Below are 483,440 nucleotides of genomic sequence, written 5' to 3'. Positions count from 1 at the left end.
ACCCCTGTTAATCCCAGCTACTCAGTAGGCTGAGGCAGGAGAATAGCTTGAACCCGGGAGGCGGAGGTTGCGGCGAACCAAGGTAGCATCCTTGCACTGCAGCCTAGGCAACAAGAGCGAAACTCTGTCTCAAAAAAAAAAAAAAAAAAAAAAAAAAGAAAATTGCCACTATCTGGTTGACCACCCAGGAATTCTGAGTGTGTGGTTGAGGGTGGGCCCAGGCATCCATTATGTTTTTTTTAAACTCTCCAGGTGATCTAGCTAATAGGTAGCTAGAGTTGAACACCACTGCTCTGGATAAAGACTGAGAGACTAACAATCACACCAAAAAATCAAAGGTAATTAAACAGGTAAAATGTTTGCTGTCCTTTTCTAATTGTGACTTCTGGTCACCCAGGCCTTCATCTAGGCCTCTTCCCCACCACAGACCTATTTCTCTGTCTACTCCAGCCCATCAAACCTTACCTGCCCTCTCTCCCATTCCCTCTGGGCCCTACTTTCTGGGAAACAATTAACTAATATGATACTGAAGTATGCTAATGGATGTTAATAATTAACTGTAGTTCTCTTCCCATTGATCCTCTCATCTCAGTACACTGAATGACAACTCATCTGGAAAAAGAATGAATGACTATAATTTTGGCAATTGCAGACCTATTCAGTGTGATTTGATTGAATGATTGATCAGGTGGTAGAAGAGGGCTTGAGCAGGCCGACTTGCCCTTCAGGAATACTGCCTGGCCTTCAGATTCAACCTTATTGCTTGACACTACTTGGCCTGCTCAGGTAAGGATCTAAGGCTGCCTTGAGTAGAACAATGGGGAAAAAGAAAGAGTGTGTGAGTATTAAGCCCTTCTACTCAACGCACTGGGGGAGCCTGCTTTGTTTGGCTTTAAAATATAATTAGCTCTGTTTATTTGACAGAAGCACAGTAAAGACCCTATTTTACCTTTGTTAGTCTGCTTCTGGTCTTTGCAGAGAGAGCTTCTCTTGAGCTGCTGTCACTGCCCTCAGACATGAGAGCAAAGGTTAATCTCATTTTGAGAGAAATGACGTGAAATGTGTTCACTCAACCAACAACAAGACACCATGTACCATTCAGGAGTTGGTCTCACCTCTTTCTTGTTACTACGTCTCTAAGCTTCCCTGGTATTTCCTATAATGTGCTCCCATTTTTTCCTTGCCAGTGAAATATTTGTGGAGGTATGTAGAAAAGAAGGCCGTTTTTTCAATGCTACACGTATAAAAGAATGTTACGGATTCTTTAAAACTCACCCTTTTCCTTGCATCTTTTTTTTTAATATTTGTGTTCTCATAGTCCGTGATTACTGGAAATATTCTAGAAAACAGCACCAAAGTGTAAATTTATTGCCACGTTTTCTTGTTTTGTTTTTGTTTTTGTTTTACTCCCAAGTATCACTGTCTCTGACAGCTTAAGGCAACCTTGTCTGCCATGCTGTTATAAGGCTTCCCTAATGTCCAGCAGAGGGCATCCTATTCTCACTAAAATCTCAGAGCTCCTTTCCCTCCAGCAATTTAGTTCATGTCAGTTTTTGATGTAATTCCAGTGTAAGTTGAATATCTTCACTGCATTTCTTTAGAATCTGTATTTCTGCATTGCACTCTTGTATTGCTATAATTGCAAAAATTTCCTGGAGAAAATTATGTCCGTACCTAACCAAGGGGTGAATTGTCCATCACAACAGTGACTCCCTATTGGTCGAGGATTCTTAAGTCAATTCTCAGTTGATTTCAGTTCTCTTTGGCATGACTATGATGGTGTTCATAGGTAACATAAAATGTGTTTAGTTGAGAGGAGGAAGCAGCTACTCTTAGGGGCAATTACCAGCCATCTGCCCATTTTCAGAGTTCCAGATATGAGCAAACCACATCACATACACAGTCCTAACTCCTCTGGTAATTTATTGATAGTGCCAAAAGCAACTCAAAAGATTTTTCAAAGTGCAGGGTTCTCTCCTTCAGATGCTAATTCGTTATCCATGGCACAGTAACTCAAGGGAAGGTAGAAGCATTTAGCAGGGCCTGAGCCCTGTAAAGTAAAAGGCCTTATAGAATACCTTTACTCCCCATGCCTAGGCCATGGGTTGAAAAGCACACATTTACAGAAGGAAGTAGAATTTGCATTTTAAAAGTGTAGGGTAACCACCTAGACCAGATTTGGGCCTTGAGGAATGAACAAGGTCAGCTCTGCCAGATATAGAAGGGGATTCTATTCTTCATGAGTGTTAACTCTTGATACCCTCCTTTGAGCTCAGTCTTAGAAATATGTGGGACTGTACTGGTTTTAGGTTTAGTAGGGTATTTTGTTTGTTGGTTTGGTTTTTGTTTTGTTTTGTTTTTGTTTTTTGAGATAGAGTCTCACTCTGTTGCCCAGGCTGGAGTGTGGTGGCATGATCTCATCTCACTGCAACCTCCACCTCCTGGGTTCAAGCAATTCTCCTGCCTCAGCCTCCTGAGCAGCTGGGATTACAGGTGCGCCACCATGCCTGGCTAACTTTTGTATTTTTAGTGGAGACGGTGTTTCACCATGTTGGCCAGGCTGGTCTCAAACTCCTGACCTCTGGTGATCTGCCCGCCTCAGCCTCCCAAAGTGCTGGGATTACAGGCGTGAGCCACTGTGTCCAGCCTTGGTTTTTGTTTTTTTAATACACCCTCTAGATTGTCAGATTTGCTCTGTGGAGGAACCATGAATAATAGCTAACACATATTAAACATTTACTATATGTCATAAGATTTTTATTTTTATTACTTTTTGTTATTTATTTATTTATTTTGCAGTGAGCTATGAGTGTGCCACTGCATTCCACCCAGGCTGGAGTGCAGTGGCACACTCATAGCTCACTGCAGCCTCAAACTTCTGGGCCAAGTGATCCTCCCACCTAGGCTCCTGGGTGGCTGGGAAATGCAGGCATGTGCCACCACGCCCCACTTACATCAGGAATGCTTTAAGTTGCTTTTTTCTCACATAGTCGTCACAACAACCGTATGAAGTCAATAACTATTATTAACCTCCTTTTATAGATGGGGAAGCTGATGCTTGGAGATATTATTAAGTGTCTTGCCCAAGATCACCTAGGTAGAAAGTGGTAGACCTGCAATTCAAACCCAAGCAGTCTGACGCCTGAGCCGCTCTTTTAACCATGACCTTATAGTCCCTATTTCATAACCTCTTTGAAGTCTACAGTCTTTTTTGGATGATATGTTGGGGGAACCTAGATGGAGTCAATAGGCGGGGATGAGAACAGGATGTAGTCAAAGTTGTTTCACTTTATAAAAAATAAGTTATTTATTTATTTAGAGATGGGGTCTCACTATGTTGCCCAGGCTGGCCTCAAACTCCTGGGCTTAAGTGATCCTCCCGCCTCAGCCTCCTGAGTAGCTGGGACTACAGGCACTTGTTTCAGTTTTTTTTATCACCTTCTTAGTCCACTTCCAGTAACCACAGCCTGGAGAGTGTCCTAGTAGAACAGTGTGCAGCTGGTACATGTAGTGTTTGTAGGGGCTTTTCTAGAACACTGGGGGCCTCCAGCTAATTTTAACCACATAGCTAAATCAGAGAGGGAGTTGATTTCCTGAAGTCCTAGAAGTTAGTGGAAATTCCGGTTTCTGATTACAGTCCCAGCTGGATTTCTGCCGAAATGTGACTTTCGTGTCCAGGGGATCTTGGCACTGGTCCCTTCTTACTCCTGTGACTTTTCTCCTTCCAGTTCTGCTGAGCAGATCAGAAAAGGAGGTGGGGAAGAATACCATCTTCAGGGGAGACCAAGGGCAAAAGCTTTCAGGGGAACAGGAATATTTTAAGTTGGCCCTGCTGTTGCTAAATCAAACCTCTGTCTAGTTGGATCCTGGGGGCAGTGTGCCCAGCTGCTGAAAGCTACTACTTATGTTGGCCGGGTCTAGTACAAGACATGATGATAAGTGGCCGGGCATGGTGGCTCATGCCTGTAATCCCAGCACTTTGAGAGGCTGAGTGGAGAGGACTGCCTGAGCCCAGGAGTTCAAGACCAACCTGGGCAACATGGTGAGACCCTATCTCTTTATTTTATTTTTTCTTTTAAAAAAAGACATGGTGATAAGAGGCCTACAAAAATGAGAGAGAATAAAGAAATCTGGACTCTATGCTGTGGATATAGCAGAGATAGACAGGGAATAGCTGGGCAGGAGTTACTTATCATACACATTTATGGATGCCACAGGAAAGACAGCCAGGGCCAGGCAGAGAGTACAGTCTGTAGCATGGTAAACCAAGAACTAAAAGATTTGCTTGTTTCAACAGGTAATAATCTTCATGGTTCGAAATTCAAAAAGCCTAAATGCAATGCGGTATTCTGGAGTGCGTCCTGCAATAGAAAAAGGACATTAGTGGAAAAATGGGTGAAATTTAAGTAAAATCTGGAGTTTAGACAAAGTACAAACGAATATGCTGCACACTGAAAAATTTCCCTTCCATCTCTGTTCCCCAGGCACCCTGTTACCTTGCCATAAACAACGAATGTTATTCATCACGTGTGTCCTTCTAGAGTTTTTTTGTACATATACAAGCACATGTGTGTGCATTCTATTTTACACAAATGGTAAGATACTATGTACACTATTCTGGCCCTTGCCTTTTTTTTTTTTTTTGGAGACGGAGTTTTACTCTTGTTGCCCAGGCTGGAGTGCAATGGTGCGATCTCGGCTCACCGCAATCTCTGCCTCCCGGGTTCGAGCAATTCTCCTGCCTCAGCCTCCCAAGTAGCTGGGATTACAGGCATGCGCCACCAACGCCTGGCTAATTTTGTATTTTTAGTAGAGATGCGGTTTCTCCATGTTGGTCAGGCTGGTCTCAAACTCCCGACCTCAGGTGATCTGCCTGCCTCGGCCTCCTAGAGTGCTGTAATGAACCACGGCACCCGGCCTCCTTGCTGCTTTTTTTTTTTTTTTAATAAGATATGGCTTGGTAATGGTGGCTCATGCCTGTAATCCCAGCACTTTGGGAGGCCAAGATGGGCTGATTGCTTGACAAACCCAGGAGTTCAAGACCAGCCTAGGCAATGTGGCCAAACCCTGTCTCTACAAAAAAATACAAAAATTAGCCGAGCATGGTGACATACACCTGTCATCCCAGCTACTTGGGAGGCTAAGGTGGGAGGATCACCTGAGCCCAGGAGATTGAGGCTGCAGTGAGCGTGATCGTGCTACTGCACTCCAGACTGGGTAACAGAATAAGACCCTGTCTCAAAAAAAAAAAAACAAAAACAAAAGATGATTTTCATATTAGCCATTTAGGAGCTATGCTTTTTCACTTAACGCCGTAACAAAACATTTCTTTCCGAGTGGTATATAGGCCCCTGGCAAGATAATGGGGGTTCTGGCCTGAGAACATTAAAGCCCTTTAATAGGACTCAAAGGCCTAAGGCTTTTGAGAAAGGTCACTGTGCCTGTTTATCTTCATGTTTTCCATAGCTTAAATCTACCCTTGTGACGCCCATAATCCCAGCACTTTGGGAGGCCGAGGCAGGCGGATCACCTGAGTTCAGGAGTTTGAGAGCAGCCTGGCTAATGTGGTGGAACCCTGTCTCTACTAAAAATACAAAAATTAGCCGGGCATGGTGGCACATGCCTGTAGTCCCAGCTACTTGGGAGGCTGAGGCAGGAGAATCACTTGAACCCGGGAGGTGGAAGTTGCAGTGAGCCGAGATTGCCCCATTGCCCTACAGCCTGGGCAATAAAGCAAGACTCAGTCTGAGAAAAAAAAAAAAAAAAAAAAAAATCTACCATTGTGGCTAAAGGAGATACTCTGACTGCTGTTCTTAGAGAACTGGGGCCTGTACACCTTGAACATAGGTCTCCAGATGTACTCTCTTGTGTTTGGCATGGACATCAGATTCAGTGAGCCCTTGGTAATAAATAACACAACTTCTGTATTTTATTTTTTTTTTAGTAGAGACAGGGTTTCACTGTGTTAGCTAGGATGGTCTCGATCTCCTGACCTCGTGATCCGCCTGCCTCGGCCTCCCAGAGTGCTGGGATTACAGGCGTGAGCCACCATGCCTGGCCTAAATAACACAACTTCTAACATCTGCATAGTGCTTTCTACTAACAAAGCACCTTTCATCATGACTCTCACTCCTCACAAGTCTGAGAGGTAAAAGCTCTATTTTACCAATGGTAAAAATCTTCTAGAACAGGTATTCTGACTCTGTAAGTCATGTACTTTCATTCTTTCATGTGGGTCCTGTCTGTTGCCAAAGTTCAATTGATTGGAATATTTTCCTATTTGCTCCCACTTCCTCAGTAGATAAAAACTGTTAATGGATTGTATTTGAGTGCTTTCTCTTGCCAGGCACTACCTATGCACTTTATATGAATTATTTAATCTTTTTAACAACCACATGAGGTAAGCTCAACAGCCCCACTATATAAATGTAGAAACCAAGATTCAGAGAGGTTAGGTTATTTGCCCAAAGTCACATAGCTAGTAATTGGTAGAGGTGGGATTTCAATCTACATCTTTCTGACTCCAGAGTATACTCTCCTAACCATTGTATGTACTATTGTGAGAGGTAACTGAGTGTCCTCTTTCTTTTTCTTTTTTCTTGCTCTATTGCCCAGGCTGGAGTGCAGTGGTGCAATCATGGCTAACTGCAGCCTCTGCCTTCCAGGCTCAAGCGATTCTCCCACCTCACCCTCCCAAATAGCTGGTACTACAGTCAGGCACCACTGTGCCCGGCTCATTTTTGTATTTTTTGTAGAGATGAGGTTTTACCATGTTGCCTAGGCTGGTCTCAAACTCCTGAGCTCCAGAGATCTGCCTACCTGGACCTCCCAAAGTGCTGGGATTACAGGCATGAGCCACCTCACCACCTCGCCCGGCTGGCCTATTTCTTTGATTCGCTCTTGCCAAGAATTCAAGCAAAGTTTGCCTTGGAAATCCAATACCTTTGTTATATGTGGTGATGAGCTGTGGAACGGAGGTAGGAGATTGGAGGAGGGAGTAGCAATAATCCCTGATTATGAGTTCTGCACCTGCTTCTGATTTATCGGGACATCAGGTAAAGTACCTTTCTCTTTGTTGGGGTATTCCCACCCATAAAAATGGGATTAAAAATTTGCCATGAAGAAAACACAGAAGAAAAAGAAGGCTAAAATATTGAGCTGAAATTGAGGGGAAAATATTTGAGTTCCACAGAATGGTGACATACTTTGCATAAATACAAATTTAAAATATCATTAATGCTATGGTGATAATCACTACTTTGCAATGAATTAAGTACAGCCCTTGGAATCAGTTTACCAGGGTCATCTTGCCAAATGAAGACAGTTGGAAAATGCCTCCGTGTGCCTCAGGTTTCCCACCCCTGTCATCCACCACTCCCTTGATGTCCCTTTCAGGGGGACAACAGTCTGAATCTGCCCTGAGACACTTACAGGTCTCCTGCACTTGGCCTTCTCGCACAGTGGGGTGACTGTGGAGTAGATCGGCATTTGAATGAGAACCTATTTGTAAAGCTCTTTGGCTGTGAGGGAGAGGCAAGCTTAGTAAACTTGAGGCAAGTGGCCAGAGAAGATGACAGTGATGTCACTTCGATCCTCATGACTGATGCTTTTCTTTTTCCCAGTGGTGCTATCTCGGCCCACCACAACCTCTGCCTCCTGGGTTCAAGCAATTCTCCTGCCTCAGCCTCCTGAGTAGCTGGGATTACAGGCATGCGCCACTACGCCCGGCCAATGACTGATGCTTTTCTGATGTGACTTTGAGAGCTGTTAATGTGAACAAGAGTTGATGGCCATCGATCCCATCTGCCTGTACTTCCTATATTCTTGATGCTTTGTCTTACAGGAACCGGGCAAATCTAACTCAGTCTTCCTTTGATTCACACTGGATGAGTGAACTGCATGTGGGTGTCAGAACTCAGTGCTTTTGTACTGAGGATGTCACCTTGTTACTTGAGGGCTGCCTTAAATCCTCAACCTAATCTCAGCTGTTGCCTCTGGCATTCCCTGGTTATTAGTTTCTTGTGGGGTGTGTGTGGGAAGTGGAGAGGAGACCTGAGGGAGGAATAGAGACAGGATATGGAAATACCTCAGTGTCACAGTACTGTATTGGTAGTGCTTGCCTAACTTCCAGAAGTCCAGCAAAAGAGAGACAATCCTTCTTATTTATTTATTTTTTAGAGACAGGGTCTGGCTCTATTACCAGGCTGGAATGTAGTGATGCGATCATAGCTCACTGTAGCCTCGAACTCCTGGGCTCAAGTGATCATCCCACCTCAGCCTCCTAAGCAGCTGGGCCTACAGGTGTGCCAGCAGACTCTGCTATTTTCTTTCTTTTTCTCTTTTTTTCTGGTAGAGACAGGGTCTTGCTATGTTGCTCAGGTTGTGGGACCATCTTTTGAATCTGGCAAAACCCACAGCCTATAGATTCAGAATTGCTTATTGATAAGTCATTTGATTTCTTCTGGACACAGGTGGCCTCCAAAGACTTTCAGACTCTACCTGAGCAGATGCTTGTTTATTGACATGGAAATTGTTTTTCCAGATGAACTCCTAAAATCAATGGTTTTCAAGTATCAATGCACACTAGAATCACCCAGTGGACACTGTAAACCATCTGGCCCCATTCTTAAGGACTCTAATTCAGTAGGTCTGGGGTGGAGGCCAGAAATCTGCATTTGTAACAGGCATCTTAAGTGATTCAGACAGTCAGCCTTAGAATTTGGCCCAGGTTTTGAACTAGCCTTTTTTTCTGCTACAGTCTGTTTTAATCACCTTCATTGAAGGATTTATTAGCATCTCCATGTTTATTACCTGTTTCATTCTCATAGCATCACAGCAACTCAAGCGGGAACAAGAGGTGGTTAGCTCCATTTTATGGGGTGTAAGGGGGTGGAAGGTGGGATTGAGGCACTGGGAGAGGTAGGTCATGATGAGTCAGAGACAGAGACAGGAACTGAAGTCCAAAATTGATGACTCTCAAACCAGGCAATTTTCTGGGGCCTATTTTCTCAGCTTGTGATTTTATATTTAATCATAGTTATTCCTTGAATCTCCAGTTCACTGTACTTGGGTAAGCAAAGCATATTTGTATTTTAAACAAAGTGGTTTAGCATCAAGGTGCCAGTTTTAGCATATTAAGGCTCTCTTAAGCTTGAGTTAATATCGAAAATAGTATTGTGGAACTGACTTAATCTGCTTCTCTCTGTGCATGCTTCCTTTATTATTTCTGAAGACTTTTTTTTTTTTTTTTTGAGACAGGGTCTTACTCTGTCACCCAGGCTGGAGTGCAGTGGCAGTCACAGCTCACTGCAGCCTCAACCTCCCAGACTCAAGTGATCCTCCCACCTCAGCCTCCCAAGTAGCTGAAACTAGGCATGCACTACAGTCCCAGCTAATTTTTGTGTTTTATTTGTAGGAATGGGGATCTCACTATGTTGCTAGGACTGGTCTTAAACTCCTGAACTTAAGCAATCCTCCTATCTCGGCCTCCCAAAGTGCTGGGATTACAGGTGTGAGCCACTGCACCTGGCCAAGACTTTTTTTTTTTTTTTTTTTGAGACAGGGTCTTGCTTTCTCACCCAGGGTGGAGCACAGTGGCGTGACCTCAGCTCACTGCAGCTTCAACCTCACGTGCTCAAGTGATCCTCCCACCTCAGCCTCCTGAGTAGCTGGGACTATAGGTGCACACCACCACGTCCTGCTAAGTAGTTTTTTTTTTTTTTTTTTTTTTAGAGATGGGGTTTTGCTATGCTGCGCATGGCTGGTCTTGAACCTCTGAGCTCAAGTGATCCATCATGTGCACCACTGCCCCAGGTGAACTTTTTACATAAAGTATAAGAAAACAGATTCCTCCTCTCAATGCCTACAGGAATCCCCTCTGATCTTCTAACTGGTAAAGTACTAAGTTAAAAAACCTCTTAGCCCTCTGTCTCTCCAAGTTGGGTAGTATTAAATATATGAATCCATTTTTAGCCTGGGCAGTATGGTGAGACTCTGTCTCCATAGACACACGCACACACACACACACACACATGAAGCTGGATGTGGTGACACATGCCTATAGTCCTAGCTACTCAGGAGGCTGAGGCTGGAGGATTGCTTGAGTCCAGGAGTTTAAGGTTACAGTGAGCTATGATTGTGCCACTGCACTCCAGCCTGGGAAATGCAGCAAGACCCTGTTTCTTAAACACACACACACACACACACACACACACACCACAATAATTTTTTAAAATCCTGAAAACTCTCTGTTAAATCATTATTGTTATTATTATTTTAGAGATGGGGGTCTTGGTGTGTTGTCCAGGATGGTCATGAACCCCTAGGCTCAAGTGATCCTCCCACCTCAGCCTCCCAAGTAACTGGGAGGACAGGCACACGTTACCATGTTTAGCTAAATTGTTTTTATTATGCTGTGGTTATTTAAATTTACAAATATAAAGTAGGAAATAATGTGCTTTTATTTCCAGTTCTTATACAGCTAAAAAGAACCAAAACAAATGTACAAATTAAATACAAATGAAACCACAAAATGAATACTATTCAATTAAAAATATTATAGTAATTTAACATGATAAATGATGTATTTTACTAAAACTGTCATCCCTCGTATTGTTACCATGGTGTTGCCTGCTATAGCTCAGCTTCTTTTGTGTTCAACATGCCTATGTCACCAAGTGACTCCTGATATCTTAATTTTCTCACCATTTTTCTCTGTTACAACTACCAAATAGTGCAATTTCATGATGCATTTGGCTTTCATTTTGTGCAGGAAAGTATCATTGTCATTTTAAAACCACCTCTGTTTTTTTCTCATGATCCCAGAACAATAAAAGCAGCACTAAAACACACATGTAAATGTAGGTGCTGAAATTGTGTGGCAATACTAGGTTGTAAGGTGGTCACCCAAATAATTCAGAATATGCTTATACAATTCTAAAAAATATGAAAATGAAAATAAAATTAAAACCCTAGAGAATACATTCACAGACATAATTTGAGAAAACCTGTTCGGGTCTGCTGGTTCCCAAACTTTCATTACTATCAAAGGCTCTATCTATTGTGCTTACTTCCAAGAACCCCATTTATTTATGTATTCATGTATTTATGTATTCATTTATTCATTCAAAGGCTCTATTGTGTTTACTTCCAAGAACCCTATTTATTTATTTATTTTTGAGACAGGGTCTCACTCTGCCGCCCAGATTGGAGTACAGTGGTGCGATCCTGGCTCACTGCAACCTCTGTCTCCTGGGCTCAAGCGATTCTCATGTCAGCCTCCCGAGTAGCTGGGACTACAGGCTCCCGTCACCAGCCCAGCTAATTTTTGTATTTTTTAGTAGAGACGGGGTTTCACCAAGTTGGTCAGCCTGGTCTCGAACTCCTGGCCTCAAGTGATCCGCCCGCCTCGGCCTCAGAGCCCCATGTTTTGAAAAAGTTTGTCTCCTACACTGCATTTATAGTTTTATTAATCAGGCAAATAGAATTACCATTTCGGAGCGTGTGATCACCATATGTAGTTATCACTCCAAGCTGCTTAAATTCCAGTCTAAAACAAACAAAACATTCTAATTATTCTGTGCTACCCTGACAAGGGTAAGTGAACACTTTCCATTCAGGTTTGTAAGAACGAGCTCCCAGACCTCCACCTCTTCCCCTTGCTGCCTCTGAGGACTCTTGGAGGTCTAGGGAGGCCAGTTTGGGTTTTCTTGCTCAAGCAAAGTAGCCACCCCACCCAATTTGGAAGGATTAAAGCTTGTCCTAGTTTTGCTTCATTGTTGTACTTCTAGCATGCTAAAGAGCTAAAAAATGGGAGGAAGAAAATACAACAGAAGGCACCATTCCAGTACCAAACTGAAAAGAAACACAAAAACAAGAGAGCAGCATGTTTTTAACAGCTTGCGTGGAAAAAATATTGACTGGGGAGTTTGGACAGCACTGTTCATTTTCTCTCACCGCCCGCGTTATTTGTCTTACGGAGCAGGAGCCAGATACCATTCTGGAGAACGGGCCGCGGGAAGAGGTGGAGGGGTTCTGTGGAAGTTTGAGGCTGAGCGGAGAAATTGGGGCTGGAGATCCAGTGGCTCAGGGCCAGGAAGAAGTCAGGGGAGGTGCTAAAGCCTTTTTCCTCCTGGCCTCGGGCACTCTCTTTGGTCCGCCTGAGTCTTAAGAGGGCACAGCACAGATCACTCAGGTTCCTGGCCCCTTCAGACTACAACGAGCTGGATGAATCCCTGTCCCTGTTTCTTTCGGCTGGGGAAAGGACGCAGGGGTTCCATTCGCTTTCTCAGCCCACCCGTCTTCTTGAGTTCAGACCTACAACTCCTGCAGTGGGGGTCGGAAGGGAGCCTTAATCATCGGGACAGAAACTCAGCTCCCCGACCTCGGCTAAACCCGCGTGGCGGCCTTCGTCCCTACTGCCTGGGCGCGGGGCGGGGCCTGGGCGCGGGGCGGGGCCTGGGCGCGGGGCGGGAGGCGGTGACCAGCAGCAGGAGGAGAAAGAACATGGCGGACGCATCGGGGCTCGGGACCGGCCCAGGAGCAGCGGGTGGAGATGGAGATGATTCGCTATACCCAATCGCGGTTTTAATCGACGAGCTCCGCAATGAAGACGTGCAGGTACTGGACTGAGGCCGGGGAGCCGAGGCGAGACCGGCTGGTCGCGTGGTAGAGAATGGGGAAGGCCTGCGCCGCGGTGGGGGTGGCCGGGGTACTGAATGAGCCGGACTCGTAGTAGAAACTTGAAGGGGAGGCGGGGAATGGTCCGCGAGGGGCTGTGGTGACACGCCCCGACCCTCCCGGGTACCTCTCTAGTACCCCTGCTTCGGACCCCCTGAGGCGTTCGCCCGGAGCCTTGCCCTTCCAGGGCGGTTGTCGGGGAACCCGCTTCCCGCCTGGGCGCCCCATCCGGGCCGTGAGGTGGCCGCGTCTCGTAGGCGAGGGAGCAGGAGAAGCGCGGTGCCCGGCCGAGACGGGGCTGGAGCGGCTGAGGGGCGCGGGATGCCCAGAAGCCCTTTGAAGTGCCTCGGAATCTCTTCATCTCGGCTTGGAACTGGCTCGGCTTGTTGGGTAGAAAGCGGGGGTGGGATGGCCGATTAACTTGGACGAGTCGTTGTATCCGCTCTGCGGGAAGTTTTCTTTGAAACCACAGGTGTTGTATTCAACCGTTTCACCTGCTTCACCACTGCCAAAGTGCTTTTTAAAATTATCTTACTTCCTAGGTGTTGTATTGTCTTTCATTCATTTCTCTTCCGGTCCCTTCTGAGTGTTTCTCCTAGGAAATCTTCCGCCGGCTAGTGAGGCCGAGTTACACTTCTTTTTGGAAGTCCCTATGAGCTTCCTTAACAGTAAAATCTAAATGAAAGGCTATCTTCATTCTTAACCCTGTGTCATTATTTCACCTGTTAGCACCTTTTGTCTTTTGATCTAAATTCAACCGTTTCTTTACATTGTTCTTTTTACTTTTTTTTCTGAAGCTCCGACTCAACAGTATTAAGAAGTTATCAACAATTGCCCTAGCACTTGGAGTAGAAAGGACGCGAAGTGAATTGTTGCCATTTCTTACAGGTATGTGAATCTTTGTTTAAAGAAAGGCAGGGACATTCCATTTTCCAGTAGCTTTCAACACTGACTTTTTTAGAGTTTGTTACCCACATTAAAATGAGCCAGGTGTTTTTTGTGCAAAAGAAACAGAACAGAGTATATTGTTAGTTGTGGCTAGATATATTCAAACATCAACCATTTAGCTATTGGGAAAGTAATTGATACGGGAGTATGAATTTCTAATTCGTTGTGCAAAACAGATCCAGGAAGACGGTTGATTGAGGAGAAGGAAGAAAATGCTGTTAGGATTTTGACTGGGTCACCTTCCTGGTCGCATAGTGAATCTGTTCCTAGTTTTGTGTCAGTGTCCAGCTGTGGGAGAGCTATCCATGTTGATGAGTCCCTGTTGTTGTCACTTCCAGATACAATTTATGATGAAGATGAGGTACTATTAGCTCTTGCTGAGCAGCTGGGAAATTTCACTGGCCTAGTGGGAGGTCCTGACTTTGCCCACTGTCTGCTGGTGAGTATTTATAAGCTGCCTACCCTCCTTCTACAACTTTTGCAGTATAAATGATACATTGTTTGGTGATAGACACACTGCAGCATTTTTTATGCAGATTTTTTTATGGGCAGATAGTCATAATGTTAGTCATTGAGAGAATAAGTACTGTAGGCACTTTGCACTCAATTCCTTTTTTTTTTTTCTGTAAATAAGAGAACTTCGTCCTTCTTTTCTGCGTCTGTAGACTTATTAGTTTAGATGTAGGGAGAAAAAGGGTTTGATTGTTCTTATGGTTCCCCCGCACGATGTTGGAAGTCTTAATTCTCACCTAGCAGCATTTTGTCTTTGTCAGTTTAACTTTTGCTTCTGACTTTGTGAGTTTGATGAATTTAGTTCAATTTAATTGACATTTATTGAGAGTCTACTTTATCAGACACATCATAGTTTACAATGTTAATGTTGAAGAAGACCAATGTGAGGGGGCTTGGTGGCACAAGCCTGTAGTACCAGCTACTCAGGAGGCTGAGACTGGAGGATCACTTGAGCCCAGGAGTTTGAATCCAGCCTGAGCAGCATAGACCCCCATCTCTTAAAAAAAAAAAATGACCAACAAAATGAATCGAATGAGGTCCTTGCCTTTATGTGTCAGCAAATAATTACTGCGCAGTCTTAAATGGAAAGATATAAGTACCCACAAAATACCCACATAATAGAGGGGAGAAAGGGATTCACTCCGGGTGATCAGGGAAGACCTTGGGAGATGATGTCTGAACTAGGTTTTAAAGGATGACCAGGAATTCAACGGTTGGACAAGGTAGGGGTGTATGTGTCAGAGCTTTCAATACTGGATATGTAATACTGATTCTTGTGATTTCTATCTCTAGTTGTGACTTTTCCATGGAACTCCTGAGGTAGATTGATTAATAGATAAGTATGAATATATATATATAGAGAGAGAGAGAGAGAGAGAGATTTTTTTTCTGTCTATGTATATAGGCCTATGCTTTTTTCTACTTGTATGTCAAACAGGTATTTCAAACTTAACATACTCAAAACAAAACTTAAGTTTTATCCCCCAAATACACCTCTCATTTAGTTGTTCCACTTCAGTAAATGGTGTCACTATCTTCCCACTTGCACAAGCCAAAACCTAGAATATATTCTTGAATCCTCTTTGCCTTGTTCCCCACATCTAATCTATTAGTAATTCCTATAGAGTCTACGTATATTTCAAATAAGTCCACTTTCTTCCATCCCTCCTATTACCAGCCCAGTCCAGACTGTCTTCTTTCCTCTAGATTGTTGTAGTAGCTTCCTAACAATGCTTTCCACTTGCCTCTCACCCGACTCTTACAGTTCACATCACCCAGCAGATGGCTCACTCTCTGCCATAGCTCTTAGAAAATCCAAATTCTGTACCTTAGCTTACAAGGCTTTTTATGACCCGCCTCTGTAGGATTATCATATGCCCAGTGGTACTGCATGAGAAGAGGTCACAGTAGGCAGGGAACAGACTGCAAAAGGCCTTGATAACCTCTTCCATTCACATTGGTCATCTTTCTGTTTTTTGAACTAACCAAGCTCATTATTCCCTTAGGACCTTTGCCCTAGGTCTTCCCTCTAATGAAAAGCTCTTTCAAGCTTTCTGTGGCTGGCTCCTTGTCATTCAGGGATCAACTTCAATGCGTCTCCTCAGGGAGGTTTTCCCCAACCACTCAACTTAAAATAGCCTCCCAGTCATCCCTTACCACATCATCCTACTCCTTTTTTCTATAGAGTACTCATCACCATCTACTTGTTTTCTTGATTGATTGTTGTCTTACTCCATTAGAATGTAAATGCTACTAGAGTGAGGAACCTTGTCTGCTTTGTTTCTTCTGTGTCCTCAATGCTAGAATACACCAATAATAATGTATTGAAAAAATGAGTTTCAGAGGCTTGGGAGCATGAAACAGGCTGGGTTCAAAACTGCTGGAGTGTGGCTGGGTGTGGTGGCTCACACCTGTAATCCTTGCCTTGGGAGGCCAAAGCAGCAGGTGGATTGCTTGAGGCCAGGAGTTCAAGATCAGCCTGGGCAACATAGTGAAACCCCAACACTTAAAAAAAAATAGCTGGGCATGATGTCATGTGTCTGAGTCCTAGCTACTGGGGCGGCTGAGGCAGAAGGACGAGGAGTCCGAGGCCGCACTGAGCCATGATTGTGCCACTGCACTTCAGCCTGGGCAACATAGCAAGACCCTGTCTCTTAAAAAAAAAAAAAAAGAACTGCTGGAGTGTGAAGTGTTGAGGCTGGGTAGGCAGAGTGGTCATCAAGGGCCAGGCAGAGTTCAAATCAAGAGACCACTCATAAGCAGTTCTCAGGAGCATGGCCTCATCCTGTAGTAATGATAGCTATTATCCAGTGGTACTGCATGAGAGGGGGTTACAGTAGGCAGGGGACAGATCATGAAATGCCTTGGCAAGTGAGAAACAGTATATTTTCAATGAGTTTCTGAAATACCTTCTAGGAAAGCTGAATACTGTCTACCTGTGTGTATCAAACAATTTTTAAAATATATTATTAGACACACTTCTTTTCTTTAACTCATTATGCTTCTGTTTCACTCTTGGTTAGTTCTATATGTGGGTTTTATGCTTTAAAATCTGTAGCTCATGGCATGTGTAGAATCTACCACGGACTACATGCAAACTCAGTAAGGCAGAGGTTCAGAGAGTCAGCCTGTTTACACTTTTTACTAGGTCATGCCATATTCAGTTACTGCTCTTAATCCAGACCATCCACCCCGTTTGGCTTCTTTTATTTCTAAAGCTATGAGCAAGGTGTCCTACCATCTCTGTACTTTACTTTTTTTTTCTTGAGACAAGAGTCTCACTCTGTCACCCAGGCTCAAGTGCAGTGGCACAATCTCGGCTCACTGCAACTTCTGCCTCCCGGGTTCAAGTGATTCTCATGCCTCAGCCTCCTGAGTAAGCTGGGTTTACAGGCGTGTGCCACCATGTCTGGCTGATTTTTGTATTTTTTGGTAGAGACAGGGTTCCACCATGTTGGCCAGGCTGGTCTCGAGCTCCTGACCTCAAGTGATCTGCCCACCTCGGCCTCCCGAGGGCTGGGATTACAGGTGTGAGCCACCGTGCCCGGCCAATCTCTAGTTTTCACTTGATTGTTCTGTCAGAAACTCCTTTCTGCCCTATGGCTAATGGAAAGTTGCTGAATGTGTTCTGAAAAAAGCAATTTTGCACTCAGCATTTTATAGGTTGGATAAAAGGATGGGATGGAGATGGTGGATAAGGGTTGCTTGCACCTCTGAGAATGGTGGAATGATGCTGAGAAGGCTGTGGACTCAGTGACCTGACAAGCTGTTATCCTGTATTTGTGGTGCCTAACATTGGTCATAGTTTTGTACTTACTCTTGAGGAAATAGACACGATCCTGTCTGAATTTGGCTATGTATCTTTTAAACCTAGTGATTCAGCTCACAGTAATATTAATATTGTGTCAAGTCTCTTACACTGTGTCATTTGTAGACACCATCTGGGAACTGCCATCTGGGACACGAGATCTTGGCTTTTCTACAGAAGTCGTGTCTTCTGTAGAAGTCGGTTGGCCGCACCATATGTTATCACTGTGTGAGCTGAAAGTAACCATTTGGTATGATGCAGCTAACATTCTGGTTACGTGTACCACCTCCCTTCAGTCATTTTAAAAGGTGATTATCTGTTTCTAACCTGATTCAATAAGTTTTCTTCTCTGGTTTTCCTTTTTAATCCATTCAGCCTCCTTTGGAAAATCTGGCAACTGTGGAAGAGACTGTTGTTCGTGACAAGGCTGTGGAGTCCCTGAGACAAATATCCCAGGAGCATACTCCTGTTGCTCTGGAAGCTTATTTTGTACCTCTGGTGAAACGCCTAGCAAGTGGGGATTGGTTCACCTCTCGCACATCTGCATGTGGTTTGTTCAGCGTTTGCTATCCCAGGGCGTCAAATGCTGTTAAAGCAGAAATCAGACAGTAAGCTATGGTATTTTTTTGCCTTGTTAAAGCAGAAATCAGGCAGTAAGCTATGAGTTATTTGGGATTACTGGGGACTTGTAGCTGACAATTTACATAGTACCTTGTTACCAATTAGTGGCTGATACTAGGATAGTAGGATTTATGACATCTTTTTTTTTTTTTTTGAGAGATAAGGTCTTGCTCTGTTGTCTAGGCTGGAGTGTGGTGGCACAATCATAGCTCACTGCAACCTTGAACTCTTGTGCGTAAGTGATCCTCCAGCCTCAGCCTCCAAGTAGCTAGGACTACTGACATACACTACTGTGCCTGGCTAATTTTTAAAAAAAATTTCTGGCTGGATGCAGTGGCTCATGCTTGTAATCCCAGCACTTTGAGAGGCTGAGGTGGCAGGATTGCTTGAACTCAGGAGTTCAAGACCAGCTTGAGCAACATAGTGAGACCTTGTCTCTACTAAAAAGAAAAAAAAAATTAGCTGGGCATAGTGGGACCCGCCTGTATTCCTAGCTACTCAGAAGGCTGAGGTGGGAGGTTCACTTGAGCCCCCCCCACAACAACAAGAAAAATATTTTTGGGGTATAGATAGGGTCTTGCTATGTTGCCCAGTCTGCTTTCAATTCCTGGCCTCAAGCAGTCCTCCTACCTGGGCCTCCCAAAGTGCTTTGATTACAGGTGTGAGGCACCATGCCTGGCCTATGATGTCATTTTTTATTATCCAGTTGAATATGTTTTATTTTTGTTACTTCTATGAGTAGAAGCTTAGTCACTGATTATTGTAAGATAAAACCTCTAAAAGTCTGTTTGTGTGTATGGGGCAGGTTTTGTCAGTGTTATTTGATGGGAAATACCTTCATTGTTTTATGTTGCAGGCAATTCCGTTCCTTGTGCTCAGATGACACACCAATGGTACGACGTGCTGCTGCTTCCAAATTGGGTGAATTTGCAAAAGTTTTGGAATTAGACAATGTGAAAAGTGAAATTGTTCCACTGTTCACTAATCTAGCTTCAGATGAACAGGTAAACTAACTCTTAGTATTTAAGGGACACAGATATGCTCCTTTCCTCTAAATTTTCAGAATTTCTTTGGGGAGTTTTAGTTTTCTTGTTAGGATTCTTTTTGCAGAATTAGTGCTGATTCTGGCCTGGTTAAAGTGTAACATGCTCATCTCAATGTTCTTATGTTTCTTTCTTAACCAGACCATGATTTCTCTCTTACATTAGTAGCTGTTAAAAGAGCGGGGAGTCAGAGAGGAAATGGGAGCCATAATTAGAAAGGAAGACCAAAGCTGCATGGAGGGTAACATACCTTTGGGAATTGCCGGCTGTATTGTAATATGAGGGAGTAATGTTTCCTGGAATTTTTGACTTTTCAGATAAATAAGCTTAGACTGTGTTAGGAAAGCTGTTTGACTCTCTGCTTCTTCTATAGTAGTGTATGGGATTACTTCACATAATCGTATTCAGTTCTGAAGATCTAGATCTCTTTGGTGTAGAAATAACAATAAAACTAGCAAACATCCAAATGAAGTACTTAATTTTTCTCTGCCTTTAAATAATTATGTGTATTAAGTAATTTAGTCTTTACAACAGCCCCATGAGATAGCCCATTTTACACATTGGAAAACAAAGGCACAGAAAGTTTAAGTAACTTGCTCAAGTTTGCATAGTTAGCAGTAGTGGAGTCAGAATTTGAATCTAGGTGGTTTGGCTCCAGAATTTGTGCCCTTCACAGCTAGGCTGTACCGCTTCTCTGTAATGGTGCTTAATAGGATCAGCTCCCAGAGTTCCTGGACTCTAGAATAGTCCTTTTGGGCTTTTAATTTGCATGTTGCCTGCCCTAAGATTGCTTCATGTGTACAGGACCACAAGCCCCAGGACACATATTAATGTCTCATTTTCAGATCCTAAATCTAAAGATCTAAATCCTACTTTCAAAATAATTTTAAAAATTATTAGAATTTTTATTCTAATAATAAATGTACAAAACAAATGTATAACTTAATGAACTATTAGAAGGTAATACCAACTTGTTAACGATCACCTATGATAGGAGACATCACTTTGACAGCCACTATCCCGGAATCCCTCCGTGGATTCCCTTTCAAACAATCTCTCCTTCCTCCTCCACTTGCCACTCTGTTTCCTTAAGAGTAACATTATTCTGACTTTTATGGTAAGCACAGCCTTAGTTTTCTTTGCACTTTTTTTTTTTCTTTTTTTTTTTTTTTTAAGGAGTCTCACTCTGTCACCAGGCTGGAGTGCGGTGGTGCAGTCTCGGCTTTCTGCAACCTCTGCCTCCTGGGTTCAAGCGATTCTCCTGCCTCAGCCTCCCAAGTAGCTAGGACTACAGGGACATGCCACCACGCCAAGCTAACTTTTGTATTTTTAGTAGAGACGGGGTTTCACACCATGTTGACCAGGATGGTCTCCATCTCTTGATCTTGTGATCCACCCACCTTGGCCTCCCAAAGTGCTGGGATTACAGGCGTGAGCCACCATGCCTGGCCTTCTTTGCACTTTTATTACCTAAACGTTATAGTTTAAAACAGTGCTTTTCAACAGAAATCTAATGTAAGCTTAAGTTTTCTACTGGCCATGTTTTTAAAAGTAAAAAGAAATAGGTGAAATTAACAATATTTGTATTCGACCAAAATTTTCCAAAATCTTATTATTTGAGTGTAAATAATGTGTACCAGCCACATTTCAAGTCTCAGCATGAGATGATGATGGTAATAGGGTGGTAGTGAAGATGGAAAGGATCTGGATGTCAGTTTGGAAGTGGGATCAATAGGTTAGTATTATTGGATTGGATGAGTGGGAGAGGAATCAAGATCTCCTAGATTTTTTGCTTGAGCAACTGGGTGGATGATGGTGTCATCATTAAGATGGAGAAAATTCTGGGAGGAGGAACAGGTATAGGAGAGAAAACGAAGTTCTGGAAGAGAAGTAAATTTTTTTTTTTTTTTTTTTTGAGATGGAGTTTCACTCCTGTCGCCCAGGCTGGAGTACAATAGCATGATCTCAGCTCACTGCAACCCCTGCCTCCCGGGTTCAGGTGATTCTCCTGCCTCAGCTTCCCGAGTAGCTGGAATTACAGGCGCCTGCCACCATGCCTGGCTAATTTTTTGTATTTTCAGTAGAGATGGGGTTTCACTGTGTTGGGTAGGCTGGTCTCGAACTGCTGACCTTGTGATCTGTCCACCTTGGCCTCCCAAAGTGCTGGGATTACAGGTGTGAGCCATTGCACCTGACCAGAGAAGTAATTTTTTAACAAATATATATTAGCTTATATTTCAGTAGTTGATTAGCAGTCCCATGATTTAGCATCATTTTCAAAATCCAAAAATATCTGTGTAGTCACTACCAAGAACTTAGTCCTGTCTTTTTTAGCCTGTGCACTTGCATGCAGAGGAATGTGTGTGTCTTTGGCATATAGTCAATTATTGTTGATATACAGTTTCTAAGGTTTGTAATATTTTGGAAATTGGAGTCACTGTTATGTCTCTCAAGTATATGTATACGTATATACATAACTGTTATTGTACACACTTAAAATTTTTTACCTATTTCTCCTGGGTGCTGATGTTTACATGTATTAAGATTCTACCTATATATGTATAATATACAAATCTACAGTCTCAATTTCTAATTTCTCATTGATTTTTCTTTTTTTTCGGTGTTTTTTTTGAGTTGGAGTCTTGCTCTGTCACCCAGGCTGGAGTGCAGTGGCGCGATCTGAGCTCACTGCAGCCTCTGCCTCCTGGGTTCAAGCAATTCTGCTGCCTCAGCCACCTGAGTAGCTGGGATTACAGGCACGTGCCACCACGCCTCGCTAATTTTTGTATTTTTAGTAGAGATGGGGTTTCACCATGTTGGCCAGGCTGGTGTTGAACTCCTGACCTCAGGTAATCCGCCTGCCTCGGCCTCCCAAAGTGCTGGGATTGCAGGCATGAGCCACCGCGCCTGGCCCCTCATTGATTTGTCTTAATTATGTATTTTCCACTTGCTCAAAGGACATAGGTGTCACGTTGACATTGGCTGTTTACATTTGGAAAGTTGAGTTCATTAATCCCATACTTTTCTAATTTCTATGTTTTTCTAGCCACAGCTTCCTCAAAGTTATTCTGTCCTTGATCTTCAACATTTAAATCCAACTGATTTTTGTTTTTGATTTCTAACTTTTAATTGTTCTGTGCATTTCTTTCCAAGTCATCATCTTATGCTGCCTACACTCCTGTTACTGCCACCCTGATCTGAGTTTTTTGAAAACTAAGCTTTCTAAGTGATTTCCTTTACTCCTGTTCTCTACCTTTGTCCTAATCTGTTATAAATAACTTGTACAAGTATTCTTTTCATTTTTATCCCTCAACTTTCTGTTATAGTAAGGCTTTGACGGCATCATTAACATTTTTTTTTAACTTAATTTTAAAATTTTCATTTCCTTTATAGAAACTCTGCATTCTAGCCACGGTGATTACTTTGCTGTTTACTCATAGTACAAAGTCATTTCTATCTTTATGACTTTGACATGCCATTCCAGGCAAAGGGAGCAGCTCTTTCTTTTTTTTTTTTTTTCCCTTTTTTTTTTTTTTTTTTTGAGACAGAGTGTCACTCTGTCGCCCAGGCTGGAGTGCAGTGGCGCAGTCTTGGCTCACTGCAAGCTCCGCCTCCTGGGTTCACACCATTCTCCTGCCTCAGCCTCCTGAGTAGCTGGGACTACAGGCACCCGCCACCATGCCTGGCTAATTTTTTTTGTATTTTCAGTAGAGATGGGGTTTCACCGTGTTAGCCAGGATGGTCTCACTCTCCTGACCTCGTGATCCGCCTGCCTCAGTCTCCCAAAGTGCGGGATTACAGGCGTGAGCCACTGGGCCCGGCCGGGAGCGGCTCTTTCAAGATGTAAATACATGGCCAGGCACAGTGGCTTGCGCTTGTAATCCCAGCACTTTGGGAGGCTGAGGCGGGTGGATCATTTGAGGTCAGGAGTTTGAGACCAGGCTGGCCAACCTGGTGAAACCCTGTCTCTACTAAAAATACAAAAATTAGCCAGCTTGGTGGCTCCTGCCTGTAATCCCAGCTACTCGGGAGGCTGAGGCAGGAGAATCGCTTGAGCCTGGGAGGTGGATGTTGCAATGAGCCGAGATTGTGCCACTGCACTCCAATCTGGGTGACAGAGTGAGACCCTGTCTCAAAAAAAAAAAAAGATGCCAAGACGTGAAACTATATAAGGTGTGGCAGTCTTGGTGGTGTTTATTTTTTTAAACACTCGCACCACCCCACAGCAGTTCCCCATGGGTCTCAGTAAATGTCTGAATTACAGAAATTTTGTTCCTTTAGGATTCAGTGCGTCTTCTTGCTGTGGAAGCTTGTGTCAGTATTGCCCAGTTATTGTCTCAGGATGACCTTGAGACTTTGGTGATGCCTACACTTCGACAAGCAGCAGAAGATAAATCTTGGCGAGTTCGCTATATGGTGGCTGACAAATTTTCAGAGGTAAAATGATCATTTTTAAGTACTAAGGAAATAAACCTGAAAACCCATAGATTTGCTATTGTACCCAAAGTTTCTGGATTAATTCTTTTCAGTGGGAAGTGCTGTGGCAAAAATATGTACTTACAGATTGCACAATTTTGTTTTGTTCTTGTTAATTCTTTTGTTAGTATACATTAAAACCCATTCAAATTGTTTTATAGCTCCAGAAAGCCATGGGTCCTAAAATCACCCTAAATGACCTCATCCCCGCCTTTCAGAACCTACTTAAAGACTGTGAAGCTGAAGTCCGGGCGGCTGCTGCCCACAAAGTAAAAGGTTAAGGAGTTCAATTTATGTTGGAACATGTGTCATTCATTTTGGTGTATTTTTTTTGTTAGTCAATTTTGCATGTTTTTTGTTCTAGAATATGTTTTTAAAATACATAGGGATGTTTTCAGTGTGTGGAAATGTTACATTGTCACATAAAGATAGTCCCTTTATATTTAAAACCAAGAAATCATTTTGTCTTGTTTTTGTAAAAAAAAATGCCTTTCAGGTTGGATTGGTGTGATACGCAATGGCATAGAGATTTCACGAAAAGGTTTATTTAGAACAAGAGCTGTTTTCCTTATTTGCTTAAACATATAATTTAATTGAAATTATTGATAAACCTGGTTAAATGTCCTCATTTGGCTCTTTGTAAATGGCCCTGTGAAAGCATTCTTTTTTTCTATTTATCTTTTAGAACTTGGTGAAAACTTGCCCATTGAAGATAGAGAGACCATAATTATGAATCAAATTCTGCCTTATATAAAGGTAAACCTGACTTTAGTTTATTTTGTTTCACTCTGATTTATATGAGGTAAACCTTAATCTCATTTTTTTTGTTTGTTTACCTTAAAGCTCTTTGAGTTTAAAGGTTGACAGGAATGTATGGGGAAGATGTGTTAATGTGCAACATTGTTATTCATCACTTATTAGCCCATTGTAATTGTAAACTGCTCTTTGGTGCGTAAGTTTATGTTACCTAACAAGTAGTCTGAGGAAACATTATCAACTAATCAATATTGAAATAGTGCTGTCTTTAAATTCCTTGGGGTCGGGCATGGTGGTACATGCCTGTAATCCAAGCACTTTGGGAGGCTGAAGTGGGAGGATTTCTTGAGCCCAGGAGTTTGAGACCAGCCTGGGCAACATAGTGAGACCCCATTGCTACAAAAAATACGAAAATTAGTTGAGCCTGGTGGCATGCACCTGTAGTACCAGCTACTTGCGAGTCTGAGGTGGGAGGATTGCTTGAGCCCAGGAGGTTGAGATGGCAGTGAGCTATGATCATGCCACTGCACTCTAGCCTAGGTGACAGGGTAAGACCTGTCTCAAAAAAAAAAAAAAAAAAAAATTCAGGCCAGGCATGGTGGCTCACACCTGTAATCCCAGCATTTTGAGAGGCCAAGGTAAGAGGATTGCATGAACCCAGGAGTTCAAGACCAGCCCTGGCAATGTAGTGAGAACCTGTCTCTGCAAAAAATAAAAAAAATTAGCCAGGCCTGGTGGTGCATGTCTGTAGACCCAGCTACTCTGGAGGCTGAAGTGCTTGAGCCTGGGAGGGTGAGGCTGCAGTGAGCCAAAGTCACGCCACTGCACTCCAACCTGGGCAACGGAGCAAGACTCTGTCTCCCAGAATAATGGTATGGAAGTTTCTGTTGTCTTGTAATAAAGGCTTTTAATTTTGATTTTATTTTAGGAATTAGTATCCGATACCAATCAACATGTCAAATCGGCTCTAGCTTCTGTAATTATGGGATTGTCTACTATTTTGGGCAAAGAAAATACCATTGAACATCTTCTACCTCTTTTTTTAGCTCAGTTAAAGGATGAGGTGGGTCTTGCTTTATGTTCTGTTGCCTTTGATAGTAATTTGATTTTATTTGATTTTGGTTTACGGTTTCACTAAAATAGAACCCCCAAAAAGAAAATGGATAAAAAAATCATAACTTATTTTAAACCAATGACACCTGTGATTTTGGGTATGGGGTTTTAGGTTCCTCAGAAAGTGGGTACAAGGACCCATTAGAGTAAACCTAGAAATGTCTGTTTATCATCTTTACCTGATTTTTGCTTTATACTCCCTGGCTTCTTTAAAGCTAATGTGTCTTTGTTTAAAAAGTTTCATTTATTTAATTTTAAATATAGTATCAAAAATTATAATGATACCTAATATTTACTGAGTAATTACTACATGGCAAGCATGAGCCTTAGTGCTTTGCATGTATTTTTACATGTAATTCTCACAACAATCCTATGAGGTAGGTCTTATTATCCCATTTTACGGATGAGAAAGCTGAGGCACAGAGGGTTAAAGTAACTTGAGCAAGGTCTTTCAACAATGACAGATCTGAAATTTGAGTGCATGTGATTTAATTCCAGCGATTATGCTCTTTATCATCTTACAGACTTTTTTTGTAGTCTTTAGTCTTACATACTTTTAATTGAAATTTCTGATTAAGATCATTTATGTTCCTTGAGTTATTTATATACTCACTATTATTTCTTCAAGATTATCCATTTTTTTTTAACCTGAGTCAATACTTTATAATTTTAAAACTTACTTAGCAGTTCTTATCTTACCCTGACAGGAGACTGTTGGGCAGAGTACTTGATTTTTATATGTGGTCTTTTGGGGCTTGTGTACTTGTAGTGTCCTGAAGTTCGTTTGAATATCATCTCCAATTTGGATTGTGTAAATGAAGTGATTGGAATCCGTCAGCTCTCTCAGTCTCTCCTTCCTGCCATAGTGGAGCTGGCAGAAGATGCCAAATGGAGGGTCCGACTGGCCATCATTGAGTATATGCCGCTGCTGGCAGGCCAGCTGGTGAGTATGTGTTGCTCCATGAACTGCAGGGCAGTGTCAGATAGTGACAATTTACCATGGCAAGTAGGAGGCCTAGTAGCCTGTATGCTTATGTTTGTTTAGATGCATGAAAGTATGGCCTTCTTCTTGTTACCTATGGGATGGTTTTTATGTTTGTTAGTGCATACATTTCTTTTTTTTTAAGATGGAGTTTCGCTGTTGTTGCCCAGGCTGGAGTGCAATGATGCAATCTCAGCTCACTGCAACCTCCGCCTCCTGGGTTTAAGCGATTCTCCTGCCTCAGCCTCCCAAATCCCTCAGCTGGGATTACAGGAATGTGCCACCACACCCAGCTAATCTTCTGTTTTTAGTAGAGATCGGGTTTTACCATATTGGTCAGGCTGGTCTTGAATTCCTGACCTCAGGTGATTCACCCGCCTCAGCCTCCCAAAGTGCTGGGATTACAGGCGTGAGCCACTGCATCTGGCCTATTAGTGCATAAATTTCTAACAAAAAGGTATAGGTTGAGTATCCCTCATCTAAGTATGCCTGGGACCAGCATGTTTGGGACCAGAAGTGGATTTTGGAATATTTGCATTATAAATATTTACTAGTTGAGCAGCCCAAATTCAGAAATGCAAAGTCCAGAATGCTCCAATGAACATTTCCTTTGAGCATCATATCAGTGCTCAAAAAGTTTTGGATTTTGGAGCATTTCACATTTTGGATTTTTGGATTTGGGATGCTTAATCTATATTACAGAAACATTTCACCTCATCACCATCGAAAAAACCATAGAATAGTAAGATCAGTTTCTTGATATGTATAATGTAAATTTTATAATATTTAATGCCTTTGTGACTTAAGAAATACTTAACTGAGAAGAAAAGGGATTATGGTTTTAGAGTAAGTCTGCTGTGATTTTTGCTCAAGGAAACTTCCCTGTTTGCCTTGTATTCTAAGCAAAATGTCCCTAGGTACCACTTGCCCTACATTCTGATTAAAGGGAGTTGAGGAATCACTATATAGAAAAGAAGTATTGAAAGGCCGGGCGCAGTGGCTGACACTTGTAAACCCAGCACTTTCGGAGGCAGAGGCAGGCGAATCACTTGAGGCCAGGAGTTCCAGACCAGCCTGGCCAACATGGTGAAACCCTATCTCTACTAAAAATACAAAAACTAGCTGGGCACGGAGGTGCACACCTGTAATACCAGCTACTCGGGAGGCCGAGGCAGGAGAATCGCTTGAACCCAGGAGGCGAAGGCTGCAGTGAGCCAAGATCGCACTACTGCACTGCAGCCTGGGCAACAGAGTAAAACTTTGTGTCAAAAAAAAAAAAGAAAAAAAAAAAGTACTGAAGCTTGTAATGTTAGTATTTTGGTCAAAGTCCACATTATCACATTATCTGTTACTGTTTGAGTTTCGTGATCAGTGTTACCCTAACTAATACCATGTTAGTTAAAATTTCAAAGCTGGGTTTTATAGCCACATCCTTTCCTTTTTTTGCGTAGGTGGCCTAGACAGTTCTAAGTTTGATGTACCTTTATCCCTGTTGGTAGCACTTATTACAGAGTATTGTAATTGTCTGTTACAGTCTAGTTGGAGAGATGGGTGATCTCTTTTAGGGCAGGGACTGTATTTTATTTCCAGTCCCTACCATAGTGCCCGTCATTAATTAGGCACTTAACATTTTTTATTTTGGGGGGCAGGGTCTTGCTGTTGCCCAGGCTGGTCTTGAACTCATGGCCTCAAATGATCCTCCTGCCTCGGCCTCCTGAGTAGCTGATAATAGGCATGAACCACTATGCATAGCCAACATTTGTTGATTGTTGAGTATTTTTTGAGAAAGATGTGTCAGTTTACTATTGACATCACTACAGTTTGTTTCCCCTTCCTCACTCCACTTCCATTCCTTTCAGGTCACAGCATATGGAATTTATTTTTTCTTGTCTTGAACCCCTGAATTTGTGGTGTTAATTTTAGTACGTTTAGTTTATGAACATGCATTTTGTGGATGTCTGTGGCATTATATGTTTTATAAAATTGAAAGTGTCCGATTCTTTGAAAAGTATACCAGAGATATTAGTGCATAGCAGATGGGATCAGGTGAAGTTATTTTGTCATCCTTTTCCTCTGTCACTCCCAAGTGCTATGGGTCATCTTCTCTTCACTGGTGATTGTCATGGATCTACTCTTCAGAGTGGAGAGGAGCAGTGATTAACTGATTTGCTGAAGACCAAAACTATCTGGAAGGGAGGGTGCATTTTAGTACCATTTCTTTTAACCTCTGCTCCTTCTGGACCTGGAAAGTTTCCCAGAGTTGCTAGCTCTATAGAGAGCAGTGTGAAAGCAAGGCAGATGGTGTCTTTGGCTGACTTACACCTGTCTGGCAGGGGTGACATGCCTCAGTCATGAACATTTTGCTTTACAGTTTTAACTTCTTGTTAGTATATATATTCTCCTTAATTTTTCTTTATCTCTAAATATTTTTATATCAGATAGTCATTTTATAAAATTCTCTCAAGACTTTATGTATGACCTGGCTTGTGGACCATGGTAAGTTAGTGTAAAGTTAAACTACAAAAACCGGAAAATAGGCCAGGCGTAGTGGCTCACACTTGTAATCCCAGCACTTTGGGAGGCCGAGGTGGGTGGATCACCTGAGGTCAGGAGTTCAAGACCAGCCTGACCAACATGGTGAAACCCCATCTCTACTATACAAAAAATTAGCCGGGTGTGGTGGTGGGTGCCTGTTACTTGGGAGGCTTCTTGGGAGGCTGAGTCAGGAGAATCGCTTGAACCCAGGAGGTGGAGGTTGCAGTGAGCTGACATTGCACCACTGTACTCCATCCTGGGCGACAGAGAGAGATTCCGTCTCAACAACAACAAACTGGAAAATAAAAGTTAATTAAAACTGAAGGAAAATTCTCAACCTGAAATAAAAAAGAAATCTTGGCTGACGTAATCTAAGTGTATGCCAAAGTTTGTTCATTATGATCTTTTAATACAAAGCAATTTTGGGCCGGGTGCGGTGGCTCATGCCTGTAATCCCAGCACTTTGGGAGGCTGAGGCGGACGGATCACCTGAGTCAGGAGTTAAGAGACCAGCCTGGCCAACGTGGTGAAACCCTTTCTCTACTAAAAATACAAAATTAGCTGGGCGTGTGCTGCATGTCTGTAATCCCAGCTACTTGAGAGGCTGAGGCAGGAGAATCACTTGAACCCGGGAGGTGGAGGTTGCAGTGAGCTGAGATTGTGCCACTGTACTCCAGCCTGGGCAGTAGAGTAAGACCCCGTCTCAAAAAAAAAAAAAAAAAAAAAAAAAAGGCTATTTTGTCTTATTCAATCACTATTTTCAAAACACTGACACATTATATTACCTCTCTTTATTTAAAATATAAAATCACCAGTCAGGAACTTCTTAGAGTTCAAAGAAGCAAGACTATAAACGTGTAGACCTCAGAAGGGTGGCACTAGGAAAGTGTGTCACAGCATTCTCCATGTGGTGTGGAAGCCCCGGGATGAGAGGACTGTGTAAATCTGCTCCCGGAGCCCATCCCCAGCCTGCACTGAAGTGGCCACCTGTTGACAGTCGGGAGGAACAGGGCTGGGAGAGCAAGCCATGCCTGGGCCATATGCCCTGTAGTCCTGGGCCTGCTTTATTCTCCCTCCAGGGCTTTCTCCTGTTGTCTCGAAAATACTCTCTTTAATTGGGGATATCTCTATGTCTTGAGGTCAGTTGCTTTATCCTTAAGGATTTGTCATAATAGTAACCAAAAAGGGAAGATGATTGAAAATTAGTAATATTACTAACAGGTGTTTTCCTGGGTAATTCATTTTTACAGGTAATCCAGATTTGCTTGGCAGACCATACACAGTGCATTCTTCCTGCTCTTTTGCAGTGTTGTGGCTGGCTTCTGGCCACCCTGTTCTCTTTTACCTAGCAGGGCCTATGCCAGCTCACGTATGCTTTTTTTTTGTTTATGATTTCCATCCAATAAATAGATTTATGGTTTGTTTGTAATTCCCATGGTGTTTCTGTCTCTTACTTGTTTATTTGGAAACAAGTTTTTTTAGCCTTCAGGTAACCTCGGTATAATGTAAATAGACCATCTTTATTTCTGAATTTTGGCAATGTATATTAATGGAATCTTCTTTATCTGTAGGGTGTGGAATTCTTTGATGAAAAGCTGAATTCTTTATGTATGGCTTGGCTTGTGGACCATGGTGAGTAAATAAAAACAGATTATTGAAAGCCTGTATATCCATGATGTTCATACATTTCCTTTTAGAAAGGAATCTCAGTCTGACCAGATATTTTGCCTTAATATTGTAGGAATGAAGAAAGGCTCTAATTAAAGTTTAATCTTCTGAATATAAATTTGACGTTTCTACCAATTTTTTGTATCTTAGATTTTATTTTCTCCATTAAACAATTTATTTGCATTATTTTCTTACTCAATCTATTACATTATCTTCAGACCATCTCTTTTATATATCTACTTACTCCTCCCTTATCTGAAGATCCTCTTTTTGACCATCCTGTAATTGGTGTCTTCAGCAGCTATACACTAGGTTGGATGGAGATTGGAATCAGATGAAAGGCCTGGGTGGGAGAAATGGCTACTTGGCTTTTTTGAGGTGACATAGAAGAGGAGATCTACAGTGAGACAGTAGAGGATTCTTAGGTGTGGGAAACACTAGCTTTGCCATAGGGATAGAGAGGGCCTGGATTTCTGGTTTGGGTGAAAAGAAGGCTTACTGCTTGTACTTTCACTGCTGCTGCTACAATGCTAGGAGAGGGTGAGCTCAGGGCAGGTCAGATGGGATAGCAGGAATGAGCAAGTGACTTCCTGGTGAGGCTTCAGGTAGACGTATATGTGTGTATCCCCTTGTGTGCCAGGCAGCAGTGGGTGACAGATGTACCCTCTCTGCCAGATCCCAGGTCCAGACTTGACAGCTTCAGTGTTGTCTTAGACCTGTTCCGATGAGTGTGAGTGCCCCTATGGGGTCATGTGACATTGTCCTTGAGCTTCGTTTCCATGTTTTGGTGGATATAATAGATAACCTGAGTCAGTTCCACAGTATCTTTTATATACTCGATATATGTATTTAGTGTATCTCTTTGTTCATCTGTGGGTGCTTATGCCTGGAAATTTGGGAGGAATGAGGATATTTGTGTCTGCTTATACGTGTAGGTGGTTTTGTTAAAGGCATATTTACATCATATGGAGGATCATATGGTTAAGAGTGTGAAGAGGAAGGATGTGAAAAAATATGTGAAAATGTATAAGGGCTTATATATGTGGGCATTTCCAGTGTTTTCAAACTGGATTGTAGACTTCTTTATTTCTTTTTTTCTTCTCTAAAGTTATCTTGTTGTGGCCTATTTATTTCTTTTTAAATAAAACTAAAATTTGGCAAATCATAGGAAAGAAATACCGCTTTTTAAAAAAATGTTTATGTTATATCTGATAAATATTTAATGTTACTGGGAATGGTGCATCCTAGCAAATCATTCTGTGCTTTTTTAAATTTTATTTTACTTTAAGTTCTAGGATACATGCGTAGAACGTGCAGGTTTGTTATGTTACATAGGTATACATGTGCCATGGTGGTTTGCTGCATCTATCAACCTGTCATCTAGGTTTTAAGCCCCACATGCATTAGGTATTTGTTCTAATGCTCTCCCTCCCCTCGCCCCTCACCCCCTGATAGGCCTCAGTGTGTGATGTTCCCTTCCCTGTATTCATGTGTTCTAATTGTTCAACTCCCACTTATTAGTGAGAACACGTACTGTTTGGTTTTCTGTTCCCGTGTTAATTTGCTGAGAATGATGGCTTCCAGCTTCATCCATGTCCCTGCAAAGGACATGAACTCATTCCTTTTCTTATGGCCGCATAGTATTCCATGGTGTATATGTGCCACATTTTCTTTATCCAGTCTGTCATTGATGGGCATTTGGGTTGGCTCGAAGTCATTCTGTGCTTTCTTTAAAAGTTGGCATTTTAGATTAAGATGGTGTTTTATTTTGAGGAATTTTTAAAGTTCTAATATTCCACAAAGAATTAAATTCCTGGCACCCTTTCTCTGTAAGATTGCTTTCTCTATGCAACTTGATTACTCCTTCCTCTTTTCGGATTTTCTCTTTCAGTTTGGGAGCAGGAGAAACCCTTGTTTATTTCACTGCAGCAGCATGTGGAAGTGGGGACTGCAAGAATTCCATGAACCAATGAAATAACAGCTCTGAAATTGTTCTGTACTTAATTAATCACAGGAGCTTTTTTGCTTTTGCATTTCAGATAAGTGTTATATAATGATCACTGGATCAGTTAGAGTTTTTGAAACTTTTTCCCTAGTTAGGAAACTACTAAAAAAACATTGTGAAAATTCCAGAGACGTATAAGGAAGAAAGTATCACTCACCTATATTCCTGTGGTTGAGTAGACAGCTTTGATCAGAGGGAGGAATGTAGAAGGGAAATTTATTTATCTATTATAGGAGAAAGGAGAAAGTATCAGTTCTTGAGCATAGATAGACATTCAAAGAAACCTTGCAGGTCAGCCAGGCCTTGAGAGGAGATGGGGAGGGAGAAAGAGAAAGAAATAGACAAAAGAAAACAGGCAGAACTCTGGAATGGTTTGCATTCTTCTGAAAACACTCAGAGGAACCAAGAACATAGTAGGCATCTGGCCAAGTAGAGTTCAGTGCAGTTAAGGTCTTGGTCAAGGCTGTGCGTGTGTGTTGCCCAGTCTCTGGTTTTTCTGGCAGTGAGATCCCTTCCTATGATAATGGCATTATGATAAAAATCTAAAGCGTGTTAAAAAAAAATAGTAATTTGCTGAGCATGGTGGCTCATGCCTGTAATCCCAGCACTTTGGGAGGCTGAGGTGGGTGGATGACTTGAAGTTAGGAGTTCGAGACCAACCTGGCCAACATGGTGAAACCCTGTCTCTACTAAAAACACAAAAATTAGCCGGGTGTGTTGGTGGGCACCTGTAATCCCAGCTACTCCGGAGGCTGAGGCAGGAGAATTGCTTGAACCCAGGAGGCAGAGGTTGCAGTGAGCCGAGATGTTACCACTGTACTCCAGCCTGAGAGACAGAGTGAGACTCTGTCTCAAAAAAAAAAAAAAAAAAAAAAAATTAGAGGAGAAGACACAAATACTCTAGCTAGCTCCTCTTTAGTGGGGAGGACAGGGAAGGGTTTGGGCCAAAGACAAAGACTATGGATATGAAGGGAAGGAATCTGTATTAAAGTAAAACAGTTGACTTGAGTTTGCTCCTTAGTGCGTCTGAGTCTTACCGACAGGTTGCTTCTCCCGTAGACTGTCGGTTTAGGTGTTGATAATCAGTTGTATGGTCACTTGTCTATGCTGTCTTGCCTGTTCTCAACATCATTGCCCAGAAGGATCTATGAATAGAAAAAGTTGCCTATTTCTTGGTTGGAGGCTTGTATAAATTGCCTAGGACTGGGACTGTGGCTTGGATAGCTATTCCTGCCCTTCCTATCATCCCAGGAAGGTTGGGCCCACCTGGGGAGAGAAGTAGACTAAGGAATTAGTACCTACCACCCTCGATTTGTTAATCTGAGCCCAAATTTTGAGTCTTACTGGATCTGTAAAGTGAAGTGACACCAGGCTTGTTTTTGTTCAGTGCTGTATATAGCAACTAATTGTGAGAGGATTGTAGCTCAGACCTTTATTATGTAGCTTTATGTCCTTGATAAATGATCAAAGGATATAGGGAATTATTAGATGTTAAGGCAGGCACATTGATTCAAAGACATTTGACATCTTGTTTCAACCTAAGCATTTTCATGGAGAGGAAGCAAGTCAGTCTGATGTTTGTATTTGCTGTTGTATAGGTGACCACAGTGGCCTCTACACCATTTCCTTGATGTCTTTCTCAGTTAACGTCGGTTATCCATGATGTTGCTGGAATAATCTTGCTAAAATTCCACATTGGTCATCAGGTTACAAGTTTGCTTTAAAAACCCATCACTGTTTTTCCTAATCAAATCTAAGTCTTTCATAATGCTGTGTGGTCTGGGTCCACCCTAATTGTCTAACTTCGAAGTCTCACAGGTTTCAGCTTTTTCCGTTTGTGTACTGGATACATGTCTTTACCCTTTCTAGGAATTCCTCTCCGCTTCTCTCCACTTACACAGATCCTCCCAAATCTTCACTGCCCAGTCAAGGCTTCTTCTGTGCTGAAGCCTTCCTAGACCTTCCCTGTTCACTCTTCTCTGCACTGCTACAACCCTCACAGCCTTTACTACACAATGCCACACTTCATTCTAATTGCTCTTACACCATGTGACTTCATGGAGTGTGTTAGCTTTCATTTCTCTGATAAGAGCATATTTCCTGTGAGGGAAAGTATCTTCTGTATTCTTTTTGTAGCACATAGTAGGCACTTATATTTGTTAAATAATTGATGGTGCACATAGTGAGCTCCTTGCATCCCTTTTCTGTGGATATGCACACTTGGAAACTGAGTTGGAGCTGAGCATGCTTGTCATTGCAGCATGATTACATGTGGAGTCTGATTGCAGAGAGGTTTTGCTTTTGGTCCACATTTGATTTTCATGTAAGTAAACTAGGTTATGCTTAAAAAACAATAAGCAATATGAGAACATGTTTTTGACCTCTTCTGCAGTATATGCCATCCGAGAAGCTGCCACCAACAACCTCATGAAACTAGTTCAGAAGTTTGGTACAGAGTGGGCCCAAAATACCATTGTTCCCAAAGTGTTAGTAATGGCAAATGATCCTAATTACTTGCATAGAATGACCACTTTATTCTGCATTAATGTAAGTATAACATAACTGTTATTGCTAAGCTTAGTCATTAAAGCGAAATTATTCATGACTGTTTCTGAATTCTCAATGTACTGTCTTCTATTTGGAATATATGTCTTGTATTGATTAATTGGAATAGACAGGAGATGAGAGAAAGTGTCAATTTTAAAATTCATGTTAAAATCTACAGTATTGCCTGGGCACGGTGGCTCATGCCTGTAATCCCAGCACTTTGGGAGGCTGAGGTGGGCAGATCACCTGAGGTCAGGAGTTTGAGACTAGCCTGGTCAACATGGCAAGACCTTGTCTCTACTAAAAATACAAAAATTAGCCAGGCATGGTGGTGCATGCCTGTAGTCCCAGCTACTTGGGAGGCTGAGGCAGGAGGATCCCTTGAACCTCGGGCAGGGGGCGGAGCGCACAGAGGTTGCAGTGAGATGAGAGCGCGCCACTACACTCCAGCTTGGGCGACAGAGCAAAACTCCGCCTGAAAAAAAAAAACAAAAAACTACAGTATTTTAAAAGTTCAACTTATTTGTGAATTCTGGTCTAATTCTCTGATCATTTGAATGATTCCTGTGTCCCCCACTCAGCTGCTCAAACTAGAAATATTTTCCTATTGGTTAATTATTTTCTTATTAAATATTAATTTGTTTCATTAGATTTTGGAATTTTTTAAAGTATTTTAAATGTGCCATCTTATTTATTTTTCTAGGCACTGTCTGAGGCCTGTGGTCAGGAAATAACCACTAAGCAAATGCTGCCCATCGTATTAAAAATGGCAGGAGACCAAGTAGCAAATGTTCGCTTCAATGTGGCCAAATCTCTACAAAAAATTGGACCAATTCTAGATACCAAGTAAGATTTTAGTGTTTAGTCTTGTTTTAAAAGTGTATTTTAAATTTTACCTTATAGTGGGGAGTAATTAGCTAAAATTAAGTTCAGGGATTTTCACTTTACCTAAGATCTGGGTTTGCTTAAAGAAAATAATTTAGCAACTATTTTTGAGGATGTCCACTATGACTTTTATATTTAAGCTCTGTATATGTGTAGATCACTGTCTGAAGCTGATTTTGCTGAGAATTTCTTTAGAATTTCTTTATTTTGTGTATTTGTCAAGTTTATAAATGTCTTTAAATATTTTTTTACTTTAAATTTTAACAATTACCATAAACCATATACACCAAAAAGGATTTCTATGGCCCGTTAGACTGTCTTTCACAGATAATACTTTTGAATGTCAGTGCTTTACAGGGAGAAGTTAAGCCAGTACTACAGAAGTTAGGTCAAGATGAAGACATGGATGTCAAATACTTTGCACAGGAAGCTATAAGTGGTATGTATTTCCTTCTTTTGCCTTGCAGCTTATGCCTTGGTTAATTGGGATTTATCTCTATTATGTGAGAGGTGTTAAGTGGGTAGGATGATAAGTATTATGGGAAACAGGGAGGGTAGTAAGTTCCTGGAATGCTGGTGTCTCTCTGATTAGAACCCTCTTGGCCCACCATTTTCTCATAAGTGAGCAGGCTATATTTCTCTTAGTTACATGTAGGACTGGGTAGGAAATACGATTCTCACTGGTAAGAATAGTTTTTCGTTTGGAATTTAACCAGTTTTTAAAGTTTCACTTCTGATTAGCCTGGCTGAGTAAAGACAGTAACCACAGTGAGAAGTTGTTAGTTTGATACGTTTGGATCATTGTTATTGTGCTTAATATTCACATAGATCGTTCATGAACTTTCTGTACCACTAACCTGATTTTGTTTGGAATTTTCCAGTTCTTGCATTGGCATAATGAGGAGCAGGAGGGAAAAGGCCTTTACTAAATTCTTGTCGCAGATTTCTAGTCAATGTGCTCTTAACTGGGTGGAGAAGGAATGGAAAACCTTCAAGATCTCATCCAAGCAAATGGCAACAACTTAGAAGAAATCAAATTTTAGTGACTTAATTCTTTCTAAAGATGAAATGGGATTGTTTTTTACTCATCTTCCTTGTTAAATCATTATTTAAGCCATTCTTATTGACCAATTCTTGACACTTGATACTTGATTGTCTCCTCCTAATGCTTTATCCATCACCACCTGGGCTCCTGCATCCTCACTGTGGAATCAGGCACCAGCCACATAATGTTCCAGACAAAGCCTGGAAGGGTGTGGACCCAGACATGGAGTGGAGTGATTCTCTTGACGTTTACATATATCTCTGTGTCTCTCCCTCATTCCAAAGCTAAATGTACATGTTTAGAATGACTTATTTTATAAACTCTTTGGGAGACATGTTGAGATTTGACCATAATGAAAGCCACATTTTCCTGAATTATGATGGTTTGCATTAGTCTCACGTGAAAAGGGAATGTGGAAGCTCAGGGTTAATGTAGTGGTTGTTTTGGTTTTTATTTGCTCAATTTTGTCTGTAGTCATGTCATTCAGAAACCTGAAGTGTGGCTGCATCTTGCTGCTAACGTGTGATATTGACGCCTAACTGAATTTGAACAGCTCACCACTGTGCCTACATTTAAAAATACTTCTCTCTCTTTTCTAAAAAGCTTTAACTGTAGTGCCTCCTAATAAGCAGTATGTCTGTTTCATTGTGAGATTGCAGTTCTGTATTTTGAATGAGTCTAAGAACCACAGGGATAATACTGTGCAGATTTCCTGTTCTTTACCTGGCTCTGCTTCCAGCAGTATTAATACCTAGTCCTTGCTGCATTGTACAGTAGCTTTTCAAACTGCAGTTTTATTGCTAATTTTTTAGTATGGGTGATACTGGAGTCTTATCATTTGAAGTGTTTGCTTTTCTACTTTTACAGTAAAACCTCATTAATTGTGAAATTTAAGATAATGAGTTAAGCTGAAGCGTTTACTGAAGCAAATTAATAGTAAGGAAGCCTATTTGAACTACTTAAACAGTATTAAAGCCCTTTTTAAAAAGCACCTATTTGGGATCATTTGAGGTCAAGAGTTCGAGATCAGCCTGACCAACATGGTGAAACCCCGTCTCTACTAAAAATACAAAAAAGTTAGCCGGGCGTGGTGGCACACACTGTAGTCCCAGCTACTCAGGAGGCTAAGGCAGGAGAATTGCTTGAACCTGGGAGGCAGAGGTTGCAGTGAGCCAAGAATGTGCCACTGCACTCTAGCCTGGGCCGTAGAGCGAGACTCCATCTCAAAAAAAAAAAAAAAAAAAACAAAACTATTTTTCACATAATCAAACTCACCTTGTCTCATGACTTTTGGTTAAGGGGGTTTTCCCATAGTTTATTTTTCTCTCAGTGCATCTTGCTATGAGGTTTGCTTGTTACCCTTTTGGTTTTTGAATTGTTGATTTGTTCACAACCTCTTTTAAATCTAACAAGTCCTGTTCTGTTTAGTGAAGGCCCGAAGACTCCTCTAAGACTTTGTATATTTGTTACATAAAACCAAGTTTTACTAAATACTTTCAAATTTGTCCTACATTCGAAAAATAGAAATTGTAAATCAGAGGTTATCTGTCTGCATTTTAAACTGCCAAATTACCTTATAGTAAGTTTCTATTTTATGACTTTGGGCCAAGAATTAAGTATTTTCCTAAGCACAAATCTTCTTCTATATTCTCATTTTAATATCTTATACTATTATTCTGTAAACATTTTAATTTTAGTTTCATGGGTCTTTATTTTTTATTACCTGCAAGTTATGTTCTTCTTCATTGAATTTCATATTTGAGAGACATTTATCTTCATGAAACAGATTTGCATTGGAACCATTGCTTTACTCTGGTTGGAAATGCCATTGTTTTTGGGACAGACTTTTAAAATGCTCTTGTGTCTCCCCGCAAGGAGCCCTAAGCATTGACTTCTCTACCCTAAAACTGTTTGAGAGAGGGAGAGTGGGCCCTGGCTTTCTCAAGCATGGGTCAGGGGGTTCAGCGGGGCCTCTGTCTTTTGTGGTGACCCCTCAGGGGTTTCATTGTTTCCTTCTGACTTAAGCAATAGAGAGAGAATTTGTTTTGGTACTCTTCAGAGGAATTGTGCTTTGGCTCATAACTTGGCCATGTTCTCCATGAATTAGTTCTCCTATTTTTTTTTTAAACTACCTTAAACTTAAGGGAAAAGTTCTCCTATCTTGATTTCACTGGAATATAGGCTTTAGGAGCTCTGTAAGGCTGGTATTTTTGTCTGTTTTATCTTCTACTGTATCGCCAGTGCCTGGAACAGTGTCTGGTGCACATAATAGGTGCTCAATAAAAATGTGTTCAATGGATGAATTTCTAAAATATCCTCTGATGTGTGCATGGAACAAATCATCAAAAGAACCAGACTGTGTCTTATTCTCCCATTGACAAAAGATTTTCCTGCTTTCAGGAAACAAGATTTATGCTGCCCTTTTCTGGTCCCCTGGCTTAGACTACAGTTCTGTGTGGATTTGTCTGATTGCTTCAAACATGTAATGTTGTTTTTCATCCTTGGTAGCTTACATCAGTTGTTTGTTTGATTAGAAAAATGAAGCAGACACACACACACACACACACACACACACACACACACACACACACACACACACACACACACACACACACACACACACACACACACACACACACACACACCCCACCCCCCCCCCCCCACGTATGCCAATAAAAATGTCTCAGCAACAATGGAATTCACCTTGTCTCTCTATAATTTGTGTGGGGTTTACCCCTCACAGGTTTAAGAGACCAGGTCTTGTTTCTCTCTCTGTGCTACCAAGAAGATGTGAACCTGAGAATGCATCTTGTTTCATGAGAAGGAAAACAGGTGGATATGTGGTTTCTAACGAGGTCTTGCTGAAATAACGGGCTGCCCTCAGCTCACAGAAATACCACAGCTCAGCCACTGTGATGCAGAGCCCCAGGGGTCTTTGCCAGACAACTTGTCGTGACTCAACAGAGACTGGCAGCCTGACCTTTGAGCTGGCTTGTCCAGGATTCAGGTTGCTTGCATAGACTTCCAGGGAAGCAAGCCTGTCCTTCCTGACCCGGCGTTTAACCTGGTGCACTTTTGTTCCTTTGTTAACCGTTGTGTTGTCACTAAACTGAAAGGCTGGGGCTTGCCCTTAGACGTCACATTGGCTCTGTCCCTGTGGCTATGGCAGGGCAGGGTGGCCAGATAGGTCAGGTGCTTGTTCTGTCCTCTTGCCTTTTACTTAAATTCCTCTGACTTTTAAAAATGGTGACACTCTTATCATAAAGCTTCTTCTTTTTCTCCACTGCTTGGATATGAAACTAGAGAGAGAGGCCCTGTTGCGCAGTGTTCTCCTGGTTTACCAGCTGAGTTGACTGCAGTCTGATGTGATGTAACTGTTTCCCTTTGATTCTCCAGTATTCCTGTTTCCATCCAGTTCCTTACTCTCCTCTTTCCTCTTCCCTCGCACATCTCCCTCCAGTCCTCTGTACCTAGAATAGTCTCACTGTCCCCCGTTTGCCTCCACGAGCCTGCTGTTTCCAGGAAATTACATAACGTTCAGTTGGGATGGAAATCTTCTGGAGGACGAATAGAGTTTAATTACTCATTGCGTCGAAAAGCCAAGCCATTTCTGTCTCCAGAGTTGTTCTCTTAAACTGATATGAGTTCTGAAAGGAGCCAGGTCTTTCCTGTGGTTGGGGCTCTGGAGACCATCAGTGACCAGGATGTGGGGAACAGCCAGGTGGACACCAAAAGGCCCGATGGGGTGGCGCTTTCCAGGGCCCCGAGGGAAAGGCACCTCAGCATGACCCTGGGCTGCCCCAGCTTTCTCTGCCCAGTGCCCCATATACTTGTAGGCTGCTGCTGGACTTCCCAGCTCTGCTGGCACAACTGAGGGCATCCTGGCTGGGAAGCGCAGGTGGGCTAGGGAGGGATGTGCCCTGGTCAGGGACAGTTACAGCGCCATTGTCTGTGTCTCTAGTGGTGGCACAAAGGCTGAGGAAGCTAGATTTTCCTGTGAAGGACAGTGGAGAACCCAGTGTCCCTCGGGCTGACAAGAACCACTTCCCAAGACCCAGAATGCCTGGAGAGGACACGGGGAAGGTAAGTGCCCGGAAGCCTGGGGCCAAGTCCTGCCCTCAGGGCTGTGGGCAGCCAGGGTGGCCTGGTGTGCAGGGAGCTGCCACAGGGTAGGCGGACAAGCAGCACCTCTCACTTTGTCCCCAGGGGAAGAGTCCAATTTTAAGGGCCGGGAGTAGATTTTGAAAGCCTGTTGCTGGCTTACTTCATTCTGGGAATGCTTTCTGAGGGGTGGGTCGCTGGCCAGAGCTGTCACTCTTGTAGCTTGAGGCCCATCTCCCATCACCTCCCAGTCCGACAGCGAGGCCCATGCAGAGGACACTGGTGGGGTTTGGTGAAGAACTGCTTGTAAAAAGGGGCTGTTCCCACTTTCCTCACATAATATAGAAGTGACTTGCCATAATTCCTGTCAGTTATTTCCATTCAAGATAAAAATAGTTGCAAGTTTCTCTGTAACAGCTCAGATGTTCTACAAGCCCCATTGGATGCCACTGTGTGGAAATGGTGTGAAAAGCCCCAGTTCAGCAGTCAGTGGGTGCCAGCCACTGCCCCAGGGCCATTCATTAGGAGGGCGATTTGTGACTTACAGATACATTCAGAAAAGGAGAGCAGCAGGGCTTGGCTGCCTCGTGCAGATGCCAGACTGCGTTTAGTTCATGGGGAAAAATCTGACGTTCTCACACCCATTCTAGTGGGTTCGCTTAGTGAAAATTCAATGAAGTAACATCAAAAAGGCTGCCTTGTAAGTCACATGGCTTTTCATTTTATGTGAACCGAAACCATGAAAACGTTTTTTTCCTGTTGTTGAGGTCCAGAATCGCAGTCACTCATCTTAGAACGTTCTTGCCTTTCTGAGGGGCTGCACCCTTGTCCGTGGGCAGCTCCAGCTGTTCCTGCAGTGGCCGCACAGTGGGAGGAAGGGCTGGGTGACCACTGTCCGGATGGATTCCCGGGATGGCCAGCCCTTGGAGTCCATGTCCTCTTCACAGAACTGGGCCTCAGGGAGGAGAGCTTGGCTGAAGGAGTGGGAGCGACAGTTACATATTTTTTAGGCCTAAACCACAGACTTCTTTGGGAAGAAAGGGGTTACGTCTTCCTACAAATTCAGAGCCAACTGCTCATGCCATGAATGCGTGGTGTGACCCGATCTAAGTGTGGATCATTGAGGCGGCCCTCCCATGGCTGACCTGCTCAGCTCTGACAGGGCCCGGGCTGCGCCTCCGCTAGCTGAGGAGTCACTGAGAGTTAGTTGCCGTTACTCGAGCCTTGGTCACTGCAGCACCTTGTCAGGCACTTCAAATCTCATGTCCTCACCCACCCTAGGTGCTAGGTGCTAGGTGCTGTCATTATTTTTCGGTCCCTCGTGAATCTCCCCCAACCCCTGTCATGTCTATTTGGGAATCTTTTTTCCAGGAAAGGAGGCCCAGTGGTGCTAGGCCTCTGAGGCTTCAGTTCATTTAATTCAGAAAAATCCCCCGCCCCATGACTCAGGGAGTCTTCCATGCATTTGTTTCACTTAAGGAAAATGACCCGAGGGTGAGATGGAAAGGGAATTGGCTGTTGCCAGGCAGAGCCCTATGTGTCAGGGGCCAGCAGCCAAGTGAGTGATCCAGGAAGTCATCCAATTGCAACCAGAAATTGTTCTTAACCCCTCACTGTCTAGGGTGCGTAGCGGACTTGCCAATCTGTCCGAATGGGGTGAGCGTGAGCGCGTTGCTGTTGAGAGCCCGGGGAACTGTCAGTTCTCAGCCAGCCTCAGGGCCCTCAGGGAGCCTTTGGACATCCCAGGGGCTGGGCCCGCCACTTGAAGAGAAAATGGAAAGGGCGAGAGCCAGTCTCCCTTGGTGAAGGGCACCTCCTTGGCACCCTTGAAGTCTGTGGAGGTGCCTCTGTGTTGGATGTCACATGTGTCCCCCCAGGCAGGATCTGCCAGGGAGCAGCGAGAGTCACCTCCCACACCCTGCTGCCCCAGGTCCGCGTAGCAGCTCGCTCCTGGACGGGACACAGGGTGCCCCCGCTGAAGCTGCTGACGGGCCTTGTCAGGCAGGGGTTAACAGGGGATTTGTTTATTGAATCACCAAGTAGCTGTCACATGATTTTAATCAAAACACCATTACCCTGACAACAGTGATGTCAGTCTTGTTATTGCAGGAAGGAGCAGCTGTGAGGGACATTCAGTCTCCATGCAGAGCCCAGGTTTGGAGACTAAAATCAAGTGAAGCATCCATAAATAATGGCTACAGACACTGCCTGACTGCGTCCACCCTCCTCCTCTTCCTTTTCTCTGCAGACAGTCTGTCTTGTACACACACTGACCCGAGACCAGCCCCTGCGCTGCGTCCCAGCTAAGACCATCTTCTGCCTTCCATGCCCCTTCTACTCTTGTTTCTGGTTTTTTCCTGCCTTTCTTATTTTCCCCAAACTCAGACAGTCCCTTGGGCCCTGAGGGTCTCTGACTTGTGCCTTTTGATGCGTGTCTCTTCTCTGGATTTAATCAGCACCTGCTGGTGAACCAGGCTGTTCTGGGCCTGAGGCTGGAGCCATTCTGCAGCTCAGGAACCTCGCTTGTCCTAGAGCCAGCCTCCAGCATCTAGCTGCATGTCCTGTTCCTCCCAGAGAGTTAGGCTGGCAGGGCCTTCGCGCTGCCCTGGGGGTCTCAAGGGCAGCTCTGAGGAGCTCCGCTGGGAGTGTGTGAAGGGGAGGAGCTCCTTAAGGGCCAACCTCTTGGCCAGCGGATTTTGTTCTCTTGAACCCAGAAAGACTACATGAGGTATGATTCCAGTCAAACTGAGGACTGATGACAAAGACCAAAGCCGAGGGATGTCTGATCCCATCCCCAGCGGCCTCCAGCTAAGGGAGTTGGACCTTGAAGTCCACGGGGAAGTGAGACGTAGGCTGGTGACAGGGCCACAGGAGCAGGTCCTTAGGCTGACCTCCTGTCAGTGCCCTCTCCACTGTGGGGCCTGGGGGCCGAGCTGTCCGCATGAAAAGACTCCCCCAGACCTTCCAAGTCTTCTCCACACTGGAGCTTGACCTAACAGTTGGAGATAAAAAAGTCCTCCTACCTGTGACATAGATTCTCAGGGATGTTCTTATGTTTGTGGTACCCATGTCTGATGCTGCCTAGAACTCATTTCCGAAAATTCAGAAATCGTGGGGCAGAGTTCCCAGTTCTTAGCCTGGAGCAGATGCTCAGAACAGCACAACCACCCTTAAGACGGTGAAGACAGAGCTCACAGGCAAGAAGCAGCCATTTTCTGTACGTAGTGTTGGGGCAGGGAAGAGTTAAAGTAAGATAGGCAGAGTGGGACTCTGTGACAGCCCTCCAGGGGAGTGGGGGTCTTCCAGGAGTGCCAGGCCAGGCTGCATTTGCCCCTTGCGGTAAACCCAGGGGTGAAGCCAGCCAGCCTGTGCTCCAAGTTACCACTGGAGACACCAGCCTTTACAATGATTTGCGTAGGTTAGTGGCAGGGCTGAGAGGGCGCCAGGGGCTGAGGCCTCTGTCAGAGGTTCTTTGCTGCCTCCCGGACTGTCCCTGCGTGGAGGGTGGCCAGGTGGCGGCTCCTGGGCTGGGTGGGAGCCGGGCCTTGCTCTCCCAGGCTTGCTCTGTGCCCAGCCCTCCTTGCCTGGCCCTCTCATCCCTGGTTCCCTTCCACTGCCTGCCTGCCCTTCAGCCCTCACTTTGCTGGCACAGGGGCGCTGCTAAGCATTTGGGCTCTGTAGCGACTGGAAGGCAGTTCTGGTGGATCCCAGACGGAAGAGACGGGCGAGGCTGTGCGCTCCGGGAGCTATGTGTGGCATGCTTGGAGGAAAGGGCTTGGTGGGCTTTTCCTCCATTCCATTGTGTCCCACCCCCAACTATATGGGTGGCCCTGGGGTGACAATGAACAGTCTCCTCAGGGTCCGATTTGTCAGTCAGCCCCACTCTGGGCATCTCACTTTTGGGGAGTGAGGAGCTGGAGCCAGAACTGTCCCAGCCGACCTGAGGAGAGTGACTCAGTTCTCCCTTTGAGAAGCTCAATCCCTAATGCCTCATTTTCCTCTGGGCCCACATTTTCTGAACGTTCTGCTCATCCAGCTTTTGGGGGCTCGGGTCCAGGGGAAGTCCGCTTCCCATGCTGCGGCTCCCTCCTGTCTCCTCCCTCCCAGACACTGCGCTGGCTCGGGGGCTCAGCCCATCTCATGCTTTCCCTGGGCTTGGAATCTCTCTTTGCCAATTTCAGAGCAGCTCTGAGTCAGTCTGCCCTAGGAGATCCCCCCAGAAACACGGACAAAGGGAGGCAGCAGCAGGAAGGCTTGCTGGAAAGAACAGTGGCCGAGGTGCCTGGCAAGCTCTCTGCCTTGCCTGACCTCGGGTTTGGCCTGAGTGATTTGTGGGCACAGCTTCATACCTGGGGGGAGGCAGGTGTGCCAGTCACGCCTGTGTCTGAGGGAGGGCCCAGCCCCTTCGCCTCAGTCAGGACCCGCATCTGCCTCCTAAGGGACGTTGTCCAGGATGATTCCTGTGCGATAATCCATCGCTTAAGGGCTGCTCAGCTTTTGAAGTCACTGGTGGGGCTGAAATGAGAAGGCAGAGCCATGCTCTCAGCCCCCAGGGCAGAGCAGCCATGTGCGTGCTGTGCAGGTGACATTTCCTTGGTAGCCACGTAGCACCCAAGATTTAGTGCACAAAGCCCAGAATTTCCTCCCATGGTGCCCACGGGCTGCTGGAGAGCAGGAGGCTCCCTGTCACCTGGATCCACCCAGGGAGAGATGAGAACCCCTCAGCAGGGACGGTCCCTGTGAGCTTTGTTTGTTTGTTTATTTGTTTGTTTTTTGAGATGAAGTCTTGCTGTGTCGCTCAGGCTGGAGTGCAGTGGTGCGATCTCGGCTCACTGCAACCTCTGCCTACCAGGTTCAAGTGATTCTCCTGCCTTAGTCTCCAGAGTAGCTAGGATTACAGGCGCCCGCCACCACGCCTAGCTAATTTTTGTATTTTTAGTGGAGACGGGGTTTCACCATGTTGGCCAGGCTGGTCTTGAACTCCTGACCTCAGGTGATCCACCCGCCTCTGCCTCCCAAAGTGTTGGGATTACAGGCGTGAGCCACAGCACCTGGCCAAGAACTTTTGAGAGAGCAGAGGCTGAGTCAGGGGTTCCTAACTTTGGTCCCTGGTGGGGAGGGGGGCCTCGGGGGCCCAGGAACCAACTCCTGTCCTGAAATTCTGTGTCCGAAGTTCTGGGTCTGTGTACATGCTCTTTGGGAAGAGTCCATAGCTTGCATGTCAAGGGGATCTCTGAGCCCTCGATTTAAGATCTAGTGGGGCAGAAAGCAGCTGCTGGCCAGGAACAGAACCTCGGGCCCTGTTCCCACCTGTCCTGCATCTTGATGAAGGACTTGGGAAGTGCAGGCACTGCTGGCCGCTTCCATCCACTGGGCAGAGGCCCTGGGTTTGGGGTGCAGGCCTCCCTGCTGCTCCTCTCTTTCCCCACCCTGCTGGAGCCTTCGACTCACAAAGGCTGCAGAACTGAAGGGTGTCCTGGGGAGTGCGAGGCTGGGGCCTGGCTGGCCACTGGTCTGTTATTTTGCCTGCGTCCTGGGGCATTGAAGTTGTTTTTGGCAACACAGAATAAGAATGATGGAGAAATCTGGTGGGAAAGGGAAAACATTGTTACTGAAATTTAGTGCTTTCCTTAAAAAAGAAATGAAACTCAGCAATACCGAAATTTTGGGTAGCCAAGGGGTAACCGCCAGTTTAAGGCAGAACTGAGCTATTGTCAGCAGAGTCGGGCACCAGTGGACGTCGGTGGAGAGGGCTCTGCTCCTTCCAGCCTCTGCCAGTGTGGGCCCTGCCAACTGCACCTTCCCACCGCTACCCAGAGACCAGCGGCTCACCCCGCAGGGAGGGAGCTGTTGCTGTTCTATAGCATGGGCTCAATTGGAATGGTTTGAGTGAAACCAAATTTCAGTCGAGATCCTGCTGCCAGCAAGCTGGATATAACAGTGGCCTTTCACTCAGGGCCTGGCACTGAAACAGGTCCAGGACACAGGAGAGCAGCTTGGCACATGGTGTCTCCAGCACCCTGAGGGCGTGGAGCTGGGCCTCAAAAGGGTGCCCCGCCCGTGTGAGGGAGCGCACTGTGTGAGCGCGCGTGCAGTGTCGAGGCCTTTGGCAGACCCCAGAGAAGATGTGACATCGTGACTAAGTAGCAGTGTCTTTTGCCTGGCAGCTCGCAGCACCTCCCCTCCCATTTCCAGCCCCTGCCCTGCAGCTGCCTGTCCTCGGGGCCCCCTGCATCTGCCTCCCCTCCTCCTACCGTGGCATGAGGCCCTTGCCCAGGCTACCTGGGCCGACGCGCTTTGCCCTGGGACTCTGAGAATCAAGGAGCAGTAATTAAGCAGTGCCCAGCGGGGCCCTGTCCTTGTGCAGGCTGCGGTTAGCAGTGCTTCCGTCAGCGATCTGCAGCAGCTAACGTGTACTCAGGCGATTCGGAGCAAGGTATTATTTACCCTGCTGACGTCAATGAGAACATATTATCCACTGTCCTTTCTGCAGCCTGAAATGAGCACCAGAACTCAGAGAACACAGCCACCTTCCATACTCTAAAAATTCCACCCAAGGCCCGATGAGGCAAAAGCCCTATCGCATTAACCTGACATTCACATCACCCGGGCTCTTAGAAAACAAGTTGTTTTTATTTTAATTCAAGAGGGTTGGAAACATAAAAACAGTACATTTTCCTTGCAGAAAATTACCCCATTTACCATTTGGTACAAAGATTATTTATTACACTGCATTTTAGGCAATTTCCTAACATTGAGTGACAAGTTATACTTTTGATTTTTTTTTCACATTGGCGCTATTATGATTTGCACTCATAATACCAAAGCTACTGAACTCACCAATTTTTTTCTTACTAATTAAAAAAAAGCACACAGAAAATATAACTACAATTAGGTTAACTTTATCAAAAGTAACTCTTTCAGACCAAACATCCAGCAAAACCACCCACCTCCCTTCAGATATAAGCAAATAATCTTGCCCTTTCTACAAAGTGCAAATACCTCTGTATCCCTTTTATTTCTCAAACTGCAGTCCCCGAAGTGAAGCAAACCTTTCTCTCCACTTCTTTCCCCTTCAGAGATTTTGGTGAAGGCAGGTTTCTCTTACCACCCGTGGTGGAAAGGTCTCACCACTTGAATTTCCTTGACTGAGCAAATCTTCAGCAGACAGACACCGCAGAGCCAGCAGCAGCCCATTATCTGCACTGGGGAATGTGACATTATTCCATCTGGGGTCATATGTTTCCAGGATGTTGTTTTGTACTTCTATTTTTAAAGCTCCCCTCTACCCACCCACTTTGCCTCTGAAAAGACAGAGTATTAAGTCAAAGTCTGTTATTTTTTAATCCTAAAAGTAATAAGCACTTCTATTTGATGGGGCTTGACTGTAAGGAAATGTTATGCCCCTCGTTGAGACAAAGGCTGAGTTCATGACCGTTCCTGCTGGCCTGCAGTGGTGGCCTGATGCCGTGCAATGCAGCCCTTTGGCAATTGAGGAGAGGGGTGTTCTATAGGAAACTGCTGTATTGTAACTTGGAAAAACTAGACATCCTTGAGGTGAGCCTAAACTTCTGCAGTTAACTGGACGCTGAAAGGCAGGTGGGTCTGTGGGATCTTTGTCTCCCTCAGCCTGGCTCAGTGCACGGCCACCTGGACAGCTGCACTGTCACCTGAAGGCGGCCTCTTCCCCAAAGCCAGGCGGCTGTTGAGTGGAGAATAAGGTTGTGGGAACAATGTCACATTCACCCTGTGCTTGACCAAAATGGGGGCTTTGTTTATACAGCTGTTTGCTTATGAAAAGAGTCAGATGCTACTGAGGAAAGAGAAGGGAAAGAGAGGGCTTCTTCCAGAGCTAGAAGCCAGAGAACCAAAACCAGAAGCCAGTCAACCCAAGCGCGTGTCCCAGCTCCTCCTATCACCAGCTGTGATCTCAGAGAAGTCACAAACTTCCCAGAGCTTTGGTTTCTTCAGCTGTGAAAAATAAGGACAGTATCTCCCCAACTAATTTCATAGAATTGTTGTGAGGATTAGAAGAGAGTACTTGTGAAAGTGCTTGGTAAAACTAATGTACAAATATAAGCTATTGCTCCCTTGTGGGTGGGCGAGCGGAGTATCTGGGCAGAACCCAGCAAAGCTCTCCCTGGGTGGGTCTGCGGGCACTGCTGCCGCCTGGTTCTCTATCTGTGCCCCAGTGTGTGCCTGAGTCTGCTGATAGATTGAAACCTGCCTGGAGAAGATGTGGACACAAGGTGGGGGTGCACGTAGGATGGCTGTTAGTCTTCTAGAATCAGCTAGGCTACCTTAATTAGGACAAAAATGGTAAAATAAGAATGTGAGAGGCTACTGGGAGGTGAGAGGCTCCACTGCCCTCGTTCACCTGCCACCAAGGGCCAGACAAGGGCTCTGACATTACAGGTGCTTCAGACCACACTGTAGAACCTGTCAGAAGGGAGACAGAAACTTTAAGAAATCTCTTTGTCCAGTTTAGAAACAGAGGCAGATGATACTGCTCGTCTTTTTTTTTTTTTTGAGGTGGAGTCTCGCTCTGTCGCCCAGGCTGGAGTGCAGTGGCACAATCTTGGCTCACTGCAAGCTCCACCTCCCGGGTTCACGCCATGGTCCTGCCTCAGCCTCCTGAGTAGCTGGGACTACAGGTGCCCGCCACCACGCCCGGCTAATTTTTTGTATTTTTAGTAGAGACGGAGTTTCACTGTGTTAGGATGGTCTCAATCTCCTGACCTCGTGATCTGCCTGCCTTGGCCTCCCAAGGTGTTGGGATTACAGGCGTGAGCCACTGCGCCCGGCCGATACTGCTCGTCTCTCATACATTGCTCTGAAGATAAGTTCTATAAAAAAATTCCTGGTCGGGTGCGGTGGCTCACGCCTGTAATCCCAGCACTTTGGGAGGCCAAGGTGGGTGGATCACCTGAGGTCAGGAGTTCGAGATCAGCCTGGACAACATGGTGAAACCCCATCTCTACTAAAAATACACAAACTAGCTGGATGCGGTGGCACACACCTGTAGTCCCAGCTACTTGGGAGGCTGAGGCAGGAGAATGGCTTGAACCCAGGAGGTGGCGGTTGCAGTGAGCTGAAATTGCGCCACTGCACTCCAGCCTGGGTGACAGAGCGAGACTCTGTCTCAAAAAAAAAAAAAAAAAAAAAAAAAGTTAAATAAATTCCAGAAGCAACAACATGATCAAAGATCCCTGCCTGTACAATGACTCCAACTTACAAGCCTCCCTGTTCTCCAATTTTCACCTTTGATGTTTAGGCACAAAGAGACTGAGTGGCTCGGGTGGCTTCCCAGGAGGCAGTAGAGGCAGCCCAGTTTAGGAGTTCGAGTGTAGCAGGTCAGCCCCAGCACTGGTGTCAGCCACTGTTCACAGGGACTGATACTGTGAAATGACACACTGCATATTGTCTCTACAGGAGGTCAAATGGGAAAAAGTTATCTGGAGTAAGAATTTTCTTTAAACCAATAGGGAGCTTAAATGTGACTGTTGATACAGGTTTTAAAATGTAATACAAACATATTTACGAACCTGGGGCTTGACTAGAGGCTGGAGGACCCCAAAAAGGAGCGCCGCTCACTCACTCTGTCCTTGCATCCTCAACTGCCCGCATGTCTTCAGAGGCTGCTTTAGTGCCCACACGCCTGGGACCAACTGTGACTCCAGGCTGCTGCTTGTCACCTTGCCTTAGTTTCCGGCTGATCACCTAATCACTCTGGAGCTGGGAATATCCTTCTCCTCACGTCTAACCCATGGGCAGAATTCTGTGAGCGTTTCCCTGCCTTTAGGACTGATGACACTCGGTGTGTGGGTGGAGGTGGGGGAATCGGTCAGTCTCATGATGAGTCCCTTCTGCTGGAGACTTCGGTCCACGAGAGAGGGTGGGGGCAGGGGAGAGGCCGATACTCCTACAGGGGGTCCCCCCTTGCTTCCCATCAAAATACAGAGCACCCCATTACTCCAGCACCAGAGTTGGGAAGGGGCACAAGAGGCAAGGGCTGGCTTCAGTCTTGGGCTCCTGTCTGTCCCACCCACTGACTCCAGCATATGGTTTAAACACTTGGGAGTTCTTGATATCTGAGGAAGAAAGGGCCACTGACTTTTTCTTTCCTAGGAGGCAAAAGTGGATGGAAGAGAGAAGGGGTTTGCTCAGATGGGCATGAAGAGTCCCTAAGCCCCATCCCCTCTCCCCTGGTGGGCCCTGATGCTCTCCCACCCAGGGATTCTCAAGGTGGTTGGTGTAGAGAACCATCGGCCTCCTTCTTTTCCCATGGTGACAGAGGGCAGTGCAGGCAGAGGTGGCGAGGGGGCAGCTGGGGACGGTCAGTGTCACCAGGAATGTGAAAGTGGGCCCCCTCTTCCTGTTGGGCTAACATGCTATTTGCCTTACAGGGACCAGTGTATCAGTTGCATGGAGATACTAGAGACACACTTGCCCAGCTGGAAATTGCAGAGCTAGTGCATTTCTCCCAAAGCACAGACTAATACCCCGGATTAAAAAAAAGAACATAAAAAATAAAGTACCACACATATTGCACTTTTTGCCGAATGAAATTTTTACCTCACGTTCATCTCACCAAAGTCTCTTCAGAGGAGCCTGGTTTACAGGGTCATGAAGCTGATGATGATACAGTAGTGTACACACTGCTAATGTGAATCAGACTGGAAAGCAAGTCAGTACTTCAGAGTAGCCCCGCAGAAAAAGAGCGATACTAAGCCTTCTTAGTGTTTTGTTAGTAGTGATGAAGAGAAAACTGCTTGGAAGCTTCCATGGGTCACTAGTTAGGGACAGAGCAGCACAGGTGATCAGACAGGGCTGAGCAAACACCTGACTGACCAACAGAACCAGTCTCCTCAGCAGCTTACGTTGCAGTCAATACAGAGGGTTATGGAATTTATTGATTTCTGCTTGAAATAAGATATAAGCAAATAGGAGCTTACAACACAGGTCTCAGCAGGAGGGGTCATGTTCTGCATCAGGCCGGTGTCCACGCCGCTGCTGTGTCTGACGGCTCCTGATAGGCCTGGCTGCTGTAGGGCACCTCTCGATTTCTCTCTGGGTCCTTAACCTTCCAGTAGCCTCTCTGCAGTCCCTCATCGGTTGGCCTAACCGTCCTGCCATAGCTCCCAGGTCTCCTGGGCTAAGCAGCTCATGGCATTGTTGGGGGGGGTGCGGGGCAGGAGTTCATGTCGCTCTGTAACTACACCATTCCTGCAGTTCTGAAATGAGTGGCCCCCATTTTCAACCTGGAGGCATTTTAATATCGCAAATATTGTAGCACTTCTGTAGTATATTTTGGGAAAACGTCTTCCTTCAGTCTAAACAAATCAAGCCCCATTTTATAACTGGCTATTTTGCAAAGACTCAAAACAGATTAGAGATCTTAATGAAATGATCTCTTAAATGAAATGACGTTCTTTATTTCACGAAATCATCAATCTTAAGCACGAGCAGGAATAAACAACTCCCAGAAGGAGCTTAATTCATTCTTCCTGGATTTTCACTGTGTGTTATTAAATCACAAAAATGACAGTCCCCACACTGCCCTTTCCCAGTGACACCGAGTCCAACCGCGAGCACAGTGCCTCTGCGAAGCATCCTGGAACCCATGGTGAGCGCTGGCGACCAGGCAGTCTCTGGCCAGCAATAGGGACTGCTCAAGTTACCGACGTTGGTAGGAGCTGGGCTCGCATGGCCAGAATGGAACCCCCTAGACTTTCCACACGTCACCTGCCTGGACACTAACTACAAAGAGGAAAGGCAACTTAAAGGTGTTTTCTAGATGCAGCATCAGTTAGTCCCTCTCTTTGTGCTTTAAGGAAGATGCTTTGTGCTTAACACACATTTCATCTGCTGATGGGACAAGCCATTCTAAAGGGCAGAAACGATCATCTTTAGAATTAACACTGACTTTGTAACACCTGGATGTTAACTGTCCAAATGGCAAATTATTCATCATTTCTAGGGATACAGTAAGCTAGCTGTAGCATCTAATTTTTACTTACTTTGATGACTGAATTGTAAGTGTTGGTTAAGTTTTATTAGTAATATAATGTTTGGCAGATGATCTGCTTAAATGGTTAACACATCTGTGGTTCTTTGAATATTGCTGTAATACTTGAACATTTCATTACAAGTCAAAACTTTAAGGAAATTAAGAATGCTGATTCCCACATGGTGGAAAACAAACTCTGAAGTGACTTTGGATTTAGCATTGACATAAATGGAAACTGTTGGTTTCTACAGAAAAGAAAGAATTAAAGCATGATCTGGGGGAAAGGCACCGCACTACCACTTCACATGGGATGGAAAAGTTCATTTATCGTGTCCTTAAAATCTCTAAGCCCTATATGAAACTGTCCAAATATACAAAGCTCAATAAACTACTAGCAACATATAGTGTAAGGTCAAAGTAGTTATTACATCGGAAAAGAGACAACAGGTACCCTGGAGACCGACTGCCCCCAAGCCAGCAGTGTCCACGAGAAACTGCAGGAAGAGCCTGTCTTCCCTGGCCCAGGGCTGGTGCTCTTGATGCGTTCTTGAGTTTCTTGCCCCCTGCCTCCACGGTGGCGGGTCTCCTGTCAGTCAGTTCCACGTGTGACACCTCTGGAGTCCTGAGTATATTCTGACACTCGGCAACCCAGGGCACCTTCTGAAGGGGTGTGTCACCTGCTTCCAAATGGAGATGAAGGCAGTCTCTGGGGTCAATACCAGATGTTATTTAGTGGCCCCTGAAACAGAGCTCATGCCCCACTGCTTTGTGATGGCCTTGGGGGACAACTTGCATCAGCAGCTAAGAACTTAGGATTCAATGACAAAGCACAGCTTTCCTTTATTTCCTGTGCATCTGATTTCCTGATGTCTTCTTGATTTGCCTTGTAGCAATATGTGGTTGCTCAGCTTCAGTGAAAAATATATTGCCTTTTTTCCCCCATATATATGTAATAGCACACACCTTTTCTGCTTTCACCAAGGTTGCCCTTGATAATAAACGGATGTAATCCTGCATAAGACCTGGGTCTGAATGTCTTCTTAGGAACACATTTGTCAGTGCCGCCCTCGAGAGCTTGCTCCACTCGACCGAAGGGCAGGAGCCTCAGCCTACAACTATGTTCCAGCACTTGCCACAGAAAACTTTGTGGTGGGGCAGAACTAGGAGGAAGCAACATCCACCCCAGCCAGGCCCTCTGATTCCAGTTGGGTGACTAGATTTCTCCCCATTAGGGAGAGGGCAAGAAAATAAGCTTTAAATTTAAAAGGCTGGAATAAAAATAGGAACATACACTCTTCCTTCACCTGACCCACCTCAATTCCTGTGCTGAGACTTAATTCACCAGGACATACCCGTTGTGTTGTGGATCCACAGCGTCTAGCATTTCACAATCAAAGAGTCCAGGTAGCTCAGAGAGGGCTAGTGGGTCATAGCTGGAGGGGGCCTCTTGCAGTCCTGGGCTTCTGGGACAGTCTGGCCCCGTTAGGTCGCTCTGCTGGGCTCCATCCACAGGATACTGACAGGGAGTGGGATAGTCTGGCGCAGGGGAAGCAGCGCTTGGCAGCTCACAAGTCTGATAGGAGAACTGTAAGGGGGCTGGGGCAGCTCCTGGCTGTCGTGGTGGTGGAGGTGGTGGTGGCGGTGGCGGCTGCTGCTGCTGTAGCTGTGTGGGCAGAGGAGCAGCCCGGGGACTGGAAGTGGAGGGCAGGGGCTGAAGCTGCATCTCTTGGTACTGGCTGAGGAAAGGGCTGTATTGCATCTGCTCGGAGGAAGGCTCCAGGACAGGGCTCAGGGGCTGGGTCAGGCTGAACGGTGGGGCCTGCTGAGAAGGCGGTGGAGTCTCCTGGCGGGGAAGGGGCAGCTGCTGACTTGGCTGTGGATAGGAGCTCTCTGCTATCTGCATCTGATTAAAATAGGCCTGCAGTTGAGACTGCTTCTGAAGAAAGAGTCGCTTCTGCTGGAGCCTAAATTGGTAATATCAAAGGAAAGAATTTTAAATCTTCTCAAGTGATGGCAATTTTAATGTAAATGCAATACCAGTCACTAGCTTCAGTCTTCTACTTAAGTCTCTCTCATGTCAGCAAAAACAAGTGGGAATGGGAACCAATTGTGTTGGGTCTCTTAAACCTAAACTCATGTTTTGCCCCCCAGTTCTGATGATCCTTCAGTGCTAACGTGAGCAGGAATGCATTTTCTCTGACTCCGAGTTTTTTCCTTTATACAGTGAGAGGATGATTTCCCTTCTGGAGAGGCTAGAAGGGGAGAGAATCACACCTTGGCCTCTGCAGGTGTCTGCAGTTGATGGATTGATTAGGGTAGGTCTACCTTGGCCAAGCTGCTTCTACTAGCGAGGCTGTGGGCACACATGATAGTAAGGGAGGACGGAAGGCTCCTGTGCCGCCTACCCCACCTCCATACTTTGGGCCACTGACTGTGAAAGCTTGGAGCTAGTCATACCCCAAAGAGGAAAAGCTAGAAGAAAAGGAAAACAAAGTACACCGTAGGGCTGCCAGTGCCCAGCAGGACCATCCTCCATGGATACTGAGATATCCTCTTAGTAATCATGCTCAGAGGGCCCGTGACACATGCAGAAAACCTATTTTCCTAGTAGTGGCTAACGTGAGAGGGAAAGGACAACACATTCAGTGTTCTCAAGGCTTCCAGAAAAGGAAGCAACTTCTTTGGCCAAAGTCCCCTTCTCACCTATGTTCCTGCAGCTGCTGCTCAAGGCTCCGCGGTGGTTCTTTGCAATAAAGCTGACAGGTGTTCTGGGCCTTTGACAGAAGGCTGGGCTTCTGGAAGAGCAGAAAAACAACATGAGCGTGACAATGTGCTGTCACCTAGGATGCAGTCATCAGATGTGCTTCTGCCTGCAGGATGAATCCAACTGCATTCTACAGAATCCACACGGGGTGAAGGGACTAACATTTACTCCCTGAGACCCTGAAGGAGCATCGGGCCCGCAGGCCTGGGCCATCTCTGACCTCACCTACTTCCTTTTTCCACTCCATTTCCAAAAGTCCACTAGGACTGTGAGGCTCATGGACATTAAAAAGCAACGAGAAAGGTGGAGTTAGATCTTGAGAGCAAAGGCCCCAGCACCCGCTGAATGAATGATTCATCCTTTACGGGATCTATGCTTTATCACTTTTTAAGATTTTTATGTACCAACATAGAAAGCCCATGTAGAAATTCTGCAGACTTAAGGTTTTCATTTTATTTTTTACTCATTAAGAGGAATACAATTAGAAAGAAAGAAGCCAGGTCTCCCATTCCCAGCCCTCAGTGGCATATCCTTTCGTGGGGCTTGAGGACAAAGCCTTTCCCACCACCAACACACAGCATAAAGCTAAATCTGAACACGTTTCTAGAAACTGCAAGTACAGAGTCAAAGCTACTTGCCTATAAGGAATCAAGCAGCTACCCTAAATAAATGCCAGGCAAAACAGGTTTCTGCTTTGCAGAAGAATAGATTCTGGATGAGCAGAGTGAGGTGGACTCGCAAGGATAAGGACCCACCTGGAGTCTGTGCTGCAGGTACTGGGTCTCCAGGCTCTGCCGTGGGGACAGCTGGGGATGCACACTGGCAGGGAGAGTGGAGACGCTTTCCTGCTGCTGAGAAACTTCCTCCTGAGGAGCAAGGGGGTGGAAACAATTTTCAATTCCCCATGGGGAAAAACGTCTCAGTTCTTAGCTGGAGCACCTTTGCAAATGTCCAAGAGGAATTCCAACTCCATTGAGACTTATTGATACTCAAAGCTTTTACAGAGCCAGTAGGCTGAGGGCTCATTACTCTGCAGAACATTTATGCGTGTATTATCTCTAGTTAACAATTACCTAGTCAGTACTAGAGCAAAGGCTCTTGGTGTCACCAGGAGGCCATGGCCTTCATGTGGGCCTTGAACTATAATCCTCTTGGATGCACTGAAAATAGGCTCAAAATAAAATCAGGTAAGTAGCAGTATTTATTGTATTTTTAGTATGAATAATCCACTTGTAATATTTACTAAAGTGATACCACATCAAAAGTAGTGGTGAGAAGCTTCTCATTTGGGTGTAGTTCATTATTTTTCATTTGTGTGTGTGTGGCGGGAGAAGGGGAGTTCAAGGGCGACTGTAAGAGGTCGCTCATCTGTACTCTGCCCCGTGAGCCAAAAACAGCTTGAGAGTGTCCAGGCTTCCATCTGGTATTGATCACTTGGAAGCAGCGTGGATGGGTTGAACCCGTCAGTGGCAGGTGGCAAAAACAAGGCAAAGAAGCTGTGGGTTTTCCCAAAGAACCTGTTTGCTCCAGGACTGGAGGAAATCCTCTAAGTGAAAATGACCATCTTCAGGACAAACTCACACCTCATCCTCACAGAGCCATTGAGGGAAGGGCCTAAGGTACCCACCTGAGGGCAGCTGCTAGCAAGGTCCTGGAGCTGAGGAGCCGCCGGTGCCAGGTTAGGGTCCGCCTCCGGTCCTATTTGTTCATACAGCAACTGCACTTTGTTCAACTCTAGAATTCCTTTGGTTCTAGCCAGATTCTGAAGATGTTGTCTAAATGCTACAATTCCTGAAAGAAAGCACGAAGACCAAACAGTTTAACTAAAATACAAGGCCTTTCAGTGACCACAGGTGACCACACCAAGATGGCAAGAAACTGCTCTCCTACAACGCGAGTTTCAAAAAGCAGAGGAGGAAGTGCTCACCCTGGGTGAGGGAGGTATCTGATGCTCTGCGGCCCTCTCTGAAGCTCACTGGAGACCTGTTGTGGACCTCTCGTTTCTGGGAGCTCAGAGCCTGCATGGCTGGGTTGGTAGGTCTCAGGCTTATGAAGGGAGATGTCATCCGGGGTGAAGGCTGATTGGCTAACATGATGTCCTTAAGGGAAGGGTTGTCTTCCAGAAAGTTCAGGTCCCTCTGAACAGACCCCATATCATACTCAGAGTCCACGCTGTCAAGGGAGGGGCTGTCATTCATGGAGAAAATTTTCCCTTTAAGAGAAAACAGAACAGATAAAACCAACAGCAATAGCATCTTCTTGGAACATAGGGTACAAAGCATAACCAGCTTGAGTCTTGACAGCTACCATGTCCTTAATTTCCAATGAAAACATCTTTTCAGAGCCCTTTTACTGGCCAATTTAGTCATCTTCAAGTTTAGTGGGGAAAACACTCCAGAAGTGGCATCTGTAAGATCTCAGCCAGTCCAAAAAAGCCAGAGTCCCTGATCAATCACGTGGCACCCAGATGAATCCTGGGGACTACGGGAGCCAACTCAGAGACATTTCAATTCACCTTTGATAGCTGCTGCCAGGCTGTGTCTGCTATACCTGCTGAATCTGTTCCATAAAGGAATAAGCTATCGACTCAATTTTAGGAGTTGGCTGGCATCATGATCACTTGTTGGCGATTGGAGTATGAGATGATGCCATGAAGACTCAAGCTAGTGTCGCTCCTCTACCGTACCTGCCCCAGGCATCACGACCAGTTGATTGGTCACTTCTGACAGAGTGTGCCGTCTCTGCCCGCTGCGTGTGGACTGAAATGCCTCAAAGGCATGAGCGGGGTCTTCCTCGGCCTCTCCTTCTGTCTCCAGCCCTTCGTCAATGGAGGTCTCCATCATGTTGCTGGGCAGTGACTGGCATCCCTTCCGCACCAGGACAGGAGGCACAGGGTCAAGCAGACAGCCATTGACCTAAACGCCAGGGGAGAGAGGAAACTCAGTTTCTGCACTGCTGAGACAGAAAAATCCACAAAGGAAAACATGTCAAGACTTGTGGCAAACTAGAAATTAAGTGAAATATTTAAACATGCACATATTTATTATGCATGAGAACACATAGATTAGAAGTGAAGGCAAGTCAACTGCAGGACTCAGAGAGAGACAGAAGCCCATGATGACCCGAACTGGCACTGCTGCCCAGGTTTCTCTGAGTCATCATTATTACAATAAACAACTTTTTTAGTGGTTTCCAGAAGAACAGGGGTATATTAGTTTGAGGCCTACCAGTTATTATTATTTTTTTTAATAAGGGAAATGAAGAGGGGGATGATGAGTTTTTTTTTTTTTTTTTAAACTACATGGCTCATTGCTTAAAAAAAAGGGGTAGTCACCAAGATTCTTCTATTTTTCAACCACAAACATACTGGAAGGTTTTAGAAAGACTTGTATGTTCATAATTTAAGTACCTGCCCATTTGATTTAGTCTTTAATTGGTTCTATGGGCCTGGGGAATGGACAGTAAGAATTCTATATAGACAGACTGATAACACAAAAAGGATTGAAAAAAATTCAAATGGCAGATAGCCAAAGCCTTCCATTGTAGAATAACAAAGGGCTCACTGGCCCAAAATTCCAGCAGAGGCTAATAAGCCCCAGTGCACTGAATTCTGTCTCCTCCAGCAACATGTACGTTATCGATGGTTCCTATCCCACAGGGGTGAGTGCAGCATAACTCCCCGCAAGCACTGGCCCTTCCCATGCAGTTGCCACGCAAACCGCCTAATGGCAGGCAGAACAGCATACTAGCAGGGGGGTTGTGGTTGCAAGTTCTGGCTGGTAAAGGCCCCTGTGAGGAGGTAATTATTTACCTCATTACCTTAACTATTCCCCCGTGGAAATCAATCCATTTTCTCCTATGAATAGCTGCTCAGGAACAGCCAGTCATAAGACGCTGAGTTCTAAGCAGTACTTTCACCTGGAAAACACTGGGTAGAGCTACTGTTCCCTTTGGAAGCAGGAGAAGCTCATGTATGTGAGAGGTGGTGTGGGGTTTCCCTTTGCCAGACACACAGGAAACTTTCCTCTTATGGCAGCCAATCTGAAGGCGCTGCGAGGCCCTTTATTTGGAGAAGGAGACTAGGGTGACTCAGATCTTTGTTTGCTGCAGGGAGGGGAAGGTTATTCCATAAAATCCGTTCTGGGCTATAGCCCTCACTCGGGTAAGGTGGCTAATGCATTACAGGGTTTTAAAGCGATGAGCGGTCATTTAAGAGGAAGCGTGGTAAATGCTTCCTTTCCACACTGGCCAACCTTCCCCATGGCAACAGAAAGCAAAACTCTGAAACCTGGCCAGCAAGTCTTGCTCTCTCCTTGGTCCTTCCCCAGATAAACTTTCCTTTTTGACTAAACTTAATAGTTTCCTTGCAAGAAAGAATGGCTGTTTGAGAACTTACATTCATACCTCTAAGCTCCTTAACTCTCTACTAATACAATTTTCTAAAACTAGCCAAGAATGGTTTAGAAATGAATAAGCCAACAGAGAAAAAAAGATAATTAATTAATTATCTATTGAGCATCCTTACACTTACGGCCTCCGTCAAAATTTTACCAGACATTTCTTATAGGATAAGCCATATAAGCAGGTTCTTTTTTTTTCTTCAATTTTTAAGTTCCAGGGTACATGTGCAGGATGTGCCCGTTTGTTACATAGGTAAATGTGTGTCATGGTGGTTTGCTGCACCTATCAACCCATCACCTAGGTATTAGGCCCTGCATGCATCAGCTATTCTTCCTGATGCTCTCCCTCCCACTGCCCCCACAACAGGCCCCAGTGTGTGTTGTTCCCCTCCATGTGTCCATTCAACTCCTACTTATAAGTGAGAACATGTGGTGTTTGGTTTTCTGTTCAGCTGAGGATAATGGCTTCTAGCTCCATTCATGTCCCTGCAAGGGACATGATCTCATTCCTTTCTATGGCTGCATAGCATTCCACAGTGTATATGTACCACATTTTCTTTATCCAGTCTATCACTGATGGGCATTTGGGTTGATTCCATGTCTTTGCTGTTGTGAATAGAGCTGCAATGAGCAGACTCGTGCATGTATCTTTATAATAGAATGATTTACGTTCCTTTGGGTATATACCCAGTATTGGGATTGCTGGGTCAAATGGTATTTCTGCTTCTAGATCCTTGAGGAATTGCCACACTGTCTTCCACAATGGTTGAACTAATTTACACTCCCACTAACAGTGTAGAAGTGTTCCTTTCTCTCCGCAACCAGGCCAGTATCTGTTGTTCTTGACTTTTTAATAATTGCCATTCTGACTGGCATGAGATAGTATCTCATTGTGGTGTTGATTTTCATTTCTCTAATGATCAGTGGTGTTGAGCTTTTTTTTTTGAGATGGAGTCTCGCTCTGTCACCCAGGCTCTGGAGTGCAGTGGTGCGATCTCGGCTCACTGCAAGCTCCGCCTCCCAGGTTCACGCCATTCTCCTGCCTCAGCCTCCTGAGTAGCTGGGACTACAGGCGCCCGCCACCACGCCCGGTTAATTTTTTTTTACATTTTTAGTAGAGACGGTTTCACCGTGTTAGCCAGGATGGTCTCGATCTCCTGACCTTGTGATCCGCCCGTCTCGGCCTCCCAAAGTGCTGGGATTACAGGCGTGAGCCACTGCAGCCGGCCGCTGTTGAGCTTTTTTTCATATGTTTGTTGGCTGCATGAGGTTTTCTTTTCAGAAGTGTCTGTTCTTGTCCTTTGCCCACTTTTTAATGGGGTTCTTTCTTGTAAATTTGTTTAAGTTCCTTATGGACTGGATATTAGACCTTTGTCAGATGGATAGATTGCAAAAATGTTCTCTCATTCTGTGGGTTGTCTGTTCAGTGTTTCTTTTCATGCAGGTTCTTTTTTTATCCTTAATATTTTTACTGAGTCACACAAAATACCCGGCAGTACCCCTGAATTTACGGTTTTACTTAAATTGTCAGTTTATACATTTATTTTCTCATCTAGACTACAAGAGGAATTATGTCTTTTATTACAAAATATTTGCTGAGTTCGATTTTATCCTGGGACAGCTAGAAAACAATGACTTGATTTTTCATTGATATGATTTTTCTTCTTTTTTCTTTTTTTGGTGAGACAGAGTCTCACTCTGTCGCCCAGGCTGGAGCGCAGTGGTGCAATCTGGGCTCACTGCAACCTCCAACTCCCGGGTTCAAGTGATTCTCCTGCCTCAGCCTCCTCAGTAGCTGGGATTACAGGCGCTCACCACCATGCCTGGCTAATTTTTGTATTTTTAGTAGAGCTGGGGTTTTGCCATGTTGGCCAGGCTGTTCTTGAACTCCTGACCTCAGGTGATCCACCCAGCCTCCCAAAGTGCTGGATCACAGGCGTGAGCCACCGCACCTGGCCAGATGTATATCCTTTTCAGACCTTGTGTGTACTACCTTTGTCATAAAAAAAGTTATTAAAAATGTAAGTAGACACAAAACACCTCCACTGTATCTGCATTTTCAGGGTTTACCCTCATAGTTCCCTTCTGCTATCCAGCTATGAAGGGGGTAATTCGGAAAATCCTTTTATTACATTTCAAATAAAAATGCTAAAAATGGGCTGGACATGGTGGCTCATGCCTGTAATCCCAGTACTTTGGGAGGCCAAGGCGGGCAGATCACCTGAGGGCAGGAGTTCGAGACCAGCCTGGCCAACATGGCAAAACCCCATCTCTACTAAAAGTACAAAACTTAGTTGGGTGTGGTGGCGGGTGCCTGTAGTCCCAGCTACTCAGGAGTCTGAGGCAGGAGAATTGCTTGAACCCGGGGGGTGGAGGTTGCAATGAGCTAAAAAAAAAAAAAAAAAAAAAAAAGCTAAAAATGACTCAAGTATGTGTGTGTATGTATGTATACAAAATTCCTTATTAAAAAGAGATACTCGAAGGAGATTTATTCTACAGGGTTTATGCATCTGCCCTCCCATATGGCCCCCATGTCACCTGTGGATCTCAGTTCCTGTTTGGAGCACCTGATCCAACCATTCTTATCTAGAGTTGGGCGACTATCTCAGAAAGGGAATATTTTTTTGAAACTGCAAACCAAAGTTTCCATTCAGACTCCCTAAGGGATTTTACTGACAGTTTTAAGCACTGAAGATTTCTGGGAGGGAAGGAGAGCTGAAGTCTCTTTGAGATGCACAATACCTGTCCCCAGGTGAGAGGAGAAATGCAAGTATCAATACACGCAGCTATGAAGCATCAATCAGAAAACAACAAATGGGTGTTACAGTAAATGCACATGAGGCAGTCTCAATAAAAAGGGAACTGTGTCTCTGATAGATTTTCTGTGTGTGTGTGTGCACTTGTTTATGGGCCCCAAGAAAGAGGTCTTAGGGAGGGAAGAGGGACAAGCATTTTTGCTGACATAAATAAAATGGTCCACAAAGAAGCCCGGAGGATGTCTATGGCCTGGCTGAGTACCAGCATGGCATTGCCAGTGTGGGTGACCAGCTCCAGCATGGCACTGCTCTTCCTACAAATGCAAATATACCATCTAGCTCCTGTCTATATCTTTTGCAAAATCATTCATTTCCTGCCTGTTTTCTGGTTACAGTAACAATCGCAAGCTTTAAAAATAGCTTGCCCTATATAATACAGCAGTCAGTGCCCAATCTGTGTTTTAGGCCTGATGCCCTCAGACAAGCCTTGAGTCAACTGCATTTTAATTCTTTTGAGGGAATTACATCTTTAAAATAAATGAATGACCTGCCTTAATTTATGTCTAAGTTTCTGAGTGGGACTGTAGTAGCCACCACAGGCAGAGAAGAAAGACTGTCCCCAGGCAGTGGACTCATCCTTAGGGGCCCAGACACTAAATCCTTTCGGTCAACAACTCAGCTCAACACCGGCTTGTGGCAGCCTCGCACTGAGCTGCCTGCTGTGGGCTACGCTTGGCTGAACTCCTGGTCGGCCTTCTTGAATCTGCCCTGCCTTTAGTTCTCCATTTCTGAAAATGGCTCTCACCCTCCATCTAGGCTCAAAATCTTGTTACTGGTTTGGACTTCTCCCTAGACCTTAATATTCTATCAATTTTATCTGCACCATCTCTATCTGCCACTATTCTAGTTCAGGCCCCATCACCTCCCTCCTGGACACGTGCTCTAAGCTGTCTTCCTGGTCACCAGTTTCTCCCCTGCACCGGGGCGCACACACTGATATGCAGGCTAACTTTCTGATGTGCAACATGGATCCCAGAGCTTCCTTGCTCAAATATCTTCAGCAGTTTCCTACTCCCCTAACAACTGTTCCTTCAGTTGTTTAAACTGATACCAAAACCTATCCCCATATTGAAAGCACTCGCTTAGGGAAAACATCTAAATTTCTTGGCTTGCCATTTAACGCTAACCTCCTCCATCTTTATTTCACACAGCTTCCCTGCACGTGCCCTTTTCCTCAGACCATCTGAACCCTTCTCTACGGAGATGGACTTAGGCTTCCCTAGTACTTGCTTTTTTAGTCTTGTCTCCACTGTAGACATCACTCCCCACCCCCGGTTTCCAGCCACCTGTCCTGGGTCTACCCGCCTTTCAATCCTCAGTTCTGACGGTTAAACCGGACTTTCCTGATCAAATAGCTAAAAGCAACTCCCCCTGCCTCGTTCTGATTTATACTTCCTTAAAGGACTGATCATATTTTATCTTTTTTTTTTTTTTTTTTTTTTTTTTGAGATGCAGTCTTGCATTGTCGCCTGGGCTGGCATGCAATGGCACGATCTCGGCTCACTGCAACCTCCACCTCCTGGGTTCAAGCAATTCTCTTGCCTCAGCCTCCCGAGTAGCTGGGATTACAGGCGCCCGCAACCTCCCCCAGCTAATTTTTGTATTTTTAGTAGAGACGGAGTTTCGCCATGTTGGCCACGCTGGTCTTGAACTCCTGACATCATGATCTGTCAGCCTTGGCCTCCCAAAGTGCTGGGATTACAGGCGTAAGCCACCGTGCCCGGCCCATATTTTATCTTTTATCAATTTATTTAGCAACTGGCGCTGTCTTTCAGTATGTATAATGTTTCTTCTCCTAGGCTATAGTGGACTCTGAGAGGCAGCGTTCATGTCTCACTCATCTTTTTATTACCTAAAGAGGCTAAAAAGACAGGAAACCATTATTTATTATCTATAATCTGTCCCAAACCTCACACACATTATCTCAATTAATCCTCATAATAGTCTCATAAAGTTGGTGTTCTCATTTTATATAAGAGAAAACTGAGGTTCAAAGAGTTTTGTTACGTGGCCCAAGTTCACACTAAGAGGAGGTCTATTTTGAACACGCTCCAAGACCTGTGTTTTCTATGACACTCTACTACTCATTATTATGATCTTCTATACATCGCTTATGCTAAGCATATATAATACACATTGGAAGTTAAAGAGACATCTATGAATGAGAGAAGCTGTCATCTTCTGTATCCTAAATGCCAACTTCCTTCCACACACTAACTTTTATTTTTATTAATTTATTAATTTTTTGAGATGGAGTCTCACTCTGTCACCCAGGCTGGAGTGTGGTGCTGCGATCTTGGCTCAACTGCAACCTCGGCCCCCCGGGCTCAAGCCATTCTCATGCCTCAGCCTCCTGAGTAGCTCGGATTACAGGTGTGTACCACCACGCCTGGCTAATTTTTTGTATTTTAGTAGAGATGGAGTTTCACCATGTTGCCCAAGGTGGTCTGGAACTCCTGAGCTCAGGCAATCTGCCCTCCTCCGCCTCCCAAAGTGCTGGGATTACAGGCTTGAGCCACTGTGCCTGGCCCAGCACGCTAACTTTTAAACATTTCCAAATTGGACAAAAAAACATGTATAACTGATCACAAAAGATGGCCCATCATTTTGTACCTGAGGTACCTATGCAGAAGAGCGGCAATAGTAATAAACAAAGCCCAATTTGGCATGAAAGTTAATTTTTTTGTTTTTAGCATTAATTTGTTAGGGAAAAAACAAGCAAACAAACCAAACACTTGTGAGAGATCTGGAAACTTGAAGAGAGAAGGAATTAGTGAGGGAGAAAGACGGGGAGGACTTTTCAGAAGTCCACGAGGTCTGACAAATTACGTAATGGTCACACTGGTCGTAATGATAAACACTGACAAGAGTTGAGCCTGGACACTGCTCTTAGGTTTTTCTCCACAAAAGCGTCACTCCTGAGTGACTTCAGGAAATGATAAAGTTCAATAAAGCCAAAATACAACACTTGTGGACCAAACTGGAATCTCTCGCCAAACTGCCAGTTCCGAGACTCTCAAACGTAGCCGTACCTTTGGAGTGTCCACACACTCTTCTTCCATGAATGCAGTTTCCGCCTGACAGCCAGATGCTGGAAATGAAAAGGCCTCCACGTTGGATGCCTGGGGGAGGAGGGCAGATCGCAGCAGCCTCATGTTCGGTGAATGCATGGTCACTGGGAGCCCCACAGTCTGTGCCTGTAAATATGGCAAGAACAGACAGTTTGGGAACATGAATACCTTCTCTATAAATACACAAAGTTCTAAGAATAAAATAATTCTTCCTGTGGCAATTAAAGAATGAATATTTATTGGAAACTCCAGAAAGATTTAGTGAAATATATATATGGTGCAGGCAGTGATCTGAAGCAGACTCAGCCATCGGTTACTCTGAAAGAGGGTCGTACAGAGTTTCATTTCTGCCTCTTGAGGGGATGCTTGACTTTCGTGCAGGTGACGAGAAAGCTAGCTTTTGTGAGGAATCAAGAATGTTCCTCATTCAATTCAACAAACATATTTGTCTCTTTCTTTAAATATAATACCCAGACAGATAAAGAATAGAAAAATCATAGGAGCTCAAAATTAAACCAGGGACAGATATATACACACCCACAAGTAACTACAACACAAGGGACGCTGGAGTCAGTGCTGTGTCTCTGCCTGCCCTACCTGCCTTTTTGGTGTAGGTGAGATGGTATATATTTATTGGTAGGGTGTATGCGAAGAGGAAGAAAGAGAAGCAGCAGTCACATGGGGTGACAGGAACATCTTCCTTCCTTCAAGGAGATGCACAGCCTGGACTCAGCCTGCTGGCCCAGTGGAAGGAGACACGCTTACTGCAAGCTATGTTTTTAAAGTCAACCCACTATAGAAAGCTCCTGATGGTTTGAAGTCTGTTCTCATGTCTCCTTTGTTAACTACTCTAGGGAAACAAGCATTACAAATGCTTCTTTTAAAAAATTATTTCATACCAGGCGCGGTGGCTCATGCCTGTAATCCCAGCACTTTGGGAGGCCAAGGCGGGTGGATCACGAGATCAGGAGATCGAGACCATCCTGGCTAACATGGTGAAACCCCATCTCTACTAAAAATACAAAAAAAAAAATTAGCTGGGTGTGGTGGCGGGCACCTGTAGTCCCAGCTACTTGGGAGGCTGAGGCAGGAGCATGGTGTGAACCCGGGAGGCGGAGCTTGCAGTGAGCCAAGATTGTGCCACTGCACTCCAGCCTGGCCGACAGAGCAAGACTCCATCTCAAAAAAAAAAAAAAAAAATTCATTTAAAAGAGAATTTGTCCTTATGACAATTGGCAAAGATTGATTTTAAAGATGAAGCTGCTGAATGATCCTTTCATCACCATCCCTTCAAAACTATCAGAATAATTTATTAGATGTGTTTTGAATACAACAGGCACTGTACCACATCTGAGAAAACAATCATCATACTAGACTACGAAAGGCAGAAGGACGGCCTATATCTTTCCGGCTATAGTTATTTCAAGGGATACAGGATGGTGAATTTTAAATTCAAACAAATCAAAGGGACAAAATGGTATGAGATTCTAGCTTCTCCTCTCCCGAGACCTGAGTTTGATTCCTGGCTCTATCACTTACAAATTGTGTGATCTTAATCAGGTTTTCTAACTTCTCTGAAACTTATCTTCTTCAACTGTGAGAGCACAATGCCAACTTCACAGTGAAGTCAGGACTGTAAAAGGTAACATGCAATGTCCTTAACTCAGTAACATTAATTCCTCCTTTCCCCTTCTTCCTAAAGCCTCCAAATGATCACAAGAATGTAAGAATTAGACTGCAAAATGAATGCAGTCTCGTTCTCAAATACTAATGGTTCCTAGTTAGAATCTCGGATTGATGATTTTCAAGGATGGATGGATATGTTAGAAATATATTTTATATTTGAATATACTCTGAATATATTTTCAACATACTTTATATTTGGTATATTCCAATATTAATATCATTGGCTATACTGTATAAGATAAAGTAGCATTAGCAAAGTGTCAGAATGGTATGGATGCGCCAAAACAAATAAACAAGTAAACAACTGCATACCATTCAGAGTGTGATAAAGAAATAGCTTTCCTTGTGTTGTCATTCCTCAAGCTTACATTCTGTGCCACTTCTGAGGTTAAACAACTTTTTCCTTTCAAATGTCAGGCATTTAAATTATCTAGCTACTATGTGAAATTTTTATCTAGTCAATATGTAAAATTTACACTTCCCACTAAAGTATATTTGCTACATTCTTCTTACCCCCATCAATAGCTTTTCAATCAAAGGATAAAACTGAAGAATTGATTTCTACTTCCCAACTTTATTAGACTGCTCCTTCTCTACGAAGGTAGTCTGAATTATTAGGGCAATGCATGACCGAGGGTGCTATGTGGAAATGAGATGCCCACGCCCTAACTACGACACGCTGCTCCGTCCCTGACTCTCACTAGCTTGGACGCTTTAAATGGCCAGACGGTGCTGTGCCAGACCAAGCGTAGCACACTGTCATTGACAGTGTTCACATCCGACCTGGACTACTACAGCTGACTGTGAACTCGGTTAGAGGAATAATAGACAGGATCAAGGAATAACGCTTTTTGTTGTGACAATCACTTCCTAGGAAATATGGTGGGTTTTAGGAGTCTTGTGATCACTGAGGGGACTAAAGGAGTCTTTTTGGAACAAGACAGGGTATAAATATACAGACAGCATGCTCAGCATTACACAGTTGATTAGCAAATATTAAATAAATAGATGGTCAATATCCCAAGGAAGCAGATATTATCAAGATATTCTTTAAGAGTGTCAATACACCATAATTATGTCCAACCAATTGTGATCACTCTTTAGACCACATGTTTAGTGCTTTGAATCTCTTCTTTGGACTTTGTGCTTTCCAGAACCATTAAAATGAAAATAATGTTCTTTCCTATGGGAAAATCGTTACTATTCCAATAGGCAAGTACTTGTTATGACCTGAATTGTATCCTGCCAAAATCCACAAGTTGAGCCCCTCACCACTAATGTGGCTATATCTGGAGACAGGGCCTTGAAGACGGTAATTAAGGTTAAATGAGGTCCTGAGGTTGGGGCCCTGATCCCACACAGCAGGTGTCCTTGTAAGAGGAGGGAGAGACACCAGCCATCTTTCTCTCCACACTTGCGCAGAGAAAAAAGCCAGTGAAAAGACAGCCAGCTACAAGCCAAGAAGACAGGCCTCACCAGGTAGCAACCCTCAGGGCACCCTCATCCTGATTTCCAGCCTCCCAAACTGTGAGAAAATAATTTCCGTTGTTTAAGCCACTAGGTCTGCGGTATTTTGTTATGGCAGCCCTAGCAAACAGGCACAACCTGTTGTGAAGGGCAACCTCTAAACAGTAATTAAAGAATTGGAGGTGATTGTTTCATTCTTGTTTGTTTCCAGCTGATGGAAACTTGCAGTGGAAGGACTGTTAAAAACCAGTGGTTAGGCACTAATTGTGTGACCTTCATCAGGCCCTGCAATCCCAACACTTCGGGAGGCCACAGTAGGACGATTACTTGAGCCCAGGAGTTCGAGACCAGCCTAGGCAACATAGCAAGACCCTATCTCCACAAAAAAATAAAACAATAATTAGCTGGGCGTGGTGGCATGCACTTGTGGTCCCAGCTACTTGGGAAGCTGAGGTGGGAGAATCGCCTGAGCCCAGGAGGTTGAGGCTAAAGTGAGCTGTGATTGCCACTGTGCTCTGGCCTTGGTGACACAGCGAGACCCCATCTCAAAAACAAAACCTCCCCCAAAACCCCACCAAAACTAGTGGTTAGAATGTATGAGAAAAAGATATGACATATTTTTTCTAAATAGTCTGAACTCAATTAGATCTAATACTTTCTGCATGTTATACAGCAAACATAAGCACTCCAAATCTAAGATGGGAATCCTACTGTTGTCTAAATAATAATAATGGGTACTTTATTTTTTTTTTTTTATGTTTTACTTTTTGGGACAGAACCTCACTGTGTCGCCCAGACTGGAATGCAGTGGTGTGATCTCGGCTCACTGCAACCTCTGTCTCCTGGGTTCAAGCAATTTTCCTGCCTCAGCCTCCCACATAGCTGGGATTAGAGGCACGTACTACCATAACTGGCTAATTTTTGTATTTTTAGTAGGATGGCGTTTCACCATGTTGCCCAGGCTGGTCTCAAACTCTTGGGTTCAAGCAAACCACCTGCCTTGGCCTCCCAAAGTGCCAGGATTACAGTCATGAGCAACCGCGCCCGGCCATAATGGGTATTTTGTAACTAGGCTATGAACTTCTTAAGGGGAGTGACTGTTTCCAGGGTACTTCTGAAGCCACAGTGGCTAGGACTGTGCCTCGCACATCAGTGCTCTATTTGTTTAACTAAATTCCTGGTACAGGTTAACTAATTGTATCTTGGTAGCAATCTAATGAAGTATGTATTGCTGTTCCCACTCTGTATTTAAGGGCACAGGAGCTCAGAGACGCTGACTTGCCCGAAGTCACTCAGCTTGGTGTGGAACCCAAGGTCTGCATGATTCCACAGCTCACATTATCTTTGTATTGACTGGATCATGTTGTTTCCTCAATATTTTTGCTACTATATCAAGAAACAAGTGATTTGCCACTTCTTTTAAAAAAATTAGAATATCAAGGAATTAAAGTGAGAAGGCTTTACTAAAACTTTAGGCACATTTATATCCATAAAAACAGAAGTCTATTTTTTAACAAGTTCAACACTAAAACTCAAAATGTGAAATCTCTGAGAGGAGGGGACCTGTTGCTCAGCATCCGGAAGGCTCTCAGGCAAGCATGTGAATGAGCATTGAAGATTCCATTTGAAGTAGAAGCATTTTCAGTTACACTAAGCAGGTTCCATTGAGACTTGGGTCAATGCATAAAGTAAAAGGGACACAGAGTGCTTGGTAATTTAAAAAAATTATCGAACATAAGAAGTCACGTTATGTATCTGAACCCTAAGCCAAATTAAATATAATTTGAGATATGCCAGAGAATTTGCTCATAGTCTAGACATGAAAGGATATCGTGTACAATAACACATGCACGTGCTCAGGAACAACTGTTTATATAACCCCTCACCACCCCCTCGCTTGCGTAATGTTTAAGAAGAATAAAGAAACTTGGCAGGGAAAGCCTGCTGGCCCTGGGGGCTTTCCAGCTTCCTATCCTTTTGTCTAGTGGCATTTGCAAGAAGGAAGGAGTTCCACTACATCTTACATGTTTTTCATTTTATCTCCTTCTTTCTCGGTCTTGAAAGCAATACCATTCAACTTTGAAGATTTCCAAGTGCTCAAAGATACTCTAACTCAAGTATCTGGAACTATATCGACACATTATTTTACTTACATCTGTATCAATACTCACTTTTTTTTTTTTGAGACGGAGTCTTGCTCTGTCACCCAGGCTGGAGTGCAGTGGCGGGATCTTGGCTCACTGCAACCTCTGCCTCCCAGGTTCAAGCGATTCTCCTGCCTCAGCCTCCCGAGTAGCTGGGACTACAAGTGCGCGCTGCCACACTCGGCTAATTTTTGTATTTTTAGTAGAGACGGGGTTTCACCATGTTGGCCAGGATGATCTTGATCTAGTGACCTTGTGATCCACCCGCCTCGGCCTCCCAAAGTGCTGGGATTACAGGTGTGAGCCACCGTGCCCAGCCAATACTCTTATTTTATATATAAAGTATGTATAACAAAATATACCATTTATCTACTAAAATCAAGAAGATTTAATTCTCCTTTTTAAAACATACTCTGTAGATGCCAATGCAAAATTTTATTATAATCCTGTAAATTTTGTAAAACTGCCAAAGAAATACAAAGTCAAAACTCTTCTGCCCTTATTTTTGTTTTGAACAAAGTCAGTTACTCACAGAAAAAGACAGGAAAGTCAGTGGAGCATACTAACCAACCATTCATCTCAACCTCTGGATGATTCCCAAATTTCTAGCCCCAGCCTCTCTCCTCGGATCAAGATCCACATCTTCCTCCTGAGCAACTGAGTTAATGCCACCCCTATTTTCTCAGGCTCTGGCTCAAGAACAGAGGCATCTCTAAGTCATATTGTCCCTTCCTCCCCAACATTTATTTATTACTTTATATAACAAGTGCTTACATAGCACTTACTATGTGCCAGGCATATAGTATTTCACAAATATTAACTATTTCACAGATATTAACTAATTTAATTGTCATAGCATTCTATTATTATCCCCATTACACATTTGGGAAACCAAGGAACAAAAAGACCTTAAGAAACTTAAAATGTCACATAGCAGGAAGTGGCAGAATTTGGGATCTGCTCCAGAGTCCCTGCTTCTAACCACCACACTGAGCTGCCTCTCCGAACCATTGCTAACTTCATACAGAGTCTACCTCTGAAATCGTTCTTATACTTGCTCCTTCTTTTCTACTTCCAACAGTGCCCTATTAGTTTAAGCCTTTGGTACTTCTTGTCTCTACTGTAACACTCTCCTAACTGCTCTCTCCAAATTTCTTCTTTTCTCTACCTGACCCATCCTTCATAATGCTACCAGATTAATTAGCTTAAAGCATGGATAGAATTGTATCACTTTTCAGCTTAGCAGCCTTCAGTAGGTCCTTGTTGCTTCCTGAATTGTAAGTAAACTCTTTACCTTGGCATTCAAAACTCTTCACAATAATGCTTCAACTCACCACTGACCAAGTCCTCCCCATCTGTGAAGATGTGTCTTACATGCCATTTCCCCGTTCAGATGTGCCCCTCTCTCCCCGTCCCTGCTCTGCTACAGCTCTCATCTTTCCCTATTTTGAATGATGGTTGTTTATGATCTTGTCTTATTTCATTTTTATAGCACGATGTCTCTGAGGGCAATGACTGTAGTTTATATATCCTACCCCCAACAGTGCCTAAGAATAGAAGCTCGCACGTGGTAAATCTGCAATAAAAATTTGTTAAATGGAATTGAATGTAAAGGCTAGTGACAGTAATTCTCAACATTGTGAATGATGAAAAAATTTTTTAAAAACTGTTTGAAATAAAGTTAAGCCTTAAAAATGAGAAAGTGCTAAAACATTTGAGAATCTAGTGAATGGCAGGCAGAAACTTTACAGAAAAACGGAGTGTAGAGGATGAAATCCTAACCCTGCGTATAAGATGAAAAATCTATCAAACGTGAACAGGCACATGCACAGATAAGACTCTCAGCTAAGGGGGCATTACCTTGGCAACTGTTTGCTCAGCAATGGTGCTAGGCCGACGCTGGCGGCCATCAAGTCTCTGCTCCACTGGGAAACTGCTCCTATGTGATTTCAGGCGCTCCACCAACAAGAAATAAATGGCAGCAAAGTGATTATAGCTCTTGTTCTGCAAAGACTGAAATAAAAAACAAGTGGTAAAGGCAAAGAACTGTAAAGACCAATGCAATGATCTACACATGCCTAAAAAAAAAGAGGAAAGAAATTGTGTGCTCTTAAAAATAGGGTGAAAAACAAAGTGTCTCAAGATGAAAGCTGCTCCAAAATTGTGACTGGAAGGCAGAAAACTTCAAGTCTCTAGTATTAATTATATAAAGGATGATCCCTTTAAATGGGTTTACTAACCCTTTTACATTAACAAGATCCATTTATTTTTCTCCAGTCAGAGAAAATGCCATCATTGTTTCATGTAGACATTCCCCAATGCTGCCATATGGCCCCATCGCATAGCTGTAACGGTGGTGTAAGGTCAGTTAGCAACCTGAGCCCGAGGCTCTGATTCCATGGCTTCAACACAAATCTGAACCACTGAAAACTCTGAAGTGAATGGTTAAAGTATGTGGAGAACTTTCTGATGATTATTTTGGGCTGGAGAATGGCATCTGGATGCTAAATTGAGAGACACTATGTCTCCGTTCTTAGGTAATTTTTTCCTCTTGTTTTTGCAGTCCCACCCTCTTAAAACCTTGAAAATAAAGCTGCTTCCCAAATGTTCACATCTCTAGCCTGCCAGCTTTCCCAGATATTGAAGGAACAGAGAAACAACTGCTCCTTTGGCTTCTAATTCCACCTGACAGTCGGCATGGGTGCTGTGTAGGGCACCAGGATGCAGAGCACTCTCAGCAAAAATCACAGGTCAGTGGAATCGCACGCCCAGCTACTGCTCAGGATGCACTTCATGGACAAGTACAGAAAAACATCACTGGGCGCAAAGTGAGCAAAGCAGGAGAATCAGTTTGGTTTCACTTATGGCTACGTGGCGGGGGAAAGGCAGCACAGCCTGGAACCTTGGCCTTTCACGGCAAACAAGGCGGCATTTGATATTCTTTCTTGTTATGTTTCTTCCTCAAGAGCACTGTTTGCTTTTTTACTATCGCAAAGGTATTAGAAATACGTATATCCTATAAGTATGCTAACTATTTGAGGACAGAAATAAAAGCCAAGAGGAATTTTCCAGGTTCATGACCCTTTGCAGTTCTATGACCCCTAATACTTCCAAATCAGGAGCCCACCTGTTTTTGCCTTCTTAGTTTCTCCAGTACACAATCTAAATCCCCCGGCTTTCTTAAACCTGATACCTATCCTTCTTGTTTCCTGCTTGGCCCTTTGCCTATCTGCACATTTACGTTCCATACAAACTAGTTAAATACCTATGTAAAACTTCATGCTTCATCTTGGAAGAAACTTTCTACCTTGTATTTGTTAAGCTTCCATCTTTGCCTTTTCTGAGTCTTTTATAGATGCCTCCTCTTGAATGTTTTGGCAGATGGGGGCAAAGAAAGGAATTTAAGATGCTGAATAAAAGCAAATATAAATAGAGTCTGATGTCACCAATAGGGAACACTGAACAGTACGCCTAGGCGCTGGGGATACATGTGCTAAAAGACCAGGATGACAGGTGTGAGCATGAAATTTCAAGTAGCTAAGTGCAGTAGAACCCTGATACCTTTAGTCAAATCTCTGATCACTTTACCTCAATGGTTTTCTGCTGATCTATTCCAAGGCTGTGCATCAGTCGCAGAACCTGCTCATTAAACTCCCCGATGGATGGCTCATTTTCTTGCTCTTGTGGATAGAGAACAGGTCTCTGGACAGGAACTTCTATGAGCATCCATTTATGCTCCTTGATTTGTGCTATGGTTAGCCGTTTGGATGGGTCTAGGACCAACATCCTTCGGATAAGGTGCTCACAATCTATAGAAAACACAATGTTACAAAAGTCACAAGAATCACCTTGCACTGCAGGGTTATTTGCTTGACTCATGTGACTTTGTACAAGGGTGTTAATCTTTGTATCCTCTACTGGAAAGCGGAAGGTCAAATGAATAAATGAATACATGCAGGCTACTTATATTTCTCAAGTTCACATGGTGAATAAATACCTAAGAAAAACAGGAGGGTGTAGGTCTATCAGATTCTGGGCTAAATGAAACTTTCTACTGAATTTCACAATTGAAAATATCTAGAAACAGACTTTGATTTCCACTAAAGAAAAGAAATAAGCCTCATTCCTAGAACAAGCAAATAATAAATCAATCCTCAGTCATATCTAATGCTGATATACTAAGGCTATGTAAGTGAGGCAAAGAGCTCTCCAACGGGCTACTGCTCTCCTCCACGTCACTGTAGCTGAGAAAAGTGTACATAAAATATTACTTACTTCTGACTACACCAAGAAAACTGCACTGCTGCAACTTTGAGCACTAGCATATTCTCTGAGCTGACATGATGCTCTTCACTCACACATAAGCTAACCTCCTGTCACTATATGCCAGGCACTGTGCTAAGTGCTTTACACAGATTATGCTTATTTTTTATTATTATTATTATTATTATTATTATTATTATTGGAGACAGGGTCTCAGTCTATTGCCCAGGATGGAGTGCCGTAATGCAATCACAGCTCACTGTAAGCAATCCTTCTGCCTCAGCCTCCTGAGTAGCTAGGACTACAGGTGCATGCCACCACACCCAGCTAATTGAAAAAAAATTTTTTTGTAGAGACAGGATCTTGTGATATTGTCCAGTCTGGTCTCCAACTCCTGGCCTTAAGAGATCCTCCCGCCTCAGCCTCCCAGACCACTGGACTTACAGGTATAAACCACTGCACCTGACTGACAGATTAATTTAATTAAACCTTACAACACCCGAGCAGTAGGAGCTATTGTTATTTCCATTTTATAGATGGGGAAATTGAAGCAGAGAGAGAGGAGATAAAACTTGTGAAAGTCATATGGCCAGTAACCAGTGGACCCAGGATTAAAACCAGGCAGTCTGGTAGTCTGCCTTCACAGTCCATGCTCTTAACTATGAAGAGTTATTATTTCTACTCTTAGTAGAAAGAAAAGAGTTAAGAATGATAACCAAAATGAAACTAAGGGGTAAACTTAACTGCTGTCTAGGTAACAGCTCAATACACAACAGGCAGGGATTATGGCATATCATCTGAATTTAGCAGAGTTTTGCCAGTTTGGCTTTTTATTTAATTTTAAAAAATTTAATTTTATAAAATTCATTTCATATTGGAGTAAAATGGTTGTGAATCTGTATCTACAAAGGGCTTCGTCAAATCTAAAATAAACCTGGGACATTTATAGACCCAGAATGAATGAGAAGACATGCTGCTCTTAATCTGGGAAATGCTGTGTGTTCAGTTACAAGTAGAAGGCTGGAACCTGTCTCGCCTACATAAAGGAGTGCTTCTTTCTATAGCTTTTAACCTACAGCTCAGTCACTTTATTTGGCACCCAAACTCTTAGAAAAAACAGAAGCTTTTACCTAGGCATTTCACTTGGAGCACTAACACTGTAAAACACCATTAGTAAGATGAAAAGCTTATTACCTTCTGACATGAAATACGGAATCCGGAATCTTCCTTCCAGAACCCTCTGCCTCAAAATTGGAAGAGTCGGTCCATCAAAGGGCAGAGCTCCACAGACAAGGACGTAAAGAACAACTCCCATACTCTAGGGAAGAAAACAATGCAGAGACTTTTCTACCAAGAATGTCAAACACTCTTTGTTTTCCTGAACATCCCCAGGGCTCTTGAAATCATATGGACTGAAAAATTCGTGTCTGGATTTATTATTTTCTCAGAATTTGAAAAAAATCCAAAACCCTGACTACTACAATAAGTATCTTATAATAAATACCAAAGAATATGAATCTGATCATTTTGATTACTACTTAACTTTAAATTACTGCTGATATTAGGATGACAACACCTATCCTTAGAAATTCTTTCCTAGGGATCCATTTCAAGATGCTCTGAGTAATTATAGTCCAGTGGATGGGGAAAATATGAAATACTGCTTATGTGTTAAGTACCAGGAGCTTCTAAGATGGGCCAGAGCACCAAGTATTATCATTATAGATGCATTTAACAACACAGCAAAGCAAAGCAGTACCCAGATGTCCAGCTGTGGTCCTTCATACTGCTGCCCTTCAAAGACTTCTGGGGCTGCATAAGGGGGGCTGCCACACCATGTTGCCAGCAGTTCACCACTTTTAAAGAAATTTCCAAAACCGAAATCTATTGGGATGGAAATAAATGTTACTTTCATCTATGTTCTCAAACTATACTGCATTTCTCTGTAATAAATTTTATAATATGCTATATTAACCATATCACTACTATTTACTGTGAGGACTGGGATGGCATCTTGTGATGTTTCCCTGGCAGCACAATGACTAGCAAATAGTACTCAATGAATGTTGCTGAATGAATGTGTAAATGAATCAAGTTTTCTTCCCAAAGAGAGTAAGCGAGAGACTGGAAAAATACTTTATATTGTGTGAAAGAAAATCAGCCTTAAAGTGGACAACCCAACTAGTATTTGATAATCTTAGAATTTCAATTACCTGATGACTGCTAAAGAGCTCTTTATCTTAAATGGTCTATAAGGAAACAAACAAATGAGTAAAGCTCTAAGACATTCACCTAACACAACTGAGTGACTGGCTGCCATTACCCCAGATATATAACCCTTGAAGGCAACTGAGTGCAGTGTTTCCTAAGTAACAACCCTCTAAGTGTTGGTCCACATATCCTGTTTTAGGCAGATAACCATCTGAATAACTCATTAACATATGATGGCCACATAGCCCAGCCACAAGCCTCCTATCACCATCACTTATTTACTAATTTATAGATAGCAGTGGCATTATAGTTCAAAACAGTTAATGGCCTTCTCCTTATGATCTTAGCCATACTGACTCTATAGTTTTGATACAGAGAATGCACTCTGGAACCACTACTTAGATGCTTTCAATATGCATTAAAAAATTTAGTAAGTATTGTTATAAATGCAAGTTCATATCCTTTCGCTAAAGCCTTTATAGTCTCATGTTCTTACTGAAGAAACAAATACCTATTATCTTGTTAAGTTATACTCATGCTGTCTTATGTTGCTACATACTCCTGACTGAAGAGCCTGTCTCAGTGACAGGAACTGGCTCTCCACCCAGCTGGAGCGCAGCATTGCATGCACAGTAAGCTTTAAGAGATGGCTCAAGAAAGACTGGATCAAGTCTCCACTGCCAGACAGATTGACTGGCTTTGTGACTTTGGATCAGTCTTTGTGAGCCTTAGTTTCCCCATCTGTAAAGTGAAAATGATAAATATACTTAGTCAGCAGGTTGCTGTAAAGGCCCCATGTGTTAAAATAAGCTCACTCCATTCATACCTTGAGACCATACATACATATGCACCTTAGGCAAAGCATTCTCTTAGCTTGCTAACATAAAAACTAGTGGCAAGCAGTAGTAACAGTAATAACAGTAACAATCCCCATTATTACAGCTTCATGGAAGAGTACAACTTATGAAGTTATGAGAACTACAGCTGATTACCAGTTTTATCACTTTCAAGCTTCAAGTCCTCTAGGAAAGTTATTTTTTCCATATCTATAAATGTAGGGATAATCCACCTACCCAGATAGGATGCTGTGAGGATTAAATGAGAATAAGAATGTAAAATGCCAGAGCATACTAGACGTGAAAGGTCAGCTCTCCTCCTCCTGTGAAACCATTACCAACAACTGTTGCCTTTCAGAGAAAAAGGTCCCAAAAAAGTAGATAGGAGGGGTAGAAAAATTTAGAGGGAGCTTAAAGGTTTAGGAGAGAAAAGAGGGTACATCTGGGGAAAGAGCTTCAGATACAGTCTAAACCTGGTGAACAACACTGTGGTCTGCCTTTGGTATCCAGGAGTGTGAGGCAAAGGGGGTGCCAGGGAGAAGTTCTCTCTTTACAATGTAACCTCAGCTCAGCTCCACAGTCCACCTTCCAAAATGACTGTCAGAAAGGCCTTATCTTCACAGCACCACCTCTATGACTAACCACTCCTAGAACATCATATCCCACATGGACACATACAGATATATATATTTCTAATTTTCTAGAAAAACTATACTCTCAAATGAGTCAAGGACTAGATGTTCCCATGAGTCAAAAACTAGATGTTCTCATGAGTCAAGGACTAGATGTTAAATGAGTCAAGGACTATGTTCAAATGTTAATTTCACTCACAGGATAAAGCAGCACAAGAAGCTCTCGGATGTGTGTTCAGAGATCCTGAAATACATACAATAATTGCTGCACTTTAAACCATAATCACAGGATGAGTTTTAGTGCCTGTAAATTGAGGATACTCTCCAAATAGCATTGGTAAGGTTGTTTTTCTTTCTTTTTTTTTTTTTCTGAGACAGGGTCTTGCTCTGTTGCCTAGGCTAGAGTGCAATGGCACGATCTCAGCTCACTGCAGTCCTCGCACCTCAACCTCCTGAGTAGCACAGGTGTGCTCCACCACACCCAGCTAATTTTTGTATTTTTTGTAGAGACAGGGATTCGCCATGTTTCCCAGGCTGATCTCCAACTCCTGGGCTGAAGCAATCTACCCGCCGTGGCCTCCCAAAGTGCTGGGATTACAGGTGTGAGCCACCACCTGGCCCATTGGTAAGTTTTAATGTCTCCAGGAGCCCTTATAGAGCCACTTGATTCTGAACTTCCCCACAGCTGGTGAAATAAACTCAAAGGAGTGAATGGGACAGAGGCCTGTCAAGAAGGTGGCCTGGCCTCTTTATTGCCTTAGGCTCTCATGGTACACTTCACAGGCAAGAGAACAAGAGCTAGGAACGCTTCTCTGGACCCGTGGTAGCCCAGTTTCAAACTCTGCTTTACAAATCTAGCACAAAGAAAGCTTCCTGTTCGCTTACAAGAGGAGTGGTACTAAGTAGTTATTTCTATTTTCTGTAGGTAATATGAATATAGAAACTTGGGTCTATAGGAATATTAAAAGAAACACTGAAAGACAGGCTCACTAAGCTGTTACAATATTACATGTGCTGAGGTCTTCTATAACCTTGTCAAAGCACTTCAAATGTTATATTTATATATTTTTCTGAGACTGGTCTTGCTCTGTTGCCCAGGCTGGAGGGCAGTGGTGTGAATCACAGCTCACTGTAGCCTTCATCTCCCAGGCTCAAGTGATCTTTTTGCCTTAGCCTTCCAAGTAGCTGGGGCCATAGACTCACGCCACCATGCCTGGCTAATTTTTTTTTCTTTTTTCTTTTTTTTTTTTTTTTTTTTGGTAGAGACAAGGTCTCACTATGTTGTGTAGGCTGGTCTTAAACTCCTCGGCTCTAGTGACCCTCCTGCCTCAGCCCCCAAAGTGCTGGGACTACAGGTGTGAGCCACTGCCCTCTGCCAAACACTGTATTTGTAATCATCTGAAGAATGGGTTAAGGAAGACTTTGGTGTTAGGCAGATTGGGGATCAAATCCTGGGTTTTCTATTAGCTATGTAATCTTGGACAAATTACTTAACTTCTTGGAGCCTTGGTTTCCTCATTTGAAAAATAGGGACAATACTTACATTTCATGAAGTAGTTGTATTAATAGAAATAGATATTATATTGCGATTGAAACATAGTAGGTAGTCAATAAACAGAAGCTATCGTTGCTATTATTATTTATTATTTTACTTATCTGTCTATCCCATCAGACTAAGTTCCTCGGGAACAGGGAATGGGGGACAACAGTCTGTACTCCCAGCTCTCAGCATATCATCTGCAGACAACAGCTGCTCGATAAAGATTTGCTAGATGAATATGTTGTTCCTACCTCTTAAAAGTACTTTACTATGTGACAGGAGCTGATTTAAGCTCTCTGAAGATAATTTCTTCTTAGCTCTATGAAATATCCTTATTTTAGGAGAAAGTGAGGGTATAAAGTTAAGTATTTTGCCAGAGGTTATACAGCTAGCTACTAAGTTGCAGCAGTGGAATAGAAACCAAGTTTAACTACTTCGAGCCTTCATTGTTAACCACCACCTTTATGTCTTTCACTGGCATATCAAAAATAGTTATGTTTGAAGAAGTTAATAATTGTCAGGGTTAAAAAGTGGCAGCAAAAGGCACTTAAAAATAAGAGCCTTTTAATTTCTTCACAGGAATCTGGATAACTTGCTTCACCCAGTCTGCAGCTTTCTGCCTAAATGCATATAGTGAAGTGGGAGATGAGTAGGGGGGGAATGAAATGTGAAAATGCAGGATTTATTTCTTACTGCCATTTATTCAAATGAAATGGACTATATTCATGCTTCAACATACTAACCACATTCATTCATTCCTTCATTAAACATCAGCATTCCATACACATGTCAACCACTGTACAAACACAGAAGTCTTGCAACAACACAAAATAATAAGACTCCACATCATCATCTGACTTTTGGAAAACATTATGAAAACAATCACTTGGGCATTCGTCTCTCTCTCTACCAGACTCAGATCCAGCCTAGCCCTGCTAGAAAGCAAACATCTTTCTAGTTTAATATCTTCTTTAATTCTGATATGCAAGTTAATACCTAAAACTACGGCTATGTTCCTCAGACATTCTGCTTGCTATTATAAACAAAACATTTATGCCATGCCATGTGGCTTCATTTTGACTTTTTTAAACTTTTAATTTTGAAATACTTTTAGATTTACAGAAGAGCTGCAACAGTAAATTCAGAATTCCCCATACCCTTCACCCAGCTTCCTCTAATGATAACATTTTACGTACCTACAGTATAATTATCAAAACTAAGCTTCAATTATCAAAACACTGATTCACTACTATTAATTAAACTACAGACTTAACATTTCATGAGTTTTGTCACGTGTTCCTTTTCAGTTCAGGGATTCCACATTGCATTTAGCCTCATGACTCCTTAGTCTTCTCCAATTTGTATTCATATTCTCTCACCTGGGTTCTATATGGCCTGAAATATTTATAGAAGAGGATTAGGGGTAGAGTCTTTAATTATAGATCAGTTATTGACTCTCATGAAAATCAACTAGGCCTCAAAAGCTGAGTCCTCTATCTCTTACTTAATTAACCAGCCACAGCAGACCAAGGATATATCTGAACACAGCCCTAGAGCTGCTATTGTTGTTTCCTGCTCTGTATTTTGAAAGGTGACTGACTGGCCTATATGGTCCTAACAAAAACCATTATCACTGTCATCACTAAATTATATAAATTATCAGTACCCAAACACCATTAGCAAAGGCACAATGTTTTAGGAATAAGAGGGTCTTGCATAGAGTAAATAAGCTAACTCTGATGATTGTTGTCTAATGGGAACCAAATACAAAATGGAGAATTCTGTTTCTTGGAATGAAATAATGAAATAAATCAAATACTAACATGCATATAAATCACCTGGGGAAATTGCTAAAGTGCGGATTCTGATCAGTACATTTGGGGATGGGCCTCAGATTCTGCATTTGTAGCAAGCTCTGAAGTGATGCTCATGCTGCTGGTCTCCAGACCACTCTCTGACTAGCCGGAAAACAGAATGAAACAGAGGCGGTGAAAAATATACAGAAGATTTAGACAGTTTGTCAATGTTTACTGTTGCAAAAGATTACACTTGCTAAATACTTTTAGGTTTTTTATTTAAATAGGAGACTAAATTAGAAAATTGTTAGGTTAAACTAAGTCCTTTTTTTTAAAAAAGGAAAAAAGCACACAAAACATTGAAAACTAATCTTCAAGCTAAGGAAAAGTAAATGATTTCTAGGAATCAACACCACTGAGGCAATTTTTAATCTCCAGCAGTGTGTTATAATGTCTAATTTATAATTTAAAAAATCCTCCTACAGAGCAGCAGATGGCTTTAGGGTTAAATTTATCCTTGTTTCTAAAATTACCAGTAGAATTCAGCTACCCAGGCTCGATGAAGAGTTACACATCCTTTGTAATTATAATAGGAGTGAAGAAGACAATTATGAGGAAATGAAAGCTGACAAATGAGAGGTGGAGAGTGACAGAGATGAAGCTGACCCATTGCACAAACTGAATGTGGATCAGCCAACACTGACGTCAATGCATACTTTGTTGCCCACCAGCACCAAAAGGTCAGTTGCACAGTTCATTTCCAAACATCAGTCACTCTCCCATCTGACAGGAGGGAAGGGAACAATCATCACAGTTGAGATGAAATGTGATCCTGCTGACCAATGTAAGACATCTATTTGTCCAGTCAGAGAGTTCAATGAGCTAAGAAGCAAATAAATAATCTTCCTTAGCTTAAATGAAGGGGAAGGGAAATGAAGAGGGGAAAAAAAAATCAAATCAAATCAAACCCTTTAAGCCATCTTCCATATTCCCAGCTTACTGTGGAATGCTAAGTAGGACTTAAGGATACAAAGTTTCATTGTGCTTTTTGATGTAAAGCTCTTTTTACTTTTTACATAACGCTAGTGGCAGGAGGATAACAAATGGAAGACTTACAATAAATATTTTCCCAATAAAAATAAAATACTTAAAAATTTTTCAAAAATATTTTTCCTATCTTTGCCTCTCCTACCCTTTTTCAGTTCTAGGGGACAAATCTGAAATCATATATACAGAAACCTTGACTCAACATCATCTAGTAAGTAGGAAGGTTGCTAGAAGCAATGATGGGCCACTGCCTCAAATCAGAAAGGAAGCATTCCTCTTGGGCTAAAGACAAGTGACTCGTGATGTACAGGTCAGATTAATCAGGCTAATTACACAATACTAATTACATTTAAGGTCTCTCTCAGCAAAAAATTAAGTTGCATCAACCAGAGACAAATGAGAATATGTGAAAAACTTTCCTTGGTCCTAAAAGGTTTGTATTAACAAGGCTTTAAAGCCTTAGTTAATTAAAAAAACATGCTGAGAGGGTTATATGGCTATTAAAATTTTAAGGCTTTGTTTTCACAGGGAATCAATTATACATTGAATACAAATAATAGCTACCTTGTATTGAGTGTTTACATGGTGCCAGGAGCTTTATCTAACAATTTATTTAACAAACAGTTAACTAGCACTATGTGCCGGGCACTGTTCTAAGTACCCTACAAATATTAACGTAAGTAATAATTACTATGAGATATGAACTTTTATCACTCTCCCTTTACAGATAAGGAAACTGAGAAGAGAGAAGTCAGGAAACGTGGTCAAGGTCACAAAGCTAGTAAGTGGCAGAGACAGGATTCAAACTCAGGTATCCTAACTATACAGCCCATACTCTGACCTATTACCCTACATCGCCTCCGTGTCTCCAATATTATCAACAATCCCTATAATCTGTTCCTGAAAAACAGATTTGTATTTAATAGATATGGAAACCCAGGCCTAGAGAGTGTAAATAATCGGCCCAAGGTCATAGCTACTAAGTGGCACAGCCAGAATTTGCACCAGCACTGCTACTCAACTCAGTACTCTACACGAAGCCCTGTTTGACATGTGATTAATTCATAGATTTTTACCCTTATTTAAGTATTTATTATAAACATTTTAGATTGGGAAAGTTGAAGAATAAAACTAAATATTCCTCATCTATTTATTCTCAACTTAATGCCTGAACAGCCAGGGCCAAAACAGGTGGAAATAGTACTGCAATTACTAAAACTACTGAAAGCCAGTATCACTTTGCATTCAGCCTCCTACTGTGAATGTCCTCACACTCACTTTTTACAAAGGTCGCAGGTCTCATAGTTGAGGCAATGAGTACACACTGGTGTGGGTGAATCCATGGCTCATTAGTGTCTCAAGTTGTTTTTTTTTTTTTTTTTTTTGAGACGGAGTCTCACTCTGTCACCAGGCTGGAGTGCAGTGGCGTGATCTCAGCTCACTGCAACCTCTGACTCCCTGGTTCAAGCGATTCTCCTGCCTCAGCCTCCTGAGTAGCTGGGATTACAGGCATGCACCACCATGCCCAGCTAATTTTTGTATTTTTAGTAGAGACGGGGTTTCACCATGTTGGCCAGGATGGTCTCGAAATCCTGTCCTCGTGATCCGCCTGCCTTGGCCCCCAAAGTGCTGGGATTATAGGTGTGAGCCACTGCGCCCGGCCTGTCTCAAGTTTTTACCCACGGGGAAAACATAACCTGGAAACTGATCTCAAAGCCTTGATTCTGTTATTTATTAAAATGAACCATGTTTGATACTTATATTCCATTTTGTTTTATAAACACAAAAATATTTTAATTTAAACCTAGTTTTGGTTTGTGCTTCTCTTTGATTTCAATATACAAGATGGCTAAAACAGTTCATTTATTCAGCTTATTTTGCAATTAAAGAGATTTTCATAAGCCAAAAAAAAAAAACCCCAGAAAAAAATATAATTTGAGGGAATAACTTTGTAAGGGTTCTTGTAATTTCTTCCCATGGAGCCCTATTTTTCCCATGTGTTAGATTCCATTAAGATTTAAGAGTTCTCAGAGATAAGAAGATGATCCTTAAAGAAAATCAGGGCCATCAAGAAGTTATAAAATCTACAGATAAAAATAAATATCCTGGAGAAATTCTTTAAAGACACTGGAATCCATCTAAACACTTTATGGCATGTGAATGATCTGGCCCATGCCTACCTCTCCTGGCTTTTTTCCTATCGTTCTCACTGGCTAATACCTGCAGTTGCCTTACCACTCCAATTCGCTCTGGCCTCTCAGCCTTTGCATGTGTGGATCCACCTGCTTGAGGCAGATACCCCAGCCTCGATCTCTATCTCTCTCTCTCCCTCTCTCCTTTTTGTTTTTGTTTTTTTTTGAGACTGAGTCTCGCTCTGTTGCCTAGGCTGGAGTGCAGTGGCGGGATCTCAGCTCACTGCAACCTCTGCCTCCTGGGTTCAAGCAATTCTGCCTCAGCCTCCCGAGTAGCTGGGACTACAGGCGCACGCTGCCATTCCTGGCTAATTTTTTGTATATTAGTAGAGACGAGGTTTCACCATGTTGCCCAGGCTGGTCTCGAACTCCTGAGCTCAGGCAATCTGCCCGCCTTGGCCTCCCAAAGTGCTAGGATTACAGGCATAAGCCACCGCGCCTGGCCTCTCCCTCTTTCTTTCTCTGTCTCCCCCATCCCCAATCCTGCCACAAATACCTTCTTGTTAATCAAGTGTTAGCTAATAATTTCCCTGATTCTTCCAGACAGAGTTAGTCTTTCTCCTAGCCTCATGTCCCTGAAAACAATGATCTTTTTGTGTTGTATTAACTTAAAGGTCTGATTCTTATTTGATTAACTCCTTGAGGTAAGAGCAGAGTTAAGCTTTTTGTCACTGCTGCTGTTTTTGTCTTGAAATGTATGAATATCCAGGACTTAGTCCAAGAGCAGAGTAGAAGCTTAACAAACATTTACTAAAATTTTTGAGGATAGTGGAGATGATAGAGAAGTGTGGGCAAGAAAATCTGAGTGCTTAGATATACTCTGTGCGCATGTGTGTGTGTGTTTCTGCTTGTAATGAATGGAAGCAGGGACACTAAATGTACAACCATAGAATGACGGACCCCAAAATTCAATTAGTGAGTACCCCTTTAGGAAGAAGTGACACAGAATGCTTGGAAATGACAAAATGGTGTAGTGGGAGAAGGACAGATACTGTGGTCAGAGAGACCTAGGTTTGAATTCCAGGTCTGCTACTTATTATCTGTGTCAGCTCGGCCAATTGTTTAATCTCTTTGCATCTCAGCTTTCTCATCTAGTAACTGGCAATAGCTAAGCGGCTCCCAAGATTCCTGTGAAGATGAAGTAAGTATCTAGCAGAATACCTGAAAATAGTGAGGGCTCAATTAAATGTGAGTCATCACACTGTCTTCACCAGAGAGAACAACTTCACCAATCTGAATTTTTACCTGACTTCTATATAATTAGAAGAGCTTGATTAGATACTAAAAAACAAAAATAAAAACCAAAAAGACAAAACAAAGACCTGATATCACACAATGACATCAGAAACACTGATTTGACCCACCTATATTTTATGCCAGAATTATAATAGACATACTATAGCCAGGCAAAACTTGGTTACAACGTCAAAGCAATATTCTGTGTTTTTTGTTTGCAAGTTTCTTTGGTGTCTTACTTTGACATTTTCTTTTGAGATGTTAGTGACAGCACTTTGTAATTCCTACAGCATATGATTTACACACCTATAACCTTTCTCTGCCTAAAAAAACTCCTAGAACACATGCGCATGTATGTTTCTTGCAGCACTATTTGCAATAGCAAAGACTTGGAACCAACCCAAATGCCTGTCAATTATAGGATGGATATAGCAAATGTGGCACATATACACAATGGAATACTATGCAGCCATAAAAAAGAATGAGTTCATGTCCTTTGCAGGGACATGGATGCAGCTGGAAACCATCATCCTCAGCAAACTAAAGGAATAGAAAACCAAACAGCACATGTTCTCACTCATAAGTGGGAGTTGAACAATGAGAACACATGGACACAGGGAGGGGAACATCACACACGGGGGCCTCTTTGGGGGTGAGGGGAGGCGGGGAGGGAGAGCCTTAGGACAAATACCTAATCCATGCAGGGCTTAAAACATAGATGACGAGTTGATAGATGCAGCAAACCACCATGGCACATGTATACCTATGTAACAAACCTGCACATTCAGCACATGTATCCCAGAACTTAAAGTAAAAAAAAAATTTTAAAAATTAAAAAAAAAATGGTTCTCTTGGAAAAAAAGAACAACTCCTAGAACTCTTTTGTGCTATTGTTTTGGTAAATATTTTGTTTTGGTAATACGGGAATGTAAAGGTGAAGCAGGAGTTTTCCCCATTCTTTCTACAGAGCTAAGGACTTAAAAAAAAAAAAAAAAAAGAAAGACCTTCTCTGAAAAAGACAATTTTAGGGCAGCCGATGCTTTCAAGGAGCATTAAACAAAATATCCCAGTGAAGTTCATTACAGAAGGTTAGCAAAAAAGAGTGAAATAAATGACACCAAATGGAAGGGCCAAAAGCAGAGGAAGGGAAAAAAACAAATGGAAGTGAACACACATAAACTATGAAAGCATTCTAATTTTGTGCATCACATTTTCACAACAAAAATGACAAATTGATACAAATCTTTATGTATATGTATATACATGTGATATATATATACACATACACACACACAAATGAATATAACAAATTAACTGAAAAACATTTTGTCTTATTCAGGCAATCCCATTAGAAAAAAAAAATCACAGACTACAGAATGGAAAATCCATTACATATCCTGTAACATATGTAATATTGACATTTAAAATGAGTAAAAATTATTTGCCTCCCCTAATTGCCTAAGACAAAAACTAATGGGAAATGGCACAGAAACAAATCAGTTCAATGTACAAACATGAGGGTTTTACCTTATATTTTACACCATAATACAGCAAACCGAGGAAGCTACTTTGTCCCTAAACTTACTAAGTTCAATGAGTATTCAACCTAACAGGTCAATTAATAATTTCTTGGTCAGCCCCTGTCATCTGGATGTCTCCCTGCTCTTCTTTAACAATCTTAGAACAAAACACCACCATGTGTAACTTTGCTAAGCTTTTAACCCATGCTCTTTCTCTTCAAAACCCAAGTCAAACAAAATCTCCCTTACATACCTTCAACCTCTACTGCTGCTGCTCTAGTTCAGACTCATGTTTTCTTAAATGGACTGTTGCACTAGATTCCTTATTAGTCTTCCTGTCTTCCACCTCACCCACATCTCCCACCTTTCTTAATTCTGCTGCCAGAGACATATTTCTGACATGCAAATCTAATCATGTTATCCCAATTCCACTTTACCCCCACCCATGCCCTATAATTTTCAGTAGGCTAGACTCCCCATTACCTACAGAATAAACCATGAAATCTTTGACATGGCATTCAAGATGTTCCATATTCTGGTCTTTACTTATCTGCTCCCCCTGTATCAATCCCGCATGCCTACAGATTTTACATGTAACCAGTTTTGAATTCACAGTTCCCCACCATTCCAATCTCTGTCTACCTGCCTGCAACATTCTGCTTCTCTTTATCTTCCTGACAAGCTTCTCTAACTTCTCTCTCAAGTCTAAGTTGAAATAATTCCTTCTTTGTGAAGCTTCCCTAACTCTTCAGGTAGACTGCTTGTTCCCTCACCTATACTCCCGCGCAGTTTGTATATACTTTTAAAATTGCAACTATCATACTGTATTTTTCAGTTTTATTAAAGTGTAACTGACAAAAATTGTATATATTCAAGGTATACATGTTATTTTTACATATGGATATGTTGTGAAATGATTTCCACATATCATATTGTACTTAACATAGTACAGTACCTGATACATATTTATTGAGTGAATGAGAGTTCTGACTATGTAAATAAAGAGACTGAGAATATAAAACATTTTACAATTGTGAAAAGGCAAGGAGAAAAACAGGCAAACTAATCTCTACCCAACTTAGTTTTCATGTTATAAATCAAAACCCTATCGTATCAGAGCAAGGAAAGGTGCTTTTCTGTCTCAACTATTTCTCATTCTACCTCTATCACTTCTTTTGCCTTTTCTCTGCTTCTGGCTGTAGCCATCAGTCATAATGAGGAGAGCAGGCCAGAGTACCAGCAACCAGCATTGCTCCTCTAGCCCTGTCCTTTCTCCAATCACTCTGACACTAAGATAAATGTACCTCTTCCAGCAGAGCACCCCCCAACCCTGCCAATGGAATCTGGACACATCAGACCCCAGATGTAGCTCTGACCTGTGTATATTAATAATGAACTAATTCCCTTACTTTTAATTACACACAGAACTAAGGAAATGAATAAAATGGACTTTGAGAAAGCCTGATGTCATCAGGTAGAAATGCTGCTGAATCTGCGCCTGCAGGTCTGTTTCCACACACTGAGTGCAGTGGCTCACATCGGATCGTATTAGAGCCAGCTGTGTCCCAGTTACCTGCTATTTTGATATTCATGTTGTTATCCAGCAGGAGATTTTCAGCTTTGAGGTCACGGTGCACAATCTTCCGACCATGACAATAATCAACAGCAGACAGGATTTGCCAGAATTTTCGCCTGGCTTCAGACTCATTTAACCGGCCATGATTAGCAAGATAGTCTGTAAATGAAGACAGGATTAAGAATTAGTCACCAAAATAAAATAACTCCACTATTAGTAGTCACGAAATTTTTTTCCTCAAAAAGTTTTTTTTTTTTGGCCAGGAGCAGTGGCTCATGCCTGTAGTCCCAGCACTTTGGGAGGCTGAGGTGGGCAGATCACGAGGTCAGGAGATCGAGACCATCCTGGATAACACGGTGAAACCCCGTCTCTACTAAAACTACAAAAATTAGCCAGGCGTGGTGGCGGGCGCCTGTAGTCCTAGCTACTGGGGAGGCTGAGACAGGAGAATGGTGTGAACCCAGGAGGCGGAGCTTGCAGTGAGCCGAGATCGCGCCACTGCACTCCAGCCTGGGCGACAGAGTGAGACTCTGTCTCAAAAAAAAAAACCAAACCAATAATTAGTGATAAAGTAATATGGTGTTTTCCAAGTTTCTTGACTTTGAAGAAGTATTTCTTTTTCTTTTTCTTTTTTTTTGAGATGGAGTCTTGCTCTGTTGCCCAGGCCGGAGTGTAGTGGCACGATCTCAGCTCACTGCAACCTCCAACTGCCAGGTTCAAATGATTCTTCTGCCTCAGCCTCCCGAGTAGCTGGAATTGCAGGTACCTGCCAACATGCCTAGCTAATTTTTGTATTTTTAGTATAGATGGGGTTTCACCACGTTGGCCAGGATGGTCTCGAACTCCTGACCTCGTGATCCTCCTGCCTCAGCCTCCCAAAGTACTGGGATTACAGGTGTGAGCCATCATGCCCGGCCTGGAGAAGTATTTCTAATCATATTTCACTGGAGTCCAAATAAATGGTGACAGCCCAAGACCAGTCAGCAGCAAGCAGCATAATATTCACGGTACAACTCAACATGATTTTTTTAATGTCTAGGTACTCTCTCTATTTGTTGAAAAGCTTATTATTTCACACTTTAAAAAAATAAAATTCATGTAAAACAGAGGAAATAAATGAATTCTCTGACATCTTGTCACACAGAAGACATCTTTTCTGAAACACTGTTTTCATGCAATTATTATACAAACCACCTGTAACATGAGATATGGTGATACCTGGAAGTAGCTTAAATAATTCACGCCCTGTGCTGTTGGAAGGAATTCTCATCTACCCAAGAACATGCAGACTTGTGCTCTAAACCAAACATTGTCATGACAACCATATTCTCTAAACTATAAGACAAATATATTTTGCAAGATATACTATCTTTATGCAATGTTATAATCTTTATTAAAGCAGCTTACCTGGAAATTAATTCTATGTAACTATGTACATCAATTCAATAAAACTAAACATTACCACTCATTAACATTTCACCCAAAGACCTGAAAGTCCTCTGAAATTACCTTTTGATCAACACAAATCTTGAAAGACTTTTAAATTTAACGTAATTGTCCTAACTAGGGAACTGTATGAGTGACTCAATATTCCCAGTCACCTGCACACATTTTCTGCTCTAGTGTTTACTAGCTTACTGGTTTTTAAATTCCCTGCCTTTGGCTCATGTCCTTCTCAATATTTACTATATATTTTTTTCTTTAGTTTTTCGATAGTCTTGTCTGTCGCCTAGGCTGGAGTGCAGTGGTGTAATCTTGGTTCACTGCAACCTCTGCTCCTCAGGTTCAAGCAATTCTCATGCCTCAGCCTCCCAAATAATTGGGACTACAGGTGCACACCACCACGCCTGGCTAATTTTTATATTTGTAGTAGAGACGGGGTTTCACCATGTTGCCCAGGCTGGTCTCAAACTCCTGACCTCAGGTGATCTGCCCGCCTTGGCATCCCAAAGTGCTGGGATTATAGGTGTAAGCCACCATGCCTGGCCTACTTACTATAAAATTTACTAATATTTACACAATACTTTATACTTTACAAAGCAGGTTTATATCACAGTGTCTCATTTCATCTTCCTAAAACCTTCTATGATAACTATTACTCAGTTCCCATTTTATAGATGAGAAAGCTGACAATCAGAGGGATTAAGTAATCTTGCTGAATTTGTACAACTGGTGACTGAACAGTCAATCTGGGGCTGTAATATTTGACATAATTTTTTATTATATTAAGCATCTTTACTAGACTCCTGTTGAAATCCTAACCATCCTTTTATTTTATTTGTTTACTTATTTTTTAGTCAGGGCCTCACTCTGTTGTTGCTCAGGGTACAGTATGGTGTGCAATTATAGCTCACTTCAACCTCAACCTCCTGGGCTCAATCAATCCTTCCACCTCAGCCTCCTGAGTAGCTGGGACTACAGATGCATGCCACCACATCTGGCTAATTATTAATATTTTATTTTTTGTAGAGATGGGGTCTCACTATGTTGTTCAGGCTGGTCTCAAACTCCTGGACTCAAGCAATCCTCCTGCCTTGGCCTCCCAAAGTGCTGGGATTACAGGTGTGAGCCATCACACCAGACCCTAACCATCCTTTTGAAACTCTAATTAAATGCCACCTTGACCTTAAATAGTCCCTCTTCACTTCAAACAGAAATAACCTGTTCTCTCAACACCTTGTCACTTATCATACACTGCCTCACACTGTATGTAATAATCTGCATGTGTATCACAAATATCCCAAGGTACACACACATGTGTATACACACAGCCCTTACTTTAAAAGAGGGGTCCTCAACCCCTGGGTCACAGACCAGCATTGGTCCATGGCCTGTTAGGAACCCGGCCCCCTGCCATAGGAATGCGAACCCTATTGTGAACTGCACATGAGAGGGATCTAGGTTGCATGCTCCTTTTGAGAATCTAACTAATGCCTGATGATCTGAGGTAGAACAGTTTCATCCCCAAATCATCCTCCCCAACCTGGGTCTGTGGAAAAATTGTCCTCCACTTATTTGGTCCCTGGTGCCATTTAAAAGGTTGGTGACTGCTGCTCTAACACATAGTGTTTTGAAGTATTAAAGACAACTTCATTTAAGCTTCCTGAAGACAGGAACTGTATTATTCTCTTTTGTACTCTGCAATGCTTAGCACTAAGCACAAAGCATTCTATGTATAATTCTTAGTACTTAGCTATTAGCCATATTCTAAATATTACGGGCTTTAAATGTAAGTGGGCATTTTATTCTTTTTTATGGGTTGGCATCAGAAACTGAGATGGTCAGCTCATTACATCTTCCTCTTGCCGTTGCAGAACCTGCATAGTAGCTATCCATAATTCTAAAGGAGAAAAGATCACTTAAGAACAAGTATGCATAATTTTTAGTCAAAATGTCCAAACTGCCAACAGAGACAGATTATGTTTAAGAACTGGCAAGTAGACAATGTGCCTTCTCTGCATAACAGCAAACCAGAGGCTCACTTCTACACTGGATGAGCTGGGAAGTCCACTATAAATATGGACCTTTGGGCAAATATAACCTACTGAGGGGAATGCAATATGCTTTCTGTAAGCGAATATCTTTTGAGTAGTTAATAATATCTTTCCTAAGATTCCACACAAAATGCTATTTAAGCTGTACCGCTAAATGAGACCATTTTTTCATGGACAAATGACTGACTTGTCCAAATAGACAACTTTTTTTTTTTTCCTGAAGAAAATGCTGAGTCAATGGAGGTTAGTGGGAAAGATTTTTGAGATTTTGGCAACACAGAGAAATCTAACAGATTTAATGTGAACAAGTGGAAGTTTACATATATAGAAAGAGACCCCAAACTACAAAATGAGTCCCGCGAAGCACAATGGAATCTATAGTTATTGTTTTTTGAAGCTATCAGTCCAAATTGGGAGTACCACAGGCAAGGGGAAAGAAAACTTTGAAACGTGGCATCAGGAAGGGCACTGTCTGAAAAACAAAGGCATGGTATATCTGAATCTAAAGTTACCATGTAAAGACAGAATCATCACCTATCAGTAAATGTATAACACACAGTGTGAGAAAAATGGTCTAAATTCCAGAGACAAACTATTTAGAGAAGTGGCACTTTCACTCTTCAGGTGAAAATCTCGGCAGGCATTCCAGTGTATCTATTATCTTCCCCATGCTTTATGATTTCTGCAGTGTAGGCATCCCTGAAAACTGTAACATCTGCTGAGAAATCAGTAATAGAAGTAAGTGAGCCAGAAACCTGTGGCTGCAAATAAAATTTGTTTAGGCATACATCAACCCCTTCGAGGAACACAATCCAAGCTGAAGTTAATGCACATGGTCTTGAAGCTAACATATGAAAAGCACATTCATGTTTCACATTAAAAACCTTATTTATGGCCTGGTGTGGCAGCTCACACTGGTAATCCCAGCACTTTGGGAGGCTGAGGTGGGCAGATCACCTGAGGTCAGGAGTTCGAAACCAGCCTGGCCAACGTGGCGAAACCCTGTCTCTACTAAGTATACAAAAATTAGTCAGGCATGGTGGCAGGCACTTGTAATCCCAGCTACTAGAGAGGCTGAGGCAGGAGAATCGCTTGAACCTGGGAGGTGGAGGTTGCAGTAAGCCAAGATCGTGCCACTGCATTCCAGCCTGGGCGACAGAGCAAGACTCTGTCTCAAAAATAAATAAATAAATAAATAAATAAATAAATAATAATAAATAATAAAAACCTTATGATTACAGAACAAGCTTATGAGTGTAATAGCAACTGTCTATACTAACTGCTTATGTGTGTATTCTTGAGAGCTTGTTTGGAGGTTCTGGCAGAGGAGTGCAGCTACTCATATAACCTCGACCAAAGACCGGTCCTCCTCTATTGGGGATGGTTGTCCTCTTCGACCGAGCATGCAGCTTTTGGAGGGACACACATGGCGGGGTGAGGGAGGAAGGGGACAGCCGTCTAGCCAGCCAGATCAGCCAAATCAACTCTGGAGATCAGTGGGGTGACAGATGTCACAGCCAGATAGCTCTCATATCTGCTTATGTATTTTTGATGCATGAATACAGTTTTTAGAAAATTCCTGTTTCCTATGTTTATGTTGGTTCTAATTGTTAAGTGAAATGTAATTTTATGTTTGTTAACTTTAATAATGAAAACTTTTAAGGTTATATTTTGTATGTCAACACCCCCTCCAGTTTTGCTTTTCTGGTCATTATTTTTTATTGCCATTTTACAAAAATCATAGTCTGCAACAGACTGGCTAATTTAAACTCAATATTGACAGTTTGATAGTTTGAGAAATACTAGCACAGGCAAGGTAAACAGGCAATTACAATACACTGTGATGAAGGTTAGCATAGGTAGAAATGTCCTAATAAATACATTATTTCACAGATATCTTTTAAAATTTTCTATTATGAAAGTTTTGTATATACATAAAATCATATTAAATAGTATAATGAATCACCCAAATTCGAGTTATCAACATTGTCATACTTGTTTCATTTATCCTTTTTTTCCTCACGTAACGTAACATAAAGCAAATTTTGACATCAATTTGTTTCATTCTAAATACTTTTCTATGTATCTCTTAAAAAATGACATTTTCTTACATAAGTGCAATATCATTATCAAACCTAACATAATTAAAATTCCTTATTATCATCTAATACCCAGTCTGAATTCAAATCTCCATAGTTGGCTTGTTTGAATCAGGATACAAACCAAGATGAACATTTTATATTTGTTTATTTTGTTTCTGGAGCCCTTTTACGCTGGAACAGTACCCTTACTCTCACCCTCCCCCTTTTTCCTATGCCACTGACATGAAGAAACTGGGTCGGTCATCCTACATTCTGGATTTGTCCTTTGCTTCCTCACATTACTGTTTAACTTATTCTTCCATTTCCTATAGTCTCTATAAAGGACTGAATAGATTCAGGCTTAATATCTTTTGGGAGTGGCAATAATACATCACAGGTGCCTCTACTAGGAGGAATATAACATGTGGTTCTTCTTTTAGGAGTGTTAAGATTGGTCAGTAAGTACTGGGAGTGAGAGCCTGATCCTTCAATTAAAGATTCTTATCGATCTTTCTCCTAATAGCATGGTTCTCAAACTCCAGTGATTGTCAGAACCCTCAGAGGGCTTGTTAACACGCAGCTTACTGGGACTTACCCTTAGAGTTTCTGACATAGTTGGTTTTGGAAAGAGCCTGAGATTTCGTATTTTTTAAAGAAGTATCCAAGTGATATTTAAGATGCTGGAACAGGGGCCTGACTTTGAGAACCACAGCACTAACAGTTTTAGTATTCATTAGTGGCTGTTACATGAATCAATGATTTCATTAGGGGTTGCAAAATTATGATTTTTTTAATTGATTCCTGCCACATTTATTAGGTGAAATTCTTCTGTAGAGAAGTATTTTTTCTTGTCAACTAGAGTTATTATTCTGAAAAAAACTTCAATAGGTTGGAAGAATGAATGCTTAATTCTTCCTCTTTAAGTACCAATTTTCAAAGTAAGGAGTTGGCACGCTAGCCACTTCCAATGATGACCATTAAGATTTGTGTGTTTATTTCCCAGCTTTCTTTTTTCTTTTTTTTTCTTTCACAATTCAAGCACCATAATAAATGACTACAAATGAGTCTGGGACCAGCATAAGCAACATAGTGAAATATCATTTCTAAAAAAAAATAAACTATCACCTTCATGCGGCTAACCTTTGATCTGCTTTATTCTTAGCTGAATGATGTTGGTTCTTTTTCATAATCTTCTCATTTAGTGCCTGTCTCAGGGTGCCTTTCATTACTCCAGTCAAGAGATATCTTAACACTCTGGCCCTGGGGCTTCTGCTCACAGACCCTACTGAAAGTCTAATAAAAATGATACATACATACACATGCACATATACAATTTAGTATATAATTTCAAGGAGGTCTATAAAATCTTAGGTTTAATACCAGGTTAAGAAACTCAGCCCTGGGAGATTTCATTCATTCCTTAGAATTTTTATAAGAATAATCTCCAAATTTGCCAATGACATTTGACATTTCAACAGCTACCTAATTATATATTTATACAGATTTTCTTTCTGCCACTGCAATGTTATCAAGACAGAGCTCATCTTTCTTTTTATAAACTTCATTACCACCTTCTAAGTCACTATAACTATCATCTTACAGTCAACCTCAAAAATTCAAGAGTCATCTTCTATCAACCCTGAAGGCTGATGCCCCAACAAGCAGATTTCAAGTTATACAGATTAAAGTTATATATAGTATAATTAATCAGTGCTTTCAGTCTGCACTTATAGATAAGTACATTTCATAAGCATAGTGCCTGATACATAATAAATGCTCAATAAATGTTAGTTGCTATCATCATCGTCGTCACTGCTTAGTGGTATCCCTTCTCTTCCCCCAGGGATAAGAGGCAGCCTTCCCAGCATCTTACCAAAGAAGTGGAGGAAACCCAGACAGCTGAGTTCCCTCAAGTCTCAGGGGTGTGAGAATCTTTGCATGACTATCTTTAAGCCTCATGTTCTTCAGTCAGAAATTACTAGCATTCCTCAAAGATGGAGCTGAATAATAGCACAAAAGATTAATAATTTATGGAATTAAATATTTAATATTATGTTAAAAGGATTTAATTTGTAATTTCATCAATTTGTAATTTTGGAGTAAAGTAAAAAGGTTGATGCCAATTAAATATTTTATGCTTAAAGAATCTTTTTTTTTTAAAAAAAACTCAATTAAATCCTGGCAAGAGGTTCCTAACCCACAAATCTGCAGACTTCACAATTGTAGTTACTGAATTTGAAGAGAAACAGTGTTTTCAGGAATATGACCACTATGAACGATGAAGCTCCAATAAGGTAATCAAAACTGGCTAATTTGCTCTCTTTAAAATATTTTGAAGAGCTATTATTTTCAATCCTCACATCTAAATCTATACTCATCTTTTCCTCTAACAGTTTTTTCTTCTAATCAGTACAAAAATGTTACTATGAAACCCCCCCCACTGCTTTTTTTTTTGAGATGGAGTCTCGCCCTGTCACCCAGGCTGGAGTGCAATGGTGCGATCTCGGCTCACTGCAACCTCTGCCTCCCGGGTTCAAATGATTCTCCTACCTCAGCCTCCCAAGTAGCTGGGATTACAGGTTCCTGCCACCATGCCCAGCTAATTTTTGTATTTTTAGTAGAGATGGGGTTTCACCATGTTGGCCAGGCTGGTCTTGAACTCCTGACCTCGTGATCCGCCCACCTCGGCCTCCCAAAGTGCTGGGATTACAGGCGTGAGCCACCGTGCCCGGCCAAAAAAACCCTTTTTATTGTAGATCAAGACTTCAATCTTGACAGCTCAGCTTGTGCTGGTTCTTGCCAATCACTCTTGGAATATTACAGAGAAAGGAAGTCCCACTGGATGAAATAATTTGAACTGTTTTTAGCACATTGATACATGTACCACCTGACATGTGAACACTAGCAGAAAATGGATTAGGTGTCTGATTCTGTATTAATTAGGATAACGTGGGTTACCCTAATTTTAAATATTAGGTTATAATACTATTTATAATATTAAACTTTTAACCTTGAGATATATTTATGAATATAAAACTACAGATTGTAAAACACTTTGCTTTTCTGTTTGTTTTTGTAAGCATATAATCATTTCAAATTGTGTGTTCGACAAAAATTAAGGAAATTGTTGCTTGTGGTATACTCTGGCAATTTAATTGTGCTTTCAGCAATTTCCCTACATTAGGCTGTTCGCATCTGTTAGATTCTGAATCAGTTCTTCAAGCTATGTGCAACTACTGAAGCAAACCATGGTCTTCTGAGAATTTTTAGTTACATAGTTGAAAGTTTTCAAGGTTATTTACAATTGACTTTCATGACTATATGTTCAACTTTCTGGTTTAATTAAAAGCAAATATAGTCAAACTTTTCTAAAATTATTTATAATCCCCGCATAGAAGCTACTAGATTGTAATATATGATGACAGTAACAGATATCAAATGAACAGATGACTTCAAACATTTTCCACATCTTTAATAAAACACATAAATAAAATACATTTCTAGATTTCTTTCTACTTAGGAAGATTTCAAAATGTAGTAGGAATAAATTCTAGAGTCAGACAAGCCTGATTTTGAACCGAGGCTCTATTCTTCACTGCTGTGTCATGTTGGGCAAGTTATTCAGGCCTTGGGTTACTCTGATTTCTCAGTAAAAAACCCCAAATTGTGTTTTTGCTGGGAGAGTCATACCTTAAATTGCTCTGCACATGAACTGGCACTTGATGGCAAAGAACCCTTAAAGGGGGTTTTATTCCACATCTAGCCTACTGGCTTCTGCCCATACATAACAATTTCTTTATCCTGTCACGTAAGAATATCATGCTGTCTGCAGCATCAAATAAGAGCCTAGTACTTACAACATAAAATGTGCATTAGTAAGAAATTTATAATTCTAACTCTGAAATATTTAATAGGGCAAATCAAGGCTGATAAACATGTACAGAAAACCATAATTTTTTTTGCCAGTTTCCATATATATGTAAAGATCTTAAAAAGCACCCTAAATATCTTAGTCAATGAGAATAAAATCAATTACATAAGAGTGATGAGCATAGTAGCACAGGACTCATGGCCCTTAACTGTCCTGACTTTTTTTCAGGTCAATCTCAAAGCACAGTGCTTTCTTCCTCATGGAATCAAATTAAGAAAGAAAGTTACACTACTTGAGTTTGAAGAATAAACTCTATTTGACAAATATTTGAGTGACTTATTTGTGTCTCTCATGATGCTTGGCACTTTGGCCTCATGAAACTTCTATTTGAGTGGAGAAAAAGACAATGAATAAGCAGACAAACATTACAATTTCAGGGGGCAATAAATGCTAGAGGTACAGGGATGATCAACTGAAAAGTATCTGGGTGAGGCCACTGTAGACAGGGTGATCATGAAAGGCTTCTTTTTGAAGGTACTATTTCAACTGGGAGAAAAGCATTCTAAAAAAAGGTGCAGCACGTTCACAAAACTGAAAGGAGACCAATGAGGCTAACGCATAAAGAACAGGGAAAGAGGAAGGCGTACGATGAAACTGAAGAAGTGAAAGTCAAACTAAGCAAGGATTTCTAGGCCTAACAAGGGGGTCTGTATCTTAAAATATTGATAGCCACTTAAGGGCTTTAAGTAGATGAGAGACTTGATCTAATTTACATTTGTAAAAAGCACTGAAAAATAATCTGAAACTGTGAACTCAGGTTAATAATCTGTACAGTCCCATTAAGCAAAAATTAAAACAAAAAATTTAAGCACCTCTATGACAATGGTCCTAAATGCTAATGTGGGAACCACAAGGAAATAAAATTCAGTCCCCAATGCAAACAAGTACATATAACAAAAGAAGATTAAATAATAAAAACTTTAGGCCGGGTGTGGTGGCTCAAGCCTGTAATCCCAGCACTTTGGGAGGCTGAGGTGGGCAGAACACCTGAGGTCAGGAGTTCGAGACTAGCCTGGCGAAACCCTGTCTCTACCAAAAATACCAAAAAAAAAAAAAAAAAAAAAAAAAATTAGCTGGGCATGGTGGCACACGCCTGTAATCTCAGCTACTCAGGAGGCAGAAGTAGGAGAATCGCATGAACCCGGGAGGCGAAGGTTGCAGTGAGCTGAGACCACGCCACTGCACTCCAGCCTGGGTGGCAGAGTAAGACTCCATCTCAAAAAAAAACAAAAAACAAAAAACAACTTTAATCAGTACTTCAAGACAATAATAGAAGAGATGTCATGAGGCAATACTGGCTTACAGACAAGATGAGATACTGTCTGAAACATCAGAACTCTCTTAATGTAATTCCAGAACAATAGCTGGGTTTTCTTACTGATTTCAATATATGTAGTAACATTTCATTAACTGTCCCAGAGCTGTTTTTTTAGGCAATAATTAAAAAAAAAATGAATAGCCTGGGAAAGTGCCAGAGTCACATTTAATACTACCAGGTTATGATGATGTCATCTGGATGGTATTAAACATTCCAGACAATTCCCCAAATAGGTACTTTCATCCCACCTATTTTTATCATCTCTCCAGGACCTCAAAGTCTGTTGTGAATTATTTCTAAGTGATGACTATGACTGGACTGACAAATGAGTCACTCTAAGCTGAACTACTGATATTGTGTGCTATTTACTCTATTTATGGTAGTGTTATAATAATATTTATAAATGCAATCTGGTCACACTTCTAACACATTCTTTACACAGATAAATACATCCAGATAGCTATATTGATATGCAATTATTTCTTAAGAAGGAAAGAAATGTAGTCTAAAGAACAGACTATGATTTACCAAAACACTCAATTTTTAGGAATTAGGATTCAAATGTCAAACTTGGAGAATAAGATACTGATGAAGGAAGCAGATTTGTTAATTTTAATATTTTGGTTTCTGTATAGAAGTACTCTAAAGATATCTACATTTTTAGCAAATATTTGAGATCTAAGACATCATCATTCATTCATAAATCAAAGGGCAAATATATCTATTGTACTTCTTTCTTTGAGTTCTTCAGGTGAAAGAATAAAAAACAATGAAGCCAAGCTGGATGGTTCATTCAGAAATGTGCTCAACATCACTACTTAGAGAAATGCAAATCAAAACCACAATGGAGAGACCATCTCACAACAGTCAGAGTGGTTGTTATTAGAAAGTCCATAAAGAAGAGATGCTGGCAAGGTTGTGGAGAAATGGGAATGCTTATATACTGCTGGTGGGAATAAAAACTAGTTCAGCTGCGGTGGGAAGCAGTTTGGAGATTTCTCAAAGAAGGTAAAACAGAATTACTGTTCAGCCCAGCAATCCCATGACTGGGTATATTCCCAAAGGAATGTAAATCATTCTACCAGAAAGACATATGCATGTGTATGTTCATTACACACTAATCACAATAGCAGAAGTGTGGAATCAACCTAGACGCCCATAAATGGTGGTTTGGATAAAGACAACATAATACATATACATGATGGAATACTACACAGCCATAAAAAGGAGGAAATACTATCCTTTGCAGCAACATGGATGCAGCTGGAAACCATTATCCTAAGTGAATTAGAGAAGAAACAGAAAACCAAAAACTGCCATGTTCTCACTTCTAAGTAGGAGCTAAACATTGAGTAACACTGAGTACACAGGGACACAAAGAAGGGAAGAAAGACAATGGGGCCTACTTGAGGGTGGGGGGTGGGACAACGGTGAGGGTTGAAAGATGGCCTAACGGGTACATGCTTACTAGCTGACTGACAAAATAATTTGTACATCCAAACCCCAGGAACATACAATTTACCCGTGTAACAAACCTGCACAGGTACTCGCTTGAACCTAACATAAAAATTGGAAGAAAGAAAAAAATTGGCACTGGGAACCCAAGAATATAGATTAAGCTGTGCTGAGCAGGAACAATTTTTCAATGAAGCTTTTTCAATACAGTTAGCTAACTAGTAAATCAAAGTTCTTGGGAAAACAAGTTCATGAAAAGTCAAGCCCTAGTTTATTAGCTAGTGGCTTGAGTGTGATGTGTTTACTGAGGTCCTACACAGTAAGTAATAATGACATCGTGAAGTCACTTGTCAGAGAAAAGAAAGAAAACAAGGAAAGGGAAGGGCCAGCTGCAAAAACCAAAACTATCTGCTCACCTAGAAATCAAAGAGGATGGAGAATTCAGTGATGAATTGACAGGGTTGAAATACTGCTGTAGTACATTGCTTTTCCCATTTCTTCACTCCCTGCCTGTAAGAGATTTATCCATACCCTTTGTCACATGACTTTGCAATGCCTCCCAGTACAACAGGTGGTGCATATCCCTGCCTTGTTGCTTCTGGTTTTGGTCATGGAGAATGTGTGTGGTTTGATTTCATCTCCTATGTTTCTATCATCTACCACGAGAAAAGCATATGTAGAATGAGAGACATGAGGAGTAGATCTGAACCCAATTATATAGCCTGAAATGGAGTCACCCTAAATGACTCATAGACAAAGAATATCTGTTGATGTAAGCCACTAAATTTTAGAGGCTGTCTGTTACAGGTGGCTCACACTTGTAGTCCCAGCACTTTGGGAGGCTGAGGTGGTTGGATCACCTGAGGTCAGGAGTTCAAGATCAGCCTGGCTAACATGGTGAAAACCCATCTCTACTAAAAATACAAAAACTAGCTGGGTGAAGTGGCACGCGCCTGTGATCCCAGCTACTTGGGAGGCTGAGGCAGGAGAATCGCTTGAACCTGGGAGGTGGAGGTTGCAGTGAGCCGAGACTGCACCACTGCATTCCAGCCTGGGTGACAGAACGAGACTCCATCTCAAAAAAAAAAAAAATTATCACAGTAGAAATATGACTGGTATACAATTTCCAATATTGGAAACAAGTTTACTCAGCTATAAAACTCACAATTGTACAAAGACATCTTTTGAACATTTTCACTACACAATTTACGATTGTGGTATTTTGTGTTCCTTAACTATAATACATGCATTATTTTTACACATCTGGATGACATCTTTAGATATTAAGACCAACCTGATTGGCTTTGAAAAACATTTGGTTGGGAACTATTCATGCGGACTATATTAATTATTAGCCCCATTAAGTAAGATGATGTAGAAAAGACTAGTCTCAAGTTTTCTCTCAGAAAGAAGTCACTTGAGCACTTTTTCCAAGCCAGTTCACCCACCAGACTTACCCACTGCCTCCTATCTCCAAGTTCAATACTGGGAAAGGGGGACAACTGTGTAGGCATGGTTCTGAAGAATCATATGATCCAATACCAGAAATATAGGGAGATAAAAGAGACAGAGGGGTTAGTTATGGCTAACTCCTAAATCAAGGGAACAATAAAAGAAAGACGATAGCTCCACAACAACATGGACTAACGTTAAAAACACTGGGCTCTGTTCTCAGCTCCTGGGCCATCACTCAGTCTTTGTAGGCCTGTTTCTAAATATAACTACATAACCTGTAAGCTTTTTTTTTTTTCTTTTTTTTTCTTTTTTTTTTTTTTTAATGGAGTCTCGCTCTGTCGCCCAGTTTAGAGTGCAGTGGTGCGATCTCAGCTCACTGCAACCTCCGTCTCGCGGGTTCAAGTGATTCTCCTGCCTCAGCCTCCCGAGTAGCTGGGATTACAGGCGCGTGCCACCACGCCTGGCTAATTTTTGTATTTTTAGTAGAGATGGGGTTCCACAATGTTGGCCAGGCTTGTCTCGAACTCCTGACCTCAGGTGATCCACCTGCCTTGGCCTCCCAAATGCTAGGATTACAGGCGTGAACCACCGCGCCCAGCCTCTCTAAGGATGCTTTTTAATTCAACATTAATACTTCAAAGTTTATCAGTTTTATATAAAAATGTGACTTCAAATATTCTTTTGGCTTATTTTTATCTAATCTCTTACCCTATAATTTCTAGTACAAAAATTCTGAGGGCACTTGTTTTAGGACTGGAGAGAAGTTAGATACATGGAATGGCAGCCCTGAAATTGCTTCTCATTCAGCAGTGAGGCTGAAAGGACAACATCCTAAGTAGAAAATATCTGATTGCTAGAAGCCAGAACAGAACAAATCCAAGAGGCCCACAGGAAAGTCAAAGGTAAACGGCTCCAGTTTGGGCAGTATTCAGGGATCTAACACAGGCAGGAGAGCCTGGATCTCCACCTATGGTAGTTTCAGAAAACAAGACCTGACATTTCACAAAGCTAGCAGTAATGTGCCAAAACAGGAGTACTCAGAGTTGCAGAAATACAATCAAATGACAGAATGGATATCAAACCTTGTGACCATGTAGCTATTTAATAAATGTTTCTTTCAACAACAGCAAAAGAAACTGACAATGCTTCTAAAACTTGCTAGTTCTAAGAACTTAGTGATAATGACTCTGACTAACAGAGGAACAGGTAGTCTTGAGCAAGGTTTTCTTCTGTGGCCTTTAAAAGATTCATATTCAGCAAAAAGACATGACTTCATAGAGTTGGGTTTGCAGATTCAATATTTACATTTAATGATGTCTCCAGGTGGTTTAAGTGGTTACTCTTGAACCACAAGTGTAGTTAACCAGTTAAGAGATTAGCATGGGTTTCCAATCATTACTCGTAGGGAAACCAAACACGCCATGTAATGCTGATGCACAAAGTTTAAAATAAAGGCAAGTTTAAAATATAGTACTCAAAAATACAGTTTGGTACCTTTCTCACTAACCTTAAGTTTTGTTAAAGCCAGATTTTAAATGAATAGTGGTCGAATCAAGAGAGTTTAGAAAGTGTCTTACTCTGCATCCTTCGCTCAAAGGTCTGGACCTACCAAAGTTAAAACATCGTTCTAGGACTTGAAAGACATTAAAAGTCCTTGTATCCTCTTGAAGGTGTTGTTTCTACAGATTTCAGAGCAAGAGTTTTCTGACTACCTTGTAGGTGTTTAGTCAGCAGCTTCTTGATAGTCTCTGACCTACCTTTCTAATCAATCTTTTCCACCATCTTCCTTCCTCTTCCAGCAGAAGGAAAAAAAAATTAATTTAATAGTAAATTCATTTTGCTTTCTAGGAATTAAGACATGCTTAATCTAATCACTATTTAACGATCCAACTATTATGAGGTTGTTAATCAAAAGTAAATTATAATCTAGAAGTAGCTTCTCTGCTCCTTCTCAAATCTCTGTCTGGTTTGGCCACTCCTGCCTCCACTGTGTCCATCAGGGTGACCCAGAAGTCCTACAAGGTGTCCACCTCTGGCCCCTGGGCCTTCAGCAGCTGCTCCTCCATGAGCAGGCCTGATGCCTGCATCAGCTCCTTGAGCTTCTCCTGGTGGGCAGCAGCAGCAGCTTCTGGGGTGGCCTAAGTGCCAGCATAGGTCTGAGTGGAGGCTATGCTGGGGCCAGTGGTATGGGGGGGCATCACAGCCATTATGGTAAACCAGAGCCTGCTAAGCTCTTTTAAGCTGGAAGTGGACCCCAACATCCAGGCCGTGTGTAACCAGGAGAAGGAGCAGATCAAGACCCTTGACAAGAAGTTTGCCTCCTTCATCAACAAGTTGTGGTTCCTGGAGCAGCAGAACAAGGCACTTGAGACCAAGTGGAGCCTCCTGCAGCAGCAGAAGATGGCTGGGAGCAACATGGATGAGATGTTCGAGAGCCACATCAACACCCTTCGGTGTCAGCTGGACACTCTGGGTCAGAGAAGCTGAAGCTGGAGGTGGAGCTTGGTGATACACAGGGGCAGCTTGAGGACTTCAAGAAAAAGTAGGAGGATGAGATCAACAAGCATACAGAGAAGGAAAACGAATTTGTCTTCATCAAGAAGGATGTGGATGAAGCTTACATGAACAAAGCAGAGCTGGAGTCTCGCCTGGAAGGGTTGACTGATGAGATCAACTTCCTCAAGCAGCTGTATGAAGGAGATCCAGGAGCTGCTGTCCCAGATCTTGGACACATCTGTTGTTCTGTCCGTGGACAACAGCTGCTCCCTGGACATGGACAGCATCATCACCAAGGTCTGTGCTCAGTATGAGGACATCTCCAATCACAGCCAGGCCAAGGCTGAGAGCATGTACCAGATCAAGTATGAGGAGCTGCAGAAGCTATCTGGAAAGCACTGGGATGACTTGCATTGCACAAAGACAGAGATCTCAGAGATGACCCAGAACATCAGCTAAGGGCCTCAGAGACCAGAGGGCTTCCCTGGAGGCTGCCATCAGATGCTGAGCAGTATGTGGGGAGCTGGCCATTAAGCACGCCAATGCCAAACTGGTGGAGCTGGAGGCCGCCCTGCAATGGGCCAATCAGGACATGGTGTGGGAGCTGCATGAGTACCAGGAGCTCATGAACATCAATTTAGCCCTGGACATCGAGATCACTACCTACTGCAAGCTGCTGCAGGGCAAGGAGAGCTGGCTGGAGTCTGGGATGCAGAATATGAGTATCCATAGGAAGACCACCACTGGCTACTCAGGTGGGCTGAGCTGGGCCTATAGGGGCCTCACAAACTCTGGTCTCAACTACAGCCTGGGCTCTAGCTTTGGTTCTGGTGGGGGTTCTGGCTCCTTCAGCTGCCCCAGCTCCTCCAGGGGCCTGATTGTGAAGAAGATCAAGATCCATGATGGGAAGCTGGTGTCCGAGTCCTCTGATGTCCTGTCCAAGTGAACAGCCATGGCAGCCCCTCCCTGCCTACCCCCTTCTGTGGCTGTCCCAGAGCCTGTCGGGGAGGCAGCTGTGCAGGGGAGCATAAGGAAAAGGAGACCCACCTGAGGCTCAGCCCTAGCCTTCAGCCCCCTTGGAGGAGTTTATTGCCTGGGGTACCCACTCTTGCCCATGCCCCCAACTAAAAACCAGTTCAATTATTTTTTTCCAAAATAAAGCCCTAGCTAGCTCTGCCAACCATCAAAAAAGAAAAAATTATGATTCTTTTATAATTTTGATTGTATCCTGTTAGAACTGCATAAATCCAAGAGGAGCTCAAGCCTTGCAGAAATTCTGAACTTTCTCTACTTTAAAGTTCATCATGCACTAATATTCCCAACAGTTCAAATAGATTACCTCATGTGCTATTCAAATATTTTGTGGACCATTAAACTTTTATATAAATAAGGGTGTCTATTAACCAGACAAGCTGGAAAAACCCAGTGATCTGTCAATCCCTTTGGATTTGATTCTTTGAAATATGCAGGATTAAGCTATCAGTGCCACCATGGATTTATAACTCACATGCAGTGAGTTTCTGGCTTTATGTTTCACGAAGAAAATTTAATCATGCAGATGTATGACAAATATTTCATTCACAGTATTTTAAACTACTATAATTAGGTTGCAGCTTGTGCCATGAATGGGACAGAGTTTTATCAAATATGGGCATCCCCATAACACATAGATTAAAGGCGCAAAAGTGGCAGCAGGGAGGAGGGATGAAGAGAGGCTGATTAATGAGCACAAACCCACCATTTGAGAGATGAAATGAGACCTAGTGTTGGATAGATCAGTGGGGTGACTATGATTTACAATAATCCAATGTATAGTTCAAAATAGTCGGAAGAGAATAATTATAATAGGATGTTTTCAGCATAAAGAAAAGACAAATATTTAAGGTGACAGATATCCCAATTACACAAATGTGATCTTTACAAATTATATGAATATATTATTACATGTACCCTGAAAGTATGTACATCTATTATGTATCAATAAAAAAAGTTTTAAAAAAGGTAGAAAAGATACTTTAGGAGCTGAAAATGTGGAGCAGGGTTTGGAAAGATAGACTATGGCCAGCGAGAAAGGGAGCCAAGATCAGAGAGGATGGGAGGGGGTTAAGGAAATGATGCATTCAAAAGGCAAACCAAGTCAGGGTCTAAAGGCCAAAAAGTCTAAATACTGGGTAAATTGCCATAGCCAGAAGACAGCTAAGGATTAACAACCTAATTGCTTGTTTACCAAGTTTTCCAACCCAGTCTATTAGTATTTTTTTGGTGTGGGAAAACTTTCTTTCTTTTTTTTTTCTTTTTTAAAAGAGATGGGGGGGTCTCATTATGTTGCCCAGGCTGGATTAGAACTCCTGGGCTCAAGCGATTCTCCTGCCTTAGCCTCCAGAGTAGCTGGGACTACAGGCATGCACCTGATTTTGGGAAAACATTTCTAATTTTATATGGAAGTTAAAATGAAGAAGTTTTTAAAATAATAATTTTAATTAAACACAATTCCATAAAGTTGTAATATCTCTACATAGACTAGTAGCAACAATTTTTCTGACGTCAAGTCTTAGATTCTGAGAGATAGACACTTAGATTCTGACAGAAATAAATATACACATACAAATGTATTTCCTCTAGCACTCTCACACACACTCTCTCTCTCTCACCCTGTCCAAACTCTTAACCAGTTTAGTTGTATTCTAGTCAAAATGTGATCTGCTTGGAAGCATAGAGAAAAGGACCATGTGAGTCATAGTAAAGGAGTTAATTGTAATTCTTGTTCTCTTTAAAACTTTCATTTTATACATTTCCTTCTTGAATTATCTATCAGCTATTCATTCATTAATAAAGTATTGGGCACCCTGATGTGTAGCCTCAACTATCAGCTGTCTACTCACCAACTCCACATGGATATCTATGATGCCACTCTAATCTTAGAGCTAATCTCCACACCCTGCCCTCTCTCCACATCCAATCTATCAACAAATCCTTTCAACTCTTAACTATGACATGTCCAGAATCCCATCATTTTTCTTGAACTGCATCAATCCTCCTCTAGTACAAGTCACCACTATCCCTTGCCTGAACTATTAGAATAGTTTCTTAACTGGTTTTCCTTTTATCTTTGCATCTCTGTCTTCCATTCTTGACAGAGTAGCCAGAGCAATCTTTAGAAACAGTTATAGCAGTCCTCTGCCAATAATCCTCCAATGGCTTCCACGTCACTTGGACTAAAAGCCAGTTGTTACCATGGCACAATAAGCTCCCATATGACCGGAAACTGAAGACTAATTTAATCAAAATAGATGAGGACTCAAAAATTATAAAATATAATGAAATGTGACTGGTCATAGCTCAGACCTAAGGTGTGTACTCCAAGTTATCAATGGTGACCACCAAAACCAAACCTTAACCTTTGACACAGAATTACATTCACAAGTTTGCAAGAACACATGTGCAAGTTTGTTCAGTGCAACATTATTTGAAATAGCCCAAACTAGAAAACAAATGTCTATCAATAGAGGAATGGTTAAATAAATTATGGCATATAATCATACTATATGGAATACTATGAAGCTGCAAAAATGTGATGAATCCTTAAGCATTTACACGGAAGTATCTCTCTTTCCCTTGTGCATGTGGATGGACATGCACGCGTGTGCACACACACACACACACCCCTTACTTTAGTTATTCCATACTGAGAGGAGCTTCCTACATACAGCCCTTACTGTTCCCTCTGAATATCTCCACCCTCCTCACTGTACGAATTCCTGCTCATCCTTCAAGACTCATTTCAGAGTATCATCTCACTAAGAAAGCCTTTCCTGACTCCTGTCTGGGTAGGACATGCACTTAATGTTTGCTGAATAGAATAAAGAAAAAAATCTACATTTTCTATATTCTAAAAATTAGCTTGAAACGTCATTCTCAAATTAATTGTTATCTATTCTCTTTCTCTCAAATTCAATGTAATTTATTTATATGCCACAAGATCTACCACTGACATACAACTATGGCCTTACCCCAGTGATCTTAAACATTACATAGAAATGTGTTGCAGTGGCCTGGTGTGGTGGCTCACACCTGTAATCCCAGCACTTTGGGAGGCCAAGATGGGCAGATCACTTGAGGTCAGGAATTCAACACCAGCCTGGCCAACGTGGTGAAACCTCACTCTACTAAAAATATAAAAATAAGCCGGATCTGGTAGGCACACACCTGTAATCCCAACTACATGGGAGGGTGAGGCAGGAGAATTGCTTGAGCCCAGAAGGTGGAGGTTGCAGTGAGCTGAGATCGTGCCACTGCACTCCAGCCTGGGCAACAGAGTGAGACCCTGACTCAAAAAAAAAAAAAAAAAAAAAGATAAACCAACAATAACTATTGATCAATATCATTTAAAAATCTTACATATCTCTCACTAATCCCTATTGTTGTTACCCATAGCTAAATCATCTCCAAAATCTAATTGAAATGCTAATGTAATGCTGGAGACTCCCTTTTCATCACACACCTTTTAGGATCGGTATTCATTTCTTGCACTGCAAATCAGTTGGCTACTTAGGAATTTTACTGTAATGCTCCTGTTCTCTCAAATAGTATAAAAAGATAATGACTATGGCCGGGCATGGTCTTCCAGCACTTTGGGAGGCCAGGGTGGGTAGATCACCTGAGGTCAGCAGTTTGAGACCAGCCTGGCCAACATGTCAAAACCCCATCTCTACCAAAAATACAAAAATTAGCCAGTAATCCCAGCTACTCAGGAGGCTGAGGCATGAGGATTGCTTGAACCTGGGAGGCGGAGGTTGCGATGAGCCAAGATCGTGTCACTGCACTCCAGCCTGGGCGACGGAAAAAGACTCTGTCTCAATAAATAAATAAATAAATAAATAAATAAATAAATAAAGATAATGACTACATCTTGGAACTGTAACACAAAGTGTAAATATGTCACGACTATTTCTCTGCAAAAAATTCTATTTTCATATAATTTTCTGCTCTCTGCTACTATTATGCCCAGGATTTGCTAGTTAGGTGTTTCCTAATATTTACACTCAAGTTCCTATTTTTAGCCTGATATGACATCATAAATGCAGATGGTTAAACATTTTTAAAAACAGTATGATGAAATTTTAATCAAAGCATCAGAAATTTAGTAATCTGATGTGAAAACCATGATTTTTCCTAAAACTGAAGAAAAAGAGATTATAACAATGAAAATTTAAGTGTCCAGATTTATTTTAGTGCCACAAAACAAAATAAGATTACTGAAATTAGAGGTGGTAAAAAGCAGAGATAGCCTTAACTTAATTATACTGCAAAAGTCTGTTATGGCCAGCAACAGCCTAAACTTACCTTCAGTTTTTACAAACTATCTGTATAACATACAGTATCTTTTTTTATCTTTCTGTTACAAATATAAGCACTTACCAGAAAACAACAAGGGTAGATTTAGGCAAACTCACTCTTCCAATCCTACCAAAGATTCCAATTAATTTTATAACAGGTCAGGAAATAACAAAGAGAAGCAATACCATACCCTTAGAAAAGACCTTAGGAGAAAGCACAGAACCTGAAAGGAACTCCAACACCCCTCTACAACATCACAATTTAACAGAAACCCTACGGTAACCATGCTGACTTTATGCCTTTTTCACAAGATGGACTGAAATATTTCGCGCACCAACATCTCCTTGAGGTTGCAGGGAGGTAGAGGTGGCAGCCTTTTAAACTTGGAGATATCAACAGAAAGCACACGAGAGGTAAGCTTCAGCATCATTTATACTAGCTTCATCCTGTCCATTTCATGCTAGTGCAGTAGTCACACACATTGTAAAGCGTCTACTGCCTGGAACTCTCCAAGGTTCTGACCCTTAACGGTGGTCTAGTAACTTAGAGAGCAATGCATGGAGAACCAAAGTCCATGGAAAACAGAACCATAGATTTAGTGCTTTTCCAATATTTCTTTTCTTTTTTTTTCTTTTTCTTTCTTTCTTTCTTTTTTTTTTCTGAGATGGAGTTTTGCTTTTGTTGCCCAGGCTGGAGTGCAACGGCACAATCTCAGCTTACCACAACCTCTGCCTCCTGGGTTCAAGTGATTCTCCTGCCTCAGCCTCCCGAGTAGCTGGGATTACAGGCATGCGCCACCACATCCCGCTAACTTTTTTGTATTTTTCGTATAGATGGGGTTTCTCCATGTTGGTTAGGCTGGTCTCAAACTCCCCACCTCAGGCAATCTGCCCGCCTTGGCATCCCAAAGTGATGGGATTACAGGCGTGAGCCACCACGCCCGGCCCCGATATTTCTTTTCCTTTTTTTTTTTTCTTTTTTTGAGACAGGGTCTTGCTCTGTCACCCTGGCTAGAGTGCAGTGGTGCAATCACGGTCACTGCAGCCTTGATCTCCTGGGCTCAAGGTTTAGTTGAGACAGGGTTTCACTGTCTCTACTTTCCTCCAACCTCAGAAGCACCCCCCCCACACACCTCCTACCCCAGTAGCTGGGACTGCAGCAGGCACACACCACCACACCTGGCTAGTGTGTGTGTGTTTTTTTTTTTTTTTTTGGTAAACATGGGGTTTCGCCATGTTGCCCAGGCTGGTCTTGAACTTCTGACATTTCTAAATGTTGATTCTAATATCTCCTACCCACTCTGGCCTTACTATGATCATTCCATCCCATCCCTGGTCTACACTTGCCCCATGGTATCCCTGGTACATCACCAAATCCTACCAAATTCCTACAGCATCTGGATCCATTCCTTTCTTATTTCAACCATTCTCCAAGTCCACTATTTTAGAAGCAGAGTTCAGTAGACTGTAGGATTGTGGGAGATATTTAATTTAACCTTGATTTACTTGGTTAGATTAGAGCCACTGTAACTGGAAAAAAATATTTCAAATGTGTAAATTCTTAGAATTGTCTTCTCCCTTCCTGAGAGTGCTCTAAAGTCCCCAAGCTCCCAAGCTAATAGGTGAAAAGGAAAAGAAAGGGTGATACGATCAGCAGTACTAAGAGTTCTGCTGTTCCAACTAAACCCATCAGAATCAAAGTAGTTAGGCCATCTTAGGCAGAGAAACAAAAGGCAGTGTACAATGCCCTGATTGCTATCCCATTTCTCTAATGGGAGGGGTGTAGAGGTGTGTGTGTGTGGTGGGGGGCAGTGATGGGGAGGAATAGAATGTTTCAAAAAACTGTCAGAATTAACCCTGAAAGAATACCTGGTTAATCTTTTTCTTTGAGATGGAGTGTCGCTCTGTCGCCCACGCTGCAGTCAGTGGCGCCATCTCGGCTCACTGCAACCTCCCCCTCCCAGGTGCAAGCTATTCTCCTGCCTCAGCCTCCCTAGTAGCTGGGACTACAGGCATGTGCCACCATGCCCAGCTAATTTTTGTATTTTGAGTAGAGACAGGGTTTCACTATGTAGGCCAGGCTGGTCACCAACTCCTGACCTCAAGTGGTCCGCCCGCCTCGGCCTCCCAAAGATTACAGGCGTGAGCCACCATGCAGGTTCTTATTTCATGTTCTCCCACACTCCAGTCTGCCCACTACCAGTTTACCCTGCCCCAACCTTTCCCTTTGGTGAAAAATAGAAGACATGATTTGCCCCCCAAAACTCTGAAAGTCTTCCAAAAATTGTTTCGTAGAAAAATATAAAAAAGGACAAGGTTATGCAGAACTAGGTCAACACTTTAAAAAGCTGATTAAAGAGGAGAAATTTTGATTTCATTTCTTAGGAATTTTGCACTTACTGGCTGGAAGGTGGAAGGCAGAGGCATTATGTGCTATTTGGCCCTGGCCCAGGGTTTCCTTCTACTTCCTCCCTGGAGGGTGGGGAGTGGGGAAGGGTGCAGCATAATGATTAGAGCACAGGATCTGGAGCTTCAAATCCAGTGCCACCACTTACTGGCTGCAAGATCTCAGGCAAGCTACTTTTCTGTGCTTTAGTCTCCTCAACTGTAAAACAGAGATAATAACTCTATCCACTCCCAAAGGTTTTTATAAGGATCAAATAATTAGGCTTAAACACTTAAAATCTGGAGCATGGTATCATCCATTTCTGTCAACTCCTACCTTGAAAACGTACCCCAAAGCTCTTGCTTCCTACCACCTGCACCATGACCCCCTGAGGCCAGGACACCATCGTCTCATGCCTGGACTGTGGCAATGCTCCTAACCAGTCTCCTCTCTCTACTCCAGCTCCACTCCAGTCTGTTCTCCACACAGAAGTCAGAGTAACCACTGAAAAACTGAGTCTTTCCATGTCACGGCTCTGCTCAAAATGCTCCAGTGGCTTCCAGTCTCACTCAGTATAAAATTCCAAGTCTCTACCGTGGTCTATTAGACCCCATGTGATCTCAACCATATCCTGTCCCTTCCCATGCCTCATCACGCCTCCCTGCATCTCCCACCACCCTCTACCACCCTCTAGCCTTGGGTTCCGACCTCAAGGCCTTCATCTGGCTGTTCTCTGTGTTTAGATATCCACATTGCTTTCTTCCTAACTTAATTCCTAACTTTCTTCGTAACTTTTCTGCTTAAATGACTACTCATCAGAAAGGTCTCCCTCTAACCACCACCCCAGAGACTCTACCTTTACCCTGCTATTTTTATTTTTTTTTGAAACAGGGTCTCACTCTGTTGCCCAGGCTGGAGTACAGTGGTGTGATCATGACTCACAGCAGCCTAGACTACCGGGCTCAGGTGATCCTCCCACCTCAGCCTCCTGGGTAGCTGAGACTATAGATGCATACCACCACACCTGGATAATTTTTTGTATTTTTTTGTAGAGATGGGGTTTTGCCATGTTGCCCAGGCTGGTCTTGAACTCCTGGGCTCAAGAAATCCACGTGCCTCAGCCTCCCAAAGTGTTGAGATTACAAGTATGAGCCACTGTGCCTGGCCCCTTTACCTTATTTCTCTTTTTAGTACTCTTTACCACTTGCTATTTAAAAAACATTTTGTTTTATTGTACTTTTGAGACAAGGTCTTGCTCCATCTCCCAGGCTGGAGTGCAAAGGCATGATCACGGCTCACTGCAGCCTTGACCTCCTGGGCTCAAGCAATCTGCCTGCCTCAGCCCCCCAAGTAACTGGGACTACATGCACACACCACCATGCCCAGCTACTATTTTGTATCTTTTGTAGAGACAGGGTATTGCCATGTTGCCCAGGCTGGTCTCAAACTCCCGAGCTCAAGAGATCTGCCTGCTTCGGCCTCCCAAAGTGCTGGTATTACAGGCGTGAGCCACTGTGCTGGGCCTAATTTTTTGTAGAGATGATGTTTTGCCACATTGCCCAGGCTGGTCTCAAACTCTTCAGCTCAAGCGATCCACCCACCTCAGCCTTCCAACGTGCTGGGATTATAGGTTTGAGCCACCACACCTGGCCCCTTTACCCTGCTCTGTTTCTCTTTTTGGTACTCTTCACCACTTGCCATTTTATATATGTGTCTGTTTTACTGTATTTCTCCCTCTCTTAGGATGTGAATGAGGACAAGGATTTTGAACTGTTTTCTCTCTGTATCCCCTGGATCTGGAACAATGCTTGTCATATAGTTAGTGCTTAATAAATATTTGCTAAATTGATGAATGAATATTTGCCATTATTATCCATCTGTGACATCTTCTTTAGCCCAAAATATTCCAATAGCTTCCAAACAGGATCTTACGTTTCCAATCTCATCTGTCTCCAATCATCCTATACACTACATTACTTTGACTAAAACACTGCTTTCATAATGTCATTCCTCTGCTCAAGAACACTCCTCTCTGACCTTAGCAGTTCCCAGTGTGCCCTGCAAGATGTTAAAAGATGTATGTGAAAAGAGACATTTGGTGACTAAGAAAGTTTGGAAAATATAGGATTAAAGAAATTTGAGTTATTTATTACAGACTGATATGGTTTGGCTGTGTCCCCACCCAAATCTCATCTTGAATTGTGGCTCCCATAATCCCAACATGTCATGGGAGGGACTTGGTGGGAGGTAACTGAATCATGTGGGCAGGGTTTTCCCATGCTGTTCTCATGATAGTAAGTTTCACCAGATCTGATGGTTTTATAAAGGGCAGCTCCTCTGCACATGCACTCTTGCCTGCTGCCATGTAAGATGTGCCTTTGCTCCTCCTTTGCCTTCTGCCATGATTGTAAGGCCTCCCTGGCCATGTGGAACTGTGAGTCCATTAAACCTCTTTTTCTTTATAAATTACCCAGTCTCAGGTATTTCCTAATAGCAGTATGAGAATCAACTAATACACAGTCTCAGTCTTTTAATTTACTAACATGCAGTGTAAACACCCAGAAGAAGAATTTAATATTTTCCACTATGGTATTTGTGACTACAGAATCCTTTTTAAAGGAGCTGGTCAGGGACTGGCTTCTGTAGAACACGTAGGAAATATTGGCCTATAGAAGTATCTAAAACCATTTTCAAAAGTAGGCATCAGGGCTCTTGGTAAAACTGAAAAGAAGACAGCTGTCTTTAGAGCCCTTCCTGCTTCCTTTTCTTTTCCCTCTTCCCCATTCTGTGGCTTCTCTCTGTTAGCAATAAGGCTTATAAAAAATCAGTCAATCAATCTCAAACTGCAGGTATGGGTATTGACACGTATCTTTAAAAAGAAGAACTTTCTGGGCTTCTAACCTAGTTCAGTATATTCCTTGTGATGCATAAATAGTCTTATTCTTCAATGATGTATTTTGAATCTTCTGCTTGCATGCTGTACCAAGCAAAGAGAAAGAGTAGATACTCAGTATTTTTAGACTCATCTCAACTGGTATGCACAAACTCAGCAAGATACCATGCAAAGTGTGACACTCCTTACCAGGAATCCTGACAGTCATATTAGATAACACAGCTCAGCTGGGTACGGTGGTGTGTGCCTTAATCCCAGCTACTTCAAGAGGTTGAGGCAGGAGGATAACTTGAGGCCAGGAGTTCAAATCCAGCCTGGGAAACTACAGTGTGACCTCATCTCTTAAACAAAAAAAGAACTAAAAAAAAAAAAAAAAAAAGCCACCCTCACAGCTTGGATATTAAATCCATTAGGTTCAAGTTTTGGAAAGTATGTCTTCACTGGTACTATAATCTCACATGGTATATTCATTGTGGCCAAGCAACTTTTCCCTAAAAGATATTCCAAACTTTGTAAAAATTTCATGTGACTGACTGACTGCTAAATATTTTTTATGACAAAATTGAAGCAGTGTGTAACTGAAATCAATAAATTCATTATGGAAAATCTGAGGAAGGACTGTATCTATAAGATTTCAGAAGACTGATCTCAAAGAGGTATATACCAGATATATTTCAGGGTACCTGTCTGTCATGCCCTTTTGGGGAGTCCTCACTCATAGCACAAAGTGGCCTGGTTTTACACCACGCATATAGTGTATACACTAAGTATGTAACATATACTACACAGGTACACACCTGACCCAAAGATAGTTGCAGTAAACTCAATTTTCTTCAGGTAAAATTCTCACAGTAATTTTCATTTTAGAAGAAGAGCTTGTACACGGTGTATATGGACCTATGGACTTTTCTGGGACCCCATCAGTAGACTGCCATTCCTTTCCACCCTCCAGATACAAGGCTTCATTAACCACCGAGGAAAATGACCTCAATCCCAACTTCACAAATGGGCCTGATTTAGTCTCAGGGCAATCCTTTTCCCCTTGCCAGTGATGGGTATAGAAATGGTATATTTTGGTGGTTTCTCTTTCTCACCAACAGAGCTTATTAATCCAAACAGGTCTCTAACTGAAAATCCAGCCAACGAAACATGAGGCTCATTTTCAGGGCAGATTTTTGGAAAATGTTTTCTCACGCCTAAGAAAAAGCCACAGGAAGAAATGGCCATTCGGTTTTCTGAATATCTGGATGTGACACCTGAAATTGCTGTAGCCATTTTACTAAAGATAAAGCTGAGGCTGGCAAAGTGAGGAGATGCAAAGAACCTGTGTCTCCTTGACATGGTTGAGTCTCCAATCAACTCTAAAGGTTGCCCCTCCTTTGGATTTCCTGTTACAGGAGATAATACATTTCCTCATTTCTTAGCCAATTTGAATCAGGTTTTTATTACTTTTAGCTGAAAGGCTAATGGCTCAGGAAGGATACTGTGACTTGGATTGAAAAGTGAGGTGGGTGAATCAGATTCCCTTTCTTGGGAAAACGAGAGACAAAGAGGGAAGCTGCCAGTGAGCTGTGTGGAACTGAGCTGAAAGAGCATATAAAAATGGAGAATGCGTTTGAGCCATTGTAAAAGGAACAAGCAACGGAGGAAGCCAGTTGGGACAGTGAGGAGGCATAGAGAGATGTGTCTCAAGAAGCAGAGAGGCCATTAAAAAGAACAACACTACTCCTTTAAGAAAAAAGGTATCTTTTAGCTTTCTGGTTCCCACGATGCCTGGCTAAGCTGCACTTCTTATCCTTGAATTACCATTAGACATCTTTGTAACCTTACACTGTATTTCCCTTCACAAGAGTTGGGTTGCGTGTGTGTTCTCCTACTTAACAAGCCATGTCTAGAACATGGGAGGTAGATGAAAAGGCAAAAGTCAAATCAGACTAATATTGCAAATTAAAAGGGGCCAACAATAACAGATGAGAGACTAAAAAATGTCTCCAATGACAGTAAAATTGCAAAATTAAAAGGCACCGACAATAACTAGACAAGAGACTAAAGAATGGCTCCAATGATAGTAAAACTTAATAAAGAAGATTATGAAAGTAAATAAAAATGAAAAAAATGATCATGTAATCAGTATCACACAAACTGGCCATTAAAAGACAGCAAATAATGTAACTGGCAAAGATGTTCTATAGATAGTATTAATAAAAAGGTATCTGGATCAAGCATTTGATTTTCAAATCCTTTCCTGACACATGTTAACCTTTCATTTATTCTTATGTTTTTGGAAAAGAATGCCGGGCTCTGCATTTTCTTTCTGGAATCTCTCTCCCATCTGGCTCATTCCCCTACCACCTCCTCCCCAAATGAGTTCTGCTGCTATTACCTCATATTAGTACCGACCCATTTCATTTGGTTACTGTAGTACTTCTTAATATAATCACTATGGCTCTAGTATCTCCTAATTCTTCTTCTTCTTTTTTTTTTTTTTTGTGACAAGGTCTCACTCTGTTGCCCAAGCTGGAGTGCAGTGGTGTGGTCATGGCTCATTGCATCCTTGATCACCGGGCTCAGGTGATTCTCCTACCTCAGCCTCTGAGTAGCTAGGACTACAGGCATATGCCACTGTGCCTGGCTAATTTTTGTAGAGATGGGGTTTTGCCATGTTGCCCAGGCTGGTCTCGAACTCCTAGGCTCAAGTGAGCTGCCTGCCTCGGCCTCCCAAAGTGCTGGGATTATAGGTGTGAACCACTGCATTCGGCCATATCTCTCGATTCTAATACAAATTAATCTTTCCAGGCCCAGCGCAGTGGCTCATGCCTGTAATCCCAGCACTTTGGTGGGAGGCCAAGACGGGTGGATCACGAGGTCAGGAGTTTGAGACCAGCCTGGCCAATATGGTGAAACCCCGTCTCTACTAAAAATACAAAAATTAACCGGGCATGGTGGTGCGTACCTGTAGTCCCAGCTACTAGGGAGGCTGAGGCAGAAGAATCACTTGAACCCGGGAGGTGGAGGTTGCAGTGAGCCGAGCTCACGCCACTGCACTTCCAGCCTGGGTGACAGAGCAAGACTCTGTCTCAAAAATAAATAAATAAATAAATAAATAAAATAAAAATGAAAAAATAAGTAAATAAAAATCATCTTTCTAAAGCAGAACTCCAAGAAGGTCGTTTATTTATTTAAATATTCTTAATAGCTCTTCCATGCCTATGGAATTAATTAAGCCCATGTTACTCCTCAGCCTAGTTAGAATACTGAACCTGCATGACGTATAGTTTCAGTCCATTTTATTCCCTTACTCTCTCTTTCTATTACGTCTCCTCCTCTTATCTACCTTTCCTCTTCCATTTGCTCTAGCCAACCTGAACTGCTTTGTTCTCACATAAACCTCATAACTTTCTGTACTCTGGAGCTCATGCTATTACTTTCATGACACTTACTCCCCACCTCCCCCCACCAATTCTCTTCCATCCTTGTAGAAATAAAAATCTATTACTTCTACTCTGGCCGGGCATGGTGGCTCATGCCTGTAATCCCAGCACTTTCGGAGGCCAGGGCAGGCGGATCGCTTGAGGCCAGGAGCTCAAGGCCAGCCTGCGCAACGTAACGAGACCCAGCTCTACAAAAAATAAAAAAATTAGCTAGGCATGGTGGCATGTGTCTGTAGCCCCAGCTACTCTGGAGGCTGGGGTGGGAGGATCGCTTGAGGCTGGGAGATTGAGGCTGCAGTGAGCCATGGCTGCACCACTGCACTTCAGCCTTGGCAACAGAGTGAGACCCTGTCTGAAAAACAAAACAAAACCCAAAAAGACCCCCAGTAGATTCTAATTAATAAAATCTGCATATAAATGAATCAGAGTAAACATATGCAAAATCACCTCAAAGACTACAAAGTCAGCAATATTTACCAAAACAGAAAAAACATGCACCCGAAATGAGTTTATCAGCAAAGGCAGTGATAATCCAAGACCTATCCAAAAATACCAGTCAGGCAGACTACATACTTTCAATAGTTCTTCAAGTTCCAATTCAAATGCCATCTCATTTTTAAAAATCCTGCCTTGCTCTTTAAGCTTTGTTATATAAATATGTCTCATTTATTCAAAATAATTGAAAGTAAAAAAACACATCTTATACAAGTTGTAGTCTATGGCACTAAGAATAAGGACTTATAAGTAACAGATGCTCAATAAATATTTGCATAAATTTATTCTCAGTCTATTGGAAAACAAAGAGCACACTGAGGTTTCTTTCCATTTCTATCTTCAGATTAAAATAATAGAAAAGTCCTTTTAAAAAGTTTCTATTTATCTCTCAAGGGAAATTTAAGTTAGCTAAACATCTAGAGTATAAGAACATAAAATGGGTCTGAGAAAAGATTAAGTCAGAAAATTAAATGAGAATTGGGCAACTAGCTTACCAGTAACTCAGGTAAGAATTCCATACCATAATTTTTAAATTTTATTTGAAATGCCAAAATCACCAGTACTAAATAAGGCACAACGTGAAACAAAATTTCAGAACAGACATTTCAGAAACATTAAGAAATGCAGTTCAGAATCAAACTGAATTTTGCATTTTGAATGACTTGTCCCTGTTTCTTTCCGTTAATCTCAATGAGTTTCTCTAAAAACATTTAAAAAATGGTGACAACTACTATGTTAGTTATCCTCATGGAATGTTAAAACTGGTGAGTTGTACAGAGGGAGAATAGGTAAAAAAAGTAGCTTGAATTCACATAATAACCAAAACATAAATATTCCTGAACAAAATTATGTGCATATAAATACATTTAGAATGTTGAACCTTCTCAGTAAATTGAAAAACAACACATTCCTTAGTAAATGAATAACTAGAGCCATTATTAACAGAGAAATAGTTAAAAGTAATATAAATATGTTCTTGGCCAACTCTGTCTTGGTCCACTGTTTTGATAATTCAAAACAGTAATTGTCAATGTCAGAGTGTTCATTCTCTCAACCTCTCTCTCTTTTTGTTGGATACAGTATTGCTCAGTCATCCAGGCTGGAGTGCAGTGGCGCAATCTTGGCTCATTGCAACCTCTGCCCCCAAGGCTCAGGCGATTGTCTCACCTCAGCCTCCTGAGTAGCTGGGACCACAGGTACACAGCACCACACCAAGCTATCTTTTTTTTTTTGGATTTTTACTATAGACAGGGTCTTGCTGTGTTGCCCAGGCTAGTCTCGAACTCCTGAGCTAAAGCAATCCACCCGCCTTGGCCTCCCAAAGTGCTGGAATTACAGGTGTGAGCCACTGCACCTGGTCTTCTCAATCTCTTAATAAACATTGATAGAGCATTTACAATATGCTGTGGGGTACGCATTCTGCCATGTACTAGAGATACAAATATAAATAAGAAACATTCTTTGCCCCACAGAGTTCAGTCTAGTACATGACACAGACCTACAGTTTATAGAATTGTAAAATAGCAAGAAAACATTGGGAGATATGCACAGGCCATTTTAGGAAGGACCACAGAGAAGAGACCTCCACCTAGGTAGCTATAAAGCCAAGAGAGTCTTCTCAGGCCACTGTCTTTCAACAAAATCTATCACTGCCATCGCTACCATTGTCAAAGCCTCTGTATAAACACCCCAAAATGCAGCAGATTATCCACACGGATTTTAAGCAACAGTTAATATAAAACACTAAAATAAAAATTACTGATATTGCCTGACCTATAGAAGTAGTTTGGGATTTCAGATTTTATTGGTAGATAAGGTAAACAAAGGAAGAGAAACATATTTTTTTCCTTTCTTTTTTTCTTTCTTTCTTTTTTTTTTTTTGAGACAGAGTCTCGCTCTGTTGCTCAGGCTGGAGTGCAGTGGTGCAATCTCGGCTCACTGCAACCTCCGCCTCCTGGTTTCAAGCAATTCTCTCACCTCAGCCTCTTGAGTAGCTGGGATTACAGGTGTACAGCACCATGCCCGGCTAATTTTTGTATTTTTAGTAGAGAAGAGGTTTCACCATGTTGGCCAGGCTGGTCTTGAACTCCTGACCTCAAGTGATCTGCGCACCTTGGCCTCCCAAAGTGCTGGGATCACAGGCATGAGCGACTGTGCCCAGCCAGAGAAAACATTTTTTTGAAAAATTTTAAAATTTATATATTTATTTGAAGAATCTACTGATAAATCTGACAAATTGCTGCATTGTAGAACAATGCTTTAAATATTCTGATTAAATTTTCTGTCAAGAGAATGATTGTAATGTATTCTGAAATCAGATTTCATACTCATAATAATCTTCTGAAGTGTCTCCATTTCAAGTGAGAAACAAAACTAGTCCCTACCTGGGGAGGAAAATTTCACCTCATTTAAAACATAGTCACATTCTCCATAAAGCTTTTGTACAATACTCCAAAAGTGTGAAGCTGATGGTGTACAGATTCTTAATAAGACACAACAGATGGGCATGGTTAGTGAAACATGGTTAAGACTGAGGAGAAGAGGCAGTTGATGACAGGCAGAAAAATGTACAATTCTCACTTGTATTTAGGTGTGGGGAACTAATTTAAAAGCTACTTAAGATGCTTATCTCAGAACTGTAGAACAACACTTTGAAAAGTTGTTTTATACTGATTAAACAAAGCATAATGTTAAAGAACTTACCTTTAAGTAACTCATAATTTGGTTTTTACACAGATAGAACTATAAACAGGGTACAAGCGACAATATCACACAACTGAGTCAAGAAATAAGAAAAAGAATTACACAAACAGGACCTCTTTTGGCCAAATATCTGACAATGGCCAAATACTGTTGTCATTACTGAGTAATAATAACTCAGATCTTGAAGTAGTCTACATTCCAAAGATTAAAAATCTACAGCATAGGAGATAATATAACAATCAGAGATTTCAACAGGCAAATAAAATATCTGGCAGAGAAAAGGAAATCAGATACTCTAACTCTGACAGCCGGGTTTTTTCTTTTTATGATTTTTCCATAAAGATTCACCCAATCATTGGAGCTTTTAAGAGTTCTTCCTCCCCTTCAGATGCACTTATTTTGTATTAAAAATTGAAAAAAAAATAAAGAAATTCCCTTAGGAAGGAAGAATAAGACCACTGTTATAGAGCAGAAAAATATTTACTAACATACACTTCATTACAATCATGTTTTCCCTAAGAAATTTCTATATTTGCTTTCCTCACAGTCTTTTGCTTCAAATTCTTAACAATGGAAACCATCTTGAAATTGACTTTAGAATTCAAAACACACATGGCAAGTGTCAAAGAATGGTCAATAAAATAGAACAAAGCAAAGTAAAACAAAAGAGGTGTTTAAACTCTATAGATAACTTATAAAATGCAGATAACATGGAAGGGAAAGGAAGACAGATCTGAGAAGGGAAAAAGCTAATTTACACCACAGAAACCTCCCAGCTTGCCCCAGGGCAATCCTAAAATTATGGGTGGAACATTTTGGTACTGGCATTGAAAATGGATGGAATCTACTTCCGATAAGATTCTTTGGCCTAAATCTCCGTCCTGGTGCCACAACTGACCATTTCTCACTGTTTAATGTTCTTAGAAAGCTTCTTTGCAAGGCAATATGCACGTTCATAACTGTATCCAATCTGATCTCCACCCTGTGAGGAAGACAAGCCTTCATTAAACCTCAATTTTAGGAACCTCTCTCTGAAGTAGTCCTCTTTCCTATGAAAATGCCAATTCTCTTTCTCACTGTCCATCTTCTTGGATCTTCTCTTTTCTTGCCTTCTGCTGGAAGAATTCTTCTGGTGCAAGGAAAGGAAAGTTGGTGCCAAAGCTGAAGGTCAAGTTACTGAGCATTTCTGAGCTTAGGAAGGATAAAACGTTGTTTTTCTCAATCTATGGTTCTGAGAACAGTTCCATAAATGACAGCAATCAAATTCGAGTCTGAAGTTATTTCTATGATGTATACTATGACTAAAGAGTCTACAACTAAACTGTCTTTTCATAATCAAAGTAATAACGTCTTTTCCCATTACCTTTACTGTTGGATGCCTTCTTCTCAGACCTACTCGCGGGGTGGCCCTTCTGGTTGAGGGAAAGGGTAGTTGGCCTAACTTGACCCTCAGCCCTGGTAGTGCAGTGGTTCTCACACTTTAGCGTCCGTAAGAATCACCCTGAAAAGCTTGCTAAAAATTCAGAGCCCTGGATCCTATACCCAAGGAATCTGATTCAGAAGGTCTGGTATGGGACCTAGGAACCTTTTAATATAGTTACCTAATATAATTTCAATGTTTGTGATCTACAAAAATACTTTGAGAAACACCATTATAATGGTTAAGAACATGGGTTTTTAAAACCAAGACTCACCTGCCTCTGATTTAATCAAGACTACTTCTTCTAATTATTAACTGTGTCACTATGAGCAAATTTATTTTATCAATTTGAGTCTCCCTTTCCTCATCTATATGAAGATAATGATAACACATCTACCTATGTGAGGGTTAAATGAGAAAAGACATACAAGATGATTGGTAGAGTACTTGCCACATGGTAATTATTAATAAAAGTCTTAGTCAAGTTACTGTATTTAGCATTATTAACAATAGTTTCAAAAGCACCTTTTCTAATCAAGGCCTTCTGAATCTAGTTGGTTTTGTTTCTTCGTTTCTTCAATAACTTATGTTATTAGATGCCCAGTTACATTATTCAAGTTACTCTCATTCACATCTAAGTGATCCATGTTTTTCATGATAACTTGCTCAACATTGGAGTGGCATATCAAAAGGAAGCCCCAAGAGGAAATTAATGACATACGATCTCTCACCAGAATTATTGGCAAAACTGCAAACTGGGAGACTAGATTTCGCTGCTCTACCAATTTCTGTCATTCCTTACATTCCATAATCCTTACATATGAATGTCCCAACTGACTGAAAAAAATGGCTAAAAACTCAGAAGTAATTCATTTTGGTCATAACTCTCTCATTGCCAATTTCCCACAGATTTAGTGTATCTAATGACAAGACTTGAAGTTCTATGTGTTTTTGTTATCTTAGGATTGATTACATTGTATCACATATGTATGTGTATATATATGTATGTATATATGTAATATTTATCTTTTTTTTTCTGTATTTTTACACAGTGGATACTCAATAATTTTGACAGATTTTTAAAGAAATTGTGTTTAGGTGGGATCTTAGAAACACCGATGTATTATCTTCAATCATATAAAGTTATGTGAGATAAATATTTGTACAAAGAATTGACTCCTTGTTACAGCTTCTAATTATTCCTATGCAGCATTCATGCAAAGCTTTTGGAGTGGCAAATGACTTCCATTAAAATTATCAGCTCACCAAGAAAAAAGCTATAGAGCTTGCAAAGTCCTCCTGGCCAGGATAATGTATTTGCCACTGACAAAGCCAAATAGCAACTTACGCTGTAGCAAAATAATTAAAATGGAGTTCTTGCCATAGTGTAGGTGTTCAATGCATATCTGTTAAATGAATGAATGAATGTACAAACAATGGCTACCTATATACACATCAAGTGTAAGCATATTATTAAGTTCTGAGATACATGTGCAGGATGTGCAGGTTTGTTACACAGGTAAATGTGTGCCATGGTGGTTTGCCACACCTACCAACTCATCACCTAGGTATTAAGCCCTGCATGCATTAGCTATTTATCCCGATGTTCTCCCTCCCATCACCTCCCCTGACAGGAACCAGTGTGTGTGGTTCCCCGCCCTGTGTCTATGTGTTCTCATTGTTCAGCTCCCACTTATAAGTGAGAACATGTGGTGTTTGGCTTTCTGTTCCGGCATTAGTTTGCTGAGGATAATGGCTTCCAGCTTCACCCATGTCTCTGCAAAGGACATGATCTCATTCTTGTTATGGCTGCAAAGTATTCCATGTACCATATTTTCTTTATCCAGTCTATCATAGATGGGTATTTGGGTTGATTCCATGTCTTTGTAAGCACATTATTTTACCTTAAAAAAACACAACCAAATACAAGCAAGTTTCCAATTCAAACTCAGAGCCTACCTAATTCCTACAGATTGCTATACTAATAACTGAAATTTAAATTACTTTTGGTTAATTTTACCTTAGTAAATTAAAGAACAATCTTCCTTTTATATGATATGCGAAATATTCAGCATCTCAGTAAAGAATATGTAGCTTGAGAAAACTTAATATATAACTCTAACTTGAAGTCAGATGTGCTCCTAAAAGACAAAGAGGTCCATTAAAAGTGGTAAAAATCATTTTTATTTTCATGTATAAAATCAAAAGATATAAAACATTACTTTTCCTCAATGCCGAAATTCAACAAAATAGTACTCTTTCTAGAAAACTCATGCCTACTAAGACCAACCGTATTTTTAGGACTTTGATTAAACATTAAAGTAGAGCTCACTTTTGTCTTAGCTCTATTGAATACAGCTTTGCTTCACAAGCCTATTACTTTCATCTACCTTATATAACTTTATGAAAATCATTTTTCCTATTTTAAACATAGAGTAACTTGGAAAAAACAAGCAACATAATCAATTCAAAGGATTTATATTTTGCTGTTTGAATTATGAGAGGTATGAATAGAAAAAAATGGAAGAGGTTGAGAATGACTGTTTAAGAAGATCAAAAAATGTTTATAATATTTTTAGATATTGATACCTAGCCTTTACTTTCTCCAAACTAATAATTACCTCAAAGATTTTATAACTCTACTAGAGCATCATATCATTACAATTTCTGCATTGAGTGCACAATAAATATTTTTTAAATGACAAGCAAAGAAGTATTTGTGCTTTTTAGGGGGAAGTTATTGTCATAAGAGCTTTTTCTTACTGACTTTTAATGTAGAGGTTGAAATTCTCCCTAAAGCTTTCAAAAAAAGCAAGTAGAATATATACCTACAAGTAATTAAATTTATGTTTTCCTATGAAAAATCAGAGATTTTCTTCTATTTTTTCAGAAAGTTCAAAATGGAGATGGCTTAACCAAGTCATGAGTTGAAATCTAGTTGCTCAGAGAAGCCAAAGGAAAAGATAATTCCTAAAGCTAAGATTTAAAATGTATCTAAATTAAGGATATTAAGCTGTATTTTAGTTGTTTAGCATATATGTACACCTACTAATCCAATGTTTTATGGGAGAAAGATCGACACAATCACAATCAAACAATAAAGCTTTCAGGACAAATGAACTGTCTATAGTTAATGCTGAGAAGACACTACTGAGTTTGGATATAACTCAAATTTGTGTTAATTAGTAAGCCACTAAACTATTTTTCTGCCTCTTTTTATTCCCTAGGTCAACTTCTGGATATGCAAATACTTATGAGAGCTCCTAGCACAATTAATTTTTTTTTTAAAATAAACCTATTCCGGAGAAAAGATCTTGTTAGTTATGAGAAAGTGATGTTGAAAAAAGTATTTGCAGTATCTTCCTGCTGGACTCCCACCACCATCATGACATCACTGCCACCTATACCATCACAAAGACTCTGTATTAGCACAATAACAAAAGTACAGACTTACATCTGCATTGTATGTTACCATTTCTAGAATACTCTCACATACATTATCTTGCTTAATCCTCATGAATGAACGAACAAATGAACGTTCGTTCCTTGTTAGGTTACCACAGCAAGCATTATTAGCCCCAAGTAGATAATGTAACTACCCAAGTACATAATAGAGCTGGATAATTACACAAGTCTCCTGGTACCTAATAAGTGACTTTTCCCCTACAGTAGTAAATACTTTATACTATATTCAAGTACTGTAAGTAATATATTAAAATACCTTCATGTGGTTACCTTCATTTATTGTGAGATGTCACCTGATTCGGAGAAAATAATTTATCATGTACTTACAGTAACAATATATTATTTTAGGACACAGTGGTCACCAACTAAAGTGTATAGTGTTTGATTAGCAGATTCAAAGTCAGAGTATAGAGAGATACATGGAATATGTGCAAGGATCAACACGACGCTGTACTCACAGATGGAGAGACAAATGCACAGAAAAAAGAATGAAACTATGCGACACTATCTTAACCAGCTACAGTATGCTGAAATACAAGGGGCACTAGAACACTGGAATGACAAGCTACATATCAATTATAAATATGTGTAGCCTGACAGAATTTAGGAAACAGTAAAAAGTATTCATTTTGCTGACTAACAATTCAAGAACACACTGAGCAGGAGACCATAATTGGTAGGGAGACATATACTGCAGCAATAAGACACACTTGCCTTAGTTTCCTCTCTCGTTGGAGCTTCTCCAAAAGATCTACATGCTAACATGTCTCTAAGTTGAACTGTAGAGCTGCCTCATTTTTGTTCCAGATGAAAATATAGTACCTATTTTTTCCAGTAGGAAAAGCAGTGTGTATACTCATTGTGAAAAAATTTAAAACACAAGAACAAACATACAATGTACAAATGAAAGTTCCCCATAATCCCACTCCATAGATACAACCATTGTACAGCTTGATTCATATTTTCTAAACTTTTTCATCTGTGAAAATATATATATAATGAAATATATATATTTCATGTATAAATATATTTACAGTATATAAATATATCAATAGGAGCCCATATTATATGATATGGTCTTGTTTGTGTTTCCCCAAAATTAATACGTTGAAATCTAATCCCCGATGTGATATATTAGGAGGTGTGGCCTTTGGGAGATGATTAGGTCATGAGGGCACTGTTCAGGATTAGTGCCCATTAAAAGAGACCCAAGAGAGCTAACTTGTCCCTTCACCGTGTGAGGATGCAGTGAGAAGGTGCCATCTGAGAAAGTGGGTCCTTACCAGACACCACTGGCACCTTGATCTAGGATTTCCAAGCCTCCAGAACTGTAAGAAATAAATTTCTGTTGTTTGTGTTACCCAGTTTAAGGTATTTTGTTATAGCAGCTCAAGAGAACTAAGGCATTAAAATAAACTGCTTTAAAGAGTAAATAGTAATAATATATTTAAAAACCCAAATGAAATCATACCATGCATAGTATTCTACAACTATGTTTTAAAATCTCTTAATTATTTTTATTTTTTCTTTTTTTGACTGCAAGCTCATCCTTAAACAACTTATTTTTTAACATTACAGATTCCCTAATTCCAAGGGTAATTCTTTTTCCAGCTGCATTTGATTTAGAAAGAGAAATTTCATTTACTATATGATACAAATAGAATACTCCATTTTTGAGACTCCAGACTTATTTTCATCTATAAATACAAAAAAAGTAAAAAAACCATCTTCATGACAAAAAAGGAGGTTTTTTTTTTTTTTTTTTTTGAGACGGAGTCTCGCACTGTCACCAGGCTGGAGTGCAGTGGCGCGATCTCAGCTCACTGCAAGCTCCGCCTCCCAGGTTCATGCCATTCTCCTGCCTCAGCCTCCCAAGTAGCTGGGACTACAGGTGCCTGCCACCTCGCCCGGCTAATAATGTTTTGTATTTTTAGTAGAGATGGGGTTTCACCATGTTAGCCAGGATGGTCTCGATCTCCTGACCTCGTGATCCACCCACCTCGGCCTCCCAAAGTGCTGGGATTACAGGCTGTGAGCCACCGTGTTCAGCCTTTTTTTTTTTTTAAGATGGGGTCTCCCTCTGCCACCCAGGCTAGAGTGCAGTGATGTGACCATGGCCCCTGCAGTCTCAATGCCAACATGCCTGGCTTATTTTTTGTATTTTTTGTAGATGTGGGATTTCGCCATGCTGCCCAGTCTGGAAAAAAGGAGTATTTTGACTAACTGTATCTAAATCTAGTACTCAAATTAAAAAATCTGATTGATGATTTAATTTGTCATATGTCTGGAGGGAAATCTGTAACAAAACTTTGGCCAGGCAATCTCATTTCTAGTCATTTATCTTAAAGAAATAATTAAGAACATGTTCAAAGATTTAGTTTCAAGGATATTCATGGTAATGCTGTTTATAATAGTGAAAAAACTGGAAGTAATCTAAATGCCCACCAACAAAGAATTGGTTAAATACATTATGGCATGTTTAATTGATGGACTACTACAACAGTTAAAAAATAATTTTATAGGAATATATTTATTGACTTGAAAATATTTTCATATTAAGTGAAGATACAGGGTTACAAAACCATACTTATATATTTAAAGTACTTAAACATGTATCTATCATATGATCCAGCCATTTTATTCCCAAGTATTCAACCAAGAGAAAAGAAATCATATGTTTATAAATGGATTTGTATGTGAATATTTACAGCAACTTTATTTTTAATAGCCAGAAACTGGAAACGACCAAAATATTCATCAACAGGTGAATGGATAAACAAATTGTGGCAAATGCATACACGAGACAACAACTCAGCAATAAAAAGGAATGAACCACAGATACAAGCATCACCATGGATGAATCTCAAAAAGTTATGCTGAGTGAAAGAAACCAGACAAAATTAAGAATATACATTATGGGATTCTATTTCTATTAAATTCTAGAATATACAAGCTAATCTATGTACAGCTGTAGTGACAGAAAGCAGATCAGTGGTTGCCTGGGGGTGAGGGGATAAGAAGGAGCAGGCAGGAGGGAAAGATTAAAAAGGGACACGAGGAAACTTAGGGGTGGTGGACACATTCACTGTCTTGATTGTGGTGATGGCTTCATGGGTTAATACATATGCCATAACTGTTCAAGTTGAATACTTTATTTTATTTATTTATTTATTTAGAAAGGAGTTTCACTCTTGTTGCCCAGGCTGGAGTGCAATGGTGCAATCTCAGCTCACTGCAACCTCTCCCTCCGGGGTTAAAGCGATTCTCCTGCTTCAGCCTCCCAAGTAGCTGGGATTACAGGCATGTGCCACCACACCTAGCTAATTTCGTATTTTTAGTAGAGATGGGGTTTCACCATATTGGTCAGGCTGGTCTCAAACTCCTGACCTGAGGAGATCCACTCACCTTGGCCTCTCAAAATGCTAGGATTACAGGCATGAGCCACCATGCCTGGCCAAGTTGGGTACTTTAAATGCATAGTTTATTGTATGTCAATCATACCTCAATAAAGCTGTAAAATATACACATATACTCATGTGCGCACACATGCACTAAAACTATACTTAATGCTATCATCCCACTGCTTTTGTTTGAAATATAAAACACAAATGAAAGTGTCTAAAACATAAATGTGCGGTTTAGTGAATTATTATAAATACCTACATAACCACCATGAAGGTCAAGAAATAAAAAATTACCAGAACTCCAGAAGCACCTCCCTCATACTTCCCTTTCTAATCACAACTTCCTTCCTCTCGTCCCCCACAGGGAGTCCTATTCTGATTTTACGGTAGTTGCTTCTTTGTCTTTTTTTTTTCCCTTGAGACAGAGTCTTGCTCTTGTTGCCCAGGCTAGGGCGCAATGGCATCATCTCGGCTCATTGCAACCTCCGCCTCCTGGGTTCAAGTGATTCTCCTGCCTTAGCCTCTCAAGTAGCTGGGATTACAGGCATGCGCCACCATGCCTGGCTAATTTTTTAAGTAGAGATTGGGTTTCTCCATGTTGGTCAGGCTGGTCTCAAACTCCCAACCTCAGGTGATCTGCCCACCTTGGCCTCCCAAAGTGCTGGGATTACAGGCATAAGCCACTGTGCCTGGCCTGTTTTTTGTTTTTTAAAAGTAATTTTACTACGCACATAGTCCTAAACTACATACCTTAGTTTTGGATTTTACATGCATAGAAGGTATTCTTCTGTGTCTGCTTTCCTTCCCTCAACAATATGTTTTTACGAGTCATTCACATTGAGTCTAGTACACTGGCTTTTGTTGCTGTATTGTATGACTATACTACAAAGTATTGATCCATTCTACTGTTGACGGACATTTTGTTGTTTCCAGTTTTGAACTATTAAAAATAATACTGCTATGAATGGTCTTTTAGGTGCATCTGGCTTATATGTACATGAAACAGGGTAAAACTTCAGGGTCATAGGATATATTTGCTTTTCATTTTACTTAATAATTTATATGTCACCAGTAGTATGTAAGAGTACCTGTTGCTCCATATCCATGTGTTATCTTCACAGCACTTGTTGCTACCTGAAATTTTCTTGCTTATGTTTACTTAACATCTTCCCTCAGTCTCGATTATACCTCCATGAGAGCTGGGAGTTGGCCTGACTTGTCCCCTGCTCTACTCTTTGCACATGAACAGTGACTGAAACAATGCTTAACACTTGACAGGCTCTGAACAAGTATTTGTTGAATTACTAAAAGAATAAATGAAAATCCCAGCCCATTAGTAACTTCAGCCAGGAGTGTAGCAGAAGGACAACTGGCCTTACTCAGTGACTCAAAAAATGCTTATATGTTATGTATAAAAAATGGATACATAATAACTTATATATGAGATTCCAACTATGGAAACCTATGTATATATATGTGAAGAATAAAGAGCTTTTAAGTGTGTTAGTTTAAAAACTTGTAAATCAAATTCCTCATACAACATGGTAGCAAAACTTCATAACAGTTTCTGAGCTTTTAAGTTTTCCTCTTCTTCAGATTCCTTTGTTTTGCAGTATGAGACATACTGTATGTTTAGAATATAAGATGAGAAATAAACTAACAGGCAACTGTAGCAGTTATGTTACAAGCAAATTTAAGTTTTCTAAAACTAGTAATGATAATAAAGCTTAAGCAGTTGAAAGGCTAGATGCAGTCACTCAGAAAACGATATACGTGCCTTGTGGCCGATACATTTGAAAAAAAAGTTTCCTTTGGCTTTACTCCTTTCAGGAAAATAAGGATTTCAGATTTCTATTTCTTTTCTTTCTTTCTTTCTTTTTTTTTTTTTGAGATGGAGTCTCGCTCTGTCACCAGGCTGGAGTGCAGCGGCATGATCTCGGCTCATCACAACCTCCGCCTCCTGGGTTCAAGTGATTCTCCTGCCTCAGCCTCCCAAGTACCTGGGACTACAGGCACACGCCACCACGCCTGGCTAATTTTTTTTGTATTTTTAGTAGAGACAGGGTTTCACTATGTTGGCCAGGCTGTTCTCGAACTCCTGACCTCGTGATCCGCTCGCCTCGGCCTTCCAAAGTGCTGGGATTACAGGCGTGAGACACCACGCCGGGCCTCTTTTCTTTCTTTTTTTTTGAGATAGGGGCTCACTCTGTTACCCCAACTGGAGTGCAGTGGCACAATCACAGCTCACTGTAGCCTCGACCTCCTGGGCTCAAGTGATCCTCCCACCTAAGCCTCATGAGTAGCAGGGGCTACAGCTGCACAGCACCACACCTAGCTAATTCTAAAACTCCCAATGAGCAGTTCTTTTTTTTTTTTTTTTTTTTTTTTTTTTTTATGAGATGGAGTCTCACTCTGTCACCCAGGCTTGAGTGCAATGGTGTGATCTTGGCTCATTGCAACCTCTGCCTACTAGGTCCAAGGGATTCTCCTGCCTCTCAGCCTCCTGAGTAGCTGGGACTACAGGCGCACACCACCTGGCCCAGCTAATTATTGTATTTTTAGTAGAGACGGGGTTTCGCCATGTTGGCCAGGCTGGTCTTGAACTCCTAACCTCAGGTGATCTGCCAGTCTCGGCCTCCCAAAGTGTTGGGATTACAGGCGTGAGCCACAGTGCCCGGCCTATACATTTGCAATGATTGCCTGTCTACTCTACATTTTCAAATATAATTAACTTTTTTTTTTTTTTACTTTAAGTTCTGGGATACAATGGCAGAACGTGCAGGTTTGTTACGTAGGTATACGTGTGCCATGGTGGTTTGCTGCATTTATCAACCCATCATCTAGGTTTTAAGCCCCGCATGCATTAGCTATTTGTCCTGATACTCTCCCTCCCCTCGCGCCCAACCCTCCAACAGGCCCTGGTGTGTGCTGTTCCCCTCCCTAAAATTTAATAAATTTTTAAAGCAAAACAAATCCTACTCATCATTTAGTTACTTAATGCCTAGGATGTGCAAAAGCACTTTACTGGGGGTTGAGGATATAGTAAATGAATAAGAAATAGATTCTGCCCTCAAGAAAATCACAGTGGGTTGAAGAAAGATACATAAACCAATAATAATAGTACTTTACAATAGACAAAACCATGATAATGAAAGAAAGGCCTATTTTAACTAGAGGACAGATGAGAAGGTTTCACAAATAAAGTGAGATCTGAACTGAGCTATAAAAAAATGAAGAAATTTTGCCTGGTAAAAATAAGGGTGAGGGAATTGTCGAGTTGCAACAATAAGAAATATATATTTGGTCTTTGTCTCCACTTCCAAACAGAGAGCTTCTAAAACCTACGGTATTCCTAAGTGACAGGAATATCTTGTTACTTCTAACAAGCCTATTCCCAAGTGACAGGAATATCTTTTGTTACTTGTAACAAGCCCCTTTCATTATGCTAATGAGGTGACTAGTGGTGAGTCCCTAGATACTTCAGGATGGACACTGGTTGCTAGAGGAACCAACCATGTGACTAGCAGGTTGGTACCTTCAGTTCCACTTCTGGGAATCTAGAGAGGGGATGTGGGTTGGAGATTGAGCTAATCATCAAAGGCCAATGATGTACTCAATCATGCCTATGTAATGAGACCTCCATAAATACCCTACAGACAGGTTTTGGAGACGTTCCAAGTTGTTGAACACACTGAGGTGTTGGGAGGGTGGTATCCCAGAGGCATGGAAGCTCTGCCCTCCCCCTATACCTTGCTCTGTGTATTTCTTCCGTTTGGCTGTTTCTGAGTTGTATTCTTTATAATAAACCAGTGCATGTAAGTAAACTGTTTTCCTAGGTTCTGTGAGCTGTGCTAGCAAATTATAGAACCTGAGTAGAGAGTCATGGGAATTCCCAACTTTGTAGCCAAGTGGGACGGAAGGTGTGGGTAACCTGGAAACCTGCTACTTACAACTGGCCTCTGATGTGAGGGCAGTCTTGTGGGAATGAGCCCTTAAACCTGTCACATCTGAGGCTAGCTCTGCGTAGTTAGTATCAGAACTGAAATGAATTCTAGGACACTCAGTTGGAACTGGAAAATTGGTTGGTGTGGAGGGAACCCCTCCACCCTCTGCATTTGGTGTCAGAAGTGCTGGGAGTGAAAAACCGTTCAGAAGGGTGATGGCAAAAGTGTAGGAAAACACGGAGCATTCCAAAAACAGGGGTCCAACCAAACTGACCTGAGGAAAGTGAAAGAAGAGATTAACATTTACTAAGTCTGGTACTGTAGTACCAGAAATTTTAGTTTACCTTATTCATACATCAACTATTTTACAAATGAGAATCTGAGACTCAGAAAAGTTAAGCGACTCTTCCAAAGTTACTTATGCACACAGTTAAACAATGGCTGAGTTGGGACAAGAATCCCAGTCTGTGATTCCAAAGCCCATTGTCTCTCATACAGTACACATAGGGAATAACAGGAAATGAAATTGGAAAAAAGAGCTAAGTCTACACTATAAAAGGTCTTAAGTGCCAAAGAAGTTGGTAGGCAAGGAGGAACTGCAGAAGATTTTTAAGAAATAAGGTGAAAATCTGTGCACAGGAAAGACTGATAAGGGAAATAAAGAGGCAAGAAACCACTTGGGATCCTAATCATGAGCTGAAAATGAATTAATGAGGGACTAAATTAGGGTTAAGGCAATGAAAATATAAAGTAAACAAAAGCAGAAAATAAGATATTTCAAAGAAAAATTTGTAAGACTAAGCAACTAATTAAATATAAAGAAGAATGAGTCCAAGGTAATTCAGGGGCAGAAGAAGAATGAATGGTCAAACTGCTAACAGAATTTTGAATATGGGAAGAGCTTATTTAGGAGGAGAAGAAGGTAATGTGCCCAGTTTGTAATTTTCTTTTCAACAAGTCAGAAAGTAGGGACCTGGAATTTAGGGAAACGTAAAGGCTCAGGTTATAGATTTGAGGTTCATCTGCCTAGAGGTCTGAAGCCTTGGGAATACAGAGCTCAGGGAGGGAATGCATAGAACTCCTTCTCTTACAGGACAGGAAAATGAGATAGACAATGGTCTTAAAGGTAGGAAAAGAAAACAGTCACAAAAGGCAATTTCCAAGAAAAAAGAGAGTGCATGCTAAGAATCAAGTTGCTGCAGTGAAGTTAAAGAGGGTGAGGACTAAAAAGGAGGTAAATTTCGCCATTAGTTCACTGAGGCCTTTACCAGATGCTATACTGCCACCGAGTTTGTAACTTTATGCCTACAAATACTATATTTGCAGACCATCCTGGCTAACATGGTGAAACCCCGACTCTACTAAAAATAGAAAAAATTAGCCGGGGGTGGTGGCGGGGACCTGTAGTCCCAGCTACTCGGGAGGCTGAGGCAGAAGAATGGCGTGAACCCGGGAGGCGGAGCTTGCAGTGAGCTGAGATCGCGCCACTGCACTCAAGCCTGGGCTACAAAGTGAGACTCTGTCTCAAAAAAAAAAAAAAAAATTGCCTGTTTCTTCTGACTTTCTAAAGAACTTTTCTCATAGTTTCCTGTAGCACTTATAACATAGCATAGTATAGCACAGTTCTAAGTGTTTTTAATTCTCCCTTAGATAGTACCCTCCTCCTCAAATACCAACACAGGAAACCCAGTAATTATTTCTTGAATGAAGGGCCAAATAAATGGTTCATAATGGGATAAAGAAACAAAGAGAAAATGTTATACTATTTAATGTTTAACATTTAAACATTAAATGTTATTTTACGTTTACATTTTAAGAACAAAGCTGGATATTTACATTTTAAGAACCCCCAATATTTAATGAAAAGCAAATCTATCTTAAAATGATTGTGCATAGGCAGGGCAAAAGAGATTATTCTGCCTGTTTCAAGATAGCAGACTGGGAACTAGATAGTTTTCTCTCCTACATCAATTCCTGGAAATGAAAGAAAATTAATTTAACAGTCACACAAGAACAAAAGGAACTGATGGACTAGCAACTGGGACTATTTTGTGATTTACAACAGACTAAATCAAACTAAAGAGGAAAATCACAAGCTAAGATATACAGACACAAAAAACAGCAATAGAGTTCTATGCCCAAAGTGTTCCATGCCCAGTGGTGGAGTACTGGAACAGGAAAGGGCTGAGGGACAGTCAACAGTCTTATTAGTTGGAATACCACAAGGGATGCAGTCAAGTCAGATCAATCTATGTTCACATCCTGTGCCACCACACACCCTGGGCAGTAACAGAGAGTATACAACTCCTGAAGAGAGTATTAAATATTAGAGATTTAATCTTAAATCTTAGAGACAGGGCAGTGTCCAAGGTGGCTGGGGAAAAAAAGGAAGCATTCATTCCCAGTAGAGCAGTCTCCAGGATATCCAGCCCAGAAATACTTTCTACACACTCCTCTACTTTCACTGAAAATCCTGAGTCAAAACTCCCATGGCAAGTCTTAGTCCCCTTCCCAAGCAGGCTGCCTAAACAGAAGCAGGAGAGAGTATAACAATGAATTTCAATGAGAAAGATGCATATACAATCAAAGGATGGGCAGACTCTTGAGGAATGTGAATCTCATTTAAGGCAGAAAACAACTTCAGCAAATGAGGTACACATCCAAAGAAATAGGGTTAACATATAATTGGAATAGGATTTTAAAATAAGCATGTTTGACTTATGCTTCTGGCCATGATGTTGTAACATGAATCGGATTTAACCTTCTTTTAAAACAACCAGAAAACTGGCAAAAATAAAATCAGGTGAGGCTTATTATCTCCTGACTTTCTGCCTGAAGGCAAATTCTGGATTTCTGAGCAGGCACAGGCATCCCAAGCATGCCATGGCTGTTTTCCTGAGTAAAGGAGACAGAAATTAGAATTCCAGAAGTCTAAGGTTTCCAGAAGATGTGGAGCAAATTTCTGGAGAAGAGGGACTATGCAGAAAAAAAAAATAATAAAGGCTCAGAAATCTGCATAGAGGTGCCATTAAGTCTTTGCTAGATACTAAGAAATATGTGCCTAGGATGAAGTTCTATAAGGTTTGGCAAAGAATGACAAGGTGTTGTGAGCTGAATGGTTCCCAGAGCTCATATAGGTCTGAGGACCATTTAAACTTCTTTCAGCCAAACTGGAGACTGTTTACTGATCATTCAAGGCATTCAGTAGAAACCTTAGAAGGACCACAACTAGCATAGGGCTACTGCAACCCCACACTAACAAAACTTGAAAAGATCAAACCAAACTATAAGTAACTTAACTGCCCACTAAAGCTCAACACTGTTTCAGGAAGATAACAAAATCCAGAAACTTGGCAATGTAAAGCTCACAATGACTAGCATCCCAAACAAAACAAAACAAAACAAAAAAACAAACAACAGCAAAAAATTAAACATACCAAGAAGCAGGAAAATATTACCTATAAGCAGGAGAAAGACAACAGAAATAGACCTAGAATTTATAGAGATTATGGAATTATAAGATGATGTTAAAATAGTTATTACAACTATGTTCAAATATTTAAAGAAAAATATAAGAAAAAAGGAACATCTAGAGATAAATATATATGTTTAATATCTTCCCAGAGATAAGAGACTATATCACATATATTTTACAGAATAGAATAGGAAACAGGAAAAAGAACCAACTAAAGAACTTGGAAACAAAAAAAATCTCACTGTTGAAATACCAGCTCAACCGACTTGAGAAACTTGAAGCCTCAGCAATGGAAAATGCCTTGAATCAATATAATTTACATAGTAGAATGCCCCAAAGACTCAGGAACTGATGGCACAAGAAACTGGAATTTGGTGTAAAATGAAGCTAAAATAAGGATGACCAGGTCAAGATGGTTTAAAAAATAATTCAATCCCCAGATCTCCTCTCTTCATTTTATGCACTGAGTGAGTGCCCTGACTTCTACCCCAGTAGAAATCTAGAGGCTTATCCTCTCGAGGAGAGACTAAAATGAAGGGTCTCCAGACCTAAGAACCCTAGGTGCAGTTGAAAACAGAAAGCTTAAGTAAACATGCATACCGGATACTGACATGCCTTAGCATTCCTCATCCATAAGGCCAAAACTATGGCAACCAGGCTTTACCTTATGGGTAGAAGACAAAGAATCTTCTTTTGGTAATCCATCAACTCAAGTATAAAGATACAAACATTGGAAATCCCCAATATAAGAACACAGTCAGAACACCCTAGCAGTGAAAAAATCCCTTCCACTAGCTCAGTTTCCAGTTAGCTTCTTGGTTCCCTGCTCTTGAATAGGAATTGACAAACAAATATAGATAGTAATCACCTAAATAAACTCTAACGCATAATATATACACCAAAACAAACACACCGACAGGAAAAGACAAATCACAGAGAAGAAAGAAAGACTACATGAAGAAATGAGATACAAATGAAAGAAAAAGAGTATACAAAGAAACGAAAATTTAACAAAATTACTGTTGTTCTGAGAGAGATTTAATAAAGATATTATAGGCTGGGTGCAGTGGCTCATGCCTGTAATCCCAGCACTTCGGGAGGCCAAGGTGAGTGGATTGCTTGAGACCAGGAGTTTCAGACCAGCCTGGTCAACATGGTGAAGCCCTGTCTTTACTGAAAGTACAAAAAAATTAGCCAGACGTGGTGGTGGGCACCTGTAAACCCAGCTACTGGGGAGGCTGAGGCAGGAGAATCACTTGAACCAGGGAGGCGGAGGTTGCAATGAGCTAAGATTGCGCCACCGCACTCCAGCCTGGGTGACCGAGGGAGACTCCTTCTCAAAAAAAAAAAAAAAAAAAAGATATTACAAAATGATCAAATAAGATAAGGGTGTTATTCCACGGCACACATTTACCTATGTAACAAATTTGCACATCCTGCACATGTACCCAAGAACTTAAAGCCTTTAGGCAATAAATTTTAGACTAAAAAATAAAAATAAAAAAAGTAAAATGCTTAAGAAGGTGGAAAAGGAGTGTTATTTTAAAAGAAATAACTAGGGAACAAAATAAACTCATAGATATTAAAATGTGATGGCAAAACAAAGGTTAAAAGATAAAGTTTATGAAATCCCTCAGGAAGCAGAACAAGACAAAGACATGGTAAATAGGAGAACAAAAAAATAAAAAAGAAAATTAGAAAGCCAGTTCAGAAAGCCCAATATCTGAATAAAAGGCATTCTGAAAGAGAATACAAAGAAAAGTAGGGAAATAAACCATCTACTAAGTAATTCAAGGCAATTTCCCAGATAGCCCAGCACCACAAATTGAAATAGACCCACACCAAGGCACATCATTGGAAAATTACGGAACACTGAGGACAAAAAGAAGATCTTATAAGCTTACAGACAGAAAACAATAACTCACAACAAAGGATCAGGAATTGAATCACTTTAAGTTTTTCAAAAGCAACCCTGGAAATTCCAAGACAACGGAACAATATCCTTATTATTCTGAAAGAAAATTATTTCCAGGTTAAAATTGTATTCCCAGACAAACTACTCTGTATTATGGTAGAGATACAGCATCTTAAGACATATAAGATCTCAAAATATTTACTTTATATATCCTTTCTTCAGGTTTTTGCTGAAGCATGTGTAAGAGAGGCTTTCTCTGATCATCTTTGATAAAACAACACATCTTTACCCTCCCCTGGCTTTCCTATCATCTCACCTTCCTTATTTGTCTTTGAAACACTGACATCACACATTTTCTTTTAATCCCACAACTTAAAACACTCTCACTAAAGTATAAACTCAAAGAAGGCAGAGACTTTGTTAACTGATGATTTCTTAGCATCTAGAACCATGTCTGACACATAACAGGCCCTCAGTGAATAATGTATAGCTCTGATAGAAATAAAATAATAATTTTACAAAAGTGGGTAATGGAACAGTAAATATAATTAGACTATTCACATATGAGAATAAAACAAAGGCATTTTCAGAAATACAAGAAAATAAATACAACAGAAATATAAGGTCTTCAGCTATCTCACTTGGAGACCTCTTTCTGAAAGCAGAAAGACATTCACCAAAGTGGGAAGAAAAGATCCTCCCTATGTGGACTATGGTTTTTCCCATTTTATTTTAAGTAGGAAATCTACCCCTTTTATCACCGTAATTAGCAGATAAAATCTACCTCTGGTTATCCCCTTTCACAAACAAAGAATTAGCTTTTTCTGAATTAATTTAATCTTACTGAAATTCCTTAATACAATGATTCACTTAATAGAAATTCATCCTGAAAGAAATAGAAAACTAGGGAACAAATGAAACACAGACTGCCAAAATTCTCACATTAATAGAATTCAGTTGGGTATGGTTATGGCCAAGATCAGAATAGCTGATGCTTCTCTCTCTCCCTTCACTGTAGCCTAGCTACAACTGCAGCTGCCAGACATGGGAGCAGCTCACTGCTCACAGTACAGAATGTCAGCTTTGAACCATAACTAACGGCAGGCTGCCAATAATCAGCAGGAGATAGCTGAAATCTAAAATGGAGGTTACTAGGAAAAATGGACTGCATTTCAGAAACTTGTCTATTTTATTAAGGTTTCTTATGCTTGTATTTCCAAACATATGAAGTTTAAAAACAATTTATTTAATCATCTCTGACAGATCCATTCCATTCTTCAAATCCATGTTGAAAAACTTAACTTTATTCCTTCGATTTACAGACAACTATTTAGGCGTAGAAAGTTGACTGTGAACTCCTCTAGAGCAGTGGTCAAGTTACTCATTTCCCTCCCTCCCTCCGCCCTCTCTCCCTCCGCCCTCTCTCCCTCCTTACTCATTTCCTTCCCTCCCTCCCTCCCTTCCTCCTCCCTCCCTCCCTCCTTCCTTTCTCCCTTTCTTCCCTCCCTTCCCTCCCTTCTCTTCTCTTTTCTCTTTCTCTTTCTTTCTTTTTTCCCCCAGCACAGAAATCACTTACTAAACTCATATACCCCTTTCATTTTTAGAACACACTGAGGTTCAGAAACATTATGTGGCTTACTCAAGGATGTTTATAGTAGAAGTCAATGGCGGAACTAGGACTACCACACACAGCTTACTCCTGACTTTTCTTTTAATGTCTGACCCAATTTAAACGAAGGTGGGAGGGAGAACAATAACAATTTTCTGAATCATGAATCATGCTGGCTCTTTCATGTGGTTACTAGTCTCTCTATAAGTTAACTAGAAAGATTTATAAATAATCAATTAGATCTGACCTCTTCAAAGGTAACTATTATACACATCTAATACAAATTCAAAAGGAAAGATCCTAAATTTTACAGCTAAGGATAGTCTAATTTCATCTGCATGCATTCAACATTTGCATAACCCTTCTGAAGTACACACCAATTTAATATCTTTCTATGTTGACATCTACCATCCTCACACATGTGAAGCAAAGTTTGTCTGTAAATCTGCATAGCAGATCATGTTCAGTCAATAAAACCCATACAACATGTGCCCGGAATGTGATTGGAAAGGAAGAGGGAGCAGATCATTATGCCAATTCCACACTAACTTGATTTTATAATGAGGGCAATGGGAAGACACAGAAATATTTTAAGCAGAAAAATGACAAGAATCAGATCTGTATTACAGAAAGATCAATTGATAGTAATACGGAGGATGGATTAGAAGAGGGACAAGTCTGGAGGCAAAAAGGACTTAGGTGTTGAAGTGATTCAAGTGAGAAATGATGGTAATCTGAATTAAAGCAATGATAGAAGATGTTGGAGAAGTGAGAACAGATTTAAGCAATACTGACCTGAGACCCTGGTTAATAATAAGTGGAAAAAAAAGAATTAAAACTTAGGTTCATACTGGCAAAATAAAGTGCGAAAAACCTTCAAAATTTATTTAAACTTGTAGTAGAAAACAAACAAACTAATTTCCTAGTACTACCTTCAGGCTGTGAAGATATTAACCAAATACCACAAAAACTATCCCTCAGGTTCTCTAAGTAACCAGTGTCCAAAGGTATTTTGGCTAAAACAAAGCCCTTTTTCAATTACCACAGCTGGCATCCTAGTATGTTACCACTGAAAGGGAAAGACAGGAAATGAATCAATAAACCCCAGGCATATGCTCAGCCTAGAAAGACACAGCATATCAAGGAGCAGAAATCTGTAAACAAAGGCCCTGGGTAATTTAATTACCAGGCCGGAATCTGCTGACTGCCGGTTTAATTGTTTGAACAGTGCCCAAATTGTCTGACGAGGTGATCACCCTAAGATCTTTGTGCCATTTATTGCACATGACCACATGGATGAATATAAGAAATAGTTCTAAAGAATGTAGGAATAGTGAATAACTTTCATTAATCACACCTGTGATTCCAGAGGAAAAAATGTAGTTAAGGCCTTATTGTATTCATAAATAACCCAAGGACTCTTAAGGAAATTCATTTGCCATTCCATATTCCATGCTGCCAGACCAAGAAAATATTATCCTTCAGAGATGAGCACCAAATGCCATATAAGTCCTGGAGAACAAGTTACCCAGGTTAAATGCATATGTTCTTATTTACCATTATATTCTGAAAAGGTTATGTGAAGGGAGGTGTGGGAGTTAGAAGAAAAAGTAATTGTATGGTGGAAACTACCAGTAAGCACTCAAAAACTGCTCAGTATACCGGAGGAAGCCAATTTTCTCCCTTGATTCAGTTAGTATTTCCTCGTTCATGTTTCTCTCGTGAAGAGTAAACCAACAGAAAACTCCTTTCAAAAACTGAACAAAGAAGTACCTCAGACTACTTAACCTGGCAGTGTTCTCCTGTTGGCTTCACTCGGTAAATAAGGTCTACAAGGCCAAAACAGACTATTACACCATTCATTCAACAGGTATTTGTAAAACACTTTGTATTGTGCTAAAGTCCTCAACAGAAGCTTACAATCTATTAAGAGATAAAAGATACACATGCAGACTTTAAATAACAGTGAAAGGCAGTGTGTAGATAAATTCTAAAATGAGTTGTGCAGGAAAGAGAACTACAGTGTTCTCCTAATAAGAAATCAATGTGGATAGAATTAATTGAGAAAAACTTGACTGAAGAGCTGGAACTTCAGTTAGAACTTTTAAATAGGCAGTATTTCAATAGGCAGTATTTCAATAGGCAGAGAGCAAAGGGCTTTAGGGCTCCAGATCATGTTTGAGCACAGATTTTGAATCAGAGATTTACATGTTCTATTTTGAGAATATGGAGATTAGCTTAGCTATGGGTTTTGTGGGAGTTAATTAGATTTGGTCATTAGATCTGGTAAGCAGTTTATTGGCCAGTTTCCAAAAGTTCAGAAGACAGGAGCCCAAATGCTTCCTACTTCCATTATAGATAAGGAGGGAATACAGGACCAAAGCCACATATTAAATCAAGAGGAACAGTTATATTCACTGTAGTTGACAAAACCGTTAAATGCTTTCCCTGTTTCTATTCTTTACTGTCAATATATTAAATTAATGATATCCATCAAGATTCAATTCAATTAAATGACATGCTTAAGGAGATGAGGGGCGGGGCAGAAGAAACAGAAATGTGCAAAATCAGCAGACGGAAGCTTGTGAAGTTCAAAGAACTCTAAGGCGGCATATAATCAGTTAGTACATGAAGTCAGAATATGGCTTCAAGTCTTGGTTATGCCACCTACTTGCTTACTTGCTCTGTGACCCTGGGCAAATTGTGTAAAGTCTCTGTCCCTCAGTTTCTTCAATTGTAAAACCCATCTTATAGGGTTTCTGAGAGGATGAAATGACATAGTTTATGTACAGGACTTAACACAATGCCTGATACATGGTAAGAGTTCAAGAAATGATAATCTTTCTTGCTATTATTTTTAAGGGGAGGGTATATAGAGTGCAATGATCCTTGATGACCTTGTTAAGGATCCTGGACTTTACCCCAAAAGCAAGGGAAGTCCCTGAAAATTTTTAACAGGATCAAATTTTTATTTTAACAAGATGACTTACTTAGTACCTCTTATTAGAAATGCCAAAGGAAAATTTTATTCTAGAATTTACTACTAAGAAAAGTTTTGCTTTCTTCGAGGAAGAGGTACCGTTCTTTCTCTTAGATAAAATTCTGTAAGTGCCTGCATCTTCTATTCACTTTGACAGCCACAAAGCTTGAAGCCAAATGTGAAATTCTTAGGCCCTTATGTCCTGCATATTTGTGTTCCTTTTTCCTCCTGACAATTGTTTTCTACTTTTATATCTATTTTCTGATTCAACTCTTTCTTCTTATTTATATTCTAGAATTTTGGGGTATTATTCTCCTTTGAAACTACTTCAACTCTTTGGGGAATGAGGTACAATATAATTAACTGAACAAAAATAAAGGATAACCATCAGAGCCTCATAATGCATGAATCACACACTGTAGATGCATTCCCAGCATGCCACCATAATTGCTCTTTTGGCGTAAGCCTAGTCAGATGGAGCAAGAAAACCAGATGGCACAGGAAGCCTCTCTATTCAAGAAGTAGAAGAGGAAAGTGCAAAGACCTAAGGCCTTCCTGGAATTAGCAGGGCACGGTTAAGGCAATTGTGCTAAGAGTAGAAGAGAAATTGAAAGTGGCAAGCTGCTGGGAGTTATGCACAGACTCAAGGCTAGAGTTTTAAATATTTTTAATATATAAATGTTGTTCCCTTAAAGTACTTGAACCTCTTCAGTCTCTCCACTGTTCTATTATTCCAGCTCATAAGGCCCTTTTGTTGCTTCACTTCTCTCTCTCCTGAACTTGGATCTCACAATCAGCCTTTTCAACAATGACCTCTCTGGCCACAGCAACTCTTACATGCATTTCATCTTCCACCATTCTAATCCTCAACCTGGGCCATTCATTCATATTGTCTACTTTTTCTCCTCTTGGATTGAAAAGCACTGCTCACTATGAGTCTACCATAAACTCCCTCACTGCTAATTATTGATCCTTTTATTCATCCCCTGACAATCATATGAGCACTGCTAGCTGTTCTAAACCTTTCTCTCACTAGTGTCTAATGTACTGCCTTTCTCTGATGTCTCATCAGCTACACTACAGAATGAAACACCTCTATCTTGAGTCAACAAACTCATCTTCCTTCTATTCTACCACAAAGAGCCTTTGTAGGCCAGATCCTTGGCACGATCTCTAATTATCATTGTAACTGCACCAATGCACACCTTTTCAGAGAAGGAGGAATTCCTCTCTTCTAAACTAATCATTCCCTCTGTGCCCTTAATCCCATTGTCTCTTGTCTACTCTGGGACCTTATTTCACCATCTCTTTTTTCCTGCCTACATTCTTTTCTTTTCTAGCTGTTTCAAACACCAAGACCACAACCGAAACCATTACATAATGCTGAATCCTATGTAGACCCTATTACCCCTCAATTCTTTCCTTCTCTTCTTTCCACCTTGAAAACTTCAAAAGGTAGTTTTATAATATCTTTCTCCCTTTATCACCCATGCATCCTTGACCTCTTGAAATCTGGTTGTAGCTTCCAGTTTACTGAAAAGTACTTTCTTTGAAGTGACTGGTGATCTCTTAATGACCAAATACCCCCACTTCACTCCAAGCTCCTTTGGCTAATCAGGAAAGAAAGTGTCCATATTTCCCAAGCCACTCTTCTACTCCATCAATTCCTTTCTTCCACCTGCTTCTAATAAAAGGCATAACCAACTCACTTCTTAGCCTTCTTAATTCTGAATCTCATTATTACAGCTTCATTGATCACTTCTATTCAGGTAATCCTCAAATCTATACTTCTATTACTAAACTCTCCTTTTTTTTGAGAGAGACAAGGATTTACTGAAGTATGATTTATATACAATAAGATGCAGATTCTTAGATGATTAACTGTATGAGGTAATTGTATATTCTGTATAACCACCATTCAAAACAAAAATAAAACATTTCCATCACCCAAGATAGTTCTCTCTTGTCCCTCTCCAGTCAATTCTCCCCTCTCCCTGGAGGCAACTTTCCAGCTTTTATTACTATCCATTAGTGTTGACTGTTATAGAATTTCATGTAAATAGAACCATATATAGTCTGTACTCTTTCATGTCCAGCTTCTTTTACTTAGCACAATGTCTGTAAGATGTATGCATGTTGTTGCATGCATAAATAGTTCATTTCCTTTTTGAATCATCTTCCACTGTATTACTATACTGTGATTTGTTCTGGATACATTTTCCCACTGATGGACATTTGGGTTGATCCGACTTTGCGTGACTATGAAAAAAGGCTGCTATAAAAATTTGCATTCTTATCAAAATCGTTTTATGGACACTTGTTTTCATTTTTCTTGGGTAAATACCTAGGAATTGAATTGTTGTGTGATGGGGTATATGCATGTTTAACTTCATAAGAAACTGCCAAACAGTTCTCCCAAGTGGTTGTACCATTTTACTTTCCTACCAGCAATGTATGAGAGTTCTAGTTGCTTCACAGCCTAAAATTTATTGTTGTCAGTTTTTTCAATTTTAATCAGTCTAACCGATGTGAAATGATATCTCCCTGTGGTTTTGAATTTGCATTTCTCTGATGACTAAACATGTTGAGTAATTTTTAATGTGCTTTTTGGCCGTTTGTATATCTTTTGTCTGGTTCCAGTCTTTTGTCCATTGTTAAATTGGGTTGTCTTTTTATTGTTGAATTTAATTATCTGTTGAATTTCATTTGCTTCCATATTTTCAACTGTCAATTGTCTGTAGCAAACTAACTGTCCTGATATTATCTCCAAACCATATTTAAAATCTAATTTGTCATTTTTTACTCTGAAAACAGACTTAGGCACTACTGTCAACCACACCACAGTATTCTTCAATCATGTTTGCTTTAAATCCTAACTCTTGGTGTTTGCTTCTTGACACTCAACAGGAAGTCTTGACAGGTGCTAAAGTATAATTACTAACAGTACAGGCTCTGGGATTGCCTGGTTCAAATCCAGACTCTGTTGCTTATTTGCTGTGTGACTTTGGACAAATTACTGAATCTTTCAGTACCTACCTTGTAAGTTTTTTGTAAGGTTTTAAAAAATAAATCAAGTACTTTAGACAGCACCCAACAAAAAGAAAGTGCTCAATAAATAACAGTAGTTGTTATTTTTAGAATTAGAAATGCCTCTTGCTTAAAACCTTTTCTCATGATTTTGACAACTAACATCTTAACCCAAACATTCAGCCTCTCACATCTAAACAAAGTAGTCTCCTAAATGGCTTCTTTTCTCCTCCTCTAATTCAGCTGACACACCACTGCTTGATTTATCTTCCTAAAAAACTCCCTTATAGGCATCATCACTTCCTGGCTTACAGATGGCCATTCTAATAAAGATCCTAACCCCTTCTCCTACTCCTAATACTTAAGGTTTCCCACAACTGGTCCTTATACGACTCTCTAAAATATGCCTCTTACATATAGGGATACGGGAAGAATCCAAGAGATTCAAAAGATTGTGTCTAAAATAGAAAAAAAAATCCAGAAATACCAGTACAAGCACATTATTTAGGGAAATGAAGGTAGGTTTAAATTAGTCAACTAAAATACATGAAAGTAGGCCAGGTGCAGTGGTTCACACCTGTAATCCCAGTGCTTTGGGAGGCTGAGGCACGTGGATCACTTGAACCCAGGAGCTGGAGACCAGCCTGGGCATCATGGCAAGATCCCATCTCCACAAAAAAATTTAAAAATTAGCCTGGCATGGTGGCACACACTTGTAGTCCCAGCTACTTAGGAGGCTGAGGCAGGAGGATTGCTTGAGCCCAGGAGGTCAAGGCTGCAGTGAACTGTGATTGCGCCATTGCACTCCAGAATAGGTGACAGAGTGAGATCCTGTCTCAAAAAAGAAAGAAAGAAAATAAGAAAGATATGAAAGTGGTTGCCTCTAAAGAGGAGAAAATGGGGGAGGAGTGGCAGGAGCATGGGGACTGTATCATCTGTAACAAACTTTGCACAATTATTTGACTCCTTAAACTAATACTAGTAAATGTTTAACTTTTGCAAAAATAAAAACTTGGAAGATAGATAAGCCCAAGAGACACAAACAGAAAGAAAGGAAGGTTGGTTTATAATGAAGCAGACACTATACTCGGCAATTTGGTTGTCCATACCTACGGATAATATTAAATAAATAGACCTATGCAAGGAATAGTTGGACACATCCATTCACTTAGGGCAGCTACCCTATTTGCAAACTGAGGAGTTTGGATTTTATCCAATGAGCAATAGGAAGGTGAGTGAAAGTTACTGAACACAGTTGTAATATAATAAAAATAATACTTTAGGAAGATTAAACAGGAATTATATAAAATGTACTTGACTAGAGAAGAAAGAGGGAATGGTAAAAATGAAGGATTCGCTAATTAAGACATGAAGTGATGAAAGCTTAGGGCAGGGTGATGACTGGGGAAACAGAAGGATTTAATTTCAAGTTATTTTGCAAGAACAGAGTATGATCTGCTGGCCAACTAAATACAAAACTAAGAATGAAAAAAACATTGGGGACATAACACCCTCCCAGCACAGAGTAAGCAATAAAGGAATATTTGTAAAGTTAAATAAAGACTGACTCTGAAGTTATAAACCTGAAATCTTAATATATAGTTCAAAGTACAAAGTTAACTACTGTTTATCTATGGTTTTTTTTTTTTCCATCTAAGTCTCCAATTGGTTTAAAACATTTTGGGCTTAATTCACTTAAAATCTTATACAGCAGTCCCCCCTTATCTGCAGGGGCTGTGTTCTAAGACCTCCAGTGGATGCCTGAAACTGCAGACAGTACCAAACCTTATATGTACTATGTTTTCTCCTGGATAAACATACCTATGATAAAGTTAATTTGTAAATTAGGCACAGTAAGAGGTTAACAACAACAATATTAAAACAGAACAATGATAACAATATACTGTAATAAAAGGTATATGAATGTGGTCTCTCTCTCACAAAATATCTTAATATTTTCAGGTCATAGTTGACCTCAGGTAAGTGAAACCGCTGAAAGTCCTCTCTGATAGGGGGGACTAATGTACATATTTTTCACTACTTGATTAACGTTATTTGGATGGAATCTTCTCATTTCTATTTTAATATCTTCATGGGCTCCATGTCAGAAACGGGCTGGCTACCAGACTGTTCTGTGCTTGTACCTACCTGAATCTACAGTTTACTATGTTTTTTCTTCCCTATATATTTCACATATAGGCAACAATTTTTTGCCCATTTACATCTTAATTTCTCCTAGGCTCCCTGTGCCTCCCACCTTCTTAGTTGGATTCCTTATCCTTACCCTTCTTGGGCACCAATCTCTTTTTCTTCTACCTTCAACTCTTGGCATAATGCCCAACTCTTTCCACTGACCACATGGAAAAATTAAAACAGGGTTGCTGTGTAACATTAAAACAGCTCTGAAGCATGGAGCAGTATAAGGAATCTTCCTTATAAAGAGAAATTAAGAGCAAGGGATGTTTAAGGGCCCATGGTAATAAAGTACATGATAATAGAGTACAGACACTGAGTATTAATTCTTCTACTGAAAACAGTTTGCAGGCCATTACCTTGTTTTCAAAATTACTTTTTTTTTTTGGTAATTAATGGTCATTACTAGAAAACTCAGAAAATAAATAAAAGCAACATGATTACGTTTGTGATTCAGAAAGACAATTCTGAAGAAAATGTAAAATAGAACAGTTAGGAGATAATGACACAATATACAGAGAAGGAAGAGTGAGGACCTTAACCTGAGGCATTAACAGTGGTTATAGAGATGGGGACCTCCTAGAGAAATACTTAGGAAGTAGAATAGGCAGGATTCAAAACCTCATTCAGGTAGGAAGGAAAAGGAATCAATCCTGACATCAAGGTTTCCAGTTTAAGCCAAGTAAGGGAAAAGAGAGAAATAGTTTTGTTAAAAAAAAAAAAAAAGATCATGAGTTCTACTGGGCTTCAAGCTGTATGATAAAGCCAAGGCAAATAAAAACAAATTGAACTAAATGATCTCCACATCTCCTTTAAATTCAGCTTCTTCCCTTCCAAACTAGTGAAGACTATCCAAAGATTTCATGATCTTTTTAAATTAATTCTATTACTCATTATCTTCAATGGTCAAGAAATTAACTGTACCCAAGAGTGGAAAATAAGATAATAGCATTCACTGTCCAACTTTTCTATCGACATCAGATTCTTCTTTCCAGAACTCCAATTGACCATTTACCCTTGAGATTTTACTTTAAATATAAACCTTATACATTTAAAAATCCCCAAATTATGTCTCAATGTATATAAAAAATGTAATCCAAATTTGTTTCAAAGATCTTAGCAAGAAAGAACAATTTAGACTATCCTATTTTCATAGAAATGATGCCTAACATGTAACAGCTATTTCTACTTTACTTGTAAAACTACAGTCCAAAGCTTTAAAAATGTTCCAATGGGCAAAGACTTAAAAATCCTCTTGACTCATTGCCTCTACCTACTACCTCCTCATTTCTTTTTTCCCTTGTTGCAGCAGAACTCCTTGAAAGAGTTGTCTATTTTGCTCTCTCTATTTTTCTTCTCTCATTTGCTCTGTAAGCCCCTTTAATCTAGCTTTTGGCCCAGTCACTCCACCAAAACTGCTCTTACCAAACTGCAGAATACAATGGTCAACTGTCATTCCTCATCATTTTTGATTTATCGGCATCATTTGTCACAGATGTTCACTTGATCCTTCTGAGAATACTTTGTTCACTTGGTTTCTAGGATACCACATTCTCTTGGTTTTCTTCCTCCTCTGTCTCTTCTGCTAGTTTCTCCTCTTTTCTAAATCTTTTAATTTTTAAATGCCTCAGGGATCAGATCTTGGCCTCTTCCATAATTACACCTACTACTTAGGTAGTCTCCACCTGTCGAGAAGTCCTACTGATTGTACTTCAAAATATATTCTGAGTTTGACCACTTAAGACTACCTGTACTGCTACTCCCCGGTCTGGGCTGTCATCACCCCTCACTGGAACTACTCCAACAGCTTCCTACCTGGTTTCCCTGTCTCCACTCTTTCCCATTCTCAACACAGAAGCCAGAGTGATGCTTTTAAAATGTTACATTAGATGCAGTCACTTCTGTGCTGAAACCCAGCCGAAAATGGTTCCCGAATTTTATTCAAGGTAAGAGCCAAAATCCTTCTAATGGCCTACACAATGCCCCCAAATCTGCTCCACTCCTGCCTCTCATTTACCCTCTGACCTCCTCTTCTACTGTTCTTCCTCCTTGCTCTTCTCTCTTGCTTGCTCCTCTTGAGCCATACTGGCCTCCCTGTTACCCCTTGGACACACCAAGCACACTGCTGCCTCAGGGATTTGCATTTATTCTTCCCTCTCCCTGGGTAATCTCTGTTCTACCATATCGACATGACTGTGCTTTCAAGTTTGTGCTCAAATGCCAGCGAGGCCTTCTCTGACCACTCTATTTAATGTTGCAATCAACTCCCATGCCTCCCAACCAACCAGCCTTGCTTTATTATTTACATAGCACTCATCACTATCTAATCTACTACATAATTCAGCTATTTTGTTTCTCTCTCCCAAACTAGAATGTAAAAGAGTAGAGATTTTTGTCTATTTTCTTCATTGCAGTTTTCTTACCACATAACAGTATGTGACAAGTAGTTGGTTTTTAATAAGGATTTCTTGAAAGGCCGAATAAATGAATGAATAAGTGAATGTAAGAAATAGGAAAGAAAGGCAAGAAAAATAAAATGAATAAAGAGGAAAAAGGGAAGAAAAGGAAAGAAACCTGCCCAAAGTAATGTTAACAATTAATACGGTATAGCCAGCATTGTAAATCAGATTTGCTTAGCTTCAAAGCCCATAACAGTCTATTATAGCACCAGTCAAGATGCTGCTAGCTAAAACAAATATTTTAAGAATTAAAATAAGCTTAATAAGTAGTAGCATAAAAAAGAAAAAATTAAGCAAAAGAGGGAAACAGACATCTTTTCTGAAATACAGTGAGTTTAGTCAGAACTATTTATTTAGAATCCAACTGCAAATAGTGTATTTTTCAAAACTATAGAAGTGCATATGGTTCTTTCTCTTTAATATACCTTAACTTAATAACAAATTTGAAAGGACTAAATAATTCTGCTTTTTGCTAAGATGGATTTGTCCTCCTGCCTGAAACAACTTTCCCATCTCCAACAACAAAAATACAAAATACATGAGAGAATGGTTTATAAGACACTGGACATCAGGCAAAGGAAAGTGATCCCTGAGTGACAGGTGACAAATGAGGCGAGACCCATGAATGTTCCAACTAATGCCTTGAGAGAATCTCTATGCCACAGCACAGGGAGGGGAAACCCAGGTGTGGCCCAGCAATGTCTTTGAGTTGAGTAGACAATGCTGAGAGTCCCAGATAAGAGTGAGCTACACACAGAAAGAACTCCAAAGGTCTGCAGAGGGATCCGTCCCCTGAGCACTCAGGAGAGTGCTGATTGGCTCACGTGTGAGGGAAAACCACCAGAGGCCAGAGAAAGAACCATCTGAGAGGCTGAGAGAGAACACTGCCTGGTGCTTACACAAAGCCAGGAATGGTGCCTGTTCCTACTGATCAGGCCAAAAAACCTCAGCATTCATGGGGCATTGAGTAGAGTACTCAGAAGTGGGAAGTAACTAGACCCAGACTGAGCACTGTTTCAATTATGAAGGCAAGACCCAAATGGATTAAACTGTTTCCAAGTAACTTAACTGCATCCCAGAACAAAGTTCAAGAAAACCTAAAGTAACACAAAAATATGTGGTGCTCAAGGTAAAAGTGGCAACGTCTAGCATCCAATCAAAGACTACCAGACATGTAATGAAATACGAAAATGTAACCAAAACTGAGGAGAAATATCAACCAATCAAAAGCAACCTAGAACTGACAGAGATGCTGGAAATCAGCAGACATGGACATTAAAAATTATCATAACTAGATTCCAGATGTTCAGAAAGCTAAGTAAAGACATGGAAGGCATTAAAAAACAGTCCTAGTCAAGTTTATAGAAAAGAATACTACAATGTCTGAGATGACAAATACACTGGATGGGATTAATGGCAGAAGAAAAGATTCGTGAATTTGAAGACAGAAATAGCAACTACTCAGCATGAAATAGAAAAAAAGGAATTTTTTAAAAATGGAAAAGAGCAACAGTGAGCTGTGGGGCAATTTCAAACAGTTTAATATACATTTGACTGGAATATCTGAAGGAGAAGAAAGAGGGGTGGAAGAGAAAAATTAGTTAGAAAATAATGGCTGAAAAATATCCAAATTTGACAAAAAGAGTATAGTCACAGATCCAAAAAGCTCAATGAACACCAAACATAAGAATCATGAAGAAAACCACACAAAGGCTCATCATAATGAAATTGTTGAAACCAGTGGTAAATAGAAAGCCTTAAAAGCAGCCAGAGAAAAAAGGCACATTATATATACAGGAATAAAGAAAAAGATAACAGTGTTTTTTTTTGTCAGAAACAGTGCAAATGGGAAGACAGTGAAGCAACATCTTTAAAGTACTGAAAGAAAAGAAGTCCATTTAGAATTCTATACCTAGTACAAATATCTTTCAAAAACAAAGACAAAAATAAAGTCTACTTTAGACATATAAAAGCTGAAATATTTCATCACCAGCAGATCTGTGCTACAAGAAACACTAAAGAAAATCCTTCAGACGTCAGGTGCGGTGGCTCAGGTCTGTAATCCCAGCACTTTGGGAGGCTGAGGCAGGCGGATCACGACGTCAGGTGATCGAGACCATCCTGGCTAACACGGTGAAATCCCCTCTCTACTAAAAATACAAAAAATTAGCCGGGCGTGGTGATGGGCGCCTGTAGTACCAGTTATTTGGGAGGCTGAGGCAGGAGACTGGCGTGAAGCCAGGAGGCAGAGCTTGCAGTGAGCTGAGATCACGCCACTGCACTCCAGCCTGGGCGACAGAGCAAGACTGCCTCAAAAAAAAAAAAAAAGAAAAGAAAAGAAAAGAAAATCCTTCAGACAAAAGAAAAATGACATTAGATAAAAATGTATACATAAATAGGAATGCAGAAATGGTAGCTACATTGATAAATAGATGCAATTTTCAAAAAATATGGAAATCTCTTTAAAAGATAATTATTTAAAGAAAAAGGTAGCTACATTGATAAATAGATAATTTTCAAAAAATGTGGAAATCTCTTTAAAAGATAATTGTTTAAAGAAAAATAGCACTGTATTATGTTTTATAAAATAGGTTTAAGTAAAATATGACAACAAGATAACGGCCAGGAGGGGCAAAAGAGAAGTACACTGATGTAAGGTTTTTTTGTTTTTTTTAAAATTGAGATGAAATCTCACTCTGTTGCCCAGGCTAAAGTACAGTGGCGCGATCTTGGCTCACTGCAGCCTCCGCCTTCAAGTTCAAGTGACTCTCCTGCCTCAGCCTCCCTAGTAGCTGGGATTACAGGCATGCACCACCACACCCGGCTAATTTTTGTATTTTTAGTAGAGATGGGTTTCACCATGTTGGCCAGGCTGGTCTTGAACTCCTGACCTCAGGTGATCCACCCACCTTGACCTCCTAAAAGTGCTGGGATTACAGGTGTGAGCCACCGCGCCCAGCCAAGGTTCTTACATTATATGCGAAGTGGTAAGTATTACCTGAAGGTAGACTGTGTAGACTTGTATATGAATGTACATAGTCACTTATGTATAACAGCCAAAAACTGAAACCAACCCAAACGTCTATCAATAGATAGATGAATGAATAAGCAAACTGGGGTATAGTCATATAATATAATACTATTTGCAATAAAAAGAAATTATATGTTGATATACACAATAAAATGGGATGAATCCCAAAATAATTATACTAAAGGAAAGAAGCTAGACCGAAAAAAGAATATATCCTGTATGATTACATTTGAGTATATCCTGTATAATTCCATTTATATAAAACTCCAAAAGATACAAACTGATCCATAACGACAAAAAACAGGTCAGTGGTTTTTTGGGTGTCAGATGGGGCAAAAGAGTTACAAAGAGGGCACAAAGAAACTTCTGGAAGTGATGGATATTTTGACTGTGGTGATTGTTTCACAAACGTGTATCAAAACATTAAATTGTACATATTAAATACGTGTAATTTACTACATATGAATTATTCTTCAATAAAGCTGCTTAAAAAACAATTTTGGACTTAAATTTAAGTTAAGAACAAAAAAGATACCTAAATCTGTAGGTATCTACCTACAGTGCTCTGGTTCCACACAGTAAAAATAAATAGATATTTTAGGTGAAAGCTAGAATAAAATATTTAATTTTTTTTAAGGTTCGAATGAATCATAAACACCAATCAAATACTTTCTTATCAGAGATAAAGGAATCAAGTCCCAGAGAGGTTTAGTGATTTGGCTGAGGTCTTACACCTATAGTGAATACTTTACTAAACTGTAAGATCCACAATAACAGAGATTGTGCTATTTAGGTCACTAGAGTATCCCCAATACCTAGTACAATGCCTGGGACATAGTAGAAGCTTAATAAATATTTGCTGACTAATCTTTCCATAGAAAAGAAAGGTAAAAAGGAAGATAAAAAGAAAGAAAATATCCTTTGCAATATGACTAAAAGTTCCTCCATGTTTGATTCTCCAGTCTCTAATGGAGATGACAGTAGTACCTTTAATATAATAAATACAAGGAAATAAGTTATATTTCATATTTTAGGTTACTGAATATTTTCTAACACTTAATTTTTTTTCACTTATATTACCAACACTTAAATAAGCAGAAAATTAATAGAAAATACCCCATTCATGCAGATTAGTGAATTTTTCAAATTAATAGAAAATTTAAAGGAAAAAGCTTACCAAAAATTTCTCCATTTTTGGCATATTCTGTCACAAGGTACAACATACTTTTGGTCTCCATTACCTATTGATGAATAATTCCATATTAGTCTGACAGAAATGTACTGGAATTTTCCACAATATTCTATGGAGTTACCTAAATTGAAACTACTAATAAAAGAATCATGGTTATGAACAATTCAGAAGATGGCTAAGTTTATAAGCCTGACAATATCCTTCTGATTAATGTGTTTGTGAAAAACTGAGATCCTTGCTCTTCTAAGTGTGGTCCTTGGACCAGCAGTAGTAGCACCATTCAACCACCTGTAAGAAATGCAGAATTCCAGGCCCCATCCCAGACATACTGAATTGGAATTTACATTTTAACAAAACTGCCAAGTGATTTTTATGTACATTAAAGTTTGAGAAGTACTAGTATAGATAATATAAGTTTTGAAGATCTACTTTTCAACATCTCCTCACTGACATTTCTAGTCCTATGTTATCATGGTAGATTCTGATTAAAAGAATAAAAAAACAGAGTAATTTAGTTTACCTGGTTGGTAGCCTAGCTAATCTGGCACAATGTGATATTCCTTGTACTATACTTTAATATTGTTACAAAGTACTCTAATTGTTCAAAAGTTTCATATTCATAGCTCTACTGTGAAATACTTTTATTTAAATGCATTTTTCTAGATTCAGAATGAAGTGTGTCATCGTCATAAATCTGATTTTTCAAACTACACTAAATAGAAGTCTATTTAAAAAGAAAATGAGGCTGGGTGTGGTGGCTCACGCCTGTAATCCCAGCACTTTGGGAGGTCAAGGTGGGCAGATCACTTGAGGTCAGGAGTTTGACACCAGCCTGGCCAACATGGCAAAACCCCGTCTCTACTAAAAAATACAAAAATTAGCCAGGTGTGGTGGTATGCACCTGTGATCCCAGCTACTTGGGAGGCTGAGGTGGGAGAGCTGCTTGTACCTGGGCGACAGAGGAAAACTATGTCTCAAAAAAAATAAATATATAAAAATAAATACAAATAGAATAAAAAGAAAAATGAGTGTTTAGATTCAAGATGAACAATTTTTAGAGTGTTTCTCTGTAATACTCTAACTGCTATCTACTGAAAGGAAGAAAATTAATTTTGTTCTAAGATGTAGGTTTAAGACTATTCTCCACGAGGTCAGAAAACTAAGAGCTACCTACAGTTTGGGCCTAAACAAATCAGTAAATCAACTGTAACCAATTATTTACCTCAAATAGATAGAATTAATATGCAAATTATGTTAGTTTTATCCTCGGTTTAGTTTATGGTTAATCAGAGACTTTGAAGAATATAATTAGTTTCTTAGAAGTAACTTCTTCAGGAATTAAAAAAACAATGGCTAGGCATGGGTGGCTCATTCCTGTAATCCCAGCACTTTGGGGGGCCAACGTGGGAGGCTCACTTGATCCCAGAAGTTTGAGAACAGCCTGGGCAACATAGTGAGATCCTGTCTCTGCAAAAAATGTTAAAAAATTAGCCAGGTATAATGGCATGTGCCTGTAGTCCCAGCTACTTGGGGAGGGGCTGAGGCAGGAAGATCACTTAAGTCCATGAGTTTGAAGCTGCAGTGAGTTATGATTGTGCCACTGCACCCCACGCTGGGTGACAGAGCATGACGTTTTCTTTAAAAAAAAAAAAAAAGTAATAATTTTTTTTAAGTTTAAAGGGAGAAGTAATCTGAATTAATTAATTAATTATTTATTTTTAGAGATGGGATCTCTGTGTTATCCAGGCTGAAGTACAGTGGCTATTCACAGGTGCAGTCTTGGTGTACTACAGCCTGGAACTCCTTGGCTCAAGAGATCCTCCTGCTTCAGCCTCCCCAGTAGCTGGGACTACATGTCACTGCACTGGGCTAATCTGATATAAATTTGACCTAAGAGGCCTCTGTAGTTTTAGAATTTTTAGGAAATGCTTTGAGTGACACATCATAGTCTCTCATTCTCAGGAGGCATATCATAAGCCAATGGTCTTCACATTTTTTAAATTGAAAATCTCTGTCAGTTGTTTAGAGCAGGGGTTCCTAACCCCCGGGTCACAGACTGGTACAGTCCGTGGCCTGTTAGGAAACGGGCCACACAGTGAAGCTTCATCTGTATTTACAGCAGCTCCCCATTGCTCGCATTACCACCTGAGCTCCATCTCCCATCAGATCAGCAGTGACATTAGATTCTCATAGGAGTGGGAACCCTATTGTGAACTGTGCATATGAGGGATCTAGGATTCACACTCCTTATGAGAATCTAATGCTGAGGTAGAATAATTGCCTTCCACGAAACTGGTCCCTGGTGCCAAAAAAGTTGGGAACCACTGGTTTAGAGCCAAACACACTGTCATGCACTTGTAGTCCTAGCTGAAGCAGGAGGATCCTTTGAGCCCAGGAGTTCAAGGCCAGTCTGGGCAACAACAGTGAGACCCTCTCTCTAAAAAAAATAAAATACAATAAACATGATTCCTATGTGAATCCATTAAAAATAAAGTTGCCAAATATATATGTGTGTGTATACATATATATATGTATACACACAAACACACACAACACATATGGTGACATGTATATATACACACACATTGCATACATGTGCCATTGTATAAATATTATGTACATTATAAAATATACACAACAAATATAAAAAATAAACATAACTAAAGGTTCTGATATTTTCTTCTTATACTCGCAAGCACATTTGTGCTAATCTATTTGAATGCACATACTGGTGTGCCAGTAAACCAGCTTTCTGACAAAAAATAAAAAGGTCCTGATTTGTAAGCCAATTTCTGTGATGTAAATCTTCCTACCAATGCAGATTTTGAGCTACTAACATCATGTTAATTGGCTTGCAAAGCTTCTGAAAGTTTAACAACCAGCTTTCAACAAGCCAGTACAGGCTGAGTCCAGCATACCATGGGCATACACATCACACTCTGGAGATCAAAGTCATGGGCCAGGATACTGGAACATTTCAGTTTAAAAAGAGCTTTTCAACAGAAAAATTCTACATGTTAAGAAATAATTTTTTTCAATATTTTGTGCTATATTATCCTTCTTAAACATGAATTACTCTTTAAAAATCTGAGAAAAACACTCCTTTTAAAAACCATGGCTGGTTGGTGGGTGCACTAAAAGCCCAGACTTCACCACTATGCAATATAGCCAGGTAGCAAAACTGCAGCTGTACCCCCTAAAGCTATAAAAAACAGTGAAAAACAACGACAAAAATCCCCATGGCTTACACTTACAATGGGTTCAATTTATTTTACAAAAGTTATTATAACAAAGTTGATTTTTTAAAAAAAGCAAATTTATTTTATCTACTAAAATAAGCCAAATAATTAAATAAATACAGTCCTATGTATTACAAAGTATGTCACTGAATAATATACTAGTTTAGCGATTATATTTTCATAAAACATACAGTATCCTTTTTAAATGAGCAAAACTGCCATATCCTTATTAGGCAGTAGCACCAAAACTCTGCAGTTAAAAAGCAGGGTATCATACAATTGTAAACTTCTTTTTTTTTTTTTTAAGAGACAGTGTCTCACTTTGTCACCAGGCTAAAGTGTAGTGGTATGATATAGCTCACTGCAACCTCAAGCAATCCTCCCGCCTCAACCTCCCAAGTAGCTGGGACTACAGATGTGCACCACCACACAAGGCTAATATTTGTATATATATATTTTTTGGTAGAGATGGGGTTTCACCATGTTGCCCAGGCTAGTCTCAAGTAATCTTCTCTGCTCAGCCTCCCAAACTGTTGGGATTGCAGGTGTGAGCCCACACTGCAAACTTTTAAAACAACCTGCAGTCTGAGAGATGACTTAAGATTTCTGATTTTTAAGTTTAAGGACAATATAGAAAAACGGTGTACTTAGTTACAAAAAAGCATACATTTATTTTCTTTCATTGATTAGAAAAACAAACATAAGAAGAAAAATCATGATACGAAATAGAGAACTATCTTGTGGAATGAATGGAGATAGTGTTAGGCTGAGTCATACCTGATAAAGTTTGATTATGTGAGGGTGGTCTAACATTTTCATTATTTGTACTTCTCGGTAGATTTTCTCAAGGTTCACTGCATCCAGCTGAGACTTATCGATTATTTTTATTGCCACCTGCATCCCAGAACAGAAATAAATACAATTAGTATACAACAGTTAACATTTTCTAGTTAAGAATTCTGTCAATAAATGACATGAGACTTCACCTGTAGGTTCCTGACACTGATGATAGCTAGTTTAAATTCAATGTTCATTCATTCAACAAATATTTCTTAAACTAATACCATGTGTAAGGCAGTAGATGTTGTTTGGCAGTGTCTTTAGTGTGCTATGAAGAATAATTCGAAAACATGTTTCTCTTTCAGTAGAATGGTAATGTCTTTTTACTCCTGTACAAACTGAAAAAATAAAATCTTTATTTGACTAAACTAGCAGCTATATCAACTAGTTATCCCACTGTGAAGTACCTATAAACAAATGATCAGCAAAGTAGAAGACAGTTCAAAAGATAGTTTCTGTTGTACTGAAATACTATTTTCCTAGAAAAGCAAGTGATAAGTTTCAAAGAATACAGACAAAAAGCTGAATACAAAATATTAAAACTCATTACATCAGAAAATACAATTGGACTTTCTTTTAAAAACTGAAGTGCAAAAACTAAAATGTTAGTAACTGCACTAAAATTTAACTTTGTAAAAGGAATTTTATTTCAGAAACTGTGACTTCACTATGTTATAACTAGAGAGGAGCCCAAACAATTCCAAGGTTAATAATTTGAAGGGATTACATTTGAAGGTGAATGACTAGGTAGGCAGAAATCAACGATTACACACAGTTTTTTCATGCAATTAAAAAGAACTAATTTATTAAAATTAGTAGATATTTGGTTGGAAAATAAAGCATTCTGATTTAAATAAATTTTTCAGATAATTGAGAATCACCCCAATTTAATTATCGGTTTTGAAAAAACTCTAAAATGTACTTCAAGTTATATCAAAGGGTATTCTAAACATAATTTAGCCTTATGTTATTGTTTCAGGGTAACTTTTCTCCTTCTTCTTTTTTTTTTTTTAAATGCAGATGGGGTCTCATTATGTTGACCAGGCTGGCCTTGAACTCCTGGCCTCAAGCAATCCTCCCTTTTCAGCCTCCCAAAGTGCTGCGATTACAGGTGTGAGCCACCATGCCTGGCCTCAGGAAAACTTTTATTTATTTATTTATTGATACGGAGTCTCCCTCTGTGGCCTAGACTAGAGTGCAGTGGCATGATCTTGGCTCACTGCAACCTCCGCCTCCTGGGTTCAAGTGATTCTCCTGCCTCAGCCTCCTGAGTAGCTGGGATTACAGGTGTGTGCCACCACGCCTGGCTAATTTTTGTATTTTTAGTAGAGATGGGGTTTCACCATGTTGGCCAGGCTGGTCTTGAACTCCTCACTTCAGGCGATCCGCCCACCTCGACCTCCCAAAGCGCTGGGATTTCAGGCGTGAGCCACTGTGCCCAGCTGAGGATAACTTTTAATATCAGCAATTGCACATGCTATGACAGCTCAATGCTTCCAAGAGGTATCCAATAAAATTGGACTCAGCTTGCCATTTCACACAATTCCCGCAGTCTCCTGTTCATACAATTACAGTTAACCCTGAACAACATGGGTTTAAACTGTGTGGGTTCACTGATACACAAATTTTCTTCCACCACTAAGACAGCAAGACCAACTTCTCTTCTTCCTCCTCCTCCTCAGCCCACTCAACGTGAAGATAATGAGGATGGAGACCTTTATGATCCACTTCACTTAATGAGTAATAAACATATTTTCCTTGTGATTGTCTTAACATTTTCTTTTCCCTAGCTTACTTTATTATAAGAATAAAGTATATAATGCATGTAACATACAAAATATGTGTTAATGGACTGTTTCTGTTATTGGTAAGGCTTCCAGTGAAGAGTAGGCTATTAGTTAAATTTTGGGGGAGTCAGGCTGGGCGCTGTGGCTCATGCCTGTAATCCCAGCAGTTTGGGAGGCCGAGGCAGGCTGATCATTTGAGGTCAGGAGTTTCAGACCAGCCTGGCCAACATGGTGAAACCCTGTCTCTACTAAAAACATAAAAATTAGCTACACATGGTGGCGGGCGCCTATAATCCCAGCAACCTGGGAAAGTCAAAAAGTTATACTTTCAACTGACCCCCGAGGGGGTCAGTTCCCCTAACCTCTGCCTTATTCAAGGGTCAAATGTAATGTTTTTCTTCTTTCTTTATGGCTGCTCTATCCTTTGCTGTTATGTCCTAAAGCTCTACTGTAAGTTTTACTTCTCACCTTTCTCTATTTCTAACTTGCTGTCCACAGGTTGTTTCCTGATTTGAATTAATTGTAGAACTCTGCAAGCTTCCCAGGGGAAATCCGATTACTAAACATAATGTATAAAATTAAATTTATTGCCTAAGAATAAAAGCTTCTTTTCTAGGGAGTAAAGTACATAGGTTCTGTGATAGCTCTTTTCATTATGTTTGGTGGTGTTTTAATTATTACCGTAATGAAAATATTCTAGAAAGTAAAACTTTGACTGGTAGGCAAGTAGAACGATTAATATTATATACTTGCTATTAGAAATATTATTGGACCACCTCAAACCTAAATACATTTAAAGAAACCCCCCCTCAATGAAGAGTATGATACAATCCATTATTATCCATTATTTTGGGTAACTTTGGGTAACAGCTGCCAGATAAACGGATAAGTGTATAATCGAATATCCTCAATATTCCTTAGGAAGATCACATCAAGTTTCACAGACAGGCATATTTTGAAGAAAATGTCTTACCCTACAATTTCAGGAGTGAGTCTAGATATCAGCACCCCCTGCCCCCCCCCCCGCCCCCAAGAAAAAGCTTTTATAACGAGATGGGTCACAACCATCTAATAGAAAAAGATAGAGAGAAGCGATTATGGTTTTTAAAAACCCAGCATGATTCCTATCATGAGACAATTTTATACTGTAAATATCCTGAGTGTCGTATTTAATGGGATGAAAGAGTTTAGATATTAAATATCAATTAAAGCAAGGTATTACCCAGAGAAAGCTCCTTTTTTATACCCTTTTGGAACACTGGCCTCAACAATGAAAAAGTGAAAAATATATGACATATATTAAAAAGTTAAAAATGTTATCTAATTAAACTTTAATAAAAATTATAAATCTCATTTAACTTTTCTTAACAAAATAACTCAAATGATATAATTCTCCCTTCAATTTTATCTTGGGTCACAGACTTTATCCATCTATGATCCTATGATCATAAATATATATATGTATATATTTATCCCATTGCTATCCCTTGTTTCTAAGGCTATTACAGGAGAGGATTATGCTTCTCTAAAGAAAAAGCAGAGCATGAGTTAACATGTTCCTTGTAACATGGGAACTCTAACTGCTTTACCAAATACACCCCAAAACTTATGATTCAAACTCAACAGAAGTTTATTTCTTGCTCATGTAGCAGAACTAGATGAATGAAGTTGGCAGGCATTTGAAATTCAAAGAGGCTTTAATATCTTTAATGTGTGGCTTCCAAGGTTAACCTGAAGGCGGTCTCCATTCCAGCTAGACAGAAGGAAAAAAGAACTCTCTGAGGGATCCTCACGGGTGATTTTATGGACCAGGGCTGGAAGTGGTGCCTATTATTTCTGTTCATTCCATTAGTTAGAACTCCGCATATGACCACACCTAAATGCAAGGGTGGCATAGAAACAGTCCAGCTATAGGCCCAGAAAGAAGAGGAAACAGCAGAGTTTTCAATGATCAGCTTGCAGTCTGCCAAACTGATCCAAGTAATTTTTTAACAATGGAGCTCTCTATCAAGTACTTCCCAGAAATATGTATAATACTAACAATGGTGATGACTTTCACAACTGCACAGCATTTTTTAACATACTTTAGCATATTTTATCTCATTTATTTCCCAATTCTGTGAAGTAAATCAAACAAGCAGTACACTCATGAGTGGAAACTGAGGTTCAAATAATGTCACATAATCAACAAAGGTCTTAAAGCTCTAATGAATTAAGGGAGAAAAACCCTAGGCCTTCTAACTCCAACTTTAATCTTTTCACTATTTCAAAGGGTCTTGTAGTAATACATTACACAGCATCTGTTGTGTGCCAGGAATTATGCCTGGGATATAAAAATGAATGAGATTTGATTCCTACCCTCAACAATTTAATAGGTCTCTAAGAAGAAGATGAACACATTTTATCAACAAAAAATTTGTATTTGGGGATTTCCCCAAAGGTGCACTCAAAGTCCTTAATTTGCAAAAGGGTTGTGTTCCAATAGTTCCTTTTAAGGATTAGAATGAACTTAGATTTCTGGGAACTTCCTCTCTATATCCCTTCTCTTATTTAGTTCTCAACGTAGTATAAGAGACAAAATCTGCATGGTAACAAGAAAGTAGGTCAAGAAAGGAACTCCGCGAATGGAAAGATCCCCTTTTTTGGTGGTGTTCATCTATTCAGCTCTCTAATCATTATATATACATTATCTTAAAAAAACCTTCAATAAGTTTATATGACAGAAAAATGAATACTCCTTCTACTAAAGGACTGAATAAAGGTTTCCTCTATAAACTGAAGAATATTAGGACAAACTAGAATGATTACTATCAAACTAAATCCCACATAAAGTAGCAACATTGAATATTCAACTTCAAAGTACTCAGGGAAATATGAATTAAAAACAAAATACCATTTTCACTTATTATATTTACAAAGATTAAAAAATAAATAACCTGGTAAGCTAAGGTTCAGTGAAATGTTTGTTTCAGATATTGTTAGTAGGAATATAAAATAGATTATAATTTTTCTGGGAAGCAATTTAGTAGTCTTTATTATGAACCTTAAAAATCATCCATTCCATGTAGCTTAAGGACTCTTCTTCTGAGAAGTTATTTGAAGGAAATAATCTGAAATGAGGACAAAGATTTATGTGTACTTTTTTTTTTTTTGAGACAGGGTCTCACTCTGTTGCCTGGGCTGGAGTGCAGTGGCGCGATCTCAGCTCACTGCAACCTCTGCCTCCCAGGCTCAAATGATCCCCCCACCCCAGCCTCCCAAGAAGCTGGGACTACAGGTGTGCACCACCACACTGCACTAATTTGTGTGTGTGTGTGTGTGTGTGTATATATATATATACACACACACATTTGGTCGAGAGTGGGTTTCACCGTGTTGCCCAGGCTGGTCTCAAACTCCTAGGCTCAAGTAATCCTCTTGCCTTGGCCTCCAAGAAGTATGGGATTACTGGTGTGAGCCACCTCACCCAGCCTTATGTGTACATATAATCAATAGAGTATTAGAAAACTGAGATATCAGTGCAGTCTCAGCATAAGGTATGAGTAGAAAATGATGAAAAACTGCTTTGTACTTTTCTGTGCAATTTTTCTTCAGTGAACATGTATTATTTTTCTAATAAGAAAAAACCCAGAACAATGACAGTTATTTATCACATATACTAATTCTCCAAGATATATTAGTTTTCATTTTCTCATTTTCAAAATTCTTTAGAAAATGGCTATATTATTTTATGATTTAAATATTAAGAAGACCATATATACAGAAATGTTTCTAACAATGTGAAATTTTAAAAAACACTATGAAAGTAACAACTATGTAAAATACAAATTTTATATAGGAGGACAAAGAATGTAAGAGCAGAAATGTAAAAAGTGTTAAACTGATGAATAAATGGAATTTTTTCATTTTTCAAACTGTTTGTTATCCTTTTTTTTTAGACAGAGTCTTGCTCTGTCACTGCTGGAGTGCAGTGGTGCGATCTCAGCTCAGTGCAACCTCTGCCTCCAGGGTTCAAGTGATTCTCCTGCCTCAGCCTCCTGAGTAGCTGGGATTACAGGCATGCACCACCACACCAGGCTAATTTCTGTATTTTTAGTAGAGACGGGGTTTCACCATGTTGGCCAGGCTGGTCTCAAACTCGTCACCTCAAGCAATCTACCCGCCTCAGCCCCCCAAAGTGCTGGGATTACAGGCCTGAGCTACCACGCCTGGCCTATCCTGTCTCTTTGATTTTAGAAAAACAAATTAATTTCTCATAAAAGAAATACTAATCTCATTTAAAGAAACCACATATACAAAAGTTGCTTTTGGGTTCTATAAATCCACAGATTAAAACCAAAAAAAGTAGCTTTTGGAGATTTTATAAAGAAGTTACACAATAAGAGCTATTCTTCTAATAACAAATTAGAAGGGATTAACATGTGTTTCTTGTCTTAGATAATATTTACTCCAGTCCTATTACTAATATACTAATTCTACACTGTCCTTCTGAAGTACCAAGTAGCATTAGCTCTATCATACCATACATTAGACCTTTGAAATTAAAAAATAAATACACCTTTCAGCTTATACAACAAATCATTGATGGAATTACAACCTACTAGCCTATAATTTGATTGAAAAGCAAGTGTGATTGAGTGGTCTATAATGAAAGACTTTCTGAAAGCAGTAAGTCAGTAGTAAAATAGACAGAGAATTCTCTAGTTACCCTCTCAGAATAAATAAAAAGGAGACTTTTTTTTCCAATGTAAATTTGGCTTTTAAAATTATTCAAATAATAAATTCTCATTAGGATTTAATTTGAAGGCTGGGTATGGTGGCTTATGCCTGTAATCCCAGCACTTTGGGAGGCCAAGGCGGGAGGGCTGTTTGAGCCAAGGAGTTCAAGACCAGCTTGGGCAACATGGCAAAACCTTGTCTTTACAAAAAATTTAAAAATTAGCCAGGCGTGGTGGTGTGCACCTGTAGTCCCAGCTACTTGGAAGGCTGAGGTGGGAGGATCACTTGAGCCTGGGAGGTGGAGGATGCAGCGAGCTGTAATCTCACCACTGTACTCCAGCCTGGGTGACAGAGTGAGACCCTGTCCCCGCCCCCCAAAAAATTGATTTGACTTTTATAATAGTGGGTAGGAAAAACAGATTGGGGGAAAAGGTAAATGGTCTGATAGTTATATACTCCCAAAAATTAAACTGAGAATTTTTAAGATTATAAAAGAAGTGATTAAAAATAATCCCCTATCTTAAAAAGTATTTAAACAAATCAACAAAAAAGACAATGCAATTAAATGGGTCAAAGGACAAAAAATTTTATAAAAGGAATGCAAATCATCATCATATAAAACTGTATAAAGTAATCAAAGAAATGCAAATTGAAGTAACAGAAAATATAAACATGTATTTGTTAATTAAAAATAAAAATAGAAAAAAATTTTAAAGTAGCAAAGAATATTACTTTCTGCTATCAAGTTGGCAGAGATTTAGAAAATAATATTCCCGCAAAATATGAGTTCTTCCTGGTGAAAATTAATGGGTACTCCTTTTCTGGAGGGTAATTTGGCATCCTACACCATAAGATAGGTAATGTACATACTCCTTGACCCAAGAATTCCATTGCTATGCAATTACACTGAGGAAATAATCAGATACATGCACAAAGATGTATGTAGAGGGATGCCCTCTGAAACATTATTTTAGAGAGACAGCAAGAGGGAAATACACTAAATGTTCAGTAATAGGAAACTGATTAAATAAAATATGGATAGTCAAATGCACAATTACTATTTAACATAGTTAACATAGTTAAACTTTACATAGTTTAACTGCATAGTTTTCAAACTTACGGAAATGTTAACATGTTAAGTAAAAAACACAGATTATATGCATACATGACATCAATTTTATTACATACATATAAAATATATGTGAATAACTAGAAGAAGATGAATCAAATATTAACAGGCATTATCTCTGGGTCTGGAGAGTAGAAGTAAGGATGTTAATTTTCTTCTTTGGGCTTTTCAACAATGTTACAATGAAGATGCATTGACTTCTATAACTGGGGGAAACCATATCAATACTACGTTTACTTTCAAGAAGAACTTAAAATAAATTTTAGTATCGTTTCTCAGTTTAATTCATCCAATATTCATCTCTTAATCTGTTTAAAGTATTTTAAAATTTTTTTTAAATGAAGTTTCTGATGGAATTTCCAAGTTTATCTTTCGATCTTCTAATATCTCAAAATGGATATACAGGCTATTTCTCTGTGAAGGATGGGAAAGTATTCTACACCAATGTTCTGAATAAAGAAAGTTTTATATAATTTATTTTGAAAAGATGGAGGTGGAAGGTAGAAGAGGTACTAGGTACATTAAAGCGGAAAGAACGATATCCTAATGAATTCTGGAACCCATTTGCCTCCAAGGAAATGAATCTGCAATCAGCAGTGGGTCATAAATCAAATGTCATCATGGGAATCCAAGAAGATAGGCCAGTTTCAGTTATTTCCAAATAATTGTTTTCTTAATTGACTGGTACTGAGATAGTATTTCCCAGAGGGTTTAAAATCAGAACACATTAAACTCTGTTAAAGTTAAAATTTCTACAGAATATAAACATTTACACAACTCTTATTTTGCATGTTTGTTCCCACTCCCAAAAAAGAGCAGATCATTTTGAACAACAGCAGAATAATTTGACAAATACTATTTGTCTAGGGTGCCAAAAAACTACAGAAAAATTATATGAAAGCATAGATATTCCATGACAAATATAATTTTTATTTCAATACACAATTAAAGATCATACATAAGACTAGATACAAATATTAGCGATTGAGTTATTTGGTAACAAGTCCTTCTGTTGCGCATAGTACAGTTGCTTCTTGAAATCTGGAATATTTCACAGTACAAGATTAATACCAAGACTACTGAAAGGAGTCTTAAAACTTTAAAGCAAAATAGAAAATTCAAATGTATTTTTAAAATGAGTTCTCTTCAAGAAACATCATAATCAGGGTGTAATATGCCTTTCTCTTGTTTCTGACTTTGCTATAAAAATGCAATTTTAATACCTTAACAATTTTGAAAACCTTTTAAAAATCTTACATTTTAAGGTGGTAAAGAATTAGGCCTAACTATAAAATCCCCAAAATGCACATGGAAAGCTTTTTAGCAAACAAATACAGTTTTCAGAATGTCCTTGTTATCAGTTTTGCATTCCAAGTTCTCTTAAGGGTAAGTAAGCAGCCTGACACCCAAATGCCATTTTAATAAGGTCATTTTTAGAACCTCTATGAAATATCTTTATGATTCCATAGACTATACATTTACATGCTCTTTAGCTAAGCAATATGAGAGGTATATGGTGTTGAGGAAAACTCAAGTTATCTATTATAGAAAAGGTCTGAAAATAACTAGTTATGGTTATCTCTGAGGTTGTGATTTTATGGGGTATTCTTTTCATTTATTTATAAGTTTTTTTTTTTTAATGAGACTGGGTCTTGCTATATTGACCAGGCTGGTCTCCAACTCCTGGCCTCAAGCAACCCATCTGCGTTGGCCTCCCACTGTGCTGGGATTACAGGTGTCAGCCATCTAGCCTGGCCTCCTATTTATACTTTTAAATTTTTCAATAATAAACACAACAGATTTGGTAATAAAAACACACTATTCTTTAATGTAGAAATAATACCTTGTTACTTAGGAAATTTCCTTTTAGGACTTTACCAGCAATTCCTCCTCCCTAAAAAAAATGTGAAATGCACACTCAGTTATAGACACAAAAATATTCACTGCATATTATTTACTATAAACAAAAACTGAAAATTACACAATATTCACTAATAAGGGAATTGTTAGGTAAAACGATATTCATCCACAAGGTAGAACACCATGCAGCTAACAAAAATGTTTTTATAAAGTTATATATAATAAACAAAATGCCTAGGTTATAATATTAAGTAGAAAAAAGAACATAATTTATATATATGTACCATGTGCTCTCATCTATGGAAAAAATGCATTTAAATAAAAAGACTAGTGCCATAATGTTAAGAATGGGTTATTCCCATTAGTGGAGGAATTATATGTATACTTTTTTGTTCACTTTACTCTTCTTTATTTTTTATATTATAGTAAGACACTACTTCTTTCTTTATTTTTCTTTCTTTTGTCCTGAGAGCAACAAAAAAGAAACTGTTTCTTAAATAGAATACAAAAACATTTAAGGATACAATTGGCTTTTCTAGAATTTTACTTAAGAGACAAAAAACTAGCTATATCACTAACTAGAAGGAAAAAGTTATTTCCTAGTACTGTACAGTGTTGATAAAATAAACTACTCAAGGGCACTCACTGAACAGCAAACAAGCGACCACTACTGCCTCAAAGTTTAACAGTTTACATGCTATTATTCTTTTCCCATTATGCTAACTTTATACAATTAGCATCTCTAATTCATAAACCACAAACTAATACTACAAAGCCTTTACAAAGCATATTAGGAAGCTGGATTCTACCACCATCTGTCTTCCCCTTTGGATGCAAAATTCACATCGAGATCTAACACAATACCACTTCAGATGATGATGTAATTATATTTCATAAACAATGTTAAACTGTTTGATAGATTCGACCAGAACGAAGATGTCTTTTGTCTACTATTTTTTTCCTAAAAGGGAAACAGACGTGAATCTCCCAAGTTCTGTAGAAATACATCATTTGTGAGTAATATAGAACAAGAGACAGAGAAGAACCAGTTAAAAATAAAAGGGTCCTAATTGCTCATTACATAGATGATTAAGCCCTAAAATTTGCCTCAGAGTCAAACTTGGGAAAAAAGACCTCTACGTTTTAAAACACACAAACTTGTATCGATGTTAAAGCATAGTATATGAAGAAACTTTTATCATCAATAAGTATAATTGTGATATTTTGCTGATATTATTTTTATACCATATTCATTGTTCTACTATAACTACTGTAATATGTTCTGCAATGAAAACTGAATTTAAAACAAAAGTTTTCATTAAACATCTTATAGTTTTTAAGGTAGTTGTATTTATCAAAAACACACAAACATTTATCCAGTGAATGAATGAATAAGGATAAATAACTGCTGTAAAAAACTTCATTAACAATGGAATTGTTACTCCCATGGAATACCTTAAGAAACAATTGGGCCAGGCGCGGTGGCTCACGCCTGTAATCCCAGCACTTTGGGGGGCCAAGGCGTGTGGATCACTTGAGGTCAGGAGTTCGAAACCAGCCTGGCCAACACTGTGAAACCCCGTCTCTACTAAAAACACACAAATTAGCCGGGCATGGTGGTGAGCGCCCGTAATCTCAGCTACTTGGGAGGCTGAGGCAGGAGCATCGCTTGAACCTGGGAGGCAGAGGTTGCAGTGAGCCGAGATCGCACCACTGCACTCCAAACCAGCCTGGGCAACAAGAGCGAGGCTCTGTCTCAAAAAAAAAAAAAAAAAAATTCAGAGCAACTTTGCAACCTAGAGATCTAGAGAACTTTTCTGTTCAAAGATTGCTTTGACATTTCACTTATCCCTCTCTACCTTAATATCTCCAATCACACCCACCAAATTACCACAGATACCCTCACCCATCTCAAATTCACACTACTTCTTTTTATATGTTAATAACAGCTTCTTTAGAAAAGCACAGCGAAATGGGTTCTGCGGACTAAACATTTAGCTTTTAACATAAATCATTTTACACATATATACTACACACACGATTTAGGATCTAAGTCCTCTTTCACGATCTGACCAGTGCTTGTTTCAATTACAAATGAATGCATTGATCTCACTCTGACAGCCAAACCACGGTATTACTCCATAGTGCCCCCTAGCTCTTTAAGATATATTAGTTTAAAACGGACACCATTTGAATTGTCAACCTCAAAGTGTCAGTCACTCCACTTAAGCAGCTCTTACTGTACTAACTAAATTTGACCTGATAAATAATAGATGATTTAATTAAATCTTGCTACTAATCCCAGTAAGAGCTGATGAGAAAAAAATACTAAGAACTGATGGATTTGGAATTCAACCACACGATATACTACAGTTCAAAAGTTTTGTAGAACCTCTCTAAAACTCACAATTTGTTTGTTTTTATAAAGTCATTAAGCAAGGACTCATAAAACATGCATTTAAAATGCCTTCTTTTATGTAACTTAAAGGGAAATGGCATGGCATAGGCCATGGCTCTTCAGAGGAATGGAACCAATTTCTTCATTTTAAAAAAATGCTAGGATCAGATTAAGATTTAACAATATCACTATAGTCAAGTTATCATTATCATTACAAACAATCTAAATTGCTAACTGGTAAATCTGTGAGAAGAAAACATCTGACCTTGGTCCTGATTCTAAAAGGTAAGTCAGATTTGGACTGCTTCAGGACCAGCAGGGGAAGGCAAAAAGTAAAGAAGACAGAATGACATATACCCCTTCCTTTTGGAAACGGGATTAAGCAAAACTTCTAAGTACAACTGCAACTCCAAAAATCACTGAGGTTTGCAAATGCCCTTCGCCTTACATAAGTCATTCTGAAAAGAAGTCCTATTTTATTCTACACTCAAACTCTAGTACATTCGTACTAACAAGGGAAAAAGCAGAATAGGACCAAAACTGGAGGGCAAACAAACAGGAAAAGGATGAAACTCCAGGAGGAACTACAATAAGGCAGAGTAGAGTACGTCAAAACCACCAGGTTTTATTCTAAAGAATGGTTTTGTTTCTACCGTTCTTCTAAGGTATTCAATTTGCACGTCTTAAAATAGAGACCCTGAGGAGAGCAGCTTGAGGCAGTGGAAGGAAGGGGGGCGGGTTAGGTAAGAACAGAGACTTGTGAGAGAATATGTGCGGTGCATTAGAATGTGCAATGAAGAGGGTGCAGGATTCACCGTCAGGAAGCAGTTGAGGGCTTTATGAGTAGAGGCAGAATCTGATATGGTTTAAAGAATGCGTATTACAGCCAGAATGCACACCTGGTACAGGGACAACCCTAGACAAGTAGAAGACCAATCCACCCACTGTGCAAATGCAGAGATGACCATTTTAACCAGTTCTATTGTCTGGAGCATTAAATGGAAATGCCCCAGGCAAGAGATCAAGCTAGCCAGACACCAAATCAGACACCCTGAGCCAAAAGGAAGGAGAGGAGATGGACAGTGGCCATGGGGGCATTCCCAGCCATGGGGCCCTTCCTCGTCGGGCAGGAGAGGGGAGCCGGGGTCACGGGGGCCGCACGATCCCCCATCCGCGGAGCCCAAGCGCAGGCGGTCCCCTCCTCGGGCCGGCGACGTCTCTCACGGCGCAGCCTGGGAACACCGAGACTTCCCCTCCCACCCCACCCCCAGCCGAAAGCAGGGAAGACGCGGAACTTGGGCTCCGGAGCGGAGGCCACAGACCAGGTCACGGCCCGGGTGGGGGGCTCTGGGCGAAATTCCGGGTGGCCACCGGGGGTGGCGTAGGGGAAAGCAAAGCCCCGGCTGGTTGCGTTTCCAGTCGGACGACACTCGGGTCCGGGTGCCCGGGCCCGATCCCTTCGCTGCTCACCGACCCCCTGCACCTCCTGGGTCCTCACAGTCCCAGGCCCGCTCGCCTCCGCCAGTGAGACGGCCTCCCGGGTCTCCCCGGTCCCACCACTGCGGCCGCCCCTCTCGGTAAGCAGCTCCTCTCCCGAACCCTCGCCTCGGACGCTCCCGCCGAGCCCCGGGCCGCACCTCCGTCTTGGTGATCCGGTGCCGCCCCAGCTTCACCACGGCGAAGTTGCCCTTGCCCAGCGTGCCCTCGATGTCGTAGAACCCCACCCGGACCGGCCCGCGCTGCAAGTGCCTCGGGCCATCCGCCATGACCATGCTGGGTCCCGCTGCTAGACACGGCGGACAGGAGCGCGGGCGGGAGGGTTGGCAGCGCGGCTCGACTTGGGCGACGGCCGCTCCGCTTGCTCCTTCGCTCCTTCCCCCCAGCTCCGCAGGGCCCAGCCAGCCGCGCGCCGCCGCTGACGTGCGCCGACGTCAGGGGGCCGGGGCAGGGGGGCGGGGGCGGGCCCGGGCCTGGATTGGTCACCATGGCGACCAGAGCACCGCCGACGTCGGCTGCTGGAGAGTGGGGGACGGCGCACGGGGAGGGGCGCGGGCCTGGCCTGCGCGCTCCTTCCGGGCTCAGACGCCCTCCCCTCTCCCCTCCGCCTCGCCGCTGCCAGGGGCGGGGTCGCCGCTCGACCCACTCTGTTCCTCGGCCTTCCAGGCGAAGGGCAAGAGCGAGCCCTGGCGGACCGTGCGGAGGGGTGCAGAGACCTGGATGCGGCCTGCGATCTCCTTCCCCGCCCCGGCGTTCTCCGCCCACCCGGGGTCCTTCCCGCCAAAACCTCTCACCTACAAGTACAGCGCGCCCTAAATTTGGCACCGGCAAAGAACTGTGGCTGAGCAATGCGTTGCTCACAGGCTCCTTTCTTTGTGTCCTTTTCTTTTCTCGTTGCTATATATAATAAAACCCTCCACGTTTTGATGTCTCCGAGGAGTCATTCTGACAGCAGTGCAGTCGATTATAGACTCACAGAATGTCAATGTCAGCGCTGAAGAGATCTTGGAGATCACTTAATCCAGAGATTTGAAGCCTCATGTGAGCTTCGGAGTCTGGAAGCCCCTAAAACACAGGCCAGTTTTTCTTATGTGAGCATGTCTCTGGGGAGATGGACCTGTAGCTTCTGTCAGATTCCCAAACGTGTTGGTGACTCTGAAAAAGTTTAAATATATTTCTCTAATCCAATTTTTTTTTCCCCAAAGGACGAAGAAGACCTCAAGGAATAAAGGGAATTGCCAAGGTCACACAGGGAATGGTCGAGGTAGGATTATAAATCACACCACGCTTCCAAATGTGACTCAAGGAAATAGGGACAGTGACACTTCACTATTTTGAGATGTATCATATGCCTTCATATCTTGGTTTCTAAATACCATTCTCCACCTAAAGGAGCCAGACTCCGTGGCGAGATGGCTCATTCGAGGGCAGAGACAGGGAAAGTATAAAATGCCCTTGAAAGATCCTGCTCCTTAAAGCAAGGAGATTTCTTGGCTATGTCAAGGAAGATATATCAAAAGAAAGCAGATGGCTCGAAGGTGCTCCCCCCTTACCAAATCTTAGACAGTTTGAGTATCAGGAATAAATAATAGGCCGGGCTTAATGGCTTACGCCTGTAATCCCAGCACTTTGGGAGGCTGAGGCGGGCGGATCACCTGAGGTCAGGAGTTCAAGACTAGCCTGTGTGAAACCCCATCTCTACTAAAAATGCAAAAATTAGCCGGGCGTGGTTAGTGGGCGCCTATAATCCCAGCTACTCGGGAGGCTGAGGCAGGAATTGCTTGAACCCGGGAAGCGGAGGTTGCAGTGAGCCGAGATCGTGCCACTGCACTCCAGCCTGGAAGACAGAGCGAGACTCTGTCTCAATAAATAAATAAATAAATAAATGAGATAGAAATTGATTCTAACACATTGAATTTTTTAAAAGAATCATAGAGCATACTTACTTTTAAACTTTTAAGTAGAAAAATAAAGAGGGGAGAAGTGAAATGACGGTGGAATGCCAACTAATATATGTTAGAAGAAATGACATTTAGCAAATCATTTGGCAGCCATTACAGTAATAATGGATTCAGACAAGAATTATCAATAGATGTTAAAATCATTGAGTAAAATTTGGCTGGGGAACAAGATATTTGCACAGTCTTTGGATTTCTTATTCATGATAAAGGGTTAACAGAGGTACCTCTACAGTGGAGAAATCTGACAGACACTACCCTAACCAAATGATCAAAGTTAATGTCACCAATTATGTGGTAAAATGACATGATGTGCCTCCAGATGTGAGGCACTGAGGTTACAATATCTCTTACGTAGTATTCCTGTCAAAAATGCATATTATGATCTAGAAACAATCAGAAAGATGCAAACTAAGAAACATTCTACCCAACAACTGACCTGTATCCTTAAAAAACATCAGTGTCATGAAAGTCAAAGAAAGGCTGAGGAACCATTCTAGATTTAAGGGATTTAAAAAGGCATGGCACTAAAGGCAACATATGATCTTGAAAAAACGTGCTATAAAGGAATATTTCAGAACAACTACTGAAATTTGAATATGGATTGCATATTAGATAAGATACTGTTTCAGTGTTAAACTTCTTGAATTTTATAATTGTACTGTGATTATAAGAGAGAGTATCCCTTATTAAGAGATACACACTAAACTAATTAGGTATAAAATTTTTGGCCAGGCGTGGTGGCTCACACCTGTAATCCCAACACTTTGGCAGGCCGAGGTGGGCATATCACTTGAGGTCAGGAGTTCAAGACCAGCCTGGGTGGTGGCGCTCGCCTATAATCCTAGCTACTCTGGAGGCTGAGGTGGGAGAATCGCTTGAACCTGGGAGGCGGAGGTTGCAGTGAGCCAAGATCATACCACTGCACTCTAGCCTGGGTGACAGAGTGAGACTCTAACAAAAAAAAAAAAAAAAAAAACTTTTGATATATGCAACTTACTGTCAAGTAGTTTAGCACAGATAGATAAGGCAAATGTGGCAAAGTTTTAAATTGATAAAATAGGTAAAAGGTAGGTAAAAGGGTATATGGTAGATCATTGTACTGTTCTTGCAACTTTTCTATAGTTTTAATTTTTCAATGAAAATTAATATATTGTGTATTATTTTATTTTAAAATTTACATATATATATTTTTTAGTGCAAGATGGCTTTTGGGCCCTCCGCTGCTCACTGTGCTTCTGCTTTTCACTCTCAATACCTTATTCTACCAAGCAATACCTTATTCTACCATGAGGTATGTTGTTTGCAAAAGTGAGGGGAGAAATGGGGGAAAGCTGTAAGGCTGATCAGATTTCTGAATTGATGGGAGTGGTATATGAGTGGTCCTCTAACTACTGAGAGGTATTCTAATTAGGCTAGGAACCTACATATGTATACCAGCTCAAAAATAGTTCCCATGTGCATTTTGCCACTTAGATGATTGTATTTTTTTTTTTTTTTTTTTGAGGTGGAGTCTTGCTCTGTCACCAGGCTGGAGTGCAGTGGCATGATCTCAGCTCACTGCAACCTCCTGGGTTCAAGCGATTCCTCTGCCTCAGCCTCCCAAGTAGCTGGGATTACAGGCACGTAGCACCACGCCCGGCTAATTTTTTGTATTTTACTAGAGACGGGGTTTCACCACGTTGGCCAAGATGGTCTCGATCTCCTGACCTTGTGATCTGCCCACCTTGGCCTCCCAAAGTGGTGAGATTACAGGCGTGAGCCACCGCGCCCAGCCAGATGACTGTATTTTAATTGTTCTGGGGGTGGGTTCCTTTGGGAATCTGATGAAAAGCCACTTAACCAAGAACCAGAAAATACTCATGGAGACCCACTACAGTGAACAACCTCATCCTTTAAAGTATACCTGTTGAATGGAAATGGATTCATTTGAGTATTTAAATTATATAACCAGGCCAAATACCTACTTGCACAGTCTGGGAATAAGAATTGATTTGGGGCTGGAAAGAAGAAAAAGGGAGGACAGAGAGTACCAAAAGGTTTTGGAAAGCCGGAGTTCAGTGTGAGCATGCTGGGTGTCTACAAGTTAGAGAACAGGAGGCCAGAAAGAGGGAAGAGACAGAAGGGACTGTGCCAAAAATCAGCCTTACTCATGTGGAAATGCAGTGGGCGTGCTACTCAGCGTTACTGGTAGGCTGTAAATGAAACCTTGAAGAAATACATATATGTGGACTAATTTAGAATACTGCAATCTTGGATTCTGTGATTCAACTCTTTCCTTAATCCAAAAGACCTACTCATCCCTGTCCTATTTCAACCCTGCATGTCTCTTATGTACTTTTGTTTCTAATTAAATGATAGCTGTATACATTTTAGCAATTATTAATATTATCCAACTCCTGCTTTCCTTTTCTCTTCCTCTCTCCCTCTTTCTCCTCTTCTTTCTCTTTCCCTACACACACACACACACACACACACACACACACACACACACACACCATCCGCAGGAAAAAAGAATAAAAGATAAGAGGGAGAAGGAGAAGAAAGAGAGCTTCATACAATCCCCATCTCTCTTTTCCATCTCTGGTTTTAGTATCAGTGAGGGAAAGCACTCTAGTCACCAAATTCCTTTTTGCTTGAGCTTTCAGATGCAGCATTTCCGGCTGATGCTGTGAGTCTATGATATTTAGCATTGAGTTGGTTAAAAAATGTTAACATAACACTTTAAAAGGTAAAAAGGTGTACACAGAGAAAGAATTAAGTAATATAATGAGAGACTTAAGAATTAATTCTATAACGTACTTAGAATAAAGTGGATTATAAATAAAAATGTGGAATGAGGAGACGAGTTAGCAAAGAGGTAATGAAAAAGTGATCTGAAATGTGAGGAAAGAAGACTTCATGGCTCACAATTCTGTATATTATTTTGCTGAAGCAGACAGCCTGTGAACTTGAAAAAACGATATGTACCATTTGTCTCCCAGCTACTGGGGAGGCTGAGGTGGGAGAATGGTGTGAACCCAGGAGGAGGAGCTTGCAGTGAGCCGAGATCGCGCCACAGCACTCCAGCCTGGGCGACAGAGTGAGACTCCATCTAAAACAAACAAACAAACAAAAAAAAACCCCCCCAAAAAAAACACCAAAAAAAAAAAAAAAAAAAAACTAGGCTTAGGCCTGGATTTAGATTTAGTTCAAATAAAAAACTGATGAAATCTTTATTAGACGACTTTGCTTAGAAAAAGTAGATTACAAAGCTAGAATGAATACTTTGCCTCTTATATTAACAAAGACAGAAGTACACAAGAAAATCCAAATCACTGACCTGTGCTCATTCCAAGGGCTTCTTATTAGTATAAAGTACAGCTATTCATGCAACAAACATCAATCGGTCAGGTTAATCAACATGTGGATGCCACTACATGTAAGGTACTATTATGGAAATAAACTAGAGGATTGAAGTTATTTAAAGAAAACTTTCTTTAGTACTTTTATTTTTAAAATAGCTTTATTGAGGTGTACTTAATATATAATGAGATGCACACATTTAATATATACCATTTGATGAGTTTGAACATATGCATACACCCGTCAAACCATCAGTACAATCAAAGTAATCAATATATCCGTCACCTCCAAAAGCTCTCCACTGTTCCCATGTGTGTGTGCCAGGAGCGGGGGGCTGAGTGGGGGTTGGTAAGAACACTTGAGATCTACTCTCTTAAATTTTTTAGTGTACAATACAATATTATTAACTATAGGCACTGTGTTGTTCAGATCTCTAGAACTTATTCATCTTGAATTACTGAAGCTTTATACCCATTGAACAACTTGCTATTTCTCCCTTCCCCCCAGCCCCAGGCAACATCATTCTATTCTGTTTCTATTAGTTTGACTATTTTAGGTAGCTCATATGAGTGGGATCATGCAGTATTTGTCCTTCTGTGACTGGCTTATTTTACTTAGCATAATGTCTTTCAGGTCCATCCATGTTGTTGCATATGGCAGGATTCCCTTCTTTTTTAAAGCTGAATAATATTCTGTTGTGTGTGTGCGTGTGTGTGTGTGTGCGTGTGTGTGTGTGTGTGTGTATGTATATTTCTTTCCATTCATCTATTGATAGACATTTAGGTTGTTTCTATGTCTTGGTTATTGTGAATAATGCTGTAATGAACATGGGAGTGCAGATATCTTTCCAAGATCCTGATTTCAACTCCTTTGGATAAATACCCAGAAGTGGGATTGATGGATCATATGGTAGTTCTATTTTTAATTTTTTGAGGAACCTCCATACTGATTTCCATAATGCTGTACTGATTTACATTCCTACTAACAGTATACAAGAGTTCTGATTTCTCTATATCCTTGCCAACACTCATTATTTTTTTTTTTGTAATAGCCACACTAACAGGTGTGAGATGCTATCTCATTTTGGTTTTGATTTCATTTCCCTGGTGATTAGTGATGTTGAGCACTTTTTCATATACCTAGTGGCCAATTGTGTATCTTCTTTGAAGAAATATCTATTCAAGTCCTTTGCTCATTTTAAAATCAGATTATTTGTTTTTTTTTTTTAAATTGAGTTGTAGGAGTTCTTTATACATTTTGGATATTAAGCTCTTATCACATATATGGCTTGCACTTCTTTTTCTCTAATTCCATAGTTGCTTTTTCACTCTGTTGATTGTTTGCTGTGCATAAGCTTTTTAGTTTAATGTAGTCCCACTTGTCTGTTTTTGCTTTCATTGCCTGTACTTTTGATTCCATATCCAAGAAATCATTGCCAAGACCAATATCAAGAAGATTTTCCCCTACATTTTTTTCTAGTTTTATAATTTAAAGCCTTTCATCCATTTAAGTCTTTAATCCATTTTGAGTTGATTTTCTATATAGTATAAGGGTCTAGTTTCATTCTTTTGCATGTGAATATCCAGTTTTCACAGCACTATTTGTTGAAGAGACTATCCCTTCTTTATTTTGTATGGTTGGCACTCTTGTTAAAGATCTGTTGACCATATATGTGGAAGTTTATTTCTGGGCTTTCTATTTCTTTTCATTGGCCCGTATTTCTGTCTTTATGCCAGTACTATACTGTTTTAATTACTGTAGCTTTGTAATATATTTTGAAATTAGGAAGTGTGAGGCCCCCAGCTTTTTTCTTCTTGCTCAAGATTGGTTTGGCTATTCAGAGTCTTTTATGGTTACATATAAATATGCATTTTTTCAAGCACACATGGAGGATTCTCTAGGATAGATCACGTTAGGTAACAAAATGAGTCTTAAAAATTTTAGGATGACTGAAATCATGCCAAGTATTTTTTCTGACCACAAAGGAATGAAACTAGAAATCAGCAGAAGAAAAATTTAAAAATTCACAAATACACGAAAATTAAATAACACACTTCTGAACAACCAATGGGTCAAAGAAGAAATCAAAAGGGAAACCAGAGCCAGGTGTGGTGTGTGCCTGTAATCCCTGCTACTTGGGAGGCCAAGGTGGAAGGATTGCTTGAGCTCAGGAATTCAAGGTCAGTCTGGGCAACATAGTGAGACCTCATCTCAAAAAAGGCAGCTGGGGAGGGGAATAAAAAATATCCTGAGACAAATGAAAATGAAAATACAACATGCCAAAACTTATGGGATGCAGCAAAATCAGTACTAAGAGGGAGGTCTTTAGCTAACCATGCCCTAGTTTGGTTTTAGCTGTGATGGATCTTCTCTAAATGAAAAAATGTGTGACTCTCTCTAATTTTTTAAAAATAATTTCAAAATTTTTGTATCTTCTCCCAGATGACAGCTTTTCTTAGGACCTTAAGTTTGAAAGGGATCTTAGAGAGTATCATATGAGTCCATCTTCCTATCTGAAACATAAATTTCTAAATATTTGATGGGTGACATTAAGCCTTGGTTTACTGCTTCATGCAGGAACCCAATCTATTATGAGACAGTTGGCATCAATGGAAAGCACTTCCTTATTATTGGTTTCATATCTGCTTCTAACTTCTGCCTATAGATTTTAGTTCTTTAGAGCAAGACATTACATACACACACACAGACACACCACTCACACACACTCTCTCATATTCTTTCTTCAGTTTTCCAGGCAAAAGATTCCCAACTTCACTGTCTAGCTGACTATTTTTACCCTTATTTTTGTGCTTCTCTAGACACTAGTTTGTCAATGTCTCTCTTAAAATACTGTTAAAAAAACTGAACATAGTAGCCCAGGTATAGTCTAAGCAGTACAGAATACTGGCCATTGACCAGTTGCTCCTTTGATCTGGACTCCATGTTCATATTAATTCAACCAAAAATTGGGCTAGTTGTCGTTTTAGTAGCCACATCCCACAGTTAAGACCAAGGCGAACTAAAACCCTTGGGTCTTTAAAAATAACAATTATTATTGTATTAAGTCACCCTTATAGTTTTCTTAGGCAATTGATTTTTTAAAAATATAAATGGAAATTCTGATAGTTAAAATGTCATCTTGTTGATTTTGCTCCTTGTTCCAGATAAAATAATCATTTTGATTCTTTGCTCGCCACCTATCATATTACCTAATTGTTAGTTTTCTAGGCTATCCACAGATTCCACCAACATGTTTTCTATATCTTTATTGGAGTCTTCTTTGTGTTATCACTCCTAGTACAAATGTATGGCTCATAGTAGGTTCATGACTGTGGATTGGTAAACTGGTAAATAGGGCAAAACCTGGGCCACAGTCCTAGACCTGGCCACTAAACATCCTCCAGTTTAACTTCCATAATTTATTGGTCCACCTTCATTTGATTTTTTTTCTTTTTGTTGTTGTTGTTTTTACTTTTATTTTTTTGAGACAAGGTCTTGCTATGTTGTCCAGGCTGGTCACAAACTCTTAGGTTCAAGTAGTTCACCTGGCTCAGCCTCCTGAGTAGTTGGGACTACAGGCATGAGCCACTGTGTCTGATTTGGTTTTTCATATAACTCTGAGTTACAGGAAGATTCTATATTCATGCTTCTGGAAAAAGATTTTAAAGAGAGGTCAGGTGTGGTGGCTCACGCCTGTAATCCTAGCACCTTGGGAGGCTGAGGCAGGTGGTTCACTTGAGGTCAGGAGTTCGAGACCAGCCTGGCCAACATTGTGTCTCTACTAAAAATACAAAAATTAGCCGGGTGTGGTGGTGTGCACCTGTCACCCCAGCTACTCTGGAGGCTGAGGCAGGAGGATCACCTGAGCCTGGGAGGCAGAGGTTGGAGTGAGCTGAAATCGCACCACTGCAATCCAGTCTGGGCGACCTAGCAAGACACTGTCTCAAAAAAAAAAAAAAAAAAGAAGAAGATTGCAAAGAGGCACCTTGACCTTCTAATACCAATATTTCAATGTGTAAGCTACTTAACTCTCAGTTACTTTCACCTTAGTTCATTCCTGTCTATTATTGGAGTATTTTACTAATCTTCCCACCTCTACTAGGTCATGAATTTCTTTTAGGGTAAGGATCATATCTTAGTAATTTTTGAAATTCCAAAACTTTTTAGCAGAATTCAGCAAGTGCTGTTTAGTTTGACATTTATTGCCTTCATGTGCTAGCCACCGTGGTAGACACATACAAACATAAGTCAGACACAGTCCTTGCCCTTGAGAATTTTTTGGTTTAGAGAGGGAGTTGTAAAATCCAACTGCTTAAGTGTGAACTTTGGCTCTGCTACTTACTAGCTGGTGACCTTGGGGAAATTACTTAACCTCTCTCTGCTTGAATTGCTGTTAAATAGTGCCTACCTCAGAGGATTGTTGTGAAGAGGGTAGACACACAAACAATTTTAATGTAATGTGGTGAGAGCTAAGATGAGAGATTTGGACAGAGAGCTCAAAGGAGAGATACTCAGCTCAATTTAAGGGTCTTCAGGGGAGGCTTCCAAAAGATGAAAGCTGAAAAGAATTATAAAGGCCTAGTAAGAGCCAGATGAAAAAAGATTGGATGAGCATTTGAAGAGAAAGAAACAGAATGAGCAATGGTCCCAAAAGTAGGAAGAGACATGATATGTTCAGGTAACTATCATCAGTTGTGAACATCTAAACTCAGTGATGAGAGTGTCCATAGATAAAACAGGAAGACACCTGAGACCAGGTCATGGGAGGCCTTCTCTGTCCCTTCAGCCAGATGGCTGCTCCTGAACCCCTCTGTAGAGAAATTCTGAAGTTGCAGCTGGGTAGGAAACTGCTGAAGTGATAAATTCCAATTGTGCCAGTGATAAGATGTGAGGAATGGAAGGGAGGGAGATGTTGAAGATTGCTCCCAAGTTGTTGACTGGAGTGAACAGATGCAATCAGTTACTGAGAGTTTACCACATGCCATTCACTCTGCTGGGCACTGAACATACAAAGGTAGATAAAATATGGTCCCAGCCCTCAGGGAGCATATAATCCATTTCATTTAGATATTTAGCCCTTATTCCTCTAATTATTACAGTCTAATATATATAAGGATGTAATAAAAGACTGTTAAATAACTTGCAGAAATCAATACATATTATGTCTGTATGCTGGAGCCAAATGAGTTGCGGTAGGAGTCAAATGTTTGCATTGCCATTTATGGCTCTGGATACATAATTCTGGGGCTCAGAGGAGAAATCTAGGGTGAAAATAGATTGGTAGTACTGATAGTTGAAGTCAAGGATGTGAGTGGTTTCATTCAATGGGAGTATAAAGAGTGAAGGAGTCTGGGCTCAGTGGCGCATATCTGTAGTTCCAGCTACTCGGGAGGCTGAGGTGGGAGGGTCACTTGAGATGAGGAGTTCAAGGCAGCAATGGTCTATGACCATGCTACTGCACTCCAGTCTGGGTGATGTAGTGAGACCTCATCTCTTAAAGAAAATTTAAAAAAAAGAAGGAGAAGGCAAAATCCTATAATATTTATTCAGCACCACAGGAGTGGGCAAATAAAGAGAAGCATCCCCTCCCCACCAAAGAGTAGAGACCAGAGAAACAAGGAGAATGGATAAAGAGGGAAAAATACCTTAAAATCTAGGAAAAAGAGACCTTAAATGAGAATTTCAAGGTGGAAGGAGTACTTTCAGTCTCTGAAAAGATGTCAAGCAAGATGAAGATTGAAAGGAATTCACTGGATTTACTGACAAAGAGATAATTGATGATCTTTGCAGAGGGCTTCAGAGTACTGGGGGTGGAAGCCAAGCTAGAGTGGGAAGTGATGAAGAAAAATGAGTATAGATCGTTCTTTCAAAAAATGTGTGTGAAGGAATGAAGATAGAAGAGGATGTAGAGTCAAGAGAAGTTTGGTGGTGAGTGTGTATGTATTGAGTGTGTGTGTGTTTTAACTGGTAGAGTTAAGCATTTCTGGAAAGAGCCAGAAGAGAGAAAGGTTGAAATAAAGGTGATTAGAGATAACCTATAGAGGACAAGGGAATCTACAACAGAAGAGACTCTTTAGTCAGCGGGGAGACCCCTCCTTTACTCTGATATGGGTGGGAGAAGGAAGCAAGGGTAGCTTTGCTTGCTGGTAAGTGGGTAGTGCACAGTGCCGGAAGTTTAACCTTGGCATCTATTTCCTCTGTGAGGTAGGAAGCAGATATCTGCAGGGAGTGTGAGGATGGAGGAGTAGGAGGCTTTAGATGAGGGTGGAGGGATGGTAGGCTCAAAGGTCTGGAGTGAGCCAAGCATGTTGGTGCCTGCCTGTAGTCCTAGCTGCTCAAGAAGCTGAGGCAGGAGGATCACTTGAGCCCAGGAGTTCGAGGCTATAGTAAGCTAGGATTATGCCACTATACTACAGCCTGGGTAACAGAGTGAGACCCTGGCTCTAAAAGAAAAAAAAAAAAGAGTCTGGAGCTTCAATTAGATGAGAGTGAGGGAGCATGAAAGACCTTGAGAAGGGATGTTCTATGCTGGCATATTTGTATTAGATATTGTTCTAGATGGTGATAAGACTCAGGAGATGTCCTCAAGAAAGGGTGATTAAAGTGAGATAAAGGGGTCTGCCCCTTTCTCCACAATATTCCTAGTATCTAATACAATACCTGGTACATAGTAAGTCCTCAATATGTATTTGTTCAAAAACAAAAATTCATTATTTTCTGCTTTCCAGTGTATTACTCCAATTTCACTCTTACATGTTCATAATTGTAGTAAATGTTCTAAAAGAAAAGAACTTCTTCGGAGTCCTGATCTAGTTTGGGGTTGGGGGTCAATAAGTTTTCCTCAGGAAACAAAATTTAAGGGGAGATGGGAAGAATCAGCAGGAGACAGTGAGGAGATGAAATATGGAGGGAGCCTTACCAGGGACAAAATTTCGGAGTATCTTGAGGTGAGAAAAATCTGCAAGTGTTCCAGCTGGGTAGTGATGGGGGAGGAGAGGGATGGGGCTGAAGGGGAGGGGGACCATATTATGTGAGGTCCAGTATGTGCTCATTCATGATGCATGTTGTGACCCATGAGACTTGAAATGGGAAAAATTGACTTATAATTGTTGTTAGCTTATAAGCATTACTAGGAATTAATATTATGGAGATGTGATTCTACACAGTGAGATTTGAAAGCTGCAAGATTATATTTGCTGAAATATCTCCTCCAGCACACTGCTACTTCCCTTCTACATAGCCTTATTCCTTTGGATTAAACAAAGCAAATGTGGCAGTCTTCCAGAAGCCACTACTGAATTGTACTTAGTTTACCTGGAGAAAAAGCCTCTCCTTTGTCTCTGCTATTCTGATTTTTTTCTATTAGCTTCACGGTTGGTGTCTTAGTTTGTTCTGGCTGCCATAACACAGTACCTTAGACTGAGTAATTTATAAGTAATAGAAATTTATTTCTCACAGCTGTGGAGGCTAAGTCCAAAGTCCAGGAGTCGGCAGATTCAGTGTCTGGTGAGGGCTCGCTCTCTGCCTCATAGATGTGCCTCTTGCTGCATCCTCATGGAGTGGAAGAAGGGGAGGGGTCTCTCTACAGCCTCTTTAATAAAGGCACTAACCTCATTCATGAGGGCTCCGCCCTCACCACCTCATCACCTCCCAAAGGCCCCATCTCTTAATATCATCACCTTGGGAGTTAGGTTTCAACACATGAATTTCGAGAGGACACATACATTCAGACCATAGCAATTGGGTTAATTAGGTATTTGCATAGGGGAGAGATAAGCTTCAATGAGTGGAATGCGAAGAAAGCAAAGAACAGAGCAGTAACCTTTGGGGCATGATAGGGATGGGAGGCTCAGATAGGTAACATTGTGAAGGAGATTTTAAATCTTGGATTGTATTAGTACAGCTAAGGTCCCAGGGGATACTCATTTCACAATTTTGTCCAGTATGTAAACCCTAAACCCCCAATTTTTTGCCAAGATAAAGAATTAGCTGCATACCCCAAGATCAATCTTGGAGGAACTGTTTTGAATTGGTATGTGTATTTCCATGTGTGTACTGTGTATATGTGTGGATGTGTGTGTAAATCTGGATGTATATCTGTTGCCTGGGGCAGGAGGCTTCTGTGGAAATTAAAAGCAGAGGCTCAGACTGCTGATATAAGTGTCCACAAGGATAATGATCAGGACAGAACAGAAGCCAGAGTTTAGAAATAGAAAACTGGTGGGGATTGGATGACCTTGAGCATTTATTCTCCCACTGCACCACACCCTCCATCCCCTAGGGCTGGTGAATTACAATCCAGAAATGCCATCTCTTCAGGCTGCTTCTCCTTGAGGGATAGAGGATAGTGTGAGTCTAAAGATAGGGCCCTGACCTGAAGAGTTGCTCGGTGGCGTGATACCCAGCCTAAGCAATTAATTATGATAGTCTGGTGCTTGGTGCTTGGATCTCTCCACCCTAGTGCTTGTCTCTTCCCCTCTCCTTGAGCTCACTGGATGTTGACACAGACTGTTTTTTTCCATTTTGAATGCTCAAACAGAATAGCTGATACCATCGAGAAATATATACTCACAGGCCAAAGTAATGAGACATCTCAGGAGTACAGTTACTTCAAAGTAAAGCAACAACTTGGATTATAGATGCCACCAGAAGCAAATATGTTAGATCAGATGGTTAACAAAATTAACAAATATAAAACAAGCATAATAAACAATGTTTATTGATCTAGTTTTGTTTTACTAATAACAGGATTTACTTTGAAAATAGTATATGAAAATAGTGCTATAGGATATAAAAAGTGTGGGATTTGTTCAGAAATAAATATACGAAACTTTAAATTCAGAAACCAGACCCATGTATATATGGTTTTTTTTTTCTTTTTCTTTTCTTTTCTTTTTTTTTTTGAGACGGAGTCTCACTCTGTTACCCAGGCTGGAGTACTGTGGCATGATCTTGGCTTACTGCAACCTCCGCCTCCCAGGTTCAAGTGATTCTCCTGCCTCAGCTTCCTGAGTAGCTAGGACTACAGGTGTGTGCCACCATGCCCAGCTAATTTTTGTATTTTTAGTAGAGATGGAGTTTCGCCATGTTGGCCAGGCTGGTCTCAAACTCCTGAGCTCAGGTGATCTACCAGCCTTGGCCTCCCAAAGTGCTGGGATTACAGACATGAGCCACCGCACCTGACCATATATGGAATTTTGATATATGATAGAAGTGGTATGGCAGATCAATGGGAAAAGGAGGGACTATTCAATAAATGGACTTGTAAAAAATGGTTATCTCGGCCAGGTGCAGTGGCTCACCCCTGCAATCCCAGCCCTTTGGGAGGATGAGATGGGTGGATCACTTGAGCCCAGGAATTCCAGACTAGCCTGGGCAACATAGTGAAACCCCATCTCTACAAAAAATTAGCTGGGCATGGTGGCATGTGCCTGTGGTCCCAGCTACTTGGAAGGCTAAGGTGGGAGGATTGCTTGAGCCTGGGAGGTCAAGGCTGCAGTGAGCTGTGATTGCACCACTGCTCTCCAGCCTGAGCAACAAAGCAAGATCCAGTCTCAAAAAAAAAATCTATATGGAAAAAATGACATTGATCCCTACCTCATACCATATATTAAAAAAACACATAAATTAAATACTTAAATGTTAAAAGTAAAATTTATAAATTTTATTAGAAAATATATGTCTTTCTGACTTTGAGCTAGGGAAGAATATATTAAGGACACAAAAAAACCTCCAACCATACGAGAAAATATTAATGAATCTGATTATATTAAAATTAATAACTTCTGAAAATCAAATATGAGATCCATAAATGTGAGACTCAAGGAAGGGAAGGTAGAGAAATGAATTGAGGGGAAGCTCATAGGTGGTTGTATGATTGTTAATATTCTAATTCTTATATTGGGTGGTTGGCTTACAAGTATTCATATTTTTATTCATAATAAGCAAATATATAAATAAGTACATACGTATATATAAATAAAAACAAAAGAGTGGCTGGGCGCAGTGGCTCATGCCTGTAATCCCAGCACTTTGGGAGGCCGAGGTGGGCAGATCACGAGGTCAGGAGATCGAGACCATCCTGGCTAACATGGTGAAACCCTGTCTCTACTAAAAATACAAAAAAATTAGCCGGGCATGCTTATAAGCTTATAATGCTTATAAGCTAACAACAATTATAAGTTGGAGGTGGAGCTTGCAGTGAGCCAAGATTGCGCGCTGCACTCCAGCCTGGGCAACAGAGTGAGACTACGTCTCAAAACAAACAAGCAAACAAACAAACAAACAAACAAAAAGGGTGCTAAGCTTGTACCAGTGAAAAAAAGTGTGTCATGAATCAAAGATAATCTGTGCACTTGAGCAGAAAAACATCAACTATCCCAACCATATTTTGTTTTTACTATTAGTTATCATTAATCTACACAACAATCCTATTTTTGATTACTACTATAATCCCCTTTTTACAGATGAATCAAAGCTTAGTGAGTTCATATAACTTGCTCAAGTCCATGAAGCTAGCATATGACAGAATCAAGAATTTGAAGTCTCATCTGTTTGACTCTAGGTCCTGGGTCTCAACAATTAGGTTTAGGCCCCCAGGCACTTAAGACCATTTTACTCACGAAGGTACCCACTAAGAGCAATTATTGCTGAGGATAACAATCTCTAGATATGTGAAGGTAAAAGTTGACCTAACATTTGAATGTTTTGCCACACAAAGTGTGCCTTAGCAACTGGAAGAGTTTACATGTGTGTCATAATGGAAAAGCTGTATTAAAATGAAGTCACACATATATCATTGAGTAATAAGAATCTGAATGCAAGAGAGCTCAAGTAAGAAATGTCACGCACTGTTGGATCAAGAGTGATTCACTCCTGGAGTCTGCACAATGTTCCTCTTCCATATGCCCACACAGGAATGTAAAGATATAAAGAGAACGTTCACAAACTTTTCTAGCAGTTGTAAATTTGCTACACACCTAATGAATTCTACTTTGTGACCTCACTAAAGCACCTTTGTTTCTTAGTTCTTTAAAGAACATCAAATGTAAGTCCCATGCCCCCTCTACTGGTCAGCCTCATTTTGTCATAAATGTTTTTCTAAATAGGCATCCATCCATCCATCCATCCATCCCTGTGAACAAAGATACTTATTTCTAGTGTCCTGAGTCTTTCTGGAGAGGAGAGTTGGCAGTGGGAAAGAGAGAGGAGTATATATATATATTTTTTTGTGTGAAGAAGATAAAATGTCACCAAGAATCTGGCTTGTGGGCAGGTGCCATATAAATGAACTTATACCATAACTTTGGAGGAATAAGATTGGAGGTGTGGAGATCAGTTTTAGAGGCAGCATCTGTAGCCTTTGCTTTATACCCAAAAGTAAAAATTAAAAATAATCTGTTAATTTTCTTCAATTCATCATCCAATTAAACTTATTAGGTACTCTCACAGAGGTCTGTCTTATTGTGTATCTGTCTATCCACTTCCCCTAAAAGTGGTGCTCTCCTCTCCTTCCTGTGTTTACATGTCAAATCTATTCATCAGAGTAAAATGAGGACTTTTGAGGGCAGAAATCACATTTAATTTTCTGTCAGGTTCAGCCCCCAACTCCCAAATAGTGCATACCACATGGTAAATAACAATTATGCTACTTAGCTACCCCTCTCAAATTGCCACGTAAGAACAGAAAACATCCCCATTCAGTAGCCCAAGGAAATCCAAATCAAAAGGATAAAAGAAGATGCTGACCATGCACCAGAAGACTAAATACAGTAATTTTATTGTTGTGCCCATAATCACTATTTGACCAGAAACGTTTCAGGATATGTTGATTCTAAGATGTTGGAGTTCAATGATCAGGTTCAGAAAACATCTATTAAAATGACTTCCCTTTTCCTCCACCTCTGAACCTCCAGATCCCTAAACACTGAAGAGGGCTAAACAATATGGTTCTTTTATTCTTTTCAACTCACATACTACTTGACCACAAAACCCTGACAATAATATAGAAGCAACTTTGAGCATCAGGAAGTGAGACATGAGGCAGCCAGCTTCTGTGGGCAAGGAGCCAGGAGCCTTGAGTTCTGCTCTTGGATCCACCATGTTGTAGCTAGCTAACCAGGGGAGAGTCACTTCATTTTAGTTTGTGTCTCAGTTTCTGACATGGTCATGCTTTGTGTCCCCCCCAAATCTTATCTTGAATTATAATCTCCATCATCCCCATGTGGCAAGGGAGAGACCAAGCGGAGATAATTGGATGTTGGGGGCGGTATGCCCCATGCTGTTCTTGTGATAGTGAGTGAGTTCTCAGGAGATCTGATGGGTTTTTTGTTGTTGTTGTTTTGTTTTGTTTTATGAGATAGAGTCTCGCTCTGTCACCCTGGGCTGAAGCGCAGTGGTGCAGTCTCAGCTCACTGCAACCTCCACCTCCCAGGTTCAAGTGATTCTCCTGCCTCAGCCTCCCGAGTAGCTGGGACTACATTTCACCATGTTGGCCATGCTGGTCTCGAATTCCTGACCTCAGGTGATCCACCCACCTCGGCCTCCCAAAGTGCAGGGATTAGAGGTGTGAGCCACCGCACCTGACTGAGATCTGATGGTTTTATAAAGGGCTCTTCCCCCTTCTCTTGGTGTAAATTAGTCTCTCGTGCAGTTCTTAATAGCAGTATGAAACGGACTAATACAGTTTCCTTATTTGTAAAGTAGTAATAATCATATCTGCTTTATATACTAACTTCACTGGGTAGGCAGGTAATATATTGTAAACTCTGTATGCTCTCTGGAGCGGTAAGGGGTGGGGCTGGGGTGTCAAACCACTTTCCCTTTTCCATTATGCATTCATATTCTGAAGACTTCAGACTGTCCTCAGACTGGGACAAGTGAAAACTGCCCGGGTTTAGAAGGCCCTGCATATCACAAACCACCCACAACCCCCCCACCCATACACACATTATTAAAGAGCACATGACCCCTCTCTCAGTTTGGCATTCAGCACTGACACAGCATGGCCATAAGCCTAAATGTCCGCTCTTACCACTAACACTGGTTAGGCCCCAGGAAAACATTCCCCATATCTCTTGCCTTATGTCCTCAAAACAGCAGGTGGCTGCATCTGAATGCCATAAAGGCTTGCAGGTTGGGCCTGGTGCGGTGGCTCACGCCTGTAATCCCAGCACTTTGGGAGGCTGAGGCAGTCAGATCACCTGAGGTCAGGAGTTCAAGACCAGCCTGGCCAACATGGTGAAACCCTGTCTCTACTAAAAATGGAAAAATTAGCCAGGCATGGCAGCACGTGCCTGTAATCCCAGCCACTCGGGAGGCTGAGGCAGGAGAATTGCTTGAACCCAGGAGGTGGAGGCTGCAGTGAGCTGAGATCGTGCCACTGCACTCCAGCCTTTTAAATACATAAATATTAATAAATATTTATTATTAATAAATAATAATAAATAAATAAAAATAAAGGCTTGCAGTCTGTGGTATCCCCATTTTAAAATTACCAATTTTAATTTATATTTTGCCTTTTAATTTTAATAGATGGTTTTGAATATTTTAGAAAAGATAACTTTTTAACAATATATGAAAAACAATTTCATATTAAAATTTTTATATTTAGATTATACTTTTGATAAAAATATAAAAATTTATACAGCTTGAATAGACGTATATTTTGATTTTAATCTTTTTTTTTGTCACTACTGTTGATAAAACACAAATTATTTGAAAATCTTGATTATTACAGCTTAACTGGGCCAGGCATGGTGGCTCACACCTGTAATCCCAGCACTTTGGGAGGCTGAGTTGGGAGGATTGCTTGAGGCCAGGAATTCAAGACCAGCCTGGGCAACATAGCAAGACCCTGCTTCTGCAAAAAAATTTAAAAATAGCTGGGTGTAGTGGCACAAACCTGTGGTCCTAGCTACGTGGGAGGCTGAGGTGAGAGGATTGCTTGAACCCAGGAGTTCAAGGCTATAGTGAGCTGTGATTGCACCACTGCACTCCAGCATGAGTGACAAAGTAAGACACTATCTCTTAAAAAAAAAACCCAAACAACTAGTGATTTTGCTAAAATGAAAACAACAAAAAAATTGATACTTCATAAGTAGATAGAATGCAGATTTTTTTTAAAAGGTAAACTACTTTTAAGGTATGAATTCTACCTCAGAGCAATAGAAATCTATTATATAAGTGATTTCTAAATCTGGGTTTCTTAAATGGGGTTACAAGAGGTATGTCATGATTTGGGAGGGGAAGGGATTTCTCAAAGCCCTTGTTAAACATACTGCATGTTCTGGAATATCAATTGCCCTTTTAAACTTCTGTTTCTTTAAGAAAAACAGAGTAGGTTGTGGGACTTGAACGAATATTTAAGATAAACACAGGACTTTGGAAAAATTTTGCATTTCCCAATAATTTTGCTTTGGGTCACTTTCCCAGGGCTTTGAGTACACACCGGGGTGTGTGTGTGTGTGTGTGTGTGTGTGTTGTGTAGCTTTCATTCTTCTCTGTCAGTACTTCAGTGGAAAAGTTTAGAAAGCACTGGAAGAAATAATAAACAACTTACTAGGACAAGAAGAGTTCAGATTAGTATGCCTAGGAAAGGATTGAAAGAAGACAGTTCCTAATGGCCAGGCTCAGTGGCTCATACCTATTTGTAATCCCAGCACTTTGGGAGGTTGGGGCGGGCTTGATCCCAAGAGTTTGAAACCAGCCTATGCAACATGGCAAAACCCCATCTCTACAAAAAAATACAAAAATTAGCAGGACGTGGTGATGCATGCCTGTAGTCCCAGCTACTTGGGAGACTGAGGGAGGAGGATCTTTTGAGCCCAGGAGGTTGAGGTTGAGGCTGCAGTGAGGTGTGATCACACCAGTCACTGCACTCCAGCCTGAGCAACAGAGCAAGACCCTGACTAAAAAAAAAAAGAGGGTTACCTTCATTTGAAAAGGCATTACACCATGTTGCCAGCTTAATTGATTGTTTTTGTGTATGCTACTAATGAGACCAAATCAATCATTCTGTCCCTGCATGGACTGGTTAATTGAGCTCTTTTTCTTTGCTAAGACGTCCCAACCTTGGCCAACCTTGCTGGTGTGTAACTGCTTGGTCATTAGCAAGAGTGCAGGAGAGAATGTGGAAGGCACAGCACAATCTAACAGTGCTTTGGAAAAACAACCAAACAGATGTTTCCACTAACAGTGGATAAGAAGCACTTCCTTCCTACAGATCTGTGCTCAGTTCTCTGCATACAGATCTGAGTTCTCAGTTCCACCAAGGTATACTGTGAAAAAGGAGTGAGTTTCATCTCCTTTTCTGTCCCTCTTTGCTCTATTTTCTTCTGCAGCATGGGAGAGTTAATACTAGAGAGAAGAGTCAGAGTGCCGAGGCAGGAAAAAAGAAACAAATATGAGGGGTTAGTGTCCTGATGCTGGTCCTGGTTAGGGCACTAAGTAGCTGTGGACCTTAGATTAAGTCTGCTGAACTTTTTTAGGCCTCCTTTTCCTCATTTGTAAAATCAGAATTTTGGTTTAGATGATCTCTTAGGTTCCTTCTAATTCCAATATTCTGGATTATTTGGAACATTTTCCTGAAAAGTTTTCCTTTACTTTTGTAACCCCCTAATATGCAAACTTGATGACATTCAAAAATGGTTTACTGAGGTGGCTCTCAGGAAACTTCTTAGGGTCAACAAGTTCCAAGCTTCTCAAAATAGAAGGATTATACCTTCTAAATAGAAGGATTATGTCAGAGTCCTGATTTTGAATTAGAAATATTGATATAATGAATGATGTATATTAAAAAGATAATTTCCTAGTTCTCTCCCCTGAATAGGCCTAGAAATAGAGATCAAACTGGAGGCAACAAGCACTCCTAGCTCCCAGACAGAGATCTCTATTTACTAGTTTTCTCTAAAAGTAATCAAGACATGTAGCAGATGCTGTGGTTTGCCACCCAGATTCTCCATTCAGAACTGAGGCCTGGGATGCTGGGAACAGTGGTGGCTGTTGGCTGTCCCTGAATCACTCTCTGGGCATTGTCTTAAACCAAGGTTTCTTAGTCTCAGCACTATTGACATTTTGGACTGGATAATTCTTTGTTGTTGGGGACTGTTCTGTGCATTAGAAGATGTTTAGTAGAATCCCTGGCTTCTACCCACTAGACACCAGTAGCACTCTACCCATGGCTGTGACAACCAAAAATGTCTCCAGGCATTGCCAAATGTCTCTGGGGGACAAATTGCCTTGATTGAGAACCACTGCCCTAACATGAAGAGAGTCACCTCACCCAGGGTTATACCATTCTCCCCAGAGGCAGCCCATATCTAATGACTGGTTAATGTGGATTATAAAGGTCAGGCTCTCTTGCCTCAAAGCAGGATGTCTTACAGGGCTAGACCATCTCCAGTGTTCTCTGTGGAATTGGCTGTGACTATACTGTGGTTCCACTGCTTTCTCTGCTCAGTCCTACTTTTGCCCCTCCCATAGGTGTTAATTCTAAGGGCAGTCCCTTAATTGCATGTAAATATTCAACTCAGAGTCAATTTCCTGGAAGAACCCAACTTGAGACAGGTCTTCTTAGAGAAATGGCTGATTCCAGGTTTGAAGCAGAAGATATGCCAGATAAACTTGGAACATCTTGTGATACCAGAAAGCAAGGAAGTAAGCTATGAAAGATTACTAGGATCATGTCAAAAGGACAGGAGTTAATTTACATACTCTCTTCTTGGCCACAGGTGTTCAAAGACGAACATCTGTAATGATTGATGCTTAAATTCATGACATAAAGATTTTTAAAAAGTCGTTGGTCACTTTGAAGAATGCAAGAAACTACCTCTTAATTTTAAAAACTAGTAAATAAAATAAGCATTTTTTCCTGTCTTTCCTATATTGCCTATATCAGATAACCAAACAATTGATGAAGGGGAAGGCTCAAGTTAATAAAAAAGAAAGGATAGAAGTCGAATATCACCATTTTGCAGTTTTCAAAGAGATAATGACCTCTTTCAAAGAAGCAATGATCATCAGTGGCTAAGAACAGCAGAAAAAGAAACAACTGGATATCATGGACCTCCTGCTAGACACCACCACAGTGCAGTGGTCTTGTGGGGAGTGTTGGGAGCAGTTCACAAGGCTGCCCTTACTTCTGGCATCAACTGCAAATTTGGGGATTCTTAAAACCACACTTAGTTTTGATAATTTGCTAGAAGGACTTGAAGTCACTAAAAGTTGTTATACTAATGGCTATGGTTTATCACAGCTAAAGGATACAGATTAAAGGTAGTCCGGGAAAAAAATTACGTAAGGCAAAGTCTAGAAAAGTTCCAAATATGGATGTTCCAGTTATCTTCTCCCTGTGGAGTTGTATACACCATTACTTTCCCATTATCAATGTATGACAATATGCACAGATTATTGCCAAGCAGGGAAATTCACCTGAGCCTTCCTGTCCAGAGATTTATTTGGTTGGCTACCCACATGACTTCTCCATCTCCAGTCCCTCCAGAGCTGATTGCCGAGTATGTGTGACCCAGACCTCCCACTCTGTATCACACCATTACACTATCCAGTTTAACCAAGGCCTGCACACAAACAAAACCATTCCTATCATGAAATTCCAAGGGTTTAGAAATTACCTCCCCAAATAGAGGGCAAAGGCCAGACCCCTTTTCGGACAAGATTAGAATCTTTTCTACACATCTTGCAAAACAAACAAACAAAAAAGATTGAGCCTGAATCTGATTAAGCCTTTAGATTCAACTAACAATTTACAGGAAACAGGGATAAAGAACATTTTAAGTGACACCATAGCAAATTCAGGCCAATTGACCTGGTATCTTCAACAAAAAGTTGCAAGAGGAAAAAGGGGATGGAAGAGAAACCTATAAATTAAAGTAGAATTAAAATACATATTGCTCAGTTGCAATGTATTGTACCTTATTTGGATCCTGATTTAAATAATGAAGTTGAAAATGCTCAGAATTAGGGTAATGTGAATTCTGGTTGAATATTTTATGATGTTAGGGAATTAATTTTTGCATTAGATAATTGTTATGATCATGTTTAAAGATCAAAAAAGAATCTTTATCTTTTAGAGATTCATATTGAAATATTTACAGATGAAATGAGATAATGTTTGGGATTTGCTTCAAAATAACCTGGGGATGAGTTGGTAGTGGGTGGGGTTTTGGATGGAATGAGACTGGCCATGTGCTGTAAGAAAACAAAAAAATTGGGTTGTATGTTAGTTCACATGTTCATGCTTTCCATTTTGAAAAATGTGAAATGTATATGTGATAGAGCCTGTGGGACTCAGGAGGCCTTCACTGAGCCTTGCTTTTCTGCTAAGGTACTTGTGTGCAATAGACTGTTCCTAGTTGATCACCTCTCCATTTTCTTTGGGCCTTTGAGGGAGCAGATGTTGATTATTTCGGTTGAAAGTTGGAACTAGTATGCATAGTGGTTGAGGCCATACAGTTGTTGCAAAGAGATACAGATGCATACACAAGATAATGGATATGTTTTGTCTATTGATTTTTCTTAAAATTTTTTTTTTTTATAGAGATGGGGCCTATGTTGCCCAGGCTGGTCTCAAACTCATGGACTCAGTCCATCTGCTCATCTTGGCCTACCCAAAGTGCTGAGATTACTGGTGTGAGCCATTGCACCTGGCCCCCTTTATTTTTCAAGGGAAGCATTATAGTTTTACTAAGATGGTAAATTTAATGTGGATAAACATTACCTTGTAATATTCTGGTAAGATCAATATATTTTGAAGTTAAAATTTAAAGCCTCATGTTTGCCATTTAAGGATATATATTTATTTTTGTATGTTTAAATGCATTTTGTATGTCTAAATAATGGAATATTAAATTTATTGAGGAAAGGGAACTTTAAGTGATAAGGAGGAGAAAGTCAAGTATTTCAGAAGAACATTGAGCTTTGAATATACGATCTCAACTTGTTAATACTAACAAGTGTATTAGTCCATTTTCACACTGTTATAAAGAAATGCCTATGAGGCTGGGTGTGGTGGCTCACACCTGTAATCCCAGCACTTTGGGAGGCCAAGGCAGGTGGATCACCTGAGCTCAGGAGTTCAAGACCAGCCTGGGCAACATGGTGAAACCCCATCTCTACAAAAAATACATAAATTAGTCAGGCATGGTAGCATGCGCCTGTAGTCCCAGCTACTCAGGAGGCTGACCAGGAGAATCACTTGAACCCGGGAGGTGGAGGTTGCGGTGAGCTGAGACTGCGCCACTGTACTCCAGACTGGGTGACAGAGCGAGACCCTGTCTTGGAAAACAAAACAAAACAAAAAACAAAAACAAAAGAAAGAAAAAGAAATGGAAATGCCTGAGACTGGGTAATTTATAAAGGAAAGAGGTTTAATTGACTAACAGTTCCATGTGGTCGTGGAGGCCTCAAGAAACTCACAATCAGGGCAGAAGGTGAAGGGGAAGCAGGCACCTTCTTTACAAGGTGGTAGGAGGGAGAGAAGTGCTGCAAAGGGGGAACTTCCAAACACCTATAAAACCATCAGCTCTCATGAGAACTCTCTCACTATCACGAGAACAGCATGGGGGAACCGCCCCCGTGATCCAATCACCTCCCAGCAGGTCCCTCCCTCAACACAAGAGGATTACAATTTGAGATGAGATTTGGGTGGGGACATAGAGCCAAACCATATCACAAGAAATAACAAAAAGTTATTCTGTGTGCAACTAGCAGAGATTCCAGGTATCACTAAAATATACTTATTTGAAGCCTGATAACATTTTGTCTGATTTTTAAATCATTCACTGAAATAATTTTTAAACAAAATCTACTTCTGAAAAGACTACAATTCCTAATATTGTTACACACTACTGTGTATTTTCATCATAACAAAGATTGTAACCACTTCCTATGTTTAGGCACTTATGATTTATACTCCCATCTTGTCTCCTTTGACAATTTTTTTTTTCCTCGAGATTGAGTCTCACTCTGTTGCCCAGGCTGAAGTGCAATGGCGTGATCTCAGCTCACTGCGACCTCTGCCTCCCAGGTTCAAGAGATTCTCCTGCCTCAGCCTCCTGAGTAGCTAGGATTACAGGCACCTGCCACCACACCCAGCTAATTTTTGTATTTTTAGTAGAGACGGGGTTTCACCATGTTGGCCAGGCTCGTCTTGAACTCCTGACCTCGTGATCTGCCCACCTCAGCCTCCCAAAGTGTTGGGATTACAGGCGTGAGCCACCGCGCCTGGCCAACAACTTTTTAGATTGGCTTTTCTCATATTCTGAATAATAGAACTGTTAATACATCTTTTACAACCAAACTGTCTTTGAGGTTTCTTTCTTAGACAACACCAAAGTTTATTTTCTCATTTTGTAAAAGGAGGGGTGCCGGAAGTCATTGAATATACTTGGAGTTCTCTGTATTTGTGACAGCATTTGCCAAGCCCATAGTATGGGAACAGCTGGCAAACCAACCTCCCTAAGTCAATTATATACAAAAATATACAAAGCATGTTATTAATATTCGGTCAATTATATACCAAGCATGTTATTAATATTAAAATGAACATGTTTCAGCAATCATAGTCTTTCAGGACAGATAGAGCATACTCAAGGTAATGTGTGAAGACTGGCACAATAACTGTTGGCAAGACTTATTCAACGTTTCTGTTTTAAAATACTGTGTCAATTGGTTACCAAAAAATACACATTGGGATAAATTAAAAAGTCCTGGAGATCTGTCAATGCCTTTGTTGTCTATAGGATGTTACCACTTTCGGAGCAATTGTTGATTAAATCCTTTAAAAATACTTGTACATTATGTCTCATTTTTCTTAGTGTAGATACTGTTAATTATTATAGTAAATTAACCCAAGCCATTCAGTCTTGTCATCAACAGGTAGTTTCTTCTTTTCCTTTGCAATTATCTAAACACCCTTGATATTAATCAATAAATCAATAATGGAGTCTCTGGAAGAAACATCAAAGGGATCATAACCTCAGCAATGGCCTCAAATAGGTTCTTTTAACTATTGACACTAAATGGAACAGATTCATGGACACAGACTTTCCAGTATAAGCTGACACTGTCACCAGAAGCCCATGGTTGGACTGTGTGACTGAGCGTTTCTAGGACCTTTTATTTAGTCTAAAAGCAGATGACTTTGTGATAGTAGGGTTACTTAAACCAAGATCAGAAAACAAGAATTAATGATGCAGGATGGAAAGAAATTAAGATGAAAATTCACTTGGGGCTAATCTATATTCTGTTTGGCAAATGAGAACAACACCCCTTTTCTTTCTTCTTGATCTATCACTAATTCTCGATTTAATAAGCAAACCCTGTACAAAGTGGAACAAAACATTTTTAAATGGTATCTCATTACAACTGATGTCTCAGAATTCAGAAAAAAATCTATAAAATATCTTAGGGTATAGATTATAAGTGAATAAATAAGAGAAAAAATCTAAGAAAAATGATTCTGAGAAAGAGTGACACACATTGATTGGCTTGTCTGTAAAACTGCATGTAACAGTGGTTATTATTGAAGTGCCATTTGTTGCTTCACTTTATTTTTTATGACCATGTCATTATTTACATAGGGTCAGTACACCTCTGTCTTGGGATATGGTTAGATAAAGAAAATTTGTCACAGTTACCATGCAAGAAATGTCACATTTTAAAACAAGTCTGACTTAATGAGGCATGATAAGCTGACTTTAAGAAACAGGGACTGGGCTGGGCGCGGTGGCTCACGCCTGTAATCTCAGCACTTTGGGAGGCTGAGGTGGGTGTCACTTGAGGTCAGGAGTTTGAGACCAACCCCATCTCTACTAAAAATACAAAAATTAGCTGGGTGTGGTGGCACATGCCTGTAATTTCAGCTACTTGGGAGGCTGAGGCAGGAGAATGGCTTGAACCCAGGAGGCAGAGGTTGCAGTGAGCCAAAATTGCACCATTGCACTCCAGCCTGGGTGACAAGAGCAAAACTCCATCCCCCCTCACCCCCCCCCCAAAAAAAAGACACAGGGACTGTACTTGATATGTGGAAATGATGCCCACAACATCCTCCCAGGAAACTTACCTTGTACCTGCTCTCTGGCTAGTGAAATCTCAGCCTTACAGTTAGTAAAGAATGCCACTTGCTGACAGAGCAGGAACATTGACAGACTTGGGGACCTCAGAGAAGGAAGGACGTCCTAGTTATGTAGTTCTTGAGGAAAAGCGTGGTCCAGGCAAACTGGATGCCTTTTTTCTCCTAGACCTAGAATGGACAAGCTGATTGAGAACAGCAATTCAAAATCATCTGCAAAACTGGTGTGATCAAAATCTGACTAGGGGCTTTGTGAAGCCTCTAGACAGAATTTAATTCTCCAATCCTTGGTATTTTAAGGCTTTAATTTTTAAAACCATACAGCAAAGAAATCTCCTAGTATTAAACAACACCTTTTGTGGCAACTATATAAATTAAACTGGTCAAAGAGAAAAACCCATCAAGTTAATAATATGGATCAGAACATTTCTGAACAAACCTGTGTAGTCAAATTATCTACACTTCTGGCAGCCCCTGGCCAGAAGGAGGGGCTAAGGAAGCAGGAATGATATCTTGCCTTGTTGCCATCTTGACTTAGCACATTATATAGCACAGTCACACACAAAACAAAAAACCCATCCCTGCTCCCGCAAAACCCCAAACACTTGACTTTCTTAAAAATACTAAAACGAGCAGAAACACCCTAACGCTTTTCTCTAAATGAAGACCATGCCCTTTTTGTAAGCTGCTACCGTAATGCAAACAATTTAATTCCTGATTGAATGGCATGAACCCAGGAGGCAGAGGTTGCAGTGAGCCGAGATTGCACCACTGCACTCCAGCCTGGGCGACAGAGTGAGACTCTGTCTCAAAAAAAAAAAAAAAAAAAAATTTAATTCCTGATTTTGCAATATTAATATCAACATATAGGTGATAACCTTTGCAGATAGTATAGTCATGTGAGGAACAGACTAACTGTACACTTGGTAACCTCTTGTGTTTTTCTCTAAAAACCTGCTGTGTTCTTTGTTTAGATAGCCCAGTTGTTCTGAAGTATGATCTGCCTTACAGAATAGTGAAAGTAAAAATTATTTTCTTAATAGTTTTGTGTCTGAGTTCTCCTTTCACAATTGATAGCTGTCAAAGCTGGGTGAAAGGTACTTCAGATCCTTTTAATCTTCTCTATAATTTTTTATAAGTTCTTAAATTTCCACAATAAAAAATTAAAATTGTATATCGGGGCTACACTATGTATCAAAGAGGTATTGTCAGTGCTTTCCTATAAAGACACAAGACTTAGTCTAATTTTAACTAGTTTCCAAACTTAAAGGCTGTATTGAGGCTGTATTCAGTTTTAAAGCACGTGCAGCTAGTAGACATGACGAACCATCCCAAAGATAGTACTGCAGTTGGCAGCCTAGGAGCAAGGAAAGGTATCTTTTGTGGTTGTGTAGCTGGTGTTTTCTGACCTCACTAGTGAGGTTAGAGTCCTCAATGTCAAGCAGCAATGAAGGGAGCCAGAGTTTCCATGTTATTTGCTGCATTCAGCGTGCATGTCAAAAATAGATCCAAAAGCTATGGCAACTGAAAAATATTTGTTTTAATCAGTGTTTGGGAAACAAATGCTGGTATTTGGCTTCAGGGTTGGCTTCTTCAGCACTGATATTGGCAGATCCAATTCACAATAAAGTCCTACAGCACTTGTGCTGTTTTTTTAAAATCCCATATGGACTTACTCTGTAAAACCTCCTGGCACATTTGCACGTTTTGGTTTCCTGGGAGGTTCCCGTGGATTTGTTTAACTCTGGTATCATGATTATTTACTGTATGTTTCCTTGAAGTATAGGAAGAAAGAATACACTTGTTACATTTTTGTCATTTATATATTTAACAAATATTTATTGATCCCCTATTGTGTGCAAGGCACTATTCTAGGCATTCTGGAAAGATACAAAAATGAATCAGGCAAATATGGTGATTTCAATTTACTTTCCACCCCATAAGGAAGACAAATTGTGGGCCAGGCATTGAATTAGGTGCTGGGGGTGCAGAGGTGAACAAAGTTCCTGACTTCATGTTGCTCCTTGAAATTAAGACAGATAAATACAGGGGTTAGAGAAGGACTAATGGAGAAAATAACCTTGAAGCCAGGCTGTAAAAGACGAATTAGAGTTCAGACAAAGCAGAATGGGGCAGAAGGTATACTGTAAGAAAGGGAGCAGCAGATACACATAGGGGTCCTGGGATGGAAACTAACCTGTATCCAGTTTATTTGAAGATCCAGTTTCTTTGCAGAGTCTTAGAATGGACTGGACTTTGGAGATACAGTTATAGGAACCAAACTCATAATAGTGGGGGGTTTTTTTTTTTTGAGACAGAGTTTTTCTCTTGTTGCCCAGGCTGGAGTGTGGCAGTGCGATCTCGGCTCACTACAACCTCCACCTCCCTAGTTCAAGTGATTCTTCTGCCTCAGCCTCCGCTGGGATTACAGGCGCCCACCACCAAGCCCAGCTAATTTTTTGTATTTTAGTAGAGACAGGTTTCACCATGTTGGCCAGGCAGGTCTCTAACTCCTGACCTCAGGTGATCCACCCGCCTCGGCCTCTGAAAGTGCTGGGATTACAGACGTGAGTCACTGCGCCTGGGCTCATAATGGTGTCTATAATGAAATAAGTATCATGCAGACCAAAGCACCTATGTCCTATTTCCTTTTGTATTGTTAGATCTATGCAAGAAGCTTATTTATGTTTATAAGATTGCCTTTGCAATCTTGCATCAGAATTGGGGGCTAGTTGCATGATTCAGAGGTTCCTGGTCTGTGATTGCTGATGCATGCATCTCTGCAATACACAGGGCGCTACCATTGGGAATAGACTGGCTAAAATTTGAGGGCCTTGTCCCTTAAGTGGTGTTGGAGGTACACACTGGTTGCCATATTTTTTGTTTTTTTGTGACTCCCTACACTTGAATGTCTCCTTATAACTTTCAGGATTGTATCAGTTAGGGTCCTGTCAGAAAACAGAATTCATCTCGGATGGTTCAGAGTCAAAGAGAAGAGACTTTAATGAAAGTACCACTTGCAGATATATGGATAGGGTTAAGGAAGCAAACTATCGATGAGTTTGTTAGCAGCAGTAGGAAGCTGTTACCACCCTAGAAGGGGACAAGGAGAAAAAGTAGAGTTACTGGATTATAGTGAGAGCTGGAGAAAGGGCCAACTGGTGGAGACTGAACTGCAGAGGGTGCAACTACTGCTATTGATATGAAGGGAAAGCAGAAGCAATACCATAACCTTTCTTTCACTCCTCCTGCCCACAGCGGACCTGCTGGAGCCCCTCTTGCCCAAATCATACAGGAAACCATCTGGCAAGGGAGCTGGGTGATGCAGTCTGCAGGGGTCATCCTGCTAGGGCACAGAGCAGGTCAGAGTAGGGTAGAAAATGGATGTGGGCAGGGATTTGGTGAGAGATGGCAAATGACGAATAATCAGCCTGGGCTGAAGTCCAAATTCCTCAGCCAGGCTTATGAATCCATTTACTATCAAGCTCCTTGTAGCCCCTTCAGTCTTATCCCCCCTCACCCTTTTCCACTCACCCACCCAACACTCCCAGCTCAATCATGCTGAACTGTTTGAAATTCTGCATAGGTGCCACGTTCTCACTTTGGGCATCCCCTCCTCTAGGAAGTATCTGCATCCTGGGCTCGCCCATATCCCTATCACAGCCCTATCATCATGTAAGTCATTGATGTTAATCTGGGTTTTTACTATATTAAACTGCCATGAGGGTAGAAGCTGTATCTTATTCACCATTGCACATCCCCACTGTCAAGCACAGTAAGTGTCATTTAGCAGGTGCTCAATACGTATTTGTTGATTCACTGAATAGACACATGAATACCATTTACTCTGCAGCAACTACAGACCTAAGCCAGGCTTCACCTGAGGGTCGTGCTCAGATGTCTTGGAGACACTTTTTCAGTTGCAAGTCATTGTCCATGTACAAATGGATTTCCATGGTTAAATTCTCATATGGCCCCTTTATTTCTAGGTCCTAGGGTATTTTCTGCTGTTGTTTCATGCCCTTCCTATACACAAAACATGCTGAGAACCACAAGAAAGGTGGGAACAGGCCAAGATCTAAAGGTCTTTGGAAGAGGAAAGAGGCTTTAAGGAGGATGTGGCACTTAATTGAATCTTCACAGATGGGTAGGATGTGTCACATAAAGAAGTGAGGAAAGGACACTCCAGGCGGAGGAGAGAGGACAAGTGGAGACAGCAATGGGAAAATACATGCTGAGTTTGTGGGACAGCAAGTCTTGGCTGGCATTACAGGAGTGGTAGTAAGGTTAGGTAGTTGGACCAGATCATCGAGGCCACTGGATGCTGGATTAAGGAGTTTGAACTGAATTCTGTAGACAGCAAGGAGTCATTGATGGTTTTAGATCAGCAGGAAGATGCTGGGACATCTGTCCATTTAGGAGATGCATTATAACCTTATAAATGGCCACCTTGCGCCTATTACTAAAGTGATTGCCTATAAATCCACAGGGCAGGCGGGGCTGGCTTCATGTCTCATGCTCTCTCCTTTGCCTGGTTTCCCTGCTCATTCCCTTGGCAGCACATAACGGATGACACATCTTTGTATCCAGGAGCAGATTCTTAAAATTCATGAGGTGATAAGGACTTGTTGTTTTTGTGGGCATCTATCAACATAGGAAACATTCACCATTATGTTTGGTAGAAAAGCAGGAAAGTATGAAGTTAGCTTGGCTTGGTGGGAGGTGGGACACAGAGAAAAGACAGATTGGTAGAAAAAAAGAGCTGATCCCAAGATGCTGAGAACTTATTGGTTGTTCAATGGCTCACCTGAAAAAGCCATTTGGAGCAAGCTCCTTTTTTAGAAATAAAGGGGTGGGAAAACGTGATCTCTTCCAAAAGGGAGGCCAGTTCTTTCTCGAAAACAAAACAGAACAGAACAGTCTTTCAAAAACATGGGCTGGCTAGTTGTTTTCTAGAGCAGAGCAACTTCGTAGAATGTAAATATTCATGTTGAATCTCTCTGTATTGGACTTCATGAAATAAACAATATTTGATGGAAAGTGACTCAATCTTTGCGTTTTCCTTTATGTCTGATTATTTTGTAGACACTTTTAAAAAGCACTGATTTCTGTGAAGAGATTCTAGACTGAATATTTCTAGTAGTAAAATAAGGAAAAGACAAATCGAAAGGCAGTTAGGAGGGTGGAAAATTAACACTGGTGGCACTTGCCAGGAAAGATTTTTGTCTCAATTTAATGCAATTATTGATTGCTAGTTAAGTGCAAGCCACTGCCCTAAGAGCTGGGGGTCACAACAATGAATAGGAGCTGGTTCCTGCAATTGGGTGGCCCAGAGGAAAGAAGTGAATTCCAAGTGAAGGATCCCATGGTAAAGTGTGTGCTGCAGACTGTGGGAGAAAACAAGAGTGGGCAAGTTTTGTCCAGGGGCTTGGGGAACCTTCCATGGGCTTCTGGGACTTTCAAAAATCTCTTGGCAGGGCAAAGTGGAGGAGGTAGGACATCAGGTTCCTCCTTGTGCGTGCTAGTTGCCTCTGTGATGTCACCCTGTGAGAGCAAGTAATGCACAGTGACATTTATTTCCAGCTCTGCTTCCCCAGTTGAATTGTAAATAGCTTGAGGGGAGGGCCTTATTTATCTTTGTGTCCACAGTGTTGGAAACACAGAAGGTACTTAAGACACGTATGTCAGTGAAAAAATGGGAGGGCTTATGTGAAAAAACGCAAGTAATTTCCACATGTGCTTTTATAAATAGAAAAAATAATACAAATTAAAAAAACAATTACATCCCCGTTTGCCTCCACCGTGGGATACACAGCTTGGCTATTTGTGGAATGATTTGTGGAATGTGCAACAAAACCAAAAGGTCTCTTTGCCCTGCCCCTTACTGGTTGGGTGGTCTTTCTGTCTCATTCATACAAATCACATCTACCTGAGCAATATTGTTATGAGGATTAACAAAGATGATGTTTGAAAGTACTTGGCACAGAGTGGGTGTTCAGTGAATTAATATTTCTTCTTGTTTATCACATCCCAGGCCCTGGGAGACGGTAGAAGTTGGATACATGTATGATAAACTAGTTCTAGTAGTATTCTCTCCAAGCCACTTTATTGTTTTCTGTGAGGAGAAACTCAGTGGAATTTCTTTCTTTTTTTTTGAGACTGAGTCTCTCTCTGTCGCTCAGGCTGGAGTGCAATGGTGTCATCTCGGCTCATTGCAACCTCCACTTCCCAGGTTCAAGCGATTCTCCTGCCTCAGCCTCCCGAGTAGCTGGGACTACAGGTGCGTGCCACCACACCCGGCTAATTTTTATATTTTTAGTAGAGACGGGGCTTCATCATGTTAGCCAGGACGGTCTTGATCTCCTGACCTTGTGATCTGCCCACCTCGGCCTCCCAAAGTGCTGGGATTACAGGCGTGAGCCACCACGCCCAGCCCGAAACTCAGTGGAGTTTCTAAGCCTTTCTCCTTCACACCACAACAGAAGAACTTCCCTCAGCAGGAGAAAGATCTGCGATTCTTTCCCCCTTCCCATTCTTTTTATTTTAAAAAATTTCTAATGGAAACTTTCACACATACATAAAAATGTATGTTGAGAGAAAATAATATAATGAACCACCATGTGCCTCTCACTTATTTAAAAAACAAGATCAGTTTGCTGATCTTGTTTCATTCATTTCTCTCTACCTTTTTTTTGCTATAAGTAATTATGCTTTTTTGCCATTGAAAGTAATGGCAGGCTGGGCCCGGTGGCCCACGCCTGAAAACCCAGCACTTTGGGAGGCCAAGGCAGGCAGATCACCTGAGATTAGGAGTTCAAGACCAGCCTGGCCAACATGGTGAAACTCTGTCTCTAATAAACATACAAAAAAAATTATTCAGGCATGGTGCCATGCGCCTGTAAACCCAGCTACTTGGGAGGCTGAGGCAGGAGAATTGCTTGAACCTGGGAGGTAGAGGTTGCAGTGAGCCCAGATTGCACCACTGCACTGCAGCCTGGGCAACAGGGTGAGACTCCATTTCAAAAAAAGAGAAAGTAATGGCAGAGACCACAATTACTTTTGCACCAACCTAATAGCATATTTTAAAACAGGCCCAAGAAAGTGGGTCATTTTTTTTCCCCAAGATGGAGTCTTGCTCTGTTGCCCAGGCTGGAGTGAAATGGTGCAATCTCTGCTAACTGCAACCTCTGCCTCCCAGGTTCAAGCAATTCTCCTGCCTCAGCCTCCTGAGTAGCTGGGATTATAGGTGCACACCACCACATCCAGCTAATTTTTGTATTTTTAGTACAGACGAGGTTTCACCATGTTAGCCAGGCTGGTCTTGAACTACTGACCTCATGATCTGTCTGCCTCGGCCTCCCAAAGTGCTAGGATTACAAGCATAAGCCACCACGCCTGGCCGAAATTGGGTCATTTTACTGTCATCTTTAACTGATAGGCCTTTTATCTTTTATAAAACCACTATGCCATTATCACTCCTAATGAAAACAAAAATAAATCTTTAATTTTCTCTAATACTCAGTTTATGTTCAGATTTTTTCCAATTATCTCAAGATGTCTCTTTCTGATTAGCTTGCTCAAATCGGGATCCAAATAAGACCACCATATCTAGAATTCCTTTTAGTTAAAATTCCAATCCATCCTGAGAGTGGGGGTCTGTCCTAGAGGCAATTTGTGGCATCAACTTGGGTGTGGGACTTTTGGGGCAACCCTGGCAGGCAATACAATTGTCTGTGAGTATCTGCAGGATATTGGTTCCAGGGCCAGTGGATACCAAAATCCACAGATGCTCACATCCTTGTTATAAAATGGTGTAATATTTGCATACAACCTAATCACATTTTGCTGTATATTTTATTTTATTTATTTATTTTTCGAGATAAGGTCTTGCTCTGTCACCCAGTCTGGAGTGCAGTGGTGCAATCCTAGCTCTCTGCAGTCTCGACCTCCCGGGCTCAACTGATCCTCCCACCTCAGCCTCTCTAGTAGCTGGGACCACAGGTGTGCACCACCACTCCTGGCTATTTTTTTTTTTTTTTTGTAGAGATGGTGTCTCCCTATGTTGCCCAGGCTGGTCTGGAACCCCTGAGCCCAAGCGATCCTCCTGCTTTGGCCTCCCAAAGTGCTAGGATTACACGCTGAGCCGCTACATGCAGTATACTTTAAATCATCTCTAGATTACTTAAAATACCTAATACGATGTAAATGCTGCATAAACAATTGTTATACTGTATTGCTTAGGGAATAATGACAGGAAAAAAAAGAGCCTTTATATGCTCAGTACAAATGTAACCATCTAGGCTGAATTCCAGCAACAACATAACATTTTCTGGTATCTCTTTCAAATATTTTCTATCTTTTTTTTTAAAATTTTTTCTTTTTCTTAAAGTTCATTTTGCTTTGTATTTTCTGAATATTTTCCATCCATGGTTGGTTGAATCCTTGGATGCAGAACCTGGGAATGCAAAGGGCCATCTCTATTCCCTCCTGTTTTCTCTATCATACGTACAATAGAATCAGCTCCAAATACCCCTAACTGTGGACAGCACCCAGCCTACTCAGCAAGGTCGAGTCTCTTTTTGAGCCTGAGGAAGGGAAGATTTGGGATGAATTGTCTGCCAAATGTGGTAACTTTCAGAGCTGCCTATTCCAGCTCAATTTATTCAACACTCTTATTCATTGCCTTGGAGGCTGGGGGTGTGGTGATGAAATAGTGAGGAGGTGTGTGGCATGGGGTAGGGGGTTAGGGGCAGTTCCTCAGCCTTAATCCTACCTAGCTGATCTCAGTCTTTAGTAAAACTAGCTGTTAGGGATTCCAGATCCCGCCAAAGAAAAAGAAACAAACTACCACGAACCTGCTCTGCCGACTCTCTATTCCAAGCTTCTATACGTTCAAAGGAAAGTGGCTGAAATGTATGCATTGAGATGAGATGAAAGGGTCTTAAAAGTTATGACATCCAATCTGTTTTCCACCAGCAGGTGGAACAAGAGCCCTCTGGCAATAAGAGCCGACACCTATATCACTTCCATATAGCACATTGATCAGCGAAAACTTGCACCTGGGGGCTTGGAATCCTTCCCTCTCCCAAGGGCTCATGTGGTCTGTCTGACCACACAGTGTTGGTTGTAAGCAGGCATCCTCCTGCATGTCATGGAAATCCCCCTCCCTGTGACTTTCATGTCTGCCCTAGTTTTGCCCTCTGTCACTCCACAGAATGCCATGATTTTGTGGGGGAGGGCAGGATATATAAACCCATGATAGCTGGAAAGTGAGCTTTAATTTACAGTAAAAACAGTATTGTTCTCTCAGTACAATTAGATTAAAAGAGTACAGGACTAATACTAGCTAGTATTTAATGAGGGCTTATCTGTTCTATTAGTTTGCTTGGGCTGCCATAACAAAGTACCACAAACTGGGTGGCTTAAACAACAGAAATGGTTTCTCATCATTCTAGAGGGTACAAGTCCAAGATCAAGATGTCAGCAGGGTTGGTTCCTTCTGAGGACGATAAGAGAAAATCAGTTTCGCACCTCTTGCCTAGTTTCTGGTGGTTCGCCAACAATCTTTGGCATTCTTTGGCTTGTAGAAGCATCACCATGATCTCTGCCTTCATCTTCACACGGCGCTCTCCCTGTATGCGTTTCTGTGTCCAAATTGCCTCTTTTTTTTGAGGACACCAGTCATTGGAACAGGGTTCCGTGCTAATGACTTCATCTTAACTAAGTATATCCGAAATGACCCTATTTCCAAAAAAGGTCACATTTTTGAAGGATTTGGGGTTAGGAGTTCAATACTTTTTCTGAGGAGGGTGGTGGTGATGGATGAAATTCAACCCACAAAATGCATCAAGCGCCTTATGCATATTTTGTGATTTTTATTATAGCAACATTTCCAGGTAGGTAATGTTATCTTTATTTTAGAGATGAGGAAACCGAGGTTAAATAATGAAGTAGTTTGTTCAAGATTGCACAGCCAGTAAGTAGCAGTAATAGAACTTAGAAACTCAACAACCTGATTCCAGAACCCAGGATTTTAACCTGCATTGTATTTTCTTATTTCTCCATATATCCTTACCTCCCCTTCTCTTTGCAGTTGCTTGCCAGAAATTGGTCATTGTAATTAGGTAAAATTTCTATGGCAGCCTAATACTGCCACCTGGTGGTGAAAACAAAGCAGCCTCGAACTTCCTGGCAAAGTTGCATCAGGCAAAAATGCTGACAGGCCTTTTCCCTAATACACCAATGCTGTCAAGCAATGGTGAATTCTGCTTGATCCTACATATATATATATATATATATAATTTTACTTTATTTAAAAAAATTTTTTTTTGAGATGGAGTCTCACTGTGTCCCCCAGGCTGGAGTGTAGTGGCGCGATCTTGGCTCACTGCAACCTCTGCCTCCCTGGTTCAAGCAATTCTCCTGCCTCAGCCTCCCAAGTAGCTGAGACTACAGGCATGAGCCACTATGCCCGGCTGATTTTTGTATTTTTGGCACAGACGGGGTTTCACCATGTTAGACAGGCTGGTCTCGAACTCCTAACCTCAGGTGATCTGCCCGCCTTGGCATCCCAAAGTGCTGGAATTACAGGCGTGAGCCACTGCAACTGGCCTTGATCCTACTTTAAGCCAAACAGAGGGGAGATGAAAACAGAGAAGAGAGCAGCACAAACTTTGATCCCCTGAAGGGATATAAATTTTGCTAAAACCTTATACATCAGCAGGCCCTAACATTTTTGGCACCAGGGACAGGTTTCGTGGAAGACAGTTTTTCCATGGGGGTGGAGGATTTCAGGATGAAACTGTTCCACCTTAGATCATCAGGCATTAGTCAGATTCTCGTAAGGAGCACACAACCTAGGTCCCTCGCATGCGCAGTTCACAGTAGGGTTCGTGCTCCTGTGAGAATCTAATGTTGCCACTGATCTCACAGGAGGCAGAGCTCAGGCAGTATTGCTCGCTCACTGCCTGCTATGCAGCCCGGTTCCTAACAGGCCAGGGATGGGTCCCAATCATTGGCCTGGTGGCTGGGGACCCTTGTTATACATGGTGTTATTTTGTGTGTGTGTGTGCGTTTTTTTTTTTTAAGACGGAGTCATGCTCTGTCACCAGGCTGGAGTACAGTGGTGTGATCTCGGCTCACTGCAAGCTCCACCTTCCGGGTTCAAGCGATTCTCCTGCCTCAGCCTCCCGAGTAGCTGGGGCTACAGGTGCGTGCCACCATGCCCAGCTAATTTTTGTATCTTTAATAGAGATGGGGTTTCACCACATTGGCCAGGATGGTCTTGCTCTCCTGACCTCGTGATCTGTCCGCCTTGGCTTCCCAAAGTGCTGGGATTACAGGCATAAGCCACCGCCTCCAGCCTATACATGGTAGTATTCTGTTTTAAAAACTGGTTTCTCCTGGTGCCCTGGCTCTGAAGACTCATTCTAGTCACTATTTCTTTCTGCTGTTCAAATTCAAGATTCAAGAATAACTTAAGATTCTTTAGCCATTAGTTGCCATTTACTGTTCTTTGGAAGAAAGAAGGGGCTATACAGAATAATTGGCTTTGTTGCTTCTCCATCTCTGGGCTTGCAGTTTCCTAGACCTCATTTGACACTTCTGTCTTCAGTTTGCTATCCACCATTAGGTGTGTCTTACTACAAGCTCAGAAGTAATGTGGGCATAACACGCTCAACAAATTAGAAAAAGAATCATATTGAATAATTTTAGAGCTGGAAGTCACCTTAGATCACACAACCTATTTGCGTTCTCACAGGCGAGGGATGGGAAACTGTAGAGGAAAGGAATCTCCGGATTCACTTCTGTGGGGTGGCTCACATGGCTCCCTGTAGCCTGCAAGGAAATGATAAAGGTGAAGTTTGGGGTCCTGGGCCTGAGCCTGGGGCTTGGGTACTGATTGACAGCTTTACTAATGATTTATTTTTATCTTGGATCAGAGGCTTTTAGATGCTCTCAACTCCAACATCATGGCAAACTGTGTGCTGAGCTTAGATGGAAGGTGTGCCGCAAGTAATATGTTACCAACCATTCCAGTACCTGTGTTTGCAGATGCTGTTCCTTAAAGAATTTCAAACTAAGAAAAGTTGCAAATACAGGAGGTGGAGGTTGCAGTGAGCCAAGATCGCATGACTCTGCACTCCAGCCTAGGGAACAGAGAGAGACTCCGTCTCAAAAAACAAACAAACAAACAGGAATATCTGTCGAGTGAAGAGACCCAAGTGGTTGTCTGATACATACATTTTATCTGTCATGTGTGTCACAGTGGAAAAAAAGGTTGGGAAATACGGTTTTAAATGGTTGTCTTCGTCCATTTCCTGTTGCTTATAACAGAATACCTAAAACTGGGTAATTTATAAAGAAACAAAATGTATTTCTTATAGTTCTGGAGGCTGAGAAGTCCAAGGTTGAGGGGCTGCATGTGGGAGCGTCTTTTTGCTGGTGGAGACTCTCTACAGAGTCCTGAGGCAGCGCAGGGCATAACATGGTGAGCGGCCCGAGGGTGCTAGCTCAGGTCTCTGTTCCTCTTCTTATAAAGCCACAAGTCCTACTCCTGTGAAAACCCATTAATCCAGGAGTGGCTTGATCCACTCATGAGGGCAAAGCCCTCATGACCCAATCAGCTCTTAAAGACCCCACCTTTCAATACTGCCACATTGGGGAATAAGTTTCTACATGAGGTTTTTTTGTCTTTTTTTCTTGATTGGTTTGTTTTTGAAACAGGATGTCACTTGTCACTCCAGCTGGAGTGCAGTGGCATGATCAGAGCTCACTGCAACCTTGACCTCTGGGCTCAAGTAATCCTTTCACCTCAGCTCCTGCATAGCTGGGACTATAGGCATGCACTACCACACCCAGCTAATTTTCTTATTTTTTGTAGAGACAGGGTCTCGCTATGTTGCCAAGCCTGGTCTCGAACTCCTGGGCTCAAGCAATCCTCTTGCCTCAGCCTCCCAAAGTGCTGGGATTACAGGCATGAGCCACCATGCCTGGCCAACCTGAGTTTTGAAGGGGGCAAACATTCAAATCATAGCAATTATGAAACAAGCTTACTAAATTTCCATATGATACTAGCTTAATGAATAAGCTCAAGCTCAACGGGAACGGGAATGTAGCAAACCCTTAACATTTAGCAAATATTTGTTACATAAGTGAAGTGCAATTATTAGAGATAGAAATGGAGTTGGGTAAACTCAGGATAGTAAACCTGAGGAGGAAAAAAGAAAGTGAATAATTAAAATGCAGGGTAAGACTGGCTGTGTACAAACACAGAAGAGATCTGTAGGTTCCAGAAGAGACAACACATTAATGAAAAAAGGGAAGGGAAAATGCTGAGGGTCTGTTCTGATTACAACCTTACTCCCTTTACAGATTAACAGTCGGTCCTCAGTTCAAGCATGAGTGACATAATTAAAGTAAGTTGTTAGCACAATTCACCAGCATCTGTTTACTTGTTACTACGCTTCCTTCTTGGGAGGCATTCCAATTACAATGACTCAGTTACCTCCTCCACCTAGGGGGACTGTGAAAAACAAACTTTTAAGCTGAAATATTCAAACTGTTTGACATCAGTCTGAAAAGATGCATTGTTCATCCATTCAACAGACATTGATTGCCTACCCTGCAAGGTGCTGACATGGGTTGCAGGAGGTGTGATGCTGACCGGCAGATAGGATCCTACTAGCGAAGCTTGCAGTGTAATAAGGGCCAGAGTTGTGGGGCACAGTGCAGGATACAGGGCAGATGGTAGAGCGAGGCTGTCTGAAGCAAGAATGGAACCTTGGGCATTTTAGAGCAGCAGCAAATCAGTCCTTCAGGACCATGTGCTCAGTTTTTGCTTGAAATGTAACCACAAAACACACTTCCCAAAGCAGGGAGTTTTGTTTCCTAGTATATTCACTTCCCCAGTGGGGCAGATAATTTGGCAGGGATTTCAATCCACTACATTCGATACTGCTTTGACCCAGACTAGTTAACTCTAGAGGTTGGGGCTCCATATGTGAAGCAAAGTTGTTGAGCTGTTAAAAAATAAGACATATGAGGAAAGGTTAAAATATGAGATTATGAAGCTGATTGAGGGAAACTGCTGGTGATTTAAATAATGGCTTTCAGACCTCCAATGTGTATATGATTGATGCTGGGCCGAGAAACTTTTCTCTGAATTTGAGGCCAAACACAATGGAAACAATGAGGTCTGTCAACAAAAGGTAGAACTGTCATCATTATTAGTCATGTTATGTTGACGCTGCAGTAACAAACACGCAAACAGAATAACGTGTAGTATCAGGGATGGGAGTACATAAGCCTAGAAGCTGAGACTCGAATTTCATTTTCAGTTTCTTTAAAAAATATTTTTGTTTAGAGACAGGGTCTCATTCTGTTGCCCATGCAGGAGAGCAGTGGCGTGATCCTAGCTCACTGCAGCCTCAACCTCCTGGGCTCAAGCAATTCCCCCACCTCGGCCTCCTGAGTAGCTGGGACTGCAGGCGCATGCCACCATGCCCTGCTAATTTTTAAATTTTTTGTGGAGTCAGAGTCTCACTATTTTGCCCAGGAAGGTCTCGAACTCCTGAACTCAAGCTATCCTCCAACCTTGGTCTCCCAAGGTTCTGGGATTACAGGCGTCAGCCACCGCGCCTGGCCTCATTTTTAGTTTTGAAAGTAGTTAGATATTTCCAAGTTTGGACGTCAGGAGAAAGGAAAAAAGGTCCCCTGTGGCCACATGCAGAGGAAGGGCTGTAGACACAGACTAACACTCTGTTTCCTGCTCTTTATTTGATTTTATTCTTTGAAAAAAACAGATATGAGAATTGCCGATGCACAGGCCAGCCTGTGCTACCATACGTGGGCTTTGAAAAGATTCTGGATTTTCTGTCTGTGTGATAATATGTGCTGCTGTATAGAGCAAGGAAAACAGAACTTCTAGGTGGTTTTCCAAGCTCCACAGCCCATCTTTATCACTGCCAGGTAAAGCACTGTCCCTTAAAAGTTAGATACAACCAATCAAGTGACATTTATTGAGAGTCTACTATGTGCCAGACCTGGGCAAGGGACCTTCTCATAAGGTCAAGCTGGATGACTGGCTGGGATAAAGGATACAGCCAAAACGTGGGGGTCCAACAGGAGGTCGTGGGGACCACATGCTCATCCACAGGACCTGATCTAAGCTTGTTCATAGACCTTCTGTGTATTTTCCTTATAGAAAATAAGAGAATTTTGCTTATCATTTCTTTTCCATTCTTGTCAATTTCAGTTTTTTATATGTCCTAATAACCATATATTTCATTTTCCACCCATCCAGACTCCTTGCTCCTCCCCATTTGGTCTGGGGAGAACTCATAAATGTCATTGGTCACAAATCCACTCTCCACGCTCACCAGAGTCACAAACCCACTTTCTGATGGATTCACAGCCATGTTGTCATAGTCACAAGACATGTCATCGGGAGTGGCTTCTCCCGAACACACTCGGAATGAAATATTCTTCAGGTCTGGCCGGGTCTCAGCTAAGTCAGCTTCGCTTTGTTTTCTTATGACATTGTAGACCTCTAGGTCCGGGCTGTTTCCTTGGTGAGGAGAGGGCCAGATGGTGTGTTGCTTCTTTGTGCTAGGGTCTGGCTGCTCCCGTTTTCTAGGAAGAAAGAAAACCAGGGCTGAGTGTTTTAGACCAGGTGATTGAGAATACCCTCGTGCTTCCTGTTGAGACCAGAGGAAGCAGCCCTGGGCAGTCACCCAGCTGCATGTCTTGTCTATGTAACTTACAGGCCAGGGCTTCGGAGTGGGAGGGAACTGAACAGAGAGATGTTATGTTCAAAGTGATTGTGTATCTGTCATTCACTGCTGCCCAAGTGTGGGCAGGGTTATTATCCTGGGGTCCCTGGAGTGTCCAGGGATAGAATTGAATAGGGAAATAATACCACATTACATAAAAAAAAAAAAAAAAAAAAAAAAAAAACCTCAGCTGGGCACAGTGGCCCACGCCCTGTAATCCTAACACTTTGGGAGGCAGTGGCCCACGCCTGTAATCCTAACACTTTGGGAGGCTGAGGCAGGTGGATCACTTGAACCCAGGAGTTTGAGACCAGCCTGGGCAACATGGTAAAACCCCGTCCCTATAAAAGATACAAAAATTAACCAGGCATGGTGGTGCACACCTATAGTCCCAGCTACTTGGGAGGCTGAGGTGGGAGGATAACCTGGGAGGTCAAGGCCGCAGTGAGCCGTGATGGTACCACTGCACTCCGGCTTGGGTGACAGAGTGAGACCCTGTCTCAAACATAAAATAAAACCAAAACAACAAAAAACACAACTCATCCATAAGTGAAATTTAGCATGTCCTTCCATTATGAATGTAAGAGATAAAACAGCAGGATTAATAATATCTTTGACTTGATCACTACTAGAAATTATAGATGTTTTCATAACACAGTTATAGATGCCTTGAAATATTTTACCCTCACCTCTACTTCAAAATTATAATAATTATACCCAGCACTAAATAAGGAAGCATTAATAAAGGAGTACATGTATTACTAATCACATATTCATTTTTGGAAATATTTTGCTAAACTATATAACAGTATGATTGCTTCCTTTGCAACCCAATGTATTTTATTTTATGCATTTAAAATATTGTTCTGGGCTGGGTGTGGTGGCTCATGCCTGTAATCCTAGCACTTAGGGCAGCTGAGGTGGGTGGATCACCTGAGGTCAGGAGTTCAAGACCAGCCTGGCCAACATGGTGAAACCCATCTCTACTAAAAATACAAAATTAGCCAGGCATGGTGGTATGTGCCTGTAATCCCGGCTACTTGGGAGGCTGAAGCAGGCACGAGAATCACTTGAACCCGGGAGGTGGAGGTTGCAGTGAGCCGAGATTGCGCCATTGCACTCCAGCCTGGGCGACAGAGAAAGACTCTGTCTCAAACATATATATATATTTTAAATAAAATAATAAATAAAATAAAATATTGTTCTGGAAGGAGTCCATAGGCCTCACCAGACTGCTGCAGGGCACAAAAAAGATTAAAAACCCTTGGGATAGATAGACACCCCAGCTTTAGAGTCACAATTCCCAAATCCTGGTGAAGTGCAAAACAGAGAGTCAGGAAAGGAAATCAAGAACCAACTGAGTGGGCAGAGTAGGCAGCTGGAAAATATGCTTGTAATTTTTTGAACTAAATTCTACTTTTAGATTCAAAGGAAATAACTAATAAAATAATCCCAATAATAGGTAACATTTAAGTGCTTAGTATATACTTATTCTGCAAGTATTAACTGCCTTAATCCTTATAATAATCCTATAAGGAAGTTACAATTAACTGAAATAGATTTTACATTGGAATCTTACTAATTCATCTCAAATTGGTCTTTAAAGGGAGTCAAATCTTAAATTGGGCCTTAGTTTTCCCGTTGTAAAATGGGAATACTAGACATCTTCTCCGTATACCATAATGATGGAGAATAAAAAGGTAACTGAGAAGAGCTTTCAGTACTAAATAAAATAAAATAAAATAAAATAGTGGCACACGATCCTGACCATATACAGAAATTGTTGATGCCACCTAGTGTAGCTATTTTATAGCACTCTATACTTGTGTACTGAATTAAAAGAAAAGTCAATTAAAAGGAATTTGGCTCTTTCAGTTTGAATTAAGTGGTTTAGTTTCAGATGTTTACCAGAATACTTTGCAGCAGTCATTTTTCATATGGCTCACTATTCATTCTTTCACTCAGTCCACAAACATTTTCAGAGTGAGGGCATACATTCATGAGAGCATTTTTGCTGGGTGACGTGTGAGTGCACGGGAGGTGAATAATGCAATTTCACCCTTCAAGTTGTTTTAAAATCTTCCACATACAGACAGTAAAGCATGTAAGATCACTCTCTTAATCACAACTAAGCACAAATGCCTAGTACTTCTGAATGCCCTAGCCTGTCAAAGAACCCGCTCTCCAATCTGCAATGGTGATACTCTTGGTGCTGCCGTGGGTTTTAATGAAATAAACAAGGCAATATCCAAATCTCAAAGAGAGCAGAAGATGCAAAGGTTTACATAATGAAGGTTTTACTTGCCTTCTTCTACAGATCCAAACCCAACATACAACTGTGGTGACCACAAGGAGGAGGAGAAGGGGAATGCTGGGGATTAGGATGTAGGCCAGATTCAAGGCAGCTTCTGAAAAGAAAGAAAGCACATGATCAGCATTGGCTGTTTTTTGTTTTGTTTTTCTGTGCTTCAAACCAGGCTTTAAAAAAGCATAATCATCAAAAACCACTTGTACCCCCAAATCTATTGAAATTAAAAAATTAAAAAACAAAACAAAAAGCCTAATCAACACAGAGTATTCCAAAGAGCTCATTCCTGAGTGATCAAGACACATCTAGCCAGTTAGCAAAGAGTCTTCTGGTTTCGATGAATGAGCATTTTCTACCTGTCCTATTACCCTAAGTGATAATGAAAATCAGTTTAAATTTTTGGGTCTTTCAAATATCAGAAGGGCACTTTTGTTAATTAAGCTTTTTGTTTTTTTTTTCAGGGAAAAGAGAGTCCCTCTTTTCTCTTGTCCTCCCTTAGTAAAGCAGGGGCCGCTGGGGCAGTGTTGATGCTTTTGCCTCTAAGGACAGTCACGGAGTTCCCAAGATGGGATGGGAGAAAGAGAAGGAAAAAGAAGCGAGCCAGAAGTCTCAGTGTCATTACCAGGAAAGAGGTCACAGGAAGCAAGTAAAACTTTTCCAACATTTCTAAGACCAATTGGATTCAGTTGGGTCCATGAGCCATGACTGTGAAGAGCACTTAGAGGCTTACTTTTCTGAACTTTCTAGTCCTTTAAGACTTAGAACCAAAGATGTTCCCCTCAAGTGGCTTTGGGAGGAATCAAGGATTGGAGGCTAACCCTCTTCCTACTCCCACTGACCCAGGCTTCCTGACTATCCAGAGGCTGTTGGCTTTTTTCTCTGTGAGATTGCAAACCTGACCACCACTAAAAACCCTAAACCCTCAAAACCCACTTTAAATACCACCATAATAACAATGAGCAATAGAAATGCCACCCACCTTTGCAGAGCACTTTGTACTTTTTTCACATATATGTCATATAATAAAGAATCTGATGGGCCTTTGTCCCTGGTTCCTGGGAGAGAGGCTCTAAATCCTTGGACTCTCCCAATAGGAGTGAATTTGTTATTCATGAGCCCCTCAGACCATAAGAGAGTTTATAAGGAGATGATTCAGGATGGGGGCTGGCCATGCCAGAAAGACCAACCATGTGATGATAGGGTTGGGGCTTTGAGCCTAGTGATAGCAGCCTGACCTCTTTTGGAGACTGCTATGCATTGATACCCCCAATAAAACTTCTGGACACGAAAGCTCTGTGGAGCGTCCTGGTTGGTGAACACACTGATGTGCCAGGATGCTAATGCATCCTGGTTCCATGGGGTGGGGGATGACACAGAAACTCCTCCCAGACATCCTGCTATGTGTCTCTTCATTTGGCTAATCCTGATTTGTATCCCAAACCATCAATCTAGCCATAAATATACTATTTTCCTGAGTTCTGTAGGTTGTTCTAGTGAATTATTAAACCTAAGAGGTGGGGGTCATGGGCACTCTTGGATTTGTAGCCAGCTGGTCAGAAATGCAGGTGGCCTGGGGACCCCTAAATTTGCAGTCGATGTCTGAAGTGAGGGCAGTCTTGTTATGAGTTGCGCTCATGAGCTGGGGTGTGTGCCAACTCTGGAATTTAGTGTCAGAACTGAACTGCACTATTGCAATATCCTATTTCGTTTTATGGACACAGTTGTGCTCTCAGGTAGGTAAGAAAAATATTATTACTTCCGTTATGCAAATAATTAAACTGAAGCACAGAGAAGTAAAGTGGTTTTTAAAAGTTGCCCAGTGACAAAAACTCAGATGTCCTTATTGAACTTCAGGGCGAGAGTGAGTTTGAAATCCATTAGCCCTCCAATGTATTATCCTATTTTCTTTTACCTTTTATGATTTAACCTTTTAAATGATTTTGTCTATTCTCTTTGTTTTGCAGATGAATATTAATCATAGATGTGATGCATCACAGCTTGGGTCTTTCTGATCTTATTTCTCTACATTTTCTCTCTCAGTCCTCACTCCACCTTACCCCGCATGACCTTTGAGTGGCTCCCAAGGCTCCATCTTCATGCAAATTTTTCACCTGCTGTCTGATTTCCCCAGTCATCTTAGGATAGTTCCATCCGCATATTTCATTGATGAAACCTAGCATTTAGTACAGCTTTTGCAAAGCCACACATGCCCTGTCTAGTTCTATTTTTAGGTAGCTGTGGGAAAGAACAAAGTAGGGAATTCAACCATGGGTAATTTGTAATCAAGGGAGCCTCATTATTCGTCTTTCCCAGGGGAGTTTTGTACATACCTCTACTTTCTTTAAATGTTTTTTTGGCATCTTCTTCCTGTGTTTCTTCTGGAAGTACAGGTGTTGTCGGCTCTGTTTCCTCACCTGGAGAGAGACACGTGGACTTGTGAACTTGAAGAAAGGCATAATTCAGGTATTCTTTGAGTCCTACCATGTGCAAATTGGGATGCAAAAAAGCTGTAGCAACTTTGCTAGCATCATCTATAAACATAGAAAAGTAAAGGGTTGAATTTGCTGCACTAGAGGTTTAAATTGTCTTTGTCTTTTTGGTGAGACCCTTGCTGTCAAGAATCCAGTACCAAAACAATCAAGAAGCAGCTGACATCAAGGTACATAAAATACCAAAGTGTCAAGGGGAAGGGCCAAGGACTCACTTCTAGGACCATAAATTATCAGTTTGGCTCATTTTTTTGGTCTCATTAGATTAAATTATTCCTTTGATATTGTCAATAATGACAAGTAACACCCCAAACAGAATTTGTAGCTGTTGCTTTTCAGCTGTGAGAACACTAGAAAATGAGATGACTAAACTAGCTGTCATGGCTGGGTGTGGTGTATACCTGTCCCAAATGCCTGAGTTAATACCAGTTTCTGTTGAATAATCTGGTCCAAAGGACATAGGGCTTTAAACCTGTGAAGAGGGGCTATGAAACAGCCCCAGTTAACCCAAATCTCAACTGACAGGCTTACCTTCAGCTTCTCTAGAAGGAACTGCTGGTTTCTCTGTAGTAGAAAGAAACAAAAACAAAAATAAGTAAATTTTTATGGCATCTGAATGAAATCAACCACAGCCTCAGAGCATCCATTTATTTGCTGATTCACTCCTCCGATAAACTTTATTTGTTGTTATCAGATATCAGGAACTGGGTTAGTAAATCAAAATAATTGCTTTTGCACAAAGACTAACCTTCCCCAGCTTTATTTCGGTGCTTTTTTGTTTTTAAAAAAGTATTTAAAAACCTTTAAATATGCTAATTTCCAAGTATACAAAAAAGTAGAAAAACTGGTATAATGTACCCTGTGTACCGTCATGCAGCTTCAACTCCTATCAATGTATATAGCTCATCTAGTTTCAACAATAATCCCTACTCCTCTCCCCTGCACTCCTGGCCTGGATTATTTTAAAGCAGTCTAAGACATTTTATCAGTTCATAATGGGGATGTTTTAGAGGGCAACAAACACTGATCTCCAAGTAGTGAAAGTGGTTTAGGGGCTCAGTAGACCACTGGCCAGCACCAAGGCAGAGGCTGGTGATCTAGAGCTCTGAGCTATTGTACATATTTAAAAGTGTCTTGAGAATATCAGGTTGTACAGATAATTGACATCAAATGTTTTTGCTTTTGACTGGGAGTGTGTCCACCTGTTGTATTGGCAATGAGTCTCTTATGCCAATCAGATGCTCCGGTGTTCGTAGGGACAGGGTCTTTAAGGGAAAGACCTTAAAAATCACAGTCCTAAGGCCAGGATGTCAAGCCCATTCAGAAGTTTCACTCAGAAAGGACAAAAACTTTTAGTCATCTTCCCATAAGTGTGTGTGTGTGTGTGTGTGTATAGGTGATGTAAATCCATTTATTTTAAAAAACCCAGTTATACAATGCCTACTATATGAGAGAAACTGTTCTGTTTTATTTTTATTTTATTTATTTATTTATTTTTTTGTGACAGAGTCTTGCTCTGTCACCCAGGCTGGAGTGCACTGGCACAATCTTGGCTCACTGCAACTTCCGCCTCCCGGGTTCAAGCGATTCTCCTGCCTCAGCCTCCGAAGTAGCTGGGATTAGAGGCATGCGCCACCATGCCTGGCTAATTTTGTACTTTTATTTTTAGTAGAGATGGGGTTTCACCATGTTGGTCAGGCTGGTCTCAAACTCCTGACCTCAAGTGATCCACCAGCCTCAGCTTCCCAAAATGCTGGGATTACAGGCATGAGCCACCGTGCCTGGGCTGTTCTAAGTGTTTTATAAAACCAAACTCAATTAATCCTGATAACAGCCTTATTATTATTATTGTTTGTTTATTTATTTATTTATTTATTTATGAGATGGAGTCTCGGTCTGTCGCCCAGGCTAGAGTGCAGTGGCGCAATCTCGGCTGGCTGCAAGCTCCACCTCCTGGGTTCCCGCCATTCTCCTGCCTCAGCCTCCCGAGTAGCTGGGATTACAGGCACCCGCCACCACGCCCGGTTAATTTTTTGTATTTTTTAGTAGAGACGGGGTTTCACGGTGTTAGCCAGGATGGGAGGTGGCCTTATTATTATTCTGGTTTTGTACATAAGGAAACCAAGATTCAGGGAGATTAAGTAACTTGCCCAAATCTCACAGCTGATAAGTGGCTGTAAAGGCATTTCAACCAAATACATTCTAATGAAAATTAAAATAGTAAGAAGACATAACTGTGCTAGGTAGCGGAGATAAAACAGCAAACGAGAAAGAATCTCAGCCCTCTAAGGAGCTTATATTCTACAAGATAGCCATAAAATCTGGAAATACAGGAAAATATTAATGAACATTGATTTTGTGATAATACACTGGAATATGTAATAACATGATCTATTCAACACATGATCTATTCATACTGTTGTCCCTCCATACTTCAATCCATGGTGCAAAGTTAAACACGACACATCATTGCAGCATTCCCATCAATCCCCGCACGTGCATCTGTGTTGCCTCATGATTTGTTTCTGATGTTCGCTGAATATGCCTGTGCCTTTAGCATACCCCAGAAGTAAGCAAGAGTTCAGCTATGGCTAGCATGCTGCCTACTCTACATGATTATTTTCTCAAATCTAGTTTTATATATTATCATTCATCCAGTTCCTTGCCACTCTGACATAATGGGATGATGTGCCCTCCTGCTGGAACCACAGGAGTGAGCTTCCCCAGCCCATCAAGTGGTTAAACAGGTAAGTTTCCAGACTTCATGCCAATCATGTAGTGAAGGGGACAGCCTTATAAATAGGCAGTTAAAGTACTGTGTGTGTGAGGTGCTACGATCCTTATAGGAGAGACACCAAACCTAGCTTTGAGGGGCCCTGGAAGGCTTTCCAAAGGAAGTTATTTTTTTAACTTCTTATTTTGAAATATTTCAGATTTATGAAAATTTGCAAGAATGGTACAAAGAATTATCCCATATCCTTCACCTTATCATTTCATCACATTTCATTTACTTAATTATTCTCCCTCTCTCTTATCTCTCCTCTTTCTTTGTATCACATACACGTATGTTTATGTGTGTGTGCATACATGCATATATATATACACATACATACACATACATAACTTTTTTCCTGCAAACAAGTTGCCAGCATGGCGCCCCTTTACTCCTAAAGATTTTTGAAAGGGAAAGGGGCCTTTTCATGTATAACCACAGTACAATGATCAAAACCAAGAAATTAACATTGATGTAATACTATTTTCTAATCTACTGACCTTATTCAGATTCTACCAATTTTCCTAACAATGCCATTTATAGGAAATCATCACATCATGTCCAGGATCCAACCCAGGATCACCGGTTGCACTTAGCTGTTAGGAGAGAAGGTGTTGTCTAATCTGAAGCCAAAGGGTGAGAATGAGTTGGCTGGGAAAGGGGTGTTTCAAGCACAGGAAACAGAAATTAAGAGCTCTTGGGGAATTCCATTTGGTACAAAGGTGTTGGAATAGGATGAGGAGAGGAGTTAGAGTGGTGAGAATTGAGCTGGACAGGTCAGCAAGGGTCTGGTCGTGCTGATCCTCTTCTGGCATGCTAAGGTGTGTAAACTATTCTGGGCATGGGTGGCCAAAAACAGGCAGTGTGTTAGTTTTCCTCCATGTGCCCACCTCCCTCTGTTGGATCCATTCTCTGTCCTTCTCTGTGCGTTGGGAGGTTGAGGTCTATAAACTGTTTCAATGGGGCTTCCTCGTTCCCTTGTTCTTTGGTCTCTGATTAGACTTAGCCAATGAGAGGCAAAGGCAGAAGGTCAGAGGATAGAAGGAAAGAGAAGTCTTAGTATTTATTCCCCATGCCCCCATCCCATGTCAGCATGGTTTGACAGTAGCTGCATTTTGTGGTAATAGCTCCTGTTGGGCGGGTGCTCTTTCATGACCCCAAGCTTTTCCTGGGTTCTGCTAAAACCATTCCCTCCTTTTACTCCTTCAGGCCTGGAAGTAACAGTTCCCCACTGTAGCTAGTCTCTGGATATTTTACCATCTCTTGCTCTTTGCCTACACGTCAGCAAATGTCCTTTTTATTACACTTTCCTCATTAAACCCTTTGTGTGTGCCATCTTTTTCCTGCCAGGACTTAGTGTAACTAATATAGCAATAACAAAAGTAATGAAGAATATGATTTTTTTTTAAAAAAGGTGCCAAGTCCAAAATAAAAGGATATTAAAGCAAATTTCAAAATCTCACATTTCAAAAACTGTTAAAGGAAGTGCAAAAATTTAAACCATGGAGCTATTAATAATAGAATATAATTAACAAAAGTGATGGAAAGCCAGTTTGTAACAAGTGCTTTGCTTTCACTGCTTTATAAAGGTGACTTGCTAAGTCAGGCTAGGTCTTTGCAATCTCCCCCCTGAGACAAGGCTGTATGGTGGGGAGGGCCAGGTCACTGGAGAGAAGAATTCATCTGAGAGGATAAAGAGAGAGAAAAACATCTTTTAGCAGCAAAATTTGCCACCAAACCATAGTCCAGTTCAAACAATTTTAAAATGACAGGATTACTTAGTCCCAAACTAGATATAACTAACAAGTCACTCTACTCCTATCAAGAAAGAATGCAGAATTGGGGCTAAGCAGTTGGCTTTAGGGAGGTGAGAAACTTCAAGGGCAGATTAAGAATCAGTTCAAATTCAAATCTGTCAGTTATAATGGAGAAGTCTAGGAAACCCAAGTATAGTGAAACTACAGGCTTGTAGCCAGTTCAAAACCCTAACAGATCTGGAAGCAAATGTAAGTTGAATTTGCAAGGCATTAAATACAGGGTGGTCTGAGAGTTTAAATCTGCTCATCAAATTACCTGCTATCTCTGCCCAGTGAAAGTGCAGTTGGTGTACTTTATCATTTACATATGTATCATGCTTCCTTAAAACCCCAGAAAATAATCTCACCGGGCTGTTAGAAGACTTGCAGGAGCAATGGCCAGCTTATTCTAAGCCCTTACAGCCAACCTCACATGTGGAAAGAGTAATAATTTGTGACTGTCCACTTAAAGGGCTTATTTCCTGATGTTCTCTTAAGACTTGCTTTATCACACATAAATTAGACCTTTTCTTTTTCTCATCCCTTCTTTTAACATCTGATAACCTTTCCTTTGCTAGGATTACTCCTCAGTGAGGAATTGTCATTACATTGCCCTTTACAAGAATTCTTAAGGTTTTATGTTGCTGGCATTTGCAACAAGCTTTCTCAGAGACCACATGACAAATTCTTGGTACTAGCAGCTGCTCATGAAATGAGAGAGGTTGAGAATTCTCCCGCATAGCTTGGGAGAGGATTCATTACCATCAGAATATTTGCATATGAAATTGTTCTTCATGTTGCACCGGTCATCATTCCACTGGAACATGTAGGGGCCTCCAATGCCGGCGGGTGCTGATGGCTGATGGTACATGACCACGCAGACCTCGCTGCCGCAGGATGGCTCATCCACATACCAGTTCCTGTAGGAAAGGGATCAGCAGTGGAGGCAACTGGAGAAGGATCCCCTGAGACTTCAAAGCCTTTTTTTTCCCATCAAGTCTCACTGAGCCATAAACACAAGATTCTGCCTCAGAACACAATACAGAGAGAGGGAGGAATTGAAGTACTGCCAGTAAGCAGAACCACACGCATTCTCATATGGACATCACAATCAATCATATGACATTTGCCACAAATCTCTTTGCAGGGAGAAACATGCCACCATATGATGTCTGTAAAGTAATTATGAGTAAAAGCAGCTAGCAGGGCTAGTCTGGACGATCTTATTTCTTTCTTGCTTTTCGCTAATTGGGTTTGTTTGTCTTTTTTTAGATCTCAGATGCACTGAGAAGAGACATGGCTTATCTCATCCAGAGCTTGCCCTACTCTCATCTCTCCATGCTTTTCAACAGCCACCAACTGCCTTCTCAGCCCTGGGAAGTAGATGAGAAATTCAAGCACATGAGCAAGACATTCCAAAACATACAGGCTGTCAAAACAGGTGAAGGGGTGGGGACAAAAGCAGGAGGACCATTTGGTCTTTTTCAGTTAAGTTGTTTCCACTTGATAAGGCTGATGAGCCCCTCAGCCTCTACCTGCAGATGTCTTGTCTTTGTCTCCCTAGCCCCCTAGAGGGGTGCATTAGCAACCTTACACTACTATCCAGTGGCACTTGAAACTAAATGGTGCTGCCACCGAGTTGGATATGTGGGTGCCAGGTTAAAGCCTTGGATCTTATGGAGTGTTTACATCTGTGAGTACCCACCCCATGTGCTGACTCAGGGCTGGGCTTTGTAACCTGCCTGCTTAGTCACCTGAGCTGTTTCCTTCTTGGGCTCAGATCTTGCTCTGATGCTCAGAGCAGGCAATGCTGCTCTGCTTAGCTCTTGTCAGAGCCCTCTTCAGGAAAGAGACAGCTCTCCCTGTAGCGCCACAGTAAGGCTCTGCTTAAGTCCTGTATTGTTGTCTACTAAAAGGAACATCCTTTGCTGCACTCACTGGATTGAATTTCCTGGAAAACAGCTTAGCTTACAATAAACTCTCCTTGGATACTATGCCTGGACAGCTGGGGGCACCTCATTAGTTATCTCCAGTCCAGATTCCAGCCCTGTTGGGCCTCCTACCCTGACTTGCCTTGTTCCCCTCCCTACTGGCCTTATGGCTTTACATTATTTTGTCTTATAGGTTGAATATTATGTCTGGTGTATAATTTCTGTACTTGAGCCAATTTTCAGACCCAGAACTCACTGATAGAGAGGGCAGGTTTCCAGTAAGAAGGACCTTGCAACACCATGGCAGGTGCACATGGTAATAACTTCCCATTTTTCCCTAAAGGGATCCATGCTATTTCCTCCAGTAACCATACACTGGGGAAGAGGGAATATCCAAATATTACAAGGGCTGTTGGACACAGGGTGCAAGCTGACATTAATACTCAGATTTAAAGTGTCATCAAAGCTACCCATTAGAGTGGGAGCATACTGGGGACAGGTATTAAATAGAGGTCTGGGACAGGTATTAAATAGAGGTCTGGCCCAGGATCAGCTCATAGTGGCATCTAGCCAGTCACCATTCCCCAGTCCCTAAATATATGAATTGAATAGACTTATTTGTTAGTTGGTACAGTTCCACATTGGTTCCTTGGCCTATGATGGGGAGGTTGAGCTGCATCGTCTCTTGGTCTACTTACCTGTGGGGCAAGAGCTATCACGGTGGAGAATGTCAAGTGGGGAAGCCTTTGAAACTGCACTCCCCCCTACCCCTGCCATGATAATAAATCAACAACAATATCTTATCCAGGGAAAGGTGGCAGGAAGTAGTGTCACCCTTAAAGACCCAGAGAATCCAAGAGTGGTGTTCCCCATCATATCTCTAGTTAATTCACTAGTCTTGACTCCTGAAAACACCAGGCAGATCCTGAAGGTGATAACAGAGTAGCACAAACTCAACCAAGTGGAAGCCTGATTGTGGCTGCCTGTGCCATATGTGGCGTCTTTGCTAAAGCAGGTTAACATGCCCTTGGGTACCCAGTATGCAGAACACATTCTTTTCCTTCTGTATCAGAAAGAGAATCTGAAACAGTTTGTTGGGATGGACAATAGTATATACTTATGGTCTTGACTCAAGGCTATATTAATTTTTACCGTCCTCTGTCATAATATGGTATAAAGAGATCTGGATTTCCTAGACATCTTGCAGAAAATCACGCTGACCTACTATATGGCTGACATCATGCTAACTGGAACAGATGAGCAAGAAGTGGTTAGCACACTGGATGCCTTGTAAGACTTATGTACTCCAGAGGGTTGGAGATAAATCTTATGAAGATTCAGGAGCCTACCACTTCAATAAAATGTGTGGGTGTCTAGTGATCTAGGGAATACCAGAATATCCCTTTCAGATTAAAGAACAAATTATTGCATCTTGCAGTAATTTGAAGAATGAAGCATAGCACATGGTAGGTCTCTTTGGGCTCTAGAGGCAGCATATTTCACACCTGGGAATACTGCTCTGGCCCATAAACCAGGTGACATGGAATACAGCCATTTTGAGTAGGAGTCAAAGCAGAAAAGAACTCTGAAGTGGATCTAGGCTGTGTGCAAGCAGATTTGCCACTTGGGCCATATGATGCAGGAGCTCCTATTATTAGAGATGTCAGTGGTGGGAAAAATTATGCCATATAGAGTTTGTAACAAGCCTCAATGACAGAATCACATGCAGACCCTTAGGATTTTGAAGCAAGGCCATACCATCTGTAGCTGAAAATTAGTCACCTTTTGAGAAGCAATTCCTGGCTGGCTACTAGGTAAGGAGCACCAGAGACCATGAAGCACAACCTGCCCATCATGAGCAAGGAACTGTCAGACACACCTAATCGGAGATTAGGCAAGCTTGGAATATATCCGTTGTAAGATGGAAGAGGTACATCCAGGACCAAAGAGCACTGCATGAGCAGGTAAAGCAGACTTCCATGACATCTGCCACTGTTGGACCAGAGCCTCTTCCTTAGCTCACACCTGTGACTGCATGGAGGAATCCCTTGTGACTAGCTGATACAGGCAGCCTGAGCCTGGTTCAAGGGTAGGTCAGCTAAGTATGGGAGTACACAGTGAAATGGACAGCATTTGCACTGCAGTTTCACTGAGGTGGCCTTGAAAGACACCAGTAAGGGAACATCTTCCCAATGGCCAGAGCTTTAGTTGGTACATCTAGTTAAGCACTTTGTAAGGAAAGGGAAATTATTGGAGATTAGAATATATAAGAACTAGGGGTAAGGTAATAGCATGCCCAGCTGATCAAGAGTCTAAATGGAAATAGACTGGAAGATTGTGGACTAGGAAGTTTTGGATAGAGGGATGTGACTATACATAGAAGAGTGAACATAAAATATGCAACTCTTTCCATCAGATATTAAAGATCACCAGGAAACATTTACTTAGAAGAGGCACTGAACAAGCAGGGAGACAAAATAACTCAGCTAGGTAATGCCAGCCAGCCTGTTATCAGCCACCCCAGTGCTAGTACAATAGATACTAATAGATAGTGGCACAGATGAAGGCTATGGATGGGCTCAACAGATTGGCTCTCATTCACTAGGGCTAATCTAGCTATTGCTACTGCCGAATGTTCAACTTCCAGCAACAGAAACCGATGCTAAGTCTCTGACACAGCACCAACACTTGAGGACACCAATGTGGCACTTGGTGGCAAGTTGACTACATGGGACTTCTGAAAGAAGCAATAACTCACGTGCACTTTATACAGTCCTGTGTTCCCAAGAATAAGAATACATGGGTTTGGGAGCCGAGGGGTGGAAGCAGGAGTAGCCTTGCTTTAGAATCACTGGCAGTGACCCACTTAGGAGTTTATGCTTCTTGTCTCTGCAACACTGGGATCTGGAAGTTTAGAGGTCCTGGTTCCCACAGGGGACTGTCAGAAGATACAAGAATCTTATTAAACGATGAGTTATCACTGTCATTTGGACACTCTGGGATCTTTGTGTCCAGGGACCAGCAGAGAAAAAGAGAAGACATTGTTTTGGAAGGAGGTAAGTGACCCTAACCGTCAGGAGGAGATAGGCCTGCTGTTATGTATTATGGGCAAGGAGTTATCTATTCGGGTACCTCTTGGAATTCGCTTGCCCAATTTTGATGGTCAATGGAAAAGTGCACTAACTCTAGCATGATAAGGGCAAGGTGACTAGGACCTCAGATTCTTCAGATATGAGAATGTGGATCATGCCACAAGGTCAACCGTTGAGACCAGCAGATGGTAAGGGAATCTGGACTGGCTAGTAGAGTAGGGAGGTCAATAAGTACCATCTGTGGCCCTGGGACCAGCTGCACTGATGGGAAGTGTAGTTCATCTGACTAACCCTCCTTTCTAAAGTTTCTCCCAGGAAGACAGGCTCATGAGAATCCTGGAGGAGCTACTCCCAGAACTTATATGAAGATGTGCACCTGATCAGTGTAATGGGTGGACTAAGATAGATGCTGATGTGCTGCCTTAAATGTAATAGGTAAATATATATATACATACATATATATGTATATATATATTTGTTAAAATTTTGGTGGTACATAGTAGGTATATATTAAAGAATATATTTTAAAATCTAAATTCTTTTGATGAGTTTAGACCTTTCCCCATATGATTGTTTACCATTAGATTTTTTATTTTATAAACGGTCTGCTCAGGTCTTTTGTCTCTTTATATTTTGAGGTCTTAGTATTTTATTGACGTATAAACTCTTTATCATAAAAAGATATTAACTCTTTGTTGGATTTGTTACACGCATTCTCCTAGTCTCATGTCTGTCTCTTAATTTTGATATTTTTGAAATGTTTGTCTATGTCATTGCATTTCTTAGGGAGGGATGATGGCAATGTCATGCTTCCAGGGTGAGGGATGAGTGAGTCTTGATGCTGTGGGTTTAGCAGGGCCCTACACACTGCAGGCTTCCTGAGGTCCCCACTTTTGGCCAATCCACAGAATTAGATCTTGGCTCTGATTTCTTGCCCATTATTACAATTCCCTGTGGACTGGAGTCCTATCCTGAGTCATAGCCCTATGGATCTTCAGTCTCTCCATGAGGTTCTGGTCCAAAAGGCCAGAGAGCCAGAACAACTGGCTTCAAGCATTGTATGCTGTTGAAACAAGGCTGCTGGGCTGCACTTACCTGAACAGAGCTCCTTGGACATTGGTTGGGCCCAAATCAAGGCTAAGTTCACCACCCGCACTGCTTAGGTCAGCAGCTATTCTGGTGCTACTTCCCCTTCAGAGATCTGCCTGGTTGGTCTTCGCTTCCCCACTGATCTGGCCCTGTGGATCCAGCCTGCCTCTTTTTTGAGTTATGTCAAGTGAGTCAGCTGCTGTGGGTTCCACACACTTACCTAAATTGTGATATGCTGCCATCAGTCCAAGCATAAAGGTCCTGGCAGGCTGTGCTATTGCTTTGTTTCTCCTCACGCCTCCTGAGCCCAATCCAGAAGTCACCATCGGATGGCAAGAGGTTTTCAATGAACTTTTCTATCAGTTTCTGTTCATCTTCAGACTCGATGCTGACTAGCTGGCCTCCATCCCTCCTGCAGGCTTCTTTGGCTTCCTCAAAGTTCAGTCTTCGAGAAGTATCATGGAAGTAAATGACTTTATAACAAGGCCTCTGTGTCCCTCCCCGGCAGACTGGCTGCCCTAGAGAAAAAAGAAGCCAATCTATTTCAGTGTCTCAAAAAGTATACCGGGGCAGGGATGCATGGAGGCGTCTAAAGGAAGGTATGCCTGGGTAGGAATTTTGGTTACTCATCAGTAGACTGTTATCATGTCAGTTGGGGTTCTCAGAGCAAATTAATACTCCTTCCAGCATGGAGATGTAGTGATTTAAACTCTGATGCCTATATTGTGTAGGGACATCATGTTTTGTTTGTTCCATTACAGAATCTTAAAAAGCAAATGTTTTATTTTGACTGTCCTTTAGAAGAGAAGTAGATGAAGATTTATGGTTTCACTGAAAGGCACACAAATAACACTTTCATTAGGGAGTCTCAGGGGATAATGTGGCTTAAAGGGGGTGTCTCTGGTGGTTCTTTAAGGTAAGAGAGGCTTCCTGAAGTCAGGCATGGGCTCCTCTACTCTGGAACCCTCTGCCTGTGCAGCAGGACTGAGAATTTTCCCAGTCTAAGAGCATCAGATCCACGGGGTTTTCTGCTACTGACAGTCAGCCCTCTGACCTAAAGACAACAGTTAAGGTTTACTGAACTCTTACTATGTGCCATAAACTATGGTAAGGGCTTAACATTTACTTACATACTTTTTATCTCATGTAACCCTCATAATAGTCCCCTGATGCAGATACTGTTTATGGCTTATTTTACAAATGAGAAAACTGGAGTTCAGGGAAGTTAAGTAATTTGGCCAAGATCACACAGTGATCATCAGCATCACTGGAGTTAGAGCCCAGATCTAATTACAAAATCAGGCTGGTACCAGTGAACTAATTGCTAGCTCCCCACTGCACCCCAGGCTCATGTTTTACTGGGGGCATATGTAATGTGTCTCATCAGACTGTCCCCTGAAGGGCTGAAGATCATCTCAGACAAACAAATGGGATTTTACTGAGGAGCCAATAACAAATCGCTCACAGTACACACTGCTCTAGCTTGTGTCTGTGTGACTGAAGACTTGCTGCAACGGAGACACTAGCCTCATCACTCCTTTCATTCAATCAACATTTATTGAGTGTACACTCTGTGCCTGGCATTGTGCGAGGTGCTGGGAATACAGGAACAAAAGCTACTTCCTAACCCACAGGAGCACACAGCATATGTTTCCGGATTCAAATGTTCAAAGTGAAAAACCACGTATCAACATGGGGAGTAGCCCCCCGCAAAGAGAAAGCCAAATTGTGGGCTGTGGGTGCGAACTGCTGCCACAGTGCCGGGGGTAAAATATTTTGGTTTGGGAACCTCTTCCCAGAACTTCTGGAATGTTCTTGTTTTCCCAACTTGTTTTACAGCTGCGCAGGGAGCCAGATAGCATTCATTATTCCCAACACTGGCCAGCATATAGGGCAAGGGGCCACAGACAGATAGAACTATATGATTAGTGCTAAATGAGAAAGAGCACATACAGATTATCCAGAAAGCTCCAGTGAGTCTTCATTTTCTATTTCTTCTATCATCGCTTTCATAAAGGAATTCTCAATGAGCAACAAGTTATAAGAGTTCCACATCTTCTCCCTTTTCCTGTCATTATTTGGCTATTGCTGATAATAGAGAAACTCTAACTAGACTGGTCCAGCAGCACATTAGGACGGCTCAAAAGCCAGACCTGCTTACAAGAAGGTATTCAGAGAGGCTGAGGCAGGGATGCCCCCGGGAAGGGGGCTGGGCCAGCCATGCTTCTGCGATTCCTCAAAGCTGGCTCCAAATTGGGCAGCAGAGGAGGGGCAGGAACTTATCCAACCTGGCCACCGGCATAACATAAGCTGGAGTTGAATTTCCTGACAACCCCCACCTTCCATGTTGGATTGTCAAGGGAAACATAACACCTTAAGCGAGTTTCCTGTATGGTCCAGCCTGGCCACACATCCCAAGTCTGCGGGTGAGTGCCAGAGACAGTCAGAGCTGGAAGGAGGCCCGCGGGCCTATCTGGTTCTCCTGCGTTCAGGAAGTGTCCTTCTCTTCTCATTTGCAGGAAGGGGAAGGGTGGGAGGGCCTTCTGTTCCCCGCGACCAAGGACGGAGCCCACGCAGCCCTAACCCAAGCAGCTCAATTCAGCTTCCCACCTCTTTTGCCGCCCCGCGCCCCGCCTCCATCCTGAAACCAACTTTACATTCCTTAAATTAGTTTCGCAAGCCAGGATGCCGGAGTAGAGGAGGTTCCCAGTCTCCTCTGTCCCATTTGGTCAAGCTGTTGGCATCCGCAAAGGGGATCTGAGAAAAGGGCACGGATGTTCTCCCCACGACATGCAGAACAAGTGAAAGAGGCCAGAAGCCAGAGCACTGTACCTCCTCTGAGGTCCAAATCCGAGGCTGCAGTGACACAACAGGAGGAAGGAAGCAGAGAGTCATTCCCCGGAGTCAGGCGGGGCTAGTCCCACACTAACTGGAGTTCTTTCCCGATCTCTAAGCGCTCTCATTCCAGGCGCTGGACCCTGCCATCCAACCCCCCAGAAGAGACGAGGAGTAACAGGCAGGGTTCCCACGGCACCGCGGATCCAGCATCCCTACCCCGCTGTCTCTGCGGCCGCCTCCGGGAGAGGGCGGTAGGCGGGGGCCAGCTGGCAAGCCTGCCCCGCGAGGGTGCTCCCAAGGACTGACTCGATGCGTGTAAAGGAGCGGGCCGAAGGGGCACCCACTGGGGCAGGTTTGCCCACTGCCCCACCTCTCCTACATCCTCCAACCCACCTCCATAACTCTGGACTGGGAACGGGCTTCGAGCGTTCCAGGAAGCGCAGGGAACTGCGCAGCTCCAGGAACTGGCGCGGGTCTCAGACGCCGTGCGACTGCTCCCTGTAAGCAGGAGACTCCGAAGGGCTGCGTCTGGGAGTGGGGCATGGGACGGCCTCCTAGCCCCATGCGTGGCGACCCAGAAGAGGGTCAGCAGCAGCTGGGGTGCAGTGAGCTCACCCCGGCACCAGCCCCCGACCCAGCGCGCGCACTCACCACTCAGCAGGCGACCCGTCGCGGCCCGCAGCCCCACCAGCAGCACGGCCAGCACCACGGCCTGTAGCGCGGTTCCCGGCCTCATGGCCCGACTCCGGTGCGCCCCCCGACACTCGGGCGCTACGGCGGTGGAGCGGGCTGGCGGGCGGCGGCGTGCGCGACAACTGCAACCGCGGCAGCAGCATCTCCCGAGGACCGACGGACCGCACGGGAGAGGAGGGGGAGGGCGCGGAATCAGTTGGTCGCCCCTCCGCCCCCTGGGACGTCACTGCGAGGAGGGCAGCCCCGCTGGCTGGCCCGCCCCCGACAGCCTCCTCCAGCGAGGTTGGCGCCAGACACTCAGCCAGCCAGAGGGGGGCGAGTCGCAGAGGGGGACCAGCTCCCTGTCCCCCTCCGAGCTTCCCTGGGAGATCCCGCGTTTGCCCGAGGCGCTGGGCGGAGGAATACTCCAGTCGGGAGGCTAGGCAATCTGATAACGAGCACAGTGTGCCTAAAACTAGCACCACATTTCACCCCTCCTCTCCCCCTGACGTTAGCCAAGTTCGCCAGCTGTGCGGGTGCAGCTGGAGGGAGAGGCGATGCGTGAACTCCTACCTGGGGCTCAGCAGGCCGCAGTCCCAGCACGAAGGGCGACGCCTGAGCAGGGAATGGTCAATGCAGAGAACAAACACTCACGCAGGCAGTGTGCCCACCGGCAAGGAAAGTTATGGGACACCGCGCGGATGGCGTCCAAAGAACGTGGCTGAGTTGGAGGCCTCCCGGCTGAAAGGAGAACGGCTTCTACCAGAAGCCAAAAGATGTCCCAGATCCCAGGAAGGAAATGATTCTGTTTTTTGCAGGGAACAGGTTGGGAGGTGGGGGTCATAGTTAGGGAGTTCAGCTTTGGCCCCTCGCCCCGCAGGAAAGAATGAAACTGTTATTTCAGGAAAAGCTTTCCTAACCTAGCCCTCAATGTGCGCTTCCTCTTGTAAACTCCCGAAGTAGGTGTGTTTCACTTTGGTTTCGTAAACAAAATGCTTTTAAATATAGTCAAGCAATAGAGTGAGCCATCTGTCCAAAGATTAAGGCACTAAGTAGCAGAAGGTGAATCTGACTTTCTGCGTTTTCTGCCACACTATGCTGCTGTGAAGCATAGCAGAAGCCCCATCTGGGCCGCGACCTCTGGAGTTTGGTTCCAGCTTTCTGCTTCTTTCGTACTCTTTCTGCTTTTCAAAACAGCCGAGAAAGCAGTGATGCTTCTAAGGCCTCTAGCCACTGCAATTCTAGACAAACAGCCTGAATACAGGCTGGGGGTGAGAGGGGAGTGGGATGAATTTCAGTATCAGCTGAGATTATGGGGGAGCTCTGCTGCGGCACATAACAGCGGTTATGGCAGGATGAGGCCTGACCTTTATGGCAAGATCATTTATAGACCTTCCTTATGTCGCAGTTAGAATACGTCAAGGTCACATCCAACACACATTCTTCTTAGAAATTCTTGGTTGTCAGAACAACTAGAGAGAACTGTTATGGTGAAAAGAAGCACTTGAGTTGGCATTTGAGGTTCTGTTTCAGATTCGGCTCTTCTTCATTTAATGTCTGTGTGGCCTTTGGCAAGTCCCTTTGCCTAAGTTTCACTTGACTGTTGGTAACATTAACAGTTGCCTTAAGAGTTTTGAGAGTGTTTGATAAGGCAGATATATATGTAAATGTTCAGATATCTAGGCACTTAATGTCAATTGAAAAGGATTTATTTCTAATATTATAACATCTGCTACAACTTTAAAAAGCTGTTACTTGGGTCCACATAATTAAATCATGTCCCAACTTCTCGCTTTGATACCCTGGACCTTGGTTCAGCTGGACTTTGTTAGGGAATACAGTCAACCAAACCTGGTAGATTACAATAACGGCCCCGATTCTCCACACCTCCCTGTACCCATATCCTTTACCATAGGACTTTGTAGTTTCTCTTACTAAACAGGCAGAGTATATTTCCCCACACCTTGACTTTGTGTTTGACCATGTGATTGACTTGTTTGGCTAACAGAATGAGTCAGTTCTGAGCTTAGACCAGAAAGGCCTCATATTTCTTTTTCTTCTCTGCCGCTCTCTGAGAGGAACATACCTTAGATATCCCACTGGTCTATGTGTATCCCTAAGAGGATGACAGATGGAGCAGAGCTACCTTAGGCAATTGACAAACTTGTAGTAAGAGGCAGAGCTGTTCTAGGTGCTTTAGCTTGAAGCAGAGCTGTCTGGCTAAGCCTAGATCAGCCAAACTAGATCACACAAACTGCAGATGTGTGAGCAATAATAAACGTTGTTTTAGACCCCTTTGTTATGCAGCATTGTTGCAGCAATAGCTAACCATTACACTTGGCGATGTAGGGAGGTATCACTAGGGGAAGGCTGGTTGCCAAGAAAGTTCACAAAGTAGAATTTTTCTTGGTAAAATTACCTTGCTCCAGGATCCAATTCCTAGTTTAACATGCTCAAACCCAATCTAAGAGACTAATATATTTACACATTGAGAAATAGAATTGTCAAGTAAACTAATGCTTGCATTGGCCTGTTGAACACATACTCTCCCTCTGGGCAAAAAAGATTTATCAGCATGGAATCAGAATGAAAGGAGTTAGTTATATGATTTAATAGTTTAGGCTTTGATAGCCTGCTGTGTCCATCTTCACAACAAAGACCTACCTGTCAGGCAGACAAATACATCAACCAGACAGGGTACCTTTTATTCTTGCTGGTGCTAGGATGGCGCTGCCAATTTATAACTTTAAAAATTTTCCTTTCCTAGGCCTGACTACCTTCCTTTTGTTCCAAACGTTTTTCTTCAAATAGTGTTGTGCCAGAACCTTGTCATTGTCCCCTAATATCCATTCACCACTTCATTTGGTGATGGAATCCCTGAATTTTAATTAGACAGAAGCCCTCTCCCCATTTTCTAAAGATGATTTCCAGTCTCCCTCGCAGCCTGATGTGTCCTTGTGATTAAGCTCTGACCAATGGGCCACCCAGTCTTCTGTTGGCACAGTGGATGGGGGCTGCGTCTTATGAAAGCTGTGTCCAAGAGTTCCAAGTGGAGGCCAGTAGTGACGGAAATGGTGGTCCTAAATAGAGCTGCAAACTCTGGGTAGCCCTCTTACCCTAAATATATGTTGCTTACCCAAGAGTCAGACTCCTGAGATTTCATCATTGGTAACTGATTTCCTTGGATTACCCATCGTTCCTTTTATTCAGCCTTCTTTTAAAATGCAAATATTCCTGGGAGGATAATAAACATATTGCTACTAAAACTTTACTATAAACACACTTTCCAGTTCTTTCTTTCTGACAGAAAGGGGCCTGGGTTATGCTAAGATCTCTTGAAGGAGGGGTGGGGAAGAGCATCTAACCCTGAGTAGGACTGCCATTTGGACAGTGCAGAAGGGACAAATCCTTAATCTTTTCTTTTCCATTACATAGCAAAGGGAATGAAAGTGAGGGGGGTTGGCACTGGGTTTATGTATGTGTGTAAAACGTAGGCACGTGGAGCCAGTTATTCACAGAGGTAGAAGCAACTCATTTCTGACTTCAGACATGCTCCAGAAATGGAACAAACCAAATTTTGCTAAGTGGTTTTCTTATTAAAGCAAGTAGACTTGAAGTTTTCAAAACTGCCCTTTCATCCCTATTTCCTGATTGTTTTTACTGGTGGTCTACAAGTTAAGACACATAAAGCCCCTGTTTCTTGCTTACCTGATATTCATAATATAGATCTAGCATAGAAATTCTGGAAATACCCTTCAAATGAAAACAAGATAAATAGGAGTTTGAGAATGTGGTAAGATGAAAGAGATGTATGATGTAGTGTCAAACAGTAGTACCCAGTAAGTAAATAGACACAAATATTCAATAGCTGGTAGAATTCATAGAAGTCTGCATATTTAACCTTTATTTCTTTATTTTAACACAAGTACTCACTAACTGGTAAAATTCCTGGAAATCTGCGTATTTAACTTGTATTTCTTTGTCTACTATAATGTTGCCAGTGATCTCAATGATCCTGATCTAAGAGAAGGTTGTTTCCAAAGTGAAGATATAAGTGAGTCATCCTCTGCCATGTGTCAAGCAAATCAGTCCAAAGCTTTGACTTCTTCTTGGTCCTCTTTATCTGACTCTGATACCACTTTCCTGTTGGTAGTAATATCAGTCAGTTCCAATACACAGAACTCCGCCATTGTGAACATGATGTAGCATGAAAACAACTTTTGAAAATTCTCCCAGTAAAAATTCACTGTTGTGGATTCTATGTGTTGGGTTTTGCAACCAAGTATAAACTTGTATGTGAGAGAAGTGGTTATGATATTGTGAAGTGTGGTTTGGAGGTACAGGAGCCCTCCTACCCTAAATGTGTTTTGTTTATTCGAGAGTCAGACTCCTGAGATTTCATCACTGGTAATTGATTTCTTTGGTTTACCCATTATTTTATTTATTCAGACTTCTTTTAAAACGCAAATATTCTGGGATGGATAATAAACATATTGCTACTAAAACCTTACTATGAACACATTTTCCGGTTCTTTCTTTCTAACAGAAGGGGACCTGGATTATACTAAGAAGACCTGTTGAAGGAGGAATGGTAAGGGAGTGTCTGTGCATGTAGGGGAGTTATTTTACAATTGTGTCTAAAATAATTGAATAGTTTTTAAAGTTTATAAATTAATGTATAGTATGCAAACATCACTTTCTAAATTGGCTAACACTGAATTACATGATATTTTTAAAATAAACTTTTTGTTATAAATATTTTCTGAAGTCCAACATGTAAGCAGTATGCTGGCACTTTGGGTGACCCAGTTCCTCATGGAGCTTACAATATAGTTACAGACAATACAAAAAATACGAGAAAAGTTAAATAATGAAAGCAATAATAAGAGTTAAATAATTATAAAATATGGGCACAGAGTAATGCATGATTAGTTGCCCAAAGAATGTGCAAAGAGTAACTAGAGGCCAGGCATGGTGGCTCACGCCTGTAATCCCAGCACTTTGGGAAGCTGAGACGGGTGGATCACGAGCAGGAGTTCAAGACCAGCTTGGCCAAGATGGTGAAACCCTGTCTCTACTAAAACTACAAAAATTAGCTGGGCATGGTGGTGAGTGCCTGTAATCCCAGCTGCTCGGGAAGCTGAGGCAGGAGAATTGCTTGAACCTGGGTGGCAGAGGTTGCAGTGAGCTGAGATCGCGCCACTGCACTCCAGCCTAGGTGACAGAGCGAGACTCCGTCTCAAAAAAAAAAAAAAAAAAAAAAAAAAAAAGAGTAACTAGAAGAAGTTAATAGTAAGAAGGTAATCACAGCAGAATAGAATGAAATTCAAGGCTTCAGGATGCAGGACAAAGTTAATTTACAAAAGGAATTTAGTAAGCATTTAAATTATTAAGAGAATTATCTGTCCAAGCTGTGAAATGTTTTATTATTAAGTGAGTCAACATGGGTAGTAGCAGGAATGTTCTGTAAAAATACATGCAGAAATCTAAGGCACCCAGACATATCTATTGATGCTATTTAAGTAGCAGTCTTCATCCACTATTGGTATCATTAAGTCACTCTTGATTGGGCTAGTTTTGCTTCGTCTGTAGAAGCTAAGTCAAATCGTCTGGCTAAAAAGCGAGAAATTAGGTTGCTGAGCATTGTGTAGATAATATAGCTAGGTGATTAAATGATCTTTCTATTTTTTTCCAGAAGTTTAAAAAATTAGCGTAGACATATTCTTTCTTCTTTAAGGATATTACTTTGATAGCATTAAAGGCAGTTAACCTAAATACCAATGAGAGAAAAATCAAAATTCTATCACTTTCTGTTTCTCCCTGAATGTGGTATGAAAATAAATATTTGTCAAATTAATGTTGAGTTGGCCACATTGGTTTTTAGTCATAATACAAAAATGGAGAGATTTCTTATTAGGGGTGCGTTAGTGATTAACTGTTGCTTGCTTATTTCCTTTAAACTCTTCTAGACTGTTAAACTGTTCCTAGTCCTGCTTTAACATTATTCCAGAGATAAGGCTACTCCCTTATCATTGAGAGTTTGCTACATGAACTTAGTTTTAGCAACCTTAGCCCACTCAGAGCTGGTGAGCTACAAACACCTGCTGATTCACTAAAGAAGTGGGCCAGGTGTGGATGGGGGATAGTGGAGTCAGGAGGGCATGATGGTGGGTGATTATATAGCCCAGGATGAGAAGGGAGGGACAGAGAATGTGCACAGAGCTTCAAGGCTGAGCTGCTTTCCATTTTGCACTAACTTATGCTTGCATATTCCACAGACAGACAAGTTCGTACGCAGGCTTTAATAGCTATGCGGAGAAGAAAGTCTATTCAAGGCAAGAAATCTGTAATACACGGGGGTGGGTTTCTAGAAGATTTAAGGGTAAGTGGCAAAGTAAGAAAAAAGAAGTGCTTCCCTACACAGTAAGTTGAAAGGTGAGAGGATATTTTTGACATAGGTAAACTTACTTTGCTTTGTGTTCTTTGGCTTTTGGTTTATATGGAAGGGAAATCAGTTCTTTCTGAAACAAAACAAAACAAAAATCAAAAAGGTAAAATTTTACTTCTTGCACTGATTGCAATTTACTCATTTGAAAAAAAGCTGAGGTAAAATCATCACAGAGTTTATAAAGACTAGCTTCTTAAATCTGGAAACTGTGGAGTCAGAAATGTTGCACATTAGGGAGTTTGGGGTTTATTCAGGAGTGTTTGTTTTGTACGTCCACAAGTTTACATGATACTATTACTATTTTTATTAGGTTTGTTTCTCTTCATTTAACATTTATTTTTGTATGATCTAGGCAAGCTCAATCACTGTAAACAAATATTAGCACTGAAATAGCCCATGTTAATATCTTACAGCTTTATAATATGTGAACAGTAAACTCCACTGACTCATTTCTTATGCCAGGAGGGCTGCAAACTCTGGAGATAGCTTTGATTGATCAAGGGTTGCCAAATTATCTAATGTCTATACCTTGCCCCACTCTGGTATATCAATGGCTCTGGACTATAGCTAGCTAGATTTAAGGGTTCAATCTATAAAACCTCTGCAAATTTGCCACAATTCATCCATTCAGGTAGATTATCCAAATGCCTCACTATTGGTCTCATCGAGATCCTTTCTTCTCTTTGTTTTCTTAAGAGTTGGAGAATCTCTTCTCTTGTTTTAGCCTGTTTAAAGAAAGAAAAAAGTGGGTGTCTTGATTCAATAATGAAGACTTACGCCTACGGAAGGTAGAATTCTTCCATTTTCATCTTGTATTGGCAGAATTTTAAAATATTTTTTCCTAAGATATATTTATACATTTTTGTTTGTGCCAACATCCTGTTTTTATTCAAGACAATGCTGCTTTACAAAATGCTTTTGTAAAATATTGAAATGCTGTAAAATTTTATTGTAAAATAATAAAATGCTGCTTTACATAATTGATCCTAAATGCAGGGTTTTTTCCCCACCTGATAATAACTAACTTTTAAAAAATAACTAATATTTATTAAGACCTTACCACATGAGCTATGCTAACAGCTTTATAGACATTATGTCATTATTTTCTTATAATAACTCAGAAGTTTGACACTACTATTACTCCATTGTATAGGTGAGGAAACTGAAGCTTAGTAAGGTTAAATAACTTACCCAAGCTATTAAGTGGCAGAACTGGATTTGATCCTAGCTCCATTTAGCAACAAAATTCAAGCTATTGACCATCACACTAAATTGCCACTAATGGTGGCAAGAAGCAGGATTAGCAAGCTCAAACAGCATGCCGCTTGCACAGGGCAACAAAGCCTTATTCTTTCATCTCTCCTATTTCTAGCTTAGATATTGAGACCTGCACATTCTCAGGTAAGTTTTCCTAAGTGCAAAAAACTGACTTAGTGCAGACATGAAGATTTACCAATATATAAACTATAAAAATAGGCAAATATAGGTTCCATTTTTTTTTCATAGAATTCATCTATATTAAGTTTTGGAGATAGCCAGGCAGAAAATCACATCTGGTGCATTTGAGAACAAAAGAAAAGCCTGATAATCTAACATCTAACAGATAAAACTTGTAACTTCAAATGGCCAGATAAAATCATATAAATTCTGTTTAGATCAAGCTGCAAGAAAGAAATAAGAAGTGAGAATAGACACAGATTTGTCACAGCCAGGTGCAGATGCTGTCATCTATCTAAATTTATTGAGCACCTTCCCAGGGCTGCTGTAACAAAGTACCACACACTGCGTGGCTTAAAACAATATTTATTGTCTCACAGTTCGGGAAATTAGAAGTCTGAAATCAAAGTATTGGTAGGGCCGTGCTCCCTCTGAAACCTATAGGGTTTCTTTGCTTCTTTCTAGTTTCTGGTGGTTTGCTGGCAAGCTGTGGCATTCCTTGGTTTGCGTAAACCCAATCTTTGCCTTTGTTGTCACATGGCATTCTCTCTGTTTCTCTGTCTTCACATGGCAATCGTCTTAGGAGGACTCCAATCAGACTGGATTGGGTGCACAACCCACTCCACTATGGCCTCATCTTAACTAATTTCATCTGCAAAGACCCTGTTTCCAAATAAGGTCACATTCTGAGGTACTGCTGGTTAGAACGTCAACGTAATTTTTGCATGTGGGGGGGCATATTTCAACCCATAATAAGTGCCTATGATGTAACATTATGTGCTAGTGGCTGAACATAACACCCTTTCTGCCTGTAAGGTGACTGCAGACTTATGTAGCAGAAGACAATAGTTTCAAGTGTGCTATGTAGGGTTAATATAGGGTACAATGAACGAACTGAAGATCAAGGACCCTTAATTAAGACAAAGGTGTGTGTGTGTGGAGTAGGGGTGGGGACTCAGAAGATGTCCCAGAGGAGGTGATGTCCATGCTTTAGGCCTGAAAGTGGTTAGATAATGTTGGAGACAAGATGGGGAAGAAAGTTTTTAAGGCAGAGGAAACAGTGTGTGCAAAGCCCCAGAAGCTGCTGGGTGACTAAGTACTTCTCAGGGCAGTTCCCCAGTCCTGATGGCTCATCTGCTAAAGAAGCTAGAAACCTCAGGCGTGATCCATTAAGGCACACAGAGAAGGGGCCCACGCTGGGCAGCTGTTAATCAGTGTCTGGGCTGGTGAACTGGGTGCCTTGGCTTTGCATCATTCTGTTTAAGTGGTATGAATCTTGCCTTTTATAAGCCTACAAAGTTTTAATTTTATTTATTTTGAGATAGGATTTCTACATTTTATTTGAGTTTTAGGCATCATATATCACAGTTACTGAAAGAAACAAATTCAGAGTACATTTGAAAACTGTTTCACAATATCTATCAACTTGCATAGATTGAATAAAATAATGTCCTTAAAGACCTGGGATATTTTCAATGCAGGTATTCAATGTTCGTTTCTTTTCCAACTTTTCCATTACACATGTATTCAATCAGTATTAATTGCTCTCATGCTGTGATTACATAGCACTTTATACCTTTATTATGGTATTGATCTTACTGTTCCTGCTTTATCTCTTAGTTGCTACCATGTCTCTTTCAGAATCTTACTCATCTCTTTATCCTTCCTTAGAGCTTAGCAGTGCTTTGTATGTGATACTCAATGAATTTTTGTTGAATTGAAGTGATTGAGTCATGATGTATGAATGCAATCATTGTACTGTGTAATCCACAATTATTGGCCTAAGCAAAAAACAAAAAGTTTTGGAAAGTGAAATTAAACAGTGGGTAAATTTAGTTTTAAAAATCCCTTATGAACAAAATTATATGATTATTTTCTGTGTAACTATTGGGAAATCATGGACAAGTTATATTGTCCTGTGCTTCTAATATAAAAAGACAAATATTTAGTTGCAAGATTCAAAAATAATAGTAGAATAACAAATATATTCATTCATTTTTTCCTTGACTTCAAGTTCTTTTTTAATATAAAGGACTTTGGTGCCTTTAAATATCACATATCACATAATGCACTAGAAACAAATATTTCAAATATGAGCTGATTTCTGCTTCCTGGACATGTTTCCTGGAAATAAATAACAAAACTAGTGTAAACAATTGTGTCATCTAAACAAAAACATTGTGGAATATTCTAGGAAATCTCTGCCAGGAAAGCTAAATACAATTCAGTGGTAAGAGAAGATCCTTATAACTTGTATTATTAGTAAGGAAGCATGACTTACTTCTTAATTTCATATCGACAAAAAATTTTCATTTCTAATTATAGCGTTTTGGTTGGGCTTGTTAATGGAATTTTATAAGACTTTATAATTATTCAATTAATTGTTAATACAAGGGCGTCAGAATTTATATTTATAACATCTTTGACCATTGGCTATTTACTTATATTTATATATTTTATTTATGATTTATAGTTATACTATTCCTGAAAAAATAAACTGTGAAATAAAACTGATTCCAGAAAATTAGGATGTGATATAACATATACATTTAATGTCTCATAGATGGTTAATGAATTTTAGTGTCACCTCAAGAGTTAAATTGTCTGGTTCTCTCTTTTTGGCTTTTCAGAGCCAAATGACTTGAGTGGCAATATGTATTAGTGGAGTCAAATACATTTGGTTTGAATCCCAGTTCTGCTGTGTGTTGAATGGCAAGTTCTAGCTTAACTCTCCCGCCTGGTTCCTCCTTTCCCCACCGCAACTATGCAGTAATCACTGACCTGTAAGTTAGAGCTTTGTGATCTTGGGTAAACCAAAGAATCCACAATCCCAGTTGTGGATTTCTAATCTGTGAGGAAGGTTGTTGTGAAAATTGGAGATAAAAATTATTTAATGAAATGCATGACGTATGGTGAACATTTGATAAATGGTAGTTATTATAACACTATTATTATTAGAAAATTTTTCTTTCAGTGCTTTTGAAATCTCGAAAAGAGTAAGAAAAAAGAGGACAGATTGTCTGCTTTTGTGTACAGGCATGAAGGAATTCTTACGATTCAACCTCTGACCTATGGGTCAGTTGGTGAATACAGTTTGAGGGAGGAAAGGAGAAGTAAGGAGAGATGTTAAAGATATGATTTGTTATTAAATATGCAGTGCAAATTCTTCTGACCACGAATTTTCTGGTGTGTTATCAACTTTCTTTTCAGTTAATATTCAGTTATAAAAAAAGCTCTTAATAAACACTAGACTTTAGAAGAAAGGTCCTTTCTTCTCAAGACCTGGTTCCCATATACAAACTGCATTTCTTTTGTGGATTATGATTGAAATTTTTGGACTGAAACGTTCATCAAAAATAACATGAGGGGCCGGGTGTGGTGGCTCACGCCTGTAATCTCAGCATTTGGGAGGCTGAGGCAAGAGGATCATGAGGTCAGCAGTTCGAGACCATCCTGGCTAATATAGTGAAACCCCGTGTCTACTAAAAATACAAAAATTAGCTGGGCATGGTGGTGCTTGCCTGTAGTCCCAGCTACTCAGGAGGCTGAGGCAGAAGAATTGCTTGAACCCGGGAGGCAGAGGTTGCAGTGAGCCAAGATCGTGCCAGTGCACTCCAGACTGGATGACAGAGTGAGACTCCATCTCAAAAATAAATAAATAAATAAATAAATAAATGAGGTAGTGTTTTTCTCTGATTATCCGTCTACGTAGCCAGAAGAAATTTTCTCTTGATTACCAGAATATGAAAGCTGAATTACTGAATATAATTTAAAAAATGTCTTACAAGAATATTGAATTGATTCCAGGATCAGTTCTTTGCTTAGATATTTGGCAATCATCTCAACACACAGAGAATCAAAGAACTCTTGAAATCAGTATGGGATAGTAGTTAAGCCCCTTGGCTTCACTGTCAGATGGACCTGAGTTCAAACCCTTGTACTATAGTTTAGATGTGTGACCTTGAAAAAGTCACATTATAGCTTCAGCTTCCTTATCTGTAAAATGAGGGCAATCATAGTGCTTTCAACAGAATTATTCTCAGGATTAAATAAGAATGTGAGTAAGATGCAATGCACACAAAATATATTTAGTGCATGCAGTTAGTTCTCAAAAATATTATGTAGGGAGATGAGCAGATATTTGGAGAGAAAAAAACATTAAGAAGACAGACTAAGAAGTACTGAGGAAAATGTTTTAACTCAAATGAGAATTTAAAAACATTTAAAATTCTTTCCATTGACTATAAGTGCAATAGATGTACATGGTATAGACATCAGAAAATGTGAAAAAATATACAAAGGAAATGATGTTTATATAAATCCAACTGCTAAATCTAAAATATTAATATGTTTTAATATTTTAAACGTGTGAAAATTTCAGAAGACCCTTAAAGACGCTCCAAAATAAATAATCTATGGACTTAAAAATAATTCATCAAAAGGAGAAAGGCAGCTAAAGAAGCTGTGGGCTAGCTTAAAATGATTATAACACAAACATTATGCACAAAAGACATGGAATCAAGCTAGGTCCTCATCAACAGTGGACTGGATAATGAAAATGTGGTACATATACACTATGGAATACTATCCAACCACAAAAAAGGATCAAAAGCATGTTCATTGCAGCAACATGGATGCAGCTGGAGGCCATTATCCTAAGTGAAATAAGGCAGGAACAGAAAACCAAATGCCACGTGTTGTCACTTATAAGTGGGAGATAAGCATTGGGTGCACATGGACATAAAGATGGGAGCAATAAACACTGAGGACTACTAGAGGGGTTAGGAAGGGAGGGGCACAAGGGCTGAAAAACTACCTATTGGGTACTGTGCACACTACCTGGGTGACAGAATCATTCATACCCACATCACACAATATTCCCATGTAACAAGCCTGCATATATACCCCCTGAATCTAAAACAACAATTGAAATTATTTAAAAAATTATACACAAGGATAAAAAGAAGATAGCAGTCCACTTAAAAATAAATGGAGACATGGAAGTAGGAATAAGCTTAAAGATGCTTAATGATGGTGATAAGCCTTGCTTGACTGAAGCAAGGTGTGTGCTTTGAGGACTAGAGAGATGAAGGGTAGGATAGGTTAATGGGATGTGGAGAACCTTGACATAAAGATACCTCTGTTTAAACTTGATTTAGTAGAAGATAGGCACTATGTTTTGTACCTCAATATAATTAAGTTAGAAATAAAAACAGTTAACATAAAAAGACCTCATACACTGGAAATTAAAAAGCATACTTCTAAATAATCGATAGGACGAATTAGAAATCTGAATAGAAATGTAAAATATTTAAAATGGAATAATAATGAAAATACTATATAGCTTATGAGATGTAGCTAAAATAGAACATTGAGGTATATTTATAGCTTTAAATTTGTATATTAGGAAAGAAAGTGGAAAGTTAAAGTAAAAAGAGAAGGAAGTTGGAAGGAAAAGAACTAACCCAAAGTTGAAGGAAGAAGTAATAAAAATCAACTATGGATAACTAGAAAATAAAAATATGATGGAGGACAATAAAGCTAAATGCTGTTTTTTTTTGAAAAGACTATTAAAATAGATAATACTTTGGCATAATTACTTATGAAAAAAGATACAAATGATTAGAAATGAAAAGAGGTAATAACTAGAGCTACAGCAGAGATAAAAAAGGTGTTAAAAACACTATGAGTCTTTTGCACCAGTAAATTTGAACATACAGATGAAATGAACAATTTCCTGGAGAAAAAAACTTACCAAAAGAATTTAAGAAATAACAAATAGGCCAATTTATCTACCAAACACAAAAAGTAAATGGGCAAAGAACCTATAGGCTTATGCAGAGTAGGACCATCTTTATCTCCTCAACTAATTTCAGTTACCATTGGCTAATCAATTGAGTTCGTCTTGGGTTAACTTGGGTATAGTCACTGTATTATTCATCGCTTCCAATAGTGCCTCAGCTTCAGTAATTTAGCCTTTTCATAGGTTTCCGACAAGTGTTGTAAAGCCAGTATATGGTTGAAAATTCCTTTCCCAGTTGATTTTCAATGGGGTTCTAGCTGAGACCACTTCTAGACTTTCAGAATCATTATGATGTTCACCTCTTAATCTATACTTATAGAGGGAGGCGTTATGATAAATGTAATTACTTTTTATTTATCTGCAAAGATTTAATTAACTTTGCCCACACATTTCTGCTCTGTGTTTGAAATTTCAAAATATAGCTTCAGTGGTAATTTTTCTTTTTGCGGGCGATAACTAAAGATATGATTAAGGGGGCTGGGTGCATTGGCTCATGCCTGAAATCCCAGCACTTCAGGATAACAAGGTCAGGAGATCGAGACCATCCTGGCCAACATGGTGAAACCCTGTCTCTACTAAAAATACAAAAATTAGCTGGGCGTGGTGGTGCACGCCTGCAGTCCCAGCTAATTGGGAGGCTGAGGCAGGAGAATCGCTTGAACCCGGGAGGCGGAGGTTGCAGTGAGCTGAGATTGCGCCAGTGCACTCCAGCCTGACGACAGAGTGAGACTCCGTCTCAAAAAAAAAAATGATTAAGGGAAAATAATATGAGTCTCATTTTAACACTATGAGCAAGCCAATCTTGTGTCTTTTAATCAGGATGTGGATACTTGAGTGATCATGCCTTTAGTAATCTAGTCATCATCCTTTGAGAGTTACCCTTTTAGTCAAAGCATTTCCATTTAATGCTAATGCTTATTTTGAACCTGCTAAATTTTTATTTTTCAATCATGGGTTTGGAAAAAAAAGGAAGAGGGGGAAGCAGAGTTTGAAAACAAACTTTCACTGAGTAACTACTAGATGTCGGGCCTTGTGTGAGTTCCTTATAGGTTATCTCATTTTATCTTTATAGCACAGTGAAGTGGGCATTATTATTATTACCTCTTTACAGGTAGAAGAAACTCAACCACGTAAAAATGAACAACTTTTATCGGGGTCACTTAACTAATTAGTAACTGGCAGAGCCAAAGATTCAAACTCATTTCCAGTTCTGTTGGACGTCATTTCCTGTGCTTCTTTTGCCACACTTCAAACACACAGACTTCAAACACACACACAGACTTCAAACACACACACACACACACACAGAGTGACAGAATGGTTTCTTCATTCAATCTTTACTCTAAAAATGAGTTAGCATCAACCATGCTGAAGAAGAAAAATATAGTCTCTGCTCTCACAGAAACATTCTTATTCTTGTAGAAAATGCATGCTTATCAGAATACAGCAGGTGGAGCTAATCCAGCTCGAGCTCAGCCTTGATCACAGTTAATTTGCTTATTTGAAGGTATCATGTGGCTCTTTGCAAAATGTGGCTAAGGGGTAAAGATAGTTGAATTATAGTGGTATTTATAAACTGAGGAGCTTTCTAAGATCGTAGTGTAAACGAAATATTTATGCAAGGATTTTAAATTATAAATTAATTGTAAAAATGGGAATTACATTCCAAATTCAGAATATTACCTAGGCAGAGCCAAGGTTCTATGGTTTAACAGAAATTGAGAACATTATCTGATTTTTATTTCCTTGAGGCTCCAGAATTTAATATTTTTTTTGTTTTGGGACAGGGTCTTGCTCTGCCACTCAGGTGGAAGTGCAGTGGCACGATCAGGGTTCACTGCCACCTCCACCTCCGGCCTCCTGGGCCCAAGCAATCCTCCCACCTCAGCCTCCCGAGTAGCTGGGACCACAGGCACATGCCACCACACTTAGTTAATTAAAAAATGATTTTTTTTTTTTGGTAGAGATGAGGTCTCCCTACGTTGCCTAGGCTGGTCTTGAACTCCTGGGCTCAAGCCAGTCTCCCACTTTGGTCGGCCTCCTGAAGTGCTGGGATTGCAGGCATGAGCCACCATACCTAGCCTTAATTTTTAATTCTATCCCAATGATTGAGAGTTAACTGTCTATAGGTGTACTAGGGAATTTCAGTTCATATTCTGCAAGAATCTCACTCCTCAGTGGGTTCCATTTCATTTTTATGTTACAAATGCAATCATGAGGAAGGTGAGAATTATGATTGACTTAAGGTTTTTATCGATTTATCATTTTAAAAAATCTCACATTTGGGCCTGGTTTCCAAAAGGAGTATGCACCTTGGCTTGCTGATTTTGATAACAGAATGCTTCAACTATGAATTTACTCTATGAATTTACTACCATTCCCTGTGCCTATTAACTGAAATCTGCTATGTTGATTCTACAACTACCATATAGGAAATTTATATCTACTCTAATAATAAGATACAGAACTGTTGGACCTCAAATTATCTACTATGCACTTTAAAAGACAGGCTGAATAATCAGTGAGAAGGCTTTCCCCAGTATAATCTGATTTTAAAAGATAGACCTAACTATAGTAATCTATGGGAGTGGATGGAGGATGTTACAGGATTATTAATCAGAGAAAGGAAGAATGCTGACTTGCTGGAAAAAGATGCAGATCTAAGCACCTTTCTATACCTCCTGGAAATTGCTTGATCTTGGCTCAATTCCTAGGTCTGACATATATACTTTTCATTTGAAAAATAACAACTTACTAAAATGAGAAAAAAATTAGTCATTACATAAGAGGGAGTCAATACAATTTTTCTTAAATGCAGACTTCAATCAAGTATGAATTTATCTGTTGTGAGGAAGAAAAAAATGTGTATTTTCTTGGTTCTGTTACATATATTTTCTTAGATCCATTACATATATTTTACCAATAATAATTGCCTGAAGAACGTACATTTTAAAACATTCACGCACACACAAAATGCATGCAGAGCAGAAGTATAAGTGATTTAAAAAAACTGCTTTAATATTGCTTTAAGAGGCACTTATTTTAAAAAAAGTAATAAGTGAGATTTGTATTTTAGTATTGAGAAAATACGAGCATAAAACGAGCACTGCATTTTAAAATTCAACAAAGTATACATATATTGAGGGTAACTCTATATGATTGAATTATATGTTATTGATGATTCAGTTTGCAATAATTATTAAAGCTTTTCCTTAGCAAAGACTACTGAGTCTTGAAGATTTTCATTGTTGTTGGTTATACAGCTATGATGAGTGGGTGAATGATACTGACCTCATCTTTCAGATATGTCTTTCCTGTTCTGCCCGTAACGACTTAAGAAGGAGAGGTTAGGGATTCCCCACACAGATGACCTCAAACTTCATCTCTGGCTCACACTTCTTCTTTGAGTTTCTAGCCCATATATTCACAGGCCTATCTGACAGTTCACCTGCTTTTCTCAAAAGCATCTCAAACTAGGTAAGTCTAAACTAAACTTGTAGCCCCTCCCCCACGAAACCCCCCAAACCTGATCTTCATCTAAGGTTTCCTGTTTCAGAGAATGACACTACCCATCCTATTATGCAAGCGGCCAGAAAACTGAGTTATCTTTGATACTTTGCTGTACCTCACCTCCCATATCCAGTATATAACCCTAAATACTAGTTATTTTACTTCCTAACTATCCCTTCAATCTATCTGGTCTTTCTCGTCTACCTGCATGATCCTAATTCACATTGCATCACCTCCTGACTGAAGTTTTGTGATGGCCTCCAGTCTGGTTTTTCCACTTCTGCTCTGGCCACTTTCAATACATTCTCCATATCACAGTCTGCTGATCTTTCTCAAGCAAATGTGATATTCTCATTCCCCAATTTAAACCCTTCAGTAGCTTCTTACTGTTCTTACTGGAGCCTAACCTTCCTCCCACATTACCACATTGACCATTGAGCTTTTGACATACGCGGTGCCTGTTCCCAGCACAGGGTCTTTGCACATGCTGTTTTCACTGTCTGGAATGCTCTTCCAATGTTCCCTCCACCACCTCCTTCTGACCTAGTTAATGCCCGCTCTTCCTTCAAATCTCAGTCTAGTTAATCTTTGTAGAAATCCTCCCTGATTCCCTTGATTGGATCAATACCACCCTATTAAATTATCCTAACATCACTGTAATTCTTTCAGAAATATTTATCTCCCTGATTAAACTCCAAAGTTCGTATAAGGGCAGAGTTCGTATCTTTGACCCATTTCCCATTTGCCCCAAGAACGCTGTGCTGGCAGCAACCTGAACTTCTTTTTTCTAAATGGGAAATGGGTTAAAACATGTTTTTTTGTCATTGTTAATCATTGTACGCCAGTGCCTCGCACAATGCCAGGCACATAGAAGTGCTCAATAAATATTTGTTGAATGAATCTTGCACAAGTCTTCCAAATAAAATTCTCCCATCTTTTGGGCCCATGATTCATCTTACTGTTTATGGCTTTGCTTGGCTCTTCTTGCTTGAACTTGACATTGCCTTTTCAGTGTTGACCTCTAACTTGCCTAGATTTCTTTTGAAGCCTACAGAGTTTTCAGTTGCTTCTGGCCAACATTCTGTAGAGTTCAGCTTGGCTTCATGATTTCAGTGCAGGGCGCCCACATGTCTGGAGTAAAACCTAAACAATGTCCAATCCAACCTCACACATACAGACTAATGTCTATACTTATCCTACCAGCTATTTTATCTATTGGCAGCATTTATGACCAGAAACTCCAGAGAATGCAAAGATAATATATAAAACATAACCACAATTAAGAACTATCTTTTATATTTTTAGTTATTCAGTGCTCTAAAAATGTATCCTTTATAATGAAAGTTTCAAAGTTTAGATACCCTATCCTAAATAACTTTTAGGGTTTTTTTTTTTTTTTAAAAAAACAAATTGCTAAATTACTGTTACAATGAAAATATGCACATTTTCCTGTCCTGTGTGGTGGCTCATGCCTGTAATCCCAGCACTTTGGGAGGCCGAGGTGGGCAAATCGCTTGAGCTCAAGAGTTCAAGACCAGCCTGGGCAACATGGCAAAATCCTGCCTCTACAAAAAATACAAAAAATGTAGCTGGATGTGATGGTGTGCACCTGTAGTCCCAGAAACTTTGGAGGCTGAGGCTGAGGTGGGAGAATCACCTGAACCCGAGAAAGTTGAGGCTGCAGTGAGCCGTGATCACGCCACTGCACTTCATTCTGGGTGACAGAGTGAGACCTTGTCTAAAAAAAAAACAAAAGAAAAATAAAATATGCACATTTTCTTTAAAAAGCTATTCATCAAAGCTATATCAACAATAAAATCAACTGTTTGTAAATTGATTTTTGAATATTTTTTGAGTTGGCCAAGAAAGTCAAAATAATCATAGGTAGGTCAGTTTGTCTCCTATATTGATGGTCCTAAACTTTCTGGGTTTTCTACATATGTCAGTAAGGAATGACACAAGCATTTAGCAATGTGATTGGAGTTGGGGGAAGGGTATATGCTTCTAGGACTTTGCTTTCTTTCCTTCTTTTTTTGGCCAAGCCTCTCTTTGGTAGCAAAGTTCTAGTATACGGAATATTATCTTGTCCCCTGTGTCCAATTTCTAGTCTCAATTTCTTGTCTAGCATTCCAGATTCTCTGGGGCAGGGGTTCTGCTCTATTTTCCACTCCTGACCCTACATTCCAATGCCCATGGCAGGGTTTCTCTTACATGCTGTTAAACCTTGGCATAATGTTTTTAAACGTCTATCAAATTTTTCTGAAATCACTTCCTTTGGAGAACATGCAATGCTCTGCTCCTCTACTGTGACTTTCTTCTGTGACCTACAGAGCACAATGTACTTCCACTCTTTTCTGTTGCTCCCACATCCTTTTTCTCAACTGACTACATGTCTGTTCAGCACCTATGAGTCTGTGAGGCCTCTGGGTCTTAATACTATTCTTGCAAGTTTTCCTATTAAATGAATACTTTATATGACATCTAGCTCAAGGAAATGGGCTATCATGCAGAATTTGGTCCAGACAAGTTAGATAATCCATTTATTCATTCACAACATTTATTTGGTATGCCAGGAGATCACCTATTTGTAAGACTCTGTGATTATAATGTCAAAAAAGCCATGGTCCTTCACCTTAAGAAACTTGGAACCTACAGGAGAAACAGATCAATGACACCACAGTACTATATTTCAAGGATGATGACAGGGGATGCCCAGGGTCCTAGAGAACTAAAGAAAGAGGCATTTATATCAGACTAGGAGATATGCGAGGGTGAGAAAAGGCTTCACTGTGACTATTGAACTGTAAACAGCTAAATGTAGTTATTAGCTAAATGGGAAGAAATAAGAGAAAGGCATTTTCAGGCAGAAGAAACTATAGGTTTAATGTCACAGAACACTTTGGTGGGTTCTTGGAACTACAAGTGGTTCAAAATGGCTGTAAAATGAATTGCACTTAAGGGTAATGGTGGGTAGATGAGGCTGAGGAGGTACTGCAGAAGGCAGACCAAGTGAAAGTCTTGGTCTATTAAACTGTGATTCAACCAGTTTTAGGAGTACAGTTGATTCTCATTGTTTGTCATAGTTATGTTCTAGAATGTCACCGCAAACACTGAATCAGTGAACACTAAACCATTGCTCCTAGGTTCCTGCCAGCCACTGGTCATAATGTTTCATCAATAGAACAATACATAACCTTGTTTTATGTGTGTTTCTGTTTAAAGACACCTTAAAATATACTGTTGATTTATCAATATTAAATTCATGGTAATAGCACTCTAACTCATGCCTGAATAAAGCTTATCTAATGCATATATTTTATCCATAGGGCACATCACAACCTTCTTGCACTTAGGAACATTAGCACTTTAAGGCCGTTTTAAACAGCAAAGTCACCAAAAAAAAAAAAAAAAAGTGAACACTTAGCATGAAATAACAAAAAGACTCTTGTTTGGAGTTATGAGAGTGAAACGCAGAGGCAAAACATCACCTTGTTCAACCTCAGCTGCGAACGTGTGTGTTGAACAACTCAATTTTTTTTTTTTTTTTTTGAGACAGAGTCTCGCTCTTGTTGCCCAGGCTAAATGGCGCGATGTTGGCTCACCGCAACCTCCGCCTCCCAGCTCCAAGCGATTCTCCTGTCTCAGCTTCCTGAGTTGCTGGGATTACAGGCATGCACCACCATGCCCAGCTAATTTTGTATTTTTAGTAGAGACGGGGTTTCACCAGGTTGGTCAGGCTGGTCTTGAATTCCCGATCTTAGGTGATCCGCCTGCCTTGGCCTGCCCAGCCTCATTTTTTTTTTTTTTTTTTTTTTTTTTTACCACTTTCTGCATGTCTGCAAATGAACATGCAAGTGCCACGGATATTGATTTTAGGGTTGTAAATAAACTATAGCTAGTAGGCAAATTTGCACATAAGGAATCCATGAATAATGAGGATCTACTATATTGCTAATATAGTGGCTTGGGAACTGCCCAAGTGGCTTAGGAAGAGTCAACTAGACAAATGACTGTATCATCAGGCTCTGAGGCTTTCTTGACCACACTTTATGTGACTAGAATATATTATCACAGAAAATGACAAAATGAAGTAAATATAGATACATCATTTATTATCTGGCTCTGATATAATTGCCTAAGAACGTTTTCATCTTGCCTTAGATAGAGGCAAAGTACAAAGGTGGATAATGGCTTTAATTTCAGATGTGCCATGGTTATTCTCTGAGTTACCTGATCCACAGAATCATTCCAGTTCTTCAATAAACCCAATTTGATTTGCCCTGATGCTTATAAAGTGTTTACTAATTTGAACAATAAGGATTCATGTAACTGGAACCAAATTGATAGTTCTGCATTAATTTAAAAAAGGAAAAATGTACATGATCCTTTTTTGCTTCATTTTGCATTTAATAGTTTCATTTAATTATGTTTTACAAGCAGATAATGAACGTGGATCCTTGCCCAGTATTATCTCAGCATTTAAAGTGTTTTCATTTTGTTCTTAAGGTGAAATGTATAGAAGATATAATACACAGATCTCTGGAAAAAAGAGGAAGAGATGCATTTGGAGAATGTCCCTATGGAACTCTGAGGCTGGGTCTATATGAGACAAATGAATTCAGCATTTTTTTTTTCCTACTCTTTGCAGAGCAGGGCTACCCCGTAGGCAGTGTGCCCAGAGTAGCCGAATTCAGGTATTTGATCCCAAATCTCATTCCTCTCCCAATTATGATTTTACAGACTGTAGATGTTACTAAAGAAGATTTAGAGGGGAACCTCATCTGTCAACTGAAAATGTTCCCCAACATTAAATAACTTTTGAAAACAAAGTGGTACTTATGGATGATATAAAAGCATAAAACATATGTATATTAATATAATCTTTTAATTATCATTTACTATCAAAATATTTGCTTGTTACTATAAATGCACAGTCTGTTTTTATGACTCTTCCACTTGAGTGCTTTGACAAATTAGGAAGAGAAGAACAAGAATTTAAATGACTAAGCAACTTTTATTGGTGAAGGGGAAATCCACCACTTCCTATTGGTATTCCTTTTATGGAGGAAAGGAGTTTCATAAATATTATATTAGGGTGGGAAAGCAAAATTAAAAGCCAGGTAACTCTTACTGGGAAATTTTAGGTTTGTCTCGGAAGCCAATCCCTATCATTTTGACACAAAAGAGGATTTTCTTTTATCTGAGCATCTTGGCAATGACACTGAGGAAATTCCCTACATTTTTGCTTTGGTTCTCTGAAGTTGACTTATAATGATTCAAAGTATCCCTTTCACTACTTTGAAAGTGATAATCCAACAGTTGATAATGTTAAAAAGTTTTCCACTTTCATGACTCAGTGTCTGAAAATACAACCTTTTGAAGTTCTAAGATTTTTTTTTCTTCTGAGAATACAGATTGCAGTTCAATACAAGTAGGTATTAGCTAAATGGGAAGAAATGGGAGAAAGGCATTTCCAGGCAGAAGAAACTGTAGGTTCAATGTCTCAGAAAAAGGAAACACCTTGTTGGGTTCTTGGAACCACAAGTGGTTCAAAATGGCTGCAGCATGAATTTCATTTAAAGGGCAATGTTGGTAGATGGGGTTCCAAGACCCTCAGTGGTTGCCTGCAACTGCAGATGCTACCGAATCCTAGATATACTATGTTTTCCCTTATATATATAATACCTATGATAAAGTTTAATTTGTAAATTAGAGATAGTAGGAGATTAACAATAACTAATACTAAAATAGAGCACATAACAATATGCTGTAATAAAAGTTATGTGAATGCGATCTCTCTCTTGGCTGCTAAGTCACTAACATGCATGTAGTGTCTACAGCATGGATCCACTGGACCAAGGGATGACTCATATCCCAAGTGGGATGGCACAAGATTTCATCACACTCTTGGAATGGCGAGCAATTTAAAACTTATGAATTAGTTATTTCAAGAATTTTTCATTTAATATTTTTGAATCATGGTTGACTGCAGGTAGTTGAAACCAAGGAAAGTGAAATCATGGGAAGGAGGACTACTGTAATGTTCTCATCATAGCATGACTTGCTTCTGGTTCAAGGAAGTGCCATATAACAAACTTTTGAGGAAGACTTATACTATGGACATTATTGGTTGTATAGAATGTGTAATAGAACAGATTAAAAACCCATACCCAAATAAGGAGCATACCTGGGATATTGTTCGGCAGATTGCATATTTTCCCTGTAAAAACCTTTGGTTTATATTCATTCATGTTAAAACTTTGATTACAGATCATTTCCAAATCTGTCATTTACATATATGCCTTCAAATACTGCTCTGACCTCTTCTTCCTTCTCCTAGCAAATGAATTATTTATAATTCTTTTCATAAAGGGATAATCAGCTAAAGAGCTTTCTTAAAGGTGGCAAAACTAAAAAGCAAATTAGTTTTATGATTTCAAAGAATTAGCTGACTATCCACTTATTATAATGTTTTCAGACTACTTTAGAACTCTCAGAGGAGGAATGATGGTCCAGTGTAGGGCTGTGAGGTTTCCTTTATGGACAGAGTAAGCCATTTAATCTTGACAGGCTCAATTGTTTTTGATTTCCCGCCATGGATATCAATCACAGAAATAGCAGTTGTGATTAATAGCATTTTGATCACTAACCAAAAGCATTTGTTATAATGTATACCTGGAAAATATTCCAAAATGGAGAATAATATTCAAGTGCAAAAAACTGTAACAACTGAAAAATCAATAGCCGTTGCAGAGAGAGGGTTAAAAAGGTACTTTCAGAGAGAAATTAATTTCTAGATTTTCATTAATTTTAAGGAGAAAGTGGAAGAATAAACCTTAAAGAGAATTTATGGGTAATGTTTTTTCCCAATTTAAGATGAAAATTATACCTGGAATTTACTTATCAATGTATATGTTCAAAACATGTAGAAGATTCTCTTAAATAGATCATTGTAAATGTTTTGTTAGTTAAAAAGATAACCCTCCCCTCATCTATTTTCTAACATCAAGCTAAAAATTCTAGAATGGTGGTGGCAGCAATGCAGAGACAACATTATTGATTTAGGAAAAAAAGTGGTATCCAAAACCAGATTCTGTTTCAATAATTACAGGGAGTTACATTTCCTCCCATTATATCCATAACCCATGAGATAAAGCAGAATGAGGGAGAGGTGATGTGCTAACAGATTAGATTTTGGGAGTATTCTTGTAAAGATTATCAGCCTAGAAAAATATGCCAGATGAGTCTATGTGGAAAAGCTAAACAAAATTGAAATATCAATATATAGGGCCTTCATTTACTCTTTAATTCATTTAATTATGCATTTATTTATTCAATAAACAAAGATTTACTGAGTTTCAATAACCAAAAAGGCACTAGGTTAAGCAAATAAGACGTGACCCCTGCCTTTATAGACTGCATTTGTTGAGGGTAAACTGTGGCCAGGCGCTTCACATACCTTACATCACTCTATGAGGAGGATATTAAAAAAAATCATTTCTCTTTTTATATATGAGGAAGCTGAGCATCCCAGGAGTTAAACCACTTGCTCAAGGTCACACAAATAGTAAGTGGCAGAGTTAGGCTTCCAAACCCTTCTTGTTGTCTCCAAAATCTACTACACTATGGTGCCTGTAATCTAGCAGGAAAGAGAGAAACATACACAATTACCTACAATGCACATCAGAGACTGTACAAATACTATGAGAAAGGATATGTGGCTTGCCGTGGGAGCACAGAGAAGAGATCTATTCATTCTGCTAGTCTCTGGGTAACCCCTGAGAAGCCTTCACGGAAGCTGGCATTTGAGTTAGGCCTTGAAGGTAAATGGGGAAGAGCATTTCAGGTAGATAATGAAAGTGCACTGCAGAATGAAGAACCAGCTTATAGTTCCAGAGCTGGAAACAGTGCTTCTCACATTTGTATTCATACCATAGTTTTTAATTTTAGAATATTTGGCAGCATACTTGAACAATGCCATACACAGCAATCATTATGATACAACGAATCTATTATGGGATTAATTTCATGGACTTTGGAGTTAGGATTGCAGGCTTTGAATCTGCTCTGCCACTTACCAGTTGTGGGGTGTTTGGAAAATCATTTTAGGCCTTGTTTGGCCAAATGGTGATAATCATAATGGGCTGTTTTAAGGAGTATATGAGTTGATGTATGTCAATTGCTTAGTTTAGTGTATAGTATCTAATATACATTCAATAATTGGTTGTTATGAACACTAAATTATATTATCTCACTATAAGACAATTCAGTTATTTCAGGATTCTTTTGGTTGCCCTTTTGTATTTTGGCATTGTTCAAGTTGAATTGTACTAGATAGTGCTGACTAAGTTTCCCCATATACTAAGAAGGCACAGTTTCAGTAACTTCTCTTTCTTTCCCACTGCCTTACTGTTTTTTTAGGCCTCTTGTCTTCTACTGTCAACAAATGGAATCATCTTCTATATTGCAGTGCAGGACCACTAGGCTTAATGAACAACTTGGCAGATACTATGCATGTTTAGGTATAACAAAAATATACTTTTCCTATTCATCACTTTGCAAGCATATATGTGAAGGTGTAAATAGTGTGCCTTGGCCTGCATGGTTGAGATCCAACTATACAGAGTTGGGGTGAGAGCATAGGAGAAAGCAGGGAGAGTGATAGGAGAAGACAGGTTAGGGTTGGATTGGAAAGGAATTCGAACATGCTAAGGAGTTTGGCCTTGATCTTGTAAAGGAAATGGGCAGCCATGGGGGGTAAAAAAAAAGCAGAAGGGCTAGTATAATCATATTTGGATTTTAGGAAGACAACTAATACATTGTGAGGGATTGCTTTGCATATTCTTTGTCTAACAAACTATAAATCCTTTAAAACCTAGCACCTTTGGGAAGCTTTCTTGATTTATTACACTTGATTTTGATGTCCCTCAATGTGTTCTCATAGTATTATGTGCATACATCTATCATGATATTATAATATATAATAATTATTGACTTTAATTGGCTGTCTCCTCCATTGGATTGTAAACTCCTTGAGATAAGGGACCACATCTTATCTTTGGATCCCCAGCAGCTAGTATAGCACTTGCAGGTTCTCAATAAATATCTGTGGAATTTAGTAATTAAGATGAGTTCATAGAAGGAGCCAAGACAAGGAAACCAGTTCTAAGATTATTAGCCTAACAGTCTATCAGCACAACCTCCACTGGTAATTCACATCATATTGTCTTATTGTTTGACAAAAGCTGATAGAAATTTATAATATTGTGTCTTTAATCTTTTATTTCTAATCCTTTCCTAAAATGAAATAGAATGAAAATTAAATTCCAAAAGCACTGAAGTTGACTTTTAATGATTTTTAATTCACTGAAAATTAGGCTTTTCCCCTCCCTATAAAGTCTGGATATAAATATACAGTACATAATATTCTAAAGAGAGAATAAAATGCTGACTATTTCTAATTACCTAATTTGTTTGAGGGAATCACCAGTAGTCCACAAAGTGAATTAATGTGATAAACAAACTCAAATGCATTGTTTTGTAATTTATGTAGAATTCCCGATAAGTCTTTCAGAGTTTGCCAATATGTCCAATGATTAAAGATATTCAGCCAAAATGAATCCTCTATTTTTTCTTTTACAGTATAGGAACAGTTACAGGAGTATAATTTATCCATTAATCACACTAAATGTTTCTATAAATCACTGTATTAATTGCTGAGTTAAAGGCCATGCCTGTATCATGAAAAGCAAACAAAGGATGTTGCCAAAAAGAGAACTGTGCTCAGCTGATTTGACTACACCAATGTGTTTAATTCCAGCCTTTAGTCAAAACAGGTCTAGATGACAGACTCATTCCTCTGATCATTTAATTTTGACCTATTAAGACAATCAATTCTATTTGATTTTTCCTGTTCTTGTGATTTTTTTTTAAGACAGTGTCTCACTCTGCTGCCCAGGCTGAAGTGCAATGGTGAGATCATAGCTCACTGCAGCCTTGAATTTCTGGACTCAGAGGCTCCTTCTGCCTCAGCCTCCCAAGTAGCTCGGACTACAGGTATGCACCAGCAGGCCTGGCAAATTAAAAACAAAATTTTTTTTTGTAGAGATAGAGGTCTTACTATGTAGCCCAGGCTGGTCTTGAATTCCTGGCCTCAAGGGATCCTCTGCCTAGGTCTCCCAAAGCACTGGGATTGTAGGTGTGTACTACTGCATCTGGCCTCTTACGCTATTTCTGTTCTTACAACACTGCATATGGTTGGGGACCTTACTGAATGGAAAGTGTGTGACTCTACCTCTTTCTATTTCTCTCTGGTTCTGTTGTTCCTATACATTCTTGGGCTTTTGCTGAGATTGATAATAGCCAATGTTGAATAGAATTTCTTAATTTTCAATTAAAATTCTAATAAAGGTTTCCTTAATTTGCTCAAGCTGATGCACTAGAAGTAGCAGATTTTTTAATATACATGTGTTTAAAAAATCAAGATTATTTAGAAATTTAATGACGATCAGATGACCTTCTGAAATATTGGCCTACCTTTTGGAGATACTTTACTTTCTCCTCAGATTCCTGTATCTTTAGGGCTTCGGCAAAGATGTCTCTATTTTCTAGAGGGAATAAAGTCAAATTCAATCTGAAATAATTTTATTATGATTTTATACTAAAATTGATATAAAATTGGACACAGGTTGAAAGGGAATACATAGAGTAGGAAGGTAAACAAAAATACATGTGGTGTATTGGAACTTTATAAGCCAGATTTGCAAACAATTGGAGACTGAGTTAATTAGCTATGGCTGCAGGGAACCTCTAATCTCTTTAGATGATGAGTAAGCTCGAGTCCAGAGACAAGAAAAAGTCTCAAAAGAGAACATATCTGCAGGATCAGAGATTCTAATTTCTACATTCCTGTTCAAACTGTTAAAGGAATTTAGGCATTGTCCTCTGGATAAACAGGGTGGTCCCTGAGCAGGGACTTAGGTTTTCAATTCAGAAAGTTATACCACAGTGTAAAGTAGTGCCCTTGTACTTATTGTCTATTTTCTAATGAACCTAGGAGTCAGAATGTTGAAAGGCATAAAACTTGGTACTTACTGTTACTTGCAAGGTGAAAAGACTGCGAGGAGTGACTGTTTTCTAAAAAATACAAAAGGGAAGTAAAGAAATCATTGGAAAAGTCCACAACATTAAAGGCGTTTGAATTTTTTATACTATAACAATTGCATAACAGTTTCCACATCCTAGGCCTCACTAAGGGCTCACAGGTCCAGGAAGTTCATTGGTAATGTTGACTCCACCTTCATCTTTCTCCAGGGCTTTTTATGTTTGAATTAAACTATGTAAACTATCCTTTCAGCCAACACATAGCATTTCCTCAGATTTTTCTATACTGTTTACCAAATAGATGCTATAATTTAAGGGAAACTTATGTGTTTTTAGATGTAACAGATATACCACTGATCCTTTTCGGGTGAAGGGTTGCTGGAAGGGTTCAGGAACTATTTATACATGCATTTGTATGTACTTATAACTATTTGTATATACCATTGCAGTTTCTCCTGGAAAGGGCTCTGGCACCTGCAGGCCGGTTACGGTGGAGGCAGATATGACTGACAGGAGGCCGCTACTCTACTCACCAGACCCTCTGCTCCTCCTGGGCCGCGCCATCGGCTGACGCTGATTGCTGTCTCTGCGCAGCACCAGCTGAGATTCGCTAGGGGGATACATCGACGCCGAGATCCAGAACTGCTTAGCCAAGTTGGCATCTTGTTCCGAGGAGCCAGCAAATACCAGTAATCCCGGGGGGCACATTTCCTGAGACTCCTTTCGGCCGCTAGGTTCTTCGCTGGGTCCCGTTTCCATGGCAACTGAGGACGCTTCTCCAAGCGTCCCCGCCCCCCCCGCCCCGCCCCCGCCCCGCCCCTCCGAGAACCGCCAAGTTGGTTCCAGCCCCTGCCGGCAGCCCTCGGTTTCCTAGGTAGGTGTTGGGATCCGCCACGCGCGTGGGGGCCGTCGGAAGCCCACCCCTGCGGTGATCAGGTTTTAGGACCAGTCCAAATCTTAGATATGGGAGAGTCAAAACGTCAACTTTGGGTTGTGTCCTGTCGGAGTCAGTGGGGGAGTACTTTAGCTTCTTATATTCTCAGTGGGCCTGGCACATCCTCTCCCCTCCCCCCCCAAAAGATAGATAAATAAACTTTAAGTTCCTCAGCCCTATCGCCCCAATCCCCACTTCCAAACCAGATTGCCAGGGACAGCACCTGCTAGGTTGAAGTTCTGAGAACGTTGCGTTGGAGAATTCACGCCTGAAAGCCTAGCCCTTGGGAGCTAGAGGCCTGAACTGGGCGGATACGTGCCCATGTGTCCAGTTTCTGTGATTTTAAAATTCTGAATCCTTTAAATCTTAGGAAACAAGCTGGATTTAAAGTGTAACTGCATTTACTAATCATTCCCACTAAAAGTTGCATAGACTTCAACAGTTGTAAATGATTACTTAAAAGAAGGGATATATCTTAATCAGTGAACAGAGTCTCTTCATGGAAAAAAGAAGTATGAAAAATTTTGTTAATGTATTCTTATAAAAGTATTAACAAGTCTGTGTGTATGAGTAGCTTTCCCGGGAGATTTTTGTCATGGCAGGAACAACTTAACCACTTCATTGATAGAAAAGTTAAGATTACTGTGGCAGGAACTGAGATGGACATCATAAAGTCAATTTAGCAAAAGAAATGGACACATGGCAATAACCACAATTTATGTCTTTATGGCACTTTATTCTTTCAAAATATTACTAACAATATTACTTTCAAAATATTACTAACAATATAGTCTCAAGAAGTTAATAATCACATGTTCATATAATAACATACATCAGTCAGCTAAGAAAAAAATCATATTCCCCCTTATATCTAAAATTTTGGTTAAGAGCCTGAAGGAATATTGAAAAAAAAACCAAACAAACCCCACATACATACACATTACATACATTATAAACTTAGTAGCTAAAATGTTGATTTTTTTCTTTTGGCTGAGCAATTAATAGGCAATGGATGAAATCAGCATTTTCCAACACCCCTCTTCCCCACGCACATTGATGATGCACAGGCAGCTCATTTGGACGAATTCCCAAATCTTTTTACCTGGCCGTGTGGTTAGTGATTGGTACTATTAGCAATCAGCTAACTACACTGCCTAGTAACTAGACTCATAGAAAAAATTGCAGTCTCAAGTTGGTACCCCCATACGTTGTTACAGGCAATTCATTGGTTGAGTTGGAGCTCAACTGAGTTGCTAGCTTGGTGAATACTCTACTAGACGATGGCAAATAGACACAGTGAATCATAGCATACAGTATTAACCGTTACATGGGTGGAGGGGCTTCACCTCCAGGGATTTTGCTTTCCTGGTATGAGGCTGTTTCATCTTCCGTGACTCCTAGAGAGAGCTAACAGTTTAACTGTATCTGGAGAAACCGCGGGTTTCCTCGCACTTGCAGCGGGCGCTCGCGGGGCAGGCTGAGCAGGACCCACGCCGACGCCGCGCTTCTCAGGCATCTTCTCTCGAAGGCTGCGGGCTGCCCGAGCCAGCGTCTTCTTCCCGGCCGGGCGGCGGTGATGCTGTGCCTTGTTTTGATGGCAGTGGAGTTAGTGATTGTAACCACCACAGTACAATCAGCTAATGACACTGCCTACAAACCGAGCACCGGGCACCGCGGCTGCAGCTCCCGGACGGTCCGCAGCGCCGACGCGGGGTCGGGGCCCGCCTCGGACCCCATTTCACCGGGGGACGCCCTACCATGGTTGGGCGCGAGCGGCCCCCGAGAACACCCCCGGGCCCAGCGGGACCCCCGCCGGCCTCGCAGCGCACAGCACGCGTGGCGGGGCCAGCGGGCGGCGCTGCCGGGGAGGACTCGCGTCCTCCCAGGCCGGGAGCCGCGCCCCGACCCCGGTGACCCCCGGGAGTGCCGGGCCTCCCCTTCCCGCAGCCTCCCGCTCCTCTCAGGGCCCTCCCGCTCAGGTTCCCCTCGCTTTTCCTTTCCCCTTCGCTTCCTCGGCCCGGGCTCCCACTTCCTTCACGCCAGGCTTCAGTTCCTAGCCCCAAACCCTAGAGCCGGCTCTCTCGACCCCGTGCGCCCCGCAGCTCTGAGCGGCCGAGTGACTGTGGCGGGGGCGACCAACCGTCCTTGGAACCCCGCGGGCCGAGGGGCGGGGCGGGGCGGGCGCGAGACGGGGCAGGGGGTGGGGGAAGGGAAGAGGCTGAGAGAAGGGGCTGTGGGCGGTCCCTGAAGGGCCTCCAAGGGAGACGCCTAGAAGATGGAGGCCCAGGTTCTTGAGATGTTTCTTTTTCTGATCTAGCAGGAGGGACAAAGAGCTCCTCCACTCCCTCATTCCCCAAGAAGCCCCCCAGCCTACCCAGTTTCTGTGACCATTCCGCCCTGGGAAAGCGGCTTCCCAGGTACCTCAAATCATAGGTTTGAATTTTCCAAATGGAGGTGGGCTTGGGTAGCCTCTGACATGTGGGAGGATGCCTTTGAGAGTCTCATCTGCACCTTTGTGCTCTGTTGGGGACTTGGCCTTATACTCTTAGAGGGCCATGCAGTGATGCGAAGCCTGGGCCTTCTAGTCAAATAGTGAGCCAGGCAGCTTGTCAGTTACATCAAATCGTGGTCCTCTTGAGATCAAGGCCATACCGTTCAAGACAGTATATATATAATAAATTACTAAACTAGGGACTGATAGAAATAGAAGGGAGGCCCTCAATGAGAGCTGTAATAGGTCAAAGAAGGTTCCCAGAGGAGGTGAGACTTGAGTAGATCCCTGATGCAAGAGTACATTTGAGTATTCAGGGTTAGGGCTGTGGATGCCAGAAAAACAATATCTTGTGACAGTTGGGCAAAAGGGACAGTTACAGAGGACTTCTGGGAGATAACTTCTGCTAATAACTTTCCTTCCCCTCCTTTGCCTTTAATGAATTAATCAGGAGAGGATAAGCAATGTTCTCTTTATCCTCACCTTGTGAAATTCAGCTGGAAGCAGCCTCCCCTAGAAATATAGTCTTCATGCATCCAGTATAGAGCACTAATTGCTAACACTAAAGGCTTAGTTCTAAATTAGTTTCTGCAAAAGGAAACTTCCCACCTATAGATTGATTCCCTAAAACCAGCAAATGGTCTCATAGATGCCACAAGTAACATGAACAGGGGCAGGTCATCTGGATCATTCAATACAAACTCCAAACTCACACTATTAAAACACCTAAAGAACTGCCCAAAGATGTTTGAATAAGTTATAGCATTTTCTTTGCATACGAAAGACAGCACTTTTTTTCCAAATGCATACTTTGTTATGTACACCCCAAAGTGAAGGGAAAGAAACCAAAATATAAAATATATAGCACAGAAAATGTTAATTATAAAAACTAATTTGTAGAGTTAAATTGTGAAAGACAAGCCATCTACAATAACTGTATTTTGTATTCATCTTACCTTTGTGAGGGGCACAGTGTTTTAGCACACATTACATAAATGACTCACATTCACTTAAATATACATACATGAAACTAGGAGCAAAATAGTCTTAATTCCATCAACAATATGCAGACTTAGAGAAATCTTGGTTAGGAGATAGTTATAAAAACGATTCTCTTCTACCAAATTGTTAGTCACTTTTACCCAATACTATATCGAACACTTCTTCTCAATTGATGTTTTATGATTATTAGTTGCATCTTAAATATCTTACCTGAGCTGGATTGCTGCTGTCCAAGGCAATGGTTGTGTTAGATGCCTTGAAAAGTAGATTTCTACAGACTTTTCTTCAAAAGTAATGAAAAATAAAACTCATATGTAAAAGTCATGAAGATGCATTGCCTACTGAAATAACTTTTTAAAATGAGTTTATTTTCTATGTAGTGCAACTAAAAATTTAAATAACGACAAAAAATGTGTGTGGCCTAGTTCTGTTGAAAAGAAAAAAAAAAAAAAGAATGCTTGTTCTTAGGGTTGCTGTTGATTTGGCCTGCAGTTACTAGAGAAACTCCAAGGATCTCATTCCCTTTATGGTTCATGTCTAGGCATGCCTGGAGACCAGGGAGACCCATGATTTAATCTAAGTAAGAATGCTTGTGGTGTTTTAAATGCCCACACAGAAGATTGCATTTGTTTTAGACAGTACAAAGAAGGCACCTTTCAGGGGAATTGTTTACTGTTTTAATTTCTGGGCTTTTGGTGATTAGGGAGATGGAAAAGGAGCTGTCAGGAGAGACAAGGTTGATGACTAGGAGGAAGCCAAGAAGACTGTAGAAAACAAATACCTTCTGCTTTAGCTTTGGCACATTTATATTGACTTAATTTACCACTTCTAGATACAAGACTAGATTGATGGGAATTGGGAATTAGAAAAGGTGGAGACAGGCCAGGCGTTGTGGCTCACACCTGTAATCCCAGCACTTTGGGAGGCCAAGGCGGGCGAATCACGAGGTCAAGAGATAGAGACCATCCTGGCCAACATGGTGAAACACTGTCTCTACTAAAAATACAAAAATCAGCTGGGCGTGGTGGTGCGTGCCTGTAGTTCCAGCTACTTGGGAGGCTGAGGTGGGAGAATCACTTGAACCCGGGAGGCAGAGGTTGCAGTGAGCCGAGATCGTGCCACTGCACTCCAGCCTGGGTGACAGAGCAAGACTCCATCTCAAAAAAAAAAAAAAAAAAAGAAAGAAAAAAAAGATGGAGACAATGGAGACAACATATCCCTCCCTTCAATACATACAAACTCACCATCTCCCACAGCTTATGATGGAAGAGGAAGAAATGAAGAATTAGACTAATTAGAAATTACTGGATTTTAGCAGCTTCTTTTTAAACCTGTTTTTTTTTTTTTTTTTTTTGAGATGGAGTTTTGCTCTTATTGTCCAAGCTGGAGTGCAGTGGCGCGATCTTGGCTCACTGTAACCTCTGTCTACTAGGTTCAAGCGATTCTTTTGCCTCATACTCCTGAGTAGCTGGGATTACAGGTGCCCACCACCATGCTCGGCTAATTTTTTGTATTTTTAGTAGAGATGGGGTTTCACTATGTTGGCCAAGCTGGTCTCGAACTCCTGACCTCAGTCGATCCACCACCCACCCCCAACCTTGGCCTCTCACAGTGCTAGCATTACAGGAGTGAGCCACTGCACCTGGCCTAAGCCTGTTTTTTTAAATGCATATTTACTCATAGGAAATCTAAAACCACATCTTGGTTTATAGATCAATAAGTGTCAGATTATTAACCTTCTTGATAGTATACCTAGAAACTAGTTTATATGTTGAAGCAAGACTAAATTGAAGTCAATTCAGTGCTTTTGAAGAACTAAAAATCATTGAATCTATTTATGGGAGAAGATTTTCTTTTGAGCTAAAATGAACTGCCAGCAGTTTTTATAATTCCATATTTCTAGTTCCATTTCATTGTACTCTCATTAGTAAGAGTGCACCAGATTCTTAATTAGCTTCTTGTTTATATTTATTGATTAATCAATACTGTTGCTTTCAGTATAAAATGTTAATTTATCTTTCAGGTAAATCATAAGCAGTCTAACAAAATAGTCTTTATAATTAAAGTTGCCGGAGCTCTTAGGTATGGCTTCAGTAGGAGCAAACAGGTTGCATATTTTCCATCTTTAGAGGACAATCTCTAGGTATTTATGTGGGCTAGTTGGTGAGATGGACAATGCGTGTATATATAGATAATTAATATGTTAATTATATTAGTATGTAATATAAATATATCTTAATATTAATATAACTTATAGTAATAGATTAAGAATACATGTTTTTGTTATATATTCTATTTATATTATATATAATTATTTAGTATCAAGATGGTTATATTTGTGCTTAAGGTTAAAAAGTGCTTCAGGAATCCTGATGGCTAATACAAACTTCATTATTGCCAACATTTAGGAAAAAGGATAAGGAAAATTATCAAAGGTTAGGACACAGAGAAGACTATATGGAAAAGATGAGATTGAGCTGAGCCTAGAAGCAAAAAATACTAGAGATGAAGAGAGAATGTTGTGGTAGCAGGAGCAATTTGTGAAGGAAAAACACAAGCAAATTTATGGAGATTGTAATGTATGAGGCCAATTGGAAGAGCAATGAGTGTGTTCCCATTGGGGAAATAAGATTAAAGAGGACTTTAACATTTAAAGTCCTCCATGATCCTACTTACCTGCCTGCTCATACGTTTCTATGAAGTTCACCAAAAAAAAAAAAAAAAAGCCCGGGGAGTTTCAATTTCATTATTCTGCTCGAGGAGCCCCAGATGTATACAATGGGTTGTTTTATAAGGATTCATAAAGTAGCATAGATTAGAAGAGGGAGAGACAGAGGAGACTGAAAGACCACTTAGGAGATTAGTAAATTTCAGCATGAGGTGATGTAGAAAACACGGGATGAAGAGAGAAACTTTGTGAAGGAAACTTTGCATGACTTGGTTGGTAACTGGTTCAAGTGAACAAACAGAATAAGATTAACTTCGAGACTTCGATGACAAGTAGAGGTGTTGAGGGGGAAAATGTAGTCAGAGAATAATTGTGATTTTAGGTGTAGGCATGTTTAGTTTTAGGTCATAGAAGAATATTGTGGTGGAGTTAGATATGTGGAGTTAGAACTCTGGTAGGAGGCCAGAACTGAAAAGAGATTGAAGCTCTTTTATCCTCTTGATAGTTGAAGTCACGAGGAGTTCTCCAAGAAAGGTCTGCTGGCTGATTCTTCATTGACCTACCAGTCCCTGCTATCAAGGACGCCAGAGTAGGTGATGATGGTAATGTATTAACCTCGAATAGAGAATAAAATGAGGAAAACAGAAGGCTCAGGATCAAATCTGAGAGGATCCCTCTCCTCTTTAGGGGCTGGCAGGAGGAAGTAAATCTTGGGAAGGGTTAGCCCACAGGAAGCAGAAGAGAGGACTCTCACAAAAACCAAGCTGTTTTAAAATTCATACGCTTACGAATTCAAGAGAATCTGCTGCATTGGCACCACCACATCACCAAGGTTTGGTCAGTAGAGAATTAGCCATAGGCAGCAGATGATTGGATTGGCTCTACCACATTTTTTTGTCCAGGGCTTTATTCATTGAGTCAATGAAGGATCAATGATCTTCTCTAGGCTAGAACTAAACAGATGAACTTTCCTGGCCTTGTCCCACTACTGATTGGCCTCTGTCATCTCTCTTAAAAAAATAAAAAATAAAAAATAAATAAAGAACAAAAAAACAAAAAACAAAAACCCTCAGGTAGATTTTCAGGTTTATAAAAGTAATTTTAAGGTTTCAATAAGCTAGTTAGTAGTCTGCACAGTTGAAGAAAGTTAATAAACTTTCTCCTTCTTAAGAGCTCTAGGGTGTATTCTGTAACTCTATTAAGCCAAAAGGAGAAAACAGACTGATTATCCTGTTAATTAATTGATTTACAAGAATGAAAATACTTCATGCCATCCTCTTAAACATCACTCTGTGTCTACTTATTCTTGTTTTTATTTCCACTATCCTCATTTGGCACTTAAGCTTTTTTTTTTTTGAAGAGGGAAACTTATATTTAGTTAAAAAATTTACATAATCCTCATTTGTTATCTTTATTTCCTCTATATTCATAGAATATATCTCAAGGATTTCATCATGCTTACATTTTGTAAAGTTCACATTGTCCTTCCTGCTCTTAGCTCCTCTGTAGTTTGTTGAAATCTCAAGCTCAAATTCTACTTCCTGGGTAAAATCTTCCCTAGTACCTTTAGTTCCTCCTGATCCTTTCTCTTCTCTAATCACTTTGACACTTAATATAGTCACTCTAAAATTAGTAAGTTCCATTAATAAGAGAGTATTATTCTATATTCTAATTGTATTTTGAATTCAGCATTTTATTATAATGGTATAGAGTGCTGATACATATACACATATTTATTATATTAGTATAGAGTGTTGTACATAGGAACATTTTCTTACACTCTGAATTATTTTTAGTGAGTTATCTTGGTTTCTTTTTTTAAGGGGTACATATTCTTGTTTGTTAACATGGGTATCACATGCATAATTTTGGGTGTTGGGCTTCTGCTGTACTCATCACCCCAATATTAGGCATTGTATCCAGTAGGTAATTTTTCAACCTTCCCCACCCTGCTTTGGAGTCCCCAGAGTCTATTTTCTCTATTTTCATTTCCACATGTACCATTTCTTTAGCTCCCACTTACAAGTGAGAACATGTAATATTTTATTTTCTACTTCTGGGTTAGTTGACTTTGGGTAATGGCCTCCAGCTCCATCCATGTTGCTGCAAAGGACATGATTTCATTCTTCTTTTATGATTGTGTAGTATTCCATGGTGTATATATACACCATATTTTCTTTATCCAGTCAACAGTTGTTAGACATGTAGGTGGATTCCATGACTTTGCTCTAATTGTAAATGGTGCTGCAATAAACACACAAGTACAAGTATCTTTTTGATATAATGATTTCTTTTCCTTTGGGTAGATACCCAGTAGTGGGATTGCTGGGTCGAATGATAGTTCTATTTTTAGTTATTTGAGATATCTCTATACTGTTTTCCATAGAGGTTGAATTAATTTACATTCCCACCAACAGTATGAGTATTCCCTTTTCTCTTCATACACACCAACATCTGTTGTTTTTTGACTTTTTAATAAAAGCCATTCTGACTGGAGTGAGATGGTATCTCAATGTGGTTTTAATTTGCATTTCTCTGATGATTAGTGATGTTGAGCATTTTTTCATGTTTGTTAGCTGTTTGTATTTCTTCTTTTGAGAAATGTCTGTTCATGTTCTTTGCCCCATTTTCAATTGGTTTATGTTTGTTGAGTTGTTTGAATTTCTTGTAGATTCTGAATACTAATTCTTTGTTGGAGGTATAATTTGTAAATATTTTCTCCCATTTTGTGAGTTGTCTTTTTATCCTATTGATTATTTGTTTTGCCGTGCAGAAACTTTTAGTTTATGTCCTATTTCTCTATCTTCGTTTTTTATTGCAGTTGTGTTTGGAATCTTCATCATAAATTATTTGCCTAAGCCAATGTCCATAAGGAGTTTTCCTAGGTTTTCTTTTAGGATTTTTATAGTTTCAGTTTTTATAGTTTTACATTTAGGTCTTTAATCCATCTATAGTTAATTCTGTATATGTTAAGAGATGGGGAATTAGTTTCAGTCTTCTGCATATGGCTAGCCAGTTTTTCCAGCATCATTTATTGAATAGGGTGTCTATTTCCTATTGTTTATTTTTGTTGACTTTAATTGAAGATCAACTGGTTGTATATATGTAGCTTTATTTCTAGGTTAGAGAACCCCGTACTGTACCATTAATCTCTGGGTTTATTTTTGTACCAGTACCATGCAATTTTAGTTACTATAGCCTTGTAGTATAATTTGAAGTCAGGCAATATAATGCCTCTGACTCTGTTCTTTTTGCTTGGGAGTTCCTTGGCTATTTGGGCTTTTTTTGGTTCCATATGAACTTTAGGATTGTTTTTCCTGATTCTGTGAAAAACAAGGTTGGTAATTTGATAGGGATTGCATTGAATCTGTAGATTGCTTGGGTAATATGGTTATTTTAACCATATTAATTATTCCAATTCATAGCATGGAATGTTTTTCCATTTATTTGTGTCATCTACAATTTCTTTCATCAGTGTTTTGTAGTTCTCCTTGTAGAGATCTTTCACCTCCTTGGTTAAATGTATTCTGAGGTATTTTGCTCTTTTTTGTGGCTATCCTAAGTGGGATTGAATTCTTAATTTGATTCTCAGCTTCAATGTTACTGTTTATAGAAATGCTACTGATTTTCGTACATTGATTTTGTATCCTGAGACTTTACTGAACTTGTTAATCAGGCCAAGGAGTCTTCTAGAGGAATCTTTAGGGTTTTCTAGGTATACAATCATATTGTCAGTGAACGGAGATAATTTGACTTCTGCTTTTCCAATTCAGATGCCTTTTATTTTTTTCTCTTGCCTGATAGCTCTGGCCAGGACTTCCAGTGCTATGTTGAATAAGAGTTATCTTGGTTTCTAACTTGAAATGTTATATATGTATGTATTTTTTGTGGTCTTTCGAACAGTGCCACTTACATTGTGAATGCTCAATAATGCAGATAGAAAATACAAATTAGGAAGAAGCTTGTGGCAGATAAAACACTTGCATAGTATTATTGGTAAAGGAATTTTACTTTGATCAGGCTACACTAAAATTAATTTCTTTTGAGTTCAAATCAACATTGTATGGCTGTAGAATTTTATTAGATAATGTTTTGGGAAATGCAATTTTGTTTCAGCAATTAATGTAACTTCCTTTTATGTGGCTTGACCATAATGGAACTGAGTTTATGTGTGGGTTACAGAATCAGTTCATTGTTTTATAAAATAGTGCTACTTGCTTGCTGTTGTTAAAAAAATACTTTCTGTCAGAAGTGGACTTTTGCTAAAACATCTATACCTTTCCCCTCTTTGGCAATAACATGTATTTGTGAATGGATGGGTGAGCCTAGGGATATAACTTGTAGTTTAGGGAGGGAAGCTAAAGAAATGAAATGGGGTTATGATAAGACTGGTTATTACATCACAAGTCCAGCAAATTTAATATTCAATTCAGATGATATTTTAAAATTACTTTGTCTATTTTTAAACTTTTATAAGCATAAATATTTTCATTTTATAAGTGAAGTTTAGCTAAAACCAAGAAGACAAATGTAGAACCAGATTTTCGAGTTTTACCTTCATCGATGAACTTTGGGGCTTGACTATTCCTTAGCCATCAAGTTGAATTTCCTCATTTTAAAATGAAGAATGCAGTTCTAGAAACTATTACTTGTACAAGGTCATGTCAGTCATATTCATGTTTTATACCATTTGATTCTCTGTTACAGGCATAATAAGAAATAAAATATGTCTGTGTTGCTTCACTGCCTTTCTGTTTTTCATCCTCACTCCAAATGGCCAGAACCTCTTATTTCTTGTTTTCTGTGGTTCTTCACTCAGACATAATCCCCTCACCCAAACAGAACACCATCCTGTTGCTCTACTATGGATAGCTCATTGGACATTTTCAAAAAGATATCCTTGAAAGACAAGGTTTTAAGCAAGGGAACAAATGTCTTATAATGAGAATTTTAGACATGACACAAGGATAGTGGGAGAGTTGTTCAAATTTCAGCAGTAATTTTCTCTTCTACTTAGCTCTGGGATTGGCTTAGGCCAGACCAGATTGGTTTTTCTGCTAAATTCTAACATCTTGTCAGTGGACATTACTACTTGGGTATTTAATTGCCATTGAAAGCTCAGTATACCTCAATCTGAATGAATCACCGTTTGTTTTATACTGACTCTTCCACTGAACTTCATTCTTTCAATGATAACATTAATCTCTTGGTTACTAGTGTTTGAAACTTGGGATAAATTTTGAGTATTTCATTTCCCAAACTTTACATCCAAGTAGTCACTTGTGTATATATTTGGTTTCCCTCTCTAGATAAAAAGCCTCTTGAAAGGAAATTTGAATTTTGTTTTTACCCCCAGGCCCACTAATACTTAGTGTCTGTGAAGTAGGTGGTCAGTAAATAGTCACTAAGTGAGTGTTAATTAAAACAGAAGGTGTAGTTGTCATTAATGTAAAGGAGGTGATTTAAATAAGGTGTTTCAAGTCATAAACAAGTAATGGAAGGAAATCTTGCATGATGTTTACTTTTTATTTGATTGTTCTTTCCTGAAATCTAAGTACATTGTTATTCTACTGTTCTATTCATAACTTTCAAGGCCTGCCTGGGCCTGTTGCAGAAAATAATGCTAGGAGAGGGTTCAAAACCTCATTAATGTACTTCACCAACTCAAAGTGCAAGGGAACAGTTTGTCATCGGGAAGATGAAGTAATGAAAGAATTATAAAAACACCTGGCACCATTCTATTATTGTAAATGCAAACTGACCATTTGAAAAGAAAAACATTTTTCTGTTTGTTAATGCATCTATTGCCTTTAGTTCAGAAGCAAAGTTTCAGCAGTATACAAGGAGTTACCCTAATTTTCAGCTTTGTCCCTTGTAACATAAATTTTAAAAAATAATCTTTGCAAAAGTTACCCTAGCAAATGGCTAGAAAATATGAGAATAAACGATGCAAATTTGTCCTAATAATCTGTTAAACTTAAGGCATTACTAAGCAACCAAAAGTGTAAAATAAGCTTAAAATCTTCTTCACAGCTAAGGTGGTATCTATCTTTTTTTTTCTTTTTTCTTTTCTTTATTATTATTATACTTTAAGTTTTAGAGTACATGTGCACAATGTGCAGGTTAGTTACATATGTATACATGTGCCATGCTGGTGTGCTGCACCCATTAATTCGTCATTTAGCATTAGGTGTATCTCCTAAAGCTATCCCTCCCCCCTCCCCCCACCCCACAACAGTCCCCAGAGTGTGATGTTCCCCTTCCTGTGTCCATGTGTTCTCATTGTTCAGTTCCCACCTATGAGTGAGAATATGCAGTGTTTGGTTTTTTGTTCTTGCGATAGTTTACTGAGGATGATGATTTCCAATTTCATCCATGTCCCTACAAAGGACATGAACTCATCATTTTTTATGGCCGCATAGTATTCCATGGTGTATATGTGCCACATTTTCTTAATCCAGTCTATCATTGTTGGACATTTGGGTTGGTTCCAAGTCTTTGCTATTGTGAATAGTGCTGCAATAAACATACATGTGCATGTGTCTTTATAGCAGCATGATTTATAGTCCTTTGGGTATATACCCAGTAATGGGATGGCTGGGTCAAATGGTATTTCTAGTTCTAGATCCCTGAGGAATCGCCACACTGACTTCCACAATGGTTGAACTAGTTTACAGTCCCACCAACAGTGTAAAAGTATTCCTATTTCTCCACATCCTTTCCAGCACCTGTTGTTTCCTGACTTTTTAATGATTGCCATTCTAACTGGTGTGAGATGGTATCTCATTGTGGTTTTGATTTGCATTTCTCTGATGACCAGTGATGGTGAGCATTTTTTCATGTGTTTTTCGGCTGCATAAATGTCTTCTTTTGAGAAGTGTCTGTTCATGTCCTTTGCCCACTTTTTGATGGGGTTTTTGTTTTTTTCTTGCAAATTTGTTTGAATTCATTGTAGATTCTGGATATTAGCCCTTTGTCAGATAAGTAGTTTGCAAAAATTTTCTCCCATTTTGTAGGTTGCCTGTTCACTCTGATGGTAGTTTCTTTTGCTGTGCAGAAGCTCTTTAGTTTAATTAGATCCCATTTGTCAATTTTGGCTTTTGTTGCCATTGCTTTTGGTGTTTTAGACATGAAGTCCTTGTCCATGCCTATGTCCTGAATGGTAAAGCCTAGGTTTTCTTCTAGGGTTTTTATGGTTTTAGGTCTAACGTTTAAGTCTTTAATCCATCTTGAATTAATTTTTGTATAAGGTGTAAGGAAGGGATCCAGTTTCAGCTTTCTCCATATGGCTAGCCAGTTTTCCCAGCACCATTTATTAAATAGGGAATCCTTTCCCCATTGCTTGTTTTTCTCAGGTTTGTCAAAGATCAGATAGTTGTAGATATGCGGCGTTATTTCTGAGGGCTCGGTTCTGTTCCATTGGTCTATATCTCTGTTTTGGTACCAGTACCATGGTGTTTTGGTTACTGTAGCCTTGTAGTATAGTTTGAAGTCAGGTAGCGTGATGCCTCCAGCTTTGTTCTTTTGGCTTAGGATTGACTTGGTGATGCGGGCTCTTTTTTGGTTCCATATGAACTTTAAAGTAGTTTTTTCCAATTCTGTGAAGAAAGTCATTGGTAGCTTGATGGGGATGGCATTGAATCTATAAATTACCTTGGGCAGTATCCTTGATGAACATTGATGCAAAAATCCTCAATAAAATACTGGCAAACCGAATCCAGCAGCACAGCAAAAAGCTTATCCACCATGATCAAGTGGGCTTCATCCCTGGGATGCAAGGCTGGTTCAATATACGCAAATCAATAAATGTAATCCAGCATATAAACAGAACCAAAGGCGGTATCTATCTTAATGATTTCCACTTTTGCTGCACATCAGAATCGCTTGGGGAACTTTTAAAAATCCTGATGTGCAGATTTCACTCTATACCAATTAAGTCAGAATGTCTTGGCCAGGGGTGGTGGTTCACACCTCTAATCCTAGCACTTTGAGAGGCCAAGGCAGGAGGGTTCCTTGAGCCCAGGAGTTCAAGACCAGCCTGGGCAACATAGGGAGACCCCATCTCTATTGAAAAAAAAAATGTCTGGGGTAAGGGATAGGAGGCAGACATTGGTATTTTTAAAAGATCTTCAGGTGATTCCAAAGTGAAACAGTTTAGGTACTCCAGCCACTGAGGAAGAGGAATGACAACTACATCATGGACAGTTGAAACAAACAAGATACTATGGAGTTGGAAGATTATTAAGGTCCTACTTTCATGTTTGTTTATTTTAATATGTTCTGGGTACATAGAAGATGTTTAAATATTTACTAAATTGAATTAAATTAATCTTAATTAAATCTTAAATCATATTCTTAGATATCAAGATGCTCAGCCATCGATTTCATTGTCCTTTTAAACAATTTTTAAAAATTGATATATAATAGTTGTATGTACTTTGGGGGTACATGTAATATTTTAATACTTGTATACAATATATAATGATCAAATAAGGTAATTGGGATATCCATTACCTCAAACATTTATCTTTTCTTTATGTTGAGAACATTACAAATCTTCTAGCTATTTTGAAATATACAACAATTGTTACCTATAATTTCTCTACTGTACTAGAATAACTAGAACTAATTTCTTCTATCTATTTTTGTATCCTTTTCTCTACTATACTAGAATACTAGAACTAATTTCTTCTATCTATTTTTGTATCCTTAACCAACTTTGATAATCCTTATACTTACATTTCTTATACTTCTCAAGCATCAAAGACATTACAATAGCCAGCACACTACCTAATATATGTATTTCATCTCAGTTCATCACTAGTGAAATGTTTTTTTTTTATGTTTTTGAGACAGGGTCTTTGCTCTGTTGCCCAGGCTGGAGTGCAGTGACACAATCATAGCTCATAGCTTACTGCAGCCTAAAACTTCTGGGCTCAAGTGATCTTCCCACCTCAGCCTTTCGAGTAGCTAGGGCTACAGGTACATGCCACACCAAGCTGACTTTTAAAATTTTTGTAGAGACAGGGGTCTTACTGAGTTGCCCAGGCCAGCCTCACACTCCTGACCTCAAGTGATCCTTTCGCCTGGGACTAAAGTGTTTTCATTTCAGGCATGAGGCCCTCTGCCCAGCTCAAGAACAAGTGCTTTAATGTTATCTAGTATAATCTTAATTACAACCTTATGAGTTCACTATTGTACCTCCCATTTCACAGGCAGAAAATTAAGTTGCCCAAGGTTACACAGATGGTGAGTCCTAAAGTTGCAATTCACACCCAAGTCTATCCGATCTTAATGCCCATATTTTTAAACTTTGTATTGTGCAGGAATGGAAAGATATGACAAAATGGTAGCATTAATGAAAAAGAGTACTTGCAAGTTCAATGTGAGTCTGTGGTGTGATGCCACTGCCAACAAGGTAAAAGCCACCTGAGGTTGTGTTCTGGAATACAGTATTCAGAGGGAGGGAAGCAACAGTCCCATGCTAGTCTTTAGGGGTGGAGCACACCTGGAGCATTGTGTGCGAGCTGGAAAAAGAGGATTACTCACACACCTGATACTCATTGTGATGTGAGTACCCAGCATGGTGAGCTGCGTCTGTAGGAAAAACTCTTAAAAAGCTGAGACTATTTAGGCTCCACAAAGAGAAGGCTGAGGGAGGCTGAGTAGCTAGTATTTGGAATGTCATCATGTGGTGGAACATTAGACACGATTGGTGTAGTTCCAGAAGGAAAAACTAGGCTGCACATATAGGAAAATCAGAGGTAGATTTGGCTCCACACAGAAAAGAAGGTCTGGCTGTTATTTGGAGCTTTTTAGAAATGAAACGGACTTCCTTGTAAGACAGTGAATTCCTTTTCACTAATGAAGAAACTGAATGATCACTAATCCTGAGAGTTAAAGACTTAACATATGTCAGGTGTGGTGCTTCTTAACGCTTAGTGGGTATTAGAATCACCTGGGGATTGCCAGGCCTTATACTGATTGCCAGGCCTAAATACTGATTGCCAGGCCTTACCTTGAGAAGAGTTGCTTCAGCAGATCTGAAATAAGGTCCAAGAATCTGAATTTTTAAATTTATTTTTATTTTATTTTTTTGAGATGGAGTCTTGCTCTGTCACCTAGTCTGGAGTGCAGTGGTGTGATCTTGGCTCACTGCATCCTCTGCCTCCTGGGTTCAAGCAATTGTCCTGCCTCAGCCTCCTGAGTAGCTGGGACTACAGGTACATGCCACCATGCCTGGATAATTTTTGTATTTTTAGTAGAGACGGGGTTTCACCATGTTGGCCAGGCTGATCTCGAACTCCTGACCTCAGGTGATCTACCTGCCTCGGCCTTCCAAAGTGTTGGGATTATAGGCATGAGCCACTGCGCCCGGCCAAGAATCTGAATTTTTAACAAGAAACACAGTGAGTCCAGATCACATGGTCACTGACCCACCCTTTGAGAACTGGTGAGGTGAGATAAACTCAGATCTCTTCCGCTTATCCTACAAATAAACACTTTAGTAAAAAATGTGTAGTCAACATAATGACTGCTCAAAGTTGTCTTAACAAGTTTTGTAAGAAATCTAAGGCAAAATTCCTTAATATGTTGTCAGCTAAGTTAGAGATGACATCATTGGAATGTACAATATTAGGGTGTGGAAGGAGAACACTTGATTCTCACTCTGTGTTATCAAAGAGAAGATTATAATAGCAAAATAGAAAATACAGATCCAGTTTGAAAATTTTAAACACTTCAAATAGAGAACCCACTCCACTTATGCCAAGGAGCAGTCGGATGGAGACCAGATTGGCATATGAAAAAGCTATATGATCATTTCAATAGGCAGCACCTGTGTAAGGTGAAACACCTATCAGCCTTTAGGGCCCAGGCTTATATAAACTTCAGCCTCAAACTCACGAACAGGTGTGGGTGAGAGTTGGCAACATAAGGGATAGTGCGGTTGGTCTTCTAACTCTCACCCACTTTTCTTGGGGGCTAAAGAGCTTTTGTTGGCAAGTATAATATGTTTGATTACTCTTAAAGCATGCAACTTGTGACCCACATTTTGGAATTACTCTCTCCTGAAATGTTTTGCTCTTTGTTAATATATCTTTAAAAAGTGATGCTTGAGGTAATTACTGTCCCATATCAGGATCTTTTTAAAGTTGTAGTGATGTTTCATTTATTACTAAAGTGCTTTAAAATTTTAAAAAGACTTTTTTTTTCCTTTGAAAACCTTTAAAACTGGGCTATTTGAGGAATTGCTGTTCTTGGCTGTTACGTTGATTGATAGTGTTCATGTACTTATCTAGTTTACTAAGGACTTCTTTCTAGCAAATGTTCTCAGTTTTAACTTTAAGGTATGTAAAATTTCCAAATGGCAGTTAAATATTGATAATAAGTTAAACATTTCTTTCTATTTCTTCTTGCTTCCTTTTAATGATTCAGACCTCCTTATCTATTTTTCTTGAATCATGAGAGATGAAATTGCAACAACAGTTTTCTTTGTCACAAGATTGGTGAAAAAACATGATAAACTAAGTAAACAGCAAATAGAAGACTTTGCAGAAAAGCTGATGACGATCTTGTTTGAAACATACAGAAGTCACTGGCACTCTGATTGCCCTTCTAAAGGGCAAGCCTTCAGGTGAGAACTAGTATGTGGGATGGCAAAGGGAAGCAATCACCAAGCAACCAGCCAGCTCCTAGGAAAATGGAGTGATCTTGTTTTCTGCATATAAGTAACGAAAGTTTTATGGGCTCGAGTTCATTTGTTTGAACGTGGAATTGAAAGGAGGAGACATAGTAGATGACACTGTGGCTGGAAACAACAGAGCAAAGCCCCTTATGTGAGGTAGATTAGACAATTTCTAACTTGTGTTTGCCATGAAAGATAACTAATTTTGTGACTTAGTGATGCAACATACATTCTGAGCCACTGTATCAAAAGTTGATGATGTCTTGTAAGAGTGGAGGGTGGAGGAGGCTGAGGGGAAGGTGGGGATGAGGTGGGAGCTATGTGTATTGGAACAGTATGTGCATAATGTGATTCTTCTGCTAAAGTGTCTGTCATCATGTCTTCATTTCCCTTCGCTTTTTAAAAAGGTGCATCAGGATAAACAACAATCAGAATAAAGATCCCATTCTAGAAAGGGCATGTGTGGAAAGTAATGTAGATTTTTCTCACCTGGGACTTCCGAAGGAGATGACCATATGGGTAGATCCCTTTGAAGTATGCTGTAGGTGAGTAATCTCATAGTTTGTGTGCTGTGTGATACCTGGAAACCTTAAGTTAGACAACTTTACATACCTTCATGAAAGATGATGCACCAAAGCCTTGAGTTGGCAGCAGGGATACTTCTTGGTTAAGATTTTAGATGCAAACTTCTGTTAGACAATGCAGACTTCTATTCAAAGTGGGTGAGGTGGAAAGCACAATGATTTTGCAAAATATTTGAAATGTGGCTTTAATCACTGCACCTTATTACAAACTATAGATTGGTAACAGTATCTCTTACAAACTGTAGATTGATAACAGATAAGTATTATACACAATATCAGAAAGGAAGAAGAGTTATCTACCATGGGACAATTCAGTTCATTAACTGAATCAAAAGAAACTAGTCTTTGTTTTTTTCTGAACAATTAACCAAAATAGCTCTTATAGAATATCATTTATAAGAATATCATTTATAAGTAGGTGAAGGTCAAAATGTCCTTCAACTTTTTAAGGCAATTTCTTTTAAAATAAGTTAGCATATTGTCTCCAGGAAAGATTGGAGATCTTGTAGGAAGTTGAATTCCTAATTAGTACTTAAATTTCTTTTCCTACTTAGGTATGGTGAGAAAAACCATCCATTTACAGTTGCTTCTTTTAAAGGCAGTTGGGAGGAATGGGAACTATATCAACAAATCAGTTACGCAGTTAGTAGAGCCTCATCAGATGATCCCTCTGGCACTTCCTGCGATGAAGAAAGTTGTAGCAAGGAACCTCGTGTCATTCCTAAAGTCAGCAATCCGAAGAGTATTTATCAGGTCAAGCGTGTTCCAGTTCTTTTCTATACTTTTTTTCTATCTAATTCTAAAAAGAATGCACTCATTATGAAAACAAAGAAGCAAAAAGTCATGGAAGGAACAAAACTGTACATTTTTAAAAGCCAGAATCTTCATATTTTGGCAAAACTTTTTCTGTCTCCTTCACTGCATAATGTATTCCCTACACCTGGCTGAGCTTTTAGGATCCACATAATCTTTTATTGTCCTATTTCTTCATACAGTATTTGAAGACACACAGGTTTCCTTCCACTTAAATTCCTACAGAATCAAAGATTAAGATTGGTGGGCTTTTTTTTTTTTTTTTTTTGTCAATTGAAAATACCATGGCATTTATAGAAAATTTGGATTTAGGAAAGGTCAAAGACCTATAAATTCTGCCACTAGAGCAGTTTTTCTCAACTATTTTTTTCTTCTTTTTAAACCATAACCCATTCAAAGATATGTATATTTTCATTTAAAAAGTTTCATGAAACAGTACTTATCTTTACTAGGAGCAATGCTCCCAATGCTCCCAATACTTCTAATTAAATTCATTTGATTTCAAGCATCTAAACTGATTTCATGACCCACAATTTGAAAAACACTGATCTAGAGAGAATTTGTTAACACTATATATATATATTTGTTGGTATGTTCTCTTAATCACCTATGTATTAAGTGTTAAAGCAATTAAAATTTTAATATTCATTTGCCTCCCTTGTAACTTATTATTGGCAGATATTCTAGGCTGTTTCCACATGGTTGTAATAGTTTTTAAAAAGCTGGTAACTCATATAGTGATGCCTGAATTTTAGGTTGTTTCTTGAGATTTGATTCTCAAGCACAGAACTACTGGGTCACTGAGTATGAACATTTTACTGTTTTTTAATATGCAGCTGAAACACCATATAGAAAGTTTTATATATTTGTAGTCTCACCAGCTGTATGTAAAAGTGCCCACTTTGCCATTTTTTTCTAGAATTGGCTGTTCTCATTTAAAAACAGATAATTTGATTAACATGATATGCATATATAATACAGTATTAGTGAAATTAAACATTAAAAATTTCCATGTGCCCAAATGTTTTAGCACCTGCTGTCCTACAAATTTTCTCTCATTCACCCATTCATTATTTGAAGTTCTAATGTATTATTGTAGGTTCTTTATATGCCAGAACGATTTTAACCCCTTGTCATATTTCTGGCAAATGTTTTATCCCTAGTTTTTTAAACTATATGTGTCATTGATAGTTTCTCGGAAACAGTAACTTTAAGTAAAACGATGTGTGACCAAGCCTTTTTTTCCTCAGTGTTATAACCAAACTGTGTTATTCAAAGACCTGCTATATGTCATTTAGCTTAAAATTAGTTTCCAAGAACCTATCAAAGTTGTTGAGTGAGGATTTACGGTATTTGCCCTTAATTCTATTTTTATTTTTAGAAAGGTCTTCTTCCATTTGGGGATCAGACCTGTCATCAGCTATATTCTTTTACAGCAATGTCTTTTCAAAGTGTGCTCTGTAAAACATCTGTATCCATCATCTTAGGTGTTTAAAATGAAGATGTCTAGGCTGTGGCCCGAGAGATCATGAACATGCAGTTTTGGATTGGGCTGGCAGTGGTGAGGTAGGGATGGAAGAAGGACAATTCAAGAATAAACATTAACTTGAATAAGTGTATTAAAAGGTTTTCAGTTGAATTAATTAACTTTTTAAAAAGGTACAGTATAAAGTGACTTATGTTCTCGCCAAGTGCTAGAAATTTTTTCAAAGATGGTTATGCACTTTCAATTCTATTCATTTGTGCTCCCTATGATTTTGAAGTGCCTGACTTTTGAATTATGGGTTCATATTTAGTCCTTACAGCTAGCTTATTAGAGATCTTTTTACTTTTTTTTTTCCAGGTTGAAAACTTGAAACAGCCCTTTCAATCTTGGTTACAAATCCCCCGCAAAAAGAATGTGATGGACGGCCGTGTTGGCCTCCTGGGAAACACTTACCATGGCTCACAGAAACACCCTAAATGTTACAGGCCTGCTATGCACCGGGTGGACAGGTACCACTGGGTCAACACACACCGATGACGCAGCGACTGGGCATGTGGTGGGCGAGAGCTCAGAGGAGCGCCTTTATTCTCTCTAAAATAAAAATGAATTTAAGGTTGAGAGGCCCATGAAACAAAAAATGACCATATTAGGGACTAGAGTATACAATGGTAAATCCTCTCATACAGATCATGACTGTTCTTAGCTGTACTTTTAATTCTTATTTAATTTTACATGAAGTTTTATGTAACATTAGTGAATGTACTCAGTAAGGTAACAGAATGAAGATATTGACCTGTAATAAGACTCAATGAATTATGAAAAGTAATGGTTTAAATAAACGTACAGTGTTTTTAATAGTTCTTAGTTCAGTTTGTTGCAAGAAACAAACTTTTAAAAGTTTATTTTTTGTAAAGAAGGGGTCTCCCTATGTTGCCCAGGCTTGTCGCAGACTCCTGAGCTCAAGCAATCCTCCTGTCTCGGCCTCCCAAAGTGTTGGGATTCAGGCGTGAGCCACCGCGCCTGGCCACCATTCATTCTTTCTCCCCTCACCCTCTACCACTTGCTATAGGGAAAGTTGATGACTCTGCAGTCCATGTCTCTACATATTTGATAACAGTTAGAATTGTTTTGGCTGCTACTTTTCGATGTTTATGGTATGAGGAAATGCCCATTAGGCTGCTGCTGGTGAATTTTATCTTTGCTAGATTTTATAGATTTTAAAATTAAGGAGGGAGATTCTACAATCCAGCTTCACTTTATTAGCCAAAAATAGTTTGACTCTTCTAAATTCTGTGTCTCTAGTTGTTAGAAAATTCCCAAAACCTTGTTGACTGGACCCATTCCTACTCATGCTGTTTGTTCTCAGCCGGGTCCTTGCTGTTGTTTGGCAGTTCCTGTTAATCTCCACTTAAGCCGTATTGTAGCTGTCTTCTCAATCTCTTTTTACTCCACCCTCCTGTGCTCTCAGCAGGGGACTTGTTCTTTTTGTTTTCTCCTACTTCAAAACTTTATCCCTCCCTTCTCCTCTCTCATCTCCATTTTAAGGCTTTGCTCTTCTCCAGCCACTTGTATCTTCTCCCTACATCTTGGTTTTCTTGCTGAGTTTCTGCTGTTAGGTGGTTCTGGATCCAGGAAGCTGGTAGCATTGGAGCAGTCACAGCTTGGTTCTCTTGTGAGTAGACTTGTGCTTTGGGCCAGTGGCTCTGAGTGGATACAAAAAGTTGTGACCTTGAGTCCCAACTTGGGTATGACACGCCAGCAGTCATGCTAGTGCTGACGAAGGGGGAGGGGAGCTTGATTCTAGCCTCATTACTTTGGTTGCAGCTCTTAGTAATCATTTTTTCTTTTTTTTCTAGAAATGATGGTTCATTAGGGCACATAGCAGCATTATTTTGTGGGACAAACTCACCTACCCTTAATGGCATATGAGGTCAAGTTTCTCTGCTGAAAAGTGAGTTTGTCCTCTCTTGAAGAGCTTTCTACTATAGTGTGGGAGTTGTTGTGAACCTCCCTAGATTTCTCTCATGGCAACCACAACACTAGTTTACTGGCCCCTCAGCAAACCATCTTCTGGAGGTGGCTGTGATGTTTGCCAGCCTCCATACGTGTGTGGGTGAATTCTGGTCTCCAGAAAATGGGGCAGAAACAAGACTACCAGCAATAGGTGTAAGGATTAGGCTTTAGGATGCTGGCATGTATGTGAATGTACTTTAGTTTAATCCTTAACCATCGAGTTGGAATTTCTGGTAACATTTCATTTTCTCTGCCTCCCTACCTTCTACCCTTGTGCAGGCAATTGTCATTAGTTACCTGATTATTGCAACAGTCTACTAACAACAGTAACTGTTTCTGGTCTTGTTCCCTATCCTAAGGTAATCTTTACTCTCCAGTTTAAAATGTTTCAATCAGGAAAATATCAAATTCTAGAATATGGCTTCTGGTCTTAATGACTTGAGTTCCTGAATATCTTTTCAGCCTAACCTTGACTCTTTTGGACTCTGTTTTGTTTGTTTGTTTGTTTGTTTCCTTTGAGACAGAGTCTCACTTTGTTGCCCAGGCTGGAGTGCAGTGGCGATATGTTGGCTCACTGCAACCTCCGCCTCCCGGGTTCAAGCGATTTTTGTGCCTCAGCCTACAAAGTAGCTGGGACTACAGGCATGCGCTACCATGCCCGGGTAATTTTTGTATTTTTAGTACAGACGGCATTTCACCATGTTGGCCAGGCTGGTCTGAAACTCCTGGCCTCAAGTAATCTGTCCACCTTGGCCTCCCAAAGTGCTGGGATTACCGGGGACTCTGGTATTTAAGACTTCTTGATTGGGATACTTCTCACCTTGCCTCATTGTTCTCCCTTCCCTCTTGATCTTTGGGTATCACTTGAGATGCTACCTCTTCCAGGAAGACTTCCTGATCCCCAAGTCTAGTTTACAGTCATATGTTAGGGGTTCCTTACAGCATTCTGTCTGCCCCTAGAAAAGCACTTATCTATTATAATTGTTTCATAGTTATCAGTATCCTCCCAATAGACTGAGTTTTCAGAGTACAGATACCTCATATTCCCATTTAATGTTGGCATATAGCAGTGTTCAGATTTATAGACTGAATGACTTTATTGGTGATTAAATGCTTGCCTAATATATAATCTGATACACAGCATTAAATAATGCTTGTTGGTTGATCATTCTCTCAGCAGAGTAAGAAGTATTGTGTTCTAGGCTGGGCATGGAGAACTAATTGCTGTAAAAATCTGAAGCTGTTTGGTTTTTACATGTACAATTTAGTGGACTAAAAAAAAGAAAAATCAACCATATATAATAGTTGCTAGATAAAAAAATGCAACATAATATTTGGATATGACAGAAAAATGAGTGATTTTTCAAGAACCTTTACACAGAGGGTTTTATTAATAAAGTGTCCCTGTAGTTTGCAAGGTTGGTTTAAAAACATTTCTTCCAGCCAACAGAGGTGACACTGTACCCCTGAACCCCATGCTGCTGATGGACACTGCTAGTCAATCACAGTGTTCTGATTTGGGTTCAGAGATTGCCTCATAATTCTTGTAGCACAGTACTTGAGATGACCATTATAATTAATTGTTCCAAATTGGTACTCAGGAAGAAACCAATTCCACGATGTGCTAGGGTTTGGCTCAGAGGCAGCCATCCATGAGCATATGATCCCTGGGTAATCCTTTAGAGCCTCTCAGGAGGCTCTGAGCAAATGTATAGGGGAAAGAATATAATCAACTATATATTTCTACTGTGATTAAAAGTGGTCAATATACTTGAAAAGCCCTTAAATATATTAATGTCATATCTATTAGTCTATTTGTATAATAACCAAATTAGATCTTCCTAATCTACATTTTGAAAATTTTCTATGATGAATATGTACCACTTATTTTTCTTTTCTTTTCTTTCTTTTTTTTTTTTTTTCTTTTTTTGAGATCAGGTCTCAGTCTGTCACCTAGGTTGGAGAGCAGTGGTGCAATCATAGCTCACTGCAGCCTTGACTCTCTGGCTTGAGTGATCCTCTTGCCTCAGCCTCCTGAGTAGCTGGGACTACAGGCGCCTGGCTAATTTTTGATTTTTAGTAGAGAACGAGGTCTCACTATGTTGCCCAGGCTGGCCTTGAACTCCTGAGCTCAAGGGATCCTCCTGCTTCGGCTTCCCAAAGTGCAGGGATTACAGGCATGAGCCACCGTGCCTGGCCTTCTCTTTTTAAAAAAATTTTTATCTTGAGGTAATTATAAATTCACATGCAGTTGTAAGAAATAACATAGATCCCATGCATTCTTTTACCTAGTTTTCCCCCTTGGTAACATTTTGCAAAACTTTAGTACAGTATCACAACCAGATATTGACATTGCTACAGTCAAGATACAGAACACTTCCATCACCACAAGAATTTCCTCTTGTTTCCCTTTTATAGTTGCACACACTTCCTCCCACTCCAATCCCTTTCTTAACACCTTGGCAACCACTAATCTTCCGCCTGTTCTTTTAATTTTGTCATCTCAAGAGTGTTATAAATTAATCATACTGTAGGTAACCTTTTGGAATTGGCTCTTTTCACTAAGCATAGTTCTTTGGAGATTCATCCAGGTTGCTGCATGTATTGGTAGTTTATTCCTTATTGTTGCTCAGTAGTATTCCGTGGTATGGATACATCACAGTTTAGCTATTTACCTGTCAAAGAACAACCAGATTGTTTCTGGATATTAGGAATAAAGCTGCTACAAACATTTGTGTAGACAATGTGTGAACATAGGCATTTATTCCAGAGAAATAAAAACATGAGTGCAATTAATGGGCCATATAGTAGTTGCATGCTTAGTTTTTAAAGAAACTGCCATTTTATGTTCCCATCAGCAATGTATGAGTGATTCAGCTTTTCCACACACTTATCAGTCTTTGGTATTGTCATAATTTTTTATTTCAGCCATTCTGATGGGTGTGTAGGATATCTTAGTATGGTTTTAATTTACATAACCCTCATGGCTAGTGATGTTGAACATCTTGTGCTCATTTGGCATCTGAATATCCTGTTTGATGAAATATCTGTGTAAGTCTTCTGGCCATTTTCTAATTGAGTGCGTTGTTTATTTTTCCACTGAGTTTTGAGAGTATTTGATATATTCTAGACACTGGTCCTTTGTCAGATGTGTGGCTTGAAACTATTTTCTTCCAGTTTGTACCTTGTATTTTAAAAAGTTCTTTATTTTTAATTATTATGGGTACCTAATAGTTATATATGTGGAGTACGTGTGATGTTTTGATACAGGCATATGTTGTGTTATAAATCATGGTAACTGGGGTATTCATCACCTCAAGCGTTGATCATTTCTTTGTGTTAGGAACATCCCAATTTCACTTTCAGTTATTTATTTATTTTTTTATTTTTGAGATGGAGTGTTGCTCTCTTTGCCCAGGCTGGAGTGCAGTGGCACAATCTCGGCTCACTGCAACCTCTACCTTCCAGTATCAAGCGATTCTCCTGCCTCAGCCTCCCGAGTAGAATGTGCCCGCCACCACGCCCAGCTAATTTTTTTTTTTTGGTATTTTTAGTAGAGATGGGATTTCACCATGTTGGCCAGGCTAGTCTCAAACTCCTGGCCTCATGTGATCCACCCACTTTGACCTCCCAAAGTGCTAGGATTACAGGCATGAGCCACTGCACCCGGCCACTTTCAGTTATTTAAAAATGTACAGTAACTTATCGACTATGGTCATCCTATTGTATTACTAAGTACTAGATCTTAATTATTCTAACTGTATTTTTGTACCCACTAACAATCCCTACTCACCTAACCCCTCCCTGCTACCCTTCCTGGCTTCTGGTAACCAACCATTCTACTCTATTTCCATGGGTTCAATTTTTTTTTCACTCCCACGTGTGAATGAGAACATATAATATTTGTCTTTCTGTGCCTGGCTTATTTCACTTAATGTCCTCTAGTTCCATCCATGTTGTTGCAAATGACAGGATTTTATTATTTTTTATGAAGGATTTTATTCTTCATAAATAATAGAATTTTATTCTTTTTTATGAAGGATTTTATTCTTTTTCATGATTGAATAATATTCCATTGTGTATATGTACCACATTTTCTTTATCCATTTATCTGTTGATGGATACTTAGGTTGATTCCATATGTTAGCTCTTGTCAATAGGGTTGCAATAAACATGGGAGTGCAGATATCTCTTCGATATACTATTTTCCTGTCTTTTGGATATGTATCTAGCAGTGGGATTGCTGGATCATATGGTAGTTCTATTTGTAGTTTTTGAGAAACCTCCATACTGTTCTCCATAGCGGCTGTAGGAGTTTGCATTCCCACCAACAGTGTATGAGGGTTCCCCTTTCTACACATCCTCACCAGCAACTGTTATTACTTGTCTTTTTGATGCAAGCCATTTTGATGGGGTGAGATGATGTCTCATTGTAGTTTTGATTTGTGTTTCTCTGATTAGTGATGCTGAATGTTCACCGCAACCTCTGCCTTCTGGGTTCAAGTGATTCTCCTGCCTCAGCCTCCCGAGTAGATGGAATTACAGGTATGCACCACCGTGCCTGGCTAATTTTGTATTTTTAATAGAGATGGGGTTTTTCCATGTTGGTCAAGCTGATCTTGAACTCCCAACCTCAGGTGATCTGCCCACCTCAGCCTCCCAAAGTGCTGGGATTACAGGCTTGAGCCACCGTGCCCGGCATTGTTTGTTTTCTTTTAAGAAATCTCTATTCAGTACCTTCTGAGCCAAATAAAAACAAAGAGAACAAAAGAAATGCCTGTTTGGATTTTTTGTCCAAAAAAATTGAATTTTTTTCCCTATTGAGTTGTTTGAGCTTCTTATCTATTCTAGTAGTTAATACCTGTCAGATGGGTAGTTTGTAAATATGTTTTCCTATTCTGTGAGTTGTCCCTTCACTTTGTTGATTATTTCCTTTGCTGTGCAAAGCTTTTTAGTGAGATGTGATCTCATTTGTCCATTTTTGTTTCGGTTGCCTGTGATTTTGCGATCTTCCCAAGAAACCTTTGCCCAGACCAATGTTCTAGAACATGTTCCCAATGTTTTCTTCTAGTAGTTTCATAGTTTCAGATCTTATATTTAAGTTCTTAATCGATCTTTACTTGATTTCTACATATGGCGAGAGATAGGGGTCTAGTTTCATTCTTTTGTGTATGGATATCCAGTTTTCTCCACACTATTTATTGATGAGACTGTCCCTAGTGTATGTTCTTTGCACCTTTGTTGAAAATGGGTTGACTATAAATGCATGGACTTATTTCTGGGTTTTCTATTCTGTTCCATTGGTCAATGTGTGTGTTCTTAAGCCAGTACCATGCTGTTTTGGTTACTATAGCTCTGTAGTATAATTTGAAGTCAGGTTACATAATTCCTTCAGTTTTGCTCTTTTTTGCTTAGGATGGCATTGGCTATTCTGGGTCATTTGTGATTCCATATACATTTTAGAATTTTTTTTTCTATTTCTGTGAAGAATGTCTTTGGTATTTTGATAGGGATTGCATTGAATCTGTAGACTGCTTTGGGTACCATGGACATTTTAACACTATTGATTCTTCCAGTCCGTGAACATGGAATGTCTCTATTTTTTGTGTGCTCTTCAATTTCTTTCATTAATATTTTATAGTTTTCATTGTGGATATCATTCTTTTTTTGGTTAAGTTTATTCCTAGGTATTTTATTTGTAGCTGTTGTAAATGGGAGTAGCTTCTTGGTTTCTTTTTCAGATTGTTTACTGTTAGCATATAGAAATGATGCTGATTTTTGTATGTTGATTTTTATATCCTGCAACTTTACTGAATTTATTTTTCAGTTTCAATAGATTTTTGGTGTGGAGTCTTTAGGCTTTTCTAAATGTAAGATTATATTGTCTGCAAAGAAGGAAATTTGACTTTTTTCTTTCGAATTTGGATACCCTTTATTTCTTTCTCTCATCTAGTTGTTCTGGCTAGGGCTTCCAGTACCATGTTGAATAAAAGTGGTGAAAGTGGGCATCCTTGTCTTGTTCCAGATCTTAGAGAAAAGGCTTTCAGTTTTCCCATTCAGTATGATCCTAGCTGTGGGTTTGTCATATGTGGCTTTTATGATTTTGAGGTATGTTCCTTCTATACCCAATTTGTTGAGTATTTTAAAAATGAAGGGAGGATGAATTTTGAGTGCATTTTCAGCATCGATCAAAATTATCACATGACCATTTGACCCAGGAATCTCATTACTGGGTATATACCCAAAAGAGTATAAATCATTCTATTATAAAGATACATGCACGTGTGTGTTTATTGCAGCACTATTCACAATAGCAAAGACATGGAGCCAACCTAAATGCCCGTCAATGATAGTCTGGATAAAGAAAATGTGGTACATATACACCATGGAATACTACACAGCCATAAAAAGGGAAGATCATGTTTTTTCCAGGGACATGGATAGAGCTGGAAGCCATTATCTTTAGCAAACTAACACAGAAACAGAAAGTCAAGCACTGCATGTTCTCACTCGTAAGTCGGAGCTGAACAATGAGAACACATGGACACAGGGAGGGGAACAACACATACTGGGGCATGTCAGGGAGGAGGCGGGGGGAGGGAGAGCATCAGGATAAAATGCTAATGCATGGGGGGCTTAATACCTAGGTAATGGGTTGATAGGTGCAGCAAACCACCATGGCACATGTTTACCTATGTAACAAACCTGCACGTCCTGTACATGTATCACCAAACTTGAAATAAAATTAAATATTAAAAAAAATCAATTAAAAACATGTGGTTTTTGTCTTTGATTCTCTTAATGTGATGTATCACATTATTTTTTGCATATGTTTAACTATCCTTGCATCCCTGGGATGACTCCCACATAATCATGATCATGATGAATACTTTTTTAATGTGCTATTGAATTCAGTTTGCTGGTATTTCACTGAGGATTTTTGCATCTATATTCATCAGAGATACTGGCCTGTAGTTTTCTTTTTTCTGTTGTATCTTTGTCTGGGTTTGATATCAGAGTAATACTGACCTCATAGTATGGGTTTGGAGGTATTACTTTCTGCTCAATTTTTTAGCCCAATTTTTTAGAATAGTATGAATAGTATGTATGTATTTATTTATTTGGAGACAGGGTCTTACTCTACCGCCTAGGCTGGAGTGCAGTGGTGTGATCTTGGTGTGATCTGCAACCTCTGCCTCCCAGGCTCAAGCAATCCTCCTGCCTCAGCTTCCTGGGTGCTGTGACTACAGGTGCACACCACCAAGTCTGATTAATCTTTGAGTTTTTGTAGAGATGAGGTTTCACCATGTTGCCCAGGCTGGTTCTTGAACTCCTGGGCTCAAGTGATCTACCCACCTTGGCCTTCCAAAGTGCTGGGATTACAGGCATCATAGTTCTTTAAATGTTTGGTAGAATTCAGCAGTGAAGCCTTTAGGTCCTGGGCTTTTCTTTGATAGAAGCAGTAGTAAAAGGTTTTCTATCTCATTACTTGTTATTGGTCTATTCAGGTTTTGGATCTCTTCAGGTTTCAATCTTCACAGGTTGTATGTCTAAGAATTTATCCATTTCTTCTAGGTTTTCCAATTTATTGATGCATAGTTGTTCTGTGGTAGCAGTTGTAATGCCTCCCTTTTCATCTCTGGTTTTATTTATTTGGTTCTTCTCTCTTTTTCCTTTTTAGCTATCTCCTACAGGAAAGATCTTTTTTCTTAATCTGGCTAAAGGTTTGTCAATTTTGTTTATCTTTTCAAAAAACCAACTTTTCATTTTGTTCTTTTGTATTTTTTTTTAAAGTCTCAATTTCATTCACTTCTGCTCTGATCTTTCATTTCTTCTACTAGTTTTTGAGTTTGGTTTGCTCTTGCTTTTCTAGTTCTTCAAGGATGCATTGTTAGATTGTTTATTTGAAGTTTTTCTTATTTTTTGATGGCGGCATTTATTAATATAAACTAGCACTCCTAATACCCCTTAGCTGTATTCCATTGGTTTTGGAATGTTGTATTTCATTTGTTTCAACACATTTTTATATTTTCTTAATTTCTTCATTGACCTCATGGTCGGTTAGGAGCATATTTTAAAATTTCCATATGTTTGTATAGTTTCCAAAGTTCCTTTTGTTATTGATTTCTAGTTTTATTCCATTGTGGTTGGAAAAAGTAGTTGATATGATTTCATTTTTTAAAAAATTTTTGAGACTTGTTTTGTGGCCTAACATATGGTCTGTCCTTGAGAATGTTCCATATGCTGAGGAGAAGAATGGGTATTCTGCGGCAGTTGGATAAAATGTTCTGTAAATGTCTGTTAGGTCCTTTTGGTGTGCAGTACAGATTAAGTCCAGTGTTTCTTTGATTTTCTATAGGGGTCATCTGTCCAATACTGAAAGTGGCGTGTTGAAATTCCCAGATATTATTGTATTGAGGTCCATCTCTCTTTGGCTCCAGTAATATTTTCTTTATAAATCTGGGTGCTCCAGTGTTGGATACATATATATTTATAATTGTTATATGCTTTTGTTGAATTGACCCCCTTATCATTGTATAATGACCTCCTTTGTCTCTTTTACAGTTTTTGTCTTGAAATCTATTTTATCTGATAACTGTAGCTCCTCCTGCTTTTTTGGTTTCCATTTGCATAGAATATCTTTTTCAGTCTATGTGTGCCTTTATAGGTGATATGAGTTTCTTGCAGGCAGCATGTAGTTGGGTGTTTGAAAAACTCCATTCAGCCTCTGTATGTCTTTTGATTGGAGAGTTCAGTCCATTTAAATTTCAGTGTTGTTATTGATAGGTAAGAACTTACTACTGCCATTTTATTTGTTTTCTGGTTGTTTTGTTGGTCCTCTTTCCTTCCTATCTTTCTTTGTGTAAAAGTGATTCCCTCTGACAGTGTGTCTTAATTTCCTTTTTTCGTGTGTGTGTATCTCTTACAGGTTTTTGCTTTGCGATTACCATGAATCTTGCAAATAGCATTTATTACCCAATTTAAAAATGGTGACAACTGTGATTACAAAGAAAAGCAAAGCAAAGATAAAATTAAAACACTACACTTGAGCTCCATCTCCTTCCTACCCCCTGCTTTGACTTTTTGTTCTTTTTATTTATCTTTTTATACTGTGTATCTATTAAAATGTAGCTGTAATTATTTTTGATAGATTTGTCTTTTAGTCTTCCTATGAAAGATAGGAGTGGTTTATATGACACTGTTAGTGCAACTATACTGTTAGAGCAACTACAGTGTTAGTGTATTTATTTTTCTGTGTGCTTTTACAAGTAATTTTTATATCTTCAGATTACTTCTTTTTCATTAACATCCCTTTTTTTCAGATTGAATAGCTTTCTTTAGATTTCTTGTAAGGTGGGTCTGGTGTTGGTGAAATCCCTCAGCTTTTGTTTTTCTATGAAAGTATTTCTCCTTCATGTTTGAAGGATAATTCTGTTAGATATGATATTCTAGGTTAGACTTTCTTTTTTCTTTGGCACTTTGATGTCATTCCACTCTCTTGGCCTGTGAGATTTCCATGGAGACGTCTGCTGCCAGATATACCAGAGATCCTTTATATGTTATTTGCTTATTTTCTCTTACTACTTTTAGGATTCTTTATCCTTGTTCTTTAAGGGTTTGATTATTGTATACCTTGAGATAGTCTTATTTAGGTTGAATCTTTTTGGTGTCCTATGACCTTCTTGTACTTGGATATTCATGTCTCCAGGCTTGGAAATTTCTGTCATTTCTTTGAATGAACTTTCTACCCTGATATTTCTCTTTCTCTCTTTCTCTGTACTCTTTAAGGGTAACTCTTAGATTTGCTGTTTTGAGGCTATTTTCTAGATCTTGTAGATGTGCTTCTTTTTTATTCTTTTCTCTTCTCTGACTGTCTGTTTTTGTGTAGCCTGACTCAAACTCACTAATTCTTTCTTTAGCTTGGTCAATTTGCTGTTGATTCTGATGCATTTTTCAGTTCGTCAGTTGAATTTTTTAGCTCCAGAATTTTTGCTTGATTTAAAACAAATTGTTTCAATCTTTTTGTTGAATTTTCTGAAAGAATTCTCAATTCCTTCTCTGTTATCTTTTTATCTATGTTGCTGAGCTTCCTCAAGATGGTGATTCTGATTCCCTGTTTGAAAGATGATATCTTCATCACTGTGGGATTGGTCGCTGGTGTCTAATTTAATCTATTTAGTGAAGTCATGTTTTCTTGGATGTTGTTGATGCTTGTGGCCATTCATCAATGTTTGGGCATTGAAGAATTAAGTATTCCAATCTTTGTAATCTGGATTTATTTGTACCCACCCTTCTTGAGAAGGCTTTCCACATATTAAAAGGGGATTGAGTGTTGTGATCTAAGCTTGTGGTCACTGCAGGTGTATCAGCACTGGGGTGTACCCTAAGCACAGGAATGCTGCAACTTCTGCTGACTCCTCGAGGAACTGCCTTGGTGGGCTGGGTTATTTTGGTTCTTGCGAAGGTGCTTTCTTGCAAGGGTAGTTGTTCAATTTGGTGTTCCTGTGGGGGGATGCTTGCTAGAGGGTTCTATTAGGCCATCTTGCTCAGACTTCTAGCTTGTGTTTTTATCCTCTTAATGACGTCTTACACAGATCAAAATCTTTTAATTTTGATGAAGTCGAATTTGTTTTTCTCTTATAGATCATGATTTGGTGTCAAGTCTTAGAGCTTTTTGCCTAGCTCTAGATCCTGAAGTTTTTTTTTTTTTCTAAAGTTTTATGTTTTACATTTAGTTCGCCATCTATTTTGAGTTAATTTTTTGTATGAGATACCAGACTTAGATTAAAGTGCTTTTTTCCCCTCTATGAATATCCACTTACTCCAGCACCATTTGTTAAAATGAAAAGACTATCTTTCCTCCATCGAATTGTTCTTGCATCTTTGTGAAAATTCAGTTGAGTATATCTCTGTGGGTGTATTTCTGCGTTCTGTGTTCTTGGCCTGTGTGTTTATTCTTCTGCCAACACCACACAGTTTTGATTACTGTAGCTGTGTAAGTCTTGAAACTGGATAGATTCTTCCCATTTTATTCTTTCTAAAAATTACTTTATCTGTTCCAGTTTCTTTCCCTTTCCATGTACATTTTGGAATGATCTTGTCTATATCTATGAAAAATCTTGCTGAAATTTTGAAAGGTATTGTATTCACCCTATATATCAATCTGGAGAGAAAGGATGTCTCTACTATGTTGAGTATTTCAATTTATGAACACAATATGTTTCTCCATTTATTTAGATCAATTTCTTTGTGTGTGTGTTTGTGTGTGTGTGTGTGTATTATACAACTCTTGTACATGATTTTTAGATTTATATCTAAGAATTTCATTTTTTGATCAATTATAAATGATGTTATATTTTTAGTTTCAGTATCTGTATGTTCATTGGTAATATATAGAAATACAGGTGATTTTTGTATGTTTTCCTTTTGTCCTTTCTAGATGTTGCTGAACTTTTATTCCAGGAATTTTTTTTATCTCTGTGTAGATTGCTTGGGATTTTCTGTATTGACAATCATGTCATCTGCATAGGGGTAGTTTTATTTATTTCTTTTCCAATATGGATGCATTTTATTTCCTTTTTTGTGCTTTTCATGGGTATAACTTTTGGCTCTATGTTGAATAGGAGTGCTAAGAACAGACATCCTTGACTTGTTTCTTTTTTTGGGAGAAAGCAATCCTTTACCATTAAGTAGATACTCATCAATTTTGTAGATACTACCTTTTAAAAAAAATCAAATTGAGGAAGTTCCCTTCTAGTCCCATTTTTTGAGGGTTTTAATCATAAATGGATGTTGGATTTTGTAAAATGCTTTTTCTGCATCCGTTTATATAATCATATAACTTTTCTTCTTTAGCCTATTGACATGTGGATTACTATGATTTTTTAAAAAAAATATTGAACCAGCTTTGCATCCATGGAATAAACCCAACTTGATCATGGCATATAATTCATTTTATATATTGCTGAAATTTATTTGCTAATATTTTAAGGGTTTTTACATTTATATTCATGAAATATATTGGTCTACAGTTCTAATTTTTTGTATTATCTTTGGTTTTGGTATCAGAGTAATACTATAAATATATAGTACAATATGTAATTTATTATATACATACTATAAACACTTCATAAAGTAAATCAGAACGTAATGCTCTTCTGTTTTCTGGAAGAAATTGCATAGAGTTGATGTTAATCCTATTTTTAAATGTTTGGTAGAATTATATTATGAAGCTATCTGGGCCTGGAGACTTCTTCCTTGGAAATCAAAAAATTATAAATTCAATTTCCTTAATAGTTTTACGATTATTTAAATAATATATGTCTTATTGGGTGAGTTGTAATACGTTGTGTTTCTTAACAAATTAGCCTATTTTATCTCTGAAATTTATGCATGTAGAGTTGTTAGTGTTTCCTTATTATCCTTTTGGTGTCTGCAGGTCTGCAGTGGTATCCCTACACTCATTCTTGATATTGGTAATTTGTGTCTTCACTTTCTTTTTAATTGTCAGAGGGTTTAATTTAATTCTAGAGAGTTGTCAATTTTATTGACCTTTCCAAAGAAATAGCTTTTTGCTTTACTGTGTTTTTTTCTATTGTTTTGTGTTTAGTTTCATTTATTTTTGCTATTACTTCCTTTCTTCTGCTTGCTTTGGGTTTATTTTACACTTTTTCTAGATTTTTGGGGTGGAAGCTAAGATTATTGAATTGACACTTTCCCTCTTTTGTAATGTGTATACTTAGTATTATAAATTTGCCTCTCAGCACTGCTTTAGCTGTGTCTTGTAAATTTTGATATGTTGTATTTTCTTTGATATTCAGTTCAATGTATCTTTTATTTCCCTAAGACTTCTTTAACCATTGGATTATTTAGAAGTATGTTGTTTAGTTTCTAAGTGTTTGGAGATTTACCTGTTTTTGTTATTTATTTCTAATTTGGTTCTGTTCTGGTTGGAGAATACACTCTGCATGTTTTCAATTTAAAAAAATTTGTTGAGGTTTGTTTATGCCCCAGGTTATGGTTTTTGATGCATATCCTGTGGGCACTTGAAAAGAATGTACATCCTCTTGTTGTTGGGGGGAGTGTCCCATAAATGTTAATTAGATAATGTTGATTGATGGTGTCGAGTTCTTTTATATCCTTGCTGATTTTCTGTCTAGTTCTATAAATTGCTAAGAGGAAGTATTGAAGTCTCCAACTATAATTGTGATTTGTCTGTTTCTCTTTGTTTCACATGTGTTGCAGTTCTGTTGTGTATATAAGCATTTAGGACTGCTCTGTATTCTTGGTAGATTGACCCTTTCATCATTATGTAATGTTCCTGTTTCTGGTAATCTACTTTGCTGGGATGTCGGCTTTATCTGATATTAATATAGCCATTCTTGCTTTCTTTTGATTAATGTTTGCATAGTATCTATTTTTGATCCTTTTACTTTCAATATGCTTATTTTATTATATTTGAGGTGAGTTTCTTGTAGATGGCATATTGTTGAGTCTTATTTTTAGTTCACTCTACCAATTTCTGTCTCTTAACTGGTGTTTTTAGACTATTTGCATTTATTGCAATTATAAATATGTTAGGCCTTGAGTTTACCACTCAGTTTTTGTTTTCTGTTCTTTTTCATTTCTCTATTTTCTTTTCCTTACCTTCTTGTGGGTTACTTGAACACTTTTTAGAATTTCATTTTGGCATATCTTTAGTGTTTTTGAGCATATTTCTTTGCATAGCTTTTTAAATGGTTGCTGTAGGTATTGCATTATATGTATGTAACTTGCCACAGTCTACCAGTGTTATTTTATAAGTTCAAGTAAAATATAAAAACCTTACTTCCATTTGTCTGTTATCTTTCCCCATTTATAATATACTTGAATTAAATATTTCCTCTACATATATTTAGAGCTATAATAGACAGTGTTATAGTTTTCACTTCAACTGTTAAACATAATTTAGAAACTCAAGAGAAGGAAAGTCTGTCATATTTATCCATAATTTCACTTCCTGTGTTCTTCCTTCCTGATGTTACAAGTTCTTTCTTTTGTTTCCCTTCTATTTAGAGAACTTCATTTAGCCATTCTTTTAGGTTCGGTATGCTTGATATATTCTTAGCTCTTTCTTAAAAATAGAGAACAGGGTCTCACTCTGTTGTCCAGGCTCCTCTTGTACTCCTAGGCTCAAATGATCCTCCCACCTTGGCCTCCTGAAGTGTTGGGATTACAGGCATGAATCACTGCACCCAGCTTATTCTTAGCTTTGATTCTTCTGAGAATGTATTGTTTCTGCTTCTCATTCTTAAAGAATATTTCCCCTTGTATAGAATTTTGCGTTGACAGCTCTTTTCATTCAGCATTAGAAAAATATTGTGTCACTTCTTCCTGGCTTCCTGGTTTCTGATGAGAAGGTTGCTGTCATTCCAGTTGTTTTTACTCTAGTGGTAGGGTGTCATTTTTTTCTGGCTGTCAAGATTTTTTCTTTGCTTTTTGTTTTCAGAAATTTAATTACGATGTGGTGGTGTGGATTTCTTTGGGTTTTCCTGTTTGGGATTCATTCAGCTTTTTAAATCTGTGGGGTTATGTCTCTTTCCAAATTTGGAAAGTTTTCAGCCATTCTCTCTTTGAGTATTTTTTTTCAGCCTACCCCTTTCTTTTCTCTTTCTGAGTCTTTGATTACTTGAATGCTCCATCTTTTGCTATAGTACCATATGCCCCTGGTGCTGTATGCGTTCATTTCCTCAGTCTTTTTTTCTCTTTCATTCAGATTAAATAATTTTGATTGTTCTATCTAAAAACATTGATGATTTTTCCTCTACCCCTTCCATTTTACTGTTGAGCCTATCCATGAAGCTTTATATTTTAGTTTTTACATTTTTCATTTCTAAAACGTTCATTTAGTTCTGTCTTCTATTTTTTTGCTGTGACTTTACCATTCGTTGCTGAGACTTATTTCATTTGTTTCAAGCATGTTCATAATCGCTTGTTGAAGCACTTTTCTGATGCTCCTTTAAAATCTTTGTCATAATTCTAACATCTTTGTCATCTTGGTGTTGTAATCTGTTGATTACGTTTTCTCCTCACTCTTTGTTTATCTTTCTGGTTTTTAGTATGATGAATGATTTTTGCCAAATCTGGATACTTTTGATATCATGAGACTTGGGACTTTACTTAAAGTTTGTTTCAGCTGGTTTCCTTTGACCTTATTCCAGTGGGGGAGAGAAGGGAGTGCTGCTTTGCTACTTCCTAGTGAAAGTAAAAGTCCAGGTTTCCCTCTTGGCCTCCATTAATACCCAAGAAAGGGTCTCTCATTACTGCTGGGCAGGTATAGGAGTTCTGGCTCCTTATGTGGCTTCCACTAACACTGAGGCCAGGGTGGCCTCATTATCACTGGACAATGGCATAAGCCCTAACTCTCTACTTGTCCTCCTCTGATTCTACTACAGCAGGGAGGTGGTGGTGGTGGTAGCAGCTGCAGGGAGGGGAGAGGTTATTACTGCCAGGTGTGGGGATGTCCAGACTTTCTATGTGGTTTCTACTGATACCATGAGGTGGAAGAGGGTTTGGAACTACCCATGGGGATGAAAATTCCCAGCTCTCTGCTCGGTCTTCTCTGATACCAGCCTAGCAGGAGGTTGGGATGACTTGATCCATCCTGGCAAAGATGGAGCTCTAGACTCCCCATTCAACTTATGCTGGTGTGGGTGGGGCCAGTTTTTTCTTGTTGTTTTGCTAGTATATAGGATTTACTGTTAAAGTTTTCTTTTTTGCTGCGCTGTTCCTTTCCTGGTCCTTTGGCTAAAGAGCAGCTTTTGTGGTCTCTTTCGATCGGTTACCATTGGTATTTATGGGTTGCTGGCTTCTTTATTTCCAAGTCTGGAATATACGATGGGGAAGGAAAATCTGTAGAACTCACCTCCATATCCTCCCTTGGAATCTGAGGTTCCCTAGCCAGTCTGCCTTCTTCTCTACACCTTTCAGAGTCTTCTCTTCTTTCTTTTATGTGTATTGCCCAGGGATTTTAGTTGTTCTTAGTGGGAGGAGTAGAGAAAAAACGCCTATTCCATCTTCCTCAAAAATAGAATTCTATGTATCACTTTTGAAATAATAAATCTTAGGACAATTGAATATATATTTGGAAAAGGGTCTTTTTTGATAACAGTTGGTAAATATGGCTTCTACATTTATTGAGGTTTTCTTAACTGTTTTCTAGTCAGTGGGCTGTGTGTGTGTGTACACAGGCTTGTTCCTTAAAGATAACTAGAATGTCAGTTTTAAAAAAGAACTTGCTATTGATTTGATTCAGCAATAAAAACGCATAATGCAGCAGTAAGGAGAACATGATCCCTGTCTTGTAATCTGTGGCATTTCCATTAAAAAGCATGTGCTTACTAAAAGCCTGCAGCTGTTAGTGTATTAATGGAAATAAGGTGGAGAGCCCAAGAAGTCAGCCAGGAAATTAATAGGATCATGTCCTGGTAGATGCCTTGATCAGCCAAGAATGAGGAATATAGAAAAAAGGTCTTTAAGTTCTATACTACTTTTTCTTTGCCACCTCTCCCAGAGGCCCTGGACTCTTGGCTTAACTATCCTAAATAGTTTTGTGTGTCTGGCTTAATTAATCTTCACTCTGCTTTCTGGGAAATACATTTCATAATTTATGTGGGTAGCTAAATAAAGTTCTTGCAGACACATACCCAATATTAATCAAATCAAACTAAGACTTGCCTTCTTCTCAAAATACTAGAGTCTTTAATCTTATAAAGTTATGCATTGGTTTGAGGGTGTGCTCTATTTAAGAATTCCCTGTTAATAGAATAAATGGGAGGACAGCTCCCTCATAGCCACTCTTATGGGCAATGACTATTTTACCATTTTATTAGTATCTGTGCCATGAAAGCACGATTTCAATCAAAATGGTAATGAATGAGGTATTTTAAGGCTGTCTAGTTTGGTACTTACCTGATGACTAATCTAACTATGTGAGCTGAATTAAGATGACTAAGTAGCCAATTCTAACAACAAAATAACTCAAAATAGAGGAGTTAGATGTAGTGACTTGATTCTGAGCAGATGTTCCTGATGGCTTGATTTAAAAATCCTTGTTTAACTTAATTGTAAATCTTCTTTTCGTGTTATTTCAGTGTTTTTATTTTATTTTCTTGAAAGTAATCTACCATTAGTATTTTAATCAGTTGGATTGAGAACTAAATCCTCAGCCATGTATGGACATCTCTTAATTATGACAAAAGACCTACAGAGCTAAAAATGTTGAATACTAGATGGACATTGAATTCATAAATTAGTCATCATTCATTATCTACCCAAATAATATTTTTAAAAAGAAAGCTTTAATTCTTTAGTAGTCTATCTTCCTTGCATTGCTTAGGAGACTTGTTAACAAATGTTTTATTGTGTGTGTTTGTGTGTGTTTGTGTGTGTATCTATTCTGGTACTTCTCTTGGTGCATGATATGGTTTGGCTGTGTCCCCACCAAAATGTCAACTTGAATTGTAATAATCCTTATGTGTTAAGAGACCCTTCCTTGGGGTCGAGTGGAGGTGATTGAATTATGGGGGGTGGTTTCCCCCATACTGTTCTTGTGGTGGTGAATAAGTCTCACAAGATCTGATGGTTTTATAAATGGGAGTTCCCCTGCACAAGTTCTCTTGCCTGCTGCCATGTAAGATGTGACTTTGCTCCTCATTTGCCTTCAGCCATGGTTGTGAGGTCTCCCCAGCCATGTGGCACTGTGAGTCAATTAAACCTCTTTCCTTTATAAATTACCCAGTCTGAAGCATGTCTTTATTAGCAGCATGAGAACAGATAAATACAGGGCACAATAAAGAGAATTATCCATGTGAGAAGCAGTTTGAATTTCAAGCATTGGCTTTGTAATCTGAGCAGGCTTTTGAGTTGAAGTTTGTATTTGGATTTTTTTTTTTAACCTAAATTCATGTGATGGTGTTGTGTCTCCTGATCAGCACTCCAAAACTTCACTTTCAGATGACTGCTTATCTCTTTGTGGTGTTTCAACCAGGGCCTCCAAAGTGAATTTTGTGTGACATGGCCTATATTTTAAGTACACATTCTAGATCACCAAATATTATATACATATATCCATCTACTTTGTGATTCAGTAATAGACAACCTTAGCCTGATTGAATAATGACATATACAAGTTTTACATTCCCAGAAAGAGTTTTAGTCAATATCTTTAATAAATATTTTAATAAGATATGTGATCTAATGATCTTTTAGTCACACTGAAAATTTTAGTCACAGTGAGCAGGGGTCCTCAACTTCTGTGGCAAATATTAGCCCCTATTATATATACACCTAAAACTATGATACACATTTATGTGATTTACCATGAATATTATAGATTTTCCAATAATTCTTATCAGCTTCATCAGATGTTGTAGTGATGTATTTAAGACCTTTTAATCATGCAGACTGAAGTGAGATGACCATTTTCTTTCTAGATCTAAAAATAAAATGGAAAAAGATAAACATTATATAGTTATTTTATAAAGACAGTCCACAAAATGGGGGAAATAGTTGCAGAATAAATAATTCCTACAAATCAACAAGAAAAATAATAGGCACAATCTAATGGAAAATGGGCAAAAGACTGGGTTAGACACTTTACAAGAGAAGGTATCTAAATGGTATATCAACATGAAAGATGCTCAGTTTCATTGGTCATCAGGGAAATTTAAAACTACATTGAGATACCACACACAAGAAAAATGAAAACAGTAAAAAAGATGTAAAATACTAAGTGCTGATAGAAATGGAAAGCAACCAGAACCCTTCACTTTTGGCAGCAGTAAATAGTTTGGAACTCTAGTTGGTAGTATCTACTAACACTGAACATATCCATGTCCTAAGACCCAGGATTTCTAGTCCTAAGTATGTACCTGGCTAAATGTAGTTGTGTATCATCACCAGAAGGTGTGCAAGACTGTTTTGTAATAATCCCAAACTGGAAAATACCCACATATGCATCAACAGTTGAATGAGTAAGTAGTAATGTATCCACACAATGGGATAGTTTACAGCAAAGAGAATGAACAAATTACAACCACCTCCCACAATGTGGATGAATCTCAGAAAGTGGAGCAAAATAAGCAATAAAGTAACTCATATCTTATGGTTCCATTTATATGAAGTTCATGAATAAGCAAAAACTATTGACGATGTTTGAAGTCAGGATGGTGGTGACTGTATCTTGGAACAAGTGACTAGAAGGAGGCATAAGCTGCTTCTGGAGAACTGGTAATGTTCTATTTCTTGATCTGGGGCTGGTTATATGGGCATATTCACATTGGACAACTCGTTGAGGTATAAATTTATTATCTGTTCACTTTTAAAGCTGTTATTTTAATAAAGGTTTAAAAGTTTTCATCCTAGACACTGGCAATAACTTTAAGTAAAGTGGATTGGGGCCCAGGAGGAGTCAGTGCCTGGTTATTTCTCTAGGTTGCTAGTTTCTGATCTTGATCTTGACATGATAGGTCCCCACTGTGCATGAGGAAGATGAAGACTTTGGGGTTCTCTCTTTGCTAATATTATCCATTGACATTACAAAATATTAGTGATGATTTGGAACCAGAACATTTGATTTTTAAAGATACCACATTTTAAATGCTTAGGATTAAAAATAAGCCTTTGTAAAACAGCAGTTGGTATCGTTGTGGTGTAGTGGAAGAAACCCTGAATGAGAAGACAGTGGACCCCTGTTCTAGCTACTTTTTGTTCTCCTCCAGCTTGATGAATGGGGGCAAGTCTGATCCTCAGTTCCTTCTCTCTAGGATTAATATGTTACCTGCCTAAAGGGAAAGGGATAAACTATGCTTTAAACTACATCTTTTTTACCATTTTCATTTTTCTGGTGTGTGGTATCTTAATGTAGTTTTAAATTTCCCTGATGACCAATGCTCTATGTTCTCTTGGATCCTTTCTGAAATATAAGATCCACCCTCTGTTGTTATGGGGGAAGCTCTTAAAGGAAGTGATGCCACTTATTCATACCATCACTCATTTCCAACCTTTTATTCTGTGGACATGTTCAATTATAAATATGGCCCAAACACAATAATAAATAATAGTTGGCATATAGCTAATTGTTATCTTAATGCTATTGATCATAAGGGCATCTCACCTTATCTTCACTCCCAGATTGATTTCTTGGTTTACTTAGGATTTGTTGTTCTGCAGCGAGGATGCTTTTTAGGAAATATTCCATACTGGTGAAGAGCCGAAGATCTTTGTTTTTCTGAATACACTGTAGAGAATGTGGAAGACAGAGTTAATACTCTTGTTACCATTTATTTTAAGTGCCCTTGGATCTTGTTAGCCAGAATGTGGACCTGAGAGTACTATGTACAATTTTGCTTTTAAATTAAAGCAGTATCTCTTCATAGAGGGTGGTTGGCAGAGGACTAACATTCCAGCATTCCAGCTCCACAACTATTGCTATGTCTTAGGCAAGTTTGGTGTTTTTTTTTTTTTTTCACTTCCAGGCCTCGGTTTCCTCATCCATAAGTTAGAAATAAGAGCGGCTTCCACCTTATAAGAGCATGAGAAGATTAAGTGAGATGATGTATGTAAAACTCTCAATCATAACATGGCATGTAGCACATGGCAAGCATGTAATAAATGTTTGCTATTATCTGTCTTATAGTTAGCTCAGGTAGATTGTGGTTTCAGTGTATTGCATCAGGGCCCATATACATCTACTTGTTCATTAACACAGTAAATACATCTCAAGCCTACTGTGAGCCTGGCACATGGCCTACATCAGGAAATGAAACAAAACTCTCTGCCCTCATGGAGCTTACATTCCAGCTGAGGAAGGAAAGTAATAACAAGTGTAAGTAAATTATGTAGTGTGTTAGGAAAGGATATAGGAAAAATTAAGGCAAAGCTGCTAAGTAGGGGGAAAAGAGTTGCAAATTAAGATTGGATAGTCAGGGTAGGCCTCATTGAGAAGGTGATATTTGAATAAAGATAAGAAGGAGGTAAGGGAGTCAAGGGTAGACCAGGATTGGCACTATTTTGAGATGAGTAACTCTTTGCTCTGGGAGCTGTCCCATGCATTGTAGGCTGTTTAGCAGCATCCCTGGCCTCTACCCACTAGTTGTCAGTGGCAACCCCTTCTCCTGAGTCATGACAATCAAAAACATCTCCAGGTATTGCCAAATATCCCCTGGGGGACAAAAATTCCTCCTGGTTGAGAAACACTGCCCTAGGGGAAAGAGTATTCCAGGCACAGGGAACCCTCTAGAGAAGTGTCCCTAGTGCTTGAAGAACAGTGAGGAGGAAAGTGTGGTTGGAGTTGAGTGAATGAGGGGAAGGGTAGTAGGTAAGAGAGTGAGATATAAGGCTTCATGACAAGATTATTTGGCTTTTGCCCTGAGTAAATTGGGGAGACACAGCAGATTTTGAGCAGATCCAATTTCCATTTTAAAAGGATCACTTTGCTGTGTTGCAAGTAGGCTGAAGAGAAACAAGGGTGGACTTGAGGAAGCCATTAGTAAGTATTATAGTAATCCGGGCAAGAGGCAATGGTGGCCTTTGCACAAGGGTGGTATTGTAGTTGATGAGCAGTAGTTGGATTCTAGATATGCTTTGAAAGTAGAACAACAGGATTTCCTGATGGATTGGTTGTGGGTGTGTGTAACGGATGAGTTTCAAGGGATGCTTTGGCCTGAAAAACCTGAAGAACAGTTTCTATCAGTTGAGATGGGGGAAGGTTTGGAAAGAAATTAAAAATTGGGTTTTGGACATGTTAAGTTTGAAACAGTCAGGTGGAGATGGCCAATAAACAGTTGGAAGTATGGGTTAGAGAATTGGGGTTGAAGACAGAAATTTGAGGGTCATTGACATATAGATGAGATTTAAAGCTAGAAGACTAGAAGAGACCTTCAAGGGCAGAAAATGTAGACTGGAGAAGGGGACAGGACTGAGTCCTGGCCCTCCAACATTAAGAGGCTAGAGAAAAGAGCGGGGATCAGCAAAGAAGACTGAGAAGGAACAATCAGAGAAGTAGGAGGAAAACCAGAGGAGGCCAGTGTCGTGGGAGCCAAATGAACAAAATATGTCAAGGAGGAGAATGTGGTCAGATATGTCAAATGCTGCTGATGGATGAGCACAGAAAATGGACTGTTCTCTGTGATTTGTGGGAATTGGGGTCCAACAGAATTCTGTGGTCTGGATGACCAACATCATTATCAAACCCACAAAATAAATCTGCCTTAGTAACTAATAGAGATTCAATGATGGAGATATGTGTATGGGACAATTACTTAGCAGGAATCAGGAAATCTAGAATCTAGTCTCAGATCCACCACTACAAATAGCTTTATAACTTTGGGCAAATTCCTTATCTTCTTTTTCAATAATGTGGCTAAAAGTATAGACACTACCTACTTTGCAGGATTGCTGGGTGGATCGAGTGACACTATATATAAAAGTGGCTTTGAAAATTATAGTTTGATATAAATATTGAAACATGATATGCTCTTGTTCATAAGAATGAATTAACCTTTAGTGCAGGATGATATTTTTCTTATCATAGACCTAAATTATATGATTTTTATTTTTAATAGTTAAAATGCTGAGATATTTTCAAAAAAGTGTTTTATTATATTTTTTGAGATAGGATCTCACTCTGTTGCCCAGGCTAGAGTGCAGTGGTGTGATCATAGCTCACTTCAGCCTCAGCTTCAAACTCCTGGGCTCAATGGATCCTTCTGCCTCAGCCTCCTGAATAGCTGGGACTACAGGTATGTGCCACCATGCCCGGCTAATTTATTTTTATTTTTATTTTTGTAGAGATGAGGTCTCACTGTGTTGCCCAGGCTGGTCTCAAACTCCTGGGCTCAAGTGATCTTTCTGCCTCGGCCTCCCAAAGTGCAGAGATTACAGGTGTGAACCACTGCACCTGGCAAAAGTGCTTTAACAAGATATTAAGAATATCATTATCAAGCTTGCACAGAAAACAGCACACCATAAGTTTGGGTAAACATGCTGCCACTTGGGCATCTAAACTTAGTATGAGTCACAGTTTTACAGATGGGATTCTGCTTAATTATTGATAATACATTAGTGAGACATGAAGTTAGCCCACATTTGTACTCCTTATGATTCAGTCATGTAACTACTGTCTGCCCTGTAGAACAGGATTTTTATTGTCATGAGGCCAGGTGCCATGGTTCGTACCTGTAATCCCAGAACTTTGGGAACACTGAGGCAGGTGGATTGCTTGAGCCCAAGCGTTCAAGACCAGCCTGGGCAACCTGACAAAACCCTGTCTCTACAAAAAATTATGAAAATTTGCCGGGATGGTGGTGTGCACCTGTTCGGAAGGGTGAGATGGGAGGATTGCGTAAGCTCAGCAGGTCAAGGCTGCAGTCAGCTGTAACGGCGTCACTGCATTCCAGCCTGGGCAGCGGACCGAGATCCTGTCTCAAAAACAAAACAAACAATATTGTCATATGTAGCTTGAGGTCAGAAATATCTGAATACACTGAGGCATTTACTCTGTGAAGAAGTCCATTTTAGTCAAGACCATGTGATACACGTGATAAAGTTAGTTACCTCTTCTAGTGATTCTGGCTCCAAGGGAGATACATGCTTCATTTCAATGAGTTTCCTCTTCTAGTGATTCTGGCTCCAAGGGAGATACATGCTTCATTTCAATGAATTTAGACAGAAGATCTCTTTCTCTGTCAGAGATGGGCTGCTCTTCCAGCAGGATAGCACTTATGCTTTGGTCAAGTTTACTGTCTCTGGAAACCACTGACATTCTCAGTGTGATAGAGAATGCTTCCCTGAAATAGGCCTCCAGGCCCTTGGTCAAGGGAAGAGAAGGCAAGGGGGACAGATCAGTAGGACTTCTAGATAATTGCTATTAAAGCTTTAAAATAATAGTTGAAAGAAAAATGGGGCTTGAGAGTTCTCATCTTCACTTGCCGTCGCCGTGGGTTATCACTGTCTTTAGCAGTTCTGGTGCGGTTTATGTGTGAACTGTTAAACAGCCACAGAAAGCTGAGATGCTGTGCTCATAGGAAAACCACTTCCGTGAAGCAGTGGTACGTGCATTTTGTCATATGCTGCCACGGGAAATCTGATTAGGAAAATCCTCTTCCTGGCCAGGCAGGAGGAACCAAAGGCCACAATGGGACTCAAGTAGATTTGAAATGTTGCAAAGCCTAAAGCATTTATTCTCCTGGGGAACGGGGTCTGAGTCACAGAGAAAGAGAAGCAAAATGCCCTGTGCATGTTATAAATACCTTGTAAAATGACCCCAGAAAGGCAGGGCCGGAGTCCTCGTGGGGTTCCCCAGCAGTGATGTGGGCCAGGCAGCGGATCAGCAGCAGAACAAAGCTTCCCACAGAGGCCAAACATTCTCTCCCAATGAACAGTGTATTTTCAGCACTCTGAGAGGAGAAAACACCCAAACACAGAGATGTCCGCCCCTGGGAACATTCCCACCGCCCGTTTCTTTCTCAGGGTTTATGGCACATCGTCTAAAACAATACTCTCTGGCCCTAATGGAAATTTGCTGAAGGGAAGATTCAGACAACCAGGGAAAAATTGTTTGAGTTCAACTCTCTGAATAAGTCATTTGCTCCACTGTCTCCCAATTTTTCCTACTGCCTCCATCTTACAGAAAACAAACTTAGAAATTCAGAGTTACTTGTGTATCTCTTTTGTCAATATCCTCCAATCACTGTTTCCTTAAGCAGTGGTTTTCAAACTTTTGTGTAATAAGAATCACAAGGGGATTATTCTGTTCTCGAGACCCATCCCCAAATTCCTGGTTCTGTGGGGTCTATGTACTTCCATTTTTCCCAGGTTCCCCAAGTGGTTGGTACAGGAGGTCTAAGGACCGCAGTTTGAGAATCACTGCCTTAGAGGGCTCTCAAGGCTTTCTTCGTCTTCCATGCCTTTATTGTAATCAAGTTTTCAAATCGCCTCTCTTGCCTGTTGATTTGAAATAACTCTCTTGTTCATTCTCTTAAGGGACAGTAGGTTGGCATGAAAAAACTTCAGGTAGTTTGGAATCAATCTGAGATCTATCCTTTGACTCAGCTGTGAGTGGCAGCTGCATAGACTCATGGTTATAAGAATGAGTTTTTGGTGTCAAACACACCTGGGCTCGAGTCTTAACTCTTGCTAACTCTGTGATCTTGGGGAAGTTACTTAGCCTCTCTGGGCTTCAATTTCCTAATTTCTAAAACAAAGATAACAAAAGTACCCCATAATGTTGTGAGTCGTAAATGAGACCATGCCTGTAAGGCACCTGGCTGAGTTCCTGGCACACGGCACTTGCACTACAACCTGAGTTTGTTTACCCATCCATAAAATGGGATTAAATTCTCGTCTATTTCATCGAGTTGCTTTGAGGATCAAGTGAAATAATGTGTGGAGAGTACCATATGTGAGTAGTTTCTGGTTTTATTAAACCCCCCAACAACCTACTAGTCAAGTAGAAACCTTTTTCTAATCCTCCAGTATCGATGAGCAGTTTCTCCTCTCAGAATTGTTTAGCAATAGACTGTCATCAGTATTTAAGGCAGTTACCAGCAAGGCACTTCCAATCTACATATCTGAAGAACTGCCAGGACAGGAACAATTTAGATCCTTTTCTGTAGAAAGATGCTGATTGTGCAGGATTTCCTGAAGCTGGAGCCATGACTCTTATAGGAAATACCAGCCTGGAACCTCTGGCTTTGATAATGACAGAGATCTATTAAAGAGCACCAAGCTATTATGCTTCTCTGAGCACAAGCCAGAACATATTCATTTTACTGATTAGAGAAAGCTCTTACACTGTGACATTTATTATGCCTTAGCTAAATGACTTATTTCCAGGAGGGAATAAAATATGTCAGGATTTTAGAAAAAAATTATACAATTTGTTCTTTTTGCTTTCATTTATCTACACTGGACCCCAGAATTTTATAACCCACATCTGGGAATGAATTTGCAGCACCTGATAGAAGAAGGCACTGTGGAAGGCACTGCCTTGGGCTTCCATGGCAGGAAGATGAGAAGCAATCTTCAGGATGATTTCTGGAGCCTGAAAAAAATAAAAAACAAAACAAAACCTATCCTTTTGCTAAAAAATTCTCATGCATCTCAGCTACGTAGCATCAGCCAAATTGATGAGAAGTAAATGCATTGGGGCATTAATTTAAATTGCAACAGGGTGAGTAGGCTAAGTATACAGGAAAATGGAAAGACTATTTAACTGCATATTTAATATTTATGCTAAATATGACAATTAATTTACTACTTTTCTAAATAGAGGTTGACTAGACTAGAGGGCTCCTGACCCATAATGCCTGGATTTTAACCTTGGCTCTGCCTTTTTGGCTGTATGATCGTGGGTAAGTTTATTTAACCACTGTGTCTCTTCTGCTCAATTTTAAAATAGGAAAAATAATAGTATCTGTGTCATAGGGTTTTTTGAGGATTACATGAGTTAATTAATGGAAGTTATTAGAATATTTTCTGGCATGTAGAAAGTGACAAATTCATTCTACCTGTGATTAATATCATTCGAGAGATTAGACTTTAGATTGGTAAAATAACTCCCATAAATCCCCTTAAAGGAGAGACTAGAAAGTTTGCTGTTCCAGGTGCTTAATCCTAGGGAATATCTGCCATCTCAAAGGCTTCTTCCTGGCTACCCTGATCGTCTAGGCTCCATGAGCAACTGCTCCATAGAGAGGCCAGAAACAAGACTTACATGAAGCTGGGGGATGAGGAGGTGCAGGATGGAGAGGCCATACTGGTAAACCACAAACTCCCTGGCAGAAAAGTCAGTGGGTTGCATAGTTATCAACTCTTCCTTCTGCATTGTCTGAGGTTTTAGAAGATCCTGCAAAGAGCTCTTTGGGTCTACAGAGATCAAGAGAAACCAGTAATAATTTCACTAACTTTTCTGTACAATAATGATATGTTAACAACACAACTCAATTTAGGAAAAGGTTTATTGCAACCATCTATCATCTATCCATCCATCCATCCATCCATCCATCCATCCATCCATCCATCCTCATGTGCTATATGTGCATCATGCTACAGGGTCTTCTGTCCATCTTTAAGGAAAAAATGATTGCATTTCAGTCAACAGGAACAGAGGGGCCAGGACAGAATGAGGGTCCACAGAAGATGGCAACAGATTTTCTTCTTCTATTTCCTTGAGTTGCTTGGAGCATTAAGTGTAATATATTCAGAACAGTGTCTAGTACATAGAAAGCATTCAGCAAATGTTAACTATGTTTAAGAATCTTACTTCCGTACAATATCTGTAGGGAATGTCTGTAATGGGCCTTGAGTATTTAAAATTTCTATTGTCTTTTTATTGTTCTTGAGAGAACAGTAAAGAATGGATTGGTAGCAAAGTTTAGGGAAGACTGCTGAAGTAGCAGTCAGAAGACCTGTGTTCTGGCCCAGGTTCTGAAAGATCCCAAGAAAGTCACTGAACTTCTTTGAGCATCAGTTCTCATCTATTAAAAAGTAATTAATAACCTTCTACTATCTTCTAGAACTAGAAGATATAAACAAGATAATGTATATAAAATTATTCTCACTAATTATAAGGCCAGTATAATGGCAAGACAAAGAAGGTTGAAGTGGGTCTGGGAACCCTTAAAGGAGAGCCCATTTCTGTGCCCTTCCCTTCCTAGTTTCACCCAAAGAAAGGAGGAATTAATAATGAGATTGGTCAAGTTCTCTGAAGTCAGCAAACTTTTTTTTTTCTGGAAAGGACCAGATAGTAAGTATTTTAGGCTTTGTTAGCCAAGAACCAAAATTAGGGTTCAAAGTTAGTGTTCCCTTTCCTCATGGTAGAAGCATGGCCTCATTCTCCTACAAAGCCTTCTCTTGCTTCTCTGGTCCAGAAAAGCAAGTGATCTGCCCTCCTGGGAACTCACCAAAATGTGTTACCTGCATCTTCTTTTGGCACTGCCTTTATAGTGTTGAACAACTTTTCATTTGAGGAAGCAAGTGAAGAGCACAGGGTCTGGAGAAAGACTCTTAGGGATTGAATTCCAGCTGAACTACTCACTAGCAATACAATCTTTGAATACTTTCTTGACCTATTCAGGAGCTTCAGTTCCCTCATCTATAAGATGAATAATAGTACGTACTTTACTGGGTTGTTGTAAAACGTAAATGAGTTAATACGTCTAAAGAGTTAGAATAGTATGTGGCATATTATAAAGCACTCCATAAAATTTTTATTCTTCTTTTCTCATTTTTTCTCTAATCATTCTAAAATGTAAAATCTTTCTTAGCTTGTGGGCCATGCAAAAACAGGTAGCAGGTTGGAGTTGGAGGTATGGAGTGGGCCATAGTTTGTGCTTCCCTGCTCAAGTTCAGGGGTGTTCATGGTGCTGTGCTTACCTGGAGCCCTGCACTGTGGTCTACTGAAAGGTACACATTCATTTTCTGTTACTTCGCTTCCACTTGGGAGGTGTGTGAGTTGAAACGGACCTGGCTCTTCAGGTTAGGCAAGCCACGTGCTCTCTTGACTTCCAATTCCAAGGAGTGGTATTGGTAAAGTGATTTGGGGTCCCTTTGGGGAGCAAGGTCTTCTCTTTGTTCATTTCTTCTGTTTTTTTCCCCTTTCGTTTTTTCACTTTCCTGCCTCACACCTTTACATTAGCTCCTTCTAACATGTGGCTGGCCAGTATTGGGTGAAGTCCCAAGATTTAGATTCATGTTTGGTGGGGAAGGCAGGGGGCCTTTGGAAATTCCCTTTTGGAAATTTGCTCAGTTATAATTATAAGGGTACTTTGATTCCTATTTGTTATTCCTTATGTGGGAAAATCACTTGGAGAAATTTAGTGTGGGGGTAGAGAGAAAGAGATGTTTGGCAAGGCAGGATTCTAACATTCCTAGATCCCGGGGGTTACCCCATCACATACCTTCAGTGACCCCCATGAGAATCCCAAACAGGGGCTACAAGGGAAAAGGTTACCTGGTTTGTGATACACTTGTTTTTGCAGTTCAGCTTCTTCCTTGTGGGCTTGGGACCAGATGTCTGTTTTCTTCAGGATGGAGAAGAATGGTGAAGTCCAGATGACGTCAGCTTTATCTGTATCCGAAGAGAGGGGAATAAAATAGTTATTGAGGTGAGGGCCTAAGGTTGTGGCCAAAGCCAAAAGGAGCCAGCTGTAGCATCGGATGTGACAGGCAGCCTCTAAGATGGCCCCAGTGACCCCCTAATATGTATCTATGCCCTTGTGTAATTCCCTCCCCTTGCGTGTGGGTTGGATCTAGTTGTTCATCCAAATGAATAGAACATGGCAAAAGTGATGGATTGTCATTTCTGAGATTAAGAGTCAAAAAGACTGTGGGGCTGGGAACAGTGGCTCACGCCTGTAATGCCAGCATTTTGGGAGGCTGAGGCGGGCTGATCACTTGAGGTCAGGAGGTCAAGACCAGCCTGGCCAACATGGGGAAACCCTGTCTCTACTAAAAATACAAAAAAATTAGCTGGGTGTGGTGGCACGCACCTGTAATCTCAGCTACTCGGGAGGCTGAGGCAGGAGAATCACTTGAACCCGGGAGGCAGAGGTTGCAGTGAGTGGAGATTGCACCACTGCACTCCAGCCTGGGCAACAGAGAGAGACTCCATCTCAAAAAAAGACGTTGGTTTCCACTTTGCTCTCCCTCTCTCACTCTCTGGCCTTCTTGCTCTGAGAGAAGCCAGCTGCCATGTTGTGAGCTGCTCATGAAGTCCTTGTGACAGGAATTGTTGTCTCTGGACAACAGCTGGCAAGGACTTGAGGTCTGCCAATAGCCATAAGAGTGAGCTTGGAAGTGAGTCCTCCAGCAGTCAAGCCTTGAGATGACTGCAGTCCTGGCCCACACCTTGAGTGTAGCTTGTGGAGACCCTGGGCCAGAGGCACCCAGCTAAGCTGCACCCAGATCCTTGGCCCAAAGAAACTGAGAAAATAAATGACATTTTAAGCCATCAGATTTTGGGGTCATTTCTTACATGGCAATCAATAACTAATGCATTGGGTTCCTCTAATGTTCTTCCTAAAGAACCTACTGGGGACACACGCCTATGGTGCTGGGAATTCTAAGTGTAGCATTAGGACCTATCGAAACATGGCCAGGATTGGCTGCAGAAGACAACGCTGGAATAGGGACCAGCCTGACCTGTTTCTGGCCTCTGATCCTCCAGCCCTGGAGCTCCTACTAGCGCTGCAGTGAGCTGCTTCAGGAATGGGATCAACAGGGGACAGGCAGCAGCCCGGTCCCTGAGAGAAGTGGTGATGTCTCCAGGGTAATTCTCCAAACACACAACGGTTCCTGAGGCAATCATCTAGGATGAAATAGCATTGAGTTCCATGCTTGGTCCCCACCTGTCCCAGGTGGTTGCCTTGGGAGTCTCTTTCTGAGGCCCCCTATCAAAGATGGAGATACAGATCTCCTCAGCCAAGTCCAGTCCAGAGATCAGCACCTGGGTGTGCAAGAGCTGGAGGCAGCTCCACTCCCGTCGGTACTGCAGCTGACCCAGGGCCCTAGCCAGGAAGTTCCGTCTCTCCCTCACCAACCCCTGAAACTCATCAGAGAGATGCTGAACCACCTAGAACACAGGGAACGTAATGGCCAAGTTAAGATGAGCCTTCTTCCTTTCTTCTCGCTCCCCTTCTGGCACATCCATGGTTCCTCGAGCCCACCTACCCCTGAATATTACATTACCCTGAAGAGCCACATATGACATGGGAAGATGTGCTCATCACGTGCGGGTCCCCTTGTCAGCCTCAGAGCCTCACCTTCCTGGGGCGGTTCCAGACCTGTGGGCTCTGATTCCTGCTTTGCTGCAGCCGCATCTCCTCCTTCTGGCCCGGCAGCCGGCCAGCTGCTTGCCGAAGCTTTTCTGCTGCCTGTCCTAAACTCTGCAGGACCTTCCGTACACCCAGCACCACCTGTGCCTCCTGCTCCCACTCCTCTCTGTCTGCTGCAAATGGCAGAGAAAAGGGCCACATGGCAGCGACCACCACCAGGGGTAGGGAGGAGAAGAAAAGACAATAGATTATCGGAGTCAAGGGAACCTGCCAGGTAAGAGCCAGGGCCTGGCTGAACCCGGGAGAGCCGAGCACATTCAGAGGGCAGGAGGGGCTCCCCATGGGCAGCTATCTGTGGAGATGCACTCCCCGGAGATTTCTGCTGTGGGGATCTGCGCCTAGGAGATGATTTCCCACCTTGAGAGAGCAGGCCCCGCTCTGGGCTGCTGTGTGTGCTCAGAGCCCTGGCTCTTCTCTCCGTCTCCTGCAGGCAGTGGGACTCAAGGGCCTGGCAGGCCTCCTCTGCAGCCTTCAGCTATGTAGGACAGAAGGGACAAAGGAATGGGCCTCGGAGGGGAAGGCAGGAGCTCTGGGTGGGGCTCCTGTTGGCTCCTCCTCCCCTACCTCCGTCCTGCTTAGATACTTAGGGGTGACTGAAATCTTGGGCCTGGGGCTGGGGAATCTTGGGACTGTGTCTTTTCTGAGATGGATTTCATTCCCATGGTTGAGGGAGAAAAGGACTCCAAACTTTCAAAGAGAAAACTGTGCAATCTTGGCAGATGGGTGGGGACTGTGAGGTGGTGCCTCTGGGCCTCCACCTGCTGCTCAGCACCATTTCCTGCCGTGAAGTGGAGCTCCTGGCTCAGGTGCCCCAGCTGTTCCAGTAGCCGCTCCTCCTCCTGTTCCTGGTGGCACCAGTACTGCTCCCGGGCTCTCAACTCCCGCTCCAGGATGTCTAGCTACAATATCCAGCCTGTTTAGGGCTTACTGGCTTTTTCTGCTCATGGCCCCACGTGGTCCGGCAGTAGATCCCCAAAGTTTCACAGGGTAATGGCCCTCCCTGACCTTGGGTATCTATGACTAAACTTGGTGAGGCCATCAACTTGGTTTTATTTAATTAATTAATTTATTTATTTTTGAGATGGAGTCTCACGTTGTTGCTGAGGCTGGAGGGCAATGGCGCAATCTCGGCTCACTGCAACCTCTGCCTCCCAGGTTCAAGCAATTCTCCTGACTCAGCCTCCCGAGTAGCTGAGATTAAAGGTGACTGCCACCACACCCGGCTAATATTTTTGTAGAGACGGAGTTTCACCGTGTTGGCCAGGCTGGTCTTGACCTCCTGACCTCAGGTGATCCTCCCACCTCTGCCTCCCAACAATGTGGTTTTAGCTAGAAAAATAACCATTCATTTTCTTCAAGCTCCCTGGTTCCTCCCTCCCTCCCTCCTGGTGACACCTGCTCCAGAGTCCCCTGTGCCTCCTGCCCCCACTCTTCTCTTGGGAAGTCCAGAGGGACAGGCACATGGCGGCAGGAAATTGTTCTCACCCCCCTCATATCGTGAAGACATACTGACCTGTGAAACAGTGGTGTCAGGGCTAGAATTGAAATTTCTTGGCTTCTGACAAGAACATTTTATTTATCACATACCTTTTATCACAGTTTCTGAAACGTAACCAGACTGAGAATCTATGGGGGCCCTAAATCATTTTCATTTTGGTGGAGATCTGCCAATGGCTGAATTACCGCAATAACCTCCTGACAGGGCTTCCTGTGCTAGTCTGGCCCCACTCCCATCCATCCTCCGCACAGCTGCCAGGGAGAGCTTTCTAGAATGCTGACTGTACATACACATACATAAACATAAAGATAAATGGGAGGAGGTGTGCCAACTTGTGAAGTGGCTGGGTTTGATGGGAGAGACGGGGGGAGAGGTAAAGAGTGCCTAGATAGGGACGCCATGGGGGTGTTGACTGTGGGTGGAGGGAGAGGAATGGGCAGGAAAGCTTTTGCTTCTTCATTGACATACTTTAAAAATGTATGAGTAACTTATGTTTTGTATTGTTTCATATTTTCCAAATTTTAAAGTCTTGCATTTACATTTGATTATATCCTATGTCTGAGAACTCTTCAGCAGCTCGCCGTGGCTTTCATGATAGAAGACACATTTCTCATGCTTGCATTTGCTTTCCCCGAGGCTGGAGTGACTTTCTCTGCTGTCTCTCTGCTGCCTGTGTTACCTCATTTGGGAAGCCTTGAGCTCTCCTGTGTGTGTTGAGATGCCCTCCCCTGAGCTTTCTTAACACGCTTGTGAACCACCCACTGTGTTTGGGATGCATGGCCAGCCAGTTCCCTGGGAGCCCTATCTAGTTGTCCTGGTATCTCGATGCCTAACATGTTGCCTGGAACACAGCTCTCAATATGTAGTTGCTGAGTGAATGAATGAATGAGTGAATAAATGAATACAATAACCCCCCCCTACATACCAGACTGGGGTCTCTCACTCCCCGAGCTAAGGCCTCCAGCACCTAGACAATGGGCACCACCACCCTGGCAGAGGGATCCATTTGAGCTCCAACGATGGGACCAGCCTTCCCAGTCCAGGGATCTATGGCTCGAGCCCCAATCGAGATTGGGATTAGACCTGTGGGATGCCAAGCCCACCACTGGCTTTAGAAACCAGAGATGGGGAAGGAAGGAAGGGGCAGTCATAAGAAGAAAGATGCATGGCAAAAAGGAAGCCAGAAGAGCCCCTGACCTCCTTTTACCCTTCAAGGGGCTCTAAACTGGGTTATAGGGCTCCTGGTGGCCACAGCCCTGGCGTGGGGGTGGGTGGTGAGTTTCTGAAGTGCTGGTCTTTGAAAGGACCCAATAATCTAGGGGAGGCATACATGATTTATGGTCCTGGGGTTTTGGAATCTCTGGGCACCTTTAATTTTGGGTCTCAGCAGCCCTAGCAGAAGACCAGAATGACCCCTTCCCTTGGCTCATGGGTACCCCTCCTGAGCTTTAGGGGGTTTGCTCTCCCAGAGCTAAGTCACATTCCTGAGCTCTCAGAGGTCCCAAGTTCTCTCCTACCTTTGCCATCAGCATCTTCCATTGAGCCTGCCAGGGGTGTGGCATCGCCAGAATTCTCATCATGCTCCATGCCCAGGATAGGCACCATGAGCCCCAAGCCCTCAGGATCTGGGATCTCCATTCCATACAGGGCTGGGACCCACAGCTCTGTCCCAGGATAGCGCATCATTCCTAACACCAGGGGAGAGGGAGTGAAGAGGAGGAGTTGAGGGTTAAGCATCACCCTGAAGTCTTTCCAGGTTCAAAGTACTACGTCCCTGACCAGAGAGGCTTTCCTGCAAACACTGCATTTATTTTCTTTAGGCTCAACTTAGCATTCTGAATTCGGAAAGGAAGAAAGGACAATGCCCTAATGGCCTGTTTTGGAAGAAGCAAGTGGGAATTGAGTGGCATCAGACCTTTTGAGAAGCTGAGAACAACTTCTAAAAGAAGGGGGCTTGTATCCTTGAGCACCTGCCATTCCTCAGAATCTGAACTCAGGACACTGTAGAAGTTATATTTCACTCAGTTCTACAACCCAAGCTATAAAGTATGCATGATTTTTTTTCTTTTTTTGAGACGGAGTCTCACCCTGTCACCCAGGCTGGAGTACAATGATGTGATCTCAGCTCATTGCAACCTCCACCTCCTGGGTTCAAGCAATTCTCCTGCCTCAGCCTCCCAAGTTGTTGAGATTACAGGCTCCCACCACCATGCCTGGCTATTTTTTGTGTCTTTAGTGGAGATGAGGTTTCACCATATTGATCAAGCTGGTCTCGAACTCCTGATCTCAAGCAATCCACCTGCATCAACCTCCCAAAGTGCTGGGATTACAGGCGTGAGCCACCATGCCTGGCCAGTATGCACGATTTTACTCTTCCTTTAAAAGATGGTAAAACAGTGGCAGGGAGGGGTTAGTTTTAATAACTTGCCCAAGGTCAAAGAGTTAATAAATTGTGGGGCAGGTCTTCAAACTCAAGTTAATTCTGACCTGGTTCTTTTTGTTTTGTTGTTATTTGTGGGAAGAGGGTAATTTCTAGAACGAGTGAGATAAACTCCAGGAAGATGCCACTCCTACTTCTCCTTGCCTTTCCTTGTATCAGGGCTGTCGGGGGGGAGGTGGAGTCATGGGATGGGCTCCTTTCTTGCGTTTATTCGTGGGAAGTGGAAGATTGCTGCAGAATGAAGGTGAGAAGGGATTGAGGACTCAGGAGATTCAGGCTTTGCAGCTAGAGGACCACAGCTGGGCAACTCATTTCACTCTCTGAATGTCAGGTTTCCCACTCTAAAATGGGTATCACAGCACCTGTTGGTGGTGTTTCATGAGCCGTGAAGTAACAAGAGAATGTACGCTCCATAACATCAACTCAATGGCATTGGCAAGAAATTAAGACAGGGATGCAGTCAAGCACTCATGGGGTTGGGGTATGAAGTCATGGAGTTCCTTCTCTCTTCCCTTGGTCATGCGTGTGCAAGGCCAGTAGGGCTGCAGCCCTGTCCCTGAGCTTATGGGCCGAGGAGCATCAAAGCACCAGGTCATTCTGGGCCTGAGATATCGGGGCCTGAGAGCCTCTGGCCCAGATTCGTCCATACATATCCTGCCACCACTGGCTTCAATGTCATCTGCTGCCGCCAGCTGCCTCTCCAGCCTCTGAGCCTGCTGCAGGACATGGTGCAGAGTCAAGGCCAGTGCCTGTCTCATGTCCTTAATGGCAACCTCCAGAGTTTCCTGTACACCCGACTCTGGACTCTCCTGGCACTGCTGGAGCACTGCAATCACTCGCCTCTGGGCCACTAGCACACTGGTGTCCAGCAGGGCCTGTGGCCCTCCCATATGGGGCAATGTCTGGCCCTCTCGTCGGGAAGCCCCCTGGAGCTGGACTGTCTTCCCGCTCAGTGGCTCCACAAAGCTGTCACCAGGCAGCATGAGGTTCCCTGAAGCATCTCGCAGGCCTCCCAGTACAAGCAGCTGACCTGGAAGCAAGAAACCAAGAGGGCAAGGTTGGAGAGGGACCCAGCAGGGATGTAGGCAGGTGTGGCATAAGGGGAACTAGGGCACAAGGGTGGAAGTGAGCTGTGGGAGAGAAGGAGGAGGGGGTGAGGGAGGGGGCAGGGGGTGGAGCATGGTGGTGACAGGTGGAGAAATGGTCCTTTTTGGTTGAAAAGTGTCCGTTAACTTTATAGAACTATCTTGCATCTCTTCCCCTCCCCAGGGGCACTGGAGTAGAGATGGGGAAGGGGAGAGGGAAGGTTGGGGGTAAGAGGCAGAGTGAGGATGAAGGGTGGAAAGAGGGTCGTGGCTGGAGTTTGCGGCTCAGACCAGAACATGGAGAGTGTAGGGGCTGGGGCTGAGAGAAAGGGGACTGACTGGGAGGCCAGGCCAGGCATGGAGGAGGGCGAGGGAGGACAACGCCGAGGGCTGCCGGGAGACCTGTGTTTTCATCCAACCTGATTCCCAGGATGGGCGAGATGCCTCCTGTGACTGGATCCTCCATGGGGCCCCCCATCTCCAGAGGGGCCAAGGTCTTGGTGAGAGGATTGCAGTATGTCCCCCCAAGAGTGAGCCACTGCCTTGTTTTTAGGTGCAGAGTCACAGCCAGCACGGACACCTCAATGCCTGTGACGGGGTCTGTCATGACAGCCCCCAGCGGGGACGTCCTTCTTGCGTGGCTGGAGGGGAACCTGTGGTGGGACTGATTGGGTAGGGCACATAGGGCAGGATGGCAGCTTCTGATGTGTGGACGCCACCTGGACAGGGATACAGGGAGCTGTTGGTACCCTTTAATGCACCAGCCTCCCTCAGCCCTGCAGAGCAGGACAGAGGGGACTTGGAACCTCCCTCCTTTTACCGTGCAGCTCATGGCACCCTCTGCATCCAGCAAGAATGTCAAGGCAAGGAGGGGAAGGAAGTATTTACTACTCTGCTGGTCACCAAGCCCCACTGTCCAAGGAGAGAGCCCTGCGTCCTGTGCTGTGCTCCCTGGGAGCTCATTCCTGAGAGTCCCAGCAAGCCCTGCTTCATCTCTGAAGCCCAGAGCTGAGTTGGGGATAGTCAGTGGGCCAGGGGCTCACCGGCATTGGTGTCCATAGTGGGCACCAGGGTAGCTCTCAGCAGATCATATCCTGGGTGTCCAGCCTCGGGCAGCACCCGCCCAGTGTCGGGGTGGATGAAGTAGCCAGGGGGTATGGAGCCTGCATGGCCGCTGCCTGGAAGCATCAAACAATTGGGGCCAGGGACCATCAACTTGGTGACAGGGTTCACACTGACGTCATCAGCACCAGGAGGGCCTGCTGGGGCTGCAGGAAAGCAAGCATTGCCTGCTCAGCCCTGGGCTGGGGGCTGGCGGGGAAGGGAACATGCGGGGACTCCCTAGGCTGGTGACTGGAAGGAGCTGGTGAGAACTCCCCAGCCTCCACAGACATTGTGCTCCTGAGGGACAGGGGTCTCATCTTTGCTGAGTCCAGGGCAGGATTCCACGTGCCATTGTGATATCATTGTGCAGGCCGGCAGAGACTGGAAGAGCCTTGGGAAATGGTGATGACAGCCTACAGGGAGGCTACGGGATTCCCGGGACTCAGCAGGCCTGCGAGTCCCCAAGACAGGTTCATCATTTCCCAAACTTGGCCGTTTGCCTTCACCTGCCAGGCTTTTATTTTCAGGAAGTGCCTCCAGATCTATAAAGCTATGACTTGCCATGGCTTTGTTTCTTCCTTGGTTCTTCCCACATTGGAGGCTCCTTCTTTTGGGCAGGCACTGCATGGGAAGCCCCTCCCGACCTTGGGGTGTCCGCTCTGTTTTGCCCTCTTCTACCTCTCCTCCCCTGCTGGGTGTCTGGGGGTGGAACTGGAGTTTCTACAGGGCTGGTTGCCCTGATTCAGGGCCAGGTTTCCTGGGGGGCCCTGGCTGAGGCCCAAGCAAAGCTCACCTGGCCGCAGTAGCTCCGCCCCAGTGCCGGTGCCCAGAATGCCCCAGGCCTTCAGGCGGTGGCCCTCCTGCAGCACGACCTGGGACAGGTGGCCCAGCACAGTGTACAGCTGGGGAACTGCCCTGCAGGGGCACAGGAGCAATCAGGGGTGGGAAAAGGACGTTTTGTTTTGGCCAGTTCCAGGACCCCATGCAGCCACACTATCTCCTCCCCATTTCATGTCTCCCTAAGTCTGATCCAGGTTGGCCAGGTCCACACCTTTCTGGGTTCTGCCCAGCCGGAGAGGACTTCTCTGACCTGGAGCCCATCTGTGCTTTCAGCTGCTGCTGAGCCTCCCTCAGCGCTGAGCAGAAAGAGGCCCACTGTTCCTGCCTCCCGAGGAGGTCTTGGCGAAGAAGCTTGAGTTGGTGACGAAGGCTGGCTGCGTACTCGCCTGCCAGGTGCCTCCTCCGGCTGGCCTCCTCTTCTGCAGCCCTGGCAGCTGCCTCAGCAGCCTGGGTCAGAGACAATCCTGCCTGCTCACCTGTAGGTGCTACAGCCACCAGGGACAGCAAGCTCGGGGTCACCCCGCTCACCTTGGGAACTCCAGAGTTACTCTGGACAGGCATGGCAGCAGCGGCAAAGGGGGTGAGAAATTCCCAGAGATGGTGGGAACTGTAGGTAAAAGCTTTAGGTCCAGGGAGATGGAACAGGTGGGGGAGGTGCTAAGGGAGGGAGCCTGGACCTCAGTGAGGGGAGGGAGTTGTGTTTGGGCACAGAGACCAGAGAGGAAGGCGTGAACCAAGCCCACCTGCTGCTGCTCCCTCTGCACGCTCCCCAGAAGCCAGTTAGCGGAGGCTGGGAGGCAGTGCCTTGCTCCCGACGGCTGCTGGAGAGAACGGGCTTCACCCAGAAGTTCAAGGTAGAGGAGTTTGAGCTGAGAGAGAGGGTGGATTGAGCGTGTGTGAACTCTGTTCCCGGAGCCACCCAGCCTCTTACTGTTGTGATTGCAGTGCCCCCTGCTGCCAACAGCTGGAGAGACTCCAGAACCCCACCCCCCAACCCCCAACCCAGACACTTGGAAAGAATGAATGAGGACAGACACAGGCTCCTCCCAGCCAGTCTCAGCACGCACATTCTGCTGGGGAAGCCCTGGCCCAGTTTTGGTACTTGGATTTCTAGTGTATTCTTTTTGCTTCTAATGCCTGTCATCTACTGGCATAAATTTGCTCAGCTAGTTGGGCTACCGAGGACTAGGGATGGAGATCTGAGAAGGAACTCCAGTGCTGGCCTTGGTAGAATTCCTATTACTGGTCTGAAGCCCTAGGTTTCATGAAATCAGTTCTAATTTTAATCTGAAATCCTCTATCTCCCCTTCCCATATACTCTCCTTTATTCTGATTCCTTAAGGACTCTATGTCCCATATTCTTTGGACTCTGTGTCCCATAACCAACTCTCCTGAAGAGGAGACTCTTTCTAGCCCCACGTGTTCCTCCAGTCTTGGGTAGAAGTGTTGCCTGGAGCTGCCAGTTACCTCTTCGTTCGTCTGGCTGAGTTTGGCTGTCACTGACAGAGACTGCCTGAGGAGGATTCCAAAGAAGGCCTCTGTGTCAAACCCCTCCAGGTCTACCTGCTCCTCAGCCGCCCAGCTCCCACCTGTGAGTGACACCTGCTTCGGGGGAAGCAGGATTATCCTTCTGAAATGCAAATATGAGCTTCCCTACAGATCTTCCATGCATCTTCTTCCTATAGAGCCTCAACAATCCAGGCACAGTCTTGCTACTGAAAGTGTAGTTCTTGGGTAAGGAGCATCAGTGCTACTGAAGAATGTGTTAGAAATGCAGAATCTCAGGCCTCATCCCAGACCTACTGAAACAGAAGATCCCCAGGAAATTCATATGCACATTAAAGTTCTAGGAGCACAGACAAATCCCAGTGCTGCTGTCTGAGGACCATGCTGTGAGTAGCAAGGATAGAAGGGGAACCCCTCAGCGTGACATACAATAAATACCTTCCGCAACTTGCTCCTCTAGGTAGTACAGGTCACTGTGTAACTTGGCCACTTTGTACACGGTTATACTATGTTTCTTTTAGAAAGTGTGTTAAGATGTCTCTTTCCTCCTCTATATTGCCTATGCCTAGTGCCCGGCAGTGTCTCACATGCAGTAGCCACTCAGTAAAGATTTTTTGAGCAAATCAGTGGATGAGTGAAGAGGAATTGAGCATTGAGCAATCTTGGAAGATGGAAAAAAGAAGAAGGAGGTGGCTAGTTGGATTTGGGGGTGCCTCTTCTATTCTAGCCCACCTGTCACTCACCAGGACCCCCCTCAACCCTGGTGGTGTCAGTCTTGGTGAGATGGGCCTCTCCTCATTGACATTATCCCAGTTCTTGGGGAAGTGTAGGCATAGAGGTTGTATTCTTGCTGATGTCTCCTGAAGGTGGGGTAGGGAGCAGTCTTCTGAGCCCAGCCTAGGCTGTGACACTGAATCTACGGAGTACATAATGGGGAGTGGGAAGGGAAGGGCGAGCTGAGGGAGCAGCATCCTTCCTGAAGACTCTGCAAGGAAGCAGGTCACACTTCACCGTGTTTCGGGAGCACCTCATCCTCTCTTGCTTGGACTAATTGTTTAGGTATCTGTCATTTTTCCCCCTCTGATCCATCTCTGTCCTCCACCCTACTGCTAGAGTACAAATAAAAGTCGGACCAGGTTTTCTCACTTGCTGAGGATTCTTATCCCTTGCTTAGGGGTTAGAGTCCAAACTTCTTAGCAGGGCCTGGAGACCATCCCATTTTAGTCTCCCTCCCAGTTCCAGCCTTATCCTTGTCTTCACACCTCAGCTCCAGTCATGGGAAACCCCGTTTGGTTGCCAAGAGAAGATGCATGTTGTTTCATGCCTATGTCCTTGCTGTGCTCACAATACTCCCCTTCTCATCTCTGTCCCTCCTCCCCATGGCGTACCCCCTCCTCAACTCACCAACCGTCTGGTAGTACAGGGACCACGTTATATTAATAATTCTCCCATTTCAAACCTGTCCTGACCCCCACCCCCTCCAGGGAGAAGTCAACTCCTGCCTTGGTGTGGCACCCTGGACACGCCTTAGCTAGCTCCATCATATTTGCTGACATGTACTTGTTTCAAGCCCTGGAGGCTTGAAACTGCACCTTTGTCACCTTTGCATCTTAGCAACTATTAGAATGCTTATTATAAATGGGACTGGAAGACCCACTTATAGGGGATTGAAGAGGTGGTCTTGTGGAGTGATTAAGATGTCGCTTGTCTGGCTTTACTCACATTAGAAGCAGGCAAAGCCCCAGGAGCAGCACGATCTCCCCCAGGAGTCCTGGCCAGCCAGACCTGTTCAGGGGCCGGGGGATCCTGGCGATGTCAGTCTGGATGAGATACCTGGGAGTCGTGGAGGTAAAGGGCCCTTCCCCAAAGCACTGGCTCCCTGGCGGGAGGGCCCGGACATACTGAGTGGAAAGAAGTCTGTTCAGTCTTTGTCCCACTGTCTGCCAGAGACTGGCCAGGAGACAGAGTGGGACCCACGCCAGCCAACACCGACCAAATAGTTGGATGATTGTGTAAACGTGGGGGCTGGGAGGCAGAATCAGAGTTTTCCTGGGAAACTTGTTCACATCAGATGACTCAAATCAGATGACTACCTGTATGAGGGAGCTGTGTGCATGTTCTGGGACTAAGCCACTAAAACCCCTTGGACGTTGTGCTGACAGGGAGCTACTAAATGCTGTGTGTGGCACAAACAGCACACCTGGATTAGTGTGGTGGTGCAATGTGCAGGTCACACAGATAAAACCATGCGTAGGTGGGCTTGGCAGATGGGGGTCGGGGGGAGACAAAGTGGAGGATTGGGAGAGATAGCCAGAGGTCCTAAGCTGCTCAATGCCATTGATGTCCCTGAATACACACTTGTGTTCCCATCCTCCCAACCTTCCCCCCCTTGCACAGCACATGCTGGGTTGCTGTGGAATGAACTTTGGCATCCCAGGACCATCTGTTAGCATTGTGGGACCCTGAAACTGACAGGGACATCAGGACATCTCCTTCCCTGCAGATCTGTCTGAGCTGGTTATGAGGCAGTATTTATTTTTTTTGAGACAGAGTTTCACTCTTGTTGCCCAGGCTGGAGTGCAGAGGCGCGATCTTGGCTCACTGCAACCTCCACCTCCCGGGTTCAAGCGATTCTCCTGCCTCAGCCTCCCAAGTAGCTGGAATTACAGGCATGCACCACCACGCCAAGCTAATTTTGTATTTTTAGTAGAGACAGGGTTTCTCCACGTTAGTCAGGCTGGTCTCGAACTTCCACCCCAGGTGATCTGCCCGCCTTGGCCTCCCAAAGTGCTGGGATTACAGGTGTGAGCCACCACACCTGGCCTGCAGCAGTATTTTTTAAAGAGAGGGGAAATAATGGGATAATGTCTTAAATGAGGCAAATTATCATAGACAAACCATCTTCCGATGTCGGTTGCTGCTCAGACGAAAGACATAAATGCCCGGCTGTTGGAACTGCTGCAGAAAGAGGCTGAGGCTTTGCTCATAGAGCCGGGACTCCTCAGCCAGGGCCCAGAAGCGCCCCCAGTCAAATTGCTCCAGTGTGTTATAGAAGTGGCCCCTGAGGAGACAGAAAGGAGGGAATACGTTGCCTTTGGGAGTGGTGGCTGATGCAGGGGCATTTCCTCTCTAGGGCCTCCATGATGATGGGGCTGTGGTCTCTGGACACTCACAGGTCATACTCTGGGTAATGCTCATGAGTCACCAGGAAGGCCAGGGTATCATTGGCTTGGAGGCAGACTGTGGGGTTTCGGATGCCTGGCTCTGGGGGCAGCAGATCCCCAAGATGTGTGGAGTTGAGGCTCAGTGACCAAGAAGAGCCCAGATGTCCTTCCCTAGACTTTCCTAGGTAAGATTCAGAGAATGAGGGAGAGCCGCCACTCTTCAGATGGGTTTGTGCTGGGAGCTGGGAAGGGTAGGGGAGGGATAGGAGGGGCAACAGGTGAGCTGCGATGCCCACCTGGATCCTGGTCTGGACGCCTGGGATCCCTGAGGGGAAGGCCTAGGGAGTGTAGTAGCTCACCATCTGGTCTGGTCAGACCCAGGAAGCCAAGCTCTAGAACAAGCAGGGATCCTTCTGACCCTGCAGGGACCGGGGTAAGAGTTTTCCCAACAGCATGTATACAATCAGCAGCTGTTCAGCCTGGTTTGCACATGGTAGCTTCAACTTTCTGAAACATTGAGGGGGGTCAGAATTTGCATGCAATTCTCAGGGAGCCCTCCCTAGGGGGATGGATACCTTGTCAAACCCCAGCTTCTGGTCATGGGACAGAGCACACGCCCTGGTAAGGACAAGGCTTGCATGTGTGTGGTCCCGAGCCGCAGGCCTCCCTGTGGCCTCCATCTGTCCAGCTCTCTTACCATCCATCTTGATCACATAGAGGGGGACAGACTTCTGCCCTAGGTCCAAATTGCAGGGATGGCCCACAGCACGTGGTGGGGAAGGCCGGTCCAGAAGGTAAAAATCCTGGAAACAAAAAGAGCCAGTGTCAGATCTTCCCTCAAGACACGGAGTCATACACTTGCCCAGTAGGAAGGGAGGGCGAACACAGCCCCTTCCCTGAGCTGTGTCTGAGTGTCCTGAAAGGACACAAGGGAGGTGGGGGTGGGAATAGTTCCAAGAACTCCACGGGGCAGGGGCAGCCTGGAGTCATGACCTCTTGGACAGTGTCCCTCTTCTTTCATGAACACAATGACCTCTTATTCAAGGAGTTTTGTTGGATGAAATAAAATCAACAAAGGGGACTTGCTCTGGTTCTGAGCCTCTGATGTTGGAGAGGTGCCAGTGATGTGGGCCAGGCAGCAGCAGCCTCTGGACCCTGCACATAGGCATGTCCTGCATGCTCCCTCCTTGGAGGCAGAAGTCACAGGCCCTGGCTCTGCATGAGGTAGGACCTCAGAGTACTGTACCTGACTCCCCATGCCTTCAGTGACAGAAATCTGTGGGATACCATCAGGGCAGCTGAGCTGCAAGATGTGTCTCTGTCTCTCTGGGCACAGAGGGCTGCACATTCTGCTTGACTGTTGTCACCAACACAGGCAGAGCCCCAGGCTTGGGTCATGTCCACGGGCATCTCCTGGTGTGGCACACACCTGCACAAAGACTCAAACTTCTTGGAGACACCTCCCTGGGGAAGGTCTTCCTCATTCTCTCCAGCTGCTTCTAGGAACTGCCTGAGAGTGCAAAGTACTGACCTCTGTATTTCCAGAGAGGGGCCATGGAATGAGCCCAGTGGCTGGAAGGGTAGGCATTTGAATGGGAGGGTGGAGGGGCAGGAGGCCAAGGACATAAGAGATGGGCATTCTCCTACCTCTTGGGCACAGTGGTCATTCCACTGAGCCTTGGTCAAACATAGCCCCTCCTGATTCCAGGTGGCTCCGTCCTTGCAGCTCCTGTGTTCCCACTGGACACAGCCCATCGGCTCTCCAAAGTCTTGGTGGCCAGGGAGGTAGAGGCACCGGCTGTCACTGGGCTGGGGGTGGGGAGGAGGAGGGAGGAGTGCTGGTTCATGTTGGTTGGTTAATACTTGGTTGTGGTGAATCATGCACAGGTTTTTGGCTGTGGCCCTTTTGGAAATGGGCCAGAAGACAAGGGCAGGGGAGGGGCAATGAGCAATAAACAGGGCAGGGCAGGAGTCAGGGGAAGGAGACCAGCCTGTTCTGGTAAGGGTCTGGCCGGTGCTATCATTTCAATAAAAAAAGAGACTTGAGACATTCAGCAAAGGAAGAATTCACACGAGCATTTGTTGGCTTGCAGAGAACGCTCAAGTTGGAAGGGCTTGGGCTAGGATGTGTTTTGGAAGTGATTGTGGCAAAGAACAACATAAAGTCTGTCATTTTCTTGGAGAAAGGGAGCCAGATTTAGCAAATGAAAACACAGGGCACCCAGTTAAATTTGAATTTTAGACAATTTTTTTTTGGTATAACTATGTCCCATGCAATACTAAAGAAAAGTTTGTTATTTATCTGAAATTCAAGTTTAACTGGGTACCCTGTATTTTATCTGGCAACCCTATCCCCAAGTCACTTGGAAACCTGAGCCAACCCTGGTCAAGTTACACCTGAGCCGAGTTTGACTTGAGACCAAAACAGTCCTGGAAATGCAGCCTGTCCTTGGGCCTCCCTGCCAGAGGACATACCTGGAACACTCACCCAGGCCCCCGGCTGAAACACATGTCCTTGCCCTTCTCCGGCTGGGTGTCCTCTGAGCCACAGGGGAAACAGGCATCCTGGCCGAACCAGGGGTTGAAGAACCCGGGAGGGTGGAGGTGGCAGAAGGAGGCGTTGTGGGGTCCTGCTCCAGAGAGGAAAGTTCCCGGGGGAGAGGGAGCAGGTGGTGAGTTGGGACAGAGACTACCTGTGGGAGGACAGCCATGCAGTAATTAGGACTAAGACTTAGCTTCCAGGAGCTACATTTTTTTTTTTGTAGTAAGTCTTTCAAATCCAGAATGCATTTGGATATGCAGCATATCTCAACTTGTAGAAACCCCATTTCAAGTGCTCAGTAGCCATAGGTGGCTGGTGGTTACCATAATGTTCAGCACAGGCTGAATTCCTCCCACAAAGCCACTTGTCCGCTGGGTGTTCCAGGCCCCTGAGTGTCCTTCCCTGCACATCTCAGTCATCTGCTTTGCATTTGTTTGTCCAGATGGTGGCACTGTGAGTTTGCAGGAAGTGGTGAGCAGGGCGTGGAGGAGTCCAGTGGAAGAAGAGGAAATGCTGTTGCAGGGGAGGATGTGTGTGTGTGTGTGTGTGTGTATTGGTGTCATGATCTTAATTATTTTTATAGGAAGTAAGATTAGCATCTGTGTAATGTTTTGCAACAATTCCAAAACGTTCCTGTCCCTGCCAATCACCTGAGGATCTTTTAAAGACAGAGATTCTGATTCAACAGTATGGGAGATCTGGGGTGGGGCCCGAGATTCTGCCTTTCTAACAAGCTCTCAGTGAAGGCCGACCTCATTGGACCATGCTTTCAGTATCAAAGTTTTGCAAGGAACTTTGATATGCACCACGCTTTTTGGTACTCACAACTACCTTGTGAGATTGACATTGTAATGAACCCCATTTATTGTGTTAAGAAATGGAGGAGCAAAGAGATGAAATCACTTGCCTAATATCATACCAGTAATAGGAGACGAGGCCGGGGTAGAGCCCAGGTATTCTTGCTCTGAAGCCTGTTCGCTCCATATCAATCACACACATTTCCCAGGTAGTAGAAAGTAGGTTCACCTTGTCAACCTTCCTTCTGCTGTGGGTAGGTAGGTGGGAAAGCTTCCTGCTGCTCTGAGGTCTTCAGGGATATTCTGTAAACTTGTGGTCTCTCTATCCTGTTTCTATTATAATCATGGCCATTGGCTCTCTGCTCTTTGCCCCCTTCTGTGAAATCCATCTGAAAGGTAACTTCTTACCTGGTTAGTGGGACAAGGAGGTTGTACTTGGCTGGTGAAAGGTCCTGGGGGCCTAAATAGGTTCAGATTACTCCAGCTGGCGAGAGTAGTAGAGCTGGAAGGGATCCTAGGGGCTATGTCCTTCAGCTCTTTTATTTTATGGATGAAGAAACTCAGACCCAGAGGGAGGAAGTGTCTTGTCCTGAGTCAACACAAGAAAAGATGGAAAATTCCCACAAGGTCAGGTCACTGGACAGGATTTCTAGGAATAGCAAACCGGAAAAGACTAAAATAGAGTTCAGGTTGCTCTTCAGGTTGAAGTTTAAATTAAAAATCAGATCCTAATTAGAGAACAATTGTTCTCTGCTTTGAAATGTCTTGCCTCAGAGTCTTTAGCAATTGGGGATATGTTGGGCCTAGAACGTGGCAAAATATTTAATGAACCTCTTTCCTAGGCTCAGTCTTGTGGGAATACAGAGGACTGCCCTCATAGGGCCACATATATAGCAAAGGAGGGCACGATGAAAGATGTGGAACTGAGCTGTGTGACAGCCCACACAGGCTGAAAGGGCTCAGAGGATCCCCGGACCCTGTTGGCACGATACACAACAGGAGTGGAGGTATAGATGCTGGAGGCCTTGCTGTGAATCCAGCCTCAGGCAGGTAATGCCGCTAGTCTTCCTTCCTGCGTGAACTCCCAGACTGCATTAACTGCCGGATTAGGGAAGGGAGCGTGTTCATTCCAACATCTCATTTTAAAGATGAGGAAACTGAGGCTCAGAGAGGTTTGGGATTTTCACAAGGTCACATGACTGGTTGATGGCAGAATGAGGGCAAGTCCCCAATACCCATCAGTACTTTCCTGACAGTACTGTACCATGAGGGCAACCTTAACCTTGGTACGGTACCACGAGGGTAGCCGTTGGGCTCCCCATCTCTCTTCTTCGCCACTGCTTCTTCTATCCCCTCACCAATATTTGTTGTCTTTGTCCTCTAAGGCTTATGTCCTGTTTGTCCTGTTTGATAGGGAAGGTTATGGTTTTCAAAAACAAACTTTTTTGGTTGACAGTTGCCTTGGAGAGAGCTTGACCACTCCCCTGCCTCTCACAGAGGAATCCACCACACCAGCTTTCACTGCTGCGCTCTCTTGCCTTTCTTTCCTAAAGTCTTCAGCCACCCTCTTTCCACCATTCCTTTTGCTGTTGCCTTTCATCCAGTTCTGAAAAAAATCTCATTTGATTCCCTTACCTCTTCTTCTACTTTTTAATTTTTATTTTTAAAATTTTTGTAGGTACATAGTAGGTGTATGTATTTATGGTGTATATATTTATGGGGTATTATGTATTAAAACATCTCATGTGTCAAAAAACATATCCTTTGAGTTACGAACAATTCAATAACAATCTTTAAGTTAGTTTAAAATGTGCAATGAAGTTATTATCAACTATAGTTACCCTGTTGTGCTATCAAATAGTAGGTCTTATTCATTCTTTCTATTTGTTTTGGTACCCATTAACCATCCCCACCTTCCCTCCCAGCCCCCCACTACCCTTCCCAGCCTCAGGTAACCATCCTTCTACTCTCTATGTCCATGAATTCAATTGTTTTGATCTTTAGATTCCCCAAGTGAGACATTACCTCTTAGGACTCTCCTGTTTCTTTTCCCTTTCTCTCCTCTGTCTTCTCTCTCCTCTCCTCCCCTGCCCTCCCCCGCCTCCTCTCCTCTTCCCTCCCTCTCCTCTCCGCTCTCTCTGTCTCTGTCTCTCAGTCACACACGCATACACACACTGTCTCTACACACACACACACACACACCCCTCAGGGTAGTGGTTTGAATTAATTACACTCAGTTCATGGAACATTGTCATTGCTGGTGTGGTTTGGGCAGGAAACTTCTCCTATTTTGTTCATTTATTTTTCTCCATTTATTCTCATTTCCATCTCCCCATAGAAAATAATTCTGTTAAACCAAATGTGTGTCTGTGAGTTCCTGCAAAGCAGGCATCGTTTAGGCACATGTCCCTTTTAAATGCTTGCAGAGGTGGTTGTGCTGTCTCACCCTGGTTTCTTACTCCCCACTCTGCACTATTTTAAATACTCACCTGTGTTGCTAAGCGTCCTCGAGTTGAAGGCTTCTAAGTGAGGCTTCCTGCTTCATCTATGCCCATATCTAAAGACCACGCTTTCTGATTGCTGCCCTACACTTGTTGCACCCAGATCCTCGTCCTGTTGCCCCCAGCTTTCTGACTTTCATTATTTCCCCAAACTGCCTTCTCTCAGGACCCTGGCAGTGCCCTGGGATGTCACTTTCAGTTCTGATTTTACCTGACTTTCCACTGGTCTGACAGGTGGGGGACGACTTAATTTCCATGATCCCAAAGTGCCTTTTGTCTCTTTTTTTTTCCCCTCTGTTTTTACAGTTATGTAAGTTTTTCCTAGAATGTGCTGATATATTGTTTGAAAAACTTTATTTTTTAAGAACAGTTTTAGATTTACAGAAAAATTTCAAAAGATAGTACAGCATTCTCATATACCTCACACCCAGCTTCTTCTCTTATTAACTGCTTACATTAATATGGTACATTTGTTATAATTAATGAACCAATACATTATTATTAACTGAAACCCATACTTTGTTCTGATTTCCTTAGTTTTACCTATTGTCTTTTTCTGTTCCAGGATCACATATGACATCCAGTCATCATGTCTGCTTTGCCTACTCTCAGTTGAGAGAATTTCTCAAATTTTCCTTGTTTTTGATGACCTTGACAGTTTTGAGGAATGTTGGTCAGATATTTTGTAGAATGTTCCTCAGTTAGGATTTATCTGATGTTTTTCTAACGCTTGGACTGGAGGTGTGGGTTTTTGAGAGGAAGACCACAGAGGCAAGGTGCCATTTTCATCACGTCGTATGAAGGGTACATGCAATCAACATGATGTATCACTGTTGGTGTTGACCTTGATCACCTGGCTGAGGTAGCGTTGGCCAGGTTTCCTCCACTGTAGAGGTTACTCTTTTTCCCTTTCCACAGTATGCTCATTGGAAGAAAATCACTATGTACAGCTCACACTTAAGGAGTGGGCAGTTGTCTTACCCCTCCCCGAGGGTGGAATTAAGTTATTTGAAATTAACGTAAGTTAATCGAATGCAAGTTATTTGAGATTCTTCTGCATGTGAGATTTGTCGCTTCTTCATCTTTATTTATTCACATGAACATTTATTTATATCAATATGGACTTATAGGTATTCATTTCATACTTTAGATTTAGATTGAGAGTTTTTTTTTCCCTCTCTTTCAAAATGATCCAGTGCTGGTCTTTGTAAGCTCCGCCAGTTGGCTACTGGGTCCTTTTGACATACCTCATGATTGTGGGTTGTTGTTGTTGTTTTTTTTTTTGAGTACTTCCTTATATTTTTGGTACTATAAGATGCCCCAGGCTCCTCTTGTGTGTGTGTGTGTGTGTGTGTGTGTGTGTGTGTGTGTATACATATATATACATTTTTTTTGAAACATAATCTTACTCTGTCACGCAGGCTGGAGTGCAGTGACTCGATCTCGGCTCACTGCAACCTCCACCTCCCTGGCTCAAGTGATTCTCTTGCCTCAACCTCTTGAGTAGCTGAGACTACAGCTGTGCACCACCATGCCTGGCTAATTTTTTGTATTTTTATAGAAATGGGGTTTCACCATGTTGGCCAGGCTGGTCTCAAACTCCTGACCTCAAGTGATCTGCCTGCCTCGACCTCCCAAAGTGCTGGGATTACAGACGTGAGCCACCGCACCTGATCTCATCTTGTATATTTCCTGTCCCAGTCCTAGAATTGGCCATTTCCCCAAGGAGTTCTGGTTCCTTTTTATTGGAGAATGTTATTAGAAACCAAAGTCTGGGTGTTAGCTATGCTCTGGTCTCTTATGTTCAACTCACTTTTCTTTTCTTTTTCTTTTTCTTTTTTTTGAGATGGAGTCTTGCTCTGTCTCCCAGGCTGGAGTACACTGGTGCGATCTTGGCTCACTGCAACCTCTTCCTCCCAGGTTCAAGTGATTCTCATTCTTCAGCCTCCTGAAGCATGAGTAGCTGGGATTATAGGCATGCGCCACCATGCCTGGCTAATTTTTGTATTTTTAGTAGAGATGGGGTTTCACCATGTTGGCCAGACTGGTCTTGAACTCCTTACCTCAAGTGATCTGCCTGCCTCAGCCTCTCAAGGTGCTGGGATTACAGGCGTGAGCCACCACGCCCAGCCCAACTCACTTTGCTTTTCCCTTTCTGTTAATGCTTCTGTCCCTTGCCCGTCAACCATGGGGGTTTCCCAGGATTAATCACACATTCAAGTCAATAACAAGGAGTTCTTACCCTGTACAAGAACTTCATGAGATCAAAAGCGAGGCACAGTCACGGAGTTTACAGTCAGGCGTGGGAGAGGCATGGATATATTATAAACAGCCCAAGAGCAGACAAGGACAGAGAAGTCAATCCATAAGGCATCTCTAAGGAACTCATGACTAATTCAGACTGTGGGATCTGGGAAGTCTCTGAGCTGAGAGTTGAAAGAAGAAGGGTGGTGCATTCTCTGTGGTCTGTTCCCAAGTCCATAAAATCTCCCTTGACTCTGGTGCTCAAGGAGCCATCTCTCTCTCTCAGAGGAGCTGCTGCTGATGCTCTAGTTTGCTTCCCTCTTCCTTCTCAATACCCCTTCCTTCCTGTGTGAACATGAGCAGACCCTGTTCTCTCCCCTACTCCCCAGAGCCCTGAGATATTACATTATGAGATATTCTTTGCTAATATTTTATTTCTTAAGTTAGGTTGTGGGTACATGGGTACATGTTTATTATTGTATTCTTCATTCCTTTTTGTATGGCTTGCATATTTCATAATAACATTTGAAACGTATTTGTGAAAAAAAAAGAAAAGAGAGCTGTCTCTGGCCCTGGCCTGTGTGACCTTGTGCCCTCACTCCAGGAACCACAGCTCTGCCAGATGACTGCCACTCCCAGCTTAGAGCCAGGGAAGGTGCAGCTGGTCTGGGCCAGATGGGTCTGCGGGTGACTGTCTGACCAGGTATTGCATACATGTTGATGTGACTCAGTACCTAAGTTGTGTGGCAGATAGTCACCTATCCCCTCCTCACTCTCCTTGTCCCCTTATCTCCATGGCCCACCTCTGACTTCTGTAGAGCCTCAGAGCTGCAACATAGTGACAACCCTTCTCTACAGCAGTTGCTTGTTGCTGGTGCCATTCTGCAAGGCCTGGATGGGACAAGTCTGGGGCATTCCCCCTGTCTTGGGGCAGCATCTTTGCCTCAGCACTGACCTGACTCAAGCTTCCTTATCTCCCATCTAAAGCTATCTGTGAACAAAAACCTGAAAAGGGCAGATCTAGGTCTGGCAGCAACTGAGAAAAACCAAAGTTCCTGCCAACAGCCAAGGTAGGTAAGAGGCAGGCCAAACGGGGTCAAATGGGGACACTGCCCGGGGGTAGGATATTGATTTGAGTCTCTGGGGAAAGAATGGAAAGGATGTCAGCTCCTAGTACATGCAGGCTGGTAACTGTGATGTTCTATTTGCAAGGATAGGTTATTTAGACATTGGGACCAGGAAACTGTCTCTGAACTAGTTACAGGGGCTGGTAGCTTCTGAAAAGACCTCTTTAGCTGGTGTGACAGATTAAAGATGTTGCAATTTCTTTTCTTTTGAATCTGCTTGACTAATAGAATGTAGCAGAAGTGAGATTCTGGGATTTTAGAGCCTAGGTCATGTGATGGCTTGAAGCTTCTGCACAGTTCTTTTGGGACACTCTCTGGGAGCCTTGATCTGCTAGGTTGGAGAGGCCACGTGCAGGCCCTTTGCTCGACAGTCCCAGCTGAGCCAAGCCTTTCAGCCATACTCACTAAGACACCAGCCATGAAAATGAAACCATCTTAGATCCCAGATCACAGAGTAACCCCAGCCAATGCCAACAGAGCAGACTTACCCAGCTGAGCCCTGAACAGATTTCTGAACGACAGCACTGTGAGACAAAATAAAACAACTGTTGTCTTAGGCTGCTAAGTTTTGAGATTGTTTGTTACACAAAAACAGATAACCAAGATGGCCAGGGCACCCCTATTCAGGCCACCAGTTCAATGACCAACTTCCAATTCCTGCATCAATATGAGAGATGCGGGATCGTGGCTCATTCTCAAAATGACTGGGCAGAGGAGCTGGAGCCAAAACTTAAAAGTGCTGAGCATGTCTTTGAAAGGGTGTTCTAGAGGCTCTTTGCTTGGGATGGCTCTGTGACTCCTATAGGTGAAGTGCTGAAGTAAATAGGAAAACTGACCTAGGAACGGCCTCCAGATGATGAGGCAAAGTGTGCAGAAACTGAGAGGGGATGTGAGTCTGGGAGGGGAAGTACGAGGGGGCTGGACAGCATCTGGAAGAGGAAGGTCGTGAGAGACACAAAGGAGGGAGCTAGGTTTTGGGAGGAGGACTTGGGGATGAATGTTTCCATAAGGGAAGCAGAGGGCAGTGGGGGGCACCGAGAGTACAGGCAGCCTTGAGCTGGTGTCTGGCCAAGGGTTGTAGCAGTCCTTGGGCTGGTGTCTTCTCCCGCTCCATCTGTGGCTGTGCTGGGCTCTCTTTAAAGAGCCCTTCTGGGCATCCAGATGAGCTCACACAAACAGTGCAGGTGCAGGTCTGGCCCGTAAACCACAACAACTGGGGCCTGTGCTGCCACAATGCCCTGGGCAAAGCCTCCAGAGGGGGAGAAAGGGCGATTATTTGTTTAGCATCATCAGCAAGAGTTCCAGAACCCGTCAAAAGCAAAGCAGAAACTTTTGTATTAAGGAGATTAAACTTTAAACTCAGCTGAAAAGGCTCTGCTGTTTGAGTGGCTTTGTTGTGCCTGGCATTGTGTGATTATATGCAAATCACCAGGAAGCCTTCCTGGGGTCCCGACGACCGCAGAGGCTTAGCTGCCCAGCGGGTGGGTGTGCGGGACAGGGGGCAGCCCACGTGCTAGTCAGGTAGCACCCAGTACCCAGGCTGGGGCAGCCTGCTTTCCCTTAAGTTCAGGGAATTGGGGATTTGAAAATATGTTTAATGTGTTGGCCAGAGGTTTCTGGTGGATAGATAGGACAGCAGGGACAGAGGTGCCACCGGGAAGGTATAAATGGAAATCTAAGACAGTGTCCAGTTAGGACGGGGGAGGTTCTCATATCCAGGGACCCCCTGACCACATCACACCTTCTTTAGCATCCTCTCTTTTGAAGCTTAGGGTAATGTATGTGGTCACCAAGGAGGTGAGGAAATGTTTTGGTTTTCCTGTGGCCATTCAGAATAAGGACTTGGGGGGATTATCCTGAGTTTATTGATCCAGAAAATGTTTAATGTTTACTCTTGGCAAGGTGCAGAGCTAGGTGCTGGCGGGGGTGGGTGAGAACGGAGATGAATAAAATGTCTCTGTTGTTGAGGAGTTTACAGAGAAGATGTTTACCCAGATAACTAAAATACCTGGCAACATTTGGTAAGCGCTAGGGGAAATGGCCCATGAGAGTGCCTGGCTTCGGACAGAGGCTAACTGAAGGGGTCGAGGAAGGTTTCACAGAGAAAGAACAGAGTCAGGCCGGAGGTGGAGGCTGCATGACCCAAGGAATTCCTGTTGAGAAGGGCAGGGTGCAGGCTGGCCGTGGGCCCTGGCTCACCTGGTGTCTCAGCGGCTGTGGGGAAGACAGATTGTGCATACTGGGGCCCAAGTTCTAGGCTAGAATTTGGCCCGCACAAATTGGAGTCAGATGTCTAACACACAAAGTTAGGTCTAGGGACTCTGGGACCCCATATCAGCACCTGCGGAACTGCCATCAGGGTGATGCCAGAGACCTCTGTGTCCCGTCTGTTGACACCTCTGTGGCTGCCCTGGCAGCCCCCTTCCCCTCTTCCTGTAAGCAGCATCTACAACTGCTTCTCAGCCCTTAATAACAGGGTCAACTTGGACATCTCCAAGGCTCTACTTCCTGGTGGGTGTAGAATGTTGTCTAGTACAGTCAGAGTCGTAGCTGTCAGTTCCCCTCTGCTGGGGGACTATGGGCCTGGCTGGGGTCCTGCAGATCTGAGTTGAGCATGAGAGTGGAATGAGCTTGGTCCTTGGGCTATTAGACGTGTTGAGGATAGAGATCATTAAAGATATGACCAGGGTTGAAAAGAAAACCCAGGAAGGCTGAGTAGCTAAGCTATCAACATGAGAAACTGGGCAGAGTAGCAGAAGCAAGTAAGAGACCGCAGGATGGAAACTGCAGAGTGTCGCCTGAGAGTGGAGGGAAGAGCCTGCTCCCGAGCTGCTGGGTAGTGGCGGGGATACGATGGAGATGCAGGTGGGGGTCTAGGCACTCGCTGTTGTAGCTCTAGCCTCAGGCAAGGTGGTGAGGATGCTCGGAGGCTCTCTGGCCCCTCTAGCCTGCAGTGGCTGGTTCACTGGCATTGGCCTAATCTTCTTGCAGAGGGAGCCCCACCAGCCCTCAAGTTGAGCATAGCTCTTGGGCCCAGATTGGAGCATGGCGATTTGGGAATGAGAAACAATAGCTTTAGAAATTGAGAAACTCCATCCCTTTCCAGCATCCCCCTCACCCCCCAACCCAGTTCCTGGCAGGAGTCCCTGGACTCATCTGGGGTTTTTCAGGGGTGGTAAAAACTGACGGTCATTTTTGCTGAGGAGTTCTGAGCACTGGAGGAGGAGAATGATCTCCTCCATTCCACAGACCAATACACTCCTCCCGTTTTGCAGGAAGCTTCTGGGAGCAGGGGGTCTCTGGGCTCTGAGGGGGTGTAGTGGATGGAAGCCAAAGAAAAAATTGCTCTTTGGAACACCGTGTCCTGTGCCCGGTCAGAGGAGCAGATGTTCTTCTGAGGGTGGGGGCTGCTGGGGGCTGCAGCAGGATGGGAGCCAGGCAGGAAAAGTTCCAGATGATGAGGGAGTTGAAAGGAATTTTGTAAAGATATTGTCTGCGACTTGGGTTTGATAAAAGACTCCGCAGACAGGGCTGTTCACCTGCTAGGCTTTTGTTCTGCCCTGCAGCGTCTGCCTGCCATACAGCCCCAGGGCAGGGTGATGGTGGGGCGGGGTGATGGTGGGGAGGGCATGCTGTCTGCCATCTGCCGGAGAAATACAACAAACACCCACACGCGAGCCAACGGAAACTCTCAGCAAAACAAACAGCGCTCGCTCGAGGGCGCTTTGCCTGGGTGTGTGGACTGGAGGGGCAGGCGCGGGAAGGTGAAAGGGCACCTGCCGGGGGAGGGGCTGGGCTAGCCGCCTGCCCCTGGGCCAGCGAGGTCAGGTACAGTCTCCACCCATGTCTGCCTGGACCCCTCAAGGCCTGTTAGGTGAAAGCCCTTCTTTTTTTTTTTTTTTTTTTTTTTTTGAGAAGGAGTTTTGCTCTCGTTGCCCAGGCTGCAGTGCAATGGCGAGATCTCGGCTCACTGCCATCTCTGTCTCCCAGATTCAAGCAATTCTCCCTGCCTCAGCCCCCTGAGTAGCTGGAATTATAGGTGCCCACTACCATGCCCAGCTAATTTTTGTATTTTTAGTAGAGATGGGGTTTCGCCATGTTTGCCAGGCTAGTCTTGAACTCCTGACCTCAGGTGATCCACCCACCTCAGCTTCCCAAAGTGCTGGGAGTGCTGGGATTACAGGTGTGAGCCACTGCGCCTGACTGAAAGTCCTCCATTTATCCAGCTGCCAGGTCTAAAAAGCCAGGAGTTAGAAAGCTGGAGGTGGTCGTCACCAATTCTATTGATCACCAAATTCAGATAATCAGAGTGCTGAATTTGCAGCTACTGATCGAGGGTGAAATGAAGAGTAAGACGAATTGGGCTCAAGACCTGACTTAGCCATTTCTGTAGACACTTCTGTGAGCCCCTTGCTTCCTTATGTTTAAAATGGGGTGATAATAATGGCTAACCTGGAAAGTTGTTATGAGAATGGAAATAATATCTTTCAAAAGTACTTTGCAAATAAATATCTGGTGATTATTAACATTTTCTTTGTGGCTGGCCATTTGGATCACAGCGAGACTCTGGGTATTTGCTTCTGGCTTTGTGACATGCAGAACACATCTGCGGGGGATGTCCTCCGTCTGGGTGAAGAGCATTTGGGAAATCATGCAGCTTATGGAGCTTATGAGGATAAACCTTGGACTCACAGCTGGGCTCTGAGGCCCGGGTCAGTGAGGAAAGTGGGAGCTGAGATGGCTTAGGGCGGGTGGGGTGGAGTTGTGTTTGATTGCGTGGTAACACTAAATATCTGGCTGTGGCCTCACCCCGGGGTTTGAGGGCTGGGCTGTAGATCTTCCCCATCATCTCTGCTCCCCTTGGGGATCTACTTTTCCCCCTTTCCCCAGAATCCACAGTGAGTGGCAATGGGCACGAGTGTCCACAAACCTGCTGGGACAGGATAGGCAGCTTGTTTGCTCTTCCCAGGGCCAAGCCTGGTGGGCTGGACCCAGAAGTATAATGTTACTCAGCCAAAGAATTCCTTTCCTCGCCTGCCTCCATTTACAAAGGGGAAACAAAACCCTGAGCGGTATACTTTCGTGGTGCCAAGCCAAGTCCTCATGTGTCATCTCTGGGGAGCTGCTTCCTCCCCAGGGCAGGGTGCAGCCTCCTGGGGAAACAAGAGCCCTTCTTTATCCTTCCCACCTGTGGTGGTGGTGGTGGTGGTGGTGGTGGTGGTGTCCCCACTTACCCTCAAGAGACCTTGGATTCTCTGTCACTACCCCTGAGTGCTTTCCTTATCCCAGGTCTGAGCCCTTGAGAATGGGGCAGGGCTTGTGGCTTCCCTTGGCCCAGTAGAGAATGGGACAGGGTTGCTGGGTGTCTGTCTCAGTTCCAGCTGGTGCTAGTGCACTCTGGTCAACAGAACCACTAAACACATCTTCTGTTTGCTTTGAGAACTTGAGATGGATTTTAGATCTTCCAGGGCACATACTGCTACACTTCAGAGTTCTGGCCAGAACCGGGCAGCCCTGGGGAAGCCTGCACCAGTGCTGGGCCAGCCCTTCCCAGTTGTGTCTTGCTGGAGAGTCCCAGGGCCAGGTGAGGTCTGAACTTTAGAGACCTGTCAGGTGAGATCTTATTCCGCAGCCAGCATTGGGATGGCTGATGGAATAAGGGTCAGGCAGGATGAGTGAAAAGTGAGAGGTGTCAATGAAGACATTGTTCAGGGCTTGGGCTGGGAAGGACCTCTGAGATTCCCCGCCCTCCTTATTTTTTCCTGGATGGGTGGTCCTTTTTCTATCTATAGGAAGAGGGATTGCCAGGAAACTTGGATTTGAGTCTGCCAATGCTACTAATTCACTACGGACAAACTTTTTTTTTTAAACTATTATAATACTATTTATTGTTTACCATAGATGGGTATATTTACATGGAGTACTTGACATGTATTATCTCACTTATTTATCACACTAACTCTTTTTTTTTAAAGTATAGTGGCTTTTATTTATTTTTTAAAATTTATTATTATTTTTAAAATTATTATTATACTTTAAGTTCTAGGGTACATGTGCACAACGTGCAGGTTTGTCACATAGGTGTACATGTGCCATGTTGGTTTGCTGCACCCATCAACTCATCATTTACATTAGGTATTTCTCCCAATGCTATCCCTCCCCGAGCCTTCCCACAACAGGCCCCAGTGTGGGATGTTCCCCTCCCTGTGTCCATGTGTTCTTATTGTTCAACTCCCACTTATGAGTGAGAACATGTGGTGTTTGGTTTTCTGTCCTTGTGATAGTTTGCTGAGAATGATGATTTCCAGCTTCATCCATGTCCCTGCAAAGGACATGAGTTCATCCTTTTTTATGGCTGCATAGTATTCCGTGGTGTATATGTGCCACATTTTCTTAATCCAGTCTATCACTGATGGACATTTGGGTTGGTTCCAAGTCTTTGCTATTGTGAATAGTGCTGCAATAAACATACGTGTGCATGTGTCTTTATAGTAGCATGATATATAATCCTTTGGGTATATACCTAGTAATGCAATTGCTGGGTCATATGGTATTTCTAGTTCTAGATCCTTGAGGAATCGCTACATTGTCTTCCACATGGTTGAACTAATTTACACTCCCACCAACAGTGTAAAAGCATTCCTATTTTTCCACATCCTCTCAAGCATCTGTTGTTTCCTGACTTTTTAATGATCACCATTCTAACTGGCATGGGATGGTATCTCACTGTGGTTTTGATTTGCATTTCTCTGATGACCGGTGATGAGCATTTTTTTATATGTCTATGGGCTGCATAAATGTCTTCTTTTGAGACATGTCTGTTCATATCCTTTGCCCACTTTTTGATGGGGTTGTTTGTTTTTTTCTTGTAAATTTGTTTAAGTTCTTTGTAGATTCTGGATATTAGTCCTTTTGTCAGACGGATAGATTGCAAAAATTTTCTCCCATTCGGTAGGTTGCCTGTTCACTCTGATGATAGTTTCTTTTGCTGTGCAGAAGCTCTTTAGTTTAGTTAGATCCCATTTGTCTATTTTGGCTTTTGTTGTCATTGCTTTTGGTGTTTTAGTCATGAAGTCTTTGCCTATGCCTATGTCCTGAATGGTATTGCCTAGGTTTTCTTCTAGGGTTTTTATGGTTTTAAGTCTTATATTTAAGTCTTTAATCCATCTTGAGTTAATTTTTTTGTAAGATGTAAGGAAGGGGTCCAGTTTCAGCTTTCTCCATATGGCTAGCCAGTTTTCCCAGCACCATTTATTAAATAGGGAATCCTTTCCCCGTTGCTTGTTTTTGTCAGGTTTGGACAAACTATTTCATGCCCCCACACCACAGTTGTTTCATTTGTAAGATCAGAAAATCAGATTGGATGATCTTTAAGGTCTCTTCCATCTTTGTTGTACATTTTATGACTGTTTAGTATATTTTATATTGCACCCACTGCAAACAATAGATGCTGGTTTACTAATGAATTCTGGCCACTATCTCCTTCTTGTCTTACCTCCAAGGCAGAGTCTGTCTGGCTTGGCCCAGTTAAGATGACAAGGGCTTCTACAACTACTTCCAGGGGAGACAGATATATTACTTGAGGCCAGGCATGGTGGCTCATGCCTGTAATACCAGCACTTTGGGAGGCAGAGGTGGAAGGATTGCTTGAGCTCAGGAGTTTGAGACCAGCCTGGGCAACATACTGAGACCTTGTCTCTACAAAAAAGAAAAAAAAAGATATATTACTTGAGAAGTAGAAATAGTAAGATCTGGCTTCTGAGGAAGATGAAGGTTTAATTTTTTCACACAGTATAAAGCAATTCAAAATATTTCGTTAGCTCTGTTCTGTGCCACCAAACATATTTGTTTCCCTTCTATCTGGCAGAGCAAAACTTTATTTGACCTGCTAGTTTCTCACATGTCTGTTATTTTCTTTATATTTTCTTTCTTTATTTTTTTGAGATGGAGTTTTGCTCTGTTGCCCAGGCTGGAGTGCAACGGCGTGGTCTCGGCTCACTGCAACCTCTGCCTCCTGGGTTCTACAGATTCTCTTGCCTCAGCCTCCCAAGTAGCTGGGATGACAGGCACCCACCACCATACCCAGCAAACTTTTGTATTTTTAGTAGAGACGGGGTTTCACCATGTTGGCCAGGCTGGTCTCGAACTCCTGACCTCAGGTGATCTATCCACCTCGACTTCCCAAAGTGTTGGGATTACAGGCATGAGACACTGTGCTTGGCCTGTTATTTTCTTTAAATATTACTTAATCGTTGGATTGTAATTCCGCTTGCTGTGTGTTTGTTTGGTACCCATAGCCCACGTTTAAGTGATCTGGGAGGCAGGGACCAGGATCCAACTCCTTCACGTGGCTCCACAATGAAATACCGTGCCCATCAGCATTCTCTGAGAGTGTCAGCTACCTGAGGGCGGGGCTCTACCTGTGCTTTCTCCTTTCTCTCTAGCTCCAGGAACACACATTAAGACTCAGTAAATGTTTGTTGAATGAATCAAATGTCAAAGGAATCAATAGTAGGTACTCATAAGTGCTTACTGATTTGCACTGATGTGCTGGTGCACTCTGACTTTTTTTTTTTTGTAATTCTGACCTTCCTGACAGTCTCTTTGGCTCTAGCTATGTTTCCTGATATTTAGTTCTCTGGCTTCTACCCTGATCCATGTCTGTATCCTCCACTGGGAACCCCAACCAAGCGCTGTGACAGCATCTACTACTTTCATTCTGGAGGCTGTCAAGTATGTGTCCCCAGCTCTGCAAGTTGCTAGAGTTCAGTTCTTACATCTCTGATTGGGTGCTGGAAGCAAACGTAGAGGTCATCTAATTAGATCCCTTAGCTAAACTTCCCATGCTTGTCCTCCACTCTGGTTATTTCCTACACAGGACAGCCCATTTCACTGTGCTCCAGCCCCGGGGGTTGTCCTCCATCCCTCCTCTTGTCTAGATGCTAAGGCTCTGGACAGGATGGGCCATATATTATGCGAATCAGTTAACTTCTGTTGATTAAACAGTGAATATTTGAGAATATGAAAAGCTTGAATATTGAACTTAGGTGGGAGGTATTATTCCCTAAGTAGGTTTTGGAGGGGCCTCTTGGTTGGAATCAAAATGCTCTGTGTTCAAATTCCAATTCTATCATTTACTGGCTATACCCCTTTAGGAAAGTTACTTCTGTGAGTCTCAATTCCCTCATCTATGAAGCAGTGATAATGGCAGTGCCTACATCATAGGCTTGCTATGAGGATTCATGAGATACTGTAAATTCAGTGCTTAGAACAGTGCCTGACACATCAAGGGCTACAAAAATGGGAGTTATTGTTATGTTTATTAGGCTCACATTAATACTGAGCCTGGGGTTCTAGACCAGCCACAAAGCAATGTGTTGACCTGAACTCCCCCATCCTTCAATTCACCTCTCAATACAATACTGAACAATATAGCCCTCCTTTACTGCCTGGGTTAAGGTACACAAATACGTTCTGCCTTCAGATAAGTCCATTAATTTCTGCTTTTGAATATCAAACCCTTTCGTCACTGACTTAGGCACTATGGGGGCATAGAAGAGAACAAAATTAATCACTGTATGTGAGACTATGCTGAGCTGCTTTTGTGTATGTGGTGACTGCCTTCTTTTAATCTGGTAAAAAGAAAAGGCCAGTATATCATAAATGAATTAGAGGCAATAGTAGCTCCATATGATGAAGGGCTGCATTGTGATGTGAAAACTCAATTGAGAGGCACTTTAATCTGGGGTTAATAGGTTTTGGCATCAAAACAACCAAGATTCTGGTCTTGATTCTGCCATTTAGTGGCTGTGTGACTTTGAGGAAGTTATTCAACCTCTTTGGGTCTCAGTTTCCTCATCTGGGTTCTTTTGGTGAGGACAAAATGAAGTCATGTGCTAACAATTGTTTGACACAGGAAAATAAATCTTGGGACCCCCCCAAATCCCTAAGCCAAGGGAAAAGTCAAGCTGGTAATGGTGTCCGTGTGGTCAGGCTAACCTATCTCCCATTTTATTCCTGAATAAGATAGCTACAAAGGTAAGAAGACACTTACCTCCCTTACAATTTGCCTACAAGGAAATTGCTTGTGGACGAAGGAGAGACAGAATTCAGTCATCCCTCTGAGGCTCACCTGAGACAAATGCATATCTGATTACTTCCTCTGCCCTAGTGTTTATGTAAAAATGCAGATTCACTAAGCCAAACTAAATTGTGTATTCAGTGGAAGGCTAGTCAAGGATTCAAAAGAATGCAACCTTTTGTCTTTTATCTACTTCTAACCTGGTAGCCTCCACTTTGAGTTGTCCCGCCTTACTGGACCGAACCAATGTACAGCTTACATATATCAATTGATGTCTCATGCCTCTCTAAAATGTATAAAAGCAAGCTGTACCCTGACAATCTTGGGCACATGTCGTCAGGACTTCCTGAGGCTGTGTCATGGATGTGTTCTTAACCTTGGCAAAATAAACTTTCTGAATTGACTGTGACCTATCTCCGATATTTTGGGTTAACAACACATGACAATGTACCATAAACGTTTACTATTATGATGTGCTAGCTGTGTTCAGCAGAAAGAGCTCACTGAGGCCTGTACTAATCAGAAGGGATAGGATTTAGGTACACTAAGACAAGGGAAAAACAAAACAAAACACCAACAATAACACAGACTCAGGAAAGCCTCTGGAGTGTTAAGGATGGTGGGATGTACAGCAGGACTTGAAGAAAGTGTATAACCTTGGAAGATATGAGAAAGCAGGTGGGATCAGCAGCAGAAGAATTGAAGTTGGGGAGTTGCTTCTTTACGTTCTCCATTGTGTCTAGGAGTGTGCTTTGCTCAACAAATGCTTAGCAGTTGCTACAGAACTTCTTGGCCTAATTGTGTGGCCCCGTGTCTCTTATAGCTAATGAGTTTTGGGAGTTTACTACCTTTTTGTATTCTTCACTGAATTTCCTAAAACTATCTGATTCAAAGCTCCAGAAATGTCCCTTTTCCTGTTAGTTTTAGATCTGCTCAACAAGTCCAGGGACACCTTATCTGTTTACCAATTATAAACCCCTGTTTATGCCTGAGAAGATGCAAAGCATCTTTATTCTTGACTTTTACCTTTACCTTCTAGACACAAATGTCTGTCTCATTTTGGAATCAGCCTGATTTCATCAGTTGCTACGTGACCTTGAGCAGGTTGCTTAACCTCCCGTGTTCCATTTCCTCATGTGTAAAATTTGAGTAACGTGCCAGTTACTCATTTATTGCCTCTCAGTTCCAAGTTCATCTTTTGGGATCTGCCCTGCAATACTGACTGGTCTCTCAAGATGTCTCCTTTCTACCGAGCGAGCATGATGTTAAGCTTTGTCAGTAGGGGGCGCCTCCCTCAAAAGTAGGTTTTTGTGAGTAACTGCTTCATGGGTACTGGGTATTTTGAAATGTCCCGGAATTAGATAGTGGTGATGGTTGCACAACATTGGAACTATCCTGGAAGTCACTCACTTGTACACTTTAAAATGGTTAAAATGGCAAATTTTAAGTCATACAGATTTTTACCTCAATTTAAGAAAAGTAAGTTGTGAGGATGGGACAAATTCATGAATGGGGAGAGCTCAGAATGATGCTTGGAACATACATAGTGAGTGGTCTGTAAATGTTACTGGTGATTGCATGTTTGCTTAATTATTTAGCTAGCAGTCTATCACCGGCCTTCCTTTTCCTGGAGCTAATGAGACCCTCACACTGTATTCCTGGTTACCATGAACCTGAGGCAGCCGTGAAGCTGAAGAGCCTTGCAGAAATTCTTGCCTCTCACACTGGTAGACCCTGGTAGCCTGTTTTAGGAGTGGGAGTGGAATGAATGCCTGCACCCCCACTTCCCCTGAATGGCTCCAAACAGCGGATAGTCAGGGGCTGAGTAACTCTGCGTAGAGAAGTTCAGAGACAGGACCTAACATTGAGCTTTGTGTCCTAGGGCTCAGGGCCTCTGGGCTAGAATTTAATTTGGATCACGAAGAACCTGTTGATACCTGATTGTTTTTCTCCCCAAGTCCGCTGTCAGTCTGCTCCCCTGGGGGAATGACTGTGTGACCCAATGCCATAGTCCCCAGGCATTGGCAAAAGGAAGAGGTCCCTGACTGGAGGCTCTGCACAACTCTGTAGGTCAGCAGGGCCTGCCGAGGATTGCAGGACAGAGATGCAAGGAAAAACAGCAGAAACAATATGGTGGGGTTTGAAGAAATCTGGAGGGACTGAATTGGGGGGCTTTTCTTTGTGACGTCATCATAGATGATGATGGAGAAAGGTGTAGGGTCTTAAAAGGGAACTCAATTCCTTCATCTTCTTCCTCTTCCCCTTCCATCTTTGTGATAATCTTTGTCATCTCACAGTCTAGAAGACCAGTATTTCCATTCTATACTCTACCAAATCCCAGATATTTCAGGACAGGCCTAACTCAGAAATTTTCTGTCCTGACGTCTCCATACTTACCTATGCACTTTTTGGACCATTTATCCTAGCTCTTGGCGAGGAAAATACGGCCATTAGTCAAATCCTTCTCCCTGTAACTTCATCCTTGCTTTGTCACAGCTGCTTGCTGGGGGCTCGTCGGCGAGCAGGAGGGGAGAATGGCACCGCCTTGGGCTGCCTCCCCACAGAGCTGTATGTGTCCTCAGTCTAATGTTCGGTGTGGGGGGAACCAAAAGCATGTGCCTTGTGATGTGACTCCTGTCATCATCTATGACATATTGTCATATTCTATGAAGTCAACCCAGGAAGGCTCAGGTAGCAAATGCCTGTGCAGAAAGTCAGGGAAGTCAGCTGCCTGCTTTCAGGGACCACATTTGACTGACCCCTCCCCTTGGGGTAGCTGCGGCTTCTGGGTGGCATTGGTTTTGGGGTCCCTGAGCTGCCAGAGTATCCCTCTAAAGACTCCCCTGAGACCTCCCCTCAGACACAGTTACCAAACATGTTTTTCATCTTTATTAATCTGCTCCTCTTCTCACGTTTCTCAGGTCACAGCTGCATTGTTATCTGATGGGCTCTCTGCCAGCCCCATGAAGCCTGACAGTTATAAAGGGTGGATTAGTGGCAGAAGAATATTTATTAGGAAAAAAAATCTCTTTTTATTCTTCTGTTGTTTTATATGGAGTTGGCCACATATTGCCTGGGTGAGATCAGAGTGGTCCTTTGAGAGCTGTGAGCAGAGGTCCCATGTCTGGGTGTTCGGCAGCGCTGGGTGAGCGGCCATGATTATTCTTGACCGCCATGGGCCCCTCTCTCTAGGCCTCTACCAAAGGGTCCTGCTCAATTTCACAGCTCAGAGAGGTCTGTGATGTGGCTGCCTTTTTCCAGAAAGAAGAGCATCTTATTGTGAATGGATCTCACCTTTCCTCTAGTCTCTAGAGCTGAGATGAGTAGAGAACTGATCCTTTCTTAATGATTTCAATTTAGTAGCTCCACTTTGCTGGGGTATATTTAACAGCATTATGAGAAAAAAGAGATGTTCCAATAGAAAATGGAGGCAGGTAGGGACTTTTTCTTACCCACTTATGAAGAAACTCTGTCACTGAGATCATTCTAGGTCTCTTCAAGGAAATAATATCCTTTGTGGGGAGTTGATTTTCAATCTGTCTTTGTGACTTCAGTGGTGCGATTGCAAATCAATTGTGTTTGCAAAGACTGAGAAATGTTCTGACGGCGCTGGCGAGCTCCCAGGGAAGCTCCAGAAAACATGCTCTGTTAAGGCACATACACTTTGAGTAAACTCCGGGGTGATGCTAACTTTCCCACACCAGCCTGGGAGCTGGCTGTGCCAAACCTGCCCGGGCCTGCCTGCCTCTGATGCAGTGTGATACAGGGGCGTGGTAAGGGGAGTGTAGGTGAAGAAGCCTTGGGTGCTGGTGAAGAGGGTGACTTCTGATCTGGTTTTTCTCATCCAGTGGTGGTCATCATCTGGAATTCAGGCTGGTCTGGGCTCTGGTAGCAATGGGAAAACTGAGGAGTCAGGGTCTCTGGAGCATGGAGGGAGAGTCACTGTGAGAGGAGAGCCCAAGGTGTACTAGAGCTATAAGGGAGCACTGCAGATTGAAACACCCTGTCCACCCACCACCGCTAGAATGCAAACCCCTTTTCCTATCCCTGCCATATTTGCCATGCATATTTCTATAGTACATTCTCTCTATTGTGTGTTCTCCTTTTCTTTTGCAAAATAAAGTGTCTTTCCAAGGAGCTTTGGAGACATGGAGAGAGAACCATGGGTGCTAGAGTCTTCTGCCAGGAGGATCTATACAATGTGTAGATACAACCACTCTCAATCCAGTCCTCCTTTCCATTTTTTTTTTCATTTCCCTTCCCTTCTGTCACTGCTTTCGTGGTTTCTTGGCAATTCTCACCTCTCTCTGACTGAACCACCCACTGCCTCATTGTGGGAAGACACTGAGCATACCCCACATGACCTCATCACCCCCTCCTCGTCCCGCTGTGCTCCTCTTGATGCCACCCTGGTTTTTGGATAATGATGCCAACATTCTGTAAATCACCTAGGCACTAGAGCCCAGGTCAGTTTCTCCTTTTTTTTTTCTTTTTTTGAGACAAGGTCTGGCTCTGTCATCCAGGTTGCAGTGCAGTGGCACAGTCTTGGCTCACTGCAGCCTCAACTTCCAGGGCTCATGTGATCCTCTCACCTTAGCCTCCCAAGTAGCTGGGACTACAGGTGTGTGCCACCATGCCCAGCTATTTTTAAATTTTTTGTAGAGATGGGGTGTCACTATGTTACCCAGGCTAGTCTCAAAACTGTTGAGCTCAAGCAATCTTCCCACCTTGGCCTCCCAAAGAGCTGGGATTATAGGCGTCAGCCACTGTGCCCGGACTCAGGTCCATGCTTTTCTTGCCCTTGCTAGTTCCCAAATTGAGTGTAGTCTGCTTGGTTAGTATCTCTTGCATTCATACCCTATTTTTCTTCCTACGTACTGCTCTGATTTTGGTAATCATCTCTCATCTGGGTACTACAGTAGTTTCTTAACTGAACTTTCAATATTTTCCCTCTTTCTTCTTAAGTTTTTCTTCTACTATCGGGCCAGATTAATCTTCTAAAAGGCGCTGATCATAACCTTGCAGCATTAAAAACTGTCACTAACTCTCCATTGCTAACCCCCAAGTCCCCAGGCTACTTAAATGGACGGCACTGGGGGCTCTCCAGTCTTCTTTTTTGACCGTATCCTTGGAGGGACTATGAGCTCCATGAGGCCAGGGCTCCTGTGTGTTTTGTGTATGCGTTTATCTTCGTGATCAGCATAGAGGCTGCCTATGGTACAGAGTGCCTGGCGTGCAGCAGGGCCTCAACAACACCTGTGAACCCCCTACCCAGAAATGCTGCCACTGTCTTCTAGGTATCCTTACTCCTTCTAAAAAATACCCTTCATTTTTCCTACCTCCTCCTTTGCACACGTTCTGCCTGGAATGCGTGCCCCATGATAAATGTCTGTTCCATGCCTACCCATTTTCCCAGGTCTGGCGCCTTCCTTCATGTAGCCCTCTGTGATTGCACAGAAGGACCTGCTCACCCGCTTTCTAAACTACCATGGCAGTTTGTCCCCTCTCATGGCCCTTGACATCGTTTGCATTTATTTCGGTACTTCTCGTCTCTTCTCTAGTAAGGTTTGAGCTACTTGGGGACCAGGCTTGTTTTTATTAATCTTTTAAAGCACCCAATACAGCCTGGCTCACTGCAACCTCTGCCTCCCAGGTTGCAGTGATTCTCTTGCATCAGCCTCTCGAGTAAGCTGGGATTACAGGTGCCCGCCACCATGCCTGGCTAATTTTTGTATTTTCAGTAGAGATGGGGTTTCACCATATTGGTCAGGCTGGTCTCGAAATCTTGACCTCAGGTGATCTACCCACCTCGGCCTCCCGAAGTGTTGGAATTACAGGTGTCAGCCACTACATCTGGCCTAATTTTATTGAATTAATAAACACATGCTTAAGTGACCAGTAAATCTTTTATCTGCAGGCTTGGTTTTTTAATAACCACATACCCTTACCACTTAATGATGATGAATGACTTCGAGGCCAGTTAGCATTCAGTTTATTGGCCTCAAATAAATGAATCATTTGGGTGGATTAACCAACTCTAATAAATGTGAACAAATTAACATTGTCATCTTACAGCAAAAATTATATTGAGTTGAATTCCATGCCAAGTTGTGGGGCAAGATGCCGGGCATTTTCCTGTTAACTCATCATCTCCTTTCTCACCCCACGGTGTTGCTCTTGACTCCTTCATTTTTAGATAGTGACACCAACATTTTGTAAGTCACCCAGCTCTAGAGCCCAGGCTAGTTTCCTTGCTTTCCTTGCCCTTGCTGCTTCCCAAATTGAGCATCATCTATCCGTGTCGCTGTCAGCATCCTGGGGCACTGGATTGTATGGACTTGGGCTGTGGATGGGAGATGCCCTAAAGATGAACCTGTGAGGGCCTTTAGTGTTTCTCTAGCTAAGAGCTCTCTGAAGAACATGTTTCTTGTGATGGGCAGGATGGGAAAGGCTGGTCAAGCCTCTGAGCCTGTGCTCATTTCCCTTCACCTATTTTGCTCCTCCATGAGGCTTCTGGTGCCACTGGTGGTGGTGGTTCTAAGGCTGTGGTGACCTGGGGAGGGTCTCTGTGGTGACTTAGCACCTGGGGAGAGAGAGGTCTGGCTTTCTCGGCCTCCTCTTCTGGCAGGGCGCTGAAAGGAGCTCAGGCCTCGGAGATTTCCTGGTTCCAATGTCCTTTCATCTTAACAGTCCTCAGCTCACAGCTCCTCCAGAAAGTAGTCTTTATGTGTAAGGAGCTGAGTTTTCATCCTGGCAGGTCTCTCATCTTTCTATGCCTTAATTTCCTCATCTGATGGTGACATCTATTTTTTGGGGGTGGTGGCATTGTTTTTGTGGATTAAATGAATGTCATATACTTGGAGAACCAAGCGTGTTGTATTATTATTTATTGTCATTGATATTGACAGGTCCTTTGGAAGTTGTCAGCATGGGCTTGGCTGCCTGTGGTGTAAGAGTGGGCAAGGTGTCTAAGAATTCCTTTGAGGAGGGGTAGACTAGCTCTCTGGGAGGTAGTTAGTAGGAACGCTTAATTGAATGGTTTGGTGCACATGATGCTTTGAGATCGGTGCAGTGGGGACCTTGGAACACATGCCATTAGTCTGGCCCAGGCTGGGCTAAGGGCCTGTCCTGGGTGTTATTTCAAGTTTTGGCAACGGAGATACGGCACTGATGTAAAAGGATTTGATTCTTAGGATCTTCCAGATAATGCTGCCCTTATTTGGGAGCAGTGGATTAGGGGAGAGTTGGAAGGTGTTCCCAGAATCTAATTTCTAGGGGAGAAAGTGCCTCATTCCGTCTCCCGGGCCCGCCACCACAGCGAGCTGTCAGTAGAGGGAGCTCTGTCACTGCGGTGGCCCTTCTTGCTGACTCGGAGTGGAGCGGCTATCTAGGCGCCTGAGGAGGGCTTAGGAGTGGCCAACAGGGGTCTCTTCTGCCGGAGGAACCTGAGGTGTCTGCTGAGGGGCAGCCAGGTCAGGAGTCACTGGCTACAGAGTCCCCAGCTGGAAAAGAAATGGAAATGCACTGTTTTCAGTGCACGGGGGAGAAAATGCACCGATGTCCTGACACAGGGAGTCGCACTAAGGTGGGGGAAAACAGAGAGGCGTGCAGCCTCACTAAGACCGAAGCTGCCACAGCACCTGCTTTATAGTCTATAGAATCCAAAACTGCCCTCCCTCTCCACCCATGGCTGCTTTTGGGGATTGGCTGCCAGCTGGGGATGGGGGAGGCCAAGACAACTTGGAGTTCCTGAGTGTGTCCTGTGGGTGTCTCGTGTCCATTGTTATTGGGCAGGGGAGGGACCTTGTCCTGTTTCTGGCCTTGGGAGTCACCCTGTCCTGTCCCTGGCTGATCCTCTGCACCTGAGGCACAAAGGTTCTAAATAGGAGCGTTGCCACATGGTGATTCAGGTTAACTGTCTTTCTGTGCACTTGATTCCCAGGCTCAGTCTGGGAAGAGGGGACAAAAAGGTCAAAGGACACATCCTTCTATTCCAGCCTGTGCTTGGTGGCCATGAGAGCGTTAGGGTGATAGAGGCCTGTGTGCACATGCATTTCCAGGACTCTTGGGGTGGCAGGGTGGTGTGAGCACTATGATGTCCATCTTGAGTGTCCAGCAGGAGGGCGCCTGGGTGGTCTCAGAGGCCACGCACAGCAGCCATTTCTCATGAGCATGAGAGGAAGTCCAGCAGAAGTGTGTCAGTGTGGTCTTTTTTTTAGAACCACTCTGCCCTTACTGGGGACCTCTATGATCAGTTTTTGTGCCTTGAATATTTAGGTTGAGATTGAGCTTGGTGCACGGTTGGATCAGAGCTGGAGGAAGGATTTGCTGGGGCTCCCTTATGAAGGTCGCTGAGACCAGAAGACCCTCCCCTGCATCCTTTTGTTTTGGGATAAAAAAACAGACTGGCTTGAAGCAGTTTAGGAGAATCCTATTGGAATAATAAATTAGAGATTCTCTCTTGGTGCATAGAGAAGGGACTGTTTTCCTGAGTTTCAGAGATGGGGAGAGGCTGACTTGCTCTCCAGCAGCTTCTGGGCCCTTTTAATTCCCATGAGCTTGGTCTCAATGGTATCATGAAAAATTGCTGTGACCTGCCATGTCTTCTGCCTTTTTTTTTTTTTTTTTTTTTCTGATGGAGTCTCACTCTGTCGCCCAGGCTGGAGTGCAGTGGCGTGATCTCGGCTCACTGCAACCTCTGCTGCCCTGGTTCAAGCGATTCTCTTGCCTCAGCCTCCTGAGTAGCTGGGATTACAGGCACCTGACACCATGCCTGGCTAATTTTTGTATTTTTAGTAGAGATGGGGTTTCACCCTCTTGGCCAGGCTGGTCTTGAACTCCTGACCTTGTGATCCACCTGCCTCAGCCTCCCAAAGTGCTGGGAATACAGGTGTGAGCCACCACGCCCAGCCGCCTTCTACTTTTTGTAAGCCTTATTTTATAGTATTGCTGGGGAAGTTAGCCCCATTTTCTCTTTCCTGCAAGCTGGGCGGGTCTGCACCTCTAAGGTGCAGACATCAGTTAATTGGTAGCCAGATGGGAGCCCACAGGGACATCCTGCCCTTCGGGAAACACACGTGCAAACCTAAATTTTGTCTTTGCGAATCGGTTGACTAGCTCTGCTTGCTGGAAGCAAAGTAGCTCTCATGAATTGTCCAGTTTGGAGTTTTTCAGATCATGATGAACTCAGACACAAGGCCAGGTCTCCTCCTTTGTATGGAGGCAACATTAGGTAAAGGGGAGGGCTGAATGCTCAGGTCAGCATAGCTAATTATGCCATCTCATCCTCCCCCAAGCCTTTCTATGGCTCTGGCTGCTCTTAGAGATAAAAACCCTTTAGATAGTCTACGAGGCCCTGCATGAGGTGCCCTCTCTGAGAGCTAGGCTCTTGAGATCCATCCCACACCAATCTCTGGACTCCAGCCACTTGGGACTTTGGTTCCTTGATTCTGTCATGCTCTCTCCAGCCTTAAGGCCTTTGCATAAGTTACTCCTTTTTCCTGGCATGTTCTCTCCCATCCCCATCCCATCCTTTTTTCTAGGTAATTTCCTCTCACCTTTTAGGGACTAGCCTAGGTGTCCCTTTCCCAAGGGAGGCTTCTGGGACCTCCAAGATTGTGTTCCATCATGTACTCTCAAAGCCCTTGGTAGCACTTATTACAATTATTAGTGTTTTGAATTGTATAATTGATTCTTTTTCTCTGCTAGAATGTAAGCTTCATGAGAGTAAGGCCTGTTAGTTTATTTTTTTATTCTGTCAACCACTCAGCATAATGCTTGGCACAAATTAGGTGTTCAATAAAAATATGTTGAATGAATGAATGAATGGGGTCACCAGGTTGCTACTGCAATCCCTCTGGCCTTCTACTAGACAAACTCCTGTCTCAAATTGTTGAATGCTGTTTCTTGTTCTTACCCATTACAGGGGAGAACCACAGGTGGGCAAAGTAGCTCTCCATACAGCTCCTGTGACTTTTGAAGCTTAACTCTTGTGAGATGATCATGGTCTCATCTCCCCCTGTTTAATCTCCCCCAGAGTCTCTGCTAAGGCAGAGTCCACACCCTACCATGCCCACTGCCTTCTTTCTCCTGATCCTTAGTCTTTTGGTCTTTGTGTAAAAAATGTGGCTTTCTCCAGGCAAAGCCCAGAATGCCACCTGGTCCAAGGAGGATTGTTGGCTATGATCTCCTTAGTTTCACTTTCAGAGCTGGCTGCTCAGATTGGTCTACCCTGCTGTGGATGCAATTTCAGGATGAGATTGAAGAGCAGGTCATCTGGACTGCTGGGATGATTTTAAAGGAAACTTTAATATCTCCTGGACAAGCCAGCAGCTGGTTTCTGCAAGTCCTCCAGGACTTTGCACCTTGAGACTTGGGTTCAGGGGCAGCTGAGAAGATAGACTGTGAACTTTCCTCTGCCTAGAGAACTGGACTACATTCCTTTGCCTAGAGAACTGGACTACAGCTTAATGGCTGGACCCTAAGCATCTCTAGGACACTACAGTTGTCCATTGTAGATTCCTTTACCCCAAGCCACTTCTGGACCTGCCTGTCCTTGGGTGCCTGGTGCTGAGTCAGCAACACCTCCCTGCTGTCCTGGCATTGTGTGGCCAAACTAAGCCGAGTCTGATTATAATGGGTTGGTTCATCTAGAAGCTCACATCCCATACTCTTTTTCCAATACGACACTTAGCCAACTGGCACCCAATAGTGGGAAGAGATACTCTGGGAACTGAGGCTGCTGAGGACTCATGACCCTGCAGAAGCCAACAGCAAAAGCTGTGTGGAAGGTGAAGCCATCCCGCTGCCAGGCCTCTCTCTCTGCTCCATGTCGGTTCCTGTCTGGCAGCGCCATGGCCCTGGCTGGCAGTCAGAGACCCGCTGCTGGTGATTGCTGGTGGCTTGGCTCTCTTCCATCTAGCCAGGGCATTTGTACCTTTTTTCTATGTTCTGCTTACAAGCTTGGGAAGCGAGCCACTGGTTCTCCTTGGAAATTGCCTCCATCTGTGTCATTTCCCATCCTAGTCCCAAGGGAGACATGTTTCTTTCTCTCTTCCGCATTGACACCTTCTCTTGCCTTTGGCTCAAATACAGACACCTCAGGTAGTACCAGTGCTGTGGGGAGGCCAAGGGGCGAGGGGCACGTACAGGAAGTGGTGGTGGCAAAATAGAGTTAAGTTCGGTTACCAGTGCTGGATGAAGCTTTGTATCTCTAGGGTTGTCAGTCAGCCAAGAAGGAAGGCAGATACAGGCCTAATTCTTGGTTCCTGAACTGATTGGCTGTGGCTTTTATCAGGGACTCACTGGCACTTCTCTGAGCATCAGTGTTAACTTCTGTCATGGGCTGAATTGTGCAGCCTCCTCCTTCTCCTCCAAGTTTATAGGTTGACTTCCTAATCCCCAGTACCACAGGATGTGACTCTATTTGGAGATAAGGTCTTTAAGGAGGTTATTTAGGTAAAATGAGGTCATATGAGTAGGCCCTAATCCAATATGACTGGTGTCCTTATGAGAAGAGATTAGGACACAGATAGGTATAGAGGGAAGTCCATGTGAAGACGAAGAGAGAAGGCGGCCATCTGGAAGCCAAGGAGAGGAGCTCCCAGAAGAAACAACCCCGCTGACACCTTGAACTTGGACTTGCAGTCTCCACAATGGTGAGGAAGTAAATTTCTGTTATTTAAGCCACCCAGTCAGTACTTCATTTTGGCAGCCCTAGTGAACTAAAACAAACTCCTGCAGACGTGGCAGAGAGGGTTTGCAGAAGGGCCAAGAGAACGGTGGCTTAGATGCTTCCAGTTTTCCCAGCTTCTTCATGGACTCTCAAGGTTGGTGGTATCCCTTTGGCTTCTCTAGTTCTTTCTGCTTCAGGTAGCTACCAACCTCCTCTGGTTTTGGTGGTTAGCCTAAGTAGCTAGTAAATAGAGTGTTTCTACTCTTCTTCTTATTTCCCCTTTATGAAAACCCTGTGATAGGAGCTGCAGAATCTCAATGTCATCCAGCATGGTTGGTCCCGCCCTCCAGAAGCTCACATTCTGTGCGGAAGACAGACGCGAGGATCACTTCACTGCAGCATAGGAGGTGCTGTGATAGTGCTCAGCAGGGGGCATGAACTAAGGAGGACACCGTGAGCCCACCTGAAGACGAAGGTCACACAGAATGCTTTGTGGCGATGACGGCCAAGCCTAAAGTCTATCAGTTCTTTGAGGAAAGAGGCTGGGTCTTGCTCACCTTCCTTCACCCATGACATCTAGCACAGCACTTTGCATATAGTAAGTGCTCATCTAATGTGTTGGGCGAATGGCTCTCTTAAAGTCCCTTCCAGCTTTATGATGCCATAATTCTGTAGCCTCAGAGGTCCCACAGCAGTCAGATGGCTTAAGGTGCTGCTGGCAGACGGCGTGAAGGTGAACAGACATGGGGTCTTATGATATGCAAAATCACTTATGAACAACTAAACTGGAAACCAGGGAGGAGAGCATAATGAGCTTCCCTTCTTAGCTTAGATTTCTAGGAGAATCCTCAGGCATAACAACAGGAACACAGCCAGTGCAGCTGCCCCACGTGGATGATCAGAGGCGACATCTTACTCTCCACAAAGCCAAGTTTGGTCAAGCTCCTCACAGCTGTTTCCCACAGAGAGGAAATCCCCTAAGTTCCCAGGCAGTGTAAACTGACCGTGTGTTTATAAAATACACGCCATGGCCCAAGAACATGAAAACAGTCCAGATGCATGAACCTGCAATGCAGCAGTGATTCAAGACACTTGGGAGTAGGGAGGAGAGCGTGAGTGAGAGAACGCTTCAATGCCGAAGCAGAGTGGCTCTTCTCTGGACAACACCCAAACTGATCTAAAGCCAACGTTCAAAAAATAACAAACATGCAAGCCTTTTGAAAACAAATTGTGCCTAGATATCTTTGCAAGCTGAGTGGTCAACCCTCAGACAGTGCTATGAGGGAGTGATTGCAGACCACCCAGCCCCCAAGGAATTAGGGGCAGCTCATGCTGTCCCTGTGTCCAAGGGCTCCGGGAGCTCAGATTAAAATTCTTTCTGCCCAGCTTTTGCAAGATGGAACCAAAAGAGCCCACTTGTGAGAAGGCAGGGGATTGAGGAGGGTCCCCTCCTCCCAGTACGGACTGAGCTGTTTTGTTTCACGCTGAGCTGAGCTCACCTAGGCGATGACCTTGTGACAAGAATACCAGGCTGAGTCCAGATCAGCAAAGAGGGGACAGGAAGAGGAAGAGGAAGAGAGAAGCAAGTGCAGCCATGCAAAGCTGTGACTGACAGAAGCCAAGTCAGAACTGCTGGTTAACATAATTTTTAATCCTTCATCAGGGCTGGTAAAATGTTGACAAAGGAGAGTCCTTGTAGTGAATCTCTCAGTCTGTTAAGAAAGCTGTTTCAGACCCAGGGACATAAGGCAGGTGTATTGGAGTCATCAGACTCTCTACAAAATATTAGTCATCAGCTCTGCAAAAACCCCGTGGGCTGCACTGGGGCGTGAGTCCCTCAAGGTTTAACTAAACATGGCAAACTGGGTGTACACAGACATCCTTAATAGCTTCTGGGGATTCTGGAAAGAGCTGGGGACCGGCTCCCTCAAAAATCTACTCTAAGAAAATTCACTGCAGGCCCAGCGTGGCTCCTGACCTGGAGGATAACAATGATAATGGAAGTGCTGTTAAAAATAAGAATGACTATGAGTTATTGAGTTTTTGATCTGCTCAGGCACCGTGCTGGGCCTACACAGTATCTCATTCAGTCCTACTAAGGACCATTACTGTCCCTTTCCTACCTAGGGGAAAAGGAGATTTAGAGAAGTCAAACCGCTTTCTCACGGTGACAGGGTAGGCGGTGGAGCCAGAATACAAATGCAGGGGCTCCAGCCTCAAAGCCCGTGCTCTCTGCTCACATTGGCCCACCCAGGGCAGACACTGTCGGGATGTCCTGGGGGTTTCACGCTGTTAAGAAATAATACTGAGTGAGAGCCAAGGTGTACTCTGGATCTACCTGAAGCACCCAACTCACTCCATTCCATGATGTGACTAACGGCATTTCAGATCTGTCTGTGCTCCGACCTGACCTCAGACCAAAGTCCCTTGAGGTCTGGGGTGTGTATGCTTGGGGACCCGAAATTAGAGGCACACCTACCTAGGATTGAATGTAACGATCTAATCAAGAAAAGGTGTGTGTGTGTGTGTGAGCCAGAGTGAGAAAACGAGAGAGGGAGAGAGAGAGAAAGAGAGGGAGAGAGAGGAAGAGAGGCCCAGTTTGTTATCCAGGGGACAGGAAAGGAACTGATGAAGGCCCTGAAGATTGAGTCCAGGCAACTCCATCCCCCTACCAGGCTCAACCCTCAGTAGTACCCCAGCTTTCCCTTCCCCACATCCTCCAAGCTCTTTCCCCTTAACAGCTAAAGACACCCTAGGCTGCCCAGAATGAAAAATATCCTGGAACTTAACAACAAAGGAGCTGCCACGTTCCACTGTATTTCTTTTCTTTTCTTTTTTCAGACAAGGTCTCACTGTGTTGCCCAGGCTGGAGTGCAGTGGTGTGATCTTGGCTCCCTGCAGCCTCAACCTCCTAGGCTCGAGTGATCCTCCTGCCTCAGCATCCGGAGTACCTGGGACTATAGGTGTGTGCCACTGCACCCAGCTATTTTTTTCTTGATTTTTAGTAGAGACAGAGTCTTGCTATATTGTCCAGTGTGATGGCAGACTCCTGAGCTCAAAGGAACCTCCTGTCTCAGCCTTGCAAAGTGTTGAGATTACAGGCATGAGCCACTGCACCTGGCCTCCACTGTATTTCTAAACTGTGGGTCTCTGGCTCCTCTAATTTTCCCCCATCCCGTAGGCCCAGCCTCCAGGGCTGCCATATCTTCCCCTCCCAGCTCTGCTCTGGAGGCCTGATTCTCTGGGAGGCTGTTGGGCTCACCATTGGGAAAGGCCATCCTTAGGTCATGTGGGGCCATAAGCAATACCAGCCTCCTCCTCCTGCCATTTTGCACATCAGGAGATACACCAGGAACCTCAGTGTTTCTCTTTCTCTCTCTAGCCTGGTCTCTGGGACCTAGGTCAGGAGGGCATGATGCTTTCAAATAGAAGAAGAAATCTCCAATTCTTTTGCCCTCTATCTTTGCAAGCCCTATCTTTTATATTCACTTCCTCTGACTTCTCAGTAAACATTGGTTTGAAAGTGAATGGTGTTATCAGCTGCCAGTTTACAATATAAGGGGGTCTGTAGAGGAATGAAGGAGAAGCAGCTTTGGAGGAAGGAAGAGTAATCAAAATTAGGTTTCCGTCCTTTTGGGTTGCAGGGGAAGGGGGGTCACTGGTAACAGTAAGCCAGTCACAGGGCTTTGCAGAGCAGGACTTTCTGTGTTCTGCACTGGGTGAGGCAGGTGCAGTTGCCACCTGGGCTTCAATCTGGGTCCCAGAGGAGTTAGTTCATATCTTGGGGCCATCTTGCAACTGCAATCCCATTTTGAAGCCGGGTAGCAGAGTTTATGCTCATAGTCATTGATTCTTTTTAACTGTTTCTGTCTTTTATTCTCCTTCTGTGTTTTCCAGAGCAGTCTTCTTCCCTCTCCCCAGCCTCCCCAAAGACCTGCAAATTTCATTTTCTGTTAAGTGCTCATCTCCCCTGGCCCCCCTACAGCTGGGGAAGGTGTTGGTATCTCCAGCGACTTCAGGCTTCAAGTTTCCTTCTAGGAGGTACAAGTTGGCTGCCCATGCAAATCAGTTTTGCCTGGGGATCTTGGGAGAAGAAAGGGAAGCTCAGAGGAGGCACTGATCTTGCCCTGTGTTTTAGGGAAGCTGCTTTCGCTGTTGCTTTCAAGTGACCCGGATCTCATTAAACATACTGATGTGGGGTGTGTTTCTGAGAAGGTGCCTGAGAAATGAACTTGGCTTGCTTGTTGCCTTTGAGGGTCTGTGGGAGAGAATCACAAGCCTGTCCAGATCTTATCTTCTCAGGAAGGGGCAGGAAAACAACACAGCAAAACAGCTGCCTGGACGAGAACACCAGCTAGTGTCTTCACACCACACACCCACATTTGGTGGTTTCTGTTTCCCATGAAGATGAAAGAGGAGAGGAGAGGCGTGTCAGGGATTCCCTGAGCTCTGATAGGAGGGTTCAACTGGGCGAGGAAGGGACCATCAGGCCAGCCCAAGTAGGTGGACCCACTCAGCTCTCAGGACTCATCTCCTCCACCTGGACTGCTCTCCCTGGTGGGGCATTGAGGGACTGAGGGCTCTGGTTTTGTTCTCTAGAAGAGGCGATCCATCAATAAAAATCTATTAAACATGCACTCTGCGTCCACCTTGTGCTCTGGGGAAGCCAATTAGATACAAGACCATCCTGGCCCATGTGCAACTTCATTAAACCAATCACCAATAAAGGAAAAATTAAGTAACATGTAACACACGTGCTCAAATCACACACGTGAGCAGTTAAGTGGTACATGACTAATTGGCAAATGAAAGACACATTCACTCTCAGTTTGCTCCTACACTGACATTTCGCTGAACGAACGGAACAGTCAGAAGGGTAACACACCACTGCAGCTAGCTGAGGTGGGGGCGGGAAGGGGAGGGTCTTAGATAGGGCAGAGTGGCCTGGCTGGAGCTACCTCTACATGTCTCCAGTTGTAATATGAAGGACTTGTTTTCTGGATGGATTCAGGGCCAACTTTGCCATGTTCCCGGAAGGCTCTGGTTGTACCTTCTTGGAAGACATCCATCCTACCTGCTCTCATCTGTCCCCTTCTCTTCGATCAGAACCTACTGCTGAGCCTTCCTCCATTGTTTGCTGTAACACACTCTGATATAGGCCCTCTGCTTCTACCCTTCAGAATGATGCCAGCAGCAGCTTGTCTGCTATTGCCTTGGCCAGGATAAATTCTCACTGAAATGCTAATAGAAATGAATTGAATGGAATGAAAGGTAATTGGTTTGGGCAAGTCTCAGCTCTGTTTCTCACTAGGTATGACTGTGAGCCTCAATTTCCTTATCTGTAAAATGAGTACAAAAAGGATATCTTTATTTTATGATTGTTATGAGGATCCCAGGAGATAATGAATGTGAGGGCACCTATCACAGCACTGGGTGTGTGTTCAGAGTCTACTGCTGTGTGGGCATTCACCAAGGCCCATGCCAAAGCAGTGCTTCTCAAACCGGCGTGTGCATTCCGATCACCCGAGGAGCTTGTGAAACATGTGGCTTCTGATTCAGTGGAACTGGATGGGGCCTGAAATTCTATATTTCTGGTAAGTTCCTGAGCTGGTTCAAGGACCACACTTTAAGTAGCAAGTTATAAAAGGACTTTGTGATTGGAATCCTGCATTTCCATGACTCACTTGAGTGCTGACCCTCCCCTGCATTGATGGTTTATGCTGACTCTTGCTTTCTCTGTGTTTGGAACCTTTTCCACCTCCTTCTAGTCTCTATTTCACTCCACCTCTGTTGCTGGCCTTTTTGGCACCTCAATCTACTTACCGCAGTGGCCTCGGACTCTGCACTTCTCTCCTACTCTGCCTTCTAGAGTGGCATTGCTCACACCGACTACCCATCTTTAATGCTTCAGGTCTAGTGTCACAAGACTCTCTTAAAATTTGCCTGAGGTAATCTTTGGATAAAGCCCAACCCATTTTCCTTCTCCCCTGGGCTTCCAGGAAGCTTACAATGAAGTTTTGTGTTGAGTTATAACATTCTCTCCCCAAGTTTTATGATAAAATTAGTTTCTTCCCACTTGCCATTCTTCCTTTATGACTTGGTTCTTACAGATTTTGTTTTTCTCTTTTATTGTAGGTGTTTCTATTTGCTAGCTGAGTGATCTTGGGCAAGTCACTTAACCTCTTTGCGATTCTGTTTTCTTTCCTATAAAGTGGGGATAATGAAGATACCAACCTTGTAAGATTGTTGGAAAGATTAGATGAGTGAATATCAATAAAGTCCTTAGAACAGTTTTTGGCACATAGTAAGCACCACATGAATGTTATTCATTGTTGTTGTTATTATTCTATAAACTGCCTCAAACCCTTTTGAAAGTGAAAATGGTATCATCATCATCATCATCATCATCATCAGAAAAGCTACATCAGCATCAAAGTGGTATGCAATATACCATGAAATTATTGTATTACCCTGAAATACAGAAGTTATGGGACATCTTTTAAGCTAGAAAGAAAGAAATTTAGGACAAATTAAATCAAATACAGATAGTAAACTTTAAGAAACTCGTTTCTTGTATCCTAAAATCAAATAGTTCCAAGATGGATTGAAATGAAATAGAATTTGTCCTACCCAACTCTGTGCCTCTGAACCACAGCAGCCTACTGATAGGCCATATCATCTCCACATCACAAAGTGGGCTTTGAGCATTGTAGTCTTGACTGAAACAATTCTTTTGAACCTGCTCACTTATTTTCTGCCCTGTTCTAGCTTTCTGGTCTTTTGTAGCCGCGGACTCTTGGGCCTTGTCTCTCATTTCTGGTCCAATTAATTTCTTAAACCTAATCACTGGATTCAGCTGACCTGATTTGACACCGTTGCCTTCTCTGACTTATCACATTTCTGTCTGCTTCAGGACACCATCCCACTGGATTTTGCTCTAGCTCCTAGGACTTTACTGGATGACCTTCTGGGGTTCTCATGTGTCTGCCTCATACCTTCATGATTCCCTCAATGAATTTATTTTATGTCTATTCTGTGCCAAACACTGATATAAAGGCTAAGGAATACAGAAGTAAAAAAAAAAATCAACAAAAATCAGACAAAGTTTTGGCTACCATGGAGCTTACTTTTTTTGTTGGAGGCGACAGACATAAACAAATCAATAAATGCTATATACTCTACATTCTTGAAGTGTGATCCATGGGCCAGCAGTAATGGTATCATCTGAAAGCTTGTTAGAAGTGCAGAACCCAACCCTATAGAGTTAGAATCTGCAGTTAACAAGATCCCTGGTTGATTTGTGTTCACAATTTGAGACATGCTACTTGTACAAGATAGTCTGTCTATGATATGAAGGAAAAGAAAGCAGGTTAAGGGATTAGAAAGTGGAGGTGGGCTGGAATGTGCATGAGTGCTATTTCCAATAGGATGTCCAGGGAAGGCTGCCTTGGTAAGACAGCATCTGCTCAGTGACCCGAAGAAGGGAGGAGCATGCCAGGTAAATCTTTTCCCAGCAGAGGAGACAGTGAGTGCAAAGTCCTCTAAGCAGGACCATAGTTGGCCTGTTCAAGGAGCGGCAAGGGGGTCAGTGTGCCTGGAGCAGAGTGAACAGGAGGAGAGTAGGAGACACGAGCAGGATGAATAGGAGGAGAGTAGAAGGAGAAAGGAGCAGGAGGACACCAGATCATTAGGGTGTGGGTCAGAATGAGAACCTGAGACTCTGCCCAAGTGGGATGGGAAACCACTGGAGGGTTTTAAACAAAGCAGGGGCATGGTTATGCCTTAAAAGGATCACTCTGGCTGCTGTTACTGTGGAAGGACAAAATTAGAGGCAACAAGACCAGGTAGAGAAGGATCACGTTAATCTAGGGGAGAAATGATGATAGCTTAGGCTAGTGTGGTAATATCGGTGGAGATGCTGAGAAGTAGCTGTATATTAGACATATTTTGAAGGTAAAATTAATAGGATTTTCTGACAGACTGGGTGCAGAGGATGAAAAAAGGAGGGAAACCAAGGACGACCCCAAGTTTTTTGTCTGAGAAACTTAGATATGATTGCCATTTGCAAGGGGGCTGATTTGATGGGGAAAATTGTGGATTTTGTTTTAGATAGGTTAAGTTAGAAATGCTTACTGGAAAATCAGGTAGACAGATTGAAGATGCATTTGCTTATATGAGTTAAGGTTTGTGGGAGACATTTAAAGTAGGATGGACTTTAAGGATCTTCTACTTCATTTCACAGCTGAATAAACTGAGTCTGAGTGAGGTGAGGTGGCCTTGACCAAGGGCACACAATGAGTTGGTCATAGTGCTTACTTTTGTTCTTTTGTACTCATTGCACGCTATCTCTCTGTGCATGGAGAGACAGCAACAAATTAGGTCAACAAATTATTAAGGTAAATTTGTTTATTTAGAATTCCCAAACCTTATAGGGTTGTGGAAATGAAAGAAAACCCATCTTTGATATTTCCTGCCAAAGCCTCATTCCTAGGCTGGAGGGCTCATGGGTTGGATTCTAGGGGCCATTCTTGAACCTCTAGTTATATCAGGAGGATTGCTTGAGCCCAGTAATTTGAGACCAGCGTGGGCAACATTGTAAGATCCCTGTCTCTACAAAAAATTAAAAAATTAGCCGGGTGTGATGCCGTGCACCTGTAGTCCCAGCTACTTGGGAGTCTGAGGTGACAGAGCCAAAACCCTGTCTAAAAAAAAAAGAGTTTCAGAAAGGCCCATAGACTCATTTTACAAATGAGGAAGTTGAGGCTTAGAGCAGTTAAATGACTAATTCAAGATCCTATTGCAGGTTAGTAACAGACCTTCTGACTTAACAGTGCAAAACTTAGGACTTGGAGTAGGAAGGTCTGTCTTCAACTTCCATCATTTCCGTGCACCTAAAGCAGGAAGAATGAGTCTCTCACCTTCTTTAGGTTTTCACTTCCCCAAGTATGTGACACTGTGCAAGTTACTTATCATTCCAATACAGTAGCTTATTCATTTGTAAAGCAGAGTTAATCAAATGAGATAACTTACATAAAATGTTTCAGGAAATTGCTTTTTTTTCCTACTATAGCACACAGCATTTCATATGCCAAAACCATCCAAAAGATAGGAAATCCCAATTGAACCCTTCATTAGGAAGAGGATACTGACATGGGAGAGTCCTGTGCACATGACTTATATCCCTAGTGTCTTAGTCTGTTTGTGTTGCTATAAAGGAATACCTTGAGATTAGGTAGTTTATAAAGAAAAGAATTTTCTTTGGCTCATGGTTCTTCAGGCTGTAAAAGAAGCATGGTGCTTGCATCTGCTTGGCTTCTGGTAAGGGCTTTAGTGCTGCATCAAGACAGGCAGAGAAGGTCAAAGAGGAAGTGGGCACATGGGAAGACAGACCAAACCTCAGGGACATCCTGGCTTTATAAGAACCCACTCTCATGGGAACTAATCCATTTTCCCAAGAACCAATCCAGTTTCTCAAGAGCAAGAACTCACCCATTGCCTTGAGAATGGCACCAAGCCATCCCACCACAAGCGATCCCCCTGTGACTCACCAGCTCCTATTAGGCCCTGCCTTCAACACCACCACACTGGGGATGAAATTTCAACATGCGTTTCAGTGGAGACAAATTATATCTAAACCACAGCACCTAGCCAGCTCCTTTTCCAGCTCCCATCATCTCCTAAAGCGGTGATTTTTAAATTTTTCTCCTCTACCACCTCTTCTATCCCTTTCAGAGGAAATATATGCAGTCAGATGGGAGCTTCTTTGATTTTCTGTAACCACAAACATCTGCATAAACACCCATTCCCATCTCTTCCTCCTTCTGAAATGGCGTTATCCCACTTTTTTCCCTTGGCTAACTGCAATTCCCACTTCTTCTTTTCAACTTGACTCAGAGGCCACTGCATCCTGCCCACATCCACCCTCCATTAGCAGATTGGCTGCCATCTTATTTCCTCCCACAGCACCTTGTGTCTCCTTGATCACAGCAAGAATCCCATTGTCTTATTATATTTGCTTACTCGAAAGCCTCCCTCATTAGAAGGTAGGGATTCTATTTGTCATCCCATCTACCTGGTGCCTGGCACACAGTATGTTCTTGTCAAATGCCTTTGTATAGATGAATGGGTGCACGATGCTCACTTGGGTTGTCCTGAAGATGACTTCATTAGCTTATGTTGCCATCTCTTTTGGGTCTGAATTTCCTGGTGAGAGAAGAGTCTTCAGGTCATCCAGGATCTCTCTTTGCACCTCTCACCTTCAGGTAGAAATGAATGAAAGCAAAGGTGCTCTGTTTTGACTACTTTGCTCCAGCTGTACAGCTGGTCTCCTGTTTGTCTGAAACCCTCTCTTGAATGGTGCAGGTGAGGACGCTGATGTCAGGGATGGCTGCTAGAGGAGGCAGGTGGTCCTGAGCCAATAGCCATATAGCTATAAGCTCTTGGTTTTCTCCGCAGTGAGTCTGCTCCTCCATTCATTCCCGAGCAGCCTCACTTGCTTCTGGGAGCCTTTCTTGAGGTCCCCTGCATCTCTTCCCCAGGGCCAGTGAGCCAGGCCCAGGGGGCTCTAAGCAGGTTGTAGTAATGGGGATCTCACCAAACAGGAGACAAAAGGAAGTGGGAGGACATAAGAGAAATAAATGAGAAGGAGAGGGGATGGCTTCCTGCTTCTCCTACCCCATCAAGTGTGGCCTCAGCTCCAGTGACTCAGCACAACCATCTCCACCTGTCCTCTGGGACTTGCATCTATGACATGGGCTTGGAGGCTTAGGACAGGGAAGGCTACATGTTCCATGGGCCTGGCTGAGGTAAGCCTGTGCAGAGTGTAGGGAGTCTTAGCGTTCTTTCACTTGCACTGATGGAGCCCCTTTGCCCTGACACCGGGCTCTGGCCGTGGAGGCCTCTGTGCCCTCTCCATCCTAACCCTGACACTCCACACTTTTCCTGCCCTTCTGATTCTCATTGGAAGTCACATATCCTGAGGAATAAGGTACAGTGGTTAGGAACTTGGACTCTGGAGACAGCCCCACCTGGGTGCAAATGGGCTCCACCATGGAACTGCTCTGCAAGTTACCCTCTCTGAGGATGAGTTTTTGTAGTCAAAAGGTGGCAAGTATCTGCTCGTAGGGTTTTGGGACGACTGTATTAGATAATGCTTATGAGCTGGCTTTTGAGCTTTTGACAAATAGTGACTATTATGCTTTATTATGCTTTTTTTTTTTTTTTGATGAAGTCTCGCTCTGTCTCCCAGGCTGGAGTGTGATGGTGCGATCTCAGCTCACTGCAACCTCACCTCCCGGGTTCTAGCAATTCTCCTGCCTCAGCCTCCCAAGTAGCTGGGATTACAGGTGCCCGCCACCCTGTCCGGCTAATTTTTTGTACTTTTAGTAGAGACGGGGTTTTACCATGTTGTTCAGGCTGGTCTTGAACTCCTGACCTCAGGTGATCCACCTGCCTTGGCCTCCCAAAGTGCTGGGATTACAGGCACGAACCACTGTACCCGGCCCATTATGCTGTTTTTATAACTACATCTTTCTCTAACCTGCCTTGTCAGAAATAATTCCCTTTCCATGGTGTTATTACAGAACTTTGTATTAATATCTAATCATTTTCATAATAGTATATATAATATATGTTAGATATGTTATATGACACATACATGGTATATATTATATATACTATATACTTATATGGTATAACTGTAGTATATATACTATATAGTATTATAGTATATACTATATAATTAATAGTATATAATAATATATAGTATATGATAATAATAGTAATAACTTTTATTAAATGCTTGCCACGTGCCAGACACTGTTTTATGAGCTTTATATGCATTAATTCACTTAATCCTCTCAAGGTAAGTGTGGTTGTTATCCAAATTTTATAGATAAGCAACTAAGGCACAGAGAAAGTAGGTAACTTGCCTAGTGATCTGTAGTAAGAGCAAGAGTAGGATGTGAAATGAGGTAGGCAGGCTCCAGCATTACAGATTGTTGTACATGGGCTTTGCTACCCACCCCTGGGTCGTGAGTTTTATGAGGTGCACTGCCTGGGTCTGATTCATCCTTGTAATCCCACCAACGCCTTGCTCCAGGTCTGCAGTTATTTGTGGAATGCCTGTACAAAGGAGATGCCATCAGCAGAATGTACTAGCTCTTCAGTGGCTAATAGCTCCAGGAGGGAGGATGCCAGCTTCCCAGTGCCTACTTCCCAAAACCCTGGCCTCCTGCTCATTTCTGGTCCAACTAAATGGGCTATATCTGAAACTGGCAGCAGTCAGGAGATGTTTTTTCCCCCAGGGAATAGTGCCTATAGTGTACAAGGCATACTGTGTTGGGAAAAAATGATGACAAAGATGATTAAAGTAAGAAAAATTGGGTCTCATTTTCCAAGGGATTCTTCTTGAAAAGTGAGCAGAGATAAGACACTGGGCACAAGCATGAACTCAACTATGTGGTGGTCAGCCAGCAAAGAGAGATGGTGCTCAGTATCCTATCCAGTGGGCCAGCAGGGCCCTGCTGAGCCATCCACTCATCCCCCACTCCAGGCATGCAGAAGCTGACAGTCACCTGAAGGTCATCATCATCAAAAGACATTAGTGTGTAGCCAGGCACAGTGGTGTGTGCCTGTAGTCTCAGTTACTCAAGAGGCTGACATGGGAGAATGATCACTTGAGCCCAGTTTGGAGACTCTGTCTCTAAAAAAAAAACAAAAGAACATTAGTGTGTATTGAAATGGGCATATGATTGTCGATTTTTAGCAAGTCACTTATGTCTTCTAATCTTAAATTGCATCTTCTTTGAAGTAAGGGCACTAATAAAACCTGTTACACAGATTTGTTGGGAGAAAATAAAGCATCATACATTGCAAAGGGCAGTAAAGATATGTTATATCTGCAGAATGCTATAATTATTACTAAGTAAGGATGCTAGTAATAATAATATCTAATCTCTACACAGCACTTGCTATATGCCAGAAACTCTTCTAAGTGTTTTATACATATTTAATCCTCACAACAATCTTATAGGATAAGTACTATCATTTATTTTACAAGTGAAAAAACTAAGGCACAGAGAGGTTCAGTAGATTGTCCAAAGTTACACAGCTAGCAAGTAGCATAGTCGACATTTGAAATCAGGCTTTGAGTCTGTGCTAACTGCCACGCTATACTTCCTCTTTATGAAGAATGTGAGCATGTACATTTTATAAGCATAATTTCAGGTAGCCCTCCCTCCCCACTCCCTGAACTCTGGCAGCGGCAACATTGGGTTATTGTTCATACTGAGATCAAGCCACCCCTGAAAAAGTATCTGGAGCCTGCTACAGATTCCAAATCTTGCCAAAGCTTGCCTGGTGTCCCAGAAAACGATAAAGAGGGTCAGTTTTGTCCTCAGTGTAAGGCCAGGTAACTCTGCAAACTCTCTGGGTTCTCATGGTCCTGACTTTTTTTTGAGATGGAGTCTTGCTCTTGTCACCCAGGCTGGAGGGCAATGGCACAATCTTGGGTCACCGCACCCTCTGCCTCCCAGGTTCAGGTGATTCTCCTGCCTCAGCCTCCCGAGTAGCTGGGATTATAGGTGCCCACCACCAGGCCCAGCTAATTTTTGTATTTTTACGGGGTTTCGCCATGTTGGCCAGGCTGGCCTCAAACTCCTGACCTCATGATCCACCCGCCTCGGCCTCCCAAAGTGCCAGGATTACAGGTGTGAGCCACCGCGCCTGGCCGGTTCTGACATCTTAATGTCCAGCAGAGTCCTCAGTAGCTGAATCTGACTGCAATGGAGATGACTTCAGAAATCAGACTACAAATATGCATTAGGCACCCACACTATGATCAGCATAGTGCTGGGATGTGGGGGATGATGTATAAGAAGCAGGATTATGGTCTGTATCCACAAAGAGTTAGCAATCCGGTTGGGAAGATCCAACAGATGAAACCACAGAATAAGATAACAAGATAACATGAAGTGAAAATGTGATGCTTGAAATTGTTCAATATTGACAATTAGACCATGAGAGACAAAGGGAACATGCTGCTAATTGTATACCATTCAGTTCCTGGTCTTTATATCAAAGCTCCAAGTTTTCATGTCCCCCAGCATGAATGACCGGTCCTTTCTTCCTAGGGAAACAATTCCAAGAAAAAGGACATTCTTCACCCAGCAGCTCCTGCCATATTCGCTGAGATGTGTTTTTGTATTTTCCTATGTATTTCTTCATCAGAGATGGTAGATAAGTCAACCTGGGGTCTGTTACCCTTTGAGTAATACCTGAAAAAGTGAGGAGAGCAGAGGGCACTTGGGTCAAGTTGTTATGTCAGATGATTCCCTGCACCCTGTTTCATGGTGTGCTCTCACCTCTCTAGGGACCTAGAAACTACTTCCTAACCACCGATGCTTAGGTTGCTTCAGGTAAGTCATCATCTTAATTCTTTGGTGGGCTGCAGCCCTTTCTTCTCTAGCTGGATGACATTGGGTAAGCTGCTTACTCTCTTTTGAATTTTAGTTTTCTTCATCTATAAAATGGATGTATTAGTCCATTTTCATGCTGCTGATAAAAACATACCCAAGGCTGGGCAATTTACAAAAAAAAGAGGTTTAATGGACTCACAGTTCCATGTGGCTGGGGAGGCCTCACAATCATGGCAGAAGGTGAAAGGCACATCTTACATGGTGGCAGACAAGAAAAGAGAACTTGTGCAGGGAAACTCCCCTGTATAAAACCATCAGATTTCATGAGACTTATTCACTATCACGAGAACAGCATGGGAAAGACCTGCTCCCATGATTCAATTACCTCCCAGTGGGTCCCCTCCCACAACACATGGGAATTCAGGATGAGATTTGGATGGGGACACAGCCAAAACATATCAATGGATATATGAAAGTGTATGTGAGGACAAGCTGAAATAATCAATACAGAGTCCTTACCATCCTGACTGGTACATAACACATTTTTCTAAAATGATATTTTTGTTATTAGTTCTACTGCTAGTGTCCTCACATTGCTACCACCATTATCATCACCACCATCATTACCATCAATATCACCAATACCATGAATACTATCATCACCATCATCATCTAACCAGTACATCCCATGTGCCATTTCCTTAGGACCTATTCAAATGACTTGTTGGTTAATCTTATAAATACCAAGCTGTGTTTGAGTGACAGTGGCTTAATTTGTCACCCACTCAGGAATATCTTTATTCAAGTTTTCAGGGGGCAAGGGAATTACTTGCTGAAAATTAATGCTGACAATTGTAGGCCCCATAGTGGGAGAGAAAGGAAGTTAGTTTTGGCTGAATGGACTTTTGGATGCTTCCCAGATCCCCTCCTCTGCAGCTGTCAGTTCTGGCCCAGAGATAAACTGCTTCATTGGGTTTTCTCCTTTGTCCCACAATGCAGGTAAAGGAGACCTTAGCCCATGAACAACATTTCCCCTTTCTCCATTAATTACAGTGTCATGGTGAAGGGAGGACTTCATTTTAATTTCAGTCCTACCTAACGCAGTGCCCGGAGGAAAACAACAGAAGTGTTTGAGGTTGGGATTCTGAAGCATAAAAAGCACAGGTTAATTACTTTTGGCTTCACAGGCAGATTTCTATGTACACAATTGTGTTTCATCTTTGTAACCTGAGGTTCTACTTTGAGGGTTTCTCAAGTAGAGAAATCACCCATGCTCTGTCCAGAGTCATGCTCGAGTTAAGAGCTCACAGGATGATGGGCATAAATACCACTGGAGCAGCCCTGTGACTCTTGGGGCCCCCATAAGAGAAGTCTTTCTATGGAGTGAGATTGATTTGGTAATTCAGAAGGCTAAAGGGACTTATTCTGAAATTTTTGCTTTGGGGCTCCCATTTAATGTTCCACTCTGCAAAGCGGTGTTCAGTTCCATTGAAATTCTTCACCAAGTCAACACAAATTTCAATGTGGAAATGAGTGTGTGGAGACATTTCTGATTTATTATTATTATTATTATTATTATTATTATTATTTTGCTCTTGGCTGAAAACACAGTTAGACCTTTGTGCAGAATGTGGATTCTGAAAGGCCATTGAAGGCTGGTTGGGAGAATCTTTAAGGCATCTCAGGGGAACAGTTAGCACAAATACAGCACATGCCAGCTTGCCTTGAGGCTGGGAAGGCTAAAGCTTTCTCTGTAGCACCCCCACTCTTCCTACACACTAACCCTGAGAGGATCTGGAAGGCACATCCCCTTGGCTGGTACAGGAGGCTTGTTCCATTCATCCATCGAAAAAATATTTGTTGAGCATCTGCTAGTGCCAAACCTATTCTAGGTGCCAAGGATACAGCAGTGAGCAAAAATAGGCAACAATCCCTCATGACATATAATTCACTTTTCCTTAGGTTGGTTTGATATTGGTATTTTGTTCTCTCTGACTGTATGTGTGTGTGCATTATGTAGATGTATCTTAGATTTTATATATAAATCTTAGATTGATACAAAATGACATGTAATAAGATTTAAATATATTGACATATTGTATTAGTCTCTAATCACACTGCTAATGAAGACATACCCAAGACTGGGTAATTTATAAAGGAAAGATGTTTAATTGACTCACAGTTCCACATGGCTAGGGAGGCCTCACAATCATGGCAGAAGGTGAATGAGGAGCAAAATCACATCTTACATGGCATCAGGCAAGAGGGCACATGCAGGGGAACTCCCCTTGACAAAACCATCAGATCTCATGAGACTTATTCACTATCACGAGGACAGCATGGGAAAAACCTGCCTCTGTGATTCCATTACTTCCCATCGGGTCCCTCCCATGACATGTGGGGATTATTACAATTCAAGGTGAGAGTTGGCTGGAGACACAGAGCCAAAGCATATCACATATAAATAATATATGAATAAAAATATATAATTATACATTCTTAGATTGTGTGTTCCAAGAAGGCAGGGGTTGAATTCATCCAATTATCTTTGTACAGGCCCAGAATAATACCATTCATTCATTCATTCATTCATTCACTCAACACATACTTTCTGAGAGCCTACTCTGAGTTAGGTGATGGGGATACAGTGATGGGCAGAAAACCCCTCACAGAGATTATAGTCTAATTTAGTAAATATGGAAACAACGATAGTGAGGCCATGATATTTGTTGACGTTTAATTTAAGTTTATGATGCACAAATCTTAAATCTTACATCCAAAGATTCATGCTATATTCATTGCTAGTTGACACATTTTTTTTTTGCATGAATGACATTGCCCACCCTATGTACAATCTGGTTTTTAAAAATCTTTTTATTTTGAAATATGTTTAGCTTTGCAGAAGGGTTGCAAACATAAAGCACAGAGGATTCCTATGCTCCCTTCTCCCAGCTTTCTTTTCTTTTTTCTTTTTTTTTTGAGACAGAGTCTCGCTCTGTCTCCCAGGCTGGAGTGCAGTGTCTCAATCTCAGCTCACTGCAAGCTCTGTCTCCTGGGTTCACGCCATTCTCCTGCCTCAGCCTCCCGAGTAGCTGGGACTACAGGCGCCTGCCACCACACCAGGCTAATTTTTTGTATTTTTAGTAGAGATGGATTTTCACCATTCACAAGATGGTCTCGATCTCCTGACCTCGTGATCTGCCCGCCTTGGCCTCCCAAAGTGCTGGGATTACAGGCATGAGCCACCACGCCCGGCCCCAGCTTTCTTTAATATTATCAACTTATGCAACTATGGTACATTTATCAAAACTAAGAGATTGGCATTTATGTAATACCATGAACTAACTTACAAACTTTATTTGGATTCACCAATTTTCCTGTTTTTTTTTTTTTTTTTTTTTATGGTCCAGGTTCCAGTCAGGAACAGCCTATGAAATCATTCATTATGTCTCTTTAGTGTCCTCTTCTCTGTGAGTTTCTCAGTCTTGTTTTTATGACCTTGACAGTTTTGAAGAGTACTGGTAAGGTAGTTTATAGAATGTCCCTCAGTTTGGGTTTGTTTGGTGTTATGGTTATTCTGGGGCTATGGGTTTTTAGAAATACTACTACAGAGGTGAAGCAGGCTTCTCACTACATCCTGTCAAGGCTATGTGATATGAACATGACTGGTCACAGGTGACGTTAACATTGGTCACTTGGTTAAGGTGGCGTCTGCTAGGTCTCTCCATGGTGAGGTTATTTCTTCCCCTTCATATATTCTTTGTTAAAAGCTAGTCATTAACTAGCCCACATGGGAGTGGGAGAGATTAACCTCTGTCTCCTAGAAGAAGGCTTCTTTCTTCTTGTTTTCCTCACTTATGTGTCTTGTCTTTGGGAATAAGGGCTTTAAGAATCATAAGATTATTTTCCTTTGAAGTGATGTTAAAGTTATGCTATATTAAAGTTCAGACATTTAATCTGTTTGTACTGCACTTTGTTTAGAACATTCTTCATCATTTAACATAAGCCTGTGCAATACAGAGAGAGGGAGGGAGGGAGAGAGATGGATTTTCTTTGGAGGGTTCTAAAGTTCTTGTTATTTGTAAATTAACTCCAGTACTACAGATGCAATACACTTTCCTCAGTTGAAAGCAGTTTTAGCAACTGCCTATTGCATTTTAAGATAAGAGACTCAATAGTAGTTCAATTCACATAATTGTAGAATCATAGAACACTAGGCCTGGGCACAATCATCTGCTCTGGTCTCCTCCCTTTACAGATGAGGAAACTGAGGCACAGAGAGGAGGCATGACTTTTCCGAGGTTGCCCAGCCAGTCAGTGGGAGGCTGGGCCTCCTGCTTCTCAGGGTTCTTTTGCTGTAAATTCCTGTCTGACCTCCCCAGTAACAGAGGGGATTTACATCGTCTCCCCTCACTCCACCCTCACCCCACCCTCACCCATCCCGGCTTTCTCCAGGGCCTCCCATTTCTCTCTGTAGATCAGGAATAAGGCCTCTATCCAGGCCATACTTAGGATGATGCAGGATCGCAAATACCCTCACACGTCAGTCCCACTCAGCTCACACCCGCCACCCTGAGGGCAGAAGGACCTCTCAGGCTTCAGCCACTTCCCTGCATCCCATCCCACCAACCTCAGCTGTGGTCTGCAAGTCCCATACCTCTTCTAGCCAGGCTCTGCTATAGGATGGAGATGCTGTGGTTTAAAAGTGGAAGCTCTCTAGTAAATTTGGAGTTCACTCTCAGAGACTGCTGTCCCGGGAACAAGGAGATCAATTCCCTTAGAAGACCAAGCCCGCTTAAAGCCATGGAGGGACTAAGCAAGTAGATCTTACCTTCTCAAGAGGCAATATGACTCACAGGTTGCATTTGGGAGGTGAAACAGGAAAAACATTGCCCCCTTCCTCCTACCACACACTTCCCCTGGGGCTAGAAAGTGAAGGGGTAAACATCTGGCTGAATTTGCTCTGCTCAGAAGATATGTCATTTCTCCCCATGAAAGGAATGAAGCTTAAAGTCCCATTGGGCTCCTATGTTCAAAAGGAGTCCAAAGATCAAATTCATATGGGGATGCTTTCCACTGTCTCCCTGGACGATGAGGTTTACAGGAGGTCGGGGAAGAGCTTTCTCATGCCAGAGGCTAAGTGGTATCCAGGGGTTCAGTCAAAATATCTGACTGGCTGGATTTTTCACATTGCCCATTTGGACAGTCTTGGCCGCAGCTGGGGATCCTACAGGAAGCAGAGCCAAAGGTAATGAAAGCCTCCAAGGAAGTGGCTGCAATTGTGGCTTCAAGGGCACCTCCTGCATGGGGCTTCTACAGATTGGGCAACCCATATGGTGACATGAGTAAAGGTGAGGTTTGGGTGCCTCAGTTTCCCTCTAGGGTTGTGCCTCATCCACATATCCCTCTTGGTCTAGGATCTTCAGTATTCATGCCTTTTCCCACCATTAAGATCTCTCAGGAAAGCTCTAGAACTATTTTATGCTGGCATGTAAATCACCAGCTTCGTGTCAAAATATTAGACCTTTATAGGAATCATTGCTTTTAAATAGGGATAAACATGGTTCTCAACCTTGGCCTTGCAGCAATATCATTTATGATACATTTATGAAATATAGAAGACTGGGCCCCATTCAAACTCTATAATGTTAAAACAAAAACAAAAACAAAACTCCACAGGTGAATCTCACTCACCACCAGGCCTGACAGCCATTCCTAGTTTAAGTGGGAAGGTGTCACTGTGTGATTCCCAGACCAGCAGCATCACTAGCACCTGGAACATAGAAATGCAAATTTTTACCCCGTCTGTACTGAAAATACAAAAAATCAGCCGGGCGTGGTGGCGGGTGCCTGTAGTCCCAGCTACTCGAGAGGCTGAGGCAGGAGAATGGCATGAACCCGGGAGGCAGAGCATGCAGTGAGCCGAGATTGAGCCACTGCACTCCAGCCTGAGCAACAGAGCGAGACTCTGTCTCAAAACAAACAAACAAAAAAAAAAATGCAAATTTTCAGCCTGAACGAGACCTCCTGAATCAGAAACTCTGGAGGTGAGGCCTAGCAATCTGATGCATGCCAAAGTTTGAAAACCACTGCTTTAGGCTAAAGGACCAAGGTCTTACTGGGGCATTTTAGTTAAGATTTGGAGTAATGTGGTTGGAAGGCAGGAGTGTCCTCTGAAACCACACTTGGTCAACGGTTGGCTGATCTGTGAACATATAGAGCTCTCTCTGATTGCTTGTCAATCTATTGAAGCTATCTCAGACTTGCAGATGATCAGCAGTGTTGGAGCGTTTTCTTTCGGTAGGAAAGACAGTGATGATTGACCTAAAGTGGCAGCAACACAGTGGTTAATTAGTGGTGGTGATGGTGGTCATGACTACCCTCTTCTTTCCACTCATGCCCCACAAGCCACAGACTACAAGTGAGGGTGGTAGACAGGGCAGAAGCAGAGGATAAGGTTGTGATATGGGAAGTTAATGATTTTATTTAAGAGAAATTATACTGAATTAGAGATCATGGAACTCTTGCACACAGTATTTCTTTAACTGTACATTTATCTTAAAAACAGTGATCCCAAAGCATCACTTGAAGTGTAGTGTCTTTATGGCCTGAAAGCACCGCAAATAAGAAAGATTTCCTGAACGTTCGGCTGAAGTGTGGTGATATTTCAATTCTAGTCAATAAGCACTATTCTTAGTATTGGGATAGATCAATGAACAAGAGACACTGTCTATAACCTCAGGATGTAAGAAGGAGAACAAATCAGCGAGAAGACACTGCCCCTTACCCCCACTTAAAGAGAAGACACAGATGCCCTGTGAACACCTACCAGTTGGCTGACATCTGGGGCTCAGATAAGTCCTCTCTGGGTAAGTGATGTTTGATCGGAAAACTGAAAATTGAACAGGAATCAGTCAGGCAACGGGATGGAGGAAAGTAAAGGAAAAGGTGGGGAGAAGAACATTCTAGACAGAGAGAAGCGCTGGTGTGAAGGCCTGGAGTAGAGAGAAACCCTGGTGTGGAAATTTTAAGAACTGCAAGCTGAATATGCTGGATCCTAGAAAGTGTGGGGGAATACGTTAGGAAATGAGGTTAGAAAGGCAGCCATCCCAGCTCCCCGAGGGCCTAGGAAGTTAGATGAAGGATTTAGACTGGGGCCTAAGGGCAATTGGAAGGGCAATTGAAGGATTTAAAGCTATGGAAGAAGATGAGAGATTTGCATAAAACATAAATCTCTTGGCTGCATTTGGAAAGTGGATTGGGGGAGGAATTGTGGGTATTTGGAGACAGTCAGGAGATGGGTGTCATATGGATTAAATTTACAAATGTTTGCTTAGGGAAAATACGAAACGAACTAAGAAATTAGAAGATTAAAATGTGTGCTTCATCTTATGTTCTTTTTCAGCCCTAGTTTCGTTTCTTTGAATGAAACAGCTCTATGAGAGCTCTCTTCAGAGTTTGTATGTTCTCAACACTGTTCCTAGCCAGTGGCAATGAATAAATCAACCTATACTAATTGAAAATTAGCTGTGGGCGAACCACAGTATGAAACACTGCTGGGCACCATGGAGGATTCCAGGAAGGCTTGGTCCTTGCCTGTAAGAAACTAACAATCGAGTAATGAAAATAAACAGAAACTCTTAACTCTTAACTGTTCATTGAAGATTCAAGCAACATGTGATTAATTATCAAAAAGTGAGGAATTGAATCATAAACACTGTAAAAGGAGGGTTAGAAATGATTTCAGGGAAGTGTAGGTATTGGGCAAGTCTTTGAAGGATGCTGGGAGGTGGGCGGGCCCACATGCCTGAGAACACATTGAGGGCGGGAATAGCATGAGCTTAGGCCTTGTAGTTGCATCCACATTCGTGGTTACATTTGTCTTGATTTTCAGGGAAGGTCGACTGACCCTCAGACATAATAGAAAAGCACACTAGCTTTTGCCAAAAAACAAGGGGATAGTGAATATTCCCATCTTAATTAGTGGTCACTTTTCTGCTGCACCTGCTGGAACTGCAGCAGAATGGGGGCATGTGGGTAGACTTGGTTGGAAAGCGAAATGGGGCTGACTTGGGAGAGGCCTGGAAAGGGCACAGGGGACAGGGAGTGCTGTGGGCCTTCCATAACCCTGGCTGGTCACCCTGGAAATCAAGGTGACTTGGTTTCAGAACATTACCTAGTGCCAAGGCAGTTTACAAGTTACATATAACAGGAGGGACCATTCTAAAATCTCTATCCCCAAAGCGCCAACTATTTGCCCCTTAGCATGGAGACAATCTGTTCTTATGTAGGAGTTCAACTGCTCTGAAGGGGACATTGGCTCTGAATTGCTCTCAAGTCTCAAGTATCGTTTGCTACTTGATGGCCACCTGCCACCATCCTGGGCAGGGGCTGAGGAGAAGGTTGAGGGGCACAGGGACTGAAACTGTCCTGCAACAGCAGCGTCAGGTCTGGGCTGGGCTTGGAGAAGACAGGCATGCCTCCGAGGTGGCTTCTGCGAGATAGCTGTACCGGCTGGTGGACCAGGTTGAGGGGCTGTGCAAAGTGATCAAGGTGATGCAGGAGGCGTACCTCTAAGTTTGGCTGGAAGACATTTGTCTGCAGGGTAAGTTCAAAGGGGGCATTGCCTAGGGCAGTGCATCTCCAACTCTGTGTGTTCTCTGGAGATGCTTGTGGGGCTGCCTGGACTGCGGGCTAGGGAAGCCAAAGGAGTGGGAAGACCCCCAAGACAGCCTATGGGCCCCACCTGCTCCCTCTTCACTGAATTTGGGGCTTTTCTATCAGCTTTATATTTTGGAGAACTGCTTAATAATTTATTTGAAAAAGAAAAGGATGCTGCTGATAGAAACCAGTTGAAAATCTTTGTCATTTGAACAGCCTTTTCATAACATGCTCTTTTGGTCCCTGCTACCAGGCTTGAAGGCATGTCCCTAAAATAGGGGAGGTCCCTGACTCTCGGACACCTACAGGGGTGACAGTGCTGATCCCAGGACCTGCTCAGTGTGTACATACTCTGCTGGAGTGCTGGGACGCAAGGTTCTGCTGGTGTTGCCAGGAGCAGGGATGGGAGCAGGAGCCAGTGAACTGCCAGCAGGAGGAAGAACAATGAGCTAGTGTGAGTGCTGCCTGAGGGGGCCTGCGGAGGTGACAGTCCACCCGGGCTGTGGAGGCGTATTTGTCCAGGCAGGAAGCCACATGGGACCTCAGGCCAGTCTCTCCTGGCACAGCTCCTGACCGCACCTGCAGCAGAGCCCCTGGGTGCCTTCAGGATGGAGGAGCTGTTGCTGGATGGCCAAGCCCACCCGGCCTGGGCCAATTTCTTCCCTACCTCCTGGTTGTGGTTGAGGACTGCCCTCTCTGCTCCAGGAAAAATTCTGCACTATTTTCAGGCCATTTGGCCTTCTTCCTTAGTCACCTCATGGACTCACTATCCAGGAGCCAGATTCCCTGAGCTGGGGGGACTAAGTTCTAATAAAATGGCTTCTGAGGGGGAGAGGACTCATGGATAGGACACCTCATAGATTCTCCATCTATATATGTGAAATGAATGATTTTATGAGCATCTCAGGCTTTTCCACTCTATTGATACTATTAGGCCAACAAAGATAGGACCATATCTTGGTAAGTGGCAGTCATTTTTACCACCAGATGATGATTTCCTGGTGTCAGTTACTTAAAGACGAGGTCTGTCTCTGAAACCAGGCACAGGGCTGGGCACAAGTGTCTGAAGAGGAGGCCAAGGTGGGCCCATATAGAGATAAACAGTAGAAATGAGGAGGCTGTGGAGGTGGACCAGACATTAATTTTCACACTGGGTATGTGTATTAGTCTGTTTTCATGCTGCTGATAAAGCTATACCCAAGACTGTGTATCTTATAAAGAAAAAGAGGTTTAATGGACTCACAGTTCCATGTGGCTGGGGGGGGGGGGTCTCACAATCATGGCAGAAGGCAAAAGGCACGTCTTACATGACAGCAGACAAGACAGAATGAGAACTAAGTGAAAGGGGTTTCCCCTTATAAAACCATCAGATCTTGTGAGACTTATTCACGGCCACAAGAACAGTATGGGGAGAACTGCCCCTATGATTCAATTACCTCCCATGGGGTCCCTCCCACAACATGTGGGAATTATGGGAGTTACAATTCAAGATGAGATTTGGGTGGGGACACAGCCAAACCATATCAGTATGGAAAGGGCAGGAACTTCGAGCCACAGGAATGGGCTGGCTACAGCAAGTTCAGAAAGCTGGACTCATCAACTTGACTTCTTCCCCAGGCCTAATGTTCCCTGGGTCATTCCTAGCGTGCTCTCTCTTGTTCAGTGCTTAGTAATACAATGGCCATTTCTTGGTCCTCTACTATTGTGAGGCTTCATGACGTGCCTTTTCATGCAGTATCTGAGTTGATCCTTGTAACAGCCTGGTGAGGAACTCTTGTATCTGTATTGTACAGGTGATGAAATCAAGACACAGAGCATTAAGTGCTTTTGCTCAAGGTAACAGTTTTAAGAGGTAGACCTGAGATTTGAACCCAGATCTATTTGATTCCAGAGATAAAATTCTTCATTGCTGTTTGCTATGGAGTTTTTTTAGACAGTACCAGTTTGTCTTAACCATGCTGAGTATTTCTAAGAGCAGAGTTCAAGTTCACATTTGCATGAAGCTTTTCAAAGGGTAGTGGAGCTCCCAGATTTCAATCAGCATAAAGTGGAGCTTGGGGACAGATCATGTCACTTGGTCAGTCATCCTTCCTTCCTAGAGCATCTCCCTCTCCTCCTCGTGCTAGACCGTCAACATTCTGGTTTTGCTTTAGTAACTGGGGAGTTTTTCCTCCTGGCTTTTCTCTGCAACCTCTTCCCAGCTGTTCCCAAAGCTGAGAGTGGCTAAAGAGGAAATCATGATGGTGCATCCTATATTTGGGACTAGAGTAGTATATTTCAAAGTATACAGTTCTTTGGGCAACCAGCATCCTGAAGACCTGAACTCAGCTACCGCCAGGCTTCAGTGTGTCCTTCTCAGGCACCCGTGGGTTCTGTGCACCATAGTCAGCTGCTGCTGCTGCCTGAGGGCGTGGAGGGCTGCAAGGAACAGGTGTTTCAATGCTGCCCTTTGCTTTGGATGCTCTAATCAGTCCAAGCTGACATCACAGCCTCTGAGAGGTGAGTGCATATGACCATCTAGATTAGATAAAGTGACTCACCGTAATTTACAAACTGTGATTTAGTAATCCGGTTCCTTGACTCAGAGTAATAAGAGATCCATGATAACAGTGGATTTGGAGGAAACCTGGGGGAGATCCAGATAGCATCAGCCCACAGTGCTATCCCTCCTAGCAATCTTTGCACTCATTGTTGATGTGTATTGTATGTTCATGAATCTAGGTGACTATAAGGTATAACCTGTCATCACTCTGTGGCATATTCTCACACCTCTCTGTAGTTCAGGCAGTACCATAAGACTCCCCTCAGGGCCCAGGCTCGAGCCTATCCATGGGATTGCAAGAATGGCTATCCCTTTCGGGTGCTTACTATTTGCCAGGCACTGTTGTGCTGTTTTACCCACATTCAATAATCTAACCCTCACAAGAATTCTATAATGTACATATCCAGAGGAGACAAGGTTGGCAGAGGCAGGATCAAACCCAGGCATTTGACTTGCAGGTCTGGGCTCTTAGCTAGCAAACTATGTTACCACTGTGCAGGCTGGAATGTCTATTCTCCCAAAAACTCAGAGCCAAGCAGTGAGGGATGAAGGAGCCAGGTGAGGCCCTGCTTTCTGAACAAGACAGCTAGGTGTTATGGAAGAGAACTAGATAAGGCTGTGGTTCTCACATGTGATCCCTGGACTGGCAGCCTCAGCATCACCTCAGAATTTGTTAGAAATGCAAGTCCTCTGGCCCTGTCCTGGACCTACCAAATCAGAAACCCTGGGAATGGTGATTTGGATGCATGACAAAGTTTGAAAATCACTAGAGGCCAGGCCCAGTGGCTCATGCCTGTAATCTTAGCCCTTTGGGAGGCCGAGGCGGGCGGATCACAAGGTCAGGAGATCAAGACCATCCTGGCTAACATGGTGAAACCCCATCTCTACTAAGAATGCAAAAAATTAGCTGGGCATGGTGGCGGGCGCCTGTAGTCCCAGCTACTTGGGAGGCTGAGGCAGGAGAATGGCGTGAACCAGGCAGGCAGAGCTTGCAGTGAGCAGAGATTGTGCCACTGCACTCCAGCCTGGGTGACAGAGCAAGACTCCGTCTCAAAAAAAAAAAAAAGAAAATCACTGGAAAAGGGAAGCTGGAGGCTAGGTTCTAGGTCTATCTCTGCCCTTGCCTAGCTAGGTAACCATAGGAAGGTAATTTCATCTCTCTGGTCCTATTTCCTCATTTTAAAAATGAAGGGCTCACTCTAGATTTATTCACTTTTCATTAATCCAGCAAACATTTATTGAGTGCTTACTGTGTGACTGATTCCGAGAATGCAGAGACACGAAGCTTTCAGAATGGAACACAATGAGAGCCAGGTGGCTTGGGATCATCTGTGGTTACCACTCCAGGTTCAACCCTAGTTAATTCTTGCTGAAACAATTGTTAGAAAGATTCTCTCTAACCTCCCACCCTTTCTCCTAACTCTAATTTATCTTCACACTGTTGCCAAAGCCACTTTTAAAAGAAGCGTGACTCTGACCCCGTCACTCCTCAGTGAAAAAACTTCCATGGCTCCCTATTGCCAATACTTTCCCAATGGAACACAAATGGAACACAATTGGAAACACATTTCCAAGGATCACAAGCAGCTTGGAACACAATTCCAAGGACCAGAGAGATGGAACACAATTCCAAGCTGCTTGTGATCCTTGGAAATGTGAGAGGCCTCAGACATAACTCCGCCTGTGCCACCCAGGCCTGTAGGATGGCAAGGAGGAAGAAATCGTGGCCAGCAGAGGTTCTAGGTTCTGCGTAACCTGAGTCCAGTGGCTAAAAAAAGAAAAGACTAGGATTCTCATGCAACATTTGGCAAAACTCTACGCTTCCTTGAGGCTCACGTGACATTTCTCCTAGATAAACCTGGCTAAATTCCTGCCTGTATTTCAAAACCTACAAAAAATTTGGAGTGACAGAAAATGGGTGTGTTGGCTCAAGACTCAAGACTCTGAACAGTATGAGTTTGGAGTCTATTGCAGCAACCGGGGCCATTGTCTTCAACAACCAGCATCCTGAATAGGGTCCCTGGGGCTTGATGACTGCCGTTAATGTAGGTGGGCTGGAGAACTTGCTCTCCAACTTCAGATGCAGCCACTGATGTCTATATGGTTGTCTACCCCTGAAAAAGAGTAAAGGATCTGTTATCAATTAATCAATGAGACTTTATCAAGCGTATAGTCTACTACTGTTATTATGCCAAATTTGCTGGTTACAAAAGAAACCTAAGGTGCTTCCTTGCACCAGAAGTCTGCCAAATTTTCTGCAATCCAGGGCTTGGCATCATTTAATAAGTTGGGCCATCCAAACTCCAGCGGAGGTGGGTCTGAGTCAGCTTAGCAATCTGCCTGGAACTTTGCTTTGGAGTCTGTGCATCTGCCTGTGAAGTCTGCCTCAACTGGTGCAAAATGGTTGCCTTGTTTTGGGAAGATAAGTGGTCTGAGTTGCATCATGAGATGTTCAAGTGGGACTGGAAGGCTTCGAAGAAAGAGGGAGAGTCAAGATGCTCAGAGTCCTGTTGGACTCTTAAAAAACCTTCTGTCTCTGTCGCAGAGTGGAAAGCCCACTAGAGCCTTAGTGCCCACTTCCTGTGGTGTGACTGAGCTTACGGCTCCCTGAGCTCAGTTCTTACTTTGTTATTGTGAGGGCAGTGGCTGATGTTCAACTGATATTTCTTGAATTTGTTGCATGTAGAATATCTAGGTTGGATGCCATTGATAGTTTTTATCTGTATCCCTTAGCTGGGTTTTTAGAAATGCTCTTCTGAATCTGCCCAAGATGTTGATTTTGAAAGATACTTTCTGACCCACTGCTTTCTTTGTTTTGATGGGAAGATATTTGTTCTGGCTGCCTCTCCTCTACCTCTCCCCACTTCCACTGGAATGTAAGCTCTAAGAAGTCAGGAGGCTTACTTTCCTTGTTCACTGTTCCATCCTTAATGCCAAATACAGACTGGATGACAGTGGGATGACATTCGGCAAATATTTGCTGAATGAATGAGTGCATGAATGAATGGATGGATGGATGGATGAATGATCAGCTGTCTGGGACTTAACTTTCTTGTGTGTGTGTGTGTTGTGGGGAATAATGTGATGTGGTGATTATAAGCTATGGAGTCAGCTTGCCCAGATTATAATCCTGGCTCTTCTTATAAACTGTGCATTTTAGCCAAGTTTCTTAACCTCACTGTGTTTCCTCATATGTAAAATGAGGCTAATACTTCAAAGCATTGTTATGCAGATTAAATGAACTAATATGTGTGAAGTATTTAGAACAGTTCCTCGCATATGGTCAATGCTCCAGAAGTCTTAGCTTTCGTTGGCTTTGTGAGCTGGAAGACACACATGGAACTCCTGGAGTTGTTTTATCTCCTTCTGCCTCCCTCCACTTTTGTTTTTTTATGGTGCGATTGTGTCTATTTGTGGGACACATTAATTAAGAGAGTTTTTTAAAAGAAAAACGTACTCATGCCAATCAGTTTATATTTATTGTGTGCCTGTTACATTTATTATACCTTTTTCTAAAAGAAAATTAGTATTTTCTCTCACAGATAGTGATAGCAACACTGGGCTCAAGTCAAAATCTTTCACATTCATTGTTAATGAAAAAATAGTAATAACAGTACTAGCTACCATTTATAGAGTCTTTTCTATATTCTGGGCATTGTGCACTTTGGTGGACCACGGATCATGGATACCTAGGTATTGACTGAATGTCAGACTTTGTCTCTGGGTTCACTGAGGCCAGGCTTAGCTTACTTTGTTCATTAGTCTCACTCTAGTGTTACTACGGCCAACAAATGCGTCATGTAGAGTTAATCCTTAATTGAATTGACTGCTCTATCTTTGGAAGCAGATTTCTTTTTTTCTTTTGGACCTTCAAGATGTCTAGAATTTTGAGTTGTCATTATCTCTTTCTCACTCTTTCCTCTTTTTTCTTCTTACACTGACATTTCTGTTTATATCTCCTTTTCATTTTCTCTGTCTCTTCATTCATTCATTTATTCAAGTTACTTTCCCACCAAATTACAGAAGTGGTAGTTGAAAAACAGCAGCGCAGCTGCCAGCCCTATAGCTCCACCCGTGACCGAAAGTTGCCCAGGAGCATGGCATGCATGCAAATAGACTTGTCTTCGCATGTTGTATCCTTTTTCTTTTTATAGGAAACTACACCTTTGATTCATAAGGAAATGGACTTTGGCTTTATTGTAATTCCTATTTTCATGGTGTTTTGGCACAAATCATGAAATACACCTGGTGAAACTCCTGAGTCACTGGAGGGCTTGAAGTTTCAGGAAGAGGAAGAGGAGGAGGTTCCTGTGTGGCATCTTCAGAAAGAAGGATGATTGGCAAGTATTACCTCGATCACTGGACAAACTCCTTTCACTTTACTCCTTTGAGCCTTTAGCTCAAGGGGAACAGGGCATTGGTCAGTAATTGATCAAACCACCAGCATCCCCGATATATGGTTTCTGAGGGGCTCTCGCCCCTTGTAGGCTTTTAAATGCTGCACAGAGAAGAAGTGAGGCTGAGAGCTTTGAGTCCTGGACAGGCAGAGTGTGTGCCAGGTCATAGGGTCACTGGATCACTATTCCTTGGGAAAACCATAGGAATGCGATTGTCCCTGGGTGTGGGGCGTTCATGAAGCCAAGATCCCTCCTGTGTGTGGGAAATGATGGTTATGTGTTCAGCTAGACAAAGGATGTTCCATGCTACACTTAAGCTGGAGGCTTTTGTTTTTCTTGGTAATCAGGGCATTCTAGGGGCATTCCAATGAAGAAAACTTGAAAGGGGATAGATAGAAAAGGAGATCATGAGAAAAAAGGAAGGACTAATATTTGGTTGTCTAGGGTTGTGCTTCCAAAATCCCAAAGCAATGTCACATGAAATTAAAAAAAAAAAACAAAAAACACCTCCAAACCAACAAACCAACCAACCAACCAACCAACCAACCAACCGAGTCATGGCCACTCCAGATCTACTGAGTCAGGTTCTCTACAGATGGGGCCCAATGAATATCTCTTTATAGTAAGTATCCCATGTAATTTAGATGGCAACTGTTCTCTAGGAATTCTTGTGGGACTTTCAGTTATAAGAAAAATATATCAGGTTTTTCATACCAGCAATAACTTGCTTGAGCACAGGGACTTTCTTACCTTGTTATCCCTAACATTATTTCCAGCACAAAGTTTGTGCTCAATAAGTATTTGTAGAAGTATCATGGAAAATATTTCTTAAAGGTGGCCACTGACTGTGCGGGAAGTGGGAAAAATAATGTTGTTAATATGGAGGCAAAACTGTCAAATAAAGCCCATTGTTCAGTGTGTGGTGCTCAGTAATGGTAAAGAAAAAAAAAAGGTCTCTCTGCCTTGGACAGACTACATGGTGAGTAGAATAGCCCAGAAACATTTTCTTTTATAAAGACTATTTTTCCCCCAAACTCCATGACATAATAGCACCAAAAGTAATAACTATCAGGCTTTCTTGATTATCTTCCAAGATCATTTATGGCAGTCTCAGGCCATAGATAATAATTAAAGCCACCTGGTCCTTGGTTTGCTCATCTGCAAAATGGGGCATGGACACTTGCCAGCTGCCTGTGTTAATGCAAGTTTGTCAGAGTGGCTAGAGGCCATCTATCTAGTACCAGAAGGAGTTCAGGAATGGTCATAAAGAGAGTTGGGCACCTTCCAGCCTGCTGTGGAGGCCAGGCTGTCACACACAATAAAGCCCTGGCTTCTAAACACTGGCACTCATCCAGGTGCCACTTGGGTTGATGCAATCTCTATTTTATCAGATGAATATGATTTCCTTTTCATTGTACCTAGTCACAATGTCTAATTATTGAAGGCACAGTAAAACTAAAATTCCAATATTAGGCCTCTTCCTAGATAAGAACGTGCCATCCAGCTGTCAGCCATATTTGCAGATGATGTCTGGGAACTTGAGAAGATGAGAGGTGGTTTGAATCTTACTGCTTCTTCAGATAAGGGTAGCAGGGCCTGATCTTTTCTTGGAAAACTAGAAATTGGTAAGGTTTGAAGGGCTCCCTAGTGTGCATGAATTTTGAGAGCAAAGATATGAAAGAGAGTTCAGCGATATATTCTCCTGATCTGAATGGTACAATAAAATTAGCGTATGTAGAAAACTCTATACTAGCCTATCAATGCAACAATTACTATTATTATTTCAACTTGGAAGAGGAGGAAATTAAAGCTAGGAGAGTTTAAACAATGTGACCAAGGCCACACTGCTAGCATTGCAGCCAGATTCCAAACCAGGCTCTCTGACTCTAAATTACATAATCTCTTCAATATATCCTGCTGTCTCACCCAGAGGGAAATTATGCATAAGAATGAAATGATATACATTTGCCAGAGAAATGAGAAATGGGCTTAGCTGACTCAGTATGTAAAGAATATGTGGGAAATTGCCTGAAGGCAACAATGGACTTCTGTATTTTACCTGTGGATTACCCATTTTACCTCGGAGCCCATTACTGTCCTAACTAGACCTAAAGCAACTTATCTTTTACATATTTAAAAATTTGATATCATAGTATTTCTCTATAATAAACAGTGGTTCTTAACCTTGAGACTCTCATGAATGCTATGAACTGTCTTCCAAGGAAAATATGTATATACACACAGGATTCATGGCCCTCCTTTAAAATCACCGTGGTCCTCCCCTCTACTCCCATCTGTAAGGTCAAGAAATCCTCTATAGATCTGATTTTACAAACTGCCCTGAATTTCTGGGCCATAGAAAATCTTCATAGTTTAGAGGTTGTTGAGCCTCTAGGCCGTCAATTTTTCTATGCACTAGTCCATGTCTGAGTTGATGACAAATCATTTATTGAAAGGTCATATGAATTTTCTTTCTACCTAACACCAGGTGTCTAGCTATATGATACTAAACATTTCTGTTTTTTTCATTGCTATATCCCTAAAGCCTGGAATAGAACTCGGCACAATGACATGGCATAATTTATATGTTTTATTTTTGGTGTTCTATATACAAAAAATTACGTGTAAAATTGTGTGTAAAAAATGTTTGCAAATTAATTATGAAAATGCAATAGGACAACTTGTTCTTTGTTACTCAGGCTGGAATGCAGCGGCACGATTACAACTCACCTTGACCTCCTGGGCTCCAGCAATCCTCCAACCTCCACCTTCAAGTAGCTGGGACTATAGGCACATGCCACCATGTCTGGCTAATTTTTAAATTTTTTTTGTGGAAATGGGGTCTCACTATGTTGTCTAGGCTGGTCTTGAACTTTTGGGCTCAAGCGATCCTCTCACCTTGGCCTCCCAAAGTGCTGGGATTGCAGGTGTGAGCCAATGCACTGGGCCAGCAACTTGTTCTTAAAGGGAATTTGTTTACAATTTCCCTATTATGTATAACATCACTCTAGATTTTTGGCATATAAACTTTATCAAGTTAAGGAAGTTTCCTTCTAGTCCTAAGTTTCTAAGAGTTATTTTTCTTAAATTACAAATAGATGTTGGACTTTATCAAATGTTTAGATATTTGATTGAGATATCTTAATAATTTTATCTATTGATAAATAAAGTTTATCAATGTGGTGAATTATATTGATAGGTTTTCTAAGAATAAACCATCCTTGCATCCCTGGGATAAATCTTACATAGCATAATGTATTATTATTATATCATGATATATTAGTCCTTAATATACTATTGAATTCAGCAAGCGAATATTTTGTTCAGGATTTTTGAATCGATGTTCACAAATTAGATGGCCTATAATTTTCTTTTCTTATATTGACCTTATTTAGTTTTAGAATCAAGTTTACCATGACTGGATCTTTAAAGTAATTTAAATTAAATGCAGAAATCTGTCTTTTAATTGGTGAGTTTAATCTTCTTAAATTCATTATCATTACTGAGCTAGTAGAACCTATCCTGCCAACTTATTCCTGTTTTCCATTCATTGTAATTTTTAAATATATCCTTCCTGTTTTTCATAGAAAGATTCAGTTTCTCTCAGAATGCTCAAAAGTTAAATGTTTAAAATTTAAAAGCTAAACTTTTAAACATTAAAAGTTAAACAGAATGTGTAACATTTCATTTATGAAAAAGTTAAACAGAATATTTAAAAGTTTAACTTTTTTGTTTTGTTTTATTTTTTGTTATAAAAAAATTTTGTTTTTATAATAAGAACAAAAGTGGCAGTTGCCTCTTACTTCAGATCCACTTTTATGTTTATTTGTCCTTCAGATCCACTTTTATGTTTATTTGTCCCTATTGATTTCTTAAATTTATTGATAGCTATATTTTCTCCTTAGAAAATGAAAGCATTAGTGCATTTTGATTTCTGTTTGATCACCTCAAGGGCCACATTTTGGAAAATTAAATATAATATAATATAAACGGTATTCTCTGGACTTGTGTAATCATGTTATTTTAAAGATATTTTGTTTTGTGTTGTTATGGATGAATTTTCTCCTTTTCCCAGCTTTAAGAAAATTCCTATAATAAACTTTACCCAGTATTTGATTACCTTTTGCTCTCATAGTTCTTGCAACATCCCCCGGGTCACTCTTTTCATTTGAATGCTTTCTCTAAGAGCAATTTTAATGGGAGTCTTGTAGGTCTGAAGACATGTTCATTATGCTACTATATTTGAATGACAATTTGGCTAGATTTAAAATTATAGGTTCAGTGTTCATTTTCTTAAATACTTTAAAAATATTTCTTCATTATCCGCTTAAAAGTATACTGTCATTTTGATTCTTGTTCCTTAGCTATAAATATATTCTTTTTCTCAGTAAGCTTTTAGAATGTCTTGTTTGTATTAGTTGTTTTAAAGTTTCATTATAATGTATCCAAGTGTTTGTTTTACCTTACCTCTATTGTTGTCCATGAGGCCTTTCAAAGATTTTTCATCTTTTTTTTTTTTTTAATTTTAGGAATTTGTCATTTCTGTAAGACAAGGACAGGGCAAGAATAACCACTATTACCACTGTTACTTGTCATAGTACTGGCCAACACCATAGGAAAGGAAAAAAACAAGAGATGGAAGAATCGGAAGGGAAAAAATAAAACTGCCATTACTTTCAGAAGAGATCGCCTTCTACCTAGAAAGAGTATGATAACCAACAAACTATTAGAATAAATAAAATAGTTCAGCAAGGTTTCTACAAATAAGATAAACTCTCAAATATTGGAATTTTTCTATAGCATCACTAACCAACTAGAAAATTATATAAAAAACAAGATGCCATTCACAATATCAACACAAACTATAACATAATTGAGAATTAGCCTATTTAAGAATATACTATAGTTCTGTGGAGAAAATTTAAAAACTCTAATAATAAAAAACATGGAATATGATCTGAAGAGATGGAGAGATGTCCCATGCTCAGCTGGACCAAATTAATTTTTTTAATTTTATTTTTTTAATTAATTAATTAATTATTATTATACTTTAGGTTTTAGGGTACATGTGCGCAATGTGCAGGTTAGTTACATATGTATACATGTGCCATGCTGGTGCGCTGCACCCACTAACTCGTTATCTAGCATTAGGTATATCTCCCAATGCTATCCCTCCCCCTTCCCCCACCCCACAACAGTCCCCAGAGTGTGATGTTCCCCTTCTTGTGTCCATGTGTTCTCATTGTTCAATTCCCACCTATGAGTGAGAATATGCGGTTTTTGGTTTTTTGTTCTTGTGATAGTTTACTGAGAATGATGATTTCCAATTTCATCCATGTCCCTACAAAGGACATGAACTCATCATTTTTTATGGCTGCATAGTATTCCATGGTGTATATGTGCCACATTTTCTTAATCTAGTCTATCATTGTTGGACATTTGGGTTGGTTCCAAGTCTTTGCTATTGTGAATAATGCCACAATAAACATATGTGTGCATGTGTCTTTATAGCAGCATGATTTATAGTCCTTTGGTATATACCCAGTAATGGGATGGCTGGGTCAAATGGAATTTCTAGTTCTAGATCCCTGAGGAATCGCCGCACTGACTTCCACAAGGGTTGAACTAGTTTACAGTCCCACCAACATTGTAAAAGTGTTCCTATTTCTCCACATCCTCTCCAGTACCTGTTGTTTCCTGACTTTTTAATGATTGCCATTCTAACTGGTGTGAGATGGTATCTCATTGTGGTTTTGATTTGCATTTCTCTGATGACCAGTGATGGTGAGCATTTTTTCATGTGTCTTTTGGCTGCATAAATGTCTTCTTTTGAGAAGTGTCTGTTCATGTCCTTCGCCCACTTTTTGATGGGGTTGTTTGTTTTTTTCTTGTAAATTTGTTTGAGTTCATTGTAGATTCTGGATATTAGTCCTTTGTCAGATGAGTAGGTTGTGAAAATTTTCTCCCATTTTGTAGGTTGCCTGTTCACTCTGATGGTAGTTTCTTTTGCTGTGCAGAAGCTCTTTAGTTTAATTAGATCCCATTTGTGAATTTTGGCTTTTGTTGCCATTGCTTTTGGTGTTTTAGACATGAAGTCCTTGCCCATGCCTATGTCCTGAATGGTAATGCCTAGGTTTTCTTCTAGGGTTTTTATGGTTTTAGGTCTAACGTTTAAGTCTTTAATCCATCTTGAATTGATTTTTGTATAAGGTGTAAGGAAGGGATCCAGTTTTCCAGCTTTCTCCATATGGCTAGCCAGTTTTCCCAGCACCATTTATTAAATAGGGAATCCTTTCCCCATTGCTTGTTTTTCTCAGGTTTGTGAAAGATCAGATAGTTGTAGATATGTGGCATTATTTCTGAGGGCTCTGTTCTGTTCCATTGATCTATATCTCTGTTTTGGTACCAGTACCATGCTGTTTTGGTTACTGTAGCCTTGTAGTATAGTTTGAAGTCAGGTAGTGTGATGCCTCCAGCTTTGTTCTTTTGGCTTAGGATTGACTTGGCGATGCGGGCTCTTTTTTGGTTCCATATGAACTTTAAAGTAGTTTTTTCCAATTCTGTGAAGAAAGTCATTGGTAGCTTGATGGGGATGGCATTGAATCTGTAAATTACCTTGGGCAGTATGGCCATTTTCACGATATTGATTCTTCCTACCCATGAGCATGGAATGTTCTTCCATTTGTTTGTATCTTCTTTTATTTCCTTGAGCAGTGGTTTGTAGTTCTCCTTGAAGAGTGGACCAAATTAATTTTATAATGATATCACTCTTGCTTGAAGTAATCTACAAATTCAATGAAAACCAATAAAAATTTCAGTTTTTTTTTTTTTTGGGTGCTGGGGAGTCTCTCTCTGTCACCCAGGCTGGAGTGCAGTGGTGCGATCCTGGCTCACTGCAACCTCCATTTCCTGGGTTCAAGCTATTCTCCTGCCTCAGCCTTCTATGTAGCTGGATTACAGGTGCCCACCACCACGCCCAGCTGATTTTTGTATTTTTAGTAGATACAGGGTTTCGCCATGTTGGCCAGGCTGGTCTTGAACTCCTGACCTCAGGTGATCCATCTGCCTTGGCCTCCCAAAGTGCTGGAATTACAGGCATGAGCCATAAGCCACCATGCTGGCTGGGATTTTTTGAGGAACTTGATAAACTTATCTGAAAAATTTAAGCTGTACTATAATAAATAACAATAAAAACTATAAGGTACAAGAACAATGAGATCAGTAAAATAAAATAGGTCCATGTACCTAAAGTATGTATTTCTATTCAAAAAAAGCACACTATGAATAAAGTTACCAGATGACAAGAGTGAAGAAATTTGTGTTGAGTAAAACTGAAAATATCTAGAATTGTACATCTAGAACACAGATGTGCAAAGAATTTCTGCTGATCAACAAGAAAAAGGGCAATCCCGGTACAGAAATTGGCAAAGGAATGAACAGACATTTTAAACTGGCAAGAACAAATACTACACTTGATCTTAGCCAAAAGGCCAAGAGGTGATTGAAGAGGTATTTTGGAGAAGAGAAACTCCATAGGGTTAACATGCATATGAAGACATGCTTACATTTATTAGTATTATAATGTAAAATAAACCACTACACTATCACTACACTATTACACTAAAACACACACACACAGACACACACACTACACTGTTGCTATCACTACATCTACCACACTGGCAACATTTAGACCTTGGATAATGCCAGGTTTGGTGGTAAAGTGGAAATACAAGAAGCTGGTGGAAGAATGAACTGCTGGTGGAAGTCTTGGACAGCAATTTGTTTGTATTCAGTCAGATTAAATATACGCCTATTCTTTGGCCCAGTAATTCCACCTCTGGGCATATAACCTCAAGGAAATTTTCACATGCCTCTGAAAAAAGATGCATATAAGAATGTTCATCAATGCTTTGTTTGTGGAAGAGGAAGTTGGAGACAGTCTGCTTAAGTGAAATGCAGTGCTCACACACCATAGAATACTTCACAGGTGTTAAAAGTGGTGCACAGAATGTCTACATCGATGTGGATAGATCTTACAACACTGTGCTGAATTAAAAAATAAGAAAGCGTGAAATGTGTAATATAACATCACCTACATAAATTAAAAATCTATACATGCCAAAAAATACAGATCTTATAAGAACAGGCACAAATGTCTACAAATAAAAGCTTCAACATCAACCACTGAAAACAGTTGCCCTGATTGGAATGGTGGGTGGGTGATGGGGGTATGAGAGGACAGGAAAAAGAATAGACATGGAAAATGAGGGGGAAAGTAGATGAATGAATAAATAAATTACTGAGCAAAATAAGATAGGGGCTTTTCATAAATCAAAAATGATGAGAATGAAGATGATTAAAGGCTAAATGAAAAGAAAAGATTAAGACTTGGCAGAGGTAATGGCATGTAATAAGCACTCTGTAAATATTTATTAAATGATGGAAGAAATGAAGTCAATGGTGAATCTTTTTGCAAAGCTAAAATTTATTTCACAATATGAATCAGTGCTCTTTAATAAATTATTTTAGAAGTTTTGATCTTGTTATATCAAATTCTTTAAAATGTGAGCACACCTGTATTTGGAGACATCTGGACCATGTTCACAGATTTTTTTTTCTTTTCTTCCACTTCTTGAGACATTGCATAAACATAGTCGCCTCTTTTGAACTATGCCATGCAGTTTGACTTTTGATTCTAAGTCACAGAAAATGTTTTCCTGGAAAATATTTGCTGTTTTGATCAAGTCTTGATTCCAAAGCATCTGCCTGTATGTGGTCACTGATATGAAGGGTATTTGCTGGAAGAAATGAGCTGGAATCTGCCTCATGAGCTTTGAGGCCATAAGAGGTGATAGGTTTATCACTGGCCATGATGGTGGGCTTGCCTACTGACATTTTGTTTTTCTGCCACTGTACAAGATCTGATTTGTCAGAGTAGCTCTGGCTACTCTGGCTACTCCTTTTCCTTCCCTCTTTCCGGAAGACAGAAATTTATTCCAGGGGATATAGCTTCTGTTGATCTGCTTCAGATTTTAATAATAATGATCCTATATTACTACTAACAAACATGGCTGACACTTGGCATTTACTGCTTTCAACTTAGTAAATATCTTTTAGTTTAATGACTTAGAGCTCTGGCTCTAGTCAGATGAACTTGGGTCTGGCACCAACCTATAACCTGACAGTTTGGTGACACTGGGCGATGAAATTCCCTAAGCATTTGTTTTTCTCTGAGCAATACAGGTAGAAGTTGCCTTGCAGCGTTGTTGTGGTGACTAGATTAGGTAAGGTATCTAAGGCTTAACATGGAGCCTCCTGCACAGTAAGTGGTTATATTATTACTTTGTGGAAATCATCATGCTAGGCCTGTGGGGAGAAACTGAGATGAATAAGAAAAAGTTCTGAATTTCACGGACTTGGAGAGAATAAGACATGACCAAAATAGACAAAAGACAGACCCGTGGGAGAGAGGACCAGCGAGGCCACATATCCTCCTAAGAACCTGTGAGACACTCACAGAACTGGTTCTTCATTTTATAAATGAGGTAACTGAGGCTAGAAGAGTTATGTGACTTGTTGAAGGGGACACAGCGAGTGAGTGTCAGAGCCTTCATGGGAACCCATGTCTCCTGTGACTGAGGCAGGCCTGAGGGATGTGCCTCTGTTTCTCGTGGAAACTCCTCGGCGCAGCCCAAGGCCTTGTGATGCTGCCCGCTGCCAGGCCAGGGTGTGGGCTGCCAGCCACCACAGCCTGGGGGCCTCTACTGTCCTGAACTTCAGAGGCTTTGCGGGGAGGGCTTATAGCCAGCCAGGAGACAGCCTTCCCTGGCTTTTAAGTGAGTCATTTATAAAATGTGGACAGCATTTCTCCTCAAGACCTGCCCTCAAATCAACAACCTATTAGAGACAGTAATTCATAACTTCATCAGATGAATTTTTATTGGGGGTCACTATGCTCCAGGTCTTGTGTGGGGCACTGGAGAGGCAAAGATGAAACCTCCTTGAGAAACTGTCAGAGTCACGTGACAATCCACCATCACGTAATGAACAAAGTGCTCTAAGATCTGAGAAGAGGAACAAGTATTCTCTGGGCTGAGGGTTTGTCCTTCCGGCAAGAGAGGATGGCAAGGTCAAAGGCAGGGAATTGCATGGGTGTTTGGTGGTGCTTAGAGGGCACTGGGACCAGCGGTAGGAGGGCAGTGGGTGGTGAGGCTGGAAAGGAAGGCAAGGGCTCGATTATGGGAGGCTTTCTAGGCCTCCTGCTCTGTGGCTGAAGGGAGAAGGTGAATGCTTTGTAGGCCAGAGGATAGCATGATCAGGTCTAGGTGGTGCAAGATGGCTCTGAGGCAGTATGGACGGCAGAGCAGCAAGGCCCCACACCTGCTCTAGGGGTTGTAGCCAAGGGGTCTTGACCCCAAACTGACTGAGTCCCTGGAGCCTGAGCATGTGGACCTCAGACATGCAGTGGCAGAAGGCTTCCAAACTGTGAAGGAGCCAGTAGCCAACACCCTCTACACTTCCAGATGGTGAGCCCATGACTTACTTAAAGAAGCTTCCTGTTATCAGTGGGTGCGCACTGGCAAAGAGGCTCTGTTCATCCTGTGCCTACAAGCCCAGATCCAGTCAAAGAGCACGGGCATGTTCCCCTTCCTTCCTTGAGGGTTGGCCTCTTTCTCCGTGGGCATAGCTGCCCTCAGAGCCAGCGCCCCCATATTTCAGCATGATTAAGCTTTGCCATTTTGGGGGTGGCTGGGGGCGAGGGGAGGGGCTATTGTGTTTCAAAATGGAATAAACAGAAAAGCAATATTAAAAGAATGAGGAGGTTGTTTACTGAGGCTTGAAGAGATGACAGGTGTTTCCTCCCAGTTGAGAACCAGTGACCCCTGGGAATCGTATTTCCCGGTGAGCAGGCGCCCGTGGCTGACTGAGTCCTGCCCATGCTCTGGTGGCCTGGAAGCCTGCATGGGCGCCGTGCAAAGACCAACGTTTTCCAGAGGAGCTTTTGGGCTCATCACTGGCCTGGGGAAGGCTTGACACGGGGTTCCCACAGCTTGCCCCACACCACCTTCACACCCAAACACAACAGGTCCCCGCGGGGCCGGTGCAGGCCGTGGCTGCCCGCGCTGCGCTGTTGCTCTGTCCCAGCTGGCTGGCTCGGGGTGTGGAGCACTCTGGGCCGGGGCCGCTGGGGCGCACACAGTGGGGTGACGGGCGGCCTGGCTGCAGAAACGTTGCACCCATACCTGAGGTGGGAGGATGTGATGACGCTGCCCACGCAGCGGGAACCCAGGCCTTTAAAAAGCCCAGGAAACAGCCTCAGCACAAGCGGTGGCTCCACTGGAGGAAAACACACCCCGGTCTCACATTAAAGAAGCCAAACTGTCGGCTTCAAAGAGAAAAGGCAACATCCTGTCACAGGCCATGCTCTGGCAAAAACGTAAGTGGTTTGGCTGTGGCTGTCAGACCCAAGCGAGTGCCAGCGGGGCAGGGCGATCACAGCTTGGCCTGGAATTGGGGAGCTGGTGGTGGAGGTGATGGGGCCACGGGTGGGGGGGGTCTGGGTTCCAAGCCCAGGAGCGGGGAGGGGGGAGGTGGGCGGGATGGAGCCTAGTGGAGAAACCAGCCTGTCAGAGGTGATGCTGATTTTCCAGGCTGGAGGGGAACGAACTAGTGTTCCAAGGTGGGACGGCTCAGGGTACCTCCGCTTCTGTGCATGAATCACTGTGGTGAAGAAAGGGCAGTTTATGATTCACACAACAAAAGCCAGATGTAGGATGGGTTTGGGGTTGGGAGGGAAAAGCCATGCAGTTCTTTACAGGAGGGGCTTTATTTCCATAAGCAGTGGCTCTTCAGCCTGCTGTTGAATTCCCTGGGCCTGTTTCTAGCTGAGTGACTTAGCTTTCTGCCAGGGTGTGACTGGCTCCTGTGGATACCCTGGGAGGAGTGGAGACCTGGCTTGGTGAAGCGTGTCCTCACTCGCTCCACTGTCTTGCCTTTCGTCATTCTTTTTCCCCTTCTGTGACAAGGCTTGTCTATCCCACTGCAAAGGGAGCAGTGGGTTTATCTTTGGCCTTGATTTTTATCCCTGGAGTTGGATGGAACAATTGTGAACTTTATTTTCCTTTATGCGGACCAAACAGCGACTTACCTTACTAATAACTGAAGTAATACAGATTATTTACAACATTCTTTTCACGAGGTAAACAGAGTCAACTCATCAGCCTCTGAGAGTTGAACCTTATTGGGGCTTAGTTCTATACTTCTTCAAGCAAGAAGAATGACCAAAAATTGCTCTGTCTTTCTCTTAAATATTCTTAGTTCCTTAAATGCCTTTTAATTAATTTAAGTACACTGTGCCTCAAGCAAGCTTAATATAAGAAAATCTGGATTTACAGGAGAAGACATATTAGGGAATGTTTTATTTTATGGAAAGATACTCGATTGGATCCACTAAAGTTCTGAAAATATAACTTCTTTGATTAAAATGTGACACTGTCACCTTATCACCAATTTATTGTTTGCTTTATGTCTTATGTAAATTTCTCTGGAATTAAGCTGATTAACAAGTAACACAGAAGAGTGATTTCAAAATTTCTCAGATTGTGAAGACCCACCATTGTTTGATATCAAAAGATCAATTTTTTAAAAAAATAAAGAGAAATGAACTTTAATTTGGGTTTGAGAGTTATGGACTACTTCCACGATAACTAGGAATATTCAAGAATTGTTGGCACGCAACTCTTCCCAACAGGCGATGGAGCAGCGGCAGCCTATCCTTCCTGGGACAATGGCAGCTGACCCTGTTGTGAGTGCTCTGTGGATGAGAGCAGGTGGGCATTCATCTTTTTACTGGGGGCTCCTGAGCATCTGTGTGCCCTTTCACTTAGGGCTGAATCATTTGATTTTTGTGTGAGCCCCTGGAAGGAGTTTTGCCTCAGCTCCTACCTTCTATGAGCAAGTCACTTTCCTTTTTCTCAATCCTTAGGTTTTTTGTATGTAAAGTGGGGGTACAAATCATATCCACACTGAGGATCTATCCTTAGTAAGTGAGGTGCCACTGAAGTCATGTTCATTGCTCTGTCTGCATCAGCCTCTGAGATATGAGTTGCTTCCCTGCATTCACAATCTGCCATATTCTCCCCTCTTGGTTCCGTAGTACATTTTTTCATTTCTAACTCCTTCTAAGAGATGAACAGACTTTTTTTTTTTTTTTTTTTTGAGACAGAGTCTTGCTCTGTTGCCCAGGCTGGAGTGCAGTGGTGGGATCTCGGCTCACTGCAACCTCTGCCTCCTGGGTTCAAGTGATTCTCTCGCCTCACCCTCCCTAGTAGCTGGGACTACAGGTGCCCGCCACCACACCCAGCTATTTTTTTTTGTATTTTTAGTAGAGATGGTGTTTTACTATGTTGTCCAGGCTGGTCTCGAACTCCTGGACTCAAGCGATCCACCCGCTTTGACCTCCCAAACAGGTGTGAGTCACCGCACCTGTCCCCTAAATTTTTTAAAGGGGATGTTGGAGGGCATGCTTCCTGCTCACACCCTGGAGACCAGTCAGAGAGATCAAAACTCCATTGTAAGGGAGACCACATTGTAAGCTCATCAATGAAATAACTGGGGTGAATGTTTCCACATGTTCAGATGAACACAAATCAGAATTATCTTGAATTGTCCTTTAAGCTTTAAAGGAAAAGTAGGAGAGACCCTGGGCTCTGGACCCACCCCCTTAGCCTGAACCCAAGTATGTGGTATAGAGGGCACCTGGGTGACTAAACCCTGTGGGAAAATCAGTAAAAACAGGGCAGCGTGTCAGCCCACTTAGAATCACCCGATGGAAGGGCAGGGTTTGAAATCAGACACCAAGAGTGCTGAAAGGGCACTTTCTTTTTTCAGAAAACACCCTCGAGGCATGAGCTGAAATGACTGTACTATGGGGTTCTGGAAAGGGTTAAGAAAACATTCACTTTGTGAATGTTACCTCCTCCCTACCTAGCCCATGACCCTAGTTTGTGGACTAAATGTGAACCCTGGCTTTTGGTTAAGATTAGAGCATAACGTGACAAAGCCCAGAACTGCTGGCACAGAGAAGTAGAAATCTTCAAGCCCCAACCAATGGATTTGAGATGTGCTTGATGGGCCAATTGGATGAAGAAGTCATTCCATCTGTAGATTCTCTCCCTGGGTTCTGGACTTGGACCTGCTGGTCAGGTGCAGATGTGAAGAATTACCATCCCTCCCCAGCTAGTAACAGTGTAGTGGAAATAGCAGGAACCTTGGAGGGAGACAGATCTGAAAGCTGACTGTGCAACTTAGTTCTTTCTTTGCGAGAAGGAAATTTCCATTCATTTCCTCATCTGGGAGGTGGGGATTCTAATGTCTGCCTCCCAAGGTTTTTGTGAGAATTAAAGTAGAGAATGTAGGTAAAATGATAGCAAGTTGCCTGATAAGTAGTGGTAGGGGTGAGTTAGTACCTTCCATCCTGGAAACCTCCTGTGGGCCCATCTTGAGTGATCAGTGTTATGTTAAATTCGTATATCCTTTTCCACACTTTGATTAGAATAGTTAAAAAGCCATAGTCTAGATATTCTTGGATGATAGGATATTGCAAAGTTTTCCAAGGGTCTAAAATAGGGGTCTGCAAACTATGGCCTCTGTGCCAAATCAGGCTTGCCACTCCATTTGTAAATAAAGTTTTATTGGAACACAGGTATGTCTATCATTTGAATATTGTCTAGGGCTGCTCTTGCAGAGTTGAGTAGTTGTAACAGACACTGTGCAGCATACAAAGCCTAAAATATTTTCTCTCTGGCTTATAATAGAAAAACATTGCCAACCTCTGGTCTGAGATGATTTGCTTGGTTCTTCAGGCATTCATTTCCTTAAGATACTCAGTATCAGGCTGGGTGTGGTGGCGGGCGCCTGTAATCCCAGCACTTTGGGAGGCCGAGGCGGGCAGATCACGAGGTCAGGAGATTGAGACCATCCTGGCTAACATGGTGAAACCCCTTCTCTACTAAAAATACAAAAAAATTAGCCGGGTGTGGTGGCAGGTGCCTGTAGTCCCAGCTACTCGGGAGGCTGAGGCAGGAGAATGGCATGAACCTGGGAGGTGGAGCTTGCAGTGAGCCAAGATTGTGCCACTGCACTCCAGCCTGGGGTACAGAGCGAGACTCCGTCTCAAAAAAAAAAAAAAAAAAAAAGATACTCAGTATCCTGGGGTTGTACATTGCCAACACCAATGGGAAATAAAACTTGCAGCCAATTCATTAAATAATTTGTACAATGCCCCAAACTGATTTGATTGAATTTCTTCCTTAAAAGTGATAGAACTGTGTATAATAAACTGAACTCCATTTGTTAGAAAGTGAACAAATTGGACAGTTGCTTTTTATTGTTGTTGTTTGTATTAGGGAACAATCTACATGCTAATGAAAGGCAGGCTTGACTGGTTTTCTTTGGACTGGCTGATTGTCTTGGTGTCCTGTGGACTTGGCCTTGGAACAGGAAATAATTCGTATCAAATTATTATGTCATGGATATGCCTTTGCTTTCAGACAACTTGAACAGAGCAGAGATTTAGCAAACAGAAAAATTAAGGCCTTAAAATTCTCATCGACATAGAACTCTGCTCTTCAGATGTACTCTAGGGTTCCACTAAAGAGCCAATATTGTTTGGGAGGCAGTTAAAGATAAGTAAAATGTGTACTATGCATATAATTTTTGGCAGCCTATCTCTTACATAAATTTAAGCACAACTTACAATGAGAGGTAATTTAGGTTTCTGGACAACCTCTAATATTTCTATTCTATGTTACAACCTTTGCTTATTTAATAAGCCTAGTGAGCACCTTTACTTCTTACCAAGTTGATTCCATTGATTCAGCAGTTCTTTTTTTGAGATAGAGTCTTGCTCTGTCGCCCAGGCTGCAGTGCAGTGGTGCAAGATCAGCTCACTGCAAACTCTGCCTCCGAATTCAAGTGATTCTCCTGCCTCAGCCTCCTGTGTAGCTGAGATTACAGGCACATGCCACAACGCTCAGCTAATTTCGCATTTTCACTGGAGATGGGGTTTCACCATGTTGGCCAGGCTGGTCTCGAACTCCTGACCTCGAGTGATCCACCTGCCTTGGCCTCCCAAAGTGCTGGGATTACAGGTGTGAACCACCACGCCTGGCCAATTAAGCAGTTCTTGCTGTTAAGGGCAAGTAGAATCCAAAAGAGAGACACAAATTTACATGCACCTTCTGGAGGTGAAATAAAGGACAAACATCAACCAAATACACAGATTTAATTGGTAAAAGAGCAGATGATGTTCTTGATGGATATTTTGCTTCCTGCCCCTTATATTTATTTACTAAAGAAAATGCCAGATTTGTCCCCGAAGTTACTGACTCAGAAGTTTTGAAAGCTCTCTCCCGATTCACACTTGAGGTTCTGTTCTTTCATGAGGAACCAAAAAAAAAAAAAAAATCAAGTTTGCCTACAGCTGTTCATTAAATGTGTGGACATTTAATTCATAAAGAAGTTTTGTAAATATTTGCTTTTAACTTTCCCATTACAAAGTGTTTTTTACCCCCTTTGACATCTTTCTAAAGTAGTTTATCTTCCCACTTAATGAAGATGTCCACCTATTTTTTATTCTGGGCCAACCAAATCAAAGTTGGCTAATTGATTATGAACATTAACATAATTCTCACCTTTATGAAATGCTTAGTAACACTCTAGTTTTCTCATTTTTGTAGAACTGCTTGACAAAAGTGAGCCTACCTGGGATGGGGAGGCCTTCTCTGAAACCCTCTTGTCCTGCTTGTGTGATACTGGGGACAAAGCACTTGTAGGCAGGAGCCAGGGGTTCTACTTTCCATTCTACAGATAATTAGATGAGATACCTTAAGCAAGCCACCTAACCACTTTGGGTCTCAAATGTTCTAGTGTTGGAATGGAACTTGCCTTTTCCTGGCTAATTTTCCTAGAGATTGAACTTGATTGAGGTTCTTTGCCAGCTCTAATTGCTGAGTTTTCCTGAGTGTTTATACAAAAAATAAACAAAAGTTTGAAATCAGAAGTCCTTAACTTAATAGATGGGATTCTTCTATCTGCTTAGGGCAGTGTTTTTATACCTTGGCTACATACTGGAATGCTCTGAGGAGATTTAAGAAACACAGACGCCTGGATCTCAACCTAGAGCTTCTGATTAAATTGTCCTGGGCATTGAAGGAGAGCTGCAAATGCCTCCCAGGTGGGAAGGCTGAGAACTGCTGACCTGGAGGTAGAAATGGATGGCTTCTAATAAACCTTTGGGCATTGCTAAGAGCAGAAGAATGCTCAATCCTTTTAACAGTGATAAATAAACATCTCTGGGGAATGGAGAACTTATTTGGTGCTATGCAGTATACAAAATGTTCTGTTGGATCAGTTTGGATTACATTTAATTGCTAGTGAAGAGACCTGAAATAACATAGACTTAAGTAAGACAGTGGTGTCCTTTCTCTCACATAAAAGAAGTCCACAGTAGGGTGTTCAGGATCTTATGGAGTCTCACAGTGCCAACATCATCCCAGGCTCCTTTTTTCTTTCTAATCTGCCATCCCTGGCATGTGGCTCTTGTCCTGAAGATTTTTTTCATAGTTGCCATTGTAACTCCAGCCATTACATCTGTGAGCATCACATCTTCGGACAAGGAATAAGAAGAAAAGGGAATAGCAAAAGATCATGCCTCCCAATCGCTGCCCCTTCTGCCTCCCCAACACACAACTTCTGCTGACATCTGATGCCATTTCTATCTACAAGGGAGAATAGCATAATTGTTTAGCTGGGCACATTGCCACCCTCCATAATGCAGGGGCTGTTATAAAGGAAGGGAAGGTGGATGTTGAGTGTAACAACTGTCAGTCTTCACTATGCTTTGAGTGCATTATCTCATTTAATCCTCATAAAAACTCCATGAAGTAGATTCTGTTGTAAGGTTCATTTTATAGATGAGGAAACTGAATCATGAAGATTAAGTTAGTAACTCTCCTACAAAGCAAAATTCATGTGAACAGACCTTAAGTGTTGGCCTGCTAAGCTGTCCTGTCTCCCTGCCACACTGCCTGTCTCTCTCACAGTGCTTAGGAAGCATTCTTGGTAAAAGCACAGGCCTTCCATGTCAGATAAGGGACCAATGGCAAAATGAGGCCTGCAGATGGTAGTCCATACCATGAGAACCCATTTTGTTTGTTTAACATTTACTTCAGCTTACCTGTTGAAGAAAACAAGGTCTCTGCTTCCTGCTGAGCCTCCTCTGGGGGACAGTTTGAAGACATTTTAGCTATAATAAAAGGCTCAGAGAAGGACCTAGATTTTGCCCCCAAATAACCCAGCCCTACTCTTTTCTGGGCAGTTTTAGTAGAGAGCCCGATGTGGCAGGCAGCCTTTGCTGGGAGCCAAGGCTTCTGCCTCCGTGGCACTTCCTTCATTCTGAACTTTCTAGACTTTGGAAAAGTCAGGCTGCTCCTTCATCTCTCTCTCTCTCTCTCTGTGTTTGTGTGTGTGTGTGTGTGTCTCTGTGTGTGTATTTGTGTGTGTTTAGGTGGGGTGTGGAGAGTAAGATATAGAGAGTAGGGTTTAACTTTGAGTTAGAGAGTGACACTTCTGTTCTTTCTTTGCCTTTAGTAGTTAAAGCTTAGCTTCTGGGGCAGGCAGATCTGAGTTTGAGTCCTAGGTTTATGCCTTACTGGTTGTGTGACACTGGCAAGTCCTTTTTCCTCCTTCTGCCACTGTTTCTTTATAGGCATGCACCAGGGGTGTGACTCTTACTTTATGGGATTGTGGTAGGGGTTTTCTGCTGTGCTTGGCATTAAGTAAACACTCAATAAATATTAGTTGCTATTATTATTTTCCCATTCTGTCACGATCTACCTCTGAAGACAAAAGTTATGCCGGCTAATTTTAGATTACAATTTGTATGTGCTCTGAGTTCTGCATTTCTTGTGAAATGGCAGGGCACACATCTCCAGTCTTGTAACCTGTGGTGGGTTAGTGATCATGGTTACTTCTGATGATTAATCTGACCATTCTGTGATCAAACTTGGAACTCGCGTCACAATTTTCCTACCGACCTTCTAAGGTAGGGTGGCAGCAAGACTTGTATTGACTGGCAAACTCGTGTTTGTTTTTTTAATTCACAAGATTGGACTGAGTGTTTGTAATCTAGTTGTGAGCAGAATGACACTTGAAATATGCAAGAAATAGATACCGAAAACTGAAACAACAATGTGTGGCCTCCTTTTCTTAGTAACAGTTTCATTAGTACCACTTTCTGGGAAGAGCTGGTCACCAAAAGATTATCAACCAGAATCATTCTCAGACCAGGTGCTGGGACAAAAAAGGATTTGACCAGTCTTAAACTGAATTACTTTTTAATGCACTGGAAAGAGCCATACATTTCACTGGAAGAGAGCAAGCATACAGGACATCATTAAAACTTTCCAGGACTAGGAAATGCTGAGGTGACAGAAAGGAAAGAAAAGAAGAGAGGCAAGAAAGTTGACAATAGAAGCAAGTCTTAATGTTGAATGAAAGGCACACCAATTCAGGAAGGAAAGGAATAGAAGGAAAATCAACCATCTATTCATCATCCCATGCAGGTATGCATCCCTCTAGGCATCCATCCAATAATGGAATTATTTCCAGCTAGAGAAACCAACCAATGAAATAAATTATCTTCAGCAGAAGGTGGGGATGATGGAATCAGGGAAGGTGTCATGGAACATACAGCATTGGGTTTGGATCCCGAAGAATAGATGGTAATCAGACTTCTTGCTTAGATCCTGGGGTGTGCAGATGCATCTTAGGACATAAAATATTAGCACTGGGAAGAAAATCCAAGGATTTTAGGCGGATGTCTATAACATTTTTGTTACAAACTCCCTTATTCAAACCAAATCTACTGTAGAACTTCAGTATAAGAATAAAAATGGCACAGTTTTGGGGGGATATCTAGAGCTCTGATTGCTCATGTTCCCCCACATTTCCCTGCCATTCTCACTCTGTTGGCACCTGCAGGCACCATAACTATATTCCAGGGTTCTTCAGATCACAGCTGGATCCCCCTGACCTGACCTGGCCAATCTACCTCTCTTTTTAGCAAGATCCCTGCTAGCTGGTCACAGAGAGTGGCAGTGAGTGGCTGTGAAACATATTGCATTGGTCTTCATCAAGCTTTGAAGCTGTGAAGACTATGTGTTCAGTCTTTGTGGGTCTCTTGTGAATAAGGAGGGGGTAAATTCCTAAAAAACTGACGAAGTGACTTATTTCTCAGGCTTGATACTAACAACCACTCCCTTTCTCCAATGTCTTTCGTAAAGGAATCCCTTGCATCATGAGGGCCATTGGTTAGCAAAGCTGAGCATTATCCAGAAAGCTCCTCTTGACCGGCCGTGATATCTCTCATGAATCCATTGTTAGGGCTACTCTCACTTGCGTAGGCTACATCCCAGGCCACCATGAGCCTTGGAACTTGGGCAGTTGGGTCTGACCCCAAATACAAAACTAATGCTGGGGTCTGAAGGGTCCATTCTCCAAGAAAGTGGTCCTTACATGATGGTTTCAGGAAAAGTTAAGTTTTTTCAAAAAAGCTCTTTGGTCTTGAAAAGCCAAAATTAGATATTGCTTGAATCAAGGAACAAAAAGTCGGATATCCATCTGCCTCCTCCAGCTGCCTAACCATAGGTTATTCCCATCCTAGCTCAGATGGGCAATTCTAGATTCAAGCCTTGATCTAATAAGGAAAGAGACAGCCCTTTCCTCTGCTCCATCCCTCACTATGGTACTGCCTTGCTATAGAATTGGGGTGGCCACTGGGGTGGGTGGACTCTCCTCATTCACCTTCTGGTCTGGGACAGTAGGTCTGGAGCTCTGTTTAGGCCCTTTCTCTCTCCTTCTGATGCCCCACTCTCAGCAAATTTGAGGCAATGCCAAATATGTAATCCAGGAATCTGCTTTGCTCTACAAGGTGATAAAACTCCCATCTATGGGCACTGAAGAGCCCTCCCTTGCCCATTGCCACATTTCTATTCCGTATGCCATATGTGCTCCTAGGTTTCTAGCCCCCTTGAGGGAGTATCTACAACATAACCTCAGCCATGGCTGTGTACCTGGCCTTTAGGAGATACTTATAGGTTCCTTAAGGGGCTGCATCTGAGGTCAGGACAAGGGAATGCCATCATACTCTGTCTGCAACCTAATCACTGCCATTCAAAAATATCCAAGGTTTTTCATTTCTAAAGTCATCCTTTAAAAACTCACATCTGCTGCAAACCTAATCCTCTGGTGACTTCTGAAGAAAGAAGTCTTCTGCTCAGCTCATCGTATCTTTATAAAAGGCCATTTCCAGGGTTTGGCGTCTCCTGTCTAGGATTGCCGTACCAAAGCTAGGTCTTTGACCAGCCCCTCTGCAGCATCATTGGCCTCCTTGTCTCCTAAGTAGGGGTATCTGGCTACCTGGGGATTCCAGGTACCTGAGGGATTAATTCCAGGAGGATAATGAAGGCAGGTAGAGACAGGCCTGGCAGGCAACAGAAGGCCCTGGGTATGCTGAAGACAGAGACATTCAGTATCAGGATGTAGCTGAATGGGGGCAAGTTAGGGTCACTGTACCAAGGCTACTTCTCCGATGACAGATGGGCCATGGATTGTTGGCTGAGATCAAAGGAGAAAGGGCTATTTGTTGGGAGCTCATTGTGCACCAGGTATTTCATTGTGTTAATCTCATACAGTTCTCATGATAACCCTTTGAGATGGATATTATTTTGCAGATGGGGAAACTGAGGCACACACTGGTTAAGTGATTTGCCAAGAGTCACACAGGTGATAAGCAACATAACAGGCTTTCTAAACTAGGTCTAGTCCCAAACTATACCACACTGCTTCTCAATGACAAGGATTTTAGTGTTGCACTGGGTCTTTCTTCCCCTCCCAGTTGAAGAGGGCCCTCGCTTAGATGGAGGCAGGTTATGACTTCATCAAGGGTAGCTCTAGCCTGGCACAAAAGCCTCTGCAGATTTGAATCTTAGCAAGTCACGCTCAAGACTCAGTATGGAAGCTCTGAAACCTGCTGATTTCCATCTTAGAATCTGAGTTCCCTGGACTCCTCTTCTCTTGGTGGGCCGATCAGCCAAGATAGGATAGGACCAGCTAGTGACACACCCTTAGGATTCACTCAGCACCTGCCACTTAGAGTGTCTGGAGCAAGGGTCTGCTCATGGTGAGGCCTGAGTCTCTGGCCCCAGACCAGCCCCTCTGCATTGGAGACAGAACAGTCATATCTCTTGTACTCCCCTCTATACAGTCTCTACAGACTTGGGGTCCCAGTTTGCTGCTTGTTCAAGCCTTACTAAACCAGGTGTAGGTGGAAACCATCCAAACAAGCCAGAACTACTTCAGTTCTGAGGCAGATGCAGCTCTGTCACAGTTTGTAATTCTAAATTTGTTTGTGCAATTATTTGATTAAAGTCTGTGTACCCCACTAGACTAGACCGTAAGCTCCAAGAGGGCAAGAACCTCATCTGTTCTGCTCAGCAAGTACTTGTTCAATGAATGCTCTGCCAGGGGTCTCTTGGTCTTGTCCCCTACCCTGGGACACAGTGTATCTGAGATGGGAACCCTTTCTGCTCCAGTGACCCCAGTTTCTGTAAAAGGCAGGCAGACGCAGCTGCTTTCTCAGGTGGACCTGTCCGCTGTCATTTCAGTCGAAAAATACCAAAAATAAAACCTTGCGGGGAATTGTTTGGGTCTCTCAGTTCTCGTCACTCCTCATGTGAGAAGGCTGTTGACAAGGTTCTCGTGGACTGATCTCTCCTCTCTCGGCTAGGCAACACCATTTCTTGGGGAAATTGGCAATTGAGGGAGACTGGATCAGGGTAGTCCAAGCCCAGACTTTAACTGGAGCAAGGAGGGTTAGGACGGGGCCAGGAATCATTTGATGATTAACCTGCAGTGTCGCTCAGAGAAATAAATGGGACTTGCCCGGGCAGGGACAAGGCAGGCAGTGAGGCAGAAGTGGACTGTACTTGGAATCACAGGTCCTGGGCTTAGTTGAGCACACTGTTACTTAGAAGTGTAGTCTTTTGGCAAGTCACTGAACATCTCTGAGCATCACTTTCCTTCTCGGTAAAGGAAGGGAGGGGAAGAGGAATATGTTGTAGTGAGGCTCCATCTGCAATCATTAGTGTCAAAATCTCTATGGAACATCATGCAAATAGGAGTGTGGTGATTTCAGAGCTCCCGAGAGTTAAGAATGTGACCAGGAAACACATGGACCTTTGCCACCCATTCGTTCAACAGACCTGAGTCCCTGGGAGCAGAGAATGGGTACGAACAGCCTTCTGTGCTTGACCTGATCTGCAGGAGGCTCAGAGGAAGGGAGGTGTGGTGTGGAAGGTGTGGAGAGAGCCGGGGAAAGGATCCCTGGGAGTCTTGCCTGTGAGGGAAGGGTTAGAGGGCCGCTGCCACGCGGAAACCTCTCGCACTTGAGGCCTTTGGCTGCCCCTACCTGTGGTTGTGGGGCAGGACACCCAGAAGTTTAGGGACAATCCAAGTAATCCTGAGGCCTTAGGGTGTAAATGCTCAGGTCTGAGCTTGGTGGAGAAGGGTGGTCTTCTGTGGGTCAGTGGGCTCTTGACTTCAGCCTAATACAACCTAGAGGGATCCCTGTGACCGCCCTGGGGGTCCATTTCCTGTTGGCTATGACCTCCGTTAAGTAGGAATCACTCGGCCCCTAGACCACTTTGGCCTGGGGCTCTGTGGCTCTAAGACTGAAAAACCCTCTGCTGTCACCTCCAACATACCTTAAGAGTGTCCCCTGGGTCCCGTTGTCAGGACTGTTCTTTCTAGGTCCTGGTGGCTTGCCTAGGTCTGGGGAAATTCTCAGTGACCGTGGCCCCTGGTTCAGCCTTTCTCAGGGGACCTGCCTATGGTTGATGAGTGAGATCTTCAGGGCTGATGTGAAGGAACAGTCTTTTAGAATGGGGACACAGGGAGGGCACATGTCACTGTCCCTTTATCTTCTCCACCCAGACCAGAGAACATGAGGTCAGCCACCATCTTTGTGATCTGATAGAGACATCCCAGCCTACCAAGCAAGATATTACAACTTATTCTTCGGCTGTCCAGCAGCCTTGCAGGCAACATCAAATTGTACTTCAATCATGGTTCCTCTTTCTCTCATGTCTTCCAATCACCTTTAAAGTCACCTTTCTCCCCCTGCTGTCTTTTTCTCCTCTGTCCTGGGTATCATCCAGATTGCAGGATATATGAGTGACGTGTTTATAATTCCTGGCTACAGGGTCTTCTCAGTTCAAATGTTAGTGAATGGAAAGTCTGCGTTTACATGCATATGGGATTTCTTTGTTGGCCTACATTAAACAACAACAACAAAGATCAACTAAAATATAGTGTAAACGAGTGGGAAAGCCTTTCTGTAGTGTGTCAAGTCCAACCTTTGGCCAAAACCCAACTTCTTTCTTCCTGTTTGGAAAAAAATCAGCCATTGTCCATGAATGGAAAGAACAAATTTGAAAACTTTGACTCAGACCGTCACTGTAAGAAAAGCACCCACATTAGTGTTTCAGTTAAAGATGTGAATAATCCTTTAGCCAACTGGAGTTAATGTTCTCTAGAAGTCTTTGGGCCACAAGCACAAACAAAATTCTTTACATGAAAATGTAAACAATTCTTTTTTTTTTTTTGAGATGGAGTTTCGTTCCTGTCGCCCAGGCTGGAGTGCAATGGTGCGATCTTGGCTCACTGCAACCTCTGCCTCCTGGGTTCAAGTGATTCTCCTGCCTCAGCCTCCTGAGTAGCTGAGATTACAGGCTCCTGCCACCGCACCCAGCTAATTCTTCTATGAAAATGTAAAGAATTCTTTATACAAAAGTGAAAGGTGACAGCAACTATTGTGACTTGATTTTCAGTTAGAAGCCAGGGCAAGTTTGTTCAGGCTAATTGAATTCCTATTGTTCAATTAGTTTTGCTACAAATAAACAGAAAATTGTATTTCTTCTCAGTGGGGTTTTCTTTTCCCTGAAGATTCAACAGCAGAAGATATTTCCAGTGTTTACTCAGAGTGATCAATAGCATGTCACTATTAACAGTGTGTCACATGTCCTTCTGGGCTAGGGGCTTTTATCTTTCAAAATGGCCTGGTGTGGCTACAAGGTTTACCTGTTTTTTAGGTAAGTTCCTAAAAAATTGACCAAGTGACTTCTTTCTCAGGCTTGATACTAACAACCACTCCCTTTCTCCAATGTCCTTCATAAAGGAATCCCTTGCATCATGAGGGCCATTGGTTAGCAAAGCTGAGCATTATCCAGAAAGCTCCTCTTGACCGGCTGTGATGTCTCTCATGAATCCACTGTTAGGGCTACTCTCACTCACATAGGCTGCACCCCAGGCCACCATGAGCCTTGGAACTTGGGCAGTTGGGTCTGACCCCAAATACAAAACTAATGCTGGGGTCTGAAGAGTCCATCCTCCAAGAAAGTGGTCCTTACATGATGGTCTCAGGAAAAGTTATTGCTTAAATCAAGGAACAAACAACTGGATATCCATCTGCCTCCTCCAGCTGCCTAACTACAGATTATTCCCATGTTATTGCTATCCTAGATCAGATGGGCAATTCCAGATTCAAGCCTTGATCTAATAAGGAAGGATACATTCCTCTCCTCTGCTCCATCCCTCACTGTGGTGCTGCCTTGCTGATTTGAGGTTCAACCAGTCAGTTGTGAATGGAGAGTACTCTCAGTAGGTGAGATGGTGGGACGGAAATGCATGCTTATCCTGCAGCCCACCTCGCCAGTAGAGCAACTCTCTTAACTGTTGTCCACCCTGGTGCCTGGCCCTGGCAGTTCATGGGACGTCACAAGAGGACAATGGCTGGGAGAAGGGCCTTCTCTCAAGGGTGCCTTGGAGGTTGTTTTAGGAAATGAATGGCTTCTGACATGGGCTTTCTTAAAGTTGCCCAGAAGAGAAGTTACCATTGACCAGGCCCTAGGTGTTTGCTTAGCTCAGAGCCATCAGGAGGGACTTAGCTCCTTAGATGAGTAGCTCCTGCACTGTGGTGTGAATGTGGTTTGCAAGGTGTCATTAAATAAACAAGTGCTGACAATTTTGCATATTTCCTGGGTGATATTTTATTATACTTTCATCAAGGAAATGGAGCACCATATTTATTTAAATCAGTACATTCCATATGTTCCTAGCTTGGTGCAAAGCAGGCACAAACGTCCACATGCAGCCAGGGTGCTGACTGAGGTGACCAGTTTGCTTGAGTTTTCATGCTCTGCACTCTCCAGCGGAACCGCAGCTGCAGGACTCTTATTTTTGTGATGTGGAGCATGTCTGGGTGTGTGGCAGGGGGAACTGAAATAGTCTCTGCTGACTTTTTGTACCTACAGATTTTGTTTCATTGCTCATTTTGGAAAAGGGAAGCCCTTATAGGGGCCAAATTAATGGTTTTTCTGTAAATGATTTTTTCCCCCCTCAAACTCCATTGGCTTGACTTCCAGTGATATAGAAAGGCAATATGGTGAACTTCTCAGCCCGAAAAAGGAGATTTCCAATCAGGGCCGAGAGGCTCATGCTAAGGTGGAAAGATTTTCCTCCGTTATGGACTCTTGGATACCCACGGGAGACTTAAAAGGCCCTCAGACCACGGGATTAATGGTGAGAAAGCTTCAGGCTTTGAGGGTGAACTACTTGGAGCTACAAGTTAATTGGGAGCTTATTAAAATCTCTGGAGAACTCTACTGTGGGAAATCGGGCTTCTGTCTTCTCTGCTGATATCTTATTATTTCAATCTCCTGGTTTATTTTCTTTGGATTTTTTATTATGATTTTAAGAAATTATTTAAAAAGTTAAAATATTTCTTTTACATATTCCAGTTTAGTTGTTTTGAAGTTAATTCAGGGATCCGGGAGCCCCAAGGTGAGGCAATCGTGATTTTAGACAAACTTTTTTCCTCTCCCAAATTTGTATTTGTGGGCTCAGTTCTCATGCTGGTGGCAGTAGAGAGCTCAGTGTTTACTGTGGAATTAAAAATGTTTATTGTTGCTGCACATAGGTTGGTGTGAAAGGTACCGACTGCAAGTTTCAACTTGTAAAAACACTTGGCCGTTGGGCTCCTTTGGAATTGTCTTGAGGCTTCAGATTCTGATATTTCATGAGCACTGCAAAGTCACTATGAGAAGCACCCTCCCTCTTACCTGCTCAGTTGGAGTCAGTTACAGGATTCCTTGGCAACTGGCTGTGGACACGTGCCGGGCAGTCAGGAGACCCTTGGGAGCTGTGGGAGTCCTGCAACGGCAATAGGAAGAGGTGGGGACTTAGAGATTGCTCCACATATGGTCTGTTGTGGCAGGGCACACCTGTTGACACTGAGTTCCAAGGAAGTCCAGACATTAGAGGGTGATACTCTCTGTCCACAACACCTCCACCAAGCGCTCTTTGTTCATTGACTTAGAAACAGTAGGAGGTGGGAAGCCCTTTCTTGACAAGATCCTGGAAGTGCCCAGCTGGTCCCTTTCCAGCCAAGTGTGTGGTGTGTCCACTTCCTGGGAGGGACTGGGACCAGGAGGCCTCTGAGCCCTTCCTCAGAGGTGTACATGCAAACAAGAGGGGGCTGAGCCATACACCTGTCTCTGAGATGGTCTGAGCTATGTGCATATGGGATTGAGCCCTTCTTGTCCCTCAGCTGAATTAAGAGTGTGACCACAGTGCTCAGACCCCTAAGTAACCCCATTTCCCAAATTTCTCTTGAGTACACAATGCCTCAGACTGTACTTTACGCCTAAGGAATAGCTGGGAACCCAATTGAAGACAAGTGTGAACTGCAGGATATGTTTGTGAACAGAACTGATGTGTGCAACAGCATGGATGGAACTGGAGGACGTTATGTGAAGGGAATAAGCCAGGCACAGAAAGACACAATTCTCATGCTCTCACTTGTATGTGGGAACTAAAAATTCACACAACTGAACTCATGGAGATAGAGAGTAGAATGATGGCTACCAGAAGCTGGGAAGGGCAGCAGGGGGAGTGGGAGTGGGGATGATTTATGGGTACAAAAATATAGTTAGATAGAATGAATATGATCCAGTATTTGATAGCACAACAGGGTGACTATAGTCAACAATAATTTATGGTACACTTAAAAATAACTAAAAGTATAATTAAATTGTTTATAACACAAAGAACTGAGAAATGCTTGAGGGGATGGGTGCTTTATTTACCCTAATGCGATGAGTATGCATTGCACGCCCGTATCCAAATATCTCGTGTACCCCATAAGTATATACACTGACTATGTACTCATAAAGATTAAAACCAAAAATGCTGACGTCGCCATGGGGTGACCCTGAGAAAGAGTGAGTAGATTGTGTCAGGGCAGGTGCCCTGTTCGCTGACACGTCAGATTGTACCTAGGGCCTGTGGTCATCGCTGGGCACCACCTGCAGTAGGGAAAGTGGCAAATGGAACTTGTGCAAGAGTGACTCACCCAGAAGGAAGGTGGGGGGACTAAAACCATCTCATTTAGAAATAGCTGAAGGAATGAGAAGTCCCTTCAGACCTAGGGCGGACACCTGGTATCTCTCCTCAGATGTCAGAAAGGAATATTACTATTAATACTCATGATAATAGGAGCTCACATGTATTAAATGCTCTGTGCCAAACTATTTCAAGCACTTCACATGCAAATCTTAAATTACCCTACAACATACATACCATTATGATCCTCATTTTATAGATGAGACAGCTGTAAATGGATTAAGAAATGTGAGTTTCATTAGAAGGTAATGGGAAATACGGCACGTGTTAACATAAGTTAGCCTCAGTAGGAGGAAGAGCTGTCTGACATGATAATATCCCCTGAAAGGAAGGTGGAAATGGCCAGAGGGAAGATAATTAAAACCACATGTATTGAGCATCTACCCTATGCCAGACATGGACTTTGGAGCTCCCCATGTATTATTTTGGTTAATCCTCACAACCACTGTGTGAAAGAAGAATTATTATTCCCATTTTACAAATGAGGAAATTGAAGCCCAGAGACATTAAATAAATCTAAGAACTTTCCACCAGTAAGTGACAGCCCAGATTTGAATACAGGTATGTGTGGTTCTCAGGTTTACTGTCATTGGTGTTCAGAGCAAAGGTGGAGGTGCACAGGTGGCCCCAGGGCACAGAACCAGGCTGATTCCTCTGCTAGACACTCCTATAGCAGCCTGAATTTCACAAGTTGTGACGCATTCATCTGCTGGTGACGTTTGTTGCTTGTCTTCCCCATTATACTGCAAGATCCATATGGACGGGGGCTGCATGGGTCCTGCGCAGCGCTGTACTCCTAGGCACTAGAAATATTTGAAAGAATGAATGAATAGCAGTAGAGATCTCTTGTTCAGACAGGGGAAGTTAAAATAAGGATAATGAATCTCCTGTTGGGATGTTATCAGGAGATTCTTTGGTTAAATTAGGAATGGATTATCAGCAGTTGTAATCCCAGTATATTTTCAGAATTACCAGACAGATTTTTTTTTGAGACAGAGTCTCTCTCTGTTGCCAGGCTGGAGTGCAATGGTGTCATCTCAGCTCACTGCAACCTCCACCTCCCAGGTTCAAGCCATTCTCCTGAGTCAGCCTCTCAAATAACTGGGATTACAGGCGCCTGCCACCACATCTGGCTAATTTTTTGTATTTCAGTAGAGATGGGCTTTCACCATGTTGGTCAGGATGGTCTTAATCTCCTGACCTTGTGATCTACTCACCTCAGCCTCCCACGAGAGATTTTTATACATGCAGATTCCTAGGCCTATATCAGCCCCCTAGAATCAGACTCTCCCGGAGCAGGACCTGTACCTGTATATTGCATCATTTCCTGGTTGATTTGCTACCTGGCCAGCTGAGGGACCTTGGAGGATGGGTCTGAAGTCCACCTGAGATACTGGGATCCCTGACCCCCAAAATCTGCCCCTGGGGCTCACTTCCCACTTCCTGTTGCCTCTGCCCAAGCTTCTCTCTGCCTTCTGGGCTTCAAGGCCAGGCCTTGTTTGTGGCTGGAGCCTGGAGGGAGGTCTGGTGCCGAGTCAGGCATGGGACCTTATCAGCTGGGTATTTACTGAGCAAAGTTCAACCAGGGCAGCGCTGCAGATCCGGGTTTAACAGATACCTAGGCTTCCCGGACTTTGATTCAGAGCCCAGGTCCCTGGGGCCCTTATCAGTGGATAATAATGGGCTCCCTATGGGAGTCCTAAGGGCTAGTGTTTCTTGGCTGACCCAGGCCTGCTCTCTGAGAGCCCAGGGCCCCTAGGCCACAGGCTGACTAGGTGGGCAGCTTGTCGCTTCCCAGCCACGGCTGCTTTTCAATTGCTCTCCCAGGCCAGGAAGGGCCCTATGCACTGGCTCTTATTTGGGTCAATGCTTTGGTTTCCTGGCTTTGATGGCAAGAGGGGAAGGAAACCTTCCCTCAGCAGCAGGTGGACGCTGTCTGTCCCCAGGGCACATGGATCACCCTTGGGCAATTGTCCCATGCCCTGAAAGTCACTGAGAACCTGGGAGCTACTTGCCTCCATCCTAAAGGTGTCGGAGAGGTGAAGGGAAGACAAATGGCAGCATGTCTTAAAGAATCACCCAATCGATTAATCAATAAGTATCAACTGAGCTTAAAACGGATGGGCATGCCACTGGGAAGATATAGAGAAATAAGGTACAATAACTTACCTTGAGACATTTATAATCTAGTTGTGGGTATAAGACACTTCCATCAAAAAGAATAACTATTACATAACAGACTGATTTTTTTTGAATGCCTACCCTGTACCTGAGTTTATTTGAGGCATATAGTGTTCTACCAATTTCCCACATCAAGTGACTTCTCTCAATATTCCTTTGATAAAGAAACTGAAGATTAAGAGGCACAGAGAGGTTTAGTCACTTGCCCAGGATCACACAGCGAGGTGGTGGCAGGGGCAGGATTTGAGGCCTGTGCGATCTGGCTCAGAGTCCCTGCTCTTACAGCTGTCCTCTACTGCCACCTATTTGATGAGTACTAATCAGATCTGGAAATGTTTGAGAGGCTGTAGAATGTGGAAATTCCTCAGGCTGCAGGGGTCAGGCAGGAGGGTTGCATTTGTCTTGCATCAGCAAGAATCAAGAGGTTGGAAGAAGTGAGAGGGAATTCTGACCATGGAAAACCTCAACCACAGATGAGGAGGTGAGACACGCAGGAACACGCAGAGAACACAGACAGACCTTCTGGTTGGAGTCAGGGTTTGTGTAGTAGAGAGTGTGCAAAGTGGTGAGAAAAATGGGTTCGGATCTCATTCCGAAGACTGTCTAATTCTAGGATAAGGAGCTGGGACTTCGTTGTCTGGGTGCAGGTGACCCACGGAAGGTTTGGGAGTAGGAGGAGTGACAATACTGGAGAAGCATTCTAGGAAGTGTCACATGGTTCTCCATGTTCAAGCACGACTTAGGGGAGCAGGCAGATCCATGAGGAAATGAGCACTGTGGGGTAGGGGCTCGTCTGAGAAGGACCATGGGCTCCAGGGACATTGCTTTTCACAGCCACAGCTCCGGAGCAAGCCCCAGCCCCAGCCCGGCCATACCAGGGCGTCCGTGTGAAGGAGCCAGTGAAGGAACTGCTGAGGAGGAAGCGAGGCCACGCCAGCAGCGGGGCAGCACCTGCACCTACGGCGGTGAGAGTTTGTGTGTGTGAGAGTGTGAGTGTGTGTGTGAGAGAGAATGTGTGTGTCAGAGATAGTGTGAGAGTGTATGTGTGTGTGAGGGAGTGTGTGTGTGTGTGTGTGAGTGTATGCATGTGAGTGTGTGTATGTGTTTGTGTGTGTGATAGTGTGTGACAGTGTGATAGTGTGAGAGAGAATGTGTATGTGTGTGACAGTGTGTGTGTGTGTGTGAGGGAGTGTGTGTGTGTGTGTGTGTGAGTGTGTGTGAGAGTGTGAGTGTGAGAGTGTGTGTGAGAGAGTGTGTATGTGTGTGAGAGTGTGTGTGTTTGTGTTTGTGTGGGAATGTGTGTGTGTGCAGGCAGATGGCTTGGGAGGTGACCAAGAGGATCAAGCAGGAAGGAGTGCAGGTCGCATGGTGGAGGCTGCCAGGGATAGAGCTAGGGTGGAGCAACTGGGATGAGGGATCAGGGCTGGCTCAGTTGGCTCGCCGAACACAGCTCCTGTCAAGGCGTGAGTGAGCGAATGGCTTGCATACCCTGGTGTGAGTTGGGGGCTCCCCCTGAGAAGAAGAAGACACCAGCTCCCTGAGCACACAGACTTCCCGCTAAATAGAGACGCAAATCTCTCAAGTGTAGGTGGTGATGGTTGGGATACCGGGTGGGATGTTTTGTTCTAACCAGAGAGATTCCTACCTTCTATTCTCCTGCCCTGAGGCCCTCTGGGCAAGTTCCCTGCACAGGGCCAGTTGATGATGGCTAAACACTGACCCTGGTCTTCTCCTCTCCCCTCTAGGTGGTGCTGCCCCATCAGCCCCTGGCGACCTACACCACAGTGGGTAAGAGTGCCCCGTAGCCCTGGTGGCCCCCAGGCCTCTCATCTGGGTGGCATCTGAAGTTCTGTAATTTCCTTCTTCCCACAGGTTCTTCCTGCCTGGACATGGAAGGCTCTGTGTCTGCAGTGACAGAGGAGGGTGCCCTGTGTGCCGGCTGGCTCTCCCAGCCCACCCCGGCCACCCTCCAGCCCCTGGCCCCATGGACACCTTACACCGAGTATGTGCCCCATGAAGCTGTCAGCTGCCCCTACTCAGCTGACATGTATGTGCAGCCCGTGTGCCCCAGCTACACGGTGGTGGGGCCCTCCTCAGTGTTGACCTATGCCTCTCCGCCACTCATCACCAATGTCACGGTATGTCACACAAAGGCAGGACTGCACCCGCCCGTGCTGAGTGCACCCTTTCATAACCAGAGCTGACTTCCCGACCCTGATCTTCCTTGCTATTGATTCTCAAGATAATCAGGTCATCAAAGCTCGCCTTGTCCTCCATGGAGGCCTGCTCTGATTCTCATTTCCTGAAATACCTTCCACAAAGATGTCTCGCAGCCTCTTTTGTCATACTTTCTGCTCCTCAGGACTGGGGAGGTCTTCTCTGATTCCCTGTTCTAAATCTCCCCAGCTTCCCTGCAAGCAGTGAGTCTTGGTTCTGAGTTGAAGTTTTTAGTGAATGTGGTACCAGGTGAGATCTACATGGGGTCTTGTGTTGGAACTAGCCTTTCATTTCTATTCAGATAACTTGGGGAGTGACTGTTCACTTAATAATGGAGTTTAACAGAAGATTTCTAGGCTGAACAACAGGTGATATTTTTGATGGTGTCAGACCCACGTGTGGGGTAATTTTTTAAAGTTCTGTCTCTACTGTCAGATTGCCTTGTTCAACTCCCTGCCGCTTCACTTACTAGCTATGTGACTCTGGGTTTAGTGACTTAAAACTCTCTGAGCCTCAGTGTCCTCATCTGTAAAATGGGAATACCAAGAAAAGGGTCGTTGTCAGGATCAAATGAAATAATGAGTGTGGAGGGCTTAGCACAGTGTCTGGTGTACAGAAACAACTAATATATGTTAGTTATCATCATATCAAAATCTGCTAACATTAACCAAGGGCCTGATGGGAAAGGAAGAGCCTCTTCCCCCAGGAATGAAGGAAGGAAGGGAAATAGATTTATGTTAATGATGCCCGTTCCACTAAAGGAATGGGAATTTTGCAAGTATTCAAGGGCAAAAAGACCTGTGGTTACAGCTGTATCCAGCTCCAGTCCAGGGAAACCGTGGGAAGTAGAGCTGGGCCTCGAGCAGTCCCAGAGCCCACCTTCGATGGTGGTGCTTGCTTTGGTCCACCTTGTCTCTTCCATTTCCCTCCAGGGTCCAGTGTCATCCTGATGCACCTGCCCCTGCCTCCAAGCACCTCCTATGAAAGGCCCGCAGGAGCCCTTCCCTCCCAGGTCCACCTGGCTACCCAGCAAACCAATTTTGGAGCCTGGATGATGATAGATAAGAAGGAGTTAATCCAACACCACTCCCAGGCAACTCATTTCCATGTCAGGGGCCTGGGGTGTGGGTGGTGGGTGGAGGACTCATGGCTCCCAGCCATTTCATTACCAAGGATTCCTTTCGTTATTTATCCCCTTTCATCATTCCCACCTTCTGCTTTGAAAGGTTCTGTATATCAAACAAACAGTATTCATTAAGAATTAATTTATTTGTTTTGCCATTTTGTAAATTAAGTCATCAAAGCTGGCTAGAGCTGTAAGTCCACACTCCTGATCAGCAGAGATAAGACCTGCTGTGGTGCTGAGTGGATGTAATTGTATTCCCGAGCAAAGAAACCTACAGTTACAGGTTTATGACTGGAAAATGTAGAATTTCCATCTGGATTTTTGAAAAGCTGGGAATCATGCGGCTTTCCCGGATTCTGTCTGGTTTGGACACTGTGATGGGGACCGCTGGCTTAAGTCAAAGGAGAGGAAGTGGTTATGCCGTGGTGGGGTGTACACCTCAGCCCGGATTTCAGGAGGCTGGAAGGCCTCTGAGACCATTCCCAGCTGTATCATTCTATGCAAAAACACCCTAAAGCCTTGCTACTCAAACTCTGGTCCCTGGACTGGCCATACTGGAGTCCCCTGAGATCTGATTAGACATGCAAAATCCCAGGCCCCACTCCAGACTTCCTGTGCTAGAAGCTGCGTTCTAACAAGATCCCCAGGAGGTTGAGAAAAGCCCTACCCTAAATGATTCTAACAGTTTGCTGTCAAGACACAGTGACAGTAGGAGGGATATATGACAGGGGAGACAGGGATGGTAGGGGGAGATTTTGGCCTCTTTCTCATGAATCCCTGCAGAGAGCATCCTCTTCTATCTGCTTTCCTCAAGTGTGAAAGAAAAGTAAGAATCCAGGTCCCGCCTCTGTTGCAGGCCTGATCTGAGGTTTGTGAGCGCAGTCGCCATGCAGGTGAGAGGTATGACTCGTAGGGCATTCAGGAGAAGGACTCTAACACTTGGAGGGTCATGGGGGGTGCCCATAAGTGGGATGGCCATGGAGATCAACTCAGAGACAGAGGAGGATGAGGATGTGGAAGGCACCAGGCAGCAGCAGGAAGGCAGGCCAAGTTTGCTGACAAAGCAGTGCTTCCCCAATCTGGGAGTGGCCGGACCTCCCCATACTGGCCACCACTAGAGGGGTGGGAGGTGATGGAGCTGTGTTGGCCCAAGGGGACCTCCAAAGCTGTTGTGTGGAGCCCGGACTGTCTTTGTGTCTTTGTGTCTGGGCAGGACAGTGGCCACCTTCCAGATACAGCTGCCAGGCTATGGTTTAACATGTATTTTCACAGATTTTAAGATGCATATATTTTTCATGTTTTAAGATCTTTGAAATAGAAATGAATTTTGTATTCAGTGAAACCTGGAAAATCCTCTCTAATTGGCTTTACCCAATGAGTTCATTACTATTTGTGTTCTATTTCGTAGATGAGAAAAATGAGCCTTCTGAGCAGGAAGTGGCCTGAGCAAAGACATACAGCTAGGAAGGGTCAGGGTTGGGGCTGCGTTTGAAGTCAGCCTGGCTTCTCCCTTGGGGGAGACTTTGAGCAGGAGGAGGTGGAGCCCCATGAAGTGAGAAACCAGGAAAGGGCAGAGTTGAAGGGGGAGATGGAGACCCCTTTAAGGGCAAGGATGGGTGGATGGGTCTCCCAGGGCTGCTAACCCTCTGTCCCGTGTTTTCCTGTCACAGACAAGAAGCTCCGCCACGCCCGCAGTGGGGCCCCCGCTGGAGGGCCCAGAGCACCAGGCACCCCTCACCTATTTCCCGTGGCCTCAGCCCCTTTCCACACTACCCACCTCCACCCTGCAGTACCAGCCTCCGGCCCCAGCCCTACCTGGGCCCCAGTTTGTCCAGCTCCCCATCTCTATCCCAGAGCCAGTCCTTCAGGACATGGAAGACCCCAGGAGAGCCGCCAGCTCATTGACCATCGACAAGCTGCTTTTGGAGGAAGAGGATAGCGATGCCTACGCGCTCAACCACACTCTCTCTGTGGAAGGCTTTTAGGGGTGGCTCCCACCTGAGTCCTGTTCCCTGAAACTGGGATTTTAAAATGAGCCTGGAATTGAGCCCCAAGTTCATGCTTGTTTGGAGTAGTCATTTCATAACTACACTTTCTACGCACAGCTAGAATTGTAGACCTGTAAACCTTCCTTCCCTTCTTCCTTCCCCTCCCTCCCTCACTTCCTCCCTCTCCCCCTCCTTCCGTTCTTCTCCTCCCTCCCTTCTTCCTTTCCAACCCCTTCCTTCCTTTTCCTCCCTGCCTTCCTTCCCTCCTTCCCTTCTCCCTTTCCTTCTTTCCCTCCCTCCCTCCCTCGCTTCTTCTCTCTTTCTTACTTCTTTTTTCAATTCTGTTCCATTTTGGGAGGTAATTATAGGGATTTTAGCAATAACATTTTATGTCAAATGTTGCCAAGTCTGCGGTCCATGGGCTTTCATTTCTGTCACATTTCATTTCTTGGAAAAGGCCTCCTTCCTCCAGTGCCTGCTGAACCGTCTTAGGGTCACTCACAACCTCTGTCATTTTAAGATGTATGTGGTGGCCGGCGGGAAGACCAGCCCTGACAGCACCTCCTGAGAAAGGCAGCCAAGGGCCTAGCCTGATGCCAGAGTCCTTGAGCTGTCAGTTCCCACAGTTGCTCCTTTGTTTGCTCTTCTCAGCACCGACCAGATTTACAGTCCGGGAAGCAAAATCTCAAGGCCTGGGGCTCAGAGTAATAAGGGGTGGGGAGTGGGTGGCAGGGAGAAAAGAACATCAGGGTGGGTGGGGACAGGCCAGTGACGAAGAGAGGGACAGAGGAGGGATGGGAACAGGCTGTGCATCTTAGTTGAAGAGAGGGGTGTGGGAGGAAGCTTGAGTTTGATGCGGGGAGGAGGAAGGCTGAGGAATGACTTGGCTCCAGATTACTTGGTTATTAAGAAGAACAATAAACTGAAGGAAAGCATTGCTTGAAGAGGTGGTTTTGCTGCTCTCAATTGAGGATACGTGCAAGGGAAGTTGGGCTGTTGTAAACAGGGTGAAGGGTATTTTTGGCCGGCCATTTCTGTCTCACCTCTAGGCCCTCTGCTGGTGCTGTGGAGGCCAAGACCCCATTAAGCCTAAAGGTGATGGGTCCTCGCCTAGGCTTAGTGCTACCATGTGGGTTTCGTTTCTTTCTTTCCTTCCTTCTTTCCTTCCTTCCTTCCTTCCTTCCTTCCTCTCTCTCTTTTTTCTTTCTTTCTTTTTTTTTGGGATGGTGTCTCACTCCATTGCCCAGGCTGGAGTACAATGGTGCGATCTTGGCTCACTGCACCTGTGTCTCCCAAGTTCAAGTGATTCTCCTGCTTCAGCCTCCCGAGTAGCTGGGATTACAGGTGCATGCCACCATGCCCGGCTAATTTTTGTATTTTTAGTAGAGACGGGGTTTCACCACATTGGCCAGGCTGGTCTCGAACTCCTGACTTCGTGATCCGCCCGCCTCGGCCTCTCAAAGTGCTGGGATTACAGGCATGAGCCACCGCACCCAGCCTTTTACCATGTGGATTTCTTTAGCGTCTTAAAAGCGTCCATAAGCCACCATTCTGTGAAGCCAAGGCCCCCTCCACCCAAACAGCCTCCCTCCTGGGGACTTCTGGAGCCTCAGCCAGAAGTACCATTAGGTTTAATTTTAATTTGCTTTGCTGGAGATGTGTACCTTGGGAACTGGCTCATCCACCTGCTAATAGCACCATCGTCACTATTAAGCAGATATTTCAGTTGGTAGAATCCATGTAGAAGTCATGGACTCTTCTGGGAAATGACTTTTCTGGGAAATGACAGTTTCTTTGACATATTTTCTTTGCCCACTTTAAATAAAAACTCTAGAGAAAGTTGTCTGTTTTGGATTTTTTTTTCTGCTTAGGATTAATTTTGACCCAGATTTCTCTGTGTCTGTCTTAAATTCCAGTACACAAATCTTGAATTGTTTTTATTCAGATTTTTTTAGATTTAAAAGTTCAAGACAGCATTTGAGAAGATGCATTTACATCTTTGTCGGTAGTGATGGTAAGTAGGTGGGCGGGGCTCTCAGTCCTATTTGATTAAAAGCCCTGGTTTTCCATAAAAAAAGACACTATGCAAGATTTTTCAGCATACTATTTGAGAGGGTGCAGAAGCAACCTCCGTAAAGGAGTTAATGTTGGCAAAAACTAGCAAAGAAATAAAGTACTTTACGTATTTGCTAAGATAAATGGTCTATTTTTTCTCTTATCTTGAGGTCAAATGTCTTGGTAGTAGTCCATCTGGGTTTCTTCCCGAGTTACTCTAAGATGGAAACATTTTCATAAAGATTTGTAGAGACTTTTCTGTGCCAAAGTGTTTCATTTCTTATCAAGTTGATCCCCCTAAGCTTTCAGTCCCATGTTAGACAGTGTGATTAGAGGAAGGAACTTAACACTAGTCTTGTTGACTTTGCAAATTGATCTGTTGGAAAAGAAGATAAAACCAGTCCCCACTGTGCCTGCAGTCCAGTTCTCCCAAGCAGGACACGCGCGTGGCTAGTGGGCTTGTTGTCCAGGAGAGTGGGGAGCTGAGGAGAGAGGGAAATCTCTTAACTTGATTGCTCTTCCTGTTATTCATGCCATCATAAGTAACTTCTCATGACGCTGAGTGTTCAGGGATAAGTTCTACCACGGGCATTTCCATAGCAGGCTCTGAAAATCCATCAATCAGGATCCAGGAGCATGTGACATCAGGCAGGACCCATGACCTAAGGAAGCCATCTCATAGGGCCAGACATCACCACGGAATGGAAATTCTGGAAGCCAATTAGTCCCCTCCAAGATCAGTCCATGGAGTGAGTTACAGTTTGGAAGGGGTCTCCCTTTCCTGGTGATTTTCTGAGTTTCTAAAGGCCTCTGAGCTCACTGCCTTCATTGTTAATCTTCGTTGGAGTAATTGTTTTAAAATTATCCACACTATTCTGCTATGTGTCTTATTTCCAGATTTTGGAGGAGAGAGCACATCCAGTTATTTAGCCTTCTTTAGATTACCAGCACCATTGTCTTTTTGGCTTATTCTCCCAGAAAACCAAAACCTAGAAAAATGACATGGAAGGAAGGGGTTTGAGGTTTTATCTTCAGCTTTAGTGAGGCTCAAGTGAAAGGGGAGATCTATTAAAAATGCATTTGCCTTACTCTCTTTTGAGGTAGAGGCATGAGAAACTTGATCTGCAACTTGAAGAAGAGCGTGGCCAGTGCGATGTAGATTAGTGCTTTACAAGATTCTGATCCATGAGGCTGTCCAATTCCAGCATAAAACAGGGTAGTAAGGAGACAAGTATGTGGCTAAGATGAAGAAGATAGATATCTGGAAAAGAACAAAATCACATGACCAAGTGGCTCAAATTCTCTGAACATCAGGCTGCACTCATCTCTAAGTGGAAATCTGAAGACATGTTCTAAAGCTAAACACAAATTTCTTGAAATCAGAAACCATAGATAACTTATTTTGCATTAACTTACTTCATTTGAGTGTCAAATATGAGACTCAATAATTTCTTGTTGAATTGAATTAACCAGGGGGATTCTCTGTCCACTACTTCTAAATATTGATATAGATGATTGCAAGTTGATTATAATGAAGTCTCCTTTATTGGATGGATAGAGACATGATGCTTGGCAGATGTTTTTTCTGAAAGCTTGAGTAGAAACATTCAGAAGCTGGTGCTGTTAATCTGTTTGTCAGTTCTTCTACAGCTGTGGCTGCTGTGGAAGGTGTTTCGTTCATTCATTCAACACAGATTTTAAAAAAATTTATTTTATTGAAAGTTGACAATTTAAATATGTTTGTGGGGTATGAATATAATACAATTTACAGATTGGGATACAATTTACAGATTGATGTTATAATTTATGAATACAATATGAAATACTTAAATGAAGCTAACATATACATTATCTCCAATACTTATTTTTTGTGGTGAGAACATTTGCAGTTTACTCTTAGAAATTTTGAAATGTACAATACATTATTAATTATATTCACAATGCTGTGCAATAGATCTCCAAAAAAAAAACTTATTCCTCCTTTCTAAGACTTTGTACCTTTTGAACATCTCTCCATTCCCCCATACCCCAGCCTCTATAACTACCATTCTACTCTCTGCTTCTACGTGTTCGATTGTTTTAGATTCCACATATAAGGGAAAACATGCAGTATCTGTCTTTCTGTGTCTGGCTTGTTTCACTCAGCATAATGTTCTCCATTCATCCATGTTGTTGCCAATGATAGAATTCCCTTAGTTTTAAAGGCTGAATAGTATTCCATTATGTATATATGCCACATTTTCTCTATCCGTTCATTGCTTGAGGGACACTTAGGTTGATTTCATAACTTGATTATTGTGAATAGTGCTGTGATGAACATTGGAGTGCGGACGTCTTTTTGACACACTGATTTAAAATCTTTTGGATAAGTACCAGACGTGAGATTGCTGGATCATATGGTAATTCTAGTTTAAGCTTTTCAAGGAACATCCATACAGTTTTCCATAATGGCTGTACTAATTTATATTCTCACCAACAGTGTACAAGGGTTTCCTTTTCTCTACATCCTTGCCAACACTTGCTATCTTTTGTCTTTTTGATAATAGCCTTTCTGACAGGTGTGAAATGATATCTCATTGCGGTTTTAATTTGCATTTCTCTAATGATTAGTGATGTTGAACATTTTTTTCATAAATGTGTTAGCCATCAACACATATTTATTGAGTGCCAACTCTGGGCTAGGCAGGCATCTTGGATTATTATAGATGTCTGCTTTGAAATAGTTTTCTAGCTCAGTGATTTCTTTTCAGTATGAGTGTCCATTCTTATATATGTATATTTAGTTATTTATGAATTGTATACCCCACAAACATATAGCTAATTGTATGTATTATCAAATGTTCACAATAATAGGAATTTTAAAAGATGAGGTAAATGTAAAAATAAGTATTTTAACTATTTTATTTATTGACTACAAAAATTCATTTGACCTCATTAACTGTAAATAATATCTAGAAGGAGCATCTTTGTGATATACTGATTTGAAGATCTGGGTTTAACTCCAATTGATTTCGGTGTTTTGTCATAGCTGAAAAAGATACCACACAAAGATATTTAGATCCAAATAAAAATAGTATATCATTGGCTGTGCTAAATAAATTACAAAAATTATTTTAAAATGTCTTCCATCAATCATGCAAAGGTGTTATTTTAAAATTTGGTCAGTAAATTTCCATCTTAGCTGATGTCAACTGCTCTTACACACTTATTGAAGGAGTTGCCTTTTTAGCCCATTGAGTTAAAAACACTCAAACTCTTTATTTGGAAAAATTTTCAGCAACCTAAAAAATTCTGCTTTGTAGTACATATTTTTTAAAAAGTCTGAAGATATGGAAGTTTTTATGGATGACACACACCTATATTGTTGTTAGCAACAATATCACATGATGGAAACATTCCTAAACATCTACGAAATTTTCGGTTGCTAAATGTTCCCCTCATTGCATGAATTTCAAAAAACATTAATGTTCTCTTGATCTTATGGGCTGGATTAGGTACAAATTGTGTTTACTACTTAAAAAATATCTGCAGGTAACGTATTTTGGACAACCAACTCATCGATCAAAAAAGATCAGCAAATTTAGTGTGCTTGTGTTTGTATTAAGTAAATATATATTTAATATATAAATTATAATTAATTTAATTAAATTATATATATTCATTAATTTAATTATATGATTAATTATATATAATCCATTGCTTTAATTACATATTAATTTATCTATAATTTATTGATTTAATTATCTATATGTGATTCATTTTTAAGTTTCACAGTTCTTTGGGTATCTTTAGTCATGAGATAATCAGTGATTCTTTTTATGGCACAAAAGGGTCTCATATCTTTATAAAGACTGTACATTTAGAGATGTTGGATCTATAAAATTAACCACACTGATATCATCCTTAAATCTCAATATGTTGCAATATGATGGGAGTGAATTCACTGAGGACATCACTGTTATCCCCCATTTCCATGCATAACTTCCTCTTGTCCCTGAAGACACTCTCAGAACCATGAGTCACACATAACTAAAGTATGGAGAGCATCAGCACTACGGTGACCAACTCATCATGGTTTGCATGGGAATTTCTTGGCTTTAGCATTGAAAGTCCTGTTCTAATACATCCTTCAGTCTGGGGCAAGCCTGGATGTTTAGTCACACCAGTCCACATTAATATTGTCTGGTCCATGTTAATGTGGACTGGTGTGACCAAATGTCCAGGTTTATTATTTATATGTATTATTCAAATACAAATAAATCTTAATTTCCTTTTCCTTTGCTTATTTTTTATTTTACTTCTTTTTCTTTTTTCTTTCTTTTTTTTTTTTTTTTAAATAAATTAGAAGTTTCTTTTCGCATTCCAATGGATTGCCTCATGTGGTCCCTAAGACACATGTGTCCTACTTTGGTCTCTTTGGAGCTAGTAAAAGCAATTCTTGCTTTAATAGATTCCTCACTCAAATCCCCTCTGGAGACCACAGGAGAGAAGTTGGCTCTGGCCTAAGGAACCCTGACATTATTTGTTCTAAGATGGGACTGGGTCCAGGGGCATCAATGGTTCTGCCAGGGGGCCATCCTGGTGTTTGTCAGGCAGTACCATGAGATACACCATCTTTATATGCTCTCCTACTACTAAAATCCGCTTCTCATTAAAAGTTTTCTTTATCCAACCTATCCTAAGGTGACACTCTTATTAATATGATATTGTTAACTCATCTGGGAAAACCTTAAGAGGAAGAAAACACACTTTTCATAAGATCCAGATGTTGTCTTCCCCTGCTCAAGCCCATTAGGTGGAAATCTCTAACAGCAGTTCTCAACCTTGGCTGCACATTAGAATCACTTGGGAATTTGAAAAATCCCTATGTCCAGACTGTGCCTTTGGCTGATTAAAATGGACTTGCTGGGAGTGGATGCAGGCATCACGAATTTTTAAAGCTCTTTCGGGTGACTTCAATATGTGGTGAAAGCTGAGAACCACCACGCATCTACCTTTCCCCTCCAGTGGTGGGTGGGACTGTGGTCGAGTATGAATGCTAAGAAAGAGTTCTCAGAGGCAACTTGTGTGTGGCATGTAGCATGGATGCTGCCCTGTTCAATTAGAGGTTTTTTTCCCCCTTACTAAACCAGGCAGGGTTATGGTAATTCTTACTCTCTTCATTAGAGAGTGAAACCCAGTGGTCTTAGCAGTCACTATAGGAGGTCTTTAGAGTAGACTGACTCAGCAAGGAGGTATCAGCTAAAGTGATTTTCAGTGTCTTTTATCTGACAGCATGATGATTTTCTTTTCATATGTGTAGACCCATAAGCAAATGCAAGAATGAAACATAAAGAAAATAGCAAGATGTCGGAGGCATCTGCCCCTTGTCTCACCTGTGTACTTTTAAATCTCAGTAGTGCATTGACATATTCAAATATGGGGCAAGCTGGGTCAGGTGAAAAGATAATGGAGAAAGCAACTATGGTAGAACTCCGCATTTAAGATATTTGAAGTCTACTCATTGCCTCCCTGGGCAAAGGGCTTTATGACACTCAAGCCAAACCAAAATTTAAAGAACGAGCCATATAGGACTGATAAATCTGCTTTTCCTAATTATAAGAACTAGTGTTCCACAACTAGTGTCCTTATTTCCCATTTTCTATTCTACCTATTTCAGTGGAGAAAGGTTTTGGTGTCTGTAGTAGCTGAAAGAGCTGGAGGACTTGGGGCTCAGGAGCCTAAAGAAGACTGTCACCAACTTCTGGTAGATGAGAATGGAGACTCTTGCTTCCTTCACAATGTACTATAGCATTCATGTGCTGCATACTATGCTACCTGCTAAGGAATTCAAAGAAAAGTCAGGTGCATCCTTGATCACAAGAAACTCAGAGTTATTGGGCCACATGGAAAGTTATAATACAGTAAAACAAGTAGAGTGGTAGACATAAACACAGATGCTTTACATCTCACATTTGCTAAGATGTTACCACGATCTCACTTAAGCCTCTCAGAAAACAAATAAGGGATACACTACTTTAATTCCCAGGTATAGGAAGAAGGAACAGACTTAAAGAGGTTAAGTCACTTGTCCAAGTTTACATAGTCAGTAAATGACAGTGCTGGTGTTCAAATCCAGCATGTTCAATGTTCGTTCTTTTAATCCTGTAGCCACATAGCTACCAACATTATTGGTGGCCATTTGGATGACTATATTTTTATTTTATCAAGCCTTAGCTCACACCACAGTGTCATGGCAGACACTATGGATGAAGAGGACTGGATGGTTGGAACGTTCCCACCTAGAGTGCCTCAGATCATAGTAACTCAGCAGTCTATATAATGGGAGAATTCACTCCCAGAGGAGCAGACAGACAGAAGTGGACGTGAAAGTTTCATGCTTGTGCTTTGGGACATCTAGCCAGTTCTGAATTCAGAGTGGATATGCAGACAGAAGGCCAATATTTTCTGCGGGCATGTTTGTTGCTCTGTGCCCCTGTGATCTAGAATCTGGATGGTTAGTGGTGTTTCTCTTCAAAATCATATATAGGCTCTAGTAGCCTAATGGCATGCTAAACTTTCATCTTACTGTGCTGATTGCTTATGTATCAATTTCCAAACCTCATGGTTTTTGCTACCAAATGAAGTAATTTTATTTTGAACCCACAGTATACACACCCAGTAGATAGAGGAATAAATGTGAATCTACATAAATAGACATATTTAATGGATACACACAGATTATAGCTGGAATTCTTACCTTCTGGCACTTTTGTGGTCTCTTTTGAACTTTGTCCCTCAGTTGACTTACAGCCAATGTATAGGTCAGCAGAGGCAGCAGCATGGCGTGTGCAGGGGCTTTTTTTTGGGTGTTCTGATCTTGCAAGTTGCAATTAGAATTCTGAGTTTGCCATGCCATTTTGGGCTCAGATTCTTTTTCTCCATCAATCAAAGACAGTATCATTTGCCCTTTTCTTAGAATGAGGCATTTTGAGATTGTGTCTGCAAAAGTACTTGATGCAAGTTGATGCCTGGGTGCTTTATGAAATTAAGGGGCCCTATTGTGGCAGCTTTATTTTCATTATGCTCCTTTTTTACGCCTTTTTTGGGGATATATTATTCACCGATTCAACAAATGCTTAGTGAGTAACTACTACGTCCAGCCCAGAGCTTGGACACTTCACAAGTCAAGAAGATGTGCCTTACTTCTTTGTTTCCTGACATATTTAACACAAGTCAGAATATTTAAAAGACTAAAAGTAAATGTATTAAGCATTTTGGTCAGTTTCAACACAAAATACAGTTCTGATAAGTTATCTATCAAAATTTTCTAATCTGTAGATTTGGTTTAAAATGCCTTTCAGAAGATGGAAAGATGTGATCAATGTGATGTTTTTACAGAGAAAATTGTAAGTAGGTATTTCTCTTTACTCTAAAAGCGATTGTCTTTTGTTTTTCCAAATGACTCAGACTTACATATCCATGTTCTCACCTTGTAAACTGAAATCAGCAAGCCATCTTACTAAATAAAAATAGTGTAATCCTTTGTGTATATACCAACACAGAGTCCTAGAGCCTTGGGGAAAAGATGCAATAAAAATGCCTAAATAACATGGCTGACCTGATTTCTAGAGAAATTCTCTCTGCCTTGGGAAAGTAAGTTAGAGGAAAGCTTTTTCAGGGTTGCATCATTTGGCCCTATTTGACCTCTCAGGAACAGTGACTTTCTGGTCTGTGTACTTGAAGACCAAGAGGCAGGCCGGAGATCCTAGTGAGGCTCAGGGATTTTGAGGAGCCCTGCCACATCCCAGCAGTGACTCAGCACTAATACACAGGGAAGAGTTCAGACTGCTATGCATCTGTTCACTGCTGTGTTCCATTATTACATGGTTATATACATGAAATGTCCACTGATGACATATCATAAGCAGAACATTAGGCCTTGCATCTTAAACTTTTAAAATTTAAAAACATTTGGCCAGGCGCAGTGGCTCATGCCTGTAATCCCAGCACTTTGGGAGGCCGAGGTGGGTGGATCACCTGAGGACACGAGTTCAAGATCAGCCTGGCCAACATGATGAAACCCCATCTCTACTAAATATACAAAAAAAAAAAAAAAAAAAAAAAATTAGCCAGGCAAGCCAGGCGTGGTGGCAGGCACCTATAGTCCCAGCTATTCAGGACGCTGAGGCAGGAGAATCCCTTGAACCCATGAGGAGGAGGTTGCAGTGAGCTGAGATTGCACCACTGCACTCCAGCCTGGACGACAGAGTGAGACGCCGTCTCAAAATAAATAAATAAATAAATAAATAAATAAAAACAGCTCACAGGAATGATAGAAACACTTTATAAACAAAATCTAAATACAAATTATTTTTCTTATAGCTGATATTGAAATAGAATCTCCTGGCTGGAAAATAATTACTTTCTTCCATATTGCAGTCATTTTTCACCAGTTTTTAGTCTGAAGTAAAAGTATCTTTTATATACTTAAATTATATGATTGTCAGAAGCTTTATCATACTAGTAACTGCAGTTATTAAAATTAGAATGTACACACAGTCTTACTGAAAATCCTGCATATTTTTCTGCTGGGAAAATGCAATGCAATAGTCCAGGTTGATCAGAAGCTTGGGTGTTGGATAACCCATTCAAGACACAAGTGGGCTGGTAAGCAGCTGGGAGAGGTATACCTATTGGGGCTCGATTCCTTAGGTTTATGCCCTGAGTTTACCATAGAGAGTTCTGATACTTCACATCAGTATTACTTTTGTTTTCTATCTATCTTTTTATTATGAAAAATTTCAAACATGCAGAAAAGTTTAAAGAATTGTACAGTGAATGCCTCTAATCACCTAGATTCTACAATGAACATTTAGCTCTAGATGATCAGAAATCTATCAATCCATCTATTGACTCTGTATTTTTCTGTTAGATGCGTTTCAAAGTAAGCTAAGCCATCAGTGCACTCACCCTAAAGACTTTAGGATGTATATATTAAACTGATATTAACTTAAGGTTCTTTCTTTTTTTATTGTGAGGTCAAATTTACATAGAGCAAAACATACAAATCTTAAGGATATCATTCAATGAGTTTTGAAAAATACGTACAGCTGTGTAAACCAAATCTCTATTAATATACAAAACAATACTATTAATCCTCAAATTTCTTCGTGCTCCTTATCAATCAGTCTCCACCTCTATCTCCTTAGAGGCAACCATCAATTTCTTTTCACCGTAGATGAGCGTTGCTTGTAGAATAAGTGTGAATGGAATTACACAGCATGCACTCTTTGTGTAGCTCTTCTTTCACTTAGCATAATGTTTTTCTAAATTCATCCATATATTGTTGCATGTATAGGCAGTTCCCTTTCTGCTGAATAGTATTCCATTGCATGAATCTACCATACTTTGGTTATTTATTCTCCTATTGATCGACACCTGGGCTGTTTCCAGTTTTTGGCTATTATGAATACAGCTGCTAAGAACATTCTTGCACAAGTTTTTTTTTTTTTTTTCATGTTTGGCCAGATGTTTTTATTTCTTTTGGGTAAATACTTAAGAATGAAATCACTGGCTCATATAGTAGATATATGTTTAGTTTTACAAGATAACTGCCAGACTTTTTTCCAAAGTGGCTGTGCCATTTTATAGTCTCACCACCAACAAATGAGAATTCTGGTTATTCCACATCTTCAACAACATTTGGGGTATTTCACCTGGGTTATAATTTGCATTTGTTTGATGACTAATGAAAGACATTTTGTCGTATATGTATTTGATGTTTATTTATCTTCCATTGTGAAGTGTCTGTTTAAATCTTTTGACCACATTTTAATAGGGCAACTTGTCTTTTTATTATTGAATTATAGTCCTTTATCTATTCTGAATACAATTCCTTCATCAGATATACGTTCTGTGAATATTTTTTCCCAGGCTGCAGCCTGCCTATTCATTTTTCTACTGGTGTATTTTGTGAAGTTTTAAAACTCAATGCAGTACAATTTATCATTTTAATGGGTATGTATTTCTGTTTCCTATCTAAGAAATCTTTGCCTGCCCCTCAGATAGTGAAGATAGCTTATTTTCTTCTAGAAGATTGGTAGTTTTATGTTTTACATTTAAATTTATAATTCATTGTGTGTGTGTGTGTGTGTGTGTGTGTGTGTGTGTATGTGTATGTGTGTGTGATATGAGACAGCAGTCAAGGCTAAGGATATGTTGTTGTCTAGCACATTTTTGTTGAAAACCCTTTTCTTTCTTTATTAGATTGCTCTGATGCTTTTGTTGAAAATTAAATTATATGTGTGATTATATTTCTAGACTCTTTTCTGATCTATTGATTTATTTATCTATCCTACATCAGTACCATACTGTCTTAATGAATATAGCTTTATAAGAAGTTTTAAAATTAAATAAGTTCTGCAACTTTGTCTTTTTTTCAAGATTACTTTAAATATTTTAGATCCTCTGTATTTTCATATAAATTTTAGAATCAGCTTGTCAATTCCCACAAAGAAAACCTGTTGAAATTATAATTGGGATTGTAATAAATCTTTAGATCAATTTTTAAATAATTGACATCTTAAAACGTTGTATCCTCCAGCCCGTAAACATGGTATGCCTCTTCACAGATTTAGATCTTTTAAAATTTTTCTCAGCAAGGTTTTGTAGTCTTCAGTGCACAAGTCATGCACATGTTTTTAAAATTTATTCCCAAGTATTTTATGTTTTTGTAAAAAGAATTTTTAAAAATTTCATTTTCTGATTGCTACTAGTAGATACAAATATCATTAATTTTTGTGGATTGACCTTGTATCCTGCATTCTTGCTAAGCTCACTTGTTGGTTCTAGTAGCCATTTATTTTATTTTATTTTTGAGATGAAATCTCACTCTTGACCCCAGGCTGGAGTGCAATGGTGCGATCTCAGCTCACCACAACCTCCGCCTCCCAGGTTCAAGCAATCCTCCTTCCTCAGCCCCCGAGTAGCTGGGATTACAGGCATGTGCCGCCACGCCTGGCTAATTTTATATTTTTAGTAGAGATGGGGTTTCTCCATGTGGGTCAGGCTGGTCTTGAACTCTCGACCTCAGGTGATATGCCCACCTTGGCCTCCCAAAGTACTGGGATTTCAGGAGTGAGCCACCGCAGCTGGCCGCTCTTTTTTAATTCCTTAGGCTTTTATATGTAAACATTTTATGTCTCAACTGAGGTTTTCCTTCTTTTTTTCCTTTCAATTGGTATTCTTTTTTAAAAAAAATTTATTGCATTGGCTCCAATCTCCAGTACAATGATGAATAGAAGCAGTGAGAGACAGCATTGTGTTGCTTTGTTCCCAATCTTAGAGAGAAATCACTCAATATTTCACCATTATGTGTGATATTAATTGTAGATTTTTTTATGGGCACCCTTCATCAGCTTGAAAAAGTACCCTTTTATTTCCAATTTGCAGAAAAGAAAATCATAAGTGGCGTTGAATTTGTCATATGACTTTTTTGATCCATTGGGATGATCATGCTGATTTTCTCCCTCATTCACCATTAATATAGTGAATTACATTGATAGATTATTTTGAAAGTTAAATTAACCTTGCATTCCTGGGATAAATCTGACTTAGCCAAAACATATTATTTTCTGGTAAAGATTTTTTGTCTACATTCATGAGGACTATTTGTCTGTAATTTTTTTCTCATAATGTCTTTATCAGATTTTTGTATAGCTGCATAAACTGAATTAAGAAGCATTCTTTTTCTGTTTTCTGCAATAGTTCATAAAAGATTGGTGTTACCTTTTCCCTGAAATGTTGATATAATTCACTAGTGAAATTATCTGGGCCTAGAGTTTTCTTTGTGGAAATGTTTTTGCTGGCAAATTCAATTTCTTTAATAGATAAATGAAAAACCTGTGTCATTTGTGGTAATTTTTATTTTTCAAGGACTTTGTTCATTTCATCAAAGTTGTCAAATTTATTGGCATAAAGCTGTTAATACTATGTTATTGTTGTTCTTTTAATGACAGAATCTGTAGTGATGTCTCCTCTTTCATTTCTGATACTGGCAACTTGAACTCCCTCTCTTTTTTTCCTCAACTTATCTAGCTAGGGTTTATTAATTTTCTTGATCTTTCTTGATTTTTCCAAAGAATCAGCTTCAGCTTTGTAAATATTGTCTTTGTAAATGTTGTCTATTGTTTTTCAGTGTTGTATTTCATTGATTTCTACTCTTATCTTTTATTATTTATTCCTTCTGCTTAATTTGGTTTTACTTCACTCTAACTAGATCAGTGTTTCTCAACATTGGCACTGTTGGCATTTTTGATTGGACAATTCTTGGTTGTGAGGAACTAGCCTACATATTGTAGGGTGTTCAGCATCAACCCTGGCCTCTACTCGTTAGATGCCAATAGCTCTTCCCCACCCAGTTGTGAAAACAAAAATGTCTTTAGATATTGGGGAACAAGGTAACTTCTGGTTGAGAATTATTGATCTATATTTTAAAGGTATAGCCTAAAGTCATTGATTTTTCTTTTAGTATCTTTTTTCTTTCCTAATATACATATTTAAATCTATAAATTTCCTTTAACACTACCTTAGCTGCACTTAAGTTTTAATATTTTTTATTTTTATTATTATTCAATTAGAAATATTTTCTAATTTTCTTTATGCTTTCTTGTATGGCCCATGATTTATTTAGATATATTCTGTTTAATTTCCAAGTATTTTGGCATTTTTCTAGATACATTATTACTTCTTTGCAATTTAATTCCATTGTGAGAAAATATACTCTGTAAGATTTCAATCTTTTTAAATGTATTGAGACTTGTTTTATGAACAAACATTTAGTGTTTATTGGGGAATATACCATGTTCTCTTGAAAGAAAAGTAAATTCTGTAATGGTTGGGTGTCATGTGCTTAATAACAATGAACTAATAAACATTAATTTAGTCAAGGTGACAGTGTTGTTCAGGTCTTCTATGTATTTATTGATTATTTTTTATGGAAGTGTTAAATTCTCTAATTATTCTAAATTTATTTCTCCATTTAATTCTGTTGACTTTTGATTCATGCGTTTTGAATCTCTGTTATTTGAGATATACACATTTATTATTGTCATGCATTTCTCATGAGTAGGCTGTCTTATCATTGTAAAAGATCCCTTTTTATCTCTGCTGATACTGATTGTTTTGAAATCTACTTTATTTGATATAAATACAGACACTTTAGTCTCCTTATGCTTACTGTTTGCTCAGTGGCACTTGTGTTACTTTTGTAAGTAGAAATAATACTGTAACATTCTATATTTATATGGCACAGTATTTATGAAGAGATTGGTTTCTATGCTCTCCTTTGATATTCTCAGCAATCTTACATATAAATAATATTGTTATCTCCATTTTACAGAGATAAAACTGAGTCCACAAGAATTCAGTGACTGTCCCAAGATCACAGTGGTGAGTGAGCACCAGCCTGGTCTCTGTTTTACCCTGATGCTTGGACTCTTTACCATTATGCTATGCTATTCTCCATAGATTAAGTGGAAGGAGAATTGGAGAGATCCTGCGTGGCAAATCACAGGATAGGTGAGGGCGAAGGTAGGAAGTGTATGTGGAGAAGGTGTCTTCTAAAGACACAGTGTTCATAGTTCCACTCCAGGGCTCAAGAGTGGCTGTAAAAGCCAGGCGCAGTGGCTCATGCCTGTAATCACAGCGCTTTGGGAGACAGAGGAGGGCAGATCGCTTGAGCCCAGGAGTTCAAGACCAACCTGGGCAACATGGCAAAACCCTGTCTCTACAAAAAATAAAAAAAATTAGCCGGGCATGTTGGCGGCATGCGCCTGTTGTCCCAGCTACTTGGTGAGCTGAGGTGGGAGGATCGCTTGAGCCTGGGAAGTCAAGACTGCAATGAGCTGTGTTCATCCCATTGCACTTCAGCCTTATTGACAATGTAAGACCCTGTTTCAAAACAAAAAAAAAGATTGTCTGTAAAGAAGAAAGTTTTGGTTATAAAGTTGGTGAGGCATTGTCAGGAGTACTGGAGTGAATGGAATCAGCAAGTTCTGTCAGTGTCAAAGGAGGCGCTGGGCTGTAAATGTCACTGTCACAACATATACACATAATGGCCGTCATCCAATTACCTTCATTATGTTGTACGTATTATAGTTTGGCCTAGAGGCAGAGGGCAGGATAAGATGATCTCTGCTGGGCTACCTACCCTAAGATTTCATGACTCCCTCTTAGGGGAGCCACAAGAGAAGTTGATGTCTTGAAGTGCCAATCAGATGGAGAAACTGACTTTCCTTGCAGGAGCCCTTCCTTGTTACTCATCTGACAATCTATGTCCCAAGTGGCCAAGCTGTGTGTCCCCCCAGGCTTGGCTGTTCCAGCTGCACCTAGGAGCTCAGCTATGCAAATACCCATTATGAGTTTGTATTTGTGGCAACCTCACCTCTTGTTTTTAAATCTCCAATGCCCACTAGAAGATATTCTGTCTAGAAAATCTGAACAGTAGTTTTTAATTAATTTGTTTTTTGTTCAAATGGTGAGTTTCATAACTCATAGGCATGGACTTGTGATTTTATTAGATATTCTTAGCTTCATTATGGTGATTTATCTAACAAAATTGTATTTTGCTTTCTTTTGCCACCTAGTCCAATGTTATAATCTACATTTCTGCAATTTGCTGTTCCTAAGATAAGCTGTGACCTTCTGTGCCTATGTTTTTGACATGCCCTTTTTCTCCTCATTGACTCACATCTAATGCCCAGTTCAAATACCACTTTATCTGAGAGCTACCCGCCAACCCAATATGGCCAGAGTAAATGACTCTGAACTCCCAAAGCCTGTTGAAGAAATCCTTCCCCGTCCAGTGAACCTTGAGCATCCCCAGGAGGCAACTCACTCCCCTTTAGAAGGTGTGTATAGGGAGAGGCTGGGCTTTAGACCCCGTGGGGCAAGAACAAACCTGCTGGGAGAGGTGTGCACCGGTCACACCAGTCCTCACTCTCGGCTCATCAAGTTTTCACGTCTGGGGAAGACTCTGCATTGACCAGTGGTGTCTATTTTTGCTCTATAGTTGGGTAGAAAGGGTTAAGCAGTTAGAAAATCCCCCTGTGGCTCAGTGATTTCTGGAGAATTGGCACAAGTAACTTGCATAATGCAGACTTATCTCCTGGATGATGCGGTGCCCTGCAATTCCAATGCAAATGAGCTCCAGCTGTGTTAGCCTCTGAGACTAAGGGGTCTGGCTGGGCCATTCCTGGAAGCCCTTGCAGATCACTCTTGGGAGCTCTTGCAGATCCTCCAGCCCAGGGGACAGACAGCAAAAGTTCAGACAGAACTTCCTATGTTGGGGGTGAGAATTATACTAGAGGTGACTATCACCACCTTCTCACCAGATAGGGTTAGGAGTAAGGTCAGGAGTAAGGTCAGGAGTAAGGCACAAAGGGCTGAGGGGATCTTCAGTCTTGCCCCATTCTATTCCTTTTCATAGGGTTTATCCCAGCCACACAGGTGTGCAAAGTCATCTTCTGTTGTCCTACAAAGCCTCTAATTATTTAATAAGCACTTACATAGCACTTACTATGTTTTAAGCACTGTTGAAAGTATTTAACAGATATTAACTCATTCCCTCCTACAGCAACCTCAGCGTTCTGGCTCGGAGTCTGTGACTGGTTATGGCGAGCATGACCTATGAGGTCAGACAGATCTAGCTTCAAAGCCTGGTTCTATCACTTAGTAGATCTGTGACCAAGGGCAAGTTGCTTGGTACCCGTCTGTCCCAGTTTCCCCATTTATAAGATGGGTCCTTAAGAGATTGCGATGAAGATTAAATGGGAACGTGCATGCAAAGCACTCAGCCTAGGACCTGATGTTTTGCATGATGGGTGGCTGTGATGACAATGAGGAGGAAAACCTGCTTTCTTAGGGATTTCTCTCTGAAGCCTGTGGGATTTGATGCCAATGTGATCTCCCCTGAACAGAAAACTGTCTACTGTGTTCTAGGGAGATGTGGCCGCCACCTTTCTAAACTCTGGAATTCCACTGAGGGTGATCAGGGGTTCCACTTACATGGGGATCCCCATGCCCTCAGGAAATCTGCTGTCTGGCGAAATGATAAAGAAAGTACAGGAAGTCGTTAAACCAGAGATCTCACCAGAGAGTCTTAGGACACTGTCCAGGCAGAATACTCAGTTCCGTGCATTTGTGATTCTGATCTGATTCACTTCTTTGCCAGGTGCAGCAGAAACCTTGGCTTATGCCTGCAGAGGGAGTTAAAAGGGCCAAAGCTCATCACCCTTCTGAACATTTGCCCCTCCTTAGCTGGAGTGCTCTCTACCATGAGAAGCCCTCTTTGTGAAGAAGATCCCGAAGCTCTCTGTTAACAAGGCAGCCTAGGATATAGGGTCCCCCTCGCCGCATCTCCAGGGAGAAACTCCTATTCCAATCCTGCCCCTTTAGTGGAAGGGAGGACAGGAGTCTTGACCATCCTAAACCCATTCATTGTGTTTTCCCTTGAATATTCAGGGATCTGGAATGCTCTCAGGGAAGGCACAGCGAAGAGGCCCAGGTCCTGGATGTCACTGAAAGGTCCAAAGACACCAACTGGGAGCTGAGGATAACCTTTGCCCCTTTGTAACTTAACTTCAAGCCTGTCTTTTGCTAGAGGCCTGGGACTCTTAGACTCCCTCTGATCTCTGGGCTGGCCCCACTGATCTCTGGGCTGGTAGGCCTGGATTTTGTCGGCAGCCTCAGACACCAGGAAGCCTGATGATCCAGCCCTCTACCCACTCCCAATCCCTACTTCCCCACTTACAAGTTACCCGCTGGCAGAAAGTTAATGAGTGATTTATTAAGTTCCACAGGAATATCACCTCCCAACCCAAACCCAGATGACTAAAGAAGACTTTAATTTTAGGGTCTAACTAGTCATAAAACGTATTTTGCTGAGGAGCACAGATGTGGATTTTGTGCCTCAGAACAGTGTTTTTGCTGAGCTGGTTCAGGAGGACATCTGTGGCTGTGGTGTGGGAGGTAGATCCTGCCCTGCACAGCTCCCTGGGGACTGGGTTTCCACTGAATCAAGATAAGGCAGGTAGAGCTATTGTCAATATTTAATCAGGATGCACAGGATTCGGCTCTGTAAAGGCAGCACTCAGGCCTGTGTTTGCAGACTCTAGAGGAGTGCCAAGGAAAGTGTTAGGCCCCTGGCCCGTGCTGTAAGGGCAACATGACATAGTTATTTGTCCCACAGTCAATCCCAGGAATTCGGATGAATATGCCATGCTGGATAGCACCTCCCAGGCTCCTGCATCTTTCACAGCAATGCCGGGGCTTTGTGTCTGTGCTTGGCTGGAAGGGACAAAGGTGGGAGCTCTAGCCCTTACTCTCTGGGAAAAACCCCCGTTTTCTGAATTGGACGTTCCCAGGCCCTTTCTTATTGCCCCTGCTGCTCTACCTTCTCTGCTCAGCCAGTGCTCAGCAGGCTCAACCACGCTGGGGTCTTGCCCCTTTCTATTTCCCAATGACTCATCCTAGGAATTTGGTTTCCCTAAGGCTGATCTGCCCTCAGGTCTGAGGGGATTCCTGGGCTCTGCTGCACTGGGGACAGGACGGTGGACCCTGAGCAGCTGAGTCTTGGCTTCCGTGGCGTGCTCCATAGCGTCCTCTGACCTCAACACACAAGCACATCGCCCTTGGTTCCCACCCAGCTTTCCTCCTGGATATCACTTGCCCTCCCATTTCTCCCCGTGGGTGTGTGTATAGGGTGCTGGGCAGGAATGAGCTCTTGATATCCCCTGATAGAAGTCCTGGAGGTGTGATGGACTATTTAGTACTTCCTGACAGATCTCCTCCAGCACCGTCACCAAAATTACAGTTCCTCACAGGACTTTGGGAGCAATGAAAGCTCCCAATAATGACTGATTATTTATTATGCTCTAGGCATAGGGATAAGAACTTTAAGCATTACCTCATTTAATTCCTCACTACATCTTCTGGGGTATTGTCATCAACTTCACTCTATAGAAGAGGCTAAAGAGATACAGAAAGGTTAGGTAGCTTATGTACAGTCACACAGCTCTCGAGTAGCCAAGCTGAGATGGAAGCTAAGGCCTGTCTGAATCCACACTGCATCCTTGATCACCACATGCCACCATTTCTCTACTATAAAGAATTAGGACAACCTTATTTTAGATTTATTACAAGCATACAAGTAACACATGAATACATTATTCTTGTGAAAAAATTCAAACGGCTCAGATAAGGCTAGAATCCCCTTGATCAACACTCTTTCTTTTCTATCACTTTCCCCTTCTCGATGGGTAATTTTGTTATCAGTTTGGCTTGCGTCATTTCAGACCTTTTCCTATACTTTTACATACATGTGTATGTCTGCATACAAAACACCCACATCTCTTGTTGTTCTTTGACACGTGGAATCATACTTGTAAACGTCCATTCTGAAATTTCCTTCACTTCACAATATGTCTCTTTTCATGTAAGCATGAGCAGATTCATTCATTCCTTTCTACAGCTGCCCAGAATTTCATGTGATGGTTATACAGCATAGTTCTCTGTTTTCTGTTTCTGGTCATCCCCCAGTCAGTGGAAATGTTCACCCAGTCGGTGAACATTTAAGTTGTAACTAAATGTCCATTATAAAAATGCTTCATTGAAGATCCTTGGACACAGTTCCTCGTGTACTTTTGTGAGTATTTTTCTAGGGCGATGCCGGTGGAATTGCTGTGTGATAGAGTATGCAAATTTTAAATTTTAATAGACGTTGACAAATGATCCCCTAAAGTGGCTGCACTAATCAATAACTTTGTAAGAATTGTTACATACCTGTTGGGGAAAAGCACTGTCTTCCCAGGGAGAGCAGCACAAGAGAAAGTGTGCTGAAATTGCAGGAGGATGTGCACATAGGCAGCAAGTGGAGTGAGCTGTGGCTTCACAGCTGTCCAGTTGGGCAGGTGATGACCTCTATGGGCCTCAGTGTTTACACCTGCAAAATAGAAACCACAATCTCAATAACTCAGAGGGCCATTGTGAGGATTAGTTGAGATGATTTGTGAGCAGCTTATAGCATATGGCCATGTTCATACAAAGCACTTGACAACAACAATCATTAGCTAGGCGGGGAGAAAATGAAGACAGGAAAGGGTTGGGCTAACTTCCCTGGAAAATCTTTAGGGACAGCAGGCCTACACCTGGGCTAGACTCAGGTGTTATCCTGTGGAGGGATGTTTGGATGACAGGGCTTCGATACCCAGCCAAATTCAGAGCAGAACTATAAGCCGCAAGCCATGACCTTGACCTTGAGTTATCTTCAGTCCAGCCTAGGGGAGGCAGAAGACATGGACAGCATGGATATTCATTACCTTTTTATGAAAATTATAAATTCACAAGAAATGCTTTTTATGTTTTTGCCTTTGAACTACTCTAACTTTTAAACCCGAACTCCTTTAACATTCTGTGTGGCAAATGCGCAGGGTTTTAGGCCCTTAAGGAAATGCCAGGAAAGGAATAATGCTTTCACCTGGTCCGTTTATTTTCCTGCTATTAGCATGGCGTAGTCATCTTAGCTCTGACTTTGACTTTGACTTGGTATAAGTAACCTTGAGAAAATTGTGGAAGCTCTCAAAGTCTCAGTCCTTTGTAAAAATTGGATGATAATTATATCTATAAGGAAAGCTGATGCTTATGGAGCACTGAAAGTGTTCCAGACAATGGGCTAATTACATTTTAGCTGCATTACTTTCTTATTATCTAATTTACTGCTCATAATTAATAGAAGTGGATGATGGTTCCTGGAGGTGAATCTGAGTTCAAATCTATTTGCAGCATGGCCTTGGGCAAGTGTCCGTGTTTCTCTGTGGCTCAGGCAGTTTTGTTGGGAAGGTTAAGAGACTGATATACAAGACTCCAGAATTAACCCATGGTCTCTCAGCAGGAGAGGGCCCCTCCCTGACCATAATGGGAAGCAACAAGTACCAGACAGACCTGTGAAGGATGCCCCGCTCCAAGTGCCAACTCTGATTGTGGGACAGAGGATGGCCAGGGGTGCAAAGACCCTTGTGAAAATCCAAGCAGAGGTAATCCTGAGAGCATTTATAGTCCCCAAGTACCAGGGCTGAGCCCATCTCTCCTGAGGAGTCGTGGTCTTCTCCTGGGCCTGGTAGGCGAAGGCACTGTTGGCAATCGTTGGCTTAAGAGGAAGCAACGGGCCCCTGCCTTCCAGGCCTGCTTCTTGGAAATCTTCATGGTGAGCCTTGTCCATGGCTTCTTAAAACTACAATCTCCCCACTTCCATCCCTCTCCATGCCCAACTCCACTGTGTCAAAGGATTGCCCAAGGCCTAATCCCTCTTCCTCCAGCTTGTAAACCCTGCTGAAACCCAGCGCAAAAGTTACCCAAGAGGGGAAGCAAAACAGCCTCTTCTTGGCTTCTTGGAGCTCATCAGGTCTGCTTTCCTGACAAGGGGTCTGTAAGATGGGAATTCTAAGAATGGCAGTAAGAGAACGGGACACCAAGAAAGGTAAGTTTTGATGGCAGAGTGCTTTGGAGACTTGTTCCAGGAGGCAGGCCTAAGCACGGTGCCATAGAAAGAGGAGGGAAGGGAGAAGAAGAGGGAAAGGGAGAGGGAGAGAGCAGGAGGTGAGGGGGAGGGAGGGGCAGGAGGAGGGGTCAGGGAAGATCTGATGAGTGTGGAAACTGAGGTACACAGGGGTGAAGTTCTTTGCTCAAAGGCACATAGCAGTAAGAAGAGGTGCCAAAATTTGAACCTGAGTAACCTTTTCTTCAGAGCCTATGCCCTGAACCACTATAGTGAACGTCCTTTGTAAAATGGGGCTACTATGACCATACCTATATTTTACTGAGTCCTTGGGAAGGATAAAATATTCATGACTGGTGACTGGGAAAAAGTTGACACTCAACACTGGTTCATTCCCTTCTCCCTTCTCTCTTCTGTTTTTAAAATGGAGGCACATGGCCCACGGAGAGTCCTGGTTACTATTACTTAATAGACTCAGATCTCTCCGTACCACGGAGGGATGGATTTTTAGTAAAGGAGCCTGTGCTGTGTGTGTTTGTGATGGGGAAGGCTGGTGGTGGTGGGGAAGCTGGGCGGCCACCTGCATTCCTCTGTGTTGTCTCCAGACCAGACAGGGGCCAAGACCTAAACAGGCTTAGGAGCCTGGAGAGAGATAACAGGGCCCAGGGCTGTTATACCTTTGAAGTTCAGGTTCCTGCAGCCTGCAAGGAAGCCAGGGGACAGGTGGCTTCAGAGGCCTTTCTAAGTGTGCACTTTGCCCTGGACTGTGACCTTGGAATATGCCCAGCCCCTGTCTGGTCTGGCAGATACCAGGCATCATCATAAGGGCATGGAACCAGTCCGACGGTGATCCCTGAGGCCTTCAGAACTGGCCCTCTGCCCCAGTTACGGTCTCATCTGTCCTCAGACCCTGGATAAAGCAATTGAGCTGCCAGGCTGAGGTCTGTGCAGGCAATGCTTCTGCTCAGGCCTGAATGTGAAGTACTATGGCCTCTGATGGCATATGAGGGAAAGCAGCCAAATGTCATGAAGTAAACTCTGGCCCAGTCAACCTGGGCTCAAACCCTGACTCCATTTACTAACCTGATGACCCTGGTCAAATCACTTTACCTCTCTACACCTCAGTTTCTTCATCTGTAAAATGAGGATAATAATACTGGTCTCAGAGCTTGTGGGTGGTTCAGTTAAAGGTGCCCACATTTGTCAAAAGGCTTGGCATAGAACAGGAGCTCCTCTTATTTTTTTACCTCTCTTTGGAATTGCTCCTTGTCTAATTAAGACATTGGCTCTGATTGTCTACTTTGTCTTCCTTGAGTCTAAAAGCATCAGGAAGGACCCAAAGCACCCTGGAGCTGGCCCCATGCTTGGAGCTGGAGTGACTGACAAAGCCTAGCCAGGTTCCCCTTCCAAGTAGCCTTGAGAGGAGAGGCCAGATTGGGCTGAGACCCAGAAGACAGCAACAGTCTCTGCAAGGAAAGTACCCAGAACCACTGGGGGTAGATTCTTGTAAATTTCAGTTATATCTCCCGGGAACGAGTCCCGGCTTGCTTTGATAGATTTTTTTTGGCTTTCAAGTTACGGCACATGATTTCTAAATCTCAAAGCCCTCTAGCAATATGCAAATGGTTTTAATTTGAGGTGTAACAGACAGGTGGAATTAGCACTCTGAAGCCAGCACTTTCTTGGTAGTTCCTGCCATGAAGCAGATAACTCAAAAGCAAGGTGATTTTTTTTCCTATAGAAATCATTTAGGTCTCTCTCATCTGGTGGTCTTTCTAGGCTGTGGTGTTGAAGAGGGTAACATTTAAGAACACTCTAAGAAGAAACTTTATTTTCCTGCTTTTGAATATGAAATAATGTTTTCTGTGAGTGTGTTTAGCAGGAATAAACTGGGGGCTGTTGCTTGGGTGATAGCTAGGTCAGTCTTAGATCAAAGAGGAAGCTGCCAGCCAACTCTGGGCCTTCCCTGGGGCTTGTTTTGGTGTTTCCTTGTCTAACTTTCCTTTCTTTCTCTAACTTTTTATGTGCTTTTCTTTTTTTGTGGGACGCTCTGTTCCAATAGGGGAATGGCCCTGACTACATTACTGGGATAAAGATAATGGTTAAAAGCATGATCTTTAGAGTTGAACTAATGTGGATTTAAATTCTGACTTTTTCCCTTTTCAGTCCTTGTGACTATGGACACTTTATTTCACCACCCTAAAACTTGGTTACTTCTAGGATGGATATAAAAACAGCACCTGTTTCACTTTGCCAGGATTAAAAACATAATTATGGAGATCACACAGAACAGCAATAACACTTAAAAACTCTTACAGAATGTTTAGTAGTACAGGTTGAATATCCTTTATCCAAAATACCTGGGATAAGCCGTGTTCTAAATTTCAGATTTTTTCAGATTTTGGAGCATTTGCATTATACTTACCTTTTGAGCATCCCTAATCCAAAAAATCTGAAATTTGAAATGCGATAACGAGCATTTTCTTTGAGTATCATGTTGGTGTTTAAAAACGTTTCAGATTTTGGAGAACTTTGGATTTTGGATTTTTGGATTAAGGATATTCAATCTGTATTATCAATATACTTAGGAGCTCCAACCCACCAGCAGCAACTGATGAGTCATGTGACAATTCCAAACTGTGCTTAGTGGTCTATGGCGAAACGAGAGAAAGAACAGCCTGGTTCTTGGTTCTAAGGAGATCAGAGAAAGACGAGACTTACACATGAATGGAAAATGATGAGCTAAACAGATGTGAGTCAGTGTTTAATAAAATGCTAACTTGAATTAGGCGGGTGATAAGAGGAATTGGAATGCAGGGAAGAGAGGTCACTCTGAGAAGTGGGGGCTGCCTACCGTTTACTGTGCATATACTATGTGCCAGGTTTCAGTGGGCCTCTCAATCCTTACCATAGCCCTGGGGAGTGGACATTTTTACCCGCATTTTATTCACAAAAGGGCACTAAGAGACGTGAAATGAGTCACCCAAGGCCATACAGCTAGAATTGGCATTTGAACCTAACCTGTAATGTGGGGGCAGGCTTGAGCTGACCTTGAATGAAGGGTAGTGTTCAGAAGGGCAGAGGTAAAAGGGAGCTGCATTCCTTGGCTTGCAGCTTTATGGGGCTGTGGAACTGTGCCCAACTGGGAAGACATTAGGACTGTTGCTTGGGGCAAGAGAAGGCCCCGTTAGGGAAGACTGCCGGGCTTGTCATGCCTGGCAGGCCGTGGGCATCAGGGCCAGCCAGTCCTGGCAGGCAAAGACCGCATACGGCTTCTGCCTTGCCACAGCCCATTAATGAAACCTGATACACACCCTGGCCCCGCAAGACGCCAGGCATTTGCCTTCTTATCAAGCTGGGCACATTCCATGGCCAAGTGGCCACCTGGGTGACTTCTGTCAGGGCAGATCTACTTCAGGCTGTGTGCGCATTTGCATTCCTGCCTGTCTGGCAAGTTTTGCATTTTGAGAGTCTGCCCTGGCTAGAGGGGGGCTGGCAGGATGGTGTGCTACCCATCTCTGCCCTCCAGCAGCAATGGGACTGACGGCACCCTGGGACAGGCACTGGGTCTGGTGTAAGAGGACCTAGATTTGAATCCTGTCTTACCTTTCTTAGTTGTACGACCCTGGGTGGGCCACCTCATCTCTCCAGGCCTCCATTTCCTTGACCATAAAATGGGAATGGTTAAAAAACCCCTACTTTTAGTTTCATGTTGAATATTAAATATCATAAAGAGGCTGACTTACCTTGGTAGGTGTTCCACAAAATTAATTACTATTTTTAATCGTATTAGCTGTTTCTGGAATATTGAGAGTCCTGAGCTTTAGAACAGGGCACAGGTAGCAGGGTTGGGGATGGTGGGGAGTGGTCAAGAATGAATACAAAAATGTGGTGTGAAGCTGCCATGATACCTGGCTTGCTTACCCTTGGAAGAGCCCCAGCTTCCCATCCTGAGCTACAAGAGGAAATTTGAGTGAAGTTTGGGCTTTTTGGAAATCTATGCTTCACCTGATTGCTCAGAAGGGCTGTATGTTGTGATGAGACTTTGCCCCTAAAAATTCTCTGCTGGGCTGAAGCTGGGCTTGAGGAGAGTTTAGCTCAAATGTATTACCCAGCTGGGAACTACATCCCAGATGAGAGACCGTAGCAATCATATGTGCAAATGAAGCATACATTTGGACATTATGCATAACAATATGCAAATAAGCATAATATTTTTTATCTTATATCTAGGGCTTAATGGAAACAGAACACAATATGTGTCAGACACACTTAGATTTAAACCATGGCTTGCCTCCTGTATGAACTTGGGCAAGCTCCTTAATTTCTCTTAGTCTCCTTTCTCATGTGAGGAGGGCCACATTCCTTTACCTTTTGTTTCTCTGGGCACTCGCAACAGCTGTGTAAGGTTGGCAATATTATGATTATTATCATGATGAGCAAACAATCTCAGATCACTTAAGCGGTTTGGCCAAGTTCACTCATCTAACAGACCCAGGGTAAGAACAAGGTATTGCACTAGGATCAAGCCCTACCTGTTGAAAACCTCAGCCAGGTCCCCAGGGACCCTGACAAAGGAGTCCTGAGCTGGCTGTCCAGTTGGAGACCTTGAGCCCTTCCTCAGACTTCCCAATCCCTGTGCTTTTCCCAACTAAATTCCTGTTGTCTGGTGATACCAACTGGACATTTGCATAGTGTATCTCAGAGAAAAATCTTAGGCCAAAACCCTGATGTGTTATGAGATGCTGGCTAATGATATGAGGCACCATTTTTCTGTTGCCATGGAGCAGATGGGGTAGATTGACTATTTCAGGGGGATGTAAAAATTTTCTGGATAGCTATTGCTAAAAAACTCATAAATGGGCTGCAAGGTGTTTCTATGGAGACTTTTACTGGGCTTTATGAAGAGTCACTAGGGAATCGTCCAAAGGGCGCAAGGCTTTGATTTAGACTATTTCAGCCTGAAGTCAACTTTATTCTCAAAAACCTGGCTGACCAGCCAACAGCTCTGATGAACACAACACAAAATTGGATGACAGTGGGGGTGGTAGTTCTGGTTAATTCTGGGTTTCAGAAAATGGAACGACTCCTTAGAGGTGGCAGACCTGTAGATCAGATAGGAATTTTATTTTCCTCAGTAAATGAGGGGAAAATTCAAAGTGGCTAGAGGAGATTCTGTCACTTTTGTGAATGCATTCTTAGTGTTTTCTTCATTTGGCCTTGCACTTGTTAGCAGGAACACGTGGATGCTGACTGCTGTGAGGTGCCAGGGGAAGAGGAAGAGAGGCTGCGTGATGAACTGCACTAGGCCAGAAAGAGCAGGTTTCTACTAATCGGGTTGCATGCCAGTCTGAGATCTCAGTATTAATGTTTTGTCAAAGAAGCAAGATTGTCAGAGGTAAGGACTAAAACTAGGGTATAAAAAGAAAGGAGAAAGGTTGAGAAGAAAGATGCAGAGGAAAATCAAGGAAGTAGAGGAGGATAAAAGAAGGAAGGGAGAGAAAACAAAAGAAAAAGAGGGAAGGAAAGAGGAGGAAAAACAGTATGGAGGGTATTCCATGACTACATCACAAGCAAGGATGGAGAGAGGAGGCTGGAGAAGAGGCAGGTGATGGTTTCCTGAGTCAGGCCCAGGGCTGGAGACACAGTGGTTTGATTGACAGTTTTGGAAGCTTCCGACTAGGGCTTAGGGGCTGCTGACCTCTCTTAGTTTCATCTCCTCCTCTTACTCCCCCTATTCTTCCAGCTTCATGGGGTATAGGTGAAAGGAATATAGGACAAAGAATATTTATCAAAGTTTTCCTTTAAGAAAAGGTAACTTATCTTAGTCCTTTTGTTCTACCATAGCAGAATTCCCAAGACTAGGTAATTTGTGAAGAACAGCAATTTCTCACAGTTCTGGAGGCTGGGAAGATCAAGGCACCAGCAGGTTTGGTGTCTGGTGATGGCTGCTCTGTGCTTCCAAGATGGCACCCTCATGCTGCATCCTCCAGAGAGAAGGAACACTGTGTCCTCACGGCTGAATGTGGAAGGACAAGTGGGGGCCAACTCCTTGTGCCAAACCTCTGTATAAGGGCACTTAATTCCAAGCCCGAGGAAGGAGCTCTCATGGCCTAATCACCTCTTAAAGACCTCATCTCTTAATACTATCACATTGGCTGACTTTTGGAGGGGACCCATTCAAACCATAGCATAACCCAATTCCGCCCTTCCCAGTATGATAAGCTGCCAAAACCCATCATGTCTGTCTCCGGGTGAGCGTCTCTTCTTAGTGGCTTTTAAAGTGAGTTGTTTCCTTTTTCCTGGGATGTCAGGATGCAAAACACAGTGCCTACTTTTGCGTCTTCACAGATTTCTCTTCTTTTCATCAATGCTTGTGATGTAGTCATGAAACAGAGTCCATATTTTCCCCCTTCTCTCCTTCCCTCTTTCTCTTTCTTTTCTTTTCTATCCCTTCCTTCCTTTAACCTCTGCCTCCTTGATTCTCCTCTTCTTTCCTCTCAATCTTTCTCCTTTCTCTGTATACACTAGTTTTGGTCCTTACTTCTGACAATCTTGCTTCTTCAATAAAATTGTGGGCTCCCTGAGGCCAGCGACCATGTCCTGGACATTTGTCCACATGGTTCTCAGTGAGGTTTTGACCTTCCTGGTCTGTGACTTTGCCGCAAATACCAAGGCAAGATCACTGTCTTTCCTCACCCAGCCCTCCTGGGATGCATTTTTTGATTCTTTGAGCTGTCTGCTGTTGAAGCAGCTTTGGTAGCTGATGGTTGCCTTGTCTCTTTCCTGGATGGCTGGTGCCTACTCTCAGCCCAGTGTTAGCAGCCACAGCTGCTTGTTTTGGCTGCACAGACCCGTTTTCAAAGGAAAGAAGTGGTTTTGGATAGCAAGCAGGCAAGTCTAGCACTCCCTCTTCTCTGCATTTCTTTATTCCCCTCAGGCAACAAGAATTCTTAGTGGCTGGAAAAACTAAAAATATCTCTGAGCCTTACGTTTCTGACTCACCGTGTCTGAAAAATGAACAAAAACAAACAAAACCCAAAACAAATTCTCTAGCTCTACTCCTAGGATATTATTGCAGATAAATACCATTATTCAGATTTCAAAGAGTGAAACCTTGGCTTTTCGTTGCTATGGGTTATGACCGTGATGCAGAGATGCATGAGAGTAGGGAACAAGAAGTCTCCAGAGAAGGGTGGATTCGAAACCTTAAGGTTAAATAGCTAATGTTGCTGGTGCCCTTGATACGTACCAGGCACCGGCACCAGGATAACTGCTTCACGTACATTTTCTTTTTTCTTTTTTTTTTGAGATGGAGTCTCACTCTGTCACAAGGCTGGAGTACAGTGGCACGATTTTGGCTCACCGCAACCTCTGCTTCCTTGGTTCACGTGATTCTCCTGCCTCAGCCCTCCCAAGTAGCTGGAACTACAGGCATGTGCCACCATGCCCAGCTAATTTTTGTATTTTTAGTAGAGACGGGGTTTCACCATGTTAGCCAAGATGGTCTCAATCTCTTGACCTTGTGATCCGCCCACTTCAGCCTCCCAAAGTGCTGGAATTACAGGCATGAGCCGCCGCAACTGGCCTTTTTTTTTTTTTTTTTTTTTTTTTTTTGAGATGGAGTCTCGCTTTGTCACAAGGCTGGAGTGCAGTGGCACAATCTCAGCTCACCGCAACCAGCCTCACGTACATTTTCATTGAGTCCTCAAACAACTGTAGGAGGCAAGCCAATATTCCGTATATGCCCATTTGTAATGAGAAAACCGAGGCTTAAGAAAGGCTGAGTAGTTTACCTTAGCTTACGTACCTAGAGATGCAAACCTGGGAGGGACTCCGGTTCTCATTCTCTTCTTAGCTCTTATATTGTGCTACCTCCAAAAGGAAAATGATAATCTCGAAGTCACAGAAAGCTTTTAGGAATCAGGCTCCGGAGGTAGACAATCTCACCTAAAATGAGCTCTCAGAGTAATAAATCATTGCAAGAAGATTGTGAGGTTTGCCTTTATTTTGCATGTTTGGGTTCATTCCACTAGCCCTATGAAAGCATGCTGTTTACTTCCGGACACCATTGCTACAATTTTTGTTGCTGTCCCTAGGTAAACAAGCATCTTAATTCAGAACCAGTGGCACCAGCATCAACTGGGAGTTTGTTAGAAATGCAGGGACTCAGGCCCGACCCCAGACCTCCCGAGTGAGAATCCCGGAGATTCTCCGCTTGAACGAGACCTACAGGTGATTCATGCGCATGTGAAAATGTGGGAAGAGCGCACAGTCTCGGGATGTGGTTCTGGACCCTAAGTGCTTAGGGTTTTTCTCAGGAGTAGAAATAACTGAAAGCAGAGAAAATGGATTCACAATTCAGTCCCTCCTTTTTCCTACAGGAAAATAAATTTTGATTATTTAAAAACATCTTTTCTCCCACATATTAACTCATTTAATGTTCACAAAAAGCCAATGAGGTAAGCACTTTCCTTACTCTCATCTTGCAGAAAAGGAAGCAAGGCATAGAGAGGTTAAGTAAATTGTCCAAGGTCAACACACTTAATAGCAAGTAAAAACAATTTTTTTAAACAGTAAAATTTACCTGAAACTTAATACCTGGGAACACTTCAAGCATTGCATGCGCTGAACATCACCTGTTTCCAGTCTAACACCTAGAGACTTTCTGAGTCACTCCACAGAATGAGGTCCTCATACCTCAACAAAAGCATTTAGCCACCTGTATACACTTATTAGAGAGAAGAACAGAAACAACAACCACTTATTAAGTGCTTCTATTTACAGTCAATAGCGCTTTACTACTTGCATTTATATTATTTTATTTTTGTACCTCAACTTTTGCATCTTTTCTGATTTACTTTATAAAAGAGAAATTCACATGGGATTTTGAGGTTTTGTCAAAGGAACTGTGTCTGAATCACCTTTCCACCGCCCAGTGCTTGGTGCAGCATTTTGTAGCTGCACAATAAATCCCTATTGAATGCAGAACAGCCTAGCAACTTCAAGCCCTTTCCTCTACAAAGAAGTCTTTCCATTTTTTTTAGGGCATTTAAAATAAATAGTTCAAAGACATCATTTGAAATACAGATATGCTGGAGTAGTTTCCTCATAGAGGGCATGATACCGTCTGTGCAGAACGTCTTAGTTCTTTCTCTGTTCTGCACCACGTTTTACTGCAGAGCTTTCCAGTTCAGCATTTTGTTGTCAGAGTCAAAGGCACTCTCATTTTGCTGAGTGCGGATGAAGTGGGTCAGTTGTGTGAACTACCCACCCCAGGAGAATTCTGTTTCAGAAGTATCCAGGAACTTTCCTAGGGGAAGAAGACACAGGCTATGGAATAGGCTGTGGAATTACATGGATTTAGGTTTGAATTATGGTGCTCTAACTTACTGGTTTGGCCAGTTGACTCAATCTATCTGAATCTTGGTTTTCTCATGTATAAAATGGGATAATAATACCTACTCCATTGGTTTGGTTATGGAGATGAAATGAGATAGTGCATGTAGGTAGTCTAGCAGAGGATCTGGTACACAGCAGACATGAAATAACAGGGGTTGGGCGGATTTGCAGAGGTGACCAGATGAAATCAGCAAAACCATTATTTTCTCCTAAAGTGTGGGGAGAGCATAAAACCCAGACAGGCAGAGAAGTCTTTTCCAAAGGCATGAATAGGACACTTCTCAGACTTCCATGTCATTGACAATGCTCTTACCATCTCCATTCCCTCCAAGACCGGATGGCTTCTTGTCTCAGCATCTTAGAGGATCTGAAAAGGTCTCAGATGGTGTGGGCCATGTGATGAGACCTGATTCCCTGGGATGACACCTAGTGTAACTAACCTCTTTCTGCTCAGTGCAAGAAAAATAGCGTTCTGCAAGTTGTTCCCAGGATGGCATCAGTTTTGAAAAAATTTTCTGAATGAGGTTTTAGTCCACTGATTTCCATCACTAAGTTGTAGCCTGGGAAGGTTAAGGCACTTGCCCAATGTCCCAGAACAGATAAGTGATGGAACCAGGACTCAAACCAGGTCTGTGTGGCTCCAGAACCCTTAGGTTTGGGCTCTACCGCTTTGTGTGGAAATGGAGCTGGTGTCTGGGAAGTTGGGTTTCTACTCTCCCTTCCTGCTGCAGGAAGGAGAACTGTGGAAATGAACCCACTCTTCTCTCGAAGTGGAGTGGGAAGGAAAATCCAGGCTCAGGTCTGCATGGCTAACCAGATCAGAAGGCTCTTTCTGTCCTCCAGAGATGGCCTCCTCTAGTTAATCATTGAGCTCCTGCTCCCCAGCCCAGGAGAGGTCACCTGCCAGCACCGGGGTGGCATAAATGGCTGCTCATCAAGCAGAAGTTGTCCTCCAGCCATTTCTGGAGAAGGGCAGCCAAGCCCATTGTAGCTTTGACCCTTCCTTTTACCCCCTTGGGAAATGCTGGGGATGGAGAGAAAACTTCAGCCTTTGTAATCTTTGCTGCTGGTGAATGCTTAACATTCTCCAAAGAGAAATTTAAAGGAGCTGCCCAGAGCGTTCCCAGCTGTCTATGCCTAGCTCTGCTTAATAAGCCAGTGACACAGGGGACAGGCTACTCATGAATAGTCTCGCTTCTCACACCCAACCGACTCTAACTGGCTGTTTCTGATGGACTGACAGTGGGAAGCTGCCTTGTGAGCCTTGAGCAAGTCCCAGGAACAGAGGCAGAGGAGGAAAGCCAGCTGAGCTTAGGTGCTGCAGAGTTCTAATCTGCCACACCCACTCCAGAGACCCTCCATGTACTGCAGCTCCCCTGGGCCCAGACTCCAGACAAAGTTTGGATGGATGTCCTTGCTATATTTTTCTGTCTCAGATAAACGTGGTATGTAGAAGTGTTAGTGGAAAGGGGTCCGGATTCAGACCCCAAGAGAGGGTTCTTAGAGCAAGTGCAAGAAAGAATTCAGGGTGAGTCCATAGAGTAAATTGAAAGCAAGTTTATTAGTAGAGTAAAGTATTCGAATAAAAGAATGGCTACTCCGTAGACCGAGCAGCCCCGAGGGCTATTGGTTGCCCATTTATATGGTTATTTCTTGATGATATGCTAAACAAGGGGTGGATTATTCATGCCTCCCCTTTTTAGACTATATAGGGTAACTTCCTTATGTTGTCATGGCATTTGTAAACTGTCATGGCACTGGTGGGAGTGTAGCAGTGAGGATGACCAGAGGTCATTCTCTTGGTTTTAGTGGATTTTGGCCAGTTTCTGTTTTTTTTTTTTTTTCTTGGAGATGGAGTCTTCGCTCTGTCGCCCAGGCTGGAGTGCAGTGGCGTGATCTCGGCTCGCGGGTTCACGGCGTTCTCCCGCCTCAGCCTCCCGAGTAGATGGGACTACAGGTGCCTGCCACCACGCCTGGCTAATTTTTTTTTTTTTTTTGTATTTTTAGTAGAGATGGGGTTTCGCTGTGTCAGTTGACTGGCTTCTTTACTGCAAGCTGTTTTATCAGCAAGGTCTTTATGACCTGTATCTTGTGTTGACCTCCTATCTCATCCTGTGACTTAGAATGCCAAACCGGCTGGGAATGCAGCCCAGCAGGTCTCAGCCTCATTTTACCTAGCTCCTATTCAAGATGGAGTTGCTCTGGTTCAAACACTTCTGACAGAAGTATTTCCAGAGACAGGTGAAGTATTTAGGCTGAGAAGAGCTTGGGCTGGAGCCATTGAGCCCTTCCACATACTTCCCTGGATGTGCTGCTTTCAACAGAGGGCTGTTGTAGAAGGAAGAAACATTTCTGTGTCTTTTTCAGGCCGGAAAGCACATCAAATGAAGACACTAAGTCCCACAGAGAGTAAGTCAGTTCTCTCACTTGCCTGGCTGCATGCTCCCAGTGGGGAGGGAGGAATATTCCCAGGACCAGCATGGCAGGAGGTCATATTAACAAGCTTGACTGTGGCTCCTCACTCTGTGGAGTGACGATCAGGAGGCTGACCTCAGCTGCTAGAAGTCCCTTTGTAACATGGAGCAAACAAAAGGGGCCACAGTGGGAGAAAGTCAAAGAATAAAATAATTTCGACAGGATGCCCAACCCGTGATCTCTCTAGGCCAGAATTCTCTAATAACACTAATGAATATTGTTGTGGGAGTTGGGGAGGAGGGTGCTCACTATTGACCAGGGCCCATGCTTTTTATGAATTTATTTTAGAAATGTCTTTCAATAACCTTATAACGTTAGAAGAACTACCAAAAGTTGTGTTTTTGTGTTTGTCTTTTAATTAAGGCAACCTAAAAAATTGGCACACTGCCTTTCTACCTCTTGACCCTGCCCCAAGAAATCAGCTCTTCTTCAGTAGCACGTTAGTGACCTGTAACCCATAAAGGAGCAGAGGTAACTTAATGTATAGCAAAGAACGCTGGACTAAGAAAGTCCACTGCGTTCCCTCCAAAAGATGATTGTGTCCTTGGGAAGGTCACTTTGCCATTCTGGACTCAGTTTCCTCACCTGTGAACTGAGGATTGGCTGGACTAGATCCCTAGTTCTCAACCTTTACTGTGAATTAGGATCTTCTGGAGAGTTTGTGAAAAATACGAATTTTTATTGCATAGAGACACATACCCTTACAACACATAAATGCATGCATGTAAAAAATGGTGAAAAATGAATAATCTGTAGTCTAGTTAATAGCATTGTACCAATGTCAACTTCCTGATTTTGATATTGTCTTATATATATTTAAGATGATAATCACCATTTGGGGAAGTTAGGTGAAGGGTACATGAGACTGTATGTGTGATTTTTGCAACTTCCTACAATTTTAAAATAAAAAGTTAAAAAAAATCCTAACGCCCAAGTTCCACGCCAAAGGTTGTGATTCATTAGTCTGGGACTTGGACGTCAATGTGTTTTAAAACCTCCTCAGGTGATCGCAATGTGCAGCCATGGTTGAGAACTACTGAACTAGGTGATCTCCAGATCCCTTTCCAGCCCTAAAATATTATCAGTCAAATTTATCTAAACCCTTCTTGAAACTATTTACATGTTCAGTGTGCAGGGGTAAGATGTTAAGTTTATTACCTGCTGTATAAAAACTTTCTTGAATTTGTCCTAAAGTTACCCCTTCTTTGAGTGACCCAAGCTCTAGCCTCTTTCACTCCCAAGCATTGTTGTCCTCTACCTGTGTCCTGGAGCTGCAGCTTCTCAACGGATGCCCTTTGCCATGACTCTGACCTTCTCCATGTACCACCCACCCCTCACTGGCTGACAATCACTTCCTATGATCCCTTGATTGTAGCTCCCTGCAATAAGATGCTACCAGCTCCATATGATTCTCAGCAGAGAGGGAGGAACTGGGCAGGCCATGCTGCCCTTTGCAGTTTCTTCACTTTATTCTCTATACTTCCACCGAAAGCCTTATGGTATACCAGAATCACAGGGAGCCCGTTTGAGGATGCACTCCAATTCCTCATTCAGCTCCATGTCCTCTGATGAGTCCTCCTTTCAGAGAACTCCTTTCTTTGTACAGCCATAGTGAAATTCGTTACCCCATCCCCCTTTATGGAAAGTGATGTCTATCCCCAAATTGATCCCTTCCCAGGATTCACCCCTTTCTTTCATCAGGATAATCCTAGAACTTCAGTAACCCACAGAGGAGCTACTCTCAAAATCTGAGATAATCAACCAAGAATTACACAATGGAGGAGGGAAAGTGGTGGCTTCACTAGGACTGTCCCAGGTGAGCTTTGGCATTCCAGGTCCAATTGTGACAGGTTAGGGGGCTGATGTCTCCTCTTTCTTCCTGATTATCCAGGTGGTAACTAGTGGAACACACACACACACTCACACACACACACACTCTCTCTCTCTCTCTCTCTGTTCCATATTTCTCAAATAACAATTGTATGTTCTCTATCCATATCAAGCAAAAGAAACTTTTATTTTCTTTAAAAAAAAATTTTTTTTTATTTCCATAGGTTATTGGGGAACAGGTGGTGTTCGGTTACATGCATAAGTTCTTCAGGGGTGATTTGTGAGATTTTGGTGCACCTATCACCCGAGCAGTATACACTGCACCCAATTTGTAGTCTTTTATCCCTCACCCCCTTCCCATCCTTTCCCCCTGAGTCCTCAAAGTCCACTGTGTTATTCTTATGACATTGCATCCTCATAGCTTAGCTCCCACTTATGAGTGAGAACATACTCTGTTTGGTTTTCCATTCCTGAGTTACTTCACTTAGAATAATAGCCTCCAATCTCATCCAGGTCGCTGAGAATGCCATTAATTCATTACTTTTTATGGCTGAGTATTATTTCATCATATATATATACACCACAGTTTCTTTATCCACTTGTTGATTGATGGGCATTTGGGTTGGTTCCACATTTTTGCAATTGCGATTTGTGCTGCTGTAAACATTTTGTATGCAAGTATCTTTTTTGTATAATGAGTTCTTTTTCTCTTGGTAGATACCCAGAGGTGGGATTGCTGGATAAAATGATAGTTCTACTTTTAGTTCTTTAAGGAATCTCCACACTGTTTTCCATAGTGGTTATACTAGTTTACATTCCCACCAGCAGCGTGTAAGTGTTCCTTGTTCACCACATCCGTGCCAACATCTATTATTTTTTGATTTTTTGATTATGACCATTCTTGCAGGAGTAAGGTGGTATCACATTGTGGCTTTGATTTGCATTTCCCTGATCATTAGTGATGTTGAGTTTATTTTCTTATGTTTGTTGGCCATTTGTATATCTTCTTTTGAGAATTGTCTATTCTCAAGCCAATGTCTAGAAGGGGTTTTCCAATGTTATCTTCTGGAATTTTTACCATTTCAGGTCTTGGATTTAAGTCCTTGATCGATATAGAGTTGATTTTTGTAAAAGGTGAGAGATGAGGAATCAGTTTCAGTCTCCTACACGTGGCTTGCCAATTATCCCAGCACAATTTGTTGAATAGGGTGTCCTTTCTCCACTTTATGTTTTTGTTTGCCTTGTCGAAGATCAGTTGGCGGTGTTTGGGTTTATTTCTGGGTTCTCTATTCTGTTTCATTGGTCTATGTGCCTATTTTTATACCAGTACCATGCTGTTTTGGTGACTATGGCCTCATAGTATAGTTTGAAATCAGGTAATGTGATGATTCCAGATTTGTTCTTTTTGCTTAGTCTTACTTTACTATGTGGGCTCTTTTTTTGGTTCCATAGGAATTTTAGGGTTGTTTTTTCTAAGTCTGTGAAGAATGTGATGTTATTTTAATGGGAATTGTGTTGAATTTGCAGATTGCTTTTGCAGTATGATCATTTTCACAATATTGATTCTACCCATCCATGAGCATGGGATGTTTCCATTTGTTTGTGTCATCTATGATTTCTTTCCACAGCGTTTTGTAGTTTTCCTTGCAGAGGTCTTTCACCTCCTTGGTTAGGTATATTTCTAAGTATTTTATTTTATTTTTGCAGCTATTGTAAAAGGTATTGAGTTCTTGATTTGATTCTCAGCTTGGTCGCTGTTGGTGTATAGAAGAGCTACTGATTTGTATACATTAATTTTGTATTCAGAAACTTTGCTGAATACTTTTATCAGTTCTAGGAGCTTTCTGGAGGAGTCTTTAGGGTTTTCTAAGTGAACAATCACATCACCAACAAACAGCAACAGTTTGACTTCCTCTTCACTGATTTGGATGCCGTTTATTTCTTTCTCTTGTCTGATTGCTCTGGCCAGGACTTCCAGTACTATGTTGAAAAGGAGTGATGAGAGTGGGCATCCTTGTCTTGTTCTAGTTCTCAGAGGGAATGTTTTCAGGTTTTCCCCATGCAGTATTATGTTGGCTGTGGGTTTGTCATAGATGGCCTTTATTACATTGAGGTATATCCCTTGTATGCTGATTTTGCTGACAGTTTTAGTCATAAAACAATGGTGGATTTTGTCAAATGCTTTTTCTGCATCTACTGAGATAATCATGGGATTTTTGTTGTTGATTCTGTTCATGTGGTGTATCACATTTATTGACTTGCATATGTTAAAACCATCCCTGCAACCCTGGTATGAAACCCACTCGATCATGGTGGATTATCTTTTCAATATGTAGTTAGATTCGGTTAGCTAGTATTTAGTTAAAGATTTTAGCATCTGTGTTCATCAGGGATATTGGTCTGTAGTTTTCTTCTTTGGTTATGTCCTTTGCTGGTTTTGGTATTAGGGCAATACTGGTTTCACAGAATGATTTAGGGAATGTTCCCTCTTTCTCTATCTTGTGGAATAGTGTCAATAGGATTGCTCCCAATTCTTCTTTGAATGTCTGGTAGAATTCTGCTGTGAAGCCTTCTGGTCCTGGACATTTTTTTGTTGGTAATTTTTAAATTTCCATTTCAATCTTGCTGCTTGCTATTGGTCTGCTCAAGGTATTTTATTCTTCCTGATTTAAGCTAGGAAGGCTGTATATTTCCAGGAATTTATTTATCTCCTCTAGGTTTTCTAGTTTATGCACATAAAGGTGTTCATAGTAGCCTTGAATGATGTTTTGTATTTCTGTGGTGTCGGTTGTAATATTTCCTGCTTCGTTTCTAATTGAACTTATTTAGATTTTCTCTCTTCTTTTCTTGGTTAATCTTGCTAATGATCTACTAATCTTATTTATCTTTTCAAAGAACCAGCTTTTTGTTTCATTTATCTTTTGTATTTTTTTTTGTTTCAATTTCATTTAGTTCTGCTCTGATCTTGGTTATTTTCTTTCTTCTGCTGGGTTTGGGTTTGATTTGTTCTTGTTTCTCTATTTCCTTGAGGTGTGACCTTATATTTTTTGTGCTCTCTCAGACTTTTTGATATAGGTGTTTAGGGCTATGAACTTTCCTCTTAGCACTGCCTTTGCTGTATCCCAGAGGTTTTGATAGGTTGTGTCACTATTGTTGTTTAGTTCAAAGAATTTTTAAATTTCCATCTCGATTTCATTTTTGACCTGATAATCATTCAGGATCAGGTTGTTTAATTTCCATGGATTTGCATGGTTTTGAAGGTTCTTTTTGAAGTTGATTTCCAGTTTTATTCCACTGTGGTCTGAGAGAATGCTTGATATAATTTAAATTTTCTTAAATTTATTGCGGCACTACTCACAATAGAAAAGACTTGGAACCAACCCAAATGTCCAACAATGATAGACTGGATTAAGAAAATGTGGCACATATACACCATGGAATACTATGCAGCCATAAAAATAATGAGTTCATGTCCTTTGTAGGGACATGGATGAAGCTGGAAACCATCATTCTCAGCAAACTATCGCAAGGTCAAAAAGCCAAACACTGCATGTTCTCACTCATAGGTGGGAATTGAACAATGAGAACACATGGACACAGGAAGGGGAACATCACACACCAGGGCCTGTCATGGGGTGGGGGGAGGGGGGAGGGATAGCATTAGGAGATACACCTAATGTAAATGACGAGTTAATGGGTGCAGCACACCAACATGGCGCATGTATTCATACGTAACAAACCTGCACATTGTGCATATGTACCCTAGAACTTAAAGTATAATTAAAAAAACTAAAAAAAAGAAAAAAATTTATTGAGGCTTGTTTTGTGGCCTATCATATGGTCTATCTTAGAGAAAGTTCTGCTCACTGTTGAATAGAATGTATATTATGCAGTTGTTGGGTAGAATGTTCTGTAAATATCTGTTAAGTCCATTTCTTTCAGGGTATAGTTTAAATCCATTGTTGCTTTGTTGACTTTCTGTCTTGATGACCTATCTAGTGCTGTAAGTGGAGTATTGAACTGCCACTATTATTGTGTTGCTGTCTATCTCATTTCTTAGGTCTATTAGTAATTGTTTTATAAATTTGGGAGCTCCACTGTTAGGTGTATATATATTTAGGATTGTGATATTTTCCTGTTGGACAAGATCTGTTTTCTTTATATAATGTCCCTCTTCATCTTTTTTTTTAGCTACTGTTGCTTTAAAATTTGTTTTGTCTGTTATAAGAATAGCTACTCCTGCTCACTTTTGGTGTCTATTTGCATGGAATGTTTTTTTCACCCCTTTTCCTTAAGTTTATGTGAGTTCTTATGTGTTAGTTGAGTCTCCTGAAGGCAGCAGATAGTTGGTGAATTCTTATCCATTCTGTAATTCTGTATCTTTTAAGTGGAGCATTTAGGCCATTTACATTCAATGTTAGTATTGAGATGTGAAGTACCATCCCATTTATTGTGATTTTGTTGCCTGTATACCTTGATTTTTTTAATTGTATTTTTGTTTTATAGGTCCTGTGAGATTTATGCTTTAAAGATGTTCTGTTTTGGTGTGTTTCCAAGATTTGTTTCAAGATTTAGAACTCCTTTTAGCAGTTCTTGTAGTGCTGGTTTGGTAGTGGCGAATTCTCTCAGCATTTGTTTGTCTGAAAAAGACTGGAAAAGATCACACGCACACACATACACACACACATGCTTCCATATTTCTCAAATAACAACTGTATGCTCTCTATCCATATTAAGCAAAAGAAACTTTTCTCAAGTATGACCTAATGGACACAGGTTCCTGTCTTCACTGAGTCTGGTGCTTTATTGCCTGCAAAGCTGTGTTGTCTCAGGTTTGTTCATCTTCCAGCCTCTACATCTTTCCCAGAGGCCTATAGAAGCATAAAAAATGAGGTCAATTACTCTGCCTTAAAGCACAGAGCCACCTGGCCCTGGATGGCCACCTTCTGGCCACCCTGAAATCTAGCCCCCAGGGCTCTGAGATACCCCATTGACCAAATAATGCTATTAGCAGGGCATCTCCATACTGTCACCTGTAGGAGGAGGAGGGAGCCATGAGGGGGGCTTCTCAGAAAAGCCTCACCAGTGAGTTGTTATGCGGTTAGTTATGTAGGTTGTGACGATTTGGAAAGAATGGTAAGTTCATGTTTACTTTCGTCTAATTATTCACAATTTCACTGGCTTTGATCCTAACCCTTTTCAGCCTTCATCTTTCTAGAGTAAAGAGTGATTTTTAAAAACATTTTTTATCCATGGGTAGCCTCCCCTCCCTGACTCCATCATTTCAGTTATCCTTATCTGTCTATAGCTTGCTCCCAAGTGTTCACCTGCTGGTTTAGGCCAGCTGCCAAGATGTCATGCTCTGGCAATTTCTTGAGATAATAGTTTCCGAATGTTTACTACCTTCAGCTTTGTCTCCTCTCTCTTGAGCTTCAAGAGTTGACTCCTAACTAAAGTTTTCTAAGAATTTTAAAATCAGTCCATGCCCATCCTGCCCGAAATCCTCATAATTTTAAATTTTAAAAATCACATCCCCTTTTAACCTTTGGCTTTGCATTTTGAAGGCATGTAACATGTAATCAGTCTTGCATACAGCAAGCACTAAATTCACATTTTGGATTATTGATTTCCATAATGGTTCTGAATAACAAAATATATTCCTTCATGTAAACTTCCATTTATAATGTTATCAAATGCATTTGTGGTATGAGGAACTGGCTGTAGATATACTTGTGACATTTAAGGCAAAAGATAAAATTCCAGAGAAGATTATTCTTCCGTGCATAATCCATGGAAAGTATACTGAGGCTATTGGAAATTCAGACAGTAACGTCGGATCACCTGTGTTGGAGAACTCTTTTCCTGGTATATCAGTGCTGTGACATTGGGCAAGTTATCATATCTCTCCAAACTTCCAGCTTCATCATCTATAAAAATGAGGACAATAATAACATATATCTTGTGTGATTTTTTTTTAGGATTAAGTGAGATAATCTGCACAGCACCAGCCCATAGAAAGAGCTTAATCCATGAAAGGTATTATTATTGTGCTGCTGGTCCTTCAAGTAAACAATTTGGACATTGACTATGTCAGTGTTTTTCAAGGGTAAACAGAAGATCATCTCTATCAGAATCAACTTAGGTATATTTAGGCCAGGCACAGTGGCTCATGTCTGTAATTCCAGCAGTTTGGGAGGCCGAGGCAGGTGGATCACCTGAGGTTGGGAGTTCGAGACCAGCCTGGCCAACATGGTGAAACCCTGCCTCTACTAAAAATACAAAAATTAGCCAGGTGTGGTGGCGTGCACCTGTAATCCCAGTTACTGGGAAGGCTGAAGCAGGAGAATTGCTTCAACCCAGGAGGTGGAGGTTGCAGTGAGCTGAGATTGGGCCACTGCACTCCAGCCTGGGTGACCGAGTGAGACTCCATCATACACACACACACACACACACACACACACATTTACACAAAACAAACAAAAAAACAAAAAGTATCAACTTAGGTACATTTAGAACATGCAGATGCCTGGGCCCCACCTTGGATTTATTGAATTGCTCTTTCTCACACAGAGGTGTAAGCACCTGGGTTTTATCAGATGCCACAGTATATATTGATGAGACGTGCTGCTGATGGATGTGCTGCCTGAGGCTACAGGGCTCCTGAGCTGTTCTGTGTGAGCTGCAGCAGCTGAGAGACTGAGTGGGCAGTGTCCACCCACTTAGGAATGCACCAAGTGACCCATTGGCCCAAATTTCTAGCAAGTTCTTAATGACGGTTTTAAGGTGGAGTTACGCATCATAATGCACAGGAGCTGTGCTTGCCCTTGTCTCACATTCCTCTATGAATCCTTTTCTGCACTAGATTTAGGGAAAAACTAGGAGCGTGCGAGGAAAGAGTAAGTCCTAAGGAGGTAGAAAAATGCTCTCCGTTTAAGCTGCAAGAGAATTGATTCAGATGCCAGAGGACTGACATGGGGAATAAAAAAAAGAATGGCATCTAGAAAAGGGGTATATTGGTGCCAATCACTGGACAGCTTTGGATTCTCTGCTCTGTATATCTTGGGAACACCTGCTGGGGGTGAGGTGGTGGGTGGACAGTATGAAGGGTCTTTGGTCTGTGTGAATAGATAGTTGCTGACAAGAGGTTAGTTTCAAGCCATTAAAAATCTAGTTTTACTGGCATCTCAGAAAGGCAGCAATTGCTGTGTTTCCCTGGCACGATTATCCCATGAGGCAGGCTGCAACTTGTTCTATTTGCCCAAGCCTTAGTTGAGTCCCCAGGGAGGGCGGTCAGATGGTGACATTTCCAAAGCATATTTGTCTCCTGGTAGGAAGAAACCCACTGAAGTGGCGGTGAGTCAGTTTCTTCCTGAGTCCCCAGAGTGTAGGACCTATAATCTGGTAGCTCTTGTGCCTGGCATCTCTGTGTCCTATGGACAATCCGGCCTTTTGGCGAGGTCTGACTCAATTGTTTTTGGGACACACCTTTGTGTATATGAGGAAGTTGGCATTTAATGATGCCATGGGTTCCTGAATGGTCTTTCACGAATGGTGGCTCAAACTTCTCAGCCCTGGAGAGGAAGGAACAGGGCTTTGCTATCTTTCCGACCCAAGCTTGGGTGCCTACAGGCTGGGTGACACTGGACAGGTGAACTAACTTCCCAGAGCCTCAGACTCCTCATTTTGCTGTCAGTGTTGTGAAGATTAAATTAGATAATGAGTGAGAATACTCTTACATAATTCTGGCACATAGGATGTGCTCAGAAAATGGTACCTGTGGCCAATGCTGAAGGTACCAGTATTGCTGCCATTGTACTGGCACTTGAGACATGGCAAAGGCTCTTCAGACTTCACTTCAGAGATTAAGTCCTGTGCCTTAATGCCTTCAGCAAACAAGATTCAACAGTCTAGTCCCACATAGGTAGATTAAATAACTCCTCTTTACCTTGAAAGGCAGCTGGGCTTCTTCAAATAGATTAATCAGAGGAAGTAAACTCTAAAATTCAAGTGTAAACAACATAGTCACTCCTATAAATCAACGTGTAAACATGAGTGATGTATATTTAAGAACCTAAAGCCAAAAATTCAGAAATAGAAAATAATGACTTCAAAACTTTCGGCTGCATTAACTCTATGGCAGCTCTCAAGGAAAAGATCAACTATTTGCTCATAAAGTTTCCAAAGCAATGCCTTGGAAAGGAAAAAGAATGATCTACAGGCTAACATAGCTGTAGGCAACATGTGCTTTTTGGTCATCCTAACACTTCATTGACTAATGTTAGATAAGAGAAACTAATGGTTCATAAATGCATTTTCTTGATGTTGCTCTAAGATGTACCCCCTCATCTGGAGGTGAGGCAAGGTTTCCCTTTTCCAACATCCTAGCTGTGCCTACCCTCCATCCCATGGAAGCCAAGGTATCTCACTGCATTTTAAATGAACATATGTATATATATATGTATATATATGTGTATATATATGTATATGTGTATATATATGTGTATATATATGTATATGTGTATATATATATATACACACACACACACACACACACACACACGGAGTCTTGCTCTGTCGCCCAGTCTGGAGTGAAGTGGTGCGATCTCGGCTCACTGCAACCTCCACCTCCTGGGTTCAAGTGATTCTCCTGTTTCAGCCTCCTGAGTAGCTGGGATTACAGGAATGCACCACCACGCCCGGCGAATTTTTTTTTTTTTGTATTTTTAGTAGAGACAGGATTTCTCCATGTTGCTAGGCTGGTCTCGAACTCCTGATCTCAGGTGACCCTCTCGCTTTAGCCTCCCAAAGTGTTGGGATTACAGGTGTGAGCCACTTCGCCTGGCCCAAATAAAAATAATTTTAAATTCATGAATCCATAAGATTAAACCACTTGAGAGTAATTAGCAATTTCCAGAATTAATGGATAATGTTCAAATCAATTAAAAACGACTACTGGAAATTAAAAAAATCCAACAGTTAGTAATACAAAATTATTTATTAGTAAAAAAGGAGAGAGCATTTGTTCGTTACACAAAAAGTAAAACAATTGAAAGTTTCCTACAAAAATTTAAACTATGAGCATACAAAGTAGGAGTGGCACTATGACCGGGTCTGAGTACTTCATATGAATGCCTAGCATCAGAAAATTGGAAATAGTGACATGTAAACTGTGCTTGGGGTATTGTGTTACCAAGTTGCATATTTTGCAGTGTCATCTAGACGTGGTAGAAAAATACATATACCCATGCCATGTTCTGAATTACTGTAATTTCTATTAACTATAGCAGATGTCACAGTTTGTTTCCCTCTTATAGAAATCACTGGTGGCAGCTGCTGAGGGGGCAAAGTCCACACAGTCTGTGCTCGGATAGAAGTACTCTGCTGCCTGGAGAGCATCCAAGTCCTCTGCCTCACACGATGCGCAGTAGCAGATGGAGGTGGTGGCCGAGGAGAAGCAGCTGTACTGGGCGTGTGAGGACAAGTGATGGTAGGAATGGTCTTCTGGGGGGTAGCCACAGGCTCTGGTGTCCAGAGAAGCAGGGGAATTGTAATTCTCTGGAGCATATGAAGGCAGCTGAACTGGTGAGTAACTGTAGTCTAAGGATCCAGAGAGAATGGAGGAATTTGAAGGTGATCCCGGGATCTAGAGAATGACAACCAAGAAACAAAGAGCTTAATAACTTAGACAGGATCAAAAGAACTGAATAGCGTGGGTTTACCAATGCAGAGTTAGAAAATGAGGGGTAGAAAACCAACCCAAACCAAACAACACTCAACCCAAGTCTGCAGAAGTAATTTTATTTGCTGACTACATGATTTCATGATACCACAATCTATAGTTACCTATTTCTTTCCCAACAATAAATTGCCTTGCTTCACTGGCTTCCTTTGTTATAATCCTACTTTAGAAGAGTGCTCTGTTCTGAAACCACAAAATCCCATTGTGCTTCAAGTCACCTGCACATCAAATCCTGCTGTATGCCACAATCTAAGCTGTAGGTGGCACCCTGGATGTTTCTCCACACCCTCACCATGGAGAATCAGGTGATCATGCAAAGGCATAACTTGGATCCTCAAGGATCTCGGAGTATCCCTGGCATATGCCAAGATGAGTCACTATCTGTCCCGCCACTAAAGTCTTGTTCCTTGGAGTGAGAGCTACTGTCTGTTTTCTCTTAAGCAAGTCTACAATTGTTACTGATAAACCTAACTTGGAGGCTGGGAAGGAACTGGATCACTGTGGCCCCATATTTTCCCCGTGACAATGTGCATATTCTGCAGAGTTAATTTCCTACCCCTTCTAAAATTTAGTCTGATGCCCACACAGACTTTTGACAATCCAAAAGCAAAAAGTATTTACACTCCTTAAAAAAGAAAACCTTACAATTTAAGGTTTACAAAACAAACCTGTGAGTCTCTAAAAGACAACTGAAATAACTAGTTTCCACTAATAGAAACCTTACTTCATTTTGAAGGATAACACATTTTCAAACCTTTGAGATCCACTGAGAACAACAAATTTATTTTTTTTCAAGGATTATGGCTTCATTTTTACTAACCATCTCAGACCCAAATGAGTTATTGTGCTTACAGCAGACTAAAACTATCAGTTAGTAGAGCCAGTTCAATGACAAAACAAAGCAAAACCTCCCCCTAACGAAATGAAGTTTGTTACCATATATACGCAGCCTGAATTCCATTTCCAAGAACTCAAAATTCCATCAAAAAATCCAAGAGCCATTGTTTAAACCACTAACTTCAAATTAGTAGGTGTCTTGACTTTACAGTTTAAAAAACATTAAATGAATATTGCCAGGAACCTCTTTTTATTGCTATCCACCAACTTACTTGGTGGCCTAAAAATCTAAATCTTGGGAAATCTAAATTACGTGTGTATCCAAAGGTTTATGCCCTGCAGTGTGTGGCTACTTCTATACATTGACTTTTAAATTCTTCTCTGATTGTTTCCTTGGATGATTTCCTTGCTGATAGTTTTTGTGTGATTTCCCACGGGATGGTGCAAACTCACAAAACACTATTACCCCATAGTTAGCGACAATCAGGTGTATAAAGAACTGAGATAAATTACCAGGCTCTGGTTAAAGCAGAAAGGGGTGGCCTGGAAGCTGTCTGGGAAATGGTGTGGAGCACTTCGTGTGGAATTGAGCAAAGGCTCCGGGTGCATCTCTGTCTGAAGGTAGGAATCAAAGATCTGGTCGAGGCAGCTTGAGTTTTCTTCACATGAAACACAACTGGAAAATTCTCCCCGTTGAAAATAATTGGGCGTGGAAGAAATTGGTTCAGGCTCAAAATACAGTCCTAGAGGAGAAAGGAAAAAGGCAGGTTTTTGCATAAAAATTGCAAAACACAGATTTGAATGGAGATCTATACTCAGAATATTTACTATGTCTAGGGGGAAAGGGGGCTTAACAAGTCCAGAAAAGTAAACGGGAATGCAATTTTGACTTTTTAGTTGTCCTAGCTAATTCAAGCTCCAGGGAAAGGAACATGGTTAATAATGTGGAAACTGGCTGTAAAACTGGTGAGGGCAAAAATAAAAGGATGGTGACCCAATTTGTGTCCAAGTGTCACAGTCAAATAATGGCTCAAGCTTCCCGTTTCTTGGGCTATAAAACCATGGATGTCCAGCCCCTACCGGCAGTTCACGTAAACCTCTCAGAAGTAACTGACAAAGTTGTTGAGGCTTTGAGAAAACTTCTGATGCTACGGGAAATAATTCTCTTGACTTAGGGTGATTGCTTTTCCGAACTTTTCACTCTTACTCAGTAACTTAAGTTTGGAGGAGAGAATTTTGAGAAGTGATTTAAATGAGAATGCAAATGATAATCATGGAAACCAGGAACATAGAGTACCAATTAGCACTATTGGCTCAGAAGTACATAAAGCAAAAATGTTTTCTCAGTGAACATGTTAACATCATAATGTGATCAAAGTAAGTTGTTAAACATCAAACAAAAATAATCAGCAAACATTACTCCTTTTCCATTTTATTATTAATAGGCCCAAGATTTGTGATAATTATCTGTAAATGCTGGAAGAAGAGAGGATTAGAGTGTGCTCATCAAAGGGACTAAAGGACACTGGGTTCTTCTTGAGGTCTCAAGTTCCTTTAAGGTGAAGCTACAGTGACACATTTAGTGGGGAGCGGCCATAGGCAGAGGTTTCCTTATATATGACCTCCTTAAACTCTTAGCTGTTGAGTAGCAGAGGTAGGAGTGTTTATGTAATTGAGTTATTCTTATTGGGCTGAGAAAACCTACACTTGTTTGAACTGCTTTCTGGGAAGAGAGAAGGGGAGGGAAGCCCCTGTCGGCTGGAAACTAAAGGAACAGAGCAAAGGCATTATTTGAGTGCCTCAGGATGTTCTGTATTCCATCTAACAGTGCACTAAAAAAAGATAAGTTCCCGAGAACAATTCTGATTTTGTAGTTCAGTTTAGTTACTTGGCGATGAGGAACTGGAATAAATGTGAAGAACAAACTCTTGGGACAATATAGCAGAGAGTAGAGAGTTCAGAAATGAAGACAACATTTGCGCTTGTTTTCTTGCTGGGCTTGCATGTGGAGTGACTATGCCTTTCTCACCTTCTGATTGGTTGGATTCCAATTAAATGGTGGTGCCTATCTTAACCCCTGAATCAAGACTGAAAGACTTTCGAGATGGACTTTTGAAAGAGTGTTTGAGGGAACTGTAATGCTGGCTCTACTGACCTGCAGAAGATGGTGCAACTGGGTCTGAAAGGCGGACGCTGCTGCCTCCGGACCGCTGTCAAAGCAAGAATATCACCGTGAAGCAGGCTGAAAGAAAAGCTCTAAAGGGAAAGCTAAGACATTTTGATGAGGACTATGTTTCTTTCTGCTAGAAGGTAAGCCAGATTCTTGCTTCTCAGAAAAAGTTACCTTCTTTTTTTTTTTTTAGTGTTTGACAAATTTTTATACAAAATCTATTGTACAAAACAAGTGAAAGGGAAAGTGTCAACAAATATTTTATAGAATTTGAAAGACAGATGCATAGAATTGCAGTAGGTGTATTAAGTCCGTGTAGAATTTAAAATGACTCTTGAGGTTTATAATCCTTTTAAGATTCAATCTGGAAAATTGCATTGGAACAATGAAAACCTGAAATCAAATCATAAAACAGACTTCTTAAATACAACCAATATTATGTTTTACCTAGATTCAATATTTATATTTGCTTGCTTGGGGAATTTTTTTCCTAATATCAGATTCTTCTACTTAAATGTTAAAAGTGATTAATTTTGACTAAAAAATTAATGTCAATAATTTTATGTGGCAAAAATGTAACAGTTTGAGAACATGCAGCAAGTCTTCCTATTAAACTTTTCGATTTAAAATTATTAAGGACTAACATTTATTTAATCTCAACTATCTATGGCTTAGTCAATTATTTTTCTCAAAAATTTCATATACCATCTGGCTACTTAGCCTTAGGGATTCGTTTCCCCAAAGAACACAATTCTTAATTTTGTTAATCCTGAGTAGCTAAAAATATTCACATGTTCTTAGTATACATGAAATATTAAAATAGAAAATATTTTCTTAAAGCTGTAGTTCGTGAGTTGGAACCTACTTTCATTCTAGTTAATGGTCAGGAATTATTCTAGTACTTTGTATGTTTTGTACTATTTTCTATAAAAGTTGCTTTTATTTAAACTACTGTATTTAAATACTTAAAAGTTTATGAGACTGCTCTTTTTAACTATTTAAAGTAAAGCAGCCTGCATTTTTCAGTTGAATTGATAATTATACTGAGTAATTTAGGATTTTTTTTTTTTTTTTTTTAATTTCAGGTGGTGGCTTTAAAGTTTAAAGGGACCCATATTGCTCTGTGATTCTGTGCTGGGAAGCCGAGCTCACCACACCTCTTTTAGGTTACAGGGCATACTCACTCCCATACCCTGAGCCACAGGGAGAGCTGTGCAGGCAGCCACTGCTGAAACAGGAGGCAGTATTAATTTTGAAAATGATCCATGCTGTAATGTCATGAACCAGGAAGCTGGAATCTTTACCAGCTCTTTATGCAAATATTTGGCTGCAGCTTGAGCTGAAGGACTTGAAAGGAGAGGGTATTAAAAAATCTGCCTCATTGTAGAGCTTTCCTTAACCCCATTCCTCCTCTGGATTGGCCTGTTTGTCTGCCTCCACCCCATGTTATCTCCCTGAGGTGTGTTTACAATATCCTACTTGATATTATCTTTCTAGTCATGGGTTCACTTTCTACTTTGCTCCAAGAATACAAAGAAAGGCAACTCTCTCTTAGATTTCAAACAGCACAAAAATTCACAGTCTACAATTTATAAAAACACATCAAGGCTGTTTAAAAAATTAATGATTTAAAAAAAGAAAGGTAAATGATATCTTTTGATAACGACTAACTCAAGTTTCCTTTTACCCCAAAGGCAAGTGTGTGTGTGTGTCTGTGTGTGCACGCGCATGCGCATGTTTGCAAATTGATCTGGCTGAAATAAGTTTTTTAAAATCAAGTGTTCCAATCCGGCATACACACAGATTCTTCTGGCACTGCTTGAAGAATATTTGAATTCTTTACTGAATATCTCTCTCAACCTGCAACTTCCATTCATGATTGCCTTCTTAAAATTTCAAATTGTGGATACTACTCTGACTTTATAACAAATTAAGATAGATTTCTTGCCGCTTTGTAGTATTTGATACAATTAACCCTCTCCTTGGCTTAAAGTTTCCCAGAGGCATCCTTCAACAAATGAAAACCTGGGGTTCATCTCTGTTATACCAGAAAGGTCTACACTAAGAAGCAGGCATACATCATCCCCGGTGTATGCTACCCTTGCCTACTAAGTACGCTCTCACAGCTTCCTTAAAATCCCAGATCCATCCGATGGCTTCCAGTGAGGGATTTTACATCTGGCTCTTGTAATTAAATTATATGCGTGTTACACCTGCTTGCTTTCGAGGGCATGGGCTGATGCAGTCTTCTGGGAAGCAAAGTAGAGCAGGCTTTACTCTGCCTGTTCCTATAAGACACTGGTTCAGAAGTCCTGCTTTATTTCTCAGGAGGGAATTCAGAAAAATTTAAATAAGTCAAACTACTCTAGGGAACAGAAACTGGTCAGATACACAAATGAAGTGTCTTACCCTCGCTTTAGCTCATGTACCAAGCTAAGAAGGGAACAGTGGCCAGACCGATCTGTAAGGGCCCAGCAGCAACAGAAGTGCCACATTCACTTGGGGCTCTCCAGGTGCAGCTGAGCAGAACTCTAGCAAGTACCAAAGCTCCTTAAGGAAACATTACATTTTATTATGAAAGTCTTGATGATGTTTTTCTCCAGAAGCATTTTCTAGTTCCCTTGTACCTGGTTTTATTAATTATATAACCATCTCTGAACTGAAGGGGTTGAGGCTATCAGACTCCTGCTTAGTATGGTCAGATCTGCAGAATGATGAACGTAGAGAATAAAGAGCCAACGGAAGGGTTTTTATATTACACTAAGAATAAGACCTTAGTCCTACTTTTAGCGTTGCCATGAGCAACTTCAAGGTTTTGAATTTTGCCTGTAATCGAGGTACAGATCTCTGATCTACTTACCTCTGCTGGTTGTTATAAAAACTAAATGAAATAGTGGCTGTGCAAAAGTGCTTTAAAAGAAGAACCACTGTGAAGTCCTCTAGAAACGTAAGGGAGTGTTAATGTGTTACCTGAAATTCTGCACATGGAGGTCCTAACTTTTCCAGCTGCATGTGCTGTATATGCCAAATTGCAGCTGGCTCACATCTGAACTCTAAACTCTGAGCAAAGGGTGTGAACGAACATTACCAAATAGCTGGCTTTCAATCCTTGGTTGGAATATTAGTTGCTTTCCCCAAATTATTATTATTTCTCAAATAATGACAACTAACATTTATTGAGCACTCACTATGTGGAAAGCATTCTTCTAAGGGCTTTGTATGCAATAACTCGATTAACCCTCACAAAATCCTATCATCCCCAATTTGAAGACGAATAAACAGAGGCAAGAGAAATTGGGTAATTTGATTGAGGATACACACCATGGAGGAGCTGAGACCTGAGCCCAGTCCATCTGGTTCTGGAAGCTGTGTTTGCCTCCCCTACATCATTTGTCCCCTCCCATTTCATGAAGTGCCACTGTCAAAGGCCTATTTCATGAAGTCATGCATTGCACATGAACAGCATCAGGCACAAAAACTGTTGTGGGGCAGATGCCAATGGGCTGGAGAAGGACCAATCCTAACATAGGCAATATGAGCCCCAGCTGTCAGATCCTATGTTCACACCCAAACCAACCCCCAAGCAATTGTATGATCGAGGCTTTTTAGGGATGAGCTGCCCTCTCTTGGGCAATAACCCCACCTAGTTTATTTGGTTCTGCTGCTGCCCTGAGTGCCTTTGGCAGTACTCACCGTAGGAAGGTGTATAAAGTGTCAGGGGTCTACCCTTATGACTACTCAGTTCAATTTTGTAATAACCTGAAACTGCTTAAGGTGTTGATACATTTTAAGGAAGTGGTCCTGTACTCCAGCTGTCTTTTCTGCAGAGACAGGGCCCTTTTCTGCTAGATACGTTAGGTAACTGATGATTTACACACAAATGATCTCAGAGGGTGAGTTCCAGAAGAATGAGGAGGGAAGGGAGGATGTTCCACACAGATGCTATCCTGGAAGGGGCCCCTAAAATGAGGTGAATTTCTGGGAGAGATTTTCTATGGGTCTGCAAGGGCTGTACATACATACACTGTCTTCCTAACAAAACCATGTCTACTTACCGGCTGGCCGCTCCTCCCCTTGCAGAGGACCAACGCACTTTTTATACTTTACTTTCACCCATGGGGGACGGATGGGCTCCCCCAAATCCTGAGCCCCACAACATGCCCCAGCTGTCCTCTGTAGCTTCCCGATTGGGATGCAGCTGGGTACAGAAGTCATAGGAACAGCAGAGGAAGGCCAGGTCTGGGGATGGTGAGTGCGTGGGGCCTTGAGTGGCCTCCACACCTTGTAGACACAGGGTTGAAAGAGGCCTGGGATGGGCTGGGGAGTGAGGGAAGGGCTTATGCTTACGGTTCCCCCGGAGGCCGCCTGGTGTGCCCGTCTTTGCTGCAGCAGCTCCTTCACTGTGACCTTCACTCGGACACCTTGATACACTTTCGGTTTTTCTGGAGAAAGGCAACTGAGTCAGTGGTCGAGTCCAAGGTCTGGGTGCCAGGGTGCAGAGTGGGGGCCCCTTTTATAGGCTATGGCACCCAAAGCCAAGTTTCTAAGTTCGGAGAACACACACAGAAAATATCAAAGGATGGTAAAAACCCAAACATTTCAAACTTGAAAGAATGAAGAGTGGCTGAGCAGGTTTCAGGGCCCCAGTAGGAAAAGAATCCGTGGAAATTTGTGGGGCCATCCACCCCTGGCTGGGCCTCAGTCCTAGGCCAATAGCAAACGGGTTTTTCTGCTCTGGAATGTGGAGACCAGTGCAGTGGAGCCCACCACTCTGGTTAGGTGGGGGGAACCTTGGCTTTCGGACCCAGACAGCTGAGAGAGGGTATTATGGACCTGGCGAGGGGCCAGGCCTGGGTCAGGGGGCTTTCTCTGATTATGGCCGCTGACGTAGCCCACCCCACTGTGATGTTCCCACTGGCATGGAAGTCCCGAGTCCCTTCGTTCTCCACCTGGCCAGGTGTGGCTTCTGGACAGGCTCCGACCTCTGCGTGCCCTTGGTCTGGAAGCCAGCCCGGGAGCAAGCGGTGAGGTTTGGCCAGCCCAGTCCTGGGCCGGCGAGGGACCTGCCAGACTGACCCTAGGAAACGGGCCAGGCCCGAGGAACTCCCTCCCTCGCTCCCTTCTGTCTTTGCCTTCTGCCCTCTCTCCCTCGCCCCTTTTCTCCGCCTTTTCCGCGCTCCATCTTGCCC

The 483,440-nt window shown here is 41.8% G+C and overlaps 9 protein-coding genes, 2 long non-coding RNA genes and 1 pseudogene across 29 annotated transcripts in view; 6 read left to right on the top strand and 6 right to left on the bottom strand.

The window, feature by feature from the left end:
- Nucleotides 1–12,163: 12,163 nt before the first annotated feature.
- On the top strand, nt 12,164–51,774 carry PPP2R1B (protein phosphatase 2 scaffold subunit Abeta). 4 transcript variants are annotated; one of them, XM_054441406.2, is made up of 16 exons: nt 12,443–12,618; nt 13,476–13,566; nt 13,965–14,065; nt 17,822–18,054; nt 18,924–19,071; nt 23,392–23,547; nt 23,748–23,862; nt 24,272–24,342; nt 25,271–25,405; nt 26,225–26,398; nt 30,544–30,604; nt 35,038–35,192; nt 35,896–36,038; nt 36,425–36,516; nt 41,084–41,205; nt 51,630–51,774. In XM_054441406.2, the coding sequence occupies exons 1-16, from the start codon at nt 12,505–12,507 to the stop codon at nt 51,720–51,722; spliced, it is 2,004 nt and encodes a 667-aa protein (XP_054297381.2). In that variant the 5' UTR covers nt 12,443–12,504; the 3' UTR covers nt 51,723–51,774. The 4 variants fall into 4 exon arrangements, with proteins under 4 accessions (XP_054297383.2, XP_054297381.2, XP_054297384.2 ...); XM_054441409.2 differs by having other exon boundaries at nt 12,462–12,618; nt 41,084–41,203; nt 50,476–51,774; XM_054441408.2 differs by lacking the exons at nt 41,084–41,205; nt 51,630–51,774 and adding an exon at nt 36,959–39,432 and having other exon boundaries at nt 12,164–12,618.
- Nucleotides 51,775–52,633: 859 nt separating this feature from the next.
- On the bottom strand, nt 52,634–175,931 carry SIK2 (salt inducible kinase 2). The gene is made up of 15 exons (XM_054441404.2): nt 175,628–175,931; nt 162,035–162,151; nt 158,004–158,067; nt 90,428–90,589; nt 77,604–77,728; nt 77,039–77,162; nt 75,170–75,390; nt 73,442–73,594; nt 66,246–66,410; nt 58,684–58,912; nt 57,925–58,209; nt 57,625–57,788; nt 56,753–56,863; nt 55,937–56,028; nt 52,634–55,197 (listed from the first exon to the last, which is right to left on the bottom strand). The coding sequence occupies exons 1-15, from the start codon at nt 175,760–175,762 to the stop codon at nt 54,567–54,569; spliced, it is 2,778 nt and encodes a 925-aa protein (XP_054297379.2). The 5' UTR covers nt 175,763–175,931; the 3' UTR covers nt 52,634–54,566.
- LOC129008922 (basic salivary proline-rich protein 2-like) lies at nt 170,075–216,445 on the top strand. Of its 2 annotated transcripts, XM_054441414.2 has the most exons (3): nt 170,075–175,567; nt 176,693–176,751; nt 216,255–216,445. In XM_054441414.2, exons 1-3 carry the CDS (start codon nt 174,864–174,866, stop codon nt 216,257–216,259), a joined length of 768 nt encoding a protein of 255 aa, XP_054297389.1. In that variant the 5' UTR covers nt 170,075–174,863; the 3' UTR covers nt 216,260–216,445. The 2 variants fall into 2 exon arrangements, with proteins under 2 accessions (XP_054297389.1, XP_063527479.1); XM_063671409.1 differs by lacking the exons at nt 176,693–176,751; nt 216,255–216,445 and adding an exon at nt 176,110–176,467.
- A 1,196-nt stretch (nt 216,446–217,641) lies between these two features.
- On the bottom strand, nt 217,642–238,540 carry LAYN (layilin). Of its 3 annotated transcripts, XM_054441410.2 has the most exons (8): nt 237,621–238,540; nt 236,964–236,987; nt 234,352–234,649; nt 228,782–228,939; nt 223,982–224,014; nt 223,292–223,375; nt 220,959–221,061; nt 217,642–218,513 (listed from the first exon to the last, which is right to left on the bottom strand). In XM_054441410.2, exons 1-8 carry the CDS (start codon nt 237,703–237,705, stop codon nt 218,150–218,152), a joined length of 1,149 nt encoding a protein of 382 aa, XP_054297385.1. In that variant the 5' UTR covers nt 237,706–238,540; the 3' UTR covers nt 217,642–218,149. The 3 variants fall into 3 exon arrangements, with proteins under 3 accessions (XP_054297385.1, XP_054297386.1, XP_054297388.1); XM_054441411.2 differs by lacking the exon at nt 236,964–236,987; XM_054441413.2 differs by lacking the exons at nt 228,782–228,939; nt 236,964–236,987; nt 237,621–238,540.
- LOC134740279 (uncharacterized) lies at nt 223,351–243,976 on the top strand. Its single transcript, XR_010127635.1, has 5 exons — nt 223,351–223,424; nt 226,109–226,197; nt 229,292–229,460; nt 242,188–242,232; nt 243,920–243,976. It is a non-coding gene; the product is annotated as an uncharacterized LOC134740279 (long non-coding RNA).
- HOATZ (HOATZ cilia and flagella associated protein) lies at nt 241,504–266,751 on the bottom strand. Of its 2 annotated transcripts, none has more exons than XM_054441417.1 (6): nt 266,476–266,751; nt 265,934–265,975; nt 265,376–265,446; nt 244,743–244,814; nt 244,110–244,162; nt 241,504–241,784 (listed from the first exon to the last, which is right to left on the bottom strand). In XM_054441417.1, the coding sequence occupies exons 1-6, from the start codon at nt 266,699–266,701 to the stop codon at nt 241,727–241,729; spliced, it is 522 nt and encodes a 173-aa protein (XP_054297392.1). In that variant the 5' UTR covers nt 266,702–266,751; the 3' UTR covers nt 241,504–241,726. The 2 variants fall into 2 exon arrangements, with proteins under 2 accessions (XP_054297392.1, XP_054297391.1); XM_054441416.1 differs by having other exon boundaries at nt 244,689–244,814; nt 266,476–266,701.
- A 2,294-nt stretch (nt 266,752–269,045) lies between these two features.
- On the top strand, nt 269,046–324,465 carry BTG4 (BTG anti-proliferation factor 4). Of its 9 annotated transcripts, none has more exons than XM_054441394.1 (8): nt 269,046–269,293; nt 273,543–273,626; nt 284,474–284,672; nt 285,131–285,268; nt 285,862–286,060; nt 287,964–288,115; nt 294,081–294,164; nt 315,578–315,705. In XM_054441394.1, the coding sequence occupies exons 3-7, from the start codon at nt 284,500–284,502 to the stop codon at nt 294,124–294,126; spliced, it is 708 nt and encodes a 235-aa protein (XP_054297369.1). In that variant the 5' UTR covers nt 269,046–269,293; nt 273,543–273,626; nt 284,474–284,499; the 3' UTR covers nt 294,127–294,164; nt 315,578–315,705. The 9 variants fall into 9 exon arrangements, with proteins under 9 accessions (XP_054297369.1, XP_054297368.1, XP_054297372.1 ...); XM_054441393.1 differs by having other exon boundaries at nt 273,543–273,639; XM_054441397.1 differs by lacking the exon at nt 315,578–315,705 and having other exon boundaries at nt 273,543–273,639; nt 287,964–288,162; nt 294,081–294,152.
- LOC129008917 (uncharacterized) lies at nt 315,550–323,075 on the bottom strand. Its single transcript, XM_054441403.2, has 7 exons — nt 322,918–323,075; nt 320,852–320,969; nt 320,423–320,607; nt 319,803–319,968; nt 318,613–318,729; nt 316,375–316,526; nt 315,550–315,702 (listed from the first exon to the last, which is right to left on the bottom strand). Exons 3-7 carry the CDS (start codon nt 320,477–320,479, stop codon nt 315,562–315,564), a joined length of 633 nt encoding a protein of 210 aa, XP_054297378.1. The 5' UTR covers nt 320,480–320,607; nt 320,852–320,969; nt 322,918–323,075; the 3' UTR covers nt 315,550–315,561.
- Nucleotides 324,466–360,988: 36,523 nt separating the features above from the next.
- Nucleotides 360,989–367,734, top strand: LOC129008335 (uncharacterized). Its single transcript, XR_008492530.2, has 5 exons — nt 360,989–363,080; nt 363,399–363,695; nt 365,939–366,060; nt 366,995–367,138; nt 367,236–367,734. It is a non-coding gene; the product is annotated as an uncharacterized LOC129008335 (long non-coding RNA).
- A 32,752-nt stretch (nt 367,735–400,486) lies between these two features.
- Nucleotides 400,487–400,616, bottom strand: LOC129009203 (U2 spliceosomal RNA; annotated as a pseudogene).
- Nucleotides 400,617–404,247: 3,631 nt separating this feature from the next.
- Nucleotides 404,248–433,100, top strand: POU2AF1 (POU class 2 homeobox associating factor 1). 2 transcript variants are annotated; one of them, XM_054440216.2, is made up of 5 exons: nt 404,248–404,554; nt 424,714–424,844; nt 425,625–425,667; nt 425,752–426,017; nt 428,893–433,100. In XM_054440216.2, exons 1-5 carry the CDS (start codon nt 404,539–404,541, stop codon nt 429,205–429,207), a joined length of 771 nt encoding a protein of 256 aa, XP_054296191.1. In that variant the 5' UTR covers nt 404,248–404,538; the 3' UTR covers nt 429,208–433,100. The 2 variants fall into 2 exon arrangements, with proteins under 2 accessions (XP_054296191.1, XP_054296189.1); XM_054440214.1 differs by lacking the exon at nt 404,248–404,554 and adding an exon at nt 404,929–405,947.
- A 41,381-nt stretch (nt 433,101–474,481) lies between these two features.
- POU2AF3 (POU class 2 homeobox associating factor 3) overlaps nt 474,482–483,440 on the bottom strand; it is a 9,840-nt gene continuing 881 nt past the window's right edge. Inside the window, exons 1-5 of one of the 3 annotated variants that reach the window (XM_054440791.2) lie at nt 483,201–483,440; nt 482,599–482,693; nt 478,237–478,291; nt 476,595–476,824; nt 474,482–475,148 (exon numbers count right to left, since the gene is read on the bottom strand). The exon at nt 483,201–483,440 is cut by the window's right edge and continues 210 nt beyond it. In XM_054440791.2, the coding sequence (XP_054296766.1) occupies nt 474,780–475,148; nt 476,595–476,690 (465 nt within the window). In that variant the 5' untranslated portion in view covers nt 476,691–476,824; nt 478,237–478,291; nt 482,599–482,693; nt 483,201–483,440 and the 3' untranslated portion in view covers nt 474,482–474,779. Of the gene's footprint in view, nt 475,149–476,594; nt 476,825–478,236; nt 478,292–482,598 lie in introns of all 3 variants that reach the window. The other 2 variants (XM_054440792.2, XM_054440793.2) reach the window with 2 other exon arrangements.

Source organism: Pongo pygmaeus, chromosome 9 (assembly GCF_028885625.2).
Source record: "Pongo pygmaeus isolate AG05252 chromosome 9, NHGRI_mPonPyg2-v2.0_pri, whole genome shotgun sequence".
Lineage (NCBI taxonomy): Eukaryota > Metazoa > Chordata > Mammalia > Primates > Hominidae > Pongo > Pongo pygmaeus.
Note: the sequence above shows the minus strand (reverse complement) of the source record. Positions and strands in the feature narration are given on the sequence as shown.

Excerpts from the sequence above, each read along its gene's own strand:
- PPP2R1B (XM_054441408.2), top strand. The coding sequence starts at position 12,226 with ATGAATCCCTGTCCCTGTTTCTTTCGGCTGGGGAAAGGACGCAGGGGT. Across the intron at positions 12,619-13,475 it reads TCCGCAATGAAGACGTGCAG|CTCCGACTCAACAGTATTAA; the intron begins GTACTGGACTGA and ends TTTTTTCTGAAG. Across the intron at positions 25,406-26,224 it reads TAGCTCAGTTAAAGGATGAG|TGTCCTGAAGTTCGTTTGAA; the intron begins GTGGGTCTTGCT and ends GTGTACTTGTAG.
- LOC129008922 (XM_063671409.1), top strand. The coding sequence starts at position 174,864 with ATGCGTATTACAGCCAGAATGCACACCTGGTACAGGGACAACCCTAGA. Across the intron at positions 175,568-176,109 it reads CACTGCGGCCGCCCCTCTCG|GGGCGGGGTCGCCGCTCGAC; the intron begins GTAAGCAGCTCC and ends CGCCGCTGCCAG.
- SIK2 (XM_054441404.2), bottom strand. The coding sequence starts at position 175,762 with ATGGTCATGGCGGATGGCCCGAGGCACTTGCAGCGCGGGCCGGTCCGG. Across the intron at positions 158,068-162,034 it reads ACATAATCAAACTTTATCAG|GTAATGGAGACCAAAAGTAT; the intron begins GTATGACTCAGC and ends ATTCATCAATAG. Across the intron at positions 77,729-90,427 it reads CATGAATATCAAAATAGCAG|ATTTCGGTTTTGGAAATTTC; the intron begins GTAACTGGGACA and ends CCATCCCAATAG.
- LAYN (XM_054441410.2), bottom strand. The coding sequence starts at position 237,705 with ATGAGGCCGGGAACCGCGCTACAGGCCGTGGTGCTGGCCGTGCTGCTG. Across the intron at positions 223,376-223,981 it reads TCCTTCTAGAGAAGCTGAAG|GTGAGGAAACAGAGCCGACA; the intron begins GTAAGCCTGTCA and ends GTCTCTCTCCAG. Across the intron at positions 221,062-223,291 it reads AACATTTAAAGAAAGTAGAG|AAGCTGCCTTGAATCTGGCC; the intron begins GTATGTACAAAA and ends CTTTCTTTTCAG.
- HOATZ (XM_054441416.1), bottom strand. The coding sequence starts at position 266,701 with ATGGAAACGGGACCCAGCGAAGAACCTAGCGGCCGAAAGGAGTCTCAG. Across the intron at positions 265,976-266,475 it reads CAGGAGGAGCAGAGGGTCTG|AAAACAGTCACTCCTCGCAG; the intron begins GTGAGTAGAGTA and ends TGTATTTTTTAG. Across the intron at positions 265,447-265,933 it reads TTTTCACCTTGCAAGTAACA|AAAATAGAGACATCTTTGCC; the intron begins GTAAGTACCAAG and ends TATTCCCTCTAG.
- BTG4 (XM_054441394.1), top strand. The coding sequence starts at position 284,500 with ATGAGAGATGAAATTGCAACAACAGTTTTCTTTGTCACAAGATTGGTG. Across the intron at positions 285,269-285,861 it reads CCCTTTGAAGTATGCTGTAG|GTATGGTGAGAAAAACCATC; the intron begins GTGAGTAATCTC and ends TTTCCTACTTAG. Across the intron at positions 286,061-287,963 it reads ATCCGAAGAGTATTTATCAG|GTTGAAAACTTGAAACAGCC; the intron begins GTCAAGCGTGTT and ends TTTTTTTTCCAG.
- LOC129008917 (XM_054441403.2), bottom strand. The coding sequence starts at position 320,479 with ATGCGGCTGCAGCAAAGCAGGAATCAGAGCCCACAGGTCTGGAACCGC. Across the intron at positions 319,969-320,422 it reads TCTGGAACCGCCCCAGGAAG|ATGATTGCCTCAGGAACCGT; the intron begins GTGAGGCTCTGA and ends ATTTCATCCTAG. Across the intron at positions 315,703-316,374 it reads TCCTCATCCCCCAGCTTCAT|GCTCCAGAAATCATCCTGAA; the intron begins GTAAGTCTTGTT and ends TATTTTTTTCAG.
- POU2AF1 (XM_054440214.1), top strand. The coding sequence starts at position 405,872 with ATGGAGCAGCGGCAGCCTATCCTTCCTGGGACAATGGCAGCTGACCCT. Across the intron at positions 405,948-424,713 it reads TGCTCTGTGGATGAGAGCAG|CCACAGCTCCGGAGCAAGCC; the intron begins GTGGGCATTCAT and ends TGCTTTTCACAG. Across the intron at positions 426,018-428,892 it reads CACTCATCACCAATGTCACG|ACAAGAAGCTCCGCCACGCC; the intron begins GTATGTCACACA and ends TTCCTGTCACAG.